The 576,716-nt window shown below is 38.0% G+C and overlaps 28 protein-coding genes, 1 long non-coding RNA gene and 7 other non-coding genes across 61 annotated transcripts in view; 14 read left to right on the forward strand and 22 right to left on the reverse strand.

The window, feature by feature from the left end:
• Positions 1 to 16,299: 16,299 nt before the first annotated feature.
• Positions 16,300 to 18,548, reverse strand: nhp2 (NHP2 ribonucleoprotein homolog (yeast)). Its single transcript, XM_077233459.1, has 4 exons — positions 18,283 to 18,548; positions 18,050 to 18,119; positions 17,646 to 17,751; positions 16,300 to 17,553 (listed from the first exon to the last, which is right to left on the reverse strand). The coding sequence occupies exons 1-4, from the start codon at positions 18,431 to 18,433 to the stop codon at positions 17,428 to 17,430; spliced, it is 453 nt and encodes a 150-aa protein (XP_077089574.1). The 5' UTR covers positions 18,434 to 18,548; the 3' UTR covers positions 16,300 to 17,427.
• A 52-nt stretch (positions 18,549 to 18,600) lies between these two features.
• grpel2 (GrpE-like 2, mitochondrial) lies at positions 18,601 to 25,375 on the reverse strand. The gene is made up of 4 exons (XM_077233457.1): positions 24,995 to 25,375; positions 23,324 to 23,492; positions 20,005 to 20,086; positions 18,601 to 19,920 (listed from the first exon to the last, which is right to left on the reverse strand). The coding sequence occupies exons 1-4, from the start codon at positions 25,069 to 25,071 to the stop codon at positions 19,586 to 19,588; spliced, it is 663 nt and encodes a 220-aa protein (XP_077089572.1). The 5' UTR covers positions 25,072 to 25,375; the 3' UTR covers positions 18,601 to 19,585.
• Positions 25,376 to 25,841: 466 nt separating this feature from the next.
• Positions 25,842 to 55,435, reverse strand: afap1l1b (actin filament associated protein 1-like 1b). Of its 2 annotated transcripts, none has more exons than XM_077233460.1 (19): positions 55,075 to 55,435; positions 39,977 to 40,102; positions 39,302 to 39,385; positions 39,001 to 39,089; positions 38,438 to 38,549; positions 38,259 to 38,357; positions 37,960 to 38,171; positions 36,428 to 36,607; positions 34,300 to 34,392; positions 34,091 to 34,169; positions 33,196 to 33,351; positions 31,952 to 32,163; positions 31,728 to 31,873; positions 31,543 to 31,615; positions 29,189 to 29,291; positions 28,875 to 29,042; positions 26,770 to 26,945; positions 26,549 to 26,677; positions 25,842 to 26,419 (listed from the first exon to the last, which is right to left on the reverse strand). In XM_077233460.1, the coding sequence occupies exons 1-19, from the start codon at positions 55,094 to 55,096 to the stop codon at positions 26,393 to 26,395; spliced, it is 2,286 nt and encodes a 761-aa protein (XP_077089575.1). In that variant the 5' UTR covers positions 55,097 to 55,435; the 3' UTR covers positions 25,842 to 26,392. The 2 variants fall into 2 exon arrangements, with proteins under 2 accessions (XP_077089575.1, XP_077089576.1); XM_077233461.1 differs by having other exon boundaries at positions 29,189 to 29,288; positions 55,075 to 55,223.
• Positions 55,436 to 56,769: 1,334 nt separating this feature from the next.
• Positions 56,770 to 62,450, forward strand: snx12 (sorting nexin 12). 3 transcript variants are annotated; one of them, XR_013204940.1, is made up of 5 exons: positions 56,770 to 57,166; positions 57,721 to 57,816; positions 59,214 to 59,338; positions 59,517 to 60,849; positions 61,541 to 62,450. XR_013204940.1 is itself a non-coding variant. In XM_077233468.1 (5 exons), exons 1-4 carry the CDS (start codon positions 57,002 to 57,004, stop codon positions 59,617 to 59,619), a joined length of 489 nt encoding a protein of 162 aa, XP_077089583.1. In that variant the 5' UTR covers positions 56,770 to 57,001; the 3' UTR covers positions 59,620 to 59,630; positions 61,553 to 61,667. The 3 variants fall into 3 exon arrangements, 2 of the variants coding, with proteins under 2 accessions (XP_077089583.1, XP_077089582.1); XM_077233468.1 differs by having other exon boundaries at positions 59,517 to 59,630; positions 61,553 to 61,667; XM_077233467.1 differs by having other exon boundaries at positions 56,771 to 57,166; positions 59,517 to 59,615.
• Positions 62,451 to 68,475: 6,025 nt separating this feature from the next.
• Positions 68,476 to 85,208, forward strand: slc7a3a (solute carrier family 7 member 3a). Its single transcript, XM_077233469.1, has 12 exons — positions 68,476 to 68,580; positions 76,322 to 76,767; positions 77,550 to 77,711; positions 78,506 to 78,677; positions 78,832 to 78,950; positions 79,089 to 79,311; positions 79,407 to 79,546; positions 79,890 to 79,992; positions 80,700 to 80,926; positions 81,963 to 82,129; positions 83,964 to 84,072; positions 84,156 to 85,208. Exons 2-12 carry the CDS (start codon positions 76,401 to 76,403, stop codon positions 84,299 to 84,301), a joined length of 1,935 nt encoding a protein of 644 aa, XP_077089584.1. The 5' UTR covers positions 68,476 to 68,580; positions 76,322 to 76,400; the 3' UTR covers positions 84,302 to 85,208.
• A 1,279-nt stretch (positions 85,209 to 86,487) lies between these two features.
• On the reverse strand, positions 86,488 to 91,266 carry rab39ba (RAB39B, member RAS oncogene family a). Its single transcript, XM_077233470.1, has 3 exons — positions 90,903 to 91,266; positions 89,991 to 90,217; positions 86,488 to 88,408 (listed from the first exon to the last, which is right to left on the reverse strand). Exons 2-3 carry the CDS (start codon positions 90,203 to 90,205, stop codon positions 87,982 to 87,984), a joined length of 642 nt encoding a protein of 213 aa, XP_077089585.1. The 5' UTR covers positions 90,206 to 90,217; positions 90,903 to 91,266; the 3' UTR covers positions 86,488 to 87,981.
• A 790-nt stretch (positions 91,267 to 92,056) lies between these two features.
• On the forward strand, positions 92,057 to 95,716 carry rab38c (RAB38c, member of RAS oncogene family). Its single transcript, XM_077233478.1, has 3 exons — positions 92,057 to 92,641; positions 93,200 to 93,480; positions 95,049 to 95,716. The coding sequence occupies exons 1-3, from the start codon at positions 92,449 to 92,451 to the stop codon at positions 95,214 to 95,216; spliced, it is 642 nt and encodes a 213-aa protein (XP_077089593.1). The 5' UTR covers positions 92,057 to 92,448; the 3' UTR covers positions 95,217 to 95,716.
• A 147-nt stretch (positions 95,717 to 95,863) lies between these two features.
• Positions 95,864 to 117,483, forward strand: LOC143741115 (phosphatidylinositol-binding clathrin assembly protein). Of its 2 annotated transcripts, XM_077233475.1 has the most exons (19): positions 95,864 to 96,644; positions 99,534 to 99,676; positions 99,935 to 100,010; positions 100,098 to 100,200; positions 100,349 to 100,442; positions 103,853 to 103,964; positions 104,163 to 104,269; positions 105,295 to 105,336; positions 107,849 to 107,934; positions 111,730 to 111,763; positions 111,939 to 112,081; positions 112,289 to 112,386; positions 113,678 to 113,794; positions 113,898 to 113,928; positions 114,056 to 114,188; positions 114,356 to 114,379; positions 114,500 to 114,556; positions 116,575 to 116,691; positions 116,793 to 117,483. In XM_077233475.1, exons 1-19 carry the CDS (start codon positions 96,515 to 96,517, stop codon positions 116,805 to 116,807), a joined length of 1,662 nt encoding a protein of 553 aa, XP_077089590.1. In that variant the 5' UTR covers positions 95,864 to 96,514; the 3' UTR covers positions 116,808 to 117,483. The 2 variants fall into 2 exon arrangements, with proteins under 2 accessions (XP_077089590.1, XP_077089591.1); XM_077233476.1 differs by lacking the exon at positions 105,295 to 105,336 and having other exon boundaries at positions 95,870 to 96,644.
• Positions 117,484 to 117,485: 2 nt separating this feature from the next.
• Positions 117,486 to 139,659, reverse strand: phka1b (phosphorylase kinase, alpha 1b (muscle)). Of its 3 annotated transcripts, XM_077233471.1 has the most exons (32): positions 139,494 to 139,659; positions 137,909 to 138,067; positions 137,589 to 137,636; positions 134,341 to 134,509; positions 134,162 to 134,244; positions 134,001 to 134,081; positions 133,772 to 133,870; positions 133,510 to 133,656; positions 132,988 to 133,041; positions 132,761 to 132,883; positions 132,582 to 132,677; positions 132,305 to 132,412; positions 129,895 to 129,973; positions 129,626 to 129,760; positions 127,250 to 127,359; positions 127,005 to 127,149; positions 125,356 to 125,434; positions 125,201 to 125,271; positions 123,592 to 123,753; positions 123,413 to 123,489; positions 122,489 to 122,634; positions 122,228 to 122,381; positions 122,044 to 122,123; positions 121,896 to 121,974; positions 121,689 to 121,818; positions 120,742 to 120,843; positions 120,542 to 120,657; positions 120,416 to 120,460; positions 120,161 to 120,322; positions 120,018 to 120,071; positions 119,736 to 119,936; positions 117,486 to 119,602 (listed from the first exon to the last, which is right to left on the reverse strand). In XM_077233471.1, the coding sequence occupies exons 1-32, from the start codon at positions 139,569 to 139,571 to the stop codon at positions 119,429 to 119,431; spliced, it is 3,546 nt and encodes a 1,181-aa protein (XP_077089586.1). In that variant the 5' UTR covers positions 139,572 to 139,659; the 3' UTR covers positions 117,486 to 119,428. The 3 variants fall into 3 exon arrangements, with proteins under 3 accessions (XP_077089586.1, XP_077089587.1, XP_077089588.1); XM_077233472.1 differs by lacking the exon at positions 137,589 to 137,636; XM_077233473.1 differs by lacking the exon at positions 134,001 to 134,081.
• Positions 139,660 to 140,708: 1,049 nt separating this feature from the next.
• On the reverse strand, positions 140,709 to 142,842 carry LOC143740725 (liver-expressed antimicrobial peptide 2). Its single transcript, XM_077232719.1, has 3 exons — positions 142,687 to 142,842; positions 141,521 to 141,684; positions 140,709 to 141,435 (listed from the first exon to the last, which is right to left on the reverse strand). The coding sequence occupies exons 1-3, from the start codon at positions 142,756 to 142,758 to the stop codon at positions 141,396 to 141,398; spliced, it is 276 nt and encodes a 91-aa protein (XP_077088834.1). The 5' UTR covers positions 142,759 to 142,842; the 3' UTR covers positions 140,709 to 141,395.
• Positions 142,843 to 145,033: 2,191 nt separating this feature from the next.
• Positions 145,034 to 161,164, forward strand: clcn5a (chloride channel, voltage-sensitive 5a). The gene is made up of 12 exons (XM_077233474.1): positions 145,034 to 145,102; positions 146,060 to 146,245; positions 147,977 to 148,122; positions 149,570 to 149,669; positions 150,750 to 151,060; positions 151,188 to 151,394; positions 154,571 to 154,651; positions 154,745 to 155,290; positions 156,212 to 156,398; positions 156,500 to 156,898; positions 158,635 to 158,851; positions 158,982 to 161,164. The coding sequence occupies exons 2-12, from the start codon at positions 146,101 to 146,103 to the stop codon at positions 159,070 to 159,072; spliced, it is 2,430 nt and encodes an 809-aa protein (XP_077089589.1). The 5' UTR covers positions 145,034 to 145,102; positions 146,060 to 146,100; the 3' UTR covers positions 159,073 to 161,164.
• On the reverse strand, positions 160,471 to 171,011 carry tnfsf10l3 (tumor necrosis factor (ligand) superfamily, member 10 like 3). The gene is made up of 5 exons (XM_077233477.1): positions 170,512 to 171,011; positions 164,310 to 164,459; positions 163,119 to 163,155; positions 162,842 to 162,934; positions 160,471 to 162,556 (listed from the first exon to the last, which is right to left on the reverse strand). Exons 1-5 carry the CDS (start codon positions 170,764 to 170,766, stop codon positions 162,099 to 162,101), a joined length of 993 nt encoding a protein of 330 aa, XP_077089592.1. The 5' UTR covers positions 170,767 to 171,011; the 3' UTR covers positions 160,471 to 162,098.
• Positions 171,012 to 173,788: 2,777 nt separating this feature from the next.
• On the forward strand, positions 173,789 to 179,545 carry xndc1 (xrcc1 N-terminal domain containing 1). The gene is made up of 9 exons (XM_077233481.1): positions 173,789 to 173,881; positions 174,326 to 174,467; positions 174,567 to 174,722; positions 176,016 to 176,188; positions 176,846 to 176,928; positions 177,024 to 177,190; positions 177,286 to 177,352; positions 178,531 to 178,682; positions 178,771 to 179,545. Exons 1-9 carry the CDS (start codon positions 173,822 to 173,824, stop codon positions 179,007 to 179,009), a joined length of 1,239 nt encoding a protein of 412 aa, XP_077089596.1. The 5' UTR covers positions 173,789 to 173,821; the 3' UTR covers positions 179,010 to 179,545.
• Positions 179,014 to 194,627, forward strand: trpc2b (transient receptor potential cation channel subfamily C member 2b). Its single transcript, XM_077233479.1, has 14 exons — positions 179,014 to 179,069; positions 180,492 to 180,518; positions 181,877 to 182,569; positions 183,142 to 183,351; positions 183,434 to 183,598; positions 184,672 to 184,846; positions 186,118 to 186,318; positions 187,165 to 187,327; positions 187,432 to 187,524; positions 187,760 to 187,952; positions 188,037 to 188,164; positions 188,722 to 188,794; positions 188,889 to 189,006; positions 191,096 to 194,627. The coding sequence occupies exons 2-14, from the start codon at positions 180,504 to 180,506 to the stop codon at positions 192,019 to 192,021; spliced, it is 3,153 nt and encodes a 1,050-aa protein (XP_077089594.1). The 5' UTR covers positions 179,014 to 179,069; positions 180,492 to 180,503; the 3' UTR covers positions 192,022 to 194,627.
• A 577-nt stretch (positions 194,628 to 195,204) lies between these two features.
• rrm1 (ribonucleotide reductase M1 polypeptide) lies at positions 195,205 to 203,669 on the reverse strand. Its single transcript, XM_077233480.1, has 19 exons — positions 203,031 to 203,669; positions 202,314 to 202,402; positions 201,536 to 201,713; positions 201,338 to 201,438; positions 201,178 to 201,237; positions 201,041 to 201,080; positions 200,277 to 200,439; positions 199,998 to 200,139; positions 199,824 to 199,907; positions 199,583 to 199,744; positions 198,991 to 199,070; positions 198,711 to 198,912; positions 198,170 to 198,319; positions 197,864 to 198,085; positions 197,704 to 197,780; positions 196,065 to 196,200; positions 195,885 to 195,980; positions 195,621 to 195,809; positions 195,205 to 195,540 (listed from the first exon to the last, which is right to left on the reverse strand). The coding sequence occupies exons 1-19, from the start codon at positions 203,047 to 203,049 to the stop codon at positions 195,358 to 195,360; spliced, it is 2,373 nt and encodes a 790-aa protein (XP_077089595.1). The 5' UTR covers positions 203,050 to 203,669; the 3' UTR covers positions 195,205 to 195,357.
• A 5,800-nt stretch (positions 203,670 to 209,469) lies between these two features.
• Positions 209,470 to 225,728, forward strand: slc6a7 (solute carrier family 6 member 7). Of its 2 annotated transcripts, XM_077233487.1 has the most exons (15): positions 209,470 to 210,040; positions 211,234 to 211,444; positions 214,349 to 214,480; positions 214,707 to 214,855; positions 215,466 to 215,509; positions 216,912 to 217,050; positions 218,002 to 218,136; positions 218,233 to 218,336; positions 218,423 to 218,547; positions 218,721 to 218,833; positions 220,184 to 220,321; positions 220,538 to 220,637; positions 222,180 to 222,298; positions 222,625 to 222,798; positions 224,992 to 225,728. In XM_077233487.1, exons 1-15 carry the CDS (start codon positions 209,915 to 209,917, stop codon positions 225,157 to 225,159), a joined length of 1,977 nt encoding a protein of 658 aa, XP_077089602.1. In that variant the 5' UTR covers positions 209,470 to 209,914; the 3' UTR covers positions 225,160 to 225,728. The 2 variants fall into 2 exon arrangements, with proteins under 2 accessions (XP_077089602.1, XP_077089603.1); XM_077233488.1 differs by lacking the exons at positions 222,180 to 222,298; positions 222,625 to 222,798; positions 224,992 to 225,728 and adding an exon at positions 221,436 to 221,577 and having other exon boundaries at positions 209,760 to 210,040; positions 220,538 to 220,694.
• Positions 225,729 to 227,052: 1,324 nt separating this feature from the next.
• Positions 227,053 to 270,293, reverse strand: stim1b (stromal interaction molecule 1b). Of its 5 annotated transcripts, none has more exons than XM_077233482.1 (14): positions 269,780 to 270,293; positions 268,120 to 268,246; positions 256,450 to 256,580; positions 254,194 to 254,308; positions 253,292 to 253,403; positions 253,078 to 253,190; positions 243,741 to 243,915; positions 238,068 to 238,245; positions 237,413 to 237,580; positions 237,188 to 237,288; positions 236,038 to 236,273; positions 235,767 to 235,847; positions 229,653 to 229,716; positions 227,053 to 228,245 (listed from the first exon to the last, which is right to left on the reverse strand). In XM_077233482.1, exons 2-14 carry the CDS (start codon positions 268,238 to 268,240, stop codon positions 227,837 to 227,839), a joined length of 2,004 nt encoding a protein of 667 aa, XP_077089597.1. In that variant the 5' UTR covers positions 268,241 to 268,246; positions 269,780 to 270,293; the 3' UTR covers positions 227,053 to 227,836. The 5 variants fall into 5 exon arrangements, with proteins under 5 accessions (XP_077089597.1, XP_077089598.1, XP_077089600.1 ...); XM_077233483.1 differs by having other exon boundaries at positions 268,120 to 268,241; positions 269,780 to 270,269; XM_077233485.1 differs by lacking the exon at positions 235,767 to 235,847 and having other exon boundaries at positions 269,780 to 270,256.
• A 3,531-nt stretch (positions 270,294 to 273,824) lies between these two features.
• On the reverse strand, positions 273,825 to 293,127 carry pgap2 (post-GPI attachment to proteins 2). Of its 5 annotated transcripts, XR_013204951.1 has the most exons (7): positions 292,566 to 293,127; positions 291,387 to 291,636; positions 289,994 to 290,100; positions 288,915 to 289,023; positions 285,449 to 285,628; positions 277,551 to 277,715; positions 273,825 to 276,156 (listed from the first exon to the last, which is right to left on the reverse strand). XR_013204951.1 is itself a non-coding variant. In XM_077233538.1 (6 exons), exons 1-5 carry the CDS (start codon positions 292,731 to 292,733, stop codon positions 285,498 to 285,500), a joined length of 765 nt encoding a protein of 254 aa, XP_077089653.1. In that variant the 5' UTR covers positions 292,734 to 293,127; the 3' UTR covers positions 277,025 to 277,715; positions 285,449 to 285,497. The 5 variants fall into 5 exon arrangements, 4 of the variants coding, with proteins under 4 accessions (XP_077089653.1, XP_077089654.1, XP_077089655.1 ...); XM_077233538.1 differs by lacking the exon at positions 273,825 to 276,156 and having other exon boundaries at positions 277,025 to 277,715; XM_077233539.1 differs by lacking the exons at positions 273,825 to 276,156; positions 277,551 to 277,715 and adding an exon at positions 281,909 to 282,064.
• On the forward strand, positions 275,585 to 278,840 carry rhogb (ras homolog family member Gb). Its single transcript, XM_077233541.1, has one exon. The coding sequence runs from the start codon at positions 275,585 to 275,587 to the stop codon at positions 276,158 to 276,160; it is 576 nt and encodes a 191-aa protein (XP_077089656.1). The 3' UTR covers positions 276,161 to 278,840.
• A 209-nt stretch (positions 293,128 to 293,336) lies between the features above and the next one.
• On the reverse strand, positions 293,337 to 302,429 carry ncbp3 (nuclear cap binding subunit 3). Its single transcript, XM_077233526.1, has 13 exons — positions 302,158 to 302,429; positions 301,635 to 301,700; positions 301,445 to 301,550; positions 299,819 to 299,944; positions 299,548 to 299,679; positions 299,291 to 299,463; positions 299,082 to 299,190; positions 297,934 to 298,033; positions 297,267 to 297,376; positions 296,881 to 297,187; positions 296,507 to 296,715; positions 294,406 to 294,588; positions 293,337 to 294,328 (listed from the first exon to the last, which is right to left on the reverse strand). Exons 1-13 carry the CDS (start codon positions 302,335 to 302,337, stop codon positions 294,036 to 294,038), a joined length of 2,094 nt encoding a protein of 697 aa, XP_077089641.1. The 5' UTR covers positions 302,338 to 302,429; the 3' UTR covers positions 293,337 to 294,035.
• A 2,525-nt stretch (positions 302,430 to 304,954) lies between these two features.
• On the reverse strand, positions 304,955 to 345,575 carry rap1gap2b (RAP1 GTPase activating protein 2b). Of its 7 annotated transcripts, none has more exons than XM_077233518.1 (24): positions 345,244 to 345,575; positions 338,103 to 338,138; positions 320,745 to 320,829; positions 320,009 to 320,044; positions 319,735 to 319,776; positions 318,900 to 318,932; positions 318,569 to 318,781; positions 318,273 to 318,376; positions 318,100 to 318,178; positions 317,021 to 317,074; positions 316,076 to 316,159; positions 315,670 to 315,770; positions 315,391 to 315,520; positions 315,135 to 315,290; positions 313,357 to 313,428; positions 312,882 to 312,968; positions 311,766 to 311,906; positions 311,460 to 311,692; positions 308,765 to 308,869; positions 308,563 to 308,680; positions 308,075 to 308,177; positions 307,916 to 307,986; positions 307,738 to 307,778; positions 304,955 to 306,065 (listed from the first exon to the last, which is right to left on the reverse strand). In XM_077233518.1, the coding sequence occupies exons 1-23, from the start codon at positions 345,285 to 345,287 to the stop codon at positions 307,770 to 307,772; spliced, it is 2,136 nt and encodes a 711-aa protein (XP_077089633.1). In that variant the 5' UTR covers positions 345,288 to 345,575; the 3' UTR covers positions 304,955 to 306,065; positions 307,738 to 307,769. The 7 variants fall into 7 exon arrangements, with proteins under 7 accessions (XP_077089633.1, XP_077089634.1, XP_077089635.1 ...); XM_077233519.1 differs by having other exon boundaries at positions 319,735 to 319,773; positions 345,244 to 345,531; XM_077233520.1 differs by lacking the exon at positions 319,735 to 319,776 and having other exon boundaries at positions 345,244 to 345,536.
• Positions 333,156 to 405,598, reverse strand: tpst1l (tyrosylprotein sulfotransferase 1, like). 3 transcript variants are annotated; one of them, XR_013204950.1, is made up of 4 exons: positions 405,345 to 405,579; positions 402,399 to 403,526; positions 399,187 to 399,634; positions 333,156 to 333,168 (listed from the first exon to the last, which is right to left on the reverse strand). XR_013204950.1 is itself a non-coding variant. In XM_077233531.1 (3 exons), the coding sequence occupies exons 2-3, from the start codon at positions 403,232 to 403,234 to the stop codon at positions 399,427 to 399,429; spliced, it is 1,044 nt and encodes a 347-aa protein (XP_077089646.1). In that variant the 5' UTR covers positions 403,235 to 403,526; positions 405,345 to 405,598; the 3' UTR covers positions 398,577 to 399,426. The 3 variants fall into 3 exon arrangements, 2 of the variants coding, with proteins under 2 accessions (XP_077089646.1, XP_077089647.1); XM_077233531.1 differs by lacking the exon at positions 333,156 to 333,168 and having other exon boundaries at positions 398,577 to 399,634; positions 405,345 to 405,598; XM_077233532.1 differs by lacking the exons at positions 333,156 to 333,168; positions 405,345 to 405,579 and adding an exon at positions 405,213 to 405,290 and having other exon boundaries at positions 398,577 to 399,634.
• Positions 347,760 to 347,841, reverse strand: trnas-uga (transfer RNA serine (anticodon UGA)). The gene has a single exon. It is a non-coding gene; the product is annotated as a tRNA-Ser (tRNA).
• On the forward strand, positions 349,874 to 349,945 carry trnaa-cgc (transfer RNA alanine (anticodon CGC)). The gene has a single exon. It is a non-coding gene; the product is annotated as a tRNA-Ala (tRNA).
• On the reverse strand, positions 350,605 to 350,677 carry trnav-uac (transfer RNA valine (anticodon UAC)). Its single transcript has one exon. It is a non-coding gene; the product is annotated as a tRNA-Val (tRNA).
• Positions 351,081 to 383,226, forward strand: st6gal1 (ST6 beta-galactosamide alpha-2,6-sialyltranferase 1). Its single transcript, XM_077233489.1, has 9 exons — positions 351,081 to 351,408; positions 353,502 to 353,564; positions 363,505 to 363,711; positions 364,813 to 365,181; positions 365,928 to 366,186; positions 371,050 to 371,147; positions 371,233 to 371,334; positions 373,436 to 373,610; positions 375,673 to 383,226. The coding sequence occupies exons 1-9, from the start codon at positions 351,397 to 351,399 to the stop codon at positions 375,948 to 375,950; spliced, it is 1,563 nt and encodes a 520-aa protein (XP_077089604.1). The 5' UTR covers positions 351,081 to 351,396; the 3' UTR covers positions 375,951 to 383,226.
• On the reverse strand, positions 364,018 to 385,662 carry LOC143741126 (uncharacterized). Of its 2 annotated transcripts, XR_013204945.1 has the most exons (5): positions 385,596 to 385,662; positions 384,239 to 384,296; positions 383,572 to 383,628; positions 364,855 to 364,956; positions 364,018 to 364,160 (listed from the first exon to the last, which is right to left on the reverse strand). It is a non-coding gene; the product is annotated as an uncharacterized LOC143741126 (long non-coding RNA). The 2 variants fall into 2 exon arrangements; XR_013204946.1 differs by lacking the exon at positions 383,572 to 383,628.
• On the reverse strand, positions 383,349 to 383,420 carry trnad-guc (transfer RNA aspartic acid (anticodon GUC)). The gene has a single exon. It is a non-coding gene; the product is annotated as a tRNA-Asp (tRNA).
• Positions 384,067 to 384,138, reverse strand: trnad-guc (transfer RNA aspartic acid (anticodon GUC)). The gene has a single exon. It is a non-coding gene; the product is annotated as a tRNA-Asp (tRNA).
• LOC143741127 (polyunsaturated fatty acid lipoxygenase ALOX8) lies at positions 387,366 to 396,690 on the reverse strand. The gene is made up of 15 exons (XM_077233490.1): positions 396,550 to 396,690; positions 395,473 to 395,648; positions 394,082 to 394,295; positions 393,910 to 393,991; positions 393,206 to 393,295; positions 392,977 to 393,092; positions 392,716 to 392,888; positions 392,481 to 392,624; positions 392,151 to 392,354; positions 390,789 to 390,875; positions 390,508 to 390,677; positions 390,306 to 390,427; positions 388,419 to 388,519; positions 388,149 to 388,319; positions 387,366 to 388,042 (listed from the first exon to the last, which is right to left on the reverse strand). The coding sequence occupies exons 2-15, from the start codon at positions 395,608 to 395,610 to the stop codon at positions 387,863 to 387,865; spliced, it is 1,992 nt and encodes a 663-aa protein (XP_077089605.1). The 5' UTR covers positions 395,611 to 395,648; positions 396,550 to 396,690; the 3' UTR covers positions 387,366 to 387,862.
• trnae-cuc (transfer RNA glutamic acid (anticodon CUC)) lies at positions 397,952 to 398,023 on the reverse strand. Its single transcript has one exon. It is a non-coding gene; the product is annotated as a tRNA-Glu (tRNA).
• On the forward strand, positions 398,365 to 398,436 carry trnaw-cca (transfer RNA tryptophan (anticodon CCA)). Its single transcript has one exon. It is a non-coding gene; the product is annotated as a tRNA-Trp (tRNA).
• Positions 405,599 to 405,755: 157 nt separating the features above from the next.
• Positions 405,756 to 409,984, reverse strand: crcp (calcitonin gene-related peptide-receptor component protein). The gene is made up of 6 exons (XM_077233542.1): positions 409,912 to 409,984; positions 408,631 to 408,667; positions 408,398 to 408,496; positions 408,181 to 408,275; positions 407,825 to 407,882; positions 405,756 to 406,647 (listed from the first exon to the last, which is right to left on the reverse strand). Exons 1-6 carry the CDS (start codon positions 409,917 to 409,919, stop codon positions 406,510 to 406,512), a joined length of 435 nt encoding a protein of 144 aa, XP_077089657.1. The 5' UTR covers positions 409,920 to 409,984; the 3' UTR covers positions 405,756 to 406,509.
• Positions 409,985 to 410,585: 601 nt separating this feature from the next.
• asl (argininosuccinate lyase) lies at positions 410,586 to 421,157 on the forward strand. Its single transcript, XM_077233530.1, has 17 exons — positions 410,586 to 410,640; positions 410,759 to 410,800; positions 410,912 to 411,106; positions 412,613 to 412,696; positions 412,781 to 412,837; positions 412,921 to 413,018; positions 413,115 to 413,192; positions 413,639 to 413,716; positions 414,123 to 414,175; positions 414,382 to 414,444; positions 414,834 to 414,948; positions 418,883 to 418,967; positions 419,972 to 420,031; positions 420,107 to 420,190; positions 420,417 to 420,497; positions 420,587 to 420,693; positions 420,789 to 421,157. Exons 1-17 carry the CDS (start codon positions 410,602 to 410,604, stop codon positions 420,931 to 420,933), a joined length of 1,464 nt encoding a protein of 487 aa, XP_077089645.1. The 5' UTR covers positions 410,586 to 410,601; the 3' UTR covers positions 420,934 to 421,157.
• Positions 421,158 to 421,414: 257 nt separating this feature from the next.
• ca4c (carbonic anhydrase IV c) lies at positions 421,415 to 431,820 on the reverse strand. Of its 2 annotated transcripts, XM_077233534.1 has the most exons (8): positions 431,748 to 431,820; positions 426,741 to 426,788; positions 426,459 to 426,623; positions 425,283 to 425,428; positions 424,684 to 424,776; positions 423,451 to 423,517; positions 423,163 to 423,323; positions 421,415 to 421,994 (listed from the first exon to the last, which is right to left on the reverse strand). In XM_077233534.1, exons 1-8 carry the CDS (start codon positions 431,800 to 431,802, stop codon positions 421,800 to 421,802), a joined length of 930 nt encoding a protein of 309 aa, XP_077089649.1. In that variant the 5' UTR covers positions 431,803 to 431,820; the 3' UTR covers positions 421,415 to 421,799. The 2 variants fall into 2 exon arrangements, with proteins under 2 accessions (XP_077089649.1, XP_077089650.1); XM_077233535.1 differs by lacking the exon at positions 424,684 to 424,776.
• An 87,904-nt stretch (positions 431,821 to 519,724) lies between these two features.
• tenm2b (teneurin transmembrane protein 2b) overlaps positions 519,725 to 576,716 on the forward strand; it is a 294,981-nt gene continuing 237,989 nt past the window's right edge. The window contains exon 1 of the mRNA XM_077233547.1: positions 519,725 to 520,011. The gene's annotated coding sequence lies outside the window, so the exon portion shown is untranslated. The remainder of the gene's footprint in view (positions 520,012 to 576,716) is intronic.

Genomic DNA, 576,716 nt, shown 5'->3' on the forward strand with positions numbered 1-576,716 from the left:
TCTTTTCAAATCTAGACTTTCTCATCTGCTGAACACACACACAAAAAAAAGATATTGTGGAAAATCTTTCTGGTTTTTTTTTTGTGGGACAATGTTGTTGTTTTGGAACCCATTGACTTTCATTATATGGACAAAACAGATTAAATATTCTTCAAAATAACTTCTTTTATGTTTCACATAACAAAGTAATACAGGCTTATAACATAATGATGAGTAAATGGTGACAGTTTTTCTTTTTTTTTAAGTGAACTGTCCTTTTAAGTGCTGGGTACATAATAAAACTCAAAACTGAACTGAAAATGTTCCACTATAAATTAAAGATTGAAGCAATAAACAAGACATTTATAAAGCTAATTTTAAAAAAACTTAAAAGCAAAATTAAAACCATGAAATGAAAGGAGAAAAAAGTTTAATACAACGGAAGAGATGCAATGCATCACAAAACTTTCACCCGTATTTCAGTCAGATTCATCATTGCTTATCAAGATGTGATGAGGCTCAGTTAAAGTTAGATACCTGCTATCTGCCATTAGAGTTAGTGATCCATCCCACATAAAGGACACGTGGGGAGGGAGATCCCCAAAGAACCGTTAAACAACACGCCTTAAACACGAGAAGAAACAGCCATCATTAGCAGAAAGAGAGCAAGTCGTAATTATCAGTGCTTTTGGCTGACTAAATTCAGTCTGATCCACACCAAAGAGGAGGTCAGGCAAGAGAAAAGACTGCGAAAGGGACAATAAATACAAATGCCTAATGCGTGAAAAGGTCCAAACACTTCAAGCCTAGACCAACATATGATTGTCAAAACCTGGTCTGTCATTACAGCCACTGACCCAAAGTAAAAGAAAGGTGAGGGGGAATACAGCTATAAGGGAACCGTTAAACAACGAACCTAAATCGAGAGGAAAAGACTGGTTTGACAGCCAGGGGGAATTTAAAAAAAAACGTATATGAAACAAAACTTGTTCCTCAGGGTCTCAAAATCTTTGGTTGCAAACAGCTACTCAGATGAAAGACAATATTCCTCTCAAGACTATAAAATCTTTGTTGGAATCAGCCGAACTAACATACTAGAGAATTTATTTATTTACAGACATAATATCCGAAAAGACCATAACAGAATTGGTTCAATAAATTAAGCTTGATTAACAGCATTTGTGGTATATATGGATTAACACGAAAATGAATTTCCACTATGGTTATGTTATGATCCACTTACAATGGAAGTAAATGGGAGTCCTTTGGGATGATTCAAAAGCAGTAATGTGAAGCTCATAATTTTATAAAAGTACTTTTTTCTGTTAAAACCTGTGAATTAATTGAGCTGTAAAACGGTTTAAGTCATCAATTGTACAATTGTTTAGGATTTTGTATTATGTTGTCACTGCAACGAAGTTAAAATGAAATAGAAAAGGTTAAATGTTTTCTCCACACTTAAATCACATTATTACACATTTTGATTATGCCTTGTAGCTGTAGGCCTATTGAAACAGAGAGTATTTAAACGTTTACAGATTCTCTCTATTCACTTTCATTACAGTGTTTTAAGAAAAGGAGAGACAAGTGGAAATAAATTTTTGTGACACAACATTATGTTTATTTAGCTAAATGCTGATGAGTTAGCATGACTTCATCATGAATGGCCTTATTTGAATGGGACTGATAAAGGTGTGTTGTGACATATTGTACGTTATATCTAGAAATACACCCAACTCGTTTATTCCCTCAGGGAGTGAATCTACAGATTGCAGTTCACTAAAAAGCAGAATACAGATCATAGTATATGTGATGCTGCTTGGTGGTTATTTTTTACGGCGTGTCAAGACTTGGGAGTGCAGATAAAAAGAAAGCAAATTTGAATTGAAGCAGTTTGGACCGGTTAGTTTACATAAGTGTTCTGACCTCAGTAGTCATAAAAGAAGTCAAATAAGCACAGAAATGCTGAGGTTATCAGACTAATGACTGTCATGGGAATCGTCTTTCATCCCCGCTCCCTCATACCAAACAGAGGGAAACTGACATTTGCTCTACTTCCACTGGCTCATTTGGTTGAGGAATTTGTAAGTAAGGTGGAAAATAAAACACTAAAATAGGAAGATCATTCCAGATTATAAAGAATGAGTCAGCTGTTCACTGCTGGTTTCACCTTTCAGTTCCCTAAACATCCTCTTCTACACAATACAGCGAGGTTAAAAGTCTCTGACCACTGTACGTTTGAAGAGTTTGAAGAATGACAGTGAAGAAATGTAAGTTGTATTAGATTCTGCACTGGGTCAATGTAATTTGTAACATGCATGTGGAAAGAGAGGTCTGTACCGAAAGGTTAGTTCTTGCTTCATTTGCAACACATTCTAAAATTCATGTTAATATATACATATCTAGTTTTCCTATTAACTTGACTCATACTGATAGTACAATTGAACGAAAAATGCCAAATAGAAGCATTTTCACTAGTATCTGTATAATATTAAATAAATACACAAATAAATCAATAAAAAACCTACTTAAACAGATAGGCTAGATAAATATGGAAGGATAAATATGCCCAATTATTTCTACAAAAAGGCTCAGATATTCTTGCTTCGTTCAAAAAAGATTGGTTGTTTCAACCCATGTTTGGGTCAAATATGGACAAACACAAAAATTGGGTTTAAAAATTAAATAAAAAAATTAAACCAACAGTTGTGGTTGTCCATATTTGACCCAAACATGGGTTGGAACAACTAAAAAAAATTTTAGAGTAGGCTAGTATATGCATTAAAAATTATATTATCAATAAGTTATGACAACATGTGTTTTTGCATTGCTTTGACTCATTAAAATAAGTTAAGCAATTTTCAACTTTTCAAGTCAGTGATATATATTTATATATATATATATATATATATATATATATATATATAAATGGCTTTTATTAACTTGTACTAAAATTAAAAAGAAAAACATTCATTTTTCATTACATTTTATAATCGAGTTTAGATTCAATGTATAAGCTGAAAAAAACAATAATTTTGAAGCATTCTTGTGATTACAGCAAGACAAATGTCTGTAAAAGTTTGATTTATATTTAAATTACATTTTAAGTATATAGGTGTATGTATTAAGCAATAATCTAATAATGAACCATAATGATGCTTACAGCTTGAGTGAATACCCTACTTTATCAGTATAAATGGGTAGGATTTATGGCCCCGCGGCAGCGCATGACAACAGTAGGACTCACTGATGTACAGATATGCCAATCATTTCTGCCTGTAACATCCAGAGTCCCTCCCTCAGCCCTCGATTCCTCGGGTGTTTATTGTCAAAACACAAGATTCACTGTCTCCCTACAACAAATTGACTCTACATTTAGATGTGTCACTTTGATCTAATCGATTGAATCTATCAACACAGAGAGTGTGCCATGTGTTTATAGCCAGGTGCCTCAGCTGCTGTCTTCTGATCTAGATCCGATTGCCTGTGGCTTAATGTGTGTGAAACTGTAAAAATACTGTTTGTTTAATTAACCAATAAAAATCTCACTGATGCATGCTTAATCAGAAACAACACTGCATTTGCTGAGGGATATGGGGGGTTTACTTACTGTCGCCATTTCTTTAATACATTATATTTTAGTATGTTTTAGTATTCTGACATATTTGATGGAATTAGTCAGATTTCATGCTATTGACTGCAGTTAACTTGAAATATCTCTCTGTTAGTGAAATTGTGCTGCCCCGCTCATTTAAATCCACGTTAAGATCTCATGCAGTCTTGGCGTCTGTGCATGACAACAGAGACCTTGTGATCACCAGAATGTCACAGATCCGTTGATAAATCTGGCATGTGCCACACACACACACACACACACACACCTGCAGACCCTAGAAACCTCGCCCTGCCTTCATACACACGTTCCTTCATCTCCATTCACACACACAATAGCTTCAATGCAGTCCACTCTATTGAGATCCAAAGAGCTGTCTCTTGTCCAACGATGCTGTAAGTGTGCCTACTGTTTACTGCCACATGCCACATCAATGGGCCAGTGTTGCTTGTAAACACAAGGCCCAATGGGGAGATAGATTGAGACAACTTGATTAAAAACGCCCTACGGCCTCATCAAGTGCAGGAGTGTGGAGAAAACCTGTTGTATCCCTCCGAGCAGATGTTCATGGTCAATGGAAGAGACAATCTGCAGCTGGAAGACCGCATGAAGGAAATATTCAAGCAACAAGAGTTTTATACACATAAATCTGGAAAACTAGAACACTGTAAAAAAAAAATTTTGCCGCCTATAATTTTTAAGTACAATCAACTTGAATGTTTCAGTCATTTCAACTAAAATGACATTAAACTGACTTAAAAAATTAAGTTGAATCTTTTATAACTTGAAAAAAGTTGAAAATTGCTTAACTTATTTTGATGAGTTAAAGTGAAAGTGACACGTGACACGTGATGGCCAAGTATGGTAACCTTTGCATTTGTATTCAAGTATTGACCTCTGCATTTAACCCATCCAAGTAAGTGCACACACATTAGGAGCAGAGTAGTGAGTAGTGAACACACACACACACACTGCAAACGTGGATACACACACCCAACATACATAAAGCAATGTATGTTGTCATTTACAGTTCTTCGTTATCGAAATAAATTATGCAAAGATGCACAGTAAATAGTAGATATTCGTTTTAAAAACCAATTACTTTGTGCTTATTGACGTGGAATTCAGTTGTTTAGGCCTTTATTTCGACATTAAAAATCATAGAAACATAGGGGGTTGAAGTGTTTCAAAAATTCAAAGCCACATCATCCAAGACAACACCATAGTCAACAACATTCAACATGTCAGTCTGTCCACATTGGCTCGCATTCACAAGCGAAATCAAATAAGAATGAAACAACTTTATAAGGTGTCGTTTGAGAGAAACTCTCAAAGAAACAAAGAGATCAGACGAGCATATGTGGATGTAAGTACAATATTGACTGCAGTAAACTCCACGCAACATTGTTTCCAACACCATATTAAATACACACATATAAATGGATGCTCATGCAATCCCACATGAGTTCATCTTTATAGATGAGGCTGGGTTCAACCTAGCAAAGACCAGAAGAATGGGGAGAAACGTCATTGTGCATGGTGTCCTCCACCATCATGCCAACCTTGGACCATCCAACACAGCCCATATTCTCACACTTCTGGACAGACTCCACAACCACCAGAGCGTATGAATGATGCAGACCATCAAAGAAACCAGTGTGTTGTAGTATTAGACAACATGAGCTTTCATCGTACAGCCCCAGCCCCAAAACTGGTTTACTGACCACCCACCACTTCTGAACCACATAGAAGAGTTCGTTTCGGCATGGCGGTGGAAGGTATACGACCGGCAGCTTTTTGTGCGCATGCCTCTTGTCCACGCTATGGAAGAGTGAAAAATTTTTGGTGAAAAAAAAACATTTTTCAACAGCATGTGTGTGTATCTACAAATATTTCTGTGCATGTGAACAATCTGAAGATTTTTCTACAATTTTAGTATTATAGCAAAGCATACTAAACCTGAGAGAGCTTTTCATTATGCCCACCAGTGTGTAGTTGGTTAGACAAAAATCTGGTAATATGAATGAAGTGTGTACCATTTCGTGCAAAAAGTTTGATTTTGATAATGCTATATGTAGTTTTGGTTGCAGTGCTTCATTTGGCAGGATATAAGAGGTATTCTACAGTTTGGGTGTGTGGTTTTGGGAATTGTGTTAAGTATTTTGATAAAAAAAATCTGCCTAATTTGCAAAATTGTGTGTTAGCAATTGGAAAAAATACTGTAACAAATGAATTCAATTCAAATAACACTACACATAATGGGCATACATTACATATATATTTGCATTTAAAAACGTGGTAAAAACAATGCTACATGAATCAAATAAATATATATTTTTAAATGCATACTGCATTTATTTTACAATTAAAAATAGCTGTTTTTAACATGTAAATGTAAAATGTTTTCTGTTTTAATGTAGGCCTAATTTATTCCTGTGACACAAAGCTGAATTTTCAGCATCATTATTCAGAATTCATTCTAATATGCTGAATTTTTATTATCACTTTTCAAAACATTTGTGCTGCTTAATATTTTTTTAATAATTCTTTGATAAACAGGAAACTCAAAAAAGAATGTTTATTTGAAACAGAATCTGTTGTAACTATCTTTACTGTTACCTTTGATCAATTTAATGCATCAGTGTTAAATAAAAGTATTAATGCATTTCAAAAAATCATACTGACCTCTTTTGAACTTTAAAAGATAAAATTCAATAATTAGAATTAATAATCACTCTAAACGTAAGAACAATAATAATTAGGATTTAGATTCTTGGCATTACGTCATTGAGTATGTCTAAGTCGTGTGTTTTGAGTGTGTTTTGAGTATTTGGGATTGAATGTGTGGGGTCGAACTGTATTCAGGGAGTTTAACTGGTTTCTATTGCTCATTCATTACCTGAGATGGTTTCTGCCACATGCACCAGACAGCTTGCCGTTCCGTATTCTGAGCAAAATAGCAGAAACCCACAGTAATTCTTGGTAAATGTCACGTTTATTGATGAGCACACTTCAAGATTCAGTTACAGCATGTCTGTGCAAAACTGTTACTTTCACCATGGCAGTTTTGTCATAGCAATCCAATGCATGCGTTGCCTAAGGACAAATGTGTGTGTGTGTGTGTGTGTGTGTGTGTATGTGTGTGTATGTGTGTGTGTGTGTGTGTGTGTGTGTGTGTGTGTGTGTGTGTGTGTGTGTGTGTGTGTGTGTGTGTGTGTGTGTGTGTGTGTGTGTGTGTGTGTGTGTGTGTGTGTGTGTGTGTGTGTGTGTGTGTGTGTGTGTGTGTGTGTGTGTGTGTGTGTGTGTGTGTGTGTTTGTGCGTGCGTGTGTGTGTGTGCGTGCGTGCGTGTGTGTGTTTCATTTAGCATAAAGAACAGAAGTTCCCACAGATATAATCTTTGTCTGACGAGGCTTGTGCTCCAGATTCTCTTTTACAATAATTACAGTGGCAATTTGCTTGTAAAATATGAAGGGAAAATTGGTGCTAGAATGAAATCAGGAATGGGGAATGATGAGCTTTCCTGAACCCCTGCCAAAGAAAAATACAATCAATTATTGAATGTAAATTCAATATTTTAAAAGTAAGAATGCTCATGGCATTTGTACCAAAATATTATTTTAAAATTTGTCAATAAAAATTAGCACAATACAAAAATAAATGAATCAATAAAGAAATAATCAAGTCAATAATTAACTAAAATGAGTTAAAAATGTAAATAAATAAATGTTAAAATAAAGAATTAATAGCATCTTATTTTTGTTTTAGTTCATAAGTACAGCATAATGGTACAAATAAGTCATCATTCCTGAAAAGAATTTCCGCATGTTGTCTTGATCACCATATATATATAATTTTTATTTTTTTTATTTTTTGCAGAGCAGATATGTAATAAAAAAATTCTATGTGGTTAACAGTTATTTTTTTATTTCTTTATTTAAAGACACAATCATTATCATATTTATCATGTTACACTAATTTTCATCGGATACCCCATAAACATTCATTAAAAAATCTTTAAAAATATAACAGTCATACTATAGCCTAGCAAAAGCTCATAAAAAACAATGATAACCCTATGATACAAAATCAAACCAAAAAAGTAAAACCTAAGCAGTACATCTTATATAGTATTTCTACATCTTTACACTATTTGCAGATTGTAAAAAAACAACAACATTTAGCATTATAGAAGTTTATAAAATAAGGAACTAGCCATCGTTGAAATAAAATGAAAGCTCTCTTTCTAAAGCTGTGGTTCCTTCAAAGAAGGAAATGTGCAAGCGAAACTATAAAAAGCGCTTATTCTTAAAGCAGATTGTGTAAGGCGCTGAATTGAACATCAGTCCGAGATAACATTAGATATGGAGAAGCTCTGAGTGTGGAGCATGTCCTGCCCCAGCATGCCTCATTTTCGTTGATTGCTTGTCGGACCCCTATAACCCAGCTCTCTACCCCTATAGACAGCACCAGTCCCACGGGTTTCCCTCAGGACGCCTGAGAGCGACAGTCTTCATGAATCCTGGCGTGTCATTGTCTGGCCAGAGGATTAGGTTTACTGTGTGTCAACAGATCTGTCTCGGTATAATATCAATAAACGTTCACCCCCAGTGCAACGTAATCACAAAAATCAAGTATGAAAGAAGAATTATGCAAAATCACAGAGTTTCTTATCATCTCCATAAGGATTACAATTCAGATCTCCTAACGGTCTATGAAATATGAGACTGGAATATTGGGTGGGAAGGCCGGAGAAACATAAACGAGACTCTTAGTTTTCCAGATACTAGTCCAAGCGATTCCTTACCGGGATCTTTACAAGTCTGTGCAGGTGGAAATGCAAACGTTGGTCTTTGTGCAGCTACTCATTTCCATATTTTCATTTCATCAAGTCATAAAGTATACAAGAACGATTGTCAGAACTTGGAGTTACAGCTAAACTGGATCCCAGACAGGCATTAACACTGTTAGGGGGTGAAAATAATGGAGGACTGGGGTCTTCTGTTAAAGCCTGTGGCTACAGATAAATCAGAGCATCACCTTCTCTACGCGTCTGTCGTTCACAGGCACATCTGGCCGTGTGCCATTTCCCCAACATCCAAAACCGTAAACTCTCCATGGCTTTGAAATGCATGTTAAATATTTAATAGAGAAGAGCTGTGTTTTGCATGTAGTATTTCCATAAAAGCCCAGTCGTTGACGAGAGAAGAAGGCTTGAACGTTATTTTTCTCTCAAGACCTAAGAATGACAAACGAACAGAAATGGGTGTTGAAATAGAATGATATTGAATTGTTTTTAATTGCTCTTGGAACATTCAGTATCGTGTAGTATCAGTCCGACAGATGCTTGTCACTATATCGGTTTGTCATTTATCACTGGTGGCTTTCTCTTGTTAGACCCGTTAGATTTCAGCGCTAATCTCCAGATGGGCGTGGATGGTGCACTCAAGTGTGAATTGGATGACAGGGTTGACAGGAGTTTATGAACTGCAAAGCTGGAGAACGTGTCCCAACAGGCCCCCGGTCGCCCCAAGGCTGTCCTGATGGCACACTGACACCCCAATAACCTGATACACGCACACACACACTCACACAGAAAAAGGCTTTGGAACACAAACAAAAATGTCACTGTTATGCAAATAGAGGTCAAGCTGCTGCTTTTTATGACGATCTTAAAGAGTTTGTGATCTTAACCCTGACATCTCTGTGATAAAAGCCAGCTCGAACGAAGCGATACGCTTCGAACCACTCAAGCATTATAATTCAACACCCTCTAATCTTTCTATTGTATGATCAACTCTCTTCTCTTTCATGTAAATATTTTTGCCTTTACAATGAACAATTAAGCCTGACAGAAAACCCTTTAATAGTTTTCTACTCAAACACTGTCTTAGACTTTTTTGTTGTTGTTGTTGTTGCACAAATCCCTTATGACCCAAGTTTTTAACTTGAAGAGTCCCTGAGATTTAATGTTAATTTTTTAATAAATATGATAAATATGAGAAGCAAGATTTTAACATTAAGACAATATTCTTATATATATATATATATATATATATATATATATATATATATATATATATATATATATATATATATATATATATATATATATATATATATATCAGAACCTAAACACATTGTTACAGTTTGTTTTCATTAGTCACATGTTTTCCTTTGTTCAGTTTTCCCGCCACTTCTTTGTTACCATGGTCACCATCATCGAGTTCCTTTGGTTCAGCTGTGTTTGATTTATCATCCTCATTTGTGTTTGCTATATAAGTTGGTCCCTCAAATCCATTCTCTGTCTGATCACAAAGCTATTTGCCTGTCTTCTAGATTGTAATTAAAACTTTGTATTTGAAATGATCGTCTGATGTGATTGTATTTCGAAATAACGGGCAAAGTTTATCGTCCTGGCTCAGGAGAGCCATAATTTCTTTTCTTTTTTCCAAAGTTTTGTTTGTTTGTCCAGCCTCGGATCTCTTCCCTCCATCTCGGCAGTCGACCTGCCGGCTCCGTCTTGACTGCTCCCACCTTCGGCTCCAGCAGAGACCTTCATCAGATCCGGCCTGATTAACCTCGGGATAAACCGAGAGACATTATTATATTATTATATTAGCATAGACGCCATCCTTCTTATGATGAAGACATTACATCAGGATTTATGGGAAGTGTTCCCGGTTCCGGCTGACCTAAACTATGCAGCCTAACATTGAATTATAGAAGTCTATAGTGTGTTATGTGTATGCTAAGCCAAAGAAATGTGTTTTTAGTCTAGATTTGAACTGACAGCGTGTGTCTGCTTCCCGGATAATGTTAGGAAGACTGTTCAAAAGTTTTGGTGCTAAATAGGAAAAGGATCTACCGCCAGCAGTCGATTTTGATATTCTAGGTATTATCAACTGGCCAGAATTTTGAGAAGGAGTAAATCATCCCCCAGTTGCCGTCAGCCTCGTCACCATCTGGACTCCTTCTCTCGAGTCCAGCGTGGTCTGTCGGTTCTGGGGAGCTCTGGGTCTGTGCTTACAGACCGTCTCCACCGCCAGGGGATCGTCGTCCCGTCATTCTCCAGCTCCTCGCCCGTAAGGTCGAGCCTACTCGGAGGGGGTGTTATGTCACATGTTTTCCTTTGTTCAGTTTTCCCGCCACTCCTTTGTTACCATGGTCACCATTGTGAGTTCATTTGGTTCAGCTGTGTTCGATTAATCATCCTCATTTGTGTTTGCTATATAAATATTTGTGTCCCTCACATCAATTTTCTGCCTGATCAACGTTAAGTCTGTGTGGATCAACCTGTTTGCCTGTCTTCCAGAAAACTTTGTATTTGAAATCATCATCGTACTGGAAAATAAAAGGTTATAAAAATATAGTATAATTAATATAATAGGACTATATATTAAAATGTATATACTATTCAAAAGTTGCCATTTTTAATGAAATATATACATTTATTCAGCAAGGATGCATTAAATTGATCAAAAATGACAGAGACATTTCTACAAAAATATTGTGGAATACTAACACTGTTTTCAACTTTGATAATAATAAGAAATGTTTCTTGAGCACCAAATCAGTATATTAGAATGATTTCTGGATTATTCCCGATGAAACGTCAGCTTTGCCAACACAGGAATAAATAACTTTTTTAAATATATTGTTGTATAGAAATAAATTTTGACCAAATACATGCAGCCTTTTTTTTTTTACATGCAGTGAGTATTAGAGACTTATTTCAATAACATGAAGTCTTCGCAACCCCAACATTTTGAATAGTAGTGTGGGCCTACATATATTTTAATTTGGAAACTGAATAGGCCTTTTAAACAACTAGAACTGGCAATGTCATTTCTTTGTCAATGTCATGGAATAGGCAAGGCAGCAAAATTTACGAAGGTTCTCCTCCTTTCTGAGATGCTGACAGGGGTATTAGTCTTGGAAAGAGTCAGCGGGTGCAGGCGTTTCGGAGGGTTTACCTGCCCCATGCCCCAGGCTCAGAATTATTGCTCAACAGAATACGGTGAAATCAGTAAATCTCCTGCTACACCTGCTTCATCACCAGCAGCACCTGTCTGGAATAGAAACTGTCCCATTCTTTAGAGAGAGGGGAAGGAGATGATAGGCCACACAAGAACATGCACAGAACTAGAGTTCCAGTAATGCTACAGTTGTACAGACAGCAGTGAGTCCGACGTGTTGATTTATAGGAACGATATAAGACATGAACCGGTATCGCTGGCGGGGTAAAGAAGGGTCAATGGGTGAGAGGTGAGGGGGTGTCAAGGTGGCGCGTGCTGCTGTTCCAGAGGGGACGGCAGGCGGCAGGTGCATTGTTGATACCCTAAACATGTGCGAGGACAGTGCCAAGCCCTGGAAAAGACATTTCGGCTAAGATACTGAGAAAAGTAGATGGGCCAGAACCTGCATTCTCCTGCATATCCACCTCAAACAGCCAACTTTGTACGTTAAACATGTCAACAGAGAAAGGGTTAGGGGGGAAAAAGAAAAAGTGTGAAGATATGGGTGGGAGATAAAGACAAACACGAAATGATAGACAAGCGTGTGGGAGAAAACCAACTGTAGGTTGGTTTTCTCCATCCTCCATTTATTACTGTCTCACAATGAAAGTGCCTTTTTTATGCAGAGTATTAGCTTGACATTGAGGCAAATGTCAAAGTAACCAAAACGCAAATTGTTCCATAAATGCTAGTGTGTTGTGGGTAGTTGCAAAAATATACTGTATATATAGCTCATGGCAGCTGTTTATATGGGCCGCTGTACGCAAGCCATCTGTCATATTGGAAGGGTCAAAACCGGTCCGTGAACATTCGAGGGCAAGTTGACTGTCACAGTTAGATGCATGTATGAATATCTATGCAATAGACTTCAACGCAATATAACAAGACGAAGGAGTCAGCTAACACGACATAAAAAATGTACCATAGTAAAAACCTGTAATGTTAAATTAATACATATAAAAACACAACACATTCTCACCAGTGTCAGGTTATGCCATTTCTTCAGGAATTTAAATCTCGGTGGTTTCACAACCAGAAGCTGCGCAATATTGTGGCATCATTGATGACTGTTTCAAGATGGCGGACGCAGGACGCACCGACATGTCCAGAGCGGTCGAATGTGGAATCTATGTTTACATGGTTGCAAGGCCGTTGATATGAGTTGCTAAGTTGTTCAGAGTTAGTTTTAGCGTGTTTCTATGCACTTGCCAGGGTTTTTTTTTTTTGGGGTGGTTGCTACATGGTTTAAAGGGATAGTTCCCCCAAAAAGGATTTTTTTTATTACTTACTCACCCTCAAGTTGTTCCAAACCTGTATGAGTTTCTTTCTTCTGCTGAACACAAAAGAAGATATTTTGAAGAATGTTGGTAAAAAAAATAAAGGGAAAAAATACTATGGAAGTCAATGGGGTCCATCAACTGTCTTGTTACCAACATTCTTCAAAATATCTTCTTCTTTTGTGTTCAGCAGAATAAAGAAACTCATACAGGTTTGGAACAACCTAAGGGGGAATAATTAATATATATATATATTTGGGTGAACTGTATTTTTATGCTGTTATTCCAGCCTGACCAGCTGAAATAACGGGCAATGGAGAAAAATTAAAATTTGTAAATTTTACAGACTGTAAATCTACTCTCCTCAGCAACTTGCAGATTGTGAGTTGAGTTTTGCGCTAAATTTTATTACTTATGCTTGTTCAAACAGCAATAGTGATGCTTACCTTAGCAAGAACACCTGATGGTACAATGCAGGCAAACAATATCACATATCTATGACTAAAATAATTAATTACTTGTTTTTTTCAGTTCCTTCAGCTTGTTTTTCCTCCATCGCCCATATTACACATCGACCACACTTTGCAGTGTGTACACTAAAACATGGCTGAACTTTAAGACTTGTTTGGTAAACTCATGGCATTGGCTGTGTCACCATGCCCCTGGACACAGGTGACTCACGTCAGACCCCATCCCGCTGTTGGGAGTAAATAGATGAACATGTGGCCTGGAATGTGGCTTACAGAAAGGACATTTGTATGTCCTTGTCACATCTTTCCTTAAGCATTAACGCACAGTTTCTGTGCCCCCCAAGTTTTCATCCATTAAGAACAAAAATGCGTTTATAAATCCAGTGGTTCCCAACCCTGGTCCAAGTGTACTTTTTTGATAATCTAACTGAGAGATTAGAGATTATCTGACCCATCTGAGGTCTCACGAGTCTTTACAAACGATCCGATTAGTTGAATCAGGTGTGTTTGATTAGGGACACATCTTAACCACAGCCACGTGAAGGCAAGCCTGCAAGGTTGGCAAAAAAAGAAAAAAAGAAAGCATAACACCTGCCAATTCTGTCTCTAGGAGACCAGAGGCAGTTTTTTTTTATTGGATGTCAGTTGAGGAGAGCCTTCACTACACTGAATAAACTGCTTTTGTGGGAAAACGGCTTATCGTTTAAGGAATCGACGGCCTGTCGGCTAATCTTCAACATGTATGCTCTTAAACGTTAGTTTTGGATCGATCTATTTTTAAAGTTTACACTGAAAAAATGCTGTTTTATAAGAGAAGTCACTAACAATTGCACGACAGGAAGGATTCAGTTTACGCCACTTCTCATTCTTTTCGGAAGTGACGTCCCTATGCCCTACTCATTCCGAAGGGAAGAGCTCTTGAAGTGGGGACTTCGGAGGGCACTTTGTCTGTCATAACGAAGCCTTTCGGAATGCACTCGGCGAAGGGAGCATATTTTATATTTAAAAAAACATATTTGTGTGTGTGTGTGTGTGTATGTGTGTGTTCCCGATTTGCTCCCAACTTTCGAAGTTAAGCAGTAAACATAAATACACGTTTCTTTAATGAAACTCTTTTAAACTTAATATGAAATGCATGACAAAAAAGTGTGAGATATATCACAACAAAACAAAGCACCTTGAATTATTCTGTTTCTAGACCTTATGTAGCCCCGCCCATTTTTAGCACTCCGCTCTTTGTATTCTGTCCTCCAGTTTGTATTTCCACAGCATGAAGGTAAGATCTTACGGATTTATGAATGAACCGCTTGTTTTAAAATCTTCCCGGTCTACTGACATTTATGACATCCGCTTCAAACATTACAATGCTCTACAATAAGTAAATCCACTTCACCAGCTACATACTCTTCGACAGCGATGCCATTGAAACTTGTGGAAGGGCACATGGTGAAGGGATTCAGTTGTTCACTTCCGTTTGGAACGCTCCTACAAATAACGTCCCCTTCCCGAAGTGCCCTTCAAGGGTGCAAAAACGATGTTTGGTATTCGCCCTTCTATGGCAGCCTATTCGCAAACAGTGATTGACTGTCGCACAACTCTGTAATGTGATTGGTTATGAAGACACACGTGATCCTAGTTAGCCATTAAGTTTTTTCCAATGGTAGAGCTACGGATCCTCATACCTCCCACGACCATCACTGTCTTGACCATAGACAGTAAAAGAAGGTCTTGACTGTGCACTGTGCAAAATACCAAACATCCAAACAGAATTCCTTTGCATTTCCCATATAGATCGTGTCAGCAAAATGTCAGTATTGTTTTTCGTTGTTCTGCCATGCAAAGTAGGCTACCTCCTCAGATCTGGTGGACTAACTGTGGTCTTGGTCCCTCAAGAGACAAGAAAATCTTGTGTAATCCAATACAATGATGAAATGTGAAGCAAAAGAAATTGTATTATCCATGTCTTCCATGCTTGCTGCCTTTATGTGCCTGCAGTCTTAAGTGTCAGCCGCCCTTGTTCTCTGGTTTTGGCAAATGGATGGACTGAAACCCCTCTCTTGTGCTTATATACATGATTTGGGAGTAAAATCTGCCAAAAAACAACAAACACCATGGGAGTAATAGCATTTCGGTATTAAATATTTAAGATGTCAACATAGACTAAACAAGCACCAGGAATCTGGGCCTAGTGAAATGAAAGAGATCCACAGTGGAGTCTGTTTATCAGTTTCAACACCTAACAGACACTGTGTTGCCTCACCAAACAAAGAGGCCTTACACTACTTATGGCCATATTCTGTTTCAGTCATGAGCTTTAAGTAAATATATGAGAATGATGAGTGACATTTTTCAAGTTTTGATGATACAAAATACAGCATATATCCAGTACAACGAACTAAATGGAGCAGTGAGTGTGTACAGGCTTGATGGCATAACCTCTCTAACGGAACAGAAGGAGTTAGTGGAAGGCCAATACTGCCACCATGTGGACATGCACATGGCTGTTGCCAGAATTGTAACAGAACTGTTGGTGTGGTGATTGTTGACGCGTTCCTGGGACTGGGTTAACTTATTTCCCTGACCGAAAATTCAACCCTAACCATATCCCTAAACCTAACCCTACTCATAAGTTATCCCTAAAATCAGAGGGAAATTATGAATAACACTGATGTAGAAGCACTTTACCCTGGTTGTAAGATGCAATCTTGTTCCTCAAATCTGATTAATTGATTGGAAAGAAGTCGTCGTTAGCACAGAAGTTGATTTCACCAAGTACAACATGTTCCTGGATCAATATCTTTGTTGATCCTGGAAACACATCAACACAGATGTTGATCCAGGAACCTGTTGTACTTTGTTGTACATGTTGTGAAATCAGGTTCTGTGTTACGGACGACTTCTTTATACATTGGTTTCTCAAACTGTCCATTAAACATACTTAATGTACTTGGTGGGGAGTTTATTTTAGTTTTTAAGGGGGAAACAATGCCTTTACAAAACAGAGTAGACATAGTATGAATAATACAATATACATTGTCCAAAATAAATAAATTCAATTCACTTTTGAGAACGTGAAACAATATTAATCTTAAGAATAACGCATCAAGTGTAGCATTTGTTTCTAAGTCTATAAAATATCTCTTCCTGCAAATCATTGTCATTCTGCAGTCAATTGTTACATTTGTAAAATATACCTTTTTGCTAATATTATACAGAATGATATTTGAAATATGCATCAGCACCATGTCTGTTTGGAAAAAAAAGGCACTATTACAGATCAGACTTTCTGTATTTAAAAATATGCAAAATTGGATTTAAAAAAAATGCTACTTAACGATTCATTGTGATATCAACATTGGTAGTCCATCAAGTTTATGAACATTTAAGTGAATGCATGTATAGGTTGAAAGAACATAAGACAGATTAATCAGATGTATTCAACCAGAAAGCATATGTATGGCATTTTATGATTTCATATTGATTCAAGTTACCCAGGTGAAAAAGACGAACTGTTAAATGTATTAAAAATGCATTAAAGTATATTTGTATTGTAATAAAAACATACTCAAGTACATTTTAACACATTTAATAGCATGTCTTTTGGCAGCATTGTATTTTAAAATTAAACACATCATGTTACAATGCAATAGTATGTTAAATTAGTACTTATCCAAAGAAACAGATGAGGGGGAAAAAAACTGTACAAAAAAAAGAAGTTTATTTCAACATCGGAGGTCCACTGCCCCAAAATCAAATCAATCAAGCCGTTCTGAAAAACTTAAAAAACACAAAATCCAATCAATACAGAATGCATTACAAAGATCAACAGTAAAACATGAGTAAAACAACTGGCTGAATCAAACATGAAGCTTCCTTTAAACTACATTGTATTAACTGTAGTAACTGTAATTGTATTATACATGTTTGCTCCTTTCCACAAATAAAGAAGTCCACAAAGAAGAAAACTATCCAGAACTGGGTTTCAGATGCACTGGTGAACACTAACACCATGCAAAATCACCCAAATTGGTTTTATTTTCATTTTTAATAGAATGATTGAATATAGATGTCCTCAGATTGGTTTAGGCAGAGATGCGACTTCCTCCAGACACTCATCATAGGCTTCTTTATATTCATCATGCGGTTTGACCATGATAACACAAGTGGGCCGTTTGGATCCAGCTGACGAGCCCAAATCCTGCCGAAAGAGGGATACAAGCACATGAGTACTGTAACTCTATACAACACATTTGATTTGGAGAGGCAAACATAATACACTCCTGAACTTACAACTTTAGATGGAACATAAGCATAAGCAAGGTTTCGGTCTTCACACATGATTGGTAAGTGGCAATACACCTCGATGGGAAGAGTGTCTCCAGCGAATATCACAATACTAAATGATGACAGAAAATAGTGTTAAAATCAGAGGTGTCAAGTCCAGGTTCAGAAAGTAAAATTCCTCAGTATTTTGTTCCAACCACCTGGATTTGCTAATTAGCACAGTTTTTCAGCCAGGAGATAGAACTAATTAGTGAGATCAGCTGGCTGAGTTAATGGGTGGAATAAACATATGGCAGCACTTTTACTTTCTGACCCCTGGAATTGACACCTCTGGTTAAAATAACAAACGTGTGGACTGCTCAACAAGTGACCATTACACTAAAACATGAGGAAAATGAACCGCATCTTACCCAGTCTCCCCTTTGTTGATAAACTTCTGTACCTCTTTCACTCCTCGTCGAATCTGTTTGACTTTAGCAGCTGTGAAAAACAATGAATAAATAACATTTATAATGAACTGACTGGAAACACGTGCCGGTCTCTTTAACAATAAAAATACATACATGTTTAGTATACGTTTATTCAGATTTAAAGGAATTATAGTTTACGTTTATCGTGTGGGGAAAATAGAACAAAATGTTACCTTTCTTGACGCATTTGTAGAGCTTTTTGCTAAGTTTACGCGATGCAAGCGGGTTTGCGATGGGGTTTATATTAGCTATTAACTCTTGGTACGATTTCTCTGTTCCCCCAGTCTCCTCCTCGCCGGTTTTCTCCTTCTTTATCTTTGTCATTTTTCGAAATATGGGACAATTATTACTAAGAGATAGGGTTTGTGTAGCAGGACACAAAACACGTGCAGTGACTCTGAACGTATTTCCGGTGTTTTCGACACACTCGCCTTTCGACGGCATATACTGTGTGAGTTCTGTATGGAAACACTGACACCTAGTGCACAGACTGAACAAAAGATGAGATTTTATTCAGTCAAGAAGACCTCACATATCGTTTTCAACATTTACAAAGAATACATCTGTAAAAACCTTATTTTAAACGAAAATGTAAATAGCTTACAGTTTTTCTTCTCAGTAACCAAACGTAGTAAACTAGCAGGGCAAAATATTACAAACAAAATAAATACATAAATATTTTTGTTAACGTTATCTCCCAAACAACATTGTTCAATTCCACTTTGGACACATATATCTTATGTGCATTTCTCCTCTCCAAAAGAGAAACCTTCTAGCATTTATTTTTGTGTAATGATGGCCTATAGCACATACTTGGCACATTCAACAGCCAATAACTTTCTGGGAAGATTGCAATAATGTTCTATATGTTAACATGAACTTACCAACAAGTTTACTGCATTTATTATTATTAAGTCGACATTAAAATGATACATTATGAACTGATATGTAGAATGAATAGTATATTTTTAAATGAACATTAACCAAGATCAATAAATGCTGTAAACATGACTGTTCATTGTTAATTTATGATACAGACGTCATCAACTACTGATAAGGATATACAACCTTACAGAGTCTTAGTAACTTTCTTATAAAAGTCATAACTGCTTTTCCCCTCAAGCTCCGAAACTATTAGAAACCACCATGACAAGGGTGTAAAGTGCATTTTTCCGAGTCAATTTAACACCATGATTCTTATTATACTCTCTTTAACACACACAAAACAATAATTAATCTTTCCAGACATTAAATGGGCATTGGACATTCTGTAAATAGGGGTTAAAAATAAAACAAAGAAAAACTAAAACACGGCCTAATTTATCAGTGTAGGGTAAGTTAGAAAAACATTTACAAATATATATAAATAACCATTACTTCAAAGAGTAAGTCAAATGTGTAGTTGTCTAGAGATGTAAGAACAAACTAAGAAGAGTGTAAGAAAATAAAGCAAGACAGGACTGAACCAAGGGCCTGTCAGTGCTCCTGTGTCTTCACAGCAATACCCACATGGGCATGGCGAATGGTACGTCCATGTAGCATGTAACCATCTTGCTTGACCACAGCTATGGAGCCAGGCTCCACTCCCTCTGCTGGAGTATGGCAGACTATTTCATGCTGATAAGGGTCATAGGTGGCTCCCACAGGGCTCATCTTCTCCAGTCCATGTTTGGTGAAGACGTCCTGCAGCCGCCCTTGTATGTGTGCCAGGTTTTGTGTCAGCTGCTGCACTCCATCTCTCTCCTCAACTTCTGCGCTCTTCTCTATCAGGTCTGCAACCTCCACAATGTCACGGCAGAAACTCTGAATCCCTGCAGGAGGAGTGTAACATTTAATGCAATAAAGCAATCTCAACACCTATAAGCAATATGTGTAGCTAAATTAAAGTAGGTTACCAAATTGTTTGGCGTCCTCAACAAATTTCTGTGTTCTTCTTCTAACATTGTCCGAGTCAGCTAGGGCTCGTTTGTATCTCTCCTTTGAAAAGTACAAAGAGTTTTTTTTTAACAATTACCAAAAGCAAAAGTGAAAAAACAACTAAACTGCGGATACAACGTTGATTAAACCTGATGGGTAAAATAATGCAGATAGGCTAATACAATTTATTTATAGCAATTAGTGTTCATTTTGTTTAAAAAAACTGACGAAAAATGTTGGTCAACAACCTAACTAAGACGTGACGACACCAACGTCATTAAACAATAACTGTGACTACATCAACATGCAATATCGCTGACGAAAAATGGATTTTCAATAGAAGCCAAGACTAAAATATCGTTTAAAAAGCCTCTGCGAGCTTTCATTTGTGCGGTTTCCAGATGTCGAGTTTAAATCCCCCAATCAAAGATGTTCTGTTAAAAAGGATAAATTTTCTGTCCGGTGTTTTACTTAATCGTTGCAATCTGGCAACCGTGTGCACGCGCGCTCTCTACACTGCGGAAGAAGAGGCGGCAATGATATGAAGAAATAACGGACAAACAATTAAGCTGGAGTTTAGTGATCTCCATTTGAGATATTCTGCTGAAATGAAAGTGTCATTCAGTCGCTCTGTGTTCTGTCACGAGGAGCTAACACTGTTTACTGCAACTAAATCTGCGATCAAAACTTCTCAGGGATGAACTGTAATAAATCAAAACATGGATCTAGACTATATTTGCGATTGTGGTTGCTGAATAAATGCAGTTTAGAGTTTCAAGCTCTGTGTGACAACACAAAGTTCAGTTGTTTTAACAGAAAAATATTTAATGTAATTTGGAAAAATTATTACAAATTTTATGGCTTTCATTTTTCCAATCCAATCCATTTTATTTATATAGCACATTTTAGAAAACAAAGTGCTGAACAGGAAAGAAAACATAAAAACACTTAAAACAACAAGACTACACAGCTCTCATGCTGGGTTAAAAGCCAGGGAATACAAGTGGGTTTTAAGTAAATTTTTGAGACGTTTATTATTTTACCAGTTTTCATCATGTAGTTGTAGAGTATGTGTTAATTTACATTAAAAAAAAAAAGTCTATAATAAATCAGGAAACTAAAGAAGGTAAGAACATCCATGAGTATGAGTTGACGTAATATGTGACCCCGCCTGTGAACCCCCGGCTAAAGTCGCAGAATCTAATTATGAGTAAAATAGCGTCAAAGTAGTCATAGCCATAAAAATGACAAAAATAGGTCATGTGTGTTTATTGCTGTAAATGATAGATTATACCAAGGGTTTTGAGATGCAATACTCACATTTTCATTTATAACATGATAAATACTAAAATTAATGATTTTATTTACAATAAGTTATACTTTTGCGCAAAAAAAAAAAAACGGACGTGGGCTTTCTCTTGGTTTATTTTTCGGCGCAACAACACCTACTGATTCTTATATCATTCAGTTAAGGAACTTCTTTTCTACTTATTTCTATTAGAAAGAGTGAACAGACCTTAATATCAATCCGCACGAGCGGCAAACAGGTCAACACAATGAAAAAAAAAAAAGCGACTTAAACCGGGTTCAGATGTCTGAGGAGATTGTTTTGTGTTATCGCCAAACATTTAAGAACAGCTTATTTGTTTTGTAGCTCAGTATTCTGCCAATAATATTAATCTTATTTTAAGGACATTTTAGGCCTGCTAAGTGTCAATAATATATTTCGTTTGCTGGATGGTAATTTACTGCTTTGTTTTGACATCTGACATGGCAGAACCGAAGCATGAACAGGAACGTAAAATAGCTGATTGCTAACAGCTTGTTAGATATTAATCTCAGTGGAATTGCCCCAAATTATGATTTAACCGGTTTTATAGCGGATTATTTTCTGGAGGATGTTGGTGATGATGAACAGGACACATTCTTTGACGAAACTGACGGTACATTTTTGTCTTTTTTTTTTATGCTGAATATGTAACATAGGCCTACTGTCAGTGTTCAGCCAATGTAATGCTGACACAGAATTCATCCTGTGATGCAAAAATAGTGGATTTAAATGTTTATTACATTTGTTGATTGAGATTGATTCAAAATGAATTACGTTTATGACATGATGTTTATTTGTTTGATTACACTCTGAATGGCCATGGCCATATCCATAACTTACCTGTTTCTTGTCCCTATGCCCTCCCCTCAATTAATCAGATCCAGTCTGATGTCTTCATATAAAATGCTTTATTATCCATTTTAAATGTGGATTTAAAATGGATAACCCCCCTCCTCCTGCATGTTTAGGTCTCCATTTAAGTCTCTTGCTTTGAATTGAAACAATTCTCCTTGTTTTTTCAGGCAGTGACCAACATGATGATGAGGACGAGCCAGTTTTGGTGATTGAACCCCAAGCTTAGTCTGATATTATATTTTCACTGATATTTCATTTTACTAATAAAGTTATACAAATCATTTAACTGAAATGACATGGTAATTGTTGCGGCAATCAAGCTCTTCTGGTACCCCCATTCGTTTCAATGTTTTTATGCTTTTAGCTTTTTGGACATGCACATCATAATAAATAGGCCTGTTTTACAAAACTTTAAGAATTTTCCCATAAATGTGTCATATATCACTAAAAAGGGGAGAATCTCAGCTTTAATGTGGTATATGGCACATATGGAGGATAATTATGGATCAAATGTGTTGCAGTTTTAAAATTAAGCTTTTTTTTAATTGGAATTTCTCAAAAACATGATTTTCTGAGCCCGAAATTCAGCAAATCTTTGACAAAGCCTTACTCAGTCAGTATTAAAGATATCAAGGTTATATTTTCACAGAATGTTCTTTACATTATGTAGGATGATTTTATGTAGAAAACAGTGAATCACAAAAAAATGACTTTAGCTGGGTTTTCACAGGCAGGCTCACATATTGTCTTAGGTGAAAGTGAAATAATTCTGATGAAATGAAAAAAAAAATTTTTTTTAATGACAACAATCATTGTGATTATAGTTGAGCAAAATAATCGTGATTAACAATTTAACCGCTCATTGACTAAAACTAGACTAAAATGCCCTGACACTTTATAGGCCTGGTTTCACAGACAGGGTTTAGATTAAGCCAGGATTAGGCCTTAGTTTATTTTGGACATTTAAGTAGCTTTTATAAATGTGCCTTAAGACTTTTTTTTTTTTTTTTTACTTGTGTGCATCTTGACCAACCTAGTCAATACAACAGCTGATAATTATCCCTATACAAACGGTACTTGACTGAATTAAAAAAAAAACAATGTGAATTTACCGTGAGGTCATGAACCTGCTCTTCCAGTTTTCTAGCTCTCATCTCCAACGTCCTGACATGTGTCACAGAGTGCCCGTGGTCGTCCTCTCCATCGTCTCCATCGTCACCATGGCAGTCGTCACCAGCACTACGCTGTTCCGCCGCAGTGCTGAAGAGGCCTACAACGGACCTGGAGGAAAGAAAGTTGCTAAGCATTATCACTGCATCAAAATTAAAATTGTATTTTATATTAGGCGGCTTCTAAAACCTGTACATCAATCAAAACGCCTCTTTTACCCCACAGTTAAAGGACTATGGTATTGAGCATTATGCTGAACACAATACTGTAATGCTTATGTAACATGTTTCTTTGTTTGTTCTTCTGCATAGAGATCTGATTGGCAAATTAATATTACACGAAACAACAAATTCATTTTTTATTTGAGCCCAAAATATGTTATATTGTCAAAACTTTAACCCTAAACTGTGTTCTCTATGGTAGGATACAATGGAGATAGATGCCCCTCAGGGTAAAAGGCCACTTGGATAAATGTTTTCCCTAAAACACTACACAGCACCGTAATGCCACAGTAAATAGTTTGGCATAAGTGGAGAGGAATGGATTTGTTGTGATGGATGTAAAAACATGTCAAAATGGAGATGTATTTGTAAATTCAAATTATAGCTGATGTAGACAGTAATGTGACAGCATAACAGAGCTCCACACAAGACATGCGGGGTAGAAAAATAGGTAACATAGCCACAAATGCATTTACTCTCATGATTAAATTCATAGCCACATGACATGATTTGATAACCAATCAATTACCACGTTTTAGTACAAAAGTGGTCATGTTGTACTAATCCCCCCATATATATATATATATATATATATATATACACTGTTTCTTTCTATCGTCAATTGTATCAATCGTTTATTTCAAATGTTTATTTTAAGTTATTTAATATTTTTTGACAGAAAACTGTGTTATTCAATATTAAATACCAAAAAAGCATAATTTAAAAAAAAAAAATTTTATTGTGGGTTCAATTTGATCCAAAAGATGTGGCTGAAGTTTCTTGAGACAAAGGAGGGTTATGTCGGCATGTGCCACGAACAAAGAGAATCAAACGGAATGCAATAAAAAACAATCATCATTACGAGCTCCGTTTAACATGTAGCTGCTAACGTTATAGTAAATTAACTGTATGATGACTACACTAAGTTAACATGACAACACTAACAAACCCTGAAATATAAAAAACCCATTAAGAGTCTTGCTGTTTAACTTGCTTACTAATTTTGACACTATTTCAATACAGATTGTAGCTAATAGCATTGTTACATTTCGTTTCCCGGTAACTTAGAAGGACCAAACGTTTTAAAGAAACCCACTAGTTACATGTGTGATAGTGGCAGATGTGATTGATGGGGTATTCTTGCTATGCTAAACAATTTTACAATTTTACAAAACTAGAAACTGTCGACGTGATCGTCGTTACTGAACAAATTGAAACTCGTCTGGGTTGTATATTTATCGGTTAGATTGCGGTTTGCGTCTCGCTAAACCGTTAGCCAGTTAGCAGCGCCGCTTCCCCACAACACTTTAAACGGTTAAATTGATGATAATATGACTTTTTCTCGAATTATTTGCACATTTATCTGAATATTACTCTATATATCATGTTTACCTGGTGACCGCACTTGGTGTCAACCTGCACAAATCGATTGGATATCTTCTCGTTGCGGTCAGAAAGCGCACGGCCATTTCCTCAGTAACGTATGTGGGTGGTCGGGACGTGCGCGCGTGACCTGCTCGACGAGTCACTGTTCAGAATCAGCGAGTCGATTCAGTAAAACAACTCTGAATCTCGCTCGACTGGTTCTTGGTAAAAGGGGGAAATCCTACGTCTACGGTATTGTATCTTCTATTGTAAATCCATTAAATCAGACAGGTGTTGTTGTTTTTCTTCAGTACTGTATTTGACTGGTTGAATCCGTTATTACACAACACTCTGCTTCGGCTGTTGTAATTCCTTTGTGCCCCAGGCAAGGACCACCCACCCAGACTCACAGCCAACTCAGAGACAAATTGGGGTCCAGGGACCCTCAGGGGGGCGCAAGTGAGTGCTAGGGGGTCCGAAGAAAAGTCTAAAAAGAAAACGTGTAAAAATGTTACCCCAGGATGATCACATTTGGGGGTCCGTGGCATCTAAAATATTTAAAACCTGTGCCCTAATATGAAATGGTCAATTTTATGGCCATGGTATAAAAAAAGCATTCATGATATTAACACTCCACATTGATAAATGGATGTAGAATGTATTTTTAAGGAAAACTCAATCCATGGACCCCCCAGTTGACAACCCTGGATCTGCTTGATTAAATATTGATTTAAATATTGATTGACTGGTAACCCAAAGGCATTTTTCTCCATGTCAGAAGCAAAGCCTATTTTAGTTTATGTTATTTCAGTGTAATCCACAATTAAAATTTAAAAAGACATTTGCTTCTATAAACAGAACTCCAACAAAGCCATTTCTGAAAACACATTTATTACAGTTACCAAAATATTGCAGAGGGGGAAAAAAAACAATGATTATTTATGTACAAATTAGAAATAAATAAATCTGGTAAATTAAGTGCCCTAGAATTAAAAAAAAGGGAAAATCCTTTGAACTCAGTTCACATAACATATAAAAGAGGGAGATATTAACACTGTATCCCAGGACTACACAAAGAAATCAGCAGGAAGACCACATCAGTATCCTGTGGCATTACACAGTAAGAAGTGAAATGAAACAATTTCACAGAATTCAGGCACCTATTTTAACTTTAGAATAAAACAAATATATGTTTATAAAACACTTTGTTTACTGGACATTCCCTTATCCTTGCCATCTTCATGCAATTTTTATTTAACAATCATTTTTATGAACATACAGATTTCCATCAAATATACGGTCAACTGTCCTGTGCATAAGTGTAGTGTAGTGGACAGCCAGGATGATCATAGATGAACTCTTTCCTGTCGCTTAACACGTTGGAACCATAAAGCCACAGATCCTCTCTTGATGACAGCACTATAATTACATTACTTTCTTTGACTCCCATTCCTAAAAATAAAAAATACATTTTGGAAGAACAGAATTAAACAGATATTACACATTTATCCATCTCAAGCATCAGTTTTGAATGCTCATTTTAATCTATATACTGTTAGAGATTGGTTCAATCATATATACCTTGGCTTTCTGCATGACATTTCCTTTGTTGGACGCATAGATGGACGGGGGACGTTTCTTCATTTCAGATGCACAGTTGACCGGCACAGTGGCATCATTGTAAATATGTTCCTTTTTTTTAACTGGAACCTACAGGTATTAAGATACAAAATGATTTTCACTGTTCACAAATTCAGGTTACTTTGAGGAAAAAGCATATTCAGAGTCAAGAATGCAGGTACTTTAATGGTGGGTTTGCTTTCCACGGGTGCCCCCAGAATTCCTCCAGTCAGAGACTTCTTCAGTTTCTCTTTCACCTCCGTGAGTCGCAATTCCAGGTCGACTCGCTCAGCTTCCTTCTGACGGCAGCTTTCCTCCAGCAGGGCCAGATGATGCTCCATGGCTTTCTGCTGTTTATCTGTTGCACATGAGCAAAACATATTACATTAAAGTCCCCCTATTATACCTTTTGGATATTACCCTCCATGTAGTGTGTTACGGTATATAGCTGTTTGTGAATGTAAAAGCTCTGCAAAGATTCAAAGCTCAAAGTGCACGACAAATGGAGTATAATTGTCTCCAAAAAAGAACTGATTCTGAACTGCCTAAAACGAGTTGTCAGTGATTCCAGCCTGGCTTTCCGCACAAACCTACGTGAGTCTGTAACAAATTTGCGTAATGCCAGCCTATGGTCTTCACTGGCTACTTTGACCCGCTCTCAAACACGGTGGTTGTAGCTAAAGCCTGGAAGAGTCTGGTTAACGTGGTGGAAATACATTTCCTCTGCATGCATTTCCACAGGACTAGGGCTCGAAACCTACGCCATCTTTACTGTTCGTATCACTGTGTATACATGCACTGAGAAAGCCTCCAGAGATTATATTTAGATATGGTAATTGATGTTTTGTTTCTAACACGTGGGCAGCATCTGAAATCGCATACTCTCTTGAGTAGGTACTTATTTTGAATAAGGAATTACTTTGCGACCACTAAAATGGTACGTTCTTTATCGTATGAATGTGTGTAGTATGACTGTACTACATTCGCCATGTTGTCATTATTATGTGACCTACCAGCATCAGTAGCGTCGCTTCACTGCCATTCACAAATCCTCTCTTGTGGCCTCATGGGATAGTAAAGTGTCCATCATATGCACACTTCAAAATCTCGTCGGAAATAGTCGGTTAACCGGGTACTTTTTGCCTACTATTTATTGAGTACTGTGATTTCGGACATATTTCTTTTGTCATATACTGTTTTTCGCCTAATATATAGTAGGGAAGTATGCGATTTCGAATGCAGCCGTGCTGTAAGCGGTAGACAATAGAGAGCCTAAGTCCCTCCCCTTCCGGTGAACCACCATGGGACCTTATTTCGGAAAAATATTGAATGGTAGTCAATGGGCGAGAACCAACAAATATTTGGATCCTGTTTGAATTGTGCCCTGAATTACACATATGATGTTTGTCAATTTAAAAGATACATTTTAAAGACTAGAAAGTCGCAGTTTGATGTAAAACTGTTGAGATATAAGGCTGTGAAAATACGTAATTACAAAGACTACAAACCCAAAAGGCGCGCATGTGACGTCATACCTTTTCTCTCAATGAATGAAGCTAACTTTACTGAAGCTAACGTCTGTCATTTTTTCTATAGTCTGACGTTATAATCGTAACGTTACGCCGTCATGCCTGTGTGTTTTGTACCAGACTGCACACACACGAGCTTGGTGATGTACATAGTGCGAGACGAGAGATGTAGTTCATTGAGTGATTTTCACATAAACCTAAATGTTACTCTTCTGTTTTATGACAAACTGTGACTTTCTTGATTTTCATCTTTTAAATTGACAAACATCACATGTGTAATTCAGGGCACAGTTCAGACGGAATAAAAAGATAATTTGTCTCTCGCCATTGACTACCATACATATTTTTTCCGAAGTAAGGTCCCATGAGCCGGAAGCGGAGGGGAGGGACTTAGGCTCTCTATCACAACAGACTGGGCCATCTGTCCAATTAGAGCAGAGTAGCTCTCGGAAAGGCAGGGTTCAGAGAGACTGAATCCTTTATCGAACCGTTTCAGACACTGAGAAAAGAGGTAATGCTGCAATATACACTGTGAGAAAGTGTTTTTTGACCTTGGATGCATGTAAACTTGTTGTAAGAGACCTTCTACAAGAGTCTTTAAACTAGCATAATAGGGGCACATTAAATTAACAGCCCATGTAACTTGAATATATTGTCAACAGGTGGCGCCACATACTGCAAAAATGGTTACAAACCACTACATGTTATGGATTAAGACTCAGACAAGTCAATTCTCTTTGATTCTTCGAGTCAGTCACCTGTTGCGTTCTTCAGCCCTTCCTTCACCACCCTCTTTTCTGAGCGCAGTGTCAGCAGGCTCTTCCTGATATCTTCTTTTTCTTTCTCTAGCTGCTCTTTCTCATTGAGATACCGTCGTGCGTCTTCTTCCGCCCTCGTCTTTCCATATTTGCCGTAGTGATTCACAGCTACAACACAAAAACAAGACAGAATTAGTCATAAATGGCAATTCAAGAGAATTTAACCAGTAAAATTATGAGGCAATGATTGCGTTTGTATAGACGATACTCAAAGGTCAACCAAAGAAGTGCTTTTCCAGTGAAAACAAACTTACAGGAACCGTGTCGTTTCACTGTGATCTGTGTGTCAACCGTGGCTGTATCCACACTGGACATAGAGGAATAACGCTTCAGTTTAGACTGATTCTCATTGACCTGCTGGTGGAAAAAAGGGGGGGAGAGGAATAATTACAGTTTTTGTGAAAGCAACCTTAAAGTACTTTATTTAAACAATCAAACTTTTTGGCTTCCAGTATGATAGTATTTATTTAAGCATTACACAATGTGCTTATTTAAGGATTTCCTAAAGAAGTTCCTTTTTATAAAGGAACATGCTTACAATGACAGAAGATTTGTAGCTGACTAGACAGAACAAAGACAGTTGCACAACATTACCACCCAACAAAGGAAGAAGTGGTTGTTGCTGCCTAGTCCATAAAAATGAACTAAAACTCTGAGAGAACTGTGGTTATTCTAGCTGAACTGCAGAAACAACAACCATATGGGCCTGGAACATCATTTTCAATAGTCATATATAACCTCCCACACAGCAAATACTATGAGTTTGCATTATTCTCTTCGATCATGAACACAAGAACGTTCTCTACCATTCAAAAGTTTCATTCAAATGTTTGTGAACTCTTTCCTCACCAAGGCTACATTTATTGGATCAAAAACAGAAAAAACTGTGGATATTGGGAAATATTATTACAATTTAAAAATATAAATTGGCAGAATAGCCAAATAATTATATATACAGTAACTAAAAATATGATTTAATTACATTCGACCAATTTGTAGCGCAATTACGAAATTTATATGATGTGGTCAGAGTGAGGTGACAATCACACATACAAAGTTTTGTAAGTTCAGGAAGTTAGGCTGACTATGGCAAACTTTGGTATCTATGTTCTCGGCATAACCCAAGGAATCTATTAAGACCAGTGTCATTACAATTGGCAAGTTTATTCAAAAGTTATTAACATTTTTTTCAATTTTGTTATTACATTTTTACCAAAAGGTGGCGCTGCCCCGAAACTTTTTGAGTCCCTTCAAGGCATGGTGCCGATGACTCATACAGAGTTTCGTAACGATGCGCTATTGTGTTCGTAAAGTTTAGCATTTTATATCACAATACTGTATTATAATTTCATGTTTTGCTCTATTATAGCGCCAACAAGAGGCACAATCACACAATTTTTGTCCTCAGAGTGAGCTCATACATGTGTGTGTCAAATTTGGTTAAAACATCTCATTTGATTTGGGAGTAATAGACATTTATATGTATAAACACCCTAACCCTAACCCACACCTGACTTGTATTTTCTTGCCACTTACTATTAATATTTTGTCATTTGGGCATTAATATGTAGCCAACGACCTATGTTTCCAGACTTCCTACGGTGGTTTCGTCTCTCATTGGTCTAACGGTTTCGAATATATTGGCAAATATTTTTTAAGGGCTAAATCACAACGCTACACAAACCGTAAGGCGAATTCTAGCATGTTTGGTATTGTTTGATTCGGCAAGGATTCAGGAACCTAAGGAGATGACTCATGTGAAAATAAGTCAACCACACCCAGAGTTATAAGCATTTGAAAAAACAATTTTACCTCTAGGGGGCGCTGGTTCGAAACTTCTCAGGCTCCTTCAGGGCATCGTACTGATGACCCATACCGAGTTTCGTCACGATACGTTCATGCGTTCATAAAATACAGCATTTTGGTACAACATTCGAAATGGCCGATGTCTAAAATCGTCGATATGGAAAAATTGGATATCAGTCGATTCGACATGACGACCTGAATCTAACGAGATCACTTTTATGATTTTTGGACAAACCGTTCAGAAGTTACAAGCAAAAATAGTATTTTTCGTATCTCTGGGCCAGTAGGTGGCACTAGAGGAATTAAGATGGAGTCTCCAAATTTGCTATGGTGACAGTTCAGACTATCCTTTATCTGTGTGCCAAATTTCATAACTTTCCCGCAAGCGGTTCTATAGGCTGCATTAGACTCCCAGAGAGGAAGAAGAACGAAGAATAATAATTAGAACGCCAACGACTCCAATTGGTGCCTCCGCACCTTCGGTACTTGGCCCCTAATAATAGTTTTCTATTTAAAATGTAATTTATTCCTGTGATCAAAGCTGAATTTTCAGCATCATTACTCCAGTCTTCAGTGTCACATGATCCTTCAGAAATCATTCTAATATGCTGATTTGCTGCTCAAGAAACATTTCTTATTATGATCAATGTTGAAAACAACTGCTTAATATGTTTTTGTAAACATTTCCATTTTTTCAGGATTCTTTGATGATTAGAAAACTAAAACAAACAAACATTTATTTTAAAATAGAATAGCTGTTGCTGAGAGGCTCAATTTAACCAGACAAATCTTAACACCTTACCAACACGCTTTCATAGGGAACTTCGTCGTAAGTCCGTGGGTCTGTGGATGTGCTGCTGGAAGAGGTCGCCCACCTAACGCATGAAAATTTAATAGAATTAGCATACAAATACAATAAATTCTACTATATAGTGAATTTCTATACACATCCCAACAAACAGGCTAAATATACTCAATTCTACTCACAGAAAAGAGTGTCGTGCTGCGTTCTGGATGCTGCTGATGGTGTCCACATCCACATAGTCATAATGCAGTGCCTCAGGGCTGGTGACACTGCCAGCTTCAGCCAACAAAACCCCCAGCCAGCGGCCCATCTCCACAGAACAGCTCGCCTGAGGTTCATTATATTACACAATTACCCATATTTTTTAATGAAGACCTTCAAATTCAACAGAGATCCATTTTATTACCTCCAGGGCGGCCACTTCTGTGCTCGCTCGCATGATACGGAAAGCAAAAGGATGTTTGGGCCCAAGACCGGGGAAGACGTCTACACCATGGAGGGCTAAAGAGCTAACATGGGTGTGAATATCCCCTCTGTCCTTATGGAAATATAGAGTCCCATTCCTCACACAACACCAGCGCTCCTTCCAACACTGATTCACCAGGACATTCAAGTAACCTAGGGAGAGACAAATCCCATACAAAAATGTAATATATGGCCATATATGTGCTTATATTTTAAATAGCATGACATATATCTATACATATATTCGACTTATCTGAGAACACAATATATGCCTGCAACATATATGGACATTTATGTGTCCAAACATGTGAAGAAAATATTTGAGTTCATCCATATATGATACCATATATGTGCATATATTACAGTATAGTATTGGTTTCTCGCATATATGGTCAACATTAAGTATAAATATGTGACATAGATATTTGTTTCCCACATATTTAATAAATGTATGTAAACATAGATGCATGTAATACTGATGCATTGAAATAAGTACATATATGCATAAATGCGTCTTTCATATATTTAACATTTATGTGCATATACTGGAAAATATATGGCACTTACATGAAAACGGCAATTTTTGCTATATTTTGAAATATATGTTTCATATATGTCTATGTGTTTTATATATATGAATTTTGCATATATTCTCATATAGGCACTAGACATACATGGGCACTGACATTATATATTATTATACATGGGCACTGACATTCATTGCGATCAAATGATCACTAGCTGCTCTTTGTTCCATTTGCCCGTACAGAACTGGGGAAAAGGGCTTTTGTTTACTCCGCTCCTTCTGCATGGAATTTTTTGCAAAAAGACTTGAAATTATCTAAACTTATTTCCTTAAATGCTTTTAAGTCCAGATTGAGAGAACCTGAAATGACCTGTTTAAATTGTAAATGTTTTTTAATTATTTGTGTTGCATAAACCTTTATAAATGTAATTGATTGTGTTTTTGCTGCCTCTTGGCCAGGACTCCCTTGAAAAAGAGGTTTTTAACCTCAATGGGACTTTCCTGGTTAAAGAAAGGTTAAAGAAAAAAAATAAACAATATATGTAATTTACATATATTTACATATATTACATTTCTGTATGGGATCCATCAGAGTCTTGCAGGAAAGCCTCAACAGATGAAAAAGATCAACAGCTAATCGTAAAGGTATGTCTCCTCACCACAACGGGGATTGTCATCCAGGTGGGAAAGCGTGTTGGTTTCGCCCGGTAGAGGCGGCTTCTTCTTGGAGAAACTGATGATGCGGTTGATTTTCCTGCCAGCAGCTCGACTCATAGATCCAGTCAGCTCAGAGAATGTCCCTTTCTTAACCTTTCCTACAGGAAAAGCAGAGGAAGCATCATAAGAGGATGCATATAGTGCAAGGACAAGACACGAAACACATGTTTGGATTCTACTTACGAAAGTTCCTTTGACTAAGTTTTAAAAAAACAACAACAGTATTTAAGTGAATGGCTGTTGCTTGCAACATCGAGTTTTCAAGTGTTTTTATGCATGCTTTAAATCAGGATCCATCATCTGTAACATTAAAAGAATTGAACATAACAAAAGTATGGGTGTGTGTTACCAACCTATGTGCACCTTTAGTTTTACAATGAGATGATTTAAAAAACTATGGATGATATCAATAATTTTCAATAATTTTTTTCATTTTTGGCCAATAAAAATAAAGGAAATGAGTAAGAATTGTTTTCAATATAGGCCAATATCAATAAATAGATAAAGCAATAAGCCCCAATAAGGTGTTATTACAGTGAATTCAGAATCAGAACAGCTATAGAGCCAAAATAATGTATCTGCCGATACAAAACCGAAAATAACACACACAAAAAAGATGTGACATACTGAAAGGGACAAACTTTAACCTCAGGACACATCAAAGACACAGGAAGTACTGCAGAGAGTGGCTACATCCTTCCTGAGCTCCTAATGCCATTGTTACAGAGTGACATCACAAAACTAACAAGAGGAAACGCGCTGCACCTGGAAAACCGACTCGGACCCCAAAAGCATTCACTATGCAAACTCAAAGAAGCTCATCGTTTATGTCCATACCGTTCTCACAGATCTCGCGGGTAACGTCGCCATTGGCTGCGCTGTCGGAATCAGAAGTATGTTTATCTGGTGACATCATCTGTAGGAACCAGGAAGCAGACGGAATAATTATAGGGATCACCACACTGGTTATGTTCATTTCAACATTGTAATTATTATGGTTTAGGTGTTTAGAGGCTACTGGATGCTAGTAATCCTTCCAGACTTACTTTATCCAGCTCATGTTTTCGCAGTATCATCGGAGAAGACGAGATCTCTTTCCCATTAATGTTGTTCGCCAGGTTACTCACTTCCTGAATGACCTACAGAGTTTTAAAAGAGGAGAGTCATGAATATGTCATGAGTCATGAGTTTTAAAGGGGTCATGAAAGTTTTTGTCTCAATAAAAGATGTCATGATACATCTTTGTATATGAAATAAGTATTACTTTTATGGATCTTTAACTGTTTTTACTATTACAGCTATCAAGATTAACTAGCGATGAGTATTGTAGCAGATGACAGACAAGTCTGTTGAGCGCATGAATGCAGTGATCTCGTCATTGCAACTTGATTTCTGTAAATAGCAGTTCAAACATGATGTAAACGAGAGATTCATTGTGCAGTGTAGACAGCATCATTGATTATAACAGGAGTTTTGAGTTCAGAACTCAGTCACTGATAAACTCGTGCTGTGATTGACAGCTCCAGCGATTATAAAGGGTGAGATCTTTGATCACGTTCTGTATATAATTTAATACCAATTTAAATAACAGAACATTTTCATGCTACTAACAGAAACAATGTGAAGTTGACCGTTTACTCACTGGCTTGATTTACTGACACATGAACATCAATAAACGATTTTGAGACAAAGTCATGTACATGAATCACATCAGAAATCACTGATTAGGCATTAGAAGTAACACGGTTACTTGCATGTTGTGGCATTACTGTCAGGTCCATATCTTACAGTGGAAGTCTGTTTGCAAAGCCAGTATCGAAATGCGACTGATTTACCAAAGACTCCACAGTGAAATGTACCGAACAAACAAAAGAGGTTCTCAAAAGAGATCCTTTGGATTTTAATGCTATTTTTAGTCCAGTGTTCGAGTATCATCTAATGCGCCAGTTGGTGTGGCCAAACCCGCGATGATGAAGAAGTAAGCTTTGATTTGGTTGTGCAGAGGCCGTCTTTTTCGTCCCACTTTTACATCATAATGTGACTAAATCCGAAACGAGTCGTTTCCGGAGCTTGTTTTTTTCCCCGTAGCTGAAACTTACAGGATGTTTTTATATAACTATGACCTCTTACATGTCAAAAGATCAAGGAAAGTTTGATTTCTCAATTCATGACCCCTTTTAATCTGATCTATGATACTCTGTGAGGTCTGAAAACTGTGGGAGCTTGTTTCTGACACTGAATAAAAATAAAACAGGTAACTGCGACTTTTTATCTCACAATTGCAAGTTTATATCAAACAAAGCTTCCATTGAAAACAGCAAGTCACAGTATTGAAGCGAATGAGTTTACATCCATGACTGCTATACAATGACCTGTTTTTGTGTGATTTATCAATGATTATTATTTTGTCAAAGCTCTGTAAAATTGTGAGAGGAAAATGACTTCCAGAGTTCCCACACCTTTTGACTAATGCTTTTTAGAATAACTACATTTTTTCTTCTTTTTTTAAATCATTTCATAGATATTGCACTTTCAGAGACCAATTTGTAGCCAAATAAATATTTTAGAGTAGAGCATCAGTGTTAACCTATTAACAAAAATGACATCAAAAACGACTAAAAATAATTTTGATAAATTGAAATAAAGCAGGCATAAAATAAAATCGAAATATTAGATGTAAAACGTTAATGAAAAGTTGAGAAAAGTTGCAACCTACTGAAATAAAATAAGCTGAAGCTGAAGTATTAAAACTAAAACTGATATAAAAATAAATGAAAGCTAAATAGATATATTAAAAAGAAGCTCATAACAAAATGATTAAAAATTGAAAAATGAATATATAACAATAAATTAGAACTATTAATAAATACTATAAAGTATGTCAATAATACTAAAATAACACTGTTGAGAATAAACGTAACATTCACAATAACATTTCCTTGACGTTTCCATGATATTATTAATTTCAATAACTTGGAATCCTAGAAATCATGATTTTAAAATTCCCTGGTATTTCCACGCTTTGGGAACCGTGAATTTCCTCTTTTATCTGTGCATGTTTTATGACTTTCTCTCACATAATTAATAATAATTTCAAATCAAATCAATATTCCAAGACAATGCATTATTTTATATATTTTATAAAAAGCCATTATATAATGGTATATGAAGCACCTTGAGCCAGCTCTCTGCCTGTTCTTTGCTCTGCACAGCCAGCACTAGAGCCTCTCCTCCCGGCATGGAGAAACGAAGCTCGTGCTTCTTGCGGCGTCCATCTTTAGGCACATAGATGACATTGCAGAGATTTAGGGGCAGATCAACGTGTGGAGAGCGATCTTTGGGATTTTTGAAGCACTGTAGAGAAAAAATGCAGAGTTTAAAAGCTTGGCAAATTAAAAATACATTTCTAACGACCAGATGTTTTCGAATATACAGTGCTGGTCAGAATTATTTGCCTCCTTGGTAAATATGATCAAAGATGGCTGGAAAAATACATCTGCATTGTTAATCCTTTTGATATTTTATTTGTAAAAAATGCACAAATCCAACCTTTTATTGAAGTAAAAGAATTGAAAGTGGGGAGTGGTCAGATGAAACAAAAAAAAATGCTTTTTTGTCCGCAAACACTTAAGATGGGTTTGGTGCACAAAGGGATTAAAGTACCCCATGTGTAAAATGAAATATTCTGCTGTATCTTTAACGCTGTGGGCCTAATTTTCTGCCAGAGGTGCTGGACATCTTGTTCAGATACATTGCATCATGGATTCGATCAAATACCAACAGTTAAAAAATCAAAACCTGACAACCCCTGCTAGAAATCTTATAACGCGCCATGTTTGGATCTTCTAACAGGACAGTGATCCAAAAACAAACATCAAAATCAAAACAAAAATGGGTCACTGAGCACAAAACCCAAGCACCTGCAATGGCCATCCTAGTCCGCCTTTTTTTATAAAATATCAAAAGGATTAACAATGCAGATTCATTTTTTACAAATAAATAAATGTTCTTCCTTAAAATACAGGGTGCGTAAGTCAGGACACCCCTATGTTAAATTCCCATAGAGTCAGGCAGATTTTTATTTTTAAAGGCCAGTTGTTTCCTGGATTTCCAGGTTACTATGCATCCTGATAAACTTCTCTTGGTCTTTGGGATTAAAAAAGCCCCACATCATCACATTCCCTTCACCATACCTAGAGATTGGCATGGGGCACTTTCCATAAGATCATCTCTCAATGCAAATCAAACCAGCTATTACGCCAACTGAAATAACACCATGCCAATCTCTAGGTATGGTGAAGGGAATGTGATGATGTGGGGCTCTTTTAATTCCAAAGGCCAAGGGAAGTTTATCAGGATGTATAGTATCCTGGATCCATGAAACAACTGGCCTTTAAAAATAAAAATCTGCTGCCTCTATGGGAATTTAACATAGGGGTGTCCTGACTTATGCAACCTGTATTTTAAGGAAGAACATTTATTTATTTACGATACATTATTCATTCACAAAGAAAATTGGTGTCCTTAAAGGTTGGATTTTTCCTCATTTTTTAAATTAAGGCATTAAGATCAATTTCCAAAAGATGATTTTTTATTCCTCTTTTTAGTCAACTTTAGCATGGGTGTGTTCACTTATGCTAGGCACTGCAATTCTGACCAGCACTGTAGATTGTCTCTCTTCTTTTAACAGTCCCAGTGCGATTCACCTGAAGTCTGTTCTCGCGGATGATTGTTAGCTGCTTAGCCCACTGACCGAAGCGTTTCTTGCGCAGCAGGAAGGCGCATTTGCGGCAGTCTTTCATTTGGCCCAATGGACTCTCCTCTGAGGGCCACGGGTGCGTCGTCTCTCTGCTTTTAGCTTCCTCATCCTCTTCATCGTAGGACTCATAAGAACTGCTGAGTGCATCTGAGTCATTGTCTGATGACATTAACAACTGTTAAAACTCCACACAAATATAGAACATTTTGATATGCACAAGCATGAAAACCAGCACAGGTTCCTTACAGGAGTTTTTGCTGGCCCCGTTCAGAAGAGTTGTCGGGTAATTGTTGTCAGCGTCTTCATAATAAGCATCCTCTATTGAATTTGGAGGGCTGGAGTTGTCTGGTAAATTAGTATACTGTGTTAGGTTTCATAACTGGCTGTTATTGTGCCATCTTAGGCTTGAATGTGTTCGCACTTACTGCGTGTAGATATATACTGGGGCGCTGTGCCCGGTCCGAGCGGGACGGCTTCTTCATAGTAATCATCAGGAGGAGGTGTGGTAGGAAGGGGAGGAGGTGTGTCTGTGGGACTCTGACAAAACAAAAACAATAATTATTCAGTTCAATTTTGCATGCTTAAATGAGCATTTACTGATTGTGAGAAGCGAACTTAATTATTTTCATAATAATTTTAGTTGCTTTAAGAGAAGGAATACGCTACTGTCCATGGTCGGTATGATTATTCATGTTTTTGAAAGGCTTCATTTAGTTGAATGAAATACAGCAAAAACAGTAATATTCCTGTAACTTCATTATCACATGATACATGATAACATGACCTTAAGAAATCACTCAGATTTGCTGCTTAAGAAACATTTCTTATTATTATCAATGTTGAAAACTGTGAAACATTTTTTTCAGGATTCTTTGACGGACAGAAAGTTCAAAATTTGAAATAGAAATCTTAACGCGTCCCTTGTCGAATAGAAGTATTTCTTTTTAACGGTAGTGTATGTTTTTGCATTTGTTACATATTCTGGTACCGATTTTGTGGGCAAGTGTTTGGACGCCTCCTCTTGCTCCACATCTTTCACCTCTTCAGGCGAGTCCCTGAGATCCTGCAGATCACAATCTGAGAACAAACATCAAATCGGAACAATTACAACAGATGCTATACATAAAACACCCTTGGAAAATGATTAAAACTAACAAAGCTGCCATTCTTTTTTACTACTTTTTTGCAGCACCTACTACAATTATTTATATATTACATTGTTGTAGGCACTGTTTAGCAGTTATGCAAAACTCATAAATAAAACCTGGAAAACAAAAACATGAACTCACCAAATTCTTCAAACAATGATTCAACAAAGCTGGTACCATTTCCATAGAGAGAAGTGTTCATGTATATGAAATCAGATCCATTCACTATAAATGAATAAATAAATTTGCAACTTTACAAGTGTGATTAACACTTTATACATACATTTTTGGTAGCACTTTACAATAAGTTTCATTAGTTAACAGTAGTTAACTACATTAGTTAGCATGAACTAATAACGAACTGCACTTATGCAGCATTTATTAATCTTTGTTAATGTTAATTTCAACATTTACTAATACTTTATTCAAATCTTGTTAACAGTAGTTAATGCACTGTGAACTAATATGAACAAACAATGAGCAGCTGTATTTTTATTGACTAACCTTAACAAAGATTAACAAATTCAGTAACAAATGTATTGCTCATGGTTAGTTGATGTTAGTTAATGAACCTTATTGTAAAGTGTTACCACATTTTTACATAAAACTGAACATAGAAGATCATTAAGACAATCACATTATACACTTTATTCCCATAATTATTTAGGATAACTTTTTTAAAGTCCTTTTCTTCAGAGTAACTTTGCAGCCTGAAATACCTTTACATTGCTATTATTATTAATATGTGAATCCCTTCAGCAGGGCCGTGGCCAATAGGTTCAGCTCAGCTGTTATGTATTTGCTGTTCAGTCTCACCAGATGGCTGCAGCTGTTTGACCAAGTTCCTGACCACGCTCATCTTCTCTGCGGTGGCCGAACTCAGGCTCTCATTCTCCAGCAGCTTGAGAAGCAAACTCAGCTCCTTCACCAGGTGCTCCATACCTGCAGATTCCAGAGGAGGACAGGATCAGTGACCAGAAACATGCATTTATATACATCAGATGGGCTAAATAGACGCGTGATGTTTTATCAAAAAACATTTCTTTGCATTTATTTTCTAAGCATGTTACTAGGAGTTCCTGGCCATTTTCATGTAGTCCACTTGACCTTTTTAATATCCATCAGGAGGTCTCAGCTGTTGGACATCTGATTTATTTGGCTGTTTGTTGAAGAAACCTTGCCAAAATGCCAAACATGATATCCTGAAGGTTTAATGCAATAAACAAGCAAAGAAAAGGGGTATGACCTGAATTGATTTCTTATGGTACTGCTCTTCAAATCTGTGTATGGTGAACAATAGCTGCAGTGTTATGAATGGCCTAACAAACACAGGAAACAAGAAACCCCCTAAAGAGAAACAACATTTTTAGAAAGTCCTGGAATAAGAATTTACTTCAACAATGCAACATCATGTATAATGGCTGTCTGTAGGTGTGGACTCACTATTAATTTTAATAAGGAAACCTGAATTTCCAGACCTGAAATGTACAGTTAGATGCTGGTTTTAAAATTCTGATTAACATTTACTGGTGATTTAGTATTTGTGTTCTCTTTGGGGTCTAAGAAACTAAAACTATGAAAACATAGTTTTTACAATGTTATAGGAACTCATAAATAGCATGCAATAACAAGTCCAAAAAATAACCATTACTTATGTTTAGGGTCTCAAAGAGCTCGGGAAAAAATAGTTTAAGATAATTATTTAATACAAATATTTAATAATTATTTAAAAATAAGGTAATTAATATAATGTTTAATTTTAAAATAAATTCAGATCTTAAGATTTTCTGACTGGTTTAAAGACTATGGGCCCTATTTTAACGATCTGAAACGCAAGTGTCAAAGCGCAAAGCGTAAGTAACTTTGTGGGCGGATCCCGGCGCTGTTGCTATTTTCCCGGCGGGATAAATGCCTCTTGCGACTGGCGCAAATCTAAAAGGGGTTGGTCTGAAGTAGCTTCATTATTCATAGGTGTGGTTTGGGCGTAACGGGAAACAAACCAATAAGAGCTTTATATCACATTCCCTTTAAGAGCATGATGAACGAGGTGCGCTTGTTCCATCGCGCAATACTATTATAACGGCGCATTTACCAGGCGCGCTTCAGAATCGGTTCACAGCCGAGGATATCGATGTTTTCGTCAGAGCCGTAAAAGAATGAGAAGTGACATTGGGGATGGGACAAACCCACCCAAATTAGCTTCGGTTAAACATGCATATAAAAATTTGGTAAATGTGTAAGCTTTATGCCTATTTTCCCCATCGTCATGGACACAACAATGATTTCCCTCGTGTTTTAATATTTTTCCTTATAATAATGTATCATTTGCAAAAAGTTAAATGCATCTGTGTAGATGAGAGAATCATCTACAGTGTATGCGCGTTGTTCACACTCTGTATTATGGCCAAGCATGCGCGCTTAAAATAGCATCTGAATGTACGCGCAACGCGCCACTGACTTTAGACTAGGGGCACTTGCGTTTCAGATCGTTAAAATAGCGGCCTAGGTTTTTTCTGGTCAGTGGCGCAATAGTTTTATAGAACAGCAAAATAGCATGAGGGAAAGTTAGCGCCGGAACACGCCTCCTCTTTGCGCTGAACCGCCCCGGGGAGCGCAAGTGTATTTCTTAGTTAACCGACGTGTGTCTGTGGAGGGAAAAGTCCGCTTTGCGCGGGTGCAAAATAGGAATGATACATGCGTCAGTGTACAAAGTCATTTGCGCCGGGTGCAAGATTGGGCCCTATAAAAGTTAACTCCCACCAGTCTTAATAGCCAGACATTAATTATATTTTTCTAAAATGAGCTTTTTCTCATTTTAATGTGACTGCGTGTCTTTTAATTTCAATACTTTTTATGTTCAAAGTGAGTAAAAATAATTGTGCACTGCTTGTTGGCAGTCAACTTTTAGTTTCTATCCTCACGATACATTTCCTCATTTCACTGTCTTGTCAGTTGAATTCTGGCAGAGCCAGTTCGATCAGTCACCTGAAGCTATTTCAGTAAAACTGTGACATACACAAGACTCACTCTACTATGTAATCATATGACACAGATTTTTTTAGATTGCACTTTGAGAATGATGAACTTGGCAGCTCTGCTCACATTACTGAACAATATAGTAGAAACACTTAAACAGAATGGATCGTTATCTTTATATTAGATTCTAGGACAGGACATAGTAAGACAAGATATAAAAAGACAGCGTTGTAAATACAAAACAAGTCTGAAACAGACAATCAATACAATCGAACAAGAAAGTTTGGTTTTACATGTGATTGATGACTTATTTGTTGGTGTGAGGTTGTGCTGTGCGTGCGTACCTCTCTATCTTTCAAGTCTCTGACAAGGCAGATGATTTAAGAAAGAAGAAGGGAGAAAAAGAAGAGATCTTAATACAGGTTCAGGGCTTTTACTGCTTGAGTACACTCAACTTATGGAAAAACTGTTGTATCAACTTTACAATTAAAGTTAAACATAATGTAATAAGTTTGGTGAACTCAAAAAAATAATAATGTTTTAAATTGTGTCTCCAAATTGTCACGGTGGCTATAATGATGCGCTCGACGAAGGAGACAAACAAAAGAGTCTTTACTGATATTTCCAAAAGGAAACATGTTGGAGATAACTATAGTAAGACTGAATAACATAACCACGTAAACATTGACAATACCGGACAAAGAACTAAAGACACTCAGTGCTTAAATACAGTGAACGTAATCAAAGAGAAACAAGACAGGTGTGTGTGCTGTTAAACTATTTTAACATACAGGGAAACTAACTAGGAACTCAGGGAAACAGGAACAGAGCAAACAGAGTAAAAACGAAAAACAAAAACAGAACATGACAGAATATACACGTTACACAAATTCAATAAGCTTGAATTTTGCATTAACATTTCATAATAGTGACATACAATAAAACTTTCATAAGCCGTATATAAAATGAATTCAAATACAAGTATAAAAATTAACAAATAGAGCCAAAAATTGCGGAAACTGCGAAGACGGCCCATTTCAATATCAGTGTCAGGTAAGATACTTGTCTAGATCTCTCTGATCACTTACGTGGGTTTATTATGAACAGCCACGTCTATAAACTCATGTGAAGTTTATTTCAATAGCGAATTAATAATAAATTAAAGTTATATCAATAAGTAATTCAATACGTAATGCACGCAAACACAGCAGATGACCACGTCTAGAAAACACACACACTCCGACCTCTGTAATAAACACTGAGATGTTAGTGCCGTTCGAATCGGTACATGAAATCACAAATGTCGGGTGATAAGAACTGTAACTCAAACACTGTTTAGAAAAAAGTCCCGTCCGAATAGGGTATTAGTTTGTGTTGTGTATCAGTTTATTGAGCAAACTGAAAAGCTTGCACCAAAACAACTTGTATAAACTTCACAGAGAGACCACTAATCACTCAAATGGTGACTTGAAACATAACTTTTACAGTAAAATATAATCAAAACACAACATAGAGCTGGTAGTAGAACCACCACCATCACCAAACGTGACATTGCAAGCTCTTTCCGTTTAATATTTTAAATAGGGATGCACGATATATCGGCCACCATATCGGTATTGTCAAGGGTGGCTGCTAACAGGAAGCGCACGACGAGGAAGAGTTCAGGAATAAATCCACTTTAATAAATCCACACAGGAGAAATATAGGAACAGGCAAAAAGCATCCACATATAATAGATAACACATCGAGTGATACATTTTAATTTCTAATGTTATTGTTATCGGTCCATTAAGAAAATTTGGTCGATGTATTAAAGCCGATTAATAATGGTTTATTTCTTTAATCTGAGACACTTCAGAAGCGCACTTTTCTCAATGATGTTTTAGAATTGCTTTACGATCGGAATCACTTTAAAAAGGAAAATACAGTTAAGTGCAACTTGTGCAGAACACAGATCTGTCATATAGGATACATACATTTATAATGAGAACATTATAATGGTGTGCTTGGGACAATGCTTTTAATGGTGAGACTTTTGTTTTTGTAATCAGGCTCTTAAAAATTATATAAACATTTTAGATTTATCGGCCAATATATCGGTTATTTTCTTTCAAATAAAAATAATTGTCGGTTATTGTATCGGCCTAGATGTTCATATCGGTGCATCCCTAATTTTAAGTTTTTCATAGAAAATGTACTTCATTTAATTCCTTAAAATGCCAACCTTTTCTATATCCGATAGTTCATTCAAGATTAAATGATTAAAATATAGCATGTCTGACAAAATTAAAGTTGACATTTTAACAGTGTATGGGTCCCTCTGATGACCATTCAAAAAAGGATTAAATCAAAAACAGATTAAATAGATCAGAGTCACACATCTTTCACATGTAAGCACTTCACACCACACCCGGACCCTGCTCAAGAGGGAAAGCAAAAATCCCTCTTTCAAGGCTATACCTGCCACTCATTTAGATTTGCTGATCCAGGAATTATTATTCTTGGCCAAAAGTAATTACTGCAATATGTGACCTTTCTTTTACTTCTGCCCTGACAGGGTTTTTCCTATCTTTCGGGACCAGTTAAAAAAACCTGTTGCATAGCTCATCATGTTTCTTTTCTAGACCCTCACCGCTCTGAAAACAAACGCTGCTTTGAAGTGAGGCTTGCGAAGCATTATGCAAACAGGGGAAACTCTAAATAACAGATCTTTTCTGTGTTTGTACTTCTATTTCGAGAATCATCCTGTTCATTGAATATTTCTTAGTATGCAAAAGTCCATGTTACACATACTGTTCATTTAAATAGTGACTAAAAATAGTGCAATTTAAAGCTGATTAAAAATAATTCTGCTGCAATTAAATATTAAAAAATTGTGCTACATTAAATATAACATTTTAGCATTACTCATTATTTCTAATTTTCACACAGCACAGTGAGGAATAGAGAACATCAATAAAAGACTGTAAGAGAACTTGTGTCAGGATATTTACATAGAGGACTGTACAAATATACTCTTCAGTGAGTCATTTAACAAAAACCCTAATTTAAAAAAATACAACCCTGACATTTCAGAGTCGGTTCTTTATTTTGGGAGACAACGGGCCCTATTTTAACGATCTAAGCGCATGGTCTACAGCGCACGGCGCAAGTGCACTTAGGGCGTGTTTTAATACACTTTTGCTAGTTTAACGACGGGAAAAATGATCGGCGCACCGGCGCATGGTTTAACAGGCTTGTCCCTATTCTCTTAATGATTAATGGGTGTGTTTTGGGCATAACATGCAATAAACCGATCAGAGTCTCATCTCCTATTCCCTTCAAAGCCAGTTGCGCTCGCGCCATGGCAGATTGGCTATTTTCCAGAGAGGAAACGGATCTGCTCGTGTGCAAGGTTAAAGCGCACAAGCAGACCTACGGGACAAGCCGGATTTCACCATATCTTTATGTACCCAATAATAATTTTTTACATTGTAATCCTTTTATTTTGAAATTTTGCCATGTTTTTGTTCTGCTGCGCATCCCTGTGAGTGTAATACGCAGAATGTACGTACGTTGTGGACACGCCTATAGGCGCATATTACTAATGCGCCGTTTAAATAACAAAATAAATTTGCTCCATTGACTTTAGACCAGGTTTTTGTAGGTCAATGGCTATTTCAGTTGCCTCAAAAAATGCAACGCGACAACAATGCGCCTGAACACTCCTCGTTTTCAGACCAGCACTCCCATGGCCGCACAAGTGGACTCAAATGCATTTGCTATTTAAACAACGTGGCGCAGGACGTGAAAATGATAACTGCTTCGGGCTGAAACTAGCAAAAAACACTTGCGCAGTGTTTGGCGCCGGGTGTATGATAGGGGCCGATAACTTTATTTATCATGCACTCGAGCCTACGACTGAATCTGGAAATAAAGCAAAATAACGGAGGAAAATTATAATTCTCCTCAGATGCCATGACGGTAATTTATAGCAACAAAAACAAATCTAGCATTAATTCGATCTCAAAAGAAATTCATTAAAATAAGCTATTAGGCCTACATCATTAACCAACGTGGTTGAACGACAAATTTGCGACATTAAGATTTCGGGATTTGCTCGTTGACTAGCTAGTTGATTCCACAATGCATCATACTATGGAAGTTCAGCAGCAAGTTACTTTGTTGTACGGGAAACACACCACTGGTTGATTGTCAAAAGAGGAGAAACGTATAATTCACAATGCAGATTTCCAAATGCCTTTGCAGTTCTGTCAGCAGAGCACAAACACAGACAGAGCTAACAGAGATAAAGAAAGCAAACCACTGAATTGCTCACCAGTCTCGACAGCTGAAGGACATGTGAAACCCACCATTTTCAGAAAAAACAAAACTGAGGTGCAACTTTTCGAGAGTTAGTAACTTCTATATTGAATAGTCATAAACTTCGTCTTACTTTCTTCCTCAAGTCCAAAACAAACAAAATTTTACCTCTTAGAGAGCTAGATCTCAAAAAGGTGTCACCCTTAAAGTCACCATGAAATCAAAAATGGTCAATTCCTGTTTTATTTATAGAATATTGCAGTATATACTATAAATGCACACCATTATTTTTACAATTCATATTCCCTTGTAATCTTTAACCCAAATAACTTGCAGCGACATCTCTTCACTGATGACGAGGGCAGGACAACCTGTCAAATCAAAGCAATAGCAGACCACAACCATCCAATCAATTCCCGATGGACAAAATCAAGACCCGCACTACATTTTTCTTGTTCGAGAAGCCGTTTCACTCGGATATGCGTCACAAAATAGGGGGGGGGGAAGACTATCACAATTTAGTTTCATTCCAACTTTAAACACACAGCGAATGATAAGCTATCTTTCAGTTGTCTTTCATTGAATTGGCTTCATGGCCAGTAAACTCCTAAGAGTTTTCCTCTCTCCCAAAGAGCAGGAAACGTGAATATGTGTATGTCCGTAAGGGGAAACAAGAAAAAGAGAGGGGCGGAGGAAGAGTAGGAGGCGGAAACTCGGAGAGCAGAGAGTAGGATGACTCTGTTATTGTACTGAGAGAGGCACAATCACAACTCCAGGGCCGCAGCTCTCCAGAGGGCCATTGTCTGGGTGTGCACTCGCTGACACGGGCGAGGGAGTGACCCGTCCATTTGCAAGCAACTTAAGTTCCCACACAACACCCTCTGAGCCTGTGTCTTCTGCTGGCCATGTTTCTCTCTGGAAACTGGGTCAAGTTTGTGGAGCTATACACAGTCAGCTCAGTTACTTACAACTTCTGAAGGCCTGCTTGTTTTTGCTGTGGTGCATCTCGTGTGCGATGTGTGGGAATGCGAGATTGTTGAACCCCATTAGACTGCTTCAGTGGCTTTTTTCATGCGTCTATACTCTCTGCTGACTCTCACAGACCAAACACGTATTGTATTTAACCTTAAACGGACAAAAGAAAGACTTCGCTCATCAACACTTTTTAGTAGCATTTGTCGGTATTGGATTCTTCAATATTGCTAGGTCTTTAAAGAATGAAACCCAACACTGCCATTACACCACTATGCATTCAACAGGAAACAATGTTTTTACATAGATTAAATGTAAATAATTAAAATAATATTATGCGAGTACGTATACCACACCAACTATTTTATACTGGAAATCTGCAACATAGCAACTTACATTCAAAAAAGATTAGAAAGAAGTACTTTCTTTGTATAGACTGGGCAAATTTTTTAAACAACAATCCAACTGAACTTTAATTCAGTTAGTGGCTATTAATGGGTGGCTCGGCAAAGTATCTAGACAATACGGCATTGTAAAGTTCAAAATTACACAATGGCATCACCTTTAAGGAAAAGAGGACAATGGGGTGCATAGCATTCAGAAATGCAGTGCAAACATTCATTCACCCAAATACATCACTGAACACAATCACATATACGCTAACACTTGCAAAACAAATTCTAGGGAAAGCAGCTGTACAGTCTTGAAGCAAGGGCATTGTGGGTAAGGGGATATGTCCTGCAGCTGTAGCTTCCTGTCTGGGCTGACGACAGCAGTTTCTATCATCCCTAACCTTCTGCTTCCTATTCCTCTCCTCCACACACCCCTAAAAATGACATACCATCCGTCCTTCCCTAACAAGCACGCTCTGTATCAGCTCCGGACCTTCCCATCTGGACCAGTTCCAACAAAACACTACACAAATCATAGCACACAACATATCTACAACAAGCACCATCTGTAGCTGTTTAGTGGTCTTATCCACAGGCCATGTTGGGTTTCTCTTGTAACAGAGAGGAATGAGGGTTTAGATCCTATGCAGCATCATATGCAGAATGCCGTGACCACACAATCCTTAAAAAAGCTTATCAGCTGTCTGATACAGGGTGGGGGGACATCACGTGCCATACTTCTACAGGACACACAAGCAGGGCCGATACATAGAAGAGGCTTTGATGAACACCAGTCAAGGTCACATGGAGGCCACATGGATATAAGAGTGAGATGGCTATAATTTTAAACTCACTATTTTAGTGGATGACAGCTTGCTGGGTGGGGTCAATTACAGAGGAACAACGGGCCACATAATTGAAAGGGAAAAATGAAGGCTTTGAGGATGACAACATGGTTATTGATGGCTTAATGAGCATGGGAAAAAAATCCTCCTGCAACAAGTTGCAGTACATTGCGGTTGCCTGAACACATGCTGAGCAGTGTTTTGCACTATTCAAAATTAAATTCCAATTCAAAGAAATTTATCATCTGTACTTTTTAACTAGGAAATCAACGTTTGTTAAAGTCTGTGTAAAGCAATATTAAATATGTGTTCTGAGTTGGTCACACCACAGCAAAATGTGTTATCAACGCCATGTGTTATCAACGTCAAAAAAACGGCATGTTAATAAAATAAGTAATCAAAATCTTGAAAAAATAAGCAGTATTCTGCTCTCAAACGCTGGGGGCATGTCTGCTGTCGGCGCTGAAACTACGCCCACTCGCGGGAAACTTTGGTGAGCACGTACTGCCGACGATTGCACCAGATGTCGGCGGGACGGGAGAATGAAGGCCGGGACGGGAGATAGTCGGTTCGGCCCCATTCACCAGTAACAGCGAATTGTCTCCGATTAAAGTTTGTAAAACTATCCGGTGTAAAATGAACACTACAGAGGCGAGTGTTGGTGGTGATCCTCAGCTCTCTATCAAGGTGGTTCTTCACAAAATGAATCCACTTCTTCTTGATATCATCATTTTAAAGAGATTTAAATAAGGAGACCGAACGGTTTTGTAAATTATAGCAACCAGGTAATATGCATTTACCTGACGAAGGCATTGCTAGCTAGCAAAATGGCTTTAGTAACTAACGGTAATGAGAGTAACTCGCGATTGAGCAGGCAAACCACTGATGCTAATGTGCTCTAGTTATTATAGTGTTAGGGGAGGGACCATGCTCAGTGACTCGAGACATGATTTCAGGCCCGCTCAAAAAATCCTGATAACAAAACTGGTTAAAAAACTGTTTAACGGTCTAACTCCACAATTCAATACTTCATAGTTCACAAACTTGGTAAAGTGTTTTCAGAAATACATGTCTAACATTTATAATGTGTTTAGAAACAAATCTCTGAATTGCAAACCGTTACACAGACTTTAAGAAGTCTTATTTAGACGTTTTGAATTGTTCTTTTGAAATGTAAAAGTTTATGTAAAAGTCTTCCTTATTATCATCACCACCAAGTCACTTTAATTGCTGCCCTTCGTCAGGTTCCTGACTGGGGTGGGTGTAAGAAAGAGGAGTGACGCTGTAACAACCAGGAGTGGCGGGACGTGATGAGGCACACCTGAAACGAATTGAGAGTGTGTGTGGCCGCCGGGACCCCACCCCATTTACCTGGACCAACCCATCTGAGCACTAGCTACCTTCTATACACGTGCCCAAGAACAACGAGGACACCAGATCCCCTATTTATTTTGGACACTTTTATCCTCATGGACACTTTATTTCCCCTTTTGGACATTTTATGTTTATTTTAATGTTTATAAACACCTCTCTGAGGCCTGGCGCCAGACCCACTGTGTCTGTCGTTTGCTCCTCCTGCCACAAGGTTTATAGGCCTTGTGAACAGAGGATAGATAGATAGATAGATAGATAGATAGATAGATAGATAGATAGATAGATAGATAGATAGATAGATAGATAGATAGATAGATAGACAGACCATTTACCATTAAAACCATTTACCGGATCATTTACCGGATTAACTGCAGTGAAGAAGGGTTCAGGACGTCCAAAGCCCCTTTCACACAGAGATTCTGGAAAATACACGGATACATTTACATTTATTCATTTAGCTGACGCTTTTATCCAAAGCGACTTACAATTGCTATGTATGTCAGAGGTTGCACGCCTCTGGAGCAACTAGGGGTTAAGTGTCTTGCTCAGGGACACATTCGTGTCTCACAGTGGATTCGAACCCGGGTCTCTCACACCAAAGGCATGTGTCTTATCCACAGCACCATCACCACCCTATTTATACACCACCCGGATAAAGTGATAGTTTTCTTATGGGCTGCGAAAGCACGCTTGTGCATTTTTTTCTCTGATCCGAACATAAACTAGCGCATTACGTACCGTTTCACGCTGGCGAACGATCAGGCTTCAGCGCCATCATTACGACACGGCATTGATTACGGCTTTTGTTCACACAGCGTGCGTTCCGGCACTGAACAGGCAATGTTACTAGGTCCCCAACCCGGCATCGATCCCGGGTTGTGTTTGCGTTCACACAGAAGGTGTTCTGGCAATTTCCCGGGATCAACGTGCTGTATGAAAGGGGCTCAAGAGTGTCCAGCAAGTGCCAGGATCAGAATTGTGTCACCAGTAGAGCAGAGCTTGTTCAGTATTGGCAGCATGTGGTTTTGAGTGCATCTGCACGCACAGTGAGGTGAAGACCTTTTAGACATAGACCTTGTGTCAAGAAGGGCAGCAAAGAAGTCACTACTCTCCTAGAAATACATCAAGGATAGACTGAAATTCTGCAGGAAATTCAAGGATTGGAGAGCAGAAGAGTGGTGCGAACATATTTTCTCAGATGAAACCACCTTCTGACTGTTTGGGACATCTGGAAAATGTATTGTCAGGGGATGAAAAAGGTGAACGCTACCATGAGTCCTGTGTTGTGCCAACAATAAAGCATCCTGAGACCATCCATACGTGGGGTTGCTTTTCATCCAAGGGATTGGGCTCTCTCGCAATTCTGCCCAAAACACAGGCATGAATAAAGAATGGAATCAAACCGTCCTGCAAGAGAAACTTCTCCCAACAATCCAGGAGCAATTTGGTGAGGATCCGTGCATTTTCCAGCATGATGAAGCACCATGTCACAAGGCAAGAGTGATAATGAAGTACCTCAGAGATCATTACATTGAAATTTATCGTTATCTCATAGATAACGTGTTCAATCCTCAAATGGCGGATGGAAAAGCAGAAGCCTTACAAATTGTGATAAACTCTTAGCACTTAAGGCAAGAATGGAAAGCCATCAGTCAAGGTTTTAGCCCAGAAGCTGATATCCAGCATGCCAGAGTGAATTGTAGAGGTTTTGTAGAAGAAGGGTCAACACTGTAAATATTGACCTTTTGCATATATTAAATGTTTTTGCGAATGAAAGCATTTAAAACTTCTGAAATGCTTATCATTGTTTTCCAGTATACCATAGAAACAACATGTGAAAAAATAATATACAAAATTTAAATCTACACCAAATTTGTCACAGAAAGACAGACAGACAGACAGATAGATAGATAGATAGATAGATAGATAGATAGATAGATAGATAGATAGATAGATAGATAGATATACAAGTTGTATTATTGTATACTTCATGCATTGTGCAACCACTGAAACCACAGCCCTACAAACGTCTTTCTGGTTGAAGGATAAAGCTATATTTCCGATTCTGTAAACCTCAGGCTTTATATCTAGTAAAGATATGCAACCAAGTATTATGCAGTTGGATAATGCAAGATCCTCAGAAAATGAATGCCAGTCGGCAGACACCAGAGGACTAACCGGCTCATCAGCACAAAGTACATCAAAATGAACAAGAGAACTGTCCGTTCATAACCAGATGGGGTTTATAGTGAAGGAACAGTGCAGTTTTTGCTATATCTTGCACCGTCTTCTCTGTCTCTACACTACAGTCATAAGACTTAAGGCACGCAGTCATGAGGGTTGAATTTGTACATGATTCTACCCAACAACAACCCCGGCTGTAAAACCTGCCATGACTTTTTTTTGACACAATCCGAATCTTTTACTGTGTTCTCTTGAACAAGCAATTTAATATTTGATTGTTGCATGAGAAATCTGTGATTTAGTGTGATTGATTTGGATGAAATGAGCATTTTGAAAATGGCAGGCAATGAAGAACTGCCATTAGACATTAGAATTGTAAACAGAAAAAGGTCTTTCAGGTAAACTTTCTTTGGACGATATCACCAGCACATCAATTCTCATCAGATCCCTATTTTACAGTTTAAATCCAGTGTTATTTTAGTGTTATTTATATACTATTATATTATTTATATTTTTATTAACTTTTTTTAATATATATTTTCAGATTTTAAGTAATTTTGTTATGTACCTTTGTCATTCATTTGTGTTGTTTACTATTCCTATTTATTTATTTCAATTTTAGTTTGTTTAGTTAAGGTTTCTTTTCAGTTTAAGGTTTTTTTTTCATCAAATATTTATATCTTCTTATATTTCAGTTTTATTTAAATTAATGAAAACCATTATTAAGTTTAGTTAATAACAAAACCGAAATGAGCCTCTAGCAGGTGGAAGACTGGACTGGAAGAATTATGAATATACTTTATGAATATCTTTTATACTGTGGAACACAAAAGAAAATACTTAGAGAAATGTTTTAGACCCCACTGACTTTTTGACAGTTAAAAAGTTAAAACACGATTCCAAATCTTATTTTTCTGACATAATGCTCCTCCTACCCATATCTAGGCTACTACTTTGTATGACTAATGGGATTGAGGAAGGTTGATTAGGAAAAGCTCTTCCAGCTTTATCCCGGGCCTCAGCATCTGACCTCCTTTCGTCGAAGGGTTAATACATTGGTCATCCACAGCAAGGCCCTGTGATGACTGGCTTTGATTTCCTCTCTTTGAGGACACAAGTGTGGAAGGGCCCACAGGGTCGCACACAAAGACTTTTCCGGCCCCTCTGTATCGTAATAACCCTGTGTGATTTCTCTCCAGACAAGAGCTGCCCTTGACGGTTGCACTCGGTCCGAGGAATGCTGGAGTGAGAGACAGTGTTAGGCCTGTGCGGACCCATCAGGCTCGCAAGCTGCAGAAGAGAGAAGCCTTTGTCTATTTGGCCATGAGTATTTATAGATGTAAGCCATGTGTATAACTAAGGAACCAGAGGAATCGGTGCATTTTAGACCCCCACTCCCACCTTTAGGAGTTTGAATGAAGTCTTGACTTGCATCAAAGCACATTGTCATATATCTGACTAGAATTGCTGTGAATGAATTCAGTAGCAATTAGGAAAAACAAACCTGTATTTTAATGGAAGTGCCATGATCTTACACTACTGATCAAAAGTTCGGGGTCAGGGAGAAAATTTATAATGAGCATTAAAGACTTCTTTTAAAAAGATTTTAAAAAATGTACCAACCCCAAACTTTTGATTGGTAGTGTACATAACTAAATTATTAAAATACATTAAATTATTCATATCAGGGTTAAAGAGCACACAGACCCTAACAGGTTTTCATCAAATAAGGTTCACCTACATGTCTAAACTCACTAACGCTACTCACAAGAAATAATTGTACATAAAAGGACATCCAAATCGCAACATGACTAAAAACAGCAACAAGTAGCAGATGGGTTGTTTTTTCCTGGCATCCATGCAAACAAACTCAGGGTTGAACACATTTTCAAGCGGATTTCCTGCATGAGAGGCAAGGAAGTCTTCTTTCAGATCATGAATAGTCATCGTGCCGAACTGGCTTTCAACCAGCCCAGAACAGCAGGATGAAGGAGCTGATAGCTGGGGCAATGGAAAGTTTGGGACATGAAGAATACAGGATGAGAGATATTTTTATAGATTTCGCAACACTGACTGTGAAAGGTCTTGCACTTTTGATTCAATATAATTAGGAGTTCAAATTTACTGTTATGATTCTTGTTAAAAATATTATGCTTTCCTTGCACTCTACATTTATATTTGGGCCTTAAACAAGGGTCATCCCACTAATTAATTAAAAGTCAATGCATTTTTAGAAATGTATTAACTTTTATTTACTGTACAAAATCATGACAACAGGATTGGCTATTCAAGACTGTCCCCTACTTGAAGGTATTCACATGATGAAAGGATGATGATGTCATTATGATGTCATTGTGCTATTTATGGAATTGTGCATCTTTTTCATAGAGGGGAGTTATGATGGTAACAAGAATGACACATATCCTGGGGACATAATAATACAGTTTAATAGTTTAATAAATGTCACATCCACTAAAATCCATATTTAAATGGTTATAATAGAAATAGCCTTTATGACATAGTAGTTAGCCTAATGAAATAATTGTTTACGTGTATAGTCATTAAGGGGGAAAAGGACATAAATTGCGTGTCGTTCAAATAAGTTTGACACAGTTATGACATAACTTTATTCATTCATTAAGATGTTAGCCATCTATTGCATCACCAACAAAACTATGCAAGTAAATGGTTTCCTTTTTAATCCCGATAAAGATAAGAGAATTGTGTAATAACATCTGATTCGCCTTACAGCAGGTACACAGAAAATGACTTACTAATGTTAAAAAGCTAAAATATTGCATTACTGTTTAACTTATTTCGAAGACTGTAACTGTATGACTTTTTCGTATGAATAAAATGCCAGACTTACAAGTGGAATCGGTGATCTCCATGACGAAGAGAACGCTTTTCTTGAGTAGGCTAATCCGTTCACAGGCTTCAGAAGACCCTCACTGTAATGTACACCAGCATCGTATGCAGCGCGCGCGTGTGGCCAACACTACACTTTTGACAGGGGCACGTGCAGACCACTCCAAATCACTACTAATCCGACCGGGTCCTAGTGCTCGTCAGGTAGTTAACGTACCTAGTGGTAAACAACGACATCCAGCTGGTCTTTGGTCTTCATAAAAAAAACACACAAAATGTAAAGAGGACAGTCATATAAAATTGGGTTAGGGCTCAGGGTAAAATGTAATCATCCATGGTGGCTGGGATGTAACATCAACAACATGGTTAATAAGATAGTGGCTGATGCTAAAGTTTAGCACCCTCCAGAGGAAGAGCTCTTTATTCAGTTTTAAGTTTCAAATCACGTAATGGCCACTACATATATAGCATAGGCCTACACGAGTGAAACAAATATCTGAAATTTAGGGGGAGAACTATGCAGAATGTATGATAATGTAAGCGAATTTGGTAACACTTTATTTATTTTAGCTACATGTAGGTACTAGCTGCTAACAATAAATTACGCATAATTGGCTTTCATTAATTTTTATGGTTTTTAACAAATGTTGAAAAACTTTAGGGCTATTGAACATAGGCTACTTCATTAAAGGTTTCTATATCATTCCAAGTTTAAGGCAGGGCTATTATAGCTAACTAAAACTAAAACCTTTTTTTTAAATCGCTATTTGAAATAAAACAAATGTTAACTGAAATAGGCCTATATGTTTAAAAAAAACTTATTTCACTTACGTAGCCAAGGCCTACTAAATTAACTAAAACTAAAACGAAATAAAAAAACTATTATAGACATAGCCTAAAAAAACGATTAGGCCTACAAAACTGACAAAAATAAAATTGTTTATGCTATTATGCCTATAGGTTACTCAGCCTAGACTACTGTTAGAGATATTTGAAGGTGCAAATCTGTATTCTGTATAGGTTGTATAATGTGTGTATGTAGGCTACTGTATTGTAAAAATGCTTTATTGTGTATATTTTGTACTGTGTGAACATTCTGTATTATGTAGCCTACCGTGTATTTGTATTTTTATATATTTTATGTAGGCCTACCTGTTCCCTTATAGAAAATGCACTGTAGAGTAGCCTATGTAGCCTACCCAAGACTTTCACAAACCACTACACTAAATAAAGCTGGTTTAAAACTTAAGGGGTAAAATAAAATATATATGTTCTTGATCTATGTAGGCTATTATTTTGGTACTTTTACATGTTTTAAAGCAGGTTACTTTCTAAGTAGTAGGCTAGTAGTAAGAAAATTCATCCTTAAACATCTATTCATCACGAGTAGCTGCCACAACACTGAAATCGACGAAATATGTTAAACATAAAAAAGTGTAAAGTGTACTAATAATTTTTTAGTGTAAAAGTATAAAGTGTAAAATAAAAACATTTTTTTTGTTTTTGGCAATCTGTGCTATTTTTTTATTAAAATCCATACATTTCCGATCAATCCACACCTTTCCAATCTCTCCTTCTGTTATGAAATTTTATGGAATCTTAAAGAGCCCACCCCTCACAGTCTTCTCAAATCTTATAGGTCAATCCCCTGTCAGTCATCATAAAAAATAACTTGTATTGGCTAGCCGGGTGATGAAGGGTGGGTCATCAAGTACGTCTCCCAAACTGCTGCACATATCATCGCATCGGGGAGAAACGCAGGATTTCCTGTGGTGTTGCTGAACTGGACACATTCAAGTTTTAGATTCGCAGAAGTACCTAGCCCAATTTTAACCTCCATCGGTTTAATGTCTTAATCAAAACCATCTCATTCGTACGTGCCCTAGACTACACCTCGACGTAGTTAGTCTGAAAAAAAGTCGTAAAAAATGTCCGAACCCACAGTGGCCGATACTCGCCGGTTAAACTCCAAGCCGCAGGACCTGACGGACGCCTACGGCCCTCCCAGCAACTTTTTGGAAATCGACGTGTACGACCCGCAGACTATAGGAGTCGGCCGCAATCGCTTCACCACTTATGAAGTCCGGATGAGGGTAGGCTTGCCAGTGAATGAATGTGATTGTATGTGTGTCAGAGAGGCTGCGGCTCGGTCCGGCCTAACGTTAGTTAGCCTGCGCGCTAACATGCTAACTAACACCTCATTCGACGAGAAAAAAGTCCTTACCCTCGTCTAGCTTTTAAATACTTGATTTTATTTTATGAATTGCTAGGTTTTGATCTAAAAGAATACGTTTTTTCTGTGAACGCAAGCTGCATTTAAGCAATTTGGCGGTTTGAGGTTGAGCTAATTTAGCTGTTGTTGTTAACAGTTACTCTCAACCATCAACAACCGATTTGGTTATCTTGCATCTAAGCCATTAAGATAAACGTGTATGCTTTGCTATTATACATGCATAATTGTGTCAGTTTAATAATATCTGTCAAAAGTATGTTAGGTGTGTTCGAGAATCCCTTGCATCTTGAACACCGAACATTGCACTTGAACACACACACATATATATATATATATATATATATATATATATATATATATATATATATATATATATAAAATCATGTGACTTATGCTTTCTCCGTTGAAATCCAGACAAATCTTCCCATTTTTAAACTGAAGGACTCGACTGTCAGACGAAGATACAGCGACTTCGAGTGGCTGAAGAACGAGCTGGAAAGAGACAGCAAGGTATGACATCCTGCTGAAAACATCTTGCCTCATAGAATACACGTACTGAACAAATGGTTGTCTTTACATGTTCTGTGCAGAAATTTAAAAAATCTACGAAATTAAAAAGCTTTTAGAGAGACTTTATGTAGACCTGGCCTATAAAGCCCAAACGTTTAAAGTCAGAAAAGTCTATATTTTTAATGGAACAGATAATTTAACTTTTACCCTAAATATTGATAAAATTGTATTTAAAAAAAAAAAAAGCTTTTTATATCATATTCGATACATCAGTCTTTTATTGCTCATAGTACGATATAGGACAATATAGAGCTCGCACTCAAGGAGGAAAAAAAATACATTTTATATTCAGAGCCCCAATTTGAGCAAAAATATGCAATTTGGTGCAGTTGCTGATATTTATATGGTCGAAATTCTGCTAGCTTGTAATGTAAATCGATGATATATTTATAACATTATAGCAGACTACTTGCATATAAATGTCAGTTGTTATGCTACATCTCAATCAAATGTCTTAGTAAGATGATATTTAAATACTAACGGCCAGATTTACCAAACTGGGCAAATTTGCGTGAGCGCAATTCCACAAAAGCACTGATGGGAGTGGAAGGTTCTGCTCGTGATCTACTGTCGACACGCAAGGTAAAGAACACCGGCGCAGTCAGATCATTTCCAATGCAATCTATCAAGAGCAGTGCAAATTTATGTCTGGTTTAAGACATGCTTTTTGGGGGGGCGTTAAATAATTGCGCAAATACCAGTAAACTGACTAGCGCAAACCTTAGTAAATATAATTTCATGATTTATTTAAATACTCTCCTCCCATAAATTGTGTGTCTGGAAGGGAAACTCCTACAAATGCATATACAATAAGGTCAGCCGCACAAATAACCCTGTCTACGACTTTCAGCGCTAATATTTCACTGCGTGTATTTAGTAATTCCTGACAGTAGTATGCACTAGTGAAAGCTGTTATTAAATCTGTCCCTAAGCTTTATGATCAAAGCTCTGATGTTTTAATTGTTGCTGCAAAACCCATAATCGAATACAATGATTGAGAGAAGTACAAATAAGCGTTCCTCAGAAGCCTTTGATGCATTTTAACATGATTTTTTTTTTAAAAATATATCAAGACAACCTAAGTTGCTTCAGTCCAGGAACTGTTCATTTTGAAATATAATTAATAAAATAGGTTATTCTTGTGTTAACATCTGAGTGTGGAAATATTTAGACTTTAAAAGTATGTAAAGGTCTTTTACTTACTGTAAAAGTATGAACTATAAATCAGAAGGCATGTAGAAGATAGTGTGCAACGGGTTTTTCAGCAAAGCTTTGATCATTTTGAGGCCTTAGAATTTAATTTATATATTTTTTAAATGTATGAAAATATTTCCTAGATTGTTGTGCCTCCATTGCCTGGAAAGGCATTGAAGAGACAGCTCCCGTTCCGTGGAGATGAGGGCATTTTTGAGGAGTCCTTCATTGAGGAGAGACGATCTGGGCTTGAACAGTTCATCAACAGGTTGGCCATCAAAATGATGCACAACGGACACTGCTAAATTATAAAAGTACAAGACACCAGTTACTAATATTTGAGGGTCTGAAATAATTACACAATTTATTTTTTTATTTAACATTTTCTGTTAAAAAGGCTTTTGATGGATTGCATGCATACATATTTTGCTCATGTTCCTCTTTAGAATTGCAGGTCATCCTCTGGCCCAGAACGAACGCTGTCTTCACATGTTCCTGCAGGATGAAAGTATTGACCGGAACTACATTCCCGGAAAAGTACGGCAGTAGGGTTTTCCAAACTGGGAGGGTCTTCTTTCTTCAGTTGTCAGCTTCTATTCCCATTCATCTGCAAACAGTGCAGTGCGAGTGCAGGGCTTGGTTTTATTTAACAGATCATGTTTTGTACATGTGTCTGAGAGTTTCTCTTTATACACACACACATTTGTATTTCTTTTACATCTATACAGTGTACTTGTTAGTGTGTGTGTGCACGTATACAATTATAAAACTATACATTAAGCTGTAGCACTGTAAAGCGAAGAGGGTTGGCTCATATATTTGTCCTCTCTGGCGACTGTTGAGAGAACACGTGCTTTTCGATTTCAAGAGTCGAGGTGTCATTCCAAATAGCGTAAACGCTTAACACAACATTAAGGAGCAAAGAGGAGCCAGATATTTGCAAGAGATGAGAAAAATGGTCATAAATATAAAGCGTTACGCTGTTTTGGCAAAGCAGCAAGCTCAGAAAATGTTCAGGAAATGTTTCAAACTCGTATTTCTAAGTCGTACTTGTTTTTGTAGTCACATGACCATCAGCAGGACTGTAAAGTACTAGTCAGTATTCAGAATCATAACCGGGACTCGATGTTGCGTCCGATGCGTTGTTTGAATATAATTTGAATTGCCATATTATACAATTGAGCATGTTGCATTTCAATCTGATTAACTCTGTGAACGGACATCAATTTTTTTCAGACACATGGATTATCAAAAGATTGGCGCCTTTTAATCCCAATTTTATGTGACAAGATTTGGTTCTGAGACTATTTTGGAAGATTTATGCTTTTGTTCAAAAAAGTATTGGTGTTAGTAAAGAAATAAGTTCCGAAAATGACTAAATATCAAGTATATATCATGCCTGTTAAGTATGCATTACCCAATAATAGGCATTTAGTAGCCGGAAGAGGTATGTTCTAAAAACTGAGACCTATATAGTAGGCGAGTGCATGTTTAACTCCAGGATGCGTTCTGAACATGTCAATCATGTGAGATTCAAAAACAGCTCTCTGAGAGAGGACAAAATGTGTGCCAACTGTGTAAAGTTGTCCTGCCAAAGTTTAGTCATTTTGCTCAGAATGACTCTATATTTGTTATCTCCTGTTGATTTGTGCCTCTGACGTTTGTCCGTAAATAAAGTGAAACAAAATAGAGAACACCGGCTGGAGATTTTATAACATCAGTACATTTTTTTTCCCCCTTATTCTGTTTATTCTCTCTTCCATTTTAGGTGTGAATAAAGTAAGTTTTGTTTTTTACTCTCAGTATGTTGTAACTGGTGTGGGGAAACAATGACTGCATGAATGCTAATGATCAAATCGGTTATATTGTGGGGAAATTGCTGTCATACTTACAAAACTCACTTAAATCTTGTTGCTTTGCTAATTTTTATTTTGCGTCTGCTTGTCGTGTCATTACCAGTAAAACTACTGTTGGCTGCATGTCTTGATTTGCATGCTTTGTGTTGTGAATTCTGGTTTCACATAGACAACACTCAGACTGTTATTAAAGGGATAGTTCACCTTAAAATGAATATTGTCGATAATTACTCACCCTCAGGGTCGTTCCAAACCCTCGGAACGCAAATTGAGATATAGAGCTTTCTGTCGCTCCATAGACTGCAACGTTATTACCACTTTCAAGGCCCAGAAAGGTAGTAAAGACATTGTTAAAATTGCCCATGTGACAACAGTGGTTCAACCTTAATGTTATGAAGCGACGAGAGGAGGAGAAAGCTCTCGGATTTCGTCAGAAATATCTTAATTTGTGTTCCAAAGATGAAGGTCTTAAGGGTGAACTAACCCTTTAACATTATCCAATCAGTTTTTTGTCCAAAACAATAGACCGAAAGAGGCAGCATAGTTTGCACTAGGTGCATTTGTTCTGTCAAGATCTCTAACCGTGTTCATGTCTTTTGGCCTGTGATCCAAAGGTTTTGGTAAACCCCCTCCCTGTCCTGGACCCATCTGCTCTACCAGCTCTTTTCTGCACATCAGTCAAAGCCTTCCACAGCTGCTGTCCATGATATCCTGTACATATTTCTGTTCTCGGATAGAACTAAACTACATCTATTTCACCCTGAGGATGAACTCAACTTTATGCTGTATTTATACCTCATGCACTCATTTTGTGGAAACATGCGCTTTTTTTTTTTAGCTTTTTTTTTGCCTGATCTTTAAACAAATATTATTTTTCCTTTAAAAATAGTGCTTTGTTTATTCTGGTTTAAACTCCTGGCCTAAAGCCTTCAGGCAACTCGCTGATATTTCTCAAGCAAATAAATAAAACAGAGAATTTGGTCATGGCGCTATGACATTCCTCTGTATTTCAAATTAAAAGTCTAAGATTATTTGGATTTAAAGCAACACGCTTCGATCCTAAAGAAAATTGACATGTTGAGTAGTTTCATCTAAAATCCAGAGAACAATTTTTATCAAACTAACTCGCCAAATGTAGCATTTCAGAAACTAAAACTGGGATTTGCTCTCGACAACGTCTTCCTTTACATTCCGTATTTAATTTGTATCCTTTTGACTAAATATGTTATAACAAGGCTTTTGCAACCATTTTAATTGTATTTTGCTTTGTTTGGTATCAGTGTAACTAGTCAAGCTTTGGGAATGTATATATTCAATCACTGTGAAAAACTAAATTTCATTATTACAAAATGTGTTACATCTGCTGTTATGTTTTATATATGGCATCTCTCAAAATTAGTTATTTTATGGCTCTTTCTATTCTGGTTATTTTCTGGACTGTGTGTAAAGAAAAGAGCACTAATTGATTTTTAAACCGATAGCCATCCTTTCTACCCATGAATAAACCCTATCTGTCCCCTTCAATGGATTCTCTCATTCTGTTCAATTAAGCCATATGATTTATATTTTACAGTTAAAGTCCCTGTAAAGGCAATTTAAAAAAGAAAATCTAAACACATAAATGTTAGAAATGTATTGCTAAAACACATTACAAAGACTGAACTGTGAACTACTGAATTGTGGAGTTAGAGCGTTAAACAGTTTTTTACCATTGATAATTTACGGATTTTATTGGGCGGGGCCAAGAGGGTACTCCATGACGTACTGGAGTGCCTGAGCTCCTGGCCCCGCCCCTACCTAATGACGCACTGGAGCCCCTGAGGCTGGCCGCTCCACTAATAATATAAATAGAGCACATTCGCATCAGTTTGCCGCTCAATCGCGAGTTACTGTCAGTAGTATTATTAGTTAATACAGCTTACAGTTTGCTAGTTAGCTATGTCTTCGTCACGGAAATGCGTACTACCTGCATGCGATCATGTACAAAACAGATCGGTGTCCTTATTTAAATTTCCTAAAAACGATCACATCAAGAAGAGGTGGATTCATTTTGTGAAGAGCCACCTTGATGGAGAGCTGATAATCCGCTTTTACTGGTGAATGGGGCCGAACGACTATCTCCCATCTCCCCCCTCGGCCTTCATCCTCCCGTCGCGCCGACAACCGGTGACATCATCTGCAGTGCGTGCCCACCAATGAGTGTAAGTTGCCTTGTGCGCTTATGTTATAATTAACCTAATAAGCTGCTAGGAGCATCCATTCCGACTGTAGCGGGTGACAGTTGAGTGTGGCAACCATAGACATCATATATGATGTCTATAACCATAGACATCATATATGATGTCTATGGTGGCAACGGCAGCTTTACCACGAGTAGGCGTGGTTTCAGCGCAGACAGTGGACACGCCCCCAGCGTTTGAGAGCAGAGACTACTCATTTTTTCAAGATTTTGATAGCTTATTTTATGTACTTGACGGCTTTTTTAACCATTCAAATTTGGCTGGGTGTCTAATAACACATTTTTCTGTGATATGACAAACTCAGAGCACATACTTCATTTTGACTTTACAGGGACTTTAATCGAATGTAAATCTTATAGTTTGTTATATATATATATATATATATATATATATATATATATATATATATATATATATATATATATACATGATGTGTACATCCACACCTCGACGTATTTGAAATTTCATTTTAATACAGTAATTCGTTGAACAGATGAAAAAGGCTGTTGTTTTCTTGAATGTAACCACGAGGTGGCAGCGCTGCAGAAAGATGAATGAGAAATTACTCGTCAATCAGTATTTCATTCGAAAGAAACCTGCACGGTTATATTTTGAATTAGATTAAAATTACACTAAACTAATGGACAGTTATAAGAATTATAATTCTAAATTAATTAATGATAGTTATGATTTTTTTCAAAGAAGTATTTAATGGGGCTTCATTTATTTGATCAAAAAAAAAAAAACAGTAATATTTTGAAATATTATTACAATTCTAAAAGAACTGTCTTCATATTAATCTTTTTTAAAATGTAATTTATTCCTGTGACGGTAAAGCTGCAGACTTCAGTGTGATGCTTCACATTATATATATATTTTTTCTTCCAGATTCTTTGATAGAAAGTTATCATAGAACAGAACAGCATATACATATAGAAAAGAACTGCCTTTATTTGAAACGGGAAACTTTTGCACCACTATAAATGTCTTTACCGTCAATTTTGATCAATTAAGCATGTCCATGCTAAGTAAAGGTATTTCTTTCTTTCTTTTTTAAATCTTACTTAGGCCAACCCCAAACATTTCATTGGTAGTGTATCACGATTTCCACGAAAGTATTAAGCAGCACAACTGTTTTCAACATTGATAATAATAAGAAATATTTCTTGAGCACCAAATTAGTATATCAGAATAATTACCGAAGAATTATGCGACACTGAATACTGGGGTAATGATGCTGAAAATATAGGCCTACTTTTTTTTTTAATATATTAAAATAGAAAACAGTTCCTTTAAATTGAAATACAATATTTCTGTTTTTACTCATAAAAAAATCTTTTTAAAAAAAATCATAATTATTTCAAACTTTTCACCTGCGGAATTATTGCGGTATCATTTTTGCGGCTACAAAATCACAGAAATCTTTTCTGGGTGTGCCCAGTTTATTTTAAGACCCTTGTATTGATTGCAACTGTTTTCAGGCCTGCTCGGCCTTGTGTGAATTGCTCTGGTCAGTCTGAATTAGTCATGGGGGAGGGAAAGTGTCGGCGAGCCGGTAAAGTCTACCTAAATGAGCCGGTCATCTAAGCTGTGTAAGCGCTGCTTGAATGTGGATAAACTGACACCATTACTTCTTACAACTGCAAGAAGAGGCGTTAAGAGGATTAATATGTTCCTCATTTAGATCTTGGATACTTCCTAATAGTTGAGTCTAATCGGTGGTGTGAGTCATATGGACAAACAAGCTCAAAAATTATTTTATTTTCACTGTAAACTTTTGATTATTTTAAGTAATAGTGTTTTATTGTAATAGCCCATTGAATAACTATGAATTAGGCTATTGAATGCTTCGGCTAAATGCTTTATTTAAAGTCATTTTGTTCACACTTCGTAAAAAGAGGGCTTTCAGTATCACCCGTTCTCACAAACACCGCAAAGGGATAAATATAAGTCACACTTGCAATTCCCTTTAATAGATTTCATCTGACTATGAAGTAGCTGCACTAGTTTGGAAATGAGTTTGTGCATAACGCTTGACTGACGAATTAGTCCGTGAAGTGGAAGCTATTGAGATATTTTTGATGCATACACAAACTGACTGAAGTCAAAGACCACAATGCTTCCTCTGATGCACAGACTTTAATCCTCTCTATGAAAACATGCTAAAAGGAGCAGCCAAATGGACAGAAATGAGATTACAAGTGCTTTGTTAACTCTGAAACTGCATTGGATGAGATCACAGAATACAAGGCTGTGACCTGCTTTCCATGGGTTACCATTGTTTTGTGATGGTTCAGTCAACTTGACGGGATGGAAAAAGATTAAACAAGAATCGAGGATATGCACCAGACATTTTGTCTGGACGGGAACCAACAATGTTTATTATATTACATTAAATAAAAGGTAGATCCATATGTTTCCTGAACAAGCACGTTCAATTCGGCTCTAAAAACAGGGGGGGGGGGGGGGGGGCTATCTGGGTGACCCTTCAAGGTCCAAGTTCATTTCTTGGAAAAGTTTCTGATTAAGCATATGTTTCAGCGGATAATGGGCCCCCTGCTTAGGAGAGCAATCTGAACTTTACCAAGGCCGACGGGAGGAGATTTATTTTATAACACTAACAGAACCTCCCACCATACACCAACCACACCGCAGAAAGAGATCCCACATTAAAGTTTATTTTATTTAACGGCAAAGCTAAAGCGGACTCCATATTAAACCTGCAGGGCTAGGACAGTATCAACAGTGCAACCGATACTCTCCTTCCGGATCTCTGTCCAACTCTCCTTTACCCGTCCCGCATAAATAAGACAGTGACACGTATAAGAATATCTGCGTTGTTGATGGATCACTCTTCCCATTGGATTATCTAATGTCTCTTCATGTCAGAACCTTCTGATTTTCTCCATAAATAAAGAATATATAAAGTATATAAAATACCTATATACTTAGATAATAGCTCTTTCAGTTTTCTACACCAATGAGGTTATGCTCTGACGTCATTCTCATTTTGATCTTTAGGTATTTGGTTAATGTCTAGTTTACAATGAGTCCATAAATTACACTAGGACTGGGACACAGCCTGAAACTTGTCACCTGAAAATGTCAATTAAATTCAGCCGCTTGTTTGAAACAACTATAAAATCAGCTAAGATTAGATTAAACTTGTCATGCGTGAGTCAGAGGCTCTGAAAATAAAAGGTGAATCTTATCTAATCTGATTTTATAGTTGTTTCAAAGCTGCAGCTAAATTTATTGACATTTTCAGGGAACAAGTTTCAGGATGTGTCCTGGATCCGGCCGGGAACTGCAAAGGAGTAAAATTATGTAAAAAAAAAAAAAAAAAAGATTAAAGTTTATCCCTGACATGGACCTTTAGTCCAATAGGACACTGAGAAAAAAGTTTTTTTTCTTTGCATCAAAGTTAATGATAAAATCTTAGCATAACCTCCTGAGACCCAGAAAAAAAAGTTTTTTGAATTTAGTTTTTTCTTCATGTCATCACATATTTTAGACTCTAAAATATGTGATGACATGAAGAAAAAACTAAATTTCATGTCATTTTATTTTTTAAACAACTGAGTCCTGGTGTCCACTACAGAGTACATAGCATAACATATGAATAAAATATCATTTTTCAAAAATGTTTTTTAGTTTTTTTTTTTACCATTTTTTTCTTATGCTCTAAAATTTAGAGCATAAGAAAAAAATGGTAAAAAAAAAAACTAAAAAACATTTTTGAAAAATGATATTTTATTCATATGTTATGCTATGTACTCTGTAGTGGACACCAGGACTCAGTTGTTTAAAAAATAAAATGACATGAAATTATATGTATAGAGGCAAAAACAATGGGATTTGTTCAGGTTTCAGGATTTTTTTTAAGCAAAATTTGTATAAAGATGATTCTCAACTACGTTATAAAAGATATAACGAAATGATTTGATACACCATTTTACTTTATGCAATATGTGGGTTTAAATTATATTTATATTAATTAAATAAATTAATATTCCCATTCAATGCAATGTATCTGTATCTAATGTGCACATTAATGTGTTCTTGGAGTAACATTTAATGAAAAAAGAAGTGTAATAATTGGAGTAATAATTAGCAACATTTTAATTATAATATCTAATATTTCATAGGAGTATTGATGTATAATTTATTTCCATATTCACTTGCTGTGTCTCCCAAAATGCCCGATAAACATGATTTAAGTCCTGATGTCCTCTGCAGTGGACATGAATGAAATCAATGTCCTGTTCTGTAACAGAAAGTCATTTTTTTATTTGAAACCCAACAACGGTTTCCTGAGATGTTGCTCTATGAAATACAATTTGAAAAGTAGTCAGATTTAAATTATAATTATAATATATTATCATATTTCCATAAGAGTGCTACATTTGATGACTAAATTAATGTTAGACATTTTTAAAGACCAAGGAGAAGTTGTTTTCATGGTGAAACCACAAAACATTTGGTATCTCTGAAAAGCCCTGAATGTGCTCTTTACAGGACACCCAGGTGTGACATGTGACATGTAGGATTTCAGAGAAATTCACTAAAATATAATGTCCACTACATTGTAAAAAAGTCTATTCCTGGGTCCCAGGAGAATATAGGACAATATTTGGCCGAGATACAACTATTTGAAAATCTGAGGGTGCAAAAGAATCAAAACATTGAGAAAACATGCCTTTAAAGTTGTCCATTTATGTTCGCGATTGTGCTGCATTCACTCACAAAAATACATGTTTTATATCTTTACTGTAGGAAATTGACAAAATATCTTCATGGAACATGATCTTTGTTTAATATCCTAATGATTTTTGCATAAAAGAAAAATCGATAATTTTGACCCCTTACAATGAATTTTTGGCTATTGCCACAAATATACCCTTGCTACTTGTGACTGTTTTTTTTTATCCAGGGTCACATATTTCATCAATACTTACCTGTAAATGTAGAAACTGCTTTACTTTTACTCACTTTGGCAAGTCCTTTATTTACTAGTTGAATGGATTTGTTGAGGACTAACTGGCTTAGCGTGTTTTACGTAGTTTTGTCGATATGAAAGTAATCATTTACTAAAATACTATAGATTTGCACATAGACATCATATGTATATATATATATATATATATATATATATATATATATATATCTAAGACTCTATATGATGTCTATGGATTTTCACGTTGGCGGGGGACTTGCGAGTAAATCAGCGGATGATGGGCGGAACCATCGCGCGCAACGCTTTGTTTATACCACGTCACCGATAGCTCATTGGTCAGCGTCCAAACATAGAGACTGAAGCTGAGGATGAAGAGGGATCACTCGCACACGGTCAACCAGTCTAGGTAAATACAACAAACTGAAGTTATCGGCACCTTCGCATCAGAAACCAAGAGGTAAATTTTCAACTTTTCACTCTTTTGAATCTAATAGACATTGGATTTTAATATAACAAATAAGACCGTTTCAGACCATCTTGCTTGCAGGATGGATCCCTTAGTGCACTATAACGTTACTGTAAAATATATGATGCAATCGAACTCGTGCATTAAATCATCTTCACAAATTAACCTACAGCCCCGACTTTAACGCGAGCCTGCAATATATGCATCTATTAGACGTATATAATGTTAAGAAAAAAATAATAATATATATATATATATGTAACGTTATATATATATATATTTAGAATGTAGGCTACGTTACATTGGACTAACGTTAGTGCACTCTGTAAAACAAGGATCAACTAATTTATGTGCATCAATTGTCAATATACTAATATAAGTCATATTTCATTCTACGAAATACATGCAATTATGTTCGCAAATACTGTTTGCTACTGTTGCAGACTTTTATATCCTTCAAACGGTGTATTTTATTTATCATTAATGGTTATATTTATTTTATAAAATGACATACCCCAAATTATATTCGCCCTTCTCTTATTCTGTTATTTTGCAGGATTATTATTTGGAGAAGTAAAACGTGTGTGCCTTAGCGAGCTAGGAAGAACCATAGCCAATGACTCTGGGAAGCACGAACACCGCCAATTTAAATGTTATTCAAATTGTCTATTTAAATGTATTACATGCCTCATTTTTGTTAGTTGCATTTGCTTTATTTTAGATTTTGTTCGCAAAACGTCGTGTTTTTAGCCTCGGTGCGTCGTGTTTTCATTCATTCACTCGACACCAGTTCCCGCTCATCATAGGCATGTTACTGACTGACCGGAAGTTGTCGTTGTATCTGTTGTAAAAGTCCGAAATTCTCGGATGCGTTTTTTCGTATCCGTCATTCGGTGGCTCTGGATTGTCAAAAAACCATTCAAATGCTTGTTACGGATGCGAAAAACGCAGAAAATCTAACCCGATCCCATTTTTTTTTATGACGGACGAAAGTTTCGTAGGCAGTGTGTAAACGTGATTGACATAATGTGAGGTCGTGTATATTTTTTAACGTGCGAAAATTTCGGACTCAACGTGCAATAGTTGCAACAGCCCAGAACTGACTGACTGGTACCAGTTCAGATTGGCCAGATCTCACACCTAACAAATTATCCCAGATAGCAAGATCCGGCCCACATCTGGTACGTGTGGGTTCCATGTGGACCAGATAAGTTGCTGTCTGGGTACGCTGTTTGAATACACCAGAAGGGTACCCGATTTATCCCGTGACGTTTATTGCATTTTGTTTCTTTTGCCATATATCATCTAATATCCTTCCATTAAAATAGTCTTATATATATATTGTAATTTACTCTGCTGAACAAAATCCATTTTATGGTAATTGCTGTTTTGGAACGTGATAGTTGGTTGCATGCTGGTCTAATCTGCATCAGATGTTTTATTTTAGTTGTATTTATTTTTTATACAGCTTTTAAACAACTTTTTTTTAGACTGCTACAACAGAAAACGTATTATGCATATTATAATGATGTACAGAGTGAGCAGAGTGATGTACGCTTCATTATGATTGCATCATTTATGATTTCTAGAAATAATATGATACAATTCATATAGTGTATGATGGAATGCCAGCTTCAGATTGCATCATTCATTGTTTTGCCTAAAAAGCAAGTACTGTCCAAACCCAGTCATAGATTTATTCATAGATCCAGTCAAAGATGTATTTTAGTCATTTCTGGTTCAAATTGAGATCCCTTCCATTACTCTCTTATCCTCTGCCATTCCCAAGTCAAGGGTCATACAGACCCAATAGCATGTCTTAAACTGGAGCCTAGAACTAGAGCCGGTCAACAATTTTAGGCATAATTTTCATTCTCAGTGACCCAGAATTTGTAAAGTCTGACTACATTTATTTCAGAAGCATTTTGGCTGTAGACCAGTGTGATCAGTTAAGTAGAAAAGTGCAAATTATGCTTTAAAAAAACTCAACTTTTCGTATTTTCTGATCACAGACTCTGAAGGAAAAGCACTAGACAGTGTTGGCTTGCTGTACAAGAACACATTAATTTAGCTCTCATTCTTTGTTGATTGTACTTTAACGTCAGCAAGAAATATAAATGGACAATTTTTTTTTTATGGAATATTTTAGTATTTATTATAAATTGTTTTTCGGTGCACATCATTATTGTATTTTAAAATGCATGTACACTTATAATCTTTAAAGGCCCACCTCTAGTGCCTTGAAAAGCGCAGCATTATTCAATGTGTTGGTGTAATTTCCACTGAAACAGGAAGACAGGGCGTGGCATATCGAACTGCTCCTCCCCTTTTAAAAAATAGCAATAGCGTTTCATTTATCACAGCTCAGCCAGGGTTGTTGAGCTCAGTAAAGCCGCAGTTTCCTTCTAATCTCCATCTGTTTCTCCTCCAAATCTCCTCCATATCACTTTAAAATACAGCATTCTGTGCAGAATTCAATGGGTTCGATGCGTTTTGTGGTCTCAGCCGATCCGCTCTGTGCTATCGTGTCTCTCTGGATGTAGAAAGTGACTGATTTTAGCCTCAGTTTCAGTGTCTATTTATAATGTAGGGGGCGGAGCTTCAGATTCTAGAGAGGATTTGATTTGACAGAAAATCTGATGAGAAGCTGAAGTGCGGAGTGATGTCATCAAAATCATTGATCCATATTGGCCAAAGTAAAAGACTGTATAAGTTTGGAATGCTTATATCTTCTAAATGTGAATTTTGTCATTGTTTTTGAGCACACTAGCTTACAGATAACAGTAAAGGCCATTGCACACTGAGTCCGAAATTTTTATATGCGTTTTTTCGTATTCGTGATTCAGTGACTCTGAATTGTCAAAACACCATTCAAACACAATTCAAAATGCTTGCTACGGATGCGAAAAACGCCGAAAATCGAACCCGATCCGAATTTTTTTATGACGGACGAAAGTTTCGGAGGCAGTGTGCAAGCGTGATTGACATAACGTGAGGTCGATTTTTTTTTTTTTTTTTTTTTTTTTTTTTTTTCGTGCGAACATTTTGGATGTGAATTTCGGACTCCGTGTGCAATGGCCTTAAGACTAACATATTCATACTAAAAGCCAAACAACTTGGGGACTTTAAAGGTGCAGTATGTAATATTGATAGCTAGTGGTTGAAATGGGTATTGCATTCCAAATGATAAATATTGGAGAGGGTTGTTTCTCCCACTCCCTCCTCCTAATACTCGACGCTCACGCTGGTTGCCAGATTGAGGAAATTGACAATAGTAGGGGGCGAGCCTTACACTATAAGTTGATGACTTAATTTATCAGTGTTTAAATATGCCTCTGGACATAGAGCTATTTAGATGGATGCCGAGGCTTTTTAGGTCGGATGGAATCTGTGATCTCTGACCCAGTTTGTTTGTTGGGTTTCATGGCTACAATACGCTGTGTTTTCTGCCAACTGGCAACCCGGGGTGTTTGGTCTATCCAATCTTTTCCTAATAGACAAAAGCAAGTCGACTGAAACTGTCATTTTTTTTACAAATTGGTAATTTTCAGTTAACATTTATGCTCATAATAGTGAAAACCTCAAGCTTGTTGAAGCATCTCTAGCTGGCATTTTGCACAATCTGTGGAGCCTTGTTAAAGGGGGCTGTGTGATGGCATTAAGCCAGCTATTTGAGAGGTTCCCTGGTTCATTCACAGCGACATGTGGCTGACTAAGTCCGTTTCATAACCATGAGCAGTTTAGTTCTCTCGAAGAATGAAGCTCTCATGCTGGTTTCTGCTTGTTATAAGGCACCAGTGTCCAGTGGATCCTGTGGATCCTTCAACAGTTTCGTAGTATCACCTTCCTCAGCGGCATGTCTTGATATTTGGCGTGAGAAGATATATATTCCCGTTCTGTGTTTATATGCACTGCATGCAGACTATGAAATGTCCATTTACCCACAGATATCATTTCATGCTTATAGGGCTTATCAGTCTGCTAAATTAATCAAATACAATGTTATTAGATTGATCAAGAAGTAATACTGACCCTGTTTAAGTAAGAACCTGGGATTGATTGTTACCCATGAGGACTAACAGTAGGCTAATTAGACTGAATAGGCCTTTAATATCTCTCAATGGTCAAATCTATCATCATTGATGTCACAAATGGTTTAGAGTATGTAATAGTACAATTTCCTAAAAAAAAATGAAACTGACCAGATTAAACCTTGAATATGGGGTTAGTTGGGTTTGTTTTGAAAGTTCAGATGTTGGGGAAACACATTTACTCAGTTGCAGCAGTACAAAATCAGTTCTGCGGAAAAGAAAACAAAAACAACACCTAATATAAACCAATAGAAGTCCGTACTCTCCTGTTAAGAAGGTTAACCAGTTGGCGGGTCTTTATGTAAGCCTCTTAGAATCCATTGAGGTATTTATTTTGAGAAAAGCCCAGTGAGTCACTTCAAAACACTTAACATCTCACTCATCAATGGGTTACATAAACCCTTATGATGAGCGCTGTTTCCTCATGAATAAGTCTGTGCATTCATTATAATAATAATAATCCATTTTATTTATAGGGGCCTTTCTGAACACTCAAGGTCGCCTCACAAAACAATAAAACTATTGATCAACATTGTTGCTACTAGCTTATACTTCTAGTGTTCAAACTAAAGTGGGTCAATGACATTATGCTTTTTTTTTGTCCCAGCTATTAATTTGTTACAAAGTTGCTGCCTTCAATTTTCAAGTACAATCAACTTGGTTGTTTAAGTCATTTAGAAATGTTCATAAATACTATAATCATAAGCAATACTAAAATAACACTGGTTATGTAAATATATTAATTTCTTTTTGATCACTACACAACATGACATTTAAGTTTCAGTGTTTCTTGAAAATGGTATAAAAGTTTTGCAAAACCTGCATACACAAGTTAACATTTTTAAGAACTTGCCACATGTGCGTTTTAAACTAGATTATGGAAAAAGTGATACATTTCATTCACCCACGTCAAGTTTAGCCAAATCGGAATATTACAATAAAATGTGTAGGTCTCGTTGGTGTGCCAGTTTCCTCAGGATAACAGACGTCATGGCATTCATGAATTTCTCATGGCCAGATCAAAAGCCTTACAGATTTAATTTCGCCTACGTGTCACCCATACCTCGTGGAGACCACAAGAAAGAGATTAGTACTGCCGCCCTCGCTGTGGCCTATCATAGATGTGTGTGCACTGTACTCAAAAAGTATCTCCTGGTAGGGAACATTTTCAAGGCAACTGATATCGAAGCACACTATAACCTCTACAACTAGAACCTCGACAACTAGTCAAACGCTACAACCTGGTACAAAGGAATTCCAGACTTTCTCAACTGCTAGATATATCATTGTCACATTACTATGCTGTATACGTATATTCATTTCACGATAACAAAAGCAGTGAGTAGTGAAAGAAAGCAGCCATTGTGCGCGTTGTGTAAGACCACAACAGTGGCTTAAAGTTCTGAGCTGTTGCCCGGACTGAGCTCGATTCAACCCGCTAAGAATCTTGCCAGCTGCCGTGCCAAGTGAAACAAACCACCTTACAGATAAAAAGAGTCTATTTCAGCCCCTCTATTGTACAGTGAATTACAGGGATGTTTTTGTTTCCCCCCCTCCTGCTCGGTCCTCTTTGTCAAACCTATCTTTGATCCAGGACGCAGGATTCTTTGCTAGCATTTCCACAACTTTCATATAGCCATTTTTAGCGATTTAATTGTTCTAGTTTTGCTGTTTTTGTGACAAGTTTTTTTTTATAATTGTTAAGTAATTGATCTCCGTCGTGGGACAGGAAGTCGGATCGTCACGGCAGTGTGTGTGAAATGTACGATTGAATCAACAGAGCGCTCCATGTTCCAACTTTCTTCACTGTCATTGCATCAGTGTTTGGTTTTGATAGCTGTTGCTACAACTCAGGGTTTATTTGTGACCTTGTTCCTGCTTGTGTTTCCAAATCATTTCTGTTAGACATCACTGTAAACGTCACCAGTGAGAATGATGACCTAGGTAAAGAACTGCAAGGAACGTCAACAGTGTACTACAGTACTACTGCTGGCTCAGACATAAACATGACCATGTAACCTGATGAACAAGCAGGAGTGCTTTGGAATCAGACAGCTCCGATAAGGAGTCGAGCGGGTCAATATGATACAGGTACAGGTTCACACAGAACATTGTGGATCTTGTTGGTAGAGTGCAACAGTCAGTTTACATGTAGTTATAACTGAGCTACAGCAGGTTTTTGTGTAGTTCGAGCTGAAGTCTAAAGAATACAATGAGACTTTAATCATTTAAGAATGAATCAATTTAAGGGTCCATGAAAGGTCCATTGTCTATTGTTGTCAATAGTGTGGGGAATCTAGTGATGTATAAAGCACTGCTCACGGAGGAGTCACTTCCAAACCAAGCAGCTTCTGTTGGTCAATGTGGGAAATCCACGGGACCAACTTGAACCTGTTGCAAAATCTCGAGTTAATATTTCACCTTTGCGCAAAATTCTCAATCGTGTGGATTCCTTTTGAAATGACTGGGTTTTGGGTGTTTTAATTTGCAGATCAACAGTAAATGTTGACCGCACCTTTAAAGTGTTACTTTGTACGGATTGGCTGCACGCTTTTACAGCAGTCTCTTGGTTTCAGATGTGTCTATCCCGTTTATTTTCTCCATAGGGATATTCTTAATAAAGAGTTCAGAGCTTTGGATCACAGCATTACTTTGCAGTTTTTCATTTGAAAGGGAGTGCACATGGTTCTTTTATTCTATGGTAACATCTGATTGGGAGATCCAAGGCATTTCAGGATTGCAGGTAGTGTATGTCTTCATTTTATATATGATTTTGTGTGTGTTTTAGATACATTTTATGATATGTGGCTTGTACAGAACTTCTTATATCATTGCATAAAACCTCTAGGGATGCACCGATATGAAAATTTTGGTCGATACCGATAATTCTTTATATTTAAAAGACGATAACAGATATATTGGCTGATAAATCTAATTCGGCCAAATTTTCTTATCAAGCTGATAAACGATTACGGTTATTCAGGAAGTATGCAATAAATTGATTTGAAAGTAACAGGTGGGTGAAGATACTTATATTATTACAAATTATTCTCACTTTAAATAAATGCTGCTCTTTTGAACTTTCTTCAAAGAATCTTGAAAAAATGTATGACTGTTTCCACAGCCGTTTTCAACATTGATAATAATAAGAAATGTATCTGAATGTAATAATATTTCACAACGTTACGATAGTGTATTATTATTTTTTTAAATGTATGTAAATTTGACACTTTTTGTCCTCTATCGCTTGATGTTGTCTTTTTTCATTATTTTTCACTTTTGTTAATCATATCAGATACAGTCTTGGTTGTGGACTAACCTTCCACATTCATGTCATAAAGTTTGTCGGTAATAGATTCCACTTTTATAACCGACTATTTGATTAGAGGGCAGTAATCTGGAGAGTTGGTACAAGGAACTCTTCCTCTGAGAATTCTGGGAAGCTTTATATTTCCTTATGCGGTAGGAATTCAGATAATGACATTTGACAATGAGATGTGATGAACAGATTTAAAAGAATTGACTATTTCCTGACCAGACTGGTTAGATCAAACCTATATACATACTGCCTTGGGCAATGACTCGCGCACACACACCCAAATATTTCTAACTCTTCCTTCCTGTTTTATGTGCTCTTTCAGGCATAAACTGACAGAGAGCTCCTAGGAACCAGCACAACTAAGAATCTTACCAGATTTGACACCTCATTTCGCATTGACCATGGTGGACAAAATCGCCTCTTTTGGACACGCGCTGCTGCGCCGTCGTGCTCTGAACTGCTCTGGGGAGGAAACGCGGTTCGCTCGGTGTCTGTCCACTCTTGATCTGGTGGCACTCGGGGTGGGCTCCACACTTGGCGCTGGAGTGTATGTGCTGGCTGGGGAGGTAGCGAGAGAGAAGGCTGGTCCTGCTATCGTCTTATGCTTCCTTGTGGCCGCACTTTCCTCTATGCTTGCTGGACTGTGCTATGCAGAATTCGGTGCACGAGTCCCTAAGACAGGGTCTGCTTACTTGTACAGCTATGTCACTGTGGGAGAAATTTGGGCCTTCATCACTGGCTGGAACCTTATCCTCTCTTATGTTATAGGTATGTGTACTGTACTAGTTGATGGTCATCTTAAAGGTGCAATGTGTAATATTTCTAAGGATCTATTGACAGAAATGCAATATAAGATCCATAACTATGTTTTCAGTGGTGTATAAAGCCCTTGCATAATGAACCATTATGTTTTTATTACCTTAGAATGAGACATTTATATCTCCATAACTGCAGGCACCCCCTTCTATGGAGGTCGACATATTGTGTCGTCATGTTTCTACCGTAGCCGACAGCGAGCACACAGCGCTACAGAGCGTGCTTCGTCACTACCTTGAAAAAGAAGTTTTTAGTGCTGTATAAAGACCTTACTTAATGTACCGTTATATTTGTATTACCTTAGAATGAGCAGTTTCTTTCTACACACACCGCGGATCCCTTACATTGAAATGCGCCGACATGTTTCTACAGTAGCCTTAAACGGACAAACGTGTTTCGTTACTATGTTGCTCTTCGTGCAAGGAAGCAAGCTTAGTTCAGCGAATAAAACAATGACACAATGATGAACAAGTAACAATAATATTCGCAATAACATATAGTTTTACTGAATAATTAAGTAAACATAATTTCTTAATTTATCCTTGTAAAGAAACCTCATTGCTGAACTGGCTACTCTCTGCTGTCTCAGACCATGACATATTTTCCTGTCGGCCACCGTAACTTTTGTTGGTTGCAATTCGTAACCTCACCACTAGATGCCGCTAAAAATCACACACTGCACCTTTAAAGAAATCCACTGTAACTGAAATACAAAAGCTGGTTCTCGTTTTCAGGCACTGCTAGTGTGGCGCGAGCTTGGAGCTCTACGTTCGATAACTTAATCGAGCAGAAGATCTCGAACTTCTTCAGGGCTTCCATGGCCATGAAGGTTCCTGGGAAGGTTCTTGCGGAATATCCGGACCTATTTGCCCTCATTCTTATCCTGCTACTGACTGGTGAGAAATTTAAAAACAGAAATCATTATTTAAATTAGGTATTTGAACAAGAAAGGATTTTCATCATTAATCTGCTCTTCTTTTTTTTAACTACCAGAAAAGCAGAGATAAACAGTAGCCTACAACCAAAAAATAATTATGATTAGTGATCCACCGATATTAGAAATTCTGGCTAAAACCCATAAGCCAATAAGCATAAGCTGATAACCAATAAGTTATTGATTTAAATTCTATACTATTTTGTGTGAATAAATAAAAAAATTAGGTAACACTTTATTTTACAGTGTCCTTGTTACATTTGTTACATGTAGTTACCATAAGAATTACAGGAAATTGTGCATAATTACATGTAACTAACCCTCAACCAAACCCTAATCCTACCCTAACCCAATAGTAAGTACACAGAGTTAATTATTATTACTCAGTACTTAAATATATAATTACTCTGTAACAATGACTCCTTAAAATAAAGTGTAAACAAAAATGAAATCAATTGTTTTAAATCCTACAAGATAATTCAGACATCACAACAATATGGATATTTCATTTGGAGATTGGCTAAAAATTACATTTAACATTGTTATTATTAAATTGAAGTGTTAAATACTAACTTTAAGTGCGCATTAGATGATGAAAAAAATAACTGGGGGAAAAAATGGATAATCTTTGATAGTTTACAGTTTAAATAGTGTCTTTTATACCTTTCTATCTGTATACATGTGAGTAAAAAACGAACTAAAATGTAAATGATTAAATAAGACATTTCTGATTTCGATGTGCAATTTCCTCTTTAGGACTGCTTGCTTTTGGTGTAAGCGAGTCTGCTCTGGTCAACAAGATCTTCACTGGCATCAACCTCATTGTGCTGGGCTTCGTCATCATCTCTGGCTTTGTCAAAGGCAACACAGAAAACTGGAACCTCACATATCAAGACTTTGTCAATGATACAAATATCACAGAACCAGAGTAAGTTTGACATGAAAAAATCCAGCTCAGTGTTCGAGCCACAAGCTGCTGCTTTTAAAGTGGAGCAAATGAGGATCTCTTCTCTTCCAGTTGTGAGAGCTGGATAATGTGATTTTCTCGCACAAGATTTGACAAATCTCTTCTTTTCTCACAGACGGGTAGAAAGCATATTTGGAAGTGGAGGTTTCGCTCCGTTCGGCTTCAGTGGCGTCTTATCTGGCGCAGCCACCTGTTTCTACGCCTTTGTTGGCTTCGATTGCATTGCTACAACAAGTACGTCTCATAACTGTTGTGGTTTTAGAGCACGAATACTGATTGCTGAACATTTTGTTTTTGTTTCTTCTAAAGCCATCTGCGGAATGAGTCATAAATGTATGTGGTTCGATTTAACCTAATTTTTTCTCCTGGTAGGTGAGGAAGCCAAGAACCCAATGCGCTCCATCCCTGTGGGCATTGTGGCCTCTCTGCTCATTTGCTTCTTTGCTTACTTTGGTGTGTCAGCTGCTCTTACTCTCATGATGCCCTATTACAAACTCAACACCCAGAGTCCTCTGCCCGAGGCCTTCAGTTACGTGGGCTGGGCACCGGCACGCTATATTGTAGCTGTGGGTTCACTCTGTGCCCTCTCAACAAGGTACCTCAAGGACTTTTTGTATTGTCTTGTAATGTTTTCGTTCAACATTTTCCATTTATCTGAATCTGTTTTTTTTGTTGTTGTTTTTTTCGTAGCTTGTTGGGCTCCATGTTCCCCATGCCTCGAGTGATCTACGCTATGGCAGAGGACGGGCTGCTCTTCCGTTTCCTTTCCAGGATGAACAAGAGAACCAGAACTCCACTGCTGGCGACTGCCGTGTCAGGAATAGTAGCATGTGAGTCACGTTCTTTGTTCTTTATTGGTTTGTGTTCCAGCATGTCCTAAATTTGCACAAATTACAGGCGTCTCGTAATGTTTGTTAGAGATGCGGCACAACCACAGCCAATCAGAACATAATATACAGTTATGTGGATTTTGGACCTATGAGATTTCACTGTGGGCGGCGCCACCCAGTGCAAAGAGTGTGTGGTCACAGATGTTACTGAATAAAAACTTACATGGTAGCAATATCTTTTATCTGGTTAGAATGTGGCGTTTGATCTCTTAACGGTGGTGGATGGTGTTATGTATGATTTGAAATGTTATGGCTGAAACTTGTTTGTTTTGTCTTCTTTTAGCTCTCATGGCATTTCTGTTTGATTTGGCTGCATTGGTTGACCTCATGTCCATAGGAACATTGCTTGCATACTCTCTGGTGGCCGTGTGTGTCCTCATTCTCAGGTACAGTAAAACCTGCACCACAAATACTAAACACTGGGTCTACTATTATATACTGCATAAAGGTTTTAGAGAGGTCATGTTGTAAAATAATGTTTCCTGTGAATATATAATGTTAAATCCACAAACTGTCATTATTTCCACTCTAAAAAATATTATTGCTACGGTTCCTTTAAGACTCCTACATGTAAATTGCCTCTGTTATTTTTGGCTAATGTGTTGGTACATTATTGTTAAAAAGTTTGGGGTCGGAGATGTCACTTATGCTTACCAAAGCAGGATTTATTTAATCAAAAATACAGTAAAAAGTACAGTATAACTGTTTTCTGTTTTAAAATGCAATTTATTTTAGAAGGGAAAAAAATCATTGTAATATGCTGATTTGGTGCTCCAGAAACATTTCTTATTATTATCAATGTTGAAAACAGCTGTGCTGCTTAATATTTTTTGGTGGAAACTGTGTTTTTTCAGGATTCTGTGATGAACAGAAAGTTGAGAAGAACAGCATTTATTTGAAATCGAAATCTTTTGTAACATTATAAATGTCTTTACTATCACTTGATCAGTTTAATGCATTCTTGCTGAACAAAAGTATTTTTTCTTTCAAAAAATCTCGCTGACTTGTTTCTGTATGTAAAATGATTAACAGTGCTGCGTGCTGTGGGTTTGCTGTATGTAGTTTGGCTCACTGCCAAACATTTTGTCTCTAGATATCAGCCAGGAAACCTGAGCTCTTCCAGTCAGACTGAGAAACTGGTGGAACTGGTCGGTGGCGAGAAAGTGGCCGTATGTGGAGACAGTGGAGATGAATATGGCACAGAGCTGGATGACAATCCCCACAAAGAAAAATTCTCCCCGAAACTCCTTCTCTTTCCCTCCAAGGACTTGCCAACCGAAGTGTCGGGAACTATCGTCTATGGCACAACTGCTGTTATCTGTGAGTGAAGATTTTGCTTGTCACTTCATGATAAATCTAGCTACTATTAAAGATATAGTTGACCCACCCACTCAAAAAAGGCACTATAAAAGTGTGAGTCTAAATAAATACAAAACATAAAACACTAAAAACTTAAAACCAGTCGTTTTATATGCTACAAGTGGATTGAAGCATCACAACATTAAAATTTACAGAATGAAAATGGATATCCATTTTGATACTTGCTAAAGATTACATTTAAGTGTTATTAAATTATTAGTGTTGCTAAAGATTACATTTAAGTGTTATTAAATTATTAGTGTTTTTAAATATTAACTTGAGTGAGCGTTAAATGACTGAAAACTAAATCTAAATGTAAAAATACAGGAATTAAGCATGCAAAAAACTAATATGGTAGAGAAGTATTGTGCATTTCTGGTGTGTGAATTTGTGAGAATACTTCTCTACCGTATTAGTGCTAGAAATAAACACTACCATTCAAAAGTTTGGTCAGAAAGATTTTTTTTTTTTTTTTAAAGAAATTAATATCAGCAAGGACACATTAAATAAATTAAGTCATAGTAAAGACATTTAATATTACAAAGATTTCTATTTTAAATAAATGCTGTTCTTTTGAACTTTCTATTCACCAAAGAATTCTGACAAAAAATTTATCATGGTTTCCACAAAAATAAATGTTTTCAACATTGCTAATACATTTATGTCTTGAGCACCAAATGAGCATATTACAATGATTTTTGATGTAAATTCAGCTTTGCCATCATAGGAAATATATTAAAACTGAAAATTGTTATTTTAAAATGTAATAATATTTGCAATATTTCCGTTATACTCTTTCAACAAATAAATGCAGCCTTGGTGAGCAAAAAAATACTTCTTTTAAGAACATGATAAAATACCCAAACTTTTGAATGGTCGTGTATTTACACTCTTCCCAGTTCTTCATTCGTATCTGTGTTATTTGTATTTATATGATTCAGTGATGTAGATAATGAGCTGATTATGGACTAATTCCAATATCCTCTTGTCTGCGCAGCTGCGCTGATCACCGTGCTGTGTGTGGTGTTGGCTCTGCGTCTGGAAGCCATCTTGAATCTTGAGATTGTGTGGGTGATGACGTGTGTCATTCTGGTCGTGCTGTGCATCCTGTGTGTCATTGTGATCTGTAGGCAGCCTGAGAGCAAGGAAGCTCTCACCTTCAAGGTACCAGATGTCCTTGTTATTGAATTTGTTTTTTATTATGCACTGAACTTATGTAAAAGGAAATGCGCTATTAGAACACAAATACTCAGACTGAAAGGGAGAGTTCACTCAAAAATGAGGGTTTTGTCAGCATTTATTCACCCTGATCTCATTCCAGACCTGTATAACTCTCTTTCTTCAGCTGAACACCAAACACTTACACTCTATTAAAGACTGGAATGACTTTTGCCCCAATTTACAGCCTGGATGAGTTGATGCTAATTGCCAAAAGTCACAGACTCTGATGTATGATGCCTAGTGTTTTACAATTTGTTCAGCCTCAAAGGGTTAGTTCATCCAAAAATGATGAATTACTCACTCTCTCTCATGTTGTTCCAGACCCATAAGATATTTTTAATGAAATCTGATATCTGAATGTTTCTGTACCTCCATTAAATGTCTATTCACCCAAAAATCCGTCAGTTTAAAGTGTTCATAAAGAGATCGTAAAATAGATCCATTTGAATCTAGCGGTTTTAAGTCTTTTATGATGAACAGATTTAATTTAGGCTTTCATTCACATATAAACATTGATCAGCCAACATGCACAGAGCACTGGAAAAATGTAAATCATGTCATCATTTACTCACCGTCATGTCGTTCCAAACCAATAAGACTTGCGTTCATCTTAGGAACTTTTTCATGAATTTTGAGAGATTTTGACCAATTTGACGCTTCAAAAGGTTCATAAAGAGATCATAAAATGAATCCATATGAATCGAGCGGTTTAGTCCAAATTTTCTGAGGAGACTCGATCGCTTTATACATCCCCTTTCACACAGAGATTCCGGAAAATACATGGATTAAGTGGCCCGGCATTTGACCCGGGTTCGTTTGATTTTGGTTCATTCACACTGCCAGTGATTTTCCGGAATCAGAGGATTGTTCACACACAACCCATAAAAATCCCAAAAAAACATGTGACATCGATGTGACATGTAATGTCTCAGCAGCGTCTAGTTTGCCTATGAGCTGCGATTTCTCTCTCGAGGAACCACGCTTTTGCATTTTTTTTCTCTGATTCGATCATAAACTAGCGCATTACGTACCGTTTCACTAGCCTGCTTTCACTTCAGCGTCATCATTACGACACGGCTTTGATTACGGCTTTTGTTCACACAGCGTGCGTTCCATGACTGATCCCGGCAATGTTACTAGGTCCCCAACCCGGCATCGATCCCGGGTCGTGTTTGCGTTCACACAGAAGGCGTTCTGGCAATTACGGGATCAACACGCTGTATGAAAGGGGCTATTGATGAACAGATTGAATTTAGGCTTTCATTCACATATAAACCCTGATCATATACAGAAGCTGAACCGAACCTGCTTGATGCACGAGAACAAACCTCATTGGTTCTTGCAGAAGCTCAAACGTGCTGCCCAACACAAAAAAAAATGAACCTCATTGGTTCTTGCACATCAAGCGAACATGCTTGAGCTTCCGTTTACCACAACTAATGTGTGTGTTGATCAATGTTTGTTTCTGAATAAAAGCCTAAATTAAGTCTGTTCATCATATAAAGCGACTCCTAATAAAATTTGGACTAAACCGCTCGATTCATATGGATTAGTCTTACAATAACTTTATGAACTTTTTGAAGGGTCAAAGTGGTAGTTGCGTAGCTGTCAATGGAGGGACAGAATTCTTCAGATTTCATAAAAAAAATCTTCATTTGTGTTCCGAAGATGAACAAAAGTCATAAGGGTTTGGAAACACATGAGGGTGAGTAAATGATGACAGAATTTTCATTTTTGTGTGAACTGTCCCTTTAAGTGTGAATCTTTCTGTGTGCAGGTGCCTCTGTTACCTTGGCTGCCTCTGTTCAGTATCTTTGTCAACATCTATCTCATGATGCAGCTGGACGTGGCCACCTGGTGCCGCTTCACCGTGTGGATGGGCATCGGTGAGTACATCTGTTGTGTGATAACGCCGTGTTTGTTTCCTTCATTCCAAACCTCACATTTCTTCTCTCGTGTCCGTTCCTAGGTTTCATAATCTACTTCGGCTATGGTATCCGGAACAGCACAGAGGCCATGAACAGCTCCCTCCGAAAATACGAGCCAGCCCTTCAGAACAAAAGCCCCATATATCTAGGCGTTGAAGAGAGCGAAGTGGAGGGCATTTCCCCTTGATAGGGAGAGAGAACGACGGGCATATCGTCCTACAAATGTTCGTTTAAGTCTAGATTTGATGTTAAAATCATGCCTCATTTATTGAAGAGACTGCCCCAAAACATCTCAATTGAAAAAAGGATTTCTCATCCTCTCAAAATTATCAGGTTCCTCTTAGAACATCCCTAAGAGTTTTCCGTTAGAGGTCGTCGTGCAGCAATGGCGTTTCAGTACTGTGGATGCTGGTTTAAATGTCCCTGTGGCTGCTGCTGTGATCACTCGTACTGTTATGGCCATATTGTCTGGAGGACAAGCTGACTGTAAAGGGTATTTTGTTTTTCGTGATCGAGCTCCAAGCACGTTGTTTGTGCTCTAAAGCGTTTGGATTCTGAATCCAAAATGGTCTCCTTCTGCCTCCTGGTTTTTCAGCATGAGGTCCTGATTTACAACAGGGACCTCTAGTGTTCGCCCTGCAGAATGTGAAAACGGCAAGAGAGTATCGGTGGTCATTGGTTACTGTCAGACAGAAGAATTGAAACTGGGGGAAAAATGAAGAGATTTTGGACATTATTGGCTTGGCTAAAATCCCATGTGTATGAGAGTTGAATGAAAGAGTGCATGGATAGATAAACCGTTTCCATTTCCCTAAGAAAGACAGTGTGGTATTATCCCTACTGTATGTTTGGAAAATGATATCGAGCGTTGCGGTATAAAATGATCGTTTTTTTTAAAGTGTGAGAGTTTTGAATGGACCATATGAGGTTGCGCCAGAAAATGTTCTGTTTTACAAAATACTAAATTATTTTTTATATGAACATGTATAGTTAACCCATCCATACGACTTCCTTAAACTTGATGATTTTACTTAAGCAAACTATATAACAGTTATTGTATTTCCAGACGATGCTTATAAAAAGTTCCTTGGTAATTACTGTTTCTGCCAAAACTACTTGCACTACCGTTCAAAAGTTTGGGGTCTGTATGATATATATATATATATATATATATATAATATTTTTTTTAAAGAACATGCATCAAATTGATCAAAAGTGACAGTAAATACCGCCTTTTTGAGCAGAAGAGACTTTTGAACGTTAGTGTACATACGGTTATCCTTACCAACTAGTACTTTGATAGAAACCACCACGACTTGAACGATTCTGAAAACTACTTGTATTGTTTGAAGGACATCCCATATTGATCTTTTATTTTGAGCAGTATTAGCTGCGATATTTGAGCAGAAATTATGGTTACTGTGCTAACTTTGTCTAACCTAGCTTACAGGTCAAGGGTTAAACCTAAACTTACCTGAAGACTGAATAATTAAAGAAACAAGCCTTTCTTTCCTATCTGAAGGTGTAGATACTTGAGAAATTAGTGTCAGTATAAACTTGGCTGTTGAGCTCATGTACCTTTATCTACTTTTGTTCTTTATCGTAGAGAATTTGTAATGTAGTGGAATACTAGTTTACGATTGCTCAATCAAACTTGTCAATTATCTTGTACTCTTTTTTTCATACCTTTTTGATATATTATAGTATGAATATTTTATCCATCCGGGATGCTGAAATTCAGCACTTTTATCAGCCGTTTTTGGTTGGTTGTGCAAAAACATATTTTGTGTAACCTAATAGTATTCAGATAATCAGAGAGCAATGGAGGTTTGTCTACAGGACAGAACAATAGAATAGAAGTTGTTTTAAACCACTATTTGTAAACCCATTATTTGTCTTTAATATATTAACGTTCTGACTTGATTAGAAGCATATTTTTGTATAGCTTTACTATTATATTTGTTTCACAATCGGCTGAAAATGGTTTTGTTTACATGTACCAGACATGTAAAGTTTAGCATGTAAACGCATTGGTATCTGATCCCAGGCATTAGTTTGGATTCAGATTTGGAGATCCATTTCTCCTGAAGTTTCACATGTATCTCAAGATGGTTGGTAGACATAGACCAAGTCATTTGCCTTAGAGCCACACTTGCAGTGTTACATTTGTTTGTTTATCTGTATATGAATATATATATTTTGTTTGTCATTGGGTTTTTTAAACTGTAAATATTCACGCCATGTACAAAGACAATGAGCTGTATTATAAAGATTCTGTTCATGTTTTTTCTCTTTTTTTAAATAAAATTTTACACAAAAAAAATGAGGCTGTTCGTTGTGGCTTTAAAGCAAAAATAAAATAATTTTAGACTGTTTTTGTCACACATTTTATTGATATTTCATCTCATCTCTCCAACAAGATCAATAAATACACAGTTGAGAGTCATTTCAGTCAGCTAAATGACATTATTAGTCTGTAAGTCAAAAATTGTACATTTTCTCAGCAGCTACTAACCTCAAGTGACAGGCAACAGTTAGGAAAGAGTGAACTTCTTTAGGAAGAACCTTACCAGAAAAAAAATAGGGACATAGTTTTTCAGTGCTTTACAAATAAGCATGTTGGTAAAGTCCCTGGAAAAGTGTCTAGGGATACCATGACGCACTTTAAATGAGAAAAAGGCGGGAAACTTAAATGTGGCTCTCTATAATTGCATGTTTTTTGGAAGGTTTATAGCTGATATCCGAGATTTGAATATAGCCATTTAAAATTTTTTACTTTGGTTTAGTCATTAAATTTACGTATTGAATAATCCAACTATTTAAAAAAATCACGAGGGTGCAAAGAAGAACGTGTCACATTCCCTATAATTGTTATGACCTCTGGATGTGAAATCTGTCAACTTCTTGTCAGGCAATGTGTTTGACCATAAGGAACAGCCCAATAAACAGCCAATATACACCATTCAACAGTTTGGGGTCAGAAATAAGTCTCATGCTCACCAAGGCCGCGTTTAATTGATCAAAAATACATTGAAATCGGTAACTGTGAAATACCATTACAATTTAAAATAACTGTTTTCTATTTTAATATGTAACTTATTCCAGTGATGCAAAGCCGAATTTTCAGCATCATTACTCCAGTCTTCAGGGTCACATGATCCTTCAGAAATCACTATAATACGCTGTTTTGCTGCACAAGAAACATTTCTAATTATTATCATTGTTGAAATAGTTGTGCTGCTTAATATATTTGTGGAAACCATAATGCAGTTTTTCAGGATTCTTTGATGAATAGAAGGTTAAAAAACAGGATTTATTTGAAATATAAATATTTTAACCTTTGATCAATTTAATGCATCATCGATGAATAACATTATTCATTTCTCTTTAAAAAAAAAAAGGAATTACAGGAAATTATTATTCATGAGTATCTTCTATGAACACATTAGGGGCTATTTAGTCCAATGGGACGTTTGGATTGGTGTGGTCCTCCTGTACATGCTCTCACATGATCCATCATTACTGGATAAACCTTTGGTGTAAATATTGGGTCTGTCTTTGCTCCAAAGGTTCAGTGTGTTTCTGCAAGCTTTTGCTCACACAGTTCTCACAACTCGGTTCTCCAAGTTCCGTCTTACCAGGTGGACCCAGTAGACTCGCCGAAGCTCCAGTTAGTTCACATTTGCTTATCTTTAAGTCATTATTTGGACTTTTAGGAGAATAAGAACTTTTTTCGAAGTAATTATGAAAGCAGAAAACATTGATTGAGGGGATGAGAGTATTTGTGGGGCTGCAGTAGTGGGAAAGTCAAGCTGAGGGAGATCGACAGCACTGGTTTTGTATGATACGCCGACAGGAGTCTTTTGATCAACAGAGGCAGCGGCGGTCGCTCTTGGTCACCTCCTCGGACGAATGCACCACGTTGGGCACGAAACCGCTCTTGACGCCCTCCCAGCCCTCCTGGATGGTGATCTTACCACATTTGACCAGCTCGAAGATGTCGCGCGTCAGCTCCGTGAAAGCCCTCTCTACATTTATGGAGTCGCGGGCCGAGGTCTCCACGTAGCGCATGCCGTAAGCGGTTGCCAGTTTCTCTGCCTCCTGCTGGCTCACCTGCCGCTGCGGCTCCAGGTCACACTTGTGGCCGACCAGTAAGAAGACGATGCTGTGCGGCTGCACGTGACTGCGCGCTTCCTCCAGCCACTCGTGGACATTTTGGAAGGAGCGCCGGTTGGTGATGTCGAAAAGCAAAAGGCCACCCACTGAATTACGATAATAAGCTCTTGTGATAGATCTAGATCACATACAGAGGAGAAGAGCAGACCATATCAGACTGGTGGGAGAACACGTTGCACATTACAACGAAAAAAATGAATTATGGGCTATGCATAAGCATATACAAAAGTATAAATAATAATATTAAACTAGCATGGAAATACTCGATGGGAATTCTGCTGCTGATATCCCGTAAGAAAGCTATTACAGGAAAATGGTTACAGCCTGAAATTCTGGAAATTAGTGGAACAGTAGGCTATATGAAATATGCATGATAGAAAGACTAACAATGAATCAATAGGAGATATTCTGGTTATGGGCAGGATGAGTGGATTATATTCTTCCACTGAAAATATGGATCTCTTTTATTAAAACGTGAGTAGAATGATCCTAAATGTGAACATATGACCATTTCCAAAATGTTAGGAACGATTTATAAAACATTAATACACAAACATTTTTCCTAATTGCATTCTACTTTATAAATCACTTTTGTAAATGAACCTTAAATTCAAGTGCAATTTGAACATGTCACGTTCAAGGTAATGATGAATAGAAGAAGGGATTAACAGCAAACTTTTAATCCAAATAAATAAATAATATAAGACAATACTGGACAAATAACAGAACCAAACTCAGGACTTAAATACACAGGGGAAGCTAATCAACAGAAACTAAAAGGTGAGGAACTAATTAAAAACTGTGACAACAGATGAATAGCTATGGAAACTAACGAGGAACTAGAACACAGGCTAACGGGAATAGGGAAAACCAAACTACGGTAATGTTTACATGACAACGATGTAAAAAAAAAGTTTTTCTTTTGCGTTTTTCGTGTACAGACAATAACGTTGTCAAAACGATCCCCAACAAAGCATAAAAAGTTTTTGGTTTTTAGTCAAAAATGGTGTCATGTAAACAGCCCCGAAAAACCTAATCAAACTCAATAGAACTGAACATAATCCTGGCAGAACAAGCACATCAACTGGGTAATCATGTATGATGCATGTAAATATATATATTTAAATATAATATTTATGTATATTATTATGATTGTCTATTTATCTTTACATTTTAATAAACAATGTTGGATTATTTAAATTATTGGTATATGAGTGCAAAGAGTTTGTATGCATGCTCTTCAGTTGGCGTACGCATAGGGACAATTTCATGTCAGGTTTTTGCCTTTATAAATCCTTATTTGTTCCTCACTTTTGGCGTAGGATGAAATCCATTGAATTTAGGATAAAATTTAAATGAGGCCCCATATAGGAATTTTACTGAGTACAAAAGAGGTTGGGTGTGAATAAAGGGGGGGGGGGGGGGGGGGCATTCTCATTTTTGAGAGTATTTGGTCAAATTTTTGTTTAGTGCAGGAAAAGTCATCTAAAACTTTGGCTCGTTTCCCTGGAATATGAATACTGTACATTTTAAATGCATTTATCCAATAAAAAATGTTTTTCTGCCAATGTTTAGATGTACATTAGCATATAAATAGCCTCAAAGCTAACAAACATACACTAAAAGCCACAAATCTCCCATTCTGAATTCGTAAAACAGCTAAAAGGCAGTGTATGTAGCTGCGATAGCACCAGATGTACCTGAATCTCTCTTGGCCTGCCGTGTCCCAGATCTGAAGCTTGATGCGTTTGCCTGGTTCAATCTCCACCAGGCGGGAGAAGAAGTCTACGCCAACAGTAGGATCAGACACCTGTGCAAAACGTCCTTCTGTGAAGCGTCTGATCAAACAAGACTTCCCCACTGTTGAGTCGCCAATGACAATCAGCCGGAACTGGTACAGCCATATAGCTTCCATATCTTATTTTATCTGTCAAGGAATAACATATGCTGTCAGACAAAATGTTAGATTACACTGAGTAAACATAAACATGAACTTAATTGGAGGAAAAGTTCACCCCCCAAAAAATTTAATTGTCAAAATTTATTAATCCTTTAATTTTATTTTTTGTTTTATTCAACTCAAAGACATTATTTATTACTCTGAATGTCATTTTTATGGATCAGATCATGTAGATGAGCACTAACAGCTGAGCCTCCTTTAAATGGATGAGTATCATTCAAATAGGTGTTATGTATAATTACCTTACTACATATATGATGCGAGACCATTAATTTGAATGGAAGTCCAAAGTATCAAATACATTTATACATGGAAATGTTTTTGCAAAATGTCATATAACTGAGGTCAAATTGATCGAAATGTAGGCTAATAAAATCTTCTTTTTTCAGTAGTTGTATGAGTAGCCTATCGGGCCTGTATTTTTTTAAATTAGATTTTAATATAATTAATATGATTTCATAATAATAAATGTTTAACACGACATCTTTAGTAACCGAACGATAATGAATTTCATAACAACATCGAGTCTCATAACCGAGTCAAGCTAGCTAAAGCATATAGTCTACTTGCAGGCCTATGAGTTGAGCATCGCACTTGTTAAGAGAAATCGCTCTATAAATGCATATTATTGAATATTTTGTGTAGTTATTACCTTGGTAATGCTTCTCAGTGTCTGCGGATGGCAAGCCCCATATTCTTCGCTGTCTTTCAGTCAGAAAGCGTATAACACCGGGACGTTCCCCTGCAAGGCATCCAAGCACACCCGAATGTTTGTGAGGATAAATGTGCAACTAGTCGCGCTTTGAATATTGCATTAAATGACCAAACGAGTGACCATAATCGTCGTGACTCGTGGGCGATCGCATTAAGACCTATTACTTTCAGAATGCCCATAAAATTCTTTGTAACTTCATATTGTCAATCTAATGATTAGGGATAAAGAGATGTTTGTGGAAATGTGCTGATGAAATGGCAGTATCATCAGCATCGTCTGGCCTGACTCATCCCTCATCAGTACCATTACCGTAATAACTACTAGAGCGACGCATTTCTGGCCGTGTCTCAAATCTCTGCTGTCACTTCCATGTAGGCTACTTGTTCAAAATAATTAGTATGCCAGCTCCCATCACCGCTACTTCGCCATCATTTCATTATAATAATTTTTAATATTAGTTGAAAATAAATGGGAACATTTTAATCTGTAGTATTTTAATTTGTAGTATTATGTTTCTAATTTAAAGTATTATGTTTCTTGTTGTATTTGTATTTGTATATGTCCACTGGAAGCCTCAGTACCAAAACAAATTCCTCGTGTGTGCAAGCACACTTGGCAATAAAGCTCTTTCTGATTCTGATTAATCGAAAAGTAAATTGGAAACAAATGCATAAACCGTATGTAGGGTTTACATTAAAACAATAAAAAACAGACAGTTTATGTGAGTTTGCAAACCTCTTCAAATTACCAGGCATTGTTAACAACAAACACAATAAATCGAAGAATTCGAGTTGCATACACTAACAGAGAAAATTAATAAATAAATCATATTATACATTATATATGAAAAAATTGTAAATAAATGTAAATAAAAATTTACTTTCAAAATATGTAATCTTCATGCTACATTGGAAAGTGCTGCAACCTCAAATCTGGCATATCTTTAAAATATAAAATGTTTAAAGTATAAAATACATTATTATTACTTTTTTTTCCCCACGAAGGGCTAAAAATAAATTTTAATCAAAACAATTTTAGACGGGGCGTGGCTGTGACGTAGTGTGATTTAATGGGCGTGGCGTTCCATCATCACTTTATTCTTGACAGTAGGCCTATATGGGGAGCTGAGTTCATCCGTGGCTTTTACCAGTTCTTTGGAGAAAAACACTTAATTTATTATACATTTATTTTCGTGTTATTATTTTTTTAAATACGTCCACTTTGTTTTCTTGCTCATACGTGCTTGTGTAGGCTATAGTAAGAAGGACAAGCACCGTTTCGAAGTAACATGACATAGCGGTTTGATCTAACTTTTGAGCATTATAGCCTATAAACTTTTTAAGAGCGCGTGCCTCTTACAAACTGTAATCCTTTAACAATGATCAATGGATAAGCTGTGATATAAGAGCATCATGTGCTAACTTTACAAAATTAGGTCACTGCGTTTATGATCCGGTTGTTTATTTGCTATTTTTAAGTCATCATGCAGAAAGAACATTTGTACAAAGTTCTTGTTATCGGAGACCTCGGAGTTGGAAAAACGTCAATTATCAAGCGATACGTTCATCAGGTATTTTCTCAACATTATCGCGCGACTATTGGAGTGGATTTTGCTCTTAAAGTCCTTCACTGGGACAAACAGACGGTGGTCCGACTGCAGTTATGGGACATAGCAGGTACGTCATCCCATTAATATGTTTAATGTTACATTTTTATGTTAAACTTTTTTTTTTATCCCACTGGCGTTTCATTTTGTTCATAATATGCTTAATTAAAGATGTTAAATCATTTACATTACTTAGTGTGCTGGTCAAAAGGCATTTAAGTAATAGATATAGACAACAGATTATTTTGAATATTCACCCGTATGATATGAAAAATCATAATAAGGGTTGCTATTGCCTCTCTGAAATCTCTTCCCACTGATTTCCCTTGTGTGAATGTGAAGGAATGTGTCTTGTGTTAATCTCAGCTAGTCTCATACTCGTGCTAAAGTCACATGAGAGTTAGAGAGTCACACACACAGACACACACACACACACACACACACACACACACACACACACACACACACACACACACACACACACACACGGAGCATATACATGCATTGGTTCTTAGACTATATTATAGGATTTATTATTAAGAATAACACACTCATTGATGAAAAACATGATGAAATTTGTGTCTGATGGATGTTTGACCTCCAGTTTGCCATCCCACATTTTTCATAGGACAGGAGCGCTATGGGAACATGACAAGGGTTTACTATCGGGAGGCCGTGGGAGCCCTCATAGTATTTGACGTGACCAGAGCCTCCACGTTTGATGCGGTGCAGAAATGGAAAGACGACCTGGACATGAAGATCACTCTGAGCAATGGCAAACCTGTCCCAGCTGTGCTTCTAGCCAACAAGTCTGACCAATCACGTGAGGGGCTGCGTTCCCAGATTCCAAAGCTTGACACATTCTGCAAAGAGAATGGATTTGTGGGCTGGTTTGAGACCTCTGCAAAGGTGAGGGGTAGCCTATATTTTGCGAACATTAAGCAGGAGTATCTGACCATACTGTATGAGAAAACCCAAATAAACTGCTTAGTAGTTTCACTGGTGTTGTGTTCATGATGATCCATTGGTTCTGCTCTATTTTCACAGATACAGAATCAGGAGTTGTGTGTGTTTGCATTTAGAACAAATACAGCAAGAATGCATTGTGCTCATTAGCAGTAAGGTCTTTGTTTACCATCCACAGGCCCACTTTAATGAGTTACACAGTTGTGTGAAAGGAGAATGATGTGCGTAAGGCAGATGGGGCTATAAAGTGATTCCTGGTAGATAATGATAATGATAAAAAAGATAATGTCTGAAATATTTTAACTCTGGATCAGCCCTAATCACATTATGAGTGTGCACTTTTTATTTGTACATTATTGTATTTTTTTTTTTAAACTTGTTAATACAATTTTAAATTCTACCATGCAGTTTACAACTGCCTTGCCTATATATTTTCAACCATAAACTAGCCCATTCACACCATTAACGATAACTATCATTCTGTTTATTCTAAGCGTGAGCTTCAGTTATGTCCTCTGGCACTTTAAATGCTCCGGCTCTTAAAGCAGGATTGATTGGCTGTCAATATTGTTATCGTTCAACTTCTGGGGGGAAAAATTGTTCTGAAAGTGATTCCAACAAAATCGTTTCTCTGTGCCATTATAATCGTGGTGTGGACTCTGTTTTTATTTTATATTTAGAACTATATTTTTATTGTTATCTTTATAGTTATTGTTCTTGGTGTGAACATGCCTTCAGAGTTGCATAAAAAGTTATGCCATACAACTATTGCATCCATCTTCGGGTAAATGTCACATAAAAAAGTATGGTTTTGTATGTAAGGTATGCATGTCATAGTATTACATGAATGAAATATCCAGATAAATATGCATTAGAATAATATTTGACTTACAATTGGCACTTTTACATTTTGTTTGGGGTCGTTTGGCATACATACCAGTTTGGGGTCAGTAAAATTGATATAAGAAATTGAAGTTTTATTCAGCAAGGATGCATTAAACTGATCAAAAGTGACAGTAAAGACATTTATAAATTTATAATCTTTCAAAACCTTATTTTAAATAAATTTCTGTTCACCAAAGAATCCTAAATATATATATATATATATATATATATATATATATATATATATATATATCACAGTTTTCACCAAAAATATGAAGCATTTTTAACATACAGTATAAGAGAAGAAAAAGAAAAGTTTCTTGAGCGCCAAATCAGCATATTAGTGATTTCTGAAGGATCATGTGACACTGAAGATTGGAGTAATGATGCTGAAAATTCAGCTTTGCATCACAGGAATGAATTACATTATAATAATATTTCACAACAGTATTTTTGGAGCATAAAAGACTCAATACATGATTTTTCAAGTACATGAAAAATCTTAACGACCCCAAACCTTTGAACAGTGATGTATATATTTCATGAGTGTGACTGTAATTTAGGGTGATGCTTTGTGATCTTATTGTCTGAATGACACTCTATGTTTCATTTTCTGCCCATTGAAGGAGAACACAAACATCGAGGCGGCAGCTAAATGTCTGGTGGATCACATTTTAACCCATGAGGAGAACATCAGCAGCAACACAGACCCAGATGTGGTGGCCCTCCCCGGGTACAACAATAACACCAAAGAACGGGTCCGAAGCAAATGCACAGCCTGTTCCAAATTCTGAATAGGAGGATGAAAGTCAGTGAGGAAGAACTGAAAATATATAGCAGTTTGTTATAGATTTAAGAGGACTCAGCCATTTAATGGTACCCAAAAACAATGAGGTTCATCTTCAAGAGACAAGAAATGCAACAAAATGGCGGGGACTGTGAAAAAAAGGATTGTGCTGATTATATGTAGCGTGAAATCTCACATAATTAGACCGTGTTGATGGCGCTTCGATGGCGCTTTGACTCATCAGTGTTCTGTTTACAGGTGAATGCTCTACGATTTTAGCCAGGTACTACTTTAGTCTAGGTCAAATATGCATTTATAATTGTTTTGTGTGTGGACACTGTAATATTTATTAAAAAAGTGGCCTCTGATTCAGTTAAATAAGATTCAAAAAACGATTAGCCTATGTGCACAAAGAATATGGCTTAATACATGCACAGCTCCAGTATGTAGGAATGTTATCCTGCAACCTCTTGCATTAAAAATAAAGCATGCAGTATTTTTCCTCCATGTAAGGCGCTGAAAGACTCTGAAATGGCCGTCTGATGCATTCTTGTGTATGTACAGTGGGGGTTTAAAGCAGTGCGGTAATTCCACCTTAAGGTGCCCACCCCAGATATTCTGACACAGGCCAATCGCCCCCCTCTCCAGTCACCTGATTCTGATACTGCCATTTTGCGCGGAGCGTCCGACTGTTAACTATAGGAAATTGGAATTGTTGCTTCATCAAAGATGTCATCGACGAGATCCTGAATTTTCACATTTAGGAGCACTGCTGCAACTATCTGACTGGGATAATATCCATTTAATAGTTCATATTGTCAGCAGCGCGTGCATTTACCCTATAACGCGAAAGCGCGCTGAAGGAATTTGGAAAATGATGCTTGGTATCAAATTCCGTGATGCACCTACTTCGCTCATGCAATGAATCAGGGCGAGATTTTCCGCGGCTAGAGATCAATAACGCTCCAATTGAACCGTTTTTGCTCCATTTCCGTTCGCAGTACGCGTCGTTTAAACAGCAATTACATGGTTAACCGGCAACACCGGAGGCTAGCGAGTAACACGGTGTCCTTTTTGCGCGTGCTGAACGGGTAGGCCTATTTAAATCACGATCTGTCATTATATTGTCATCATTTCAGCGCGCGGTGATTGCCGTTATCTGAATGTCAGAGCATCCTCGCCCGTGTCCGGTTCGTATCAGGGTAGCGCTCTCCGCAAGACCGACTAAACAGACGGAGCAGGCTCCCACACACACCCCTGCAGTGAATAGATCTGTTTGAGGGACGATTTATTGAAAATCGTAATATGTCGGGACAGTCCATCACGGACCGGATCGCCGCGGCTCAGCACAGCATGACCGGATCTGCCATCAGCAAAGCCGTGTGCAAGGCCACTACGCACGAAGTCAGCGCGCCCAAGAAGAAGCACCTTGATTGTAGGTTAAAGCAGGGGGGGAAACGCAGCGAAATGTCACCCGTTGTGTTTTGCACTGTGCTTCGGCTTCCATTTAGATGCACTGTTTCCTGGGCGATCATTTGCTGTTATTTTCAACCTAACCTATAATTACAGTAAATTAGCCTATTTCTTGACAGCCATTATAGAGATCATTTCATCAATTCACTGAAGGTCACCGTGGCACGTTCACAGTCCCGTAATGCTGATTAGAATGCGTGATTGACACACTGACCAATTTGCATACGACAGGCACCTCATGACCGTTTGTATTTATTTATTTATTTTTTATTTTTTCGAAATAAATTTAAATCAGTTTGATATTATGCATGCCACATTTGAAATATCACAACCAGATGCTTATTGAACAATTATGCAGAGTCTTATGTAGACAACGTGTAGGCTACTAATCATTTCAAGGCTGATTCCTTACAGGAAACATAGGCTACAATGTCAAGGGCATAGCGTGATGAAGATTAGCTTGCCTACACAATGCAAGGTGCAAATTGCTCGTGACTTAAACCTGTATTAATTTTTTTAAAGCTGTTGTTGCTATTTTTCCATTGTTGACGTACAGTGTTTGCTATCCTAGTGTGAGTCATTGAAGGTGACAGCAGTATCAATGCAGTGATGTTTGTAGCTTATTTTATTGCATCACCTTAATCTGTTTTATCTGAACATATGCTGTTACATTTGTTAAAGTAGACATTTGGTAATTATGGGTTAATGCAAAAAAAATGTCATTGTAGATATTTATAGCCTATTTACAGATATGAGTCACAATGACGGAGATATTTGATTCTGAAATCGAAATACTATTGCTAATCTTGGCATGGTATGGCTGATATTTGTATTAGTGGTCAGTTTTTTTTAAATCCCGCCCACCACTGTGAGGATGCTCCTTCCTTTACAGGTCAAAATGAGCTTTTTTCAGTTCACTAATAATAAATAAGTGTAGTTGATTAATGGAGCAAATTATCAATTAAGCTGTCAGTTAATGAGTCCAGAGCAGATGTCCTTTGGGGGACATAAAGAAAGCAGCCTGCAGATCTAATAAACTGCCAGCCTCCTTCAAAGTAATAAAGGTAGCAGGTGTTCTCTGAATATGTGCTAGCATTCACCGACACAGGTTTTATTATCAGTTAATTAGGGAGAAATCAAGTGTAACTTTTGAGTAAACGCTATGCAAGCAATGTCATGTTAGATAGCAGACCGCCATCACTACGGATTGTTCTATTACGGTGAAACAGCTCATTTCTGGCAGTTTACCTTAATATAATTATGAACCACTGATGTAGACAACAGATAAACAATGTAGGTATGAAATGTCTTTAGAATTAATATAGGCCAAATTTATTGGTTAAATTGTACAAAGATATTGAAAGAAAAAATGTTTTCCTTACATCTACGTGGCCGGAAGTATGTGGACACTTGAGCAAAGCAACCTTGGTTTGCTGTTAACAGTGAGTTAGTCCTCACTAACTTCTCCAATCCTTCTGGGAAGGCTGTACACTAGATGTTGGAACATGAATGCATGGATTTGCTCCCAGAAGAGCATCTCTGAATCGTAGTCAGCTTTCCAATTCATCTGAAAGGTGTTCAAAAGGGTTCAAGTCTGGGCTTTGTGTAGGCTATTAAAAAGACTCACTCATAAATAATTTCTTTATGGACTTGGTACACCCAGGGGCATTGGTACACCTGATTCTACTAAAAACGTTTAAGTAAATTGGATGACATTTTTTATTTTATTTATGCACCTGTTAGTAATGGGTGTAGCTGAAATTGCCAAACTTGTTCCATATGCATAAAATATACACTGCCTGGCCAAAAATAAAGTCGCTTTTTGGATTTGAATAGGCAAATATTTAAGAGTCTATGATTGGCTCATTATTTCATTGATTATTATGTTTCTAGCATGTGAACTGTTGGTGTGTGTAGCTTTTCATTTCTTGAACAGCCATGTAGGAAGACACATCACGGCCATATTCCAGGATGACAATGTCCAGATGTATCAGGCTCAAATTGTAAAAGAAGAAAAGTCCAGACCTTAAATTCATTGAAAGTCTTTGGGATGGGCCGGAGGAGACTTTACAGAGTGCTTGACTCTTGCATTGTCAGTAGAAGATCTTGACCAAAAATTGATGGACCTCTTGATGAAAATAAATGTTGTGATATTATTTCCATCAAGATTTTTGGTCAAGATTTTGTATTGACAATGCAAGAGTCCAGCACTCTGTAAAGTCTCCCTCAGCACATCCCAAACAGCGTTTTTTTGGCCTGGCAGTGTATATATTGTTTATGTTTGTTTTTCTAAAGTTTGGGATCCGTAAGATTTCTTAAATTATCTTATGCTCACCAAGGCTAGATTTATTTGATCAAAAATACAGTAAAAACAAGAACATGTTGAAATATTATGATGTAGAATTTTCAGCATAATTACTCCAGTCTTCAGATTCACACGATCCTTCAGAGATCATTCTAACATGCTGATTTGGTGCTCAAAAAACCTTATTATTATCAATGTTGAAAACAGTTGTAATGCTTAATATTTCTGTGGAAACATGCTAAAAAAAATCAGGATATTTGGTGAATAGAAAGTTCAAAAGAACATTGTATATTTGATATACATATATGTAATATACATATATGATAATATGTAACTTTTGACCAATTTAATGCATTCTTGCTGAATAATAAGTATTAATTTAATTAATAGTAAGTTTTAAATATTAATTTCTTTAAAAAAAAAATCCCCAAACGTTTGAAGTGGTAGTGTATATCATCTAATAAGTAGGCCCAAATACTTATTCAACCACAATGTAATTGTTGTGGATCATGTACAGTCAATTGTTCCCGCTCTGTTTTTGCACAGATCTAATGCACTGCACCAATGAGCTGAACGTGAATATACCTCACTTGGCTGACACATTGTTTGAGAGGACAGCAAATCAAAGCTGGGTGGTGGTCTTTAAAGCTCTCATTACTACACACCACCTTATGATGTACGGCAATGAGGTAAGAGTCCCTGGCTGAATTCTTCTTCTTCTTGTCACTTTCTCAGTGGACCGTAGAGTGTCACAAAATCAATGTAACAGTACTCGCCAGGGCCATTCTCTCAGATTTTGAAAGTATTAAATCCTTCGGGTAGTTGTGAAACTTAAAATTTCTAGTTTTTATATTCTTTCTGAAGGCATTTATTGTTATTATTCTACTCAGTTTGTTTTATTGATCCCCCTTCACTTGCTTGTCTGTATCTTACATTTCATCATCCAGAGGTTTATCCAGTACCTTGCATCAAGAAGCACACTCTTTAACTTGAATAACTTCGTAGATAAAGGCGCATTACAAGGTATGTTTTGTAATTAATACTTCAATATAAGTGCATTCATGGACCAGATTTAATCTGTATGTCTAAAGCATTGAACGTCTCTTCTAGGCTATGATATGTCCATCTACATTAGACGTTACAGCAGGTATCTGACCGAGAGGGCTCTGTCCTACAGACTCGTTGCAGTTGATTTCACCAAGATGAAAAGAGGGTGAGGGGCAAATATTCCATAATGAGACAAATAAGACAAATGGCGACATTTGAAACGGCAGCCTTTGAAGGTGTACAGTTGTGGTCACTGGTCACACCTTTCATTTTCAACTATGTGTAACCTCACACCATCAATATGTTCTGCGCAGGACCGATGGAGTGATGCGCACTATGAGCATAGAAAAGCTGATGAAGACTCTACCTATCATTCAGAATCAGCTGGACGCTCTTCTGGACTTTGAGGTACAGAATACATACAATATGTTTCAGTTTTCAGATCTAAAATTGAACATTGTGTGGGTATAAAACAAATAGAATGCATGATATTTATCAGGACTTTTGTAGGCAGAATAGTGTAATTATGACCAAAAGCTGGATTACACTACACTACACTTGCGATCTGCCGAATCTCATTGCCGAATTTCTGCCAGTCTAAAGATTTTGTGTGCTCGGAGTTGACAGAATTAACAGAAAGTTGTGTAGTGTGTTCCTGACTTATATAAACATCTGATTACTATCTTCAAGACCTGGGCCCGTATTCATAAAGAATCTTAATGCAAAAAGTAGCTCCTAGTGACAAAATTCTAAAACAATTCTTATAAATGTGGGCGTTTACTCTTAAAATTAAAGAAAAAATCCTAGTAAAGAAAAAAGTAATCCAGAAAGCATCTTAACCCTTAAAAGAGGTCTTAAGGTCAAAATTGTTAGGAGCACGGACGAGGACTTTTAAGAGGCTTAAGAGTTTCTTTAGCAGAGGAGAAAATGGCAGAAAGATGAAGAGGGAGAAGAAATGTGTTGCAGACAATAGATGACAGTGAGTTAATAAGACACTATAGATTAGATCGTGCAGGGAAAATGTTTGTGACCGATTTTATTAGAGACACAATAACATCTCCGACACAGCGCAGGAATGGCGTAGTGCAAGAAATTAAATCACTACTGTACATTAAGATGTTTGGCAGCTGGGAAAATCCATCAATGCAGCAGTGATGATTTGGGTCTGTCACAAACTTCTGTAAGCAGAGTGATCACAAACAATTACAGCACTTTCAGAACCTCTTATTGTGTTTCAGTTCATTTTGTTTACACTGGACATTCCCACCTTGCAGGCTCAAAAAAATGCATTTATGAATATAGCAGGCTTCCGCACAAGCAGGGGGAATAAACCGTAGATAATTTATTATTAACCGCTATAAGCTCCCACGTCTGCTTCTGTGCTGTGACACCCGGTCTGAATTTTCCTTTAAGGATGGCCTTGTGTTCATCCACTAACTGGGCTCACAGTAAACACTGTTCCTCTGTCCAGTTGAGCTTTCTTGTTTTTTTATTCCATGTTTGCTACATTAAAACCAACATTCAAACCGCCACTTAAATAGACTGGAACAATTTTTATCATTTTAATCCAATCAAATACCTTATAGGAAATTAACAGTATGGTAAATAAAAAAAAAGGATTTATATACACATATATAATGTGTGTGTGTGTGTGTATGAGAATGGTCGAATAGGAAAAATTACGCAGGTAATTTCAATGTGAAGGCTTAGAATAGACCCTATACTTAAAATCACTCTTTTTTTCCTTCTTGGACAACCAACCAATCACAGTTTTCAAAAGATTGTGTCATACATAGCAACGGGGTCAGCCCCGCCTCCTCACTAAGATAAAAGTTTTTGTCTTTTCCTTACTCAGATTTGCTCTCAGATCGGTCTCGAATCGCTCTTAAGCTAAGACTCCTACGTAAAAGATTTTAAGCTAAATTAAGAGTTTTCTGAGAGGATTCTTAGAATCTTTATGAATACGGGCCCTGTTCTTTAGTCTGTCTGTCTCACGTCTGCCCTTCCTTTTCTGCAGTTTTCCACGGCTGTAATTTTTCTCATTTTTCCTTACAAATAAAAACACATATGTTCCCAATTGCAGGGCATGTTGTCAAAGTGTCGGGGGCTACAATGTCACAACTGGAATATTGTCACTTAAAGGGATAGTTCACCCAAAAATGAAAATTATGTCAGTATTTACTCACCCGCATGTTGTTCCGACCCCGTAAGACCTTCGTTCATCTTCGGAACACGAATTAAAATATTTTTGATGAAATCTGAGAGCTGGATCCCTCCTCCATAGGCTTCTAAGGGATTGAAACTTGCCAGCCCCGAAAAGTTATTAAAGACATTGTTAAAATAGTCCAAGTGACTACAGTGTCTCAATCTTACGTTTATCAAGCGACGAGAATACTTTTTGTGCGCAAAAACAAACTAAAATAACGACTTTATTTCAACTATTCATTTCCTTCTCTGTGGGCCTCGAGTCAGTTCACTAGTGTAAAAGCGTAGAGCTTCTTTTGTTGAACGTCACACGCATCACACACATGACCAGCGTCGGCCAATAGTGAGCCTACGTGTGACGTAGCTCTACGCAATCACACTACGCTAACTGACTAGAGGCCCACCGAGAAGGAAATCAATAGTTGAAATAAAGTTGTTATTTTTGTTTGTTTTTGCAAACAAGAAGTATTCTCGTCACTTAATAAACTTAAGATTGAGCCACTGTAGTCACTTGGACTATTTTAACGATGTCTTTAATAACTTTTCGGGGAACAAGTTTCAATCCCTTAGAAGCCTATGGAGGAGTGATCCAGCTCTCAGATTTAATCAAAAATATCTTAATTCATGTTCCAAAGATGAACGAAGGTCTTACAGGGTTGGAACAACATAAAGGTGAGTAAATACTGACAGAATTTTCATTTTTGGGTGAACTAACCCTTTAAATAGCCTATTGTAGACGTTTCAGCAATAAAGAATATTGTATAAAATATTTATAGGTCTATATATATTTTAAAAGTGTTTTTTGTTAAGTTAATACTTTTATTCCACAAGGATGCATTAAATTGCTCAAAAGTGACATAAGTCTAAAGACATATAATGTTACAAAAGATATCTATATCATTTAAAGGGGTGGTTGATTATGATTTCACTTTTTTAACTTTAGTTGGTGTGTAATGTCGCTGTTTGAGCATAAACAACAACTGCAAAGTTGCAACGCTCAAAGTTCAAAGCAAAGGAAGATATTTGATTTTAAAGAAATGTCTTTTTAAGGACTACAACAAAGGCTGGTTGGGACTACACAACATTCCCCCGGGGTTAGTGACATCAACAACCCTAAAATTTACATAAACCCCTCCCTCGGGAACGCGATTTATAGATTATCATGACAGAATATTCTAATCAATGACTAGAAGATAACTACACATTAGCTACCTAAATTCATCAACTAACCATTCAGAAATGTCCTGTTACTTTATACATGTTGTCACTTCATCTTGAGTCTCTCCATCATTGTCTGACTCCGGTTTGAACATTCCTGTTTTAAACCTTTGAATTAAAATCCCTGCATTATGTTATATAAATCCCTGAATGTATACCAGTGTGGTTTTACAAAACACAAATTTGTGCAATCAAAATCTTACAGCTACTGAGATACAACCCTTGTAGCCGTTATGGTGCTTCAGATGTGGCTTTTGCATCAACAGCAGGAGGAGTTTGGAAGCTTGAGATTGCTTGATGATTTATAGACGCCTAGTAGGAATGCAGAGAAACAGCAAGCTGGCATTTAAAGGCTCATGTTTTGATTACATTTGTGATTTTGTGCTTCCCTGTAGGCCAGCTCTACTGAACTGACCAATGGGGTGATCAATTGTGCCTTCACGCTGCTCTTCAAGGACTCTATCCGCATCTTTGCTGCTTACAACGAGGGTGTCATTAATCTGCTAGGTAATACATTCACCTCAGAGCTTTGTTTCCATGTAATTTCAGTAATTCAGTAGTTTGCATCCTCATATGAGTGTGCGGCGCAAAAGCCGTTGGTCACAGCAGCTTTTATATATGAATATATTATATGTATTAAAAATATCTTTTGTACTTCAAAGAGAAATGCAACTTGCTAAATTGACTTTTTTCTTCACTTCAAAGAGAAATATTTTAATATGAAGAAGAATCAATGCAAAGAGGCACTGGAAATATACAAGAAGTTTCTTATCAGGATGACCAAGCTCTCAGAGTTTCTCAAGGTGGCAGAGGTAACACATCTCCAGATCTAATCCATGCATGGGATGGTTGGGCTCATCTTATTCAGGCCCTTTTTTGCTAAATGTCCCTCTTGCCTTTTGGTCCAAGAACCTGTATCGGAGGTCCCCCCTCATGCTGCCTGTTCTGGTGCCTGCACTGCATGCCTTAGCAGAAAGTCTCTCTATCTATCTGTCCCTCTCAACAACAGCAAGAACAGAGCTATGACACGATTGCAACGACAGACCTTTAATGTGCAAACGATGAGTTGAACCTTTGTTTTGCAGTTTGGATACGGGCACAGTTGTCAATTTGGCTCCTAGGAACTATTGGATAAACAATTGCATAAATGACAAGATAAGATAAGCCTCAAAGATAAAGCTTTGCTACTGTAGAGACGAATGAATAGCGGGCACCTGATATTTTTGACAACTGTGCCAGTGTGATGGTTGGAATTTAGCTGTTTACTTTTGTCTGTAAAGCCCATTATTTTGATGTGTATGGAGGCATACATTGGGGAAAAATGCTAAGCACATCCTTCTTGAGTTTTTTGTTTGGTTTCTTCTCTTTTTGTTAAATCCTTTATTTTGCTTTCTGGCTGAATAATATGACTCTTCAGGAAAAGGGTGAAGTGCTATCCAAAAACTGACTAAAGTTGACTTTAAGAGCACATTTCTTTCTTTGTATAACAATGTGTGTATGCCATTTGTTTTTCTTGTCTTTTTTCCAAAGTCAACATTAGTTGTGTGTTTCTTTTGGATGTTTCTCACCTAGTCATGTATATATCTCACCATTGACCTACAAGTGTCTTCTCACTCATCATCTACTACACCATCTCCAGAACCTCAATGTCTCTGTGTGTGTGTACATCCAGTCGTCCATTCTCTCTTTTTTGTTTCTCATACACTGCATGGAGTAATGGCTCTTTTTCTTAATTCTTCTTTCTCCCTTCTCCACGTGCCTCGGTTTTCTCTTTTTACCGTTTGGTTTCACGTTTTGTTTTCCGTTCTCCCTCCCTTCCTTTTCTTTTGTGTCACAGCAAGTTGGAATTGATCAGGTTGACATCCCAGATCTCTCACAGGTTAGTGGTGCATTTCATCTCAGTTTCTCTCATGTGGCTTCACCCTGATCTCTCATTCACGCCTCACCCCATAGACCATCATCCCCAGCCCTGATTTCTTTTAATTTCCCCCTCATCTATCAGACTTTTAGGATAGGGGCCTCAAGAAACTTACTCCATACCCGCGCACTCCCAAGGAATCAGATGTGCTGTTTTGCATTTTCTGTTGTCGCCAGAGGTAAATGGGTACCAAAGCTATAGTCTATGTGAATTTTTACAGGTGCTATCTCTGATAGCCGTTGCCTTGTTTATAGCTACATTTGAGCAGTAATGAAAAGTCAGTTAAGGTCTTATTAAAGCTTAGTGCTTGCCCCTCAAGCCACTATTTCTTACTGGCATATACCCATGAGAAATTTGACTGCTTGTACTTCCAAAAGCCACGCTTTCACCGTCTCTGACACTCGCATACGACTGAGCGCAACAGCATTTATCCTCCGCTAATTCACCAACACTGTGGTTGGAAGGAATAATTGTTTGTCCACAAATCTCGTTCCAGTGCTTATCATTGTAAATAACTGTTTAACAATTATAAAATAGTTATTTCAGACTAAATAAAATTTCAGACTTAGTAAAAAATAAAAATAAAGATAGTTCTCACAACGTGCTTATAGTTTGATTGTAATACACAACAACCGTTGCATACAGTTTAATCGCAGAAGTTAAAATATTCAAATCCAGTCCGGAAATTTGGCGTATGTAGCTCCCGTGCAATTTTTCATTGGAAATGAATGACTTCCGGTCTGTCGTTTGTCAGAGACAGCGAAAAGGCGGCTTTTATACGGATTGATATATGGCTAAATGGTGCTTGTGCGATGATCTCTGCCACGCTGTACGTGGCCAGTCTGACGTTGCGGGCCACGGGCTCGCTAAATAAAGACATCTCCCAACCTGGAAGCACTCACCTTTGCCATATATCTCTGTACTGGTAGGGTATTCTGCTTGGATAGCTTCTTGGGTAGAACAGTGAATGTGCACAAATAAAAAAGAATGCCTTAAAACTGGAGCTGGGGACTAAATTCTGCCTGGCACCTCACGAAGTTTTATAGTCGGCAGCGCTGCCAAATATAGACCTGATTTTCCTGCGTCTCTTAACAATTCTGCCAGGGTGCCGGGCATTGACGTCCCCCTTCAGTTTGCCACCATTTGGCATATTTGACATTTTCATTTACATTGGACAGGGACTCCTGAAGGTGTTGGGCTGGCACACTACAAAGTGGTACTTCAACCATGTCAACAAAACATTTTATTGGAAGGAGTGCCTTGTTTACTTAAGCTGAAGCAGTATTCAGAAGGCCTGCGTTCTATTCTCAAGTACTCTATCATTAGCACCATTGATTAGGCTTATTTCATAAGTCCTATTTAAGTGCCTTTTCTTTGCTGTAAGATAGATATTAATCACGGCCTTTTGTATACTCCTGCTCCTGTAGAACCCTTGTCTTAACTTCTCTTCCTTGTTTATCTCTCCTTTAATAGTGTGTTGTTTCGTTGCATATGTTTCAGATTTCTCAGTAGAATGCTCCCGCTATTGTGTCTTCCTTCAAATTACACGTCTGAGAAATCTGCTCTTTTGTTATTCATGAAATTTCCTCCTCTGAATTGGCATGTACACCGGACACAGCTCGTGGCCCAAAGGCAAATGTTGTATAAGAACAGACACACGTGCCTGCGCGCCGAATCCTTTCGGCCGACATTTCGATTCAATTGACGTTGCTCTTTTTTCGGACGAAACTGCAATACAAGCATAAAATACTGGCAGCGTGGTCTGGTCTCATTCAATGTTTGCCTTTCTTTGGTTAACCTGCTTTGGCTTCCAAGTGTTTCGGATTCTATCAAAATGTCAATCCAGACATTGCAATCAGCACTAAAAGCGGCATAGCCATAATTTTACTCCTGATTGATTTCCAAGAAATCCAAGTGGAATCCAAAGATTAGCAGGTGCCGTTGTGGCATTTGATACCTGTGCAGTATGTGTGTTTATATCCTGTGCATGATTAGGACAATCTCCTTGTAGGTCAGTCTGCTTTCCTTTTTTCATAGTATTAATTATCCTCAAGTGATCTCAGTTGACCCCACTGGTCTTAAACGGCCTGTTGGAGAAATTGCATGGGAAACGGATATTGTTTTGCATGTGTAGCTTTTAAGCTTAAGCCCTTTCCACTTGAATTACTTCTGTTGTGTTTCCCCTTTGTTTTCAGAGACTCATAACCACTATTAGGTTCTCTTAGTTACGCAGCCTTTGTGTGTGTGAAGGTATGAGTGTGTGAGAGAAAGAATAAAAGACAGAACAGTAGAATGTACTTGTAGTTGTTTATGTAGGAATTCCTTATTTTACAATTCATAGTTAGAAGTATTTTAGGTGCAAATGTTTGAGTGTGTGTGTTTTGTTTTGATCATTTTTTGCTGCTACTTTTAACCAGTTTATTGTGTTGCCTAAAACCTGTGTTGCCTCATCCCTTCTTGACCTCACCACCAGGCTCCCAACAGTCTCTTAGATGCTCTGGAACAACATCTGGCTTCTCTGGAGGGCAAGAAAATGAAAGAGGCCTCTACTGTCAGCAGGTAATTGAATATGTGCTGGGATTCTGTCTTGAGGTCAATGACAAATACAAATGTCAGGAATGATGAAAAGGAGTATTGAAAATAATATCTAGTTTATATACAACTGCCAACTAAGTTCTTTGAATTGTACTCTTTGTATTCATTTTTTGAATAAAAAATGGGCCTTTTTGTAAAGGCCTGTGCTGATCAGATTTGCAGGGTGGTTCATTATATTTTAAACTTGAGTTTGCGTTTAGAAAAATTACCTGTTTTATGGAAGACATCATGTGTAGTACCCGTACCTAAATTAACAAATCCCACTGAGTTCTCGCACTATAGGCCTATTGCATTGACCGCACAGTTAAGGAAGGTTTTTGAGAGATTGGTATTAAACCATTTAAATTCAGTATTTTGTGGTGCTGAGGATAAATTACAGTTGCTTACAAAACTGGTGTTGGAGTGAATGATGCACTTATTTACCTCTTGGCATAAATCCTTAAGTCATTTAGAGACCCCGGACTGCACAGTTAGAATTACATTCTTTGATTTCTCTAGTGCATTTAACACTATTCAGGCTTCACTACTACGAAGTAAGATGGGAAATGTTGGAGTACATCAGGGTATGGTCAATTAGATAACTGATTATCTCTCTAATATACCACAGTATGTGAGGATGCAGGACTGTGTGTCTCAAATAGTGAAGTGCAGCACTGGAGTCCCTCAAGGAATGGTTTTAGCACCATATTTGTTCACTTTTTATACATCAGATTTTCAGTATAATTCTAAATCTTGTCATCTCCAGAAATTTTCAGATGATTCTGTAATAGTTGGCTGTATAAAGCACCACGATGAGAGTAAATATAGGGAGCTAATAAAGAGTTTTGTGGACTGGTGTGATAAAAACGGTCTCAGGCTAAATGCTAGTAAGACAAAGGAAATAGTGGTTGATTTTAGTAGACTTCCTCAGAAAGCGGTACCAGTAAATTTAAGAGAGTCAGAAGTTGAGATTGTAAAATTATAATACGATGCATGTCTATTAGAAGTGTCCGAGTCGTATTCATTTGTTAAGACGACTGAGATCCTTTGGTGTACGTCAGGTACTACCTAAGACATTCTATGACTCTGAAGTCTCATCTGTGATTTTGTACTCTATCACATGTTGGGGAGGGGGATTGTTTGAAAAGAAGAAGAATAAGTAAAATAAACTCGTAGAGAAGGCAGGCTCTGTCGTGGAGAGTGTGTTACCCACTTTAGAGGAGATAGTGTAGGATAAAATGATTGGGAACCTTTCTCTTATGATTAATCATGACTGTCATCCTCTTAATGAAATATCTCGAGCTTTTGTGAGTACCTACAGCTCAAGATTAATTCATCCACGCTGCTACAAAGAGCGTTTCTAGAAAGTCTTTTTCCCAAACGCAATTAGATTTTAAAATCAGTGTTATATAAGATGATATATACACATGATGGTTGTATATAATCATAATGCTTTGAAAAAAATGATATTTGAGAACAAGACTTGTTGTTGTTGTGTATGTTGTTGTTGTTGTTTATTTATTCATTGTATTTTTGTGCTGCTGTGACATAAATTTCCCCCTGGGGATTAATAAAGTAAATCAAATCGTTATTTTACAGTCCTGTTGCCCATGTACATACTATGTACTTATTACAGTAATTCTGTCATGACAATTCGGTAGCACTTGGTTTTACAGTCCTGTTTCGCATGAACATACTTATTGTAGCAATGACACTAACTAGGTACTAACCCTGAACCTACCCCTAAACCTTAACTTAACCCATGTAGTTACCTTACACTACTCATTACTTTTGTGGTAAGAACACTGTAAGTACATTGAAAGTGCTCGTACTGTAAAGTGAAGTGTTACCGACAATTCTTTGGAGATTGGTATGGTAATAGAGATTGGCATGGTAATGGATATGGCAATGTTAATGCATTTGGTCTTGGCGGAGTAGATATGCTACACTGCTGCCGAGCAAGTACTGAGACTGGCTACTACCAATACATTCACAAATATTGCTGTGAACATGTAAGACTGTAAGCTGCTGCTGCACATGAATCATACATGATTTAACCCCTGTAGCAGACCTATACAGGTGGAGCTGGGGAAGGGGGAGGGTTTCTGAGAGCGCGCTGCATACTGCTACCGGCAACACCCCGGTATATGTTTAAATGTTGAGGCGCAGCTCATTGGACGCTGATGCAACAGCAACCAATCAATTGTACCATGTAGATAATGACGTGATCGCTACCAAATGAGTCAAAGACTGTCTAGAGTTTCATGCCAGAACTAGGTAATTACTATTACTGGGTAACAACTAGATACTAACCCTGAACCTAACCTTAATCACTGTAGTTATCGTAGATTACCCAGTATTTTCTTAGGTAAGTGCACTGTAAGTACATGCAAGTGCACATACTGTAAAATACAGTGCAACCAAAAATGTATACCATTCTCATCCAACATTTTGATTGAATCACTCTAAATGAGTGTTTCTAAACCTTTTCGATTCCATGGTCCCTCATTTTCCACAATATTTAAAAAGTATGTTTCACTCACAATTTCTACTTTTAGCACAACTAGAAAACTGTATATTCATTATAAAAATGCCAGTGAAATTTTATGATTCTATTAATTTACATGACTTTCCCCAGGTCTAGAAATCACACTTTTAAAACTCATTAAAATTAAAATGTAAATAATTGTAAGTCATCTAAAGGCCCCCTTTTTGAAATCCACTGCTTTTAATACAAGTTGTGTGTAAAAAATACACCTTCAATACACTTCAGTTTTCATCTTAATGAATTTATTTTATTTATTAATGTTGAGGTTATCCATTTGACATGAACTAAACTTGCCTTTTCATAAAGATGTCAAAATATCTCATATAAAATAAAAAAATTTACAGACTTTGACAGACTTTACTGCATATAATAAAGATGATGTTACTTGTGCTACTTTTAGTATTCTCTTTATTACAGAAAAAATGTCTCCCAATGAAATCTCGGTCTGTAAGGCCACAAAAACCTAGAAACAAACAAATCTCAAAATCAATTTTTAATCAGAAATTGAAGATATATACAAAGTTCTGTCATGGAACTCTAGATGGTGCAGGCTAATATGTCCTTAACTCAATCTGCTTGCAATCACATCATTCTCTATAGGGCACAGCTGATTGGTTCCTGCTGTGTCGGTAGCCAATGAGCTCGCTGCTCAACCTTTAAATACTTGGTCAGCATTTGCTTTAGCAGTTCTGTAGCGATTCAGGAACCCTCCACCTTCCCCAGCTCCACCTGTATAGATCTGCTATGGGTAACTCATGTATGCTATATTGTACAGCAGTAACATATCTTACTTTCTCACAGCAGCATGTTGTGTATGAATTGGCAGTAACAAGGCCCGTACTTGCTCCGCAACAGCAGCAGCAGCAGTGTAGTAGATTTATTCCGCCAAGACCATATATATATATATATATATATATATGTCTTATCCATTACCATGCCAATCACTCTGAGAGTTGTCATGACAGAAGTTAGAAGTAGACAGAAGTTTTTAGAAAAAAAACTTTTTATTACCTACAATAATCATACAACTTTATTTGAAGTTTCATTCAAAATCCACTTGGCTCAAAAATCAGTTCTGCTCATAATCAATATTGTGATTGTGATAGTGGTTCCTACAGTAAAGTTTTCACAGATCCCACTGAAACTTGACTAAATAGCGCGATTGATTTGTAAGTTTGTGTATCAGCCGCGATTAGACGTTCCAGTGAATCATTCTCTTTTTGCATTCATAGGGAGGTGGAAGGTGACAGACTACAGCCTGCAAAGGTAAGAAATCTTATTTATTTGTCACATAATTTCTCTGTCAAATTGCTAATGAGCGCAGACTTCACAACAGCATGAAACATATTTTCAAACTCCATCCTTTTTGCAAATGTTCATCCAAACAATTACATGTTCACTGAAACTGTCGGCATTAATGTTGTTGGTTTCTGCTCTGCAGGCTGTTCAGCTCAAAGACATTGGCATGCAGACCCCGACAGTATCCCCCAGCGGGCAGTCTGTGGGCAGTGCCAACAGTAGCTGCACCAGCAGCGGTGCCACCGAGCTCCTGTCCAGTCCACCTGATCTAACCATCACAAACGGGTACATGAGGCCATGTTCTGGAGTGTTGTTTCGAGTGTAGTGGCACTTCTACATGTATATGAAATACCATTGCTCTGTATTACTATATATGCATTTATTCACTTAGCAGACGCATTTTTCCAAAGACAAATGAGTTAAAAGTAGTTGCAGGAGTTATTGTGTGCCCGTTACAAGGTTTAATTGTTCATTCCCCATTATCCTGAACAGTGTGCACAACTTCAGCAATGACCATTTTGATCTCCAACACAATTCCAGCACCCCTGCTCAGACAACCACCCTACCGGCCACTAACAACAGCTGGGGAGGTAATTAAACCGGCCCAAAACTGTCCAGTTTACTATTTCTATATTCTGAGTGTCTTAGCATTCTTCTCTGATACAATTTTAATCCTGCTCTTCTTAAATTCTTTATTATATGGCACATTTTCCACTTCTTTGGGACTCAACTGAGTGAGTATTTTCCATATTTTTATAAGAGTTCTTTGACTTTTAAAAGTTTGTAATTTTTGGACCTGTGGCAAAAATACTGGTTTACAAACAGATTCAGAAAAGCAGATAATTCCACCCCAAAAACACCAGGTTTTGAACCAGTTATTTTTAGTGAATCAAAAATATACATTGCCACCAGTGTAGTCCAATTCACTAACAAATGACTCTTATGAACCAGTTCTTTTTAGTGAATCAAAAACGTACAGCCCAACCAGTGTAGTCCAATTCATGAATAAATGATTCTTATGATCCACTTCTTTTTAGTGAATCAAAAACTTACACCCCAACATGTGATTTTTTTTCCACAAACCAGTTCAGTGGAAATTCCGCCCTGCGGCCAATTCTTAAGATTTCATTGGTCATGTCAATCACAGAACTGATTGCCTAGACCAAACACTGATCCCTAAACCTACCCGTCATTGTAACCTTAACCAATAAAATTAGCTGCAGGGCGGGATTTCTGGTGAAGTGGTTTTGGGGAAAAAATCACACCACCCCAACCACCAGTGTAGTCTGATTCACGAATAAATGATCTTATTAAACGGTTCTTTTTAGTGAATCATAAACATATAGTGTGACCTGTGTAGTCCGATTCACGAACAAATGGCTCTTATGAACAAGTTCTTTTTAGTGAATCAAACACATACACCCCAACCAGTGTAGTCCTATTCATGAATAAATTATTCTTATGAACCAGTTCTTTTTAGTGAATCAAAAACTTACAATCCCAGCAGTGCATTGATTTATGGACAAATGACTCTTATCAACCTGTTCTTGTCAGTGAATCAAAAACATACAGCATGACCAGTGTAGTCCGATTCATGATTAAATGACTCTTATCAGCCTGTTCTTATCAGTGAATCAATTCTAAGTAGGAACGACTCTTATGACTTATGTTCTTTTAATGAATAGTTGAAAAAGACGAGTTATCAATTTAAATCAGTCTGAAATACTTCCCTGCATTGGATCAAATCAAATCGAAATCTGTATTAAGAAATTTATACTCAGCCCTTTATATTTGTCTCTGCTTACTGAACTGGAATTTTATCAGCTTTAATATTGAAAAAGAATTGCCTTGTTTTTATCTTCCAGATTGGCTTTCCCGTAGGAGCACTTTTGAAGCCCACCCTCTCCTTGCAGGTCCAAAGTCAAGGCACACAGTTCTACAATGGAGGAAAATTACTTACTAATGATCTGGATTCGTCCTTGGCCAATCTTGTGGGCAGTGAGTCTTTCAGCCGTCTCATTTATTTTGTTTCTATGGCAATTAAACATTAAACTACAGACCGTGATACCTTCTCTCATAATGCATGTTTTATTTGTCATAGATTTACATTTTGGAGGACCCCCAGCCAAAAAGTAAGGCTTTTACCGTGTAAAGCGTATGACATTTTAGGTTTATTGACAAGATTAACAATCATTATTGCAATGTGTACATCTGGTAAGTAAATCTATATCATTCTGACGTATGAATATGTTTTTTTAGGCCAGAAGTTCACTGGACTCATTTGGAGAAAAAAGCATCTGGAGGTTCCCACTGGCAGTCTAAAGCCATGAATGGGACGGCACCCTGGAGCCACACACACCTGGCCCCTGCTCCCATACCGATGCCACAGATGGTATAGAAATTGACTTTTTCAATTTTTCGTATAATATGTTTGAATACAATATGTATGCAATTTCAAATCCAAGAGACATGTACTACATATAACACAAAATAATGTCTGTGTGATTCTCAGTAATGTCTTTGTCTCTCTCTCTTCTGCATGTTTTTGTAATGATACAGAATGGAATGATTTATACTGGCTATGTAAGTCCTGCTTGTACATAAACATGGTCGAATCAACTAAATTCAAAGAACTATCAAAATAAATGAGTTACATATATTTCTGCTGCACATTTAATTCTGACGTTTTTCTGTCTGTCTCAGGCACCAGCTCCGGTTGCATTTCCGATGACAACCCCCCAAGTGCCTGTGTATGGGATGGTACGTGTTTCAGCTTGATAATTTCAGCCATCTTAATTATTTAATTAGGTTTAATATATTTAAATAACTATTTTATAGACTTTTGTTCAGAAGTATGGGGCCAGTAAGGTGTTTTAATGCAGTAAAAAAAAAAAAAATTTAAATATTATAATTTAAACTGTTCCCTATTTTAATTTCAAATCAAATGTAATTTATTTCTGTAATGGCAAAGCTGTATGTTCACATGATCTTTCGGAAATCATTCAAATATGATGATTTGATGCTTAAAGGTGCAGTGTGTAGATTTTAGCGGCATCTAGCGGTTCGGTTATGAGTTGCACTAATGGCTCAGCCCACTGCTCACCCCTCCCTTTCGAAGAAGCTACGGTTGCAGAAACGGGACAAACATATCGTCGTCTGAGACAGCAGAGAATAGCCAGAGTAAGCCAAGAGTGTGTAACATTGTCACTGTTTCTGTACCACAGTCCATTATAAACCAGATGGATAAAGTTTACAAAGCCATAGTCAGGTGAGGATCAAGGGTCTTAATATATAATATAATAATATGATCAGCTGATTGTCTCGCAAACGTAACCAGCACATTTCCCCCCACATAGAAAGCCCATAATACAGCGAGGGAGAAGAACCACATGAAACTATGCAACTATATATTTTTTCTAACAGGGTAGTAAAAGTTTAGCTGGCTAATATGAGCTGTTATGCTGTAGGGCTGTGGCTGAGCTGGTTAAAGGGTAAAGCATTGTTTATACTCGACGCGTCTGCAAAAATGATGTGATTGTAACACTGCGTGCACTTCCGCATCCCCTAGACACCATTTACTACACACAAATTAATAAATAATAATGAATAAAAATATTGGTTTTTTTCTCTGGTTTTGAAAACTCTTCACGATCAACTTAAAATGCTTCCAAGATCGACTTGTCGACCGCGATGGACGGGTTGGTGACTCCTATAACGTTACAGTTTTACGGTCAATAGTACTAATCAGCTGATTGTCAAAGCCATAACACAGCGAGGGAGAAGAACTAAGTTAGATGAACAATCCAACTACATATTTTACACCACTGACAAGGGAAAAGTCTCTACTCACGGTGTTTATGTCTAGCTTCTAGCTTTCTGCGGCTTCTCTTTCAAGGTAGTGACGAAACACGCTCTGTAGCGCTGTTTGTTCGCGTTCTGCTACGGTAGAAACATGACGTAACAATATGTCGACCTTCATGGAAGTGGGTGCCGCGGTTATGTAGATATAAATGTCTCATTCTAAGGTAATAAAAACATAACAGTTCATTGAGTAAGGTCTTTATACACCACTATAGACATAGTTATGGATCTTATATTGCATTTCTGTCAATAGATCCTCATTGCACCTTTAAGAAACATTTCTTATTATGTTGTGGAAAACCTGATAAATTTTTTTCAGGCATAAAATATATACTTGAAGTACTCAAAGATTTTTTTTTTATATTTAAATAATTTAGCGACACATTCACTGATGTCAGTAATGATTAGTAGTAGTTGTTGTAGTATGTTTTAACTCTAATTATAAAATGAAGATACATTACGGTTGTAAATTACAATTATAATATACAATTGTACTGTAAAATAAAAAAATAATACTTGATAAATGATGAAATTCGCTGCATGCTTCACACCAAAACACACAGCGCATCAGACTACAGTTATTTATTGAATTGGAGCCTTTGATTTGATAATCGTGATTATCGTGAAGCCCCCATTTTTTTCTTGTTCATTCAATATAATTATTAGCTATTCATCAACTCATGAACCCCCAGCAGTTTCCTCATGAACCCCCACGTGTGAAACCCTGCTTTGAGGAACAGAACGTTCAAAAGAACAGCATTTCTAAATAGAAAAGTTATAAATGCCTGCCACTTTCAATCAATTTAATGCATCATTGATGAATAAAAGTATTAATTTCTTCCAAACTAAATAATATTAACGACCCGAAAATCTCCACAAGTCCGACACTCATGCTGAACCTTTTCACTGCTCTCTAGATTCCTCCTCCTGTGGGGCAGATGGGGTCAATGCCCTTGATGGCTCCCCAGCCTATGATATATAACCAGCCCATCCTCCGCACCACCAATCCTTTCACCCCAATCCCTGGAGCTCAGGTACTCCCGTCCAAGAGCGTCCTAACTTCTTACATTAAAGGCTGTTCTTCTGTACGTACCTCTGCTTGTGACCTGTGATAATAAGATGCCTTTTTTTCCAGATGCACTTCATGTAGCACTGAGGAGCATGTTGAACTGACACATACGCCCGAGGAAAAACATCAACCAATCCAAAACCAAAAATGGCAAGGCAGACATGAGAAACGGTTCAGATGGCTCAAAGAGACAGAAGATGTTCATGTGGCATTTTACCCCTTAGCCCGTGTATTTGTAACATACTCCCTCCATCCAGCGACATAACAGTCCTCCGTCATTTTACATGTTACCTTTAATTTCTAAGTGTCAAAATTTAGTGTTTTTAGGCAGCCCTCTTTGATGATGTCACTGGCTGATGCAAACGGAATGACAGTGTACAGTGAATTGCAGTGGAATGAAAAGTTGTCATGATGTCAAGCCCCTCCCCTTCCCCCCTGTTTGGAAAAGTGATTGTTGTAATTGTGCACACTTGAATCAATGTTTATAATGTCTAAACCAAGCCAAGGTTTTGTATGCACATTGCCTGAATAGTGTTTCAAATCAACCACTGTCAATGTTGATTGTGCCACAGCGGATGGCATCTCAATTTCTTGAGTCTTGGAGAAATGTGTACAGGTCACTTTTCGTACATTTGTCTTGTCCCCAAACATTTTGGATTTCACCTTAAAAGTTCGATTTGTTTCTACATGACTTGTAATGCCTCATTCAGGTATGGTAAAGGTATGGCTGTTTGGATTAAAGTAAAATACAGCAGAATGTTTCTGTATGGAAATTATACCATTTATTAAATATCTGGCAAAAAGTGCATGTCAGATACCAAGGCAATGGCTATGGTTGTGTCCAAAAGTGCCCCATATACCCTTATATGGTGCATTATTTGAGGGGACAGCTGGTTATAGTTATGTCCAAAACCATAGTATTGGACATTATCAAGTACACTCATTCACTCCCATAATGCACCTCAATAACAAGTGTACAGCCAATGCACACTTAGACGCTAGAGAATACATACACTGAGCATATTTCACTCATTTAGTTGACTATATCAGTGGAGTAATGTAGGGAATAGTGATATATATCACTATTCTGGTTCCATTGTTCTGAAGTCGATAGGTGTTTTTGGTAAATGCCTGAAATAAGGTCTGTGATTAAGACAAGCTCAAGATATTTTCACGTTTTATTCTATGACATAAAATACAGCAGTACTTGTCTTGAGAAACAAGTGGGTAAATGGGACAACGGAGGTTGTCAGGGACATGAAACGTCATCTAATCTCTAGTCCGCTTTCACAGACTTGCACTCTTGCAAGCTATTCTTACTCAAACATTCAGGGAAAAGGTTTTTTAAATAAAAACTGAAAGAGTTGTTGGAAGTTTAGTGGTGGTGACACTGACCTTTATCGCCTAGCTTTTTACTTCTGACAAGTAGAAGTTCTGACTGTATTTAGGTTTCAAAATTCATAAAAGTTGAGTTCATTTGTGAAGATTATCATGATGAACAAAAGGTGTAAAGAATCATGCTTTTGTTGGTTACAGAGCTCATTTTCTGAAATGATCCAAAATTCAACTTTTCAACTGAAGCTTAAAGGGGTCCTATTATGCTTTTCCACTTTTTCAACTTTAATTAGTGTGTAATGTTGCTGTTTGAGCATAACAAATATCTGCAAGGTTACAAAGCATAAAGTCCACTCCAAAGTGAGACATTTTATTTAACATCTAATCCCCTTTACAAGAACTTTATGGAAAACAGCTTGTTTTTGTATTTTTTTTAAGCTCTTGCTTTTGTAAGACAGTTCACCGCTCCTTTAACCATGGTTTTGTGATCGATTACTGTTTGTATAACCTTAGTTTTCCGACAAATATTATGATTAAATGTTGGATAACATCATATCTATAATGTAATAGAAAATTACAAACATGCCACTCTGAAACGTCCTGTGAAATCCGTGCTTGCAAAGTCTTTGCATGAAATCCGTTCTGCACAATCCTCTTCTTCGTTAACATTGTCAGGGTCTGAATCGGGCTTGAATTGATTTGAAATTGACGCCATCCTCAACATTTACACTAGAGAAGAAATCGCAGTTATGGAGGTGCGGGACATTCCCTGAACACATACTAAACACTGCCAATCACAAATAATGATATAAAACTGGTGATACTGTATGATAATTATTCACCTTAAACTATATATATTCTTGGGTGAATTTCAGATGATCTCAGCATGAGGGAGAAGGAGTGGGCGCAGAATGGGGGAAACACAAGGGAAAAAATGTAGATTAGGATTGCTTAGGTGAGACTTGCGTCTCGAATGGTGCACGAGAGATATTCTAATGTTGATTTGCTTTGTTCTCTCAGAGAGTTGCGCTATCTTCCAGCTCTTCCAGTTTTTTCAGTCTTACAGTGCCATGCAAAATGTAACGAGTAATTGCATTACTCATCACAAATGTATTGGAGTAAAGAGTACATATGCTTATTCAAAAATGCAGTCAAGTAGAGAGTAAAAGTTGGTAATATATTTGATACTCAGTAAAACTACGCAAATACTTTACACCACTGCAAAAGTAGCACACTTCGCATTTAACTTGCCTTGTTCACAAAAGACAAAAATGGCTTTTTCACTCATATTTACTCTCACAAATGTCTACAAAGATCAATAATACCTCATTATCTACATTTAGAATGTGATACTTCAGTCTGGAGCTTCATTGAAGGGCACAAGCTCCACTGGGAAGAAAGTCTTCAACATAGGTAGCCACTGCTTTAGAAAGGTAGGTCATGCTTCCAAAGCGGCCACTGGGGGCGCTGTCATAGAGTAGCCTGCAGATGCCAGTCATGTGATCTCTCTCAAGGAGGCTTTCATTAGCTCCCAGTTCTTTCTGCAGAAACAGAATTCAATCATGTTATTCAATGTTATTGAAATCCCTGGGCGAATGCAGTTTCCTTTGCTATTGCTAGTCAGTTGCATGTGATAATTTTGCACTGCAAAATAAGGTATATAAAGGAGCTAACCTGATCATTGTAGAACATGTCACTGGCCATTTGTACAATCCTCTCCACCTGAATGACACCACCCAGACTCTGGATGTTCACCTCAGCTAACATGGTCAGCACCAGGATGGCCTCCACCAACAACTGCCGGTATTCAGGCTGAGGAACGCGGTTCAGCACTGTCTCCACATGCACGGCAAACTTTATTTCACCAGGAGTCATCTAGAAATGACACCGTTTTATTATCATTCTGTGAATTTAAGCCTAAAATATAACTTAATTTTATCTTTTTAAGTTGTTTACCTCTTTTGTGGTTGAAGATGGAAGCACAAAGCCCTCAATGGACAGCCCATGACACTGTTAAAGGCAAGTTAGAAAGGAAAGCAAATGTGAAACGTAAGTTTGACAACCTGGCCTTGGCACTCAGTGTGATGTGTTCTACTCGCCTTCTGCAGAATCTTCCAGACGTTCTGATAGAATCCAACAGGGACTCTATTGAGAGCTCCATCTAGACGTCTGCGGCGAAGCCACTGGCCATGTCTGCTGTCACGCACCAATGTGGCTCCTAATGATCCCTGAAATGACTCAATGGATGGAAGTCTGTATCTCTGGAAAACAATCAGTTAATTATACCTACAAATACATAGCTAAAATTAAAAAAAAAAAAAAAATTGAGGCATGTTTGCCTCGGATCCACTTACACCTGATTCAATGTTTGCAATATCCAGCGAATGGACTGACACAGCCTAAAAGAAAAATTGTCTAGTGTTAATCTACTGCAATTAGATTGAGATGCAAAACCATCCTAAATCCAAGCATTTTCTCACCAGTTTGATATCACAACCCTTTTTACTTGCAACTTTCACTTCAGTTTTGGTGGAGCTGGATTTGCTCTCGTCGTGTATACTGACTGCAGAGCTGACCACATTTCCTGTTGAGCGCACTGGCACAAAAATACAACTGATAAATACAAATTCACAGACCAAATGAGTGAAGTATGCTGCTGACAATGGATGAATATATTTACCACTTTTTTGTACTCCAAACTCTTTGCCACTGAGAATGTGAAGCAGCAGGTTCTTCATCTCAAATGGGCTCATATTCATCAAACTCTCTGTAGCCTCCTCACCTAAAAAAAATAACTGATATTAATCTTTTGGGCTTGGACTAAAATGATATCTACTAGGGTTGTTAATTGATTAAACAGTTGGGTAACTTTATTTTGATGGTCCCCTTTGAACATTCTGTTGACAATTAGTAACATTGCACCTATGTGTTAACTAACTCTCATGAGAGCATTAGTATTATTTTGATGATCGCCCAAATGACATTCTACTGACTATATAATAAAAGTAATTTTGAGGTATGTCAACTTATTTTAATTCTAACCCTATAATACTCTACTTACACTGTAATGAGAGTTCGTAATTCTAAAAAATAGAAAACATTATTTTGCATTGCAATATTTCACAATATTACTGTTTTCATTTTTAATTGCATAAGTATAGATGAGTTTAAGGGACATAGATGGTAGTGTATATCAATATTTGTTGAGAAATCCTCCAAATTAAGACAATTTCAAAGACATTGTAAGCGAACAGACTATGGAAGTAAAATAGTGACTCGTAATAATAATGAAAATAATGAAATTTATTTAAAACAAAAAAGCTTGTTGAATTGCACTAATCGAAAAAATAAATGTTAGTAAAATGAATTTATTTTTCAGTTAATGCAATTCAACATGCTTTTTTGTTTCAAATACATTTATCATTATTTCACTTCCTTCATGGAAATTATAAAAAGAGCCTTTAGAAATCAATATACTGTTTTATTTCCATATTATTGTACATTAAGCCTAAAACTGGCTTCTTTTAATCACATTATTTTTATAGTTTATTGTAATAAATAATAAATAAAAACGAATAAACAAAAATTCATGTTAAAAAAGGTTTAATGGAACAGGATCTGAGATACCTGAACAGCTGAGGGACTGGGCGAGCTCAGTGACCATGACCTGAAGAATGAGGCCAATGCGGAGGCGGAACATTTCACTGAAGATTTTCGGCTGGGTTCGAATGATCATACCCAGGAACACCATTATCTCCTGCCAGGAGCGTAAACGAGTGTCATTGGAATTAAAACATACAAGGTTGAGATGTGTATCTGACCATCAGCTCTAACCTGAGTGAGAACGGCGATGGTGAGGTTGTTCTCGCTCGCCTCATCGATCAGCCTCGCCAGCTTGTCTGGAGGCATAGGACTATACGGAGACAAAGATCGTAGTATGAACAGGTAAATGAGAATGTGAACATTATTTGAGTGTACTCACGCTGAAATAGTTTTCTCTCTAGGTTCAGGAGGAAGACCAACTGTTAAATGTTTCTGATGAATTAGCAAATCTGAGCATGCCTGTTAATGGAAAACATATTCAATAACTACATTCTGAGAAAATGTTGTTGAATTTACATACAGTGACAGGGAACCATTATAATAGTGGCAGCGCTGATACTCACAGCATCGAGCTCTTCTACTTTCTTGCGTAGCATCCCGCAGATCATCCGGATGAGGCCCCAGTGTTTCAGGTTTCCTGCCTTTTCATACAAATCACTCAGTAGTCGTCTTACCGTCCAACCTTTCCCATGTAGCTGGGTTTCCCAATCCATTCCCCTTATAACAGAAATCCCAAAACATTTATAACCACCACAACAGCAGTACATCTCTTTCCTAGAATACAGATCTAAGAAAACTCATCACATAGTTTTGGAAATACTGACTTGTCTGTGAAGAGTATGTAGAGAATGTCAGCCTGATCCTGTAAGTTCTGACTTTGTTTCAGCATTTGCACTAGAGCTGGGTAGTCAATCCCGCCATTGACATCTCTGGGCAGGTTCAACGAATGAGGGGCCTGTGTCTCAGATATCTTTGCGTGGGAAAAAGTCATGACAGCTGATTGTGAGATGAGAACACAGCTCATTTTTAACAGTACCAGAAAGCAATTTTTCCATTAATGTTTTTTCTATATAGATATTATTCAGAAAATAAATTCTTCCGACCAATTAATCTCTCTGAAATGAATCACAATATTATCACAGAGTGCATTTTGAAGTAAAACAGCATTTGATCTGATTAAAGGCAAAGGTACCTAGCTGTGTACTTCAAAGGATAGTTCACCCAAAAATCAACATTTTTATATTACTTACTCACCCTTTTTTCAAACTTGTATGAGTTTTTTTTCTTCTGTTGAACACAAAAGAAGATATTTTGAAGAATATGGGTAACCAAACAGTTGACAGAAGCCATTGAATTCCATAGTATTTTTTCCCCATATGAAAGTCACTGGGGTTCATCAACTGTTTGGTTATATACAGTTATATCCCATATTCTTCAAAATATCTTCTTTTGTGTTCAGGAGAAGAAAGAAACTCATACACGTTTGGAACAACTTGAGGGTGAATAAGTAATGACAACATTTTCATGTTTGGGTGAACTATCCTCTAAACACATCGTTGGAAGATTTCACATTATCACTAAAAACAGTTTCTTCATGTAGAAATTAATGAATTTTTTACTTCTGGAGCCTGACTGAAAAAAAATAATAATCAAGCATATTTTTATAGAGAGCAGAAACAGCCAAATGATTATTCTAATTATTACTTAAATCTGTCAAATTTGAAAGCAAGTAATTTTGTGTTATCTACCTTTTCTTTGTTATCCAGCAAATTAAGGTTTGGTGCTGGAGAACGGAAAAGTTTAGTTGGAAGGTACATTTGCACATCTGCAAAAAGGTCAAAATTAAATGTATGAGTTATTACTGAGCATATGTAAAGGCAGCTGTTAAACAACATCAAAATGAATGTCTAAAATGAATGTCACTCACTGTGTATATTGAGCTCTCTGGCTTTGTGCACCAGAGACACCATTTCCCGTGTCTTTTTGGCGGCTGCCCTGAAGCGACTGAGGCCTCCTTTAGTGGCACTAATAGGACTTTCCTGAGGAACTGCCAGTAACTGGTCCAGATACACAGCCAGGTCATCCACCTCTGCACACACACACGCACGCACACACACACACACACACACACACACACACACACACACACACACACACACACACACACACACACACACAAACACACACACACACACACACAATTAAATAAAAGCATCAGAGGGTTGAGCACTTCTTCTGTCACTTTTGAGATGTAACTGAGTATTTCACCACATGTGTCAATATATAAAACTGTGACAGAAGTTACCGTTCTGTCACAAAAGTGCCTTTCAAGTCTCCATCCACCCATGCAGGCAAACTGTCTTACAGAGTGACTTTCAATCACAGGCCACACATTTCAACATGAAATGGCATGCAGAAAAGGAAAAAACTGCAAGTCACAGCCAACAAACCCCTGGCAGCTGACTTAAACCTTCCAAACTAGAATGTTTGTTAGTAATCTTTCACTTATGAATAAAAAAAATCCAATACAATAAGAAGAAAGTAATTAAATCAAGTCTTTATCAGAGTATTGTTTTGGAGATTCTTTAGTAAATGAGACTCAAACAAAATGTATTGGGATCCATTAGCACAGGGACTGCACATGCAAAGTAGAGTAGCAAAAAAACAACATGGCAACAAAATGCTTTCTGAATAACATTTAGCATACTTTTAAGTACTAATTATGGAAATATTATACTTTAAGAGAATATATTTAAGAGTGAACAGAAAGTAATATTTTCAGACACATTATTGCATGTTAATTTAAATTAAATTGCAATGTTTTATAGTATAAATTTATATTAAATGCAATCAGCTGAACTAGCATGGTTTTTTTTACCCATTTAAGAAAGACTTCAGTACAAGTACTTTACAAGTATTACGTCATTTATATGTGCTATAGTAAGACAACACTTCAAAATTAGTACAAAAAGTACCTTAAATGTACCTTAAATTACTTTTTATTTGACATTATTACAAAGTGCACACTTTTTAAAAGTGTACCTAAGCGTGTTAAGAAACAGTCATGAAAGTGCACTCTTTTTAAGTACACTTAAGTGGCCTTTTATTTCAGTAATATATAATATTATTGGCAAGTATGTTTTTTCAAATATCCTTTCAAGATTTGAAGTACTGTATACTACAAATGCAAATTCATTACAATTAAACACACTTCTTTTAACAAGAGATAGTTCACCCAAAAATCAAAATTCTGTCATCATTATTCACCCTCATATCATTCCAAACCTATATGACTTTCTTTCTTCTGTGGAACACAAAACTAAATATTTATATATATATATTGAAAATCAGCGGCTACAATGGACCAAATTGACTTTTATTATATGGACAAAAACAGTGAGACACTTTTCAAATATCTATTTTTGTGTTACAAAGAAGAAAGTAAGTCATTGTTCTAATTTTTGGATGAATTATCGCTATGGTTTTAGTCTTTTCAAGAGAAAAGTTGGCGTGCTGATAGCTGGTGGCTCACTCACCACAGTCCATAAATGTAAGATGGGCACAACAGGAGGTGTCAAGAAAAGCAGAAAGTTTCCCCGTCTTAACCCTTGAAATGTAAAACTGATTTGATTTCAGCCTGCTTAAGGTATGTAACAAATATTAAATGTTCTGACCTCTTTAAATACGTTACCTTGCTCCTCCAAAGTAACAATCCTGTAGTTTTTTCAGGGTTGCCAATACAACAGGATCAATGTGTTTGTGGTCATCAGCTGCGAAGGGCAAAAACTAAATGAGTTTTTCAGAATGAGGAAACTGCTGTCTGCATATTAAAGGGTTAGTTCACCAAAAAATGAAAATTATTTCATTATTATACTCATCCAAACCAGTAAGAACTTCGTTCGTCTTCGGAACACAAATGCAGATATTTTTAATGAAATCGACAGTCTATGCAACTACCACTTTGACGCTTCAAAAAAGTTCAAAAAGAGATTGTAAAACTAATCCATACGTATCAAGCAGTTCAGCCCAAAGAGACTCAATCGCTTATGATGAACAGATATTAATTTAGGCTTTCATTCACATATCAACATTCATCAGCGAACACAAACAGAAGGTCAACCATACTTGCTTGACGCGCCACAATTAAACCTCATTGGTTCTTGCTGAAGCTCAAACGTGCTGCGTAACATGAGAATGAACCTCATTGGTTCTTGCACATCAGGCAAGCTTGAACTTGCATTTATCATTACTGATGCGCTGATGAATGTTTATATGTAAATAAAAGCCTGAATTAAATCTGTTCAGCATATAAAGTGATCGTGTCTCATCAGAAGATTTAAACTAAACCACTCGATTCATATGGATTAGTATTACAATCTCTTTATTAAAGGCACACTATGCAAGAATTGTAACTTAATACAACAGCTTCAAAGTCATTTCGGTGGTAAACAAACTCATAGTAGGGCGAATCATCCTGGTAGTAAAGCTTGGGGGGGGACGCCGCTGGAAAAACCAGCAATGCAAGTTTGAGAGGAGCGCACCGACAAATCTCGCGAGAATCACAACATGCTTTACGGCAACGACGTCACACACATCAACAACAACATATGAAGCACGAAGACACTTGCGCGCATTTCAGACGTGATACTCGACGATGGAAAAAGCAAAGAAAACACGGTCGGAAGAGACTAGGAAAAGGAAAAGAGAATCTGACAGCGTGAGGAACCGGACAAGAGTCCCACTCGGTCAGGCTTTCACTGTTAAAGTTGATTCCTGCGATTATCATGAGAACAGTTTTCAATATCTCACATAATTATCAGGACATAAATAACCCTACACGTTGTAAATAGTGTAAATGAGCGCAATTTGCAAAGTATTATGATAAATTGCAATAATCATGTCTAACGACATCATAAATAATGCGACATACATGTAACTTTATTGATGTCATCTGGCATTTTGTAATGTTTACATTAGGCTACACTCAAAAAACACAAATGAAATTATACAGTAGGCCTAGGCTATAGGCTATTTACTTGTAATTTAGTTGCAATCATGTAAATAAGTTATAAAAACGAGTACTCTACAGCGACTCTAGGGATCGCTGTTTGACAAAAATGTAATTCCTGCATAGTGTGCCTTTAACTTTTTGAAGCATGAAAGTGGTAGTTGAATAGATGTCAATGGGAGGAAAGAAAGCTCTCATATTTCATAAAAAAGATCTTCATCTGTGTTCCGAAGGTCAAAGTCTTACGGGTTTGGAATGACATGAGGGTGAGTAATTGACTGAATTTTTGGATGAACTAACACTTTAAGGGCGTTAAGTATTTTTTCACTCACTGAGCATGCCGTGTGAAATTGGGAACGTTACTGTGGGTCGGCCAGTCATCCTCCAACGAGAACAGAGGTAGGAAAGGTCGATACGGAGCATCTCCACAATCATGTGATTGTCCAGGGCTAGATAGAACTCATGATGGTCTACAAACTGCACATTCGATCAGGGCCAAAACCAACAAATTACCTGAGTGGATACTAAATATTCAAATAGATACCAACAGCAAATTTGAATTCACATGTTGACGTACTTGAGGTGTGAAGGTAAAGATGGTATTACGAATAATGTAGAATTTTGATGTTCCAAGCACACCAATTCGCCGGTACGGCCGCCCAGTTAGTCCCAGCCTTTGGTTACGCCCTGAAAAAAAAGACCAATATTTTATAAAATCCTGTATTTTGTATCTCTCGCTTAAGGGAATAATTTGTTAAATTCTGTTCATTATGTCATTGTATCACTTTCATATTATGAATTTTGACCAGCTTATTAAAGGTGCTCTAAGCGATGTCGGGTGACATCACTTCTTGTTGACGTTCAAAGTATTGTCGAACTAAACGGAGGCTAGCTAGACCCTTCCTCCTCCTCATACGCGACACTAACCCCCCAAACCCTTCTTGTCGGTTATTGGCTGGAACAGTTTGTTATGTTTCGTGGTGCGGGTTAGCCCAGTTTGTTTTTGTTGCCGTTTGTGGAGCCTGGGGTGTCTGCAGAGACCGCATTTTTTTACAGTGTGTTCAGGGGACAGGCAGCTAGCGGACAGTGAGGAGATGTTTGCTGTATGTGACAAAAAATGTTTTGGCCTAAAAAACGCGTGACATCGCTTAGAGCACCTTTAAGCTTAAAAAAGGACAAAAAGGCCACATAAGCATCAGAAAAGTAGTCCATTCTATTTGTGCATTATATTTCAAGTCTTCTGAAGCCATTCGAAAACTTTGTGAGAGGAACAGAGGAACAGACTGAAAAGTCATTGTTAACTGAAAATCTTTCTGTGGTCACCATTCACTTTCAGTGGAGGTGTTGAAGGGAACCTATTATGCAAAATTCACTTTTATCGAACATAAATGTGTGTTGGTAGTGTGTGTACACAACCATCCTATAATGATAAAAATCCACCCAGTGCTTTTTTTAAAATCCCCATAAATTATAAGCACTGTCTCAGAACAAGCCGTTCTCAGATTCGGGGAAATGTGACGTACTTTTGCACAAGCCCCTCCCACGACTGTTGATGGACACTGCAGTTTTAGCATAGACCCGCCCTGAGTGAGCTAAACACAGTCCACCATTGTTTCAACACCGGAGCAACTCTAAACAAAAATGTCTTTTAAGCGATTGAGGTGTTTTGTTGTTGGATTTAAGAATGAACATAGCAGTCTTTATTTACTCTCGTTGTTACTCGAGGATGGATCTGCATTGTTCGTGAGATGAGATTGTCCTGACACTGAGTGTGAGAAGCTCCGCCCTCTGTGCCGGAAGCAACAGCTCATTTGCATTTAAAGGGATACACACAAAACGGTGCGTTTTTCTGAGCCCCAAAAAGTGACAATTTAAACATGCTGTAAAAAATTATCTGTTGGGTATTTTGGCTGGGTAACTTCACATAGACAATCTGGGGACATCAGAAACTTATTTTACATCTTGTGAAAAGGGGCATAATCGGTAGCCTGGCTCCGTCCTCCGAAAATTTTCATTTTCCTTCAGTACTAGGTCTGGGATTGTGCTGTAGTCTTTGGTTTTCTCCGACAATTTTTTACTGGGCCAATCAGCGAACAGCGGGAGTGGCTGAGAACGATGACGTTGATGTCGTGCGTTACTTTGAGTTGTAGTTCAGTAATGGCAGCGGAGAAAGATGCGAGCGAAGCCATTCGGTCCGTTGTGCCAACGCTGCCGAATATCAAGAAGTTAAAGCCGGAGCAAGAACAATCTTTGCTTAGTTTTGTTGGTGGCCATGATGTTGTGGCCCTCCTCCCCACGGCGTTCGGGAAAAGTTTAATTTTCCAGTTCGCTCCGTTAGTTGTGAATGAGTTGGCTAAGGCGAACACTAGGCATCCGTCACGACCAAACGTTAGCGATTGGTTATGGCAGATCCAGAGTGACTCTGGGCAGATCCAATATGGCGCTTTTCCATTAACAGTACCAGCTCAACTCGCCTCGCCTCGGCTCACTTTTCGCTCCGTTTTCCATTACAGATAGTATCTCCACAATAGTACCTGGTCGTCATAGCGACGCCACAGAAAACTGCCGTGACGTAATCTTCTATACGACACACACCCGTTACCCACAAACACACACAGGACAATGGAGGAAATCGAGCGTATGCTGTTTTTGATCCTCGGGATCAAAAAAAAATATATATTTTACACAGTGAAAAACCAAACAAAAGGCGAGTCGAGTCGAGTTGAGCTGATACTGTGTAGTGGAAAAGCACCAATAGACTTCAATAGAGTACCGCCTACAAGGAAGTTAATGCTTGTCAATGGAGCGGTGCCAGACTCTATGTACAAATGAAATGTACAAGAGTCTGGTGGGACCAGGCTACATAATAGGTGCCCTTTAAAAAAAACTTTTCTTTCACAGACTTTTGGAAAGACTATTTTTGTGTTAACGATTCCTTCCACCCTAAGCTCACCTAGTCTGGCATAGATGTGACTGAGGACTCTGGAGGGCTGAACTCGGATTGGATGAATGTCCTCCAGGGTTTCTGAGTTAATGCCATGGCTCTGCAGGAGCTGTTTAATCTCGTCGCTTTCTGCCAGGATAGACACTGAAAACACAAGAATGGAGAACAGCCAGTGTAAATATGGTGAGACAGAATATTTATGTAATAGATTCAAAGTCAAACAGTTTTCTAAATTGATTAACCCAGATTTAGCTACTGTCAAACACTGTAGGTCTTACCTTGAACTACAACATCAGGCTTGGGAACAGTGGAGAGGCGTCTATTGAGAGGATCAATTTCTCCAGCTGCTAAAAAACCCTATAAAGTCAAAAACAACATTATTTCTCATATTCAGGAAGATATATGATCATAATATGTGTTTCTCAATAGCACCACAGCCCCCAGAATGGATGATGCACACTGTACTTATATGTCAGTGTAGCATTACTCAACATTCATTTACAATTTCTTTTATGCAAAACAACCTAAAAAAATCAATAACAAACAATAATGCCACAATACCTCCATTTCTGAAGCTAAACCATTAGAACAGTAATTTATCAATAATATATGGGTTTTGAGTATGATGAATTTTATGATTTATCTAGATACCCTTATATATGATTTAACATTAATAATTTATATAAAATAAATAATTTAACAATACAATGTCTCCACCTCAGGCCCTTCAGTCCTACGTGCTCCATCTCGCTAGTATGTACTCTTTTTTTTTTACTCCTGAGTGAATAGCACAAGAGTACAGAAGTTTTGGTTTATACTATCCCTCTGTTGCATAGTTACACGCATTCTGTCACCGTAAACTGGCCTGTCAATCACCTTGTCACAGTTAACATCCTCCACATTTCGTTTAATTTAATTTCCTACCATAATAGAGAGAAAAGAAGTAGCATGTTAATCTGCCAGTTGTGGGTCTTTCATTTTATTTCATCAAAAACATAGTAAAAACACTGTAATACAATTACTTCTTTATATTACTTCACCGCAGAACCTAAACCTCTGGGTAGGAGAGGATCCCTCTTGTCCTTTGTGTTCATCACCTGCCACATTAAGGCACATTTTGACAGGATGTAAGGTGGCTCTTAGCCAGTGTCGGTTTACTTGGCGCCATGACCAAGTATTGCGATGTTTGGCTTTAGCATTGGAAGGCAAGCGTAGTATGACCAATAAGTTGCCGCCTGTTCTAGCAAAACATTACACGCAGAAGACAATATTCCTCCGCCCAGGCGAGCAACCACCAAGAAAAGGTGCTAACACCAATTCTCGCTCAGGACAACTGGAAGCTGCTAGGGACTGGAAGATGCTGGCTGATCTTGATCAACGGCTTATTTTTCCACCTGAGATTGCCACAACTAACCTACGACCAGATATTGTTTTGTGGTCTGGATCAGCACGCATTGTTCAACTGATAGAGTTAACAGTGCCATGGGAGGATGCGGTAGATGAGGCATATGAGAGGAAGAAATTGCGGTATGCTCATCTGGCCACTGAAGCAGAACAGCGAGGATGGAGAGTCCAGGTTTATCCAGTGGAAGTGGGTTGTCGAGGTTTTGTGGCACACTCTACAACACGGTTCCTCAGAGACGTCGGATTCAGTGGCCAAGAGTTGCGTCGCACAGTAAAGAACTTATCTGAAGCAGCAGAGAGGAGCAGCAACCGGCTGTGGTTGAGACGGAAAGATTCTAGCTGGCTGTGTACAGGCCGCCATGCTACGGTTTCGTAGAATTCTTGAAAACTTGAAGAGTCTGTTGGTTTATTTGTATAGGTTGTATAGTATTTACAGTCATTACGTTCCTGTGTATATTGCGTGAATGACGGGTGGTTGGGCAGATATTGTGTTTTGCGGTAGGTGGTATGCCATACGGAACCGTTGCCACTGAAACTGCATATTAACGCACCAGTGGGGCTCGACAGCCTTAGTCAAACGGGTTGGCGCGTATGGTTGGGTTGCGGAGAGATTGTGAGATTGTGGTAAGGTCTCAGCAGCAAGAGGGAAGTAGAGGTCAGTAAGCTGGGCTGAGTTGAGTGGGGGACGGAGGGGGGTGACTCTGGGACGCCAGAGTCACTGTCGAGCCCTCTTGAGGTGTCGTGGGCTAGTCGACGAAACACTGAGGACGGAAGGTGCCCACTTGAAGACCCTAGAGATGTTCCCTACTCCGCTCAATCCAGAGGGTTGTTATGGGGGGATCGCACTGTGGTTGCAGCCGTTGTGTGTGCTGACGCGCAATACACTGCAGCTATTAACACCAGACAGAAGGAGATTCACGTCACCAGATGGAAAGAAGCGTAAATGGATGGAGAAGCATAGGTTACTGTAAAGCTACGTCTTAGTTGGTGATTATCTTGGCGAAAGCCGAGTACAAATCAGCATGAAGTTTTAACACCTACTCTCGTGTAATGGAAATCTTAAATACACATAAATATTAAATATATTACATATTCAATTTGGTATTTTTTTAATTTATTGTTAAATCTTATTGAACTGTATTAATGAAATGAGAATAGGATAAATGAGTTGATACAGGTGTGTTTCATAAGGGAGACAAAGTGCAGGGGGCCTCCAGGAACCGATTGAGAAACATTGCAGTTCAGCATTACCATATAGAGTGATTTTTATGAAATTTACTGTACCTCTGCCAGCAGGTTACCCAATATGTACAGAGACTGGCCCCATTTCAGTGGACATTTGCCTACTGGCACTCTCTCCACTGTGTGAGGATTAGCATACTCTTCATCAACCTAGTTGAAATAACACATACCAAAAGAAACAAGGAAAGTCCATTTTCCTTTGGAATAACCCACAAAGAATCACTGAACCAGGAATCTGGCTTTAGGTATTTCATAGCAGTACAAAATCCAGTGCTTTAGTGTTAAGACAAAAAAATAACTAAACATGTCCAGATTGTACCTTATCCGGAGGAACACTATAAAGCTCAGGAACCAATCGTAATCCATTCTTCCCTCGAATGAGGATGCCATCTAAAGCCTCTCTGTACTCCTGAACCTAAATAAGAGAGGAACAAGCAAGAGAGCATTGTTTTCTGAAGAATAGTCAGGTATTTATTGATTCTAGTAAATTGTCTGTACCTGTTCTGGACTGTTAATAAAAATGCCATCCAGGATGAGGTATGTCCAGAACAGCGGCCATTCACACTCTATGTTCTCAAAGAGCTTCAGCTCAGATGACTCGTAATACAATCGATTCGGGTCCTTAGAAAAGAATGATTGTGTTGGAATAAATATCCATACAAAAGACAACCACACACATAGATGTGACATATTTTGTCTGACGAATTGTTCGAGCACTTTTTTACCTCTCGGGGTGTTTTGTGTCCATCTCTGAGAAAGCGACAGCATCCGTATCTGCCCTATATGAGATAGTACAGGAGAAAATAAAGACTGTAAAATTAGGTGTTTGACGAAACTTTAAAAAAGCAACAATTTGCATGTTTTTATTCAATTTATAGAATTAATAAAATAAAATATATTTTATGTATTTTTTATTTGTTTACTGTAATCTTGATTGAGCTTCAAATATCACTATTTATTGATGTCTTAAATTTCTTTAATTGTATAAACATTTATATGCCTTTTTTAAATTGATTTACTGTGTTTTAAATTTAAATTTCCAGGATTAGGTGCTTCATTTCATGTCACGAAGAGCAAAGTGTTAGTTGTCTTAAACTATTAATTTAAATCGTGTAGAAAACACTTATTCCCATAACATTTAAACTGCGTTACAACACAAAAAAATACATTAAAATGCCTGGTACCTGAAACACGTCAAGGGTAAAGTCAACTAAATGATTGCAGTAATTATTGATATCCATATTCACCTGAAGTTTTAAAATGATTTCTTCTTTGGTGATATTAACAACGTCAATATCCTCAACTGCAAATGCTGGATAAGAGATGATGGACAGAACCCCAGCGTCCACCTCTTTGGATGTTGATGCCCTTGGTAGCATGGAGTTGAGAATAGACTATAGTAAATGATCCAAAAAGAGAAAAACAATCTGTTACTTTCCCGAGACTTGAAAGCTCTGAATAATATGGACGCTGTCCCCTCATGTGTGACATCATAAATTAGTTTATTACTTGGCAGTGCTGAATGTCATCTGCTAAAGCGTGTACGACGGACTCTGGGCCACCCTTGGCACCGAAAAGGTTCAGTTCATCCAAGGCCTCCAAAGCTGCCTGAATAAACATGCAGCAAGAGTTCATGTTATTTTATCACGAGGATATCATTATTTGACACTTGTTTGACATGTGAAACCAATTCTTAACTGACTATGCAATTTATCACTAAAAAACCGAAATATTTCACCTTTGCCATTCCGATAGAGCTGACATTTATCTCAGGGATCCCTTTATTTGTCTTGTCTCCTCGTTCCCACATTCCAAAATCCTGAGGATCATTTACAGTCTTAAATCCCATTGAAAGAAATGTGAAACCTTTTCATATCAGAGCAGCATTAAGGTGCTTACCGCTAATTTATACGCAGATTCAATGTAAAAGATCAGATTCTGGACGACGTCGACCTCATCACGTGTATAAATAATATTTAGCCCTGCAAATAAAAAGTGGTGAAAATCTAGTTTCACTCAAGCAAAATATTTAGACTCATGTATGCTGCAAACATTTTAAATGTGATGTTAAATTCAACCTGATGCTGTCATTTGGGCCAGGAAGAGCAGGAAGATGGAGGTAGCATCCACCTGTAGATGACCCCATTCCTGATCACCAACTACAGTGGCACACGTTCCTGTATGGTACTTGGCATGAAGACAATCTTTGGTGCTTTTGCTGTACTTGAACTTCTCCACCTTATCAAGCTGAAAGTTGAATACAGGCTCAGAGTTACTGTACAAAAAAGTCTCTTTTTTGCCTTGTTCACATCCAGCATTCTCCTTGAACATAACTGCAAACCATGTGACATGCACGTGAATGCAAGTGTGTAATTCTTGTTCATTGTAACGATGACACATGATAGGCTCAGAACTGCCCTAATTCTTCATGGCATAGATTCAACAAGGTGCTAGGAACGTTCCTCAGATATTTTGGTCCATATTGACATGATAGAATAACGCAGTTGCTGCAGATTTCTTGGCTGCAAGTCCATGATGTGAATCTCCTGTTCCACCACAACCCAAAGGTGCTCTATTGGATTGAGGTCTGGTGACTGTAGAGGACATTTGAGTAAAGTGAACTCACCTACAAGAAACCAGTTTGAGATGATTCGAGTTTTGTGATATGGCGCATTATCCTGCTAGAAATAGCCATCCGAGGAAGATACACTGTGATCATAAAGGGATGGACATGGTCAGCAATAATTCTCACGTAGGCTGTGGCGTTTAAACGATGTTCAATTGACCGTTCGCAAAGACCCGCCCCCTTTAGTTACTGTTGCTATGTCCGACAAGCAACGGCGCTTTCACGCCACACACCATGTTCTCAAACAGTGAAATATACATCGCGGAGCAAAGAGGATACTGACAACGCGCTTACAGACAGGACAGACCAGGCTACTTTTGATATGAAACAAAGTCTCAACTTTTAAATTTGGTCATTTTTTAAAAGAAATCTGAACAATAAATACCGTTTTGTGGCTCTTTAATGTGTTATGACAGATCGCTGTATAGAGCCTCTTAAAGCTGCTCGTGAACCGATCATAATTCCTTCTAGTTAATTTATAGCATCAAATAAACATGAAAGAACATAAGAAGTAATGTTGTTTTAACCGCGGAAAGACATCTGTAGCCTCCGTTTTTCAAGTTCTAATCATAGGTTCTAATCCACCGACATTAATCAACTAAACTCTCCTGACTGATTTGTCGGACAAAAATGGCGGATTTGGCGGATGGCGGATTATGATTGGTCAGATCGCCTGTCAATCAAATTCCTGCGAAGGGTCAATTGGTACTAAAGGTCCCAAAGTCTGCAAAGAAAATATCCTGCACACCATTACACCACCACCAGCCTGAACCATTAAGGCAGGATGGATCCATGCTTTGATGTTTTTCACTCTAAATTCTGATACCATCTGAATGTGGCAGCAGAAATCAAGACTCATCAGACCAGGCATTGTTTTTCCAATCTTTTATTGTCTAATTTTATTGAGCCCGTGCAAATTGTAGCCTCAGCTACGAGTGATTATTTGTTGCCTTTCTATCAGATCAAACAATTCAGGCTATTCTCCTCTGACATCAACAAGGCATTTTCACTCAAGAATTGCTACTCACTGGATATTTTCTCTTTTTCATTCTCTTGAAACGGCAAAGGTCAGACCGAGCGTTGTTAAATGGGACAGTCTCGCTTACAGAGGAGTGTTCTTGTTGCTTAGCAACTGTGACATCTGCCATTGATGAGTGGTTTTACTGGACTTTTTTGAAAGTAATATTACAGTAAACTGTCTGAAACAAAACAGGGATCACAAACTGTCTAAATATGTTCACCATGGTCCATTTCTGTATATTATAAAGAGTATAAACTTTATATAATTGCATCTTAGTAAGATATGTCAACATTTGAACATTTCACGGGACACGAAGGACGCATTTGGAGGACACATTTGAAGCAGCCATCGAATTGGGACAGCCTTTGTCGCGCCGCAGTGGCACAATCTGCATTCGAATGCGGGCTTCGAAGGATCCAGCCTCTGAATTGGGACATCTAGTGTGTGCCAGTGTGTTGCCTTGATTGATAATTCAGTTTAACTGTTGTCCAATTATTTTACTCATTAGTTCCTCTGTGTATTTAGTGTTCATTCAGTTCTTGGTTCAGTGTTTTCTATGGTACCACTTCTTAATATAATTCATCAATAGTGTTTATATTAACCTGTTTGGTATGATTCCTTTTATTTTTAATGTGTATGTAGCTTACATATGTTTGTAATATTATTTTTGCTTTAAATAAACACAAACATACACTTCTTTGTCAATAAGCCAGCATTACTGTAAAAATGAGAGTTGCGGAGACAATAAACAAGTTATGCCAAGATTTCAAGGCAGTCTTGTGTACAATCACTATAAAGCACTGTAATGCACTCTAAACCTTAATGGGTTCAATACACTCAGACAAAAAATGAATTGCCTCAGAGTAATTACTGTAAGTAATGTCCTAAAATGGTAATAGGGTTTTGATTGTGATGAGAAGAGGAGACTGTGATTCAGGTCAGTAAAAAAATTGTATTTATCACAAACTGTTCAGAGTTAAATGTTTGTTTTTTTAATGAAAGAAATTCATATTTTTTTCAACAAGGACAAATTGAATTGATCCAAAATTACATTTATAATGTTTAAAAAAAATCTATTTCAAATAAATGCTGTTTTTCCAAACTTTGTTTTATCAGAGAACCTGTGATAAACTCTAGAAAAGTAATTGCTTCCAAAAATCAAGCATTACATCACAGGTAAACATAATATATAAAACCTTGTGTGTGTGTGTGTGTTTGTGTGTGTGTGTGTGTGTGTGTGTGTGTGTGTGTGTGTGTGTGTGTGTGTGTGTGTGTGTGTGTGTGTGTGTGTGTGTGTGTGTGTGTGTGTGTGTGTGTGTGTGTGTGTGTGTGTGTGTGTGTGTGTGTGTGTGTGTGTGTGTGTGTGTGTGTGTGTGTGTGTGTGTGTGTGTGTGTGTGTGTGTGTGTGTTGTAATAAATACAGCCTCGGTGAGCATAAGAGACTTCTTACTGAGACTTTTTATTGATACCAAACTTTTGAACAGTAGTGTATGTTCTCCTGCAAAGCAATTCCATTTGCACTGAGAAAATTATTTGAAATGGTCACCACAATTGTGACTCAATATTTACTGCAAAACATTATCATGCTTCAGTTTTAGTTCCCAAAATGAGTAGGATTTGTAATGAATCTTGAAATATTTATTTGCCTATAATGGAATGAGAATGTTGTTTATCCATACCTGTCTTATCATACACTGCAGTAATCCTCGCATGAGTTTGACCACACTCTACAGAACGAGAAAAGACAGAGAACAGGAGAGAGAGAAAGAGAGCAGTGAGCCTTGACCGTGACCTTATCCTCTCCATCTGCTATGACCATGAAAGAAACATGAGCCAAATGATTTGCCCCCTGGCATTTTACATGGTCTCCCAGACACAAACACTAATGAGCAGAAAATATTAAATGTCTGGGACATGTGCAGACATGGTCTTCGATGCCCTTTGACAATACTGTATAGTTTTGCTTCTATCTCAACTCACTATGTATGCATGAACCAACCTGCTCCAGTTCATAGGCTTTGGCTTTGTCTTCATCTCTGTCTGCATTCTTCCTGTAGGCCAGACTCAAAGCCCACACAGACAGGATGCAGTACACATTGTCTCTAACCCAGGCATGAGGTAACTTCTCATCTCCTGGGAGTAACCCTGTCACCGGATCCTGCAAAATATTATTAAAAAAAACATATATGTCATCCTGAGGATCTATCAAACTAGAATAAATTATATTTATGTCGTGTAAAGTATCACCATTGGCCTGGCCTGTAACATTTAAAAGCAAGTGACACCTTTAATTCTACATCTATTTTTTAAAGTGTTCTCTTTCATGATGAGTATTTTTACTTTAGCACAATCCTGTTGCCTTAAACGTGTATGATTCTTCACATAAATATTCTCAAATGCTCAATAACCCAAATTCAAACTCTAAACTCTTGTGTGAAACAGTGTGCTTAATTGAATTATTTAATGTGCACTATTAGTGCATACTTTACATCTTAAAAGTATATTTTAAAAAACTGTACTTGCATGTAATATAATATTACTACAATAAAAGTTCACTTTAGTGTCCTTAAAGAGTGCACTTTGGGTAACAATTTAGTTTAGGGTTCAATTCTCACTATTATAGTTGCTTATTAGCATGCATATTACTAGGATATTGGCTGTTTATTAGTACTTATAAAGCACATATTAATGCCTTATTCTGCATGATTTTTTTCTACATCCCCCAATCCTACCCGATACCTAAACTTAACAACTACTTTATTAACTATTAATAAGCAGTAATTAGGAGTTTATTGGGCAAAAGTCGTAGTGAATACTTAGTTAATAGTGAAACTTAAGTGTAACCACACTTTTTAATAATGACAAAATCAAGTTTCACATTAAAGGATATTTTAAATAATTGTGTTGTGCTTTGAAGAAGTAGGCCTACACTTATTTTAATGAGCTAACTCACATACTAAAGCATGAAATTTAACTGTAGTTTGTTATTGAATATGCCTATTACAGTAAAAGTTAAATATATTTAATTGTGTAACACTTTATTTTAGTGTAGTTGTTACACGTTACATGTAGTTACAGTAGTAATAACTGTAAATTATGCATAATTACATGCAAAAACCCCTAAGCAAATCTAACCCTAACCCTATAGTAAGTGCATGTTGTCAATTAATGTTACTCAGTACTTAAGTGTATAATTACATTGTAACATGGACACCTTAAAATGAAGTGTAACCTAAAATTGTAACTTCATTACAAATGTATTTAAATACGTTCAAGTTTACATAGAAATTACATTAAATTATATTTTAGTGGTGACACTTTAAAATAAGATTTCATTTATTGGCATTAGTTGACTACATTAATTAACAAGAACTAACAATTAACTATTCTTCTACAGCAGTTATTACGGTAACCTTAGTTAACGTTAAAATCAACATTTAGCTATAACATAACATTCAGTTTTCACCGAAGTATCGAAAAGTATTCTGCAGTGTATAGGCCTACTTTTTTTCTAAAGGACTGTAACGCTGCCTTTTAAATAGTTGTCAACACAGCACAGTGAAAGTGAGAGATTTTTTGCTCACCTGGTGACAGAGGATTGTCTGTTGCAACATTCGGGCATAGCTGTCGAGTTTCACTCCAGAATTACAGCGACTTCTCATAATAGTTTCTTTCTAGATGCCGTTTAGCTCTCCCGTCTCACTAGCAGTGTGTCTTAGCTGGCGGTGGTCAAGTATCAAGTACCGTACATGTGAGGTAGGCAAATGTCAAGCCTTAGGGATGACTTGTTCAGTGGTGTCTGTTACATCAGATGGTGTCCTAACTGGTGTTTAACTGCACTCTATCTTTATAGTTACAGGCACAGTTTTTCATCCTTATTTAAAATATAATTAAGAAATAAGGCTATAATGCAACACACTTAGCAAAATGTTGCTTCAACTGAACACGATGTAAGCTTCTGTTGTTGTTTACAAAATTATTCAGTCATGCTGATTCATTCATAATCTCGCCAATATACAATAGTTCAATAAAGAACAATTTAATAGTGAGAAACTTTTTTAGACTCAACACTGTAAAAAAACAAAACAATTTGCTGTCTTAACTCTTAAGTACAATCAACTTGGATGTTTAAGTCTTTTCAACTTAAATTACATTAAACAGACTTAGCTAAAAAATTAGCTGAATCCTGTAGCCTATAACATAAAAAAGTTTAATAAAAAATCGTACTTTATTTTGATGAGTTAAAGCAATGTAAAACATAATATGTTGTCATAACTTATTGATCGTAAAAATGTTTAACAGTGAATATTGTCACTTTCATATTTGTTTATTGTTACTCCAGCAAAGAAAATGAAGTCAGTCAGCGTAATCAACTGGTTGTATTGTCGAAACACACAACAGTTGTGTTTTGTTCAATGATGCATAATGAAGGGGTTTGATTAAACAAATCAAATGTTGATTCACCGATTCACTTATTAGACACAGTCACTTGTGGCCACCTACTGGCGATGGACACGAGCACAAAAAATCATTGGGCTGTTGAACTGCTGTTGATCAGTTATTGTAAATTTGCATATTGCTGGACTTATGGAGTTAATTATAACAACAATAAATAAATTTGATTAAGTTTGATTTAGGGTCATTTTTGTTTGTTTTTAAAAAGTTGTTATCAAAAGTTTTTTTGTATGAAACTTGCTTCAAAAATACTCGAATTTGAATATATCACAATTACATAGCCTATCAAAAGTACACAATAATAGTTAAAAAAAAGAGTAAACTAAAAGTTGCAGAAACAGAGGTATTTTTAGTGTTTTATTTGACAAACATAAACTTTGCTCTTTCATGTCATAAAAGGACATGCAATCTTGGGTTCAAGTGGAGGTCGTTCACAGTACAATGACATCGGTTTGTTACAGTACATTCTTGTGCAAATACTCCTCTCACTAACTTCAGGGGCCATTGTCATTAGAGCTGTGTTTTCAGAGAACTCAGACCATCCTGAGAAAGATGTGTGCAACTGTACACGTTCTCTTCCGGCACCGTGCCTATATCGATATTACCGGTCACTACTTGTGTATGCCCTCGTAGCTTATCAAATACAGTACTTCATTTTAAATATCACATGAATACAATTATTTATACATATATAGCTCTTAAAATGTCTACAAATAGCGTTTTAATTACAATGCTTACAGTATTGTATTGTAAAATTAAAGTTTGGGGCAAGTCAAACACAAACCCCCAAAATGTAAATGACCACTAAATAAGGTTATTAAATGCTTCGAATATAAAACATCTCAAATGAAACCAATGTAACTTTTCAAGTCAGACTTCTCCACATGCTTTGCACAGTAAGTACTGTGTAGGCTACAGTTCATAAATTAAAGTGCTTGCAACATACACACACACACACACATAAAATGCTATGGCCATAAAATAGTATGCAAGTTGGCTCATAAATTAATATTTTTCAGTCTTCCACTCCGCTATGAATGAACAGCCTCATTAAAAGAACAATGACCATTCCTGGGGGGTAGAAAATATAATTAGTTTTCAGAAAGGGCAGTTTTTAGGACATGATGAAAGGAGATGGATGGCAGCAGTGACGTACCTGCAGAATCCTGTCGTGCACTCTATGCTGTCATGGCAGTAAGCGCCGTATGGTTTGAACCCCATAATTCGCCACAAAGGGGACATTCGTATCTTGCGGTGCAGTATATGTGATGACTGAAGATCTGATCGCACCTCAGAAGTCACCAGTGGCACAGTGGATACCTAACATACATTTCACAGTCAGTATAGGCACAGAACGTTCCCCTAACGTTCCCGAATGGTCCCATGAGGTTATTTTTTTGGGAACCAAACAAGAACGTTATAGGAACGTTCCATGTAGGTTATTTTTAGGTTCCATTTTTATAACGTAAGGAAAACGTTCCGGGAACGTTCCCCTAACGTTAAGGGAAAGTTCTAGGAACGTTCTGGGAACCAAAAACTAACGTTCCCAGAACGTTCCCAGAACCTAAATTTGTTTGCTGGGTATGCATTAACTTAATTTAACTTTTTACATTTTATTATTTAATAACTGATCAATTCTAGGGTAACATTTTACAACGAGGCCTCATTTGTTAACATTAAACTGTAAAACAATTATATGATCAATAAGTTATGACAACATAGGCTTTTACATTGCTTTAACTCATCAAAATACTTTTTTTTACAAGATACAAGATTCAACTCATTTTTATAAGTCAGTTTAATGTAATTTAAGTTGAAATGACTTATATACTCAAGTTGATTGTACTTAAAATTTAAGGCAGCAACTTTTTTACATAGTTAACAAGAACTAATAATGAGCAATATTGTACAGCATTTATTAATCTTTGTTAATTAAAATTATATTGTTTATTGATCATGTTATTTCACAGTGCATTAACTAATGTACACATATTTTTAATGTCAAACTACGTTTGATTTTAAAAATGTGTTGAAGTTACTTAAAATTAATAAATGCTGTTCATTGTTAGCTCACACAAGAAAATACTATTGCTGTCTTTCTAAAATTTCATGTTTAATTCACTGTGTTACTTGTGTCATTATAAGTATTTGTTTGTATTCTCTCAGTGGAAATTGTTACACCTACACCATTTTTCAATGCAGTAATTTTGATAAAAGTGAAAAAGCTGTATTTTTAAACAAAAAGATGTTCATGCCTGCCAACCTGTTATCATGTTCTTGCTCTCTTTGAAAAAAAGTTGTTGGAAAGAGGTGTAAACCTACCTGATACATCAGCACTAGCAAGATCAGTGTGCAAAATCCAAATTTTGCCAGGTGAAAGGGATGCAGAATCATTCTGGTGGTGTTTTTCCCTTCAAAACTACTGTATGTCAGTGTGTCCAGGAGATTTGCTTGAGCTTTGCAATGACCATGTGTATTTATAACCCTGCAACATTGATCTTACCACCCCACCCTCTCTGTCTATCCGGCTCTTCTGCTCTCTTATCCTTAAGTCCATGCATGGCCAAGATAAAATCGTGCTTATAAATATTTGAGAGTTTACATATAAACAAGCTTCTGGGATTGATGGGAGTAAAAAATGCTTTTTGAGATTTACAGTAGCATGCTTTTTACATCATGATTAGATTGTTTTAATAATGAAATACAATTACATGCACCAGATCTCATATTGGGATTTTCGCATAGGAACTTATTTGATAATGGAGAATACACAAAGTTTTTCTTATCTCTTTTTTTTTATACCTTTGGCATAATTTCCAAGAGACAAGTATGTTCCTATCCATCTCTCTAAATCAATAGATCATCAAGTTCACTCAGATAACACGTGGCCTGTTACTAAGAACCTTGCATGGCGTTGCATCAGTCATTTCAATTTAAATATAGGCCTAATTAATTTAATAGGCCTAATTAATGTATGAATATGAAACATTGCACAGGCAGAATAATTCAACCGAAATGAAAAAGTTGCAATAGTGGCCTATTTTGCTTTGTCTTGTAATTAATTATTATGCATGCATTTTTACGCAGTTTTCATTTGTCACACCACAGGACCATTTAAAATGTAGCTACAAAATGATCAATACCAGGACCTAAAATAAAAATATCTCTTAAACATTTAAATAAACTTTAAATTGAACTCTAAATTGATTAAATTATAAAAAAAATAAAAAATTCTATTAATAGGCTATTATTCCTCAATAATAGCACAATGCTGAATGACCTGCATGACTTAACACACTGCTGAGCGGTGAAAGTTCAAGATTGTGCTCCACATGACAGAACAGTGTGATCCAGTCAGTCTGTGTATTTAATCAACACAAACTGGAAAGTTCTATATATATATATTTGTTTTGAAAATCTGTGGCCTATTACTTATTTGTGAAGTACACTATGAAGTCATGTTTTTATAGAGAAAAGTCTTGGTGCCATTTAAAGAAATAAAACAAAGTCCATGCGTTTCATTACAACACAAAGTCCATTAGGTCAGTAACACGTAATTGTAGTTACAAATGTAGTAACTATGTGATCAAGAGTAGCTCGCCTCAGATTGTCTGCACTGTCTCACCTATAGATGGCAACATTGAGCCACTCATTGATCGCCTGTTGTGTGTGTGTGTGTGTGTGTGTGTGTGTGTGTGTGTGTGTGTGTGTGTGTGTGTGTGTGTGTGTGTGTGTGTGTGTGTGTGTGTGTGTGTGTGTGTGTGTGTGTGTGTGTGTGTGTGTGTGTGTGTGTGTGTGTGTGTGTGTGTACGGTCCATGTATTCGTATTTGTTCGTTATAGAATAATATTATTACAATATTATAGGAGACTTGTAATACACTTTACATTTGAAATGCAATTAGCTAATCTTGAGGTTTTTTTTTTACTTTTCTTTTTACTCACAATTGCATCTTTTTATGTCATTTCATAATTACATTACTGACTTTGAAATATGGTTAAAGTGTACTGCCGAATGTAATGACTAGAATTTTATGGTTAACTAGAATACCGGTAGGCTACTTTTAATGTTATTTCTATTGACATTTGCATGTCATACATTTAGATATATTTGTAATTACACATTTGTAATGATTAAGTAGCCAATTAGTAGGCCTATTCATAAAAAAAACATTGATAAAATATTAACTTTAAATGTAATATCAATAAACACTGCAGTTAAAGTTATAATCAATGATTTAAAATGTACTTTAAAATACAACATTTAATTTTAAAAGTGTAGCCTACCTGTGTGTTAAGAAACAGTCGTTTAAGTGGACTCTCTTTAAACACTTAAGATTACTTTTATTTCATTGATATTATCTTCAAGTGCGCATTCAATACAACTAAGATTACAATAAAATAAAACCTTTTCACAAGGGATTAAATAGCCTAAACATTCAATTTAATTACAAAATGTATAAACTTACGAAAAGAAATAAGAAATAATCAATAAATTGAGAATATAAAACACCAGAAAGGGCCACAAGATAGCAGATAACAGGTTTTATATCTATAGCCTGCTTTTTTTGTCTGAGGTAGATAAAAGCTAGATTTTGGACAGTAGTGACAAAGGCCGACTTTCACAGACATTCTTAATCGAATGCTGAAGTCTACACACAAGATCTTGTGTATCGGTACTCGGCTGCATACGTCTTAATTTGTACGTCATTGGCATCGGCGCTTGAGATAGCAAACAAGGTAATTGTTTACTAGTTTCAATTTCAACCAAAGTACAGGCAATATACGGCATGCTATAAATGTATTTTAAAATAGTTCAACTTGTTGCCATTAAGCCACGGTTCTTAAGTTTATGAAAATTACAGCTGGGTAGCAAGCAACCCTTTTAGCTAACGTTATACCGCAAACCAGCCTTATGAGTATTTTTGTACATTAGCACTAATAGCTCCCCACTGCTGCGATCTTAAATCAGATTAGGAAGAGTGTTAGATAAGATTTTTTCTACTACATTTTGCTTCCATTTACCATATTACCAGCATAATACTCATACTTCTTTTGCAAGCTAGTTGGCTAAGCTAAACTGACCCATATTTGAAGATTGCTAATGTCATTAGCTTTGGTTTACTAACTCAGATAGTAACCTTTAATCTAATCTGATACTTCTATGGGATGTATGGGTGTATCTTCTATGTAGATATGGGGGAAATAAGGCTTTGCTTTTAATTTTAAAGGCAGAAGTTCAACAATACGTAAAAATAAGATTAAGTTTGAAAAATAAGAAAGTTGTTAATATTTGCGAACAGTTTAATTTTTTATTCAACTTTATTTCTGTCTTTTGTTTTTGTTTATAATAATGTACCCTAACTGTACTTGTAATCTTTTGAAACCAATAAAACTTTTGAAAAAAAGTAAAAAGGATGCTAAAGAGAGTTTGAGTATTTGAAATTCATTTTCTGCCTAGGTTTCGCTGGTAATACATTCTTAATATTATTATTAAATAAATTATGACTATTGTAAATTCTATATTCAAAGTACACATCCACTTTTTATTACTCCTAGTCCAGAATTATAATAAATGGAACTAAAAAGTCATGATGTAAATATGCAGTTACTATTCAATCTAGAAGTGCAAGGTAAACATTAATAGTAAGGTGGGACCTGTCAAGCTTTAACTTAAATGGAGTCTCTTGTGCTCAGGTCAAAGGACATTTCTATGTCCTCCACAGTCCGGAGGAACGATGGACAACACTGGCTATTGCAGTGAGAGCTTCAACAGCCTGCAGAGTGGCACCAGCGATGAGGACATGGTGGAGATCGCAGGAGCCACGCTGGACTTTTCCAACACAGATGACGTGCCTCCTCTAGACCGGGACTATAGCTCAGGTGAGTGCCAGATCTACCCAAACCTATGTGTTGCGTTTATATTCAAATGAGACAAAGGGGATCGAAAATGGCCCCAGTGACAATGATGATGTGGAGAAGTGACAATATGTCATATTATTTCTCCGATGTAGCTGCCACCCAGTTTGATCCTTATTCATTTTCGTTCTTTTCTTCATTTTTATTGTCATTCATGAGATTCCCATAGTTTTTTTCCCCTTTCTCTCATCATTTGATATAGGTTTTGGGGGCAAATGTGTAATGAATAGGTCTCTGGTGTTTGTGTGTCTGTGAGAAAATAGTGGTGAGAATTCGCTGAGGTCACAACTTTGGTATTTGCCGCCCCCCCTAACAGAAATCCTTTTATCAAAGAGATCAAAGTGTCCCCTCTAGTTTTTTCTATTGTAGCTGGATTCATATTTTTACCGGTGTCAGGTTTTTACATCCATTTATTTCCCTTGAACCTCCTCTGCGTTTGATATTAGTTGCTCTGTAGTGTCTGCTGTGTGATTTGCTACTTCCACACATTTTATAGTTTACTTTTTTTCTCAAACACTAACATTTGGTGATTATTTTTTCATAAACAAAAATGGGTTACATTTATGTTGTACTCTTTGTGTCCTTATGCACACATCATGGTGTAGTAATTCATATAAAATTAAGATTTGTTTTCTAGAAGGTAGATAATTATTAACCATAGCTAGTTTTATTGCTGTGTTTTTTGTTGAGTAAGTTTATTTCCTGTTCTTGGTACTAGTAAAATCATTCTTATGAAAGTCATGTGAAGAACTGTGAACACTGGAACAGGAATGTGCACCACATATGACTTACACTGCATAATAATAATATGTAAATGTTCTGCTCACAAGTTATGCTGCATTGAAATTTAATATATAATATTTAAAAATATCTACTAGTGATATATATTTCCTAAATAATAATAAATTGTTAAAATATACATAGAAAATGAAGTGACTGCAGCCACTGTGCCACAACCATTAAAAAGTTTGGGGTCAGCATTTTTTGAACACCTTTATTTAGCAGGGATGCATTAAATTGTTGACAGTAAAGACATTTGTAATGCTACAGAAGATTTCTATTTCGAATAAATGCTGTTTATGCTTTTGAACTTTCTATTCATAAAAGAATCCTGAAAAAAATGATCACAGTTTTCACAGAAATATTAAGCAGCACAACTGTTTTCAATAATAAGAAATGTTTCTTGAGCATCAAATCAGCATATTAGAATCATGTGACACTGAACACTGGACTAATGATGCTGAAAATTCAGCTTTGACATATTTTAAAATCACATTTTAAAATGTATTATAATAGAAAACTGTTATTTTAAATTGTCATAGTATTTCACAAACTGTTTTTTTTTAATCAAATAAATGCAGCCTCGGTTATAATAAGAGACTTCTTTCAAAAAGATAAAAAAAATCTTTTGAATGTCCATTGATGTGCATAAGAGAGTTGATTTTGATGACATTATCCCAACCCTTGACTTCTGACATGAGTAATTCCTTGTTCAACAAAAGCAGGTTTAAGTGACGAGCGCAAACCCAGGTCTTCAGGCCCCTCTGGTCTTTTTGGTAGAAAATGTTCCAGATAAAGGGCTCTTGTGATCATTTGTGGTATTACACCTAAGGCCTATAACTGTCTCAACTTGTTATTTATTAGCACTTTTAACCTGCATGCATAATATCTCTTTTTTTTTGTTTATCTGTGCAGGTGGTTCATATGGAGCTGGGCCTAATGGGGTTCCTAAACTGATGGATTTACTAGATGAGCCAGTGCCTGGGGTCGGCACATATGAAGATTTCAACACCATCGATTGGGTCCGGGAGAAATCTAAAGACCGAGATCGCCACAGAGAGGTGACAATACTCAGTTGAATCTTTCTGACTTTTTAAACATCATCTTTAATGCTCGGAAAGAAATGAATCGTGCATGTTGTGTATCCCGACCAATTAAAAACACTTGATGTTCATTCATTTGGCCAGAGTAGAACTGCCCATCCCGAGTCTGTTTTCTCCTATAGTTTTCTTTGCCTTTCGAATAAGTTCCAAGCCACAGTCAGCTTTGGCTTGCTTAAGCCTTATTCGGATGAGACTAGCTTTCTAAACGAAGTTTGAGTTACAATTTTTATCACTCGACATCTGTGATTTCATGTACCGATTCGGACGGGACTAAGATCTCCACGTTTATTACAGAGGTGGGAGTGTGTGTTTTCTAGACGTGGCCGTAACAAAAGCTTGCGCTGTGCGTGCGTCACGTATATGTCTTTTAATTTATTATTTGTTGATATGATTTTCATTTATTATTTAAAAAAAAACATTTAAGTAAACGTCACGAGTTTATAGCAGTGGGTATTTATAAGAAATAAGTGAGCAGAGAATCTGGACAAGTATCTTACTCTTATCTGACAGTGATATTAAAATTGGTGTCTTCGCTGTTTCCGCAATTTGGCTCTATTTAGTAATTGCAGCTACACAGTATGTTATTTTTTTGTCGGATACCATCCATATTGAAACAAAATTAAAGCATGTCGAAGATTGGTGCGCAAATGGTAGGTCAAAAACACATGAGGAGAGCATTAGGATAATACATCATCAGCAATCACAGACATTCGCATTCAGACGGGATTAGATTTCTCAGAGGACTGTTGAATTAGCCGAAAAACATCAGGTCATTTGCCCTGGAATTTTTACTGAGGTTGTGTGAGAAAAACACAGACTTGGCAGATTCAGACAGGATTAAAATCGCAAAGTACGTCTGTGAAACACGAATTTCTCTAACGACCCCCTGAAAAACTAGTCCCGTCTAAAAAGGGCTTTAATTGGGTTTTAAAAGACATGTCATATTCAGTAACATCAGGCTGACTGTACTGACACTATCGCATGAGAACAAAACTTGAACAGTGGATTGGCCTTGATGATGACACTATTGTCTTCTGTAGAGCTGCTTTATAACTAAATCGAATTTGTTTTTGTAATTGACAAATTATGCAACGGCGCCAGTTATGTGTATCAGTTATTGAGTGTATCGGTTATATATGCGTATAACAGTTATTGAACTAGACTGAGCGAACACTGAACTGACTTGAGCTGAATAATGACACTATTGTCTTCTGTAAAGCTGATGTACAGCAGAATTTGAGTTATTTGTTGAGAATTGTTGTCTCATAATTAAAGTTTGCATCATTGATTGTTATTTTCCTGTTTATTACGGTGAAGCTTCTTTGAAACAATCTGTATTATATAAAGCGCTATATAAATAAAGGTGACTTGACTGTCTGTGGTCTTCAATTTCTCTTCATGATAGATTGCTACCAAGAGTAAAGAGTCAACCTGGGCTTTGCTGAAAAGCATCAGTGACGCCTTCTCCGGCTGGCTTCTCATGCTGCTCGTGGGACTGATGTCAGGTTGGTTCGACTCTATAATATTAAAGCAGAAGTATCATGAGGAGTGCCCAATCCCAATTCTACCCCTTTGCCCTTCATCTACCCCTACCCCTAACCCTTCGCCTTCCCCTTGACCCTTGAAACAGAATGCCAAGGCGTAGGGGTGAAAATATTCCCCAAAGAAATGGGACACCACTACTACACCGTTACACGTCATTATACGTCGTAGCGCCTATGTCACAGGAGATGCGCCGATGTTTATAACAAACTGCCAAGATGCCGTCGACAGCTGCAGTCATCTCAGTTGCGTGGGTCAGTTATTTTTTTGCATTTGTCTTGTGACGTAAATTTGCTGGTGGATCAGTTTATGGTAACGTTATATATGATGGCTGTAAAATGGAATTATTTGGACTTAAAGAAACGTTGCTCGCTGTCAGACTGGTTGATCTGATCATGTTGCAAAAAGCACGAAACTGTAAGCACTTTTCGTTTATATCATGTTCACATATAACCACAAGAAAACAATGCGTTCATAGTAGATGTACGGTAAAATATAAGCCAATTCCCTTCCGCGATTACATTCACCAGTTATCAGACATGTAAATATGTTGCGGGACTATCGTTAGCAAACTATAGCGATTTTGGCGATTTTTTTTTTTACAAACGTTTCTTTGAAGAAACTGACCATAAATATGAACACAAGATTGAATGTAACATAAAGCAAATCATTATTTGTTGTTAAAATACTTATTTAAGCCCAAAATTCGTACATTTATGGGTCTTGTTTTTTGCTTGGGCAGCCATTTTGCGTCTGCAGCCGGTGTATGCAGTGACACTTCTCATACCCCTTCGTTTGAAGTGTGGTCCCGGAAAATCTTCGTTTGAAGGGCTATCTGGCCCTTCCCCTTAGCCCTCCCCCTCCAACCAAAAGAGAATCGGGACAGCCCTACCCCTTCACGTGCACGTGCAAAACAGAGGGGAAGGGGAAAGTGAAGGGGTAAGGGGTAGAATTGGGATTGGAAGAGCACCAATCACACATTGCAAACACCTGCTGGCCTTACTGTGATGTTTTATAGCATGTGCTGTTCTGTCTGATTCCAGGTGCCTTGGCTGGTGGGATCGACATCTCTGCCCACTGGATGACCGATCTGAAGGAGGGAGTGTGTCTGAACGGCTTCTGGTTTAATCATGAGCACTGCTGCTGGAACTCCAATGAGACGACCTTCCAGGAGAGAGACAAATGCCCTCAATGGAAAAGCTGGGCAGAGCTCATCGTCGGCACCAATGACGGTCCTTTCGCCTACATCATGAATTACCTGATGTATGTGTGCTGGGCGCTGCTGTTCTCCTTCCTGGCTGTGTCTTTAGTCAGGGCCTTTGCCCCGTATGCCTGTGGCTCTGGAATACCTGAGGTAAGCTAAAGAAGTTTTGTGCCTGTATAATATTTAATCTTGCATTTTGACATTCAGGTTGTTGCATTAATATATAATAAAGTATATATCGCTGTTAAAATGTCACAGTTTTTGTTTGACCTTCTAGATCAAGACCATCTTGAGTGGGTTTATCATCAGGGGCTACCTGGGTAAATGGACTCTTATGATTAAAACCATCACCCTAGTGCTGGCTGTGTCATCTGGACTCAGTCTGGGCAAAGAAGGGCCTCTAGTCCATGTGGCCTGTTGCTGTGGAAACATCCTGTGTCACCTCTTCACCAAGTACCGCAAGAATGAGGCAAAGAGACGAGAGGTATGTGAATGTGATTATTGCCTTTTTAACCATTATAAATCCCCCTTAAAACGTTATTATACGCCAAAAAAATAAAAAAGAATTATATCATTATTATGCAATATGAATAAAGTAACAATAAATATTTTAGTTTTTCATTATACTACTTTTTTTTGTATAGGGACAGATACAATAAACAGAGATAAAACTGTGACAACAGCCATCCAATGCTTGTATCGTAGCGCTTGTAGCTAAAGCTAATTTGCAACACTTGTCCCTATTCTAAATTATTCCACCCATTCTATGTCTGAGAAATAAGCATTTGGCTTTAAAGTGATAGTTCACCCAAAAATGAAAATTATCCCATAATTTACTCACCCTCAAGCCTTCCTAGGTGTATACAGGGATTAAAGTTCTCCGTCGCTACGACGGATTTCCGTTAATTGCAGCGAGTCTATGACGGATTTCCGTCAATTGCAGGGTTCCCGTCTGTCCTTAATGTCTTAAATTCACTTTTCATAATGTTAAGGCCGTAAATAGGCTTTCATTTCTCAAATAGTGTGATAAATGTCTTAATTTTAGTTTGAATAGGTCTTAAATTAAGGAAAGACGAGGTGTATTCACCCTGCTGAGGGGGATGTGATAAAGCCTGGATCGGAGCGAAAGCACGTTCCTCTCTCCACTCTACGCATTCTGTAATCACTTCGCTTATAGTCCAGTCCGGCTTTTCAATTCCCGCTCACGGAAAAACTGCTCCGTGTTCACTCAATTAATCTTAGTTTTGGAGAAGTGCATGTCAGGCTACACCTGGTTTGCTGCGGTCCGAATCCGAGCGAGTTTGTTCCCTGCGCCCCCCGCAGCGTTGGTCTGGTTTCACGTTCAACTTAATTCTATCGAACCCTGGTGCGTTTGCGTGCATATTACGTCAACGCAAACGTGCACGGCGCATGATAGAAAACAGAACGCGGGTCAATATTGGCCGTTTCTCAATACCAATAGGCTACGCAAACCTCGGACTTGCGTCCTTGATAGTTCGGACTTGGCAAGTTCGACTCGGGAGAACGAACTCCCGAGGACGCGAGTCCGGTTATTCTGCAAACGGATCCGCGCCGATCTTGGTTTCGTCACTCATCTCGCTCTGGCTACTCCGGTTATCTCTTTATGTATATTTTAGTCAACAATAGAATGAAATATGGTATAAAATACAACTCTGCCTCTTTTCATCAACAATAAAACGAAATATATACAAAACACCTCTTTTCATTTATAAATGAACATATTATCATAAACATATTAGGCCTATATGGCCACACAAATGTGGTTCAGATAACGCACATTGATTATCTTCACTCCATATATTTATAACAACACGCAATATAAAACACAACCCTGCTTCTTTTTGTTTTCATTTTAAAAATATGAAACATTATTGATCATTAAAACTGACAAACTTAACAAACAGAGACAGGGTTGTATCATTTTATTTTATTATGCATGTACACATACAAGAGAATGCATAGTAAAATATATAAAGAATATTTTATATATTTTAGAATATATAACATTACACAACCCTGTTGCTTTTTGTTAAATGTCAGTTTTAATTATCAATAATATCCATAAAAGTATAAGTAGCCTAATATGTAGGCTATAAGAGGCTATACAATGAGAAATAAAGCAAACAATTCAGTCAAACATTAGTCAGGTCTCTAATAGGCTACACAGTTAAAGTTAAATAGCCTAAATATATAAAGTTATGAAACTTCACTTTGCCCTCAGCCAAAACGATTAGCCATTAAACAAACTATATATTAATATAATTTAGCATTGTTTGGTCTTATAAGATAAATAAAAACATGCACTGAAAAGTTATGTAGATGGTTGATTATTTGTCAAGCTAAGTAATTTTTTTTCATAGATTAAAATAGCTTTTAAAATATGCAAACTGGCAATATTAAAGCGGTTTAAAACATCTCCCCTTAAAACGATATTGGTCTCGACTATTTAAATAAAGTTAAAGGAATATGACTTGGCCTGAAAAAAATTTTCAGTCAGAAGAATTTTTTTCACTTTAATCCCTGTGTATATAAGTTTCTTCTTTCAATTGGAGTTATATTTAAAAATATTCCGGCTCTTCCAAGCTTTAAAATGGGAGTAAATAGAGCCTGAGATTTTGAAGCCCAAAAAAGTGCATCCATCCATCATTTTTTTGTGCAAAAAAAATCCATATTTATAACTTTATAAACTATAATCACAGGCTTCCGGTAAGAGTTGAGTTCTGGTGGAAGAGTGACCTCTGACCCGATGAGTGACGTCTTGATTGAGGATAGAGCAAAACAAAACGCCAGTCACGAAATAGAAGTCTAAAAATGATTTTTTTTTTAAGAGAAATGTGGAGGGAGCTTGAGTTTGGTAACCAGCCATATTTGTTTGAACCGCTCGAGATGTCTACTCACCTAAGCTTACGCTACACAATGAGTCGGGTCAGAGGTCACTCTTCCGCCTAAACTCGACTTGCGAATGGCCGTTATTGGAAGCCACTGATTATAGTTTATAAAGTTATAAATATGGATATTTTTGTTATAAAAAACACACCGCTTCGCTTCAGAAGGCCTTTATAACCCCCTGGAGTCGTGTGGATAACTTTTATGATGGATGGATGCGCTTTTTTTGGGCTTCAAAAACACAGGCTCTGTATTTACTGCCATTATAAAGCTTGGAAGAGCCAGGATATTTTTTTAATATAACACTGATTGTGTTTGTCTGAAAGAAGAAAGTCATATACACCTAGGATGGCTTGAAGGTCGGTAAATTATGGGATAATTTTCATTTTTGGCTGAACTATCCCTTTAAGAAACACCCTTGTCTGTCATCCAATGTTATTTGAACTTCTGTTATTCCTCTGTGTGACTATTGACTATGATCCCTGTTTTTAACTGTTTTTATCTCCCATCTGTCACTCCCTTTAAATACAGTGCCTCTAAGGGGCATTTGTTGTTACATTTTTGCGGCTACGCGCTAAGGACATTCTAGTTGCCTGTTTTTGTGGTTTTCTGTTTTAAACGTCACTCGTTGTGAGAATGTTTTTATCGACATCATGAAGATGAGACCAAACATAAGATCACGTTTTATTTTGACATCTGAGGCCTTTGTTGATCCAAGCCTCTCTCGTTCTTCTGTGTGTGTGTGTGTTGTAGGTATTGTCCGCCGCAGCAGCCGTTGGGGTGTCAGTAGCTTTCGGCGCTCCGATTGGTGGCGTTCTCTTCAGTCTAGAAGAGGCAAGCATGGTCCTTACAAACTTCTGTTTGCATACTCTCAGCATTATCTAGTGTCATTTGAATGACCAGTCCCGCTCTCTCTTTATCCTGTAGGTGAGTTATTACTTCCCCCTGAAGACGCTGTGGCGCTCTTTCTTTGCTGCATTGGTGGCGGCCTTCACCCTTCGCTCCATCAACCCGTTTGGGAACAGCAGGCTGGTGCTCTTCTATGTGGAGTTCCACTCCCCTTGGCATTTGCTGGAGCTCATACCCTTCATCCTGTTGGGTATTTTCGGGGGAATCTGGGGAGCTTTCTTCATCCGCGCGAACATTGCGTGGTGCCGACGCCGTAAGACGACTCGGCTGGGTCACTACCCTGTGCTGGAGGTGCTGGTTGTGACTGCGGTCACTGCTCTGCTGGCGTTCCCCAACAGCTACACCCGTATGAGCACCAGCGAGCTGATCTCTGAGCTGTTCAATGACTGTGGTCTGCTGGACTCCTCTCAGCTGTGTAACTACGCCAACGTGAGCGTCACCAAGAGCAGCAGCGACGCTCTGCCCGACAGGCCCGCGGGACATGATGTGTACACAGCCATGTGGCAGCTCTCACTCGCCCTGATCTTCAAGATGCTCATCACCGTCGTGACCTTCGGCATGAAGGTACTGGGGCAGAGCCTGCCTTCCTGTCTTCCTTTCTTTCATCCATCTATCCCTCCTTTCTATCCTCCATCCTTTCTTCCATCATTCATCCATCCATCATATCTTCCTTTCTTCCATCCATCCATCCATCCATTTATTATATCTTCCTTTTTCCATCCCTCCATCCATCATAAATTTCTCCATCCATCCATCCATTTCTTTCTTTCTGTCTTTTTTCCTGTCTGTCCATCCATTTCTTTCTGTCTTTCTTCATCCATTCACCCTGTCTTCCTTTCTTATACCCATCCATCCATTCATTATATCTTCCTTTTTCCATCCCTCCATCCATCATAAATTTCTTCTTCCATCAATCCATCCATTTCTTTTTTTCTGTCTTTTTTCCCGTTCTTCCTTCTGTCCATCCATTTCTTTATTTCTTTCTCCCTTTCATCCATTTCTTTCTTTCTCTCATTCATTCATTTTCTTTTATTAATTCTTTGTATTTTTTCTGTTCTTCCTTCTATCCTTCATCCATCTATTTCTTTATTTCTGTCCTTATTTTTTCATTCTTTCCCTCATCCATCCACCCTATCTTACTTTCTTCCATCCATTTTTTTATTTGTCCATTTGACCATTATTTCTTCCATCCATTCTTTCTTTCTTTCTTTCTTTGTCCTTTTTTTTCTTCCTTCTTTCCTTCATCCATCCATAATTTCTTCCATCTATCAATTTCTTTATTTCTGTCCTTCTTTTCCTTTCCATTTCCATTTCTTTCTTTCTCTGTCTTTCTTTCTTCATCCATTCTATCTTCCTTTCTTCCATTATCCATCCCTCCCTCCCTCCGTCTCCCAAGGTCTTGACACACTTTCCATTTCCTTTTTGAATAGTTTGATGTTTACACAGGCCGTTGTCTGTACTGTCTTCTCCTTTGTGTCCCTCCAGGTGCCCTCTGGTCTCTTCATCCCCAGTATGGCTGTGGGAGCGATCGCAGGCAGGCTGCTCGGTGTGGGTATGGAGCAGCTGGCATATTATCACCACGACTGGGTAATCTTTAAAGGCTGGTGCTCACCTGGAGCGGACTGCATCACTCCAGGCCTTTATGCTATGGTGGGCGCTACTGCCTGCTTGGGTAAGAATCTTTTAAATTCTATTTAAACTGTATTCTGTCAAAAATGTGCCGTTAGTGGCTTGTCCAGGTGCCTTTTTTCCAGGCCTGTCTTTCTTTCATAGGCGGTGTGACTCGTATGACCGTCTCTCTGGTGGTCATCATGTTTGAGCTAACGGGCGGTCTGGAATACATCGTACCTCTCATGGCTGCCACCATGACTAGTAAATGGGTGGCAGATGCTCTGGGTCGAGAGGGCATCTATGAGGCTCACATCCGTCTCAACGGCTACCCCTTCCTGGAGTCTAAGGAGGAGTTCAGCCACAAGACACTGGCCATGGATGTGATGCGACCTCGCCGAAGTGACCCCCCACTCTCCGTGATTACACAGGACGGGATGAGCGTGGAGGAAGTAGAGTCGCTCATTGCTGAAACGTCATACAGCGGCTTCCCTGTGGTCGTCTCACATGAGTCTCAGAGACTTGTGGGCTTTGTGCAGCGCAGGGATCTGGTCATCTCTATTGGTAAGAGATTACAGCTTTAGGTGGATTTTTTATGATGAACTTTCTTTTGCAGTTTTCAGAACACATTGTGCATTGTTTGTCTTGTTCTGAAACAGGGACTTACATTTTTACAATGTTGCAGTTTTTTATGGGTTCACTTCATTTTCGCAAGGCAAGTGACATCGTGTGCACTTGTTTAAATGTCCGGATTGTACTTTCTCAACACAAGCGAACCACTCCAGAGGTTGCTTTCAATTGTGCCGAAACCTTAGACCGATAGTTTTGGTGCGGATCCGAGTGCAATTGCCGTGTTTATGTCAAAAATAACCAAACTAAGGGAGGAAACACGACAGGTTTGGAAACACTAAAAACAAGCCAGGTCTGAAAATGCCCTTAGGTCTTTGACTATGCTTACCGATGATCAACAGATCTTCGTAGATTAAAAAAATAGTTCAACCAAAATTTTTTATTCTATCAACTTTTACCTTATGTTGTTCAAAATCTTTGACTTTTTCTTCTGTAAAGGCCAATTCACACTGCACCGACAGACACAGACCAACACCGACAGTCACCTGATTACAGCACATCACTTCGCAGACATGCTAAATATGATTCAGCTTGTTCAATCGGTGAAAACAAGCTGCAACAGACTCCGACAGGGGTTATACACTGATCCAACAAAACCCGACGAAGTGTCCATTGCCGTCTTTTGGCATCTGTTAGTGCGGTGTGAATTGGCCTTAAAGGAACACGCCGACATTTTGGGACTTTAACTTATTTACCGTATCCACCTGAGTTAGATAAGTCCATACCCCTTTCATCTTCGTGCGTGCTGTAACTCTGTCTGATGCACCCACCGCTAGCCTAGCTTAGCACAAAACTGGAAGCTAGCATACTGCTCCCAATAAGTGACAAAATAACGCCAACATTTTCCTATTTATATGTTGTGATTTGCATATAGTCACAGTGTGTACAAATAACAAGGTCATATGAGACAGGCATCTTCTAACTGTATACATACTGGGAACTATATTCTCAGAAGGCGAAGCACTGCTACTTGGGTGGAGTGATTTGCTCGCAGCACCTGAGACGCCCCGTGGTGAGGAGCAGAGAGTTCGCTCAGAGTGTTGCGCTAATCACTCCGCCCAAGTAACAGTGTTTCGCCTTCTGAGAATATAGTTCCCATATAGTTCCCAGTATGTATACGGTTAGAATATGCCTGTGTCTCATATGACCTTGTTAGTTGTACACACTGTGACTATACAAATCACAACATATAAATAGGAAAATGTTGGCGTTATTTTGACACTTATTGGGAGCAGTATGCTAGCTGGAGCCATTTACTTCCAGTTTTGTGCTAAGCTAGGCTAGCGGTGGGTGCGTCAGACAGAGTTACAGCACGCACAGAGATGAGAAGGGTATGTATGGACTTATCTAACTCTGGGGGATACGGTGAATAAGCTAAAGTCCTGAAAAGTCACCGTGTTCCTTTAAGACACCAAACAGTTTTTTGTTCATACAATTATAGTCAATGGAATCCATAGTTGTTTTGCACATTTCATTGTATGGGCAAAAACGTTGAAACATTCTTTATTCTTCTTCAGCAGTTAACACAGTAGAAAGTCATACAGGTTTGGACAGATATGAGGGCCTTTTTTTAGTGAACTATCCCTTTCTATTACTTTATTATTATAGGGCTCATGTGAATTATAGGTCTCTCATGAGAACGTTTATTATTCTCCGTTTCCCTCTGGCAGAAAATGCTCGTCAGCGGCAGGAAGGTGTGGTCAGCGCTTCCCGAATTTTCTTCACTGAATACACACCTCCACAGCCACCCAACAGCCCCCCCCCGCTGAAGCTTCGTGGTATCATGGATCTCAGCCCATTTACCGTAACAGACCACACTGCCATGGACATTGTGGTGGACATCTTTCGCAAGCTGGGTCTGCGCCAGTGTCTCGTCACTCACAACGGGTAAAAGCTTGGTTCGCTTTGCTTATCAGTTTTACAGTTCTGAACTCACATTTTCGAGTGTGTCCATGATTTAAATACATCAGAAGATTCACGTTAGCTCAATATAATTATCTGTTCCTGTTTCCCACAGGCGTTTACTGGGCATCATCACCAAAAAAGACATTCTGAAACACATGGCCCAGATGGCCAACCGAGACCCTGACTCTATTCTCTTCAACTGAAGTGCCAAACGGGCTGTTATGAAACACCAGCTAGTTTGAAACAACCCACTGGGCAGAAAACACCAGTCTGGCCAAATGATTTGCACTACAGAACTGCCAGGACTGGATTTGCGTCCATTCACACTGTGAATCCATTTTTAGGGCCTCACTGGTGCAGGCGCTACAACTTCAGGATGGAGAACCTTCAGCAGTGTTCTATGCACTCCAGCAAAAAGCTTAAGAGGTGGGACTGAGTGCAACCAAGTCTTGGCGTTTGCAAATAGCCAACCTATCTTAACATCAAAACATATCACAATATATACCACACAGACAAGTGACAAAACTGTGGATATCATAACATTTTGTAGCATTAATCCGTTTAAACATATACATTCACCTACCTGGCATACCTTGGTTCGTCTATGTCTTAATTTTTATGATTTTAAGAGACATTTTTGTAGTGATATCAGTCATTGCATATTTTTCTTCCACTATGTGATGGATGTTAATCATAATTTAAAACCTAATTTAAAACCTTTATTTGTTGTTTACGTGTTCATGCACATTTTTAGTAATTTGAAGGAACACTTGCAAGTATTCCAGCATCTAAAAGCTCTCGGGCCGAATATTATCAATTTGTTTTTGAGTGTTAACAGTTTATGAGTTTGATGATTCAGTTTCCTCATTTTGTCAAGTCTGTACATTTCCAGATGTTGTAATCAGTCATAAGCAGCACTGTGCAGTTTCTGCCAAGCGATGATGCATTAAAAGACTCATTCTGTATATGTTTTCATATTACATGCACTTTTAAAAATTACAACTTCATTTTTACACACTACTACTATTTAATAGTTTGGGGTTGTTAATATTTATTATGTTTTTTGAAAGCAGTCACTTATGCTCATCAAGGCTGCATTTAGTTGATCAAAAAATACAATAAAACAGTAATATTGTGAAATACTATTGCAATGTCTGTGATGAAAGCTGAATTTTCATCATTACTCCAGTCTTCAGTGTCACATGATCCTTCAGAAATCATTCTAATGTGCTGATTTGCTGCTCAAGAAACATTTCTTCTTATTATTAATGTTGAAAACAGTTGCTTAATATTTGATATGATGACTAGAATGTTAGAAAAACAGCATTTATTTGAAATGTAAATCTATTTTAACATTGTCTTTACAGTCACGTTTGATCAATTTAATGCATCCCTGTAAAATTGAAGTATTATAATCTTTTTTTTTAAATGTTACTGACCCCAAACTTCTTAACAATAGTGTATGTGGTTATCAAACATTGTGCTCTTAATACCACTGTTAAAACTGCAGAGTATGTAGCATTTCCCTATGAAAGTGATTTTTGGACAAGAACATGCAATTAATGCAAATGCATTACATTATACCAGTAAGTCAGTAAGTAGTAGTAAGATTTGCCCTTTAATTCTGAATAGCTTCTGTTAGCACACTCTCTAATTATTCATTCATTAACATTTTCTGAGGCTTGATTTAATGGTCCCCAAGTTTTCTCCATTTACAAATGCTGCTTGTATGCATTGCATGTACATTTATATTCCTATCACATGCATGTCCAAATGTAACCCGAGCATGAAAAATGTAGTCATCTGAATTGTGTAATTTCAAGATATGCATACGAATCCAGATGTTTCTATTTTAATGTTAAAGCCTGCATCTCTCTGGTTCAACCTCTTTTAATCATTTGAATTTCTCTGCTAGCCTACCAAACCACTGTTAATTCACAGTGGGACATAACATGAATGCTAAGACCATTATAAACTGTACTTGAAACTCCGATGGCTCATTAGCTTGGTTGGTGCTCAATCCTTAAATAACTTCCACAGTATTTCCATTTTTTTATCAAAATGTCAATCGTTTTAAAAAAAGGGCCACTTTATTAAGAACATCTTAGAGCATTGTGTACTAATTTATGTTGAAAAAATATGTAATAGAAGCCAGAAATCATTTGTTGGGTTCTTTGTACTTATGTAAACTTTTTTTTTATGTCAACATTATCCATTAGTGTTAAATATGAATGTCTCATTACCATTGTAATTTATTCATAAGCACTACATGAAATATAATTACATGTAACATGCTCTTTAGTGTTTCTTTTCGGTGTGGATTGTGAGATTTGGTGATGAATTTTCTCCTTTGTCGTTTCTTGAAAATACTTAAAAAATGTTCCCTTGGACAGAGTTAAGATCTTGAACTGAACAGGCTACACTCATGTCCTAGATATTTAAGATTGGAGTAAAAGCAAAAAAAGGACATTATTTAAAAAAGGTTAGATTAACTTTAACTTGTTTTGTAGAATATGAGTCATGTGATGTATCACTCTTAAACTTACTCCATGTTGGCTCTAGATTATTTGCTAGACTTTTACATTAGACATAAGTGAATGACACGTTTGACTCATAATACAGTATTGGTGGCTTAGTGCTTAGAGAAACAAACTTACTTCCTAAATAGAGACTTCTCATCCGTGAGTGGTCAGGAAAGAAAGAACAATATAAACAACATTTATTTAAAAGAGGAAGAAAAAAAACAAAAAGAAGCAGACTATTAATCTTGTTTGTATGCACTTTTAGTAGCAGCTTGCACAAGGTTTTGTGCATTTGTTCAAGGTAAAAAGTCTTAATTTTAAGGAATTATTTTTATGTGGTTAAATAGTGAAGGTCATTGTCATCATTTTCAGGTCTTCTTAATCTTAAACGTCAGGTTTGTCTTCATAAAGCCCTCACAGATTTTCTCATGATCTGCCCATTCAGATGGGAGTCCAGAGGTCACCACTCTTGCTACTGAAGCCTAAATGTCCATATAAAACTCAGCCCATGAAGGTCAAATGGTGTTCCTCATCTCAGACCACAATAACAAGAAAAATAAGAGTTGTTTGCTCATTACAGTGCAATTTGAATCCATCAGATGGTGGAGTATCTGTAATTCCCTCTCTTCATGGTTCCCATGTGGGGCCCTCAGACAGAAACGATTTCCTTTCCCTGGGAATGAGACCACAAGCCCCAACGGCTTCCCTCAGAGGTCAAACAGGAAGGCCCCGAAGTAGCTGGAGGAGTCTTCTGCATACACAGCTGTGGGAGAGGACACCGAGATGAAGATCTCATCACCTGCACGAAGTTCAAACAGGCCGCCCTGGTAGATGGAGTGAAGGGCGTTCTCGCTGTCTGGAGACCAACATTTGGTGCCCACACCCTTCAGGAGCTGAATAGGCCGAGCGTAGGCAGTCTTCTTGTAGACACACTGCACCACCTGGTGGCTGACAGAACCAGAGTGGTAATTGTCCATGGAGAGGGTGAGATAACGGAAGTAGACTTGGGCGTACAGGTAGTAGCGGCCCGCGTGAGGAATACGCAGGCGGCCGTTGGACACGGTCATGTTGTGCAGGTGGGAGCCAAAACTCTGGTTCCCCCAGGAACGGACAGGATGGCGACAGGACTGGTGAAGGTCGGTCTGGGGGGTTAAAGATGTCGTACCTGGTATAGTACGAAAGAAGATGCAACAAAACTTGGTCACCTCAGTGAACAGAAACATTGCTCATTCCTGCTTCAGCTGAAATTAGTTTTTGTCCACAAAGCATTTGTTGAACACATTTTTTTATGTGAGATAAAGAAAAGTTCAGTAAAGAGTCAGACATGTTTTGTTATATTACTGAATTCCTATTGGCAGTGGTTTGTTAGGGTTGTTTCCAGAAGATTGTTTTTGCTGACCTAAGTAAAGGGCTTTGTAATGCACACACCCAAACATGCTGGCAAACTCACCCTGCAGTCCACTGTCTCTGAGAGTAAGATGAGCTGACGGCCGTGGGCTGCCAGTGGTGAGTAATTTTGTACGTGGAGGGATAGCGACTCTCTCTGAAAAACAGTCGAGAACAAAGAGTGAACGAGGCAACAAAGCAACCAAATAACTCGTATAAAGTCATTTAAAAAATATACATTACTGAATTTTAAAAGAGACTGTAGGTTAGTTCAGGCAACAGTAGAAAAATGTTCTTCAATCAATGAGGAAAACACTTAAATTCCTGTGGTTTCATGTTACCTTGAAAGGTGTGTTTGGAGATTATGTTTTCTGTGACCTAAAAGAGACCAAAAAAAAAAAAAAGGATTAAAAAATATACTGAAATTTCTGCTACTAGGGTTGAAAAAAGTGTAACACATATAAACTTCACTAAAGCATTTTCCACATTCAAGTCCATGACAGAAAGACAATCCAGCTCTTTTCTGGAACACCGGAATGGAACAATCACATTAAATCCACAGATGAGAGAGAACAAGCTTCAATATATGTGTGTGAACTGAACCTTAAGGCCCCTATATACTCACGGCAAAGTTCTTTTTTGTTCTTTGTTTAGGGGTAAAACGGCGTTCGAAATACGCGAGCAGCGATACTGTTATCAAAACATCTGAAGCCGCACACACAGCTGAGAGCGACGGTTAGAAAAAATCTGTGCTGTGCGCTTTCCTCTATCTCAATAACAAAATAAACACGCAACAAAATTGAGAAAACAGCAAGCTTTTTAACAAAGCATAAGAAAAGTATCTGGTCATAGCATAGTGGACATGTTTGCACAAACATATAGTGCCTAAAAATAGGGGGATTACGGAGGTAAAGCGAGAAGTATTCAGTTATTCATGTGATCGCAATATGGCCACCCGCTTGAGGAGATCCACTCCATGTTAAATAAAACAACTTTTATTAGGTTACTGATAGGACTGGTCTTAGCTTTTACAAATATACTATTCATTTCTTAAACTTTTTGAGTAAAAAGGACTGAGTGCAAGTTAGTTGATTGTAAAAAAGTGACCAGAAATCTGTTAAATAACTTAGTTTTCAGAGGAAGCAATGCTGAATACTTTTGTGTGTTGAAGGTTCCCAGGGCTCTGGTTTTCTGCAGCTACTTTCCCACTGGTCTTATGCATATCTAAAGGGTCCAAATGCTATTGAAAATGCCATAAACAGACTACAGTAGACATCAGTGATAAGAAGCAGGGCATGCTTTTGATGCACTTGCATGTTTAATGTGCTTTCATGTCTAAAATAATTATATGTAACATCTTTGTAGGATTCCTTGGATAAACTAGGATAAACATACTGCCTGTTTCAAAGCTTGGCAAAAGGTTCAAAGCAAACGTGTGGGAGAAATACATCAGTAAAACATTATGTTGGATTGTTTTAACTAAGTCCCTCTGCATTTCTTTGCATGATTTATTAAATGCAGTATCTCTTTACCTTGGAGATGTAGGCTTTGAGTCCTTCAGCTAGTTTAATGCATGGCTCCCCAAAGAGCTGAACCAGGTCATCAGGTACATCCTGTTCTTTCTCCATAGCGTTCAGAAGACCAAGACACCTCAGCTCCTCCACCACACCTTCTGTCCGAGCCTGTCGATGACAATCTCAATTCACCAGTCCACTTAAAACTATATGATGTCTCCTCCTGTGATGAAACATCCTTAGAAGCATTCTTTGTCAGGAATACATTACAAAACTTTCATTACTCAAATATTATTTAATTATGTAAACCGGTTCCCTGAGATGGGAAACGAGATGCTGCGTCACGCACGGTCTTGACGTTATGAGAATTCTCCACGTGAACCGGCCTTTGAAGCACATGTGCATACACGCCAGTCTCTGATTGGCTACGGCAGTCGGATAACATCACAAGCATGCTGGAAGTCTATTAATGGGCGCCTGAACGACAAGTCATTAGCTCCAGATTGTCTGAAGGAAGGCATGCCTGAAGTATGGCAACACAGCATCTCATTCCCCTTGTCAGAGAACCAGGTTACATATGTAACCTGAGATGTTCCCTTTTGAAATGGAACTTCGAAGCTGCGTCATGGTGTTAACGATATGGAAACGTTAGTACCAATTGCACCATACTGAACAACTGCCAACTCACCTTGCTTTGAAATTAACTGAGGGAATTAGAATGAAGCCAAAGTTTGCCATACAGCACACCGAGTGACCAAGAGCTTAGGTGCCTGAGGTGTGGGGTCCGCACTTAAAGGCAGGGTAGGCAATGTGTTTCTAAAACACTTTTTGCCAAATTTGTTTAAACTGTCTTTATATACCAATACATATCTAAAATGTAAGTACTCTGAAAAGGAGTTTATAAAAATCGAGTGAGCTGCAATAAACACAGCTCATTATTCCATTCGGACCGAATGCAATGATTGACTGGGCGACTGTCACTCTCCCTCGTTGCTATGGCTACCAGCCCTGCTGCTACAGGAGCTTACCACATGCGTCCACTCAGTTGACTCACTCATTTCGGAAGAGGAGAGGCACGTACCGACCACAAGCCACGAAGTCTCACAATTATGGCAGAGAAAGTCAAATTGTCAAATTCCCAGTACCACCTGTACATACAGTCAGCGCAGGCAAACAAGGCAAAAAAAGGTGATGTCACTTCATGCACAGTACTCTTCTCCGCTCGGCACTGGTAAACGCGTCCTCCAGCTGAGCGGTCGACATCACGCGTTCATGTGTTTTGGGGGCGTGGCTTTGGAAGGACCCCAGAAGGGAGGGGGTGGGAGTTTCTCCATTGGATACTTTCAAAATCCAGCAGTTTTCTGCTAGTTTCTCAAACCTACCTACCCTGCCTTTAATGCCCTCCCCGGGGGCAGAGCCAAATAGCAAGGCTACAGCTTTACTGTGTCCACCAGCAACTTCCAAATTGGAATAGAGGAAGACTAAAGTACTGCTACTTCAACCATTCCCAGACCTCGGTCATAAGCTCTAAAAAAGCAACCCAACCGAGGGGATCACATTTTTAAGCATTCAGACCTGAAGGACCTCTCAGGAGAGAGTAGTTCTCTCTCAACTGTCAGCTCTACCCTTAATTCTCCTCAAGGAGAAATAGCAAAAGTACTTTTGGGAGATCTGGCGAGACCACCCAGAGAGTGGAACACCCTCTAAAAATCCCATGCTCTCCATCACAGGTGGAAGCGTGTTGACAAAGCTAGTCAACACCTGCTACCTCCATTAAACCTCTGGAGGGGGAGACAGAGAAAGTGGGACGCCCATGGCTATAAGAACCCCCTCTCTCTCTAAAGTGTCCTGTTGCTTAGTTGGGGACATTTAATATTCAATAATATTATTGATCTGCCTTACTTAAGGTGGACGTTGACGCAATTTTCTTTTAGAAACAAACTCTGTTATATTATTTTCATGTTATCACTGTGAAGCTGCTTTGATACAATCTGTATTGTAAAAAGCGCTATATAAATAAAGGTGACTTGACTTGACTTGACTTACTGAAAGACTTTCACCGCAGAACCACTCGGGATGGACTCTACCTGTTAGACAGGTCTGCTAGGGCCCTCATCGGATGATGGTTGCCTATTCCTCACAGTTCTAGCGAGGGAACGTTAGCAAATAATATACACCTCCAAAAAAGTGCTTGAGGCGAGGACAGAGAGTGGGCCACTAATGGCGGTTATGTCCATTTCATTTACTCCTGGCGAACCATCAGGAAATGTGTTAACATAGTTCCCACCACTATGTTCACACTATCAATTCAAGGTCCATGCTGGAGGGGCGAGGGATGAGGGTGTGGGATTAGGGGTGCACCGAAATTTCGGCCGCCGAAAATGTTGGGCCGAAAATGGCATTATCGGTTTCGGGCCGAAATTAAAAAAAAAACAGCCGAAAACGTACACCGAAAATGAATGTCACCCGCCCCTCCCATCCGTGCGCAAGCGCTTAGGTTTCACTCACGTTCAAGCTGTTATCACGCGTCTGCCTATCAAAGATAGGTTTGTCTACCGCATATTGATAGTGGCTCCCTGATGCCCGTAAATTAGTTCAAATCTCCCGGAAGAGGGAGCAAGCAAGAGATCGTGCTCCAAACCGTGTAGCGCGCGCACGCCAGACAGGGAGAGAGCGAGAGACCTTGCGTGTGTGTGCTAGTGTGCCACATGAAGCACATGTAAGACTTCCAGTCCAATTTTCTGTGTGTATAGCAGTTACATTAAAATTTGCGTAGCACTGCACAACTGTGTTTCCTAAGGCTACATAGTAGGGCTGACTTCTAATAGTCGAGGATTCGACGATTCGATTCGGAGAGGTCTGACTCGACTATGAACCTCATAGTCGAATAGTAGGGAAGTGTTATGTAACCAATAGGGGTCTGACGGTTATTATATAACGTGAGACCGACGGTTATAGTTGATCACCGTCATTAGAACTCTATAACCGCCAAAACCGTGCTATTAAAATATTTTTTACAAACATTTTTTATCATAGAGAATGTTTAAATATTAATATCATCTTACGAGGGAAACGGAGGCGCAGTTAGTGTTGCTTCGGAGGCTGAGTGCTGGAGATGATTCGGGAGAGGTCTGTGCACCTTTACCGATCAGAGCGCGCGCTGACACGGAGTAAAGCCTTGTTTATACCAGACGCGTCCGCACAAGAGCGAAGGTACGTGCGTCAAAAAATGACGCGTTGGGTGCGCAAGACCGGAAAGACCCCATTTCACTTGGCTGTGTGCACGGCTTTTTTGTAACAGCGCGCGTGACGCCTCATCCGAGGATGAATGACTTCAAGCTGAATCTGTTCGAGCATGTACGTCTCATCGCACCGGCACGCAGTTTGCGCGTCTAAATTGCAAAGTTCATTGCAAAGTTTTTTTTGTTAAGGTTTTGTTTACTGTGTGTGATTTATTTAAAACAAAGCACGTTCATTGCAACTTTTTTTTTGTTGTTAAGGATTCATTTAATGGAAAGCACATTCACTTCTAGCTATCAAAAAAAAAAAAAGTTCGACTACCAGTCGACTACGGCAAAATCTAACGAATCAGATTTGACTATGAAAATCCTTAGACTAAAACAGCCCTACTACATAGGCTTACATGTTCTTTACAGTTTGAGTTTGGATTAAGTTCTAGTGCTGTATTTGCACTGTTGTTTTGCATTGTTTTGCACAGCACTTTAAAATGTAAGTAAAAAATTGTTTACATGCAGCAGCGGAATAGAGGCCCACTGCCATTCTGTGATTTTGTGTGCAGTTATTCAGATAATTGTGGATCTTTTTGCACAACTGTTAAAAAACTATTTTATTTGATGGAACATAAAACTTGAAGAATAATATTATTTGGTATTATCATTTATATTTATTGTTAAAAATATTTTAGGTTTTGTACTGTATATATATATATATGTATATATATATTAGTATAAGTTTTTAAAAGAAGCCATTTTCGGCTTCAGTTTCGGTTTTCGGCCAAGTGCATCCTAAATTTTCGGTTTCGGTTTCGGCCCAGAATTTTCATTTCGGTGCATCACTTTGTGGGATGCTATTAGCGGTCATGCCTAACTCTTCCTTTTCTGTTAACAGCAGAAACATCACAAGGAAAGTGCAAAATACTGCTTCCATAATCCATGTATTGGATGGGCAACAGAAGGGAAAATGGGGCACTACTAGTGACAAAGTCCACTTTCCTCTTCTGGGAACAGACCATACGAATGTGATTACATAGAAAGCACAAAATATTGCCCACTCTCCTCTTCTGTGCATGACACATTTTCTAAACCCACAAATTTTAAATGTTCACACAGATAAAGCAGCTTCCAGACAAAAGAGTTGATGACGTGTTGTTAGGCAGCCTTATGCACACATGCTTCAGAAACCGGATCACGTGGAAAGTTCCCATAGCGTCAACACCACGACGCAGTGTCGAAGTTCTTCGAAAGGGAACTTGGTGACTTTTTTAGATATATAATCTAAACAAACAAAAAAACTGAATTTCATTCAGTGGTCATAAAAAGTTCCACCTTGGTTGAGTTAAAATATGTGTTGAATAAAATCTATATATCTGCCACAATGTTGAACAAACAGGAGTGAGGCTGTAAAACATTGAAAGTGCAAAAAACAAACAAAAAACACTCACTTTCTAAGCATAAAATCTAGATTACAGCAGAAGCTGCATAAAAACACTGTAGTCATCAACTGGCCTTTTTTATCATAACATTATTTTGACCTGACATGAAGTCATGTTATTTTTGTCTAGACCCAGTACATGATAAATTCTCATATTTTCTTCATGTCTCAACTTATAGAAGTGTATATTTCTACTGAAGTAAAGTTCCAAAAGCTTGTCAAATTTACATAAACTAAAATAAATCAACCTAAAAGCACACAAAAAGTGCAAAATTTCATTGTTACTATTTCAGGAAAGTTAGTGAAAGCTTAGAAAGGTTCAAATGACAAAATAATAATATGAAGAAATTATATATGAAAATTGCATTTTTTATGATAATACGGGGCTCTACATACTTGTAACTATAGCCACACACACTAAAAAAGCAGAAGGCTTTGGGGGAAGGCTTACCACAATGGTAAACTATTTAGACAGCGACCAGTTCATATGATAAGAAAAAAATATTAAGAACTTTCTAAATGTCAATAAATACAGTCAATAGAAAAACAGGGTTAGACTATGTTATAGATATTTGAAGTTCATTAAGGCTTCTGCATTTGACTTTTTTCCCACAGTATTGTTGTTTTCAAAGCCCCTTGTGTATTGTGTCTAACTCATCACATGTGACACAAACTGCAAAACCCTCGCACTCAAAACCACTGACCTTGAGCTCTCATAAAGGAGAGGATTTCTAAGTAATTAAGATGCTAATTAAATCTGACAGCATTCCTCTGATTTAATTCAAATTCGGCCGAGAGCCCAGATATTTCTTTAACTTTGAGGGAAGTTTCCATGACCACTTTCAGCCTTGTTTAAAGGTCCTTTACCAATAATTTTATTATAACTTTTTGCAGAGATACAATTAGACAGATGATGTTATTGCTATTATTTTAATAAATACTTAAATTATGTAAATACTAAAAGGGCACATTTGATTGTTTTTGCAGCCAATACAGGAAAAAATTATTCGCTGAAACAATATTAATAACACATAAAATCATTAATATTCAGTGCATTGTGCAACTTGCCCCACAGGACATTTTCAGTGAAGAGTTTGACAACTTTCCCACATAATAGATAAAGAAGGTGTCGGAATACAAAGGACACCATCCAAAGAGCTCTTATGGGAGTTTGAAAGCCTGGTATGATTTCAATACAAGCATTGGTAAAGAATTCAGCAATTCTATGTGCAAAATGTATTGGCTGGTTCTTTGTATCAGAATGCATTATGACAAAGACCCATAACCTAATTTTTGTGGCAGCTAAATGAATGCAGTAATACCCATCTCAAGACTATAGTCAAAGAAAAAGCTGTGCTGACAATGAAAACTTGAGCCTACAAGAGCTCCAGTTCTGAAGAATGCTAGTCTACACGTGGAATGGTTTTACAGAAAATATAGTTGAAAGTGATACAGACAGTGCATAGGCTACATTGTTCCATATGTTACTGTTATTAATAATAACAACAGCGATATAGGTAACACAACTTTTTGTTGCATGCAGTTTTACCTGTGCTATTGACATGTTCAAGTATATGAAGAGTCCAGTGGTCGAGGCAACTTGAAGGACAATCACGATAACAACAACCGTCGTCACCCACAACCTGGACGGCACTTCGAGGCGATTTTTGGGCTGAACCATGATGAATGAGCTTGATTCGCTGCTTACAGATTGTAAATATTCGGAGTTGCCTTCGGATGCCGCGGCATTCCTCTCGAATGACTCCATCACGCGCTGAGGAGGGGCTGCAGAGTCCATGTCCATCTCTAGGACTTAAGAAGTTTGATTTTATCTACCACCACAGACAATGAGTCTAAGGAGACAAATATGTTTTAATGACGAGAATATCATCTTAGAGGCAAAATGAGGTTCCAGTAAATCCTGAGTTTTAGTGACAATAAGTTAGCGGTGTAGCTGTAAAAACACGCAGCTGCGCGGAATAACAACTGAAAGAGTTTGACGATAGACTGGTAATATCATCCGCTCTCCATCCTGCCCTCTTTTCATTTGACACCTCCTCGTGTCTCCCATTATTATTACCTGATGTTTGTTACATCTGCTGTTGATTGCACTCTGTTTTCCACGCTGTGTGGAGGCTGTAATAAAATAATAATAATAATATAAATAATAAAACATGGTAGCACATAGGCTACACAATGCTGGGTAGCATAGAAGCTACATGCACTCATTCTGATTATGTGATTATGTAATGTAACTTAGATTACAAATTAGATAATATTGGCCTGGTTTCACGAACCATTCTTAGATTAAGACAGTAGACTAGGCCTTAGTGAAATTAAAACATTTAAGTAGCTTTTATTTAAAAAAACATTATTGGTATGCATCTGGAGATAAATCAATCACTGACATATTTTAAGATATTTTTCAGGTTAGACAGCTCAAACATGCATTTTAGTCTGGGACTATAGGCTTTAATGGGATTACATTTTAAAATAGGCTACTTGTTATCAGAGTTACTTTTTATTTATTACATGATTACATTCACACAATGGCTGTAAATCATTCATAATATATTGTTTCTCCGTAATTCTTGTTCATGTTTAAAAAAAATGATATTGCTTATATACATTCAGAAAGTTTTCTAGTTTTGTGAAATTGCACACACAGACCGCAGCTATTCATGGGGCTATAATTACATGGAAAATTGAGAGGCCACACGAAGCATTTGACCACTGGATTTACAGAAATCATTTCTCAACATTGCATATCGAATAAACTCCTGGTGAACACATTGATTATTATTTGAATTATAACTAAGTAAGTAATTTAACCATGTATATTGTGATGTCTTTGTAAGGCTTTTGTCTTTCAAACACATTTTTATTATATTTTTTACTATTTTTAAAATGATTTATTTCAATTTTAAAATTGTATGATTTATTTAAATATTAGCTTTTCATTTAACTAACAAACCCCCTGCAGTTCCTTCATGAACACCAGTTTGGGAAACCCTGAATTAATGTAATATTTAATACATTTCATGTTGTCTGAATGGAATAGGCTATATTTTCTTCCTCTTTGTATTTCTATATCAATATGGTACAATATTATTCTATTCAATTCAATTTGGTAAATGTGTTAGTCCAAAAGTAATCTAAAAGTAACCAAAAAGTAGTCAGTTTCCATATTTTATTACAATTACTATGGTAGCCAAAATTTTTTTTTAAAAAAGTAAGTTTAAGCACACTTGTGTAAGCAGTACAAATGAGTATACTAGTCTCACAAATTAACATAAACATAGTACACTTTACATCACATGAATTTTTAAAATAACTTTTGAAGATTATTTTTTTATTGACCATGCAGTTGTTTTTTGTTCTATGTGTGTTTTTCTGTATTTTGTAGATGTATACAGCTGATATTGCAAAGCTGAGATTATACACACTAGTATCTCACACAGCATATCTGCTTTTTAAATACGTGGTCAGACTGTTTTGTCTTATCTTTAACTAAAACTGTTATTAAAGGGACATTCTTGCAAAATACTTTCTAAAGTAATCCGGCACAAACCAAGGCAAATTAATTCACTGGAATATGTTTAAATAAAAATAAAAAATCTTCAGTGTAGTCCTTTTGCCTAAAGCATGACAGCTTAATAGCTGGAATTTATTCACCAAGCAGAGACTCGTGGTTTGTTTACCAGTTGTTTCCTGTTTTTTCTGTTCATGTAGCTTACTGCCAAATACCATCCCAAGATGTTTCCTAAATCAAAGCAACAAACAATAGAACTAAAGGGGAAATACATGTATAGACTGTGTTTATTTGATTTCCTGTTCATGCATGATGATGGTATGTAGATGATAAGGATAGGAGACAGATGTTTTGAGTGCAGTCTCTGAGTTTAAGCGGCCCCCTGATTCCCCACACCCACATACAGCCGCTTTACAGGAGGGGCTGACCACAGCTGGAGAAGGGAAAGTCACAATAACAACTCATTTGCAAAGAAAATATATATATTTGATTTCAATGCAACAGTCAACTAAATCCCAGTCAGGTTTTTCATATTTTGGTTTCACTCAGGCTATGCATGTAAGATATGTGCAGATATTTTATCAAATTGTACATTTTTTAACATGAAACATTCTTCATTCAAAGGTTAAAAAAGGAATAATTTGTATCTGATTGTTAGTGGACAGACAGACTTAATGGTTTGTCCTGCACTAGGGTTTAAAGTAGCTTGTTTTTATTGTGTTCCAAGCACAGCATAACACCTCTTTTAAGGGGCAGATATACTGTATATCTGCAGCTGTCTTCAGCTTTTCCTCAGGACAACGGGGGGAATTCTGAACTCTAGCCTACTGACAGAACAGCTGGGCATCGAAGCCATGAGATTACTGTACAGGAGGAAGAACTGGAGATATGAATAACAGCTATAGTGGATATCATGCACACAATATATCATGTTATGACTTTATACACCATTATTATTTTTAAATATGATACATAATATTGATAGTAAGAGTGGTTTTTTTTCTTCAGAAAATTAATTTGAAAAAAGATTTGACTTTTGGTCAATATAAACTGCTATAATAGGTCTAAATCATAACGGTTTTTTTGTTTTTACTGAAACTGGCCACAGTGCAGATCTTGAATAAAAATGATCTTTGTGATAAATCAGTTGATCAAATTGATTTTAAATTCATGTATAATTCAAATCATTAAAAATATAAAAGCCACGAGAGGGCATCATTTGACTTTTTTGGCTGAACCGGATGAGGGCGGTGACTCAGTGGGCGCAGTTATTTTGAGTTCAGGCGGGAAAAACGAATACGTGATGACGTAAGCTGTGTCACGTTGAATGCTTGTTTTTGCGATGGCTCCCATCAAAATAAAACATATCGTCTCTTTTACATCACAGGTAAATATCTGGTCGAACTTTCATCTATACGGCGAGACAGCAATTTATAATAAATACTTGTACTGTCTAGCATTTTATAATAACTGTCGTGAACGTAATGAGGAAGAGTTCATACAGATTCAAATAATTGTATATAAACTAATTCCGCACCTGTACAGTGAAAATACAGAGATTAAAACATAAATATGAATCAAAGTTATTTAATTACTACTCTTTGAATGTACTTTATATAATGCTTATAAGCATGCTATTGCATGTTATTAATTAATTGTTATGTATGTAATAATGTGAGTAATGCAAGTTATTAAAGTAATAAATGATATTAAGAATGGTGTGGATAATCTGTGTGATGGCACTGAGAGCAGCAGGCCCTGGTTGTTATGTATACAATGAGTAATGCAAGTTATTAAAGTAATAACTTTCTCTTACATGACTGAATTGCAGGATAGTAAGAATGGTGTGGATAATCTGTGTGATGGCAGAGACGGCAGCAGGGCCTGGTTGTGCAGCGTCCAGGACCGCAGTGGAGTGCTGAGGGTGGAGTTACAGATGGAGCGAGTCTCTGCTATAGGATTCATTGATGTTGGTGTGTTTGTTAACAGAAAAATCTTCCTCTATAATCTGATATGTGTTCTTGGCATTAATATTCATGGTGTTTTTTCTGTTTGTTTGTTTGTTTGTAAAGGCAACTGTGGCTCTGCGTTCATTCAGATTGATGTTGGCCGCTCCTCCTGGTCATTAGATCATCCCTATGTCACGCTGCTGCCCACTGCAACCCTCATGAGTCCAGCGGACTCGAAACAGGGCACTGGCCGTCAAAATGTGCGCATGTTTAAAAAGGGTAAAGTGACTACAAATCTCTATATTTCCCTGGTATTTCTCACTCAGGGGAGACACTTGTAATCCTTGGTGGTCGAAACAGAACAAAGATAATAAGCGAAACATTTTATAATTAAATAAATGTACTATATTTTGTTTCCATAATATTTTTTGTATTTTGTGCAGATTTCATGATACTAGACCATATTCAGCTCTAAATTATGTGGCATTTATTTTTATATATAAAATGATACAAATATAAGAAAACTAAAACAAAGCAGATAACTAAACAGAATAAAATGTCATTTACTAGAGGTAACTTGCTGCAGTCTATTTATTTTTTTTATTATAATTAAAAAAAAATCGTTTTGAATGATTGCTTCAATGGCTCACTCATTTTGTTTCATTTACTGGATGATTCAGTTTTTTTTTTTAATGAATAATCTTGAATGGATGATTCATTGACAAGGTGATTTACTCTATTTTGATAGCTTCTGTAGAGATCAGTGTTTATATCCAAAATATACACTTTAAAAAGAATATAAAAAGAATCATTGTCAATTATTAATCGTGCAGCTCTAACAAGGAAGGACTAATTACTTAAGACATTATTACTTACTTTTATGAGGTTTTACATTTGGATATACATATAGACATTGCCAGAGACTTCTTCATTGTAGCCAATTTGTAGTTTGTATGCCAAGAAATTGGTCTGTATTTTTTGTATTTCCCATTCATTTTTCTTTTTTCATAGTTGATTTCTTTTCATATTTCGACATATTTTTGAGTGAAATGGCTCCATGAACAGGAACAAATGTAGGTAGGGACTTGATTTCGTCCATCAGGAACTGATTGGATGGTTGTGGTTTGGTAATGCTGTGACTTCATGTGAGTGACAGGTTGTCATCAGAGAAGAGATTTTGCTGCAAGAGGGAGGGGAAGTTATTTTGATGAAAGATTATGAGGTTGCATGAAAATTAAAAAAATGATGATGTGCACAGATAAATCATTTTTAATAAATACCTCAATATTACATAAAAAATGCTAAATTTTGATTTCATGGTCCATCATGAAATGATTTTAATCATGTCCACAATTTTCTTTTGTGTTCATATAGCAAGCACCACAGAAGTCAACAAGTTTCATTCCATTTTGAATAAGTACAAAAATTAAAACATAAAGTTGCTTGGTCTAAAATGACTGAAGAAGACCACCAGAGGGTTACATTTGTGAACTGTATGCAAGTGCACAAGACTTAACTATGTTCATTGACACTGAAAGATTAAGATAATGTCTTAAATGTCTCCATGTCCAGCTGATTTTCTCCCTCAGGCTGCAAAGGAGAGCTGGGACAGACTGCGAGTCTCCTGCACTCAACCTTTCAACAAACGTTTGCAGTTTGGTCTGTCCTTTCTGCGCATTCGCACCATGGAAGACGAGGCCGAAGGTCCCTCAGTGCAACATGAAGATATTGCTGATGAAAATCTGGTGAGGTTTCATGAAGGTTTTATCACCTTGTGTTTAAACAAATTATATATATAAATATATATATATATTTTCTTATATATCCAGAGTAGGACTGCACAATATATCAAATATCGTAAATGTATATATTGTGATATGCATATCGCAACGGCTTGCGATAACTGGGGTCATGGACAAGACAAAGAGAAAATCACTCGCTGCTCTTGGCTAAATAACTTTTGTAACTTTAAAAAGAATCAGTATATTTAATTCATACAGTGAAAACTAAGCAGTGGTTTATTTTTATATTTGATTATTCAGTTTCTGTTGTTAAATAAACTTAATATAGGCCTACCTGAAACCCTAAACCCCACGGTGTACACTGATGTTAAAATAACACTTCTTATGCTACAGTAAAACACTTATGTTCACTCTCAGAAGTTGTAGGGATGTTTTCTTGTAAAAAAAAAAGAGGATATAAATATATCTATATCAAGAAAAAACTATAATGTAGGTTAAAATATATTTTAAAGATAATTTTATTTTACACACTTTAAGCATTGTCATATCGCGTATCGAGTATCGCATTATTTAATGAGTTATCGCATTTTTCTTCAATATCGTGCAGCCCTAATCCAGTGTAGCAGGTTGGGTTCAATTGTTATGAATTTTGTTTTACAGCGCACGCCAGAAAAGATGACATCCGTGATGGAGTGGCTTTCCAGTCCAGCTGTCCAAAACACGTTTTTTGGGCGAATCACAGGGTGTGTGAATTAATTGTCTGACACTTACACTTCATTTCAAAACTAGATTCGTAGTTACATGGTAGTCAGAAGGCTCTCTGTACTCTGTCTTACAGGAATGACTCCTCAGATGCCCAAAGCCAAAGGAATGCTGGGAGTTTGAGTCGGGCAGAGCGCATGGTCATAGCCGCCCACTCTAACAGACGCTCTTTGTCAACATCCCCATGCAGTACCACATCCAGCACAACACCTCAGCGAGGCGATAATACGAAAACCCCACCAGGCAAGTTATTTGGCCACCAGCCAGACAAATAAAAAATAAAAAATGCTTTCAGTGGATCAAGTAAATGTTGTTTCTGTGTATACGGCTACAATCAGGTGAAGTTAGGACTTCCACTGACCAAACGAGAACCCCTCAAGAGCAGAGGAGGAAGTCTAAGGCACGGTATGAATTGAGAAAAAAGTACTGGTCAAATATGATGGACAAACAAATTGGGGTCTTTTGCATTTTTACATATTTGTTTTTAATAAATGTATACTTTTATTCAGCAATGGTGCATTAAAATCATCATAAGTGACATTAAAGACATTAATAATGTTACAAAAGATTTTAATACCAAATAAATGCCTCTTTTTTTTTCAACTTTGTATTCAACAAAGTACCCGGAAAAAAATGTATCCGGGTTTCCACAAAAATATTAAGCAGCATAACTGTTTTCAACATTGATAATAATAAGAAGAAATGTTTCTTGAGCAGCAAATCAGCATATTAGAATGATTTCTGAAGGATCATGTGACACTGAAGACTGGAGTAATGATACTGAAAATTCAGCTTTGCATCACAGCAATAAATTGTATTTTAAAATATATTCAAATAGAAAACATGTATCGTTGTATCAGAATCGTAATGCGTTTTATGTATCGCTCTCTACAACGTCGGACACAAAGTGGTAATTAATATGATTAGCCTTTTGTTTGACTACATTATCAAACAGCTAATAATGTGTTGCTAATGTTACACAAACCATGATAGATAGCTGCCTTTTAAAAATCAGTATCATTACAAACGCTTTGAACAACGTAGAACATAGTGGAGAAAGGCATATAGTTCATCATAACATCGTAATATACATCATATACATAATTCACCCGATATAGCTAAATATACCAGATTTTTCATATTAACAGAAAAATATACCGGGATAACCTGGCTTCTCTTGAGACTTCACTGCTACAGAGCGCAGTTAATGATATGCTAAAGCCCGCCTCCATGTTGACTTGATTGGCTAAGGTAGTTTGTGACAACAGAAACACCAGCAATTTCAGACTGCATTTTTGAGACTGTCTTTGGTTCACCGCAGTTTTAAAGATAAAATACTCAGCAATGGTGTGTTGACTTATGAATTTCCACATGGTTTGTCTTAAAGCACATTAAAAACACCACAGACATATAAACAACTAAAACATATAAACAACACAGGGGGAAAAATGCAAAATACACTTTTCACTAGTGGTTCTAGACTCTGAACCCTGTTGTATATACTTCATATTTATATTCTCCATTCTATTTATAATTTGGATAGACCCATACTGTGTATTCTGTATTTCCTGGTGGTCATTCAGGCAGAGCCTCACAAACAGTGGCACTCCACTGAAGAGACCCAGACCTGCAGCATCCACACATGAACCCACCTCAACAAGTGCCAGCGGACACAGTCAGAGCCCACAGGACACTCTCCTGAGCTCTCCTGACACCAGATGTCCTCTTTGTGGAGGTAATGTGATTGTGTACATGTACCTTTGGCAGAGTTGTTGGCTCATCACTGCTCACAAGCTCTTTTCTTTTGCTTTTTGTCCATGTAGAATCCTTCAGCCCCGATTACCTGCCTTTCCATGCTTCCACCTGCCTGGATTGTGATCAAGCGGAGCTCATAGAAGTCAGAGAAACAGAGGTCATGATCTCACAGCACAGCGGCTCTGGCACAGATGAGCATATGGTTCCATGTCCTCTTTGCTCCATCCGATTCCCCCCAGACCGTATCCAGCAGCACGCCAGCACCTGTGGGGACACGCTAGAGTCAAGTACTGTGTGGCTGAACTGAGAGAAGAGCATTGTGGTCTCGGAAGCCTTTTCAAAATAGCAACATGCAAATAGAAATCAGGTATTCCCTTGCTTGTGTGTCCTACTGGCTTATAGTTTTGGAGAATACACACGCCTCCCTAAAAAGACTGTGTTTTTATTGTTTTTATGGAGACAATTATAACAATGGTCATTATGTTTATACTGTGTGCCATGGGGACATTTTAATGTATGAGATGTTTGACTGGCAAACATGTTTGGACTGTAAATATGTTTGTTGTCATATCTGCCGTTCACTGTCTTCGTGGTATCAATTAGAATATTAAATGAAACCATTGATTTTAATTATCAATATATTCTCATAATTGTGAAATATGTTATTTAGAAAGTTTAGACTTTTTTTAGGATTTGCCCTGTTATTTTTCTCACTTTCTCAACAACAAAAAATATATCTTTTTGGATTTAAACTGATATATAAATATTTATACACTACTGTTAAAAAAATGTTGGTCGGTAAGATGTATTAATGTTTTTAATAAAGTGTCTTATGCTCATCAAGATTGCGTTTATTTGATTAAAATACAGTAAAAATAGAAGGAATATCGTGAAATATTGTTTTCTACTTTAATTTATTTTCAACTGTAATTTATTCCTGTGATCAAAGCTGAATTTTCAGCATCATTACTCCCGTCTTCAGTGTCACATGATCCTTCAGAAATCACTAATATGCTGATTTGCTGCTCAAGAAACATTTCTTATTATTATCAAGCGTGAAAACTGTTGTACTGCTTAATATTTTTGTGGAAACCAAAATACTTTTTTCCAAGATTTTTTGATGAATACAAAGTTCAAGATAAGTTTTTATTTGAAATAAGAAATTGTAACATTATTAATCCCTTTACTTTCACTTTCGATCAAAATAATGTGTCCTTGCAGGATAAAATTATTTATTTAAAAAAAGACATAAAGTAACCTTTATTTATATAGCACTTTTTACAATACAGATTGTTTGTGAGAACACCTACTTTACAATAAAAGAAAATGAAGATTTATATTACAATAATTTCTCTAATTAATTTTCAAATAGCTGGCCTGAAACGCTCTCACACTGACCCTGTGTCATGGGGCCATCCTTATTGTTGAGCCCTGATGTTTACAGAGGTGTTAAACGGAGGAAGTGCACTGATGGGGGAGTGGAAATTCAGAAGTCCTCAGTGAGCTCTAATGGGATGCAACAGTGTTACAGTTGCATTTTTAATTGGCTGTGTCCTTTGGGGAATTACACCTGTTATTTGGTTCGTTCACAATGAAATCATTCAGCTGTGTGTTGACTCCTCGGTGGTGGCAAACCAGTGAACTTAATCACTCTCTTCAGATCAGAATTAGAGCCTCATAAAACAGCGTTACTTACTGGCTTTTGAAGCTGCTTTATTTGTTTTTTTGAAATACAGTGGACATGTGAGACATCCATTGATACAAGCCCACTGTAATATTTATTTCCCAGGTGTGTCTGAAGATGGAAAACCTCACGGTAAGAAATAAAAATTTGAAAATTATTTTGTGAGTTTATTCAGTAAGCATGTGTCAAAGTATTTGGAAATCGTCTCTGCTCATTTTAATTCCACCAATTTTCCTGACTGTTTTTATGACATGCAAAATAATATATACAGCTGTTTGAATGAGTTTGTGTATATCTATATACATTGAAAAAATGTATTTTTCTAATTTATTAAAATTATCCCATTCTATTGCAAATTCTATTATCAGCATAATAACCTGAGTGAAAGTGAGAAATTTGCTTATTTTATTAGCAACCGAGAAATCGTAGAGAATATTAAATATTTCTTTGTTTGTACACCTTTTTTTTTGAAATCCTAAAAAAGTGTTAACCTTTTTCACTCTAAGGCCACTCATTGTCAAAGACGATATTTGAAGAACCCCCAAGATATCTCTAGTATTTCTGCTTTAATGACAAAGAAGCTGCTTAATTTCATTTTTTACTTTTATGTGAACAGAAACTAAGAGTGGCAATATTAAGTAATTAATTTAAAGCGTAGTTCACCCAAAAACAGTTGACTGTAGTCATTGACTTCCATAAATACTACTATAAAATACTATGGAAGTCAGTGGGGTTCATCAACTGTCTGGTTACTGACATTCTTCAAAATGTCTACTTTTGTGTTCAGCAGAAGAATCTAGAAAACAAGTTTGGAAAAACTTGAGGGTGCGTAAATGATGACAAAATTAAAATTTTTGGGTGAACTATCCCTATAATTTAATTCTAGATGGTTCAACAACTGAATGTTTTCAGGGTTAACACTTTTTATTGCCAGTAAATATACGTGACTTCTCTAGTCATCGTTTTCTACACCTTTCCATGTCCAGAAATACACGGTTTTCAAGATCATGAGAATCATTTTGATTAAATTAATAATAAATTAGCAAGTTGAAATAATAAATGTCAGCCAACATCTTGATATGTGAATTCTTGTCTTATTTTAAAGCTAGTTTTGTCTTGTTTTAAATCAATTTCAGCCATCTTGTGGCCCTTGGAAGAGGGTCCACAAGAGTCTCAGCTGCCTTTTTGAGAAGAGAACTATTATTAGAAGTCCTAAAACTTGATATTAAATCACACATTTTAAGTATGGACTCTTGGACATTTGTACCCCACTTTATTTTTTTTAAAAATTTTTTAATGAACATAATGTGACATTGCATGGTAATGCTTTAGTTTTTAGAAAATTAAACTGACAGTGTTTGAAGCAGTGAAATAGTAGAAGAACAGACAGCCGTCTAGACCTCTGTGAAACAGAATCTCGTATTTCAGTTTGACGGATAGTGTTGCCTCGTATTAAAATGTTGTTGTTTTTTTATCTCCCCTTTGAATAGCCAGAACAATGGCGCGAGATTGTGAACAAGAAGTTTCGCTTCCCTCCAGAGCTCCTCGGCGCCATCCGAGAGAGGAACATCAACATGGTCTCTTCGCTGCTGAAGACGGGTGACGGCATCATCCGTCAGCTGGACGACTCCGAGGACAGGCTGTGGAGAGAAGCGCTGAACTTGTCCATCCGACTCGGCAATGAGGACACCATGGACACCCTTCTCCAAGCGGTCAAGTTTGACTTCCGGCAGATTCACGAAGCTCTTCTAGTGGCCGTGGACACCAACCAACCTCGTGTGGTCAAGCGCCTCTTGGACCGGCTGGATCTAGAGAAGGGAAACAAGATGGATGTGCGCTCTTTCGCTATGGCTATTTTTGACCACTCCATTGATGATTCACAGTTTGCCCCTGGAGTGACACCATTGACTCTGGCCTGTCAGAAGGATTTGTATGAAATTGTAACAATGCTCAATCAGAAAGGTCACGAAATTCCTTGGCCTCATAAAATCTCATGCGCATGTCTGGAGTGCACGAATGGACGGCAATACGATTTGCTCAAGTTCTCGCTGTCCCGTATCAACACCTACCGAGGTATAGCCAGCCGTGCTTACCTGTCCATCACCGCAGAAGATGCCATGCTCAGTGCCTTTCGACTCAGCCGGGATCTCCGCAAGCTGTCTAAGAAGGAACCTGAGTTTAAGGTTGAGTGAAGCAGGGCTCGTGTTTTTCTAGGAGGTTTCTTGATATTTTTCATTGTGGTAAAAGTTGATAAATCGTACATGGATAACATTTACAAACTGAAATTAGAATATATTATATAAAACATTCCATAATCTATTTTTAAGTAGAATAAAGTCTAAAAATGTTAGGGTGATACAACTGCCCTGATATCATAATGAAGAAATTTTCATTTTTTACAAAGTTGCTGAAACAATTTTTGGAACTCTTTTTTTATGCCAAATCAAAGTCATTAAAGCAGAAAAGTGCAGAAAGAAAACATAAAAATATATCCGACCTAAAGAGACACCTACAGACCCTCATGACTTTGAAAAATCTTATTGAAAATAATAATTTTAATAAAATAAATATAAATTACATTTTTAAAGTTATTACTTTTAAACTTTCTCTTGAAAATGATAGAAACGTTTTTTTAAACCAATATGAATACAAAGAATACATTTCTAAGAAATGAATACCTGTGTCTTGAAAGATGTTAATTTTCTGTATAGTGGTCACTATTTGTCACAACCACTGTCTCCTTTGCTTCACACAGCCTCAGTATCTTAGCCTCGAGCAGGTGTGCCAGGAATTTGCCGTGGAGCTGCTTGGAATGTGCCGGAACCAAAGCGAGGTCACCACCATCCTGAACAGCTGTGGGAACCAGGAAGAGGACAGTGAGGACGAGCTGGACCAGCAGGCCTTTGAGGAGGGCATTCCCAACCTTGCTCGCTTGAGGCTTGCCGCCAACTACAATCAAAAACAAGTATGAGCTCTGAGCAAGAAAAAACTGCACTGATATTTATCCATGTATTTGTCTAACCATTGGCTTCTTGTTTGTTCTGCAGTTTGTAGCCCACCCCATCTGCCAGCAGGTGCTCTCCTCCATCTGGTGTGGGAACCTTTCAGGCTGGAGGGGCAGCAAAACGGCATGGAAGCTTCTGGTGTCTTTGGGGATCTTCCTGACCATGCCTATCCTTTGCCTAATCTACTGGATCGCACCAAAGTCAAAGGTTTGCCAAATATTAAAATATTTTAATATTATTTTTGCTGCCTGTTAAATTGACATAACTAAAATGAGTTAAAGCATTTTGTTTCTACTAAATGTATTTGTGTCAAATCTACTTAAATATGTAAAATAGAAGTTTACTGAATTTTTTTGAGTTGGGACTACCTAAATCTTTTTTGTAGCATGAACTGAAACTGGGCAGTGGATGTTTTGCTTCTAGCATGTTTTGAAAATGAATGAATAATATATGTTTAAAATACAGGGTGCATCCCAATTCACGTACGTATGCAGTATTCTGTGCCGTTTTGTAGTATAAATAGTGACAAAATAACCTTATAGAATTCATACACTACATGGTTGAGTTCATAGTGCATAAGTACATAGTGATTAAGTGCATAGTGTATAAGTGCAAAGTATATAGTGTGTCATTTGGGACACAACTTAAGTGTTTTTTATGTGTTTTTTGAGTGCAGTAGAAGACTTTTAAAATAGTTTCTGTTATGTTGGTTTTTGTGGTTAGCTTTGTACTAAAGAGTAGATCGTGTGGTTAGGTTTTCAGTGGCTACAGGAATTAATAGCGTATGTTGATCCACACAATGAGTAATTGCTGTAGTTCTTGTTTATTGCAAATGTTTCTTGTGCTCCCTACAAAAGCTATTTTAAATGTAAAATAACAACCAAAAGTTAATATTAATTAGTTGTGTTATATATTGACAAATGTTAGGTAGACTTAACCTAATTTATTTTATTGTGTCATAGCTGTTAGATTTAGGTAGTTGTTACTCAACACATGGGATCAAATCTATCTAAACAAACTGAGTTCAAATTGTTACCTCAGTTTTATTCAGTAGATGCAATAGTTTTTTTTTATAGTATAGAGACTTTCATCTATCCATCCATCCATTCTCCAAAACGCTTGTCCTACAGGGTCGCTGGGATGCTGGGTTTTATCTCAGCGTCTCAGGCCGAAGGCAGGGAAACACTCAGGACGGATTGCCAGTCCATCACAGGACTATTCTAACAGGCGTTTTCGACTAAAATGTAAACCATGTGGTGGTCTTCTGTTTGTCTTAACAGATAGGGAAGACTATAAAGATCCCGGTGATTAAATTCCTCCTCCATTCGGCTTCATATATGTGGTTCCTGATCACGCTACTTGGGGAATCCATTGCCATGGAGGTGTATCGGGACAGCTTTGCCTCTCGTCAGCACACCATCCTGCACAGCTCTTTCCACATGGTTTGGGTGGTTGGTAGGTCCCAGGAACCACACTTCTCGAAAAATGGTTATGAGAAATTGATTGAAATACAGTACTAGATAAATTTTTATGCAAGATCTTCAACTTAATTTTTGAGCATTACACATGAAATGTTTACAAAACATTTATTTAAAATGTATTAAAAAATACAATACAATGCAATGTATACATACAATGATGATAAGTATTTGTTAATATTTGAAAATTCTGTATTCAGTAACAGCGAAACCAGCTGAAAGGCTGTTGAACGTCCACGCCAAATACTGAAAAAGTTTGTAGATAAAAATTACTTTGGTGTGTAAGCTTAAAAAACATCAAAGTTCAACATGGAGAAGAGCTCGCACACATTATAGTAGAACATTTCTTAGAAAAAATACAGACAGTAGCACACCTGATTCTATTTACTTTTTTTTTTTTTTACCATATTACATCCAATAAAGTTAACTCAAAAAGTTAATAAAAAAAATACATATACCTGAATAGCATAAAAACTATGAGTATACACTAACATTCATAAGTATACCAGACTGCGCAAAAAACATAAACATTTGCATAAAATTAAAAAATGTAAGAGTTATACAACTGTTTTGATATCATAATGAAAAAAAGCGTAATTTTAAAAAAAAATGTAAACTATTAAAAGTATTATGCATGATATTTTATTTTTACTGTATCTCTAAGGAAACAAATATTTGAATAAAGCTGGTTATTAATATTTGTTAAATTGAAAACTCCAAATCAAAGTCATATGGTCATGCAGAAACATGCAATGTATTATTGACAAGATCAATAAATCTTTTAAAATATCAGAAAATGTAACCTATTTTAAAGGGTTAGTTTACCCAAAAAAGTGCTCGATTCATATGGATTAGTTTTAAGATATAAGCTGTCAATGGAGGGACAGAAATCTCTCAGATTTCATAAAAATATTTTCATTTGTGTTTCAAAGAAGAACGAAAGTCTTATGAGTTTGGAATGAATAGAAGGTGAGTAATTAATTAATTAATGACAGAATTTTCATTTTTGGGTGAACTAACCCTTTAAGTCAAGGTTAGTTCAGGTTGTAAAATGTCATGTGTTGTTTTTTCCTCCCAAAATTATGTTTTACTTTTTAATATACTGTGTAAGATGTGTACACTCACTTGTAAATATAGTTCTGCATTTATATTGCTGCAGGGTCTTTAACTTCAGGTCTGCATTTTTTGAGCATTGCACATGAAACATTATAAAACAACAATTTAGTAATCATTAATCATTTAAAACAGGTTTTTTCTGGTTCGAGTGTAAGGAGGTTTGGATCGAGGGCTTGAGGTCTTACTTCCTGGACTGGTGGAACTGTCTGGATGTGATGGTTCTTAGCATGTACCTGGCTTCATTTGCCCTGAGAATGGTCATCATGCTCAAGGTCCACTTCCTCTGCCAGTTACCCGACAACCAGGATGAGTGTGTCTACTTCAACAACACTTGTGAGAGAAAAAAAAAAACTTCATTAAAGGGATAGTTCACCCTAAAAATGGAAATTCTGTCAGTATTTACTCACCCTCATGTTGTTTCAACCCCGTAAGACCTTCGTTCATCTTCGGAACACGAATTAAGATATTTTTGATTAAATCTGAGAGCTGGATCACTCCTCCATAGGCTTCTAAGTGATTGAAACTTGTTCCCCGAAAAGTTATTAAAGACATCGTTAAAATAGTCCAACTGACTACAGTGGCTCAATCTTAAGTTTATCAAGCGACGAGAATACTTTTTGTGCGCAAAAACAAACAAAAATAACGACTTTATTTCAACTATTCATTTCCTTCTCTGTGGGCCTCTAGTCAGTTAACTTAGTATGATTGCGTAGAGCTACGTCACACGTAGGCTCACTATTGGCCGACGCTGGTCATGTGTGTGATGCGTGTGACGTACAACACAGAAGCTTACGCTGTTACACTAGTGAACTGACTCGAGACCCACAGAGAAGGAAATGAATAGTTGAAATAACGTCGTTATTTTTGTTTGTTTTTGCGCACAAAAAGTATTCTCGTCGCTTGATAAACTTAAGATTGAGCCACTGTAGTCACTTGGACTATTTTAACGATGTCTTTAATAACTTTTCGGGGCTGGCAAGTTTCAATCCCTCAAGAAGCCTATGGAGGAGTGATCCAGCTCTCAGATTTCATCAAAATATCTTAATTCGTGTTCCGAAGATGAACATGAGGGTGAGTAAATACTGACAGAATTTTCATTTTTGGGTGAACTATCCCTTTAAGCATCACGGTTTAGCCTACAATATGGCCTACTGCAGTAACGTATTTGTGGCTTTCCAGTGCGTGATGAGTGGCATCAGGAGGATCCCCAGTTCATCGCTGAGGTGCTGTTTGCAGTGACCAGCATGCTGAGTTTCACTCGCTTGGCCTACATCCTGCCAGCACACGAGTCTCTAGGCACCCTGCAGATCTCCATTGGAAAGATGATTGACGACATGATGAGGTATTCAGCTGCGACAAGATCTTTTCGTGTTGATTATAAAGATTAATAGTCTGGAGAAGCACAATCTGATGCTCTTTGTTCAAGATGCTTCTTTTTCTCTCCAGATTTATGTTCATTTTGGTGATCATTGGAACCGCCTTCCTGTGTGGCATCAACAATGTCTATGTCCCATTTACGATCTCCCCTAATCTTGGAAGGTATTTCCCAGCTAACAAAAATATGTTCTTAGAACATTTTTCTAATATTCCCAGTAAGTTAATAATACCAGATAACTGAATGAAGGTTCTATTAACTTTACTAGAGCAATGCTTGTTTATAGCTTTGAATGAACATTAGCTTCAAGTTCTGAGCAGCTGCAGAAATCGAATCAATGAGCCGAATTTTGAGATAACCTTCAAAATGGAACAACGCCACATTCATTTACATTCACAGATTGAATGAAACCTTCAGCTTCCTCTTCTGGACAATATTTGGTATGGCCGACCAGACCTATGTGGACATGCCTGAGTTTGTTTTGGCTGAGTTTGTTGGCAGAATCCTTTATGGCATCTACACCCTGATCATTGTCATTGTACTTCTAAACATGCTCATTGCCATGATCACCAACTCTTTTCAGAAAATTGAGGTAAACTGGAGGAACTGACCCAGATGTAACGTGTACAGTAAAAATGCAGGCTTGGTGTTTGACTTAAACTGTTCATCCCTGTAGGATGATGCTGATGTAGAGTGGAAATTTGCCCGTTCAAAGCTCTACCTAAGTTACTTCAGAGAAGGACTGACTATGCCTGTCCCCTTCAACATCATCCCCTCTCCAAAGGCCGCTTTCTATCTTTTAAGGTTGCTCATTTTCTTATTTGATTGAATCCATTATTAAGGACTAGGAGTTCCACTTAAAAATAAATTAAAAGAATCAGCAAAAATTTTTTTTGGAGAAACTTAAATATAAAAGTTGCATCTAAAAGGATTTAATGCAGTATTTTAAAAAAAAGCATTATAAAATGCTTTAAATAAACTTTGAAATATTTCTATTTATTCATAATTTTAAAAGTAATTTATTAATGTACTATTTATTATTATTATTATATTGAACTACATTCAAAATATGTTATTTAAACATATCTATTTACAGTATGTCAAATTTGAAGAAAAAAAGCGATTAATTAATTGTTACATTTAACTTTTAAACCATTCATTAAATAAATGGCTTTTTAAATGCCACTATTTATTAGTCAAGTGATAGATTTATTTGCATTTTTTAAAGTATAAATTAATAAACTGATCATTTATTCCATTATTTTATCTTCAAATGGCACTTTTTAAGTGATTCTTTTACACAAATTGTAAAAGTGAAAATATTCATTTTAATCCTAGTGTTTTTTCCCTTTATATTAAAGAGGAATATTCAGACGGATCTGCTGCTGCTTCAACTGTAACTCTACTCAAGACTACCCTCCACTCACGTCTATGGTACACTTTTCTTTCAAGATTAGAAAATGCATTACTGTGCAGCATGTTGGATAAAACCCATGCTTCCATTTGCTTTGTTTGAAATGCAACACAGAAGGATGACGCGGGTTCAGGGGAGAACCGGATACCCTACAGACAGCAGGTCATCCGTGCTCTGGTTCAGCGCTATATCGAATCTGCTAGGAGAGAGTTTGAAGAAGCCAAACGCAAAAGTAAGACTGACTAGGTGTTTTTGAATCTGTTCATCGTGTTTTGTTATAGACCCCATCCATTGGATCAGATTAGTTTAGTCTGTACGTTGTGAGGTCATCTCAATGCTAGTGTACTTGTAAAAGTTGTCAAAATTTTAGCACACATTTTTAATGTACCAACTTCTCCATGTAATATTGATAATTCATCTTGACCGCAGGGCCATGCAGTTTTTTTATCAAATCAATTGCTCTCTAGAATAAGCATGCCCCTCCCCCAGTACCAACTACAACTGACTAAGGGGCCGTTTACACGACACCATTTTCACCTAAAAAACGGAAAACATTTTAATGCGTTTTAGCCGTCCATTTACACGACAACAGCATTTTAGAGGCCTGAAAATGCAAACTTTCGAAAATGGTTTTCAAAGTGCAAGTTTTTGAAAACGATACTGCTGTCGTCTCCTTGTAAACTACAAAAACGTGAATTTGTTAAAATTGTGACGTCATGCGCGTTACGTCTTCAGCTTATAGGCGTGAAGTGTTTCTTTACAAATTGACATCGCCATCTACTGGCCTGGCATGAATAATACAGCATTTTTAGATGTTTTCGTGGATCCATGTGAACGGGGATCGTTTTGACAATAGTACTCATCTGTACGCAAAAATTGCACAGGAAAACTTTCAACTTTTCTGTTTTTAGTACATAGTTGTCATGTAAACTTACCTTCAGAATTATGTTTCTATGGTAAAACGGAGTCCTGCACATGACATGCAAACAAATATATGTATATATATATATATATATATATATAATTATATCAATATATCGTGGCCTCAAATTAGGAATTCATTCCCTCCCTCATTTTGATTTAAATACAACAAAGGAACAAATTATTACAACATGGCCACGATTTAGTAAAACAAGGTAATTAATTATTATACCATTCTCACAATTTACTTAAAACGAGGGAACGAATTTGTAAAACATGAGTAGTAAGTGATGGGAATGAAAATAAAATGTCCTGTGCAGGACTCCGTAAACATTATCAGCGGCAAAATTAATCAGTGCTGTAATTTGAGTAATCAATAGGCAAAACCACAATAAGACAAACAGTTGTTAACAGTTGTTAATAAAATTTATTTAATGTATTTAGCAGGATTTTATGCATTAGTTATTATAGGTATTCTGTGCTAGCTACGTTAAACTGCATTGTATGTCTTTCATTTATTTATATGTTCATTTTGCATTACTAAGACATTAACAATAGCCAATAATAGTTATTAAACAGAATAATTAGGAGATAATTAATGAACTACATTTTGCAGCTGAAATGGCCACTATTTTGAGTATTTACCTTCCGTGGGCACTTAACATAAAAAAATGTCCATTAAATCCTCCCTTGTCTGGCTTATGCTACTCTGAGCAATGCCTTAACTTTGTATTTTGAGCACTTCTTGCGTTGTTTTTGCCTCTTCACAATGACTCGTCTTTAGTCCTCAGTTGTAAGTCGATTTGGATAAAAGCATCTGCTAAATGAATAAATGTATGTAAATGCAAAATATTGCAGCTGTCAGGTGGTACGGAGCTCTCAAAAGATTCAGTTTACATGAGCTGTACAAGGATGTGAACGGTATTTACATTTACATTTAGTCATTTAGCAGACGCTTTTATCCAAAGCGACTTACATTTGAGGATTACAAGTTGGTTACAAGTTGGAATCTAGTAATCACGTTAATTCCGACATGACCCCGAACCAGGAAACACATAAACACAGGAAATAAAACTGCTCTCTGAATATTTTTAATGGGGTCTTTATTTATAGATAGAAAGAAAGAAAGAAAGAAAGAAAGAAAGAAAGAAAGAAAGAAAGGCCTCATGACTTTCCCGGGTCTACAAATCACACTTTTAACACAAGGCTTCCACATATATTCATTGTTTTCAAGACTCTGGGAATCCTAGTTCTTCAAAGAAAAACAAATTGTTTAGAGGGTTAAAATAAGTAATTTTAATCTACAAAAAATAAGTTTGCTGAGGTCTATAACTATATTCATTCTATAGTTTTCACATGCAGTGAAAACGCTGAAATGATCTGGAATGTCTTTCTTGTAGATGTTGGGAACAGGATCACAGAGCTGAGTAAAGTGATCAGCCAGCTACACTCAGAAATGAAACAGATTCACACGGACATATTTGACTACCCAGACAACACCAAAGCAGACCCATCAGGAGGCTCTTCTTTTCTGGGGAAGTACATCCTCGGAGCCAAAAACAACTTCAAGGGCTTCAACAACAACGAGAGAAAGATTGCTCCATTGCATGAGCCTGTACACCATGAAGAACCAGCGGAGACTGTAAAAGAGAAGCATGAAGAGACTGTAGACATGCAGGAGTCACCGACCACTGACACAGAGGCAGACGGGAAGTCAAATGAAGAGCAAAGCAGTGAGGGAGAAATAGATAACGCTGTGGATGACATGAACGGGACAGAGGAGGGAGGAAATGAGACGGGAATTGATGATGTCATCGAGATTACCATGGAGGAGGAGGAGGGTGCTGAGAAGAATACAGATACAGAGAATACAAGTGAGACAGTCATAGATATAGAGTCCCATTCAGATGTTGAGAGTGAAGCCAGTGGAAAAAGAGAAGATGAGACAATGACAGAGAAAGCCAAAGATAATATAGAGGAATTGAATACATATGTGGCAACAGGAGGATCAGATCTAAATGAAGCTAAGACAGAGGAAAATGAAGAGGTTGAGGAAAACAATGGAACGACAGAAGATATTAATGAGGATGTAGTTGAATTTGTCAATGAGGGAAGTGCAAGTGAGGCCATTAAGATTGACCTGAGTCAGACAAGCCTAGTGAGTCTTTTAGCAAAGAGGATTGAGGAAAAGCTAGAAAAGATAAGCCCACAAGAGACGAATTTCACTTTCAGTGGAAAACAAGCATCATCTCCAACTGGCAGCGATAACTCCCGAGACACTGGTTTTGGTTCTCAAGTATTTGAGTCCCTAACTAGTAGCCCTTAAGGAAGCCAATCGAAGAGTAGTTCAAAACAACTAGCTTGTGAGAATCATAAACCTAGTTGAAAGCATTGTTTTTTGTTTTGTTTTAAGATAATAAAATGCTTTATGTTAGTGGCATCAGAAAGTATTTAGACACATTTGTCACTGAAAATGTCTTAATGTTAGGGTTACATTTGAAAACAAAATGTCAAAAGGCGCAGCTGAAAACAAATTATGCTAGTGTGTTTTGCTTTTCTCAAAAGTAACTCTTAGTGGACGAAGTCCGTTCACACAGGTGTAGTTCATCACATTATCTATGAACATATTCATTTTACAGCCAGGAAGTACTTTTAATTTAGAACAAAATAACTATTATGTTTATCATTTTAAAGTTAGTTTCACTTGTTCTGCAGTACTGTTCAAAAGTTTGGGGTCTAATTTTACATAAATATATTACTAAGAAATGCTGTTCTTTCAACTTTCTGTATAGAAAGTATCAAAGTTCCCATAAAAATATTAAGCAGCACAACTGTTTTCATCACTGATCATAACAATTTTTCTTGAGCCCCAAATCATCATATTATAATGACTTCTGAAGGATCACTTGACACTGAAGACTGGAGTAACTGCCAGCACAGTAATAAATCACATTTCAAAATAGAAAACCATTCTTTTAAATTGCAGTACCACTGTTTTTAATGTATTTAAAAAAATAAGTGCAATCTTGGTGAGCATGAGACTTCTTTCAAAACCTTTAACTCACAATGACCTCAAAACTTTAAACAGTAATGTTTTTTTTAAGTGACAAATACTTTTTTGGGGCCACTGTATATATACTGAACAAAATTATAAACGCAACACTTTTGTTGTTGCCCCCATTTTTCATGAGCTGAACTCAAAGATCTAAGGCTTTTTCTATGTACACAAAATACCTATTTCTCTCAAATATTGTTCACAAATCTGTCTAAATCTGTGTAATGCCGGGCGTACACCAAAGGATTTTCACAGTCCCAGACTAAAGACCGGCAGTCTTTAGGAATCTTACTGGAGTCTCGGCGCGCTCCCGTCGCCTCGATCGTTAAATGTGAGGTGATAATCTGCAGTCGGCGACCCGATTTATGCCAGTCTTTCTCTAGTCTTTCATATCAAACATGTTTGATATTAAGTCTTAAGTCTGAGACTAAAAACTGTGAACCCATGTCTTTAGATGTGAAATGATAATCTTATAAAGTCTTTTCTAAATCTTTTCAAAGTCTTTAGGTGGTCAGAAAGCATTAGTGAGCATTTCTTTGCAGAGATAATCCATCCACCTCACAGGTGTGGCATATCAATATGCTGATTAGACAGCATGATTTAGCACAGGTGTGCCTTAGGCTGGCCACAATAAAAGGCCACTCTAAAATGTGCAGATTAACTGTATTGGGGGGACTGAATGGTTTTCAGTCCCCCCAATACTGAATACACAGTCAGTATCTGGTGTGACCACCATTTGCCTCACGCAGTGCAACACATCTCCTTCGCATAGAGTTGATCGGGATGTTGATTTTGGCCTGTGGAATGTAGGTCCACTCCTCTTCAATGGCTGTGCGAAGTTGCTGCATACCAGAGCATACCAAACATGCTCAGTGGGTGACATGTCCGGTGAGTATGCTGGCCATGTAAGAGCTGGGATATTTTCAGCTTCCAGGAATTGTGTACAGATCCTTGCAACATGGGGACGTGCATTATCATGCTGCAACATGAGGTGATGGTCGTGGATGAATGGCACAACAATGGGCCTCAGGATCTCATCACGGTATCTCTGTGCATTCAAAAAGCCATCAATAATATGCTCCTGTGTTCATTGTCCATAACATACGCCTGCCCATACCATAACCCCACCGCCTCCATGGGCCATTCGATCCTCAAAGTTGACTTTAGCAAACCGCTCACCCACACGACGCCATACACGCTGTCTGCCATCTGCCCTGTACAGTGAAAACCGAGATTCATCCGTGAAGAGAACACCTCTCCAAAGTGCCAGACACCATCGAATGTGAGTATTTGCCCACTCAAGTCGGTTACGACAAACTGCGGTCCGATCGAGACCCCGATGAGGATGATGAGCATGCAGATGAGCTTCCCTGAGACAGTTTCTGAGAAATTCTTTGGTTATGCAAACAGATTATTGCAGGAGCTGTCCGGGTGACTTGCGACATCTGTGGCATTGTGCTTGTGTGATAAAACTGCACATTTTAGAGTGGCCTTTTATTGTGGCCAGCCTAAGGCACACCTGTGCAATAATCATGTTGTCTAATCAGCATCTTGTTATGCCACACCTGTGAGGTGGATGGATTATCTCGGCAAAGGAGAAGTGCTCACTAACACAGATTTAGACAGGTTTGTGAACAATATTTGAGATAAATAGGCCTTTTGCTCATGAAAAATGGGAGCAAAAACAAGTGTTGCATTCATAATTTTGTTTAGTGTAGATGTATATATATACACTGTATGTACAATGTACTCTGAGAGGCATTTTGGTTTCTTGGTCTTTAATTTTACAAATTTTGTTTTTTAATTTTTATAATTTCAAATTAAATCATTATAGAAGTAATGTTTTGTCATTAAAATAAACAATAAATGTGCAGTTCTATGTCCCTTGAAGTAAAATAATTGTTTTAATTTATAATTCTTGTACATGAATCTCAAAACCCTGAATACATACATGCAGCCATGGTTAGAGAGGTGCACGAGAACACATTTATAACCCCAGAGACCTCATGCACGTTGCAGCTTGTTCAACACCTGCTGTTTGTGGCACAGCTGCTTCATCCCATGAGGCCTCCACGACTATTCATTACCCAATCACCTGTAATCTCAGACCCTCCCCATGCACCTCTACTGGAACGTCACACCTGTTCCCATAACCATACGAATACATGACCAGTTACTTCACTAAGGGTAATGCTGGTGGACTTACATCAGCCAACAAAATCATCAACTAGTGTTCAAATGTATATAAAAGAATATCAAATGCCTTTTTCAGCATTTTATTTTATCAAAGCTAAACAAAACAAACCTACCCTTCCAAAAACATTACACTATAAATTACATTGTGCAAGTGTTGACAATTTATTGTCCCTCAACCACAAGTTTTATGAAACTTGGCCAGATTAAGGATCATATTCATAATGACTCCAAAACCTCTTTTCATAAATCTGAACAAAGTTTGATCTTACCAAAATTCTTTATTGTACACAGGTGGAACAGTATAATAATATTATTCATATGAATTATTCTCTATGCCCATTATAAAAGGTTTAGTACTGTACAAGAGGCAAATTGTTAACCTAATGATCCTCAGTGACAGCAGAGTTCAGTTTATGAACCGCACATCAGACACTCGTCCCGGTTCTCCAGCGAGCACACCATAGCGGCTATGTTCCGTTCTCTTGCTTCCTCATCACTTTTCTGAGTCTCCTTCAGTTTCTCTTTGTTCAGAGTGAACTGGATGGGGTTGGCAGCTGGTTTAGTTCTCAGGTAATACATTCCTGTTTTGAGACCCTGTGGAGAGATGTAGACGTACTATTTATCTATCAACTCTAATTCCTAAACTTCCAAGAGTCCTGAAGTATCTAGTTTACCTGCTTCCAGCCGTAGAAGTGCATGCTGGTCAGTTTGCCATAGTTGGGTTCAGCAATGTGAATGTTGAGGGACTGGCTCTGGTCAATGAAGGCTCCTCGATCTGCAGCCATCTTTAAGATAGTCTTTTGAGAGATCTCCCACACTGTCTTATACAGCTCCTTCAGGTCATCTGGTATTGTGGGAATGCTCTGCAAAAAGAAGGACATTTAGAAAGTGACAAGGCGAAAACAAAAAAAGTAATTCAATTGTAAATGCCAACTAACCTGGATGGATCCGTTCTGAGCAATTAGCTGGTTTTTCATTTCCTCGTTCCAAAGTCCTCTTTCTGTGAGGTCTTTGAGAAGATGTGGGTTCACGATCTAGAGGTAAACGAAAACCACTAGTTAACGATGTACAAAGACATCAGTTTATCTTGCAACTGTTCACTGTAACATCAAGCCCACCTGAAACTCTCCAGACAGAACTCTGCGTGTGTAGATGTTGCTAGTGTAGGGCTCGATTGACTCATTGTTGCCCAGGATTTGAGCTGTGGAAGCAGTGGGCATGGGAGCCAGCAGCAGACTGTTACGCACACCATGCCTGGGGAGAAAAATAATAATAAATATGTGCATATATATATGTATTATATATATATATATACACACACACACACTTATCAGGACTGCTCTTGACTAAAGGTTTTTCTAGTCGACTAGTCATTCATGTAAGCCATTAGTCGACTAATCGCACATTTGTTAATTGAATGACTTAAATACTGAGGAGAATACTAAAACATGAGTGTTTAATATATAGGTGTAATATAGCCTATTCTGCATAAATCTTGCCCACAAAGCACCAGCAAAAGTAATGATTATGAATATGTCTGAAAAAAATAGTAAGGAGAGATTTTAAGTATTTATTAATTATAAATTAATGTTTTCTGTGTCAGCTGCAATGATGAAGTAAATCATGCTGACTCATGATCTCCACGGTATAGTGTAGGGCTGTCAACGAATATTCTAAATTTGAATATATATTCGAATAGTTTTAAAAAATAGAAATTCGAAGGTGAAAATTAATATTCGAATGTAGTAGAATGTATGCAGTAGCAAAAAAACGCAGTAGCGGAGGCGCGCGCTGCCTGAGGGATTAGGAACAGGTCACAGCTGGGTCGCACTGGCGTCACTGCTGAAAGTTGACTTGCATACATGGAAGATGGCAGAAAGTGCAGAGCCCAACTCAACCCCATCAGAGAAAGTGATTTTAACCCCCAAAATCTAAAAAGCCATGTCTGGAAGTACTTCGTATTTTGGTCGGTGGATGGTAAAATTGTGGAGCCGCGAGATAAAGTTGTATGCAAGCTATGTAATGTTTTTTTCTTCCTTTTTTTAATAAGCACCAATAATGTAAGTAGCCTTTTTCGTTTGTAATAGCACTTTATTTTTTATGAACCTCAGGGTAAAAGTTCGTTGTGACATTTCTTGGAATTGTGTGCCTCATTTTATTTAACATTAAACAGAAACATTAGTGTACTGTACTGACTGATTAGATATTGCAAGCGCGAGCGAGGTCTGCAGTCTTTGCCATTAGTTGTTTTACTTGTTTTTGTGTAGGTAATACGTTGTTAAATATGTTTAAATTCAAATAAACTATCTAAACAAGTAGTTATGTCTCTTTGTATTAATTTGTCCTGTTATTGACGTAATGCGCGTCATTGAAAAAATGCGCAACCAGATATTCGAATATATGTGTTTTTAGAGGGAATATTCTAACGTCATTTGAGCAATTTTGACAGCCCTAGTATAGTGGCATTATCTAATTAAACATTTACTCATTTGCATTAATTTCCAGAAGAAAATTCTGAACATTGGATAAAGCAAGGTTCAAAATAGTTTCATTTAGTTGACATTAGAGTTTAAGGTTTTTAAAGAAGGGATTTTGGATATATATTTTCAAACACTTCGTAAATTAGAAAATACTGTCAAAAGACAAACAAAAAGATATTAGGAACTAAACTAAATCAGGCAAATGATATATGAACAAATCCATCAGTAAAACCTTTACTATATAGATAGGAATTACACGAAATGAGCAGTTACTAACTTTGCAATCTTTTCCTTGATTGCCGCCCAGTCCCACAGGTCTGTAGGTGTCTTTTCCCACATATCATACTGCAGGATCTGTGAAATCACACCAGGAACAATTAGAACTCTGTAAATCTCAACTAACATCAGATTGCCTTAAACTAGAACATTTAACTTACGCCCTTGCTCACAGGAGACCCAGGGTAGGTTTCATACGGTCCAAGTTCTGCAGCCAGCTCACAGCTGGACTCCAAGGCAGCGTAGTAGATGGTCTCAAAGATCTGTGTGTTGAGAAGTTGAGCCTCTGCGCTCTCGAAGGGGAAGCGCATGAGAATGAAGGCGTCAGCCAGACCCTGAACACCAATACCGATGGGCCTGTGACGCTTGTTGGAGTTCTCTGCCTGTGGATTGAGAGAGATGATCAAACTCTGCCGCAGCCATTACAATAATGCAGGATGGCTAAAGAGGGATAAACAGCACTTCACCTCTATCACTGGGTAGTAGTTGATATCGATGATTTTGTTCAGGTTCCTCACAATGACCTTTGTAACAGAGGCCAACTTCTGGAAGTCAAACGTTCGCTCTGAGGTGACGTACATGTTAAGTGCAATGGATGCCAGGTTGCAAACAGCCACCTACAGGAGAGTTTGGGTCTTCATGAATGCACTTTCCAATAGTCATGTCATATGACTAACAGTAAGCTATATTATTATACTAGTAACACTTTACAATATAAGGTTAATTTGTTACATTAGTTAATGTATTAACTAACATGAACAATACATTCATTTGTTACTGTATTAGGTAATCTTTGTTAACTTCAGTTAATAAAAATACAGCTGTGCATTAACTAATGTTAACAAATAAAACCTAGCATTTTAATAACGTATTAGTAAATGTTGAAATTAATAATTACTAAGATTAATAAATGCTGTAAAAGTATTGTTCATTCTTAGTTCATGTTACCTAATTAACCTTATTGTAAAGTGTTACCATTATAAATTGTGTATTCTGCACCGTCCCTACCTCATCCTTACTGGTGTACTCCACTATCTCTGTGCACAGGTTACTGGATTTGATGGTGCCCAGGTTCTGCTGGTTGCTCTTGCGGTTGCAGGCATCCTTGTAAAGCATGTAGGGTGTGCCGGTCTCTGTCTGAGACTCAATGATGGCATGCCACAACTGCTGAGCTTTCACCACACGCTTAGCTTTGCCCTCCTGCTCATAACTAAAACAAAAGATCATTGAATGATTAATAAACAATGACTTTCATAGTTTTACAGTAGTAGAATTAATATTTTCACACCTTGTGTAGAGCTTCTCAAATTCTTCTCCCCAGCACTCATCCAGCCCAGGACAGTCACTGGGGCACATCAGAGACCAGTCCTACATGGGACAGGAGGAGCCACATATGAGTTTTCGTTCTTAAAATTAAGCATTAACTAAATTGGACTGTTTATATATTTGTTTTGTATACATAAACAATCATTCAAAAGTTGGGGATCTGTAAGATTTTGTAATGTTTTTGAAAGAAGTCTCATGTTCACCAAGGCTGCATTTATTAATTAAAAACACAGTGAAACAGTAATATTGTGAAGTATTAAACCAAAAACTGTTTTCTATTTTTATAGATTTTCAACCAATTTATTCATTTTATGGTAAAGCTAATTAGTTTAGCCTCATTAGTCAAATGCTCCTTCAGAAATCATTTTAATATGCTCTAATATATTCTAATATTTTTTTTCCTGGATTCTTTGATGAATAGAAAGTTAAGAAATGTTTTATTGCTGAATATTATATATTATATATTATATATATATATATATATATATATATAAAAAGAAATCTGTTATTTTAGATATAACAAATATTTATTTTTAAGTTTAAAGTGTGCTCACCCCATTGGTCTCCACTCTCTTCATGAACAGATCAGGGATCCAGAGGGCATAAAACAGATCTCTAGCTCTCTGTTCCTCTTTTCCAGTATTCTTTTTGAGCTCTAGGAAGTCAAAAATGTCAAAATGCCAGGGCTCCAGGTACATGGCAAAAGCTCCTGGTCTCTGAGCGAGGAGGACAGAAAATGTCAGTAATTCAAGCCAAAATTAACCCCCCTTAAATATCACATGTAAAATGCCTTACCTTATTTCCTCCTTGGTCCACATAGCGTGCTGTGTTGTTGTAGACACGAAGCATAGGAACCAGGCCATTTGAGTTGCCATTTGTCTAAATGACATAATACATTAAGTAAACCCAACTGCTGAATTTTAAAGTACCATTGGAATGAATCTAAAGCAGAGGATGAAGAAAACTCACCCCTGCGATGTAGCTGCCAGTGGCTCTAATGCAGCTCACTGCCACCCCGATACCTCCGGCAGACTTCGAGATGAGGGCACACTGCTTCAGTGTGTCGTAGATCCCATCAATACTGTCATCTTTCATAGCAAGCAGGAAGCAACTAGACATTTGACAAAAGGGAGTTGCTTGTATTAAATGCAGTAGTCTACGGACTTTGTAAATAGAAAAACATTTGCTTTGAAAACTGCCCCCTGGTGTCTGATTGCTGTATAGTGACTATGTTTTCCTGGTGTTCACCTGGAGAGCTGTGGCCGGTTGGTGCCAGCGTTAAAGAGAGTAGGAGAAGCATGAGTGAACCACTTCTCAGACAGCAGGTTGTAGGTTTCAATAGCCGCTGCAATGTCCTCCTTATGGATGCCCACGGACACTCTCATCAGCATGTGCTGTGGGCGCTCAGCGACTGAAAACAGAAGCGGTCATGGGGTCACAGGAACGTTTTCCATTCAGGTCAGTCTCTTTGTTCTTCTTCACCTCAATTGCATTTCCTTCCATTTAAAATGTAAACTACCACTTATTTTGTTTTTTATTTATGGTTTTCTATTTTTTCCTGTCCTCTCCATTAGGACTGTGCCGGTAAATTTGACAACCACAACATGGTGGGAGAGTAGCACCGGCGTTGATACGCCAACACACTTTTTCAGTATGTGAATGCTGTTTTACATGACCATTATGACACAAATGAAGCACAAAGCTTTGTTTCCAAAAGAAATAATAGGTTAGCAATTAAATGTTACATCGCAGCCACAGAAACATTTGGATTAATGTAGAATGAGAGAGGTACGCGAGCCTATACATTTAAGCCTGTAGTGGGTTTCACTGACGGAAGTGTGTGTGTGTATATATATATATATATCCACCACCGCCCCTGCCAGTAGTTGGTCTATTAACACCACGGTAGTTTAAAAAAAAAGAAAAAAACTGCCACTGTCACTGCCACCCTACTCTTCATTTACCTGTCATAATTTCACTATTTTATTTGCATACAGTGGATTTCAACTTACCCTTTCCATTGATCTTCAGCAGATACGAGCGCTCCAATGTCTAAAATAAATGTTAAAGAATGAGATTAACACCACAAAATGACTTTCAGGCAAGCATTAATATATATTTTTAACATATTATCTCATTTCAGAATTACCTTGAAGCCAAAGAAGTTGTAAGAGAAATCTCGGTCAAATATGATGGCTGAGTTGAGGCGCTATGGAAATAAGGGAAAAAAACCCACTAATTACAAATACTTAACACAAAATGTGACTTTGTGGGGAGGGAAAAAAGAGAAACGTGCATATCATACTTACATCTTTGTTGGCCAAAACAATATCAAGGGTTTCTTTTGAAATCATAGGCGAGTGGCGGCTGTTCAGGGGATTCACATAGTTGTAGAGGTCCTCCATAACATCTATGATTGGAGGCAAGCAAGCAAATTAAAGGCATTAATTCAGTATAGATTGTGAAGCGTCCCATTGACATGAAACGGGTGATGCATGTCTACTCACCACTGAAGACTTTCTTAGTTTCTTTGTGCAGGTTGGACACAGCGATGCGTGCTGCTAGGATGGCATAGTCAGGGTGTTTGGTGGTGAGGGTGGCAGTGATCTCAGCCGCCAGGGTGTCCAGCTCTACTGTAGTCACACCGCTGTAAAGGCCCTGAATCACCTTCATTGTGATCTGAGTCTGCAAAGTAAAACCATGCAACTTAGGGTCAGAGCTTTTCATTTGGCTCAGAAAAGGCTTCTTTAATGAAATGACTTAATACAGGGCTATATGGAAGACCTAGAGAGAACTCTCTGTTATGCAAGTTTCTAATGCATAACAAACTTGGATGTTATGCAAGTTTCTAAGCATTATGTTTGAAGAGGGTGGCCAATACAGTTTGTTTAAATATTACTAGGGTGTTGGCTCTTCTAACAGAAGTTGGAAGTGGCCTGTTATGGATGTACTGTTTGATGCATGGCAAAGGCCTGGTTTCACAGACAGGGCTTAGATTAAGCCAGGATTAGGCCTCAGTTTAATTAGGTCATCCAAGTAGCTTTTATAAACTTGCCTTAGAAAAACATTGCTGGTGTGCATCTTGACAAAACAATGGAACTGACATATTTAAAGATATGCAAGTTGCTTTCAGTTAAGACGGCTCAAACATGCATTTTAGTCCAGGATTATAATAATATTTGGGGGCTGTGGCATCTAAAAGATTATAAACCCCTGGACTAGGCAATGGTGGACGGAGCAAAGTGTGGCAAATTTAAGATGTTTTGAAGCATTTTCATAACTTACAGGATCAACAAATTCAGAGTTGAGTCCATAGCAAAGTTTCTGGATGCGTGATGTGATTTTGTCGAACATAACACGCTCCTGGCGCCCATCTGAGACAAGAAAAACAAAAAAAAACACCAGATAAATAAAAATAAATCATTTAAAATATTAAAACAAATATAATAACACCCATAGTAAAGAATACACGGACATGATATGAACTGGAAATAAAGACATGAAACGTGCATAAAAATATGCTGTTCGTGAGTGTGGCATAACAACTTTAAGCTATTATAACCTGTAACTTGACGATATATTGATTTTTAGCAGTACCCGCAATGACCTACTTATTAAAGCGGTTGGCGCCAACTTTGAGTTAACAAAGAGAACAGCTAACGTTAACTTAAGTCGGGTGCTAACATAAACATATTCTCAAAGATTAAAGTTATGCAGTTGGTAAAGTCAATTTAATAACACACAGCAAATAATTCTGCGACCTTATCCAAGACTTCAAATGAACTCAACAGATTAAAATTATTCGCTTTACGTGTAGACGTTGAAACACGATTAGGGTCCATAAATGTTTGTTTTGCAGACTTGCCATCATTATAGGTATGATGAGAACAATACAGAAACAGTAGATACACTTATAATAGCATTTAAATGGAACATTTTTTTGACTATATTTCAAATTAACAGGTAACGTTACAGTTACTAGGAGGATGAGTGGGACTTTACCTCGCTTGATCACGTGCATGATTAGGGTCTCTGGTAGAGAGCACAGCACAAAAAAAGCAACACAAATAGTAGCTGTTATTTGTGGATAAAGTGTTGTTCTTCAGGCCGACCTCTCAGCTGCTCCTGCAGACAGTTGTTATGAACAAGTGCTGAGCGCGAAACACGAACCCGCCAGAAGGTCTTTGTCACTTTCCGGAACAAGAATCTTAGCCAATGGGCTTTCGCTCCTTCTTCTTCGTCGTCATCAAATGTATTAGACACCGGAAAAGAGTGATGTAACATTATATAAAACGTCATATAACTTAACAGCTGAAAACATAGACATCATATATGATATCTATGGCTGAAAATACATTAAATACATAAATACATTGTACTTAAGGTAAAGTACAGATACTCAAAAATGTTACTCATCTAAAAGTCTAAATATCTAAAAAAAAAATGCTTATAAAAAAGTTTCCATATTTAATTAGCCTTACGTATTTACAAGTAAAAATGAAGTACTTTTGTCTCCTCACTTTAGTATTTTATTGTTTAATTATTGAGGAAAGATTTAAGGTATTAAATAAATAAGGGCCCTCGTAATCTTTAATCAAAATAAGTTTCCCTCCTTCTTGCAGCGTTTACTGGCACGAGAGCGGGACAACCTGTCACTCACATGACGTCACAGAAATAAACCACATAGATCCAACGATTAAATCAATTCGCGATGGACAAAATCAAGTCCAGTCATAATTTTTTTTTTCTTGTTGGAGAAGCTGTTTCACTCAAATATGTTTCAATAGATCAAAACTTCCATTTCATGCCGACTTGGACAGCCTCTAAATTAATACTGAGGGAATGACAACCATTGTACAATTTTAATGAACAGATGCTGTCAATACAGTTGTTGTCCAATGGGGTACTAACAATGGTTACTTGAAATGTCTGAAAAAAAGTATTTTGATTCTGTACAAAACAAAACACACATATGGATAAAAGAACTGGGACACACCACTTAGTTATTGAGTTCAGGCATTTCAATCAGACCATTACCACAGGTGCATAAAACATTTACAAACATTTGTTAAAAAAGTGGTTAGTTCTGAAGTGAATTCAAGTGTGGTACAGTGATAGGATGCCATCTTTGCAATAAGCTATAATTTGTGAGATTTCATCACTGCTAGATATTCCACACTCAACTGCAAGTTGTATTATTGTATAGTGGAAGTGTTTAGCAGGGTTCTCAAGTTTTATCAAAAGCTTGGAGTGAGATCACATGCGGTTAGGGGAGGAGCCCTAATGGAGGCCCCGCCCCCACCCATCCCCGCCCCCCAATTTTACCCATTGTTCATAAATTAACCAGCACAAATTCAAATTATAACAATTGGTAAATCTGATAAATAACAAAGCAAGAATACACATTCCAGCTTATGAAATTTATTTTGTGTTGTAAGTGTTTGTTGCACATTTTGTATTTTGCATCTATGTTGCCTAGTAACGAACACAATCTGGCCGAGATACGTGCTGGCGGCAGGAAACTTCACTTTGTATGCCTGCGCCTCGTATACAACGTTATATATAAAGCCTGCAGGACAACTTGGTTGGCATTGCCTTTTCAGCGTGAGAAATACACAGTGTGGCGTGTGAGCGTGTGAACTGGTTGAATTGTGTGTGTCTCATGGCCAATGCGTGAGACTTGAGAACCCTGGTTTAGGAACAGCGGCAACTCAGCCATGAAGTGGAAGACCATGTAAAGTCAAAGAGCGGGGTCACTGAGTTTTGAGGTGCATGGTGTGTGAAAGTCACTAAAGTTCTACTGATTTCATATTAGCTGAAGAGTTGCATTAATATCTGCACAAAAACTGTGCGGCGGGAGCTTCATGGAATGGGTTTCCATGGCCGAGCAGCTTCATGAAAGCCTCACATCACTAAGTACAATCCCAAGTGTCGGATGGAGTGACGTAAAACATGCCGCCACTGGACTCTGGAGCAGTGAAACATGTTCTGTGGAGTGATGAATCGTACTTCTCTGTTTTGCAATCTGATGGGCGAGTCCGTGTTTGGCGAAGGCCTGGAGAACGTTTCCTGGCTGACTGCATTGTGCCAACTGTAAAGTGGCTATAGACCCCTTTTCCAGTGAAGGGAAAACGTATTGCTTCAGCATATCAAGACATTTTGGACAATGCTATGCTTTCAACTTTGTGGGAACAGTTTGGAAAAGGCTTTTTCTATTCCAGCATGACTGAGACCCAGTGCACAAAGCAAGGTCTATAAAGACATGGTTGGATGAGTTTGGTATGGAAGAAATTGACTGGCCCGCACAGAGCCTTGACCTCTACCCCATTGAACACCTTTGGGATGAACTGGAATGGAGATTACGAGCCAGGCCTCCTCATCCAACATCCACCTTTGATGTCAGAGATCATGTACCAATAAGATAGCTGTGAGCTTGAGGTCTATAAATCAAGGAGAAAGCTCTGTTCGCATTCTCATGTATCTCATTTGCTTGGCTGGCACAGGACCCTTTAAATACAGTTTTAAGTCATCATGAAATCAAAATGGATAATTCTTATTTTTAATGTATATTGCAGTATTTATTATAAATGATTTATTCGAGCACATCATTATTGTTTTTAAATTCATGTGGACTTAATTCATTCGTAATCTTTAATAAAAATATATTTTCTCTTTGCAGAGACTTCTCTTCTCTGATGACGTGTTAACTGGTGTGAGGGCGGGACAACCTGTCACTCACATGACATCACAGCAATAGCAAACCACTATCTAATCAATTCCCAAGGGAAAGTCCCTCCCTACATTATTTTCTTATGCGAGAAGCCGTTCCACTAAGAATATACATCATAAATGGGAATAAAAGACAATCACAACTTCCATGAACAACCCTTCATGCTGACTTTAAAATCTTTCTTCATGTTTTTTATCATTTACGCCCGTGTTATGGAAATCATTATGAACAGCAGCTACGCTAATTATTTTCCCTTTTTGCTTTTCTGCTGTTATCTCGGGAAAAACGGCGTTCGTCAGCTCCAGTTTGTATCCAGCCTTTCACGGAGACTTCAGATACCCCAATCACAAAGCCTGTGAAGAGACGACTCAACACCGGCGATATGGACCCTCTATGGTGGACGGCACTGATCCTCAACAACTCGTCTCAACACCGGCGTGATTACTTGGACTTCCAAAAGATGGAAATGGATAAATATTCTAAATGTTCCGATCCAATCTGCCTTGTAATGCTGCCCGAATCATAAATAATGCACTGTTCCTTCGTTGGCCAGAGGAGAACTGGCCCTCCGACTGAGTCTGGTTTCTCCCAAGGTTTTTTTCTCCATTCTGTCACCTGATGGAGTTTTGGTTCCTTGCCACTGTTGCCTTGGCTTTTGGCTTGCTTAGTTGGGGACATTTAATATTCAATAATATTATTGATCTGCCTTGCTTAATGTGGACGTTGACTCAATTTTCTTTTAGAAACAAACTCTGTTATATTATTTTCATGTTATCACTGTGAAGCTGCTTTGATACAATCTGTATTGTAAAAAGCGCTATATAAATAAAGGTGACTTAACTTGACTTGACAGTAGGTGTGGTACCATCAGCCAATCAGCATTGCCATGACATCACTTTCCATACTGTGACATTATTTATTACAGCTCACATAATTTACAACTCAGGTGACAACTGAAAGTGTCCACATGAGAAACTGAAATATTTGCCTTGAAAGGGGAACTATACCGTTTTTAAGCTTAATTTAACAGCTTCGGATTGGAATGGTTATATGACTTTTTTCGGGTTGAATGGTGGTCGTGAGTATAATGGTGCCTTTAAGATTATAGATAGTCACATTCCTTCAAAATTTCGAAACCTAACACAACACTACAAAATTAAACACAGTTAACAATAGATAAGAAATACAACAAAGAAAACGTAACACAACAGAATAAAACATCCTACGCATACATCAAAAAACCCAAATGTCATGATGTTCAGCTATTTACAGATTAAATTAGTTTGACTGGCAACTATTTCTGTTAATTTATCCCATATTTTAGGATATGTTTGTTAACACTTAGCTGGTTAGGTTTTACCATTGTAATTCCCTTATGGAAATATAGCTGCATATCTATATTGTCATCATGCAAGTACAGACGTTTGAATTATAAAGACTGAAATCTCTAAAACTGTTTACCAAGCTCCTTTTTTAAATAACGTGAAATCACAAAGAAAATAAAGTAGCCTAAACAAGTTCACATTGGGGCGGTTTCCCGGACAGGGTTTAAATTAAGCCTGGAGTAGGCCTTAATCTAGAATAGTTAATCGTGTCTTAAAAAATGGCTTTCTGTAACACAGATTAAGTACAGATTAGGTACACCTGGACTATGGAGCCCTGAACTAAAATAAACCAGATTAATTTAAAACCAACTGTACTAATCTGAATTAGCATGACAGAGGTAGCCTATAAAACATGGAATGAACCAAGAAAAGCTAAAAATTGCATGGAACTGAGAAGCAAATACAAGGAAAACAATGGCATCAGAAATTTTTTTTTACTAAACAAGAGAAAATTATTTTTAAGCAAGCTAAATAAACATCAGATATGGAACAGCACACATCAGCTATGGAAGAAAAGAAAAGAAATGCCTGGAAGTCTGTTTGTAATTAATTATATATATATATATATATATATATATATATATATATATATATATATATATATATATATATATATATATATATAATTAATTACAAAAAGACTTCCAGGCATTTCTTTTGAAATTGAACCATTTGAACTCACTCTCGTGCTTTCCCTCGACCCCCACTCCCTCCCACTCCTGGTGAGATCTCCCAAACTCACACAAGAATCTAAATACTTTATATAGGCCTACACGAAGTGAATGCCTGCAATCATTCAGTCATTGACGAATGCACAAAATGTGCAAATTAATAAAAACATTACGAAACGATACACAATTGTAGTTTAAGTTCGCGCTGAAACTATATTTACCTTATAAAATATATATATAACCCATTAAACCTGCTGAGAAACGAGGAGGGAACCTCTGAGTGAACTAAAATGAGCAGTTCCACGAGCATGCCCGGCAAACTCATGAATATTCATGTTGGCTCCGCCCACTGCCTCTACAGATGCACAAGTCAGTTTTGCTCCACATTTAACGAGATATATGGTGCAAAAGGGAGAGCGTGCGAAACTTGTCACTTGAAAGATTCGTAACATCTTTAGTTGAATTGGAACTTCATAATTATTGCCCTGTTGGTCAAAATGGGGATTTTCAATTCTTTAGCTATTTTCTTACAGCCACTTTCTATTTTGTGATGCTCAACAATCTTTTAATGCACATCAGAACTATATTCTTTGGTTTTACTCATTGTGGTGGATGATTGAGGGAATTTGTCCTTTGTGTTTCCTCATGTTTAAACTCATGTGAAACAAGAAGTCATTCTTGAAAAGTCAAGAAGACAATTTAATGTTCCTAGTCACCCTGGTGTGCTAAAAAAAAGGTAAATATTAATGGAAATATACTTTAGAATTATTTCACTCGTAAAAAAAATTCTAGGGGTGCGAATAATTGTGGCCAACGTGCTTTAGAGAAAAACATTTATTTCATAATGTGATTTCCCCCCCACTTTCAATTATTTTACTTCAATGAAAGGTTAGATTTTTGCAATTTGTTTTAAATGGAAGATTAAAAGAATTTTTTTTATCATATTTACCAGGGGTGCCATTAATTCTGACCACAACTGTATATATATACTAGTAATACATGTGTCTTCTTTGAAACACATTGTTAATCTGAAGTTAAACCTGCCTCCTGGTAGGTTTAATTTAAGACTCAATTTAGTCTTGGGGTAACTCTAATCTTCCTCCAGGAAATCAGTTTATTAAACTCTGGACTAAACTAAATCTAGGACTATTTAAAGCCATGACAGAGAAAGCAGATTTCTGTTAAACTGGTTTAAAGGGCCATTTTAGTCTAGCACTAGGCTTAATCTCTGTCCGGGAAACCGCCCCCTAATGTTCAGTTTTAGACATGTTTTTTGTTCGGCTCAGTATTTACTTGTAGAAAACTGATTAATTAACACTGTTTTGTAAGAGTTTTTGATATAATCATGGAAGATGGACACATCCAGTTTGTATATTAAAATAAATACATAAATAAAAGTGCTTGATAATAAATAGCCTATTTAATACACGTTTATGAATAAATAGGCCTACACAAATAATAGGCTTGAATAGATTCATACATTTTAAATGAAAAAATAAATAGCATTTGTATATAATGATTGAATACAATTATTTTATTAAATTGTATTATTTTATTCGTGTATTTAAAATAGGCTATAATAGATTTTATGTCTGTTGCTGACACAAAAATCGAGTTGTGTCACACCAAGCCCGGACACACTGCGGTTTCCTGCTGTTGTAGCGAACTTTCTTGCAGAAGTGACTTCCTGTTGAAATGAGACGAACACGCTTATCACTTGTCTGAACCGAGTTAACTTTTTTCGGCAGGCGAAACTAAAGCTTTCACGTCAGAGACAGACTGAAAGCTACACATATGGACTGATAACTATTAAAAAGAATGGAGGATGGGAATGACCCAACAGTGTTCATAGGAGGGGCATTATTTACGAGTTTACCTGCAGGAAGGTGAGCTCTGTGTGCGGAACAGACTCCGGCGCCTCCCTTCATCGACTGTTCCTCCCTCCCTCCCTCCCCCAACCAACCACCAACAACCAACAACATGGATCTTCGCAGTTCACCTGCTGCGCCTTGTAGTCAAAATTACTCTATTTTATTCTAAGGTATCTATGAAAGGTCTTTAGAACATTGCATTCGGTTTTAGAGTTAGCCAGGGTTCTCGATGAAACCATTAAGTGAACAATGTAGCGAGCATCAGAAGAAAAGCGCTGGGGAGATGCTAAGTGAGGAGGAGGCGAGAACAGCACCTGCAAACGGTGTGAATGTGAACGCAGCACCTACAAGAGAGGTACTTACTAATACTAATGAACGAGAATGTTTATTTTACATGAGTGTTTTTTTAATGTTATTTGAGTTTTAAATAAAACTTGGACTTGTTTGAACACTGTTGGCTTTCTGGTTTGTCGAGGTAACACAGCCCGTCTGATCTCATTCCTGTCCATGACTGCGTTTCACCACGGTTAACTAGTTTTTTTTAAAGGGTAGTTTAAAAAAGTTTAGTTAGTATTATTATATTTGTGTTAAGGAATAGGTAATCAAAAATGCTAATTCTACCCTCATTTGGTTCCATAAATGTTTGACTTTTTCCCCCCCCACAAAAAAGGAGAATTACAACCTCAGTCACTATTCACTTTCTTCTTTCCATACCATGAAAGTGAATGGTGATTTGTATTAATTTCTCGTTATCACTCCCTTAGTAGACAATAAACCAATAAAATGAGGTTATAAGCTGCTGCTACTACTATATTCCTGAATGTAAAAGTGAATAAAGATGACAAAACTATGATTACAAAATTGAATGTTGCTCTAGCTGCATATCATAGACAAAACCTAATAATACTTATTATTATTGATGATGATGATAATAATGATGATAATAATAATACTTATTATTTTCATCAATATTTATATGATGAAAAATACCTGCAAGTAATGACAGTTACAGCCACCCTTATTCAGTAGTGTGTCATCCATGTACTTTTAGCATTCAAATGACTTCCCTTTTATCTCACTATAGGATTCATACTGCACAAACTAAACCGTTAGTTCCTCATCCTAGACTTTAGTGAAATACAGAACAGGCTTATAGAGTAGGCAGTCTTCAGGTGAGAAGTAATGCAAACTTCATAAAAGCGTTTGTCCATGGCAAACTTTGATGTTGGCTTAAGAAAGCCAAGGTGAAAAGTTTGAAGTAGCTTTAAAATCTTGTTGTTTAAGATTTGAATAGTTTGAAGTTTGAAGTAGCTAGAAGGTTTTAAGGCCAGGAATATATTTTGCAAGGGTGTTCTTGGTGGTTGCTAGGGTGTTGCTAGGCAGTTGCCAGTGTGATATCTAAAGCCTGCTGTCAGCCTGATTCAAGATATCTCTGAGTGGACTTCCTCAGCTTTATATCTTCTGACATAATTATTGAAAGACAAGGAGGTCTGTTGATCTGTTATATGATTGTGTTTGATCATAATCTTTGAATGATCTTCTTGGCAGAGTTCAGGACAGCAGAACGGGTCTTCTCACGATGTCATCACCCCCGTATCCCAGTCCCAACCGGAGCATCAGCCTCCATCCTCTGCACCTGCTCAGCCTCCCAGAGAACAGTGGGGTGGCAAATATGAATTTCTTCTCTCTTGTATTGGCTACTGTGTTGGCCTGGGAAATGTCTGGAGGTTCCCCTACCTCTGCTACCGAAATGGAGGAGGTGAGCGAGTAAATATGAAAATATAATCAGTTAGGATGAACAGAATGTACATTGTGGACTATTTAAGTTGTAAAACACAAGTTATTCTCAGTGTAAATGTGTGGTGCATTTACCATTTATTTGGTGAAGATTTGCAGGCAAAATGCAGTCATTTCAATAGGAATCTGCCCCATAAAAAGTTCCTACATAATTTTGTGAATGGGCCTTTCATGGGAAAACCAGGACGTTTGGTAATCCTAAACTGAAATCCATCCCTCTGACCAACCAACCAAAACCAAAACCCTTCCCTGTAGTAGGGAGGAGTACACATTCCTCTTCAAACCTCTGAATCAAATTTGCCTAAACCAAGACTGCCTCAAAAAAAGGAAGAAATTTGCAATGTAAAGATGGTTAGTAATACAGATGAAGACACCTGTTCAGGGATTGTGGGATAGGTGATGTAGAAAAGCACTGAGAGTTTAAAGGTTTTATTACAATAGTAAATTCTTAAATGGGTCCTATTATGCCCTTTTACGAAGTCTAGATTTTGTTTTGGGTGTATATGTTTTCATTCTTGATTGTTCAAAAAACATTATTTTTCATATATTTTACAATATTACAGCTCCTCTCTCCCCAGTCTATCTTGAACTCTTCATTTTCGATGAAGCCCCTCCTTTCTAAATGGAAAGTGTGCTGTGATTGGTTAGGTGGCCTAGTGTGTTGTGATTGGCACCGCTATAACCGCAAGCTCTACTCAAATGTAAATATTAACGATTTATAGACCCTCGCTCCTCCTCATCCGAGACACTACCCCCCCAAATCTCTATTGTCAGTTATTGGCTGGAACAGTTTGTTATGTTTCGTGGTGCGAGTTAGCCCAGTTTGTTTTTGTTGCCGTTTGTGGAGCCTGGGGTGTCTGCAGAGACCGCGTTATTTTACAGTGTGTTCAGGGGACAGGCAGCTAGCGGATAGTGAGGAGATGTTTGCTGTATGCGACAAAAAATGTTTTGGCCTAAAAAACGTGTGATATTGCTTAGAGCACCTTTAAAAAATATTAATTAATTTGAATTATTTTTGTAAAAATCAGTTTGAATGAATGATTCAATGACTCGCTCATAAATCCATTATTGGATAAATCATTGCTGTTTTAAATGAATGATTCAATGAAAAATATTTTTTTTAACGGTCACTTGTCTCCACCTGCTGGTGTAACAATTTAATTGATGCAATCTTTATTTGAAGCGTCAAAAAGGTGATTTGCTCTACTTTGATCGCTACTGTAGACATCCGACCCCATAACTGTTATCCCATTACTTCTGTGATAATATGAATTCTGGTAAAAGACAGAAATAATGATACTGTGTTATTGTTTGTGAAGCTGTTTGATATCTATACATGATGACAACTGCTCTCTCTGGGTCAGCGGCAGCACCAACGCATAGTTTGCTGTGATTGGACTCGTCAAAGGTTTAAAAAACGCAGGAGAGTCGTTGACATTTTGGAATAAGATGGGTGTTTGAATCGAGATTGCGATCCTTTAATGATTAATTGTGCAGCTCTAACACACAGTGATGTTTCAGTTAATCTTTGTTTGGCCTCATCATCACATAGTAGAGCTATTACATCAATAAGAGTAACCTCTTAAAGGTGCATTGTGTAATATTTCTGAGGATCTATTGACAGAAATGCAATATAAGATCCATAATAATGTTTTCAGTGGTGTATAAAGCCCTTGCATTAATGAACCGTTATGTTTTTATTACCTTAGAATGAGAGATTTATATCTCCATAAACACGGGCACCCCCTTCTATGGCGGTCGACATATTGTGTCGTCTTGTTTCTACCGTAGCCGACAGCGAACACACAGCGCTACAGAGCGTGCTTCGTCACTACCTTGAAAAAGACATTTTTAGTGCTGTATAAAGACCTTACTTAATGAACCGTTATATTTGTATTACCTTAGAATGAGCAGTTTCTATCTACACACACCGCGGATCCCTTACATTGAAATGCGCTGTTATGTTTCTACAGTAGCCCTAAACGGACAAACGCGTTTCGTTACTATGTTGCTTTTCATGCAAGGAAGCAAGCTTAGTTCAGCGAATAAAACACTGACACAATGATGAACAAGTAATAATAATATTCGCAATAACATATAGTTTTACTGAATTATTAAGTAAACATAATTTCTTAATTTATCCTTGTAAAGAAACCTCATTGCTGAACTGGCTACTCTCTGCTGTCTCAGACCATGACATATTTTCCTGTCGGCCACCGTAACTTTTGTTGGATGCAATTCGTAACCTCACCACTAGATGCCGCTAAAAAATCACACACTGCACCTTTAACAGTAAATCAGATCATTTATATATTTTTTTAAAAAATCACAAATTTCCTGACAGGATGTTTTCATATCCATAGGTAAATATATACAGTGTTTCTTAAGTTTCTGGATGGTTTGAAGAGACTTAATTAATGTGAAATGTATAAATAATGCAAATCCTGAGGAGGAAAAAAACCCATTGACAAATGCCAGTGATTTAAGTGTCTGGAATCACTGGCACAAAAGACATAATTTGTGGTTGTGGCTCAGTGGTTGGTGTAGATGCTCCAACATGTTGAGCTGTGTCTGACTCATGCCATTTAAAACAAATATGAATAAGAATAAAAGTGTTTAAAAGGCCAAAAATTAACATTGACAACAAAATTTAACAAGAAAAAAAAATGTAAGCATTTGGCAGATGCTTTTATACAAAGTAACTTCCATTGCATTCAAGGAATATATTTAATCCATTCTCGCTTTTCCTGGGAATCGAACCTTTGACCTTGGCGTTGCTAGCGACATGCTCTACTGTTTGAGCAACAAAATAAGCTTAGAAGTCTCTGAAATAGAACATTGACTGTTATGCTGTGTTGGGTTGCAGGTGTGTTTCTTATCCCGTACTTCATAATGCTCTTCTTCACTGGAATGCCTCTGTTCCTCATGGAGCTCAGCCTGGGCCAGTATGGAGCTGCAGGTCCCATTACCGTCTGGAAGTGCTGTCCCCTGCTCAAAGGTACCACAACACATGCAATTCACCAATTCAGCAGCTCTATTATGGTTTGTAAATTGGGCTGTGATTTATGTAAATTTGGGATTGAGTTCTATTCATTATTCAAAGTCATGTAGCTCTACTTTGCATAAGTAAGAAGAATAAATAGTCCCTCTGTATTGTAATAATCAGTAATTAAATACAGGGCTAAACAGATGGAGCTGATTGTGTTGTCTTGGCCTCGTTGCAGGGATTGGCATAGGGATGCTGTGTGTGTCCATTCTTGTCTGTCTCTATTATAATGTCATTATCGCTTGGACGTTCTACTACCTGGGCAGCTCTTTCCAGAGCCCTCTTCCCTGGTCATGTGATGCTCTTCATAACATTGACTTTTGTGGAGTAAGTCTTACTTTTCTGCTAGAAAGTTAAAGGGGTGGTTCAGGATTTTGGACATCGGACCTCATTTCTAAGTTAGCCTGGGTGTTATTTATCAGTGGAGACAGTTTTCAAAAATTTTCACGCCAGACTATCGATGTAAATGTCTGTTGAGAGAATAATGTTAGAAATCAAACTACGGAGCAGTACTACTAACCGGAGCAAAGTAAAATTCCACCGCTGCTGAGAAACTAGTTCCTGTAAATGTAATGCATTCATTGAGATGCAAGAGTTTTTTGATTTCTAACATTATTCTCTCAACAGACATTTACATCGATAGTCTGGCGTTATCATTTAGTTGCTTTTGGTGTACTGTGGAGTGGGTAAAACTGTTTTTAATGGCAGGCTAGCAGATACCGTTGACTCACGCTAGCCTAGCACCGTCGAACTATGCAACTGGAAGGACTGGATGAAAAATTTTGAAAACTGTCTCCACTGATAAATAACACCCAGGCTAACTTGGAAATGAGGTCCGATCTCCAAAATCCTGAACCACCCCTTTAACATAAAATGTTAAACAATTGTAATCTGTAGCCTTATAGACTGCTGCCTATCATCTATGTTCTCTCCACAGAACAAAACTAATGTAACCCAAAGTCCCTCTGAGGTGTTCTGGAAGTAAGGATTCTTACTTTTTTTCTCTCTCTCAGTTTCTCTATGCAAATTTACTAAACTAGTCTGTAAATTGCCTTTTTTTAAATAAATACAATTAAATGATTTCTTTTTTTTTTAAATACCATTGATTTTGAAACTAGTGTATATTAATATGTGATGTGTAAGCCACTTATTTTATGTGTTGTGTCTCAGTAAATGTTGTAGCTTGTAAAAATGCTTGAATTACTAGTCTCAAATATGAAGCACAAGCCGAACACATTGTCAGAACACAGTGTCAAATTATGTTAAACAACAAAAAAAAAAAATTTTGCATTAAATTAATGGGACAGCTTATATACTAATTGATTATTGGAAGTATTTCATAGATTTATAGACCTATTGTTAAATGTTACCCACATTTCTATTAACATTATTTAATGCATTAAGTATCATGAACTAATAATTGTAATATTTACAGTATTTATTAATGTTGATTTATTAATGTACTATTCATTGTTATTTGTTTGTAATTAATTTCAATTTCAATTCACCTTTATTTGTCCCCGAGGGGCGATTAGTTTTGCTGGAAGCATTTGTTTTAATGGAAGCATAATAATGTTTTATTTATTAAATGTTAATAAAATATCATGTTAATAACTGTTTTATTTATTAAAATCAACATTAACATACACTACCATTCAAAAGTTCGGTCACTTTTTAGAAATGAATACCTTTATTCAGCAACAATTCATAAAATTGATCAAAAGTGTCTTGATTAATGTTACCAATGATTTCTCTTTTAAATAAATGCTGTTCATTTGGACTTGTATCAAATATTAAGCAGCACAACTGTTTTCGACATTTATAATAATCAGAAAAGTTTCTGAGCATCAAATCAGCATATTAGAATGATTTCTGAAGGATCATGTGACTGGAGTAATGATGCGAAAAATTCAGCCGCTTTGCCATCACAGGAATAACTTACATTTGAAAATATATTAAAATAGAAAACAGATCTTTTAAATTGTCATAATATTTCCCAATATAACTGTTTTAGCTGAATTTATGTTTAAATAAATGCAACCTTGGTAAGCACAAGACTTCTTTGAAAAGCATTCAAATATTTTTTGAATGGTCGTGTAGATTAAATAAATGCTGTAAAAGTATTTTCAAGCTCACCTGCATGAACTAATGTTACCGAAATTGTTGCCCTAATTTGATTGTTCATGTTTCATGTTTGTTCACATCCTTGAATCTAAAAATACCAGAGTTAGAGATGTGATGTTTTGTTGTTACTGAGACACACAGACCTGCAACATCTATTCTTGTGTTCTGTGGTAAGATTAATGCTAATGTACCACAAACCACTTGAAACAGCCCTAGCTGATGGCAGAATACTCAATACACAGTGTTTGTGTGTGTTCAGTGTAAAGGTTCTGGGTGTGGTGAACAGTGAAGGGCTGCATGATCCTGGTCCAGTGCGATGGCCTCTGGCTCTCTGTTTGCTGGCTGCCTGGGTGGTCATTTTTCTCTGCATGCTCAAGGGCATTCGCAGCTCCGGCAAGGTAAGATGTCGCAGTGCGTCCAGTTGGCTTTTATCCCCATAGGAAAGAAGCTGCAAGGTTTTTTTGTTTGTTTCCATTTTCATTAAAATTTTAGTTCAAGTTTAAATAATTGTTTTTGTGGTTTTTAGTTTAGCTTAGTTTTTTTAATTCGTTTTTATAAAACATTAATATAGTTGCTATTAATTTTTATTTTAGTCATAGTTAATATAATACATCACAGACATCCCACTTCTTCTGGAAGTTCCGGGAGTCTCCTGCATATCGATAGCGGCTCCCTGACGGCCGCAAATTATATACAATATCCCTGAAATCAAGCGAGAGCCCTGTTTCCAGGGGGCTTCTCTGTGTGTGTGTGTGTTTTTTCTGTGAATTATTCAGAAGTTGCCAGCCGAGATGTTTTACAAGGAAACGGTAAATGCATTCGTTTTGAATGCGTCTCTTTTGACAACTCCTGTTCGGATTTCGGAGTCACGCTCTACATCACTTTCGTGGGAATATTATACGCAAGGATTGGTTCGCATGAGCGAGCGAGAAAGAAAGCAAATGAAATGGAGAAGGGAAGACAGCTCGAGGCCAAACTCACAAATTATATAAGCCCATGTTACGCGGGTTACACGTACATATGAATATAATGTAATATAATATTATTAATATTATGAATACAATATCCTGTATTCATTTGTGTTTGTGGTGTTTCTCCCCGAAATGAGTGTTTGTAGGGTGGGTTGTCTGACATCAAATTAAACTAAATGAAAATGAGTAATGTTGCCTCGGCAACTAGCTAAAATAAAATAAATATAAGTGTTTTTATTTTATTTTATATATTTAATTTTTTTATGGTTTGAGTTAACTAATTTCCCCGGTGTTGATTTCATATTAGGCCATTTCAGAGCAGAGGAGAATATATTCTACATGATACAAATGAATTTCCCATCTTTCCTCTGATGTAAGGTGGTGTATGTGACCGCCACCTTCCCCTATTTTGTGCTGGTGGTCCTCATCATCAGAGGGGCCACCCTTGAGGGCTCCTTAAACGGTGTCGCCTTTTACCTCACCCCAAACTGGGTCAATTTGGCTGATGCACAGGTACCATCTACTAAACACTGCATTTTTTTTAACCAATGCTACAGTTTTCTATGTCCTTCAGTTTTGTGCACACTTTGTAACTTCCTATCATTGTAGGTGTGGAATGATGCTGCGTCGCAGATCTTTTATTCTTTGGGTATTGGTGTTGGTGGCCTCCTGTCAATGGCGTCTTACAATAAATTTGACAATAACGTCATCAGGTTAGGCTTTTTTACTGTGGGAAAACACTGTTTTTGCTTTTGGTCTCATGAAACTTAAAGGTCTCAAAATGATTTCTTTCCTGCAGGGATACTTTGATTATCACCATAGGGAACTGCGCTACCAGCTTTTTTGCTGGCTTTGCCATTTTCTCTATCCTGGGTCACATGGCTTGGAGGAAGGGAGTGCCCGTGGGTCAGGTGGCAGACACAGGTACAGCCTGTTTAACCTGTTTTCTTCCTCTTCTGTCAGCCCGGATAGCTCAGCACACACCAGCCCTATGATATACAGTCACAACATTTTTTTTTTAAAATCCTTGCAGTTTCAAAGCCAATGCATAGCTTATTATTTTTCAAGAACGTATGTCATTGTATTTAACCTTTTAGGTCCTGGTCTGGCATTTGTTGCCTACCCAGAAGCCCTGGCTCTTCTCCCTGGATCAGTGTTTTGGTCCATTCTGTTTTTTCTCATGCTGTTTATGCTGGGAGTGGACACACTGGTAAGACCCTGCAGGGCATTCAGGTTTTTATGTTTGACAGTTATTCATGTTGGAGACCATTTTCATGTTGTATCTAATGTCAAGCCACACACATACACTACCATTCAAAGGTTTGGGGTTGGTAAGATTTTTAATGTTTTTGAAAGAAGTCTCTTATGTACATTTACATTTATTCATTTAGCTGACGCTTTTATCCAAAGCGACTTACAATTGCTATATTTCAGAGGTCGCACGCCTCTGGAGCAACTAGGGGTTAAGTGTCTTGCTCAGGGACACACCATTGTGGTGTCTCACAATGGATTCGAACCCGGGTCTCTCACACCAAAGGCATGTGTCTTATCCACTGACTGCGCCATCACCACCACCTCATTATTTTCACCAAGGCTGCATTTATTTGATACAAAAATACAGTAAGCTAGTAATATTGTGAAATATCATTAGAATTTAAAATTGTAACATTTAAAAGGCGCTAAATAAATAAAACGTATTATTATTATTATTAAAATGTAATTTATTTCTGTAATGGCATAGCTGAATTTTCAGTAGTCATTACTTCAGTCAACAGAAATCTTTTGTAACATTACATGTCTTTACTGTCACTTTTGACAATATACTGCATCCTGTCTAAATAAAAGTATTTCTTTTAAAAAATCGGATCCCAAACATTTGAACGGTGTACAAACATTATTTGTGCACGTGTACACATAAGAATAATCATTTGAATCTACACTATTTCAGTTAAATTCAAAAGACTGGGACCTGACATACAGATCTGCCCATTTATTTCTTTAAAAATGAAAGAAGGATCCATATTAAATGACTGGAAAGGCCATGGGAACCTGATTGGTCCAAAAGTGTGAGAACTCTGATAGGAAATCCCAGTGATCGGGTTTCAGTGTTTCTGGATTCGAAATGTTATTGTAGGAAACATCAGTATTCAGGAAGCAGATTTGTGAAGGATGTGTGAAATAACAGTATACAATACATCCTGTCTTCATGCACATTTACTGAAATGAGTGTTGTAGCTCAAGGATGGGATGTGCAGTAACACAGCGGTTTTCCTTCCTCTGTCTTCCCCTGAAAGCCCTGTCTTTCTTTCAGTTCAGAATCAGAGTATATTATTGCTTTATAATAACAACAAATATAGCTTGAATATACTGCAGTTTGGAATGAGCACAAACAGATGATGTAGATGATGGCACAGCAAACAGCAAACCGAGGATCTGTTTAATTTTGTTGATGTAGATGTCAGGGAAACTTATGTTTGCATACTCCAGACAGGTTAAGAGAGGACACTGTCCTTTGTTTAAATCTTGCTATTGTGAAGTTCTCTCTCTCTGTGTCCTGTAGTTTGGTAACATGGAGGGCATCTGTACAGCAGTGATGGATGAGTTTCCTCAGCTCAGATCCAATCTGAAGCACAAGACGCTGTTCCTGGCACTGCTCTGTTTCGCCTTCTATCTGATGGGCCTGCTACTTATCACAGATGTAAGAGGAGCAAACAAACTGACTTTAGTATTGTCATATATTTGACATTTTTAAATACTTGTGTACAGATGCCCAGTTTAGTTATGCTTCTGAAATGTTTAATATCATAATTCATCATCTTGTCCATCTTCATAATTGTTCATTAGGGGTCGTCTTCATGCTATTACTGTTTTTGTTGTCTCATTTTTTATTTTGTCCTGTGTTTTTTCATCACAGGGTGGGATATACTGGTTCACGCTCATAGACTCCTTCAGCACTAGCTTTGGTCTCATCATCATTACTCTCTTCATGTGCATTGGCATCTCATTCTTCTATGGTACACTCTCTTTGATTTTCTCATATAGTAGTATAGTAGGGTGTTCACACTCTGCCAGTGTTGCCAACTTAGCGCCTTTGTCGCTATTTTTAGCGACTTTTCAGACCCCTTTAGCGATATTTTTTTAAAAAAGCGATTAGCGACAAATCTAGCGACTTTTTTAGACAAACCTCAGTAACCTCCAGATGTTCCCAGTACTGTTCTGCGAGCGCGAGCTCTTGCTTTCTCCCTGCCGTCACTCTCTCTAACTGCGTCTACCTTGTTCAGTGAATGGCTGAGACGAGGAGCAGCAGATTCATGTGTTGAGCGCGCGGCAGTTTTTTTTTTTCCCCACGGACTTGTCACTTATCTGCTTCTCTTTTGTTTTATTTTTAAAGAGTTTTGTTTGACCATTTTAATTTACTTTCTTTTCTTGTGCTTATTACTTGTAATACTCACTATCACAGAGCTTTCACCCAGTTCCCGAACTCTCTCAATTCAGATAATTTTACACATATAAAAAGATTTAGTCATTCACTATATCATAGCTACTTGTTCTATTGTCTGACAAAAATAATATAGGCAATGAGAACAGCTTTATTGGACATTCGGCTATATTATATTATATTATATTAAAATACAGAATGTTAGCATGAATTTAGAGGGAAAAAACATTAGGCAGGCAGAGCGCAAGTACGACGCGATGACGTCATGAATATGCTAATTAGCACATGACGTCATCTAGCGACATTTGGCGACTTTTAGGGAAGGCGTCAGCTACTTTCCTTTGAAAATAGTTGGCAACAGTGCACTCTGCAGGTTTGGTTAGATTAAAACAAACCCTGGTGTGATTGCTCTGTTAGTGCGGTTTATTTGAATAAGTGTGAACGCTGCCATCTGAACCCTGGTGCGCACCAAACAAGCGGACCGAGACCACTGGAAAAGTGGGTCTTGATCCACTTCCAAATGAACTCTGTTGAGGTTCAACTGAAATATGAACTCAACATGGATCAAAGACATCTAAACGAACCAAAAACAGGACATGATGTCTATGAGACCCTAAAAAGGACAGAATCCATGTCCTGTTTGAAGGAACAGTATCAGGATGATATTGTCTGTGCTTCTGATGAAGAACTGATGCACTTATTCTGATATAAGATATTCAGCTTTTTGTTTCTGAGTTACATGAAATGCCATATGAAAAGTTCTTTAATTTTGACAGCATCTTTTTTTTTTATTGCCCCAATCCATTTTTGTGGTATCTATTTCAGATAAACTGCTTGAATGGCGCTTTAAAAAACAACAACGTTGGTATATTGCTTTACATGTCCGTCACACAGTTTCATGGTTTCAGTTAAATTCAATTAAAGTTTATTTGTATAGAGCTTTTCACAATGCATATTGTTTCAATGGAGCTTTATAGAAAAATACTACATTTTCTTGTAGTAATTTTACATTCATTGGTTTGGTAAAGTGTCTGCTAAATAATAATCAACATCTCTGTCACATGTTCCTTTCGTCATGAGATCTATATTATATTTGCATATCCTGATGTAATTGCAGGGGTGAACCAGTTCTGTCAGGACATTGTGGACATGATCTGTCACTGCCCGCCCTGGTGCACAAAACTGCTGTGGTACTTCAAAGCCTGCTGGGTGGTTTTCACTCCCTTCCTGCTAACAGTGAGTGTCCTGTTTTTGGTTGGGTTGTTTTTTGGAATTAGCCTCATCTTTTAACATGTTGTGATGCTTCTGTTTATGATTAACAGTAATGTAATTGTTAATGTAATATGGAAATGTTAATTTATTAGACTTTTAAGGGTCAGAACAGAATTGTATTACGGGCAGAAACTTGCCTCTGCAGCAAAGTGGAACCAAACACCATATCTGTCCTGCGTCCAGTGTAATGAATAATTCAGAGTTGCTGGGACACTGACAGTGATGGTTCCCATTCACAGAGGCGTCTGTCTTTATATTCAGAAATCTAAGCGATTGTTTTCTCTGTACAGTTCATCCTGACCTACATCTTCATTGAGATGTACCGTACGTCTCTGACCTACGGCTCATACGTGTTTCCGACCTGGGGCAAAGCGCTGGGCGTGTGCATGGGTGCCTTCTGCTGTCTGCAGATTCTCATCTGGGCCGTTGTGGCTGTCAGTAAAGAGTCTGGCACTCTTAAAGATGTAAGTCCCTCCAAATCACCATATATATATATATATATATATTTGTGTGGATAGAATTGGTGAACAAACCCATGCTAAAGTTGACTAAAAAGAGGAATAAAAAAATCATCTTTTGGAAATTGATCTTAATGCCTTAATTTAAAAAAATGAGGAAAACCCAACCTTTAAGGACACCAATTTTCTTTGTGAATGAATAATGTATCGTAAATAAATAAATGTTCTTCCTTAAAATACAGGTTGCATAAGTCAGGACACCTCTATTTTAAATTCCCATAGAGCCAGGCAGATTTTTATTTTTAAAGGCCAGTTGTTTCATGGATCCAGGTTACTATGCATCCTGATAAACTTCTCTTGGCCTTTGGAATTAAAGTATTCCCCACATCATCACAATCCCTTCACCATACCTAGAGATTGGCATTTAAAGGTTGGATTTTTCCTCATTTTTTAAATTAAGGCATTAAGATCAATTTCCAAAAGATGATTTTTCTACTTTAGCATGGGTGTGTTCACTTATGCTAGGCACTGTGTGTGTGTGTGTGTGTATATATATATATATATATATATATATATATATATATATATATATAGTCCCTCCAAATCACCATATACATACACTATTAACACTTATTCCGCAAGGATGCATTTAACTAATCAAAAGTGACAGTAAAGACATTTATAATGTCTATTTATAATAATAAATTTTGATTTCAAATAACAATTATTTAAATTAATAATTAATGATAATAAATAATAATAAATTAAATGAATGTAAATAAATTATTTAAATAAAAGTTTAAAATATTATTTAAAGTGCCCCTATTATGCTTTTTTGGATATATCTTTTGTGTCGTTACTTTGTAATATAGCTGTTTGTGAATGTAAAATTTCTGCAAAGTTTCAAAGATAAAAGTGCACGATAAAGAATCGATTCTGAACTGCCTGAAACGAGTCGTCGGTAATTCCAGTCTCACTCACCGCACAAACCTACGTAGGCCTGCAACAAATTAGCATTAATGCCAGCCGATGGACTTCATTGGCTGCCTGCAAACAGCGTCTACTTTGAGCCGCCCTTAAACACTATTTGTAGCTGCCTGGAAGAGTCTGGTTTGTGTTGTCGACACGTTGAGAAGACACTGTTTTTTGCACACTGAAAGCAAATTCACTTTGTATGCACTTCCAAAGGATGAGGACTCAAGCGGGAATTGATATGGTTAAAACGGACGCCGTCCTTACTGTTCATATTACTTTCTATACAAGCGCCGAGGAAACCTCCAGAGCTGACACTCAGATGTGGTAATGGATGTTTTGTTTCTGACACGTGCTGTAAGCGGTAGACCAATCACAAATAACTGGGCCATCTGACCAATCAGAGCAGAGTAGCTCTCGGAAAGGCGGGGTTCATGCCCTGTTTACACGAGAACGCTCGCGGGTGAAAACGTAAAAATATTTTATCAGATGTGCTGACGTTTTTGGGGCTTAAAAACGCAAAAAAGTGAAACCACCCTCCAGAGTGGAAATCTTAAAAACGCTACACCGTTACGTTCCTGTCTAAAGGGTAAAAACGCAAATCTGCTCACGGTGGCTCTCGTCGCGTACGCGTTTACGTCACAGGTATGCGCCAGTACAGGAAAATAACAACCAACATGTCGGATTATTTCCATACGTCGGACCTTCAAGTTGCTCTAGCAGCTCTGATAAACGTACAAGAGTCTTTTGCTGTTCGCTTCGCCATGTTTTGATTTTGCGCTACTAGGGAGAGAAGGACTTGGTGCGGACTTGGTGTTGTTGTGTGGCAGTGCATCACATTGCCACCTAGCTGCCTGGAGTGCATACTACATCGAATTTCACACTTTTGCGCCACTATATGCACGCAGATTTCCCCCCCCATAACGCTCGTCTAAACGCAAAATAAAAAGTGATAACGCAATGCCACTTTTGCGTTTTCTCTTCATATCTTTTCCGTGTAAACATAGTCTTAGAGAGACTGAATCCTTTATCGAACCGTTTCAGACACTGTGAAAAGAGGTAATGCTGTAGTGTAGGTAATGAGCATATTGATCTTGGATGCATGTAAACTTATTATATGAGACCTCCAAAACAAAATTAGGAACCTTTAAAATGGCGTAATAGGGCACTTTCATTTTTCAATAAACATTGCATGTGTACATGTTGACCTATGTTTCTTACATTCAGCGCTTTAAGAAATCCATCCGTCCCCTCAACTCTTGGCGTGTTAACAACATAAACGCGACCTCTCAGGAGCAGCACGTGGAGTCCCAGACAATAGAGGGACCCTTCACGGTTAATCTGACTGAAGCAGACTTCACCGCCATGAACTTTGAGTCCATAAGCGAGGCATAACACTGCCCCAAGTGTTGGGAGGTGGAACTGCACCCTCTCAAAAGGACAGGTACTGGTGAGGACTTCTGTCTGGAGAACGGTACTCTTCCTCGCCAGTCCAGCTGGACTGAAAGGATGTTACTGACTTTTATTAGTTTAATTTATGATGATGTTGCTCACTTTAAATAGCACTGGGCCTAAGGCCAAAGCCAGAGACTGAGAAACGGAAAAGACATTTGGTATCTCTGGTTGAATACTTGATGTCTTAAGGATTCCATTTCATGCCATTCACTTAGTGTTTTCATCAAAGAGTGTAAAGACTTATTTTATAAGGTAACAGACTGAGTAACATGATCTGTTTTTCCTTTGCAGTGAAATATACATTATACAAGAACCAGGTCACATAAAAGTCAAGACAAGGCCTTTAAGCAAACTGAACGTACTATTTAAAATAACTGTTCTCGAGATAATTAAATACATGAGGCATTGTAAACCCTCTTTAGAATGTTTAAATGTGTAAAAACATTACCATTTTTATAACTTTTTGAAATGCAACACATACAGGAAATAAAATCGCAATGTTTTCATAATTGGTTCTCAGCAAAAGCTTGGTCGTGTTGACCAAGGGCAGATTCAGCTTATTCCAGTGTTCTAGCAAGGACTTGATTGAAGCATACTTCCTTATGACAGAGGCGGCTCTGAAACAGGTTTGTTTATTGAGATCACCATGGTAACAGTGGTAAACCTGCCCTTGTTGGGACTTTGTTGTGGACACTAACTCATTGAGCTATCTGGATTTAGATGTTTTCTCTCAGAGTGCATGAATGCCTGCCATTTAATGTTCTGCTCCATTACAGTAGATGCAAACCAACTTTCAGGATGTATTAAATACACAGAAGAAACGTGTACAGAGTGCACTGGATGGAGGGGATATATACACTGAATGTGCAGTGTTGGGTCTGAGTTGGTGCATATTTCACAGTGGTTTTCTGCAAACAATTATGGGATGGCTACTTCCTGCAATGGTTTCAAAAAGACGTTTACAGATTTATCACCAGCTCCATGACGCAAAGAGGTTTTAAAAAAACCCGCAATGCTGAGGAAGTTACTCTAGAAAACCTATTCAGCTCTGAGAACCGCCAAACATTGTTTCAACTTGTTGTCTATGGGAGGTATTTTCTGCTAATTTAAGAAAAAAGTGAGAACATGAACTATTTCTTTATTTTTTATAAGTGTTCACAAAGTACACTACAGTTCAAAAATTAGTATGATTTTTAAAAGTTAATTGAAAAAATGTCATACTCACCAAGGCTGTTTATTTGATTTGCAGTTAAAAATAGAAAAAAATTCCAGTCTTCAGTGTCACATGATCCTTCAGAAATCATTCTAATGGACTCATTTTGTGCTTAAGAAAGATTAAGAAAGATTTATCAATTTTGAAAACAGTTGTGCTGCTTAATACTTTTGTGGAAGGCATGATGTATTCAGGATCCTTTGATGAATGACGCTCAAAAGAACATTTATTTGAAATAGAAATCTTTTATCAATTTAATGTGTATAAAAGTACACAAAGTGAATACAATTATTTCTTAAAGAAATCTTACTGACACCAAACTTTTGACTGGTAGTGTATGTGCCAATATGTAAAATAATAAATTCGATTTTTTTTAAACGGATTAATTACAGATTTCATTTTTGATTTTCATTTAGATTTTTTTTGATAATACATTGTCCCCTAATGTAATTTAAAAAAGTGCAATTAAAAATGTGACCTTTTACTTTTTTTATTACAAAGTCTGCCAAAATTAAATAAAATAAGTAAAATGTGAAAAAGAAATGGCTAATAATGGTGACAAATGTATTTTAAGATGTAAAGTTTTGTGTTCTAGTGTCAAGAAAAGAAACTCCCCAGTGTATGTTAGCACTCAACTTTTAATTTGCAAAACCTCCCTTTGTATATCTTGTTTTATTACTTCACCAGTATGAAAAGCATGAAGTTAAAGGCATGTAGTTACACGCTGACCATCCGAAACAGACGAGAACTACAGTATACATCTCTACCTCACATTAAATGACATTTGGCAGTGCTTAAAATGAAAGGCACCGATCTCCTCCATGAGGACGTTAAGTTTAGAACATTTTAAAGCAAATTTTGGTAACAGCAGGGGAAATCTGAGGCAAGTCTATTCAGCCTCACATCTGTAGGTCAATACGCATACTCATATTGTGTCATCTGGTCTGTTTTTTTTTTCAGTAAGGGGATGTGAACGGTAATATTATGGGCAAATCTTTTCCTCTGTCAACACAATGTTGAGCTGCACTTGAAAAGGGGAGAAGTCCAAGCAAATCCTATGTAAAACAGAATAGAGTAGGCAGAGGCTGAAAGTATCTTCATGCGCTTCGGCGTTTGTTTTGAGAGTGAAAGCTCAAGCTCACGCTAACTACACTGAAAACCAAAAGAAACTTACACCAAAAATGGACAGTACCATCTAGTGCCCTTATTAAAGTAAATAAATAAATGTACAGTGATACCATACCTGTTCCCAACAAATAACTGTTCCTGTTGGTCAAAACAATTATGATATAAATCAAAAATTCTGCATAAATGACATGTTCTTACTAAAATTCTTCAAGATTAGAAAGTACCATTGCGCGGGTCTTAGTCCTTTTATATTTCGACATTTTCCCCAAACTGATGTTATTTCCTTCTGAAGATTTTAGTAAAGGTGTTTTTCTTGCGGTTCGTGCTGGAACCTTCAGTGTCTTCTCCGGTGGAGCAACTGTCCTCGTCCAACAGGTTCTTCTTGCCTGTGATGTGAGAGACTCGGCTGGATCGCTTTCCTGACGGCGATGACGAGCCGTCCTGCTCGGAGGTGTAGTTGAGCGAGCGCATGGAGTTGGCGGAGGTGAGGCTAGACGAGTGGATCTCTCCGAGACTGGCACATTTCTCCATGCCAAAGGTCTTTTTCTGCAGCAGAAGGCTGTCGGTGGAGGAACCACCATTGGATCGGGACTGCTTACTGTAGAGTGGACTTGAGGAGCAGCGCTGGGCATCTCCGCAATGAGACATGGAGAGGGAGGAATCCGATTCGGACCGGTTCAGATCCCTAGATGATGGTACAGTGAGAGAAGAGGATTTCAGAATCAACACATTTACTTTCCTTCTGTCTGCTACTTTCAATTTTTGAACTTGGTCATGAAAAGGCACTCGCAATCCATTTTACTTCCATTTGATTATGTACTTCCATCACACTTGAAACGATTGGATCCCCGATTATTCCCCAGAATGCAGCCAAACCTCGTGAGATACTACTTCCCTCATGAAATGCTTTAAGCACCTACAGAACTTATGACTGAGAAGACGAAAACCCACAAAAACATCTCAGCATATTACAATCACCCCCCCCCCACCAAATCTATCATGGCTTGTTATATTCTCACAACATTATTTTCTTAACAATTAGAGTAACATTAACCATCATTAAATTACTGCATTAACAACTGGCATGGTTTTAGAAAAGCTACATTATCTTCAATATGAACCTAAAACAAAAATAATTAAAAAAAAGTATAATAAAAATCAAAGCATTACAATTATTTCGTTATTTTAAAAATGATTACATTGTAAAAAATATTTAATTAATACAAAAATAATTGATTGAAATGATTATAAATATTTATTTATTTATTTATAATATGGTCTAGGCTATAGGTAATGTCATGTCACCCGCTAAAAAATTGTTTCAGAGGCAGAACAAGTTTAAATTTAAGTTTAGAAATATGAAGACATTTTTTCCCCCACTGGAAGGATGTCCATTGATGAATCAAAGCACCAGGAACGTTTTATAAAGAAAGTAAATGGAATGAATTCTGATTTCATATTGACTTAAAATAACAAAGAGATGCATGCTGGATTCATTTGGTTTCTCACTGCATTTACATGTAAATCGTTAAAACAAATGAGCTAAATAAAAAAGTTATGATTCAAGAAAAGTGGAATCATAATATATATCAATATATCATAATAGATATAGAATTGATATTCATTACAATTTAGCGTGAAAACTAATGCATAAGCTTAAAAATAAAATAAAATATAACTTTGTTAGCAGTTAGTTTTTTAGAATAGGAAATATTTCAGTTCTTAATTAGTTAAGTATTTATTAATTCATAACAGGGAGGTTGTGGACACCCAACACACATGCCGTGTGTGTGCACAGCAAACGATGTGTTTGTGGTACCCGATGCTTTCAGTTCCCTGATCGCTGCATGAACGGGTTAACCCTGTTGGCGGCAGACCTGAGACCACCTCCACTGACGTGAAGTATGAGGAACGGTACTGAAGCGCAGCAAAGCGCGAGGAAGAGACGATGGAGGGATGAGACAGAGAGGAAGAGAGTGACGGCACAGGGAGAAACTCTGTGTGACCGATGGAGTGGCTGCGAGTCTGACGCACATAAGGTCGGCCAAGGGGCCACAGGGGCCCAGATTCACTCTCACTGCCCTCTACCAACCTCTGTGAGCTCAGGTTCAGCGTGGGGTCTCCGTGACGGGGCCGCAGGGACACCAGGCTGGGAGCTGAGGAGAGGCACACACACAGATGTTTGTCATTCAAATCATCCAGTCTCTGTGAGATACTGAATGTACATGGGAGAAATAATCAAACCGTTAAATCTTATTAAAATAACCCTAACCCATATTGGAGTCTGGGACACTGAGAACCCAAAGACTACTGTAGTGTACACTGAGTTCTTAAAAGCTTAGTTTAAAGGGACAGTTCACGCAAAAATGGAAATTCAGAATTTACTCATTTTGATCCAAACCTGTAAGACTTTCATTCATCTTCGGAACACAAATGAAGATCTTTTTCAATGAAATCTGAGAGATTTCTGTCCTTCCATTAACAGCTACACAACTGACCCTTTAATGATTATCGTCAAATGAATCTATATGAATCAAGTGGTTTAACAAAAATTTTCTGAAGAGACTTGATTTATACTTTATATTAATTTAGTCTTTTATTCACATTTAAACATTGATCAGCGGACAAACAGAAGCTCAACCGAACCTGCTTAATACGCGAGAACAAACCTCAATGGTTCTTGCAGAAGCTCAAACATGATGCGTAACACGAGAACAAACCTCATTGGTTCTTGTTTAAACTCAAACGTGATGCGTAACACGAGAACAAACCTCATTGGTTCTTGTTGAAACTCAAACGTGATGCGTAACACGAGAATGAACCTCATTGGTTCTTGTTGAAACTCAAACGTGATGCGTAACACGAGAACAAACATCATTGGTTCTTGCTGAAACTCAAACGTGATGCGTAACACGAGAACAAACCTCATTGGTTCTTGCTGAAACTCAAACGTGATGCGTAACACGAGAAGGAACCTCATTGGTTCTTGCTGAAACTCAAACGTGATGCGTAACACGAGAAGGAACCTCACTGGTTCTTGCTGAAACTCAAACGTGATGCGTAACACGAGAACAAACCTCATTGGTTCTTGCTGAAACTCAAACGTGATGCGTAACACGAGAACAAACCTCATTGGTTCTTGCAGAAGCTCAAACATGATGCGTAACACGAGAACAAACCTCATTGGTTCTTGTTGAAACTCAAACGTGATGCGTAACACGAGAACAAACCTCATTGGTTCTTGCTGGAACTCAAACGTGATGCGTAACACGAGAACAAACCTCATTGGTTCTTGCTGAAACTCAAACGTGATGCGTAACACGAGAAGGAACCTCATTGGTTCTTGCTGAAACTCAAACGTGATGCGTAACACGAGAACAAACCTCATTGGTTCTTGCTGAAACTCAAACGTGATGCGTAACACGAGAACAAACCTCATTGGTTCTTGCTGAAACTCAAACGTGATGCGTAACACGAGAACAAACCTCATTGGTTCTTGCAGAAGCTCAAACATGATGCGTAACACGAGAACAAACCTCATTGGTTCTTGCAGAAACTCAAACGTGATGCGTAACACGAGAACAAACCTCATTGGTTCTTGTTGAAACTCAAACGTGATGCGTAACACGAGAACAAACCTCATTGGTTCTTGTTGAAACTCAAACGTGATGCGTAACACGAGAACAAACCTCATTGGTTCTTGTTGAAACTCAAACGTGATGCGTAACACGAGAACAAACCTCATTGGTTCTTGCTGAAACTCAAACGTGATGCGTAACACGAGAATGAACCTCATTGGTTCTTGTTGAAACTCAAACGTGATGCGTAACACGAGAACAAACCTCATTGGTTCTTGCTGAAACTCAAACGTGATGCGTAACACGAGAACAAACCTCATTGGTTCTTGCTGAAACTCAAACGTGATGCGTAACACGAGAACAAACCTCATTGGTTCTTGCTGAAACTCAAACGTGATGCGTAACACGAGAACAAACCTCAATGGTTCTTGCTGAAGCTTAAACGTGATGCGTAACACGAGAACAAACCTCATTGGTTCTTGTTGAAACTCAAACGTGATGCGTAACATAAATTCAATTTGTTCGTCATATAAAGCGATCGTGTGTCTTCCAAAAAACTGGACTCAATTCATATGGATAAGTTTTATGATCTCTTTATGAACTTTTTAAAGTATCAAAGTGGTAGTTGCGTAGCTGTCAATGGAGGGACAGAAAGCTCTCAGATTTTATCAAAACGATTCGTACGAAGATGAACGAAAGTCTTATGGGTTTGGAATGATGAGGGTGAGTAATTGATTTTTGGGTGAACTAACTAGAGATGCGCGGTTGGCGGTTATAGCTGCGGACTCCGCGGATCGGGCGGATGACGTGACGGAAAAAATATTTTAATTAAATTTGGGCGGGTGGTGGGCGGTTTCTAGTCTCGTGGCTGTCATCAGCAGCGCCTTGTATCAGCGGATGGCGGGCGGGAAAATTGGTCAAAATCGTTGGTGCGAATGGATGGCGGACGGATGATGAGTTTTGTGATGCGGTTGTGGATGAAATAATAGCCCATCCGCGCATCTCTAGAACTAACCCTTTAAAGGTGTGCTATATTCTATGTGTTAGTTATGTGCTATAGTGCACAAAAACAGCTGTTGAGATAGTATTCTCACTTGAAATGGAGTGGAGGCTTGGACCTGGAAACAGTATTCAATACGTCATGACAACTAGAGGATTGCATGAGGAACACTAAGCTATAGTATAGTCCTAAATGATATCTGGTATAATACGAGATATTGATGTTGATGAAGGGGAACTTGAGAACATACATGTTGGTACCATCACACCAGTCTTTGATGCAAAAGATTGACCACAATACAAACACATGACTGAAACACATTTTGAAAGTTCCAGCTGGAAGGAGCATGCGTGATGATGATTGACCACATTAAGTGTGCTTAATGAAGGAAAACAGAGCTGGGGAGGAAACAGAGCTGATAATGTGCCACAGGAAGTGAACATAAAAGTGCGAAAGCATTGCAAGGCCGCAGTGCAAAGAAGATCAGTGTCCACATAAATGTATGATCTGGAATACACGGTTTCCAGCCTACACCAAAATACTGCATGAATTTATTGAAACGGATAATGACCGTCTGACTGTACATTATCCAGCTTATTACACGGCTACTTAACGAATAAATGGACATGAAATATTGTTTGGAGTCTAATTATTTTGTCAGAAGACCATGGAGTGATTTGAAAGACATGAAATTAACACATCAAGTAGGATGCTGGGTCTCATTCACCAATAACGAGTGGATTATTTGTATTTCTACACAAGTTTTTACAAAACATTTATGTGTAATCCACAACAAGTGCGTACGAGCATGAATGTTTTCTTAACCTCGTTGTAATAACAAATTTATAGAGTATTCTAATAAACGACTGCATACCCGAGGTTAGTAATTTGCATAAAACATGCACAAATCATTTCTATTTTATCTTTACACGTTTATAAGCCAGCCAAGATCTGTTGCGTACATGTGGTTTCAGTTGTTCCAACTTTTTTCTATAAATGTAAAATAAATTTTAGTATGAAAGAACTTGATCAATCATGATTTATTCATGAAAGTGTTCATCTGCAGATTTCATGCACAAATTTGCACGCATACAGGGTTAGTGAATGAGACCCATTGTCTTCTTGTGACAAGTCAATATAGTTTGACAGACAATTTACAAAATGTTTATGCACAGAATATTGCCATCGTCCAATCAGAATATTCCAAAGAGCCGTCTAATAAGTTTAAATATAGGCTTTGCACTGCGCTTAACACTGGGTTACCATCTTTCTTTTAATCGTAGATTAAGGCCACTTTTAACTTTAGTTCAACAAAAAGGTGGGGTTGTAAAAAGGGGGTAAGCAATGTGTTTTTAACACCAAGTTAGCTTTTGCAATGCTAACATTAAGCTGCTGGGTTAAAGACATATTGTGAATTACTAACCTAGAAACCCAGCATCATAGAACAAATGTTAGAAATAACCCAAGGTTAACAATTTTAGTGTGAAAAGCCCATATATATAATAAAAAGGAAAGCTTTGAGTTAGCTAGCTTGTGTGCTACCTGTAGAACATTGCCTTGTGGCATCATTTTCAATATAAAAAGTGTGGTCACATTTGGCCATAATTTCGCGGGAATAAAAGATCTATTGTCAACAGTGTAGCGATGCACGAAGCACAGCTCACACATAAGTCACTATCGAAATAAGCAACTTTCTGGTGGTCAACACGGAGAATTCCCGTGAACAACCTGAGCCCGTTGGGAAATCTGTGCTGCGAAATTTTTCGCAAACAAAATTGCTGATTGCGTGGATTCCAATTGTAATGAAAGGATTTCGCACTTAAAAATTCGCCGAACAACAGTAGAGTGTGTGCAGAATTATTAGGCACGTTGATTTTCTGATCATATTTTATTCCCAGGCTCATTTTGCCAATTCCAAACCATATTAATCTTAATAACTACTATTAATTTTGTATTTAATCATTTATAAGTGATATATAATTGTTCATGAAGGCTGGAAATGAAAAACGCCTTATATTCAGGTGTGCAGAATTATTAGGCAAGTTTTCTTTTACAGATAAAATAAGCCAAAAAAGAGATTTAACTAAGACTGAAAAGTCAAAAATTATTAAATTCCCATGAATGCAATAGAATGCAATACTAATGCAATACTAGAGATTGCAGTTGAGGCATGACCATTGACAAATACAGGTGGAGAAGAAAAGACACACATTTAACAGCAAAATAATTAAAAATTAAGGAGAAGAATTAATTGTGAAACCATCAGGAACCTGTTAGTCTCCAGCGCCACCATTTTCCAGACCTGCAACCTACCTGGAGTCTCCAGAAGAGCAAGGTGTCAGGGTCTCAGAGACTTAGGTTAGGTAAAGAATCCTAAAAATGTACCCCCTCTTAATAAGAATCACAAGCTGAAGTGTTGTGAAATACATGAAGACTTTCATGTACAAGGCGCTGCTGATGATTTTTTATAGGCTTTATAGACCGACAGATTGAGAGTGACTCTTGAAGGACCAGCACCACATCTTCTTCTACCACTATTTGAAGAATTCATCTTCCAGAATCTGACAGTATGTTTTGGGAGTTAATTTTTAGAAATAAAAATAAACTCCCAAAACTTATTAAAATGTATTCTGGAAGATGAATTCTTCAAATAGTGGTAGAAGAGGATGTGGTGCTGGTCCTTCAAAAGTCACTCTCAATCCGTCAGTCTATAAAGCCTATAAAAAAACAGTCTTCATGTATTTCACAACACTTCAGCTTGTGATTCTTATTAAGAGGGGGTACATTTTTAGGATTCTTTACCTAACCTAAGTCTCTGAGACCCTAAGTCTCTGAGACTCCAGGTAGGTTGCAGGTCTGGAAAATGGTGGCGCTGAAGACTTAAGGGTCCCTGATGGTTTCACACTTAATTCTTCACCTTCATTCTTAATTCTTTTGCTGTTAACATGCGTATTTTCTTCTCCACCTGTTTTTGTCTGACCCTGCTGACCCAATGAGCATTAAACTGTCCAATGGTCATGCCTCAACTGCCATTTATAGTATTGCATTAGTATTGCATCCTTCTCAAGGGCATTTGATAATTTTTGACTTTTCAGTCTAGGTTAAATCTCTTTTTTGGCTTGTTTTATCTGTAAAAGAAAACGAGCCTAATAATTCTGCACACCTGAATTAAAGGCATTTTTCATTTCCAGCCTTCATGAACAGTTATATATCATTTATAAATGATTAAATAAAAACTAATAGTAGTTAATCATATAAATATGGTTTGGAATTGGCAAATTGTGCCTGGGAATAAAAAATTATCCGAAAATCAACGTGCCTAATAATTCTGCACACACTGTAAATGTGACCCCACCATAAAACTTGGTCTTTTGGCTTGTTAAATTTAAATCAGTGCAGACATGGAATCAATGAATCTAATTCATAATAAACCAAGCCTGGACATTTAATAGCAATATAAAACAGCAGCACTGATTCCACATCTGCATTTCAAAAGGCTTATAAGGAATTAAGGGTTTTTTGAGAGCTGTAGTAAATACAAATTCCATCTAGATGGTCTTAATTGGCCAGTGGGAGGGAAATAGAAGTGTTTAGCATTGGCTGCGAGAATAAAGGGGATGCTGCCAACCAGATTGTTTCCACGGGGATTGGCTCTCGACGGCCATGGGCCAAAGGTCGCTCACTCGCCGATCCATCTGCCAGGCGGCATCTGTGGACATTAGCCAATGATATCACAACACAAAAGGCAGAGCTCAACGGAAAGCTTAATTGCCAAGTATTAGGGTTAGAAAACAATTTTTAAAAAGGTTATAGGCGACTGAGAAGCTTTAAATTTGGACACAGATGAATATGATAGGATTTGACTCATTGTACCACACTTGTGTGCTTGATAGACTTACATTGCAGGGTTCCTGGGGAAAGTATGTCCTCGTCCATGTCGTCTAGGTCATCGGATAGCAGTAGGTGTTGGGTTGTAGCAGAGCGGATGCCCAGGAAAGCAGGGTCCAGGTTGAGGGCAGAGGCCAGAGACAACATGCCAGGGTTATTGACAATATTATAGCCGGTCAGAATCTCAATTTGCTGCCACCGATGGAGCTTTTCTCTCAGAGCAGTGGTTACTTCTCCCAGAGCCTGTCTGCAGAAGTGAAAGAGAAAGAGAGGTGAGGATTAGTTTGGTTGCTGTATACTCTTTAAAATAAATCAAATAAAAAGGTTCTTTATTGGCATTTATGGTTCCATGAAGAACCTTAAAATATCCATGGAACCTTTCCATTGCACAAAAGGAACAATGGGAAAAGGTTCTTCAGATTGATAAAAAGTGAATCACACTAAGGGGCCATTCACAAAGAACGCTTTTATATATTCACTGCGCTTCTTTTCCATTGTTTTTCTATGTAAACATGCGCTAGATGGACGTGTTTAACCATTGCACTTACATTTTTATCTCTGTTTTATTGGGTTAAATTAAAATATTCTGACTGCGTCTGACTAAGTTGGTAACCCCTATACCAACACTCAAAGAAACTGCAATATTTTAAACAAAATTTTATACCCTTACTCCTCTAATAAATTTAATACAATATACATGACTATATTAATAACACTATTCAATATGAATATACCACATTTATCCCAAAACTCTGTGGTTACTATTGTACACCACCATGGTATACTGTTACACAGTGTTACTACAGTATTACAGACATGTCAAATGTTTGTAAGGATTATGATTTTAAAAAACTTGTTCGTTCATGACACAATTTTTCTCCTGTTTTCCTTGTCGGGAATGTCGAAGCTGTTTCATCTGACTAGTTTAATCAAGTGATTTGTGTTTTGTGACAAAGATCTCACTGGATGTGACAGTGCTGTTTAATACGCACCTGCTCTGAACTTGCATTAAGCCCAAAGTACACGAGACGACACATGAGCAGCAGAACGTTTCATCTTTGTCCCGTGTCTGCGCCATTTCTCTCCAGAAGTTATGACAGATAACAATGTCTTCGTACTCTTTTAAACTAAAGTTGCAGCTATCTCTTAAAGGCGACTCACCTGGCTGACAGGATTTTGTGATCAACATCATCCAGTGAAGGGCTGTGGGCCAAGTGGAAAGTCCCAAAGAGAGTTCCTCTCTTCTTCTTGATCTTTTCTGCCTGTTATGGTGGTCACAACTTCACAGTTAACAAGCAATACCTGGATGCTAAGCTAGCTGAACAAGCAAACCAGATTTAAAATTCAGTTAAAGCTTGTCATTTTGTGAGAATGTGACCATCTTACCCCTTCTTTAGCTACTATGAGCTGTTTTTCCGCATTCTGTTTCTTAATGTTGTAGTACTGCACCTCCACCTCGTGTGTGAGCTGCAGCCACTTCTGCAGAGCTTCAGGAGGAGACGAGCCACTCCTGGACTCCAGCTCCCTCTCGGCCCTCTTTAGATCCCTTCGCACCTAAAACAAACACACACGCTCATGAATATTGGCTGCATTTCAGTGTTTTGATGAGGGAAACCTCTTCAGCAGTTCCCATGGTGATGGGACATCTGTAAGGCGAATTTATGGGAGACTGCAAGGGTTTCCAAACATTGCTGATGAGCGAATGATGAAAAGAGGCATAAACATGCCATTCTTTTACTAGGGTTTGGAAGATTGATAGAAAAAAGGAAAAAAAAAACACCCTCTTGAAATAAAATAAAAAAGATATACATTTCTGGGGAGGTACTACAATTATAATTGATAACTTTACAATTTCGACTTTTTAATAATAGCTTGTTTTATCATTTTATTTTATGGTTTATCTTATAAATATATTTTATTTATTTTACTTTTATAAATGCTATTTATTTAAATGAATTGTCATTTATAATATATATATATATATATATATATATATAATATAATATATATAGTTTTGATAAGAGTAAAAACCTTCTCATACCCGTTCCAGCTCCTGCTCTGCATATGTCTGTCTGCTCAGCTCGTTCTCAGTTCCCTCAGCTCGTTCTCGCAGTCTCTGCGCCTCCTGCTCGACTGCTTCACCCTCCCTTTTCATCTGCCGCTCAAGGTTGATCTTCTCCACCTGCACTGTGTGGTGCTCTTCCTGTGCGATCTGCAGCCTGAACACAAACACATTATCAATCTCAAGCTGCACCACTGCTGACTCCTTACTGAACAAACAGTTCATATACCGGTATATATATATACTGTATATATATATATATATATATATATATATATATATATATATATAATATCCCCTCAGTCACCAGCAGGTGGAGCTCTGGAGAACTGAGTCAACATGAAAAGGGAACTGGATCTGCAAGACTCTACCACACCTCTTCCTCCTCATGAAAAGACACTTGAACAAGATGTGGCCTGTTCGATGTGGTAATCATGTGGTAAAAACTCCTTACAGATTTACAGAGAAATGCATCCTGCCAGCTATATACGGGAATATCACTTAGAGATTCTGGGTCATGGAGGATGGCTGAATTTAGTTGTGTTAATGTGGCTAATGTGGTTCCATGTTTACAAGAGGTATTCGATTCCATTTAAAATAATTAAAATCAGTTTTGTTTGACATACGTATCTGTGATATTGGAAGCACATTATTTTACAGTCCTGTTCCCCATGTAGGCTATATAGTTTGTACTTATTATCGTTATTAAAATAACTGGGCTATAACAAGGTACTAACCCTGAACCTACTCCTAAACCTAACCTTAACCCATGTAGTTACCTTATATTACCAGTACTTTCTTAGATAGGTACACTGTAAGTACATGTTAGTGCACGTACTGTTAAATAAATGCAACCATGATATCACACAATGTGATCTTTCCTAAGCTTTCAGCTGAAGCACGTGGCAGCCTTCTCTCGCGCTGACGTAGTTCGGAACAGGAAGTAAGCTATAAATCAAACTGTCAATGATATGACAGTGGCCAAGGCAGAATGTTACACTCACTCATAACTGGGAGGGGAAGCAGAAGATAAATGAAAAGGAAGGAAATGAACAGCAGAGAACAAATTGAAAAGTTCATAAAGAAAAATAACTTAACAGACAAACAGATATAAGTATTATATATAAACAAACATACAGACAGACATTGACAAACATATAGATATAGACAAACATACAGGCATGGACGGACAGATAGATAGATAGATGGATGGATGGATGGATGGATGGATGGATGGATGGATGGATGGATGGATGGATGGATGGATGGATGGATGGATGGATAGATAGATAGATAGATAGTAGGGCTGGACGGTTTTGGCTAAAATCATAATCGCGATTAATCGAACAAGTTACCTCGATTACGATTATTGAACGATTATTTTAAAAAAAATCTTTCTCATGTGTCACTGGCAAGGCTTATACTGTAAATATGTTATTTTTAAATATACTGTTATTTTTTTGAATGAAAGAATGCATAATCCTATCTTTGTGATTCTAAAATAAGGAAACACACAGATAGCTTTTAATGCTTACTTAAATATTTCAAACAATTGAATCAAACAAAGCATACAATGCTTGAAATAAAAACATCTAATAAAAAAGTAATTAAGTTTTAATGTAAAAAGAAAGTTTCCTCAAAATGTAGAAAATAGTTTTTTTTGTAAACAAAATAAATTATTGTAAATATTGCCATCTTAAAAGCAAAATATAACTTGTATAAAACTAAAAAAACGAATCATTTTCATATTGTGTAGCATTTGTAAATGCTTGTGTTATGGAAACCTGCTTTGTGGAGTGGAGGCACGTGTTGCTGGGCGTTTGTCAGTCTCTCTCTTTTTTCGCGTGTTTCTTTGGTACAAGCGGCTCCTGTTGCTGAGTTGACTCAGTGTTTGAGTTCCCTTTCACACAGAGATTCCGGAAAATACACGGATAAAGTGGCCCGGGATTTGACCCGGGTTCGTTTGACTTTGGTTCATTCACACTGCCAGTGATTTTCCGGAATCAAGTTCACACAGACACACACAGACACACAGACGTTCACACAGACACACACAACCCGCAAAGACACGTGAGATGTCCCAGCGGCGTCTAGAGTTTGCTTATGAGCTGCGATTTCTCTCGAGAAACTACGCTTGTGCATTTTTTTCTCTGATTCGATCATAAACTAGCGCATTACGAACCGTTTCACGCTGGCGAACGATCCCGGCGTTGTGCCGAATTTTGACCCCCGCCAAATTACTACCCCCCTAGCATTGGTAGGTTTAGGATTAGTTGTGGGGGAGGGGTTAGGATTATGGGTGGGGTTAGGATTAGGCAATCAGGTACTGACTTCAACGAGGGGGGTAATAATTTGGCAGGGGGTCGAAATTCGGCACAGCACCTGCTTAGCGCCATCATTACGACACGGCATTGATTATGGCTTTTGTTAACACAGCGCGCGTTCCGGGACTGAACACGGCAATGTTACTATGTCCCCAACCTGGCATCAATCCCGGGTTGTGTTTGCGTTCACACAGATGTTTGTTATGGCAATTTTCCGGGATCAACGCGCTGTGTGAAAGGGGCTCATGTTGCTTCAATGTCGCAGACTGGACGGGGCGGAGTTACGTGACTACACACGCGGTAATATGTTTTAAGGGGAAAGTACATTAACACACAGTGGGCGGAAATATTAATAGGATTAAAAAACCGAAATAACCGACATGGTAAAATCACGTCGGTTATAGGCTCTGAATTTCGGTTTCGATTATTTTTCGATTAATCATCCAGCCCTACTAGATAGCTAGATGGATGGATAGATAAAGACAGAAAGACAGATAGATATAGACAGGCAGACAGACAGACAGACAGACAGATAGATCGATACAGACAGGCAGACAGACAGGCAGATATAGACAGACAGACAGATAGATACAGACAGGCAGACAGACAGACAGATAGATATAGACAGACAGACAGACAGACAGACAGAAAGATAGATAGACAGACAGGTAGAAACAGACAGGCAGACAGACAGGCAGATATAGACAGACAGATAGATAGATACAGACAGGCAGACAGACAGACAGGCAGATATAGACAGACAGACAGATAGATATAGACAGACAGACAGACAGATAGATAGATAGATATAGACAGACAGATAGATATAGACAGATAGATAGATATAGACAGACAGATAGATATAGACAGACAGATAGATATAGACAGACAGACAGACAGACAGATAGATAGATATAGACAGACAGATAGATAGATAGATACAGACAGGCAGACAGACGGATAGATATAGACAGGCAGACAGATAGATAGACAGACAGATAGATAGATATAGACAGACAGACAGACAGATAGATATAGACAGGCAGACAGATAGATAGACAGATAGATAGATATAGACAGACAGACAGACAGATAGATAGATATAGACAGACAGATAGATATAGACAGACAGACAGATAGATATAGACAGACAGATAGACAGACATATAGATAGATAGATAGATAGATACAGACAGACAGACAGATAGATATAGACAGGCAGACAGATAGATAGACAGACTGATAGATAGATATAGACAGACAGACAGACAGACAGACAGATAGATATAGACAGACAGATAGACAGACATATAGATAGATAGATAGATAGATAGATAGATAGATACAGACAGACAGACAGATAGATATAGACAGGCAGACAGATAGATAGACAGACCGATAGATAGATATAGACAGACAGACAGACAGACAGACAGACAGACAGATAGATATAGACAGACAGACAGATAGACAGACATATAGATAGATAGATAGATATAGACAGACAGACAGACAGACAGACAGATAGAAGGATATAGACGGACAGAAACTACAGTTGCATCACACAGGGACAGACATGGTGAGGATCAAAGTGTAAACGAGGTGTCCTGATCTCTGTTCCAAACAGGATTTAGAGTAAAGGACATAACAGAAATGCCACACACTCAAATCCATGGCTGCTGTTACACCAGCCATACTTACACAGTGACTTAATCACATTACACCCAACAAACATTCCTCCGCTACAGCTTTTTCCTTGAGTAAACTAATATAGATCACCAAACTGCATCTCTCTCCTTATAAGGCCATTGCTTTAAATTAATGCACCGTAAAGAAAGGATGTTTGAATCATGATCTTCTCCGAGACCTCTGACCTCTGAAAGAGGACAGAGACATGTTCTCTGTTCTGCCTCAGCGCAGCTGAACTGAGCATACAGCATGATAGTGTAATTGTCTGAAACACTCCAAGCTGGATTCAGCACAGCACTGCCCGTCCTTTTGCCATTTAAGGAATTTTAAAGGATGCTTGCATCACCCTGAAGAGTCTTTTGACCTGAACAAAGATAATAGGAAATGAAAACATTTCCAATAGATAGACAAATTCCTCTTTTTGTCTTTAAATAGCAAATTAGTGTAGATCTGACTGACATTGTTGCATTTTACATTCATTTCAGGTAACTTTAGATGTAATAAGCATGTATTCATAGGAGTGTCTGTCTCTTGTATGTTAACGTTAGTATTTCAATAAAGCATAAACTTTTCCTCGAGTATTATTTATCTAATTACGACTAGTTGCCATGGATAGAGCCCAATATATACCATTTTTGGTATATATACAAAAATGTCTGACAGAAGAATTCTGTGAAATACAAATTAGAATCAAATAATACAAATCAGAATCAAATATTACAGAGAGTAAACTAAAATAATGAAGTATAAAGTATTAAGTAATAAGCATTCATGCTCATTAACGCAACGGAAGGCTGCTGCTTACTAATGTAATATAAATCTCTGATGAATAATGCTATTAGAAAAGTGACGTAGCCTCCTTTGCTGTAAGCTAAATGTGATGAAAGATATTTCACATTCTCAAATCCTCTATCCTGAATCTTTGCAGTGTCTGGAACTGTCTAGCATTTCAAATAAAAATAAAAGTTTGAAGATACTAATAATATAACTTCTCCAAATTGAATAGCCAGACTAAACTGCACTTTGAATGAGTAATAAACTTTAAATGTTTATTCCAGGTTATTTTCAACCTGATGTGTGGCATGCTTTCAATTACCCCAGACCATAATTCATGTTCATCCCTCAGTGTGTATAAACAGATTTAGACATTTCTTAACGGTAACTACAGCAAACAGACTTAATCTTAAAAAAAAAAAGGTTTAAAACTAAATCACCCTGTTTTGAAAGTATACCTGCTAACTAAGCATGAGTTAACATGAGAGAGCTGACAACATCACTTAACAATCCTGTTTGTTCAAACTTACTTTCTTTAAATCTGTCATGACCAGCTAAAAAGTGAACTTTGGGTTTTTTCTTTTGCTTGGGGTATGATGTAACTATCCATGAAATGGATACACTGTTTACAATGCAGGAGTTCTTCAAACTCCATCTACAGGAATTACATTTTTAACTTACAACCAGATGTCCTCCACCTAGACAAGTAGTCCTGTATCATAAAAGATTTAGGAAACATCACATTTTTTCAACTGTGCTTCATGAAATATAAGCACCACATTTCCACTTTAAAACCTTTCCAGCCTGCTAGCTGCTATTTACTGTAAGTGTGTTTTCTGTTAATTTATACAAACTTAGTGCTTACTTCTGCTGCAGGTCCAGGAGGCTCTGCTCAGCTCTCTGGAGGCCTTCTAAATCCTTTATCATCTTGCCCATGTGCTCCTTAGTATTTCGGTTCTGTATGTAGGCGAACCAGCAGCCCCCCACTCCAATCACGATAGACACCACCACCATCAAGTCCTTTAAGTGACTGTCTCCCTCTGCCAAAAAGAACAAAAAACAACACTTGAGTAAAAATAAAAGGGAGAGTTCACCCCAGAATTACAATTAATCCAATATCTGGATTATATTAGCCTTTGGCATGTACACTACCGTTTAAAAGTTTGGGGTCAGTAAGATTTTTTTATGTTTATGAAAGAAGTCTCTTATGCTCATCAACGCTGCACTTATATGATCGAAAATACAGTATGACAGGATTATTGTGAAATATTATTACAATTTTAAAGAATTGCTGACTGTTTGAATATATATTTAAAATGTAATTTATTCCTGTGATGCAAAGCTGAATTTTCAGCATCATTATTCCAGTCTTCAGTGTCACATGATCCTTCAGAAATCATTCTAATATGCTGATTTGCTGCTGTCATGTATATGTTCGTTTCTGCATACGCGTTGTTGCGCTATTCTTGTCTTGATCTGTGTTTGCCTTTGAGGATTATCTATTAAAGACTACTTTGACATTCATCTTTATTGTCGTGTGCCTATCTACAACCACCAGTTGTGACAGAATACCCAACCTAAAATGGATTTTGCAGCTCCGATCACTGCTTTGCCTAGGAGTAGCCTGAGCTTAATGGACTATTCGATGGAGTTTTGCCGTCTTGCCGCCAATTCCACCTATGATGACGAGACGTTGAAATCGCTGTTATGGATCGGGGCAAACTACCATCATCCAATAGACCTCTGGAGAGTGTCTACCCCTATCCAGATTACAGCTAGACCCAGACTCACCCTGCACTGCAGAGATTTTGCAAGAGCCCCCCGCAGACGAGAGCTTCCGCCCGCCGCGATGAATGAGCCAGAGCCCAATGAAGTGAGGACAGCTCCGACCATCGCCCCGGAGCCGGAGCCCCAGAGTGAGTCTGACCAGGGGTGTGAGCCAGAAACATCTGTGGCAGAAAGGAAACGTGGGGGAATTGGACCAAGAGGACTGGCTGATAGAATGGGACACTGGGGTACTGCCTCCCACCCTATCCCACCCTGAATCATTTGTTTCTTCTTCATAACCGCTGGTTCAAGCCAGCATTGAGACTGCATTGTCAATCTGTATGGACTTTGAATGATTATTATTGATCCCATCCAGCTTCCCTTTCTCAGTCTCACCGCAGAGCTCACCCAGTCCTCAAGCCCCTCAGCTGGATCCCTGCAGCCCTTCGTCGTCCCCTGTGATGCCTTGTGTTGTTGTGAAGCCTCAGGTCGTGCAATCACCAGCTTCGCTGAAGCAAGAGGATCCCTTGGCTCCGCCTCTGGCTTCTGATCTCCTTGCTCCACCTCGGCCTGTCAACCTGTCGGCTCCACCAGAGACCCTCGGCCTTAAGGCCCCATCGGGTTCCCTCATACCACCGGCTCAACCTCGGTCAGTCATCACTCTGCCTGCTCCACGGACTTATGAGCCTTCTGCTGCGCTTCGACCCACCACCCCTACGGCTTTAGTGGGTTCCTCCTTCCCCCCTGGCTCCGCCTCTGTCCTCCGTCACACCAGCTCCGCCTCAGTCCTTGAGCACTCTAGCTCCACATCGGACGCTCGTCGCCACGCTCCGCCTTGGTCTCTAGTGCCAGCGGTGTCACTCAGTACGATCGGCTCTCCATCTGTGCCCAGCAATCCCCTAACAATGGCTCCATCTCCCCCGGTCGTCCCCCGCCAAGTTTAGATTATGGTTCCTCCCTCAGATCCTTGTCTCTCCTGTTTTGCCGGGAGGACGCATTCTTCCGGGAGGTGGCGTTATGTCATGTATATGTTCGTCTATGCATACGTGTGGTTGCGCTATTCCTGCCTTGCTCTGTGTTTAATCTAATTTTTGTTTATTTATTTCTATTCTTTATTTTATTTTTTCACCAGATGACTTGATTAGCTCTATTTGGAAAGAATTAATCGAGAAGGATTGGGGTGATTTTGGATTATCTATTTAAGACTTTACTTTGACATTCATCTTCATCTTCGTGTGCCTATCTACAACCACCAGTTGTGACAGATACTCAAGAAATATTTCGTATTATTATCAATTATTATCTTTTTTATTATTATAATTATTAAATTATTATCTTTGTTGAGCGATTCCGCTCAATAGCGCTCAAAGCATCACATTTAAAAAAATGTCAGTATTTTATGAAACTTATGAACGGTAGTGAATGAATGTACGTACATAGTGCTGTAATATAAACTAGCGTATCACATACTCTAAATAAAGTGATGTCATGTGAGAATTATAACTCTTTTTCAACACACATTCCATCTGTCACCCCAGCTGACCCCGACATGGCAAAAGCAAATTAATGTTTTCTTTCCAATCCTTATGTCTGCAATCTTCTCTTAACAACCATTTCCAATGTTGTTTTTCAGAGTGAAATAAAACAGTGAAAGTAGTCTATTTGACTGATGTGTTGACTACAACTGCAGCCCAACATATGTGAGGGTTGCAAAACACTGTGACACACACACATACCGCTTTTAGCAAGAAGTAGTACAGTAATACAAACAAGTAGTAATCTACTTAGAAAAAGTCCCAGAAGTGATAAAAAAAAAGCTCAGATTGGATCTAACCACGCAGATGCATGAATACACATCAGTAGTTCTCTGTCACATCTGTCTTATGCAACGTCTACATTTATCTGGATACATTTGAGAGCACATTTTTTTCTCTTTTTTCGCCCTCTGTTCAGAGATGGTGTATTTGTCCAGTGAAAACAGAGCTTTTTGAAGACACTTTCAAGTGGATATATTAAAAATACAGTTTTTGTATTGTAGTGTGGACTGAGAAAACTGAGGTATTCGAAAAGTTTAACATCTTTATTCATGAATCATGTGACGCATTTTGTACTCATAGATATCTATGGTTATACTGGCATTGTTGTGCCTGCTATTAATTTTCATAGTGTTGTTAACTATTATTTTATTTTTTACTTTGTACAGTTTTTAAACTACATCCCAGCAAAGATGATTTTTATTATATTTTATGCATGTGCAGTAAAATGATTTAAGCATTTTCCAGCATTTCAGTGTGGACAAGCAACTTTTATAAAACAATTGAAAACACCAGTGTGGACAGAGATCATTTTGAAGCGAAATGCTGTTTTCAAATGTATGTGGATTAATGTAGCCTTAATCTGTTTTGCATTGGAGTCCAGGAATGATAACAGTAAGTGAGTCCAGAGCGGTGTTTCACACAAAGGTGGCGGCATCAGCTGCGTAACGGGAGGATCTGGATGACTGGATTAGTGACTGCTATTTCCATCTACGATTTCGCTGCTCACATCCTGCTCAGGAACATGGCAGGTGACGGCACATCAAGAAGTGCCAATATATTTCTGAGGGCATGGTGTTGAATCCCTCAACCTTGAAGCTCCCTCATCTTAACCAGCTCGATTTGGGATCAGATTTGTAAGACTGGAGAAACTGGAAGAGACGGCAAATTAACATTTGAATTTCTCTCTTGTGCACCATTCGAGACGCAAATCTCACCTAAGCATTCCTAATCTACATCTTTTTTCCTTGAACCCCCATTCCCTGTTCGTTCTTTCTATCAAGCTGAGATCATCTGAAATTCACCCAAGAATATATATAGTTTAATGTGAATAATTATCATACAGTATCACACATGTTTGATATCATTTGAAATGTCTCAGTGCGACTGGTACAAAGGTCTCATTCCCAAAGAAGTAAACCAGAATAATAAGGTAATAAGGTATTTAAGAGTTTAGAAATGATTCACATAGATAGGAGGTGTATCTTCCAGGCAAATGGTCTCCTGCTCTCAGAAGGTGTAAACTCAAATCAAATTCCCATTGTTAGCAAATGGTTCCATGTAAATCAACTTCTGCCCCTAGTAATACTGGGACGGTGATTAATGTAAATTCCCACTGTTAACTCATGTTCACATTTGAAAAGAGCTTTCTGCCTTGGTCTTTCTATATAATGAAATGCAACAAGAGGCTAGACACGTAAGCAAAACACTTCGCATCATGTATTTTAGTATGTCAAGGTATTGCATCTTCTCTCTTTATTCTAGATCATTTGATGTTTGTAACTATTCTGTTTGAACTGATTATGCAATTGACGGGATATATTTACCTGACATAATAAATTGTAAACATTTGATTTTATTCTAATCGACTCTGACATTATTTTCAGTAAAGAGTTAAAAAGAACACACATAAACTTAAACTTAAACTGGCACATAAACTTCCGTCTTGGATTTACTTTTCATTAATTGCACTAGTGTTTAGATAAAAGAGCTCTTTGAGTGTATATAAAGGAGTGTTTTTTTTGCACACATAATCTTTGACCATTTCTAAGGACACTGGATGGCACAGCGTTCTCATTTCTTCATGTGTAAGTGCAGTGGCTGAAAACTGTACACAGACACAGATTTTCCATTAGTAATGCAACGCCATAAGACTGTATAGTAAGATTGTCTAAAACAGTGAAGAACCTTCTACTGCAGACAGTATAAACAGCAACCGGAGAGGCAAATAACTGCCATAGCTGAGATTATTATGAAACTCCAGAAGGAATATGGAACCAGGGGGGATCAACCAATCAGACGACAGACCAGGCAATTCACAGACGCACTGGTCTATATATACAGTGAATACACCAAGGTCCTTCAATTACTATGACTTTAGAATAACATCAAGGCTCCAGCAAATTTTTTACTCATTCGTTTTTTTTATTTTTTTTATTTACTTATTTTAATAATCATTTATTGAAATCGAATTTCTGTTTATTTATCTTAATCTTATTTTTATTATTATTACACCAGATGACTTGATTAGCTCTATTCGGAAAGAATTAATCATTCTAGAATGATTGGGATGATTTTGTAGGGGAGTGAATCTGCATAAAATATAATAAACTAATTACAAGCATACATAGACAATAGAACAAAGATACAAATGACATAAACAGTGCTTTCTGTTTTTCAGGTAAGTCTTATAGTATTCACATTCAGGTACAAAAATTGAATAATCAAATGTAAAATAACACTGCCTAGTCTTCACTGTATAAAAATAATTAATCTTTGTCAAAGCAGCAAATGAGATTTTGTCTTTGTATGTTGTTGTTAATTAACATTAATGAAACAGACGGCAGCAGGAAAATTGGGCTGCTGTCACTTTAAGACCGAATACACTGATCCAATATAATGATCCTCATCTGTTTTTTTCTCAATTGTTCACATTCACATAAGCCATAAGCAACTGTGTTCACTAGGATCCTTACCAAGACACGCATAATTTTGCGTGTATGTGTTCGTTTAAGCACAAAAAGATGATGTCTGCGTGGCTCTGTATGCACACAGAAAAGAGTTACAAATTGAGTTCTCTTTCGCATATTCTTGCACTTAAATGGTTGAAAATCGCTTGAATGTTTAAACTAACAGGACCTAAAACATATGCCAATAATAAAAGTTTGCTCTATGATGGTTAAACTTTGCCTGGTCCGTACGGATCAACTACGAACCCTATATTTGACAATATTGATGATATCAATGCTAAAACGATATATCGTGCAGCCCTAATAGCAACAAGCTAAAAACTACTAGTAACTGTTAATACGAGTAATAGTATAATAGTAACAAGCTAAAAAGTAACTGCATAGAAACTAGAGATGCACCGATTGATCGGCTGGTGATCGGAATCGGCCGATTTTCACGTGATCGGCCATGATCGGCGACCGGCCGGTCAGTCTGACAAGAGTCTGACATATGCCGATTTTTTTTGCCGGTCAAATGCACTCGGGCGCCGCATGATTAACATCGCGCAAAAATCAGCATCACACGTGCACACAGAACGCACATGTAGGAAACCTCGTGAATTATGGCCGTTTCACACCGCAAGCGTGAGTAGCGCAGGGTTTTTTTTCCCCCGGCGTGCATGTTAATCAATGAGTGCATTCACACCGAGAGCAGGAGCAGCGCGTGAGCGTTGAGCAGGAGCGTCGCGTGAACAGCAGTGAAGTGGGGTTTCGGCGCAGAGTCTATTTTTGCTGCGCTGCTCGCGCTCAATTAAAGTGATTGTTTAGCCTGGCTGGACATGTGGCAGACGAGAGAAGAACTGTTTGCGAAATAAAACTTGCCATTGATGTACAAGTGATTGCAATAGGCAGTGTGTGTGTGTGTGTGTGTGTGTGTGTGTGTGTGTGTGTGTGTGTGTGTGTGTTTTGAGAAACATCTTTATACTGCAAGGCTATATTTATTTTATTTTTATTTGCTATTTATATTATTTTATTGCCATTACTTGTTTTCATACAGAAGTTTAGTTTTGTAAATAAGTAAATATATCACTTTTTTTTTAGTTGAATATATGGAAATGAAAATGGTTCTTTCATACCATAACTCTGCATTTAGGCTATGTTTACACGGAAACGATCTGAAGAGAAAACGCAAAAGTGGCGTTGCGTTATCACTTTTTATTCTGCGTTTAGACGAGCGTTATCGGGGGAAATACGCATGCATATGATGACGCAAAAGTGTGTGAAATTCGATGTAGTATGCACTCCAGGCGGCTAGGTGACAATGTGAAGCACTGCGACACAACAACACCAATATCTGAGAATATTTTGTACAACTGCTGAAAAGACTCTTGTACGTTTATCAGAGCTGCTATGGCAACTTGAAGGTCCGACGTATGGAAATAATCCGACATGTTGGGGTTATTTTCCTGTAATGGCGCATGCCTGTGACGTAAACACGTACGCGACGAGAGCCACAGTGAGCAGATTTGCGTTTTTACTGTTTAGATGGGAACGCGACGGTGGATCGTTTTTAAGATTTCTACTCTGGAGGGTGGTTTCACTTTTTTGCGTTTTTAAGCCTCCAAAACGCCGTCGCCGTGTAAACGAAAGGCACATCCGATAAAATATTTTTACGTTTTCACCCAGAATCGTTCTCGTGTAAACAGGGCCTTATATATGTGTGAATTTCCCACACCAGGAGTAATAATTTATATAGTTTTATTTTATTTAATTTGTTCAAAAAATGTTCTATGTTCTATGTAAAATGTTCTATTAAAGAAAAGATAGAAAATAAATATTTGTGTTTGCTGTAAAGTGGTTAGAAAAATGAAATCGGAATCGGCTAAAATTGGTATCGGCAGGTCAAACTCATGAAAAATCGGAATCGGCTTAGAAAATTGTAATCGGTGCATCTCTAATAGAAACATATTGATAACCACCTACAACAGCCTTAAAAAAATCTTGATTTATCAGAAAGTATTAACCTATAGTTCAAATGCATGCCTGCATACGGAAAAAAGCACAGGCATTTTAAACTGCAGGCCACACAAAAGAAATCAATGATATCCTTCTTTGCTAGAGCACTGAGAAGCAATTTGGATCTTGTAGCCTTGTGTTTATCATGTTTCACCATGAGCCATATACCAACAGTGCATCAGTGCATGAAGACATTGTGTGAGCTGAAATTCCTGCAACAAATCATGCAGTCTTTGACAGCCTTTGGGATTATGATGGTGCTGTGTCTAATGTGCTGTGTAAAGTACTTTTCTTGCCAGCATCTTTGATACCTTTAACTCTGGCTGATGTTCTAGGTAGAGACAGTCACATGAACTATGAATCATATGATGAAATGCCATCGACCATTACATCCCCATCAATCTCTCAATCTCTCTCCCCTATTTATTGACAACATCCCTCTCTTTTCTGCTTCATCAGCTGTCTTTCACCAAAGATGACTACTGCTTGTATACGCGATTGCACTGTCTTTATAAAGTATCTTCTTATTAAACTGTCTGTACACTTACAAAGTTCTCAATGCTTCGGTTTGCAGGTAGAGACCCTCATTATGCTACCGTGTTAGTGTGGGGCTATTTTGAGCCTTGTTAGTGGTATTAACTAGCGATTTTTATTCGTACTTATTCGATGCCCCATACACTAGCGTTACAAGCTAATCTGTGGTCAAACTAAAACTAACATTAAAACTGGGTACATTCGATTATCATGAAAACGCATCCCAGAGAACGGTCGACTCGGTACCCATGTGTTATTTAGCCCTAGGTTCATTTTTGGCCGGAATTGTCCAATAAGTATCACACTATAATGGCTGACATTAAAGGAACATGCCTCTTCTGTCTGGGTTTTGTTATACAATATGTCTGGCTATTTTCAGACGGAGAATATATATGCTCACGAGAAAAGAACACAATTACAAACCTTTCCTTGATTTCAGCACATAATGAGCAAAGAAAATTGCAAATTGTACTTCATCCAGAAATAAGCAATCCAGAAAACCTTTTTTTCCTTGCAGAACATTTCCTTGCTAGTAGTTTTATAAAAATTCTAAAACGGAGAAGAATTAAGAAAACAGTTCCAACAAATTAGCAGAACTGGTCAACTGAATACCGCCCTTCAGTCCCCCTTAAATACAAAATATAGCCCAGAACAGCTATGAACAATATTGTCCAGAGACAGTAGTGATTCTACACTGAATATTTCTTTATTGATTGATGTTGCAAACCAGAGTTGTCAAAAAGTACCGACTTAGGTACCAAGTACCGTAGTTTTTTAAATTGTGACGCTTTGAGAGCTGTTGAGTGGAATCGTAAACACCTCTGATGGGCCACTGTGTTCACATGTTCACAAACTCTCATCGGATATGTCTGATTGGCTACAATGATCAGCGCACAGGAGTGTTTGAGAGCACACGGACATGTTTGAAAGTGTTTTTAAAAAATGGGAGCGGGAGTGTTTAAAAGCACAAGCGCTCCTGTGTGTATCTGTGTAAGCGCTCGGTGAAGAGTGTCATTGATTTATATTTATATGATATCCGATGAGCACGTGAATACAATGGGCAATCTGAGGTGTTTACATTTTTTTGTAATTTCAGTACCGACTTGGTACCGAAGTCGACAACTCTTTTGCAAACAACTCAGAAATTATTCATTTAAATGAACAGTTTAATTGAAATTAATCAAACTTACCAACTCTTGCCCATGAATCAGAATCAGAAGTGATTAATTCATATGGACATTTTTAACTGATTCACAGAAATGAATTGATCTTACCAACTCTTGCCAACAGAGACTCTATTAAAACATGTCAAACTCAAAAGTCATGAGACAAATTAAATATACAACCATAAATGTTTTGTGGATATTCAATAAGCCCAGTCTTAGTACATAGTGCTACTCACTTGGATTTCCAAAAAGCACTGTGTCCAGAGCCTTCAGCTGCAATTTCTGTGCATGACTGCGGTCTGGTATCTTCAGCACAGACAGAAGCAGGGTGGCATTTTTCACTGCAAGTCTGTGAATGAAACAGACACTGTGAGTCAGTAAGCGATCAGTGAATTAATTTAAACGTATAAAAGTATTATACAGATGACGGCTAACTGTAAGCTTTCCTACCTGGGCAAAGCTTTGCCACTGATGTCGTTCTTCCTGAAGGAATCGACATACTGAGGTAACTGCACACAGCGGATGAGCCAATCCTCTGTTTCTTCTACTGTCCAGTGATACACTAAAAACAAAAAAACAAGTGATGGTAGTGGTTTACAGTGCCAGAGGACACTGAGAAACAAACATGGAAGATCAGATGGAAGCTTAAACCCAAAGTATACTTCCGCGACTGTCTGCGCACTGTCTGTGTGGCGTAATTTTTGTCATTAGGAGGCCCAATTTTTGTGTATGTGCGGACGGTGTGCGTACACAGCGCCGCCGCTCCCATCACGTGCTGTGCGTAGGGCACCAAGTGCTGAGGGGGCACCAAAAATAGCCTGATGAAAAACCAATCATCATATCATAGTCATAATAATTATAATGCCGATTTTATTTCAGTATGGAAATATTATTAGGCACTTTTTAAGGATGTATATAACAAAACAGGCGGAACAAGTGTATTTAATTGCCTAACAAAGTAACGATGGTGCCACCGCCGCCTCAGTGGTCCGTTGAATTGCGCGTTAAAAAGTTCAAGTTAAACTGGCAATAAATGACAATTTGAATTATGCTTAGGCCACCAAAATGGCTAGCAGCGGCACTGTGTGTACAACAGTGACTCGAGTCCACTAGATAGTGCGCACGCGCTGAAGGCATCTTTCCGTGCTCACGGCCAAAGAAGCATACTTCGAAAAGCTTGTGTTTTCAGTTACACAAACATAATACTAACAAGTCTACATGTATGTAAATATGCAGTAGTTTAAATAGTTTATGATGTGGCTAACTGGAATGACTTTGAATGTGCTCTAAGATGGTTGACTGCTTCTCAGTGTCGAATCATTTATTTCAAATGAAAAAGAATCTGTGAAAACCTTCAGAGGCCTTCCAGGTGTTCCACATGTCCTCCACTGTGATCAGCAGATCTGCTCGATGGAAGCTGTTTTGTTTTCCCTTAGGATCATTGTACTTTAAGTCTTCCCTCAGAAACTGTTTAAGGAAACAAAGACTGGATTTTAGCATCAGGTGCAGTCGTTCTCGTCTGATATCATTTTCTGATGGGCTCACATGCAGCAGGTATATAATAATATAAACATGCACACTATAGTTAGGATTGTAAAAATAAATATGCTTAACTATAGGTTTAACTTAAGCTAAAGGAGAGGAGATAATGAAACAAAAATCCAGCACCCTGAAAATGTAATCTAAAATTAAGCAGTGGTTTTCCAATTACAGTCACAATCTATTCTGGACTTGATTATTTCGGTTTCTTTTTACAGCACTGTCTATTTGCATAATCCAACATTTGGCAAGAGGTTAGATGTAAAGCCACAGTAAACAGTTTATTTGGCATATCCAAATTTGAATAATTGTCTTGGTGTTTTTGTGATCCAGTAGTCTTACTGTAGAGCATCAGACAACCTAAAGTATGTAAATGCCGTCATTTTCACTGGTTCAGTCGCCTCATAATAACTCAGACTGTAGTAAAGGTTACACTCACAGGACTGTCTATGGCCTTGGACTGCCTATGGCTGCGGTCGGTCAGCAGTAATGCTGTTTACTCAGTGCTCAGATGTGGCATTCACATGAAAAAGGAACCGCTTTGTGTGATGCAAAGAGAATACAGAATGCTTTTTTATAGCCTAGGTTCGTAAACTATAATCATGGTTAATAATCACTTCTGAATACATGCAGAAATGTCATGTCCATTCAAAGCAGATCCAGAAGGGGATTTTGAATTTTCTTTTTTGTTTGTATCTTTGATAATCAGGTTGCATGACTATTGTAAAAATAATATTGTAAAGTGTTTAAATAAAACATTGTGACAGCAATAAGACATTGACTCGCCTAAATTTGGTCAGTCCAATCGACTTTTTTAGAATCCTCTTTTCAAAGATCATTTGCTTTAAATCACTCGCAGTTGCCAGTTTGCTAAATATACACGCACACACATTGGTACACCTATCGTTGAGCAAATTTACAGTACATGCGCTAACTAACAAAAATCAGTTTATTGAAATAACCTTATTTACTGGTTTACATACAAATCAATAACCTGTCAGTGCAAGTAAACCATGTTTACAAGACTGTATGTAAACAAATAAAAACAGGTTATTTCCCTGGTGGTGATGCCGAAAAGTATGTTTTAGAGTGTTCTATTTTTTATGTGAGTTGTGTGAATTATGAGGACATCGGCATAATGTAGGGGGTGTGGCCTGAAACTTGAATATACAAATACACACCACAATATAAGGATTCCATAATGTAGGTCAAAAAGCACACGCACGCACACGCGCACACGCACGCACACGCACACACACACGCACACACGCACACACACACACACACACACACACACACACACACACACACACACACACACACACACACACACACACACACACACACACACACACACACACACGCGCACACGCACACACACACACCCTTCTGGTTTGGGGTCTTTTAAGATCACAAATTTATTTATTTGATCAAAAATACATTAAAAGCTGTAGCTAATATTGTGAAATATACTTCAGAAATCATTGATTCTAAGATGATGATTTGCTGCTCAAGAAACATTTCATATTGAAAACGGTTGTACTGCTTAATATTTTGGTAGAAACTTTTGTTGTTGTATATTTTAGTTTTTATTTTATCTCTAAAAATTATGTAAAAATTAATAATTAAAAAGGATAATCTCGCAAAAAAGACATATTTCACATCTATTTATCTCCACCTCAGTGTATTTTATCATAAAAATGTTACAGCTGAATGCTACGACGACAGACGAAAAAACTCTATAACAACATGTGTAACTTGCGCTCCTCATCTCTGCAACACACTCAGACTTGTACCAGTACAGCTGTATACCGCATGCCATATGTTGTACTTCAGTGCACTGCTCTATTGTACAGTCAAGTCAAGTTTATAAAGCACTTTTTCAAAATACATATCTCAAAGCAGCTTGACAGAAATCTATGTCCAATGAACAAGCCAAAAGCGACTGTGTCCTTTCAAGCAAGCAAACTAAGCACTTGTCTGTACATTGGGCACCGTGCACAGAGCTGTGCACTCAATCTCTCAACACAGCAGACCACAAAAGCACACATGAATACTGCAGCCCTCACCCCATCGGTTTCTGTCACATCCACGCTGCCGTCTGCATCATCGTCCATGTCTTTATGAATGCTGCGGATGGCCTCAAAACTTAGCAGAGAGTTTTCGTCCTGGCAAAGTAGCTCATCAATACCACATAGTTCTGAGGAGAGAAAACAATATATGAGACAATATATATATGCGACAGAAACTCCACAACTCCTCTTATACAAAACAGACTGCCTATAAAGGTATCTAGCCATGTATCCATGTAATGTATTATTTATTTTACTCAATATATGTGTACTTTCATGCTTATAGAGTGCAACAGTGCCCGCCCCTTTTTTTTTCTCAGTGTCCTTGGTTCCGGAAGTATTTTTCCTATAGGAAGTCTTCATTAAAGAATTATAAGCTATAAACACACCAACCAGCTTGAAGGTGAATCACATTGCAAACTTTGATTCGAAGCAAAAAGAACAAAGGCATTATTGTGTACTAAATGGCTTTAAATAAGGAAAGAACTACCATCTCATGATGAATTGTGAATGACATAAAACTATTGATTTAAAGATGTTGATTATATATAGAAAGTATCTATAAATATTTAAGTGTAACGTGTGGTGGTAAGCCAACATGAAGAACACCAGGGGCCTCATTTATAAAACTTTGCGTAGGTTTTGCGTCAGAAGTGGCGTACGGATGAAACATAGGACGTGCGTACGCACAGAAATATTCGGATTTATAAAACCGTGCGCACGCACATCCTACGCATTTTTTCCTTAATAAATCCCAATCAATTCTAAATGTAGCGCAGCTTTTGCGGCTTCATGTCACGCCCATAGTTGCCCATAAATAGTCCGTGAAACGCCCACAAGTTAATATTCATAGATTGTGAAATTATGGCAAACATAGAGAGGAAATCAAAAAAACGTAACTTCACTCAATGTGAAGTAGAAGTTATCGTTGGCGAGGTGGAAAAGAGGAGAAAAATGTTGTTTGGAGGGCACAGTGTGGGCATTACTAATGCCAAAAAGGCACTTGAGTGGCAAAAGGTTGCAGACGCTGTAAATGCTGTAGCCTCACAACCTCGGACTGTGGCCGAAATAAAAAAGAAATGGTCAGACATCAAAGTCGAGGCAAAAAAGCGTCTAGCGCTCCATCGCCAGAGTGTGTCTGCCACGGGTGGGGGAAAGGGGACACCGGAGCTGACCCCTCTTGATGAGAGACTGTCGGCAATTATTGGGGAATCCCTATTCAGTGGAGTGGTGACTGAGGCGGAGGGGGACACTGACGCGCCAGATGCACCGGATGACACAGGTAAGTGAAATAAGTCAAAAGAATGCAGTCAAGTCACATGTATGTAGGCTACACGATTACAATTTATTCATATAGAACAATCTTTATTTTAGTCGCTGGGTGTTCTAGCTGGGCCAGTGCCAGTGGTTCAGAGGCTGCAGCTGAGCAGCCGTCTGTGCCCAGCGTCTCCACGGCAGGCGGCTCTCAACCCTCCAGCAGCGGGCGTGTCCTCACCGATGCAGTCCTTGAAATGCAGAGGGAAGTCATTAACTCAGTCAGACTGTCAGAGAGGTGGCAAGGGAGTTGGGTGAAATCAAGACTGTCCTAACTGAAATAAACAGCACAATGATTCATGAGTCATGGGTTGACCCAGGCCACCGAGCTACTACGTTAGTGAGCAACATGTCTGCATCACAAATAATTTGGACATTGATCGAATGGAAATGCTTTCGATTAATGAAAGCATTTTCATTCACATTCGGTGCCCTTATGGCAACATGAGTGCAGTCAATAGCACCGATAACATTTGGGAAACCGTACATAGCTGCAAATTAGGGCTGCAACAACTAATCGATAAAATCGATTATAATCGATTATGAAAATCGTTGTCAACGAATGTCATTATCGATTAGTTGGTCTGCTTACGTCACGGGGAGCGTTTACTGGTACGCACACACACGCAAGGTCTCTCTCCCTCAGGCGCTGTGCCGAGCGCGCGCGCTACACGGTTTGGAGCAGTCTCTTCTGTCTCGCATGCGCACTCTTGCTTGCGCGCTCTAGATTTCAGGAGTTTGAACTAATTCGCGGGCATCAGGGAGCCGCAATCAATATGCGGGAGACTCCCGGGACTTCCGGGATCTTGGGATGTCTGTATTTTGTCTCGAGCATCAGGTTGCGCAATCAGTTCGCTCGCAACGTAAGTGATGGATTAAAATAGCGCTACCGCAGAAATAGGTTAAATTAAAACGGTGTTTACAAAGCGAAGCACTAAATATAAAGGCAGTTAATAACAGCAGCAGTAAAATATTGTTTTTTAGTCACTGTACTCAGTGGTTTTCAGCGAATGCTTGTGCACTAATGCATAATTTCTCCTGTCCTTTCCTCAAGCCTGTTAGCTTGCTGGGTAACGTTACCTCCATTCCGTTCTCTTTTTATAGCATTTGTCTACTAAGTTTTAATTGTTTTTCAAACGCGATCTACTGCGGCTCTACGTTCACACAATTGTTTTCAGTCTTTCTATATTTATTTAATCAATTTATCCTTATATTATTCTTTTATATATTATATATAATATATATTATATTCTTTATCCTTATATATAATTAATTTTAAATAAAAATTAAATGAATTATATATTTTAGATGTTTTTAGTTTGTTTTTAGTTCAGATATTCACATCTGAACAACATGTCTGTGTAAATTTGTTTTAACAAAAATTGTGTTAAAACATAATATGTTGGATATCATTTTTTTAACAATAATCATGTTTGTCAACTTGCCATCAGCAATTATCATTAAAAACAATGCAAATATTGATATTAGTAAAACTCAATGTGTGGCTTTTGCACTTTTTAAAGTACACTTTTACACATAAATACCCTGATTTACGGTTTTATTTAGTTATAATTAAAAAAAAATCTAATTTAATTTCTATCCGATTAATCGAAAAAATAATCGTCAGATTAATCGATTATCAAAATAATCGTTAGTTGCAGCCCTACTGCAAATTGAGCTTTCTTGTTTGCCTGTTCACCCGCCGTGTATGGAAACTTTATGCACTCATGGGACAAAGCTATTATGCCTTTTAAAACGTCTGGCATTATCCGGCTAAGGGTCGGCTGAGATATGCCTGAGCTGTCAGCCAATTCCCTCTGAAAAGTGCCAGTCGCCAGGAATCCTAGTGTTGTTAGGACTTGAAGTGGGACTGGCACGGCATGGTTCCTCCGAGTGCTCCTCTGTAACGCGGGGGCCAAAAGACCGCAGAGGTCCAACAGGACAGCTCGAGGAAGTCGGAACCGGCTCATGAGCCACTCGTCCTCATTTGCCAGCAAATCTTCTTGCTGTCTGAAGATGCGTTCACTCCGAATCCTTCCATTTGCCACATCTTCTAAGAGCGCAAGATCAGCCATTGTGCGTCATTACGCATTGTGATGGGGCATTTTATTTCCATCCATTTAATTGCATCTGACAAGCTACAGATGTTGGTTATAATCTACTTGGAAATGGGAATTAGTTCAGCGCAAATGTAATTTCTTGCAGCTTTCTGAATGGTTGAGACATAGGCTACGTCATACGTTATTTTATCAAAAATAAAACAAACTAAAGGCATATGCATGAATACCATGATTCCGTAGCTGATGAAGACATTTTTAGTATGAAAACAACTTTCCCCAGAGGACAAATAATACAACTATTTATCTATCTGTCTATAAATCTATCTAGGCTATATATCTCCCTAATTATATATCTATCTGACTGACTATCTAATTGCATCTATATCTGCTCCGCCAGACGGACACATTGGCGAGAATATCAGTTTTGTACATTATTTTTCTGTTTCTGTTTCTGTCATCATTTTCTTTCTGTTTACCATCTTATTTATGAGGATGAATTGTATAACATGCCAATATTATTGCAGAACATATTTGACTTTTCTTTTTGGAAATATTAATTTGCATTTCTGTTTCAGATCGATCAAACGGGTGTTCGTGTAGGCTGTTGATTGTAAGACTTGCTTTGTGAAGTCTTCGTGTTAATTATGAGAGGCAGTATTGCCATTTATTTTACACAACGGTCTACAGTTTCACACACTTTCACGTGTTTCTTCCATCTGCCGACGGTGTCGCCATTTCTCATTTCACCCGTTTTTGTGCGTACGCCTGGGTCAGAGCTTGCGTGAAGGACCGCACATTTTCCCGTCAAGTTTGCTTTTTATAAATACCAATTATTGCGTAGAGAGCGGCGTACGCCTTCTTTTGTGCGTGCGCAACGTTTATAAATGAGGCCCCAGAATTCAGTCTAAATCATCTTTAATCCAACAACAGAAATACATAGGAGAATCTCAGGAGACACTTAACTCTTTCCACACGTAATGCTACTGATCACAGACAAAGAACTGAACCCAACAGGGAGTACTTATACACAGAGACAACAAGGCAACTATAACAAGATGACAGGTAAATCAGGTCAATCATTAACTCATGAGACACTAACGGAGAAAGCTAAACTGAAAGGATATACAGGAAACCAACAAAAACCACAATGAAACTAAACATAACTCAAGTGTGCAAGACTTTCCCGGGTCTGGAAAATGCCAAATCTCAGTGCGCGTAACACACTCTAAATCCACACCATCTCTAATACTGCTTCAGAGTGGTATTTGAGGTTAAGAGTAACCCATCATTCATAATGTTCAGGAACTCGCATGCCCTGAAATCGCATAATGTTGAGGAAAACTTGCCAGTGTAAGTTCAATTAATTAGAATATGACATAATTAGGTAGTAAAATGTAAAGGGCTGCACATTTTATTATTGCATGTTGTGAAATATTGCAAACGCTTTTTTATCACTTAATTAGAAGTACCACAATTAATAAATGCATCTTAGGAACTACTGAGCCTGTATTTAGAAGTTTATTTGAAAGTGGAAAACTACTGAAAATACAAATTTGTAAATAAAGCTCCCTCAAAATTGTATTTGCATTTTTACAACACTACGTTGTGTGTCCCATCGGGTTGCACACTTGGGCCAAATACAGGAAATACGTCATGTATGTTTGAAGACAAGTCATCAAGTCTACAGACCGCAAGTGTGGATATTGGGACAGGCCCTGACTCCATTACGTCATTCGCAGTGCTTCATGGGAGTGGGCGGGTGATAAAGAGTGCTTCTGGCATGATTTGCTTGTTTCAACTCTATGATTAGTGATTTTTTTGTGTGCATTTTCTTTGATTCTAATGAGTAATGTAGTTTTTCACCTAGAATTCGGCTGTTCAATTTAAAAAATTAAGTTGAAATAATGAACGGGATTTTTTATTTTCCGTAACCTGACCGTTGCACTCTATTACACTACAAGGCAGTTGAATGCTTGAATCTGATTGGTTGATGAACATTCTAAGGTGTGCAATTATTTTCAGGGAAAAGCACAGCTAAAGTAGTTCCAGGCAGGTCTTGACCGCATTACAGCTCCATATCAGATATCCTTTACCCAAATGATTTTAAGTTATTTAAAATGTCCTTACAGCTGACAACAGAAAACCCACAGCAACACTGACCAAGCAAGTAAATATTGTAAACAATATGATAAAAACGACCAATTATTTCCATGTGTTTTGCCACAAAATTATGTATATAAAGCATTACCACCTCAGGTGTGCATTATTTTTCAAATAATTCAGGACTCCTCGTCAAATATTCCTTACATAAAATATCAAACTGTTAGCTACGCAACGTGTTAAGGACAGATGCTACTGAAATTATTTGCAGGCAGTTCATTCACTGTATTTTGGAACACAGCTAACACACCGTCTCACTGCAATGCATTGTGGGTAAACTCGCTCATTTTAAGTGCATACAATTGCAAAAAATAAGTTGAATCCTTGTATCTATTATAATTGCACTAAAAGGCAAGTTAAAAGCCTTGCTCAAGAGCACATAAATGCCTGAGACAACAAAGGCCTATTCAAACACAAATGACCTTTTGATGAAAATTGACTTTGAAATGACGCAAACACAGCCACGTATAAGCCATAGAGTGACTTTTAAACTATTTTTAGATGGAGACACAGGACAGCTGCTGAGGTATTGTGGATATTGCTGTGATATGGTGAGTCCTAGTGAGTCCATGACTGTGTTCTTCCAGGCAAGCAGATCTGTTTTAATGCAAAGAAATGTTTAGTAAGATCTACACTGCTATTTTTGTCCCATTTCACAGCCTGCAAAACTGTCTGTACAAAACCACTAAACAAACATGCCACAACCGCGACTCTTCAAAAAACACTTGTCATCACACAACCGTGTATTTGCACTCACTGGGTTTCTGCATTATTTAGACACATGATGACTTTAAGAGAACCATTTAAAAAACGCTGACAACATATACAGTTAAACTTGCTAACTAAACTGAACTCAAGTGGTTATAACTCAACCTGGTACAAGTAATTTATGGGCACAGAAAAATATTTTTTTAATGTAATATGCACAACGGGCAGATATTGCCATTGGTTTAACTGAGAAAAAGGCATCTGACATTAAAAAAACAAGAAGATCTTAGGAATTTCCTCACATATTATCCCTCAATTCCTTGGATGCATTCCCTCCACCCGATTTACTTAAGATATCATCTTTGTTTGTTTGTGTTTATTATCAGTTAGCATTATCACTACTGCTTTCGTGAAGATTTAAAATCTCAACGTGTTAAAAGGAAATGGGTATATACTGTACAAGTATAGTTGTTTCTGCGTTAATGTTTGTCTGACATAGCCGGATACAGATGAGGTTCTGTTCTCATTTCTGTCATCACCAAACTCTTCTGTGGAACACAAAAGGTGAATTTCTGAAGTATTTTCTGTAGCTTATTTTGGGCCAACTTTAAGACACAAGCCTGGCTGTTCGCAGATGTTGCTAAACTCTTTTATTACACCATGTTGTCATGAACCTCGCAAATTTGAGCAAATCCAGAAACTATTTTTTTCTAAGAGGCAAACTACGGTGGCCAAGAGAGCTCAACGCACTGCAATTGAAGAAAACACATGCATATAGAAAAAACACCCGCAAATTAAGAAAACATCTTTATCAGTTTCACAACACACGTGTGCTCCAAATAGCCAACACAAGCAAACAAGTTTCACACAAAAAAAGTTCACAACATAACCAAATAGAGAAACACACGGCTAAAGTTCTCAACACAAGCAAATACAGAAACACACTGCAAGAGTTCTCAACACAAGCAAATACAGAAACACACTGCAAGAGTTCTCAACACAGGCAAAAACAGAAACACACAGCAAATAACACAGACCACAACGGAAATGTTTCCAGGGGACCCCAATAAGTGACGAATCATGCTGGGACGTGCTTACAGCTCAAAAGTCTACTTTATTTTATTTTAATGTATTTATTTTAACTTTTTTTTTGCAAAACATAGATGACATGCTTATGACATACAACTATGTATACAATATAAAAAATGTATTAACAATATGTTCTATGTCATGAGAATACAAATAAGAAAATAACAATGAGCTGAAAACTAAAATTACTAAATGAATTAATTAAAAAGATAGAGAAAACGAACATGAGGGAAAGTTATTAATCTATACATCAGTTACATTGTACAAATGTTGTCATTCCATGTTTAAATTTTCAAAAAGAAAAGTTCCATAAGAAATGTTAGGTAATATCTAAAGTTGAGACACTCACACACAGATATATAACGCATATAACGCATATTTTAAAAGCTTTTTGGTAAAAAATGTATATTTATTTGCAACCCTTATGTTAACAGCATTAATAAGATATTTCTGTCGTAAGAAAAGCTATTCAGCTGATGGACACCGTGCTGCGTTGTATTTATGTATTTATCTACATGTATTTATTATGTCTATGAAGCTCACGAGCCATAAGCACATCCCAGCCGGGTTCGTCACTTATTTGGTTCCCTGGAAACATTTCTGTTGTGATTTGCAGTTATTTGCGTTTCTATACTTGGTCGTTGTGAACTTTTGCAGGGCGTTTCTGTATTTGGTTGTGTTGTGAGTATTTGGATGAAGAGGTTTTCTTAATTTGCGGGTTTTCTTCTATTTTCATGTGTTTTCTTCAGTTGCACGCGTTGAGCGCTCTCAGCCACCGTAGCAAACACTATAACAACCTAACTTCTAAACAAACACAACCGCTTAGTCAATGACATCAAACATCAGTGTACAATTGTGCATTCAGCTATGGAAAGCCAATAGGGTAACAATTCTAGTAAAAAAACTAAAAACTATACTTTACTGTAGTGTAGTTTTAAACTATCCTTGCAATGACAAAAAAAACACACTTTCCCCCCTTATTTTGTTTTATTGCCTGTTTATCAATTTATAATGAAAGTCGAATGGGTTTGGAACAGTAAATAATGACAGAAGTTCAATATTTGGGTGACCTTTCCCTTAAACACCTAAGATATATTTAAGCAAGCTGCTGTTAGTATATGATAAAATACTACCCACAGAAACAATGAAAGTCTTTTAAGACAATCTAGAGTATGTCTTGGTAGGAGAATGAGGAAAACGGAGAGGCCTAGGATCAGGAGAGGAGGGAAAACATGAAACGAGGTGATGTTTGGTCTGCTTCACCGGACCTTTAAAAAGATCTGAGAGGACCGTCAGTGTTTGCAGAGCCTTGAGGATTTATAGAGCCGTTGTAAAAAGATCCTTCAGTATACACGGGTCAGGATCAAACTTACACAATGTACACTTGAGATTTGGATGCATATACAAAGCAGTGAAACAAACGATATTAACTTTCCAATGATAATGCTGAAAATTTTGTAGTTAATGTTGATTTTTAACTCTTGCTTGAGGGTGTCAATGATGGCCTTCTGGACAGCAGTCAGGTCGGCAGTCTTACCCATGATTGCGGTTTTGAGTAATGAAACAGGCTGGGAGTTTTTAAAAGCCTCAGGAATCTTTTGCAGGTGTTTAGAGTTAATTAGTTGATTCAGATGATTAGGTTAATAGCTCGTTTAGAGACCCTTTTCATGATATGCTAATTTTTTGAGATAGGAATTTTGGGTTATCATGAGCTGTATGCCAAAATCATCAGTATTAAAACAATAAAAGACCTGAAATATTTCAGTTGGTGTGCAATGAATCTAAAATATATGAAAGTTTAATTTTTATCATTACATTATGGAAAATAATGAACTTTATCACAATATGCTAATTTTTTGAGAAGGACCTGTATATAAATGTGATTGTTTCAATAGTATAGCCACAATACGTAGACAATAGGTGTGTTAAAACAAGTATACTACTACTACATAGAAATTTCATGTCGGTGCATTACTTGAGCAGACTTTGCTTTTCTGATGAGCATGAGTGGAGCATTATATTTTCGTCCAATTTGATCTTTCAGCCAAAAAAATAATTTTCGGCAACCGAAATTTTGGCGTATCCCTGGTATAATTTTAGTACGAAAAACTGCTTATACCTTTTCTGTGTAAAGTTATTGTAAGGATTTCCACTGAAGGCAGGCTTGTAGAACCCAAGTGCAGTTTATTGATAACATTAACAAAACAAGGCATGAAACATAAAACAAGACCAGGACATGACGCTTACCTACAGAGATTACAGTGAGACAACATTAGACCAAGTCATATGGCAAACATGAGGGCTTAAATACACACAAGACTAATGACTAGACACATGGCAGGATCACATGACTTTCAAGGGATCACATGACAGAAAAGGAAACATGACATGAACAAACCAAAACGTGACAGAGACAAGGCCAAAATCGTGACAGTTATATCCAATTTTGTCCCTGTGAACATAACACATAAACCCTAAAATGGCTGTAAAAATTATTTAAACAGGTTTACAGCTCAACATTTAATGTAGGTGCTTTTATAAAAATTATAAGCTTTACATTATCTGAGTTTCCATCCAAACATGAAGTGAATCTTTTCAAACCAAACAAATGTGAATTATGTGCGTTTTCATAAAGTTGTTCGAGCGGATGACAGTGGTATTGGTAACCTAGTAACCAACAGTAAATAAAACACCATCAGCGGAAACAGCCGATTAGTCACGTGGGTTTAATGTTCGCTACATCAGAATTTGTTCGGCAGATGCATTTTCATCTTCCATTATTTGCATTAACTCTTTTTCGCACAAGTCAAAAACCACCTTAAGTGAGCGTAAAAACTTTTTTGCGAATTAAATGCCGAAATTTGGCGTTTCCATCTCTCGTTTCTGATGTGATACTTCAAAATGCGCTTAAAAACAGGGAGATGGAATCATAGCTAATTATGCTTTCAAATCCTCCAAAAAAATTGTCCCATTCCCTTCCATTGTGTGATTCATTGTAACTTCTGGTAATCAACATTATGCAATAAACATGGTGGACAGAGCATAACTTGTATTAAACCTGGAATATCAAATATAAAGTTTAATTTTGCATTCCAATGAAACAATCTCCATAGTGGTCCACTTCACAGTTCTCAACCTCAAAGGGAGATAACACTGAAAATCTAATTATTCCCAACATTTCCTATAAAAGGAGAAATGTTTCGAGGAATGCATTCCACCAGGCACTGAGATCCTTCTGTAAAACGGTTGGATAAAGTCAACAAAGCCCTCGACCTGACATGTACAATTCAGAGCCTTTTCCAGATGCATACAAAGAGTTTCACCTGGTATATGTAGAGATGACCATTTTGAATGAACCCCAGTCAGGCAGAGGGCCTGGGAAAATGGATGGATGACCTCAGCCTGATTATGGCATTTATCCAAGTGACTCACGGTTAACTAATAACTAATCGATCAGGCTAGACTGAGTAAGAGTTTGGAAGAATTTATTAATGAAAGCGTCACCTTCATAAGTCTCATGATGATAAGATAATTTCCAAAGAATACTGTTGAATATATAAGAGTGTTCCTTTTTCTAATCTTTTCACCAGGTCTGCATTTTATTAATTTGAGTTTTGTGTGGATTATAACCATGGTGAATATGCGTCACAGAATGAGCGTCAGTCTGTTAAGTGGAAACTGAACATTAGTGTCAAAGCACAAGAGGAGACTTTGATGGACATCAAAACTTGCGAGGTTGTCGTACACCAGCAGTCTTGCCTCATGGGAGGCCTTTATGTCACTCTGTGCATTTGCTAAACTAAACCTGACAAATATTTCGGTCATGTCAGTTCTTTCAGTTCTTGGTCAACAAATGTAAGTGCAGCATTTGGATTGTGAAAGATAGGTTTGACATCATCTCCAATGAGGCTCTGATTAAACAAGGGAAGCACTTTATCTTTTCTAGCAGCACACGTAAGAACAGGGGATATCATGCACCCTTTCTCAGAGTGGGACATCTTCAGGTGATGATACACAGGGCAACTTTTTGAGCAATGTTTCTGGGCAATGTTGCCGTCGACGGGCAACCAGATGAGACTCAGGGTCCACGACCGATCTAAATTATCCAGATAGAAATTTATTGCCCATTCTCAATTGGAAAGTGCCCAAGGAACAATCGCTCGGCAAGATTGCCCAGCAACATTGCTTAAAAAGTTGCCCTGTGTATCATCACCTTTATTACTCTACAACAAACACTATGTTATTGGTATTGCGTAACACGTTAAATGCACATTATACGGACACATAAAACATGGGAAATAACGCTGAGTGATTCAACTGAATGGTGATTTCCTACCGGATAATCCATTTGGAGACTGCAGGTGGTCTGTCAGGCTGTGCTGATCTGCTGTACTCTTCCATAAGAAACCAAGCCATGCAATGTACAAACAGTGTCTGGAAAATCTCAATAGATCCATGCTAAACTTTAAACAGAGAGAGAGAGAGAGAGAGAGAGAGAGAGAGAGAGAGAGAGAGAGAGAGAGAGAGAGAGCATTTATAAGAACAGTAATCTACCGTTCAGGAATACATTATGAAATATTCTGACATAAAAATGAATGTTGGGTATTATAGCAAGTCGGTTTTAACATTTGTTCCTTTCACATTTCTTTTTTTAGGTTACTAGTATTTATTTTAATAGCTAGGTTATTTCACTAGTAATTATTAAGTTCCAGACAGTTCTTATTCAAATAGTGACTCAATTAGTCACAAACATTACTCTTTAGCTACTAATTACTGTCCCTTTAGTGACACGTACGCCTAACTATTCTACTGAATCTATGGTAATTGTAATTTTTATGTGTTTCAGATATCAGCTAGTCACTTCCAATTAGTATGTATTTCAAAAAGTAAGTTACCTGGTTGCTTTAACATTTTTCATTGAAATTAAAAATTTGAGTTAATTCAACTAAGGAGATTGGTTTACCAAATACAAACTCAAATGATTATGTTATCTGAACCACATTAAGTTGATTTGACAAAAGATAAAAAGTTGTAATAACAAATCATGAAAATAATTTGTATGCATGTCCCAGTTATTACTGGTAAAATTTCTGAATAATTATCATTTAATTACTAAGTAATAATAATTAACTATACTTACTATAGGGTTAGGAAGGGTCAGGATTAGGTCATGGTTTAGGGTTAGTTGCATGTAATTATGCACAATTTATAGTAATTACTAAAGTAACAACATGCAACATGTGTAACAAGTATGCTGTAAAATAAAGTGTTCACAAAACATTTTTTTGTTGCAATATATACTATTCTTATAGTTGTCAAATGTAATGACAATAGTAACAAATACACTCTAATAAATTTGTACAATTTGATACTAGTACCTATTTGAATATTTACAAGTAACAAGGAATAGGCTACATAGGCCTACTTATACCAGTAAACTGGAAGTGGAATAACTACCAATAATTGTAATACATTCTTTCAATAGAGAATAAAATATTGCCACTATAGTCGTCTAATGACATAGTTTAATGAAAAGCCACTAGTGAAACTGAAAAAAAGATAGTAGTAAGTGCTGGATTGTATCAGTAATTTTTAAAAAATGAGTACAAGTAACATAATCATATAAACTTGTTTGTTTAAACGTATGCTGCCATATGGCTAGAGTTATATTTGGAGCTACTGTAGGAAAAAGCCTCCAATAGCTGCACGCTTCAGTTATAGTGAAGCGTGGCATGTCACGTTAGATTTTATATATTTAGATAGCTTTTGACAAAGGCTCCACAAATTCATACTATAAAAAAATAGCGGCCAATGTGCCTCCTTGTGAATGATACGATCAAGTTCCGCCTTTGTGTAGCTATTTTGCCGATTGACTCATATCAGATGGCATATGAAATAAGCAAAAGTAACACACACGCTATTTCAAAGTTGTCTTCATGTTGCAAATGCACCCTACTTACACTCATCGTGTTATTGTTTTAAAAATATCAGATTACCTGTCAAAAGCCGAAGGTTGGAAACTGCAGGAGTCGCTTAATTGTGACAATTCAGATGTAATAGTTTCGTTTGGTCTGACTGAGATCCATTAGGTAACCGATATTTGTAGGATGTTGTTTTAACTCAGACGAGAAAATGTTGTCGGTTTAATGGTCCAATAAGTTTAAACAACACTTCAACGATGTTAGAGATTAATTTTCCACATCTTCCCCTCATGGTCTGCACCATAACATGCTGCTCCCTCTCAATAAAATAGTGTCAAAAAATATTTGTCCATCACTCCAATATCCGCTTCGAACAAAACGTCCAAAATGAAGAAAGAATTGTCCTCCAAATATATGACACAAAAGTGTGTCCCGGATATATAAAACAAATTTCGAGGTTTCAAAGTCCTATTTTCTGAGTTGTCCAAATCCACTCGGTTTTAGGAATCCGTTTGGTGTTGCTTTTGGAGGATGTTTAATGGTAGTGCAAATAGTTTCTTGGGATGGTCGGGTTTTGAGGTTTGGTCTCAAAAAGCAGAAAGACACAGCCATCTAGTGGTGTGATTCTCAACCATACAGCTAAAAATGAAGAAAGCACTCCCCGTTTTCTTGTATGTTTACCAATCCTATCTATCTATGAGATTCCATAGAATTTATTAAAGGCTATTAAAGGATATCACTGTAACTCATCCTCATGTCTTCCAACCTGTATGACTGACTTTTTTTGTGTTTGTAGCACAAAAGAAGACATTTTTCATAGCCTACAATTCAATTAATTTTCCATACAACGATAAAGTCAATGTTCCAAAAAAATATTCAAAGGCAAATTAAAGTGCTTTTTGTTCTTTTTGGAACTTCACTGTTAAAAATAAAGGTTCCATACGGTTATTTGATACTAAAGAAGATAGGCCTACTATATTTTCCCTGAGAACCTTAAAGTCAACTGTTCTTAAAATAACCCTTTTTTTCTCTCTGTGTAAAAAACATTTTTTTTAATCTAAAGAACTCTTTTCCACTATAGGCCTATAGAATTTGTGGAATGAAAAGGTTCCATTGACGTTAAAGGTTCTTCATGGAACCATGGGTGCCAATACATTTTTAAAGAGTGTTGCGTTACAGTCTCCATCCACTTTGATAGTATTCAAAACTTATATTTTTGTTCTCCACAAAAGAAGAAAGTCATACGGGTTTCTAACGACTTAATCTATTAAAATAAATAAAATAATAATAAATCAAACCAGAAATGTTCATTTTGGTTAAACTATTCCATTACATTAGTAGCCTAACAAAAATTTTTGCATAACACCCACGACTCTGTGTATGATTCAAGTCGATAGGCTATTCTCACGACTCCTCCTTGGGTCAGGTAGTTTCAACATGAGTCTGAGGTTGTGTGATGATACGGGATTTCCCTGTGATGCCTATGCACGATCAACGGAGCTGACAGTGCACGCGAACGAACTGCTTGATTATAGTGGGAGCGCGCGCGCGTGCAGTCACAGTGTAGACAGACTGTTACGCCCTCTTAAACACTGTCATAGCCACATTTACTTCGGTAAACTTCCTCAAATATGCCGTTAAGCCATTAACTTCCTCTCTAAGGGGTGAACACAACTCACGTCCAACAGACCTCAGCAACTAACTTCCTCAGCAGCGGGATTACGGTCCTCAAAGCATCTGATATGTTTGGTAAGACATATTTATTTAATAGTCATTAGTCCTGTGATAGCCTACATAGCGTAGCTTGTTAGACGACATCTTTATGTTTCAATTTCTGATTTCATTTATTAAAGAGAAATTACGCAGAGATTTATAATTCCGACCGTGTGATATTTTGCTAAATATCCTGTTCTCGCTTTCGACCGCGGCTCCATGATTAAGCAGTGGCTTGAGTGTTTTAAATCAGAGAGCAGGAATAGGGGCCGCCACTCCCATACAGTACCGTTTTATATGAATAATTATCAATTAAAATAAACGCTCATTAATATTAAAACTCGAGGTTCTTAGTTAATTTATAATGACGCCAAAGATAACATGCAGTGATGAGTTCATTTCATGGCACTTTTGAACACTTTGAATTAAATAAATGGTGAGTTGAAATTAGACTGTATAAAACAAGGTTAAAACTCTGAAAACACATAAAACAGAGTAGAAATGGCTAATTACTGTGACAACTTGGATGGAAACAAAGTTAAATAACAATGTTTTTAGTGTAGGCTACACTATATCAACTTTTATGAAAGACTTAGCCTATGTCAAAATTTGGTTGTGCATTTTGAAACAATATAGAGAATGAATGGGAAATTATGCAAATTTGGAGAAAAAAAGGCAGTTGGGTTTTCCAGAGGGAATGAGGAACTGAGAAACATCCTCATTTTAAGCAATCCAAAAGAGCCATGCAGAAGTTGGGATATTTATCTTTTTCAGAACCATATAACAGCTTGTATTGGAGAAGTCATATTGTGTTATTCGCATTTTTTACTAACCAACCACAGTCTATTTTCTAGTTTGTAAAGATAATAGGCCATCTGTGAGAGGATCGTCCACACTCATTCGTCAACCTACACCCAGTTGTAGGCCGTTATTGTTGACTTCTTAAATTGAAAGTACCGTTACCAAACAGCTGAATATCTTGAATGACACAAGGGGCTCACTTTCCTGTGGTGAGTCACTGGAAAGACAGTGACTTGCTGTGTCACAAGTTGTGGTTCCCATGATCATTTATTTTTTCTTATTTTCACATATTTAAGTGTGCAAATATAGAGGACTAAGTGAGCAATTACAGCCCATCTCACACTAACACTTTCAGGTTTAACTGAACTGAGGCTTATGATGAATGTTTCTAAATTCTAGATTTAGTATAGTGTGTGAAGGATGGATAAATGTAACTGACCACTTCTAGTTTTGATTCCCTTCTGCATACTTTGCAATCTAGTGCAAGTTCTCCTTTTGCTGCCAAAACTAGTAGCCATTAGGATTGCACTCTGCTGGCTTACACATGATTTGCGTAATTGGAGTTCGTTGATAAAGTATGATAAACTCACACACGATCATGTTCAGATTAGTGGTCAACCATTATGGGATTTTCCAATGGTTGAATCTTAAAATATTACATTTAGTCAGCTGCACTTCAATGTGAACATTGATGACTTGAGCAGTGCCGCAAATATGAGTTCAGCATAGTAAAACTCCAAAGGACACAGTAAAAAATGTCAATGGGATAGTCGCACTTGATTTACTCCATTTTCTATATCACTGAGGACTCACATGGGTATTGTGATATGACAATGCTATGTTGTAAGTGAAAGGACAGACTCCACCCAGACTGAGCTGTCAGTGCTGTTTCTATGAGCTCTTACTTTGCTAAACCACATTGGCTAACGCCTTGCAGAGAAGGGCAGGGCTCGGAGTATTTCTCTCTCTGAGCGTCTCTGGAGATTGGGCAGAGTCCGTCTCACTCCTTTCTCCTGGGGTCAAACATCTGCCAGACTCTTGGAATAAGTGAGAAAGAAAAGAGAGAACTGAGAGTTCTTAGTCGTAACTCCACAGCTCTCAGTTTCTTGTTGATGTGCGACAACACGAATCGTTTTCACATTTGCTACAAGCAAGATGGCCTGCATGTCATGATCAAACTACTGAGGAAACAGCTTAAAATGTAACAAATGTTGATTGATAACATGAAAGAACATGAAAACAGCTGTTGAACGATTTTAGAAAGTGGAGGTCAGTGTGAATTACTGTCAGCAATGCAGTGTAACGTGCAAAACTCATCAGTAAATCTACTTTCCGGCTCCTTTTTCCACAATAACAGCATGTTGCCCTTGCACAGAATTTCCCAAATGTTTAATAACTATAAACGTGTATTGAATCAGTCCCCTTCTCACATCAAATATCTTCTGCCTAAACTGAAACCTAATCACTCCTGTTTCAAAGTTTTCCAGCATGTAGAAAGCCATTTGAGTCATGACCCAAATTTGTCATATTTCCATGACCCGAATAGAGGGTAAAAAAAAATTGTTTTTGAGCATTTCTGAGGATATGAATGCGCATAATCCCCTCATTTACAAGTGGAAATTTATTTGTGTTATAATATATACACTGCTTATCGATAGAACTGCAAGGGGAAGGAACTGGAGGAGGCTGACCGTATATTCAAAACATTGTTTCATAAAGGCCCAAATGACCTCAACATGTGGAGCATTTGCATGAAGAAACAATTAGATGTTCTCTTAACCTTTTTCCTTTGTCCTTCTCTTTGCATGTGTAAATCTTTTTTTCCACCGATCCATTTATACATCCTCACTTTTTGAAATGTGCATGTTCACCCATCAAAGATCTAGGGGTGCACTGATATTTTATTTTGAAGTTGAATTATGGGTGAAACCTATATGTAGATCATTATTTTCATATAACATTTATATTATAACATTTCGCCTTAATAAATTATAAATAAAACACTTTAAAAACTAAAATAATAAAAAAAAAAAATTAAATGCAGTTTAAGTTCACTTAAAGGAATAGTGCACTTAAAATGAAAATTTTGGTAACCAGACAGTTGATGGGTACAACTGACTTCTATAGTAAGAAGAAAAAAAAGTCAATGGGGTTCATCAACTGTTTGGTTACCGACATTCTTCAAAATATCTTATTTTGTGTTCAGTAGAAGAAAGAAATTCATACAGGTTTGAAACAACTTGAAATTTCATTTTTAAGTGAACTATTTAAGGCCTGTTCACACCAAGATGAATGTGTGGTGCGATAAATGCAACGCATTTTTTTACAGAGGTCTTAATTTATTTTCCATTGCACTGCTGTTGGATAAAGCTATGACTTAGTGCTGCTCATAAACAGACTATTGCTAAGCGACAGTAAATAGAGGAAGAATGCAGTTATTTTAGTCAACTAAAACTAAAAAAAGAATGAAAAAAAATTCGTAACTTGAAATAAAATAATTACAAAAACACAACAGAATGAATAAAACTTTAACAAATTACAAGGGGATCTTTGTAGCGCTAAAATCCACTTTTCAGCGATGACTCGACTGCAAAAATGAAGATACATGTGTCAGTCTTGTATGAAAGAGAAAGATTCGGAGGAAATGACACCCAGCGTCGTGTTATAATGTGTTGCCGCCCTTAATCCGCACGCTGAACGTCATTGGACATTTGTTTTCCCAAAGCGCCATCGATAACTCAATGTGGAAACTATAATAGTATCATAAGCGGCTCTTGTGTGTCTGTTCTCTTTTATTTGGTGTTGTTTGATAAACACCATAGCGAATACAAAAGTCTGAATGGCTGTTTAAAAACATGTAAATATTGTTTCACTTCCTTTCTCTGGGGCAAATTTTTGTGCGGATCATTCGTGTTGGTGTAAACAGGCCTTTATGCATGACAACATTATAATGTACAGTATAAAAATTATTTGCAGAAGATTGCATCAAACAATGTTATACAATGGTCTGTCTGAATACTCGATTCTGATTGGCTGGAAAGTGTATTTCCAAATCAGTTTAATCACTGTTCTATACAAATGCGTTGCTTTCATACGAAGCACCCACACACACACACACACACACACACACACACACACACACACACGCACACACGCACACACGCACACACACACACAAACACACACACAAAGATTGCACTGTAACATCCAAGCCATCTATACATTTATTTATCCATTCCTGTATTAATCTGATCACCTGTCCTACCAACTCTGGCCATCTAAAGAGTGTTGTCATGATTTCCTCTAACAGAGATCATTGTCTCTTTCTCTGCAGACTGCTGAAGTCGAGTGGTCACCTTTTTTATCATGCAGAGCATCAAGTGTGTGGTGGTGGGGGATGGAGCCGTGGGAAAAACCTGCTTGCTCATCTCATACACGACTGGCGCGTTCCCCAAAGAGTACATTCCCACCGTGTTCGACAACTATAGCTCCCAAGTCGGTGTGGACGGCCGCACCGTCAGCCTCAATCTGTGGGACACAGCGGGCCAGGAGGAGTATGACCGTCTTCGCACGCTGTCCTACCCTCAGACCAATGTCTTCATCATCTGCTTCTCCATCTCCAGCCCCCCGTCCTATGAGAACGTCAAGCACAAGTGGCATCCGGAGGTGACGCACCACTGTCCCAGCACACCCATCCTGCTGGTGGGGACCAAGAGCGATCTTCGCAATGACGCGGAAGTGCTGAAGAAGCTAAAGGAGCAGAACCAGGCGCCCATCTCGCACCAGCAGGGCCAGGCTCTGGCTCGCCAAATCCACGCCGCCAAGTACCTGGAGTGCTCAGCACTCAGCCAGGACGGCATCAAGGACGTGTTTGCAGACGCAGTGCGTGCCTTCCTCAGTCCTCAGCCTGTGTCTACCAAGAAGCCCTGTATACTCCTCTGAAAATACAGAGGATAGAGGTATTTTAATTGAATTACACACAGGAATGCATAGAAATGGTGGGAATGTTAATGAATGTTTGGAGTAACAGGTTTTCAGTGAACGGTGACCAAGAAACAGCCTTAATCTGTGAAATTAGAGAAATACAAGATCAAGAAAAATATCAAGTTTTACACTGTATTGAGATCCGTACTTTTTTCATAAATGTTTTTATTTTTGCTTGTTAGCAAATACTTGTTTTATGTGGAGAGTTTTATGTGTATTTTTGGGGTGGGAATTCATAAGACCACTAAACAGTTTGATACCATCTCATGGTATCTCAGGAATACATAAAATACATGAAGTAAACACTTAAATATATTTCAGTGAAAAGGGGTTTTTGTTCATTTTTAGTGTTTGGAGACTTGGAGAATATTGGTTAATGAAGGGTTTTTTTTCCTTTTACTATTTACAAAACACAATCTGAGAATATATATATATATAGCACTTATTATATTTTTTACAGCCCAAGGCATTTGTTCTGTGATTGGGTTTTCCTTGAGGACAGGCCTTTTGTATAAATAGTGACATTATCTATGATATTGAATCAGCCATTCACACAGAATGCGTTCTTGCTTTTAAAAACGCGAGCCACAGCTGAATTTGAAAGAAAGCAGGATCACGCTTTTAAAAGTTGAACTTCCTATCTTTAAAACACGGCGCTTGAGTGTGAAGACGCTGTAACAGCAGCAACAATAGAGTGCACCAGACCCACCCATTTTTTTATGATGTATTTTTCCCATATGGATTTTAAAAAAGTATTCATTAAAAAGTAATAAGCCACGAACCAAACCAATTAGCAACAAGGTGAATCACAACATTACAAACTTTCAGAGTTTTTATACGTTTTTAAAAATCAGGACAAGACAAAAGGCAATTAACGACTTTAATGAGGGAAAGAACTACAATCCCATGAAGCATTGCAAATGTTGGAATCGAATTAAAAACTTCAGACTAACATAAAACATCTGATATAAAGATATTGATTGAGTCTATAGAAACAACATTTTGTATTTATTGAAAAATATGCATACATGTACTAATATTTAAGTAGTTTGAGAGCGTACAAGGAAGATTGACACTATCCTGTCATTCGCAGTTCTTCATGGCAGTGGGCAGGTGCAAAATTTATGCAATTTACTTGCCCAGATTCTCTGATTGGTGGAGATTTCTTTGCATGTCTAATGCACGCTGATGGCACCTCGTAGCTCAGTCGGTCTGCCTTTAATGTTTTTTAAGTGATAGTTCAAAATCAATTCCTCTATGGAGAAAATCAATGGGATGTTTCCTTCCGGAGCCCGACTGTTGCACTCTATTCAAACGCGTTCTGTGTGAAGCGGTTCCTTAGACATACCTGATTTTCATGTGTGTGATGAGGATGTTGCCTGGCAGCTTGACGGCTTTACTTCCTTGTGCTGGGGAAACTGTCTGGCAGACCCTTCGGGTCCCAGCATGCTCTGCGCCACAGTCAACTCTTCATTCTTTTCTTCCTCGGCGCTCCAGGGTGGGGCTTCAGAACCTTTTTAGAAAACAAGGCACTTTCTTCACTTGGTCACTGATTCGGGAACAGCTAGTGTCGATTTAAATAGCACAATCCTAAATGAGCCATTAATGTAAAGGAAGGAAGCTTTCAGTTGGCCCAAGATTCAGTTCAAGGCTCAGGGATTCATCAACAAGCTCTGAATGAGAATAACTTTACCTTAATTTGTGTGGTTCAGATGAATGTATAACTTTACAGTGCCTTCCTATAATGCTTATTTTGAGCTTAAATGTAAGCAGATAAGACTGTTGTGTGTCGGATATAAAAGCCAAGGGCAAAATTATACAATACAATAAAAATGCTATTTTTAATGATGTTTCCATTTTTTTTCTGTTATGTTTAGCCCATTAGCATTAGATCAAATGTTAGCAGAAAGTCAAGAAGATAATGTTGTGGCTCATTGAGGACACATGCTGCTTTCTGAAGAACTATGCTGAAGTGCTTGAGTCTCCTTAAAAAATTCACAGCAAATGGACAAACACTTCATTGTGCATGAATCAAATGATGATGTTTAAGTCATAACATGTGTTGCTCAATCTGTATGTGTGCTTATGGCCATTCATGTATGAGAAATCCCAGTCATGTGAAAGCAATATAAGCATTGAATAATTAAGCTGATAGTTTTGTGGATGCACAGGTCGGTCAGCCTGATGGAACAGGACCTGGTGGAGACCCTCGCTGATAAACTGCATCATGTCCCATTAAAGAAATACAAATGCATCTGCATCTCTGACCGTGACTTTGTTTGGCTGGCGTGACGTTGACATTCCTCCTGAAAACAGAGGAAATCATTTGCACTTCTATCTACTTCACGAATCCAAAATCTCCACATATTGCTTCAAGCTCTCGAATCACTCGAGATTGATTTATTTTTCTCCAGTTTTTAACATAACATTTTATTATTTGTCTTATTTGCATTTTTGTATCACTAAACCAAACATCCTTTAAATATTCAAATGTTGCCTGTTGTTTCCCCAAGCCAATTTTACATAAAATATTTATCAATTTGTAATTTATATAAATGAATTACATTTTGGTTCACAATGTGTTTTAATTAAAATTTGTATCCTAATAAAATTCAAACAGCTTTATTTTAACATCCTACTACAGTTCTGAATTGTAGTCATTTCAAGCAATGTTAGGTTTGTAATAAAGTTCCTCTACAATTTTAATGCCAGTTTTGTCATATGCAGGCTTGTTGTCTATACACTATACCATTCAAAAGTTTGGGGTCAGTAATGTTTTTTATTTTTTTTAAAGAAGTCTCTTATGTTCACCAAGGCTACATTTATTTGATCAAAAACACAGCAAAATGTTATTTATTTATTCCTGTGATGCAAAGCTGAATTTTCAGCATCATTACTCCAGTCTTCAGTGTCACATGATTTCCTTCAGAAATCATTCTAATATGCTGATTTGCTGCTCAAGAAACATTTAATATTATCATCAATGTTGAAAACAGTTGTGCTGCTTATATACACTTTTTTTCAGGACTCTTAATAAATAGAAATCTTTTATAATATTATACATGTTTTTACTGTCACTTTTCATCAATTTAATGCATCCTTGCTTAATAAAAGTTGAATAGAAAAATCTGATCCCAAACTTTTGAATGGTCTTTAAAGATAGTACTATTATAATTTATTTACATTAACATTATATATACAGTATATAAAAAAAAACATCATATTGATTTCTACAGATTAAAAGAGGAAGCAGGTATAGTGTATTTAAATACAGTGTGCAAGATCATTTCCCTATCTGACTTTGATAGAGAACATATAGAGGCAAAATAGAGTGAACTTGAGATCTGGTCTCTCTCGCTCGCTCGCTCCCTCCCTCCCTCCCTCACTCTGACTCACTCTCACTCACTCTCACTCACTCTCACTCACTCTCTCTCACTCACTCTCACTCACTCTCACTCACTCTCACTCACTCTCACTCACTCTCACTCACTCACTCTCACTCACTCTCACTCACTCTCACTCACTCTCACTCACTCTCACTCACTCACACTCACTCACACTCACTCACTCTCACTCACTCACTCTCACTCACTCAAACTCACTCACTCACTCACTCACTCACTCACTCACTCACTCTCACTCACTCTGACTCACTCACACTCACTCTCACTCACTCTCACTCACTCACTCACTCTCTCATTCACTCTCTCTCACTCACTCACTCACTCTCACTCTCACTCACTCACTCTCACTCACTCTCACTCACTCACTCACTCACTCACTCTCTCTCATTCACTCTCTCTCACTCACTCACACTCACTCTCACTCACACTCACTCACTCTCACTCACTCTCACTCACTCACTCACTCACTCACTCTCACTCACTCTCACTCACTCTCACTCACTCACTCTCACTCACTCTCACTCACTCTCACTCTCTCTCACTCACTCTCACTCACTCTCACTCACTCTCACTCACTCACTCACTCACACACACACTCACTCACACACACTCAACTGCCTGAAGCTTTTGCAGTAGGTAGTGATTACAGCAGAGTTGTTCAGACTCACTCTCACTCACACTCACTCACTCTCACTCACTCTCACTCACTCACTCACTCTCACTCACTCTCACTCACTCTCACTCACTCTCACTCACTCTCACTCACTCTCACTCACTCACTCTCACTCACTCTCACTCACTCTCACTCACTCTCACTCTCTCTCACTCACTCTCACTCACTCACTCTCACTCACACACACTCAACTGCCTGAAGCTTTTGCAGTAGGTAGTGATTACAGCAGAGTTGTTCAGACAACTCAAAGTTCACTGGAAGGGATTTCAAATACAGTTTAACGTACATACTCTTTCCTTTATAATATATAACTGGGCCAAACCTGTCTAAGAAATAAAATATAAGTCTTTTCGGCAAACAACAGATTTTGTAAAAAGTAAATTTGACCAAAAATGACAATTCTATCATCATTTATTCACCCTCATGTAGTTCCTAACCTGTATGACTCATTTCTTAAGTGGAACACAAAAGATATTTTTTATTTTCTTCCATACAATAAAAGTAAAAAAACTACACTTAATAAAATTGGCGTATAAACAACAATTTTCAACAATTGACTTCAAAACGATTTTCAAAGAAAGGCGAGTGATACATTGAATTCAATATGTCATTTTGTAGTAGAAAGACTGAAATAGTATTTTATTGTAAACCGTTTTTTTTACAACTTGGTACAATATTTTTTTTCAGTACGCCTTTGGACCCCATTGACTTTCATTGTATTGATACAAAAACTGTCTTTCAAAATATATTTTGTGTTCCACTGAAAATAAGAAATTCATACAGGCTAGGAATGACATGAGGTTGAGGAAATGATGGGAAAGTTTTCATTTCGGGTCAACTATCCTTTTAATCATCTTCACTCAAATCATCTTGAGCTGTTGAACCAACTTAATTAAATTAAGGAAAACTTTTCCACGAAATTGAATAACACTTTTCCAACAAAATCTAATTTGTTTGAAATGATTTGTTGTAATCTTGCCAGATGAACTTAAATTCATTTAGTCAAGACTACTAAAATAATTGTGTCATTCCTACTAGATAAAGTTTTGTCAAGTTAACTAGATTTCATTTTTGTCCTGCCTAAAATCACCAACATTATAATTTTAGCTAATTTGACTCTACAGTTATTTCCAATGACAGAAGATAAAAGCATTCAATTTATTTAAAACAACCTTTTACATTGTAATATTAGATATGACCTATGCAGGTCTGAGAGTGAGATTTAATGTATATGTAGTGTATACTGAGTGCCACAATACACAATCGGCACTCTTCTGCAGAATGGTAACCACAAAATTCAAAAACATTACAGAAAGTCCTCATAACTAATATAACTGAACATTAAATACGAACATTAACTAAAAACATCTTTCCATTTTCTGAAAAACACATAAAGTAACACTTTAATCCCTAAATTTACCCTCCTAATGCAGTCCCTTGCAAAGCATGCTGGGAACTACTGATCCACTGCCCAGTTAGTTGTCAACAAAAATGATTCATGTAGTTTTCAAACAAATTAATTAAGTAAACTTCAGTTTTATAAATATTAGGTTGATTGAACACAATTAAATTAAGCTGTGACAAAATATTAAACAATCGTGTTACTTTTACTTATTTTAATTCATTAAATTTAACAAGAGGGGAATTTTTTTTTTTTTGAGTGTTCTTCAAGATTCTGTTTAAACTAACTTCTTAAAAATGTCAGAACTGGCCAGTGAATGGAGCATCAGGAATGCAGCAGAAGGGATTTCCTTTAGTGCTCTTCAGCTTGCAAACTTCCTTGATCTGTGAGTAAATAAACAACACTCCAAATTTGGCATCAGAAAGATGTTCAGTTTTAACTCTTTGTTCTCACTCTTTATCGGTGCCTTTCCCTACATAAGCAGAATTTGCCCACTCTCTGCTGCCTAACCGCTCTTATTTGACTGTGAAATTAGCTCCTGGTACCCGTGTTTGTTTTCTAGGTGCTAACAGGGACTCTTTTGTCAGTTTAGCTTCATTTCATTTGTTTGCTCGTTCCTGTGTAAAGTTTTGACTCAAGCCTTACTGACAGCTACGCTGTTATATCAAAGACTATAGAGACTTTGGCTATATGATGAGAATCTTCTTCTGACATATCTGAAATTATTTTGAAATGAAGTGAAAAAAAATACACACTTGTGAAGAACATTTATTTTCAACACAATTGCAATCTAACCTCTAAACTCAAAGGCTATGTATCAAAATTATTATAAAAAAATTATGGTAAAACTTTACAATAAGGTCTCATTTGTTAACATTACGTGAGCTTAGAATTATATGGTTCTATCTCCACTTTTGGTCGAAATTGAGTTTTTGACAATCTTATCCATTAGGTGTTTATTAATGCCTGTGTGGTGTTATTTTTGTAAAAAAAAACATATTTTGTTAGTAGTTATTAATAAAATAAAAAGGTTCCATCTCACAAAACAGCAGGGATTTAAAAACTTTGATGCTCAATACGTCAGAACTACCCTAAACGGAGATAGAACTGTATAATTCTAAGCTCACGATTAGTCAGTGTATTAACTAACATGAACTAACAGTGAGCAAATAAAAAAAAAAACATTTATTAAGCTTGATTAATATTAGTTACTAATAATAATACAGTAAGTCATCGTTTGTTCATTTGAATTCACAGTGCATTAACTAATGTTAAGAAATATAATTTTCTATTGTAAAAATGTAGTAGTAAATGTTGAAATTAACATTGACTACTATAAATCCGGTAGAAGTATTGTACATTGTTGGTTCATGTTAACTAATGTAGTTATCTAATGCTAACAAATGCAACATTACGTTATTAAGCTATAAGCTTAAGCTATAATTATCAAATCGATTAATCACATCTAACATAAAAGCTTGTAAATATATATACATATATAGCCTACATATTAGTGATGCGCAGATCGGGCGGGACAAGTAGCCTAATAAAAATAACATTCTGATTAATTTCGGGTGGATTTGATAATTCATTATTAAAGAAAATATTAGCTACATTCTCTAAAATATGAGCATGTCTAAAGTGTATAGGCCCTAATTTATTTCCGTCAGGCCGACATGCACTAATCTGCACTCATACGCTCCGCTTTAACAGAAATGGAGCAGGTCCGAGAGGGAAGTAAAAAAGAAGAATTAAAAACAAAACAAAAGGAAGGAAAGAAAGAAAAGGACCGTATGTGAGCGTTTTAGCTAAGTGGTTATCGAGGATTGATCAAGTGCTGGGTATGAAATATGCAACGGCTATAATTTAATGTCGCTCGCATTAAATTCAAGTCACTGACGTTTGCCTACAGAACAACCTCTGGCTCTGCTCCCTTTTATCTAAACTCATTACTTCAGACTTATGTGCCATCCAGAAACTTGCGCTCTGCAAGCGAATGTCGCCTTGTGGTGCCATCTCAAAGAGGTGCAAAATGTCTTTCTCTGACCTTTACCATGACTGTCCCCCGCTGGTGCTGATCTGCCTAACTCAACCAGAGCGGCTGAGTGTGAAGCCACTTTCAACAAACTGCTGATTTATAGCGGCAGCACTTGATCCAGTAATAACACTTTCTCTTCTATTCTATTTTTATTTCTCTAAAAAAAAGAGAGAAAAAAAAGGGACTGCGTTAGATTAAACTGAGAGGGGTCATAGCACTTACATATTGGTTAGTTTAACTGCTTCTATTGTTCTCATTTGTAAGTCGCTTTGGATAGGAGCGTCTGCTAATTGAATATATGTAAATGCTATAAAGTGTTTGTGTGCGCGCGTGTGTTCGCCTGTTCGGGAAGTTGCAGTGACAGAAACAGAGGCATTACTCTCTTGAAACTTAAACTGGAATGTAAGGTCATGCCATTAAGAAAATGAAATCCTGTCAGACAAATTTTGTTTTAAAGAAATGTATATTTAAAAGCAGCGCTCATTCATCAGTGGATTCCCAGACAGCAACATAGTGTCGGCCCAGGTACGGGCCACATCTGGTACACGTGGATTCCACTCGACACTATGTTGCTGTCTGGGTTATGTTACCATTAGAGATGCGCGCATAACCGTCTCAGAGTCTGCTGTTAAAGGTGACGATCATCCATTTATCGTCACGCGTAACAACACATAAGAATAATTGTAATTTGACTATCGGGTGCGGATACTTAAATCAGAGAAAATGATTGGTGCGGGTGGGTGGCAGTGGATGATTTGTTTTTGGCTGCGGATTCGGGTGACGTTGGAGCTAATCCGCGCATCTCTAATATATATATATGTATATATACACATTTTTATACATATAGCCTACACACACATATTATATATTTACTAACTTTTACGTTAGATGTGATTAATCGCGATTATCGAGTAATAGGAATGTAGCCTACTATTTTCAGAAATGGTCCACTTCTTTTTCAGCGAAATATTTATTTGACACCGATTGAAAAACAGTATTTAGGTACATCGTAAAAAGCATTGCTATATGAAATCATGTTCACAACATCATAACTCTATCACTGGTGATCTAGGAAATGTGGATAAAACGTCATATTGCGCTTTACCAGTTTTAACGTTCAGCTAAGCCATTGAATGGCAACATCATATTTGACATGTTTACTAAGGGCACAGGTCGTTCATGATCAAGAACTGCACTGAAGAAATATGAACAAACATGTAATGCTCTTTAGCCATTAAAGACACGAAATGCTGTGCAAAAGGCAGTTCACAATGACTTTTCACATGATTTTCACTACCGTCACAAAGGAAGAGCGAGACGCATGGTGTGACTGAACTGAATGCATTTGATGCGGCACTTTTGAAACAGCAGCTGCAAAAGCCACCTGACACGACATCAAAGTCTCCAGAGCTCAATTACCTTTACATTTGCAAATATCTCATAAATAACATGCATTTTAAACGTTACAATGTTTGATCCTGACAACCAATTAGTAAGAGACAGACATGACACTTCACATTTTGGTTTATGAGGAGATTTGAAAGTAATGACAGTACTATAGATAATAGATAGATGACTAAAAGATTTTGAGGGCATAATCAGCTGTTCCAGTTAAAAATTTTAATATAGTACAAAAACTGACAATAATCTGATCAAACATATTCAATTAAATTAAACACTGTATCTAGAGATGTAAACAGTCGTACATGCTTCGATCAGTCAGTCTCACCCTAGTGTCTCAAGTTTCAAGAAGATGATGCAAGTATTCAGTTCCTGTGTCAGAAGCGCTTTCCCTCTGGAGGTGTTGCAACCATCACCTCCTTACCTCCAAAGTCCCAGTAGGCAGTCATGTGGAAGGCCATGTTGGACAGCACCACCAGATACTCACAGCCAGCAAAGAATGAGTAAACTGCCACAGAGAGACAACAGGAAAATACTGAAGCGCTAAACTTGAATCTAACTGAAATAACAAAATAAATAATGATTTAAATAATATTCTGTGTAATATTTGGTTTCAATACATTAAAGGGATAATTCACCCAAAAATGAAAATTCTGTCAGTATTTACTCACCCTCATGTTGTTCAACCCCGTAAGACCTTCGTTCATCTTCGGAACACGAATTAAGATGTGTTTGATTAAATCTGAGAGCTGGATCACTCCTCCATAGGCTTCTAAGGGATTTAAACTTGTTCCCCGAAAAGTTATTGAAGACATCGTTAAAATAGTCCAAGTGACTACAGTGGCTCAATCTTAAAGCTGCTGTCGACAACATTTTATTTTTATCATATTCAGTGAAATCGACACTATAATCCGACAGAAGAACATAAATAAAGTGGTTTAGAAAAAAAACCGAGCTTCTAACTCCACCTGTGTTATTTGTTTTGCAAAAATCCACCGCTCCCGGATCATCGGGTCCAATTAGCGCAGGGGTGTGTGAGATCTGACTGTCAATCACAGGTCGTGCACACGCCACCCTTCGCGCACATTACAATCACATGCACACGCCTGAAGTTCGCGCAGTAAGGAAGAGTAATGGCGGAAAAGATTCCAATTCCTCGGTTAACCTCAAGAGCTAGGAGGTGAAAAACAACACAGGAAAAGAGATCATCTGCTGAAAAGAAAGAAGTAAAGAAAGAAAGCGACCGTGCCCGTAAATAAACCAGGATCAACATCGGATCAGCATTTGAAAGGTAGAGAGATTTACGTGATTTAATTGGGTTCAAACTGGATGCAGAGCTTGCAACATTTCTTCTCGACAGGTAATTGTGCTTTATCAACCAGTTACTTTATTTCTTAGTGTTATGTTAGTAATCTAAGTATGTTTGCCCAAATGTGTTGGTATGGATAGCTAACGTTAGCACTTGTTGGGCAGGTTCGCTAGCTTTGTTCGCACTGAAATCCGTGTGAACGTAATGTTAGGTGGATAAACATGTCCAGATGAAGGGATAAAGTTCGGCTTTTTGGAAGAATCAATGCTACTCTATCTTTCTTACGAGAGTAAGAACAGTAGTAAAGCTACTGTTATTGTATGTGCTATCTGACAAGCGACAAATACTCCATGGTGTTGATGGATGCTAATGAGACGGTTGCGTTCACAGAAAATCTGTTGCACACGCACTGACAAGCACGAACTCGGTGGGAGGGTATTCGTTGATAGCGGGGGAGGGACATGAGAGTTGTAAACATTCAAAATTTTGCCTAAGTCCACTCAATCTACCAGACTTGCCGACTGCAGCTTTAAATTTTTCAAGCGACGTGAATACTTTTTGTGGGCAAAAAACCCAAAAATAACGACTTTATTTCAACTATTCATTTCCTTCTCTCTGGGCCTTGAGTCAGTTCACTAGTGTAATAGCATAAGCTTCTGTGTTGTACGTCACACGCATCAAACACATGACCAGCGTCGGCCAATAGTGAGCCTGCGTGTGACGTAGCTCTACGCAATCACACTACGCTAACTGACTAGAGGCCCACAGAGAAGGAAATGAATAGTTGAAATAAAGTTATTTTTGCTTGTTTTTCCGCACAAAAAGTATTCTCGTCACTTGATAAACTTAAGATTGAGCCACTATAGTCACTTGGACCATTTTAACAATGTCTTTAATAACTTTTCGGGGAACAAGTTTCAATCCCTTAGAAGGATTGACACCACTGATTGAGGAGGAGTGATTCAGCTCTCAGATTTCATCAAAAATATCTTAATTTGTGTTCTGACGATGAACGAAGGTGATACGGGGTTGGAACAACATGAGGGTGACTAAATACTGACAGAATTTTCATTTTTGGGTGAACTATCCCTTTAAAAAACAACATTAAAAATTCAAATCAATGATTTAAAATGTTACAATTCAGTTTAGACGTCTGAACATTATAAAGTACAATATGAAAAACTTACATTCATTTTGAGATTTGCTAAGGATTACAATGTTATTAAACTATTAGTGTTTTTAAAGATTAACTTAAAAGTAGATGATCTAAATGTAAAAAAAAAGGGTCCCACTTTATATTAAGTGGCTTTAAGTACTATGTACTTACATTGAAACTAATAATTTGATACAATGGACTTATTGTGTACATACATGTTTTTACGTTGTACTTATATTTTGAATATACCTGCATGTAATTACATTTGTAATTACACTGTTGACACCTTAACCCACCCTTAAACCGACCCATACCACACACACCTGACCCTAACCTTACCCGTATCACACCTCAATAGCAGCAAATGTGGTTTACAATACAACATGAACACAATAAGTACATTGTACATATTTTTCAATGTAAGTACAACATAATTAAAGCAACTTAATATAAAGTGGGACCAAACAGAGAAGGAAAAAAGCATGCACAATTAAATATCATCCAATACGGTCTCATACAGATAAATAAATACAATCTCTAATATGAAATGGTGACTGATTTGGTAGAGATTTATCATGAATTCCTGTTTTAAAGTACATTTCTACAGCTTTACAGTCTGTGTCATTTTATGTAAAAGATCAACATAAAGTGTCAATAAGAGTATTTTTATTTATTTATTGTTTATTCACAAAATGTATAAAAATGACTTAAATTTATACAAAAAAAATCTATTTCAAATAAATGCTATTTTTTAAAGTTTCTATTAATCAAAAAAAAATTCATGCTTACATAAAAATATTAAGGAGCACTGTTTTCAACATTGATAATAAGAAGTAATGTTTCTTGAGCAGCAAATCAGCATTTTAGAATAATTTCTGAAGGATCATGTGACACTGAATACTGGAGTAACGATGATGAAAATTCAGCTTTGCATCAAAGGAATAAATTACATTTGAAAATATAAAGCTATTTTAAATGGCATTAATATTTCACAATATTAATGTTTTCACTGTATATTTGAACAAATTTAAAAACATCTTAGCAACCCCAAACTTTTAAAAAGCAGTATATATATTTTTTTTTTATTTTTTTTTTTATTTATATATTACAGAAAAATAATAGCATACTGGTTTGGTAATTAAATAATAATTAAATAATCACAATTATAATTTTTGTGTAAACTATCCAACTAGTCAAACAAAAGAAATGAATTATCATTGGAAAGAATTTGTGAGTTCATGTTAAGCATGTGAAATCCCCAAAACGGAACAATTGCAGAGAGGAACATGGGTGGGGTGAATGACAGAACGGTCGAGATGTTGCACTCACTTCCTGCTTCACAGTACTTGTTGTGTCGCCTGTAGAAATAGACAGCCAACAGACAGAAGCAACAGTTGAAGAGGAAGAGGCGGCGCTTCTGGCGGTATGACTTCATCTCCTGATGACAAAGAGGGTTAGGGCAGATGGAGTGAAGAAAGACAGAAGAAGAAGAAGACAACGGCATCAGTTCTCTTCTGCAACGTGATGTGGTGCAAGCAGGTGGGACGAGGTTCTGTGAGAGCACAGAGTACTGCAACCACTTCCCCCGAAACACACTAACACTGCTGCACTTTCACAGCTATAGAAATAAAAAGATACACTGTGGTCCCTGACACATTACCTCCCACGATTCTCAGCCAGCAGCACATGCAACACCTTTTATTAGAGCTGTGCTTGTGGTGTCAAGATCACTGACGTGATATCTGAATAATTAGTGAGTATATATATATAAATATATATATATATATATACTGTATATATCAGCTGAATGTTAAACGGATATGCTCATTTCATCCAATCAGTTTGTGTGTGTGTGGATTGTTTAACAGCTAAACTTAAGCTGCATCCGAAACCGCATAGGAAGAGTGACTACATTTGACTTATTATCATTTGACAACCGTTAAAAAAAAAGTATGTTTTATATAGTTTGAACATACTACTGAATGTACTCACTGTAATTTTTCCATGGCATCATTTGCGTCGCTTCACTGCCATTCGCAAATCCTCTCCCATGGCCTCATGGGATTGTAAAGTGTCCTTCAGAATCTCACAGAAGTACTTTTCGCCTACTGTTTTATGAATAATGTGAATTCGGACGTACTACACTTTTCACATACTGTGTTTCGCCTACTGTATAGTAGGGGAGTATGTATATTCAGACACAGGCATAGTGTTCTGTAAGAGCATTTATATGACGAAAAATAAATAATGTAAACACCTAATTCACATTACAATTATCCTAACATATTTCCAACATGGACTTGCAATATAATTGTTGTATGAGCTTATGAGATGGTTTATATCGCCCTCTGCTGATATGTTTATGACAGATGTTGGCAAATATGTAGAGAATATAGGAAACGCATTACCTCTGCACTAAGCGAATACTTCGCAATCAACGACCACAGCTTGCAGGTGCACAACATGTGTAGCAGAGAACTGCCAATAAACATGATGAAGCCGCTCTTATGGACATCTGTGGATTGACATACACACAGCATTACAAACCACATTTATTTTGTAGGTAGCATTAATATAATAAAGTTGGGTTACACTTTATTTTAATGTGTCACTGTTACAGTGTAATTATATATTTAAGTACAGTGTAATATTAATTAACTACATGTACTTACTATAGAGTTAGGGTACGATTAGGATTTGGTTGAGGGTTAGTTCCATGTAATTATGCATCATTTACTGTTATTACTATGGTAAGTACATGTAACATATGTAACAAGGACACTGAAATAAAGTGTTACCTAAAGTTGATGTATTTGATATAATAAAGTTCATATTTCACACCAAAATCATCTAACCAAAATAATAATAAAAAAAATCTAAAAATATGTTTTGCATGAAAAAAGATTAAGCCTGTTTTTGCATTGTGACATTTTCTTGACATTTCTGCATATTGAAAATATTTTTTTTATAAAAAAAATAATGAATTGCTGTAGTTTAACTGTTTGCAACATTAATAATTAGAAAAAGCATCAAATCTTGAGCATCAAATCAGCATATTAGATTGATTTCTTTGAAAAACAAATACAGTTATGAAGTATACTTAAAACTGTGCTTTAGAAATATACTTTTAAAACTAAATTATATCATGATTTTTTGCATTAAAATACTGAGATATTTTTGGACTACAATACACACAAAAAACATTGAAAGAAAAAATAATTTATATTCTGCATGAACAATAGAATTTTTCTTACGGGTCTCACTAAATATAATTTCTTATTCTTTCCTTTAGATTTAGGGGGGGGGAAACATTTCTTAAGAGTTTTAGCTCTGTCATACTCTCACTAAACAATTATAACACAGGTAAAAACGTGTAGCGTTTAAAAGCACTTTTGCAACTCCAACCATTTATAAATATACCACAATTTACTAAACAATCGTGAGCTTAGAATTATACAGTTCTATCTCCGTTTAGGGTAGTTCTGAGATATTGAGCATCAAAGTTTTTAAATCCCTGCTGTTTTGAGAGATGGAACTTTTTTATTTTATTAATAAGTAATAACAAAATATATTTTTTTACAAAAATAACACCACACAGGCATTAATAAACACCTAATGGATAAAATTATGTCAAAAACTCAATTTTGACCAAAAGTGGAGATAGAACCCTATCATTCTAAGCTCACACAATAACAAAATAACAAGCACATTTTGTGGACCCAGCAGACGCTGTCAGCATCCCTGCATCTGTGTGTGTGTGTTGAAACAGGACTCAGGGCTTCAGTCCAAAACTGCACTTACTGTAGGTCTCGGTGGAGGAGACGTAGGTGAGCAGAAGCAGCCCTACATTTTCACTTAAAGCTAAGAGGAATGTGAGGACACTCAAAAGCTGCTCCGTCAGCCTCCTGGAAAAGCGTCTGCGGTAAAAGCTGAAATATGCTGCCGCTACCAGGAAGCGTGGGGCAGAATGAAGGCCGATGCTGAAACGCCAGATGTAGCGCTCTGGTGTCAGACTGATGGCGGCGCTGATGGACGGGAGGTAGTTAGCAACCTGTGAAGGATTTTTGACAACACTTTACATTACAATAACTAATATATATATATATATATATATATATACATTTATAAATGTTTTTGAAAGAAGTCTCTTATGCTCATCAAGCATGCATATACTTGATCAAAAATACAGAAAAAACAGTAACATTGATAAATATTATTGCAATTTCAAATAATGGTTTTCTATTTTAATATACTTTAACATATAATTGATTTCTGTGATGCATATGCGTCACATGACCCTTCAGAAATCATTCAAATATGCTGTTTTGATACTCAGTTATTATAATGTTGGACACAGTTATGCTGCTTAATATATATATATATATATATATATATATATATATATATATATTTAAAGTTAAAAAGATTTCTATTTTAAATAAATGCTGTTCTTTTTTTAACAATAAATTAATCTAAAATCCTGGAAAAAAAATCATAGGTTAAAAATATTAAACAGCACAACTGTTTCCAACAATTATAATAGATCAGCAATCATATAGGCTATTAGAATGATTTCTGAAGGATCATGTGAGACTGGAGTAATGATGCTGAAAATTCAGCTTTGCATCACAGAAATAAGTTATATTTTAAAATATATTAAAATCTAAACCCATTATTCTAAATTTTAATAATATTTCACAATATAACAGTTTTTTAATGTATTTTTGACCAAATAAATGCAGGCTTAGGGAGTACAAGATACTTTACTCTTTTTTTTTTTTTTAAATAGTAATGTTTCCAAATTCTGACCAGTAAGTTTGGGCCAATTTAAAACTTTTTTCTTCAGCAACAAATATTAATATTAGGATGACAATATTAGAAAAGTTTAATATACGGTCTGACTGAGGAGGTGATTTTAGGGGAAAGGAGCGCTAATGTAAAGTCAGTATGTAGGTCTAGCAGTGACGGACTGCTTCTCACCTTGCAGTGTGTGTAAGTAGAGTCATTGTAATGGTAGAGTAGAGCCAGCACGACGCATGCGATGAGGCCGAGCAGCGGCAGACACACTGTGATCACCGCTAACCGGGTGAAAGGCACGCGGAGGAGAGGCTTGTCTCGATCCACAGATCCGTACGGGACCTGTTGCATCTTCCCTTCCCTTTAACCAATTACAGCTCCAGATGTGTCAACAGCTACAAACCGATGATATGCAGTCCATTGCGAGTACACTGACGTGTTAACAGCGTCTCTAAACTGATAATGTATGATAGTCAGTCCGAACTGAAGTTGCGGATTTAAAGAGGCTGAGGATGAGTTTGGTTAACCTTACATGCTTAAAGTTAAGCGAGCGTTCGCTCACCTCCGGCTCTTTGTCGTTCGGTTTAATAGCAGACGACCTCTAAGTGAAGCGACATTCAATCCTGTAACGATACTTACGATAGCCGATAATCATTTAATTAGACCAAACGGTTGTTTAAGTCTAGCTTCTCTGACTGCTATTCTGGATATGTAATGTACTTCGCGAACACTTCCGGTTCCGCGTAGCCAATAAATTTCAAAATCAAAGTCGTTATGCTGCACAATTTCCCCTCCAGATATTCAATTTATATTTTAAAACGGACACACATTTTACATATTAAAAAAATGACAGCAATTCGCAAATATATTACTGTATTATTTTTCAAATGCTGCTTTTGTCATTTTAAAATCTGAACACTGTATGTATGATATTAATTTCTAGACCCCATCCAATGTAAAAATGACTTTTATTCCAACATATTTCACTGACCACATATATTTAGGGAATGTAGACCATTCCTTTGGGAAAAATTATCATTACATTGGCTACATTATTTGTCATAGAACTGTATACAATGAAGCACTGACCCATCCATGTCATATATATATATATATATATATATATATATATATATAATGCTTGCACCAAACCGAGGAAAAAAAATCATGTAACATGAACTTAAACAAACCACACTGACAAATTTAAGAAACTGTATTGCTAATAGACATCCAATCACATTGCTTCCAGTCAGTGCATCCGTCAAGTCACGGGACTGTTTTTCAACCTGGTGCTTCACTGTATATTTAAAAATGGCCCCCTTGATGTGTGTTAAATACAATCCAATAATTTTCTTTTGAAGAAAAACAAAACATGAGGACTCATCCACTGCCCTTTCTTTGAAATGACAAAAAAAACAAAAAAATTACGATCGGCACTCTCTTTTTCCAAATAGCACCCTCAGAGTCCGTTCCTGGGGAGAGGACTTAGGAGAACATCGGCAAAGTTTGTAGACGGGCAAGAGGTGGGAGTGTGGGAATGTTTAGGTATACATGTCAGGGTCTCTTGGCCCAGTCTATTAGAGATGTTCTCCAACTCTCTTCCACAGCACTCATCATTTCTCCCATTCCCACACTTCCTACAGTAGGAGTCAGTCAGGAGTCACTGTCCGAGCCGTTGCTGCTGTCTCGACTGATCTCGATCTGCAGCGAGGGAAGGTTGTCCAGCCGGCTTTTCTTCATCTTGTTGGACTGCTGCTCCTTTTGCTTGATCATTGCTCCCCACACCTTCTGCAGCTGAGTGTCATCCTCTTCGTTGGCATCTTCATCTCCGTCAGATTCCTTGTCATCTCGACGCCTTATTCCTCTTGAGGACGTTGCTCGAGAAGAAGCCTTGTCATCGTCTCCACTGTCCTTGTGAGACGGGCCGAGACGACTCCACAAGCCCCCTGAAAACACAAATACTATTAGTTAGTATCATAAAATAATGTATAGAGAACCAGAAGAGCGGCGACTGCACGTGTACCTGTTTTCTTGTCTTTCGAGGACTCTGAGAAGAGGCTACGGCTCTCGTGTTTAGCTACACCGAGGCGGCTGCGCACGTCGGTCAAAGGCTCTCTCCGAGATACTGCGTTTCTAGAGATGACGGGAGAGACGGAGCGACGTCTCTCCGGAGAGTGGGGTCTCTTTCCTAATCTCTGTCTCACATCTATGAAGAGTAAAACAGATGCATCCTTTCATTGCCCGTATATTTGCTCGGATCAAAATTGTCAAACTTATAAAGCAATGCTGTGGAATTCAATTCATCTAATCCAAATAAAACTAATTGCTTGTGTCCATAAAGAACTAATCTCAAAATAAAATATAATTACTAATCTCAAAATATTTTACCCTTATTTGCTGTTGACTGTGCAGGCAAGTAAAATAATCTAAGAACATTATATTCAATATATACATATGCACTGAAATTGATTTATGTAATAATATATAAGCGCATCTGAATTATAGGTTGATCAATATTGGATTTTATGTTTTTAAATATGTCATATTATTTGCCATTTTTTTATTCATGATTAATAACTAGTCTAAAATTGAGTACCCCCTAGAAAACAGTAAAAAACAACAACAAATAGATGTGTACATTTAAGATAGGCTACTTAATTTATTATTCCGATATCCAAATATGATACCAAATCACACAGAAAAAAGGACTTTTATTTGTGACGTGCTGTCTTTGCATTTGAACATTGCACATTTTAAACAGGACACGCATTAGCTGAAGAAACGTTAGCCTATTGTTTGTATTGGCTTATATATTTATAGACAATGAATAGACAGGAGTCCTGTCACATGACCAATAACAGCAAAACGAATCACTTATTCTAAAAAGAATATCAAGTATAAGTTTAGAGGAATCCGAAATATGGGGCTGTTAACAGTAAAAACATCTGTCTTTTAACGAATTTTAAAAACACGGATGGATAATACAAAATGCGTTCTGACATTTTGACAGAAAAAAACACAACCTAAAACAAAATTTAAACTTAGCCCGTCAATTTACAATTATCTTCTCTCTCTGTGCGCGCGGCCTGTGTTTGTGAGAGAGAGCTATCGCAGCACTGATACAACGGTACTTTTTAATCCATAAGTAACTAATGCGCCAGTTTTCATACAAAATAATTATGTAACATAATTAGATACTTTAGTTATTATTAACACAATAACATAACACATGCAGACTACGTTTCTCAACACTGAGAATGAATAAATAAACTTCAGACTCACGCTTCTCAGTAATCCACAAATTACAAAACTTTCATAATCACTAAACCATAGCGATTTTAATTTTATTTAGATTTATTGTTCATTTAGATTTAAAATGCATACTTAAGCATTTTATAATTTGTATTGGCTGAAAGATGTTTTCCTCTTATCTGAGTGACCATGAATGACGGAGTATTTTAATCCATGCGATCACTCCCGTGTGATCATCGAATCCAGATTAAGTTAACTAAAAACAATATTTCAACTTTCCACATCCACCCCAGCCCGTTTACCTTCAGGAGTCAGAAGTACCGTGACTACTGTAGCCTACTGTCCTCGCTCATGAACTCAGTCAGAGGCGGCCGCGGGAGTGGAAGCGTGATCGAGCGGGCTGCCGATTTTCAGTCTCTTTTTAATGATAGGCCTTACGCATCTGTCAATCATCCCCGCTTGCAATTTGGGGAATGAACCCACCGCTATGATTGGTCGAACTCTGCTTCTTTTGCTATTGCTTGATTTGCTGCGTTTTTTCTTTGAACATGCAATAAGTTAAAACAATAATTAAAGACTTTTGTTTTCACCATTTAAGATATTTAGGCCGTATATTAGATAAAAGTGAATTTATCACTTTTAAAGCATTCGTGGGAAACCTGTAGTACAGTGGTTCTCAATTAGGGGGCCTCAGCAAACTGCAGAATGACAATATATATATATATATATATATATATATATATATATATATATATCTATATATATCTATATATCTATATATTTGATATTGATATATATATTGATATATAATATAAATCTCAAAACAAAACATTAAATTAAGATTTGTGTGTTTTTATCTCTCAGTAACTAACCAGTCTTGCCGGTTGTAGCCACTGGGGGGCGTGATCTCTGTTGAGAGAGTCCCTGCCTTTTCTCCTCCAATAACTGCCTCACATCGGTCACTTTATCTGATGTAGATTTGGATGAGCCTCCTCCTCCTGCTGCTCCTGCTCCTCCTTCACCAACACTACCACCAATGCGACTCCTAACACTGGTACTTGTTTCGGTCCGTATGGAGTTCCTAGGAAAGTGGAAGGGACAAAATGTGCAATTACTATCAAGACAATCAAACTCATCATGAAAACATTTCAGCAGAAAAGGCAACATTTTACATCCAAAGGATAAATCTACCAGGGGTAAAACTCAAATCCCCGAATGTAGCAATAGCTAGATCATTTGGACTTACCGGAGACTGCGAAGGTTGGTTTCAACCTCGTCGGCATACATGGTCATCTTCATGCTCTTTTTAGGAGAAGGCGTTGAGATCATTTTCAGTTCCAGATCGTAGTCCATCTCATCTGAATCTGAAGATGCAGGCGACGGGCTTCCTAAGCGACTACGCACGCCTCCTTCCACAGGCCGTTGTCCCCGTTCCCGGTCTCCCCGATCTTTGTACTCCACCACTCTATCATCAGCATCCATGTCTTCCTCTCCATCCTCATCCTCTTCTTCCTCTTCCACTATAGGCTCTTCTGGCAGATTCACCAGGTCAGCTGATAAAAGAGAAAGAGCTCAAATTACAGACCAAAGAAAAATCATAATACAGGGATGTTTATCGTTTAAGAGATTCACCAGAGTGTCGATGAGTGTAAGGCGGGGTGTGTCCCATACTGTCTCCAATCAGAGGCTTTTTGGTCTTCAGAATGTCACGGTGGATTCTCCGTGTGTGATACCTCCGCTTCCTAAAGAAATGGACACAATTCCAGAAAATTAATAAGTAACCCCAAGAAGAATTTGGACTTCAACCATTTAGTTAAAAGCAAATTGCAAAAATGGCTCAGAAAAGTGAAGTTACACTACCGTTTGAAAGTTTGGGATCAGTTTTTCATATGTTTTTGAAAGAAGTCTCTTATGTTCAAGTCAGCATTTATTTGATAAAAAATACAGCAAAATTGTGAAATACAAATTACAATAAAAAAATAAACTGTTTCCCATTTGAATATTTATTTGAAGTTTGAATTTTTAGTATCATTATTCCAGGCTTTAGTGTCACATGATCCTTCAGAAATCATTCTAATATGATGATATGCAGCTCAAGAAACATTTCATATTATCAATGCTGAAAACAGTTGTGCTGCTTAATAGTTTTGTGGAATTTACATTTTTTACAGGATTCTTTGGTGAACAGAAGGTTCAGCATTGATTTGACATTATAAATGTCTTTACTGTAACTTTTGATCAATTTAATATTTCCTTGATAAATAAAAGTATGTATATATTAAAAAAAAAATCTTCTTACCAAGAGTTACTTAAGATGCCTTTCATGCCGCCATAGTTTGGATTCCCATATTTCATGTAGTACCGGCTTCTCCTAGCTGCACCCAACTCCTTTTTGTCATCTGAAGAAAAGTAACAGTTAAGAGTGTTAACATGCAGAGATCTTTTTCACTGTTGTGAAAAAGATGTGTCTTTTTCCTGTTCGAACTCGTTCATCAAAATGAACAAATCTTTTTCGTTGAATGAACAAAATGACTCGAAAAAAGATTCGTTCATTTTGATGAACGAGTTCAAACAGGAGAGTCACGAACGTGCATCACAGAACAGAGCAAGGCGAGCATTTGTGCTTATAAAACTTAAACTTTTTTATTTATTATTATTGAAATGACCGATCGTTTCGCTAGATAAGACCCTTATGCATCGTCTGGTGTCGTTTAAAGCCATTTGAAGCTGCGCTGAAACTGTCATTTGGACCTTGGACCGTTTGGTACCCAATGAAGTCAATTATTACTCTAGTTTTAATGTTGCCATTGAGTAAATTCGTAATTATAAATAATTATTCGTAATTATTCATAAATTCGAGTCATAAACCGCTCCGAGTATTAAGTCACAGGTTTCGATCTCTTACAAATTACAGTAGTTATGGCATGAATGTAGCATAAGCTCATTGATTTGGTTCAGGATGAACTGTAAAAGGTGGCTGCGATGATTGGACGAACATTTTATGGTCCTACGCCTTCCACAGACGTTATATACACATGTAAATACAATTAGCTTAATGATTGCTATCAGGATGTGAATAGACTTTCAACTAGCATAACAAAAAATGTTTCTGGATCAAATCTCAAAACCTGACTTTAATGTATAGGCTATGAACTGTGTTTACATTTCATTTTTATAAAACGTTTTACATGCGTTCGGCCAGTCAACGTACACTTACGTCACTGGCAGTACATATTGTGCTGGGTTAGACCCTACTCTCAAAAGGCGTTCCTAGAACTAAACTCGTTCCCAGTTCCTGCGTTTAGAACACGCCAAAAAGCAGGTACATCCAGCATTAGTTATAGGAACTATGAAAAGGTTCCTCGGGTGCGAAAGCCCCTCTCGACTAATGAAGAGCTCTTAACACAATTCCTTCTATTGTAGGTGACACTTAAGTATGTTTCTCACCTTGGGTGGCGAAGCGCAAGAGCAGCTTGTTGCCTTTGAAGGGCTTGGTTGTAGGCCGCAGATCATTCCGGAGGAGAGATTCTCGCTCTCCTTGGGACAGCAGGCTTGCCTATGATCAAAAGATGTAATATAAGGTACAACCCCCCCAAAAAAACACAAAATATGAAAATGACAATTAAGAATCTGACTAAAAGATGTGACCAGTTTACCTCTGCAGTGTCCTGTGTTTTCTTTTCTGTCTCTTCCTCAATGTCGCTAGCTTTACCCTCGCTGCCATCACTGCTCCTGCTCTTATCCACTTTCACCACCTCATCTTCATCATCTACCTCTCCTTCCTCCTCATCATCCTCCTCCTCGTCATCAGAGCCACGGCTTCGCCGAGCTGTTCAGCAACGGTGTGACAGTTTTGTTTCGCAAAACTTGGAACATAGATGAAGGTGACAATGAAATAACAGGACAGACAAACCTTTCTCCGGCTGGACTGGAAGTTCAGAGGGTTTCGAGCTGTCTGTGTTTGTGACCTCTTCTTTGTCTGGCATCCGACTCAAGTTAATGAGAGCTCTGGTTGAAGTGATGTCATCTAGCCACACCACGTTGCCTGGAAACAGTGTTATTTGACTATGAGCACCACAATCCAGCCTTAAACAAAACTTTACCTGTTTTCAATTCAGATTTGAATGCATTCAACATGTATAATAATGACAGCGGGGAAATAATATCCATGTGGCTATACTTACAGGAAGTGTCATCTATCCACTCGATGTGGGCAGGTGGATACTCTTTAAAGTAGCCAAAAACATCCTGAGTGCTCATATCATCAACTCCAGTCATGTATAGGGCTTCCAGGCGCACATTTGGGATCGCTAAAGAGAGAGTACACAGTCCACAAGAGCTTAAAGTTTACTAAAAATGAGGGAGAGTAAATGATGAGTGAATGTTCATGTCGATCCAAACCTGTATGACTTTATTTTACTGTGGAATACAAAAAATGTTTTTAAGAACGTTCACACTGCTCTTTTCCATACAATGGAAATACAGAGTGGTAAAGTGGTAAAAAGTGGTTCATACAACGTGTGCACGATATTTTAAGCCACTCATTTTGGTACTTTTGACTCACAAGCTATTTGAGAGGTGGCTTTATGTGCATACCACTTATATAGATCTGTGTGTATATATATATATATATATATATATATATATAATTAACAACCATGATTTTTTTTTAAGTGTTTCGGATCAAGTTTAAAAAAAAATAAAGTATTAATAATTCTCAACTTGCGCACACTGATTTGATTGGACTACATTGGAAGACATCACATCCAGTCGCATACGGTCTATTTGCAGAAGTTCAGATATTTTAACGGATCCAAAGCTTAAATCGGATCCGAATTTTCCGCATGCACATATGATCGGAACTTCCCGCAGCTCCTGTACTATTCTCCACTGGAAATGAATGACTTCCGGATCGACGGCTGTCGTTTGTCGTGTGCAGTGAAAAGGGGGCTTTACAGTTAACGACAGAACCGAAAAAAGTTTTGCGCCGAGGAAGCATCACACATTAAACAGCACACGCATCCGTCAAAGCACCTGACAGACAAGCCACGTTAAAAATTACGCTTATATGCATTAGCTTAAAGGTGCTCTAAGCGATGTCGGGTGACGTCAATTCTTGTTGACGTTTAATGTATTGTCAAACAAAACTGAGGCTAGCTAGACCCTCCCTCCTCCTCATCTGGGCACTAACCCCCCAAATCCTTCTTGTCGGTTATTGGCTGGAACAGTTTATGGTATGTTTCGTGGTGCGGGTTAGCCCAGTTTGTTTTTGTTGCCGTTTGTGGAGCCTGGGGTGTCTGCAGAGACCGCGTTTTTTTACAGTGTGTTCAGGGGACAGGCAGCTGGCGGATAGTGAGGAGATGTTTGCTGCATGTGTCAAAAAATGTTTTGGCCTAGAAAACGCGTGACATCGCTTAGAGCACATTTAAAATAAAGAATTCTCATGTTCTGGGTAGCTTGGATCACGCACCTATCCCACAGCTCAATATGTTTCCCCCACTATTTTAGATGTATTTTGTCCATGGGAATGCGTTATTCAGTGCTGTAATTTGTTGAAGTTTTCAGTGCACGGTGGGCAGATGCGACTAATCGAAAATGACATTCATTGTTGATGATTTTCATTATTGTTTATTATTGATTAGTTGTTGCAGATTTATTTTACAAGGTCAAAAAAAGAAAAAGAAGAAACGTGCACATAAGATTTGTTTACAATAAGAACAATATTATGCCTTTAGTAAATGGATAGGACGACATTTAATTTCATGTCACCTTTATATCAATTGTTGTGCTACAGCTGTAAGATCTCTTACCCTTTTTCAACACATCCCGGTCCAGAACAACGTTCTTCTGCGCCAGATTTTCCTCTGCGCTAAAATGAAATCTTCTTGCTCGCTTCTCCTTCTTCTCAATGGCCTCCTGAACACGTACAAATGTGTTGAACAACAGGTAACTTACATTACTAGGCCGGCTAATATATTCACACATTCAGCTGGCACTTACCTTAGACGTGACATCGATTCCAGTGATAAAGGTCCCAGCCTTATTTTCATAGCGTCGGCTGGTGTCCTGTGGAAACAGTTGATCATACAAAGATGCATGTGAGCAGCAAATCCAGCAGAATGTCTGCTTCACTTCAGTTTTTGATTCAAGATGGTCACTTTAATCTGCAATACGTGTTTGATTGTAACGTTAATGTCATATACCATCAGAATAATTGACCAGTAGAGACACAACAGTGCGCCAAATTAATTCTGATAACGTTCGTCTTAGGAAACTTGGGCTAGAGATTCACATTACTTTCACAAGATCATACGAAAACATAATCAACACACATACTAACGCTATATTTATGCAAATGTTATAACCCACCATAAACCCATTACCATAACCTTTTCAGAAGCAGGCTAAGTGCTGCGACGAACCCTCGCTCTGAACTAAACACCGCATTGGCCCCACCAACGGCCGGATCCTGTACTACGCGAGGCCGTGGTTTGTAAGAGGCCTACGCTACCGAATAACTCACCGGCAAAAGCTCCTTTAAACTTCGGCGAACAGGAATGGACTCAAGCTCTCCCTCCTCCACTTCCATGGGCTCCGCTTCCCGGCCATCTCGATCCGAGTCTGATTCCGAGTCGGACTCTGAACGATCGGACGCGCTTTCGGACTTCACTGACACCCGCAGGCTGCGCACCGCCGCCATCATCAGTCTTTAAACGAGCTAACGGCTAACTCTGAACCATAGGCTCTGAACGGTGTCTCGCGCTAACTGTGCTAAATGCGCTTGAGCCTCGCGACACACACACACACACACACTGCCCAAGAGACGGTTGCTGCCAGATTGTGACCCGCCCTCTTTTACTAAAGCAGATTATACATTCCCTAACATTCATATTTAGGATACAATGAATGTGTATGCGATACACCGGAAAAGCATCCTAGGATTAAAGAGTGGAATCGGTATAATTATATTTCCAGTCTGCTTGTAAATGGTAATTTATCAGTTAAAGTAAATTACATTACATTTAGTGTTCATTAGAATTAATTTACAGGCAGCCTTGCTTATGTATTAAAAGTGCATTCATAATAAGCTTTTCTGTCACATACTCACACATTGTTCATAGAATTATTTCTGGGGCCAATAGGATCCGATATAATAATCAGGTAAATGAATAAATCAGGTAAAATAAGCCATAAAAATAATCAATCCACAAACCATGCTTTTCGTTATGCAACACGTTTTTTTTCACTTTCTTTAATGGACAAACAGTAGCACCAAAAAGTATTTGGATACTTTAAAAAAGTTTGTATTTACAGAAGACTAGGAAAGCGTCAGGCCCAGACGGCATCTCATCTGCTTGTTTAAAAGCCTGCGCTGACCAACTGGCCCCGGTCTTCACACAGATCTTCAATAGATCATTGGAGCAGTGTGAAGTTCCCTGCTGCTTCAAACGCTCCACTATCATTCCTGGCCCCAAAAAAACCCAAATCACTGGACTTAATGACTAGAGACCTGTCGCTCTCACGTCTGTGGTCATGAAGTCGTGCTGGCCCACCTGAAGGACATCACCGGACCCCCGCTGGATCCCTTTCAGTTTGCTTACAGAGCAAACAGGTCTGTGGATGATGCAGTCAACATGGGACTGCATTATATCCTGCAACATCTCGACAGACCAGGGACTTATGCAAGGATCCTCTTTGTGGACTTCAGTTCGGCCTTCAATACCATCATGCCTGGTCTTCTCACAGCCAAACTGACCCAGCTCTCCATGCCATCCTCGATCTCTCAGTGGATCACCAGCTTCCTGACGGACCGGCAGCAGCGAGTGAGACTGGGGAAACACACATCCAGGACTCTCACCACCAGCACTGCGTTCTCTCCCTACTGCTCTTCTCCCTGTACACTAATGACTGCACTTCTAAAGACCACACTGTCAAGCTCCTGAAATTTGCAGACGACACCACTGTCATCGGTCTCATCCAAAACGGTGACGAGTCTGAACAGCTGGCTGTCTGATGCAGTTATAACAACCTTGAGCTGAACACGCTCAAAACAGTGGAGATGATCGTGGACTTCAGGAGGAACAGCCCAGCACTCCCCAAACTCACCATCATGAACAGCAGTGTGGAAGCAGTGGAGTCATTCAGGTTCCTGGGCACTATCATCTCTCAGGACCTGAAGTGGGACAATCACATTGACTCCACTGTGAAAAAGGCCCAGCAGAGACTGTACTTCCTTCGCCAGCTGAGGAAGTTCAACTTGCAACAGGATCTGCTGATTCAGTTCTACTCAGCCGTTATTGAGTCTGTTTTATGCACTTCCATCACTGTCTGGTTTGGTTCAGCTACCAAATCAGACATCAGGAGACTACAACGGACAGTCCGGACTGCGGAGAGGATTATTGGTGCCCCCTGCCATCCCTCCAGGACCTGTACTCTTCCAGACTGAGGAAGAGAGCAGGTAAAATCATCACAGACTCCACTCACCCTGGACACCACCTGTTTGAACTGTTACCGTCAAGACGGAGACTCAGATCACTGGCCACTAGAACATCTCGGCACAGGAACAGTTTCTTCCCACAGGCCATCTCCCTCCTGAACAGTTAATATATCTCCCAAGGCAGATGCCTGTAAGTGCAATACTCCCACTGTTTAGTGCAATATCTTAAAAATTCAGGTGATATTTATATTGATATTTATTCATACTACACAAAATACTGTAAATGATCATAATCTGTAAATGTTTATTCTGACAAAACCCAACTGTGACCATATAATTTTATAGTATTTTCATATTTTTTATAATTTTATTTGTAGAATTTGTATTATTATTTGTATTACTATTACTTGTTGTATCTGTATTTGTATGTGTGCACTGGAAGCTTCAGTACCAAGGAAAATTCCTTGTGTGTGCAAGCAAACTTGGCAATAAAGCTCTTTCTGATTCTGATTTATAATTATAAATAATTTGAATAAAGCATTATATATTCAGGGATTTTGAAACTGGGATCCATCATGAGCCACAAGAGGGTTCTATTGTTTGCATCATTTGTTTACATCTTATTATTATTACCACCTTATTTAATGACATTCATACAGTTTTATATGTGGCTTAAGCATCCACATTTTTTTTGGGGCCACTGCATGTCACTACTGTCATAGATCACTGTTCATCAGATTTTAAGTCCCTGCCGTACATATTGTTGAAAAAAGAGGTAAGAGGCCCAGTGCATTATAATGATACAGTCAGGGGAGCGAGAGAAGCTTACAGCCCGGCTCACAAATAGAACAGAGGCTACAATATAATCAACACCTGAACACCATTGCAAAAAAAATATTTTATTTAACAAAATCAACATTTCCCTACAGAAACCTGGTAACACTTTACAATAAGGTTTCATTAGTTAACAATGTAGGCTATTAACTAACAATGAGCAATACATTTGTTACAGTATTTGTTAACTAAGATTAATAAATGCTGTAGAAGTATCATTTTTAGTTCATCTTAACCAAAGTGGTGAACTAATTTACTATTATTGTAAAGTGTAACCAGAAACCTTTACACGTGTAGCAGTACAATCATAGAGAAATAAATTAACACTGCTCGTTTTAAGCAAGGAAACAAAAAAATAATTTGACTTAAAAACAGAATGGAAGAGTCTTTCTTAAATTGTCACATGTAACACATCTGAGCTATTTGTGACAATAAAGATGTATTCTTCTGCATTTCCTTCCATGAATATACACAATAAATATACACATAAGAGCAATCAGTGATTTTCTAATATGTACACATAGGCATCAGTCATGGAAGTATACCCATTTAAGAATAAGAGGTTAGTACACTACAAGTTTTTTTAATAATATAAATTATAAAACAACTCTTCAGGAGACACAGTACATCTCCAAACAATTTTATGAGGAAGGCAATGCAGGGCTAACATTTTATTTCTCAATGACAAGTGACTGATTTGGTAATGGAATGAATGTGTACAGTGAATATCTGCTGTGGTCAGTTTAATCAAACTACTGTATATCCAGTCTGGGCAGTCATTCATACTGGGTTCTCGAAATACTGTGGAGTGATTCAGGTGCTGGGAATTTTGTTATATAAAAAAAAAACTGTCATTTTATTATTATTATTATTATTGAGTGAGAATAGTTACTATTATTGAACTACTAATCCAGTTTGTATAAGTTTGTACTTTATTAACTCTTTTACAGTGAAAGACTTCCTCAAAATGTGCAAAATCAATAAATGTGCCAGGTCAGCAGCAGATGACAAGCTGCAGATATAAGTAAGATATAAGAGGAGATAAGTGCTTCTTCATGTGATGTTCAGAGTGGAGCACAGGCTTTGAGTGATGTGTCCTTCCCTCATTTCCATCCTTCTTTCCGACAGTGTCTGATCTCCGGCGCTGATCTATTGCTTTTCTAATGAAATGGTGAGTTTATGGTGTTAGTAAATACCAAATAAGAAACATAGTTTTGACAATAACATGACATAGAATTATGACTTATGAGAGTAATTTTATACTGGCCATTACAGATATACTATAAATAATCATTATCCACTAGATTATACATTTTCGGTCACACTCTTTTTGAACCCATCAGTAAAATATTGTAAAGAGGGGGTATTTTTAATGTGACTGATATCACAAGACTTTCTGTGGCAAGAGCTCTTTTAACCAAGTTCTGTGTAGTGGGTTCTTGTTTTTTTCTTTTTATTCTTTAAGCATTTTCTTTTACCATTTCCAGTGCTGTAATTATGAGAAATCTACTTTTTTTATTAACATAAACTGGGTGTATTGATAAATTTACCACAATTAGTTTAATATTTTAATATATTAAACATCATTTATTCATTTAAATACTTTCAAGTCACACTAAAGCCCTCTTGAGATTTTGCTGAGCACCCCTAGTGGGCCGAGAGCATTTAATGAGAACCATTAAAGAGAACCAATGATTTAATGAATAATATTCAATGAATTATTCCACTGGAATCCAATAGGAGTCATCCCCCAAATTTTACTTCACTTCAGACAAAAAAAAAAAACATGTTAAATAAAACCATTTTTCTGTAAAGTTTTTTTATTTCAAATTTGGAAATCATAGGGGAAAAAATCAAAACTGGGTCCAGGGACCAAAAGTTCAGAGAAAAAGTTTACATTATTATTATTTTTGTATCTGAAAGAAAATTACATTTAAACTAAAATCTAAATTATTTTTTTAGCATTTAGATTTCCGAAAAATAAGGTTTACAAATTTACAAATAGTAATATAGATAATGCTATAACATTTTTTGTTATTTTGTTATTTTGAACTCAACACAACCTCACTTCAAAACCAGACACTGCAAAAACTGCACTAAATATTTGTGTGAGAGATTACAGTATTCTTTCTTTTATCTTAATGGATAAAATATCCATATTCCATGTTTAAAGAAAATTGTTAGAAACATTCAATTATCATTCACTGTTATGAAATATACCGAAAATTATAGAATGACCAGTCTTTATACAAAATAAGCACAAATTTATACAAAAAAAAAACCTTTAAATGCAGCCACTTGATGTACTCTTCCTGCAGGATTATGGGCCAGCGCAAACCCTCTTTTGACGTTACAAAAGTACTGTAAGGATTTACTAAAGACACAGTGAAAAATTAGCACTGAAAAGGCATGGACTGGGTTATTTTTGCTGCTGGCCTTATTACATTTGCATTTGTATGGGTTTCCATGTCAGATGCAAAAATTATGGGAAGAGAGTATTTAAATAAATCAAGTATGGTGATTTACTAAGGTTTGTGCTCGTCAATGTACTGGTGTTTGCACTGTTATTTAACACCCAATAAAAGCATGTCTTAAACCAGACACTAGTTTGCACTGTTCTTGGTAGATTGTGTTTGTCATTATGAAAATGATCCGGCTGGCGGCTGCATCTGTGTTCTTTAATTTGCGTGTCGTCAGTAGATCGCGTGCAGAAAATTTCACTCCCATCTGTGCTTTTATGGGATTGCACTCTCACGCTAATTTGCCCTGTTTAGTAAATCTGTCCCTACATGTGTTAATGACTGTAATTTCAAAAGTAACATACATACTCACAATGGTTCTGGTTGTCTTTGACATTCTCTTTGCTAATGTCCCTGTGAATTAGAGTTCAAAGTTACCTTTCAGTGGTAAAACCTCTCACAGTAAAACACACAACCAAATGGAAAAACACTACAGAGGATGACAAACAATGAAAGAGCAACACTAAAGTCATAAAATAATAAAGTCTTACAGCAGCGGACTGGCTCAATCTGTCAAAGCGAAACTTCAGATTGGATCTGGGTGAAGTCTTGTTCTTAAAATCTTTTAGTAGGGAGATATGCAGAAAATGATACATTAAGCTGTGAATATTAAATTCAGAGTTTGAATATGTGAAAAGAGTCTGGGATACCTGTTGGACTGCGGCACATAATGACCGGCGTTCCTGCACCCTGCCCTTCTGTGCTCACAGAGCCAAATACAGGCGAGAGACTGGGAGATATCTGGAGGCTGCTCTGAACACGACACAACACACAAAGTCGGCATCAAGCGAAAGTTGCCATAATCTTTTTTTCTTATTGTGACATACTATATATCTGAGTGAAACAGATTGTCGAAGTAGAACATCGTTGTGGTTTGCTATTGCTGTGATGTCATGTGAGTGACAGGTTGTCTCGCCGTCGCAACAGTGAACACATCATCAAAAAAGAGATGTCGTTGCAAGAGGGAGGGGAAGTTATTTTGAATAAAGATTACCAGGGCACATCAATTATGTGCACGGACAAATTATTTATAATAAATCCTGCAATATTCCATAAAAAATAAGAATTGTCGATTTTGATTTCATGGTGACTTTCACATACTGAACATGTTAGTCTGCCTGAAGACACATTTACTTACAGGCTCTTTCTCCTCCATAGTCTCCGGGTCTCCTGCAGCACTACTGAAGCTGCTGGTGCTAGAGGAGGAATGAGAAATATCTGGTTTTCCACCGGCCTCTTTCAGCTTGAGAGGCGGCCTGTAAAAACGGAGAGACAAAATAAACAAAGTATTATTACCTATTAAGAGTATGAATTTACTGAATACCAGTGGTGAAATTTACCTCTCATTGTTCAGGATCTCTGGAGAGCTAGGATTGGACGACGTCTCTGATCTCACTTCCTGTGAGAGATGTCCGCTATCTAGACTTTTCTGATCACACAGGACACTAAAATGACAGAAAAACATAATTTGATCATTCAGAGCAGGGGTTTTCAAATGGGGGCCCCGGGGTGGATCTTAACCAGGGGACCGGGGCCCAGAAGGGGGTCTCAAGATGACTTAACAATTATAAAAAAAAATAATAAAAAAAAACAAGCATTCAAATAAGTTTACAAAAAAAACAACAACTAAAAATCAAGATATTTCTTAGTATTTGGTTATTTTTATAATGAATATACATATTTCTGGTTATTCCAATCTCTAAAATATTTTATTGGGTAGAAATTGTGAGGGGGGCTTCAAATATGGGGGCTGGGAACTGTCAACAGGGACTGTAATGACATCACATTCTAAATACATAGACATTAATACGGAGTTGGTCTCCTATTTGCATCTATAACAGCTTCCACTCTTCTGTGAAGGCTTTCCACAAGATTCTGCATTTCTGTGGGACTTTTTGCCCATTAATCCGGTACACTAGAGGCATCGATGATGGACGAGGAGGCCTGGCTCGTAATCTCCGTTCCAGTTCATCCCAAAGGTGTTCAGTGGGGTAGAGGTCGAGGCTCTGTGCGGGCCAGTCAATTTCTTCCACACCAAATAAACCAATGTCTTTATTGACCTTGCTTTGTGCACTGGGGCACCGTCACGCTGGAATAGAAAAAGCCTTTCCCAAACTGTTCCCACAAAGTTGCAAGCATAGCATTGTCCAAAAAGTTTACCCGTCACTGGAAGTAAAGGGCCTATAGTCCAACCCCAGAAGAACATCACTCCTCCACTTTACAGTTGGCACAATGCAGTCAGCCAGGAAACGTTCTCCAGGCCTTCGCCAAACACGGACTCGCCCATCAGATTGCAAAACAGAGAAGTACGATTCATCACTCCACAGAACATGTTTCACTGCTCCAGAGTCCGGTGGCGGCATGTTTTACGTCACTCCATCCGACACTTGGGATTGTACTTGGTGATGTGAGGCTTTCATGAAGCTGCTCGGCCATGGAAACCCATTCCATGAAGCTCCCGCCGCACAGTTTTTGTGCTGATATTAATGCAACTCTTCAGCTAATATGAAATCAGTAGAACTTTGAGTGCTGAGGTGCATGGTGTGTGAAAGTCATCAGTGACACCGCTCTGTGACGTCACATGGTCTTTTGCTTCATGGCTGAGTTGCTGCTGTTTCTAAACACTTCCACTATTCACTTACAATTGACTGTGGGATATCTAGCAGGGATTAATTTCACGAACTGACTTATTGCAAAGGTGGCACCCTATCACAGTACCACTCTTGAATTCCCTGAGCTCTTTAGAACTACCCATTTTTTCACAAATGTTTGTAAATGCAGATTGCATGGCTAGATGCTTGATATTATACCCCTGTGGTAGTTTGTCTGATTGAAACCCCTAAATTCAATAATTAAGAGATGTGTCCCGATACTTTTGTCCATATAGAACTTTTTGTCTGTATAAATTTAAACTGTTTAATTTTATTGTTTTTATGACATCATCTTTATAATAAAATATAATACACAGCAATATGTATACATAGAAATATTTAGCATCATCAAATTTGAAAACCCTGTGGCACATGCTAACACTGACTAGCTATATATCAAGAGATATTTTGGCTTATGTAATTCTTCAACTATCATATAGACCCCTTTAACGCGCCGACGTCACAATTATGTCACGGCGTTAGCTGGAGGCAAAACAAAGTGAAAACTGGAGCCGGCCAATACAAACCAGCACAGATTCGGCTACATAATAAGGGTCTTAAATTATTATTATTTTTATTAAATGCCATCTTGTTGTGTTTCTGGGTGCAAGAATCACCTACAGGATCCAATTTGAAATTTTATCGCATAATGTTTTCTAAATTATTGTGGTTATTTGTGAATCATCTATGATTGAATACATTGTTGTGATTGATTGTGATAGACTTTTTGAAGAACCTGGTAAGAAAGAATAATCAAATACATAGTTAATTAATATAATTTTCTTACATAAAAAATATTTTTATTTCTAGAAAATATTCACATCAGTAAAATTGCACTGTAATGTCACTCTTTACATTGTCGTCTTCTGGCCATGGCACTGGGCAGGACCACGCAATGTAACGTTGCCACAAGTCAAGACCATTCATCACATAGTTATAGGCATCTAAAGATGTATATGCCCTCAGTTTGTCTTTACGCTGGGTTTCTCTATCAGGTGTAGAAGACAGGCCACTCAACCGAGGTAACGTTAATCCTGTCAGATCGTCCATCCATTGACTGAGCGTGTACGGGTTGGCCAATCTGGTTCCGTCCGTTAAAATTTACTTTTGCATATAACAATCGCGGTCCTGGACAGTGAGTTACCTTGCACATTAAGATAAAATCTGATTTTCTCCCGTCATTGTTAAAAAACAAGCTAACAAAACTTGCAAAGTAGCGTTAGTGAAGCGGCCAGAGGGATCGTTCGTTCTGCCTCCCACCTAGGCTCCGCCCACATAAAAACGTCATCATGTTTACCAACTGAAAAGGGATCTATTTGAGCCTGATTTATATGTATACTGATTACAGATCTGTAAGTGTTTATTTTTTGTGTATTTGTCAGACCTGCGTGTGTGGCGCTCTGGCTGTCCATCCATACTGGTGTGCAGCCGTGGGAACAGCCCTGAGCGTCTCTTCACCGGGCTCTTCAGAGGAGACTTAGCAGCCTCAGTATTGCTGTGGATCAGGCCGACCCCGCTCAGGCTGGTGGGAACGCCCCCTCCCGCTGAAGAACAGCGGCCATGTTTCTGGGAGCCCACCATTGTCTCCATAGAGTGACTGCGCACGCGCATCGCCCGCTGAGACAGACGAAAAGACGTCAAAGGGATAGTTTACCCATGTGAATATGACGGTTGATCTTTTTGACTTTACCTTAATAGACTCCAGTATTCCTCCATGTCCTCCGTTCTCCATCCTCTCTTCATCTGCGCTGAGCGGATGACCCAACATTGCCTGTGTGCGCTTGTGTAACTCATTATGAAGGTTATCTAGCAGTTCTGTTCGTGTTCTTTCCTATCACGCAAACACAAACCATTACACAAATTAACTATTGAGATTGACTTTTTTACATTTGAGGTCCCAGAGGCCCTTATTATGAACACTACTGTTCAAATGTTTGGGGTCAGTAAGATTAGATTTGTTTTTTTTAAAGAAATTAATACTTTTATTCAGCAAGGACTGTTACTGTAAAGATATTTATAAGGTTACAAAAGATTTATATATCAAATAAATGCTGTTGTTTTGAACTTTGTATTCATCAAATAATTAAAAATCACTAATTCCATACAAATATTAATCAGCACATCTGTTTTCAACAAAGATAATAATAAGAAATGTTTCTTGAGTAGAAAAACAGCATTAGAATGATTTCTGAAGGATCATGTGAGACTGAAGACTGGAGTAATGATGCTGAAAATTCAGCTTTGCCATCACATGAATAAATTACATTTTAAAATATATTGAAAAATAGAAAAGTTATTTTGAATTGTAAAAATATTTCAGAATAAGAATGTTTTTACTGTATTTTTGATCAAACAAATGCCTTGGTGAGCATAAGAGACTTTCAAAAACATTAATAGATATTGACTCCAAACCTTTGAACGGCAGCGTACATGTAAACAAAATGAATTGCTTATTTTCCCTTTTGATTCTTGTGATATGTAAAAAATCATTGTATTTATTCATGTTTGAAATTTAAAGTCTCTATGACCCAAAATGTAACACTTTTAAAGGTCGTTTGAGAGAGTTATCATGTTTGGTTTATAATCAGTTCTTATAGGATTAGGAAAGGAAAAGAAGAATCAAGTTGTTTAAGTTTTTTTTTTCTCAAGCTATTAAAAGGGCCTTTGGGTCTCTGAGACCCCCAATACAACATCATGTTTAAATAGTCAGAGATTGTGGCAAAGCAGAAACATATGAATAGCAAAGGCCTGATACGTACATCAAGACTGTAATGCGGTAATAAAGGATGCTCTATTGTTTCCTCACCTCAAGCTTGGCAAATCGGTTTGACCTGTAGCACGCCAACTCTGCATTGATCAGCTTGGTCAGCAGAAACTCTCTGAATTCTGGACCCTAAGAGAGAATAGAATGACACCGCAAATGTAACAAAGATGAAAGAACTGCCTTAAAAGACAATGACGTGACAAAATCCTGCCTGCAATAACCAAATGTGTACTTCAGATAAACAATAATCTGACAGCAAACTGTCTGCCCTAATCAGTATTTGCTTTGCTTTCCCATAAAAATATTACATCATCCACAGAACAAGATCAATATAGTTGAGAGGCAAAAAGGCACAGAGAAAATACTTGGATTTATGCTTAAAAAATACAAAAAGCCTTATGCAACTTCCTTCAAGTAAACTGATATTGTTTTAAAGATGTTTATATATTATAAATAGTAAACAAGATAAAAAATACTGATTAAATGATTTAGTGTGGCAGATGTAGTGCTAATTCACCTTTTTGAAGATGGGCGGATTGGGAAGCGGAGGGCCAAAATGTGGCACATCATCACGTGCTGTGACAGACACCTGCACCATATAAATACAATTCAACATTCACTATAATAATTCAGTACAATAATGTTCCATTTTTTAACATTAGTTAAAAACATTAGTTAACATGAACTAACAATGGACAGTTGTATTTTTTAGCTAACATTAACAAAGATAAAAGGGTTAGTTCACCTAAAAATGAAAACTCTTTTATTAATTACTCACCCTCATGTCAGTTCAAACCCGTAAGACTTTCGTTCATCTTCGATAGACAAATAAAGATATTTGAAAGAAATCTGAGAGATTTCTTTTTCCATTGACAGTCTACGCAACTACCAATTTGACACCTTAAAAAGGTCATAAAGAGATCGTAAAACAAATTTTTCTGAAGAGACGATCGCTTTATGTGATGAACAGATTTAAATGAGGCTTTTGTTCACATATACATGAACTCCCACATCAGTTATGATAAACTCAACAACCAATGAGGTTCATTCTCATGTTACGCAGCACGTTTGAGCTTCAGCAAGAACCAATGAGGTTTATTCTCACACGTTAAGCAGGTTCAGTTAGGCTTCTGCTTATGTATGATGATCAATGTTTATATATGAATAAAAGTCTAAAAAAAGCCTTAATTAAATCTGTACTTCATATAAAGCGATCGAGTCTCCTCAGAAAATTTGGACTAAACCCCTCCATTCATATGGATTAGTTTTATGATCTCTTTATTAACTTTTTGAAGTGTCAAAGTGGTAGTTGCGTAGCTGTCAATGCAGGGACAGAAAGCTCTCAGATTTCATTAAAAAGATCTTCATTTGTTTTTTGCAGATGAACGAAAGTCCTATGGGTTTGGAACGACATAAGGGTGAGTAATTGATGACAATTTTTTGTTGAACTATCCCTTTAATAATACTGTAAAAAATGAATTGCTTCTTTGTTAGTTAAGTAAGGGATAATGTACATCCAGCCGGTGGTTCTCTCAAAATAGCCCTCGACAGGGTGATGAGGACCCCGACGTGAAGCGCAGGAGTCTTGATCAGCCTGAAGGGGCTTATTTTAAGAGAACCACCGGCTAGATGTACATTATACCGCTTATTACACGGCTACTTGCAGCATAAGTAAATAATTAGACACGAAATATTGATCTGAGTTGAAAAATTTTATTAGATGTTTAAACGCAAATCTTCCGCAGTTGCTCTCGTTCAACAGCCCTGCAAGTTCAAACTAGACAGGCATTTAATAGATACAGTATACAGTCATACCACTTATTACACAGCATTTCGCCACATAAATATTTATTGGGAAGAGATATATTGATTTCAGATTAAACTGTTGGATTATGAGATACAAACAGGTACGAATTTAAAACAGTGTAGCCTACAAAAACAATAGTCACAAAATGGCAGCAGCTGCATATGAAACAAGAGAGAGCAGGTTCACGATACTGGATGGCATAATTAAATAATTGATTTGACTGAGTTTTAGTACTTTATTAGCTCACCAAATACAAAACTTCCACCAAGAAAAACCGTTCCTAGCAGGCATATAGCACTGCTGACTTCAGTAACCCGGATGAGCCTGCATTATCTGTTTTGAGCGGTTGTTATCTGGGAATAATTTACAGCTGGATGGTGCAATTGACCAATCAGAATCAAGTTTTCCAAAGAGCCGTGTAATAATTTTAGTTAATGCATTATGGGATCTTATTGTAAAGTGAGAACCCAGAAATTCTGATGACAAACCTTGTATGTGGTGTCGTCTGTTCCAGGGTTTTCCACTTGAACCAGAATGTAGGCATGGAGGAAATTGGAAGCAATCATGTCAGGCACAAACGGTGTGCCCTCCTCTTGAAAAACTGCAGCGACAATGTCATTCCCAATGTGCCGCTTCCTTTGGAGCTGTGTGTAGGAAAAAGAAACGTATAATAACTTGCACGCTGTCTCTAGGACAGCTTACTGATTGTCCCTAGATTTCAATCACAATTATAATCAGAAGCACCTGCTGCATGTCTCCCTCTGTAAAGGGGAGTTTGGTGGAGATGTGAAACATGAGTTCCTGCCCTCTGAACACAGTGTAGACCGACTGAGACCCTGTCTGACCATGAGACACATCCAAACCTCCTCGAAACCTGAATATATGTCACAGAGTGAAAACTGAGGAAGGCTATTAAAAGTACAAGTATTTGTGATGCAGCGAAATCACATGTTGTCCTTTGCAGGGCATTTAAATATTCACACATCCTAACTTTTTCAGTCTTTCTTGAATGTTTTCTTTTACCCTTTAAAGTCCTGCAGCTCTACACAATCTCCCAGCACTCGGAGGAACTCCATGAAGGCTGGAGTCTCCTCACTGTTCCCAAACAACTCCTCTTCTGAGGTCTGCAGGCAGCAGAGAGTCAGAAGACATCAGTGAACGGCAAACGATGAAGGCAACAGCAGGAAGCAAAGGTAGAGTGGAAAGATAACAGGAAATAATAGATAAAATACTTCACATTATGGCAACCACAACAATGGTTTTATTGCTTTGGTGATTCAGATTGAAGGAGCTTGATAAGAAAGCTGTTGAAGTGTCCTTGAGAACCTCAGCCTGACCAGGTACCAGACCATTTTATATATATATATATATATATATTCACATTTATAATGGTCAGTGAACTGCACCGAAACAACAATAATTTCCTCACCTGCCCAAACTTTTGGTAGACGACACCAAACTTAAAGGTATTGTTTAACTCATGGTCATCATAATTCACTATTAATTGAGAGCCCTGCAAAAAAATAAACAAGAATAAACAAAGATAAATTTCAAGCAGTTAATATGCTCCTCATCAATACAGCTTTGACCGGCTCCTGAAGTTTAATTTCACTAAGACTCCAATGCAAAACATGGTTTTTATCTCTTAAACCATCTCATTAGTATTTGCTTTATTAAACAATCTGCTGAAACTGTTACAATCTATTGCAAAAAAACATTCTGGCAATTTTAAAATGTGTAATAGGTTTTTATCTGACAAATTAATATTTAGCCAGAAGCAATATTGTGTTTATGAAATATTTCATGAAACAAATAGGGATAAACATCATGTAATTATAAAAAGTAAATATATATATATATGTATATATACGTATATACAGTATACAGTACCTGCCAAAACATTATTTCTTTTAATGTTTTTTAAAGAAGTCTCTTATGTACACAAAGGCTGCATTTATTTCATCAAAAATTCAAAAACAGTAATATTGTGTTTATAACAAATCTGGACAGTTGGTGGCGCTAGAGGGATTGAGTTAGAGACTCTAAATTTGCTGTGGTTAATGTTCAGACTCCATCCGTGTTGCAAATTTCACCATTTTCCCGCAAGCAGTTCTATGCGCTGGAATAGACTTCAAGAGCAGAAGAAGTAGAAGTAGAAGAAGAAGAAGAAGAAGAAGAAGAAGAAGAAGTAGAAGAAGAAGAAGTAGAAGAAGTAGAAGAAGTAGAAGAAGAAGAAGAAGAAGAAGAAGAAGAGGAAGGAGGAATAATAATAACAACACTAATGGCTACAATGGGTGCCTACACACCTCTGGTGCGTGGCCCCTAATTTTAGTACAATATCAGTAATAAAACATAATATTAAACTTGCACTCACCTTTGGGTACAGTACAGGACTAAATCTCAGACCTACAATGTCTTCACACAGTAGCTATAGAGGGGAAACAATGACATCATAAAAACACTAACTTAGTCAAGCCACTTAGTCTATAGTTGGACTATTACGGTTCAGTAATTTAATTCTTCAAAGAGGTCATATAATTTTATAAATATTGTATTGTATTTAATTTATAGTGTTACTATTTTGTGACAAACACACTTATAAAAAAACACTCAAAAAAGCATATAATGTTGTTTTCCAGAAATATTTTCCACCCTCTGTCTGAATCTTACAAACAAATGGTCTGCTTTTTTTGTTGATGTATCTGTAAGAAATGCCACATTTGCATTCAAAATGAGAAACACATTTTCTCAGACACGGCTTGTGGATTTACTGTCATATCCAATATATATATATATCTTTTTTAATATAATATACTTTGACCTCTTCCATCCTTCAATAACAGCATCATTGCAAAGATGCATTTCATAGAGACAGATTCACAAAACAATGGACCCTTTAACATTTCTGGGGTTCTCAGAAGCGGACGTCGGCATAACTGGGTAAAATTCTATAGAGGTGAAAAGGTAAAATTTTAGTAATTTTGTAATTGCTCTAATAGCAAAAGAAAAAAGCTGTATTGGCATTTCCATGACTTTCCAAAAGAGGGAAAACATCGAGAGATTGATTACAGCAGTCAGAAGAGAGAAAGATGTCAAATTTGCCGTCACTCCCTCAGCCGCTGTGTTAGAAACACCCTCGCAGCAGCATTGATTCATTTTTGTCATTTACCGCCATGGTCACATAACACAAAGTATAGCGTTATAAATGAGTGTTTTAAAACAAAAAAAAATCTATAGTTTTGCGATGTTGATAACATCACAGTCTGTGAAAAAGGTCCATGGGGGGAGCAAAATTTTTTTTTTCAGTGCACATAGACATCAAACTAACCCTTTAAAGGACAGAGGAGATACTGTTTACAATTTAGCAGTGAAGTTAATCAATAAGACTTTAGGGTCAGGGTGATCTGAAGTGGATAAAACATGTGAGCCAACAGTGCAGGGCACAATCATTACCTTTGCTAACTGAGGGACACTGGGGAGCTCAGTCAAACCCACCAAACAGATCCTGTCATAGACTGTCTTCGATGAAGCCCTAAACGAGGCAGAAATTGATAGAAAAATGCAATCAAACGTTTCGAAATGTGCCAATCATGTAATTACAGAGTGTTTGAAAGGGATGTTATTACCTGAGAATGATGTGCAGGTACTCTTGCTCCTTCACCTCCTCGTGTCTGAGGGACAGTACGAGGTTGCCATGGTTACTGGCCGTGCAGTAGAAGTTCAGATGTTCCTGAGACCGCCAGATAAGAGAAAGCGGTTTAATTGTGAACCAATTCACTGCCAACATGAACACCGACTGACGATTATCACAGCTCTGACATTGAATGATCCGTTTAAAACCATCTCGCACAAATATTTGCCAAAAGCCTTTGTCTGATGGTCCATTTAAGTATAACACCACTATATTGATGTGAGTTCTCACCCTGCCAATAAAGTGCTTGCGGTACGCACGAATGGCGAAGTTACTCTCCAGTGCGTAGCCAAACTCTCCTGAATTCCTTCCTTCTCCATCTTCGTCATCACAGAAGCCATTCATCCAATTGGAAATGGCGGCAGGTGCGTCAGGATCTTCAATCCAGTAACCACCGAACTCAGGCAGGATGACCTGAGGGTATGGCTTACCCCGCTGTAACACCTTGGAAAGAGAAATCAAACAAATAGAAAGAGACTGACGTCTGATACACACTCCACAGACCTTACATAAAGTGCTTTTAGAAACATTTATTAGAAACAGGTGACTTAAAATGCTGTACCTCCTCTATCCGTGGGTATGGGATGTAATCATCCTGAAGGGGTAATAGTAATATAAATATAAGATAACGCTATAAATGGACATCTTAACAGTGCTTTGGAAAGACTCTTTGTGCCATGACAGGAAGCGTGATATGAGGCATAGGTTTAGCTCATGCAACCCCATTATATGAGAAATGACATGCAGTCCACACAATGCTTCACAGTCATGCTTGCAACAAACTTTTTTTTTTTGGCTGTCTGAACGATCTGAATGAACATGCATTTGAGGATAGGATTGTATCTTCAGTGGTTGTCTTTGTTGTTATTTTGCCTGTAAGCCAAAGCCATTTAAAAAACGCTAAATCCAGCATTTGATTGTAAACTATATCTATAAAATGGGAAAGTGTAATAAAAGTGCTTATACTTAGCATTTCCTAATGTAATTTATATATGTATATATATATAATACATTATAAGCATTATAATTAAAAAAAAAAAAATTTGAAATTGAAATTGCTTTAATTTCAGTTAATCTGCAACATTTCTTCTTCATTTAACCTCATACTATTTCTGTTTTATTTTATTTTTCAAAATCCTTAATCTTATTTTGTCTATCTTTAAATTTGATTACTGTGGCGTGCAGGACGGTGGAGGCTGGTGGCGTGATTGCTGATGATCATCAGATCGAGCGACCGGCCTCGCGCCATTCTCTCACGGCCCTCGGCCTCGTCCTGCACGCCACAATTGCATACATGGGTGAAGAATGCCAACCTCATGCATTGAAAATACAACAGTTCTGAAACACAGACAAGCACTGAGCTGAGGTGTAATCTTGTATTTTTTTCACACCCTGACCTTTACTCTTTGTGGCCTCATTTCCTCCACCTCAGAAACCTGCTAAGGGGTCAGGGTCAAAAGGTTGCAGTGTTAGCAACTGACAGTGGAGGAGTGGTGAGCATGAGAGGCACAGAATGCATCAAAGACTCTGTTCACTCAGCGGCCATTTTGTAACCTCTCCGGGGCAGCTATTTCGGACATTCAAGACCAAGCCCTATCTACTTTAATGGGGAAATCCTGAAATATTTATATCATATATAAATCATACTATCAAAAGGATTCAACTTCTCACCTCCATCTTTTCCAGCACGTCAAAAAACTGAGTAGACTGTTGAAAAAGAAACAGAGGTCAATCTTTAGGCTAACATATAACATGCCAAGTATTTCACTTCATATTACAGGTCAACAAAAAGTTTGTAGCTGCTGATTTCACAGTATTTAAATTGATCTGACCAAGTTAATCTGACAAAGTGTTATAAACATGCGTACATTCATTTTTTTAAATCTAAAATTTAATCTAATTTAAAAAAAATCAAAAAGAATTTTTTTTGAGGTTCCTCAGGGTTCTGTATTGGGACCCGTAATGTTATATATATCCAGTAGGAAATAGTCTAGTTGTTTTTGTGTGGCAAGTTGGAACATGTAATTTATGTTCACATCAGAACATAACTAAAATGAATCTCACTATACATGTGACTATTGTAATATAGACGAGTTTACTCTTCCTTTCTTCCACCTTTGAGGAACATATAGACTACCTAGGGGATGATGTCTGAAGTCATGGTCTACTGGGTAAGTAGGGTACATCACCAGCTACAGGTTTATGCTGGGGTCTTATCTTCGGGAGAGAGGGAGTAAAGATGGTTTTATCTGCCTAAACCAAATGAGTCAATAATTTCTGCTTTATAATGAACTATTTATGAAATGTTATGCTTGACTCCATGCCTTTTTGCAGCTGTAAGCTCTCTGAGCAAATCCCCTTTCAGTGCTGAATCATAACAGGCCCTGAGAGCAGACGTGCCGCTTACCTTCATGGCGGGAGGGGCGGTTCTGGGGGGAGAGGGGGGGCAGTCTTCCAGGGGCACATTGGAGATGGTCAGAAACTCCTGCTTCCTGCAACACAGTGACATCATCACCGCCATTACACACTTTTAAAATAACATTAAAAGGTCAAATATACAGTCACTAATGAATGAAAATACATATACATTATTTCAATTTACAAATCTTAAAGGTGCACTCATTCTTTTTGTTATTATAATGATTCTTTTTTTGGTGGGATAATTTAACCATGACTGAAAATGATTGCCTTTACATGATGCTGTATAATAGCCCAATTGGCTAGCGAAACATAAACAAATAATACTGAGTGCACCTTTAAAAGCTGACTATTGAATTCTGTAGGGTGGTCTGCAGTGTCATCTTCTCACAGACAGGATCCTCACTAAAAGCCCATTGCCTCGTTCTCCTTTTACTCTTTGGGAATGTACCTCTCTGATTTGACCATCACATGATGATTTCAAGATCATCAATAAAAAATGGGCCAAAGATGGGCAATTTGTTCTTTAAATGAGCTCTCTGGATTGGAGGCTGACAGGTAGAGGATCTAGGCACTCCTGTTCAAGATTAATTTTCCTTTGCGCTCCACCTTCCTCGTCATAAGTGAGGTACGGATAGAGAAGCAGACAGAAAGGGGGAGCAAGGGGAGGATGGAGAGAGAAATGAACAAGGCTCTAAAAATACCCAACCAATCCTTCATAAGCTCTCTGTAAATAGATCCCATAAATCCATCAATATATTCGTATTAGGCCTGAAAGTGACATATCGCTCATTATGCTTGACGAGGTATTTCTCTCACATACTCAACATTCCCAAAACTAGCCAAATTAATCCAGTCTGCATGTACATAAAAATGTCTAGTTTAGCTCATATTTGTTCCAAAAATCACAAGAAGATATACTGAATAATTGGCACCAAATGAAATAAACACATCCTGACCAGGAGAATTATCTTCACACCTCTGGAAGGATGCGAACAGCTTATTGTCTGTCATTTTAGTCAACATGAAAACACCTTTCTTTGACAACTCAGCAAGAGTGATTAGGTAATTTCATAATTTCACAAAATATACTTTTGTAGAATAAAATAATCAGTGTAATATCAAGTTTAGCACTATATGTCACCAGCCAAAACAAATCTGTCTGTCTATCTTTTTGACAGTCTTTATCTCTCCATCACAGAAGGGCACATTTCCTCTCATAAATATTCATTAATCAATCTGCTGGTAAATTAATTCTGATTCTGAAATCAAGATTTTAAAAGTTAGGTTGAATGATAATGTTATAAGTAAATACTTTAAAATCAATCATGGACAGTACTGGAGCAAAATATGACTTCTATACAACGCTGAACAATTTGCTTCCATTAATCACCATTACCAATTATTACTATTAGTTATATTTTTTATAAAATCATTAAGCTATTCAAAATTCCCTTGTTTTTGGTCAGAGAGCATTACAAATCACTAAGCACAATTAGCTTATAAAGTGTGCAGGACATGTAGGCCTAAAATTAATTGAGCTCAAGTTCTCCAAAATATTCAGTTTCAATTTCAAGCCAAACTTTGTGTTACAGAATCCTAAAACTGATCTGTGAACCATAGTGTTGATTCGACTACAAACTTATATAATAATGCATATAAATGTTCTGACCTCTCTCTCTCTCACACACACACACACACACACACACACACACACACACACACACACACACACACACACACACACACACACACACACACACACACACACACACACACACACACACACACACACACACACACACACACACACACACACACACACACACACACACACACACACACACACACACGCGTTTGACCCTCTCCTCCACATAGGCTACAGACATATACAACCTCAAATGACATTCACCCACCACTGGCTGTCCGTCTCCTTCAGTCTCTGTCTCTCACACCGTTTGCGTGAGCGGTGGAGGAGTCCGATAAGAGCAACAGCAGCACGGACACCTGCTCTCCGACAGCGCACCCTGGACCTGAACTCAGACATGGCCAAACCTCAGGGTCAGTCTCAGTCTCCTGTCACATCACACAGACACCAGCTACGGCTGAATCTGCATCGTCACAATCTCCAAAGATGAAGTGCTGTCCTCGCCAGCACAGACTGTATGTGTGCATCCTTCACTGTGAATACCTCTCATTCTCTCTCTCTCTCTCTCTCTCTCTCTCTCTCACCCGCCCTCTCAAATGGCATTTCACTTTGACACCTTATTCTCGATTAAGGAGCTTTGATTGCTTAACCTCTGCTTTCTATGAAGACATTTCCACTATTTACCACTCTTTTTCTCACTACACACACACACACACACACACACACACACACACACACACACACACACACACACACACACACACACACACACACACACACACACACACACACACACACACACACACACACACACACACACACACACACACACACACACACACACACACACATATACACTATACTTGTATAACTGTTTTTTCCTTTTTTCTGTTTGTCACTTTGTATTATATATGTCTAGAAAGCTCACAGTTTTGAATTATTGCTATTCAAGCTCTTTTCCTTCATTCGATACAGCGATTACATGGTGTGTGTGTGTGTGTGTGTGTGTGTTTGTGTATTTTGTTACTGCCCTGTAGGCACATTTTTATCTGTGAAGAGACTCTCAATCTCTTTAATGTTGAGTTAACCTTTCTCAGTATCTGAAAAGACACTAAATCCTGAACAAAATACCAATTACATTCATGTTGTCCTAGATAAGAATTCTAACTTAAAGTCCCCCTGTGGTGAAAATCAAGTTTTTATATGTTGTTTATATGTCTATGTGGTGTTTTTAATATGCTTTAAGACAAACCATGTGCAAATTCATAAGTCAACACCATTGCTGAGTATTTTATCTTTGAAACTGCGGTGAACCAAAGAGTCTCAAAAACGCAGTTTGAAATTTCTGGTGTTTCTGACATCACAAACTACCAAGATTGTAGCCAATCACGTCACGAGGGGGCGGGCTTTAGCATATCAATTACAGCAAACTAGCAAGGGGGGTCTGGCCAGGTTATCCTGGTATATTTTTCTGTTAATATAGAAAATCGGGTTGATTTAGCAATATAGATATATATTACGATACTACGATGAACTATAACTTTCTCCACTGACGTTCTGAGTTGTTCAAAGCATTTCTGATGATTGTTAGAAGGCAGACTGAGATGGCGAACGGGAACATGGTTTTTGTAACATTAGCAACACATTATTAGCTGTTTGATAACATAGTTAACCAAAAGGCTAATCATATTAATTACCGTTATGTGTCCGACGTTGTAAAGAGCCATACTATACCATTGTGCAGCGTTTACCTCAGTAAGTTGGCTGAGTGAATCTCTGAGCTGGTGTGAGTGACGGGAGGTGGGGCTAATTAGCATATTCATAGATCCACGTATACTAAATGAAGCAAGGGTGTAGAGTTGCATTCAAGCTATTTTAAGGCACGAAGAATTTTTTTCACAAGAAATATGTCATTTTGGCGATCAAAAATGGGTTTTAAGGGATACAATTATTGACTACCGGGTGACTTTAAGGAATCTATATTATAATTCATAAAAGAGTGATGTTTGATATATGTTTCTATTATATTTTGAAGCTGTGATGTCTTTACAGAAACTCTACAGAAGGATTTTTGAGGGCTGTTTATACTCACTGCAATTATAAGCCAATTTTTCAGCATTTAATTTCACCTGCTGTGGAAATCCGCTCCTACTTGTTACAATTTCGAGCAACAAGAGAAAGTGTGTGTGTGAGCAAAACGGTTTCCGTAACACAAAGAGCATTAAATGCTTTGGGGGATTTGCTATAGCTGAAAGAAATCGCTCTATGATGAGACATTCAGACTCATCAAGAGCTGTGTGTCACAGATTAATGGCTGCCAGACAAATATTTCAGTAAAACAAGTGTAAAAATATATAGTGTGCAATATAATGAGCAATACAGGCTCATTCCAAAAACAGTCATGAAACACAACTGATTCTTGATGTGCACTGGATGATTTGAGCACTTTGGCTCATGAGATGTGGTAAAATGATACTGAATCATACTGAGGGTGCTATTCTTTAAAAACAGGAGATTTCAGTTGTATCGTGTAAGCCGCCAGACAGCGCTAAAGTGACAAAGAGCGGTTCTCACAGGAGTTACGCACTGTAACACACTGTAATGTGTGAGATAAGGAATGTTAGGTGGGAGTGGAGATGATATTTTCACGTGAGCAAATCATAAAATGCGGCAATTTTAAGGTGTGGGTGTCACCAGGATGTATACGATTGCAGATACATTAAACAACTATAATTTTAAGCAAAATAAGCTTTTTCTTTTTTGTTTTTTTTTACAATTGCCGAGACACATTTCTCAATACTTAGATCTCTTTTCCAAATCTCTTCACACAGTTCTCCTAACCAAATTTCAGTTTTGCACAGCACTAACATGGACTACAACTACTAAACACTTCATTCATGACTCAAATCAACTTTTTCTTCCATAACACCAGCAAAGGTTGTCAACCAACAAACCCCCTTTGTCACTAAAACAATGGCCTTAAAAACACTACCAACAGGCAGCATTATAAGTTTGCTTTTGTAAAATTTCTTTACAAAACAAGAATGACACACTCTGCTGTCTATAATTGACTGACATAATGACATTAAAAGACTATTTGATTTTTGAGTTTTTGCAATGGTGAAAATAATTCACTAACAGGGTTGTTAGCAAAATGATGGACACAGCTAAATATGCTTTTAAAGCTACAATATGTAATTTTTTTCACCAATAGGGGTCGCTAACTTCTTAAAATAAAAAAGGCGTAGGTTGATGATGGAACTTGTCATGCTGATGGATCTAATAATGTTTATGGATGAGTGAATACACTGATGTGTTTAACATGACAGTGATATGAAGCAGGGAGCGATTGCTCACGAGAGACAGATATAGAGTCCCGCGGATATAAAGGAATAAGGACATTTCATTATCACTTGGTCTACACTATCACACTAAACAGCATTTGAGTGTGTTGAAAGTTATAATGTTATTCTATGTGTTAGTTTGTCTGTATGAGACTAGCAGTAAGCTAGATCAACATTAGAATAACACACTGATCATATTCTAACATTTCAACATGTTGAGCTATATAACATTGATTAGTTTTATGTACATTTGCTCACCTGCCTAATAAAGTACATGCAAGAGTGGTGTCTCTGTCAAGTCAAAGTTTGTCACGGATGCGGAGCTCTCGGCATCTCGAAAACGCTGATATTGATCCTCGTTTTAGTTCTCCTTTTGTCCCAAAGTCTGCTTGCTATGGTCCATAATGTTCGAACAAAACAACAACAGCGTGAGCGTGCCGCTAGACATAGTGTAGTTGTCCACGTCTGTCGCCATGGTTACTATGGCAGTACGAGCGGAAACCAGGGAAAACGCGGATATTACGTCATTGACTGGAGACAAGTGAACAGGGACAAGCCATTTTTTTAAATTGGAATTTCTCTGAAATTAAAAATCTTTGGGAACTTTTGGAACATTGTAAGTAGACAACTGCAGGAAATATATCAAACTGTGCAAGTGATTTTTGGATATTTTATTACAAAAATCTTACACATTGTAGCTTTAAATCATGCTTTTGGGCATCAAATAAAATATTTTTACTAAAATGTATTAAATATCAAAATGATCATGTTCAGTTATTGTCATACTAAGTTTATTTTATGTCAGATAGTAATTTATAATTCACAGATCCAAAAAAGGGATTTGTCTTGAACGTTTAAAAAAATTAATGTAACACCAAGGTATACCACACTTACAGAAAGTGCAAGATACATATTAGAAATTAGGCACATTCACAACTGCATCAGATAAATATTAGCCTGCACTTTTCAAATATTTACAAAATGTTAAGGTGAATTATTTTGTAATATTTTTGTAATACGAAATGTGTGAGGAAGTGGACTGTATCTTTCCATCATCAGAGTTGTTACCACAATTGAAAATACATAAGATGTGCAATGATAACTGACAGCTAATGGACATGAAGATGCACAATCAGAGCCGCATGCTTAGTATTCAAGTCCACAGATCTGCCGGGCCATCGAGGGTCATTTGTTTTGTGTGGATTCATACATGCATTACATTCATTAAAATGATTCATTTTACCATGGTGAATAAGCCGCCTACTCTTTTATACTGTTAATTCGGACTTACTTCTTTTGTCACATACTGTTTTCGCCTACTATACAGTAGTATAGTATGGGATTTCGGATGCAGCCCATGTCTGATTTTCCTGTGTTGAGTTCATCATTAGTTGTCAAGATTTCTAGTTCACACCTGTCCGCTGTTCCCGTTAATCATCATTCCCTGTGTATTTAAGCCTTCTGCTCATTATCTCTCGTTGACTTATCTCTTAGTTTGTTTGTGTAGTTTTCGTTCCTGGTTTTTATTAAAGATATTTCTTAGTTCCCTGACACAGACAGAGTACAAGAGCACTTTATCCTAAAACGTGACAACAGCAACTGAGATTTGAGTGGGTAAATATCTGAAGTCTACAGGTTTCTGTCTGCCCTTCTCTTCTCAGCAGGGATGCCACACAGACTGGCATTGGCTTCATATGTAGTTCATGCATGCCCCCCCCCCCTCTCCTTTTCATGTTTTTTTTTCATTAAAACCCCAGAACATGCTGCTCTAGCACAAGCACAGAAGCTGAATGTATAAGGTTGGTGCAGACGTCTCTCTCTGTGTTGCCTTTGACGTGTTTTGTAAGCATTTGCCCTCTATTATGACACTGTGTACCAAAACACATTTATTATATCAGCTTGGTAGCAAACGGCATCTTGTTCCCAGAGGCCAGATGAAGTTTGATATTTCATACATCACATCAGATAAAGCTTAATGCATCTCTTTGTCCCTTCATGATAATTATAAATGGACAAAGAAATATAGGGCTAAGTTTTATTAATACTTGGGTCCACACCAAGGGACGATAATGTTGAAGTTGGATGGATTCTGATTAACTGTCAATGTTTATTTTTTATCATTCATCAATCATTACTGGGAATTTGTGCAAAGGATTGTAACTGAATGGGGGACTCAAGGGATACATCTGATGAGGCATCCTTCAAAATAAGCCGAGTGAAGGATGCGAAAGGAAGGCTGACTTCCAAGGATCCTTCAAATGGAGACAGCCTTCAACAGAGCTTAATATGTGGGAGCCGAGATTGAATATCTATTCTCTGTTTAGTAACAAGTCTTTATGCCGTCAGCCTCCTCTAACACTGTCTGCATGCGTTAAAGACAAAAATTAGTAATATACCTGACTAGTGGGTTGTTGTACGACAACGAACCACTGTACTTAATACTTAAGGCTTTTTGGAAAGCACAACCCCTTTGGTACGTGCTGTTCCACCACTCCTCCATCTGTTCACTCACTCTCCTCCTGACCTTTTCTCTGGACTTTACCTCTGTCTTTTTATCTGCTCTTTCCGTCTCTGTTGCACCGTGTCTGTCCCCCACTGCGCTGATGTACACTGTCCTGCTTTGATCTGAAACATTTCAAAATAAGGTGCATCTGTTGACTTCTGTCAAAAATGAGTTGCAGTCATCTCAACTGCGAGAAGTGGAAGGACGAGAGAGAGAGAGAGAGAGAGATGGATGGATGGATGGAAAGAGAGCAACAAGAAGGCATAAAAACAGAGGACAGCAAATCAAGAGGTAAAATAAGAAAGAAAATGATATGCGCCAATATCCACCGACACAGTACTGCTGCGAACACAATAGCTTCTAATTGAAATGCTGTTCATTTACATCAGCTGTCTGTGCCAGAGAGGCTGGGACGCTACACTGCACATCCTTCTGTCAGGAAGTGCACAATGTGTGTTCTGATTAACACGCCACTCAATTTAATGGTACTACGACACACAAAGAGTTAGAATAGAATCATAGACAGCTGTTGAAATGCCTTCAGAAGCTCAGGCCAATGCAAGCCACTGTCTGCACATGTACAAATACTAAAGACTGGGTTATGAATATAAATGGAGGAAACCTTTTAGATGTAGCAAATCTAGAGTATAATTTTTTTTTACATGTCTTATCATAATGAAATGTTTAAATTTGTTCCTATAAAATTGCATTCAACCCAGGATAAAGTACGCGCGTCCTGATTTGCAGAGTAAGACGCTTTCCTGGCTCCAGATTTTTTATTGATCCTGGAACAATATTCCTGTCCGATACTAACCATTTCCCTAACCTCCCAAAACCTAACCCTACCCATAAGTTATCCCTTCCTTATGTAGAAGCAGCTAACCCTGCTTGTGAGCCAAAACTTGACATAAACTGTAAACTTGTCCCTCAAATTTGATTGGTTGATTGGGATGTTGTTCCAGGATCAACAAAGAAGTTGATCCAGTCACATGTTAAACTTCAGGTTCTGCCTACAGTTCAGTATAATATGAATGTAAGGCCCTCTAGTGGTGATATTTCGACAATATATGGTGCTGTAAAAAACATAATGTATAAATTATTTTATAGTATTTATTTTCATTCTATATAAACAGACCATGCTCATTGTAGCCAACAGGTATTTACATGACCAAGAAAGATCTGATCAGTCAAATAACGTGGTTGGACATTGGCTCTCTACAGGCTGTGCTGCATGCCATGTGAAACCTCTAATATCATGCAATCCGCCGGGGTTCACATTTGACTGCTTTGAAATAAAGAGCACTGTTAAGTCAAGGAAAGTCTGTTCACATGACGGCCAAATTTGCAACACCTCAGGGTGGGTATTTCAGGCATCCAAGACCAACTCCTATACTTGAATGGGGATATCCTGAAATCTCAAAAAATGCTTACACACCGACATGTTTCAAATCAGAAACAAAATCTGACATAAACTGTCTAATAAATGCTCTTTCTCTCATTCATAAGTAATAGGAGTGCATCGTCTAAAAAGTATTTGGTTATCTGCAGTTCCTCTACTTGTGTCTTCACAAATTCAGCTTAAAAACAAAACAGTCTAAAGTCTCATACAAGTAATGAAAGTGAAAGTTGCATTAGTATGCAGAGCAGGGTTCAGTTTGAGATAAGTCTAATTCCTTTTTTTAAATAACAGTTTTGCAACATGACAATGAGATTTCTCAGCAGCAGCTGCTGTCTTTAGCCTAACTGCCTCCATCAGAAATGAGCTTCAATCATCTATTATGCCATGTGAAACTGAGGTGTAGAGGGAATGAAATTTAACTAGATCACAATCACACACACACACACACACACACACAAACACACACACACACACACACTCACACTCACACACACACACACACACACACACACACACACACACACACACACACACACACACACACACACACACACACACACACACACACACACCATGCTGGCAAACATACAGGCACACTTAGTGTTGTATTATTTTTAAAGGTTATGAAAAAGAACAAAATCTGAACCAAATCTCAACAATTTATTTCAGTAGAAAATCAAGTTCTTTGCTATAAGTGGTGCAGTTGTGTAACTGTTCCCTATGAAAGGATCTCAATCTTCCAGCTACACATTTATTTTTTATCAGACAAGCACGGCTCCTGTAGGAGATGGAGGGATAGAGAGAGGAAGTGGAGGAATGAGCAGTGATGTGGAAGAGGCTCTGTCTACTCTACTGAGGACCAGCAGTCAAAGGATAAATACAAAGTGTCAAGTGCACTAAAAGTGAGGATGAAATCTGGTTGAATATAAGAAGCTAGTGAAAAAGTAGAAGCTCACTTTAAGTAGAGAACAGACTAAAATACAAAGAAATGAAAAAAAGTTACATTTTTATATGAAGCTTGTAATGCATTTTAAAACACTAAAATACCCCTGATATTCAGTTAGTTCCTGTAATCACTGCATTCATTACAGCGTAATATTTACCTATTACCTAGGTATATCTTTAGAAAGTAAAAGTTAGATTAGTTTAATGAATCAAGTTTAATGAATAATGCAATCAAGATCAAAATGTATGCCTTTTAAATTTGTATAGGCTAATGCATTATACGCTTTAAAGGTGTAATCATGAAATACAAAGTGCTGTCAACTCTAAATGGCGCAAAGTGATGGGTCTTTAACTCAATCTGCTTGCAATCACATCATTCTCAATATGACCAAAGAGCTCGCTGCTCAACCTTCAAATTAGAGACCGACCGATATGAATTTTTGGGGGTATTAGGGAGTAAAAAAGGCCCGATATCGATATATCGGCTGATATTATTTGTGTGTATATGATAATACAGTAGCAATATTATTTATGTGTATATTATAGTACATTACCAGTCAAAAGTTTGGTAACACTTTCCCATTCGTGTGTAGGCCTACAATTTTTTTACTGGTACTATACACTTTATACATAAACAGAATATATATACTGTATATATATAAACTCGACTGCAGCAGAGAAAGGGATTTCAAAAAATCTAAAAATTCATGTCTGGACTGGAAGTAGCCGCGAGATAAAGTAGTATGCAAGCTATGTAAGATACAGTTAGCATACCATTCGACCACTAGCAACATGAGGTCACATCTCGAAAAAGTCGCAACCTTAAATTGTGTGCACAAAACTCTTGATCAGCACTCAACATCTGTTTATTGTTGTTCTTCATTTAAACCGTTATGCGCAGAGGGCGTGAGGGCGAGAGAGAGAAAGAGTGCCTGCGAGTGAGCGAGCGAGCCCTAGTGAGCTCTGCGGTCTTGGCCATTAGTTGATTTACTTGTTTTTGTGTAGATAATACGTTGTCAAATATGTTTAAACTTAAATAAACTACCTATACAAGTAGTTATGTCTCTTTGTATTAATTTGTCATATATGTGTTTTTGTAGATGGAATATTCGAACGTCATTTTTGAGCAATTTTGACAGCCCTACTCCAGACCTCAGCCAGTCCTTCTACCCAGTCTCCGCTGTCTCCCGTCAGCCCCTCTGTTTCTCCTCATCCACAGTGGGATGGATCCACCTCAGGCCTTCCGTGAGCCAGCTACTCCTGGACACGTGGATCCCCTGATTACGCCTGGGACCACTGATCCCGTCACTTCAGCTCGGCCGATCACACTGACTCCCTCGGCTCCACCAGGGTCCATCGGGCTTACGGCTGCACCGTGCTCCCTTTACCTACCGAATCCGCCTCGGTCAGACATCACCATGCCTACGGCACAAACCTACGAGGCGTCTGCTGTGCTCCGACCCTTCACCCCTACGGCTCTGTCTGGTTCCGCCCTACCTCAAGCGTCGCCACAACCCTCGATTGCTCCGGTTCCACCTCAGCTCTCTTGACAGCTCTCTGCACCCTGGGGGGGGGTCAATGCTTGCAGCTTCGTCGTGGCCTCCGGTGTCGTTCTGGAACATTGGCTCTCCGTCTGTGCCTAGGGCTCCACCACCATCGGCTCTGTTGCATTTGATCATCGCCATGGCCATGTCAAGGGAATCACGTCATGGCTCCTCGCTCCTTCGACGCTGCCATGGGTTTCCATCCTGACTGGACTCTGGGATTACAGCTGGCTTCCCCTGCTCCGGGCTTCTCCCACCATTTTCACCACCTTGGTTTAAATCAGTCGTCAGCCCTCCTGAATTCCCGTCCTCCACTTGTCAGTGCAAGGTCGCGCCTCTTCGGGAGGGGGCGCACTGTCACGGCTCTGTGTTGTTTGTCACCATAGTTACTAATTTGATTTCGACATTCTGTTCAGCTATTTGTCGTTAATCACCTTGTTTGATATTTGTATTTATGTCCTTGTTTTTCATTTGAGTTTTGTCTGGGCTCGTCTATACTACGGTTGTGTTTCCTTGCCAGCCTTAAGTTTATATTACCCGGGGATACCATTAAAGACTGTTTGCATCTAATTCTTCATTGTCAGGCTTCTTCCTGCAACCATTTGTGACAAAAGGACACTACACCTACCTTTACATATACATATTTTCACATGAAAAAAGGAAATATTTTGGGGACAACACCGGAGAGACAAAACAATGATACAATAATAATTATTATTTTATTTATAATGTTTAATTGTTATTAATATTTTTATCAATTATTATATTTATTATTATTTTGTGTTTTCTTTTTCCATAGTTGTCCCCAAAATCCCTTCTTCTTTTCCTTATCACTATTTTTTTTTTATTATTTTATATTTTGTTGTCATATTATATGATTAATATATAAAAATAGCAAACAAAAAAACTGCTTTACTAAAAATTGTCTTCTCAAATGCATACCATCAGAATAAGTGGTTATCTTGAGCAACATTTTAAATCATGCTAAATCTACAAACAACAACAACAACAAAAACATGCAACATCATAGCTAGAGTGAGGAAGTTATTCCCGGTTGGGACAGAGCAGGAGGAAACCATAGCTTGTGACAAGCTTTACAGACAGTAACGGATTATACTTTCATCACTGGAAACCGAGATGAATGACACCCAAAGAAACACCAGCAGCACTGAGCCACTTACTGAAACTGTCAGAATGTAGTGTCAGCTTATGTAATACTTCCATAATCCTTCGAAAATGACTTGCATAGAATACTTCCCAACCTCCTCTCGTGCAGCCAAAGCTAATCCACACCATAGAAACATCACATACAGCGCTCTGCATGTATTTTAAAATCACATTTTGAATGGACCATATAAATTCTATTTTAAACAAGACACCATAAAACAAGAGTTTTATGCATTATATTCTTGCTAACTAAGAAGAAACACCATATAGAAACACTTATTTTACGCAATTTTGCTACATGCATCGAAATACATTACAAACACAAATACAGTCAAATGTTCTAAATTACAGTCAAATGAGAACTGAACTCACCAGAGTCTCCGAGGCATTTTGAAGGCAACGTGAAGTTAATGAGTCTCCAGTTCTTACCAACAGTTGAAATAATAGCCAGAACGTGAAGCACACACTGGCAACAGATTACACAACCACACTCTAAGGGTTTAGATGCTCCACAAGTACAAAGCACTACACTTTATCATGAGAGAGAGAGAGACGGAGAGAGAAAGATGGAGAGATGGAGGTGGGGGGCTAGGGAGGGGACGTTGAAAATCTCCCAGACACCCTAGTATCCCTGTCTGCTTTGTTCACTCATTTTGATTATGCGCCACACACACACACACACACACACACACACACACACACACACACACACACACACACACACACACACACACACACACACACACACACACACACACACACACACACACACACACACACACACACACACACACACACACACACACACACACACACACACACACACACACACACCAGCAGGTTTAGGGAAGAAGGATATTAATGGACTGATGTAACACATTACACAAACTACCGTGAGCTTCTGAATAAATAATATGGCATCAAAAGTTGAATATTTAACATACTTTAATATTTAATATGTGACTTGTGTCAATAATTTTGAGCAAAACTAACACCAAGACACACAGACACAATAACACACACATTGTGACACCAAAACCTCCTATCAGAGAGCAGATCTGGCATGTCTAACATGCACGTCAAGCGCTCTTAGACTTACTTCATCTGTCAAATTCACTTATGTGTGTCTGTGCTAATATAACGTGAATGATAGGCATGTCAACTCGGAAGTTCAAAAATAGGAAAGGAGAAAGCATTTCAACATTTAAAAAAAAACATCTTAGTATTACAGACTCTGTTTTAAATGGGATTATGAATAGCATATCTTTATAGTGCATTATATATGCATAATTAATAGAAAGAAAAAGAAAATACTTTGGGGGAAACAGCTTTATCAGTTTTAAATAATTAAATAACAACAACAAACAGCAGTAATAATAATATTTAATTTTTAAATTATATTGTTTAATTATATTATTTATCTATCATGATTTTTTATTTCTGTTTTCTTTTTTGTCCACTTTTCCCAAATATGCCCTTTTTTCATTTTGTATTTTTATATAATTTTAATTTTAAAAAGCTAATTATTATTATTATAATAATAAATAAATAAACTGATATAAAAAATATCAAACAAACCTGCTTTACTAAAAATTGTATTCCCAAATGCATGCCATCAGAACAATATAATGTGACTGACAGGCATGTCAACACAGAGGTTCAGAAATACACAGATCATCCCTTGAAGAAGTGCTTAAGGTGGTAAACGCTCTCTAATGATCTTGACACCATGTGTGACCTTCACATGTTGCCATGCATGTTCCAAATCAGAGCGAACAGCTTGTAAATTATTTCCTGATATCACATTGTGCATATATAATTAACGCCTCAGAGAATGCAAATTTTGTTTTTCATGACGAAGAAATACATACTGTATCTCTTGTTAGCTTATCATGCTTAAATGACACTTGCAAACAAGCTAACACATGTGGTCTGCATTGCGTAAGCACAAACCTCCCTATCCTGCTAAGTCTTGATACGTGAAACATATGTGTGTGTATGCAGAGACAAACACTCGTCCACACCCTTCCAAGCAGAACTGAACAGTGGGTGATTGGTTAGATGTGGAGATCCCACCTGTTACCTCTCCATCTGGTTGCTAGCATGATCCATCACATTAGATTGTGGCTCTCAAAGTTAGTCAGCATTTCTAAAAATACCAGCACATAACAAACCTCCATCAAACATTTTCAGTAGTGGTCTTTTGCATGGGATACTCATGGTTTTTCACAAGGCCTCTTAAAGTTAGGGTAGGCAATTTTTTTTTAATATTTTTTTTTTGTTATACTGGTTGAAATTGTATTCACATCCTGATAGCAATCAATACTAGAAGATTCTGTGGAGGTCTCAGGATGACGAATGACGTTCAACCGGGAGCTTTTCACGTCCTCAGAATCAGATTTGGGCATTTCTATGTCAACACTATCAACGCCGAAATTAATATGCAGCAGTCAGGTGGTATTAGTAAGAGCTCTGTAATTTATTTACGTTCATTATTATTGTAATGTTATGTGCTTTGAGACATGAGGCAATTTGCAGACTCTTCTGTGTTGGTTCATGTGTTTTGAAGGAGGTGTGGGTTTGGAGAGTTGTATCTCATGCTTTCAAAGCTAGCTTGCTATTGTTTGCCGCTCCGAAATTGCCTACCCTACCTTAAACTTACTTCCTAAAAGACGTCTGCAGTCAACCAGTTTGTTGGTTGACAAGAGTGAAATACAAAGCTTTTGATGTTGAACAGAATGGATATGATGGTCTTCCAGTCTAACAAGCATAAACCAGCAAGTTTAAGGCAAATATATTTAAAATGAATTAGTAACGTCGATTTTGGATATGTAATTGTTCATGCAAGTGAAATTGTTCATGCAATTAATTGTAGTTTTTAATGTTTTAATTGTATTTATTTAGACAAAATAGTATAGAATTTAAATATTGTTTTTTTATCTGTTATCTGCCATAACATGAATATAATTATCGGCTTGTCAGTATTGGCCAGAAAATAAATATTGTTGAAAAATATAACTACATAAAAATATAAATTTTAAATTAAGCAATATTTTCTTGTTTGTCTTGAATAATGTGTTGAAGGTGTGATTTTCGTTGTCACTGATGATCTGATTCTTTCGATGGTCATAATTACTAATAAATTCACAAAGGAAAGAATCATACTGAAATATTCAGATTTGACAACTTTTCCCCTACATTCTCGCCTTTGCAACATAGACTGTGGTAGAAAATACTAAAATTACAATAATGAACTTGCAGTAATTTGTGTCATTCTTCATTATGTTTAAAAAAATTAGTCCTTTAGGGTTTGCTAATTCAGATAAATTATATAATACCAGATAGTCTACAGACATTAAAGGACCCTAGTTTTCTCCTTGCCAGTGGGTTATCTAAAAATAGATCCGTGGTCCACAACATCCTTCAAACACTTACAAATACAATGGAAATATTAATGACCCTCGCCTTTCATCAATTCACCTCAAAGCAAACCATGAATTGGCCCTGTGAAGGCCGATATCAGGCAGAACCAGATCATTTCCATGTTTGTGATCTGCAGTCACGACCCTATTCAGGGTAATGCAGTGATACACTCAAACAGAGCGAAGCTGCTTTCCACTCTGATGCTCTAAACACTTAGCAAAACCACTTCATCAGGGCCTTTCAGCATCTTAAAGCTCTGTTTGTTCGTGTGCGTATGTGTGTGAGGATTATAATGCTACAGTTGCACCTGCGAATATGAATAATATGCCAAACCCTGAGAATGAGCGGATGGATGGTAAGCAGGTGGAGGACAAATTTGTGAATATGGCAAGACAGGACAGATTAACCCTTGCATGCTGTTACTAATGAAAATCCTGCGGTTACTGGGGCAAATACATGACCCTACATGACAAAACACGAGTGTAGCCTATATGAGAGACATGATAAGACTGAAAGTATTTTACATTGCGTATGGAGGATGTCATGAATGTCAGAAGGAAAAATTGATGTTAAATTGAAGTAAAAGTAAAAACAGGTTACAATGATTCGAACAGCATGAAAGAGTTAAAGGTAGAGGGTGTAAAAGACGGCTTACGATTCTTTATGATTGTGATGCATCTTGAAATATGAAATTGTGCTACAATTTTAATTAGCCACAATCTTGAAACTTTTAGAATGAACTGTGTTCTTCAATAAAACTAATTGTTATTAAGAGATTTTTTTCATTAAATATTTTATTTATTTGATAAGTTTACTTGATTGTGGGTTTAATTCATAGTCCGATTCAAATTACTAATTTGAATCAGATTTTTTTAATGAATCAACCAAACTGAGTTGGTTAATAATTAGCATCTGATTTACTCACTGAACCACAAATCATTACTTTCGGTCATCTTCAACTCGAAAAGAACCAAGAACGAGTACTTTACATTGCATGACTGGTGGATCACATGATAAAGTGTTTAACATACACATTCACATAAGAGTTTTGTTGAGATATTGGGAAAACAAATGCAAGGAGAGACATTCCAGTAAATAAATGGGCCACCCTGTGAAACAAAAAAGGTGATCTGAATCCTAAAAGTGGCTAAAAGAAGCATAGTTTATGTCTGCTGAAAGACAAAAAGGTAACAAGCCACAAACAGATGCTGCTTTTCGCACAGGAACTATGCATTTTGTCACGTAAACCTATACGCGCAGCACTGCCTGCAGTTTATTTGGGGTCTCTCGTTTACCTCTTTTCATGATAGGAAAAGATAGGAGGACACAGGGCTGTCAGGTTTTGTAGAAGATGTAGAGAGAGAGAGTACTCACCGAGATCGAAGGGCGCTAATGGTAGACTTGTCAACCCTGCATTTGAAGAGAAAAGACAAGAAAGCAATTTAGTATCAAGGAACAAACGTAGATGGCTGTAATTTGCTCAGCTCAACCCATCAGCTGACCTGGCAGGATGAAAGAAACAAAAGGGGTCAAAAAAGACATTTCTGTAATGTATCATCCATGTGTGTTTTTATTTCTTGACACAGCAAGGTGAGCTTAATGCCCAATTAATGTTGACATGCGGGAAAGGTCACCCACTCACAGCCCACAATACCACATCAAAACAGAACAGGGACTCAGACTGTGTGGAAGGGTGTGGCCGTTTATTTTTATCCAGCTTTATTTTGATATTTCACACATTTGTGTCACACACACCTTTTCCATGTATTATTAGGGTGAAGTTATAGTATTATATAGATAAAAAAAATATATATATATAAACAAACCATCCCAAACCCGACCTGTTTACATCGACTTGAAAAGGTATGATGAAGGAATGTTAAAACGTTACATTAACAAAATGATTTTGCAAAATGATGCATTAATCCACATGGTTATCAAGATAACAGATAAAAGGGTGCCAGATTTTGTCAAACTGCTAAAATTGTCCCTTCAAACAGTATCTAATTTGTTCCAAATCTAAAGTAGAAGACATCTCTCCAAGCCATAACTTGACAGTACGAGCCTCCTTTTTCTTCTAGAACAACTGTGCTCCTGACAATGGATGCATATGTTCAGAAAGTCACAGAATGCACATCAACAATACCATTCCAATAACTGTATCTTGGACCAAAAAACAAAACTATGAGACAAATCAGCATCTACTGAACTACATTTGTCACAAAGAGGCAAAACTGTTTGAATAATGCAGTCTGTGAATGACCTTAAATTGAATAAGGCAGTGCCTGGAATTGATAGAATGTTAATTAATATCTTTTACGTTTAAGTTTATTCATTTAGCTTACGCTTTTATCCAAAGCGACTTACAATTGCTATATTTCAGAGGTCGCACACCTCTGGAGCAATTAGGGGTTAAGTGTCTTGCTCAGGGACACATTGGTGTCTCACAGTGGATTCGAACCCGGGTCTCTTACACCGTGTCTTATCCACTGCGCCATCACCACCCCTTTTAAACTCTGCCAAGTTTCCTCAGAAATTTCCACTCCTCACTTTCTTCCAGTCCTCCTTTAAGGGGCATTCGGCAACCCTAGCTATTACTTCGCTGATTTTCACTTTTGTTGTCGCATGTTTTCTCAGCGAGTTCCCCCTACAGCTGTGAGGCGTATATTTCACAACAATGTCGTAAAAAAAGCTCACTTGCGGCCCCTCCTCCCCCTTTCTACCGCTGCTCATGTGCATTTGTTATTATCGGAGGCGGACAACTTTATCGTGTGGAGCTATGTCTACCGAGGTGGGTAATACATCATACACATTGAGGGGGCGTGTGTGTTTATGTCGAATTGCCGTAAAGCAGTTTGTGTTTCTCGCTCGTTCTCGCTTCTCACGAGACTTCGTATTTCCAACTTACCGGGACATTAATCCTCATGTTGCAAGGTTGTTTTTCCGGCTGGGAACGCTGGGGGGAGCGGGGAAAGTCACCATTCTCACCATAACAGGTTATTAAACCATCCAAATGATTTCTAAACGGTTTTATTAAGCTGACATAGTTGCCGAATGCCCCTTTAAGAAATCGTGTAGAGGGAAAATGAAAGGATTGAACCAAGTTATATATAATCAATAAATGCCTTTTTACTTCCTTTACACTGATCAAAACATTTATCAATAATTGAGGGTGATGTAATATTCAATGAAGGTGTATGAGCACATATATAATTCCTAATCTGTAGAAATCTAAAAAATTACTCTGTGGAAGTTTAAATTTCTATTGCCGTTGACTAAAGGATGCCATAACCCTTCAAAGAAAAGAGCTCCTATAGTACATACTGTATACCCAGTTCTTTCCATTGCGTAAAGGTCCCATCTAATCTTGATGGTGTAAATAATGGATTCTTAGTAATGGGAGTTAGAAATGAAAGTGACTTTATCTTGAAATGTTCTTTTATCTGTTTCCAGATTGGACGTATATTCCTAATTATGATATTACTATAAAAGATAGAATGATTCAGAGTTAAAGGAGAGAGAAACACCGCTACAGGATTGTAGGGATAACTGATCAGAAACTATTTTGAGCCAATGATCATCCAACTACATTGAGATTTGTCTGATGTGAGAAGCCCAGTAATAAAGACGAAAGTCTGGGAGTGCCAGACCTCCCTCTTGTTTAGGTTTACAGAGATGTGCCTTCTTAACTCTGTGATTTTGTATCCCCACAAAAACAGAAGAATAATCGAATCCAACGGCCTAAAGAAGGATTTAGGCAGAAAGATTGGAACATTCTGGAAAATATATAATAACAATGATATATATGGTAACAACAATTCCAAGATAAGTACATTTTTCCATCAAAACTTTAAATGGAGAAGATTGATCGCAGACAAATCTTTTAGTCCAATGGGCATAGGCTCACTTTTAATATCTGGATATACACCACTATGCAAACATCTATTAAAGGAGCATTGTGTAATATTTCTGAGGATCTATTGACAGAAATGCAATATAAGATCCATAACTATGTTTTCAGTGGTGTATAAAGCCCTTGCATAATGAACCGTTATGTTTTTATTACCTTAGAATGAGAGATTTATATCTCCATAACCGCGGGCACCCCCTTCTATGGCGGTCGACATATTGTGTGGTCATGTTTCTACCGTAGCCGACAGCGAACACACAGCTCTACAGAGCGTGCTTCCTCACTACCTTGAAAAGGGAGTTTTTTCAATGGTGTATAAAGACCTTACATTGTGTGGGAATTTCTCCCATCTAGTGGTGAAATTGTATTTTGCATTCAAACGAATTGTGCTCTACAGCGCCTCGCTTTTTCAAATGCGTGTTGCATCTACGGTAGCTGTTATGTACCAAAAAGCTATGACAGGATATCTTCTAATAGCACTTCGTTGAGTTTTCCTTCGGGTGAACAGGTATGTTATTTCAAACAAACTGCAACTTGACACAACGAACGAACAAACGAATGTTACAGTATGAATTACTGACTGACTTGCCGGGACAGTGACAAGCGCCTCTCACTGCTCTGCTCCTCCGTTTCTGCCGCTTTCAGTTACGTGACACTGGCCCTGAACGAAAACCCGTTGTGGAAACGCGTTGGCCTAGTACTTTTGACCCTCTCTGCTATTATAGTTTTTCAAGATGGCGGAACGACATGGAAGCCTCCGTGGACCTATTCGTCACATGTATATAAAGATATTAAATTCTTCGTTTACGAGGTTAAGTCAGATAATGGCAGAGGTATTTGTACACCATTGAGGACATATTTATGAATAAAATAATGATTTTAGATAGTAAAATACCTAAAAATCTACACATTGTCCCTTTAATGAACCGTTATATTTGTATTACCTTAGAATGAGCAGTTGCTGAACTGGCTACTCTCTGCTGTCTCAGACGGTGACATATTTTCCTGTCGGCCACCGTAACTTTTGTTGGTTGCAATTCGTAACCTCACCACTAGATGGCGCTAAAAATCACACACTGCACCTTTAAATGCTTTTAAATGCTAACCACATTTACTTCCATTGTAAGTGTCTCACTGTAACCTTGATTTCAAAATTAGTTAGTTGAGAGAGTTGAAATTATTATTTTATTGTGTTAAACCAGGAGTATTCCTTTAATAGAGGCTATCTTTGACATTTCTAACGATGTGAACCGTGTGCACCAGTCTGTGAGGGCGCTGCTGTCAACTCTCATTACTGTAAGTAACTGCAGTCTTATTATTACTGTCTTATTTTCTTTATTATATCAGACTGATTCCCTAAAACACACAATGACAGGGAATGAAACATCCCATTCAGTAAGATGATTCAGTGAAACAATTTGTTTGCCACTTGGTGACATTGAGCAAAGACATTCATACATTTTAAGGGAGAACTTAAATTTCCAAAATACAAGCAAATTGAGACTATGGTAGCCAACAGACCCTCATTATGTGGTTCAAATGTCAATGCCATAAAGAAAAAAAAAACATTTCCAGCCGATGAAGTGCACGCCTTGGAGCGTCAGACTCAGATAGGTTATAATAAATGAATGTCAATGAGTCAAAGTGTGTAACAGATGGAAAACACACAGCTGCATGAGCATGGTGTCTTACTGGTGCCGTGAAGCAGAGCAGAAAATTCATCATCTCACTGTTCACTAGTGAGGGAACATTCAGAGCTAAAAAGCGTAAAAATCAGATTAAATGTGGTGTAAGTGCATCTCGTACACGGTTTACTCAGTAGGGAGCATCTCTAACGATTTATGTTTGTGTGTGTGTGTGTGTGTGTGTGTGTGTGTGTGTGTGTGTGACCATCTGTTTGTGAGAGGTTACTGTTGAGGTGTCTCTATTAAATGTGTGGTGATATGGTGATTGGGTGTGGTGGGGATGTGGGTACTTGTGAGAGAGGAAGGGTGTGGACGTGTGTGTGTGTGTGTGTGTGCGTGTGTGTGCGCACATGCAACAAAATTTCCCACAGCAAAAAAATGACACATATTAAGTTCTCATGCGTTTGCAACACTAGTCAATTAGTACAGCATATGAAACATAGAGAGCTAAGATTATATCAAATTGATTGTCACATGATATGAAATAAAAATGAACTGACTCATATTTGTTTTTACAAATACAACAGGTAATACATCAGGTAGCTCTGTTGCTTCACAGCAAGAAAGCAAGAGATCTAAACTGAAGCCTAAACCTTACATTAAGCCTAATACTTAGACTAAACATAACCCTCAGGGTAACGCTAAGGCTAAACATAGCTAATCCTTAGTCTAATGCTAAAACAAAAAAATAATTTACAATAATTTTATAATAATTTATAAGACAAAATCTAACATTCAACCTTTTACTTTGGTTAAACATTAAATATTACATATACGTGTGTAATATAATGTGCATTTACATCACAGGTTTGGTCTTAAATTTCATTCAAAGTGGCATTAAAAAGGTCTTAAATTGAACTTGTTTATATCTGTAGACACCCTGTGTTAGGCTGAGAATGAGATTCCCAAGGTTTCACAGACAAGGCTAAAGCCTACCCTTACGTAACAAAAATATATGGGAATATACTGCAAAATATAATGCGATATATTACATAATATATTTCCATATATGGAAAACTAGTGCTTATATTTTTCAATATACTGGAATTTGACCATGTATGGCTATATATTAATGAATATAAAATATTTATAAATAAATACAAAAATAGCATTACATGTAATATTCACAAAGTTGTATCCTTTATTGTGTACATATATTGCACTAACATGTTCCCATATAAATGTGAATGTATGGTCACACATATGAAATAAAATCAGAATCATTCTCGCGATTCGATGCTTCACTGGTTATTTGACGGACATTGGGTCCGTCAGACTGGAGAAATGTTTGTGGTAAAGTGACCATAAATATTTAAGACCCATCGAATCTGAATTTAAGACATTTTAATAGGCCTACTTTTTGAGGACTTTTATTAGGAAAACTTTATTTAAGACATTTTAAGGACCCTGTAACACTACACCTACCTTCGGCCTAATTTTAGGATGAAACTACAGTAACTCTATGCTTAATGAAGCATTACCTTCAGCCTAACACAAAGTCTAAGCCTAAAGGCCATTGCACACGGAGTCCGAAATTCGCATCCGAAATTTTTGCACGTTAAAAAAAAAATTCGACCTCACGTTATGTCAATCACGCTTGCACGCTGAATACGAAACTTTCGTCCGTCATAAAAAAAATCGGATCAGGTTCCATTTTCTGTGTTTTTCGCATCCGTAGCAAGCAGTTCGAATGGTGATTGAATGGTGTTTTGACAATTCAGAGCCACCGAATCACGAATACGAAAAAACGCATACAAAAATTTCGGACTCAGTGTCCAATGGCCTTAATGCTAAGGATAAACAAACCCAGTCCTCACGATCAAAAACCTAACGATCAACATAAAGATCGATCAGAGAAGAAAGATCATAGAGAAGAAAAAATGTTTAAATCTAAATGTAGACCCAATCCTAAATCCTTTTGTATGTTATCACACTGTAGCGAACATAGCAAACCACAAAAATGGTCCAAAAAGGCCTTAAAAATAGCCTTGAAAGAAACTTCAGGTAGAGATGAAGTCATATAGAGGAGCAAGAGAGAAAGTAAAACGTGTTGAAAGCTGTAAAAGCTTCAGTGGAGAGCTGAAGCTGTAGCGTTATAAATAAAGCATTCACTTGCTCTGACCCCTCGTAACCATCGCCTTCATATTCACTGTTTCCCTGTATGGTGGCATACATACACAAACATAGAAAGCATGCGCAGCACCCTGTAATGATAAACATCCAACTACAAAACAAAATCACAAACCCACACTTACCCAACATGTGTGAGATCAAGGTTTCAAGAGGGAAACGAGAAAGGAAATGTGAAATGCTTTCAATCAGGACAACTGTGAGAAACAATCCACTCTCATACATGACTCCTTGTATATGATTTAGCATTATGGAAAATATTCAGCTTCTCAATCAGAGCTGCATAGAAGCACAGCTGGTCCATGTATTTGTATTTTTGTCCATACAATGTAAATCAATGGGGTTCAAGTTTTGGACCCCATTGACTTTCATTGTATGGACAAAAAAAAAAAAGTTTACATTGAATAGAGATGAGATTCGGACTAATGTGTCTCTATTGCAACTTTTGAAAAGTCTGTACGAGTTAACAGTGAAGAAAACCAACACTTGAACGAGAATTTGAACAATGGGCAATGCCCTCTGATACATTTGCATACATGCAGCTATTACTATCAACTATTACGACACTGTTATGTCACATAGAACTATTACAAATCAATATTGTGACTTTAAATTACAGCACATTCAACTTATAAATCCAGTTGAGAGTACAAATTAATGCAGATTAAAAACCGCCCATGCAACCATGCTGACGACCATAAATAAACACCAGTGAGCGCATCACGGACCCTCTCACACACAGACATTTCCACACACACACAGCTGATGCTGTTCCACATGGGCAACATACCATCCGAATCCACCGAAGGATACGCTCCTCTTCCTCCTCAGCATGGTCCCTCTTTATTCGTCTCTGACTCCAATTCGTCTTCTTCACCCTCCACACACTCTCTCTTGTATCGTCCCTCTGTGCTTGTTTTTCAGTATCTCACAATCACTCTTTCTGTTTCCTCACTCTCTCGTGTGCATCTCTCTCTCTCTCTCTCTCTCTCTGAAATGATTTCATTCTCCACCCTCTTTCTCACCCTTTGTGTGACAGTTTGGGGTTCTCTTCTCGCACCTGCTGTGTCACTCCCTCTCACTTCAGCACACAACTCCACACGTTAAGAGTTGAAGAGAGGAGGGGGGAGGGAGGAGTGGCTGAAAGCAATTTAAAAAAATATATAAAAAAATCTGTTTCTCTAGAGACCCTCTGGGCCTTCTGTCGGCTGGAATATGAAATATGAGATATGGCTGCCTGATAAGGCCTTGTAAGTGAACATGATTTAAAAAAAGAATACAATAGAACTATATTACAATTTAATCTCTTAGCTGTCTTAAATTGTTTTTATGCATGTTCTAAATGAATAATAGGATAGTAGATTTCATAAAGAAGGATTGTGAATAATGAAGAGTGTATTAAGATAAATGGATTATGAATTTTGATAAATCTATTCTACATTTGTTCTCACAATACAAGATTATCATAAAAAGACTGGCAGTGATGTAATAAGTGGCCATTAAGAAAGCAGCAATTGTGTCTAGTTTTGCTCTAATACGCCCCCTCCTGGCAAGCATAGACACATCTTGCAGTTCACTAAATCGGCCAGCCACTGAAAAATTGAGGCTTTCAGAGGAGATAATTTAAGACGTCAGGGTTTTAATTTATGTGGTTGTACGTAATGTAACCATTATGATCCCTAAAAAACTCAAATGCCTTTCTGGAAATTATTATAGAATTGTTCAAGAATATGGGCATTTTAAATTGTCTCTTATCGTGCATTATTTGTCTCTTTAAAAATTAATATACACAAAAAGGTTTAAGAGATGTGTAGGGTTTAAAGTAACACTATGTAGTTTTTCAACCTTCATTATATATTTCCAAGACCCTTGTGATGGTACATCGACTTACAATAGGTTGAATGACACGTCTGCCACAGCCTGACAGGGTCTGTATCGCTTTACTGGCACTACGGTCCTTCTCAAAAAATTAGCATATTGTGATAAAGTTCATTATTTTCCATAATGTAATGATAAAAATTAAACTTTCATATATTTTAGATTCATTGCACACCAACTGAAATATTTCAGGTCTTTTATTGTTTTAATACTGATGATTTTGGCATACAGCTCATGAAAACCCAAAATTCCTATCTCAAAAAATCAGCATAACATGAAAAGGGTCTCTAAACGAGCTATTAACCTAATCATCTGAATCAACTAATTAACTCTAAACACCTGCAAAAGATTCCTGAGGCTTTTAAAAACTCCCAGCCTGTTTCATTACTCAAAACCGCAATCATGTGTAAGACTGCCGACCTGACTGCTGTCCAGAAGGCCATCATTGACACCCTCAAGCAAGAGGGTAAGACACAGAAAGAAATTTCTGAACAAATAGGCTGTTCCCAGAGTGCTGTATCAAGGCACCTCAGTGGAAAGTCTGTGGGAAGGAAAAAGTGTGGCAATAAACGCTGCACAACGAGAAGAGGTGACCGGACCCTGAGGAAGATTGTGGAGAAGGACCGATTCCAGACCTTGGGGGACCTGCGGAAGCAGTGGACTGAGTCTGGAGTAGAAACATCCAGAGCCACCGTGCACAGGCGTGTGCAGGAAATGGGCTACAGGTGCAGCATTCCCCAGGTCAAGCCACTTTTGAACCAGAAACAGCGGCAGAAGCTCCTGACCTGGGCTACAGAGAAGCAGCACTGGACTGTTGCTCAGTGGTCCAAAGTACTTTTTTCGGATGAAAGCAAATTTTGCCTGTCATTCGGAAATCAAGGTGCCAGAGTCTGGAGGAAGACTGGGGAGAAGGAAACGCCAAAATGCCTGAAGTCCAGTGTCAAGTACCCACAGTCAGTGATGGTCTGGGGTGCAAATCGATTTTCAAATTTGCAGATTCATCTATGGTAGCTTGATATTATAATATTGACGATATATGGCTATTACCTACCACACAAACATTGAATTGAATTAGCATATCTGTTATGTAAAACAGTAGACAATTGGCTACTATAATGACGCTGTCTTGTAAACGTGAGCTACGCGATTTTTTGACGTTTGAAAAAAATAAAACCCATGAAATTTCAATTTTCATTTTTACCCATGAAAAAATTAAATTTCACACGCAACGCTGGCAGTCTGCCCGCGAGAACTCAAGACAGTATCGGCTTGTCAACAAATGCACACGTGTATCGCCTGGCGTAACCATGACAGATTTTACGACAGTAGTAGAAGACAATACTGTTTTCCAACGGTAGGGGGACCCCGACAGCAAAAACGAAATAATATTGCTTTAATAGGTCCATTGGAAACAAGAAAGCCAAATTCCGCTGCGAGCAGGGTTCGAACCTGCGCGGGGAGACCCCATTGGATTTCAAGTCCAACGCCTTAACCACTCGGCCATCGCAGCTCACCGCAAAACTGTAGTATAGAATTTAATTTCCTTCGTGAAAAAACTACTGAAAATTAACAAACATAATATTCATGTTGAACGAAATGCACTTTTAATAAACCCGAAAATTAGCATCCCTCTGGTTTCCTCCACAAAAACGATTTTTTTCATAGGCTTTTAGATAAATTTACGAAATAATTGTGACTAAAAATGCCGCTACATAACCCCGCCGTATGCATTAAAAAACAGCATTTTACAATTTGTTTTGTAATAGTTTACTCCATATGAAGTCTATGGTTTACTCTTGTTGCTTTAGTCTAAGCCAGTGGTTCTCAGTGTGGTACGCAGGCTCCCTCTAGTGGTACGTAGAGGAACCACTGAATTTCGCAGGTACGATCAGACCGGTTGGTCTGGTCCCTGAGTGTACGATCACACCCATAGACATCATATAGATGTATGATATCTATGATCACACCGATGTGAGTGGAACGGTCAGTGCATCACGTAATCAACTGCTAAATTCAAATGTGCTTTCGCGCGTTGGCTGGCGCTGAGCCAGAGACGGACGCGCTCAGTCAGTGCTGTCATCACAACTATTCAGTGTTTTCAACCACATAATGTTTATTTAAGGTTTCAGGGATTTAAATACACAAGAACTATCAAAAACATACATTTATAAATTGTAAAATACACACAGAAGTATATGGAAGCGGCAATCATAATAATTTCCATATCCATATCCATATCTACTTTACTTGAGGATTGTTTTTTTCTGGAAACTTTTTACTTTAACTTCACTACATTTGAAAGACAAATATCGTACTTTTTACTCCACTGCATTTCTGTCAACGTCCTTGAGTAGAAAGTAGTTATGTTTGTCAGGGCATGATTTTTTCCGTTTCTAAAACGTGATTGTTTTTTTGCGGCTGACAGACAACAAGCCTATCGGTAATCATGTCGTGAAGTTTGACGATTAGTAGGCCTACGATTTCTCTTTACGAGTGATCTGTGAGAGACAGTATCGTTGTCACAAGTAATGGTTTGAAAGTTTTGTTTTCATGGCAAATAAATACTTATGTTGTGCTGTTTGTTAAAGCAGTATTGCTGTTGAGCAGTTATACAGTTAGTTATGGTTGTGTAGCTAGGTTTTTTTATTACAGACCACTTGATTCAAATGTGCATGAATGGATACACAAGATGTTTACTTCTTTTGTTGGGGTGGTAGGAGTGTTAAATAAAAAAATTAAGATGATCATGGCTGTCTTTTTTATAAATTCAGTTGTTTGATTTCTATAGGTTTTGTGACATTCTAAAAGCACATTTCTGAATATTTTAAATAAAAAAGGAAATTAAAGCAGATCTATCAGTCTCTCAGCGCTGCCGTGTCACGTGACAAGCAATGCGCGTCACCATGGAAACAATAAAGGGTCGCCGACGCCTTGATAAACTCACGGGGGTCAGCCAGAATATTTTAAATGTACGTGTAAAAAGGTTAAATAATACACAGCCTGTGTTAACTTTTTTTATTAAGTACAGTACTTTTTTTTACTCAATATTTTTACTCCAGTACAGTTTTTATTTCACTTTTAGGTGCAATACATTTGAATTTAAACATTATTTAAGTTTTTTTTCTTTTACCTATATGTAAGCAACACAGTGCAGTGTTAATATTCAAAATGTGTTTTTTTTACAATGATTAAAGTGGCTGACAATAATAAATATTCTTATTAGAAATAAAACTGCCTCGTTTTTGAGCTGTGCATAACTGTAGCTAAATAGTTAGACCTACTACGCTAAGTTACTGTATTTTAATAATTATGGTGCTGCTTGGAGAGCCAAATATTTTCTGAGGTGGTACTTGGTGTAAAAAGTTTGAGAACCACTGGTCTAATCGATACTATCTAAGACCAATCACATGCATTTAAAGTAGAATTTTTTCCTGATAAAAGTTCCGTTTTGCTGCTCTTTTTAAGTGCAGCATAAAATACATTTTCCAATAAATGCCGTGCAGTTTACTACAGGAACAAATCCATACACTATTACGTCACGTGGGGATGTAGCTCAGTGGTAGAGCGCATGCTTCGCATGTATGAGGTCCCGGGTTCAATCCCCGGCATCTCCACTTTTTGGCAATACATCAATAAAATAAATTTATATTTTTAGCATCATATTTAGGTAGTATTGAGATTAATCTTTTTTTTTTTTTACACGCATAAAGAAAATATATTTTATTTTCAATACAACCTGATTTTTACTTTGTTTCATTTTTTTGTTTTTCTTTACAACATTTATCATTTTCAACCGACTGTGATCACGTAACTGCCTCCAAGAAGTTCACTGGTCCTAAGTCACTCTAGCAAAGGCAAAACAACTATCAGATTGCTGCAAACCTTTTACATCACCATAATTCAGCAGCAAAAAAACAAGAGTTTACATTCATAAAAAGACATAGGTGGACCAAAAAAAAAAAAACATTGAGACTTAAGAAAGCAGATTATGCACTGATCATTTAATAATGACTATAAAGGTGATGATACACAGGGAAACTTTTTGAGCAATGTTGCTGGGCAATCTTGCCGAGTGATTGTTGCTTGGGCACTTTCCCATTGAAAATGGGCAATACATTTTTATCTAGATAATTTAGATAGGTCGTGGGCCCTGTCTCTCATCTGGTTGCCCGTTGACGGAAACATTGCCCAGCAACATAGGCCAAAGAATTGCCCTGTGTATCACTACCTTAAGAGTATTTACAAAATAAAGCTGATCGTAGGTTAAAAACCATGGTTCCACTGGGGCTCGAACCCAGGACCTTCTGCGTGTAAAGCAGACGTGATAACCGCTACACTATGGAACCCATATAAAACCACATACAAACCACGTTGCATATGAACTGCACGTCATGTAGGCCTACTATTTCACTTTATTTATCACTGAAGTTAATTGCAAATCAAATCACGATATAACACGAACAACATGTAGGCTAATATTCATTGCAGTATTCCAGCAAAACTATTAATACTGCAACATTATGCGTCTGACTGCTTTAAATGAAGACGGAGAAAGGGTTTCACGTTAAAGCTAGAAAAAGCGTGAAATATTTATTTTTGTATTCATTTTAGCACCCAATGAAATGTGTGCATTTGTGACAGTTTCATGTCAGAAGTACATAAATAATTAGCAAAAGGAGAAAAAGACGCAGAATACGCTGCATTCACAGCCGCATGCGATAAAAAGGGCAAACACCGCTCTCGTCCGCTAGAGACATCAATGAACGATCAACGCACCAGCTCAGTCTACACATATTATTATGCAGTATATAAACATGGCGGTTTATCAACATGCCTCAGCTCGAAAATATCTATATTTAGATGGCATGTTGTAGAGCATTTCTTCGAAAGGTAAAAGGGAAAAAGTCTTGTCGTGATTTAGGTTATTATAGCCTTCTAAGGAATTATACAATATAGGTTTCCTCTATGCATAATCTGTATCCATAAAAAAATCAACCAAAATGCAAAGACCGGGCAATGGAGAAACCGGATTGAACTAACCAAAAGAATAGCATCGGAAAAAAATATGGGATACAAGGTAGGCGTGCAAATAATATTTGTATCATTCACGCAGCATCATTTCGCTCCACTTCTCTTCAAAGTCTCAATGCATTTAGAATTTAATATAACATTGGTGTTGTTTAATCCTTAAATGTTCGGTGCGTGCATTTAAAAATCAGCAAAACCGAATCTGCCCGTTAACGCAGATTTCAAATTAACCATCACGAACAAAAGTGATGCCTGAGATTACATTATTATTCGGGTTTTTATAGCCTATATTTACTCCGTGTGTTATGTCAAACAGAAAGCGGGTGCATTAATCAGGCCTATGCATATCTTATTTTATATGGACACCCTCATCCCTCACCCTCATTTCACCCTCAAACTTATGAAGGCCAGAGTGTCTGATAGGCATATAATGTTTTTTTTGTAGCCATTTGTACCTCTATCTTTAATAAGTTAAATTTGTATGTATTTACGATTAAAGAGGACACAATACAATATAAACACAAAACAACTATAACAGCTTAGGTCACTATCTATCTATCTATCTATCTATCTATCTATCTATCTATCTATCTCCCGAAAAAAGTTTCTTCCATTCATATCAAATTTGACTTTTAATAGGCAAATCCAGAAACTTTAGAATGCAATTTGCATGAAATTAAACATAGAAAGAAGAAAACATTTTGAAACCAAATTAGATCTTTTTATATCTCATATTCAGGAACTGCAGACTGCAATTTGCATATGGGGGGAATGCTACATTATCAAAATTATTAGTACAAAACTCATCACACTTGTAACAGATAGTCATTCTTTAAAAATGTGATCACATGCTTTAATTACGGTTACACAATCTTAATTTTTAATTATTATTAATAATAATAATTATTACTTTTTTTCAACTTGGTTAAATATAGCAAACAATGTTTGAAAAAATGCATGTTTCAAATCACCTTTGTTCCTCAATTACAGTTTTTCTCAGTCGCTTTGGTGCATTTCTCACATCACTATTTACATCTACACAACAGTTAGTTCAACCTCCACAACATTTAGTCATTTGTGCACATCATAGTAGCAGTTTCTCATTCCTTCCAACAAATTGCAAATGCTTTTGGACATGCATCAATTGCTTTCATACAACTCTCTGCTGTTTTATAACCTTATCATTTGCCTATGTCATGTCAGTCAAAATTAACTATATTTGTGAATGCTGAATAGTCATTCCATATAAAACTAATAGTCCTCATTTCATTGCTTGAGTCATCGCATATAAAAAATGTAGAACTAATTGTCAAAATCTGTCAAGCTAACTTTACAAAAAATTTTGTACCGAAAATTTCTCCTAAATTGAACAATTTCTCCAGAGAGAGAGAGGCATGAATGATTTACAGTACTATGTACATGTTGTATGTTCAGTTGCAATATGTACTGCAATATTGTTTACAGTTGTGCACAGCTCTACCCAAAGGGAGTTTATGTTTGTTTTAAATAAGGGTGTATTTTTTATTTTGCACAATGCTGTGAAAAAATTAAAATTGCAAAGAGCATATGCAGTAAAAATGTGAAACATACACATTCAGTGTCTTGTACTCAGTTACCTCACTAAATACAGTAATGTGTAACTTTACTGTAGTTTTCAAATGGCTGTGCAAATAGTATATAGTGCTGTCTTGAGCATTTTCAGGTAGTGTCACCAAGATCTGACTTTTTTGCATTGGAAAACATTTACAGGGTAATTTGTCATAATGAAAACATGACAAAGCCATTTGACTATCTTGTTTATAAACAATGGTGTCAGGACTTTTCATCTTGATGACACTGACACTTTCATTGACATGAATACTTACTTTTGAGGAATGAGCTATTAATTTTGAGCAAGTAACACGCTTTTGCAGGTTATCAACTAGGTTTTAGAGTTTGTACTAATTGTTGTTTTAGAACTGCATTAACTGTTGTGCAAATATAAATAGTGATGTGAGAAATGCACCAAAGCGACTGAGAAAACTGTAAAGATGTTACAGTACAGGCTACAGTTGCTACATAATAAAAAACACTAATTTATGTAATTGACATAAAATTCATGTTTGTAATTCATAGTTTTCATGTGATGTCACACCCTTACAGGAACGCCAACCTGGAGGGCAAAACAAGGCTTTCCACCATCGCTCGCCAGTTATTTTTTACCAGGTTTGTACTAAGTACTAGTGATATTAAAAGACCGATTCAATTATAAACCTTATTGATAATGCATATTATGTACAGGCTAGCAGATGAACCCAGAATATAAACACAACACACAGTTTCTTGTTAAGCATTTTTCCATAGAAAACCATTTTAAAAAAACTAGCGCGTACATTTCTTCATATTCTGGGCTCATCTGCTCGCCCGTATGCAGTTCTATGGATGTTTTGCCTTACATGTCTCTGTGGCAGTCGCATGATTGAAACCTATGAATAATATATATCCAGTAGATTTACTGATGCAGAATGACATTAACCACACTGAACAAAAAACTGAGAGCTTAAATACACATGGAATGACAATAAACAGAACAAGGAAGAGGTGTTTCTAATCAGAAACCATAGTAACAAACAATGAACAAGAACTCAGGGAGACAGAAACAGACAGGAACAAGAAAACAATGACAATGAAAATGAAACTAAACAGGGCATGACTGTTACAACTTCTTGTAAGTGTTTTTTTTTAGGTCGTTGTAACAAAGTATGTTTGCTGGGTGATAACTATGGCAAGCAAAACGGGGCAGAGAGCCGTCAGAACGGTGACCGGCAGGTGGCGCGATTGCTAATAGGCGTCACATGCGTGCCACACCGGTCTCGAGTTTGGATTGATAAAAGGAGGAGCGATAAAGCGACAGTGAAGGAGAAGAGAGAACCAGGCCTGGACTATTTAAGTTGTATTTTTTTTTATGTTTATATGCGGCAGTCGTCCGTGAGGGGTATTTTTAAAACCATTTACAATCACAATATAGCATAGTGCTATTGTGAAATCCCAAAGACTGCGATTCAGTTAAATAAATATATGCAGGGTTTTTTTCCAGAGAGGCACGACGCTTTAATTATTTACATGGATGCAGATTACCTGTTAAAAACACCTCAGGTCCGTGCACAGTAAACACTGCTCCATGCAAGCTCAGTTTCTGCAAGTGCTGTTTGTTTAGGTTTCCAATAACGTGCATTTGGGAATGCAAAAAGTGTTTCATAGTTGCACTGATATCATTTATATGCGTGGAGCACGTCTCGGGTTTCTCAAACTCCATCTCTGCCTGCTTTGAGTTTGGGTTTGCTAATAATAACGTTCATCTGGGAACGCAGTGTGCGCCATTTCACAAGATTTGTAACGTACCTCATTAGTAAATCTATCGCCAACACAGGAGAATACGTAAATATGTTTCTAAATATGCAAATTGCAATATGCAATTTCAAAATAAAAGTTTAACAGGGCTGCCAACTCTCACGCATTGAGCGTGAGACACACGCAATTGACCCTATTCCCACGATCTCACGTACGCCACACCCCCGATTTCTCAAGCTGAAGTGTCAACCCGGTCGGTCAAATGCCTGAAAGATGAGTTTAGCTATATATCTACCTGTTGAGCCACTCGTGATCGACTATTTATACTGCAAATTAGTTAAAATATCCCGTAATCTATCTAGAGCGAGCGTGCATGCGAGATTGTGCTTCAAACCGCGCGCGTGCACGGCAGAGACGTAAGCGAGCGAGAGACCTTGCTGCGTGAACGTTGCAGTAGTCTCACGCCAAGCTAAACTCGAAAGTTGGCAGCTCTGCTTTAAACTCTCACTCTGAGTTTGTATGTTTTGATGTTTACATATTCTTGTTCAAGAAATTACAGCGCCTGTTTGCATTTCTATCGTACAGAAGTGACCAAATATTAAAGATTAAGTGGACATTTGAATTAAACGTTTTTTGGCCAATATTTAAGTATTTGATAATGCCGTAGTGTAACAACAACTAACACCAGGCCGTTGGCGCTCTCTGCAGGCATTTATTATAATATGTAATGTATGTTTATATTCGTTTATATCATATATTTTACATGGTGTATTTTAACAGTGTTGTTCAATTAAACCCATATAATTACTTTGATCCTTTATTTGAACCAATTATTATTGCTTATTATATTGTATTTTAAGTCATTTTAAAGGCTGTTGTTCACTTGGATCTATTTTTATTACGACAATTTTTTATCCGATTAATCGATGGAATAATCAGTAGAATGCTCCATCACTAAAATAATCGATAGCTGCAGCCCTAGCTGCCGCTTTACTTTTGTTTTGTAGGCCTATTTGTTTATTTATTAAAGTGTTTGAACGTTCGCCGGTTCCCGCCTCCTCCTTCCCTGAACAAAAACCTCTCTAAATCGATGTCGGAGAGCTCTCGCTGATGAGGGCGAGTGAGAGACTCTCGGCTGGTTGAGGACCAGTTTTCAATTCCACCCCCGACTGCAAGCAACTCTTGCCGACTGGTCGAGCACGATGCCGCATGAAGTCAGAGACCTAAACTAACGGTGTATTTGACAAATATTGCATCTAATCCACTTTGTCTGTGGTAAAGTATACAAACAGCACGCAAGTGTCACTACGGGAAGCATAAAGTGTCCAACTCGGCGGCTCCGTTTTCAATTCCGCCCCTGACTGCAAGCAGCAACTCTTTCCAATTGGTCAGCGCAGTGCCGCATAAAAGTCGAACACACCTAAACAAACCTTTTGAGGGTGTTTTTGTCATGTGATGGCATAGTTATGTCATGTGATACTGTCATATGATATTTATTAATGACACCTTATAAGCCTTGATACTCTCCCATACTCTGACCAAAGTTTGTACGTGGTAGTTTTAATTTTGTAAGGTTGCAAGCATGATTTCATAAAGACTTTTTGCAGTTTAAATCCTACTTTGAGTACCTTGCACAACCATTTTTGTATTGAGCTGAATATCCCTTATACAGAGAGCACCCGTACTCTTTACACATCATGTATGAAGTTTTGGTAACTTAAAACTGATGTTCTGCGTAACTACAATTATTTTATGGACCCTTTATTCTGGGCATAATTTTTAAAATTATAATATTCTGTGCAAAAATATTACTTTAGTTAAAATGGTCTTTTCTAGGCCAACACCAATGGAACTACCACAATTTCTTAAACCAATTTGTCTGCTGTTCCCTTTAAGGGATTGGCAGGTTTCAAATGTACTCCAGGGAGCTGAACTGCATTACTAAACTCTGCTGGCTTAAATGTAGGCCAACTGAAGCAAACTTATTACAGCATGTTACATATTTAACACAACAGTTAACCCAACCAGGGGCGTACCCACCATTGAGTTGCCCAAAGTCCAGACTGTTTTCTGAGGTGTATATAATAAAGGTGGTGATAATTACCTAATATTTACTCGCCTTTGGTGCTGCACAAATATTGCACACAGCCAAGATAACCGACCTACTCATCCGAGCAGCCGCCAGTGGTCAAACACGATCATCAATGTCAAAATGTTTAAGATGACGAATCAAATCAAAGTAGGCGGGCTTTATGTTTACATAAGCTGCTGAATGCTGATCAAATGGTCATAAAGTGTGAGATAATATGCTAGTATCTAAAATCAATAAATAATATTTGACAGCTTTTTTACAATAGAAATGTTAAACGACCGACAGGAATACAATTAGTAACGCAAACTAATAAACCTATGTTTAATTTCGCTATTTTTAAAATATATAATTTACGTGATTCATTGTAATTCGTAACAATGTGAGACAAGAAACATTAACAAAGCAGTTTTCATCAGGCATAAGATTAATCATGAATGTGCATATGCACACTGATGGTAACAAGCACAACATGCAAGAGCAGTAAGATGGAACGAGCGAAGGAGACGCACTGAATGAAAATACACATTCACTCTCTGACAGTAGATGCCACTTATGGAACAACAGAAATGCACCCGTTTCTCCGGTAACTGTAAACAAAGCAGGCTGCTGAACAGCATTAAAATTTGCTTTGTTGTTCATCACAGCACAGCACAATGTTAAAAATAGCGTCTTCTGTATTTCCAGTTTGTGGATCATTCATTGCAACATTTAACCTGATTTTTTTGTTTAAATATGTTATCTGCCTGACAAATAATGTACTCTACTGCCAACTGAAATGGTTTTAAAGCTGTTGTTATCCGCTGCATCGTCACTACACTCAAAAAAAATTATATGTTGGGTTTAATTAACTTTTTTATGACAACAGGTTCCACTGGGTTACGTGAAACAAACATAATTTGTTCATGTAACTTCAACATCATGGAATTAAGTAATTTTAAGCGACCCAATTAAAGTAGTCTCAAAGTGAATTTTTAAAGGTTTCCTTTTTATTATTTTCTTTCATCCATTAATATTTCATTTATTTTAGCGACACATAATTCATTTGATAGACCCTAGCTAGCTATTTGCTAACCGTAGCACATATTAGCATCTTAAATGCTAAGATTTACATGCTCCTTCAACCAAAGCAGTAGAAAATATTGAAGAAACAAAATGCCAAACAAAATGCTCCACTCTTCTCCACAATGGTAACCCACTGTAATATAAATGGTTCTAATAATTCCAATGTAATTAAACATTAAACACAATTACACACTATCAAGTCTTCCCCTTTTCTCATTTTCTCAAAAAAAAACAACAACATAAATTTAATAATTACAAAAAACACTTAATAAAAACATTTATTCTCTCGTAATTCAACCATATGCAACGTGTTGTGGCAAAATCAATAATTAAACAAACAGCATCACCAAGTAAGAGACATTCTGATCCGAATTGTATTTTAAAAAGTATTTAATCTTGCAAGAATAGGACCCCATGTCGCACAGTCGAGCTGTAGGGGAGAGTGAAGAGACCAAGAGGAAGATTTGTCTGGCAGTCTTATAGTGTTTTCTTCAAAGCTATCTCTTGTCAATTGTTATTTAGACAAGAGGAACAAAAGGAACTTTATGGCTACCCTTTAGATCAGGGGTCTCCAACACGTCGCTCGCGAGCTACCAGTAGCTCGTGGCCTGATTGGAGGTAGCTCGCCAAGTTCACATATCACGTCTTTTGCGCGCGCAAGTTCGTTATTTCAAATGTAGGAAGCTCATAGTTGAAGCGACGCACTCATTTTTTCCAGGCGCAGCAAGATGAAAAAATCCATTAGCTACTAAAACCTCTTTGTCATTGTGGAGAATGCAGTGCATGGTTGCATAGCAACGACAGACGCCACGGGAAAATCGGACCGAATTTTACTATTATTAATAAAAGATAAGCTAATGTGCATTGTAAACGTCAAAAATTTATCTTTTTTGACTCATTATTTTTATAAAAACGATTTAAAGGCTGAAATATCCGGGGTTTCTTTTTATAAATATTTTTTGTCAAAACTTTATTTGAACTTGTACATGTTAGTAGATAACGTCGCAAGACACTCCTTTAAAATCTGGCCATCATTTTTAATGTTGTTATTTTAATGTTAATGTGAAAAAAAAGTGCACATTAATGCTAATTAGGTGTTCAAGCACGAAGTGCTGAAAACCTATTGTAATTGTACTGATTTTTATTATTATTATTATTATTATTATTATTATTATTCTTCTGCCGTAAAACGCATCGTGCAGCCCAAACTGTAAGGGCTAGAGAGCTGAAACTTTGTCAGATGGTAGTACAAAAATCGAGGAGAGGTTCAGAGAATATGACCCCGATTGGCCAATAGGTGGCGCTACAGCGATCAATTGCGTGAAACTGCTCATAACTCCTAGACCGTATGTCGTACACTCAAGTGTCTTATATCATTGGAAAGCTGGACTCCTGACAAACAAAATGTATATCTCCGATTTCATTTCCGCCATGATAGATTTTCCGCCATTTTGAATTTTGTCGAAAAACCACTTTTGCGAACTAGTCCCTGGTTTTTCGCCCGATCGGAACCAAACCAGTGCCAAAATGTTCTCTGGAGTCTGAATATCAATAATTATCAAAAAAAAGTTGAAATTTTGATTCACGGTCGCTAGGGGGCCTAAAATGAACGTTGTGGGCGGAGCCTATTTTACTAAAATGGCTATAACTCAAGAAGTAAATGAGATAGCTTCACCAAACTCGGTACACATGTGAATGAGTTGATTCTGAGGTCACAGTAAAAAAATCGCGACGATCAAACACTAGGTGGCGCTATAATGTGAAAAAAACATAAAAAGAGCTCTGTCCACCTGACCGTTAGTCCGATTGACTTGAAAATTGGTATGCAGTGTCTTGGTCCAAAGCCCCATGTATGTATATAAGGACATTGGCGTATCTCAAAAAACATGGCCGCCATCGGCCAATGAATTTGCGCACCTATTAGACAAGGTTAACGGAGGTCGATCAGCATGAAACTCGTTGGGCATGTTCAACTCATGGCTCAAGAGGTCTGTAAGAGTTTTGAAAGAAATCGGCCACTAGTTGGCGCTAACGAGTTTTACGGCTCTGTAATCACGTGGTATTGCGCACATCCCCACAATATGCATATCATTTGATAGATCTCCTCATGCTGAACAACTTTGCCTCTTGAACCATTGCTGTCAATCAAATCGTTCATTAAATATTCACGAATATGTTAAAAACCTACTTTTGCGAACTAGTCCTAGGTTTTTCACCCGATCGGAACCAGACCAGTCTAGGACAAATCTGTGGACTCTCTAGATCAATAATTATCAAAAAAAAGTTGAACTTTGCCCTTTGTTTCACTATAACAGGGTCATTTATAAAAGGGGCGTGTCAAAATACACTCAAAAGCCTATAAATCATAAATAAAAAATCAGAACTTCACAAAAATTGATGAGCATATGTGTCATAACATGGTGAAGAAGCATGCAAAGTTTCATGGAGATCGGATCATAGGTGGCGCTATAACTGTTAAAAAGCTTTAAAACCATGTATTTCCTATGGTAAATTGCCTGTTTAAAACCAGTGCAGTACAATTCTCTGGACTCTCTAGATGAATAATTGTCAGAAAAGGTATAACTTCTTCATTTGGATGGCTATATAATAGGATGTAAATAGGGTGTAAGTTGGATGGTTATAACAGCTATAACAGCTTTGATGACTATAACAGCTAATTAATGGTATTTTACTGCCCCCTGCTGTCATTTCATCATACTACTCTCTAATATTGTTATATATAATTCATATTTAGACTTTATAAAATCATTATTTTAACATTTACAATCACATTTTGTTAAAATTCATGTATTATTCACAATTGTGTCACAGGAAGGCTGAAAACGAAAGTATAACGTTAGGCCACGCCCTCCCAGTACAAATTCACTCATAACTCGAAAACGGAAACTCCCTGCGCGCTCAAATTTGGATGGTAAAGTCCTCTATTGGGCCTTGATCGAAATCTATCGTCGCGGGCCTCGGGAGCGCCCCCCCGCGGATCGCTAATTCGAGAGACCCCCGAATTTGAACGGCTGTAACTCCCGACCTAGACCACCTAAATTCTTGTGGTATAGCTCGTTGAAAAGGGCTCGTCCTCACCTAGCTTCGATTCGAGTTTGGTGCGATTTGGCCTGGGCATTTCCGAGATATAAGCCCCAAAAGATATGCCTTTGAACGGGCAAAACTCCCGGCTCCGATCGGCCACCAACACCGGGATGGTCTCGTTCAACAGTACTCCTCGGACACTATCTAAGTTCTGAGTTTCAGATTTTTTCACTTTCTCGTTCCCGAGATATAAGTGAAAAACCAAATTTCCATTAATTCATTTCAACTCTATATAGGCTGTAATACCACTGTTGTCCACTAGAGGGAGCAGCTGTATTAGACATGTTTAATCTTTTTATCAGCTTTCAGCATTTACTTACAAACAAATGCTTAAAGCTATTTTTTTAAATTAGTTGTATATTATTACATCACAAAGAAATATGTGAAATGCTTATAGACCATTAAAAGATTTCAAAAATAACATATCCCACACGTGTGTGTGTGTGTGTGTGTGTGTGTGTGTGTGTGTGTGTGTGTGTGTGTGTGTGTGTGTGTGTGTGTGTGTGTGTGTGTGTGTGTGTGTGTGTGTGTGTGTGTGTAAGCATGCATTATGGAGTTAACATGAAAAAAATGGTTTGCTTCACTGGAGAATACTGGAGAAACAAAGTAGTTGAAAATGAAAGTGAGCCAATAAGTGGTCTTCTACTGCCCTCTGCTGGCCACTCTTCTTATTAATAGTCTTTTTTGTATATAGACACTATAAAATCACTTAAATAACAATTACTATTATAACACATTCATATTTTGTCAGAGTTTATCACTTCAATTGTTCTTATGCTTCATATAATTGCTATCAACATGGTAAATCATGGTAAATAACGCCAGAAACATGGTAAATCATAGTAAAAAAGGTAAATCATGCTAGAATCCTGGTAAATTATTCTAGAATGTGCTATATCATGGTAAATCATCATATAACATGGTATATCAAGGTAAACTATGGAAAATCATGTAAGATTCATGGTAAATCATACTGGAACATGGTAAATCATGAAAAATCACACTGAAATGTAGTATATCATGGTAAATCATGCTTGCTACATAAAACTTAATGTCTTTTGATGCTTTTGTGCTTAACGGCCTGAAAGGCCTTAACTGCTTGAACACCGCTAAATGCTGCTTGCAGCTTTAATTATATTTGTTATTTGCTGGTTTTCGACATAAAACTTGGTAAATTGATTTTATTGTGTAGTATTAGTACTTTTTGAATAGGATTCTGTGATAACTGTGATCATTTTGGTCACTATAATCATGAAATGAAATTTTCTAGTTAAGATTCACTTTAAAATCAATTATAATTATGTGTTTTTACAGTATAATGCAAAGTACAATTTTCTTTAAAAAAATGAATCTCTGATTCTGTTCTTTTCTCTGACATTTAAGAGTGACGTATATAGGCCTACAAAAACAGTTTAGATAGTTGTTAATATGAGAGCTATGAGACATTATTTAAGAGATTTAAGTATTTTACTACATGAGTAGCTCTCGGCCACCATCTTTTAAAAAAAGTAGCTCTCAAATGAAAAAAGGTTGGAAACCCCTGCTTTAGATCTTCTAACCCCAGGGGTTTTCTCACCTCTTAGCACAGAGGTGACGCCCAACCATCTTCTGATTGTCTTCACTTATGCCTTCACAGCTGTGTAAACATAATAATAGAAAACAAGGCTCTCTGTTCTCGTAACCCAGGAATACAGATAAACAGACGACATGATATTTCAATGCAATGTCTATTATTAATCAGCCAATATTAAAATTTCCACTACAAAAGCATGCCGCAAACTAACAAGCACAGCCAAGTTTCAGTTAATGCAAAACAAATCATTCATGTAATCCAACACAAACGGATTAAGTAAACTCAAATTTTACATATATTTAAGCAGATTGAACACAATAAAATTAAGTTAGGGTAAAATGGCAGTTGGCGTCGCACTATACTGCCACCCTCTGGATGTAAGAATTTTCTACATAACATAAATGGTTTGTGTTTAGACAACGCGTTAGGATTTTGTACTGTTAAGTTGAGACAAAATAATGTGGACCTTAATAGAAAAAACCTTTTCAAGTCAAAAAACACAATTGTTACAAGTTAACTAAATATAAATATATTATGTTAAGTGCACAACCTTTCCTCGTTCATTTTTTTTAGTATAAAGTTTAAGCCTTACCAATTTAAATATTTAAGCGTGTTACTCGAGCACTATGTAGGAAGTTTTCTGTGTGCAAACATCCAAAAAGAAACCAAGAAAAGCTTTCAGTCAGTGTGCGGTCACTGGCAAAAAGCTAGTTTTAGGGCCTTTATATAAAGATTTATATTATCTACAAAAAAATGCAATTCTCTGGTATATTGAACATACTTTTCCCTTCACACTAATTTAATTTCTAACATGGCCTGTTCTTTTCACACAGATTGAGTTTACTAGAGCTTCAAATTAAGTATTTTTAAACAATTTTTATGTCTTCAGCTGAACCTATTCATATGCTTCTAAGCAGCTGCCAACTTCATTTTTTAGAGGTCATCCTTTAATTTTCTAATATTGTCTGTAATTCATTATACAGATCCCAGGGGCTGCCATGGATCGTGTTAGCCTACTCTGGAGGTTGAGACGTCGGGCCCGTCGAGGAGCCCTGTGCATGGCTCTGTTCTGTATGACTATGGCTCTCCTGTACACCTTTTGCGCTGAAAACAGCATACCTGTCACAGATGCCATTTTTGGCGTGAAGGCGAGAACTCGAGCTCAACCAAGAGCACACACAATAGTTAAGGTATGTCAAAGAGATTCCTTTCCTCACACTGCTTTCTGCTCTATCGAATCTGCACAATAGAGTGCTGTAGGAAAGAGACTTAAAACAATAAAATTAGGGTTTTTTTGAACATCTGGTTCCATCATCCCAAAGTCATTTTTTTGTATTTTTTTTGTTAAATGACTGAAATAAGATTAGTGGTTTAGACAAGCTTAAGATATATATGCGTTTTATTCTACGCTTTAAAATACATCAACAGTATATCACTTGACATTTTGTAAAGATTGCTTTTGTCTTTAAAGAGACGGTTGCAAACAAGTAACTTTAATGGGACTACAGAGATTGTCGGGAACATTAACACTTTCCCGCCCATTGATGAGTTTTTTTGGCAATCCATGTTTTCACTCTTATACGGTAGGGGGCAATGTTATAGTACAGCACCTCGGGATCCAAAAACAAGTGAAGAAGATCTGTGTAAACCAGAAGGAATGGATAGTAGATTGCTTACGCACAAGTAAGCTAGCGTGATCATCAAACATTCAACAGCATATAAATAAAAACTGTCTAACGTTACCAAATGAAATGTAGAAACCACAAAGAAGTAAACGACTGTGCAAGCTTTGATGGTGTTGATGGACAAAAACATGATTTTCTCAGCTTTTTTAACAAAATGTTGTTGGAATGAAACTTCTTTTTCAACGTCTTTTGATATATTGACTGTTCACATATTAATACAACAAAATATCCTGGGGGCCATGAACGTTTTGTGAATATGATCAAAAATGCTGGCGCTGGCTGGTAACTGTTTTTAGTAAACGAGGAAAGAGTTAAACATCATCACAAAGAGGAAAAGTCATCTACACTATAGTCAGCTTATAGTCGTGCTCTTGCAAACTATTTTAACTTAAACTTTCCTATTTGTAGATTTTAAATAAAGTTTGAAAGAGCTCAATTTCGGCAATAATCGAAGTTACTGGAAAAAACGCAATTGGCTTCTTGTCCAGGCAACCAGAGTGATGCAAACTTCCGGGTTGGCCTACAGAATTAAGTCATCCCTGCAGCACTCTATTAAGTAAAAATGAAAAATACTTTATTACTAAAAGTGACATTGATCTATCGAAGGTATTGCGGGGAACAGGAGGGTCAAAACCCATGTATACTGACCCTCAAAAGCTCCCAGGTGTCATTCCTGGAGATCCTCAGAAGCCTATTCCCATCCTGTCATCTTCTAACTACTCAATGGAGAGCAGTTCCAAGGACCGCAGCCTCAGGGGAAAAAGAGGAGAGCATGGGTTATTTTACTGGCTTTTGGCGCAACCGCTGAGACGTGCTTTAGAGACTCTTTTTGGAGGCCAGCGGAGAGGAGAGGGTGCCGCAAGTGGGGATGCTGTTGTTTTTGGGCCTGATGGAGCACTCGGAGAAGTCTGGAATGAGGAGATGTCAAGCACCATGCTGGGAAAAAGGCTGAGGAAAGTGGTGCAGAACTACCAGGTGAGCGAAACTGAAAGACACCTTAAAGCCTTTACTATATAAAAACAGTAAAAAAACTGCAAGGACTGCTGATCAGCAAGGCATGAAGTCTCTTCAGTTAATTCATTTAACATAATCCTCTGAGGAAGAAGCTCTACTGCCATCAGTGTACATGATTATATTTCTTAAAATCCGGAAAACATTGGTTATCAACTCAGGTTGGTTGCGTCAAAAGCTTACGCCCCCTGTAGGAGCTAAATTACTAGATGGCGGTGTGCCTCGGTGGTGCAGGTGAAAGCCACACCTGTTCCATCACATGGTATTTGAGCCAAAATTGGGTTGAATCAGAAAGGGACAGGTGGTGGGAATGAATGGTTCTTACCATAGAACCAGTGCATTGTAAACACATCTCAGTAAATGGACAATACTTCAAATGGATACCGCTGTGTGCATTGTTTGTTTTAACTATGCATAAAGAACAACTTACCACCTTTCCTGGGCTTATAGGAAAGCCAGCACACCCCCCATCTTACTCTCCTCACCATAAGATGTTATTAGATGGGTTAATTTTGTAATTTTGTCTGGCTCAATCAAACAATGGTAGGCGGAATTAGTGTAAATAGCCTCTGCCACCAAGGTGGGCTATTTGCACTTGATGTAAATAGACTCTCTGAGATACAAAACCCTACTACTTACTTTCCTACCTTACTTTCTTGTAATAAATGTGATAAACCAATCTAACATAATCTGTTTTGTTTTCATTTTAGGCAATGAATAAATATGGAGTTAAGTACCCTGGACCTGCAGCACATCGTCCCAAACTCAGTGGCCCTGAACTACTTTGTCAAATCAAGGAGATGGTTCAGGTTACAACTTTAACACCGGATATGGAGCCATTTTCTGGTTTGCCCTGGGCCTCTCAGTTACCTCTGCATCAAATAACCACTGATATTGGCCCGTTTAAGACCTGTGCAGTGGTATCATCTGCAGGTTCTCTCAAAAACTCTGGATTAGGAAAGGAAATAGGTAATCCATTATAATTCATAACATAATCTGGATCTATTTCTTTATTCTTTTATCTGTTTTTATTATTATAAATTATCACCTTTGTTTTACATTGCATTGATGACAGAATGTTTTGTTTTAAATAATCCTATATTGTTTTGCATCCAAATTATCAATTTAAAACAAAAAGATTAAATATTTTTCAAAGTAATTTACATCATTAGATATTACTTTAAGGTTATATAATAAAGTATTTTGGCTTGAATTTCCAGATATAAAATAATATATTGTATGTATGTGTGTGTGTCATATATATATATATATATATATATATATATATATATATATACACAGGGGTGCACATAACTGGTGCGCATGCGTGGTAAAAATAAACAACGTGCAGCAGAAAACATGCAGGGAAGCGCTTTCGAGTACCATCATTTTTGGGGACAGGGACACGTTTACTTGCTGGAGTAGGATTTTTCGCCATCTGTGGTAAGAGGGCAATCATGATTATAAGTGTGTTCATTTCACTTCAACTTAAAGACATTTAATTTCAGCAAAGTTTAATGTTTGCAGTTTACAGTTAACTCTTGTGCAAACCTCTTATATAATATATAATAAAAATAAAATAATAAATAAATAAAAATAAAGATTGAACAAAGAACCAAACTGTCACGATTTGGTCTTGTCTTTGTCACGTTTCATGTCTATTGCTGCGTCCCAATTCGCCTACTTATACTACGCCCTAAAAGTATGTACTCTTTTTGTGAAGAAAAAGTACTTACTTTTGAGTGTGTAGCAAAATAGTAGGCAAGCTTTGGGACATACTACTTAGTCATCTTTAACGGACAGATCTGTCACGTGCATCCTGTCACTGTAAACTGCCCTGTCAATCATCTTATCACAGTTAAAATCCTCCATTCAATCTAATTTAATTTCTTACCCGATTCGGAGAGAAATTTAGTCGCACGTTCATCTGCCAGTCGTGGGTCTTTCATGTGGAGACTCTTCTCATGTGTTTGCAATTTGAATATAATGATGCATTTAAAAGTTAATGGCTAAACGTATCTTTACAAAAGTTCACAATGCTGCTGCAGGTGCAATATAATGTAGACAACATTGAATAAATACATTTTCATCAGGTCAGATACTGATATTTAATCACTCAAACCCCTTTATCTAAACCTCTCTACATAACCGTCAGACTTGCGCATCCTCCATGTCTTTAGTTTTTTAACACTATTAACTCGTATTTGTAGTTCTAACCGAATCCTCGTCCAGCGTGCGATGGGTTGTGGGCAATATTAGCTGTCAGAGTGTGCATCGATCTGCACTTCGGATTCTGACCGGAAATAGTAGACCATCCGGGTATCTTTGGAACACTTGTTTCAACATACTACGATTTGGGACGTACTAATTCTATTTTCAAATACTATTTAGGACGGATAGTATGTGAATTAGGACGCACCACTTGTCTTGTTTCTGTCTTGTCATGTGATTCCCTGTTTGTCATGTGATCCTGCCATGTGTCTTGTCATTGGTTAATCATCTGTTCATTGTTCACAGGTGTCCCTTGTCTTGTTATTAGTCTGTGTATTTAAGCCCTCATATTTGCCATGTTTCTTGGTCAAGTTTTGTTTCCCTGTAATCACTGTTGGTAATGTTCATGTTAATGTTTTTGAGTTCTTGCCACGCCATGTTTTTGTTTTATGTTTTGATTTTGTTATATTTATAAATAAACGGCACTCGGGTTCTCTTCAAACTTGCCTCCGGTGGATCCCCTTACACAAACAGATGCAACTTAAAAGTAAAAATGATTCATTCATATTAAAAATTAAATATTGTTAAAGGGATAGTTCACCCAAAAATTAAAATTCTGTCAGTATTTACTCACCCTCATGTTGTTCCAACCCCCGTTCATCTACGGAACACGAATTAAGATATTTTTCATAAAATCTGAGAGCTGGATCACTCCTCCTTAGGCTTCAAAGGGATTGAAACTTGTTCCCCGAAAAGTTATTAAAGACATCGTTAAAATAGTCCAAGTGACTACTGTGGCTCAATCTTAAGTTTATCAAGCGACGAGAATACTTTTTGTCATTTCCTTCTCTGTTGGCCTCTAGCCAGTTAACTTAGTATGATTGCGTAGAGCTACGTCACACGTAGGCTCACTATTGGCTGACGCTGGTCATGTGTGTGATGCGTGTGACGTACAACAACAGAAGCTTACGCTATATCACTAGTGAACTGATTTGAGGCCCAGAGAGAAGGAAATGAATAGTTGAAATAAAGTCGTTATTTTTTGTTGTTTTTTTGCGCACAAAAAGTATTCTCGTCGTTTGATAAACTTAAGATTGAGCCACTGTAGTCACTTGGACTATTTTAACTATGTCTTTAATGACTCTTCGGGGCTGGCAAGTTTCAATCCCTGAAGAAGCCTATGGACTAGTATGGAGGAGTGATCCAGCTCTCAGATTTCATCAAAAATATCTTAATTCGTGTTCCGAAGATGAACAAAGGTCTTACGGGGTTGGAACAACATGAGGGTGAGTAAATACGGACAGAATTTTCATTTTTGGGTGAACTAACCCTTTAAACATGGTGTATAAGAAAAATAAAAAAATATCCGTATGATTATTATGATTATTCTTTTATGGTTATTTCTATGATTAATCCTTTTAAACATTATTCTTGTATTGATCCATTTATACTTTTTGTCAATTGCATCTTTTAATATCATATACTCATAGTTATACTCATATTCATGTGTTCTATTCAGACCAGACATTTAGTTTACTTCCACTCTGACAAATATGTCTATTTGTGGGCTAGACATGCTATTTGTTTTTTCCGTTTTCTGCTCAATGTGGTATCTTGTTTAGTCTCACATTAGCCGATCGTAGCCTCCGCAAAGTATGCGTTTCCCCCAGTGAGCCTTCTTGCACAGACTCTGTGCAAATTCAGGGAGGAAGAGGAGCAAGTCTTGCTAGTTGCCCCTTATTGGCCCAACTGGGCCTGGTTCCCCGAACTTGTGCTCCTCTTGACAGCCCCTCCCTGGCCCATTCCTCTGAGGGAGGACCTTCTCCCTCAGGGACGGGGCACCGTTTAGGCACCCATGTCCAGACCTCTGGAATTCTCCATGTATGGTCCTTGGATGGGACGCGGGGGTTCTAGGTGATCAGTCAGTCGTAGACACCATCACTTCTGCGAGAGCACCCTCTACGAGGCATGCTTACACCCTGAAGTGGAACCTATTCGTTGAGTGGTGTTCTTCTCACCGAGAAGACCCCTGAGGGAGACTGAATCTGCCTCGCTCCCACTCTATACCCTCTTGGGACTTATCTCTGGTGCTGACCGCACTGCAGAAACCTCCCTTTGAGCCACTGCAGGCAGCTGAGTTAAAATTCCTGTCTTTAAAAACAGTTCTCCTGCTTGCTTTGGCCTCCATCAAGAGGGTAAGGGACCTGGACGCATTTTCGGTCAACGAATAGTCCCTGGAATTCGGGCCGGCTATCTCTCACGTTATCCTGAGACCCCAGCCTGGATATGTGCCCAAAGTTCCTACCACTTCCTTTCGGGACCAAGCGGTGAACCTTCAAGTGCTGCCCCCGGAGGAGGCAGACCCAGCCCTGGCTTTTCTCTGTCCCGTCCGCTCCTTGCAGTTATATGTGGACAGAATGCAAGGACCTCAGACCAGCTCTTCGTCTGTTACGGAGGCCAGCAGAAGGGAAAGGCTGTCTCCAAGCAGAGGTTGGACCACTGGATAGTGGATGCCATCATCTTGGCGTATGAGTCCCAAGGTGCACCTTGTCCCCGGGACTGCGAGCTCACTCCACTCGGAGTGTAGCCGTTTCCTGGGCGTTGGCGCAGGGTGCCTCGCTGACAGATGTTTGTAGAGCTGCGGGCTGGGCGACACCTAACACGTTCGCTAGATTCTATAGCCTACGTGTCGAGCCGGTTGCTTTCCGTGTGCTCTCTTCACATAGCCGCTCGAAGTGTCGGTTTGCTGCGCCATTCCCCTCTAATGGACTGAATACGTTCGCCATTCTTGTTCCAGTCGAGTTCCCCTTCAGCCGAACCCTGTTGAGTTCCTCCACACCCTTTCGGCATTTGACGTGGCGGAGTGTCCGATACTAGGCCTACCACTCGTATGCAATGGTGGAACTTGTGCTAGGCTGGGTCCATATGTTGTGATCCCTATGTCGATCCCATATGTGTATTCTTCCACAGTTCGCCTCCCTGCGGCGAGCCCATGTCTTTCCCTTGGCAGAGCTTGCTCTGCCGTCGCTGGCTTGTTGAGTCTCCTCCCTTGTTATAGGCTGGAGCCACACCAGTGACATTCCATATGTTGTACTGCCCGGTAATCCGCTCAGTCCATATGTGTATCTCCAAGTTACCTCCCTGCGGGCTGGATGTAGCTTCCGTAGCGCATCTCCTTCCATCGAAAGGGCAAGCTTTCCCAGTGTTATCCAAGTCTAACTGAGTGGGTCTAACGGAACAGCAGTGACTTCCCTGGCCTAAGCCCTGTCCCATCTCCAAGCTCTCAACGGTCATACATTGAAAAATAAAGTAGAGCAGTGGAATGAAAATTTTTTATTTTCCAGTACATCATGAGAGCTTATTACTTACGAAACGTATTATTTACTTTTGCTAAATAATTTGCTGAGAAAAGTGATGACGACAGCTTGTAGGATAAGTGTGCCACGTAAAATGTGAGTATCAAGCAGCATCTCCAGGTGCTCCCTTGAGAACCAGACCAAAAAGTTATGTGCACCCCAGTATATATATGTGTGTAATATGTCATTCTTTGATATTATAAAAAATTGGTTGATTTTATGTATGAATGAGGTATTATTACTAAAAAGAATTCTTGAAATCTAGATACACATGATGCGGTGATACGGTTCAATGCCGCACCGACAACAGGCTTTGAGAAAGATGTGGGCTCTAAAACAACAGTGCGACTGATCAATTCCCAGGTAAATTGTTTGCTAACTCGGGAAAGGTTAAAATGACGCGTAGTAACGATCTCTTAAAAGACCATAATTTCTGTTTATTGCATAGGTAATGGCATCTGAAGACCACCATTTCCTCTCCAGTTCTTTGTACAGTGCAGGGATTTTAGTGAGCTGGGATCCTGGCCCGTATTCGTCTGATCTACGGGAGGTAAGAGCTCACCATATTTCACTGTCAAGCATTTGGCAAACTCACAAAATTCTAAGAAACTTGCTTAATTAGAAGGTTTCACCACAAAGTCCTAGTTTGATGACCTGTAGTTTTTGAACCCCTTGACCACTAAGCCACTCCTCGTTAGTATAGTGGTAAGTATTCCCGCCTGTCACACAGGGACGAGACCAGGATATGATTCCCCGATGGGGAGATGCTGAGCTTTTTTCTTCTTTCTTCCTAGCACAAGTCAATAATACAATTTCTCCATACTGCTGGACAAAATTAATATCAGAACACCACTTGGAAACAGTACTTTTCATGATCTCAGGGGTTACAACAAAAACAAGCAACAACATTTTTTTCCTCGGCCAAACCCCATTTCACAGCCTGTCACACCCAGTTTAAACCCAGCAGTTTTTTCTTCTTGTAATTAGAAGTATAAAGAGAACATGCTTTACCTTCACAAATTAAATACTCAAAGAACATTTGCATTTAAAGAAATGCCATTTTGAACTGCATTTCTATTATTTACTCACTTTTATGAAATTTCAATATTTTCAATCTAATGCTTTTGCAAGACAAAAGCATTTTCTGTGATGTAGTCATACAAATAATTAACCATTTGCATAACTATTTATTTCTCAAATAAAAAAATCCAACAGAGCTTTTGCGGCAAAGTGAGCTATCACAAACAATATATTATATAATATCTGTTTTTAACCTAGCTATTATAATAATAAATTCAGTTTTAACCTGAGCATTATAATAAGAAATTATAATTCATGCTCTAACTCAACCCGTTAGCACTGAACAGAAGACGGAAACTGATAGCACCAGCATCAGAACAAAAAGTGCATTTATGGTAGGGATGGGCATTTCAAGCAAAAATTATATTTGGTGACCGCTGGGATTAATTATTATATTATTATTAGAAAATCGCACCCCTCCCCATGTGTTCACCGGTAAAACGCGTTCGCTCAAATTCCGCTCCGACATTAAATTTCTCTGTGCTGTAGGCCTACTATACGTGTTGTAGCCCTGTTGTAGCCAACACATTTAGTTTCATATGTTGTTTAAATAATATAATGTTATTTTTTAATTTCATCTATGTTGATTATATGAAAAGTGAGCAGCATGAGTAAGAGCAGATCATTAGATGCGCAATATATCGGGAGACATATGGAGTGGGTCAGACCTGATTTTGACCACTTCATTAAGTTTTGTTTTGTATAAAGCCTTTCTTTAAAGTGAATTTCATTTTGTATAATTGTATCTTAATTTTAATTGATGTTTCATTAACTAATTGCCAGGATTTAATAAATGAGAAGCAAATATAGCAGACAATATAATCAGGACATGCAAGGCGCCTGCGCGATCACTTGCATTGCTTGTGAACTGGAGCTCGTCTCATAAATGAACCGAAACTCAGCGTATAGGCTACTTCACAGGCATGAGAAATATATCTATAGAAAGCTTGAAATGTCTACTTTTAAACAAAACAATTCAAAACGAGATTACTTTCTTATGTAATGCGTATAAAAAGTGCATTCTTTCTATAGGCGCATTTACTACATTTGGACAATTCTATTTATTAAACATGTAGAATACTTTCCAAACCGTTACATATAGTATTATAAATGTTGTGTTCAGACGTTCATGATATAAAAAATAAATATATTAGAATAACTTTTAAAATGGAGTGAACAGGGAGCAGGAATGGAAAACCCAGAGTGGATCCAGAGCGGAGTGATTACAGAACGCTTAGAGTGGAGAGAGGAATGTGCTTTCACTCTACTCCAGGCTTTGATCACATCCCCCTTAGCAGGGTGAATACACCTCGTCTCTCCTTTATTTAAGACCTATTCAAACTAAAATTAAGACATTTATTACACTATTTGAGAAATGTAAGCCTATTTACGGCCTTAAAATTATAAAAAGTGAATTCATCACAAATTACATAAGTAAAATGGACTACAAACGGTTTCATGTTGACTCTAAAATATATATATATTTTTTTTTACTAATATTTGTAAGCATTGTAGATTACATTAACGAAATTTGGGGAAATTTAATAACCCTCCTTTTGTTATGCTTTCAGTGGTTCAACAAGACAGATTACCCAATATTTAAACAGTATCAGCGATATCGACGCTTACACCCTCAACAGCCATTTTACATTATACACCCACGGATGGAATGGCAGCTGTGGCAGCGAATACAAGACAATATGGACGAGACTATACAAAAAAACCCACCCTCATCAGGCCTGCTGGGTAAGTTTTATTACGTTTAAAAAAAATAAAACAGAAATCTTATCATAAATGCTTAAGAAACCACAAACTTTGGTCATGTACACACTGCAGCAAATTGTCAATTCACCTTTTAGTGTTTAATCCTGTTCTGTACACACAGTTTAGAAATTTATGGAAGCGACAATCGCATTCTATAACTGAATTAACTCCCCAAAAATGCAGGTAGTGACAACCAAATAAAAAAAAAAGATTCTAAGCCGTTTACGTAACCAAGCTGAACAACTAGTTGTTAATGACCTATTTAAATGCAGATAAGAGATAACATTTAGACCCGAACCTGCCTTTGTTAATAACACCATAAATCTGATCACTTTGTGAGCCAAGCTCAAAAAACAAGCCCCAAAATGAAATGAGCTATAATATACGGGCATGGCAACACAGCAAGAACACATGCTCTGTGAAGCAGACTTCCAAGAAGAGATGAAACGGTATGAAAGTTTCATATTGTGGTTATAGGGGCCAAAATTATCATGGTTATCAATATTATCATGGTATTGTGCTGGAAATGTTCAAGTCCTGATACATGCTGAAATCATTTCACCACGGTTTATGTCAATGACAAAACAAAACAAAAAATTAGCAGCACTATGCACTCTTTGTTTGCACAAACATTAAAATAATGTTGTCCGATAAAGGCCGGATTTTTAAAAGAACAAAGAATGATCAAAATGGAGGCAGGGCTGATGACTCCAGGGGGGCCGACTGACGGGTGCGGAGCAGGTGGGCGAGGAGGCCAGGGTGGAGCCAGAGAGCCGACGAGCCTAAGCGACGCTGAGGATCCGGCGGGACATGGCGGCGCCGTTGGCTCTGGTGACTGAGGTGCAGGCGGGAACACAGAAGGGCACGGTGGAGACCGAGGGAGTGAGGACCAAGGAGAAACAGAAGGGAGTGAGGAGTCCAACGGAGCCGGGGGGACGAAGGGATGAGGCGTAGCAAGAGGAGTGCAGTCCAGAGGTGAGGGTAGGTCGACGAGCGATCAAGGTGGATTCGGGGTGATGAGGGAGCCTGGTGGAACTGGTGAACTGATGGGCCACGGTGGAGCTGAGGGAGGTAGGAGCCAAGGTGGAGCTGATGGATCGATGGGCCGAGGTAGAGTCCTGGTTGCGGAGGTTGGAGGCGGTGACCGGGCATCCACCGACCAGGTTGGAGCTCCAGGCTGGTAGACCCGCGGCGACTCCACCTCCCCGAAGGGGGGCTGAGGGGCTGACAGGCAGTGGTGGAAGAAGGGTTGAGAGCTAGTAGATGGGAGGAGGTGGGAGAGGGAAGCTGGGTGGGAATTCAGACTCCGATTCTGGCTCGGGGACAGACTCAGGATCGGAGACAAACTCAGACACACAGACAGAAGACTCAGGCTTATGGACAGAAAACACATGCTCGGGGACAGAAGAGTCAGGCTCGGCAGGACTGACGTGAAGCTCCGGCTCGGCAGGACTGACGTGAACAGTCTCTGGCTCGGCGGGCATGTCGAGAACAGGCTTGAGCTCGGCGGGACGAGACACTGGACGGGCGGTCTCGGTGGGACGAGACTCTGGTATCAAGGTTTATCGTCAAACCGGTAACCGTTTCATTCCTAAAGGTCCGTTCACACCAAGAACGATAACTAAAAAGATAACAATAACAATAACTATATTTGTGTCCACACATCTTACGCGCTGCAGTTTCAAAGTGTGTACAACGTCATTGAACATGTTTTTGCTGTTCTTGTTGCATTTACACAGCTTTAACCAGCAGATGTCCTCAGCATGCTATGTTTTGACTGAAGCTAGTGTAATGATCTAATAATCTAATAGTGAATATAGCTGACGTATTCAATATAGTGGAATAAAAACAACACCTAGTCTTTTTCACCACAACTTCAAAGGAAGCTAGAAACGAGCGCTGGATAGCTGAGGTAATAATTCTCCCCATTTATTCAGAGGGTATGAACAATTGTTTTCCATATCCATTTTTTTGAAAAGGGTTTTGACTTCTCAAACAGAGAGGATTTTTTATGAACCTATATTTTTTCCTTCTACCTCCATAGGCACAGTTTTAATGATGTCCCTCTGTGAAGTGGTACATGTGTACGAGTTCCTGCCTTCACGACGGAAAACTGAGCTGTGCCACTACTACCAGCGCTTCAGTGATGCTGCCTGCACCCTAGGTGCCTACCACCCGTTATTATACGAGAAGAACCTGGTAAAGAGGATGAACCAGGGGTCTGACCGTGACATCTATACATATGGTAGAGTCACTCTCCCTGGGTTCATTAAATTAAACTGCACCCATAGCTCCACTTCCATCACCCAGTCAAAGACATAATTTGAGGGTGAACTGATTTTCTTGTTACACTTTCAGAAAGTAAAAGTAAAGCGCATGATTTAGTCTACAACTGCAACAAGTATTCAGTCTGGTGTCTGAGATCAAGAGTCAGTTTACTGGTGGAGAATGAAAAACTAACAAACTAAACACTAGGAACTTAATTCACATGGACACAAAATGCTGAATATAGCGGCAAGTTCTGTATATGTGTAAACTACCATCCTTCAATCCCTAACTAGTCCCATAGGGGTAAATTCATACTGTTTGCTGTTAATTAAGAGAAAAAAGATCTTAACACCACATATCTGCCTCTCATGTGAGATGCAGCCACTGACTTTTAAACACTGCATATTGTGACACATTAAAGCACTGATGAAAAGAACTGATGAACAGTGTTGGGGGAATGCATTACAAGTAACGGGATTTACGTAATCAGATTACTTTTTTTCAAATAACTAGTAAAGTAACAAATTCCTTTTAAAATTGCAATAAAATATCCGGGTTACATTTTCAAATAAGTAACGGAAGTTACTTTGTTTTCCCACCTCTCCTGTCCCCATGTTGAGAGAAATCGGGAGTTCGTGCAGAGGCGTTGTGTGCACTGTGTGAACATGATGGTTATTAGGGATGCAACGATACCAGTATAGGGCCCGATACTGCGCTTGTGTACTCATAAAAATGCTCAGATACAAAAAAACTATACCATGCAGCATGTGTACAGTGTTTGTGTCCAGACAAAGAAACACTGACAGCAGTGAGTATAATGGGGATAAAAGAGAACGCCGTCTATGAAGTAAATGTATCTAATTAGTGGAATATTAAACAAAATAAAGTAATGCCTACTGAGCAGATTAGCGAAAAACTTGCAGTAGATTGAGAGCGCAGCAGCACAGAGATGCGAGCTTGTCGAGCGCATACCTTTATCACAGACATCAGTGGGAAGTTTGTAGTTCGGTCGGATAAGTAAATGGCACCAGAGAGAGAGAGAGAGAGAGAGAGAGAGAGAGAAAGAGAGAGAGAGAGAGAGAGAGAGAGAGAGAGAGAGAGAGAGAGAGAGAAAGAGAAAGAGAGAGAGAGAGAGAGAGAGAGAGAGAGAGAGAGAGAGAAAGAGAGAGAGAAAGAGAGAGAGAGAGAGAGAGAGAGAGAGAGAGAGAGAGAGAGAGAGAGAGAGCACACTTCTGTTGCATGCTCTTGATTGCTGATCGTTCACTCAGTACACATGCATCATTTGGATTAAAACTAAATCGTATATGCAAGTAAAATATGAACTGTTATGTGATTTATGTTACAGGAAGTTTGTAGGTCAAGAAGTTTCAAGCTGCCACAGACAGCGCACAAATTGAATTGCCTTTTCTTTCATGTCTTATGCTTGAACGGACAAATTCCCACAAAATTATGTCCATCATGGCAAGTATCCTGGTAAACATAGGTGGATATAGCTTAATGAGCGTAAATAAAGAAAACACATGTACAGTAGGGCAGGCTATATAATTTAAAAAAATGTTTTACTGTTAAATCAAACTACAAAATAATCACTCACTGCTATTGACTGAATTACTTTTGTAACTTTATTAAGAATAATCTATATTTAATTTATACAGTGATTAATATGCAGTATTATTTCACATTTGATTACTTTATTCAGTTTATGTATCTGTAAACTACTGTTAAACCTACCTGAACCCCCCCCCCTCCAACAGCTGTTTATTTAGTTCGTAGACTTTCTTTGTTCTATTGTATTCAGATGTGCTATTTGTAATTTGGTTATTTGTTGTTATTTAATTACTTACTTGTCTTTAATAATGTTTTAAATTGACATTAATTAAGCTAGTAGTTTTTGCTGTAGAATCAACATTGAAATGGAGAACTGTGATATTTCACTGGTGTCTAAACATTTGAACCACTGACCCAATCCTCAGATCCAAATATGTGCTTTGCAATTAAATGACAGATAAATTATGATAGAGCAATAGAATGAACAGTGAAAGTAACATAAGCTCATACATTTTACCATGCTTAAGCATGATAATAAATAAAGGAAATATATATTTACTAAAAAATTAAGCCAACTAATATGATTCATAATCTTTTGGTTTCTCTACTCAATATACAAATTCAGAGAAAAAACAGGTATCGGTATCAGCCAGTACCAAAAATTAAAGTATCGGTATCGGACTCGTTCTGGGAAAAGTGGTATCGGTGCATCCCTAATGGTTATTGTAGTTCTAGACTAAATGTGAGTTTTTGCTCAAAAACAGATTCATTATTCCTCAAAATGAATAAAAACAGTGAAATGCAAACCAGTGAAAGGTTTGAATATTACACAAACCTGCAATAATTAAATGTTAAATGACACAAATAAATGTATTAATCAGTGTCTTTGCTACTGACCTTCAATGACTTTAGATAAACATAATATTTGGGTTTAATTTACTTTGTTTTTATTGCTGAAGTAAGAGTGTGTAACTACTCCAGAATGGCAGCACAACTGTAAGGTTGCTTTGAGCTGCGCCCTCTACAGTACAGGTGTGAAAAGGCCTTTAAAAAAAAAATTTGTAATAAAAAACAAGCAAGCCCAGCCCAAGTGAGAAAAAGTAACGCAAAATTAACACAACCTATTACTTTTCATAAAAGTAACTCAATTAGTTACTTTATAGGGAGTAATGCAATATTTTAACATTACTTTTAAAAGTGACTTTCCCCAACACTGCTGATGAACATCCAGACATTTTACAAACACACAAAAACTACATCCAGATTATTAGACAAAATAAAGCTCTTTGTTAGAAAGTAAACAAAATTCTGTCCATAAAAGTGTAGCGCGCAAAGCTCTATGTCCAAAGCCAGCCTGTCGCGGTCATAATGTGCAGGTTTTCGATTTATGCAACTGAAATCCTAGCACATCATTCATGCAATATTGTAAAATTATTTGCCAACACACACATACTATTAGCAAAATAATGCTTTTAATCAATGTATTTAATGAAAGCTGTATTTCAAGGCCTGGAGATCTGTATGCATTCAGTATTTACACTGTGACGCCTTTCCTCTCATAACACTCTGTAACCAGCCGTAGGGCCGTGGAGAATGTCCTTGCATGCTTTACTGAAATTGCACTATCATACCTGTGATAAACTTGTATTTAGTTGTATTTATGAACTTGGTGAGAAGGAAAACCGAGAACATGCATGTTTGTCCTGTTTTATACAGATTCAATTTCAATGTAAGCCCTTAAAACACAAAATCAGATATACTTCTGCATTTTGTGGAGGAAAAGGGCATTAATTTTTAGTAGTATCGTTTTTATAATGTTTATCCAGAATGTGTCAATGTATCTCATCCATTTCTATTAACTCAAACACACAGATTACATTATGTAAATACCGAAACATAAATACTGGGTCTAGTGAAAGATGCTAGTATGAATCCTGAATGATCTGGGGACAGGACCTAAATAATCATATATTATCCATTTAGAAACAGACTTTCTTTCTAAACAGGCTTTATTTTTTTTTCCTTTAAGCTAACATGAAATTGACCCCATTTGCTTTCAAAATCAAAATATCATAACTTTCTACGCTTCTGAATTGTAAACTTGTATTGTGAACTGAATTGTTGAAATGTGAAATGCTTTTTTCTCCCTTTTAAACCTTATTTATATTGTTCTTAGCTTTTTTTCTGATAGAGGAATCTTTATATGTAATTTGTAGTGTTATGGAAATTAATTATTTAGTGATGAGACTGCAACGAAAACCAAGCCCACATGTCTTTGAAGTACTTTATCCTTACAAGAAGGCCATTCACAAACAGACATCAGAGGTTTGCGAAAGCTGCGCCGACCTCTTGTATACATCACTCACACCTCACTCTGGTGTTTTCATGTTGTTAATTGAGAAAGAAGATCAATATAAGGAGACAAAAATCATCGCTCATTCTCTAGACCAAATATGCACATATAACACCTTTTTGGTTGCAGAGATCCTTTCAGCTCATACAAGCTGACATTTGAAATAGCACACAGTACATACTCATTTTCCACTAAGATCAGTTGTCATGCAAGCACATACATTACATGAAGTAAAATGATTTGCAACCACAGTAGCATACAGCAGATTAGTATTATAAATATATTTAGAAATGAAATTAGTTAGCATTGACTGTATTTTTGACTGGATAACAAATAATTGTTCATTTATAAAAAGTCTGCACACTAGACTACTTCAAGTATAATTCAGATGTGTCTCTCGTAAATGAACTACTTTGTCATGTCTTGCATGGGTAAACCAATTCAAATTAATCAAACTAATCTAGGCTATGCACATGTGAACAACTGTCAAATGTATATAGGTTTTATTTTTTTATTTATATTTCATATGCTTCTCCAATGCAATGACAAATTTATTTTAATTTTTCAAGAATCATCCCTTTAAGCATTCTGTCGGCATAAAGAAATTCTTTAAATTGATTTACTCTTTGTTAATATTCAAATGCCAAAGTTATTGTACATATAAAAGTCATTCACATGAAGCGTGGGACTTGATGGACTGTGACGAAGGTTGTAAAATGAAGCATGACTGAACAGAACCTTTGTGTTTTTTGGATAGTATGTTACTTGGATGACATCTAATAATGTCCTTCACTTACAGCAGATTGGAAAGAGCCATTTCACCTCATTTGCTATTTTAAGTTACTGGAACAGATACAGATTTAGATAAACCTGGCTTAATACATGGTTTACAACTTAAGGCTATTACTGGTTGAACAAGTGGAACATTGTGTGCTCTAAAAAACTTCTATTTCTCCGTTAAAGGAATAGTTCACTTAAAAATGAAAATTCTGTCATCATTTACTCACCCTCAAGTTGTACCTGAAGATATGTTGAAGAATGTCAGTAACCAAACATTTGATATAGCCCATTGACTTCCATATTATTTTTTTTCCTACTATAGAGAGCCTAAGTCTCTCCCCTTCCGGTGAACCACCATGGGACCTTATTTCGGAAAAATATTGTATGGTAGTCAATGGCGAGAGACAACAAATATTTGGATCCTGTTTGAATTGTGCCCTGAATTACACATATGATGTTTGTCAATTTAAAAGATACATTTTTAAAGTCAAGAAAGTCGCAGTTTGATGTAAAACTGTTTAGGTATAAGACTGTGAAAATACATAATTACAAAGACTACAAACCCAAAAGGCGCGCATGTGACGTCATACCTTTTCTCTCAATGAATGAAGCTAACTTTACTGAAGCTAACGTCTGTCATTTTTTCTATAGTCTAACATTATAATCGTTACGTTACGCCGTCATGCCTGTGTGTTTTGTACCAGACTGCACACACACAAGCTTGGTGACGTACATAGTGCGAGACGTGTAAGGCCGTCTAACTCGATCCAATGGCGGTATTCGAATTAGCGGTGAAGGTCTCTGCGTGTTACAAGTCTTTTCTCATGGCAAAGTATTTTTGGTTAAATACAATACATTTTTTCATATGTATATACTCGTTATTTCATCTGACTCCATAAATGAAAAAGGTTTTAATGATATCTGTGCGTCATTAAATGTGAGCGAATGTTTTACTATTCTATTTAAACTCTTGAATGAAAATAATGTCAAATTCATTTATAATAATCAAATATAACAATTTAATATGTCAGGTAAATGTATCATTACAATTTCGTAATCAATGCAAAACATCAAATGCTCTAGAACAAAGAGGAAAAAGTTTACCCGACAACAAATGAGTGAGGCTGAGAGTCTCGCAACTCTCAGCCTCACGGGCCGATCTCAGATATAGAAAAGGCCCCGAGCTCTCGCTGCGTTTCATTATATACCCAGACCTCATTTCAAATCTAAACATCATTCACAGTGGAAATTTACCTGTAAGTCACCATTTGCTAGCAGTGGAAAATTAGCATTATTCAGTCAAATGGTCAGAAGGTGTTAACTCAAAGACACACCCTCCAGTGTGGAAGATGTTTCTAAACTTCCTAATAACTTTATTACCTTTTGGTTTACTTCTCTGGGAATGAGACATTTGTACCAGTCGCACCGAGACATTTCAAATAATACCAAACATGTATAAACCTTGATCATAATGATTGACATTAAACCATTTAGATTCTTGTGTGAGTTTGGGAGATCTCTGCCAGGATGAAGAATGGGGAGAGAAATGTAGATTAAGATGAGGGAGGTGAGACCTTCGTCTCAATAGTGCATGAAGGGGAGTTCAAATGTTAATTTCCTTTGTTTTCTCAGAGAGTGGCCCTCTCTTAAAGTCCTTCCAGTTTTTCCAGTCTTAGAGACGAGAGATGTAGTTCATTGAGCGATTTTCACATAAAACTAAATGTTAATCTGTTTTATGACAAACTGTGACATTCTTGACTTTCATAATTATCTTTAAATTGACTAACATCATATGTGTAATTCAGGGCACAGTTCAGACGGAATAAAAAGATAATTTGTCTCTCGCCATTGACTACCATACATATTGTTTCCGAAATAAGGTCCCATGAGCCGGAAGCGGAGGGGAGGGACTTAGGCTCTCTATAGAAGTCAATGGGCTATATCAATTGTTTGGTTACCGGCATTCTCCAAAATATCTTCAGGTACAACTTGAGAGTGAGTAAATGATGACAGAAATTTAATTTTTAAGTGAACTGTTTTAATATTTTTTTAACTTGCAGGTGAAGACACTGTAACGAGACATGGCTTACAAATCTCATCATGAATGACATTGATACATTTAGTGAAATTGTTACTGAAAATCTCTCAGCATGGCAACTTTTCCATTTGATTGGTTAACAATCGCAAGTGTTCTTCCTATGTATAAATAATGTGCCACCATAACTTTGTCAGTGTTATTGTTTCAATGATATGCTGTTTATTCATTACTGTACAGTACCGTGGTAAAGTTTCTAATGTAATGTGATAAATCCTATTAACTGACAAACTTGTTTCTTAAAACAAGAAGCAATTTATAAAATAGGCAATTCTGCCATTTGTATCAAGAACGCTTGATACCGTAGTCAAGCACCGCTTTAAGTACATCAATTAAATTCTATTAAAATCGGAATACATTTTAATTTAAATTTTCACTAAGATTTTAAAATGAACTTTCTCATTTTCTCTTAAAAAATCTCAACATGTACATATTATTAAATTACATTATATTGCCTCCTGGCAAACGTACTAAAAAAGCCTGCCTGTCATATTCAATGCAGGACAGCACTTCACTGCAAGTATTAAAAGATTAATAAACAACTACTGCCTACACTTTAATTTTGTCACTTTCTTCCAGGGATTTTAATATGGTGTAATATGAAAAAGAAAAAAAACCCTAATAGGCATATACAAAATTCACGCCTATCTTTATTATAGAAAGAAAAATGTTTGGTCTCCCCGTCGGGGAATCGAACCCCGGTCTCCCGCGTGACAGGCGGGGATACTTACCACTATACTAACGAGGAGCCCCATGATGGATCACAGCTGAATAAGCATCAAATACACAGTAATAACACGGTAATAATCATTACAACAGTAGCTGGTTTTTAAGAAATAAATGCAAGGATTTATCTACTTTATTATTTTATCTATGCTATTTTAATTAATCTTACTGACCTGGAACTCTCAAAAGAACATGAAAGGCTTGTCTATCTGGCGTAGCTCAGGAGTTCACTGTGTAAATGGAACAAAAACAGCTATTTTTCAAACAGCCATTGCATTTTAGCACACAGGAAATAAAGGGAATGAGTTATTTTATTACTCTTTTCACTGTTTGATAGGTTTTACAATGATTATACAAATTTGCATTAAGACATTACAGAAACAGGTACTAGTTACATTATTGTGACAGGTATAATCACTTTGTTTTATACATACTTCCATTTTTGTGTTGTATATTCCTTAATGTCCACTTAATATTGAATATTTTACGTGTACACAGATTTCTGAGTCTGTTTTCTTGTAAAGGCACATGTATTTGGCCATATTATTCTGATGTTAGAAAAAGTTTTTTAAAAAGTGCATTGAAAGTCAATGCTGTAGTAATATATTATTATTACAGTATTATTACATGTTAATAACATAATATTAACAAGGCGAAAAAATTTGCATCTCCCCGTCGGGGAATCGAACCCCGGTCTCCCGCGTGACAGGCGGGGATACTTACCACTATACTAACGAGGAGTGGCGTAGTGGTTACATGCTTTAGGCTGTATAATCTGGATCTAAGTCTTTATGGATTTTCAATGTCTAGTTAATGGACAATTAGAAGAATGGTATTTACCTGTCCTGCACTGCACAAAGAAACTGAAGAGTAAATGGTGGTCTTCTGATGTCATTACCTGTACAAAAAACAGACATTTATGAGCTGCGATCACTGTTTGTCGGATTCTGATAACTGTTTCTCAGTTAGAAAAGGAAAAGAAACAACTAGGAATGAATCACGTTTCGAATATGAGCCATGCCGAGCTGAGATACAACTATATGAGGATATATTACACTGAAAATTAATAAGCAAACTGGCTCATTAAGTCAAAACATTTCATGAATTTGGCACACAACATTTTTTAAGAAATCACAGAATTTGTGTTTATACAAGTAAGTTACAAACATAAAACAAAACATTTCAAAAAGTACAATTTCTTTTTAAAAAACAAAATTTTTAATGTTTAAACACCGTTTTTAATTTATGGACAAAAAGTGAGATTTCAATGATAATTTTCACCTCTGAACTAGAAAATGTCTGCAATTTCTATTTCAGAAATCTGGTCAGCTTAATATATAATATTTTAGACTAAATAAAATTATAATAATAAATTAGTTTGTTCTTGTTTTATACAGTATTTATTTACTCTTTGGCTTTTTTTTTTTTTACATGTTTCTGAAACAATTGTTGGACTAGTGCGCCGCCCAGTGGTCAAGTCAGTGCTTTGAAAAATGTAATAGGCCTGTTTTTCTGCTTTTTATTCAAGTTTGAATTTATTTATTTTATCATTCATTAACAGTAGTTTTTAATGCATTATAAATGGGCGTTTTATGATTTTAAATATGGTCTGCTAAGTTTACGAGATGTCACACAGTGTAACTAATGCTCATTACATTAGTGTGAAATGACAACAATTATATAAAGAATAAGTTAGTTCTCAGGGTATCTGCACACTTTTTAAAGTCAAATTTAGGGCTTTTTAAAGACCCGAAGAAATCAAAAATTAATACTTTACATTAGGGGTGCGCAATATTGACTAAAATATGTCTCGAAATTTTCAACGTTTTGTTGATAATAATTACTGGTACCAGGGCTGGTTAGGCCTGTTGTTGACAGCTGATTCACGAAGATATTCATATTTTTCATATTCAGTTCACAGCAGTGACAGAAATTAACATTTTTTATTAACAATATTAGCAATATTTGCAACCTTAAATTGATTTCCAGGGGCATTTTCACCAATATATGGACTTTAAAAAAAAACTTAAGAGGTAGGCCTATATGTATCACCTTTTATATGTAAAATTCTAACGTTAAAACTAAATTATATTAGAATAATAACACAATGCCACTGTTAACAGTTAAATTAAATAAATAAAAAATGAAACAACTTAACGTTACCCTTTCATAAAAAATGAAAAGAAAAACATCTCACCGATGGCGCCCTGCAGCTGAAACGGCTTCAATTTGCCGACTGTCGCTGAAATGCAACAATATGACTTAGCTAATATGACCTGCACACGCTCAAAATTAACTATATTGTGGATTTTAACAAGATTAGCCCAAAATTGGAAACCTGTGCATTTAGTAGGCCTATGCTTAAAAATATTTTGATGCAAACATGCTAAATTAGCTCAAGCTTTTTTTGTGTGTGTGCAAATACTGGTCTTCAAGTATTGATCGTGGCAAGCCGGATCATGGTTTACCTACCCGAATCGTACTGTAGCCTACTGTTCTGTAGGCTACCGCTCAGTGGAAACGAGCCATTAGACGTACGAACATGTGTAAACAGATGCCGGTTGGAACCGAGACGCAGGAAAGAAGTCATTCAAATAGAAGTGTCTTTTGCCCCACCAAACGGAACTGCACACTGACTGTTTCCACACAGGTCTCACGAAGTCATCCCTTCTGCCCATCAAATGGTAAACGATGTATCAATATAGACTAAATACAAGTGACTTGAATACTATACTTACCATTAATACTACTTTTGGTGCTGGTTTTGTGCAGTACTTTGTAGTCAATTAACACCCATTAGTTCAACGACACAGATTCAGATCGCTTCATAAACATAAATTCGTCTGTCCATGTAATTCTAAAACGATTTAATTATAAATGACCGGAAAATTACGCTCCACTTCACATTGTCCAATGCAATTTGAACTTGTTGTGCCAGATGACGATTGGTCGGTGTATTATACATGACAAACAGGCTTCAATTAATTATGTAACATTTTACAATATGTGATGTGGATTTTAATTGAATCGACACAAAACCTTTTATTATTGTGAAGAAAAAAAAGTTGAAAAATTGTTTGGTTTATTTTGTTTCCTGCCGTCAAGCCATATTTGGCTCTAGAGTGTCGGTTCTCGAGCAGACTGTGGGAAACCTATGTTTACACTAGTCCATTTTCATTTTAAAACGCATAGCTTTTGCTACGGTTATGCCTGCCGTCCACACACACACTACTCCGGGGTTTTAGACCCTCGAAAACGGAGACTGACCCCGTCAGTCAAGACCTATTTTTTTACAGTCTATGGTCAAGTCAAGACCGAAGCAAGAAGACACGCGCAAGGCGCAACTTGACGCAACCCATAGCAACGCGTTATAGCAACGACACCTCAGACTGACAGAAACGTCAAATAAACGTGAATTTAGGCTACTTTCGTTTTTTGCACATTGTCATGTTAATTATAATCAAATGCATTTTGTTTTATTGACCACAACAATAACATTGATATTTGTTTGAGAAGGGCACTTTGGATTATTTTGAAATAGGGCAGGGGCTCGAGCACCCAAAGCCCCCCCCCCCCCCCCCCTCTGCACGTGCCTGCTCTCCCGTGGCCTCATGGGATAGTAAAGTGTCCATCATATGCACACTTTAGAATCTCGCCAGAAGAAGTAGGTCATCCGGGTAGTTTTTGCCTACTCGTTTATGAGTACTGTGAATTCGGGCAAACTTCTTTTGTCACATACTGTTTTATGCCTACTAGTAGGGAAGTATGTAATTTCGAATGCAGCCGATGCGACTGCAAGCAGATTGAGTTAAGGACCTATAGGCTATCAGCCTGTGCCATCTAGAGTTTTATGACAGAGCTTTGTATTTCAATTAATGCCAGGATTGATAGCTGCACATTTTTATAGCAGGTTTTTAGGATAAACTGATTTATTTTAGGTTAATCAGTGACAAACAGACAAACCTTCTTTTGGCGTGACCTTACTTTTATTTGTTTTTTCTTACTTTTATTTATATTTTCTTTGAAAAATGAATGATGCAGTATTCTTCATAGAAACATGTAATAAACACAGCATAGTTGATTCCTCATCAACAGTAGCCTACTGTTGAAAGCAAGCCCAAAATATCAAACTTTTAAAGCTGTAAATGTAAGTATAGCTGAAATTAATTCTACTCTGTTGTATACACATACCCCCGGTTTCACAGACAAGGCTCAAGCAAGTCCCAGACTAAAATACATGTTTGAGCTGTTTTATGTGAAAGGAAATTGCACTAACATAACTTAAAATGTCACAGTCATTGTTTTGTCTCAAGATGCACACCAGTAATGTTTTTTTATAAGGCACATTTATAAAGCCCACTTAAAAGTCCTAATTAAACTAAGGCCTAATCCTGGCTTAATCTAAGCCCTTTCTGTGAAACCAGGCCATAAAATGCAGACACAATTTTCAGCTGGACAGTGAGCTCAAATAGTCACACTGTTCTCAATGTAGTCTGGAGACAGGTAAGGATAGGGCAACACCAGCCGGCTGTTCCTGTCTGTGATGTCTTCTGCTATCATCTTCAGCTCTCTCTGGACCTCCTCCACAAGTTTGACGGTTGCACCACTGCGGAAGTACCACTCATTATAATGGCACAAGGGTACCTATAGAGAAAGTAATGGCTGGATGAATAACACATCTGCATCCCACAGTAAATATACAGTATTAAGTCCATGCAGCGATACCCTGGAGGCCAGTGTAAACACTCACAAAGTCAATGGCAGGCTGAGACAGTAGAGATAGGACACTAAGGACGTGGCAAGAGGAGTTCACCTCCGGAAGGAAGGAGAAAAGATCTTCCTCAGACACTGAGTTTTTGGTCTGAGAAGGGGGGCGTGACATGGCCGCTGGACTGTTCGGTATGCAAAGGTTAAAATCCAACTAAATGTGAAGAATGAGTTTCGTAAATTTGCATTAGCTAAGTTGACATTATATGCTGTTTTGGAGAACCTCTGTCCATTCATTAATAACTGAACATACCTGAGAGAAGTTCACAGCTGCATGAAGCGCTGAGCAGGAGAAGATCACCATGGTTACAAACTTGCACATTTCAGATGCGGTCTGAAATGACTGTGGAACTCCTAGAGATGATATGAAGGCAAAACAAAGATCATTTTATGCAATTTTACATCACTATGAAGAATATATGGAGTAGATGGATAGTAAAAGTGACGTGTAAAAGTGTTCATGATAAAGAATCTTTTAAAATGTGTTTCGGGTTCTTAGAAGGCTTCGGGTTTCATATGGCTTTGAACGTTTATAAATGTAATCAAATTTAATGACTCTGATGTGGTGTAACCATCAAGTAAAATATAATAAAATATTTTCCTTAAACATTGAACACATGTGTGTACATATCTTAATTATTAAAAAATGTAAATATATTTTTCAAGCTATACATTTCTTTTTTTCATATATCATAAATTGTTCATTCATAAAAAATATTGTTTCTGGGGAGTTGCACCACATGACATCGTACAACCTGAACTAATCTAGCCTTGTCATGTTTTCAGAGACATTTGCAAAGAAAAAATGTAGAAATTACATCAACTGATTATCTATATTTAAGTTAATTCGAGGCTGGGTCCTCTTACTCATTTTCTATGGCCTATGAAAGTGTGGAGAACTTTGTCTTCAGTAAACTCTCTGTCAACTTGTTTGACTTCAACTTTGACTCCTGGTCTTCACTGAGCATATTGGTCTCTTTAGTGGTCTAAGTCCCTGTTTACACCTGGTATTAAGATGCGTTTTGGTTGATCGGTTCACAAGTAAACAAGGGAGACCTGTTTACACCTGGTGTTTTAATCCGTCTCTTTTACTGTCCTAATTTCTTTGATGGGAGGGTCTATGTATGTGTTTTTTCATATATTTTGATCTGATGGACAAAATAAGCTTGTGCAATTCACATATGAATGCGACCGGAGACAATGGAAAAACATACGGAGAGCAGCAGCTTTTCTTTCTGCTCTGACGCCCACGCCGAGCGATGTGAGTGCATGTTAGAAAAAAGGAATGGTGAGAGAACATTGTGCTAGGTACATTTTTCGTCATCAAACCAAACTCAGGTCTCCAGCCGACAAAGTTTAATCCCGTCTGGCTAGTGCACTTCCCGTAATGTTTACGCATCAGGTCAGTAAGCGGAGAGAAGACGGTCTTTTGTGGCAGTTCGAACACATTCGACCACATGAATATTTACACTACAGTTGTAATCCGGTCAAATGCCTTTTCGACTACCTGTGGAACTGGTCCAAAGTGGACAAGCTCAAAATGTTTTAGACCCCGTTAACTCCTGTAACCACGGGCAACCCCTTCTATGGAGGTCGACATATTGTGTCGTCATGTTTCTACAGTAGCCGACAGCGAACACACAGCGCTACAGAGCGCGTTTCATCACTACCTTGAAAAATAAGTTTTCAGTGGTGTATAAAGACCTTACTTAAAATGAGCAGTTTCTTTCTACACACACCGCGGATCCCTTACATTGAAATGCGCCGACATGTTTCTACAGTAGCCCTAAACGGACAAACGCGTTTCGTTACTATGTTGCTCTTCGTGCAAAGAAGCAAGCTTAGTTCAGCGAATAAAACACTGAGACAATTATGAACAAGTAACAATAATATTCGCAATAACATATAGTTTTACTGAATAATTAAGTAAACAAAATTTTCTTAATTTATCCTTGTAAAGAAACCTCATTGCTGAACTGGCTACTCTCTGCTGTCTCAGACGATGACATATTTTCCTGTCGGCCACCGTAACTTTTGTTGGTTGCATTTCGTAACCTCACCACTAGATGCCGCTAAGAATCACACACTGCACCTTTAATACCAGGTTTAAACAGGCCCTATCTGTCATTCCCCTACAAACCTATGTGAGTAAGGCCAAGGAATCCCTCCGTGAAGATCTCTCTAATCCAGTTTTGTAGTTCACAGTCATGCTGGACGTCCTCATCGTTACAGTAATACAAACGAATCCAGCCTGCAACAAATCTGAATGGGAAATGCAAATCATGTGCTTACTTCAAACCTAAAGACACAGATTCAGAAAATGCTGAATGCTGATGATGTACCTGTGTAGAGCGTCCCAGACCCTGAGAGCATCTTGAGCGTAATAGCAGATAGGTAGTGCATCCAGTCCTCTCTCTTTTACGTCATCTGGCACACACATTGAGCTGTAGCTGAGGCGTTGTGTTGCTCGAGCCATCAGCAGAGGAATTGCCTCCAGGCCACAAGCTATTGACTATAGAGAACAGAAACATAAACATTAGAAAATTAAACTAAATCAGGAGTTAAAAATAGATTCTCTCTTTCACTCCCTTCACAAAGTATTAAGTAGAAAATGAATACCAACCTTGTCAAAAACACCTTTTGTGGCCAGAAGAGTGGCTCTCGCCTGAATGTTAATCTGAAGTGTGCTGCGGATATGAGGCATCAGGAGCTGAAAAACAAAGGCACAATTTATAGGTTTAGTTAACGAAATCAAACTTTCACTCTTAAGTCCATTCATGGTAAATCCATTCAACTCTTTAAAGCATCAAAATAATCAATTAACCACAAAAGCCCGGAACGGCAGGCTAAGACAAAATGGGTGAAATGAATTTTATTTCAGTGCCTAATGAATTGTCTAATGAATTGTCTATATCGTATATGTCTGTAAAGAAAAGTAAATTATTTTTCTGATTGTTTTGGGTTTACTATGGAAGAGCATTTCTACCACATAAGAAAGAAATATGATTTGGTAAATCATAATTATGACATAAAAAGTCTCAATTATAAGATATTATTAAGCAATAATTAATAGATAAAAAGTCAAAATGATGACATAGGTTGAAATGATGGCAAAAAGTAATTATATGTAAGCCCACATAAGAAAATTAAAATGTTGTGTTGAATTTACTTTAAAAATGGTGCATGAATTTTTGCCACATTTTTTAAGTAAATCCAACAAAGAAAACCTTTGTTATACTTAAATATATGAGTTCACTCATCATACTTTACTTAAAAAATATTGAACAGAATAGAATCTACTAAGTAATTGCAAGTTGAATTAACTTGACATTACATTTTTTTTAATTAATTGAGTTGAGCCAACATAACAATTAGCTTTTGAATAAATCCGTGAAGATACTAAGTCAATATTATGACATAGTAAGTCATAATTATGAAATAAATATAAAAATGATGACATTCTAAAGCACCAATATGAGACAAAGTCTAAATTGGTAGGTCTCTAAAAAGTCTAAATCATGATATAAAATGTCATAATCATTACATTAAAAAGTCAATGATATAAGTCAATGTATACTTTTTGTGTCATGACTTAATATGCATAATTTTTATTTAGTATGACATAATTATAATTTACCAAAGCATGATATTTGTTTAGTATATTGTGGAAATGGGCTTCCATATACCTATAAAATAAAAGTTTACAAAATATGTCTTTTTTTGTTAAATTATGGCTTCCATCTCATAATTTCGACGTTTTATGCAATAATTATGACTTTTATGTCATAATTACAATTTACCAAAGCATTTCCTTCTTATGTGGCAGATATGTGTGTAGAATAATTGAAACACATTTTCACACAGCATAAAAAATAAATAGGAAATGATTTCACCTTTGCCTTCAGGGCTTCTGTAAATAACTGTTCAGCAGAGAAGATGAATTAATTTGTTCTGTATCTTTGGGCTGAGCATTGTCTGTTTCTACCTGGTGTAGAGGATGAATCTCCGGCAGCTGTCTGAGCATGGCGGTACAGCACACCTCTCCTAAAAGATGAGTGCGCAAGAAATGGGAAAGTAGTTGATGGACCAGGAAATCTGAATTACGGACCCACATCTTTGCTAACAACCAATCCGGTGCAGCATCAGAGGGCAAGAAAACAGGATTCTGTGGACCAGGAACCTGTTGAAGCTGAAATATAAGTATAGTTTAAGATATCAGCTTTAATTTGGTCAATAAAACTCAGCCAAAAGGAATTTTGTGTAACTAATCACAGATTGCTGACTATTACAATAACAAGTCATTATAAAACCATACTTGTATGGCAATGGGCTTTAGCTCTCCATGTCTGTTGTAATGCAGCAAACATAAGGGAGCAGACAAGTATGTCTGTTTCTCATTGATAATATTAGCAGGCAGCTGATCAAGCGCTTCATAATCCAGAAGATACACATGTCCTCTCTGTGGGAAATATATGTTATAAACAATGACAATTATGTTACAAAGTGATGAATACAAATGCCCTAAAAGTCACACTTGCACACAAACACACCTCCATCTCCTGCTCCAATGATGAGTCCTCTGGTAGAAAAGGTCTGACCATCTCTGAAGTGACAGACAGGTTAGGTGGCAGATTATGGGTCTGTCTGATATACAAAGGATTGCAGCCATTTAGGCACTGGTATCCAAAGAATGCATCCTCATGCCAGTGATCCTGAACATATCCTACGTAAAAAATGCACAGCAAAAAATCATATATATATATAGTTTTATTACTGTAATTTGTAAAATGCAATCTATTTGTTTGGCATACTGGCAATGGTATTCTCTCTTCCATTGAAGAGGAAGAATGTCTCAAGTTCCTGTAGGCTGCTCCAAGATCTTCTTCTTTCAATAAAACCCTTTATGTAGTGCACATTGTAAACTGGGCTGACAGACAAACAAAGTGAAAATATCCCACTGTGAATTTTAGTTCAGGTGACATAAGATTGAATTAATATCAAACTAGTTTAAATTGAATCTATAATACAGTGCAACAATACCGTTGACGGATGTAACTCAAGTTGAGTCCTAGAGCTGCCACTTTGGACATGTTTACACAGTGAGGACCACCTTCGACAAATGTGCCCCATCTACAGATAAAAAAACTTATTTTGTAAGTATAGCTGCACGATTATTCATTAAAAGATTGTGATCTAGATTCAAACGCCCACACGTTCACATGATAAATGACAGCAATTTGCCTGTGTCTGTTAGACCTTTGAAAAAAAACACACGGCATTCAAATTTGCACAGCTGCTGACCCAGAGAGTAGTTAACATGTATAGGTATGAAACAGCTTCACAAACAGTTTTTCAACCACACAGTATTGTTCATTCTGCGTTGCAAATATTAAAATCATCAAAAAAAAAAAATTATAGTTTGGATATAAACAATGATGTCTATGGAAGCTATCACAATAGAGCAAATAACTTTCTGAAAGTAACATGGTGCTTCATCCAGTAATAAAACAAGCAAAGTATTTATGAGTGAGTCATTGAATCATTCACTCAACTCGATTTTTTAAAATAATTTACATTTTAAATAGACTGCAGCAATTAACAACTTCCCAGAACCTCTGGTAAATTATGTGTTATTTTGTTTAGTTGTCTGTTCAGAATCGTGATCTCAATTTGAAACAAAAAAACGTGGTTCTCAATTTATCCAGAACCGTGCAGTTCTAATTGATGTGTGAAAAATGTTTTACCTTATAAACTGTTGTTTATGTTGGAGATCCCTCTCCCTGTGGTCGGTTAGGATTGCTAATGTTTCCTCCTTTTTCAGACAGACTAAAGGAATTGTGGGAAAGATTGAGAGAATTTGATATAAAGTAAAGAAAATAATTTAAGAAAGAAAGAAAATAAACAGACACAGCTCACCTTTCTCATTCCGAAGCTCAACGCAACCATCTGCTGTCCGGATCCATTTATGGCAAGGAAAAACCTCCGTCTCAGGATCCTCAAAACTTCGTCTCACCTGCACATCCCGACAGTGCCAGTCCAGGTCCGGAAATCCAGGCTGAGCCTCAAGACGGAGTCTCAACAGAACCACAACACCAACTTCCTCTTTAGGCTTGATGACAACCGTACAAGCCTGTCTCGAAAAGAAAAACAGCACATTTGCATTGCATTCGCGCTAGATTCATTTACTATGGGATCACAGTATTAAAGACTGCTGCCATAGTGAATGACTTTGTTACTGTAACAGTCATTTGATATATTACATGCTAGCATATCAGTGTGGGTTAAAGTGCCTTAGCAGGTACTGGAGTGAACTGGAGCTGTTAGATACTGTTTTTTTAGATTATTTGCATTTATATTTATGCATTTAGCAGTTGCTTTTATCCAAACTGACTTACAAAAGAGGAACAAAAGCAATTTGTCGAACAGCCAATAATATTTGTAATGGCAAGTTTATTAGAGAATTAGATGAGAAAGCAAGCTACAGAAGAGGAGAAATGGAGAGGAATTTGTCGTGTGTGCGGTTGCAAGTGTTTGTGTGTAAATTGGTTTAAGAGTGTTAGGAAGTTAAGTGCTTGCTAAACATTGTTATAGTTTATGTAGTACGCAACCGTTCAAAAGTTTTGGGTAAGTGCGATTTAAAAAAAGAAGGAAACTAAAGCTTTTATTATCAAGTAGCAGTTAAGACGTGATTTCTATTTCAAATGAATGCTGTTCATTTGAAATATCTACACATCAAAAAATCCTGAAAAATATATCTCAGGGTTTACAGAAAAATATTTTTTCAACCTGATAATCAAAAGAAATGTTTCTTGAGAAGCAAATCAGCATATTAGAATAATTTCTGAAGGATCATGTGACACTGAAGACTGGAGTTATGATGCTGAAAATGAGGCTTTGCCATCAGTGGAATAAATTACATTTTAAAATATTCTAATAGAAAACAGTTCATTTAAATTGTAATAATATTTCACGATTTTGCAGTTTTTACAATATTTAAAAATACATATCATACTTCTGAACAGTAGCGTACATAATCGAAAATAATTATTTAATGTTTGTGTTGTAATATCTTGTGCATTACAACTACTAATGTATTTGAAATGAATGAGACTTTTAGTTTTTGACATAAATAGGCACAATGTTAATGTGGTTCAAAAAAGAAAATAAAAGCCAAATGAAACTGTATAGGCTTATATTCTTATGGTTTCATTGTATTTGCAAACTGTTAAACCCGTACTGTTAACTTCCTTAATTTCATCTGTGTTAAGAGTCATGTGATGTCTTCCCAAACAAGGTGAATGTCTTACTGAGTCTGGCAAGAGACGCTGGTCCACTTTTACTGGAGGGCTCTCGCACAGAGTACCAACCAACGAGATCCAAACGCTGCCATACGTTCCTGAGAGAGAAGATGCTGAGGTTCGAATGGTCACATGAAAGCCATCCATTTCTCACCATAGAGTTCCCAAGAATTAAAAGGTGCGGTCTATGAATGGAAATCATGCGTGAGTCGAAAACAACCTTTACAGTACACACACTCACAAGAGTTCAAGACTGCTGGAAATGAATGCATGGACTCCATGAAATCACAAGGACTCTAAATTACTTAGTAGTTCATTTAAAATAAATATTAGACAGAAACATAGCAAAATAATGTGCAAATGAAGAAGGAAGCACAAACAAATTGGAAGCAGAAGCAGTGGGGTGAATAGGAAAATTACTTTTGGATAAATAAGGAATATTCAAATGTTATCCAATGATAAGAAAGGTTAATTCCCAACTAGCAACGAGTTTGATACAAGATATCTGATATTTAATATTTTACATTTACATTTAATCGTTTACGCAGGTGCATGCATCACAAAAATCTCACTGAGTAGCATATATTTACTGGCATGTTACATTATATTAACCCTTTCACACATAAGTTTAAAATATTCGAACTATTTGTAGTTCAGAGAGTCCTATGCTTTCGTATTTTCACTCCTTTATTTTTATAATATCATCGTGATCTTTAGAAGATGGTAAGTTGTTTGCAAATATTTGCATATAACGCTATGTGACAAAAACGGCATTCCGAATTTGAATTGTAAATGCATTATTTGCCAAAATAAACAATACATTCCATCTAAGGACTAAAGCCACGTCAAAACGATATAATTAAAACTTTTTTTTAACTCTTTTAAAAAGTTTAAAGATTTGATATAGGCCTACCTTAGCCAACTTACTCTAAAGCCAAATCTCATTAGATCTTATTAGATTAACAACGTTTAGTGCTTTTCTTCTTATATTTTTCAAACTATGCTTTAAACGCGGTAACATGACACGATCAATACAAAAACAACACGAAAGACAATAAATGCGCAAGTAAAATTGAATGAACTTACCGTGCCAATACTGTCGCTGAAGATTCTGAACCGAGCGCATTGATGGAACTCAGTTTATCACATTATCACACGACCTCAGCCAATCGCGTGCGAGAGGAGGCTAGGCGCGCGCTCTTCCGGATATCATTGGCGTTTATGGTTATTTTAATTCTGAAGAGTTGTGACTTGTAAGTTCTTTTGTGGCACGTGGAACTTGTGACTCATGTAGTCTGCAAGTTTGCTATATGGAAGTTCCATTTACGTTTATTGTAAGTGTAAAGTGGATCAGCAAATAATTATGATCGTGTTTCAGTTTTTCTGAATTTCTAAAGACAGATTTCTTGAAACCATCGCTCACTTTCTCAAAACCTTAAACACAAACCCAAATTTTCAAACCACATTCAGAGAACCTCTGACTCTTCTGGCAAAATAAAACAACTGCCTTACAACTATTTTATCTGTGTTCAAAATCAAACAATGCTTTCAGATCATACAAACAGCGAGTAAATATTAGAGCCTACAGATCATTCATTAGAGACTTCAGAGAAAAATGGAGAACACAGAACCCAAAGCATGCAGTTACAGAAACAAGTATAAATATTTCGCAATTACGTAAAAAAGTATAGTAATGAAAACGTACGTAGGTGAAAAAAATGTATATGCACTGCAAGTGTTGTACTGAATATTGTATAGTTGTGAATGTCTGTATATTCAGCACTTGCATACTGTGAAAATACAGTGACCCAACTGTAAAAGCCAAAAAGGTTACAGTAAAAAAACTCTAAAGGAAAAGCATGTTACAGTTGTGCAAGTGCAGAACCAAGGTCAGTGAGAGAAATTGATTCTGCTTCAGTATCACGTCTTCATGTCGGGTCCGCATCACAGACAATATCATCTTTGCAGGGAAAGGGAGAAACCATAAAGTCAGATCCAGCCTTGACAACATTCTCCACACTGTTCCTCATCATCATCATCTTCCTCTTCCTCCTTGTTCATCACCTCTTACACACATACTCTTCCTTCTCTCCCTCTTACAGTATATTGTTTCCATCCATTATTGGTATCAACATTCACTCAGTGCAACATTTTGGGTCAATTTTGCCTCTAAACTGATTTGTATTAGTTGGTTTGTTCTCTTTATTTGGAATAAGTGTGAACAATTTCTAAAAAAAAAATCGTTGTGTGTAACCGATGACAACTGTGTGACAATAAGTGCATCAGTTGCAAACAGTGTTTTAACTACCTGGACTTGTTTAATGTTTTACAGAAAGAGTGATTTATTCGACAAACTGGTTCAAGCTAATTGAGAATTTGGTTCAGAGAATGGGATTTAGTGTTTTAGCAATTCAGAAAAAAATGTTTAACAACTGTTGTATATATACAATGTTATAGTTGTAAACTTATGAAGAAAAAAAAAGTAATGTTCCCTGACCGGGAATCGAACCCGGGCCGCGGCGGTGAGAGCGCCGAATCCTAACCACTAGACCACCAGGGACATACAGTTCATGTGATTCAAGTAGATAAATGTAGACTCCCTGAAATAGTATTGTGGGTTTTTTTTCAAATAATGTGACTTTTTTTGTAGCGATTAAAATTTTATTTTGCCGGTTTTATATAATAAAATCATACACAAGTTACCGTCTTTAATTTATATACTTTAATTAACATATTTGGGAAATAGTGTGGTCGTAGATAAAAAGTTTTATTACTGATCAATGTGCTTAGAAATTGAGAAAATGTTTTGTGTTCCAATATAGACTTTAATAAAATCTGAAGGGGAATGAATAAATAATTGTATAAACTCTAGTATTATGTAAAGTGAGCATCCTTCAACAAGACCTCGTGGCGCAACGGTAGCGCGTCTGACTCCAGATCAGAAGGTTGCGTGTTCAAATCACGTCGGGGTCAGCGCTTTTATTTTCTCTCCTCAATGAGATAACAAATAGATTCGCTAATGAAACGTAGTAAAGCATTTTTTAAAAGTCCTGTAAATGTGATTTTCAATACACTACATAACAATAAAGTATCTCACACACGTACACACAGGATTTCTTTAGAAATAACCAACATTTAATAAATACATGTTTTTTATGTAACAAAAAGTGTTACAACAACAGGCATCAAAAAGTGACATGATGAGACTGACTGGTCATGTTACTGGACTTTTATTGTGAAGGAATGTTGAGGACTGAGTTCATATACAGCAGATATCATGTCCGAAGTCCTTCAACCCTTGCCCTACACCTATCAAACTAGTTGTAACTAATTGTAAAGAACTTTTAACAAGGCTCTTACATTTCGGCACAATCATTATTCTGACCTGCAGATACCCACACTTGCATATTTGTAACATATTGTCAAGTAGGCAAATCATAAGTTCATAATAAAAAGCCTACAGAAAATTGAGATTTTACGGTTGTGAAAAATGTCTAAACATCCTTTATACTCCTGCAGTCAAAGAGAACAAAGCAAAAAGTGGTAGTTCTGTGCAACTGTTGACTTCCTCTTTCAACAAGCGTCATTTCCTGTGTGATATTTGGACACACATTTGGAAAACATTTACCACGACACATATGCATTAACACATACAAAAATAATAAAAAGACAACCACAATACAGTCATTAGACTGACAACATTAGCAACATCATAGCATCTACAAAACACAAAACATCAAAATTTAATTTAATTGATGACTTACAATACATAATTAGAACTTGGTTTTAGAACATTTGATCACTTTATGAAACTCTCGCCATAAGAAACAGGTGCTTGCGGCTCTGTTTTGTCATCCTACATATTAATTCAAGTAGAGGCTTTGCGTGCTTATAAAATGCACAATTTTTATTGCTTCCAAGTATTCACAGGTTGTATCCACAGAGAACCTTTTAATTTTGGATTTACTTCACAATAGACTTTGTGTTGTTCAGAAATAAGAGATCAGGCTTGTAATTTGGCGGGTTGGCCAGGGGGTCATAACCTAAACGACTTAACATCGGGACAAGGCTGGCCATATCATTCACCACATCAGCAGGGATCTTGCCCACCCATTTAAACAGAGCATCCACATTCACTGGCTTGACGACTTGATCAGTTGACAGTTCCACTCTGTAAGAGAAACAGGAATAAAAGAGACAATGAACAATCATATAGATTTAGAAAGACTTGCAGACAAGCCCTAAGTGCTTGCCTAAAACATCATGAAAATAAGATAACCTGCCCTCTAGAAGTTAAGTGCAGTACAAACTGACAATTACAAAGAACTTTTAACGTCTACCATTGGTTCCATTATTATAGGACTGTGATGAAATTAGTGCTCACCAGATGTCTTTGAAAATACTTGCTGGTCAAACAAACACCCCATTTACCCCTAAGCCATTTGTTTTACATATCATATTACAATGTAGTGGCATATTTACATTGAGAATGCTAAATCTAGCCTAGCTCTTGAAACGTAAACCTGCATGTCTGACCCATTGTCCGGAAAAGCCAAAGAGGTAAAAGGAAATGGTGAAATAAATTATTGACGGGAAGGTTTTTCTTTCTTTTACTTATATTTTTTGAAGTATATATCACTATGAAATACAGAGCCCCGCACATTACATATGGGGAAAAAAAGATATTGTGGCCAAGTATTAGGTTCCTATGTTTTAGGTAAATTATGTCTTCATTTTAAGGCTGGATTACACTATTTTTGACTTTTGCCCAGACTTACAGTCAGGAGTCAACAATTTGCAGATTTTCTAGCTTCAGACTATGATTCTTTCTAGTCGGAGGATATCAAACACGTTACATATTTTGAGCTGGTTTTAAAACACATTGTTTTCATTTGTCATATACCTCCTAGCAATGATAAGGGACATGTGCTTGAGTGTGTGATTCTCAGTTATTTAGTGCGTGATGCCCAGATGTTAAAAATCATGTAGCCCTGGTTTCACAGACAAGGCTCAAGCCAGTCCCATCTATCATTGTTTTATCTCAAGCAATGTTTTTTTCTAAGGCACGTTTAAAAAAAAAAGCTACTTAAATGTCCTAATTGAACTAAGGCCTAACCCTGGCTTAATCTAAACCCTGTCTGTGAAACCAGGCCTTAGTGTATTCCAGGCTCCCGGCCTTTAATTAGAAAATGAGGGAACAGATTAGTTTAATATGCCACGATTTAACTTAAATGAGGGAACGAATTAATAAAACATGGACACAAATGAATAAGTCATGGTAACCAATTCACATACAATTGACATACCGTGAGCCTCAAACACCATTGTTTCCTCCTTCATATGTAAATCTCATGTTTGCAAAATACCACTGAAAAACGGGCACGTTGCAGTCAGGCTCATTAATATTTACGCCCCAAAATTTGCATATACCAGCCCATGTTCTAGGCCAGACATGGACCTGCACAGCCGAATCATCAGAAGTTCTGCAGGCATTGTGAAAAAGCAAACAAGGACAATAGCAAAAATGGCAGATCGTGGATATAAATGTTATGTTCTAGGCTGCGCTTTTCATACCCTTCCCACAGAACAGTACTGTCAACAGGCATGGTTGATGTTTATCTACAACAGGATATCGCACCATTTTAATTCAAAGTTGTTAGTTTGCTCTGCCCAAATCACCACTGACAGTTTTTCGAACCTGTGACAATATCAAGCAGGTTTTGCTCATCATTTGATCCTGAAGAAGGGGGCAATTCCAACTATATTGCCATTACAACCCCTACCGCAAGCAGTAAGATTTTTGACTGTTGAAGCCATTTCTGTTTAAATTGAAAGTTTCTTAGTGAGCTAACAATATTAACAATAATTTTCCCCAAGTTGTCGAGATCGAACTCAAGATGCTGTTACAGTAACGTTAACCTTAGCCAACTAGCAAACTCCAAGTAACAAGCATAGAAAACTAAATAGTATGAAGACCTATTTACACGGAGGTTAATATTATTTGGGGCCCGTGTTGTCATATAAATCTACAAAACACAACTGTAGATACATCGGTCAATCCCTTTTGTCGGGTAGTATTATAATTTAGCCCATATTTCAACAACAACACATAACTCAGGAGCTAACTAGGTTAGTTTGGTTGCTTACAGATAGCTCACTCGCTCACGTGGCCTTCTCCACCACTTAAGTTGAAAACGATTGTCATTTGACTATGCATCCAGTCAATTTGTTTAAATATTTTTTGTTTGAGAACTGAAGTATGATTATTTTACACGTTTGTATTTCAGAGTACATCACAGCTCCTGCGTACAAATCTGTGAAACAGCCAATCAGAGCAGAGCTAAACATTATTATTCATGACCGTACCAAATGAGGTAATAACAGCCCAATTCATTGTAGAGTTGTATATATGGATATGTAAAACCGTATCTGAAGACTTTTTGCCCTTACCTAAGCCACATACCTTCTACGTAGATATCAGAGAACAATTTAAAATATTGTATCAATGCATTCTATGGCACCTTTAAATTACAGTAGTCAACATTTGAAGTGGATCAAAAAAGTTCATCAAAGTTGTCCTAAGACAAGAACGGGTATTGTTCAAAATTCATGTATAACTTTGATGAAAGGTTTTGATCCACTTCAAATGTTGACTACTTTATATCAGTGCCATTGTTTTATCTCAAGTAAACACCAGTAATGTTTTTTTTATAAGGCACGTTTATAAAAGCTACTAAAATGTCCTAATTAAACTAAGGCCTAATCCTGGCTTAATCTAAGCCCTGTCTGTGAAACCGGTTCAAAGTGTTTTACTTTGAATTATTTAGACAAAATATTTTAATACAGGCTATATATTGTTGTTTATCACCATCACCAAAAAAAAAAATCTCTCAAAAGTGTGACAGCCAATATATCAAAGCGCCAAACTCACTCACTTTGACAGTGAAACTCCTCCAACTTTCCCAATAAGCCGTTCGTGGTGCAGCACAGCGGTGTCCCACGGCAGATCCAGGAACTGAAGGAGCTTGTGCATCACTCGCTCAGGGTTCAGCACCAGCTGCTCGTAGTGCACGGGCAGACAGTTGCCATCAGTTGCAGCCAGGCACTGGTCATACATCACCTCCACTGCCCGGTTCCACTTCACCAAACAGTCCCGGTAACTCGTCAAGTCAAATCCAGTGATAGTCACCTTGCGGGAAATCATAGAGTGTACAGTGGCCCTGCCATCGCGAAGCATAAGAATAAACTTTGCTTTTGGGAAGAGCTTGGAGAGGTAGGAGAGGGACTTCAGAGCAAACGGGTCCTTATTGCAGAGCCTCGGAGCGGGCTCGCCGTGCCCCACTATGATCTCCAACAGGAAGGCACGGACAGCGGAGTCCAGGACCTCATCGGTGACGCCAGCCTCGTTGAGACGGAGCCGCTCACGTGCCGAGTGACTCCAGGTGGCCTGCATGGCTAACAGCCGGGGGATGACCCGGGTCTCCTCTCCGCACCGAACAAGAGGGTGAGCATCCAACATAGCACGCATTAGTGTGGTGCCGCTCCGAGGGACTCCACCAATGAAAATGAGAGGGGTTTCCTCATTGTACTCCTCAGGGAGCTGTAACGGGTCACTCAGATTTCTGCCAGCGTGTATGTTTACTACCCACCCGTGCTGTGCCATGCGAGAACGGGCATTTGGACAATCTATCGTGCTGAGGCCAAGATAAAATATTGTGATGGAGCTGATGACCCCGCAGATCAGGAGAACGTTGCATGTTTGTTTTCTCATGACTTATAGTTAGGGGAGAATGTGGTTGGTGGTTATAAAAAGCAGAATGAGATCGCCAAAACTGGTAAAACAGAAGGGGGGAAAAGGTCACGGGGGATCTTGGAAAGACAGAGTCAATGCTTTCCAGAAAGGGTCACGGTGAAAGAATGTAGCTTAGGTAAAAGTTAATGGGGGAGGGAAGGGATGTGCAAATTTTTTTTCCAGCCAGCAGCTCTTCAGGCTCTTGCCTGGGGCTTCAATAAATTTAGACTTGGTAAGTCAAGCCTTATGTTCTCTGTCAGCACCATTGTGCCTGTAGAAAGAAGGAAAAACGCTTTCAAAAACAGATTTTGCCAGGTCTGTTTCAGCATTGGCTACTATTGTGCATCTCAGGTTACATTAAATGTCACATCTAATACCATTACAGTACAACATTACCGTAATGGTATTAGACAATTAGAGTTAGCCAATTTGTAACTCAAGAACTACGCATAAAATGCAAGCCTAAACACTATAAAGGATAATGTAACTAGAAAAAACATGTAAAATCTGTGAAAAGAATGGTGTGTGTATCTTGACAATCTTTTAGGTACCATGTGTAGTTTAAGATTGTGAAGTTGTCCAGGTCAAAGTGGAGTAATCTAGTACAGTGGTTCCCAACCTTTTAGACTCATTATTCAACAGTATATGCTGTAATGAGGACAACACTACTTCTTCACTAACAAAAAAGAACCAGGTGTCTACAGCACCTTTTATAAATGTGAACATGAAACTTTGGCTAAACATGCACGCACACCTATAAGCACCAGCATCCTGTTGTGGGCAGCATCAGTGGTTGCTTTTAGTGATTGCTTTTAGTTTCCCAAATAACACACATGCACATGAAACTCTAACACCGGATAGTTGATCTTAAACTGATTCATCAGTATCCACATTAAAGCAAATGGAGTAAACAAAATGTATATAAATAAGTAAAATACAACTAAATGCCAAACAAATCTAGAACTTTCATGCTAAAATCTATTCTAAATTTACAGAAAAATTTAGGAACTGAAGCCACATGCAAATGGCACATAGGCTATTCTGGGTGGCCTTTTACGTGATAGGATTAAATTGCATACGTAGAAATTTAATTTGGAAAATAAAGCCCTGATATAGAGATGTTTGTGCGTGCATTATGCAAATTTGTAACCTCAACCTGTAGTTGCTTATTATGAACACTCTAATTTAATAAATTCATCATATTAATAATGTGCCTATTAATAATCTAATCAATTATTTGTTAGTATTTTAGACCTAATGACGGTTCTCAAACAGGTTTCCCTTGAACTTTCATTGGTTGAACAAACAGTACCGCCCCTGACTCACGCCAATGGTTGAGCCGATGACACTCATTTAAAAAAAAAAAAAAAAAAAAAAAAAAAGTTATGATAGTGCCACAGTGGTTTGACATTTCAGTGAAATCAACGTAAGATTAACTTAGTAGCCTATAGTTGTTTCGGCATAAAAAAAGAAAGAATTTTAACAGGAAAAAGTATTAATCGCTTTAAACAGTGTATTTTCTCGCTACTTTGGTTGTTGTCTGGTGGTCTTCATCATTCAAGAGACTGCATGCGTCTGAAAACGCATTCTAACCTAGCATTTTTAAGCGCCTTCAATATTGAACCGCATTTTTGGATATAACATCAGGATTCGAATTCGCAAAGTGTTGCAGACAGAATATATTCAGTGATTCAGATCGTTGCCGTGTAATTTGAGGGAATCGTGAGCGTAACCTTACTGCAATAATGCAACAAGTCGACAGAGCTACAATGTGTGGTCGGTTCGCTCGATCATGATTCATGACCGTGTATAGTTGAAACATAGCTGAACACATTTTCACTTGAATAAATGTGATATGCATAGGTTTGCTCATAATTATAGTTGATATCACTTGGATATATTAGCTGTGACACGAAGACGTTTAAAATGGTCGTAAGGGAAATCCGAGACAATCTACCTGAGATCAAAGTTATTCCTCAGCACGATTGACTGGCGGCCTGCAACAAGGAAACTATGTGTGAAACAGTCACGACACGTAAAAAAACAACAACTCTTAGTTTAAATAGTTCAAGAGCGTGACGCGTCTTACCGTACAGAAAGTGCAACTCGAATCCTACATTCTCCAGTGTCTCTGATGAAATGCAGACGTAACGATGGTGTAAACGGAGCTATCAAGCTGACGTTGAGAGATAGTCTTTCACCGCGTGCACATTGCTCATGAATCTTCTTTCTGTCTATATGTAAGGATTCACTGTCAGACGATTTAAATTCAAGAGAAAACCTGAATTACAAGCAGATGTTTTAAATCCATACCAGTTACAACAGCACTATAGAAGAACTCTCAAATTTCATTGGTTACAGCAAACGTCTATTGCCAATCAGATGCTTTTCATTGGCTTTCTCTATGACATGTCATTGCTGTCATATATCAAATTCCTGTCGAATTTATATATATATATATCAGTCTCTTTTCTCATCAGAAGAATTGTCAATGATAATGTTTTTAATCAATGTCTTCATCAATATGTCAGATTTATTAGAAAATAGCGACTTGCAACTTCAGTGTTTTCATGCTGTTTGTGGAGGGCTGAAATTAGAAAACGTCTATTTATAATTCGTTTGTGAGACAAATGACAAAAGTATCACATTAAACAACTTTGTGGATAAAAATATTGTTATAAGAGCTCAGTAGAAACTTGCAGTCACACACTACATCTCATAATCACACAGGCCAATAGAGACAGTTGATAAACGACAAGGTTTGCTTTGTTCAATCACTTTGTTCACACTTTTAAAGGGTCAATGAAGATAATACAACATAATTAAATACCAAATTAATGAGAAGCAATACGGGAAGGATTTTGTAGAGGAAGTGAGATTGTCTTGACTCCAGAAGATTATACTTCCCCTCTGAACAAAGATCAATGCAACTGCAAATGGGTTTGAAAAGCTACTAATGCTGACAGAATTATATATGGTTTCATGTGCCTGTTCAATATATACATTGGGTTAAATAAATACACACTTTATAGACATCACTTTTTGCTCTAAATGTGCCCATCTATGGCTGACATATTTTCATTAATATAATGTTTTAGAGAGAATATATTTTATGTATAATATTAATTATATGATTAAGATTAACAGTATATACTAAAGTATTAGCACTGTCAACAAATCTGATGTAATTTTCTTCTGTGTTTGCGATTGAAAGCATGTAAAAAAAAAAAATCATTGTGTTTCCAGGGCTGATGCTACTGGTCTGTCTCCATCGCAGGGTCAGCAGATGCATCGCCTTCGTTCTGGGGGTCACCAGGCAGGATGTCTGTGACTTTCTGTATTAGTTCATCAATCTGTTCTTCTGTCAGTCTTTCCTCACTCTCCTCTACCATCTGTAAGGTTACGTCATATATAGGTTATACATCTAACATCCAGCACTGGCCATTCAGAAAATAGTCTTTTCTCTATACAATCTGTTCTATTAGTTTATTACAGGGGCACAGATAAATCATAGAGCTTCAGGGTACCAGATTAATAACATTTTCCTTGTAATAATATTAATAATGATACTCCTAATTAGTGTTGGGTGTAATGCATTACTAAGTAATTAATTACTGTAATTTAACTACTTTTCCCTTGAAAAAGTAAGGGATAACTCTTAATTTTTCTGTAATTTGATTATAGTTACTTCCATATTAAACAATAGTGGATTTGACATCAAAATTGAACATCTACTGTTAAAACGTATGTTTTTAATGTAATCTTCTTCCTTTAAATACTTTGTCAGTTCAAGAATAATTTATGCAATTTTATATTATTTATTTAAAAGAATTAAAAGAGCAGTTTCATGTCTATCCTTGTATTGTTCAACTGGTTTAGGTTGACCTGGGATTTAGAAAGTTATTAGTAATAAGTAATGCAATATTTTTTAGAGAGAGTAATTAGTACAGTAATCTAATTACACTGTTGAAGTAGTAATTAGTAGATAGCAAAATATATTACTCTTGCACAACCATGCTCATACTATTATATTATTATATGTAATATTCCACTGATTTTTTTGTCAAGGACGAATAAATTCTGTTTATCTGAAAATACATTTACCACTTCAATTTCATTGTTATTTGTTTTTTATATTCTTGTATGCTTATTTTTCCTTTAAGTTTAACTTCTAATCCACAATGTGAATATTTGCTTATACACTATCGTTCAAACATTTTGGGTCGATAAGATTCGTTTTTTAAACTCTCTCATGCTGAACAAGGCTGCATTAATTTGATCAAAAATACAGTAAAACAGTAATATTTTGAAACAGTGTCACATGGTTCTTTGGTGTATAGAAAGTTCAAAAGAACAGCATCTATTTAAAATAGATATTTATTTTGTAACATGTTGTCTTTACAGTCAATTTTGTTACAATTAATGTGTCCTTGCTGAATAAAAGTATTCATTTCTTTTTATAAAATAATTAACTGTTCCCAAACGTTTGAATGGCACTGCACATTCTCAGTATTTCTCAAGAAATTGGCAATGATGTAAAAAAGGAGGAAGGTTATGAAAGTGTCTCACCAGCTGGATCTCAACAGCAGTCTGGGGTCTGTGGTTAAGGAGCTGCAGCTTTTCAGCTCTTTAAACAGGAACAGAAAAAGAAACCGCAGTCAACTCTTGGCTAAAAAACCCAGGTTCACTCATTATCAAGTGCAAAAAAGCAACTCAGACGAGTAATGTAGTCTCACACATCACATGACACAAATCTTCATAATGATGCATCTCAAACTCAGAGTTAGAAAGTGGTTGTAATACACTGCATTTAATGTGACAAAGTCTGCATTTGTCACAATATACCCATTTGTGACAGGTCTATACATTTTTTTCTATACAAAAATGTCTAAAGCAATTGTTTAAAAAGAAGAACCAAAACTAACTTAGTGAGCTTGTGAGGCAGCATGGCAGTGAGGAACTCCTTCACGGTCTCTGGTTTCTGATGAACACATGGCGTCTTGGACAGGTACTTCAGGGTCTATTGAGGCATATACATCAAATGTTAAAGGGCATGAGTGAGGAAGATTTTGAAGAAAACAATTTCACAAAGATGGAAATATAAATATCATCTTTGCTTTAAGTCACATCAAAGACAAGCACCTCATACATGATGGTGTTGAGATTCTGCTGCCCGGTGCTGTGCTTATTTTTAACCATCTCCTTTCTTTTTTCTTTCAGGTCTGTCAGCAGCTGATAGACCTGGTGGAGTAGAGGGCATTTGTACAGCCAGGAAAAAAAACTGCAGGCATGCATTTTTGATAACACACACATTTAAAATGTTCAACACACAAATGGGTCCAAATTGAATCTAAAAATGTTAAATGCATACTGACCTCATAATTGCTCAGCATTGCAGCATTGGCGTCCCTCCTACAAACAAAATTTTTAAATTAGGATTAACTTGTGTTAAATTATCTAAAAGTATTTTAACAGCAGCTATAATAGACCTTTATGGAAGCTTGTTTCCGCCACGGATTAATAAAAAAAAAAGTTAACTGCGACTTTTTAACTGACAATTCTGACTCTTTATATCACAATTCCGAGTTTATGTCTCACAATTGTGACTTTTTCTAGAGTTTATATCTCGCGATTCTGAGAAAAAGGCAGAATTGTGAGATAAAAAGTTACAATTACCTTTAGCCTCAACACTTTGGAGCACTGCAACAAACACCACTGCATTTTGTGCATTTGAAATGTATGCATGTGTGTGAGCAGTGGGACTGCACTATATTTACAAAAAAAACCAGATAATATATATATATATTTTTTACACTGGACACTCCTGCCCTAAACACTATTTATTGACAAAGTCGGTCCTGGATGGCCACTGTTCTGCAGAGTTTAACTCCAACTTGCCTCAACACACTCTGGAAGTTTCTAGTATGTCTAAACTGGTTTGTGTGTTTAATTGGGTTTGGATTGGAACTAAACTTTGCAGGACAGTGGCTCTCCAGAACAATCCCTGGTTTAGGAAGTTCAGGTGGTGACAGAAACTGGGCTGTTTTTTTGGTGAACACCATCAACTGGATCGAGTTTAATATAACATTGATCGTTAGAAGACAACATTTTGTCACGTTAACTGTTTTAACATTCTTTTTACGAATACTCGATTTCTTATATTCAGTGTGAGCTGCTCTCAAAGTATTTCAATCTTTTTGAGTTTTATTTCACTTGGATTAATAGTTCGTGTTGATGTCTATTCATGTTGATTATTTGTTGCGAGTTTCCCAAATTGCTCTCGATATTATTAGCCATATACAATACGGCCGTATTCAACACGTACTATGAAGATTATACAGTCTTTACAACCAAATGTATTTCAACAATTAGTGGTGACTATATATTGTATTTCAAACAGATTAGCTAGTTAGAACAGCTCATAATCAAGTTTATCCGAGAGTTATTATGGCTGGAACTACTGTACATCATATGCAGAGTTTACGGCACAGAGTGACCACCACGTGAGCCGCATATAATCGACAGTTCATTATACATTTGGAAAATTAATTAACTCATCAGAGCGACAGATACTATTGTTTTCAACAAAATACCAACTATTATATGGGTTGAGTGAGTTTGACTTCAAACGTCTAGAAGTAAATTAGACCGCTTACACTTCCATCCTGCTTTCCTTGTTGGTTCGACAGCTAAAAACGATCCGGCGAGAAAACGAAGCTTTCTGTTAAACGTTCCCACCCAGTTGTGATGTTCACATTTGTTTATAGGCTTAAGTATTCCTGTAACTATTAAACCCTAATGTTTTAAAAATAATTTTAATACAAATCTGACTATAATATTTCCCCCCTGGCAACAAAATAAATCAATTTAAACCCTCAAAATTCAAACCCATCAATAAATCACGGATATTGAACGGCTTTGAAATGTTGTGAAAGCATTTCTATAGAAACATATTGATTAAAAATGTAATATCTTTAAGTCTCAACATATATGGTGTAGGTCAATGGAAATAAATAATTCAAAGCAAGGGTTAGAGAATGTGCTGTTTCCTGTTTTTAAAAATGTATACGTTTGAAAGGTATTAAACATAAAGGAAGATGAACTTTAGAATAGAACACTTTAATTCATTTAATATATTTATTTGTTATTTATATATATATATATGAAGTATAGTTAGATTCATGCTTATCTTCTCGGTTAAATGACACAGAGCCATAGCGTCATCCACCGGTTCTTCAGGCTAAATGACAGCTCCCGAATTAAATTACGCTTAATTTTGGTTGGTTCGCGAGCACCTCATTTACATATAATGGGCGGAGCTTTCGCCTCCCAAAATAAACGAGGAAATGTTGCAAGCTGCTGGATGTTCAGGCCCGCCTCTTACAGTAATTCATTCTTATGAATCGATGGAAGCATTCGCTGCTGAATTGATCCTTTAATTATCTGTAATTTCTGTTTTAATAATATGCTTTTACTTTTTCCGTTTGTTCTTCACACATAAAGACTGAGAGTCAAAGTGAGACTGTTACAATGGCAAGTTCAGAGGTAAAGATGGCTAATCTCTCTAAAGTTTAGTGCGTTTCTTGTCTGTTACAGGCTTTCCAAACCTGTCATGCCTTACCGTAATCCGTATGTTCTTAATTTTGTGTTGAACAGGGAAATAAGCTATGGGGTGGTCGTTTTGTGGGAAACACCGACCCTATAATGGAAAAGTTCAATGCGTCAATCGCGTACGACCAGCGTATGTGGGAAGCGGATATTAAAGGAAGTAAAGCATATGTCAAAGCCTTACAGAAAGCAGGGTTGGTCACCCAAAACGAGATGGAACAGATTCTTACAGGCCTTGGCAAGGTGATTATACCATTAACCACACAACCTGACTCATAAACCTGTCTATTTGCTTCCAGGTTATGTCTGTTCTTTTACAGTCATCTTTTTCATGAGACTTCATGTAACCCAGTGCACTTTGTAAATATGTACCAGGATACTGTACCATAGTCCATTCCCCCTTTGACACCAAAGCTTAATACATCACAGAAAAAAATATGCCCTGACACAGACATCTCCATGTGCACTCAACAATAGCCATGTGACAATGCTGCTGATTCAACATATGGCATTTTGTTCTGACAACATAACAACAACCAGCTAACTGGGGCTAGTTGTCACACGCTTTAAAGCGATTGTTCACCCAAAAATCTTCATCTAACTCACCCAAAAGTTGCCCCAAACCTGTATGAGTTTCTTTCTTCTGTTGAACACAAAAGAAGATATTTTGAAGAATGTTGGTAACCAGACAGTTGATGAACCCCACTGACTTCCATAGTAGGAAAAAAATACTATGGAAGTCAAAGGCTGCCGTCAACTGACTGGTTACCAACATTTTTTTAAATATCTTCTTTTGTGTTCAACGGAAGAAAGAAACTCAAGTTTGATGACAAAAAAATATTTTTTTGGGTGAACTATCCCTTTAATGCAGTGAATATTTCATTTTTGTATATCAGTTTCTGTATAGGTACATTTCATTACAAAAAAGCTATTGTAAATTTCCACTGTTATTGACAAAGAAAAAAGATTGATCATGTGAACATTGCCCGGTATTTAAATAGTTAAAACAGTTTTACACCACAATTCTGAAAGGTAATTTCCAAAAAATATTAACCAACAATTACTGTAATTAATTTACTGTATAATTTTAAATGCATAATAAGTGACAACTTACCCTGATAAAAATGTAATCTATTATTAAACCTTTTTAGAGGAAATCTATGTAGTTCTCGCTATATAATACATACATTTTATTCAAATTATTTTTCCTCAGAAGTAAGCTATGAATATGAAGGTTCAAGACTTCCACTCCAAGTAAATAACAAGAAGTATATTATTTACTCTATAAAACTGTGTTTATAATAAACTAAAATAATATGATAAAAAATACCAGTTTGCAATATCTAGCAGCACTGTTTTTGTACATCTAAAATTACTTAAAGTGAATGACACCGGAAGCCTTGCACATTAAATAAAAAAATGTCCTCACCCTCTATTAAATTCAAAATAAAGTGGAAATTTTACCCTTGAAGTTGAAAATATGTGTATTTTAGTTTGGAGGATAAAAAAACACACACAAATATTCTAATTTAATACAGAATTTGAAACCAGGGCACAACAGCTAGAGAAATTTAAGTGTATTTTTAATTCAAAAGCTACTGAGATATAGCATTGTGCTTCCGACTAGCACTGTGTTTGCCCTATATGGCTGTAAATAAATATTGTAAATTTCAAATCAAAAAAGACTTATTAGACATTTTACTTCATTGTCATTGACTGTTCGCACATATTTCTGAATGTCTTCATCAGGTTTTTGATGAGTGGTCCAAAGGCGAGTTCAAGATCAAACCAGGAGACGAGGATATTCACACAGCAAATGAACGCAGGCTGAAGGTAAACTCTGTATTATGTATTATGAAAAGAACATTTAACTGAATTTTTGGTTTCTATAATATTAATATCTTTTTCCATTTAAAGGAATTTATTGGTGATCCAGCTGGAAAGCTTCACACAGGCAGGAGCAGGAATGATCAGGTTTGGCTTGGACTGAATTTGGTCACATAACATTTCCTCTGTAGGCATGATTTGACTGAACAGTTTTCATTTGTTGGATATAGGTTGCAACAGATATGCGGCTCTGGCTGCGGGACGCTATTGCCACTCTGAAAGGACTAGCTTTGCAGCTCATCAACACTATGGTGGAAAGAGCTGCAGCGTAAGAATGCTCAATAATCCAGATACCTGTAGAGATCGGACTAATGTACAATTACCAAACACACACATCGCAAACTATCTTCCTTTGCCCTATCAGAGAGATTGACATCCTATGCCCTGGATACACTCACATGCAGAGGGCCCAGCCAATCAGATGGAGTCACTGGATTCTCAGGTGCATTTCAAAGAAGATTTCAGTCTTAAAGGGATAGTAGGCCCAAAATATGAAAATTCTGGCATCATTTACTCACGCTCAAGTTGTTCCAAACTTGTATGAATTTCTTTTTTTCTGCTGAACACAAAAGAAGATATTTTGGAGAAAATGGGTAACCAATGGGTAACAGTTGATGGGCCCCATTGACTTCCATAATATGGGGGGGAAATACTATGGAGGTCAATGGGGCCCATCAACTGTTTGGTTACCGACATTCTTCACAGTATCTTCTTTTGTGTTCAGCAGAAGAAAGAAATTCATACAGGTTTGAAACAACTTTACGGTGAATAAATGATGCACTATCCCTTTAATTATTTTCTACTCAAGGTAAAGCTACAGTGAAGTGTCAAGAACTTCATCTTGTTGATGCATATGTTTAGTCCCAATTGTTCATTCGATTCTCACAGTCATGCAGTGGCGCTAAGCAGGGATGTTGAGCGGCTGGACGACATCAGAAAACGTGTTAATGTGATGCCCCTAGGAAGGTTAGTTATGTGTATATACACTACTGTAATACTGTGCAGTAAGTGTCTTAAATAAGTATCTGTAAGTATCTTATGCTCACCAAGGCTGCATTATTTATGCATAGAATTTGGTTCTCAAGAAACTTGTTTTATTATTATCAATGTTTAAAAAACAGTTGTGCTGCTTTATATTTTTTTGGAAACTGATACATTTTTTCAGGATTCTTTTATGAATAGAAAGTTTAAAAGAACTTTATGGATGTATTTATGGACACTCTAATGCATCTTTGCTGAGCAAAAGTATTTAGTTCTTTCAAACAAAAACAAAAATCTGCTGAAGGGTTGTGTACACACTTCACACTTTCATTGTATTAAATGGATCTTTTTATAGATACATTGAAATATGATGTATATATTTGCCTTGCAGTGGAGCCATTGCTGGGAATCCCTTCAACATTGATAGAGAACTACTTCGTCAAGGTTGACAGTTTTTACTTTCGTTTTTTTTTTTGCTTTCTTGTTATTTGCTTTCCTGTTTTCATATTAAATATTAATGTGAGTTTAGTTCTTTTCCGATATAATTAATAATTTGTGAAGTATGTTCCTGTGATGCATGTTTGTGTACACAGGTAGAATTGTTCACCTGATTTACAATCTGATTTATAATTTTTTTTATCACTCCCCAGAACTAAATTTTGACAGGATCAGCATTAACAGCATGGATGCTACTGGACAGAGGGATTTTGTTGGTATGTAATAATAATGCTTCAAAAATCATCTGAGCGTATGATAAGTAACAGATTTCAGTGGAATAAAAGGGAATATTCACCCAAAAATGAAAATTCTGTCATCATTTACTGACCCTCATGTCGTTCCAAACCTGTATGACTTTCATTTCTCTGTGTAACATAAAAGAAGATATATTTTTAAAATGTCTGTTTTTTTTTGGTCCATACAGTTGAAGTCAATGGTCACCAAAACTTTGGTTTACCCGCATTCTTCAAAATAACTTTTTATGTTCCACAGAAGAAAGAAATTCCTAAAGATTTAGAACAACATGAGGGTAAATGATGGCAGAATATTTCATTTTTGGGCGAACTATCCCTTTAACTGTGTGTTTGTGTATGTTTTTGGACAGTGGAGTTTCTCTTCTGGGGATCAATGTGTCTCACACACCTCAGCAAGATGGCAGAGGATCTGATTTTGTACAGTACCAAGGAATTCTCCTTTATCACTCTGACAGATGCATACAGGTGAGGACAGCATATGATCCATAACGGGAAGTGATAGCAGTGGTTCATCTTGAGAATAGAATAGAAAAATAATAATGAAAAACTACACTCATCTGGCTGTGCATACGCCCATGACTTATAAGAGCTCTTGACTGACGGTTCCAGTCTGACCTGGGTCATGTTCTAATCTCATTCCGGTCTGTGCTTTACCGTCCAGCCTATGACTGCAAAAACAATTTCTTGAACAGCACATTAGCATATTCAAATGATTTCTTGATGATCGTGTAAAACAGAAAAGTAATGATGCTGCTGAAGTATTTAAATGGTAAACAGTTACTTTAAATTGTAATAATATTGTGAAATAACTGTAACTGTTTTCTATTTTAATGTATTTTAATGAAAGTGTATTTTAAAATATTTTCAGAACTGTTTTTACTGGGTTTTTTTTTTTTTTTTGCAACCTTGGTGAACATAAAATACTTCTTTCAAAAGCATTAAATAATCTTACTGTTCAGATCACAGATTTAAATGTGAGTGGATTTGACATACTGAGCCATGAAGTGCAAAACCTCTTTTTGTCTTATTAACCTAACATTTTGCCTAGTGGTTTGAACTCAAGAATGTGTCGTATGTAGGCCCCATAATAACCCATAATGTCACAGCAGACAGAGATCATTAATTTGAAGCTCTTGGGTTAACGGCTTTTCTTAGGGCTTTTCTATTATTTTTACCCCACTTGCCACGTATGCACATTTTCATCATGAAGCTCTAGGAGCTGCTGGCTTGAGCTTTAGGCAGAATTGCAAAATAATGGGTCATGATTCAGATTACTTTTATGGTGCAGTTGCAAAGAAATGTCTTTGAGTACACATGTACGTGTTCCTGCCATTACACACTTTCTGTTGTTGGAGCAAAGAAATTTTATTCTCATACTATAATTCTTTATGGCCTGTGAAGTGTTTGGTCTTTTAACATTAACTAATGACGAAGCTGTTACTGACCTTAGTTAACAAGTAAATGCTTGCTGAAAAATAATTATTACCCATAGTTCGAATTACAGGGGGTACTGGGGGGGTACTATACCCCCCAATGAAGACCCAGTACCTCCCAAAGGGACAGAAATATCAGTTTTGGGGGGGTCAGATAATTTTTCTGATATTGTGAAAAAATATAATTAGAGTTACAATAGGCTACAAGTCAACTCCTATTTTCACTGTAGGAACATTTTAATGTAAAGCGATTTCAGACACCCCTATTGTGGACCGTACCATTTTTAACCACCGTGGCTAGAAGCAACGGAGATAGAGAATGGTTTGCTGCTGACCTGCATGGATAAATGTAAGTTGCTAGCTGACGTCTAGCTTGTTGATTTTACAACCTTCATTTATTAACGTGTTTTGTTCTTTCATAGCTCATGTCACGTCTTCATACATTGAATTACCGGCTACTTACCTGCTACTTACCCACTGAGGCTAGTTAAGTGGACCTTAGTTACCAAGGTTAGTTAGCAAGGTTAGGTAGCAAGATAATTCTCAATTTAAATCAAGCTTTACATTGTGGTGAGTTAAAATCAGGGGCGGATCTACAAACAACATTGTTAGTGTATTAGAGGCGTGGGCGCGATCGAACTGTGTGTGTGTGTGTGTGTGAGAGAGAGAGAGAGAGAGAGAGAGAGGCGCGGGCGCGATCGAACTGTGTGTGTGTGTGTCGTATGACTAAATCTGTTCATATTTCCTCAAAACTCACTAGAAGACATCATTTGAGGGGTCTTTTTTTTTTTTATCTCCTGGGGAGCAAACCCCCCAAGAATTGCTTTTTCACAAAGTACAATTTAAGTATAGACTACACAGACTGTTGATAGTGATTACACAGAGAAAGGGTCCACAATTCACAAATTAAGACCCTCACCATCCAAAAACCCAGCTACATCTCTGATTTGACTCCCACTCCGTGTAATGTAGGTGTAGAGAACAAAACACATTCAATGAAAACCGTAGCATTTTAAATTATGAATAATGTCCATGGCCCCCCTCCTGAAACCTCATGCCACCCCTTTACCACCCCAGGTGGTAGTATGGTTTTTTATAGTATGCTCCTTAATCACATTAAAGATTGTGTTGATTTGACACTGACAACCATTGACTACAATGGAAAATTGGTTTCTGTTTATACAGTATATGAGAGGGTTGGGTCTTACCTCCAGGTCTTATGAAATCTAAAAATAAACCAAATCAATATTTCATGAAATAGGCAATAGGCTTCTTGAAAAGGTATTACTTTTACTAGTAATTAGAATGGTATTTCAGTGCACTTAACTTCTAACTTTTGGGAGTTGATCAAAACAGTTCTCTTTTGGATATATAATAACAATGAGATATTCTGTAGCCTACTGATTATCAGTTTGTCGCATGTTTAGACCTTGTATGTGTGTTGCACAACACATGTTGCACTTGGCGATCACGGTGGGGATTGATATGGTAGTGGACCATGATGGTCATAGAAGAAGTGAAGGGGCAGTACCCCCCAATTATGGTGGGGTAATTCGCACTCTGTTATTACCTATTTATTAACACCAAAACCATGTTAGGAAAAGCTGACCATCTGCCACAGAATGCAGGACTCAAACGGGTTGTCTTGATTGGTGGATGACTTTTTTTTATAAAGCTCATTTCTAAAAACCAAACAAAGACAAAACATAAAGACAAGCAACATAAAATACTAATATTTAGTTCTCTCCTGGGACAGACTCAGAGGCCAACATGTAAAAGTGCTTCTTCAAAGCCATTTTAAAAGCATTCTAAGTAGAGTAGGGGCAGAGCGGATGGAGAGCGGTAAGGTTCGGTTATTGAAAAGAAACAATCTCCTTTTTGCTTGAGTTGGGACTGCGGTATTCGAAATAAAAGTTTATCGGCCAATCTCACATTTTTTACTAGCTGGTGTAGAATAACAAGATCTGACAGGTAAGAGGGAGCGAGTCCAGTTAAAAAAAAAAAAAAAAAAAAAACCTTATATATATATAACCATTGATAAAATCTGAGTGATTCTTTCTGTCCCTCTTTCTCATACCGGTCAATAGTGTAGCAGCGGCATTTTGAACCAGCTGCAATTGATTCATCAATGCCTGGGAAAGTCCTAAATACACAACTTTACAATAGTCCAATCTGGATGATATAAAAGAATGGATGATTGTCTCCAGATCTCTAGATGAAAGGATAGATTTTATCTTGGCTATTAACCTTAGGTAGTAGAAATAGTTTTCACCACAGCGTTAACTTATTTAGCAAAATTCAACTCTGAATCAAAAAAATATACCTGGATTTTTTGTGTATGGGTGAATATTTCTAGACAGTCACTGTAAAAAACCCCACACGATTTTATCACTTTTTCTTTTCTCAAATCAACTTAGATAATTTTTTATGTGGTTCAGATAACATAATATTTTTGAGTTTCTGTTGATTAAACCAATCTCCTTCATTGTATCAATCAATTGTTTACATATCAATGAACTTAAAAAAGTAACTTGGCTGCCTTAAAATTTTAAGTTAAACCAACAATACTTTTTTAGAGTGTTTGATGAAGAGTGCAGGCCGTCGAGTAACAGGTAACCCCTGGAAAGGTAGAAGAACCCCGTGAGTTTAGGAAGTGGTCCTCAATAGGGATGTGTCTGCATCAGTCCGTGGTAGAGAGAAGTAAATCAAGAAGGACTTGACGATCATAGGTATGAGTGCAGCTGTGTTTTCTAACACAAACAACCATATCACCCATAACAATGCATATAAAGCAATTGACATAAGGCAGAAGCCAGCAAACAACCTGGCCTCAAGTGGCCTTGGGACACAGAGACTGAACATGAGCTGTCTGATGTGTACTGAGAGATTCAGCCAATTTCTGCTTTGTATGTGTGTCTAGTGTGTGTAGTTAATCAGAGCGGTTGTGTTTATGTTTGTGTGTGCAGCACTGGGAGCAGTTTAATGCCTCAGAAGAAGAACGCAGACAGCCTGGAGCTCATTCGCAGTAAAGCAGGACGAGTGTTTGGCAGAGTAAGATACAACACTGACTAATGAAGCCAACACGATACACGGATACTGGCCTACAGAGATAATCACGTCATTAAAATAACTGCCCTTATGATTAAGGTTAATCTATGGCAAATTTAATAATTAGTACTAGGGCTGTCAAATGAATGTTATTATTAATTATTGGTTATCGGATAATGGATATGTAATAGTGCGTGCTTATTTCTCCTACTTTTAAATTAAGACGCTGTCATCTAACTCTCACTTAATCTTTAAAAACATGAATAATTTAATAACATTGTTAGATTTTCTTTCGAAAATCTCAAAATGATTTACTAGGTCTCTTTATCTACTATGTAAGAACATATAAATTAATCATTTGATACAATGCATTTATTATGTACATACATGTTTTTACATTGTACATATATTTTAAAAAGTACCTGCATGGAATTACAGCTGTAATGATTTTCTGTAATTACATCTATAATTATACTGTTGAACCTTCCCTTAAAGCATAATCTACTCTTAAACCTAACCATACCAGTAAACCTGTCTCCTCCCTTACCTGCATCCCACCTCAATAGCAGCTCGAGGGTTTTGCAATACAATATAAACGCAATAGGTACATTGTACTTAAAAAAAAAAAAAAAATCTAAGTACATGGTAGTTAAGGACACCTAATATAAGTTGTGACCGATTATTCATTTTTCATACTGTAAATTATAATGTTGTGTTGCCTAAATTCACTTTAAAAGGGATCACATTTAATAACACAGCTAAAAACACATTTTAATATTGGCAATTTATCGTTATTGGCCATAACATAAAATGAATTAACCTTATCGGCCTGAATTTTCATAACACTGCATCCCTAGATTAATCTGAAGAAAGTAATAATGCAATTTCTAAAAGATTAAATATATTATAGTATTAAAAGTAATATTTAAAATATTATTTAATAAAATTATCAAATATTAACACTCACAATATGTACTTCATCTAATTTAAATTTCATTGTACTACAGTTTGCAGGGTTTTTGATGACTCTCAAAGGCTTGCCCAGCACATACAACAAAGACCTACAGGTATGTCCATAACAGGCAGAGAATGTGATTATTTTGCTTTCAACTGTCCTCTGATTATATGTTTTATCACTACAGGAGGATAAGGAGGCCATGTTCGACACATACGATACAGTGTACGCTGTGCTGCAGGTGGCTACAGGTGTCATCTCAACTCTAAAGGTAAGAGACGGGTTAAACTACAAGTTAATGTGGCTTTGTCATGGACAGTGGCAATCAAGAACAAAACTGTTACCTTGGTTAAATAGCCAGTAGGTGACATGATGAAAAAGATGCAAATGTGTTGGTCATGTATCCGTTGTCAGTCTGCATTTTGAGCAACGTAACGAATTGTTGTTTTATTTCCTGAGTGGTAGAGTTTAAGCATTCATACTTTTCCATTCCTCAGGTCAACCAAATAACGATGGAAGCGGCCCTCAGCCCAGATATGCTGGCCACTGATCTTGCCTACCACCTGGTCAGAAAGGGAGTGAGTCCATCGATTCATCTACTTATAATATATAGCTTTTGTGTTACAATTGAGCGGAATGAAATCTGATATATACATGTATATTAAAGATGCCTTTCAGAGAGGCCCACAGTTGTGCTGGAAAAGCCGTCTATATTGCTGAGACTAAGAAAGTCAGTCTGTCTGAACTCACTGTAGAGGACCTTCAAACCGTCAGGTCAGCAGGCACATTAAAACAATAATGGCATATAGAAGTATATGAAATGTTTTTATTTTTATTCTTTATTAATTTGTTTCTCTCTTTCTCTCCAGCCCTTTGTTTGACAAAGACGTTTCTTCCGTGTGGGACTACATCAGAAGCGTTGAACAGTACAGCGCACCAGGTGGCACTGCGAGGAGTAGCGTCACGGCTCAAATCGAGCACTTTAGAGCCTGGTTACAGGCACAAAAACAGTAACTATAGTCTCAAGGTCAGCAGTAGGTGCTCTTTCTTCAGAGATGAATTTGGCATGTTATGCCTGCTATTATCTCATGTCATCACAGATTCAGTTAAAGTCAAGGGTTTGCCTGTGTGTTACATTTAAGGAAAGTTTCATTGGTTTAGAATAAGGATTTTACATGACAAAACGTGTACAATGAAATATAGTTACATTTGAATAAATGATTTGTGCAGCCACCTAATTTGAAGTTTTATTAACATCTTTGGAAACATACATAATGTACAACTTATGTACAACCCCACATGCCCTGCAAATGCGCATTAATTGTTAAATCATCAAATCATAGCTGTATGAAACACTCAATTTACAGGGTTTTCCTGGAAACATCTGAGAATTAAAAAAAATTGGCATTTCCAGGCCTGGAAAATCATGAAACTGTTGAAATTTACCCATTGAATTCATCTTAGTGAAGGTTCAGAAAGCTTCAAACGAGCCACATTTTCATCTCAAGTGGTTTTATTTAGTATTTTGAAGACTTTACAATGACAACCCAAACCCCCTTCAAAATATTTCACATGCAGTAATCATGAACAATTAAGTCAAGGAAAACAGGTAGGAATCCTGAATTTGATTGAAGTCGGATAAAGCTGCCATGTTTAAAGGAGAAGGAGAGTAGATGTGAAAAGAAGTACGACTGAAACAATTAATAGTTTGTGAACAAATAATAAATTAATAATGTTATCAGGTTTCACAGCCTTAGCATGGTGGCAATGATCCCTTCCAGTAACTTCAGTTCAGTGCTTGAAAGATTTATTAGCTGTATTTTGTTTGTAGAAATTGGAATCAGAACATCCTGTGTTAAAAGAGATGTGTTCTCTACCATTCAGTGAAAACACCTTTGTTGTCCAAAAACACAAAAGAGGCACAGAAACAGCGCGATTAGATTGGGCAGAACACACAGACAGTGAGATTTCACAGATGTGTAAACAACTCGTCCATTCAGATCCTGCACAGGACGGAATATTCCAGTCATTGGTTTTTCTGTTGCGAATAACACTTGTTTATACATTGATGTCAGCTAAAGTAGAAAAAGAAAGATGGCCAAAAGGATCAGTACATTTGAATTAAACTGCCACCAGTGAACTCAACCTTTCCATAAGTATATGATTAATTGAGATCTCCTACAGTTCTAATCTAAATTATTCAACCCCCATTCCAAATCAGGTTTATTGGCAAAATGTACAGACTTTCAGCTGTTTGCAATGAACAAATCAAATAAAAATGATTGAAATAACTCAACACAACAAATGTTTCAAGTGGTTAACCCCAAATTCAACTAAGAATGCAACTTTTAATGACTTCTGGAGTCTCAAAATTATTCAATCCCCTGAATAGAATCCCTCACAACAGCACAAATCTACAACATAGGTGTTGTCTCAAGCACATCTGATGCAACTAATCAAGGGCTTCATTAGTTGCACCAGGTGTGCTAGAGCTAGAACACATGAAATAGGTTTGTTGAGTGTTACTTTTGACTGCATGCTAGAAATATGGCAAAAGAATGGTCCAAAAGGTTAAGAGAAGATTTCATCGCCATTCACAAACAAGAAACCGGATACAAAAAGATAGCGAAGGCACTAAATGTTCCTAGAGACACCGTTGGAAGCATAGTTCGCAAGTTCAAAGTTAAAGGAACAGTGGTTACACCACCTGAATGGGGAAGAGAAAGGAAGCTATCAAAGGCTGCAACCAGATTTCTGAGAAGGCAGATTCAGAAAAACCCTTGAGGGACTGCAAAGGACCTGCAGGAAAAGGCGGTTGCAGCACGTAAACCCAAGAATATTACTGAACTGGAGGCCATTGTTAATGAGGAATTGGTTAAGATTCCTCAGAAACGCTGCCAGAAGCTGATGTCTGGTTATACATCTAGTTTGCAGCACGTCATAACAGCAAATGGGTGTTCTACTAAGTACTAAAGTTGCTTGCCATTAAGGGGTTGAATAATTTTGAGACAAGTCATTAAAAGTGGCATTTTCAGTTGAATTTGGGGAAACCACTTGAAACATTTGTTTTGTTGAGCTATTTCAATTACTTTTGCTTGATTTGTTCATAGCAAACAGCTGGAAATCTGTCAAATTTGCCAATAAACCTGATTTACAATGGGTGTTGAATAATTTTGATTAAAACTGTAAGTATGACTAACATTTATATCTCAGTCCGGTTTATGCCAAAAAGTCTCTCTGTACCTGAGTTTTGCTTATGGGCAGAGTCTGTTGGAAGACCGTCCACACAACAGACTGGTCACAACCTGGTGTGGTCAAGGAACCCGAGTACCGATAGTAGCTCAGTGTATTGGCTTGAGGGATGATGTCAGCCAGTCTAAAGTCTTCAATTTCACTGCTGTTCCCTTTTGATCAAATCGCATATTGTGGAACCAAAATACAGACAAACAAAACATGTTAAATAGATAAACTAATAAAAAATTAGAAATTCAGTTCCCCCAAAAGATTATAGTCTTTCTTAAAAGTACTCACCTTCATGTTTGACTTTTCCTAAAGCCTCTATAATTTTGTCAAGGTTTTTGTTTTGCTCCGAAGACACCTAATGGGGGATGACAAAAGTCTGTGTTTTAATAGTTATTATCGACATGGTTCATTAAAGGGATATTTCACCCAAAATGGCTGCAAAGTGAATGAGGAGGATTGGGGCTGTCAAGCACAAAATGACAAAAATGCAACATAAGATGTCATAAAAGTAGTCTGCATTGAAGCTATTTGATAACATTGTTGAGCTCAAAGTGAAAATAATGCAGCGTAAATCTTTTTTTTTAACATACATAATCATCACCACTAGCTTTGCTTGGCACATTCATTTGATGTCTGATTCATGAACAAACTGAGTCGGATCTTTTAAGCTGATCCAGTACACAAAACCAATTTGAATGATTTGTTCATGTATTAAACGTATTTTGTTTGTCAAAAGTCTTGTTGTATAAATCACATTTATGATACTTATATGGCATTTTTTTAGTTTTTTTTTTCTTCTTCCTTGAAAACCCCAGTCCTCATTCACTTTCATTAAATGGAAATTCTTCAAAAATTCACCTATTGAGTTTCATGCAAGTATGTCTGTCATTTTGGAACAATTGTTTTTTTTTTTTATTATTTATTTTAGGTGCAGGATTATTATAGTTAACTAACACTAAAACCTTAAAAACATTTGTTACTTGAAATGAAATAAACTTCAAATGAATTTTTTTTTTTAAATTTAACTTAAAATTTATTTTAACTTGTACTAAAATAACTAGGTAACACTTTAGTTTAAGGTCAAATTCTTACTTTTAACTAGTTGATTTTTAACATGCATATTACTAGGATATTGGCTGTTCATTAGTACTTATAAAGCACATATGAATGCCTTATTCTGCATGACCATCTTCTATATCCTACCCTAAAACAACTTAAACTTAACAATTTAACAATAATTAGGAGTTTATTGAGGCAAAAGTCGCAGTTAATTGTTAGTTAATAGTGAGAATTGGACCCTAATCTAAAGTGTGAACAATAACTAATAAGCTGAAAAAAGAATAAGAATATATATAATTATATTTTTGTCAAGTTATAATGAAATGAACAACAAAATTACTAAAACTTGAACTAAATTTTAAACCGAATATAAAAATAAAAATGAATTAAATAAGGGTAAACTATCCCTTTAAGAGCTTGTGTTCAAATGATTTCCTCACAATATCAGAAAGGCATCAGTACCTCAAAAAAGAAGCCAAGTGCTGCCACCCCCGTAGAGTCATTTAGAGCCATATTCAAGTTGTTATACTTTTCTTTAATGTGGACAATATGGAGCTGGGAGGCAAAATGCATAATTAATACCCATCATAACTTAACTTACAGTGCTTAGCATAAGTGAACACACCTATGCTTAAGTTGACTAAAAACAGGAATACAAAATATTCTTTTGGAAATTGATCTTAATGCCTTAATTTAAAAAATGAGGAAAAATCCAACCTTTAAGGACACCAAATTTTCTATTTTTCTAAAAATCTGCCTGCCTCTATGGGAATTTAACATAGGGGTGTCCTGACTTACGCAACCTGTATTTTAAGGAAGAACATTTATTTATTTACGATACTTTATTCATTCACAAAGAAAATTGGTGTCCTTAAAGGTTGGGTTTTCCTCATTTTTTAAATTAAGGCATTAAGATAAATTTCCAAAAGATGATTTTTTATTCCTCTTTTTAGTCAACTTTAGCATGGGTGTGTTCACTTATGCTAGGCACTGTATAATAATTATATGCTTTGTTTGCATTTAATCCTGTAAATATCCTTGACTGTGACATGGACTCTCACCTCCATGGGATAACGCTCCCCGTCCACAGAGTGCTCTGAGCCCTGGCCGTCGTCCTTTCCCCAGTGCAGGTGGAACTGGACAGCCTTGTATGTGGCTGACAGACCCCCACCACGGAGACGCACCGATTCAGGGAGTGTAAAGTGAGCTGGGAAGAAGTATAGAGCATGTTATCATACTTAACTGTACGATTACAATATTTAAAAGTCAATTGAATTTAAAAGTTAATTGAATTGTTTTTTTATGGAATATTGCAGGATTTATCCATGCACATCAGTATTTTTTAAAATTCATGTGCCCTTGTAAAGCGTCATTTCTTCTCTTCTCTGAAAACGAGGGCGGGACAACCTGTCAGATCAAAACAATAGCAAACCACAACCATCCAATCAATTCACGATGGACAAAATCAAATCCCGCCAAACATTTTTTCTTGTTCGAGAAGCCATTTTACTCGGATACACGTCACAATAGGCAAGAAAAGACTATATCATAAGTTCCGTTTCATGTCCACTTTTAAATGATAGTTCATCCAAAACTTTGTTCCTGCCCTTACGTTGTTCCAAACCTTATGGGTTTGGAACAACGTAAGGGCAGGAACAAAGTTTTGGATGAACTATTATCCAACTGTTCATCTTTGAAACAACACTGTAAATAATTATATGATCAATAAGTTATGACAACATATGTTTTTACATTGCTTAACTCCTTAATTGCTTAATTACTTTTTTTAAGTTACAAGATTCAACCATTTTTAAGTCAGTTTAATGTAATTTAAGTTGAAATTACTTAAACATCCAAATTGATTGTAATTTGATTTCTGTCCCTCCATTCAAATTCCATTCCACCAAAACTTTCACAATAAAAAAAAGTTTATGAAGACATAATAAAAAGTAATCCAAATTTTATAAACACTGATAAATGCACATAGATAGAGCTCATAAAATATGGTAAACAGAAGCTCAAATGTATACCAATGAGGTTTGTTCAGTCATTTCTTTTACGCTATCTTATACTTTCTGATGCTTCAAAGTTTTGGTTGGGTGGACTTTTAATGGATGGACAAAAGTGATAAAAGATTTAAAAAAAAACATCTTCATTTGTGTTTTGAAGACGAAATAAATGAAAACAGAATTTACATTTTTAGGTGAACTATCCCTTTAAAGTTCAGTTCCATCTACCTGATTGTCCATGATTTTCCACACTCATATTGAAAATGTCCTCATGACCATCGAAGATAAAACTGGTCAGTTCTGGGTCATGCTTCACTTTGCGTGTGATGATATTGATGGGCGATTGATTTTGACCTCCACACTGAAGAAAAGATTTTTTCCACTCTGAAGGCCCTGGATGACACAAATGGAAAACACCTTTTTCTAACTGTATACGTCACACGTCAGAACAAGGACTTTGCCTTAGTGATGACAATGCAAAAACTTGAGAGGTTGAGCCCCGGTTCTCACCTGTACATTCGCTTTCACAAGACAACTGGCCCTCGTAGCACCACTCACCTGGAACAGAGAGAAAAAGAACTGTTCCATGGACCACTATTGGAAAGTATTTAAATCTGTGACTCGAAGCCAAGGTTCAGAGCGGTCTTAAGAACCAGTTTTGATGGTGGTCATTAAATAACAAATTTGTTTATTTTGTGGCCATATACTGTAAAACCATGCTTTGATTCACAAAGTTTTTCCTGATAATCAGTGAGCCATCTAACAGAGTTCCCCTCCTGATCACCAGGTTTGATCGAGAGCAGAACACGTGCTTGAATACAAAGGCTCCCTAAGTGATTTTAAGCTTGGCATTTGAATTTTTTGTTTCCAAGTAAACAGTTGTTCTTCATTGCAGTGAACAATGTTGCAAATAAAACTTGGTTGAATTGAGAATGTGATGCTGGGTGTTAAATATGAGAATGACAACAGAAAAAAAAAATTATACAAAAGTTATTCTGAAGCTGATATGCCACCATACGTGTATGCATTACATCTGCATCTGTCCTGTAAAGTACTAGCATGTGAAATCTTAAGGAGACGGTGATCTTAGAAGAGGTCAGACAATCTAAATGATATGCACAACACAAGGTGACCTCTGTTAAAATATAACCTGTCTGGATTCAGTAACCCAAGATGCACTGCGGTACAGGCTAGATTAACCAGTGACAGAGCAAAATCATGACGTTCAGAGTAAATGTGCAGCACTACATTGCAACTTGAACTTTATATGTGCAAGCATTATATTGAAGTCCCTCTTTCACATTTGTAAAAAAATTATCATCTGGAAGTGAGTTTACTAGTACGCCATGTGTGCCTACCTAAAAATGCACAAATATTCATACCTAAACAAAACACACACTTTATACATTTTGCATCTGCCTCTACTTTTGGATCATAATTATTTTCAAACAGTCCACCTTCCCATACCCTAATAAATTACCACCACTTTTCAAATAATTCTGACACCACTGTGTTTTGCAATTCCAGGGCAAGGGCTAATACAACAATTTTGTACCTGATATATTCAAGTTCAAAACAAAGAGGGCGGGTAGAGAAGACACAAAGAAATGAATTATAGAGTTCAAGAATGCAACCGCATTCACTCAAAGGACAAGGAGCAGGACAATGAGAGGCTGTGATTCGACTAAAATTCTACCAGACTGTTGGTAGAGGTGGTAATGCATAGGGACAGCTGATTATTGTTTTGTAACAACAGTACAAACATTTAGCCTAAAACAATTTTCCCACAGTGGTAAAGCAATCTCAAGTCAACTCAACAGCTTTCAGTTAGTGGACAGGACTTGCCACATAATCATGTGATAGATAATCATAACTATTTACAGTAGGTTATATGGCTTTGTTTAAAAAAAATAAGTTAAAGGCATACATGTAGCCTAGGCTACATTGAAGCCCAAAGGTGATCTTTTCTATAGTCCCGAATGTAAATTAGTAGACTAAATTAACGTTGACTCTGTTGTTTATGGGTCATAAATAGACAAGCCACATGTTATATTTCCAAAATGTCCATTTATGTGGAGTTATTATTTAGCCAGTTCAAGCAGGCTGCAGACTCACTTATTCACGTCATTTTTTTCTCGGGATCGCGCCCGCTCTGTTCCGCGTGCCCAGCCTTCACTAGACTACTGGCCGGGTAAGTTTTTTCGAGCAGCTCCCTCTGCCAAACTTCGCTATCCCCTTTCACTTCTGCTGCTAACTGTTTATTCACTCATGGGGACAATCTGTTCACCTGCTAGAAGGCAAAATTGTGACGGGATGGAAGTTATGTATAGGCTATGTTTGCGCCGTACAGGTAGGCTACGAATCGCAACATAAAATGCTCTCCGATTTATTTTCTAATTTTAATTTATGATCATTATTACACACACACACACATTTATATATATATATATATATATATATATATATATATATATATATATATATATATATATATATATATATATATATGCGTAATCGAATAAAAATGTTTGGAATAGGAACTGTTTGAATGATTTACTTTATTATTTATGTAGGCCTATACTTGTAGGTGTTTTTTGCATTAAAATGTCAGTGATGGGCTAAACTATTTATGTAGTTTAGATTAAAGCTGATTATGTTATTTGTAATGACAATATTAGGGGGGTGCACGAATATTCGATCTGTAATTATTATTCGAAAAATAAAATGCTATTCGAATTTTACTACGTTGCTTTGCTGGCCGTAAATGCAGTGAATCCATGATAAAACCCAAGCACTAACTCGCAGTTATAATTAAATGTGGCGCTGTGGAGCGTGTTAACAAGTTGTTTGTGTTTGATCATCACATAATGTTGTCGTCTGCCTCGCGAAGTTTGGAACTACTTGAAAATGATCTTACAAAATGGATTACTTTTGATCAAATTAATTAATTAATCTGAGTTACTTATAATATCATCACCACAATGAAAAATCACATGAAATCCAAAGAGCAGTCGAATGAGGAAAGGTAGCTGTATCACTGCATTCACGACTGCAGGTATCACGACGGGACCCCACGTGTTCCGAGATGATAACTAATGTAATAGCAAAGTGATTTTGAGATATATAGCCTAATTCCTTTAAATTTCATTGAAGGAGACGGGTTTAAGAACAGAAAACGCAAAGTGCTGTTAGAAACTTAGAACACCGTTATCTTTGTGTCTCTGAAACGTCTGTCAGCGCAGCGGGTTTTCTCACTCGAGCATAAAGTGCTGGCGGCACTGCATGTGGATGTTAGCCTATTGTTTTTCTCAACATAAATGTGAAACAACATTAAACACGATAATCAAATGCTGACTCGATGTGTACATTCTGTATATCTGGCGCAGTCTGCTTTATTAGTCGTTTTTTCCCCGTTCGTGCTGCTTGAGCTTAAATGCTCTTGTTTTTTTGTTTACACATAGGCCTACTGTTTAATGTTTTCAACTAAAAGAAAACTTTAACATATTGTAAGCTTATTGTGTATATTGCCTAATCGAAAGCTTGTTCAGAAATGGTGACAAAAACTTACGTCTAAAAAATAACGTCTTTTTAAATAAATAAACAAATATTCGAATATTCAATTTTATTACCCCGAATATTCGAATGCAATATTTTTGACAAATGCCCATCCCTAGTTAAGAATAGTTCTATATGCCTATGTGTCACGTAGGGTTGCCAACCGTTCCGTATAATAGCCTAGGCTACGGAATCGTCCCGTAGCCTATTTGACACATAAAAGTCTTGTTCCAAATTGAACTGATACGGAACACAGTTTGTTCCGTATTTTTGAGAATCAATTCAGTGCAAATCCATGACAGACATAGCTTCTAATATAGCCTATGTCAGACAGACTATGAACGAAGAGATTTGTAGGCTATGATAAGAAAAAAAAAAACCCGACGGTGCGGTAGATACTAATTTCTCCCCATGTATGTCTACGATCAGTCGCGTAGCGTTTTTAACATCTTGGAACTTCATCAGAGAATGCCCTTTTAATTAGTCGTTAGTCATTGTGAGTCACGTATCGTAGCAACGATGACGGCAAGTGACGACAGCGGGAAATGTAAAAATTACTACCTCCGAGCAGCCGACCGAAAGAAAGTTAACTATAATAGAAGTATAATTATATAAAGATATTTGCACTACACTTGCTTAAAATGTTGTTTAATTAAATTAAAAATATTTTTTTTGCAATGGAAAGAACATTCTAGAAGTCTTATTCTATTGAAGAAGTTCGCACAAGGCTACAGAAATCTGTTGTTTATTTTTCTTAAAATGCAGTCTAAGCCGATGAGTTTTGAAATTAGGCTATATGTTGTATTTGTTTAAGTAAAAAAATAAAAAGTATTATAAACTAAACAAATCCATGGTTCATTGTTGGCAAAATGATCATGATAGCCTTTATATCTGGTTCAGTCTTATATAGCCTATTGATTCGGCCCACTTTGCTATTCTATAAATATATAGGCCTAATAAGTTGTATTATAATATGCTATAATGTATGATAGCATACAATATTCACCAGAAGTCATCATTTCAGGGGTTATATTTCAAAATCCACATCGTTATTTCCATTTCAGAAAGTTGGCAACCCTAGTGTCACGTGTGTTCTAGAAAAACGCATTAGCCTATTAATAATAGGCTACCGCATTATTGTGATGTTGATTTTTAGCATGTTGATGACTATTTAAGTTGTGTTGGTTCCCAAATGTTGTTAGTACAATCATAGTCCATTTTAAAACCACACTTTTATTAAAGTGTAGAATCAGTAATTTTCCGGTTCGTTTCGAAATTCGAATCGAATATGTGAGGGAGACCGTTGTGTGAACTCGCTATGAACGATTCAACTTCACATCATTGCTGGCTGTTCATCGTTGCTTAGCCTACACAGCATTGCATTGTACACAAAGTTTCCCAGACTGTCTAGATTTTAAACAGTTTTTGTAAATTTTTATTTGATCATAGTTTGGAGCCCTAAATGAATAATTATATTTCAAATACTAATTGTATAAAAGCTAGGCTATAGACTACTATAGTAATGGTACTCAAAATAAAACTTAGCCTTCCGAATATTGCATTTTTACAATTTATTCTAAAAACTGTATTAAATAAGATTGAACTTTATTTAAAAATATATTATTTATTTCTATGCAAGACATACAAAAAATGTAGTTGTATTTTGTCAGGCCAAAATTCAGCCTCTTCTGTTTTTCATAGAGCAGTAATTCACTCAACTGTATTCAGCCACAACCAGCCAGCCAAAGACACTGACAGATAGATGAATAGTTAGACAGACAGAGAGATATATAGTAAGATAGATAGTTAGGTAGATAGTTAGACAGATAGTTAGATAGATAGATAGATAGATAGATAGATAGATAGATAGATAGATAGATAGATAGATAGATAGATATAGATAGATAGTTAGACAGATAATTAGATAGATAGATAGATAGATAGATAGATATTCTACCTTACCTGAGCAGAGCTTTAAAGCCAACAGAACAGATGAGAGAGAGAGAATGGACGTCATGACTACAATACCAATACAGTTCTCACTGCCTTTGTGACAGGAACTATTTATATACAGTCAGGGAAAGGAAGGAGGAGAGAGGGAGAGCGTTTTACAGGTAAGAGGTGAAATGACAGGTGCAAGGGCAGCAAACTAGGGCATTTGAGGCCCTTGATGAGGACATTACCTATCACAATACAACCTACGGCCAGTTGAACCTAGTTAAGTTTTCCCTGAACTCTGGCTAAGTGAATTTGCTTTATCTTAGAGCCTGCAGAGGCCACCAGTGGCAAACAGATCCTGTTTATCATTCCTGTTTTAGGGCATGTAGTTTTAAGCACACTGTAGAGTTTGTCTTTGAGGACAGGGCACACACATGCTTCAGACCCTCTGCAACACACATATGAGGAGAAATGAATGCTCACTTTCTCTGAGCGACATATATCCGTAGAGGAAATCAGCCAAGTCCCTCCAGGTGACTCTGAGACTAATTAAGCATGTGGAGTGTCAGGAAATGATTGGACGTTTTGACTCAAGTGACTCTTTTGAGAATGATGAATGATGAGGAACAAGACGGCCTATCTTGTTAACCATGTTTGTTTCTTTGACACTGAAATCAGTTAGCATGACAAAATCGTCTAATTAGAGATAAGGGAAAACAACAATGCTGCTATTATATATCATCCCAGCCTTTTTCTGACATAATGAACGCACCCCTTCCCTCTCCTGTTCTTTGCCTCTTGCGATACTGTCTTGGTCTTTTAAAGATGGGAAGCACGTGCTGTAAATTAAATTAATGTTAGCCTCCTCTCAATCATTCATCATTCCAATAAAATGACTGGAGCTGTTGTACTGCATCGTTAAAATGGACCTATTAAAAAGTCATTAAAGTCAACTCAGCATGAAGGTCTGCCCTGTTGAGCTTTAGCCATGCAGCCAAGATGGAATGACTCCATTTTATGGACATCATATTGCACAAATGTGTGATTATGAGTGAATGAAGTGGAAGGTAAACAGTAGGACAGAGAATTAGAGAAAAGGCTTTAATATACTGTTGTGGCCCCCATTTTTACAATAGCCCACTAGGTATAAGTGTGAAAGATCTGTGATACCTCATTGACTTGTGACTCATTAGCTGCGTGTCCACTGTCAGGCCAGGGCCGGGCCATGGCTAACAGCGAGCCGAGCCGGACCACTGGCCTCGGGCCTAAAGCACCGGGCTTGCGTTTCCACAGCCGGGCTAGTAGCCCCGCAGCGCTGCCATAAACCCCGCCCTTAACACGCCTTCCTGGATCGAACGTCATACAACCCCACCCATTTCAGCGGGAATTATGAAGTTCAATCAGGCAGGACACACTAGCTTGCTAAAATCACACGACGATCGAGATGGAGAGGACCGAAGCGTCTGTTTGTTTGCTCTTTTTGGTATTTGCTTGGTGGAAGATGAGGCAGCAAAGCCAAGATAAGAAGATGGAGGTTCAGCGGCGACTACGCCGAAAGCTTATGTTGGCTGCAAGGCGAAAGAGAGCGATCCAACGACGTGCGATTCGGTTACAGCGAATGCAGAGTCACCAGCAATGGATGGAAACGGTAAATATTTTATTTTATAGTATAGCTAATTCGTATCTTGTAGTCGATGTGAGCATAACTTCAAATCATATTGCACGGAGTTGTTTTTATGAGCTTTACACTAACTTTACTATCTGCTGAAAAGACAAATATTTTGCTAGCTTATCATATCTTGCTTGCTATATTAATAAAAATAAAGTTAGGTGTTAATGTTAAACTTTCATTGTATTATTCGTTTAATACATCTATTTATACCCATGATTATGAATATATGCATTTACATTTCGCGTAATTAGGGAAGTAATGTTTACAGTACCACTTTGCAAGAAAGTAAAGCATGTAATGTATGGGTTAACATGAACGAAACATTAGCAATACATTTGTTACTGTATTTGTTTATCTTTGTTAACGCTAGATTTTCAAAAAAATTAGCTGTTGTTTTGTTGGTTTGTTCACAGTGCATTAACTGATTGTAACAATTAAAACATTGGAGTGTAATGTATTAATAAATGGGTTAGCAAATATTTATAAATGCTGTAGAAGTGCCTTTCATTTATGTACATGTACAGATCTGTAACATAATTATGTAATTAATGTTTACATTTCATTCTATTATTTTTCAGATGATGCATCACTACTACACCAATATAATGCGGATTGCTGAGGTGTGGGCCTATCAGCGAACAAGTGACTGGTGAGAGAACACCGCTCAAAGATTCACAGATGAGCAGTGGCTGGGCGACTTCAGAATTTCCCGAGAAACATTCACATACATTTGTACAACTCTGAAGCCTGCACTACAGCGACAAGATACAAATTATCGATTATGCATTCCTCTGGAGAAACGGGTAGCCATTGCATTGTATAAACTAGCATCAACAACAGAGTACAGGACAGTAGCCAACCTGTTTGCTGTCAGTCGGACTTCTGTTTGCCGCTGTGTGCATGACTTTTGTAAGGCTGTGATTGCAATACTTCGGCCCAAGTTAATCAAAACACCAGACCAGGACAAACTATCTGAGATGGCAGATTACTTCGAAGAGAGGTATGGAATTCCACAGTGCGTGGGTGCTATTGATGGTTCTCACATCCCTATATTAAAACCTCCACAATACCAATCAGATTTCCACAACAGAAAAGGTTGGCACTCCATAATTTTACAAGCAAATGTGGATGGCAAAGGGATGTTCTGGGACCTGAATTTTGTACAGCAAGGGAGAGAACACGCCGCTAGTGTCCTCAGAAAGTCACGCCTATGGGCTTGGGCCACAGACAGTAATGGTTTTTCTGGCAGAGTGAAAAACATATGTGGAACTGATGTTGGATACTTCATTCTTGGTGATTCTGCTTACCCATTGCAGAAATGGTTGCTAAAACCATATCCTGATACCGGCAGGCTTACAGAGGCCCAAGAACTATACAACATGCGAACAAGTCGAGCCGTTGTGTGGTTGAACATGCGTTTGTGAGGTTGAAAGGAAGGTGGAAGTGTCTCAGTAAGCGAAATGACTGCAATGTAAATGTTGTTGTTGATATGGTTGAGACGTGCTGTACACTGCACAACTTGTGCGAATTGTACATGGACCGATTTATACCGGAGTGGTGTGATCGTGATAAAGATGCTGAACGTTCACTTTGCAATGTTGGTGATGAGCGTTCAGATGCAAGAACTGCTCTGCAACAGTTGTTCATGCAGCAGCAATAATTGTAAGTTGTTGTTATATTGTGTTTGTTACAGATAAAATATTTGAAATGAAGATTTGGCATAACCCTGTTTTGTGACTTGAATACAATTCTTTATCCTAAATGGTACATGGTTACATCAGACAATATCAGATCAATAGGCCATTTAAGCATACAGAATGAATACTGCAAAAATGTTTTAATAACATACAATTTAACAATCTTCTCACTATTTTTAAATAAAATTAAACATACTCAGCTATACAGTTTTTTTTAAATTGCAGTTGTAACTATATTTACATTTACATTTATTCATTTAGCTGACGCTTTTATCCAAAGCGACTTACAATTGCTATACATGTCAGAGGTCGCACGCCTCAGGAGCAACTAGGGGTTAAGTGTCTTGCTCAGGGACACATTGGTGTCTCACAGTGGATTCGAACCCGGGTCTCTCACACCAAAGGCATGTGTCTTATCCACTGCGCCATCACACCCCAAGTATATGTCTGTTGAAATTTATTTAGATATGGCCACTTCTGTTAATGGTACTTTAAAATGTTAAACTGCTTACACTGTTTACAGTATTACAGCATACAAAAGGTGCCATCAGACAAGCGTTTAGATAATGTTTCCCATCAGTATGGATAGTAGTCTACACCAATAAATGTCTTCGCTTAATTATCGTTCTACTGACTAGGACCGTATTTGCATTACAGAATACAAAAGGTGCCCATCAGACAGCCGTTTAAATAATGTGTCCATCAGTATGCATAGAAGTCTATACGAATACCTGCAATAATGGCTTATCTGAGTCACAAAGTCTTTATATTTTAGTAAATTATCATGTAGGTAACTTTTACAATAGGTTTTCATAAGTTAACATTAGTTAAATAATTTATATAATATAAACTAATAGTGAGCATTAACTACACAGTATGTATTCATCTTATTTAAATCAAATGCCAAATATTACTAAGTATTTAAATCTAAAGTTTTTTTTGCTAACGTATATGCAGTATGAACTACCATGATCCAACAATGAATTACTAATAAAGAATGTATTTATGTAACATTCATTTTACATATATGCCTTATAATAGGTGTATAATTTTTACTATAATAATGTGTATTTTGCTTTTGATAATGTGCCCCTTAATAAGCATGATTTCCATTTGCCTCAGTTATAATAGCACAGCTATTACTTTATTTATATATTAAGTTTACATCAGAGTGCAAATAACGGAATGTTATTCCGTTGTTAATATGTAATGTAATAACGATGTTTCTGTACTTGATAACCTCGTTTCTGCACACGCCGTCAAATTGACGTTGTACTCTTTCTTCTGCCCAAATGCTCAGAAGAGGGGCTATTGAAAACGGGGCTATTGAGGAGAATCATTACTTGACATCTAAAGTAAGAGAGATTCACTGTATTTGTTTTTTTTACAAACTATACCTAAACACACACCTGCTGCTTTCAATATGTTGATGAATGGTTGAATGGTCAAATGAATGGTTATTGTCATGGTGCAATGAGCAGAAACTGATTTTTGTAAATAATTGGAATCTGTTTTGGGAGCGACCAAGGCTCTTCCGCGCTGATGGCTTACACCCAAGTAGAATCGGGGCAGATCTTCTGTCGGATAACATCTCCAAGATGTTAAATACCGTTTGACTAGTCACCAAAAATCCAAATCACAGTCTCTACTGCACCAATTTAATTGATATTAATACTAGTGTAGAACATTGCATAGAAACTGTGTCTATTCCTCGTTTACTAAGATCAAATAATAAATCTACTGCGGGATCTAGAAAAAATCTAATTGTTATTAAAACAAAAAATCTCGCTAGTAGTGAACAAAAACAATTTCTAAAGCTAGGTCTTCTAAACATTAGATCGCTCACACCTAAGGCGGTTATTGTAAATGAAATGGTCACAGATAATAATTTCGATGTTCTGTGCCTTACTGAAACCTGGCTTAAACCAAATGATTATTTCGGTCTAAATGAGTCTACTCCGCCCGGATACTGTTATAAGCATGAGCCCCGTCTGATCGGTCGTGGCGGCGGTGTTGCAACAATTTACAGAGATACCCTTAATGTTACTCAGGAAACTCGTCATAGGTTTAATTCGTTTGAAGTGCTTGTGCTAAATGTTACGCTCTTAGATGTAAGAAAAAAAATCCCTATTATCTCTAGCATTGGCTACCGTATATAGACCTCCAGGGCCTTACGCCAATTTCCTAAAAGAGTTTGCTGACTTTCTATCAGATATTTTGGTCAACGTCGATAAAGCATTAATTGTTGGAGGTTTTAACATACACGTAGATAATTTAAATGATGCGTTAGGGGTTGCGTTTACAGATCTATTAAACTCCTTCGGGGTCAAGCAAAACGTCACCGGACCAACTCATCGTCTTAATCATACACTCGATTTAATTATATCATATGGAACCGATCCAACCGATATAGATATTGTACCGCAAAGTGATGATGTCACTGACCACTACTTGGTAACTTGCATATTACGCACTGCTATAATATGTCATGCTGCGCCACGTTATCGACCAGGTAGAACAATTCGTCCATCCACCATAGATCATTTCTCAAATAGCTTATCTGATCTGTCCCAGCTGCTGCCTGAACCCAAACAAACAGATGAACTAGACGAACTAACTAGCACTATGAGCTCCATTCTCTCTAGAACATTGTATATTGTTGCACCCATTAGATTAAAAAAGGGGTCAGAGAAAAAAGTATAGCACCATGGTAAAATAATACTACGTATGTTTTAAAGAGAGAAACCCGTAATTTAGAGCGTAAATGGAAAAAAACTAATTTAGAGGTCTTTAGAATCGCGTGAAAGACAGTATGTCACGTTATAAAAAGGCCCTTAAAATGGCCAGGGCGGAGCACCTCAGCAAATTAATAGAAAACAACCGAAATAATCCAAGGTTTTTATTTAATACCGTGGCTAGACTAACAAATAAACAGACGTCGTCTGAACAAAATACCTCGTTACAGTTTAGTAGTAATGATTTCATGAACTTCTTCACCGCGAAAATTGAAAGCATCAGAATCAAAATCGTAAACGTTCGATCTCTGCTCGCGCCTTATAATTCAGCCGCAATTATCACCCCGCAAGAACAATTACAATGCTTTACAACCATAGAACAAAAAGAGTTAAATAAACTTATGACTTCATCTAAAACAACAACATGTTTATTAGATCCTATACCAACTGAACTACTGAAAGAAGTGTTACCTGTAGTGGAAGAGCCTCTTCTCAATATTATTAACTCATCTTTATCTTTAGGTCATGTTCCAAGAACGTTCAAGCTGGCAGTTATAAAACCTCTTATTAAGAAACCACAATTAGATCCAAATAACCTAGCAAATTACAGACCCATTTCGAATCTTCCATTTATGTCAAAAATATTAGAAAAAGTTGTGTCCGCTCAACTCGGCTCTTTCTTGCAAGAAAACGACATCTATGAAAAGTTTCAGTCTGGATTCAGGCCACATCATAGCACTGAAACTGCGCTTGTTAGAATCACAAATGATTTACTTTTAGCTTCGGACCAAGGCTGTATCTCAGTACTAGTTTTACTTGATCTTAGTGCTGCGTTCGATACTATAGATCACACAATACTCTTAGATCGACTACAAAATTACACTGGTGTTCAAGGACAAGCATTACGCTGGTTCAGGTCATACTTATCAGACCGCTACCATTTCGTCTACTTAAATGGAGAAAAATCGATTATAACTTCGGCAAACTATGGAGTGCCGCAGGGATCTGTGTTAGGCCCTTTATTATTCTCAATATATATGCTGCCACTTGGTAATATTCTAAGGAAACATGGAATTAGTTTCCATTGTTATGCTGATGACACTCAAATATATATTTCATCACGGCCAGATGAATACGCTAAATTATCCAAATTGACAGATTGTGTTAATGATATAAAAGATTGGATGACGCGTAATTTTCTTTTATTAAATCCAGACAAGACAGAGGTAATACTTATCGGTTCTAAAAACCGTCCACAAACCCCTTCACAGCACGACTTTAACATAGTAGGATGCCCTGTTACTTTATCCGCTACAGTAAAAGACCTGGGTGTTATACTAGACCGCAACCTGTCTTTTGAAAAGCATATTTCATATGTTACAAAAACAGCCTTTTTCCACCTTAGAAACATTGCTAAGCTATGTAATATGCTATCAGTCTCTGATGCAGAAAAGTTAGTTCATGCATTCATGACCTCGAGACTAGATTACTGTAATGCTTTATTAGCTGGTTGTCCTGCATCTTCAATAAACAAGCTACAGTTAGTCCAAAATGCAGCCGCTAGAGTTCTTACTAGATCAAGAAAATATGATCATATAACACCGATTTTATCATCACTTCATTGGTTACCTATAAAGTTCCGTATTAAATACAAGGCATTGCTTTTGACTTATAAAGCTCTAAATGGTTTAGCTCCAGTCTATTTAACGGATCTTCTATCGCCTTACAATCCATCGCGCTCTTTAAGATCACTAGATTCGAGGCTTCTGGTCATTCCTAGGATATCCAGATCCACCAAAGGAGGCAGAGCATTTTCACATTTAGCTCCGAAGCTCTGGAATAGCCTTCCTGATATTGTTCGTAGCTCAGACTCTCTCTCCCAGTTTAAAACTAGACTGAAGACGCATCTATTTAGCCAGGCATTCATATAAATTTTTTATCTTACAGTTACTGTAAATTCGGCCTCTAGTTCATAAACGCCAGAGGAGAACTGGCCCCCGACTGAGCCTGGGTTCTCCCAAGGTTTTTTTTTTCTCCATTGGGTCATTTCATGGGGTGTTAGGACACCATTAGGTCACTGGATGGAGGTTTTCGGTTCCTTGCCACTGTTGCCTTTGGCTTGCTCAGTTGGGGATATTCAAATTAATTAACCAATCATACCATTGATCAGCTCTACCAAACTAGGATGTCTTTTTTTCCAGTAATAAACAAACATTGTTAAGTTGTTTTGATTGATACTGTGAAGCAGCTTTGATACAATCTGTATTGTGAAAAGCGCTATATTAATATATTTGACTTGACTATGTTAGTATTCATAGTTTAGCGAAATTCCACTCAAAAAAGATTAAACAAATAATTTCAAATCATAAGGTTGCACAAATAATCCTTAGGCTATCCGTCAGTTTGACTGTATGAGCTGTAAACATTCCCTTCATGTTCTATTTTCAGACGTCAATGCTTTTAATGAATGTGACATGGTGTAACAAGTTGCTTTTTAACCTAAATCCTCACGTCTCTGTAATAGTCTCCCTATTCCACTTCTAATCCCTACTACAAGTGTTTACTGGAATGTTTCAGAAGCTGGCAAATAAAATATGAATTGTATGTGTATCAAAATGACATGAATCACTTTGAAACATTATCACTCAATGTTGTTACGATCTTCTCCCAGTCAAGGGTTGGGAGAGGTTAACAAACTTAAATAAAAAACGTAAACGTGGAGGGTTCTCTTCAGTCCTCTGCCCCAGAAATGTGAGCCAACTCTTGATGCAAAAGTAAAATGTTTTATTGTATTTAACAATGAAACTGAAAGTATTCCATCTTCAGGAGAAGGTCAGAGCAAAACAACAAACAAAAGAGGAAGCTTACTATCGGGAGGAGAACTGACCTACATAGGTAAAATAAAATAAAAAACATGCTTCTTTCCACTCCGTGACTAACCAAAAACAGGGGTTAATGTTTTATAAACAAAAAAACTAACTCAGTCTCCTTACTTTTTTCCATAACAAAGAAGGGTTACACTTTATTTTAAGGTGTCATTGTTACAGTGTAATTATATATTTAAGTACTGAGTAATATTAAACAACTACATGTACTTACTCTAGGGTTAGGGTAGGATTAGGATTTGATTGATGATTAGTTGCATGTAATTATGCATCATTTACTGTTATTACTATGGTAAGTACATGTAACATATGTAACAAGGACACTGTAAAATAAAGTGTTACCCAAAGAAGTTGATATATAATACCGAACAAAGTTATAAAGTTATAACACGCAAGCACACCAAAAACAAGATCAACTGCACTATACCAGGACAACACACCAGTTTCACACTCAGTTACAGCAACGCACAAGTCTGGTGCAGGGGAGAAGTGAACCTCCTCAAGCAGTGTTCACTCTGCTCTCTTAGGCCCTGTTTACACGAGAACGCTCACGGGTGAAAGCGTAAAAATATTTTATCAGATGTGCCTTTCGTTTACACGGCGATAGCGTTTTTGCGGCTTAAAAACGCGAAAAAGTGAAACCACCCGCCAGAGTGGAAATCTTAAAAACGCTCCACCGTCGCGTTCCCGTCTAAAGGGTAAAAACGCAAATCTGCTCACGGTGGCTCTCGTCGCGTACGCGTTTACTGACAGAGCATATAACAAAAACAACAATATTTAACAAAATAAAATATATATATAAAAACAAATTTTACATAAGTAAAACAGTAACAACTACACCACGAAGAATACAATTTGTAATTCACTCACATACACACACACACACACACACACACACACACACACACACACACACACACACACACACACACACACACACACACACACACACACACACACACACACACACACACACACACACACACACAGAGTCAAGGAAGCAGCTGTTAGGCGTTTTAACACTTTCTCTAGAGTTTTCACATGTCAAAAGCTAGAACTGGGTATTGTAAGAAGCGGTCAGGCGTGACAAACGCTCAAATCTCAGAAGTACATTGGCTGAGTGGCACTTGCCAATAACCTTTTAACAGATCTAGTTTTGTGACAAACTTTGCTAATCCAACTCTACACAGGGGGAAAGAGTCAGGTTTTGTTACTTTGATGACCTTCCAATAATCAATGCAAAAGTGAAAGGTGTTGTCAGATTTTGGGACAAGTAAAGAGGGGGAGCTCCAAGGGCTCTGGCTGGGGACGGCCAGCTCATAGCGCAGCATATACTCAACCTCTGTCTGCATGATCTCACATTTTCTTGGACTTACTCTGTAAGGATGTTGTTTTATGGGGACAGTATCACCAACATCAATGTCATGAACACACACAGTAGTTCTACCTGGCACGTCACTGAACAAGGTAGGGAAGGCACACAATTATTCAATTAAACCACAAGATTGTTCATTAGTCAGATGAGAAAGAAAGTGTGGGGGGGGGGGGCTTTCATTATAGCCAATTATTTAACCTGGCAGAGGAAATTGGTAGGCGTGTGACGGTTATTATATAACTGCTCAGGCAGCTTTCGCGTTGGCTAGGTGCCTCCATGTGCATGGTTCCCCCTCTGGGCGACCCCCACATGTGTATTTACACTGTAAGCCTCTCTGAGCATGTGTCTTTGCATTGGCAAGCCACCTTGCCACCACTGGAGTTGAAACATTCCACCCTGCAAGCTGGACAACCCCAGTGTTTCCCCATATGCAGCCCGCTCGCGGGTCATGTGTGTATTCTGTAAGCCCCCCCAAGACGTTCTCTTCAGTCCTCTGCAGTGTTGTGTGTAACTTTGTTGGGTAAAAAGTAGTGTAATGCACTACTACTGAAAATTTGGTTATGGAACGTAGTTCCTTTTAAAATTCCACACAACGTTACTTTTCCCAGGGACAGATTTGACAGCGACACTGTCTCCTCAGCTGTTCGCTTGCAATAGTCACAAGCTCCACATGGTACGTGACAGAGGCTGGTAGCAGAGCAATCAATTCTGTGAATTACACTGTGCATACCAAAAGTAATACTACCCAGCGGATGAAGAAGGGTTGGCTCTACACAGAACATAAAAATAAAAATCATTTTATTGTATTTTTCGTGTTCGCATTTATGAGGAAAAAACAATGTTATGGACGTAACAGTTCTTCAGACGTGACCGCTCTGAAAGCGGCACTAAAAGACTAAACTTCAACAGAGCCCTCAAACAGGCATTTAAAACACCAAATATTAAGGTTTGGCATATCAAGCAAAATAATATTCGATGATTGCTCGAAAATCGTACCTCTCCCCCCACATGCTTACCGTAAGACGGGGTTCGCTCAAATCCCGCTCCGATATTAAATTTCTCTGTACTGTACAGGCCTACGTGTTGTAGCCTAGTCATTAAAGAAAATGATTTAGTTTAATATTTATGTTTAAATAAAATAATATTTTTTTTTATTCCATCTATGCTTATTATATGAAAAGTGAAAAGCATGAGTAAGATAAGATGCGCCATCGGGAGACAAATGGAGTGGGCAGACATGATTTTGACCACTTCATTAAGTTTGTTTTTGTAGAAAGCCTTTCTTTAAAGTTAATTTAGTTTTGTATTAATTGTATCTTAATTTTAATCAATGTTTCATCAACCAATTGTCTGGATTTAATAAATAAGAAGTAAATATTGCAGGCAATATAATCAGGGCTTCTCGGGAGTTCCGTGCTTTTTTAGTTTTTAAAATAGTTTTTTCTATCTAAAAATGTCTTTATTTCTCTTTTTTCCCCCCTAGTTTTTCAATAAGTAGAGTTCATAGTAGAATTATATGTAGGCCTACACATTTAGGAACAGATATTGGGTTCTGCCCAAAGTCAAGCAACATAAAAGTACCATAAAAGTAACGAGTAACGTAAAATGTTACTTTCCAAAGGGGGTAACTAAGTAAAGTAATGCATTACTCTTTTTAAATAGTTACAAGGAAACACTGAGCAATGAGAGCATAAGCAATCCATAAGCAATGAGCAAACACTACTTTTTAAAAGTAACTTCCCCAACACTGGTCCTCTGCCCCAGAAATGTGAGCCAACTCTTGATGCAAAAGTAAAATATATTATTGTATTTAACAATGAAATTAGAAGTATTCCATCTTCAGGAGAAGGTCAGAGCAAAACAACAAACAAAAGAAGTTACTATCGGACTAAATGACCTATACAGGCCTATACAGAAAATAAATAAACAACATGTGCTTCCCTCCACTCCCTGACTAACCAAAAACACGGGTTCATGTTTTATAAACAAAACAACTAACTCATTCTCCTTACTGTTTTCCATAACAAAGAAGTTGATATAATACCATTAAGAAAAATAAGTTTATTCAAGTGTGCTATTAGTATACTTCTTTTAAACTAAAAATAAGAAAGTATTCTTTAAGTCTACTTTTCATGTACTTCTCAGAGATATACTTTATGTACTTCTCAGAAATATACTTAAAATTGCACTTAACTATACTTGACTTATACTGACAGAAAAGTCGAAGTATATTTGGCCTATACTTGTTGATCGAGATATACTTAAAAGTATAACTAAGTATTCTTGGCTTGTACTTGTGTTTACCATTTTGATTGAGTAGCTTATTAAATACTTTTTTAAAAACATAATATTACACACTGTCTTATAAACTAACATGTACAAGTTTATATAGTAACAAGCTTTCAGGTGGAACAGCTTATAGAGTAAATAAAATAAGCATGGAACTGAACCTGATCTTGTACACAGCGATAATAATCCCTTTCGAAAAATAAGTTAATATGTTTATTAAGTGTTCTATTAGTATACTTCTTTTCAACTAAAAATAAGAAAGCATACTTTCAGTCTACATTTTATATACTTCTCAGAAATATACTTAAAATTACACTTCAGAATACTTATACTGAGAGAAAAGTCCATATATATTTGGCCTACTTGTACTCAATCTTTTGATCGAGATATACTTAAAAGTATACTTGGCCTGTAGTTGTGTTAAAGGGGTGGTTTACTGCTTTTTTTCTTTGCATGACTGTGTTTATGGGGTGCAATATAACATGTCTTCGTGTTGTTGTTTTTTAAGCCTTATTTTTCATAAATTTCACCTTTATTGTAAGCCGCTTTCTCCTCTGTCATTTCAACGACCAGTTGACTTCCTGATTCTATGAAACCACTCCCTCAGAAACAGGCAATGGGCTCAGATTGGTTAGTTGGGCCGGTGTGTTGTAATTGGCTAAACTAGTGCACGTAGTCCGGAAGCTTCACGCCCATTACCTTTACGGGCGAAAGCTGCATGTGCTCTGGTCAAATGTAAATAATGGTGTCAATACTGCGTATCAGCTTGAGCCAGAATCAGACCCAGAAAGCGGCAATGAAGAGAGTCAAGCAGAACCTCCCCAAACACAGCTCTTACAAAACGTTTCTTAACGGTACATTTTTGAAACATTATTATTATTCTATTCTACTATTATTATATAAGAATTTCGATATGCTGTTGAAAATGCTACTGCTGCTTGTTAGCTTTTGAGATACGGTTTTCTCCTGATTAAATGTTTAAAATAACTGAAAAAATGAGTTATACCGTTTTTTAAAGTTATTGTTTTGTCGATATAATGAACAACCGTTTATCTATTAACAAAACTTAGTTTACTCTGTGTATCGTTTTCTTTAGGTGTACACGTGGCAACTGTTAAAATACCAACAGAACGTGAAAACATCTGATAACAGCAGCTGAAGTTTGCCGTTGTGATTACATATAATTTCTTGAACTTTATACACGTTTGTCTTATACACACAAAATAGCAAAAAACTAACTAGCTACAAACAGCGTTGGCATTGGTTTACGCTCTTGATCAAATCGAAAAATTATGTCAAAGTATACATGGAAAATACATTTACAAAATTAGTACATAATTACAAATTCAGGTCCAAAATGTTTGTACGCGTTTGTCATAGACACACGAAATAGCATTACTAAGTGGCTACTAAAGCCAGCGCTGGCATTTGTTTACGTCCTTGATAAAAACATTATTAAGTCTTACTTACTGGTTGTGGCCCAACAACTGCTGCCTCTGGTTTTAAAGTTGGAACTGCTTCATGCTTTAGTAACAGTTTGTTGTTGAATCCGACATTGAATTTGTGGAGATTCTGGAAGCTGTCTTCTGTAAAATGCGCAGCACAGAGAGCTAAATCAGGATTGTAATTTTCTGGAACATAATCAAACATAAATTGTAGCCATTGATGACGAACTACAGCGTCCGTAGGAAGCCGAACACAGAAGACCTGACAGCTAGATGAAAATAACACACTTTCGACGGCATGGCTACTGCTCTCCACTATAACTCTTCCTCTTCCTCTTCCACAAAGCAGCAGAAATATGGCCATGCCCCGCTTTTTGCATAAGGGAGGAGGGCTGATTATGGTTTAGTTACGTATAAAACCCGGGAAGTATCGTTGTAGTCCCATTCGAGTCGTTTTTGTAGGCATTAAACCTCCTGATTTTTAAAAGACGATATCTCTGCTTACGTTGAACTTTCAGCGCAGCAACTTTGCAGATACTGTTCATACACCAACAGGAACATTACACGCTATTTAAAATGAAAAAAGTGAAATCGCAATCAACCACCCCTTGAACTCTTTTGATCGATTAGCCTATTAAATATACTTTTTTTACATAGTTTTTCATACAGTCTTATGTTTTATTTTAATCAATATTTTCAAACAATATAAGTTTCGTTTGTTTCTAATTCAACGTATCTGAATTTTTGTGTAGGCTAGCCCTCTGGTAGTGTACATAGGAACTTACTTTAATTCTACTTTACTCGACTGAATTTTCCATCTATTCATGTTTTCACTGTTATACGGTAGGGGGCGCTATGACACATCTTCTAGTACAGAATCTTAGGATCAAAACACAGGAGAAGAAGTAGCTGAAACAAGTGCTAGAAGTATAGACATAATAAATACATAGACGCCCTATTGGACGCTGGAGCGTACGTCAACGGGCCGCCATATTGCAGAGGGCAACATTCCCATTTCTCTCATAACGGGAGTTGAGGAAAAATGCCTGCCTCATGTGCTGCTTGGGGCTGTAAAAATCACCGCACTATTGAAAACAAGTCTCGGGGAATTACTTTTCACAAGTAAGACTGAACATTTGTTTTTGGTTGTATTTGGTCGTTATATAATTAGTAATAGTAACGTTAGTTGGCCACCGGAGTTAGTCAGACTAAAATAGCTTGCTTGCGATGTCGCTAGTTAACTTAGCTGTGAAAGTTGAGACATGAGTTGACATCATTTATGGTATAGTTTTTAGATTTTATATTATAAAGTAAATTTCCTGAAAATCTATATATTTTCTTAAAACCGACTTTTATGACAAGTATTCGTTTCGGGTAGGCGACTGACATATTGTGAATCTTACTGTAAAGTTAGTAAACAGTTAGTTAGTTAGATAGTTGTTTAGCTCACTTTTCTCACACATTGAAGGTTTCCCAAAGACAAAGAGTTGAGGAGACAGTGGGAAGTAGCTATACGAAGGCAAGGTTTTTCCACAAGCGATTTCTCTGAGCAGGACAGGTCAGACTGTCAGGATTAGGGATGGAGCTAAACCATCAGTCTTCAGTTTTCCGACTCATCTACAAAGAGTAGGTTTTTCATCACTAGATTATTAGGATTTAATAGCTTGCCATTAAATTGTTATTTGTTTATTATATTTTTATTTCCTTTCTAGCCCGTTGCAACCAGGACTACACAAGCCTCAAGGAAAGCTGAGGAAAGCCTGTTAGTGGACTGTTCTCAGCATTTCCAAGAGACTGATCCTCCTCTGCCTAATGCTTTGAGTATCTGTTCTAGTTAAACCCAGAAGAGCTGTGAGCATTATGGCCCTGTTCATATTCAAACCTCTCTGTCTCTCACCAAAAATGACATTTTGATGAAAACGAATAACAATTTTGTCACAATTTACTGCCATCACATCAATTAAAGAGGAAAGCACACACATTTTCAATCAGACAGTCACATCAGGTATATAACAAAAGAACAAGTTTGGGTGTGTTTGTGTGTGTCAGTCAGGTAAGCATGTTTAAGAATGCAAGCCAGCAAGTATAACATTGTACTAGCTATTCACTAACCAGCTGAGATTGTGTGTCAGGAGATATAAACATTACTCAAAACATTTCCATCCTTCTTTCTACTAGGACCACACCTATGCATTGCCTGCATCTCCCACTGATTTAAAGGCCAGACTCTGTGAAGCCTTGGCTAGAGTGGAGAGTCTGGAGCGAGAGAAGAGGAATGTGAAGGACCGAGAACGGAGGGCAAAGAGCACTGTGCATGATCTTCTGGAGGATCTGAAGGGAAAGAACCTCATAAATGAAGACTTGAAAGAGATAGTCAATTTCTACTCTGGTAAAAACAAAACAAAAAGATGCATATCTTATGTGTACACTTTCCCATTGTTATTATTATTTCCATTATTATTGCAAGAACACTTATTAGTTAGTCTGTTATAACTGAATTTCAGATCTTCCGATAGATCTCTTGTCAAAACAGTGCCACGAGTACACAAAAGAGCAGAAGGAGTTTGCCCTCACTCTTCACTTACATGGCCCAAAAGCCTATAACTATTTGAGGAAGTCTCTCCATCTCCAGCTCCCACATCCACATCCACATACATTACAGATGTATTCTTATTTGATTGCACAATTGATTTTGTGCACAAAGATTGCACATTGAATTTGATTGCACAAAATTGTTTAATAAATGAAATTACTACTTTTCATTTTACAAAGGTGGATGAGTTCTTTAGATTCCAAACCTGGCCTCAACATAATGATGTTGGACATGTTGAAAAGACGACAAGAGGAAGACCCAGCTAAATATGGATGTGTGACTCTCATGTTGGATGCCATGGCTATCAAAAAACATGTTCAGTACAATCCTCATACAAATGTCTGGATTTGTGGATATGTATTTATTATGTCTATGGCTACAAGGTTGCTCACGCAAATGTAAAATAACGTGATCATTAAACAGTGTGTAAATCAAAACTTCTTAATGTCTCCAAATAAAATGAAGCGTTACACAAGAAGAGAAAACGACTGTGAAGCTTTGGGGTTGTTGGACTCGATCTACTCCATCTGTGTTTTGATCATCGTTCTGAATCTGATCTTTGACAAAAAATTAGATTTTTTCAACTTTTTTGTTTAAAATGTTGCCTTTATGAAACTTATGAAGCTAATAAAATGTTTTTAAAATTAAAGTACGGTTAAAGGGAAGAATAAAAAATAACTTTTGAACATAGGCCTACTGCAAGTGCAAAAATAATATATTAGTAAACTATAAGTATAATGTCAAGTTCACTTAAAGAAAACTTGTATTATAAAACTTCTAAACTAGTAGTTTACTGAGAGTATACCTCAAAGTGTACTTTCATAAACTAAAAATTTGCTACAAGTATAAAAAAAGTAAACTATCCATAAGTTCAATTGCAGTAGGCTACAAATAAGAAAGGTAATTATGAACTAGTTGTGCACTTAAAGGGATAGTTCACCCAAAAATGAAAATTCTGTCAGTAATTATTCACTCTCATGTTGTTCCAACCCCTCAAGACCTTCGTTCATCTTCGGAACACAAATTAAGATATTTTTGATTAAATCTGGGAGCTGGGCGCATCATTGTATGCTGATGACGTATTAATATTTATGTTTAAACCAGACCAGTCTATTCCTGTATTATTGGAATGTATTTCTTACTACAGTAGTCTCTCTGGCTATAAAATAAATGTTTCAAAATCCATTGCATTACCTTTAAATATCTCCTCTTTAGAACACCTAAAATTAATCTCCCCTTTCCAAATATCAGACGACGGCTTTAGATATCTTGGTATTTTTATCACAGCTTCACTTAATGATCTTCTAAACAATAATTATACCCCTCTTATAGAAAAGAAATTAAGGTCAATTTGAAAACCTGGTGTTTACTTCCGATTTCATTTCTAGGGAGAATAAATGTAATTAAAATGAATATACTTCCCATGCCCAAGCTCTTATATTTATTTCAATCTATATCTAGCTATTTTTAAAGTTAGTTTTTCAAAGACTTCAATAAACACATTTCAAAAATTATTTGGAATAATAAAATGCCTCGGATCAAAATTTCCAAACTAATGAAGCCAAAGGACAAAGGTGGAATCGCCTTGCCAAATCTTCAGTTATATTATTGGGCAGCCCATAAAAAATATGATTAGTTGTTGTAGTGAGAGGACCAATTCTATCTGGTATAATATGGAAGCAGAAACTTGCTCTCAACTACCAATTAGATTTAAAGCTAAAAAAATATTTCGGAACATTATACCATATCAAACACTCTTCGAGCCTGGATAGATATTAAATCATATTTTAAAATACCCGCCTCTCTTTCCTTGTCTTTTCCAATATCTTTCAACACTGATTTCCCCTTTATATTACAGAATATCGGGCTTTCGACATGGCTGAAACTGGGAATCTCTCAAATTTCTTGTCTATATTCAGAGGGAACTCTAAAGTCTTTCCAACAGATTGTGGAGCAATATAAACTCATTTAATAATAAGTCTAATTTTCACAAATATCTTCAGTTGCAAAATTTTTTTAAACTAAAGATAGACAAAGGAGAGTTAAGAATGGACATAGAATTATACAAAGCTAAAAAATATTTCTGAACATTATACCATATCAAACACTCTTCGAGCCAGGAGAGATATTAAATCATATTTTAAATTATAGACAAAAGAGAGTTAAGAATGGACATAACAGTGATTGAAGACATTTGACTAAATCCAATCTGTCTAAAGGGATCGATATCAAGGACATATGATATCTTGTCTAGCAATTGCACCTCTGCCTTGCTGGGATTGAAGGAAGTCTGGGAGAAGGACATTGGTCAAATCATTGAAGATAATGACTGGACTGTTGTATGTGATGACGTGTACCCTAAATGTACCTCCCTTGGGATCTATGAGCTCAATTTCAAATTCTTCAATAGAATATATCTTATACCGATGCGTATTAAGAGGATGTTTACCAAGGCTACAGGCCTGTGCTTCCAAGTGTAATAAAGATAAAGGTACATTCATGCATTGTTTTTGGTACTGTGACAAAATTTTGTCATACTGGAAGAAAGTTCATAGTGTAATGGAAGATCTTCTTGGACAACACTTCGATATGACCCCAGGTTTGTATTTATTGTATCTTAATGTGAACAGTCTGTTTAAAAAAGATACAATACAACTATTTGTTCTACAACTATTTGTACTTAGCTAAAAAATGCATTTTGTTACTTTGGTCTGCATCACAGCCTCCATCCTTTAAAATTTGGACATCACAAATCGCTACATGGTTACCACTTGAAAACCTCACCTACGATAAACATAAAAAAACTGACAGATTCTGGCTCATATGGTCTCCCCTTTGGGAATATACACTCACCTAAAGGAATATTAGGAACACCCTGTTCAATTTCTCATTAATGCAATTATCTAATCAACCAATCACATGGCAGTTGCTTCAATGCATTTAGGGGTGTGGTCCTGGTCAAGACAATCTCCTGAACTCCAAACTGAATGTCAGAATGGGATTTAAGCAATTTTTAGCGTGGCATGGTTGTTGGTGCCAGACGGGCCGGTCTGAGTATTTCACAATCTGCTCAGTTACTGGGATTTTCACGCACAACCATTTCTAGGGTTTACAAAGAATGGTGTGAAAAGGGAAAAACATCCAGTATGCGGCTAGCCTGGTTCTGCCAGACTCTCGTACATTTCATTTGTACAGAGAGTCTGGCACCGCTCCATTGACAAGCGTTAACTTCCTTGTAGGCGGGTATTCTATTGAAGTCTAAAACTATTGGATCTGCCCAGAGTCACTCTATCTGCCATAACCAATAGCTGACGTTTGGTCGTGACATATGTCTTTTCCCGAACCCCGTGGGAGGATGGCCATAAACACAAAACTAAGCAAAGATTGTTCTTGCTCCGGTTTTAACTTCTTGATATTCGGCAGCGTTGCCACAACGGACCGAATGGCTTCGCTCGCATCTTTCTTATTTTGAACTACAACTCAAAATAACGCACGAGTCGACATCAACGTCATCGTTCTCAGCCACTCCCTCTGTTCGCTGATTGGCCCGGTAAAAAATTGATCGGAGAAAACCAAAGTCTACAGCGCAATCCCCGACGTAGTACTGAAGGAAAATGAAATTGAGCGGAAGTGCGTAGGAGGGCGGAGCCAGGCTAGTATGCGGCAGTCCTGTGGGCGAAAATGCCTTGTTGATGCTAGAGGTCAGAGGAGAATGGGCCGACTGATTCAAGCTAATAGAAGAGCAACTTTGACTGAAATAACCACTCGTTACAACCGAGGTATACAGCAAAGCATTTGTGAAGCCACAATATGCACAACGTTGAGGCGGATGGACTACAACAGCATGGGGTGATGATGGCGCAGTGGATAAGACACATGCCTTTGGTGTGAGAGACCCGGGTTCGAATCCACTGTGAGACACCAATGTGTCCCTGAGGAAGACACTTAACCCCTAGTTGCTCCAGAGGAATGCGACCTCTGACATATATAGCAATTGTAAGTCGCTTTGGATAACAGCGTCAGATAAATGAATAAATGTAAATGTAAATGTAACAGCAGAAGACCCCACTGGGTACCACTCATCTCCACTACAAATAGGAAAAAGAGGCTACAATTTGCAAGAGCTCACCAAAATTGGACAGTTGAAGACTGTAAAAATGTTGCCTGGTCTGATAAGTCTCGATTTCTGTTGAGACATTCAGATGGTAGAGTCAGAATTTGGCGTAAACAGAATGAGAACATGGATCCATCATGCCTTGCTACCACTGTGGTGTGGGGGATGTTTTCTTGGCACACCTTAGGCCCCTTAGTGCCAATTAGACATCGTTTAAATGCCACGGCCTACCTGAGCATCGTTTCTGACCATCCTCTGATGGCTACTTCCAGCAGGATAATGCACCATGTCACAAAGCTCGAATCATTTCAAATTGGTTTCTTGAACATGAAATTGAGTTCACTGTACTAAAATGGCCCCCACAGTCACCAGATCTCAACCCAATAGAGCATCTTTGGGATGTGGTGGAACGGGAGCTTCGTGCCCTGGATGTGCATCCCACAAATCTCCATCAACTGCAAGATGCTATCCTATCAATATGGGCCAACATTTCTAAAGAATGCTTTCAGCACCTTGTTGAATCAATGCCACATAGAATTAAGGCAGTTCTGAAGGCGAAAGGGGGTCAAACACAATATTAGTATGGTGTTCCTAATAATCCTTTAGGTGAGTGTATAAAGGAACTCCCTTAACAGGCATACCGGACCGCTTCTAATTTATGCTAATTTTCTTTGACTTCCTATCTAAAGGATGCTCTAAGACTATGTCAATGTGACCTTGTTTATCTGTGATTGTTATTATTTTGACGTAGCACTACGGAATCACACTACGTGAACTGACTAGAGGCCCACAGAGAAGGAAATGAATAGTTGAAATAAAGTAGTTATTTTTCTTTGTTTTTGTGCACAAAAAATACTCTCGTCGCTTGATAAATCTTAAGATTGAGCCCCTGTAGTCACTTGGACTATTTTAACGATGTCTGTAATAACTTTCCGGGGCCGGCAAGTTTCAATCCCTTAAGAAGCCTATGGAGGAGTGATCCAGCTCTCAGATTTAATCAAAAATCTTAATCCGTGTTCCGAAGATGAACGAAGGTCTTACAGGGTTGGAACAACATTAGGGTGAGTAATTACTATCCCTTTAAAGTTTACTAATGTTACACTTAAACATATATTTTCATATACTAAAAGTGGGCCAATTTAGTCCCAAGCAGTATTAAAATAGTACACTACAAGTTTGCTACTAGTACATATTGACATTAGTATACTTTCATAATTATACTTAAAAATATACTTAAACGTTACTTAAGTATACTTCATAAAATGAACTTGAAGTATACTTCTTTTTCATAAGGGTACAGTCATATACAATACCTTTTAATACCGAACAAGTTATAAAGAAGAAATAAAAAAGGAGAAAATGATTTAACACGCAAGCACACCAAAAACAAGATCAACTGCACTATACCAGTTTCACACCAGTTATACCAGTTTTACAGCAAAACACAAGTCTGGTGCAGGGGAGAAGTGAACCTCCTCAAGCAGTGTTCACTCTGCTCTCTTACAGCATAGCTCTGTAACGTTCCTTACGAGCATCAGGTGTGGCTTATTAACTGCAAGGCAAGCAGAGTGAGGGAGAGACTGACAGAGCATATATCACATGTGAACGGCTTCTCTCCAGTGTGAACTCTCATGTGAATCTTAAGATATTGTTTGTTTGAGAATCTCTCAAAAACAACAATATTTAAGAATAAAGTAAAATACATTAAAACATTTTTTTTTACATAATACGTCCTTAGGACGTAACAATGTTCCAGTTATAATAAACGTTTTTGATTAAGTCAATGTATGTTGCAACAAGCTATTTAGGTTATTCATGCTGTTGTAATTTGTTATTGCTTTTACACTTAAAAATTTCCTTCTAATGTTTGATGGTTGAAGGGCGAGCAGAATAATGTCATCTGTTATATCCAGTTTTTGGAAATGCTTAGGTGGATAGAGTGAACCTTACACTCCATTTTCCATTACAGATTCGTGCAAAACTTTTGCGATATTTTCTAAATGTTGACAAAAAACTATTGCGTAATGACGCATTCCATTAACCGATGTTATGGGACTAAAACGTACTCGGTTACATACGTAACCTCGGTTCTCTGTAGAAGAGGGAACGAGTATTGCGCAAGTTGCTTACGCTACGGGTAAAGTCATCTTTTCTCGAGATATTGAAGCCAAAAATTATCCTTAAAGTCCCTGTAAAGTCAAAATTAATTATGTGTTCTGAGTTTGTCACACCACAGAAAAATGTGTTATTAGCCACCCAACCAAATTTGAATGATAAAAAAAAGCCGGCAAGTACATAAAATAAGCTATCAAAATCTTGAAAAAATCTCGATCCAGTGCGTCATCAAGTAGGGGCGTGTCCATGAGCTCAGGGGCTCCAGTGCGTCATCAAGCCCCGTTTTAGACCCGCCCAAAAAATCCGGAAAATAGTAGTAGTGAAAAACTGTTTAACGATCTAACTCCACAATTCAGTTCTTCACAGTTCACAGTCTTTGTAATATGTTTTAGCAATACATTTCTAACATTTATAATGTGTTTAGAATTTATTTTTAAAATTGCCTTTACAGGGACTTTAATTTAGCATTTATTGTTAACGCAGTGCAGCAGCCAGCAGACCTAGAGCAGGCCATCTTGCGTGCTCATTGGCTGCCGTGTGGCAACTGCTGCAGCCTACCACTGAGCCTCGCGCTTGACGTCGCGCCCTCTACGTATAACGTATGTAACCGAGTATGTTCTCTTACGAGAGGTTCTCTCATATTGAGTAAGTTGCTTATGCTACGGGAACCCATTGCCATCACTGTGCGCGCCCAGCCTCCACTTCATGATTCCCAGGGATTCCCGGGGAACATAGATAAGTGGGAAACAGGTGGCCAGCAATGTGGGCCAGCACATGTTATAAGCACATACAGGGTATACAGAGCGGCGTCGCCGGTCCATATAACTATTCACCATAAAGTGCAACTCAACCAGGAGAGCTAACGTCGCGTGAGAGTAGTCTGCGCATGATAATCTGGGCAGGATATGCACACCGCTCACACTGACAGAAGTCTAGCCTGCAAGGCGGGAACTTCCAGGTCATAAAACCTAACAAATGTGGACGGAGAGGCCCAGCCTTCCGCCTCACAAATGACTTGAATAGAAATTCCGCTGGACCAAGCCCAAGACGAGGCCACGCCTCTGGTGGAATGCGCCCTGATGCCCAAACGTCATTGCAGACCTTTAGACTTATAAGCGGATGCGATAGCATCCACTATCCATCTGGACAGGCTCTGTTTCGGGGCGGCGAGACCCTTGGTGCGCCAACCAAACGAGACAAAGAGCTGTTCCGAACGCCTGAAAGAGGCGGAGCGCGTATTGTTAGCCCTCAGCGCCCTGACGGGGCAGAGGAGATTAACTTCACCCTCACAATCGGATGCTGGCAGAGCTGAAAGAGAAATGACCTGCGCTCTGAAGGGGGTGCCCAACACTTTAGGGACATAACCATGTCTTGGCTTAAGGATGACTTTAAAGTCATTTAGCCCGAACTCAAGACACGCAGCACTAACAGATAGCGCGTGTAAATCCCCCACACGTTTGACTGATGACAGAGCTGTCAGGAAAACGGTTTTGAGCGAGAGGTACTTTAGGTCCACGGAGTCTAACGGTTCAAAGGGGAAAGCTTTCAGGTAGAGATGCGCGGATGGGCTATTATTTCATCCGCAACTGCATCACAAAACTCATCATCCGTCTGCCATCCATCCGCACCAACGTTTTTGACCAATTTTCCCGCCCGCCATCCGCTGATACAAGGCGCTGCTGATGACAGCCGCGAGATTAGAAACCGCCCGCCACCCGCCCGAATTTAATTAAAATATTTTTTTCCGTCACGTCATCCGCCCGAACCACGGTTTATCCGCCGAGTGGATATTCGACTGCGCGTCGACTCAGTGAACGCTGCAACGGCTGCCACATAAACTTTAAGCGTGGATGGGGACCTGCCCTTATCCAACAGCTCTTGAAGGAAGCCGAGCAACCACGGTACCCCACACGTTCGTGGGTCTAGATCTCTATCAGCACACCATTTGGAGAACACCAACCATTTAGTAGCGTAAAGCCGCCTCGTAGAGGGAGCTCTGGATTGCGTAATCGTGTTCATTTACATTTTTTACATTTATTCATTTACCTGACGCTTTTATCCAAAACGACTTACAATTGCTATATTTCAAAGGTCGCACGCCTCGGGAGCAATTAGGGGTTAAGTGTCTTGATCAGGGACTTGATCATTGGTGTCTCACAGTGGATTCGACCTCGGGTCTCTCACACCAAAAACATGTGTCTTATCCACTGCGCCATCACCCACCCATATCACTCCAGTTCATCACTCCTTCTGGCATCACTTCAACCATACGTGCAGACACCAGCGCTCTGGATGGGGATGCCTGATTGAGCCGCAGGCTGGAGAGAGGAGATCTCTTCCTCCCCGGAATTGGCCAAGGGGCTGTGTGAGACATCAGCTCCGGGAACCAGGTTTGATTCTCCCAGCGTGGGGCTATAAGGAGCACAGAGTGGCACTTTCCCTGATCCTCTTGATTACCTGTGGTAACAGAGAGACCGGAGGGAAAGCATAAAGTGGGAGGCTGGGCCAGATTTGGGCCAGCTCATCCTCGTTCTTTGAAAAGAACAGTGGGCAATGAGCATTATCTTTTGACACAAACAGGTCGACTTTCACTTTGCCGAAAAGGCGCCACAGTAACTGAACTGTCTGGGGGTGCAGGGACCATTCCCCTGGGGAAACGTAGTTCCTGGATAGTTTGTCTGGACCGCCGTTCAAGTGGCCCGGCACATGCGCAGCTCTCAGCGAGCGCAGGAGGTACTTAGACCATACAAGAAGGCGTTCTGTCAGATGGCAGAGGCATCTGGATCTGACACCGCCCTGAAGGTTTATGTAGGACACCACAGACATGTTGTCAGAGCGGACTAGCACATGGTGGTCCTGTATGAACGGGAGGAAGCGTTTGAGATGATTTCCAGAGAGTTTATGTGGAAGCGTCTATCTTGGTCGGACCACAGGCCAAAGACCGGTCTGCCCTCGAAGACGGCGCCCAAACCTAAGTTGCCTCCCAGCCCCCATTGTCACTCCCCGCTGGTACCAGTCGGGGGCTAACCAGGGCTGTAGAGCCAAAACGCAGCTCTGAGTCATTCAGATTCGTCTGTAGCCTGAAACCCAAGCCTGGTGAGGCACTTGGGCGTTCAGCCAGCGTTGTAGCAGGCGCATGCACAGCAGGCCCAGCTGAAGCACAGCCGCAGCTGATGCCATACAGCCTAGCATCCTCTGGAATGTCTGCGGACTCCTGGAAAGACGCGGCCAGGTGTCGAACACGGCGCACGCTATGACGATTGGCGGGCCTTCATAGTCACAGAGTCCAGTTCTATTCCTAGAAAGGAAACTAACTGACTGGGCAGTAATGAGCTCTTGGTCCAGTTGACAGTGAGGCCCAAGCTTTCCAGATGGCTGAGAAGCACTGTTCTGTGAGATAACAGTTCTATCTCTGACTGTGCTAGAATCAGCCAATCGTCCAATAGTTCAGAAGGAGGTACTGGTTCTATGGCCCCTTTGCACAGCAGTTAGGCTATTTCTGCGCGGAGTAGATGTGCTAGGTGTGAGCATAGATTTGTGGGCACATTCTCTACATCTAGCACTCGAGCGGCATTTGCCAGTTTTATGAGAGTGGGCTCTGTGAGTGTGTGGGGCATCGTGTTTATGTGTAGGGGTGAGCACTGACTTGTGGGCACTTTTTCTACACTTAAAACACCATCGGCATGAGCCGGATAACCAGAATTTATACTCTTTCTGAGATTTCTTTGGGTCGCCATAAAAACGGTGTTTGAGTGCAGGCGAGCGGGCTGTGTTGCCGACTCGTTGGCTGCTAAATGTGTGTCTGCAGTAGCCTTTTCTGAGGGGACTGACAGGACGAGATATTTTGACGGTGGTCCGGCCGCAGCGAGACCCAGCAATCTTTTCCTCTCTGGTGTTGCTAGGAGGACTTTGCTTGCTCAGGCTTCAGCGCAATCCTGGGCCTGGGTCCCCGGGGGGGAGGCGGCCTGCGTCCAGATGAGCGTGATCTAGGGTGGCCGCCCTGTCGACGCTGCGGAGGCTGGGGCTGAGCTGGGTGCTGACTAGCGTGTCGTGCAGGCGGCTCACGTGGGCAGCTTGCAGAGGAGCTAGAGGTTCGAGACAGGAAAATGTTCATGGCCTGCGAGGTCTTCTACACTTCGGAGAAGCGGTCGACGATCCCGTTCACCGCTGGGCCGAAGAGACCAGTAGGGGAGAGCGGCACGTCGAGAAACGCGGAGCGCTCCGACTCCCTCATATCCGCAAGCGTCAACCAGAGGTGCATCTCTGTGACGGTGAGTGAGGCCATGCATCTGCCCATTGCCTGAGCCGCGGATTTCGTCGCACGAAGGGAGAGATCCGTCGCGCTCCTCAAATCCGGGATGGCGGCTGGGTCCTTGCTTTTCTTGTCTCATTCGTGGAGAAGATCAGCTTGGAGGATCTGCAGCACAGCCATCGAGTGCAGGGCGGAAGCAGCTTGTCCGGCGGCGAACGCGCGGCCGACAAGGGCTGAGGTGGTCCTGCAGGCTTTAGACGGGAGGGCAGACTTTGAGCGCCATCTCGCAGAGGGCGGGCAAAGGCCCTGGGCGGGCACCAGGTATAATGGTGAGCTCTCCCTATTAAATTGTTAATACTTTTCCATATTTGGCTACTATTACCGTTAGCATCTTTCAAAAGTTTGAGAAAAAATTGTGACTTGGCCAATTTCAATTCATTAACCACTTTGTTTCTCAAGCCAAAATGTAAAATGTAAATGTAAACCAAAATGTCTGAATCTCTTTTAGTCTTGATGGACTTTTTTAAAGCAGCATCTCTACTCTTCATCAATCTCCATACATTTTCACTGAACCACGGCAGATTGACCTTGTTTCTGTTTTTTCTCTTAATTGTAACAGTGAATTTATCTCTGACAACATTAATTTTTGATGTAAATAACTGACAGCTGTGCACCAGATTCTCAGAAGATAAAACATCCCCCCAATCCAAGTTATGTATCTCAGTATCAAATGTCTCCTGTTTACATTTAGGTATACAGAGAGCATTATTGCGGCAGGATGATGTATTATTCTTAAATCTATTTTTAGTTAATTTTCCTTGCCACCAGAATTAAGTTGTGGTCAGATAAACCAGTAATAAGATTGTAACTTTTTGTTATCCTTTCTGGTTTATTACAAAAAAAAAAGATCAAGTTGTGTACTTGAGCTTTTTGTGAATCTAGTTGGGCCTTTTATCAGCTGTTCTAAATGGAATTGATCTGTAATTAATTTTAACTTTCTCCTCTTACTTGTCTTCCCAGTTAAGATTAAAATCCCCCAAGAGAATAATTTCTTTATTATGGTCACATTCTTTAAAAATGTCAATAAGTTCTGTATAAAATGTATCATTGGCAGTTGAGGGTCTGTAGAGGCCTATAATAATAAATGACATTTGCTGAGACAAGACGACTTTTAGTGCAACATACTCAAGGGACATAGCTGGCTTAAAAAACATACGTTCGCATTTGATAGAGTCTTTTACATACATAAGTACCCCGCCCCCTTTTCCCATACTCCTGTCTCGTCTAAAGCTTTGAAAACCATTCAATGTAAATACATTGATTGGAGAAGATTGTTGAAGCCATGTTTCAGATTTACACAAGAAGTCCAAGTTTGAATTCGCTAATAAATGAGTCAACTGATCGGTTTTGGAGATGATACTTCGGATGTTTAGGTGACCACCCAAAAGCCCTCTTGGTTATTTGGCTTCAATATCTCGAGAAAAGATTACTTTACCCGTAGCGTAAGCAACTTACGCAATACGAGAGAACCTCTCATAAGAGAACTTCACTTTTTCCTCTCGCGATAAGTCGTTCCAAAAATCGTGGCAACAGACGTTGGTAGGTCTATGTATATCTCAGCCACTGCACTGCCCCTTATTAGGCTAATAATCAATGGAGACGTAGTGTGTTATCCAATCATTATGACAAGGAAAGACCCTTATATTTGAGAGCGGCACAAGGTGTTTCTGGGTGTTTCTCCCTCATATCTGCTTCGAGGTTTTGATTGTGGCATTTCTTTGAGGTTTAGAATCCAGTATTCCTGTATTTCTTTTGTCTTTAATGAATTTAATAAAGAACTCTGTCTCGTATACTGTGCAAACATACCGCGTTATACGTCAGGTGACATGTAAATACGCAAAAACTGTTTACATTGCAGTTGTGAAATATTTATTTTTCGAATTGCCTGAAAAACCACATCATGCGTGTAAAAACTTTTTTGCGATATATTGTATGGGAGTTTTTGCGAAATGCACGTGTTTCCATTGGGGGTATTTTCAATTCGCACAGTTTGAAGGGTAATGGAAACGCGGCTATTGATTGTTTACAGTTTAATGGAAGTTACTCCCATAATTTGCGCAAAAGCATCATGGGGTGTAGGAAGAAGGTGGATGCACACAAATGTTTTCAATATAGAGGTAATGAAATGTACTATATTTGCTATACACAAACCTCTTGAAATCAGTAGATTTAAAGCAAAACATGATTTGGCCAGTATTTCATATTTATGAGAATTTTATTATATTATTTGGCCCTCACAACAAGTATAGTCAAACTAATACTTTTGCACATACAATTCACACAGGTAATGTTTGTTATCAGTCAGTAGGCCTACTAAACAAAACGACTGTATACACTTTCAGAAAAAAAAGTGCAAAAATTGTAACTGGTACAACAGCTTGCAACTGAGGCTGTAATCTTAAACAGACAACTCTGTACCTCACCTACCCCTAAAACATTCATATTAGTATACTTTAAAGTGTAATGTTCCCTCAAGGTACCATTGTGAACCTTTTAGGGTTACAAGAGGTACAAAGTTGTCTACAGGTGAAACTCGAAAAATTAGAATATCATTGTATCTCATGTATTTCAGTAATTCAAATTAAAAGGTGAAACTAATATATTTTGTACATATAACTATACACATGCATGATTATACTTTTCAGAGGGCCGACATTTCTGTATTTAAAATCATTTTTTTTAATGATTTCGTGTAATATTCAAATTTTCTGAGATTTTGAATTTAGGGTTTTCATAAGCCGTAAGCCATAATCATCAAAATTTTTCACAATATTCAAATTTTTCTAGTTTCACCTGTAAGGCTCCTCCAGTTACAAAGCAGTTGCACTTCTACAGTTGCATTTACTGTTGTTCGCTGAATTTTCGCAGTCGAAAGTTAATAGAAATCCATGCAATCTGGAACTTCACAAAGTTACTTGCAAACCCAGCGCCTTTTTGTTGTTTACGGATTCGTCATAGACCAACAGAATTCTGCTTGGTTTCTGTGTGATCTGTGCTTCATTCATCTCTACTCTGTTGACATTTAGACAATAGACTGTTTTGCCAGTGAAATGTCACAGAAATTTAGCTAATGTGACCACAACTTAAATGTAGAATTTTTTGCACATGTTTGTGCCTAATGACTCGAGGTTTCTCAAATTTGATGGTAAACTGACATTTAGGGCAGATCAGTTTGTAATTAGGAAACTCTAGCAGAGGTTACTTTGTATGCACTTTGGTATTTTACAGCATATTTGACAAACGTACTTCTTTCTGAAACACCGTGAATCTGCTGCTTTTCTGCCTCACTCCTCAGTCAGTCAATGAACCTTCTAAGGAAACTTCCAATGCACCGTAACATCATATCTAGTCTAAAACAAATTCAAGGGAGCTTCAGACAAAACTTTAGACACATTTGGTAATACTTATTTCTCAGTAAAAATAGAACAATAAAAAAAATATATTTATTAATTTATTTACTTCTTCCAGCCACTTCATCAGGCACTGCTTTTAATCTTTCATTATCTAAATGCATGCACAGGATTGCGGTATATCGCTATGCCTCCTTCAAACCAACTAGAAAAGACCTTAGATAGGATGTTACGCAAACACAGTCGGATCTGCCTCAATGTCTGTATTGTATGTAGCATTTTTCAGATTTGTGATGCAACCACTGTATTATTCCAGCCTCCAGGGTTTAAAATGTTGCACTGTATTTGTGCAACCAAATTTAGAAGATATATTCAGAAAATATGTCTAAAAATATGAACAAAATATAATCAAATATTCTGATCATTGTCTTGAGATGTTATTTCTCTCAAGTTTAAGCCTTTAATGATGATCCTAAAAAGTGTTGAACAGTAGGGGGTGCTGTGGCTTTTCTGGTAACAAAGAGTGGATCATACAGTAGGATAAAATTTCCTTTTGATGTCCATCTCCTCCTCAAATATGTGTAAAAATGAAATAAATAAAAGTTTGCAGCTTCAGTTTCATAGGAGTGACATCATTTAGATGACATGAGTCAGTGCATTTCCTAATTGGAAAAAAGCTTAAGACCAGTACCAGGTTCATTATGTGATTCCATCTTAAGTCCTTTAATAAACAATTAGCTGTGCAATAGAGTGGTTAATTTGATAAGAGGACGATAAACATTTTCATTTGTTTGGGTCGCCATTCATCAGGATCCCACTGGGAGCCAAGGCAGAATGCAGAGCGAGTGATTTTCAAGGATCCCAAGAGGTCAGACATCAATCAGAGGCAAAGCCGAGCTACTCGTTGCAAGCGGCCTATTGGTATAAGATCACCTGGAAGTGCTGCTGGCAAAGTCTTCAGTTTTGAAATAAAGGAGATTTGTATTAATTTCAAGCTCAGCTGCGTCTTGGGAATGGAACAGTTATTGGTTACACTTCGCTGAGAGTCATCAGGCATATAGGCTTTCTGTTTTGTGTTAGAAGGTCTGATTACCTCCTTAGATGTTTTAATCCACTTTGAATGAGCCGTGAGGAAGAACGAGAACAGCCGGGGTCCTGACAAATCGTAGGTGCCCGTGTGCTGTAAGGATCCAAATCCATCTTAATTGAAACAAAAGCATCTTGAGATCATTATCCACATTGAAATATGTCTGCGATTTAAATGAACAATCAACAGCTCCTTAATAGTTATTAGGATCATTAGCATCAATATGCACCTGGCACATATGATTACCTAGCAAATATGAATTGTTTTCTCTCTGTGCTCTCAGATTCTGTGTACACACGCGAGACAGTATCATGTCAGTACTTGAATGGACAAAATAGTAGGTTATACCTGGCTTTGTTTTGTATTACCAGAATGCTATTCCGTCTTGCTCTCTCAGTCCCACACAGTCACCTCTCATAATAGCTCCCTGGAACAAAATAAACAAGCCACCACATGGCCTCTGCCAGGGTCATAATATCATTTCCAATGGGTAAATGTTTATCATCCCCCTAGTTCTGCTGTGAGGTACTTAAATAAAACATTTCTTTGAAAATATGAATGTTTTATTGCTCCTTTCCTCCCCCTCCAGCGACTTCTCTAACCCAAGGCATAGCTGTCAACATTGAACATTGAAAATAAGGGAGATTTCCCGGAATCCATCCCCAAAATAAGGGATTTTTTTACACGATTCTTACCCACAAACTTTAAAAAAAAAAGCACTAATCATTAACAATCTAAAGAGTTTATAACTACATATAGGCCTACATATGTGAGAGAGAGAAAGAGACAGTGTGTGTGTGTGTGTGTGTGTGTATGAGAGAGAGAAAGAGACAGTGGGTGTGTGTGTGTGAGAGAGAGAGAGAGAGAGGTAGAGAGAGACAGTGTGTGTGTGTGTGTGTGTGTGTTAGGGGTGTGACCGTAACCGTGAGACCGACGGTTATAGTTGAACACCGTCATTAGAACTCTATAACCGCCAAAATCGTGTTATTAAAATATTTGTTACATTTTTTATCATAGAGAATGTTTAAATACTAATATCAGCTTACGAGGGAAACGGAGGCGGAGTTAGTGGTGCTTCGGAAGTTCGGAGGCTGCTGCAGGAGATGCTTTGGTAGATGTCTGTGCCCCTTTACAGATCAGAGCGCACGCTGACACGGAGTTAGGGTTAAGCTTTGTTTATACCATGGTTTATACTCGACGCGTCCGCATGAGCGCGAAGGTGCGCGCGGCAAAAATGACCAGTTGGGTGCGCAAGACCACATTTCGCTTTGCTGTGTGCACGGCTTTTTTTGTAACAGCGATTGCGGCGCCGCATCCGAGGATGAACAACTTCAAGCCGAATCTGCCCGAGCTTGTACGTCTCACACAATCAGAGCGTAAAAATACGGGATATTTTACGGGAAAATACTAAAACGGGAAGACAGCTGGAAAAGAGCTAAAATACGTGAGAAACCCGGAAAAAACGGGAGGGTTGACAGCTATGACCCAAGGTTCAGAAGCTTTCAACTTTATGGAGGGCAAGGATACCTCATGTAGAAAGGCCCATTTTTTACATGCCTGAATTTATTAGTGACCACCGGGGATTTGGCAAGGCTGGGACAGGGTGAGTGAGAATGTTCATAGTCAAATCCTATGGAGAATCCTTCAGTTGTCAACTTTGCTTGCCTTTGAGGAGAGAATCCTGCTTGGGAATATTCTTGCCAGGTTTCAATTAATTACTAGTACTACTAATAATTAATTACTAATAAGTTGTGTTTAACAATTTGCACATCTTGACAGGTTTAAGGGTGTAAGGTGTGCCTTACACCCTTTAACCTGTCAACATGTACAGATGCATACGGGACCATTTTGTGTTTCTCAGAAAGTGCATCTAATATTCTGCAACAATCAGGTTTCGGAAGTAAAATCCCATTCATTTTCTCCATTGGGAAATTGATTTTTAGTGATAACTTATTAATCATTAAAGACAGACCTACTGTGAGGTTTATATTTAAATCAATGTAATTTAGAGTGCATCATTGGATTGTTTCCCTCATTGAATTGAGTACAGTCTGTACCTTGTAATGTGATTCAACTCATAGCTAGTTGTTTTGGTTCAAAGAATATAACTCTTTAACAAATACCTTTTTTCAAATCTCTGTGGGAGACATGAATGAGACAATACTTCCGGAAGCAAGGCAAGCAAGCAATGCTATACTTTATATTTGTAGCTCCGCCCACTCCTAAAACATAAGTACCACCCCCTGTGTAGCTATAATAATCATCACATATGTACGCGGAGAAACTGGTTTATAAATCCACAAGCAAATCATCAAAGTTCCACATGGAAAATAATAAAAAGTATGGTTCTAAACAGGTCCTCATCTGCATGCACTTCTCAATCACAGAGATCGCTGTCACCTGTCACCAATCTTCACTGATCATCATCCAGCACTAATGCCGAGTTCAGACCGCACGATTTTCAAAATAATCGGGTCACTGTTGTTTTCACACTGCATGACTATTTGGGGTAACATTCAGTTGCTGCTGTGTTCACACTGCACCATGGATCGGCGACAGGAGGTTTCACACCGCATGCCTTTACAAGAGAAAGAATCGCCGCCAACTTCTGCGTGGTCCGCAAACTACGTTTAACAACCAAACAAACGCGAGAAGTGATGGAAATAACGGAAGATCACGCGCTCGTGCTTGGGACCGGAGTTCTCGCGCGACACTGAATTTGTTATTAAAAATGATAGCCTACATTAAGAAGATTGCGATCCAAATTGTCTGTGCACTGATTTGTAGCAAAAATGATACAAAATAAACAGTTTATGCAGGAAATGGTTGGGAAGACGAGGGGAGCAAGGACTGTGTTTTGCAAAAAGAGTTGGGGATAACTAAATAATTTTGCAAATGTCCTGCTGGTGCTGCTGGCCATGCAAATGTTTGTGGTTTGTTTCTGTTAGATATAATTGTAAATATAGGCCTATCTATTAAAATACTAATATTCTGGTAGAATACTAATATACTCCTCCCCGAACAGCCTGCTGTCCTGTATCTTGCTCTCTCATTGGCTGTCGGTCATCGCCGATGTAGTTTTCAGTCAGAACACATTCACACAGCAGGATTGCCAAATATCTCACGGGCGTCGGTGACTCGTCGGCGATTCTCTCTAGGGATGGGGAAATGAAGCCTCATGAAGCAATGAGGCTTTCCCCTGACTGTTCCGGGAAAAGATTCAAAGCTTCGAGAGTGTCGAGAACAGCGCCATCTAGTGCTTATTTAAAATAAAGCAGCCAGAAGCCTTTGTAAGAAGCTCTGTCAGATGAAGCAACCACAACACACTCCATAGTTTCAATGTTATGTACAAATAAAAGCCTTACATGTTTGTGTTTGATTTGTCCATTAAATAAATTCCTTTTACCCATTAAAGTGTGACAAAATATAAAATGAGCTTATATGATTCAACAAGATCTAATGTAGGCGTATCTCTATCTATACACAGACACACACATACTGAATAAGGACATTGTGTGATAGGATCATCTGTTATTAAATGTGCTTATGACACTTGGCAGTGATAGTGCTTATGTTACTCTAGGAATGACAGAAAGGTGATAAAGTTTTAAATGATTTTTATTAAGAAATAAAAGCTGTTTCACAGTTTTGAGTCTATTTCTCCTCTTAGACAGTACTTCCCCAGCCTTAGAGAACACTCTTTCACATGGTACGGAGGAGGCCGGGTACAAAGAAACCGTAATGCCAATGTATATAGAAGGGGGTAGACATGTTTCTGCATTCTACAGTATTCAGTGGATCTTCAGCTCTTTTTGTGCTGGTCTTCAGCACTGTCCAACAGAAGACAAAGGTTTCCACCTCAGAAGTGTGATGAGAAAAAACAATGATTGGCTGTGCATGTACATTGACTGAATATAAGACACATCAACGGTCAACAACAATTATAAAATATGACAATAAAATAAGTAAAATTTTAAATAATAAATAAATATTTATTTTTTCTTCTTTTTTAGAAATGCATACATACTTTGGAACCTATAAGCTCAAAATATTCCCAGATAGGGGAAGTCTTCCTTTTTTGGGCTGTTCCCATTGCTCTAAATACAAACCCTTCACCAAACACCCTATCCCCTCTCCTCCAAGCCCACCCTAACCCCAAATAACAATAACAATACCTAAAAAACACCAAACGATTTTACAAAAACAAAAAGACACAACAACAACAAAAAAGAATAAGTAGTTTTGGTTATTTAAATGTAACTTTCAAAGTACAGCACTCTCCTCACAAACCCATCAACCAGACTGAGCCAACAAGGACTCGTTAAGATAGATCTGTGGTTCGAGCCTTCTGACACCCAAAGCAAAACGCGCACGTGATTGGACAGAATGTGAGGCTTCATTTGGCATCGATCACGTGACTCTGGGAAACTAATACACACCCCGATACGGGGCTTCAATAGAAATTGTGTTGCATGTGTGATACGCACATCGAAGCTTCAGTGTCATACGTAACATCACTAATTCTCTCAGATCGCGTCTTTGTTCATTCACACTGCGTGATTGTCACTCGCGTGAACGAGCACCGATTTGCCTGTGATTTCGGGCATTTGTCGGCGATTTCTCAAAACCTGTCGGCGAGCCAAAATCGGGGCTAAAATCGTGCAGTCTGAACTCGGCATTACCTGCACGATATGATGTTTTATTAACAAGGTTCGAGAGGAAACCGTTCTAATGATCAAACAATCAAGTCATTCCAACCAGCTGTCAGCAATCAGTAATCAACAGGTTCACTCAATCAACATGAGTAAGGCCTATACGAGTGACTTACCCATATTCCTCAACAGTATTCAGCATCCCTCCACCACCCCATCTCCTCACATTTGCCTGGTTATCTTCCTAACCAGCCAAATACACATAACCATTTACTCTCTCATCATTAGAAAGTGTGAACTTATGAAACCTGCACGATACCTAGGCCTACTAGTATGATTTGCCTTCAGTCATTTATACTTCCTTCTTCAGTTATCTGCCTCGATCTCCATTTCGGAGCCTGCAACAGATAAGACTATTCCTCATCCAGATATCCATCCTGAACACTATATTCATCAGTTACTCCCCTGCTTCCATCTTTGCGATCACATACTTCTGCAAATAAACCTGTTGATTACTTTACCTGTGTGAATCCTTCTATTTCATGACAATTATATCTTGTTGCCTCTATTTGGGGTTTACATAAAAAAACATCATGTTGTGTCGATTAGATACATTTCTTTTTTTATTGACATGGCAGATTGTTGCAAAAATGACGGTGCTCTAACAACAGTTGTTAGCTGAATACATTAATAAATAACAATGACATTAAACACATATAGATGTAATGAAGACCAAGTTCCAGTAAAATATCTTCACAATCCTCTATGATGTCTTTATGTCCTTCATTATAGTATGTATTCTGAGAGGCAGTTTCTCTCTTCAGAAGATGAGGTTATGATTGGCTACGTAACAGCATCTGAAATACACAGTTTTAGTTTAGTTACTTATTTAGCTTACCGGTAGTTACATTAGTGTCTCTTCCATTTGATTGTGTAAAAACAATTATGTTCATGAAGGCCAAAATTAGCAAAAATGGACAGTATGAGCCCTTTACCATGTTAAAAGGAAAAAGTGGTATAAAGTCATGGGATATCTTTAATGTTTTTTGTGACTGGGTATGTTTAGGCATAAAGTAGTATTTTAAGAAAAATCAAACAATATGGATAATAAATTCCATATCTCTTTCTTTGTGGAGAAGAGAAGATGAGTATCCTTAACTAAACAGAGCTGCTCACACTTACATGTTCAGTTAAACTTAAAAGAAAAAGACATTATTGGTAGGAAATCAGATAAAATTTATAATTTATAGACATTTAAAGAAATAAATAATTTACCTTTTGAGAGTATGTTGACAGTCTGTGTATTTGTAAAGCTGAGCTAGATCACTTATAATTTATCACTGCTCATGTTGTCTGGAGTTTTTTATCTACTGAAATTTCTTGAAAAGATAGTCAGCAGAACAATCCAAAAACAAATTAAATAACAGTACAACCCACTGAAGAGATGTATGTCTATCCCTCACAGTCTCGCTTTCATTCCCGTTAAAAATAAAGATGCAAAGATGGCGCTGCTGTGAATAAAGTATATAACGCTCTTCAGCTGCAGTGCGTTTGCGAGGAGAGAGAGGAAAAACTGATCAGATTGACAGTGCTATAGCGTCATCTCATGCGTCCTTTCCACATTTTGTGTGGACAGACAAGCAGGAATCATACAACGACACGCCTGGTTAGGACACGTTATGGCATGGTTCACGAAGAAACAGATAACAGCCTTCATTCAGGTATGTTTTTCAGAGAACTGCCCTTTTTGAAACTGTCAGTAGAACTTAGAACTTAGAGGCTTCTTTCAGTGTGGTTGTGATATGAGGAACCCCAAATGGTGCCTGAAGAATCTTTTCTTTTTTTTTACAGTTTTACCAAGAGAGTACTTCTCAGTGATTTATTCCCTTTATAATATTCCTATTCATTATCAACTTCAAAATTGATTGATCAATTTGTTATTGTCCTCCAACAATGGATTGCATATACACCAATTTCTTGAAGCCAGTGCCATCAGGGAACGAACAGCGCAGCACAATCCATCACCCTGCAGAGGAACACCTATCCCATCATACCTTTCACCCTCCCAATCTAGGCCTAGATATTCCTCATACCTATTCACCCCTGCCATTATTAATAGAGTGTCATGTACAACAGTCAATATTCTTAATATCAATTTTACTGCTTGGCAGTCTGTGACAAAACATGTGCTGAGGGTTTGAGATGCTAATTTAAAAGCTGCTGGTGGATTGATTGTGTGATCACGCATGGTTATTCCGTACTTGTAAGAGCGGTGTGCGGAGACGTGTGGCGTGGAGCCGTGTCTTTTGCGATCATACATTTCGGAGTGCTGATTAAATGTGCCGTCACTGAGTGGTACATCTCATCTTCATCACCCTGTGGGGGAGGACCGGGGGAGGGTGTGCTTCATGATGATTCAGGGTGCGAATGAGGCCTGGAAGTCGAAAATATGGAAGATCTTCGCAAACTAGCATTGGTAAAGATAATGTCTTTAGTCATTTGGTTAAAATTATTTTAACAGTTCAAAAAACTTTGGTATGATCAGAAGTTCTGTGAAATACATATTTGAATGTGCTCTTTAGCTTCTTGGTCTCACGTTCAATTCAGAATTTTTTTATTAAACAGATATTTCTTAACAGAAACATTTAAGAAGAGCAAAGAATGGGCTGCAAACTCACAGGTTTCTTTAGGGTTTTCTTTTTAACAGTGTTTGGAAAGGACAGCGACCTAATGAGGACGACTCTTTGAGTATTACTGTGCAATATCATTTTAAAATGTTCTCTCATTAAAACTAAACCACCACAATAAAAAAAAACTGAAATCCACTGTGGCATTTTACTGTGTAACTTGAGGAACTCTTAACTTTTCCTCTGATTGAACACACACTAATAACCTACCACTCTAATATAATTAACTATAAGACATAAATTGCTGTTTTAGTCTTAGGAAATATCAGAGCTATTGTGAAATATTACCTTTTCTGGTAAATCTAATCAGCCTCTAAATTCATGACAGTTAATGTATTATCCACTCCAGAAGCAAAGCAGAATTAAAGGGATAGTTCATCCAAAAATTAAAACTCTGTCACCATCTCACCCTTGTATTGTTCCAAAACGGCATGACTTTATTTCTTCTGTGGACCACAAAAGGATAAATTACAAATTAATTAATTGTGTGGGTCAGTCTTTTCCATAAAATGACAATAAATGAGTTCTAATGCTTTCAAGATTCGAAAATGATATAGCCTATAGCACCATAAAGATTCATAAAAGTGGTCCAACACTGAAAAAAGTGATCAGTGGACTTATGTATGAAGTATTTTACTTAATCATTTTAAGGCAACAGGTTTCCTCACTTTTTTCAAGTCAACTGATCACTTTTTACATGAAATTACTTGTGTACTATACAAGTCTTATAAAATCATACGATACAGTTGTGATGACTTTACCAATTGGCGATAGGCTCTTTTCTTTATAAGGCGGGACTTATTCTGCCATATTGCGCATTGCACTTTCTCTCATTCACAGTAAAATGAGTGCACGGTCTTTCTAAGTCTTTGATTACACCCAACTCTGCCTTTAAGCATGTCACATTCCTGCCTCAGCTATAATCACATATTACTCTCTACCATCTTACAATATCCTGCTTGCCAAAAGATCTCATGGGCATCCATCACTCCTGTTTATCTATCTTGCGGTGGATAGATCCCATAGAAAGCTGATGCCACCAAGGTCTTTTACCCAAATTGAATTCTGTCCTGGATCAAAGGTCAGCTTTTCGTCTTCTCACCCCTCTCTCTGTGAGATTGCGCTGCGTATTTGTGAGGCAGCAAGTGGCTCTGTACTAAAGCTGATGGGGGCAGAAGAGAAATAGAAGGTCATGGACACAAACGCACTGTAGCAATCTTGTTTCTCCAGCTCAGTTTACTCGCTCTCTAGTTACTGAGACACACACCCAATGCAACTATCTGTTTATTTGTCTAAGTGTGTGTGTGTGTGTGTGTGTGTGTGTGTGTGTGTGTGTGTGTGTGTGTGTGTGTGTGTGTGTGTGTGTGACATGCGCAAATCTGTATGGGAGATAGAGAACATGTGAAAATGGCAGTTCCATCAAGGCAATGCGATGTGCAATTCCCCAGGACAGATTAAAGTCAAAGAAGTTATTCCCAGTCTGAATGCAGTGGGCTGACAGACAGCTCAGACCTGAGAGAAAGAAGATTACAACAGTCTACTAAAATGAAGGTGACCTCGATTTCATAGATCTGTGGACGTTTACCATTCTGAGTGACCAGACAGTCGATACCTTTATACGAGGGGCAGCCAGAGCGTGTGTGTGTGTGTGTGTGTGTGAGTGAGGATGTAATTAACATCCACAGTGATACGGGGAGGTCAGACTCTAATAGACTCGGACAACCAGTCTCTTTGTGAGGGATGCCGCTACCTGAGATTTAACTACATGCAAGACAGCTCTGAGACCTGCAACTGATTGGAAATAAATGAAAGAGTTGAATTAAGACAAGGCAAATGTGGATTAGCCAGAGCTTCTTAATAAACACTGTGATACAGTGAATAAAACAACTGCGGTTGATTAAAGGAGAGAGACAGTATGAACAATATGAATTGGCGGTGTCAAACTCCCAAGGTCATGTCATCAAAAAGTTACAGCCCAAGATTTATTCTTTTTTTTCTTTTTCTTTTTTTACTGAAGGAATCAGTATTTTTAAATGAATCTTTTAAGTGAAAAAATCATTTACTGAAGCCTCGCCCCTTTGAAACAAATAACCGCTTTCAAAGACAACAGGATTTTAGTGCGAACTGTATGTAATTACAGCATGTCATTGCTGGAACGATTACGGTCAGTTCAAAGAACAACTTGATGTTTTAAATCCGTACCCGGACAGCAACATCATGTCGGCCCAGATCTGGCCCACATCTGGTATGCGTGGAATCCACATGTTGCTGTCTGGGTATGAGATTCGAAGCGACAAAAGAACTAAACATTAAAATCATACAACGGACAAGAGGCATGTAAGTCAGCCTAATTCACAAAAAGTAAAAATTATGACTGATTATGAATTAATGATGGCCACACACAATTAAAATGATGCAAGGAGATATTTGACCCTCTTAATTGATTCCTGTAGCTTGATAGTCATGATCAGTGGTTTCAACAATGATGTCATTTATGTTTCCTATCAGCCATTTAGAATTATTAGATTTGTCAAAATGTCAATATGCAAACATGTCTGAAATCATTTGCGATTCAATTTGATTCATTCAGACAGCACAAGTGCGCACTAAATAATTTGCAGCATTTCTCAGCGAAATAGTAGCCTAACAATAAGTAAGGAAAATAATATAGGAATGTTTTGTTGTCAATTGTGAGGAAAATGCTTATGGTTCTTTTTCTGTTATCTGGCCAATGCAAATTTAAATAAAGAATAATGATGTAATTTGTATCGGTCGACTCTAGTTTTAATGACTGAATGATAATTTAAACACAAAAAGACATTTACATGCATGGTTATGTAAACTGCATAAAGGGTTTCTGAACAAATTTGAATTAGTATTTTTGGTTAATTGACTAAAAAGATTTGCATCATTTGTTATTAAATTATGAAAGAGAGGAAAACTTTTTTATTGATACCTTTTGTACATTAAATACAGATTAAGCCATTATTCTCTGTCAAGTGTTCTGAAGGAAAAACAGTTTAGGGTATTCACATGAACAATTCCCTAGTTTAAACCGCTGCCATATTGTATTAAAAAAAGATACATAGAATTTACATTATGCTACTTGCTGAGGGAAAAAACAAACAAACAAACACATATTTCATTTCATTAAAAAAAGGGTAAAGAATTCTTTACAAAGCCCACACATGTTTGGCCTTAACATAGATTGAAACACTTCAGCACGTGGCATACAAATAGCCCACCTGAGAATGATAATGGTGTGTCATTATGTCTGAGGAGGAGCTTAAAGCCTGTGCTATGAATGCTGCAGTGTTTGGTCGTCTGCATCATTGCTTGCTTTAATAAACAAGAAGTAACTTACATTTTTGATAAAATATTGCCAGAAGTTTTGTCTATTTTTGCTTTGTTTGTGAAAATAGTTCCAATGTCTCTGAGCAACACACAGTAGTGGTGTTCCTGAATAAGTCAGTGTGAATGAATCAGTTGAGTAAATGATTCAACGATTCACGCATAAAAACGGTCATGTATTTCGATGCAAAATGAATCAGTTTTTAAGCTATTCGGTTGAGTGAATGATTCAATGATTCATTAATAAAGACAGTTTCTTTGCTATATAGTATATATGTGACCTTCGACTTTTCATTGTATCAATTCGACAATGTTTGCATTCATCTGTCTCAGCTTTTAAGTGTGACATCCAAATCTCAAAATTCAATCAACATCCGATGCATATAGAATCAAGTCCCTGCCCTGTTTTCTTTTTACGATAATCGTTTACAGTCTGATGTAATAAATGTCACAATACGGAATAAAATATCTGCCGCTACTTCTGTTGCATCGTGACTTTAATGTAGTCTGACATTAGCATAATTACAGTTGACCAAAAATATGTATTCAGATTTGTTCGCTGATTTATTCAGCAACACTTTTTACAGATAACAACTTATGTTTTATATGCTGTCAATATGTCTATATTAAACATCTTTATTTCAGTGAGGATTATTTCTCAAATATGGCTTGAAAGCACAACACTGGATAAAGTAAACACACCAGGGATGCTTATCTAGGACTTTAAATATTTCCTACACAAAGTCGTTCTTACCTGATCCCTGTATTCACTTTTCCTGCAGGAAGTGACCTAATAATGAAGCATTTTGAACGAGTTTCTATGGTGGAATCCAAGTAATATTCTATGTAAAGGGAGAAACTCCTTTGAGACACTGTTAGATATTGGAGAGAGAGAGAGAGAGAGAGAGAGAGAGAGAGAGAGAGAGAGAGAGAGAGAGAGAGAGAGATTTACCTTATTAGCCTCAATCACACAAAGAATTGTCAAATGTCCTTGAGTAGCAACTTCACAGTCTGCCTGATGTGACAGAGAATTACAGCGAGACCAAAAGAATGAGAAACAAAGAGAGAGCAATAAAGAGAGACAAAGTTGATGGAGAAAGAACTCAGTTCTTTCCTTTGCTCTCCCATACTGAGGAGAGGCCAGGCTCCCTAATGGATCCCTGTCAGCATCAGACACTTCAACATCTTCAGTCAAGCACAGTGAAAGACAACTCTCCAGACTCCATAAAGAGCCTTTCTGTGTCACTCGCCTGCTTCTTCCCAAGCCGGATTGTGTTAGGTCAGTTTCGGACAGTCCATAAACTTACCTAATGCTGCCAGCTGTACAAAAATTGATCTCTATCAGTCCGATTTAGTGTGTGTGGGACCGTTTGTCCACTTACAGGATTACATTGAAAACATCTGGATGGATGCCAAATGCAAGTCATTTCCAAAATCTGTCTAAATGAATACTCCCAAAATCAGCATGACCGATTTTTTTTTATTTTCCAACCACTGATAATATGAACTCAGTATAGAGTGTGGTGAATTAATTGGGCCATTTTAACAACAGTGGCACAGAGCCTAAACTACCAGCAGAGGCGGTGACAAGAGGCCAGTGAAGGCTTTTGAAGAGCCGATCAAAGCGACGAGTCTTTGATGATCCCACATGCCTGGGTTGAGGAGGAGCTGCTGTGAAGAACTGTAACCCCCCCCCCCCGCCCATCAATCAAATCAGAAGCAAGTGCTCATGTTAACCTTCGCTCTTCACTCCTTTATCACATCCACAGGTGTTTTCATGCAGCATTCTAAAGAGCAATGCACAAAACACCTCACTGAAAAGTAATAGCAGTGCTTAATTTGAGGATGTCACTGTTGTAGGCTATATGTCTTGTGGAAGGTCACATTATGTATTTCTTGGGTTCTAGTAAAGTATTTGAATTATGGAGTTTTTGGAAAGTTTGAGAAAAAACTTTTTTTTTTTAAAGCATTCACAACCTTGTCTAAAATATGTGTGAAGTATAAATGGCTCTGTTACCCAGATACCTGCAAAACAATCTACATAAATAGAAAATACTCCAGGTACTGTAGGAAAGAATTTGCGATTAAAAAATAAAACAGATGAGTGTTGTGAAAATTTTAAGTAAGAAAAGAAGTCACATCGTGACAAATAGTCACACTGTGAGATATTGAAAAAAGTCACAGTTTTGAAATACAAAGTCACACTGTGAGATATAAAGTTGCATATATTGTGAGAAATAAATCAATAAAGTCACAAGTATGGGGTCAGTAAGATTTTTTCTGCAAGGATGCGTTAAATTGATCTAAAGTGACAATAAATATATTTATAATGTTACAAAACATTCCTATTTTGAATAAATGCTGTTCTTTTGAGCTTTTTATATCAAAGGATCTTAAAAGAAGTGTATCATGGCATTCACAAAAATATATTAGCAGCACAACTGTTTTCAACATTGATATAGCCTAATAAGAAATGCACCAAATCAGAATGATTTCTGAAAGATCATGTGACTAGAGTGATGCTGAAAATTCAACTTTGCCATCACAAATTAGACTTTAAAATAGAAAACACTCATTTTGAATTGTAATAACATTTTACAATATTAGTGTTTTTACTGCATTTTAATTTTTATTAAATAAATGCCTCTTACTGACCCCAAACCTTTAAAAGGTATATGAGGCATAAGAGATGGCCCTATAAAACCGCAATTACAAGAAATAAAGTCGTAATTAAAGTCACATATACCTTTTTACTCTGAGTCTGAAACAGTCCATGGTAAATTCACATCTCCCAGAAGTCACCTCATCAGTGAGAGAGTAGTCACAGCACATTAGCAGAATGTGTGGTGTGATCTTGTTGGCCGTGATCGGTGCTCTGCGGGGTTCTTGTGTTTAACATTCCCCTTGTGTTTAACATTCCCCTCATGTTATGCCCGTGACCCTATTGAGGGCACTCATCTCCACTCCTGCAAAGAGGAAGGTTAAAGCTCACCTATTCCCTCACCGCTGCCAACCTACTTTTCCTTCGCTACTGCTTGCCCCCTTCTGTCTCTTTGTGCAGCCAAGCATCGAACTTCCCAATGGCAGGTCATTTCTTTTTCCTCAGGTTTCGGTTTCCATTTCGATTCCAGCTGAAATGTCCTGTTGTTTTGCCTATGAATTCGATGGTGAGATGTTTTATAGAGGTTAAGGAGCTATATATATATGGCCGTGCTTGTAGATGTTTTTGGCGGGAATCGCGTGCGCTTCACCGCTTTAAATATTAACAGGTCCGTTGAGTGTGTGTGTGAGTGATACATATGTCCTGATAACATAAAAAAAAAACCTGTGTTAAAATTAAAATTAAATTAAAACAATATTTTTATTTCTTCACTGCTTAGTGAATCGAAATAATTGAAAAAAAAACGGTAACACTATACAATAAGGTATTCTTTTATAAATATAAGTATATATAAATATTCATGTTAGTTCACAGTTTATTAACTAATGTTTACAAATTCATCTTTTGACAACTTAAAATATATTGGTAAATGTTGAGATTAACATTAATAAAGATTGATAATTTTTTAGAAGTATTTTTAATTGTTAATTCGTGTTAACTAGTGTAGGGGGAAAAACAAAACAGGAAATGATATCATAGAGAGGACCTTTAAAGAGCTTCATGACTGTGTGTAAAGGTCCACTAAAATATAAAATAATTCGACCTTTTTGACAAGCCAAGATTAGAGTGTAAAATATCATGTGGTGCGACTCCCAAAAAAGAATAAAGTAATACAATAATTCATCATTTGTGGGAGTTACACATGACATTGCAAGTCATCAAACTAAAACTTTTTTCAAATATGGATTCAACATGAATAGAAAGTTTACATTTCTGAGAACTCGGCATGCTTAAAACAAGATTTCAACACATGGCACTGACAATGATATATTTGTGATTGACTCTTTTAACAGTTGGTGGTCTTCAGTTAATTAATAATTCAGATAACTCAATTAAAGAATTTTTACATATCTATTCCACAAACATTCCATTAACCCACTGTTTCTCTCAGTTATCAACTATGATTTGTTTTGACCAGTTCTCCTGAGTGCTCTCTTCTTCTGACGTAGTCTGTAATTTCAACTTCAAAGACATGAAAGGGATTATAAAATGCTGCTTGTTTGTTATTATGTTCTCTCTTTAATATTATAAGCGCTTGTGCATGGGCTCTCTTTCAAATTCTACACACCTGAGACCAGTACAACCTCGTTAAACCAATAAATCTGTACGGTTATGGTCTTTATCTGTCTATTCCATATTGCCGTTCATTGAATGCCATTTTGTCATACGCCATCCTCCAAATTGGAGGTTTTCTCTAAAAACAGGCATGTTGCAAAAAGGACAAAACTCCCCGGAGCACCTAAATTTGTCTGTTGGTGCCTAGACAGCCGTAGCTATAGATCTCAGGTCATTCAGACAGGGAGAAGTGTCATTGTCTCTTACAATCACCTGCTAATTGAAAGGCCTCTCAGTGCCTGTGTGTCATAGGCTGGTGCACCACTACAGACATTGAAGGCTTTGTCTTTCAGTGCTGAGAAAATCCATTGCTAAAGGCATCCCCCCCTCTGCAGAGAGGTCTTCAATGATTATATGTTTGACTTCCTAATGCGTCTGACACTGTGCCATGTGTTCACGGTAATTGCTTCATTCCTCAGGGTTCTACAGGTCGACTTTTGAAGTCCAGATATCGGCATCGTGCCTCATGTGAATCTATCTCAGGGGTCTTAGGGTCATTGCTTTGTGCAGCTCCTCATCTCTTACTTTTCATTTAATTTAATATTTTAAATGAGTCATTTTGCGAGATTTATGCCGTTTTTAACATTCAGATCCAGCATTTAATTTTACATATTAGCACTGTGCTGATTTCATATACGTTTTTTTCTTGGGTAGAGTTAATTCTTGGGGTAGAACCCCCTGCCACTTCCAATCCCAAAACTAGTTTGTTCCTGTAATATTTCTGGGGGTAAACTGTACATTTTCTCAGTTTTGCCGATGGATCAGGCCTTGACCTAATTAGAGGTGATTTCGCAAGAACAGAGCTGAACTGTTGACTGGGGTTTTTACATCACTGTTACTTTGATCACTGACTCAAATTGTGTACAATGAAATGCTGTCAAGTTGTGGTCAAAAGGGAATTGGTCTGTGAAAGTGCTTAACGTTAATTTCTACCATGCTTGCATTTTAAACACCATTGTCTGCTTGTCATCACTTCACGGAGAAATGGGCTTGCTATTCCAATGAGATATACTCTCAGTATAGAAGCACAAGATTACAAGCGTAGATTTGAACGGAGGTAATTGAGCTGATTATCTTAATGTGGGGAATATCAAATGTCCTATTTAATACTCAGTGGTATTTTTTATCCATCTATAGTTCTTCTTGCGGAAAAAGATTTAGACAGTTGCCTTATATCAAGTATAAATTGATGTTCAAAATAAGCTCTGCATAATTCCCTATTGTATTTCATTGGGGGTTTGGCTCTTCATAACTATGTAAGCGCTTTTTACGTCGCTGATGTTCATTGATAGTGCAGAACTCAATGTCAGCTAAGAGCTGAAAACCTTGTTTCTCAAACTTTCATTCTCAGCTTTGCTTGTCTCATCTGTAACCATAATACGACATAATTTACATTTATGCATTTGGCAGACGCTTTTATCCAAAGACACTTACATTGCATTTCAAGGTACACATTTTACATTCTTATTAGTCCTTAGTTCTTGCTTTCTCTGGGAATCGAACCCATGACCATTGCAAGTGCCAACGCTCTACTGTTTGAGCTACAGGAAAGGATAATGCAGTTGATGTCTTCCTGTCTCAAGGGAAACGAAAATATACTAAAAAGATTTTAAATACTGATAAGTAGCGCAACCACTAGCAATACAAACTTGGCTATTTCCAAATGCATTTCAATGCATTGTCTTTATACCTGCATCCTACCCAAAGTAGCTCATCCATGGTTAATATACAGTTCCAATAGAGTGCAACAGCTTATTTATACAGTATAAGCCATGAATCAAACCACTAAAATACAAAGGTGAATCATGACATAACAAACTTTGATTTGAAGCAGAAAAGTATTTAAAAATCAGACAAAAAGACTGTCCTTTAACAATTTTACTGAGGGAAAGAACTACAATCCCGTATTGTGAATGACACAATCAAAATAAAAACTATGGATAAATATAAAACTATTGATTTAATATGTTGATTATGTATAGAAACAGTATATTATATGTTTATTGCAAAATATGTAAGCCTGTAATATACAAGTTTGATAGAAGGACTAAGGCTGCGTCTGAAATCTCATACTGTAGTTCTTTTGAATTAGAAATAACTTTGTGACCATTATGTTCTATAAAGTATGAATGTCTGTAAAATGAATGTAATCTGGACTTACTACATTCGTCATGTTGTTGTTGTCATGTGACCTATCAGCATTAGTTGTGCCACTTCACTGGCATTCATAAATCCTCTCCCATGGCCTCATAGGATAGTAGTGTCCAGTGGATGTGCACTTCAGAATATCGGCAGAAGAAGTGGGTCATCCGGGTACTTTTTGCCTGCTATAGTAGGGAAGTATGCAATTTCTGATGCAGCCTGACTATTATTCCAAAAAAATCATTAGAAATCATGCTTCTAATGGATTGAACAAAAGCATATACGGTAACACTTTAGAATACTGTTCCCTCATTAATGAATAACTAAACAGTAACAAATGAGTAATGCACTATTAACATTCTAGTTACTTCTATTAACTAACAAGAAACTCTGATTAACAAATTAATAAGTCATAGTGCTCAGTCGAATGTGGTAGTTCACTATTAGCTAATCATTAACTATTATTTTTCACACCTCACTGAAGACTACTAAGAACTACTATACACAGGTTCATAATTCATATTAATATTGCATAATTTCTAATATAAGGTAATGGTAACCCATTAGTAATGAATCAAGTGTTACTACATCCTTCTAAAGGAACTACTAATAATTTGGATCAGTATTCTAATAAGTACCTAATATTGACTGAAGTCATTGTAAGCTTTTGGGATTTTTGTAAAATTTTGAAGAGTAATTCTTTCCGATGGATTTGGTACAACTTTAGTCATTACTAGTGTGTTCCCATGATCTTCACTTTAGAAGACTGATCCAAATAATTTTTAGTTTACAAAGATGTAGTAACACTTGAGTCATTACTATCCAAACCTTACAAAACCCCCAAAAGCTTACAATGACTTCAGTCAATATTAGGTATATCATGCTTTTCACTTTAGAATACTGATCCAAATTATTAGTAGTTCCTTTAGAAGGATGTAGTGACACTTGATTCATTACTAATGGGTTACCATTACCTTATATTATAAATTATGCAATATTAATATGAATTATGAACCTGTGTATAGTAGTTCTTAGTAGTCTTCAGTGAGGTATGAAAAATAGTAGTTACTGATTAGCTAATAGTGAACTACCACATTCGACTGAGCGCTATTAATTACTAATTCGTTAATCAGAGTTTCTTGTTAGTTAATAGTAATAACTAGAATGTTAATAGTGCGTTACTCTTTTGTTAGTTATTCATTAATGAAGGAACAGTATTCTAAAGTGTTACCGCATATACTCAAAGATCACAGCCAGCAGGTCTGTTTTCAAAGGTTTAAATGTTATCGATAAAAATTCATTTCTCTATGAAGAAAATAAAATAGATTTTTACATACAAAACCTGACTGATGCACTCTATTATAATTTCTGTTTTTTCAAATTTCTCATAACAATGATACATGGCCATGTTTAAGTGTGGTTACCATGTTCTCCTTATATAACCACTTTGAATGGAACAAAATTACATATGAGTATAAATTGAATGGAGGAGCTGAGCATAATTGCATAATTGGACCTGTTCCTCATGCAAAGCTATTTTAATGGCTTCGGTTGACTTGCAACTTTTAAGTAACTTTCAATTTCTGTAACTATTTCCTTCAATTTCAGACAGATTTTTAACACCCACGTAGAGTTCATGACCCTGAATATGTTATTGGTGGAATATTTAGGTTGTTTCATTTTGAGGTTCATGGTCTGTGAGTCCTTAAGAATCAGAAGATCCCCTTAATATCTTTTACATTTCCAGCCTGCTGCTTAGAAGAAATTGAAATTCAAGGAACCTTCTCAGATGGTTTAGTTGATCCAGGCGAAATCCCAAAAAACATACAAGTATAAATCCTGGTTTTTGATCACCTAAGCACAGCTGCCCAAACTCCTAATCCAATGGCGTTAAAGCAGATGAATCTCTGGGCCGACGGCAGCAACTTGAGTGGACATGACGGTTTTCTCTGCGCCACTGGGATCATGTGTAGTCATGAGTGACCTTACATTTGCATCTCCAAATGATGCTCATAACGGTTGGTGAGGCACAAACAGACCACATGTTCAACCCAAGCTTTCGTTCTTTTATCCATTTTGGAGCCATGTTTTTGGGACAAATCCACTGAAATGGTTTGTCAATACTGCAATATTAGAAATGTATGGGACATTAAAAAGCAGAAGAGGTCTGCAGAAGAGAAAGAATCATTAATGGATTGGAGGGGGAATATATTTTCTCCGAAGCAAAACACCATGAGAGAGCCATCATTCCAGTGAGCTGACAGATGAGGAGGATGGTTCATTTGTATGGTACATCATTTAGCAATTTGCCCTCTGACAACAAACCGAATCGTATTTCATATTTCTTGTCGGCCTTCCAAGTTCCTCTGGCAATTTAATTATCTTTGTTGAATTTCTGTTGATGGTTCATTTATTTTAGAAAAATTAGAGGTGTGAGTAATGAAGCAGAAGTTGCATGCCAAAAATAACCATGCACATCAATATGCACACCTGTAGTGGCTGTCATAAAGACATCTTAGAGGAAACCTTAAGTATGTCTGTATCAGTTGCAAAATGTGGTAAATGTTGCCTAAGGACACCATTATGCATGTAAATTACAACATAAAACGTCTGCCAGGCCAAACGCACCCTCAGGACGAACCAAGTGGCCATTATGTGAGAAGAAGAAATCAAGCTAATAACAATGCATCTGTGCACAGTTCCATCGGTCAGGTCTAAAACTGGAAGATTTCGATTTGCAAATAATATCAGATCAATTATGCTAATTAAGTAAATACACAGCTGGTGAGCTTGCACATATTAGCATAATTTCAGCTGGCACATCTGTATATGTGTGCGTGTGCATTTGTGAATTTAAATGTGCTTCTATGACAAAAGAAAGAGAGAAAGAGGTAGAAATAATAAATGTCTGCATTTATGTGTCTGCACTTCCGTGACTGTATGTGTGTAACTTAAGGATGCCATGGAGCCCCAGGGCACTGTCTGGACCGCTGACGACCAAGCTGACACGGACGGAACTGAGTATCTAGTCTACAACTAGTCCTGCCAAATCTCTGAGGCCAAGAAGAGATGGGGTGCTCTACGTAATAAGAGACAGATTGATTTCCAGGTAGTTGAGATCAAAGTAATTAATATTTTCCAGATTTATACAACAGTAATTTGGCTGAGCATCAGTTCAAGAGCACTGTTAGCAGTTCAACAGGACTGGAACTTTTTGTCTGGGACTGGGACACAATTCTGACTTTATTTCTCAGAATCGTGAGATAAAAAATAAGCAATTGGGAGATATAAACTTTTTTCAACAATATGAGAAAAAATTGTGTGGGGATTTTTTTTTCGCCCTCACGTGAAAATCCCAATCGCGCGCATTCCTATTGGAATGACTCCCATATAGCATACAAATCCAGGCCTCATCTGGGACAACTATGGCACATATGGCTCAGTTCTGGCAAAGGTCATATGTGCCCTTTGCCGCTGACAGAACTGAGCCATATGTGCCATTGTTGGCCCAGATGAGGCGTGGATATACATGCTATTGCCAGCCACACTCAGGTTGAGTCATCCTCATATGTGGGCCAGAAGAATGTGGGAGATGTGGGCCACTTCCGGACCTGATGTCATTTGCTATCTGGGTTGGATTTTGCCTATGAAATTTTGACAAGCAATGGTAATATGACCGAACTTAAAGGGACAGTTTACCCAAAAATGAAAATTTTGACATCATTTACTCACCTCAAATTGTTGGTAACCAGAATGTTGATGGTAGCCATTGACTTCCATAGCAGGAAAAAAAAAATATTCTGGAAGGCAATGACTACCATCAACTGTGTGGTTACCAACATTCTTCAAATTATCTTATTTTGTGTTCAAAAGAAGAAAGAAACTCATACAGGTTTGGAACAACTCGAGGGTGAGTAAATGATGACAGAATTTTCATTTCCCTTTAACACCAATCAACAGATTCTTTCAAAACACAGATTTATTTAAATACAGATTCATTCAGGAAGGGAACACTACTACTGTGTGTAGGAGTCGGTTGATTCAATTTTGTCTTTGTTTGGAACTATTTTTGTTGGAGGAGCAAAAAACAGAAGTAAAGCTGTTGTTACGCTAGTTATATTTTGTGGGCAAAAAAGTTCCAATGTCAATAGAATAGCAATATGAAGCACAGCTCACACAAAAGTCAATTCCAAACCATGCAGTTTTCTGTTGGTCAACGGAGCAAATACACGTGACCAACTTGAATCCGTCGCAAAATCTGCGTAAGGACATCTTTTGCCCTAATGCGAAATTCCAGGTTTCTTGGATATTGAACTGATGGGATTACGCCCGTCAGTTTAGACCTGTCACAGTCTTTAGATATCATGCTTGCAGTATTATTGTATTGTTGCATGCTGGTTACAGCAGCCTAGTACTTCAAAAGACCACACTCAAAATCATGACTTTCGTACTTTAAAAGCAATTCTCTTTTAAACATCTTATCTGAAAATGACAGTTATAATTGTTAGGTGGTTCCAACAATTAACAATTACTGAACCTCAACCTCAATTAAAACGTTTGTCCTCAGGTGACCATTTGTAAAATGGGTGTTTTAGTAGAATAATTAAAAGTGGTATCTTATGACTTCATATTCATTTAGAGGATCTGTGAATAGGCAATAGAAAGGTGTCCAAATGTGCTTTTATCCAATCACAGCTCGCAGTGATACTATCACTTAAGTGGTTCAGTCCAGCTCTTTTTCAATAGCACACTTAACTTCAGCTTCAAACCTGCTATACTGTCAAGTGAATGGTCCATGAATGGATAATGCAATGAGAATTAACACTGTTTTCCTGCAACTCATTGTTGTGGACTGTAGCCAATTTAATGAAAGTTGAGTGTATACCGTAACATCAATTTACCACCATTCTGCTCAAGAGCCGACCTGATAATTACACTGGTGTTTCAGGCCTCGGCTTTTAGCAAAATATTTTAATAAGCACAGTTTTGCATCACACTGTTTCGCATTTCATTAGCAGTGGTCCTGTTCTCCCATCTGCCATTCTCCGCTTCTCAATTTAGCTCCATGTTCCATGGAACATTCTGGCATTAGCATAATGGAAGAACGGTTGCACTTTAAGAATGGCACAAATACCAGCGGGCATAACAAATAGATCGCACAAATGCAGCAATGATGGGTTAGCGGGAGATTTGATGAACGTACTCTGATATCTTGTTTTTGCATGAAGTCATTAACAAGAAAAAAATTAGGCATGCAGTGGAATATCACAGTGAAGTTTGATTTTGAGAAAGGTCCGCTGTATGTGTAAGTGACAAATGAGTTGGGAAGTGGGCACACTAGAAAGGCCCACCGCTAAGAATTTGGCCTTTAAAATACAACGTATGCACAGACTAAGGATGCCTAAGGACTTATAATGTTTCAGAGGAAACTGAAACTCTCCTTTGCTTCTAATGCTTTTAAGAATCCAAATGCACTAATCTCAACATATAAAGACAAATGATAACCAGAAGTGTCATGTGTATTTAAATTGCATGTGCCATAAAATATGTGATCAAAGTGATTATATACACTAATAAAAATATTGTTTTTTGGGGAAGAAGGACAATTTTCACCTGAGATTTGGAGACAAATTATAGGGGGGTAAAAATGATTTTAAAAAGATTATTATTTTAATTACAGCATTATTATTTTATTTTTACACAGAGCTTGGTATATTAGTTCAATCTGTTGATTTCAGCAATCTTTGTTGAATTATATGCCAACGGTGACAGTTCAAAAATGGGGAAAAGCACTTTGTCTGTTTTTGGATGCCTGTAACTCAAGACGTATTAAAGATATGATAATATCCTTTTAGATTCTGGTTCTTAATAAACTTTTCTTTTGGTATCTTCATTTTAAAGGCCCTCGATGGTTCAATCCCAGAGATATGGAGATCTTAATGCAGTTCCATGAGTAAATTGGTCAAATGAGTAAAATCAGATCCAAAGCATGCACATCCACAGCAAAACAATATGTTGCTTAAATTGGGTGCTCAACAAGGAAATTAATAAAAAAGGGGAAAAAAAGTTGGCACATCATTGCTCCAAAAATGTGAAAAATTGAATGGTAGACTCAAACACAGGTGCTAACGCTTCGAGTACGTAAGCTCTTTGTCAGACAATTAAAAGTTAAACACACCACACCTTTATACTCACAGGTGACCCCCCCCCCAAAAAAAAAAAACCACATGTATATAAATAATACCAATATCACCAAGATTGGTCAATTGTACACATTTTTAATGGTCGAAAAAACTAATTTTTGCATACAGCTGATTTTTCCTTTAAAGAAGAATATATGAACAATTAATAACGTTGAAACATGAACATTCTTTTTCCAAAGTGTGCATGCCTGTAACTCTAAAAGTATTAAACATATCTTAATATCCTTCAAAAATCTAATTCTTGATAAACATTTTCTTTAGAATCTTCATTTTTAAGGCCATTTTTACCCCCTCTACAAAATAATGGATTACTCAGTCAATATACATTCATTACATTTAATATTTTGCCCCCCCCCGCTTTTTATTTTATTTTATATTATTAGAGAAATGCAGCTTTGGCGAGCTGCATATATATTAGAGCAATGTATGTTTAACATATGATTTAACACTAATAAATGTATTCTTTACATGTAAAAGCAAACTAATAAATGAGTCTTTTTGTTTAATAAATGTAAGAGTTGGATTAAGCTTCTCTTGTGAAATTGCAGACATTTCTGGAAGGATGAGTTCTTACAGAGCTACCCAGGATTTTAAATTGTTTTGCAGATTACAGGAGCGTAGCCTAAGGAGCACATTTTATTAATATTTATGTGCACATTAATCTGTGGGAGCAGCTGTTTGACCTCGTCTCAATGAGTCATACATAATAGATGTTGGATTGGGAGATGCCACTATACAGAGGGAGTCCTGGGCACAGTTTGCCATGTGAAGATCAGTACGGCCTGTGTGACTTTTTATAAAAAGCTACAGGATTAAGACTCCTGACGGAACTGACTAAACTGCTCACATGGTGACATCTCCCTGTTTTATGCGAGACACTGACAAATGTGGGCCATGATAATGAAGGGTGGATTATAAGGAATCTTCTGATTTACAGCATTCCAAGTGGAATCAGTTCTTAAAATTCAGTTAGCCTATCTCTTGTTGTGTTGAGTTGGGGGAGATGCCCACTGTCACAAGTAAACATCAATTAACAGATCTGCCAGATTGTTTCACATAGCCTTGGAGGCACTTGCTACAGTTTAGCAGTTTCTTAATTACTATTTGTCCTCATAGGGGAATTGTTTGAATAGCTTCACGTAGTGCGACAAGATCAGTTAATTGTTGTGCGCGGTTGTATTCTTGGCCTCCTCTGTGAGTGCAAAAGAAGCAGTAGGGTATCGCAAACCCAAAGGTCACTTCATCAATGCAATTTCACGACACACTTCCTACATTGAGCCATTCGAACAAATTAAAGAAAATTGCGTTATAGGAGTTCATGTAATCTAATCTAATCATCAGCATTGTTGCCAGGTCTTGGCATTTAATGTTGATTAATAAAAAACAACACAATTATATGGGTATTTATTCATTTAGCAGATGCGTTTGTAAATGGAAGCCTAAAGATAATAAATGCAAGCAATTTAACATAAAGAAGCATTATTTTGTTATATATATATAAATAATGTAATATTTTATATATAATAATTATACAATTATTATATATATTTATAATATATATATATATATATATATATATATTATAGAGACTGTGCGCCCCGGCCGTTTAAGTGGTACAGCGGCAGTGGCATGCGGACGTAACGTCTCCGTTCCTTCCTTCAGGAAACGAGGGTTACATACGTAACCAAAGATGTTCCCTTTCATTCAGTCACTACGAGTTGCGTCAGTGACTGACGAAATGGGGGTCCCAATCTAATCTCGCCAATGCGGCTTTCTTCCAGTGTCCTGCACAAGCCCCAGCTCCTTGAGGCTAGCACGAGTGAAGTCCCAGGCTAACACAAGAATACCAAGGTAAACTGCGTAGCATATCCCAGATGGAATATGTAACCGTGCCTACCCGCAAGGAGGACTTAAAATACACATATGACACGAGAGGGGTCTTGCAGAGGGAAAGACACGTGCTCGGAGGAGACTTACCATGGAAATACACATGTGGGTTGCCCAACCGGGGAACCATGCACATGGAAGCACCTAACTGATCACGAGGGCTGACCAACCGGACATGCACTCTTGTGATGGCATCGACATAGGAGGAACTCAGGGTCTATGGAGAACTCATCTGAGTAGAATAGCACACCGATTCAGTACGTGGAGTGGAATGGCGCAGCAAGCTTTGACAGCAAAGCACAGCATCGCACACTGCCATCCGCAGTGTGCGACCACCTCCTTGCTTCGGCCCAGGTGAAGGCTGCTGCTTGGGCTGAGCAGGAGGGGCGGGAGTCGCAGGAGGGCGGCCTTGGTGGTAAGCAGACTGAGGGGGCTGCACCGACGGCTGGTTGGAGGCAGCAGCTGACCGCCGGGGCAGGATATGCTTTATTCCCTCATCTTCTGGGCGGCCGAGAACTGTTGGGCCTCGACCGCACCACCGAAGCCTCCCGCATTCTCTCAGCCTCCCGCATATCGGCCGGGTTGAGCCATAGATGTCATTCCTGGACCACAAAGGTGGACATCACCTGACCCAGGGATCGCGCAGTGACCTTCGTCGCCCGTAGAGCGAGGTTGGTGGCAGTGCGCAGCTCTTGCATGAGCCCCGGGTCAGCCGTGCCCTCGTGCATGTCCCTGAGCACCTTTGCCTGATGGACTTGGCATGCAAAGCTGAGGCGGCCTTCCCCGGCCTTCACCGCGAGAGTTTGCCACCTACAGGCCTTGGAGGGGTGCTTTGGGTCACCACGCCAGGTGAAGGCGCTCTGGGGACACAATTGCATCGCCACAGCACATTCCACCGGGGGAATCCCAGTGTACCCGTTGGCCACCACGCCATTGAGGGCAGAGAAGGCGGAGGACACCGCCGTGCCGCGGGAAGTCAATGGGACTTCCACAACCTGGTGACCTCCTGATGCAGCTCCGGGAAGAAAGGCACTGGAATAATCCTGCTTTGGAATGACACAAATTTTTGAGGATGTTTTCAACTAAAATCTTTTTATTTGTTTTAGACAGAACAGCAGTTCCCTTTCAGTCAGGCACTACGAGGCACTCAGGAACCAATCATCCAGCCTTGAGCGCACGGGGGAGGGCAGTCAGCGCCACTACAACCCGATGCTCTCAGCTGTCCGGCAAGCATGGCCGTCAGCTCTGGATCCGACTCAGGCAAAGCTGGCACTCCCGAGGGAGGCAACGCAGCCGAATCCTCATCTCCAGAGGAATCAAGCCCTCCTTGTGATGCAGTGAGCAACATAGTATCATCCGCCAGAGCCAGAGAAGAGAAAAGCTCTCTCAGCAGTGCCGAAGCGCCCAAGGGAGAACACGAGCCATGTGTAAAGTCACTGCACAGACGAGCAGCAGGACCGTGAGCCCGCTGTAACGTGCCGTCACACCAACACCGCTGAAGAGAGACACTCGTTGCTGTTGAAGGCGAAAAGAAGCACATCACACTTCGGCTCCTCAGCAGAAACATAATGCGAGATTGCACTCGCGGCTCCTTTTATACCCATGTGGTTGGGCGGAGTTCGCGATGCAAATTCCACAGACGCATGGTATTTTCATACCATTGGCTCATTTTCAAATACTCGAAGGTGATAGGGCTCTCTAGCGAAACACCCATTTCGCCAGTCACTGACGTAACTTGTAGTGACTGACTGAAAGGGAACTGTTGTTCCGTCTCAAACGCATAAAAAGATTTTAGTTGAAAACATCCTCAAAAACTTGTGTCATTCCAAAGCAGGATTATTTTTGTTAACTAAAACCATAAATAAGCCGTTTCATTACTTGAAATATAATAAACGTTTAAAATAAAATAAAAAATAACAAAAAACCTTAAATACATTTTATTTCAGCTAGTTGCCAAGGCAAACATTTCACATTTTCATTTATTTTAACTTTTGTTAAAAAAAAATTAAACTAAAAATGAATAAAAACTACACACAACAAAAATAAAAATAAAAAACAACAACAAAAGTTCTAAAAATCCGAAAAATCCGAAAATAAAAACTAATTAAAAATATTAATAAAAACTATTATAGCATATCAATGATACTAAAATAACACTGTTCCAAAGCAGTATTAATATTATTATTCTTTCTATGAAACATAAAAGGACATGGTTGAGTGATGGCAACTGTCAAGCTTCAAATAAAAAGGACCTAAAACTACCATAAAACTGGTCCATACACAACTCATATGCTATATATTCCAAGCCTTAAAGCCATATGATAGCTTTGTGTGAAGAATAGACCCAAATTCATGTCAATAGCAGCAGTCTGCCCCAAACTTTGAGTAGCACTGATGTATAATCTGATGATTTCCTGTGTTACTTCATGTAACAGCAGTTTTGGATGGAACCAAAAGTGATAGATCATTTCACCCTATGGCTTTGTTCTTTGAAGCAAACAAGGTTAAATGTGGTTGCGTTGGATTGCTGTTCAGTCCGTTATAAAAATAAAATCGGTTGCTTCACTGAACATCAAACATGCTCTTCAGCAAAGGAAGGCCTTCAATACACAGTCTTCTCTCTCTCTCTCTCTCTCTCTCTCTCTCTCTCTCTCTCTCTCTCTCTCTCTCTCTCTCTCTCTCTCTCTCTCTCTCTCTCTCTCTCTCTCTCTCTCTCTCTCTCTCATAGGGTCACATTCTCTCACTGTAAGAACCAAGAACTTGTCCACTAAATAGATCCTAACCTCAACCAACACTGTGTTGAATTTTAAAGCAGTTTGTTAAAGGAAGAAATTAGTCAAGCCCCTGATTGTATAGCAATACCATTAAAATATGATAAAAATTCAGAAAAGCAGTTATGTGTGAAACATAAGCAGAAGCAACATGTATAAAATGTTACATCTGTTGCAAACATTTCATCAGCCAAATCCATTTAATCTTTTTTGCAGATAAGATGATTATATATTGTATTTTAGTGTTGAATTACTTCGCTTTGAATTCAAAGTGCGCCGCAGGAGTGGATTTTGCCAAAAGGAACGATTTCAGGAGATGAAAGTGAACTGATTGATGTCATATTGGTTTGATTGGTTTTTCCTGCAAAATGGCATGCTTTGAATGCACCCAGATCTTTTCCACTTCTCAAGTGTTCAAAATGTAACACATCTAAGCGTGAATAGAACATTAAGTTTGACACATCATTTTTATATTGAGATGCATACAGAAGATGTTTAGTAGGCTTATAGTATTTATCCTGATTGCTCTGGTTATCTTTACATGTGCAGATGTTGACAGATTGTCACTGTTGTCACTGTTACTTACATAATCATAAATGTAGGCCTAAATTAAATACAATATAGGCCTAAATTAAATACAATATCCTCTTCTACACACACACACACAAGATTTGTCAGTAGCTTACTTTACCGTTAGTTTTGATCAGTTTAAAGTTCAAAATAAATGCTATTTGAAATTTCAGTAACACTTTAAAATAAGGTTCATTATTGAATGTATTAACTAACATTAACAATGAGCAATCCATTTGTTACTGTATTTATTAATCTTTGTTATTGTTAGTTAATAAAAATACAACGATTTATTGTTTGTTCATGTTAGTTCACAGTGCATTAACTGTGTTAACAAATACAATCTTTGATTTTAATAAAGTATAAGTAAATTAATATTAACTAAGATTAATAAATGCTGAAAAAGTATTGTTCATTCTTATGTTAACTAAGGTAGTTAACTAATGTTGACTAATGAACCTTATTGTGAAGTGTTACTGAATTTTTTATTTAGAAACCTAAAGAACATGTAGGCCTATAACTGTTTTCACTAAAATATTAAGCATAACTGTTTTCAACTGATAATTGTCATGAATCAACAGGTTTATTTGCAGAAGTATGTGATCGCAACGATGGAAGCAGGGGAGTAACTGATGAATATAGTGTTCAGGATGGATATCTGGATGAGGAATGGTCTTATCTGTTGCAGGCTCTGAAATGGAGATCGAGGCAGATAACTGAAGAAGGAAGTAGATGACTTTAGGCAAATCATACTAGTAGGTATCATGCAGGTCTCGTGTCAGGTATCGTGTCAGGTATCGTGCAGGTATTGGGTCAGGTCTCGTGTCAGGTCGTGTCAGGTATCGTGCAGGTATCGCGTCAGGTATCGCGTCAGGTATCGCGTCAGGCATCGTGTCAGGTATCGTGCAGGTATCGTGTCAGGTATCGTGCAGGTATCGTGTCAGGTATCGTGTCAGGAATCATGCAGGTATCGTGTCAGGTATCGTGCAGGTATCGTGTCAGGTATCGTGTCAGGTATCATGCAGGTATCGTGTCAGGTATCGTGCAGGTATCGTGTCAGGTATCGTGTCAGGTCGTGTCAGGTATCGTGCAGGTATCGTGCAGGTATCGTGTCAGGTCTCCTGTCAGGTCTCGTGTCAGGTATCGTGTCAGGTATCGTGTCAGGTATCGTGCAGGTATCGTGTCAGGTATCGTGTCAGGTATCATGCAGGTATCGTGTCAGGTATCGTGCAGGTATCGTGTCAGGTATCGTGTCAGGTATCATGCAGGTATCGTGTCAGGTATCGTGTCAGGTATCATGCAGGTATCGTGTCAGGTATCGTGTCAGGTATCGTGTCAGGTATCGTGTCAGGTATCGTGCAGGTATCGTGTCAGGTATCGTGTCAGGTATCGTGCTGCTATCGTGTCAGGTATCGTGTCAGGTATCGTGTCAGGTATCGTACAGGTATCGTGCAGGTATCTGGTCAGGTATCGTGTCGTGTCAGGTATCGTGCAGGTATCGTTTCAGGTATCGTGTCAGGTATCGTGTCAGGTATCGTGTCAGGTATCGTGCAGGTATCGTGCAGGTATCGTGTCAGGTATCATGCAGGTATCGTGTCAGGTATCGTGTCAGGTATCGTGTCAGGTATCGCGTCAGGTATCGCGTCAGGTATCGTGTCAGGTATCGTGTCAGGTAAGTGTTCTTTTAGGGAACGACAAGACCAGACACTGGTGAACTACAGTGGGAAGAGTTATATAGTGCTGGATGATGATCAGTGAAGATTGGTGACAGGTGACAGCGATCTCTGTGATTGGGAAGTGGATGCAGGTGAGGACCAGGCAGGTTGATGGGAAATGTAGTGAGGAGGTGGTGACTAGCTGGTGACCAGCTGGTGACCGTGACAATAATAATAAGAATACATCATATTAGGATAATTTCTGAAGAATCATGTGACACTGAAGATTCTAGTAATGATGCTGAAAATTAAAAAAAAGTGAAAGTGATGGCCAAGTATGGTAACCCATACTTGGAATTTGACCTCTGCATTTAACCCATCCAAGTGAGTGCACACACATTAGGAGCAGAGTAGTGAGTAGTGAACACACACACACTGCAAACGTGGATACACACACCCGGAGCAGCAGGCAGCCTTGAGTGGCGCCCGGGGAGCGTTTGGGGGTTAGGTGCCTTGCTCAAGGACACCTCAGTCATATTCCTGCCGGTACTGGAATCGAACCAGCAACCGTTGGCTCACCAGTCCAACTCTGTTACCATTAGGCCATGACTAAAATATATTCAAATTGGAAAAGGTTATTTAAATTGTAATAATATTTCAAAATTTTACAGTTTTTGATCAAATACAGCCTTGGTGAGCACGGGACTTCTTTCAAAAACATTGAAAGATCTGACTGACCTCAAACTTTGAAAATATATGATGACTGGCAGAGATTAAACAAGGCTTTAAATTAGTCGTTCCACAATTAACCGATTTAGGGTGTGAAATACCATTAGGAGAACCCCGTGAGCTTTGAGATCTTCTTTGACTTGTGAGTCGGAACTGATGTCGTGTTAACTCTCAGAGCAGATGGGCCACATGCAGATGAACTCTGACACATGGAGAACTCTCTCAAGCGTTCCCTTCCAACCCCAGTCACACCGTTACACTCACAGAATGCTCTGTGTGTGATGAGGACGATTAAGACCAACTGTTCTCATTACTGAGTCACAGAAAAAAAGAAAAGTGATAATTACTTATAAAAATGTGCCGTGCCGCCTCGGGGCATGTATGGATTACAGTCACAGAGGGTCCGCTGAAATCCAAGTCACATCCAGAAATTGTGCAGCAGAATGTCGGAGCTTCTGTCTGATCCAAAACCCATAGCCATGTCATGTGATATGACAATGATCCAAAAGATCTGAGACAAGAAAAGAAAAAAAAAACCAAAAAAAAAAAAAACTAAGAGAAATATTCTTTGCGAAATGTCTCAGACACATTGAAATGCTGACCTAGAAAATCCTTGCACATTATAGCACATAACTGGCTCGAAGAAAGTTTCACTGGTTATTCAATGAAATTAAATCATTTATTAAATACATTTGTATTATAAATGTTTGAAAACTATTATGTTGCTTTCAGATATTCTGCACAGATGGGGTATCCCTGTTTACATTCTGGGAATGATATACATTTTGTGCACTAGTTTTTGTGCATATAGGAAATATAATCGAACTCTTATTAGATGTAAGGGAGGAATGTGTGTCCCCTTGTGGCCATGTCAAGTTTGGATTTTATATTAGACAGGTAACAAGTGTATATTACTTTGAACAAACACAGATAATGATTATGATAAAGTTAGTAAAAGATCTTCAGAAATCATTGTTAAGCAGTTTGAATTTTCTTCATGAGCCTTTCCATAAATATTGTCTTTTCTCATTCTCATGTAATCCTTTTAGTAGTGATGATGAAGGTAGATTATGGGCTATTTTGTGATTTTTTGTTTTTTTTTGGAGACTGAGAGGAAAATTGTAACTAAAAATATTAAATATTATATAAAATCAATTATTATTTTTATTATTATACATTTATAACAATTACATATAATTTCTAGATATAATACAATTTCTTAGTATATAAATGTACTCTAATACATATAAATGTATATATGTACTAAAGTTGTCACCATTATGTTCTGTTAGTGTCATCATCATTAACTTTTAGTTTGTTTACATTCTCATCATGTGTTCCTTTGTTCAGTTTTCCTGCAACCCCCCGTGACAGCAGTATAAAAGTCTCAGGTTACGTATGTAACCCTGGTTCACTGAAGAGGGAATGAGACGCTGTGGGAACGCCCTTGCGTGATTGCGTCATGAAGCACGTGTAGATTCAGTCCATTGGTGTGACGAGACGTCATAGGCGGGTGACGTCACAGACCAGGAAATATAAAGCATTGCCAGAATCAGACTTCTATCAGAATCTAGCTTCTGATAAGCTGAAGCAAGTAGTTCACAGGCATATAACAGCCTGGCCCCTTCCCGGCGAACCCTCTCCAGAACTCCCGGGAGCAAAGATATCAGAGGAAAGGCATACAGGTATAGCCTCGGTTACAACTAAACCACCCCAGGGTAGGTGGATGAGTGAGGGAGAACCACATGGGACAGTGAGTTGTCTCTGAAGATGCAAATAGGTCACTTGTGGTTGACCGAATTTCTCCAGTAGGAGTTTCACCGACCTGCTGGAAGGCCTGTTCTTTGCTAAAAGACGTCTGTAAACAAGACTTGAAGGCAGGCAACATCAATCCAGCAGTCTGGGAAGCAGCAGCTACAGATCACTGCAGATGGAGGCAAGCTGTCAAAGCAGGAATCAAGGTGTCTGAGAAGAAAATAGAGTATGAGTGGGAAGAGCGGAGAAAGCGCAGAGGGTTGCATCAGCAGATATAGCACCAATAAATCCAGACCTAGGCACATACTACACCTGCAGCAACTGCAACACAGCCTGCAGCTCCAAAATCGGACTGTACATTCACAGCAGGGACTGCAAACCAACCACAGAGACTCCTTGACGCATATTCCATTGTCTCCAGAGACAGACGGATGCCAACAGACAGTAATTTCCCTTGGGCCCATAGGAGGATTTGATGAGCCAGTTTACATAGGTGATGTGATCTCAGACCCCTCTAATGGTTGATGTAAGAGACCACCGATGTGTTGTCCGTGCGGACAAGCACATGACATCCCCCCAGGTCTGGGAGGAAGTGTTTGAGAGCTGGAAACACCGCCATCATTTCGAGACGATTTATGTGCCAAGAAAGTAGGTGGTCCTGCCACAGGCCTCTCGCCGAGCGACCACTCATGATCGCCCCCCAACCTGTAAGGGAAGCATCCATCGTTAGTGTTACGTGACAACAAGAAGCCCCCAGCACTGGGCCTTGGGCGAGGAACCATGGTTTCTTCCACATGACTAAGGCACGTAGGCATTGCCGTGTGACCTTGATCATGCGAAACAGATTTCCCCTCGGAGAAAACCCCTTGGTTCTGAGCCAGCACTGCAGGGGTCTCATGTACAGGAGGCCGAAAGTATAAGATCCAACAGTCTCTGAAAATGTTTCACAGTGAGTGACTGGCCTAGTTTTACCCCATTTACGGCTGAGAGAATCGATGCTATACGAGGAGGGGACAGTTGTGCCTGCATCGTCGTTGAATCCCAAACCAAGTCTAGAAAATTGTAAGGAGCACACACTTTTTGGCATTGCACCTCAATCCCTACTTTCTTATGTGAGGAACATAAGAAACAACATCTCGATGCCGAACTGCCATCCACTCGGATTGAGCTAAAATCAACCAGTCGTCGATGTAATTCAAGACGCGGATGCCATGGAGTCTCAGTGGAGCCAGAGCTGAATCCATACATTTCATAAAGGTGTGGGGTGATAAACCTAGGCCGAAGGGAAGATCCCGATATTGGTACGCTTCGCCACCGAAAACGAACCTCTGGAACTTCCTGTGATGAGGATGGATGGATACATGGAAGTACGCGTCCTTCAAGTCTATTTACTCTGTTTGAGTTTAAGCATCTTGAACTTGAGTTTCTGAATGCAGGTCTAGAATAGGACGCAACCCCTTCATCCTTCTTTGGAACAATGAGGTAACCACTGTAAAACCCTGACTCCCTGCTGGGGGGAGAAACCCTTTCTATAGCCTTCTTTCGTAGAAGAGTCTGAACTTCTTGCTCAATAACCAGAGCCTGCTCGGGCTCCACCCCCATAGTGGGCAGACGAGAACCGAACTGAATTCTGTAACCCTTTTCCATAGTGAGCAGGACCCAACGAGATATATTTGGCAGCAGCTTCCACACTGCCAGAAAATCTACTAAGGGGACAATCTACTTTTTTTTTGTCTTTGGATGTGTAATTTTGCAATACAAGCAATGTGATTTGTCATCTCAATTGCATATTCATAGATCTGGATATGAGAGTAGCCAGTTATCCTTATGCATACATCACAGAGGAGAATTTACAGAAGTAGTCAGATTTTATGCATTAGAATTATGGAAATCAGAGCTCATTATTTCCAGCAATGATCTGGCTACTTAAGTCCCTCACACAGCGGCATCAGGAGAGATATTGTTAGATTACAGATGTGGACATGGAGAATTGACATATGAAGCAGTGTGTATCTCAGTAAGTCGAGGCAGTTTTCTAAACCCTGTACACACGAATGCCAGGGGTGTGTTCCATTCAGAATTGAATTGAGTGACAATTTCATTCTCTTTCTTAATTTGAAATAATTTAAACATGATGCTGTTTTTTAAATGTAAGGAAATAGAATTAAATTGGAATGCAATTAAAAAAAATCATATAGCAATAGCGAACAGTATAGCACGCCATAGTGAAACGCACAACGAAGGGAATTCAGGAACAAAAACAGTCTTTTAATTAATAAATCCACAGCAGAACAACTCTGGAGATTCCAAAAAACAAACCACATTAACATTGACAATACCAAACAAAGAAACAGGAATTTCAGGGCTTAAATACACAGAGGATGACTGACTAAAACAGAACAGGTGTTAACTAATTAAGTACCAGGGAGACTAAAAAGGAAACAGGAACACAACAAACTAAACAAAACAGCAAAAATGTGAAAATTGAATAAATTAACTTTCATTTTATGAACCATGGTGGAGAAACACTTAATTTACTAGAATACTCTTATTAAACTTATGTTGGGTTTTCATGTTTTATGGGACTTTCTATTGACATAATGGTTTTTATACTGTACAAACTGTATATTACAAATCCTAACATTAACCCTACCCCTAAACCTACCCCTCACAGAAAACTTTCTGCATTTTTACATTTTCAAAACATATATTTATCTCCTCATGGGGACCAAAACATGTTGGCAAAGATGGCAATATCTAAAATCCTTGTCTTTGTGGGGACACACACACGCACACACATACACGAACACACATACACGAACACACATACACGAACACACACACACACACACACACACACACACACACACACACACACACACACACACACACACACACACACACACACACACACACACACACACACACACACACACACACACACACACACACACACACACACACACACACACACACACGGTCTTGTATTGTTTTCTCATGGATGGCTGGACACCAGACAAACATCCTGAAAATCAAAGTACAAATTCCAAGAGAAAATGATGTGGTTAAAGATCTCATACTGACAAATAGAGATGAAACTAAATGGCCTTGACCGGATCCTATAAGATTTAAGAATTAAATTTACTACATGATAATTTGCATTTTTTAAAGTTGTGGTGGAGCTGTCCATTGTCCTGATCATGCATTTATTCTATTATTTTTTTAAATTCCTCTTTTAAAAAGTTCTAGCATAATATCAGCCAGGCAATTATTGTTTTAACAGTTATTCAAAGTAATTAAAATGCTCATATAATGCTCATTTTCCATATCTATCCCTATTCTCAATGGATAAAATCAAGCCCCGTCCCTTTTCTGAAGTAAATAATCTACTTGCATGTTCGGCTCAGCAGTAGGTCCAAATAAAGATAAAATCATGCCACATCCGCTGGATTAAACCATGACAATGCTTTAATCTGATTATAATAAGACCTGCGCCTATCACATCTGTCATAATCAACATCAGCTCGTGACAACCCGGAGTTCACATACAGTTTTAAGAGGACGGATTTGACTATCCTCCCTAGATTTTCATCTCTCACACTTTTGTCTTTATTCCTTTTTCTTTTTTCAGTTCAAAGCCCTTAAGCCAGCCCAAACCTCTATCCTTGAGAGGCTTACTGTTGGGCTAGCGCATGAATACAGATACTAGTCAGGTCATATTAGTCAGGCACACACTTAAACAGAATTTCAATCACACTCAAATATTTCTTCAGGTTCGAAGCTCTTTGATTTTTTGCTTTTTCGTCGTGGTCAGACAATGAGGTGTGTTGTTGAAATGTTTTATTTATGATTGATAGATTATGGCGAGTGCTCACCGTGCCATCTGTGCTGCATACTTCAATATTCACTTTTAAGTTACAGAGAAACTTCAGACTGTGGCCATAAAATGGAAAAAAGGCCTTTGAATCCTGAAGTCTTGATGGTGTATTGCAATGGCTCCGCTCAAACCAAATGCACATCTTCAAATAGGAATAAATGAAAGAAATTCAATCATTAAATCAACAGCAGGATATCCAACAGAATAAATAAGGATGAACAGCGAGTAAAAAGTGAAGTTTCTTCTCCCGTCCTCTTCCTCTGGCTCCTTCTTGAGCGAGATGAACTTTGAGGTCCTGCATATATCCTACTCATAGTTTTTAGGTATTTTTGACCATTCTTTTAGAGGTGCATTTGTGAGGTCAGGCACTGATGTTGGATGAGAAGGCCTGGCTCGAAGTCTCTGCTCTAATTCATCCCAAAGGTGTTCTATCGGGTTGAGGTCAGGACTCTCTGCAGGCCAGTCAAGTTCCTCCACTCTAAACTCGCTCATCCATGTCTTTATGGACCTAGCTTTGTGCAAAGGTGCACAGTCATGTTGGAACAGAAAGGGGCCATCACCAAACTGTTCCCACAAAGCTGGCAGCATGGAATTATCCAAAATGTCTTGGTATGCGACCAGCTCACACAACTATCAGCATTGCCTGCTACGAGCGCAGATTGAGCTTTTAGTGTTTAGTGTATGTTATTTTGGGGTTCTTCAGGGGGATTTGGTGTCCCTTTAATGAAACCTGACCATAATCCCCCCGCCACCAAACTTTACACTTGGCACAATGCAGTCAGGCAAGTACCATTCTCCTGGCAACCACCAAATCCAGACTCGTCCATCGGATTTCCAGACAGAGAAGCGTGATTCATCACTCCAGAGAACCCGTCTCCACTGTTCTAGAGTCCAGTGGCGCTGTGATTTACACCACTGCATCCAACACTTTGCATTGCACTTGATGTAAGGCTTGGATGCAGCTGCTCGGCCATGGAAACCCACTCCATGAAGCTCTTATACACAATGTTTTTAAGCTAATCCTAAGGCCACATGAAGTTTGGAGGTCTGTAGCTATTGACTCTGCAGGAAGTTGTCGAGTTCTGCGCACTGTGCGCCTCAGCATGCACTGACCCGACTCAGTGATTTTACACGGCCTACCACTTCGTGGCTGAGTTGCTGTTGTTCCCAATTGCTTCCACTTTGTTATATAATACCACTAACAGTTGACCATGGAATATTTATTAGTAAGGAAATTTCACGAATGGACTTATTGCACAGGTGGCAACCTATCACGGTACCACGATTGAATTCACTGAGCTCCTGAGCGCGACCCATTCTTTCACAAATGTTTGTAGAAGCGTCTGCATGCCTAGGTGCTTGATTTTACTGTGGCCATGGAAGTGATTGGAACACCTGAATTCAATGATTTGGAGGGATGTCCCAATACTTTTGGCAATATAGTGTATATGTACAGTATATACATTCATTGATATTTTGAACGTTATCTGTATTGTTTGTGGTCTTTTCAGGCAGGATAGGCAATATATATAAATCGTTAAGATGGGTGTGTCTACTGCACACTTGCGACACAGGAAACTGAACTAACACAAAGCAGATTTTTTAATCTATGCATTTATGCCGGAAATATAAAGCATGAACATATGAATGGAATTATTAGCAAAAAATCTATTTGAATATACAATATATAATATGTGAAGCGTGTATATTATTTCCTGATGTCTTTTTCTTGACCAACATACACTTTAGACTCTTGGAGGTCTTGGAACCGGTAAAAAGCCACAGGTCAGCTCAAATGCCTTACAAAGCATAAATCTGTATTCATAAATCATTTTATTTATGTATTTATGAGTTTATGAAGAAATACTGTATAAAGAGAGATGGCTGAGAGACATTACAAAAGAGAAAAGTTTGGAGGAATAACACTGGAAAAAGAATGGTAATGATCAGGCAAGAGCTTTAGGCCCCGCGTTAATATTAGAAAAGCTTTCCAGCGCTGGTGAGATTGAAGCGGGAAGGCCTGAAAATAGACGGTGAGGTTGCGATGTATCTGCTCCATACGTGAGTAATGTGAGCAAATTTCAACAGTGTTCAACAATGATTCCCTATTCCGTCGACATGACCACTTAATTGGTATCACTTCAGGGAGCACCATAAACTTCGAGTGTCTACAGAACGGGCCAATGAACGTTGGAGTGCTTGAATCGCGTCACGCGCCCCGCCCCGCAGCGCGGGTATAAACAGGAAGCGGGCGCACGCACACATTGTCTTTCACTTCGGAGCTGAGCTTCCTGTTTGACCTCAGATCTACAAGGCTCTAACAATGTTTAAGACTCTACAGATTCTCTTCCTCAGTGTTGGTGTGACGGTGCGATAAGTGGTGGCCGCGAGCATTACAGCTCACAACTGCTGTTTTCACAGCACTGCATTATGTGTGAGTGTGTCGGTTGCGGTGGGCGTTCATACTGAGTGTGTAAACCTTGTTACACCGTGGCTATCCCCGGGTGCCTCAGCACTGAAAGAGTTTTTTATTTCTGTTTTTTTGTTTTCTACTAAAAGAGCAACACAGGCGTGACACTGCGTTCTTTTTAGAATGTCATTCTGCTTGTGTGTTTCTGGATGCAGTTGTTTCTTGGCGCCAGCAGACGGTCACAATATTTGCCTCTTGTGTTTGGGCATTTTGCACGCTGAGGCAGCTTTTGTGAATAGCTCATGTTCCCTTTGCAGGAATATGACTATGGCAGTGTTGAGATCAAGACTCACTTACCTCAAGGGAGGTGCAGTCCCCTCGCCTATGTCCCGATCTAGTGCTTATTCTGGACCTCAGAATAGGCCTACTTTGGTGCTTAGCCAGGGTGCCCTGAAGGTTACCTCACTAACGGTGCCGCCGACGGAGCCTCCAAAAGAGCGTGCTGGTCCTTCACATGGATGACCAGTCGTGTCTTTTGGAGCTCCTCCTGACAACCAGATGTCGGTTGCAGCATCGGAGAGGGAACTTCAGTCCTCCGGAGATGAGGATTCGGCTACGTTGCCCCCTTTGGGTAGTGTAGCGTTGCCCGAGTCCGATCCAGAATGGGCAGCTATGCTTTCCCGGGCCGCAGAGAAGGTCAGTCTTGCGTGGAACCGTCCACCACGTCCCAAACCTTCCCGGTTGGACGATTGGTTTCTCGGGGCGGGCCGTGCTGGTTCTCAGCGCGCCGCCCCGGTACCATTCTTTCCCGAAGTGCATGAGGAGCTCACTATGGTAGTGCCCTCTATGGTAGAGTGGCTAAGGGGTATGTGGATGTCCCGCCAGTGGAGCGTGCCGTTGCGATGCAACTGTGTCCAGTGTCCGCTTCCTCCTGGCGGGGCAATCCATGCCTCCCGTCCAAGGCATGTAAGTTTTCGTCCGGTCTTACGGCAAAGGCTTACAGAGCCTGTGGACCGGCTGCTTCCGCTCTCCATGCCACGGTGCTCCTGCAGGTCCACCAGGCCCAGGCACTCATGTACATGAACGAGAGAGGTTCTGACCCAGAGCTCCTCCGGTAGCTCCGTGTGGCAACTGACCTCGCCCTGCAGGCGACGAAAGAAACCGCATGTTCCGTCAGTCAGGTGATGTCCACCTTGGTGGTCCAGGAGCTCCACCTTTGGCTCAACCTGGCTGATATGAGGGACACCAATAAGTATCGGTTCCTGGATGCCCCTCTGTCCAAGGTTGGGTTGTTCGGCGACTCGGTCAAGAGCTTGGCCCAGCAGTTCTCGGCTGCTCCGCCGCTCGGATTGCTTCATATGAGGCTGCTCCAACACTGGCTCCACGATCGAGTCTTGAGATGGGTGTGGCAGGCTCGTTCAGGGTTTAAACTTGCGGAGTTAAAAATTCTGTCCTGTAAAACAGTACTCCTGGTTGCATTGGCCTCCATCAAGAGGGTAGGGCACCTGCATGCAGTTTCGGTCGACAAATCGTGCCTAGAATCGTGCCTAGAAGGCCCGGATTCGTGCCTAAGGTTCCCACCACTTCCTTCCGGGATCAGGTGGTGAACCTGCAAGCGCTGCCTTTGGAGGAGGCAGACCCAGCCCTGGCTTTTCTCTGTCCCGTTCGCGCTCTGCGCCTTTACGTGGAAAAAATGCCACTAGGACCCTCGCTTCTTCTTGGGCGCTGGCACCTCGCTGACGGATATCTGTAGAGCTGCGGGCTCGGCGACACCTAACACGTTCGCTAGGTTTTATAACCTACATGTTGAGCCGGTTTCTTCCTGTGTGCTCGCTTCAACCAGCCGGTAACACAGAAGTTCCCACTCCAGTGTCGGCCTGTTGCGCCAGTCCCCTCCACATGGAGCGGATACATGCGCTTTTTTGCTCAAGTCGAGTTCCCCACTCAGGTGAACCCTGTAGAGTTCCTCCGCACCCCAGCTCCCTGCGGTGAGCTTTCCCGTGTCTTTCCCTCTGCCATCACTGTCAAACTGTCGAAGTTACGTTGAACGTGAGCAACTGATAGGGAACTTCTTGGTTACTAATGTAACCCTCGTTCCCTGAAGGAGGGAACAGGAGACGTAACGTTCCGTCACCACCTTTGCTGACCATCGCTGTAATGGTGCGCCCGCTTCCTGTTTATACCTGCACTGTGGGGTGGGGCGTGAGACGCAATCCACGCACACCAACGTTCATTGGCTCGTTCTGTAGACACTCAAAGTTGATAGGGCTCCCTGAAGTGATCCAAATTACGCCGTTATGTCTCCCGTTCCCTCCTTCAGGGAACGAAGGTTACATTAGTAACCGAGATGTTCTCAGAAATTGTTTACTGCACCTTTAATAACACTTTGGCGGATACATCATCATCCTGTACATGCTAAACTTATATCTAAATATACTACAACATAAAAGTAAATGTACAATGTTCTTAAAGTGGGCATCTTCACCCCTACTCAAAACAGAAACAAATATAAAGTACAAAGCATGCAAATATGCATATAATATAGATTTAATGTAATGATATAGAAATAATAAAATTACAAATAGCATACATGTAATGAACAAGTCAAGAAATGATTTCAGATTGAACAAACTTTTCGCCCTTACTCATTAGTACACAGACAGAAAGAAAAATACACCTGTCACCCCAGCAGAAAAAGCATTGAGTGTTGCTCACAGTACCGCCAGTGTACAGTGTTTCAATGTAGGGGCTCAAGACTCATGGGATAGATTAATGTGGACGAGATGTCAGCATGATGTGTCTGTATGATAAATGCGGCCCAGCTCAATTCTCATGTATCACTATGGCTCATGGTACGTTCACATGTTAGTTTAGCATTCGTGAACTAGGTCATAATGGAACAGGAAGAGCACACGTGGATGTCTGTGCATCTGCAAAGCCCGTTTTTGGTCTCCTAACAGGCATGTCATGATGTTAGAGCTGTTTGAGGTCATGAAAATTCCCTCTGGCTGAAGCACTGATCCACACTCCCTCCACCTCATCACCTCACGTGTTCTACTCAGGATCAAAATCCATTCTGATCTGATTTAATCACGTAAAACTACTGTGTATTTATGAATATTACTGTTTACCTCCACAGATTATGACTGAATGGACCAGTGTGTTTATTGAGATAATTTATTCCTGGTTGTTGTTTTTTTCTTCCACAAATTGTATTTCCTTTGAGCAGCTCAGTTCAAAGTCTCTCCTCTAGCCATGCCATCTGGCCATGTTGTTTATGTAACCCTCTGGACACACACACACACACACACACACACACACACACACACACACACACACACACACACACACACACACACACACACACACACACACACACACACACACACACACACACACACACACACACACACACACACACACACACACACACACACACACACACACACACACACACACAGTCTTAATGTAGGCCATCTTTCCATGTCTGCATCAGGGGGATTAACATTGGAACTGGACTTTCATATCTCCTAATTTTACTGACTCCACACTGAGCTGCCAAGTGGAGGAGTCTACTATGATGTTCTCACAGTGATGAGACAAGAATGTGAGACAAGAATGTAACTGGTCACCTTTTCTTTATAATACATATAAGTCTTAACAATATATATAAATGCTGTTAAAAATAGTTTAATATGCTGTATAACATGTCACAATGGAGGACATGTCAACTTCCCAAAAGGACTTCATGTTAACTATGTACTTAAAAAAAATATATAAATTGTATCTACATTTTAAATGCTCATATATATATATATATATATATATATATTTTAGATTCATTGCACACCAACTGAAATATTTCAGGTCTTTTATTGTTTTAATACTGATGATTTCGGCATACAGCTCATGAAAACCCAAAATTCCTATCTCAAAAAATTAGCATATTTCATCCAACCAATAAAATAAGTGTTTTTTTACTACCAAAAAAGTCAACCTTCAAATAATTATGTTCAGTTATGCACTCAATACTTGGTCGGGAATCCTTTTGCAGAAATGACTGCTTCAATGCGGCGTGGCATGGAGGCAATCAGCCTGTGGCACTGCTGAGGTGTTATGGAGGCCCAGGATGCTTCGATAGCGGCCTTAAGCTCATCCAGAGTGTTGGGTCTTGCGTCTCTCAACTTTCTCTTCACAATATCCCACAGATTCTCTATGGGGTTCAGGGCAGGAGAGTTGGCAGGCCAATCGAGCACAGTAATACCATGGTCAGTAAATCATTTACCAGTGGTTTTGGCACTGTGAGCAGGTGCCAGGTCGTGCTGAAAAATGAAATCTTCATCTCCATAAAGCTTTTCAGCAGATGGAAGCATGAAGTGCTCCAAAATCTCCTGATAGCTAGCTGCATTGACCCTGCCCTTGATAAAACACAGTGGACCAACACCAGCAGCTGACATGGCACCCCAGACCATCACTGACTGTGGGTACTTGACACTGGACTTCAGGCATTTTGGCATTTCCTTCTCCCCAGTCTTCCTCCAGACTCTGGCACCTTGATTTCCGAATGACAGGCAAAATTTGCTTTCATCCGAAAAAAGTACTTTGGACCACTGAGCAACAGTCCAGTGCTGCTTCTCTGTAGCCCAGGTCAGGCGCTTCTGCCGCTGTTTCTGGTTCAAAAGTGGCTTGACCTGGGGAATGCGGCACCTGTAGCCCATTTCCTGCACACGCCTGTGCACGGTGGCTCTGGATGTTTCTACTCCAGACTCAGTCCACTGCTTCCGCAGGTCCCCCAAGGTCTGGAATCGGTCCTTCTCCACAATCTTCCTCAGGGTCCGGTCACCTCTTCTCGTTGTGCAGCGTTTTTTGCCACACTTTTTCCTTCCCACAGACTTCCCACTGAGGTGCCTTGATACAGCACTCTGGGAACAGCCTATTTGTTCAGAAATGTCTTTCTGTGTCTTACCCTCTTGCTTGAGGGTGTCAATGATGGCCTTCTGGACAGCAGTCAGGTCGGCAGTCTTACACATGATTGCGGTTTTGAGTAATGAAACAGGCTGGGAGTTTTTAAAAGCCTCAGGAATCTTTTGCAGGTGTATAGAGTTAATTAGTTGATTCAGATGATTAGGTTAATAGCTCGTTTAGAGACCCTTTTCATGATATGCTAATTTTTTGAGATAGGAATTTTGGGTTTTCATGAGCTGTATGCCAAAATCATCAGTATTAAAACAATAAAAGACCTGAAATATTTCAGTTGGTGTGCAATGAATCTAAAATATATGAAAGTTAAATTTTTATCAATACATTATGGAAAATAATGAACTTTATCACAATATGCTAATTTTTTGAGAAGGACCTGTATATATATATGAGCATATGTATATATATATGTGCCTGTATATATATATATATATATATATATATATATATATATATATATATATATATATATATATATAAATGCTGTAACTAATCACCATTTCTTTTAAGATCATAGCATCCATTTTTAAACACCTTTTTTTGTCTTCACTAGTTTTAAATGATTACATGGTATGACAAATTACTTTGGGTAGCATTTGCCTAGCAGTGCAGCACTCTTTCAGAAATCCTCCACCTTCCCCAGCTCCACCTGTATAGATCTGCTTCGGGTAATTCATGTACTCTATATTGTACAGCAGCAGCAGCAGCAGCATGTTTTACTTGCTCACAGCAGCGTGTCGTGTATTGGCAATGGCAAGTCCTGTACTTGCTCAGCAGCAGCAGCAATAACATCAGCAGCAGCGTAGCAGATCTATTTCGCCAAGACCAAACATAAAACATTGTCATTCTCGCCAATTACTCTGAGAGTTTTCATGACAGAACTGTACGCTTACACATACAAATATACATTAAATAGTTCAAATAGTTTTAACAAGGACTGCATACCCATGCTTTAAAAATAGAAGTATATGAAGATGAACGCAATATAAGTTGAGAAACATTTCAAACAATAGTAGTGCATTTCAGTCACATGACTTCATTGTGTATGTTTAATTCAGAAATGACATCCATTTGGAGGTTTTAGCAATCTGACCAAACAATATGTCAATAATGTGATGTTAAAAAATCACAGCTGATGATCTTCTGGTTCATTCGTCACATTGAAGGTGAAGTCAAGTGGATTGCATTATGTGATGAAGTATTCCACACAGTGTGTTCTGGTTATATAATATAAAATAGTGCACATTTTGACAAATGTAGTTGGTCATACGTATGCTCTGTGCATGCAGAAAATTTGCGAACTGTGCACAGCAGGCATTACATACTATGTTCTGTTTTACTGGAGAAATAGTACCAGTACTGCCTCCTTTCAAATGCCTGCTTTGAGGCAGAACAATAAATCAATCTACCCTGTCACTCTCAGTGAACTAAACTCCTAAACTATGAGCTGTCTGTCATGCACAAATGTCAGTAAGGGAACATAATGTACGTGGAGGTCCGGAGATTTGCCTTCAGCCCACAGGCGCCCTATGATCATGAGAAGCTTAGAGGCGATCAGGAGGAGTTCATTGATGGCTGACTCATCAGACCTGAAGTTCAGCCAAATAGAAATCTGTTGCCAGACATTACATTCAAATACAGACCCTCAGAGAAGGAATGCAATGTTTTTTCCTCACTGCATTTCCATGCTAGTAGCTAAGCATAGTTATATGCCTCTAATATGGTGAAAAAGCTACAGTAAATGTTTTATTAGTTAACCTGAAAATGGTCTTTATGTGGTATCATTTAAATTAGCTGGATTTATTCAAGTCTAATTATTTTGTATAACTAAATAAACCTGAATTTGGCTACAATGGTCAGATTTCGTAGAAATTGCTGCTTCTGGTCACTTTTTTGTGTCAGAATATACATTTATATATTTTATTTTACAATGAGGTATTTTTGTTAATTATAATACTATTTAAATTTGAAATATTGGTCCACCAATGTGGTATAACCAATGTACAGGAAGCCATTCTGTTTAGAAAACCAGAAAATAGGAAATTATATCATGGAAATCACTAGTGTAATGACTGTGTTATGATAAGTTTGTCCTTAAAAATATCAGATGCGTTGACCTTTTGGTCTACTTTATAAAAAGTTCCAAACCAACACAAATACACAGATTACATTTCTAAGAAGCAGACAAGTGCGTTTTAAACTAGATTATAAAACATTTCTCATTAAATCAATTTAATTATTGCTTAATGCTTTTTATCATTATTATATCCATAGCCACCTGTATTAATGCTGCACTGTATTTGTTAGGCAACTGAGATGACAAACGAAACCAAATCAATATATTAGAGTCAGCATTAACAGAACTGACCATTGAACAACTATTGCTCTCAAACAATAACCACCATCACTGTGAGTGTATCATGTTCTAAACTAAAACATTTAGTCATGAAATCCTGTGCAACATTAATGAGTAAGTAAGTTACTTTTCTTACCACGACCATCTCCAAGGAAACATTATGATACCGGACTCAAAATGTCATATGCTGTGACCATAGCACATAGGGTCACTAGAAATAACAGTGTTGATGTTGTGAGATCCATTCGTGTAACACTAAACACACCAAGAGCACATCTTATGAACCTTTATGGAATACAATTCTCACAAAATAATCTTTGTGTTAAATTTAGACCGTGGAATAAATGGTGGATCATGGATGAATGTACACACACACACACACGCACACACACACGCACGCACGCACGCACGCACGCACGCACGCACGCACGCACGCACGCACGCACACACACACACACACACACACACACACACACACAAACACACACATTGTTCTGACCTCGGATATAGTGGCCTTCTCAAGGGGCTCCACAGCAAACAGAGTGTAAGATGAGCAAACACAGGTCTGAGACGTGGCCAGGAAGGAGGGAAAGACGGTGTGGACGTGACTGCGATGGGATGAGCGAGTAAGACAGAGAGAAAAAGACACCCAGCTGTGTTACCCAAACATACCTCACCCTGAATAAACAGCTTGACGTGAAGCTTTTTGCAGAAATCATTTGAATACCACAGTAGTCAAAGGAAATAAGAGCATGTTAAAATGATAATTCAGCCAAAGAAATTACAATTCTGCCATCGTCTACTCACCCTCATGTTGTTCCAAACCTGTATGACTTTCTTTAATCTGTGGAACATAAAAAAGATTTAGATTCATTTTCTAGCCCCAATTGACTAAAACAGTCCAAGCTGAAGAGTTTTACATTTTAGTGCCGAGTTCAAATCTGAAAATGGTAAAATAATTGAAAGCATATTTTAACTTTTTTAAGACATTATTTTATAACTTTGGTTCAATAAATATCGAGTTATGACACATTTGAACCATAAAAATGCTAATGGGGCATTATGTGTGCCAATATGAAATGAAGTTTGATGAGATTTGTCTAAATATGGTAAGTCTCGGTTCAGCCTCAATGGATTTCCTCATAATGAACTATCAGTATTTAATTTATGATTGTATCTACCTCTTAAATGCTCGTATAAAAGCTATATTTCACACTGCGTATGAATACAAATAATGAACACACATGGTGTTTTATGGATAACTGAACGTGGCTCCACAAACACAGATTAATGTGAAATGCTAATGAGTTTGAAGAACCTCTTTTGATGTGCTTGTGTCTGCTAGTCGCTCACAGAAGCCTCGGCCATGTTTCCTAATCTATCATTATGGAGCTTTTAAAACGAAGTTGTCATAACAACTGTGCCGCTATCAGCCACCGCAAATATGAAGCTGATTGACTTTCTCTTTTTGATCTTCTATAAAGCTTCATTTCAAAGCTCTTCTCCTGGCTGAGAGAACAGTGATTTTTTCTAATGGAGTCTCTTATGTAAGAAGAGTTCATGTCTGAGGAAGAATACCACTTTAAGTGTTTGTACTCTCCTGTTGACATTTCCATTTATGCAATCTGCAAATGACAAGAGTTAAAACATACAAAGGGGGAAAAACCTTCATGGATTGAACCATCACAAAAACCGTCTGACAGCACTTGCAATGTTCTATTTTAAAGTTCAATCTCTCAGGTAATGTGTTGATATGTGTTGTGTTGCTATTTGGATGCTACATTGAACAGCTGGCCAGCTGAAGATGTTACACCTTCAGGTTTAAGCGTTATCTGTCAAGAACAGATTGTCAATTGTCATTAACAATTGCCCAAAAAAAAAAAAAGAAAAGTCTAGCAAGTAGCTATACCCCATAAAAAAATATATAAAAAAACCCCAAACAAACTATTGACACAACAGCCACTGAAGCACACCAATTTTTGGCAAATAAAAAACAGACTTTTTAATTCGAAGGTTCAGAGGGAGCTCAAGAGAAAAATGTAAAATAAAGACCACTTTACTACTGCCAGATAATTAACACAAAACAAACAAAAAGATGTCACACACTGCAACTACTGGAAATGCAGTAGGACAGATGGAATGTTTTCAGCATCTTCATTATCATAGTGACAGAGGCAAACAGGAGAAAATGTTAATAAGCACTTTCAATGTTGTCTCTGAGAATCCTGTCCAGTCAACAGATTTGGCCTCAGTACACCACAAAAGGCAATGACTGAGGAGCGTCGAGCGTGAAAGAGATAAAGGTGAGCGTAACATCAAAAACCGCTTTTTGAAGAAAGTTGCATCTCAAGGGGAAAAATAAATCCACTGGACTGTTAACTCTTTCTGTTCATCCACACCAAACCTGCATTGTATTTCTGTGGGTCATTGTGCGTATCAAAGTACTTGTTTATCCTTGTCCTCATTTTTTAAATCTGACATTACAGTTTTTCTCAGTCGCTCAAAACTACTTGTTCAACCTCCACATCATCTGAGCACATCATAAAAGCAATTTCTCATTCTTTTTCACAAATTGCTTTGGTACATTCATGCATTTGATTATGTACAATTGTCTGATGTTTCCTACATTATCAATTGCTTATGTTGGTTCCCTGTTGAATAGTCTTAGTTTCTAAAAACATTTAGATATTAGTTCATAAAGTTATTAATAAATGCAAAATGGTTGAACTAGTTGTCATAAACTGTCAAGCATATTTTATATACATTTCTATTAGACCCTTTTTTTATAAATGTGTCCTGAATTGATGAATTGTGAAGGTGAATTTTGAATTTCATTATTGAAGGGAAATCTAAAGGACTAGATCAACCAATGATCAGTGTTACAAATTCTGACAATGGAAGAACAATGTGGTGGAAGGGTAGGGATGCAGAACAGTGGAAGATGTAGAAGAGGCCAAGATTGTAATAGGGGCCTATTGAGGACCATTAATCTATTGAGGACCATGTTCTCATTCATGACCTTATGGCTGAGGCGGGTAGAAAGGTACAGCCGAAGGTTGGGAGAAAGATCACCATTTAAATGTTTGTAGAACAGTTTACAATCAAACAATGACAATCAGACAATGTTCAGTATACTCTAATACTGTAATGCTGGATTACAGTAGTCCATTTGCATTTTAGATTATACAGTAAATATAGAGTATGCGTGTGTGTGTGTGTGTGTGTGTGTGTGCGTGCGTGTGTGTGTGTGCGTGTGTGCGCGCGCGTGTATACAGTATATACCGGTATATATAGAGAGAGGGAGTCTTGTCTTTTTCTTTATATTGCAGTGACATTGTACTGTAGTTTGTTGACAAACCAACAGTAAAAGCGTAGCTGTGAATCACGTCAAGTCTCTTGCAATAAATATCCCACATAGAGTAATGTGTAAATTTGCACTGTTGAAATTGATATATGCGATACAGATAAAGTGCGGTATTGTGCATTTTCAAACATTTTCATCAAAATTGTAGCCATCTGAAAATACTGACGGTAATATGTTGACAACATGGCTAAGCATTTCGACTATTTTGTTTGTGAACAATGACACTGGCATTGATCATTGACATAAATACTTACTTTTGAAAGCTGAACTATGGATTTTGAGCAAGTTACAGGCTTTTGCAGGTAACCCATTATGTGGTGTTGTTTGTATGAATTGTTTTGAGAAACCCACTTACTGTTTTGCAAATATTAAGTATGATTCAAGAATTGTACCAAAGTGACTAAGAATAACTGTAAGTATACAAAAAATTATGCAAATGAAAATAAATTGAGATATAGCAGACAGGATTCAATTTTAAATAAATAGAAATTCAAAGAAAGTACTTCTGTAATTTTTTACTCTCAATGTTTGAAAGTTTTGAAAACAGAAAGCCAGACAGATAGACAGACCGGCAGACAGATGATAGACAGATAGACAGACACAGACAGAGATAGAAAGATAGATAGATAGATAGATAGATAGATAGATAGATAGATAGATAGATAGATAGATAGATAGATAGATAGATAGATAGATAGATAGATAGATAGATCTAGCTAAATAGCAAAACCTTGACCCCTTGAATAAAACTGTGCACATACTGTATCAATGTTAAAAGATGCTGGTGCACTGCAGTATATCAGTTTGCACCATGCACCACATAGCCTTAATTGAAGAAACAATTGCTGCCTATAGATTATTTCATCGTTACAATTTCAATTAGAGTCTGGAATGAGTGACGCTGCTCAATGTATCCAGCGGGCCTGAAGGCAAGTCTAATGGGATAGCAGTAAAAACACAGCATGAAAACGAATGGGTCTACTGTATATGCTTCACTGGTGCATCACAGAGGTTATACTTTTTGATACTAAATATTCATTAACATTTATTCCAAAGTATATTTGGAAAGATATGTGAGTTTGGTTCCTTTTTCCTTCCAAAGGCAAGCACATTCTTTGATTTCTCTGTTCTTATCAAGACAAAAATAAACAAATTGCACTATTATTATGAGAGCCAATCAATGGCACCTGGGAAAACAGTTTCCTTTCTGCATCTCCTATATGTTGGTGGCTCTGTTGCTTTGGAAACTATGTTGTGGCTTTGTGTCGGAGCCCCGCGTGATCATATCTCGGCAGGATGCAAAAAACACAGCGATTAGCGACACACTGCGCTTTGCTCCCCATACCTCCATACCCCATACTGACTCAAAACTGCTCCAAGCACTTCACCACAGGAGCCGACCACCTCCTGAGCTTACAATGTCTCGAATGCATCGTCGTAAGACGTTTTTTTCAAAAATATATTTTGGATTGGGACACCTGTAGAACAGCTTTAGAGGCACTAGGTCTATACTGTTTAGCCCCTGGTGTTTTGTATCCCTCTGAGATAAAGCCCTGCAATACAGAAAGCGCTTATAAAGATGATTGTTTAATTGTCTTATAACAATGTTTTGCTTCTACTCACAGTTTAAAAAAAAAAAGTTATACAAAAGGATAATTGTAAAGGATCATTGTTATGTGCTTAAGAGAAACCTACTTACACAATATGCCCTGTTTTCAAAAATACTCATTCTTTCTGAGGCAGGTATTATTTGGCATAATTAATAACAGTGTTAGCTCTGTGGAGTATTTTGTGTGGCCTCTCTCATCTCTGGCCTCCATTTCCATTAGTCACATTTTTCTGGAGGGGCGTCTTTGTCGCAGGACTAAATGAATGCAATATGTCATTATCAAGCGGGGCACGGACCATATTTTCCAGCAGTGTTGTGGAGAAAAACATGTTTGTATCTTACCGCAGTCAGATATCCTAGGTGGAAATGTGTGATTACTTCCTCCCCAAATCCAGCTTGACACCCGTGAGCAAACGTTCATTCAATTGGTTTTCATCAGTTAGACACAAGGCAGAAAGTTACATAACCAAAAGAAAGGTAATTTAAATAATTTATTCTGAGCTGATTTCTGTGGATGGGTTTGTCTCACGAATGCTAAGAGCTGATTTAAAAAAAAGTATTTTTTAACAGTTATTTATGAATATGTCAGCTTACACTTATAAATGCATCACCTTTAACATTCAGTTCAGCCAAAATTTTAATTATGTCATCATTTACCTCAATTTCTTTCTTCATAGGAAGACAAAAAGTTTTATTTGTTTTTTTGATTTTGTTCACATTTTCAACCCCCCCCCCCTAAAAAAACAAAACAAAACCATTATTTATTAAAATGTTTAAAACATCTTATTTATTAATTAAAAATCATTATATAATAATAAAGTAATACTGTAAAAGATTTCAAATCACTGGAGGTTGCTGATATCCACCTCTATCAGGCAAATTATCACTTTCTGACCTTCTATTGGTAGTGTGTCAGTCATTATCAGTGTTAATGACACTTACTAGTGGCCAAAGTTGGTACCACATCCTGATGTCAGTGTCAGTGTCCGTAACTACTAGTGTTCCTAGTGGCCGAAGATGGTATTGCATGCTAATTTTATAGCCAAAGTCATGGCTATACTTGGGAAAGACATTTTACTTGGGAAATTTAGCAGAGAATGTAGTAACAAGAAGAAATGTTTAATTTGGAAAAAGATTTCTACGACAGTTAACAGCGTTAATCCGACCATTGAGCAGAGCGTTAAAGACGTACAGAAAAGAAAAGTCCTCCTGATTATATATTTCCAGTAGGTTATGCGGTCCCTAAAAACCCTTTCCCTTCTCATAGCTCTCTCCATAACGTCGTCAGCAAACCACAAATTATGAGCCATTTTTCTTTTGGCTGTTTGTAATGTAACTGAATGTTACTGCTGGTTGTCAATGTAACAGTGTCTTAGACCTAAGTTAGCCTGGGGGTAAGGTGTCTATTTTTTTTGGTCTAAATTAAGTCAGTCTTTTTTTTTGTGAAACAGTCTAACTTGCATTAGACTAGTCTATGAGCAAATTTTAGAATTGTCTAACACTATAGACCGGTCTAAAATAGCTTTGTGAAACCGGCCCTTGATGTACACTCAACAGCTAGCCGTTAGACTATACACTGTGAGCGTCCACCAAATGAATTCCTGTGTCTTGCCAGATGCTTCTGGTCCACTCAGTGTCAGAATTCGCTCATTCACTTTTATTCACTCGGTCAATGGACTATAGTAGTTGAGTAATGTAGGGAATAGTGGGAGGAAATACGGGGCTATTTCGGACACAGCCAATAGCCCCTTTCGCACAGGGTAGTTCTAGGAACTTAGTTCTAGGAACTAACAACCAGGGTGGTCCCCCAAGAAGAAAATGTTCCCCTAGGCCATTTTCCTGGATGTATTCGCACCGCCAGGAACTCTAAAGGGACGCAAGCCGCATTTTGACTTTTATTTTCCGGCGCAGCGGACATTAAATCTTTGCTGAGAACGCCAGCGCCTGAGCACGCATTCTCTGTCTTCATTAGTTTATGATGTGTCTAACAGTCCAGTCTAATACATTATTAGATAGAACTGTTATACAAAGAAAGTAGACAGTATATAAAAAAATTAATTAGCATTTTCCATGTGGTTGATGTCCAATGTCACTAGCTGAGCAGAAATACATCAACATGTTTCGCTTGGTCCCCTCAAATTGCTTTGGATTTTTCCCCTTAGCGTAAAGGTTGAGAGGTTCATCTAACACTGTTTTCCAAGTTTGTAAAGTTAGTTCTTGGAGTAAATTTAAAGGCTATAATCTGTGCATGTACACGGCTTTTGAAAAAGTGTCTGGCGCTGGTCTTTCGAGTGCATTCAGCCAATCAGTGTACACTTACGTCACTAGTTGTTCCTATAGCACTGGTTCAGACCCTACTCTGAAGTAGGAGCTAATTTAGTTCCCCCAAAAGGAGTACCTAGAAATGAAAACTTTAGCGTAAGTTCTGCCGGGAAGACTCAATTGTTATGTCACTTATTACCTTCTGATCTATCCATTTGTGTTTTAATACTTGTAGTATAAAAGATCAGTACTTACACATGTCTGTGTTCGCAGATGCTGACGCCTACATTCTCCTCCATCCTCCCCACCACCACCACCTTCCCATACCTCCTAGGGGGTCGGCTGCGCCCCTGCATACGCCAAATAACTTTATATCATAATACGTGCTTGCTGGGCTGTTAATAAATGCATACTTCTTATGTCATTTTGCCTCCCGAGTCTTTCTGGTAGAACTAAAAACGTTCCCAGTTCCTGCGGGGCGAACAAGCCAGAAAGCGGGTACTTTCGCCAATAGTTCTAGGAACTATGAAAAGGTTCCTCCGGTGTGAAAGCCCCTTTTGGCCTTGTCCCAAATGGCACCCTAAACACTCGCTGTCTTCCTACGAGTCCACACTTTCGTGATGTGATGTTGCTTTGACTGTCGGATAGAAGTCTGCTGTGGAGCTCCCTTCATTGCGGGCTCGGAAAAAATGTGCATCAAGGGTGCATATCGACTGCAAAGGGGGCGCTCGCGAGCATCCTTCTGAACCCAAAAATGACAATTGGGACACCCTTCGGTCTCATGAGACCGAAAGTGCACATGAAGTGTGCCATTTAAGATAGGGCCATTGATTGCCTTTTTTCTGTAAGTGCTCCTAGTGGTCAGAGTTGCAACTGCATGCTAACTGTTAGCCAGCAAGTTGAAGTCATCATGAAACGCCAGTTGCGATAGTCTTTTTCTCCCTATTGCGACATATATCCAAATGAAACGAGTTATTGAATAAGAAAAAATTTAGGATGGGACTTGATTTTGCCCATTGGGAATTGAATCGTTTGATCGTTTGCTGTTGCTTTGATTTCATGTGAATGGCAGGATATCCTGCCCTTGGACCAGTGAACTCATCATTAAAGAAAAGAAGAGATGTTGCTGCAAGAGGGAGGGGATTTTATCATGATTAAAACCCTTTAACTGACTGCTCAACCAAATGGTTGAGCACATTTTGAGTCACAATATTTTATTGAGAGGAGTACCTAACTTAACTCAAACTGATTGAGTCATCTCTACCATCTGGTTGAGGTATGTTATGCCAAAAAAATCCACTAGATGTCACAGTGTCAATCAACAGCACTTGTCACAACACTTCTTCTAACATGGATGGCAGAAACAAATAAATCACCACAGCCATGTGAACTGTTTTTGGTGAAATTTTGCAAGCTAAGCATATATTTTTTTTTACATATTACACTATAAGAGCCCTAACTTTACAAAATTATGTTACTTGGTGCCATGAATTTTTAAAAAAAATAATTTTCAAACAATTGATTTGCCACATAACGGTTAACTGTCACCCCCCCCCCCCCCTTTTGGAGAATGGACATTAAAATACACTATTAAAACTTGGTTGTAATTCAAGAATGCTTGGGAATATAGACCTGAGTTTGGTCTTGTTTTAAAGAAAACACAGCTGATTCTTGCTGAAGTAAAAGCACTTCAAAAAATAAATGTATGAAAAAGTTATGGAAGTTTTAAATTTACATGAAATTAAATATACTGTACTTAATATTTTTTCTTTTATATAGAATATATATTTTACAAAACATTTTTTACTATAAAATCAAAGCCATATATCTAACCAAGTTGTGTTCCAAATTTGAAGTTGATATCACAAAAATTGAAGTTCCCATGAGATTTTGTTTAGGCGCAAAGTTTTTAAGTTAAAAGTTAAAAATGACATAAATTCCATTGATTTTAATTGTATGCATTATGCTGTAACAAATTAATAATTTATGTCCAAATATCACTTCTGTCACAAAATATGGAACCTTGAGACTCTGGCCTTTCTGACAATGTGTTTTGTCAAGATTAGAAAAGGTTTTGATCATAAATTATGATGGGCAATGCAAAAGTATGGCAAAGTATGTGTATTAATTCCGGTACCATTTTTTACCATTAAGTGACATCTCAAACATTTGGTAGAGGCCGATATTTTAAAAATTATGGGATGTGTTGAAAAAATATACATTGAGTGTGGTTACTAGCGACATAAGGAGATAAGAAATGCAAACAAACAATTTGTCCATCACTTTTTTCTAAGTGCGGACCTTAAAGGGTTAAAGATTATGAGAGCATGTGAATTAAAAAAAAAAATGCACAGATAAATAATTAATAATAAATACTGCAAATATTCCATAAAAAAGTTCAATTTTGATTTCATGGTGACTTTAAATAACATCTTTCTTGCAAATTAGGAAAAAAAGAGTCATAAACAAAAGTTAAAGTAAGTAACAAAAAAAAAAACAAGAAACAAATATTCAAGTAAGCAAGTAATTAAGTTAATAAGTAAGTAAGTAAGTAAGTAATAATAAATAAAGGAAGGAAGGAAAGGAAAGCACTACAGGATTTTAATTTTTTTTCATCTTGCAGTTCCGGGCTCCCAAATCTTGAAGCACTTCAAATGTCTGAAATAATATATACAGGTTCAGTTAGTCTAAGATGAATGATACACAAATTCTCCCACACTGATACCTTCACAGAGCACCAACAACACTTGGAGCAACTGCACCCTCCCTCTGATTATCACAGCTCCACGAATGACAACATTTACACATGTGCTTGCTCCGCTACTTAACCTAACCATTCGCCTTGTCCGAGACACCATGGACATCCACATCGGAATGGGTTGTTTGTTTTAGTTTTCTAGGTCCTCCTCGACGGACATCACCAGTACGGGTTTGTTCTGTAGCGTTTGAAGAGACATAATGAAATAAGTATCTGAGTGGAAGAAACAGCGCGAGAACAAACACTCCCGACGTGCGCGAGGACAAAAACTTCACAAGAAGAGAGAGAAAAGATGTGGTTATAAGAAAATAATCTTTGTGAACAGGTAAATATTCTTAATATATTACATTTTTCTAACTGTCAGTCTAAATTCCTTCACATATCGCTATATCAGTACGGTTGTGCGCGCGCGTGTTTGATCTCATCCGCAGTAGCGGTGCTCGCATACTAACTAATATGCTGCAGTGAACGTGCATATAGCGCATTTAAGGGCCTAAACAACATTTTGACTTGTATCATAATTTGACAAATCCACAGCTGCCTATATTTGCAAACGTTCAGAGTGCTGCTGAAGGGGACAGGTAAACTTGTGTTTTCCAGATTTGTGTTTTTTTCTCGTTAAAATGAACTTATAAAGTCTGGTAATCTCTCTCACATCTTGACAGTTTAAAAGATCAGATGTGTTCGCTTATGCTTTGTTACTAAGTAGGTTATTGTGCATGTAGCCTATTAGATTGTAATGTGAAGATCTGGAGAACATTTGCTTACTTTGTTGACTGGGTGATAAGCATTTCAGTTTGGACTCCGGTAATGTGCATGATGCGCTTTTGGCATTCGCTGTGAGCTGCTTGTTTCTGTGTATAAAGCTTTGGTGGTCAGTTGCCTCAGTAAAAGCTTAATTTATCACCACCTTTGACACATCCATCATGTTAGATCCTCGCTGTTTCTTAAAGGGATAGTTCACATAAATAATGTGTCATTATTTACCCACCTCTATGTTGTTCCAAACCTGTAGCCTATGATTTTCGTTCTTTCGTAGAACACAGTTTTGAAATCCTGGTTGGACATTTTTACACATTAACAGTGCATAAAATACATTTTATAGTTATATCTTTATCTGTAAATGTTAAGTCAAGCTATTTCCATTTTACATAAAGGCTTTTCTTGACAGCAGGTAAATCTCTGTTAAAGTCAGCATGAAATGTAAGTTGCGAGTATTTTATTCCCTATTGTGATGTATATCTTCTCGAACAATAAAAAAATGTAGGGTGGGACTTGATTTTATCCACCGGGTATCAATTGGATGGTTTTGGTTTGCTATTGCTGTGATCTCATGTGACAGGTTGTCTCGCCTTCAAGCCAAAAATACATAATCAGAGAATATGTTGTCATTGCAAGAGGAAGGGGAAGTTATTTTGATTAAAGATTTCGAGGGCACATGCATTTAGTTCCACAGATAAATGATTTTCAATAAATACTGCACTATTCCACATAAAAGAATTGTCAGGTTTGATTTCATGGTGAGACTTTATACATTATTTGACATTAAATGTATGTTGTCAGACATTAAGTACAGGTTTACAATTCTGCATGCAGCACATGCATATAATTGCGTTTTTATGAGAAACAGTAAAAGGAGTATTGTAATGGGTTATGTAAATTATCTGTTCAGTTGAGTCTGTGTTCCTTGTACCATTTGTGCTTTTGTTTTTCATTTTTAATCTACTGATTTTTACTTCTGTGTAAAAATGTTAAGTAATCAGATTTTTTTAACTATGTTTATATTTTAACCCTTTCTGTAAGCATAGTAAAGCATAGCCTACATAGTTTCCAGAGCCTTCAGATTACACATTGTTTTGAAAGCCAACATTGGGCAGGATGTAGAATAAAAATTATTTTTAAATAATGGATTCAAATTAATACACTTTTTTTTAATTAGAAAACTCTATGCACCTATTCCATCACTCTCTCTTGTTATGCTGTAGTTTGAGGTGCCTTCACTGATGCTGAATGCCTGTATTTTGCCCTTAGTTTGCCGTGAGACTGAATGCCTATAGTTTACCGTGAGACTATTAAAATATCCAAGATCGAGTTTCATGATGTTGCAGCATTTGAATAGGCTAGCGCTGTAAATGACTGGCCAAACGTCACTGGCTGTAATCTTAATTTACCGGCCTCCAAAATTTCCCTCTGACTTTTTCTCTGAGATTAATGAGTTACTTACTCTTGTCTGTGGTAGTCATTCATCTGTTATTTTGCTTGGTGATTTTAATATACATGAAAACACTGCACAATGCAAAGAACTGATGTCTGTGCTGGACTGTTTCAACTTAAATCGACATGTAGCTTTTGCTACTCACTCCAGGGGTCATATACTGGATCTCATATGTACAACTGGCTTATATAATATATTCTTGTTAGTGGCTCTGATTTTACTTTCTCAGATCACAAACTCATAAACTTCAGTTTTAGTTGTCCAATATCTAAATCAGAATGTTTACTTTCTAACTGTCCGTCAGAAATCTGCTGTATTTATAATAACGCTTTTTCTCAAATACTTGCTCCTGGGCATGCTCCTGTTAAAACTAGACTGGTTCCATCTACTCGTGCCTCCATCTACTCGTGCCTCCATCTACTCGTGCCTCGATCTACCTGTGCATCCATCTACTCGTGCCTCCATCTACTCGTGCCTCCATCTACTCCTGAACTTCGAACGTGGAAAACTGAGGGTCGCCGCCTAGAAAGACTGTACAGGAAAACTGGACTCATTGTGCATTCTCTGGCTTTTAAAGAACATTTACTCAACCGTACAGCCCTCAACGATGCAAGATCCTCTTATTTCTCCTCTACCATTAGGACTTCCATGTGCAGGCCCAAATCACTCACACCACAACATGTTATTTCGGGCTCTGGGGTGCTTGTGAATAGCTTTTCCCAATTGTTTTCTGACAAACTGAAGTCAATCACTGAATCCATAACCAAAGACATGTTCATTTGATGTTTTCTGATTCAGCTCACTTAACAAACTCTCTCTCTGCTTCTGACTACTCCTGTTGCCATAAGTGATCTAATTGTATCCTGCCGGCTCGATCCTACACCTACTGTTTTGCTTAAGATGTGTGTCCTCGAGGTTGCATCCTTCATAACACATATGATAAACTGTAGTTTGGCTTCCACCATTGTCCCAGCAGAATTAAAAAAGGCTGCAGTGACCCCTATTCTTAAAAAAACAGGCTTTGACCATCTAAACATGGACAATCACAGGCCAATATCTAATTTAACATTCTTAAGCAAAATCCTTGAAAAGGTTGTGGCTTCGCAATTGCAATCATATTTAGATGTTAATGGTTTTCTTTAACCTTTTCCGTCAGGATTTCACCCATCTCATAGCACTGAAACTGCTCTTCTTCGGGTGGTGGATGACATTCTTTTGTCGGTGGATAAGAGTTAGTAAACATCTTGATGCTTCTCGATCTAAGCGCTGCATTTGACAGTCTGCCATGAAATACTGATCTCTCGTATTTTTGATATCGGCATCACTGGTTCCACTCTTTCCTGGCTCATTTCTTACATCAGCGACAGAAAGTACTATATCACCATACAAGGGCATAGATCTGCCACTGCTTCGCTTACACAGGGTGTTCCTCAAGGTTCAGTTCTTGGCCCACTATTGTTCATCATCTATATATATACACTTGGTGACATCATGCGCAGGCATGGACTTCAATTTCAATGCTATGCTGATGACATTCAAATTTATCTTACCACCAGCTCCAATTGGCCATCCCTGCCTGACTCACTCACTGCATGTATCAAGGACCTCAAGCATTGGATGTCCCTGAATTTCCTCAAATTAAATAATAAAAAAACTGAGATATTGGTGATTGGCTCTGCTGCCTCAGTCAAAAGGATGGACCTGTCCTTTGATATTGATGAAGTTCATGTTAAGCCTTCGTCATCTATTCGTAACCTTGGTGTCTTAATCGACTCAACTCTATCTTTTGGCTCTCATAATTCTTCTCTTGTTAAACCTCTTTTTTCCATCTTCATAATATTGCACGTCTTCAATATTTTCTCACTTTAGCTGATGCTGAAACCTTAATTCATCCATTAATCACATCACGTCTGGATTATTGCAATGCTCTATTTCTTGGTCTGCCCAAAAAACTTAATGCAAGATTACAGTATGTTCAAATCTCAGCAGCAAGAGTTCTCACCTCCACCAGGCGTTCTGCTCACATTACTCCTCTGCTTCATGACCTTCACTGGCTACCAGTAGCATCACATATCCACTTTAAGGTATTACTTCTAACGTTAAAGGCATTAAATGGTCTTGTACCTTCATATCTGATCTACTTAAATCATACCGCCCTGCCCTTAGATCCCTAGATCAGCTGAACTTGGTTTATTGTCCATCCCTCGTTTCCGGTTGTGTACTGTAGGTGTAAGGTCATTTAGTGTTAATGCTCCTAAATTATGGATTTCACTACCCCTTACACTTCATAGTACCTCATCTGTGGCTACATTCAAGACACAGCTAAAAACATCTATTTAACATGTATTTTGGATAATGTGGCTATATGTGTCCTTATGTGATTGTAATGTGTGTGGGGGTGTGTAAATGTATTGTAATGTACAATGTAAAGCGAACTTGAGCTACGGAAAGGCGCTATATAAATAAAACTTCTACTTCTTCTGTAACAAAATAAACTGGTTTCACATATTTTAAGACATCCTGCATGGAAGATTATAGCAATAGAAGGAGTTTATCCACTGTATATTCACAACAGATAGTAGATTAGCGTCAGTCTTTTGACATTTTAAACAATCGCTAACCACCCATCAGATACACATTATAGAAAGTGACTCCATTTTCCTGGCTTAGACTTGTCACCTTAATGCACTTTTTTTTGAAAAGCCTTACTACAGCAAATGAAGGCTTTAAATGAAGCTTTATCTGATTGCATTGCAAAACAACACAGCAAAGCAGGTGGACAAGTGACTTGCACTGTTCTTCTTGTTTGCACATCAGTGTCCTGACTAATAGCAACTGTTCCTTAAGATGTTGTGTGTCAGTGTTATGTATTCAACTAGGGCTGCAGCTAATTATTATTTGTTAGCTAATTAATCTGTTGATTATTTTTTGATGAATCAATCCGATAAAAACAGTATTTTACATTCTTTTTTGTGTGAAAAATAAATATTCCACACCATGCTGCGAGTTCCCTTTCAGTCACTCTCAGTCGACTGATTGGGATCATGCTTAGGGAGCCTGTCAACTTCGAGTATTGATAAAACGAGCCAATGTACATGTGGCATGCGAGATTTGCATCTCACACTCCGCGCCGCAGCGTGGGTATAAATCGGGAAGTGGATGCACGCACCATTTGTCTTTCGCTTCTGAGCCGATCAGTGTCGATGTCTCTGAAGAGTGTTAAAATTTAACGAGCGAGTGTGTAAATGTTCTTCTGGAAGAGTCTCCCAGTGCTGGTGTTTCTACAGCGCGAGTGCAGCGGTGATCGCGAGCTTCTGAGCTCTCAACTGCTGTTTTAACAGCATCAAATTTTAAAAACTTCCAAAACAGTACTCGATTACCACGCTTGAATATTTAAATTGAAATGGCTTAAACATTTGTGACGCAGCACTGTTGCAAGCATCGTTTATGTTTGTTCATGTTCATGTTCTCACAAAATTGCATTGTTAGAATTAAAAAAAATGTTACCGGCCAGCTGGCAATTGGCACAGTTTCACATACTCACCAAAGGCAATTTTTACTCGCATTTGGTGCTCGGCAAGTAATAATTTTTGGTCCTGTATTAGGGCTGCACGATGTAGCGTTTTAGCATCAATATCGTGTGTGGCGAACAGGACGGCCGAGGGACGTGAGAGAATGGCGCGAGGCCGGTGGTGCGATTGATAATGAGCAACACCTGTGAGCACACCGGTCTCGCATCTCTCACGGAGGAGCGGAAGCATAAAGGAGGAGCGACGACGTTGATGATGGAGAGAGGAACAGGCCTGATTTTAGTTGTTCTGGTTTTTGTATTTGTGTTTTATTTTAGCCAGCAGTCGTCCGCGAGGGGCTGCTGGCCGTTATGTTTTATTTTGGGTAAGCCAGCAGTCGTCCGCGAGGGGCTGCTGGCGGTATTTTAGTTTGTTTATTTTATTTTAAATAAAGTTTGTTAAATGTTCGCCGGTTCCCGCCTCCTTCTTCCCTGAACATTGCTACACTGGTGCCGAAACCCGGGAAGAGGGAGGAACGCGCTGTCAGAGAGTCCTCGCCGCTGTGGGGAATCCGCGGTGTCATCGAGCATGGTGCGCGAGTCGCCGCCGCTCGCCGTGGGCCGGAGCCTGCTGCCATCCGCCAGAAGGGGAGGAGCAGGGAGCGGGGGACTCGCGGCCATGGACGCTCGAGGCGGTGCGCTGGAGAGAGTTGCCGGTTGGACGGTCGAGCTCGCTGCCGGCCGCCTGTGTATTGGAGGGGCGGCTGCCATCCGGGAGGGAGAGGAGGAGTCGCCGCCGCTCGCCGTGGGCCGGAGCCTGCTGCCGTCCACCAGAGAAGGGGAGGTGCAGGGAGCGGGGGACTCCTACCGTCTGCCCAAGGCACCCGAGGAGCCGTCGCCGTCCACCGGGCGGCGGAGGAGCGTCGAACCGTCCACCGAGGGCCATCCAGCGTCACCGCCAGGCACCGCGGAGGAGATCGCCCAGCTGGTGGGGGACCAGATGGCAGCGCGTTGTGGGAACCGGACCATTTTTTTTTTTTTTTTCCTCTCTCCCCTCTCTCGATCTGTCGCTCCTCATGCTTCCGTCTCCATTTCCCTCGGCTTGTCGGTCCATACCCCCCAGGGATCGCCGCCGCCGGGGGGGGGAGTAGGCACAGGCTCGTGGGTACCCCCCGGCCTGTGAGGGGCGATGGGGGTATGTGGCGAACAGGACGGCCGAGGGACGTGAGAGAATGGCGCGAGGCCGGTGGTGCGATTGATAATGAGCAACACCTGTGAGCACACCGGTCTCGCATCTCTCACGGAGGAGCGGAAGCATAAAGGAGGAGCGACGACGTTGATGATGGAGAGAGGAACAGGCCTGATTTTAGTTGTTCTGGTTTTTGTATTTGTGTTTTATTTTAGCCAGCAGTCGTCCGCGAGGGGCTGCTGGCCGTTATGTTTTATTTTGGGTAAGCCAGCAGTCGTCCGCGAGGGGCTGCTGGCGGTATTTTAGTTTGTTTATTTTATTTTAAATAAAGTTTGTTAAATGTTCGCCGGTTCCCGCCTCCTTCTTCCCTGAACATTGCTACATCGTGATAGTCACATCGAATACTGGATCTCTTTTGCATAGAGATAGCACGTGAACACCGAATTCTTGTCTCAATCTCTTTCTGAGCTTGAACAGACACGTGCATGCAAAGTCAAAGTCAAAATGCCTGTCTCGACGAGTATCCTCGTAAACAAAGCCGGTTATTTGTTGTAAACAAGAAAACGAATGCAAATCATGATTATATTGGGTCCATGCATTCGTCTTAAAGTGACAGCAGCCCATTAAACCCACCTTAAACCCAAGACCTTTGGTGGCAATGGTTCTACAATCTACTTAGACCAGGGATGTCCAAACTCAGTCCTGGAGGGCCACTGTCCTGCAGAGTTTAGCTCCCCAACCCCAATTAAACACACCTGGACCACCAGCTAATCAAGGTCTTAGGCCCTGTTTACACGAGAACGATTCTGGGTGAAAACGTAAAAATATTTTATCGGATGTGCCTTTCGTTTATACGGCGACGGCGTTTTGGAGGCTTAAAAACGCAAAAAAGTGAAACCACCCTCCAGAGTGGAAATCTTAAAAACGATCCACCGTCGCGTTCCCATCTAAACAGTAAAAACGCAAATCTGCTCACTGTGGCTCTCGTCGCGTACGTGTTTACGTCACAGGCATGCGCCATTACAGGAAAATAACCCCAATATTCCGGATTATTTCCATACGTGTGGACCTTCAAGTAGCCATAGCAGCTCTGATAAACGTACAAGAGTCTTTTCAGCAGTTGTACAAAATATTCTCAGATATTGGTGTTGTTGTGTCCCAGTGCTTCACATTGTCACCTAGCCGCCTGGAGTGCATACTACATCGAATTTCACACACTTTTGCGTCATCATATGCACGTGTATTTCCCCCGATAACGCTCGTCTAAACGCAGAATAAAAAGTGATAACGCAACGCCACTTTTGCGTTTTCTCTTCAGATCGTTTCCGTGTAAACATAGCCTTATAGGCTAGAAACTTCCAGGCAGGTGTGTTGAGTCTGGCTAGAGCTAAACTCTGCAGGACAGTGGCCCTCCAGGACTGAGTTTGGACACCCCTGACTTAGACCTACAATGCTTTTGTGAAACGCTGCCCAGAACAGAAAAAGGTGCAGAAATAATCAGAAACTAATGACCAAGGAACACAGGCAAAAGGGGGGCAAGGAAAACGAAACCAAAACATGATGAAATGTATGTTCGTATGTATGAATGTATTTATAATTCCGTTAAAAAGGTTACAAATATGTACATTATACAACAGAAACAATTATGATTATATGTTACATGTAGAATTTCAGTTAAATATGGTCTAGATTTAACATCCAACAACAAATATTTTATATTAGTAATATTTAGTCAGATTAACAATATAGACAATATAGTCATTGCATTCAGTCCATTTTTAGAATGCATTGATCGCTGTTGACTGACTTCACAAATGATAGTAATTTCATTACCACTTTTTAACTCTTAAGTTGCTGCAGGATATTCAGTTGCTTAGGGAGCCGGGCACTTCGACTCATGGTCATGCATGACATCAGCAGCAGCTTTGCACACAATCTGTCACAAGCAACTCACCTGGGAAACTCATACAGCTACGTCTCAGAATGGCACCCTATCAACTGAACAGCTTACATCAAATTACAATGCATGAGTGTGGGCGACTTGTGTAAATATATCTCTGCCGAGGGAAGTGAATATGACATTTTCATATTAAGAGCATTGCCCCGGCATTCCAGGGTCTTACAGATGTAGCCAGCTATTCCCTGAGCTCTGCAGATTAGAGGATTAAGAGATCTAGCCTAAAGTTTGTGCAATATCCATAATTCCGCAGCGGTAACACAGACACTGGTGGAAAGCGTGTGGCACGCTTCTCTCTAATGCGCCAAGAGACATTCACAACTGACCTCTGTGCCTGTGGCTTTGTATTTTTGGACATTTGCTGACTGACCCACTTATTTGTCTGTGGTATCCCTGTTCTGTTATTTGAAAATACTACAGCTGAATGCCACAGTCAAAACATAAAAACTATATAAGGAAGATCGGGACTAGTTTGGCACTTTCTTCCTCCAGCTTCAATTTCTGTTTCTGTATAGGCACATACCTGGAAGACTAATAAGCATGGACATTTGCATAGAAATACAGTTCATAAAATACATGTTGACCCTTTAATGGGTCATGTGGTCATAATGGAATCTGCTATTTTATCTGTCTTTTTAATTTTAAAAAGTTAAATAATAATGCAACAAAATAATTCAAGAAACAGTTAATGAACTGAATTCAGCTGCAACATCTAAAATGCATGTGAAAACTTTTGAACTAGTTTTTTAAACAAACATCCAATCCTGTTAGACAAGAATTTGTCTGCCAGGCAAACAAACGTACTCGGTTACTAACGTAACCTCGGCTCTCTCTAGAGAGTGAACGAGTACTGCGTAATATCTTACGCTATGGGGAAAACCTCTTTTCCACGAGATATTGAAGCCAAAAATTATCCTTAATTTTGAATTAATGTAAAACGCTGTGCGGCAGCATGCAGACATAGGCAAGACGGCTCGCGCGCCTATTGGCTGCCCTGCGACAACAGCAGCAGCCTATCGAGAGAGGCCCTGCGTGACGTGATACCCAATGGGGGTCGCTTCGCTTTGCGAATTTCTAATTGCGATTACGATTACGGATGCCACGATTACGTAATCGTTCAAAGCCGCGATTACAAAAGAAAATCCACTCTGCGCGTGTGTGTTTAGAGCGAATAGTGTTTAGAGCGAATCACGACTACTTAAGAAAACCCAGCACAATATGACATACCAGGCAGTGACGTAAGTATACGCTGAAATAAAAAGTCTTTCACCTCAGAAAAACGGACTTAACTGTCCTGTCAGCCGTTATACTGTGCTCGAAGCGCGCACTCAATTGCACACGCAAATGCGGCAGCGCGTGCTGTGTATCGCTTCACTGTATAGAGTGCAAAAGAAACTACGAGCAACGTCGTTACAATGTAAATTAGTAAGCCACGGAATAAAAGTAAAATACCAATAAATCACGTGTTAGCTGAGAAGGATTTACATGCAGATATGATTTTCATTCTATTCACCAGGAGCTGTTTCATTAACAGTTCTTGTTAGTATTGTGTATTTACCATGGTAAGTGTCGTTTCCATAACCCGAAAATGCCACTTTATTTTCACTTTGTGTTATTTTTTATATTTTTAAATGACTGTGGTGGCTCAGATCAACATTAAAAAAAAACTAGTTTGGGACTGCTGTTTGTTACTGTTTCTCTCGTGCCTCATATTGAAAAAAAAAGAGAATTATTTAGTGTTAAACTAGTTAACACTAGTCTGCGGCGTGCTACGGATGCGACACGGCTACCGGAGCTCATCGCGCCCACTCTAGTCAATGCTTGTGTTTACACCAACCACGACGCGGCGTTTCAGAAGCATCCCAGAAGCGGCTCTCCGCACCGCTTCACTAAAGATAGGTGCTAAGTCTATTTTCAACGGACGCCGCGTCCAAGCCACACCGTAAATACAAAATAAAAGTAAAAAAAACACAGTACATTTAAACACCCTGTAAGGACTCCCAATTGTATTGCACACCAATATCCTTGGTAGAAACCATAGACTGTAAGGTAGAAACCCAAATATCAAGAAAAATCACATCGGACAGGCAAATCACATGGTCTCGCGCATCCAGTCGCATTGCTTCTGAAATGCTCCTGGTGTGAGCTGGTACCGCGTGGAGGACGGAATAAAATCTTGTCGGAGCCGTAATGCACTGCAGACCTGTGCAGTGTACAAAAGGGATAAAGTAGAGAACAGTTCAGATGGTTCTCGTTTATAGTTATCTTATTCATAAGTGTTTAGAAAAACCCTGCACGAACGCTCAGTCACATAATCATCATTCAGATCACCGCTAGGGGGGCTTGAGATCATCATAGGGGGGGCCCTATGATGATCTCAGCCCCCCCAAGCCCCCCCTTGACGCCGGGCCTGGTATGCACGGCAAGATACGCAGTACTCGTTCCCTCTCTAGAGAGAACGGGGGTTACGTTAGTAACCGAGTACATTCTCTTACGAGAGTATCTCTCGTACTGCGTAATATCTTGCGCTATGGGGAACACAATGCAACACGCCGTGCGTACTGGAATCCGACACCAAAGTCCCAAGGGTAGTTGCCCGGGGCTCATATACTGCATAATCACCGTAGACTCACGGAGAGTCGGAGAAGAGAGGCTACAAGCATCATTCCCCATGAAATAGCATCCCACAGGAGCTAGTTATGTCAACAGTGTTCCACACAGACAGGGTGAACGTGTTCAGCCTGAACTGGGTATAAGTACGGGTTATTCAACACCCATGGAGCTGTTCTATCGATCAGTGAGCGATGCACAAGCATAACTCAGATAGTACTGAATTCTAGACCGACAGCAGCTTGGCATGTAAGGCGGGAACCTCTAGATTATAAAGCCTTATAAATGTAGACGGCAAGGCCCAGCCTGCCGCCATACAGATATCTTGCAAAGAAATCCCGCTAGACCACGCCCTTGACGAGGCCACGCCCCCCGTGGAGTGCGCTCTGACACCCAAAGGACACTGCAGGCCCTTAGAAGTGTAAGCCAGCGCTATGGCATCGACTATCCATCTGGATAGCCTCTGTTTTGATGCGGCTAGTCCCTTGGAGCGTCGGCCAAACAAAACGAAGAGCTGCTCAGTCTGTCTGAAGACAGACGAGCGGGACACATAAGCTCTCAGTGCCCTGACAGGGCAGAGGAGACTCGCATCCTCTTCCTCATCATGAACCGGAAGGGCGCACATAGAAATAACCGGTGTGTCTGAACGGTGTGTTGAGGGATTTGGGCACGTACCCATGCCTTGGTTTGAGTATGACTTTTGAGTCATTAGGCCCAAACTCCATTCATGACACGCTTACTGAAAACGCTTGCAAGTCCCCTACGCGCTTCACTGAAGCGAGAGCCATAAGGAATACCGTTTTGAGAGACAGATGTTTCATGTCTGACAAATGGATTGGCTCGAATGGGACACCTTTCATGGCTTCAAAAACCGTAGAAAGGTCCCACGCAGGAACTGAGGGGGGTCCGGGAGGATTCAGCCTCCGAGCTCCCCTGAGGAGTCAGGTCGTTTTTCCCCAGTGACTGGCCAGACGTCGGTTTTGCAAACGCCGCTATGTATACTTTGAGCGTGGATGGGGTTCTGCCCTTATCCAGCAGCTCCTGAAGGAAGGAGAGCACTTCCGTAACCCCGCAGTCTGCGGGTGAAAAGCCCTGAGCTTGAAATAGAGGGGGCAGCGGGGCCATACGTGGGCCAGCGCATCCCTGCTCTTGGAGAAAAAGTTCGGACAGTGAGCGTTTTCTTGGGACGCGAGTCCACCTGCGCTCTGCCGATTGTCTCCCACAGCAGTTGGATCGTCTGCGGGTGCAGCGACCATTCCCCTGCTGGGACATTGTTTCTGGACAGACAATCTGGTCCCAGATTCAGGCGACCAGGCACATGCGCTGCTTTCAGTGAAAGCAGGTTGTGCTGAGCCCAGACCAGGAGGCGTTCCGTCAGCCTGTAAAGGTTTCGGGACCTGACGCCACCCTGGCGATTTATGTATGCCACCACTGACATGTTGTCCGACCGGACTAAGACGTGGCGGCCTTTTATCTGGGGACAAACGCGCAGTAGCGCGTTGTCGACTGCCAGCATTTCCAGACAGTTTATGTGTAGGAGCTTTTCCCGTTTTGACCACTGGCCAAAGAACGGTCTGCCCTCGAGCAGCACTCCCCATTCCGAGGTGGAGGCGTCCGTGGACACCACCGTCACACTCGAGGGAGTCCCCAGACTTACACCTGAATGACACCAGTCGGCTATTTTCCAAGGTTCCAGAGCGGAAACGCATTTCATGTCGACCCTGAGACGAAACAGACCAGTGGTCTATGCCTGGGGTGGAACTTAAGCTTTCAGCCATAACTGCAGTGGGCGTATGCGAAGCAGGCCCAGCTGAAGTACCGAAGATGCCGAGGCCATGAGGCCCAGCATTTTCTGAAACCTTTAGAGCGGGACTATAAAGCCGCGGCGAAAGGATTTCGCGGCACGCTGAATGTCCAGTTCGCTCTCCAGAGACAGACGTGCTGTCATAGACAGCGAGCCCCGCACTGTTCCCAGAAAAGAGATTTTCTGGCTGGGAACAGCGAACTCTTCGCCCAATTGACTGTGAGACCCAGATTCTCGAGATGCTCGAGTAAATTGGTTCTGTGTTCTATGAGCTCTGAATGTGATCGAGTTAGAATCAGCCAACCGTCCAAGTAGTTCAAAACTCGCATGCCCTGAAGTCTCAGGGGTGCGAGGGCCGCATCCATGCACTTCGTAAATGTACGGGGTGCTAGGGATAGGCCGAAAGGTAGGACTGTGTTTTGATATGCCTGGCCCTCGAAGGCGATTTTCAAGAATCGCCTGTGACGTGACACTATTTGTTTTTGGAAAAAGGCGTCTTTCAGATCTATTGACATAAACCAGTCTCCCTGGCGCACTTGTGCGAGGATTTTCCTGGTTGTCAGCATTCTGAACTGGCGCTTCATAAGCACTCTGTTCAGCTGTCGCAGATCTAGAATGGGTCTGAGACCTGTTTGTGGGCACTGGGTTGTGGGCACATTCACTACATTTAATGCACAATTGACATGAGTCAACCTCATTTGTGCGAGCCCTGCACTGTGGCGTGCTGTGTTTGTGTATAGAAATGAACACTGGGCTGTGGGCATTTTTATTACACTCATAACACCATCGGCTGTGGCCGGAATACCAGAAAATACACTGCTTATATGATTTTTCTGGGTCGCCGTGGAAACGGCATTTGTGTGCAGGCAAGCGGGCCATGGTAACCGGCTTGTTTACTGCAAAATACACTGGAACAGTCGCATTTTCTGGAACTGAACGAGTGAAAGTTCGGTGGAAGTCTGGCTGCGGCGAGACATTATTTATTTATTTTTATCTGCTGCGAGAGCTGGGATCGAACACGGGTCTCTCGTGCAGATAAGAGAGCGTCATCACAGTTTTGTGTGTGTGTTGGCGTTTGTTTGCAGGCGTGCGGGTTATACAACAGGCTCATTGCTGCAATATTGACATTTTCAGCCGCTCAGACTAAGAGGAGCTGAGAAATGTTTGAGAAATGGAGATTGGTTGCCTCGGCGGGACAAAAACACACTCTTTCCTCATTTTGCCGGTGACGCATGTCCACGGGGGGCGGGGTAGCTTTCTTGTAACGTAAAGAAACCTAGCCGCGCCGCGTTTTTGATGCTGGCCTGTTTCTCTAACGACTCGCGGGCAGAGGGGGGGAGGTCCACAGAGCTCGCTCAATCCTCACTGTCCGACGCCAGGATAGAGCAGCTGGCCTTCTCTACAGATGCAGCTATCTCGTCGTCATTAACAGCGGAAGCGGCAGCACGCGGCGGCCATTGTCAGTCAGCGAGCAACTAGAGTGAAGCTGGTGAAGCTGGCGGGAGAACCGGTGAGCTTTCACGGGCTGGAGAAGGCTCGGGGACCCGCTGAGTACGGCGCTTTTACGGCGCGGCACTACAGCGGGCGGAAGAGCGGGCTCTGAGAAGGATGCCAGGCGAGTCCTCAGAGTCACCATGGGAATCAGCTCGTAATGAGGGCATTCGCCGTCAGCGAGCGCGAGAGCCGCGTTATCCTCACCCAGGCAGGAAGCGCAAATGACGGTACCCGTTGCTGAGTGTGGCTCGGCACGAGCCGCAGGATCTTTGCATCTTTAAAAGACGCAGCTCTTTTTGGAGAGCGAGAGATATACAGTGAGAGTGTGAGTCGCAGCGGCGAACACATACTCTTAGCAGTGAAAGGATATAGACGCCGGAAAGCGTAGCAGGTACGGCGGCTGAAAGCGGCGAGGTGAAGGCCAGCGGCTTCAGGCTCGAAGGCTCGTCCCTCAGAAGGCTTTCTGTCAACGGCGCGGCTTCTCACTCCGGATCCAGCGATGCAGTAGTGCTTCGCTGAAGAGATGAAAATCAGTTTGTATCAGCCTATCGAGCGTATTTATAGGCCAAAGCCTCGCCTATTCTGGCGGGACGTGACGAAATGGGCGCGAAGCGCCACCATTAGGTATCACGTCACGCAGGGCCTCTCTCGATAGGCTGCTGCTGCTGCCGCAGGGCAGCCAATAGGCGCGCGAGCCGTCTTGCCTATGTCTGCATGCTTCCGCACAGCGTTTTACATTAATTCAAAATTAAGGATAATTTTTGGCTTCAATATCTCGTGGAAAAGAGGTTTTCCCCATAGCGTAAGATATTACGAAGTACGAGAGATACTCTCATAAGAGAACATTTCTGACACCTAGCCCTGGTCTTCTCTATACATTAATTTCAGAGTTTGGTTCGATTCTGTTGTGCTGGCTTATAAATCAAGAAATCCATTCGGCTTGATTTGTTAAGCACTCATTAGAGCTGGGAACAGGTTTTTGAATTAAGACTGGCTTACTTCTAGCCTTGAAAGCCAGACTTTTCATTTGATTTCACGCTTTTATTCAATCCTTTGTACTAAATGAACCTTTGAACTAAATGAAGTAGCCAGTGAGCTTAAATTTTTGATCTGATGCACTGATTGCTTTTCTCATTTGCATTGTTTCTAAGGAGCGAGACTAAGAACTCTTCAGACAAAGGACAAAATCAAATGCAGCATGATACTCAAACAATAGAGAATTTGATGATGCATCACCCGCTTCCAGATTGTAGTTTGTTTGGAAGGCGTTTGCCATGGAAACAAGGTTCTGCTTTCATGAGGTTTTCTTAAGAGTTATTCAAATTAAGTCAACACAGTCCAAACTTCAGTAATAACATTAGAGTAATTTGTTTGATAAACCATTTGTTTAACTGTTCAAATCGAAAGATTTCTTTTTGCCAAGTGATTACGAACAGCATGCAAGTTAATCTAAAATGGGGGAATATTAGTAATGTCCCAGAACCCTAAGCTGGATCCCTGTTCCTCATGTAATGGAATTTAAAGATCATTTTAGCTCATCTTAAATGCTCTGTCACCTGTGAGATAATGGCAGACTAGTTTTATCATTTGTACAATTAGTCCTGCCATCTCAGGAGGCTTCATAATGATCCTTTTAAATCAACTTATCCCAAGAAACTGACAAGGAGTCTGGCCTTGGAGGTAATGGAATATTGTCTAAGTTAATAAAAGCATGCAATCAATTACTCGTGCTGGCTGTAAGTTGAAAGTAACTACTGAAAAGAACAGCGATTTCCTCTTTTTCTTGCTCTTGGTCATAAAGTAATAATTGAAACCCCATTTAAAGAAGTAGGGTTGCTAAAAAATTCTTTGACTTTTGTAATATTTCACCAGTGAAAAAGAGAATTAGGAGACCGTTCATAGTGGATTCATTGCATTATGGCTCTGTGGCTCAATTTTCCTTTTAGTACATGTCCAGTTGATTGACTTTTTCTCTCATTTTCTACTTCTGTCTTTTTCGTCACCTTTCTCGCCCTTCTTTCCAAAGCTCTGTATTGTATTTAAACTGAGTAGCTATATTTCTTTAAAATAGTTTGAAAAGCCTGTGACAACATAGCGTCAGGCAGAAATACTGAAATATCAACACTCATCTCTGATATTTAGACTGTATTGATCAGACATCAAATACATGCTTGTATGCGTTGGCACCATGTAATGGATTTGTCTCTGAAATGTACTTTTAACATTATGCTCTGTGTTTAAATTGATGTTATTTGGCAAAATATTTTATAAAGAGGTTATTAAATAAAGGTTAATAAAGTTATATGCAGCAGTATAGAGGCATTAATTGCAAAATGCTTAATTGTGGGCAGTTGTTGTTATAGAAATATGACTGATTGAATTTGTCGACTTAATTACAGGTGTATTAGTATTGAATTAAGAAAAGTGTCATATGATAGACAATTCTTGTTATTAGGATGATGAGAGCAGATTCGTGGTGCTAGGTTTTTTGGCTATTAGCAGCTTTATGATTATTGGATTTGTCAAGAGAGTGAAATGCATTCTGTGGGCCAGGTGTTGGATCTTTCTAGAACAAAGTAATTAAGAATGGCAAAATTTAGTTGACAGCAAAATAAACTATGGAATCGCTTTGCTTAATACCCTTGTCATTTGTGTGATTCAGAATGGCTCATAAGTTTTGAGTGACTACTGAATGAAAGGTGTTTTTGTGAGGGTTGCATTGGCTATAGGAAAGTCTTATATGGCAGGCTGTCAGGTTGTCAGTCATTGTCTGATGGTTTAACATTGTGATGGATCATAGTCCATCACAGAAAAAGAAAAAGGCATAAAGCACCATGAGTAAATTCTCGAATCATAATGCATTCATCTTACTGAACACCTTAATATTCAAGACATTATCAGTACTTTTCATTAAAGTCAAACTGTTTCATTTCAAATCAGTCTCAGCACATTACAATCTCACTGGAAATATACATACAATCTGACAGCTTGACTTTGTGGCACTAATGGATTTGTTTTGCAACTGGCTTTATAATGAACTCTTAAAATTTTTGACAGCTCATGATTTGCATTAATTTTTGTAGCTCCAATTGCAGTTTGCAGTTGATGTCATTCTAACAAACTTGTTCTCTGGTGCACACCAATTGGAACAAACTCTGATGTCAAATGTATTAATGTCCATCAAAAGCTGAAAAGGAGAAAAAGAGCATCATGTTCTTACTTGTTCTTGAACTTTCAAAAAAATTGAGTTAAAGAAATTGTTACAGAACTAAACCGAGGTGACAGCCAACATGCAGAGGAAGCATTTCAGTACATTTCTTCCTGAACACCCTAAAATTATAATTGCCTGGAAAAACAGATACATGGCAGCTTCAGAGACATAGCCCCATTACAGATGTCATTTTCTGACCCATCACAAAGACCTGGCCAGAGGTGTTGTGGCCCATCATTTCCTGTTCTGCATTCAGGCAGTCCTATTAGAGCATTACAGCACATATCTGCATCACCTGCAGACCTGATCCCGGAACAGAATGGAGCCTCTATTTTCTATAATGCCCTCTTATTTAATCCCTCACCCAGACAGTTGAGCTCCATGGATGTTGGCAGAGTTCTTGTTCTGCTGCCGAGTTGCTTTGCTCCAGTTCTCCCCCAAACAAGGTTAGGCTCATGTTTACTGATCTTGTGAATGAGGGTTCTCCTTTATTTGCTTGGGTCCCTCCAATGTTTTTTCCACATTACAACTTTTTTAAGCTTTGATTCAACTTCATTATTCATTTTGTAGCTGTTGTGGAAACATCTAATAAAGAATACCAGTCACAACAGCAATTGTTCTTCCCTCCACCTTGTTTATAGTTTATTAGGGGTGGGCGATATGTAAAAATCTTATATCACGAAATGAGTAATTTATTTCCCGATAACAATTGTAACGAGGTTCAGATGTTATGGGAAGAAGGAGGCGGGAACCGGCAAACATTTAAAGACTTTAATAACACAAAGTAAAACAAATACAAAATTAAAATAAAAGACAGCAGTCCCTCATGGACGACTGTTGTCATATATAACAAAACGGGATGGAGGCAGTAGCGGGCCCCCGGGGCAGGATGTGCCGGATAGTCTCCGTCTGCGCTGGGGCGGCAGATAACTGTTGGGCACAGTTCTCTGCCGCGTCGCTGACCAGCCCAACCTAGGAAATTGGGGAGACCAGGAACCGAACCTTGTCCGTATCCGCCATATCAACCAGGCTGAGCCAACGATGATGGTCCTGAACCACTAAGGTGGACATCGCTAGACCGATCGCACACGCCACGACACTCGTGCCCCGGAGGGCGAGGTCGGATGCAGTGCGGTGCTCACCTTTGAGCGCACGGTCTGGGCTACCCTCGTACATGTCCATGAGTGCCCTGGCCTGACAGACCTGTAGCAGAGGTCCTGTTGCGCTCCAGAAAGATGGAGCGCAACTGGAAGAAAACAAAACTAGAGGTATTTCGGATTTCATGGAAGGAGAGCTCGATTGCTTACAGAGAGGCTTTAAAAGCTGCTAGATCTGCTTATTTTTCAACCCTATTAAAAGAAAATAAACATAATCCAAGGTATTTATTTGAAAAAGTGGCTACACTAACGAAAAAGAAAGCTTCAAGCCCAGAAGTTTCCAAGAAACACAGCAGTAATGACTTTATGAACTTCTTCACTTATAAGATTGATAATATTAGGGACAAAATTATAACTATGCAACCGTCTACTACAGCATCACATCAGGGAGTGCATTATAGTCTCCCCGAGGTAAAATTTGATTCATTTGTTGCTATAGGAGAGGAAGAATTTTGCGAACTCGTTAATTCATCTAAATCGACAACATCTATGTTAGACCCTATACCGACTAAACTACTGAAAGAGATGCTTCCAGAAGTCATAGATCCTCTTCTTAACATCATTAATTCATCTTTGTCTCTAGGATACGTACCAAAAACCTTTAAGCTGGCTATGATTAAACCGCTTGTTAAAAAAACGCAACTTGATCCTACAGAATTAGTCAATTACAGGCCGATCTCAAATCTACCTTTTCTGTCAAAGATACTAGAAAAGGCAGTATCCTCACAACTGTGTTCCTTTCTTAAAAAAAGGGTATCTGCGAGGATTTCCAGTCAGAATTTAGACCGCACCATAGCACTGAGACAGCTCTCATTAGAGTCACAAATGATTTGCTCTTATCATCCGATCGTGGTTGTATCTCTCTATTAGTGTTACTTGATCTTAGTGCTGCATTTGACACCATTGACCACAACATTCTCTTAAATAGACTAGAAAACTATGTTGGCATTAGTGGAATTGCATTAGCATGGTTTAAATCATATTTATCTGACCGCTATCAGTTTGTAGCAGTAAATGAAGAGATGTCTTATCGATCACAAGTTCAGTATGGCGTACCACAAGGCTCAGTACTAGGACCGCTGCTGTTCACTCTGTACATGCTACCTTTAGGAGATATCATTAGGAAACATGGAATTAGCTTTCACTGTTATGCTGATGATACTCAGCTCTATATTTCTTCCAAACCTAACGAAACTTACCAATTCACAAATTTATCGGAATGCATAGTTGATATAAAAAATTGAATGACTAGTAATTTCCTACTACAGAGATTCTAATTATTGGACAAAAAACTTCCACACGTAATAACCTAGAATACCGTCTAACACTTGATGGCTGCTCTGTTAAGTCTTCGTATTCAGTTAGGAACCTGGGTGTGCTCTTTGATAGCAATCTTTCATTTGAAAGTCACGTGTCTAGTGTCTGTAAATTACGTCATATGCTCTCATTGACAAATGCGGAACAACTAGTTCATGCGTTCATGACATCAAGGCTAGATTATTGTAATGCTCTACTGGGTGGTTGCCCTGCACGCTAGTTCAAACTACAGCTAGTTCAAAACGCAGCCGCTAGAGTTCTTACCAGAACCAGGAAGTACGACCATATTAGCCCGGTTCTGTCAACACTGCATTGGCTCCCTATTAAACATCGTATAAATTTTAAAATATTGCTGATTACTTACAAAGCACTAAATGGTTTAGCTCCCCAGTACTTGAGCCAGCTGTTAACGCATAATATTGCGTCGTCACGTCTATTGCGATCTCAAAACTCCGGCCAGTTGATAATACCTAGAATATCTAAATCGACTGCTGGCGGTAGATCCTTTTCCTATTTAGCACCAAAACTTTGGAACAATCTTCCTAGCATTGTCCGGGAAGCAGACACAGTCTGTCAGTTCAAAGCTAGACTAAAAACACATCTCTTTGACCTAGCATTCACATAACACTCTATAGACTTCTATAATTCAATATTAGGCTGCTTAGATTAGGTCAGCCGGAACTGGGAACACTTCCCTTAAATCCTGATGTACTCGTTACATCATAAGAAGAATGGCATCTACGCTAATTTTAGTGTCTTTGTTTATCCCGAGGTTTTCCCGCAGCCTGCTGGATCCAGGCCGTTTCCAGATCTGACGAAGGACTTTCGCCTGGACCTGATGAAAATGCAGTGCTGAAGTGCCAACTAGCCTCTCCCTATGGAGGATCCCTATACCACTCTACAGATAAAGCGTTGTGGAATTTTTCGGTTCGCGTACCTACCCAAAGTGATAAGATAAAATAAAAATTCTGCATCAAAATTTATAGACAAGTAGTTTGTTTAGGCATGGTTTGTAAGGAATTACAAACCTGCGCACATATATTCAAACACACATAACTATAGAATCAATTCTTAATGCGCATGTGAACGCCATCAGCGTCTATCACAGGTTCACGTTTATAGTCTGTTTAGAGAGAACGGTGTCGTCTTAGCGGCCCCTAATTTAATAACAAATGATCATTTAGATGGAAGTGAATCAATCAAAACTAACTTTAGCTGGAAAAAACATTTTACAAGAGCCACTATAAAACCAAACCAATCTCTGTTACCTTAAATTATATGTTTATCTCTGTAAAGCTGCTTTGAAACAATCTACATTGTTAAAAGCGCTATATAAATGAGGATGACTGACTTGACCTGACTAGCAACCCAATGGCACGCAAAGGGGAGGCGGCTTGCCCACAGGCTTGCCCACAGTCAAAACGGACAAGAACTCACAGGCTTTAGGTGGGGACGAGGATCCCCCGTCCAAAAGGGATAGGGAGGGATAGCCTCGCAATCCTTCACCGGTCCTCCGTCAAGGGTAGTGAGGGGGAAAAAGCTATTCAGGCAGTTTCTGGCAGAGAAAGGTGCCGTCCACAACCTGGTAAGCTCCGAGATACCAATCCTTCAACCGAGACTGAGCGGGACACGGTGGAGTTCAACTCGAGCCCGGATCTGGCTCGGCAACGTTACACTCCCAGAGCGAGATAACAGTCGAGTCATCATCTCCAGAGGCCAGCTCACCCTCCTATGCTGCTATCGACATCCTATCCTCTGGGGGAACCCCAATTGAAACGGCTGATCGGTCCATTACAGAGGGACCAGCACGTTCAACAGGAAATTCCACCGGCTGCGGTGTGATGGAAGAGTGAGTAGCTGACAGGGAATGGTTACCGGGCCATCCATCACTATCCTCCAATCACCCATCCCACACAGCAATCGGGATGGGGCATGGTAATGAGGACTCCAGCTTCGTGGACGAAGGCGAGACTTGATCCTGTAAGGAACCTGGGTCAGGCTTTTGGGGATACGTATTCAAAAATTTGTAATTTCACAATTAATAATTATTCATACGGTTTGACCCAAATAATCATACATGTTAAATCTCCCAAAAAAGGGATAATGCGTTGCCAATCTGTATGAACGACTGAATACAACGGATTTATAATCAATCATCCCACATATTGGCAAAAATAGATAAATTATATATATCAATAATCAAATCATAATGAATTATAATTCAACATTCCTATACAAATTGTCCAGAATATATAGGTTCCCAGGATAACTTCTAAGGGAATTAATTCGTCATCGAATGAATCTGTTTATCCAGCAAACTGATCATGCGATCTTCATCAACTCCTATAGAGAAGTTACCCTTAAGGGACTCGCAGGAAAAGACGATCTTTCCGGCCGTGAAAGATAGCTTTCCTGTTTGCAACAATACTATTTAAAGTCTTCTACAATTTTAAAGCTCGTAGCTGGATCGTAACATTAAAGGGACTTGTATGAGCAGGAGACAGAGTCAATAGATGAATATAATGAATTTAATAAAGGAAAACTAGGTATACGGTTACTAACGTTACAAGGAATAAAAGGTATTTACAACAAAATACAACGACAATGAAAGAGAATGCATCAATAAAGAGAGAGAGAGAGAGAGAGAGAGATCCGTAAGGATCACAGTTCTGCAAAATTCACCTGGACAAAACCCACTGAGAGACCACAAGAAATCAACATCACCCTAAACGGGGGTAAACAAATCTTAACGCTATGAAAGCTTAGTAAACGAAATACTTGTACATCTATAGGTCTTTTGTGTGGCTGAAATGAAGAAGGCATGTGTGTCTCAATCCTGGGAGCGTCACATGTTCACTCGTTCTTCCATAGCGAGCCAAGCGCGGCGATTTTGAATGTCCGTTTGAGGTGAAGTTGCCGGTTGATCATTCAGGCTAAGTTAATTTCACTCGTCGGTGGAAATGAACAAAGGAGAATTCGAAAATGGAAAATAAAAACTTAAAGAAACAAACAAACAAAGGAAAAGGAGTTACATGATGCGAGGAAGAGGAGAGAGGTAAGAGAGAGAGACTGATCTTGATCAGTCATTTAAAAGGGTGAAGATGTCACACCCTCTGTGGGGAGCCCTGGCCAATGACATTCAATGAAACTTTGGGCAGAATTTTTTTGTCCTGTCAGGCAGGTCATTTAGATGTTTTATGGCCGTGGCCGAATTCGGTCAGAATCATTCCAAAATATGGTACAGCATAGTAAAATACATTTTAGGGTATGTTCATATACATATATGGCTTGACCAGCCTTAGGGCGTTCTGTACATATCAGAAACGACATGTAAGGAGGATTATATTGCTAAGTTACATTAAAAGCATGATTAAAAACCCTTGTAGTTTGTTTAGGGGGGGTAGTTGGGTGATAACACATCTCTGTGAAGCTCGGTGTCTTGTTGTCTGTTAAACCTCTGGGTGCCATAAAATTGTCACCCGAATCGCCTATTGGACAGACTGGCCGGAGCCTAATGCATAATTTGCCTCCATGAGTTCAGAGGCTAAACGCTTTGTGATTTCAGAAGGAATGTGCATTTATATGTGTTCAGATGAGCGACCCATGATTTAGCCAGATACCCTATAATCTCAACACCGCAACAGTCATAATAGGAACATGAACCATCCACAAAAGCTGCTTCAGCGTGCTGTAAGCCAAACACATGATGCAACAATTGTGACCGTCAGAGAGGAACAGGGAACGACTGTATCCAGATATGTACGGGTGGAATGACATCTTGAAAAAGACGCAAACGCACCTGTGTTGCTCTTTCAGGAAATAGGACCCATCACCAGTGCCGGAGCAAACAGGGGAAAGACTGCGGCAACACTGAACAGGGAACTGAGACAGTGAAGCACTCACTTTTCCGCCCTCTAAACAGCCGTCAACAAACACAAACATTTAGAAAATTGTTGATGTTAAAACAGCAGTTGAGAGCTCAAAGCTTGCGATCATCGCTGCACTTGCGGTGTAGAAACCACCAGCACTGGGGAAGTCTTCCAGAAGAACACACTCGCTCGTTGTAAACAACAGCACTCTTCAGAGACATCAAACGATCGGCTCCGAAGCGAAAGGCAACTAGTGCGTGCATCCACGTATTTATACCCGGGCCGCAGGGGCGGAGTGTGTGATGATAAATCACACACGCCAATTCCATTAGTACTCGAAGAAGACTGGCTCCCTGGCGTGATCCCAATCAGTCGAAACGTGTACTACGCCGAATGTGAGCGACTGAAAGGGAACTATACTTAAAAAATGTCATCCACGCTTAGGATCTCAAGGAAGGCAAAACAAGACTCTTTTTTTTCACAACTTGGCACTTCAAAACTTCTTGTAATTCTCAGATGCATCTCTATCATTATTGTTGCTCAAGCAATCCTGTTTGCGTCTCTCTTGTATTTACTAACAAGGGACTAATGACTAACAAGGAAGTTTTGAGTTCTGAAACTTACAGGATATTTTTATAGTACAATTACCTCTTATATGTCAAAAGAGCAAGGAAAATCGATTTCTTAATTCATGACCCCTATAATTAAGTGTGTTTTTAGACCTCTAGAATGTTTGCTTTATTCTGAAACAGGGGATTTACAATTTTTCTTGTATTTTTTTTCTTGGTTCGGTTCGCTTTCACAAGGCAACAGTTACCAGTTTAAGGCAAGTGTACCAAAGAGTACTATTTTATTTTATTTTATTTTATTAGAACTGTTATTTCATAGGTCATGCTTTCTTCAGGTGTAATGATCCTTTTTTTCTATCTCTCTATTATTCATTTTACTTATCATTTCTCATTATCTCCTTCCTTTCACAGCTCGAGATTTAGGCTACACTAAATGCTTTTGCTCTGCGACAGTCAGCCTTAACAGTGCCCGTGTCAAAAGAAAGCCATTGCTCAGACTTTCCAGAGCTGCCTCCCAGAGTCCCTAAATGTTTTCCCTGTCCTTTTAACCCTGCTGTCTGCAGCTTGTTGGATGTCACTAACATGTTGTGGTAGTTTAGCCATCAGTTGCCTAAGAGAACTGCTATTTGCTTAGCTCTAATGGCCCTGTGCATTTAGTAGACCTCATCTCCAGAGTCATATCCTTTCTTCAGAGGCAGTGGGAAGGGGTTGCTCACATATGCATGAGTATATGTGACCAGTCACGGAAACTAGGGACACAAGTCGGTTCTGGGGCATTTTGAGTTATTCATAGATTCTGAGAGTGTAATATCCAAGCTTTCCAACGATGTGTAACATGTGGAAATCTGATAATATTTGGAGAAGTTGTGGCCATTTTAAAGTAGGCACTTAAAAAAGCTCAAAGAGGAGAAAACGAGCTAAAGATTGTGCAGTTCTCACCTGTCTCTGCTGCTGGGGGTGACAATAGGGCTCATTTACATCTCATTTAGATAAGCCATACCCCCTGTAAAGCTCCTCCATGTGCTTTACAGCTTTTTTTACACTTCGAATGAGTGCACTTCTGCCGCACTAGGCGAAAAACAATTGTGCTGCCCCTCTATTTGCAACGTACCAGCAACAACACACAAAGACCAATAATGCCATATAGCCTGCATATAACGCGAAACCAGCAACAACACATAAAGACCAATATGCCATATACATATAACGCAAAACCAGCAACAACACACAAAGACCAATATGCCATATAGCCTGCATATAACGCAAAACCAGCAACAACACACAAAGGCCAATATGCCATATACATACAGTATAACGCAAAACCAGCAACAACACACAAAGACCAATATGCCATATACATATAACGCAAAACCAACAACAACAAACAAAGACCAATAAGCCATAGGCCTACATATAGCGCAAATAGTACGCAACGCTCGTGTGCCCAAAATGTCAACAATATTAAAGTTTATGTAGGAGGCAAATGCCTGCTGGCATTTTTCTTTAAGCAGTCATTTCTGCAATTTTCCAAATAATCACATTTCACCTCCTCAAATTACTGTTGCAAATCTCTTTACACCACTTTCTTATGTGCGTATACACACACAAATGAAATGTCCGCAAGCACATTATATCATCAGCAGGTTCAGCATCTTAAATAACGACTAAAGAGCAAATGAAGCTTAACTTACATTTCAGAAACACGCACGGCAGGCCTTCATCGCAGCAGCAAAGGTCTTAACTGCATCCTCTATTTCGATTCTCCGTCACATATGAAACAGCCAGCCACCGCTGTCAGCGAGCCGAGCCGCCGTATTGAAGCACTGAGGGCGAGCGCGCTGCGCCCATACCTCCGGTTCAGTTTCCCGAGCCCACGAAGTGCGGCGAAAACATTTTCGGTGTAACTGCCAGACGGTTCATCTCGTCTGCGACAATCTTTGCGGCATCCATCTTCATTGAATTTTGATATCAGAGAGAGCTGGCCAGAGCACAGCATAATAAGTAGCCATGTGGTTGACTTGGAGGGCGGGGGCAAAAGCGCCGGGTTATTCAGTATGGAAATACACACAGACAATGACACGCCACGCCCCTACTGCATGCTAGAATCTCCGAAAACAAGCCGATTTCAACCTCAAAATGTAAGCTTTTAAATATACCAATACTGCTATCTCAAACATGGAGAGGCTTCTTCGTGATTTCAATTAACAGATTCTCCAAAAAATTGAAAATCACCAATTTTGAAAAAAAACTCTTCTTTCTCATTTTGCTCGAAAGATGTGCTGCCGACTTGTGTCCCTGGTTTCTGTGACGGGTCACATATTTAAAAGTTTTGCTTGTTTATGTATTTATTCTGCACGCTTGTGGACAAATCTGTTCAGGCGAAGTTCCGGCATGTTTCATTGGCTTTATGGATTCCTACGCGGTTGTTCCGTGAACCGGCAAACTATCCGATGTTAAATGGTTGGGTTTGCAAAAATAGACTTGAGCACACACACACAAGTATACAAGTGCATACAAGATATTTAAGAGCAGAAAGCGAGAGTAATTTCAATTTAGCAGTAAATAAAAAATAAGAGCAAGTTTGTTTGTGTGTGTGTGTATATACAGTATGTTTGTATTAGCCTTGACTCTTTTTCCTGTTTCAGAGCCTGAGAGCAACCAAGCATGGTGCATTTCATCAGCCTCTAATGGTGCACCATTGCTTTTTTCACATTATCGAATTAATTTACTTATAATAAATCACCACATAAATAAAGAACAAGAAAACTTTCACACTTCACTTGATGTATCACATTTCAGCGAAGGATTTTAATGAGTTCCACCATTTCAGGGGGTAAAAAAAAAAAACTTGTTTGAATAGACTTTTTTAATTGAAAACCCATTTCCACAACATAAAACTGCAGGTTGGAAGACCAGCTGGTGGTGGGGCTGGGTCTGGCTCGCTTGGCAGATCGCTGCCACTGAAATGGAGAATTATTGTAAAACAGAAGGGATGAAGAAGCACATGCCAGAGGGGGATCAGATCATGGCTCCCTTTTTTTTGCCTGACTGCTTCAGAAGTCTCATTCAGCTCTGAAACTCTCAGAACTAAAGCTCCATATGGCGAGCAGGACCTTTAGTGATCTGTCAGGCCACTTACCATCCACAGAGCAAGTTTCATATGTCCATTCTGCGGCCTTCGAGAGACTCTGGATCGCTGAACTGAGACAAAGAGCTGTTTGTTTTTAATAGTGGCATACACGCTGAGGTCTAATGAGCCCTTGGGGCTTAACAATTACACCAGCACTAGAATTAAGTTTAAATGAAGTTTTTAGATTACCTCAGTCATTTAATAGTGCAGTGTGAGTTGAGACTGAGAGGTGTCGGCAAAGCTGATATCAAACCTGAAGTTTCATTTGTGATCCAATTTATGATATTGTTGCGGGTCAATGACTTATAAGAGTATCCATGATAAAGAAAATTAAAAAATCTAGTTCAAAACACGTTTAAGTTCTTAGAGATGTACTTTGTATTCATGTTGGTTTCATGTTATTTGCAAAACTTCAATACCGTTTTTAAGAAAATAAAAATTGAATAACAATATCACGTGGTCTGACCATCAAGTAAAAAGTAATGACATATTTTCCTCACAACTTGAATCATCAGTGTGCAAGAAAAACTACGACTCAAGCACATAATCTTTATTTTGCGGAATAGGATAGGATCAGTAAGATTAAAAAGATATTTTTCTTTTGTAAAGAAATGTATGCTTTTATTTAGCAAGGATATGTTAATTTGATCAAAAACGACATTAAAGACATTTATAATATTACAAAATATTTCTATTTGAAATAAATGCTGTTCTTTGAACTTTCTATTCACCACAGAATCTTGAAAAAATTGATCACGGTTAAAATGTTAGACTAATTGAATGAGTGTGTATGGACCACTATATTCCAGTGATCACTCATCATCACTAGGTCATGGAATACACACCAAATACAGAGGTTTTAATATCTCCTTTGGTGTAACTAGAATACCCTATAACATGTCCCGTATTTTTAAATGCCCTGCAAATGTTTATGAGTGTGAAATATCTTTCATTTAACAGCATGAGGTTAATGCTCCGCAGTTTAATAGGTTCATAACACAGATGTCTTTTTCTTAAATTAATCTACAGTAGATCTTTGTGTGCACTGTGGCGTGCTGTGTGCGTTTGTGCTATGATGTGTTCAATCAGGAAATGGCTATATATATTTCCATAGAGTAGACAATGATGAGGTCAGCTATAGCTCAAAAGACTCCAGTTCCAGGCCTTCTGTATTCCCTTGTATGGGCCTCAAAATATTAATTTTTGATAAGAGGGCTTTTATGTTTTTTTTTTTCTTCAGACACATTCGGGAAAAGAGACTTTGACTTTGCTCAGCATGCACAGTTAATGTGTGAATTGAGTGAGACAGTTGTAGACACTATTGCGCTTTGTGAGTTCAAACACATTGTTCGTCTTTTTTTTTGTCATTCAGTCGTTCGATCTACAGGCAGTTTTAATATGGCATTTACCGTGAATGTAGCTAAGGTGATAGATATGAACCCTTAGCCGGTAACTTTTACTTAATGTGAGAGCCAGGCTGGGTAATGGAGAGAGTAAGTCATTTTTCAGCACGGTCAAGTACTGCATTTAAATAGCCATTTTCTCTTCTGTAATTTCCAAGGCATTAAAATGGCTGACTGCTTCATTACTTGAGTAGAATCTGATCACTTCAGTAGGTTGTATCTTACTGCTCTCCAGGGCAATCTTCCAAATAATGGTGCAGAGGCCTATCTTTCTTTTATTCCTATCTATTTCTCACTCTCTCTCACTTTAGTAGTCTCATTCCTTTACCTCACTAGACAAATGTAATCATGACATTTAAATGAATGAAGTTGGCCAGTGTAAGTATTACAGTAATTGGTTGTAGGCGAATAAATCTGAGATGGATACCAGCACTAAGCCGGAGGAAGATACTGTAGATGGATGGATATGATTTACCAAGTTCTGTCATGAAACTAGATGGCGCAGGCTGATGGGTCCTTAACGCAACCTGCTGACAATCGCATTGTTAACTACACGGCACAAGCTGATTGGTTCACGTTGCATTTGTAGCCAGTGAGCTTGTTGCTCACAAATTTAAATAGTCGGTCAATGTTTGCTGTAGCAGTTTGTAGTGCAGTGTAGTTCCTCTGAAACCCTACATCTTCCCCAGCTCCACCTGTATAGATTCGCTATGGGTAATTTCTAAGGGTGTCACGATTTCGATTTTAAATCGAAATCGATCGTAATTAATTCACAATCTCAAAAATCGAAATAAAAAATGGAATCGTCGATGCTGCCACGCCCCCAGCATGGCAGGGGCTTTACATGTTATACTTTTAAAAGGCAAATTCCCCGAACACATCCACCTACGCAATCTTGATAATATTCTGAATTAAGAAATCATTAAAATGCAGTCAAAAATTTTTTACAGGGAACATTAATAATTACTTGACCTTCCGAGTCTTTTGTTCATTTGTCGCGTGACAGAGGCAATGAACGGATCGTTCATGAACGACTCATCACGGCGCGGAAAAAAAAACACACGTGTTGAAAGGCTGTGAGTCCTCAGACTTAGATTCTATGCCCGAGCCCGAAATTGGCCCGACCCGGGCCGATATTTCCCGTCACTATCCTCGGGCCGGGCCCTTGATCTAGAGACGTGCACTCCCAACGCAATAGAGTGTGGCGCGGGAGTAGATTTGATAGCCGAGTGCGAGTGCGGGCGGTAATGCACTCACTCTGTGTGTGCAGGAGAATAAAACGATTCCCGGGACTCCCACAAACTAGAAATATCTATGAATAAAACATATAAAAACTAATACATTTGTATTTATCTTTTGCAGAAAAACAACAAGAACAACTAAAACAAAATAGAAACGATTTACAGGTCAGAGTTTCTATTTATAACATGTTTGCAGCGTTGAGCGATTCAGCCAATCACAGACATATGTGTTGATTTCTCGAACGCAATGGCCAATCAGAAGCATTTAAGATAGACTCTCCTCACCGCTCAAAACGGACTTTTTTTTCAGTGCTGAATTCTGTAAGCTGGCAAATCCTCTAATTATAACATACAAAGTGTAGGCTATATATTATGAAAGATTCATTGTGCAGTCAGCTTCACTGATAATAACAGAGATGTGTGAGATTGCGATGAACTGATGTCAGCTTTTTAGGAGCAACAGCAACCTGTGCTTAAAAAAAAAAAATTAAAATCTAGAATCGAATCGAACCAGGACCTTAGAATCGAAAATGTAATTGAATCGAGGATTTGGAGAATCGTGACACCCCTAGTAATTTCATATATGCAATTTGTGCAGCAGCAGTGAAGTCTGTAATGTTTTTTTTCAGTGTAGCTTTGTGCGAGGACTGAAATTGAAGCCATTATTCATTGATGTTATGTTGCCCTCTATTTAGTCTGGGCCAATCTGTGTAGTAAGCTGGAGGTCTAATTGATTTCTGTCACACCAAGTGGCATCTCCTTCCTTCCCAAAACTATATTTACACCATATATTCTTTCCTTCAGTCATCTTTTTTTTTTGTGACCAGTGGGGGTGACCGTTCTGATTATTGCCACGAGCTTGTTCCTTCCAGCTCTCTCAAACACAGCTGCTCTCACGCTGGCCATTAGCATGCTGAGATGGTCTCAGGCCTGATAAAAATGCTGATTTATAGACCGGGATGAACATTAATCCCTGATTGCTCTGTAAATTGAGTCTTATGAAATGAATTATGTCCCAGCTCTGTAAGTGCGATAAAAGAGTCCCCTGACACTTCAGACGCAAATGTGCAATGTGCTCCTTACTACTTTAACAGGTTCTCTTCATATACACATGTAAAAAAATATTAGGAAGATGACAAGAAAATGGATGTGTATGCACCGAAGATTACCAGCTTGCAGAACAGAGTCCAGATCTGGACCCGAGTTTGGTTCTACCTGGACCACAAATGATTTCTCAAAAATGAAAATAAATGTCTTTATTTATGCATTTTTTTCCCTTTCATATGAAGAAGCAGAGAATCGGAAGCTATGTATATGTAACGTGGAGACTAACACACATGAAATCCAAGTTAAATAAAGAGTCTTTTGATAAACAATGTGAAATTAACACACACTTTGTAAACAACCAGTCAGAGCATGTAATGACATAATGCTTTTTCTGAAACAATTTGAATACAATTAAAAAAATGTTTTGTTGCTGTTGTTGAAAAGGATGCATTGAATTGATCAAAAGTAAAGTAATTTATAATGTTGCAAAATATTTCTATTTCAAGTAAGTTATGTTTCTCACAGTTTCCACATTAATAAATTAATAATAATACGATAGTAATAAACATTGATAATAATAAGAAATGTTTCTTGAGCAGCAAATCAGCATATTAGAATGATTTCTGAAGGATCATGTGACACTGAAGACTGGAGTAATGATGCAGAAAATTAATATTTGCCACCAATGAATTACATTTTAAAATATATTAAAATAGAAAAGTGTTATTTTAAATTGTAATTGCATTTCACAATATTACAGTTTTTACTTTATTTTGTATCAAATAAATCCAACCTTGGTGAGTAAAAGCGACAGAATTACAATTATGATTGTACAATTATAAAGTTTGTATCACACATTTTTGACTTTGCATCTTTGTATCTGGAGGAATAGTCTTCAAATTTAGTCAAACATTTTCCACATATTGTTGTATGTTTTAGGGGCAGTGATTTTATATCATTTTTTAAACTCTGTTTGAGCTGAAGCCAAATGAGCTGGAAGTGCCTGCTGTTTTCCTCAAGCCGCTGGTGTCATCCACTTAGTCTTAGAGTATGACTGTGCTTCTTTGAGTTCAGCATTTTGAGAAGAAACTCGCTGCTCATGAGCACTTTAATGAGACATCATGAGCCTGCAAACATACTTTTGGATTTTAAGCTGTCAGAAGATAAAAAGCACAATCAGGTTATCTTTTGTGAAGTATTGTTAATGTATTTTACTCCAGAGATCCTTCAATCCTCTTTTTGGAGAAATGCAATTAAATGTATCAAAGCCAAACGTCACAGGAGATTGATGAATGGTGTTAATTAATAGTAATTTTTTTGTCACAATAAATGTAACATTTGACATTTTACATTTTTAGAAGTCAAGTCAAGTCACCTTCATTTATATAGCGCTTTTAACAATATGGACTGTTTCAAAGCAGCTTTATAGTGATAATAGGAAATTAAAGTAACACAGATTGTTTTGGCTTTACAGCAGCTCTAGAATAAAGTTATTGTCCAGCTAAAGTTAGTTTTGATCGATTCACTTCCTTTGCAAAGATCATTAGTTATTAACTTAGGGGTCGCTAACACGACACCGTTCTAACAGAAAACCCTTAACGCACTCCGGCCGCTCATTCGGACAAAAACAGTTCCGGTGGCTCGAGAATGCAAACCTTGAAATAGGTTCCAAGATGCAAGCCTTGAATAGAAAAAAAGAAAGAAAAAAAACATGTATATATATATTAAATATATATATACAGACCTAATTAGTTAACACAACATAATTTGTTAATTAGTTAAGTATAGGTCTTTATTTCATGAATCAATTCTGCGAATGATCAAGACGTGCCATTTCAATAACCTCAATTTAGAATGAGAGTGTGAAATGCAATGTTTTCTTCTAAGTATATCAAGAGCAGGGCTCTGGTACTATTTTGAATTACACAAGTCAACGTGTATATATTTCATTTTCCAGAAGGACTGATGAAAAACAGATGTTGCTTAATGTCAGCCAATCAGATCAAAGCTTGTCAGACCAAGACAATACTCTTTGTTTTATGAGCAAAAAACAGACGGCCAGTGAACAGACTATCTTTCACTTATTAGATCCTTTATGCAATTAAATTAGTTGTTTTTTTTCAATTTCTTTATCCTATTGGTACATCTTCTATTGATTTTAAATGGACATATATTTTTTTTTTGTGAAAATCAAGCTGTTGTTTACGTCTATGTTGGGTTTTTAATATGCTTTAAGACAAACCGCATGTACAAATTCATAAGTCAACACCATTGCTGAGTATTTTCTACTTAAAACTGCAGTGAACCAAAGAGTGTCTCAAAAACACGGTTTGAAATCGCTGGTGTTTCTGACATCACAAACTACCTTGTAACCAATCAGATCAACGTGTGATCGTCAACGAGTGGATCTCTGAGCTGAGTGAGTGAGTGGAGGCGAGGCTGATTTACATATTTATAGAACAGCGTATACTAAATGAGACAAGGGTGTTGAGTTACATTCAAGCTATTTTAAGACATGAAGAATTTTTTTTCTCATGGACAAAAACATCTAAATATGTCATTTTGGTAATCAAAGATTAGTTTTAAGGGATAAAATGATTGACTACAGGGGGACTTTACTTTTTTTTCTGTATGAAACAAGAAACAGCTAGAGATTTTTCTTTTAAATGTATTTTATAGGATTCATGTAGTCTTTGCCAGAAGTAGGCGGAATGACTCATTGTCACTACACTGTTTTTTTTATAACAAAACGAACTGTCAGTTTTATCTGCATCACTACATGTCTAAGGTGCTTTTGTAGCTTTATCTTTTTGAACTGGATCAAGAGAATAGGTTGAATGCTGTGGCAGTGAGATCCTACATTGGTTCAACACTTGTTGCTATGGTTATGGGACGTCTTGAAGGTTTATATACCCCATGGAATATATATACCCCAAATAACCCCATGGAAATGGTAGAAGTGAGATGAAAATGCTGAAATTCTGTATCAAAACTGTTGTCAAACTCATCACATATTTCAAACGTACATTGTAGCTCAAGGACATGCTTTCCTTTGATTTCCTTTTCGGATTACTCAGTAGATTGATGAGCTGTTTGATGAGCCAGATGTTTGTGTGTATTTGTGCTATGAGTCATTTTTGTCCTTTGGGTAAAAGCGAGGGATGCCGCAGACAGTAAAGTAGAGACAGATGAAATGTGCTAACAATATGCGTAACTAGCAGCAGTGTAAAAAACTTGATCTAGTACTTATTTGATTTACTTGTTTGATTGTACTTACAGAATTGATTTCAAGAGCCTCTTATTCAGTTTTATATTCATTCATGGTGCTGCTAATTCTGACTTTATTTTCTTTAGTCTGCTTCCATATGTGAATGTTTAGGCAGATTGCCAGCCTGCGCATGGTGGGAATTTTTTTATTGACTCTTTCAAGTGATACACTGATTTAATGATTTACTCATAAAAACATTCAACCAATTTGTTCAACAACTGATTTATTCAGGAATGAAACAAGTGACCGTCTTTATAATTGAGCCATTGAATCATTCACTCTGAAATTCATTAAAAAACACTGAATCATTGAGGAATCTTGAGTCTTCATGAGTGAGAATGAAACTGAATGATTCATTCAGAATGATTCACTCAATTGATTTGTTCAAAACACTAATTAATTTGTGACAAAACAAGTGACCGTCTTTATAGGTGAGTCACTAAGTCATTCACTCAATTCATTTGTTCAAAACGGGCATTTAGGACCCCCCCCCCCCCAAAATACCCCCCAGAAAACAAAAATAAATACACTATTTTGCATTTGCTCTAAGACACAACTCTTTATTCTTCGTTGGGTTCATTCGGAGCTATTTTTGTTGACAAAGTAACTGGCAATATTTTGTCTAAAGTATTCACTTCTTGTTATACTGAACTTATTTTATAATGTTGAATAAAAGTTACAATAAATATATATAAAAGCAACTAATCCCTCAGCAGAATCACTTTGTTAACAGTTCTAAAGCTGTATAAATAAAATATTACTTAATTACTAATCTTCTAGTGTGACCTAAATATGTATCCCTATGTTTTCATTTGTTGAATGAGAAAAGAGCAGGGCATGTGTGATTTCTTCCCACAGTGAGATTTACACTGACTCCACTCTCCGACAAAACCTCCTCTAACCCACGTTTTATTCATAGCATACAATATTTCTGACATCCTTGTGAACAATCTATAATGTTTATTCGATTGAAGACCTAATTGGAGTGAAAAGTGCCATGGCCTGGGCCGTGGATTAGCCAGGCTTTGTGTCCAGTGCCAAGTTTGGACCACATCCAGTCAATCAGCTGTTACTGAACGTGAGGATAGTGTCGAGAGCTGGACTCATGCCAGTGGCTTTTTACTTAGGGACTCCATCAATATCAGGCCTGGCAGATAGCACTTTTCCTGCAGCTCTAATTCACTCTCTCCCTTCACTGCAGAACAAGCCCGACCTGTTTAATCAGGGGAAGCCTGGTCAGCGTGTATATCTGCATCTGCTAATGCCTGCCTCCTCACAAAAGTGCTGTTTGTAGAGGGAGTATTGACCTTTCATTCTTTCTCTGCCCACTTGTTGGAAGACTTGTCCGTTCGGCTGGGGTCTGGCAAGTGTGTGGTCCGGGTGCAGTCCCATAAGAAAGACAAATCACAATGAAATCTCTTTTGTTCCTCCTAGATGGTAATGAGATGACATGGAGCACAGTTAGAGACAAGTTTGCTGCTTTTCGTTTTTTTCTTCTGAATAAAATATAGTCTTGCACTTGTCTCCTCTTGTTCAAACTGGAGTTTCAAAGAGGTTCTCAGAATATTTGAGATAAAAAAAGAGATACAGAATGTACTTTAAGGGCTGTCAAAGTTAACATTTAACAATGTAATATATTTATTTTTTGTCACAGTTATTTTATTTTATTTGAACTATTTATAATTATAAAATATTGTTTTGCCATAGTTTTAACAGTGAGAAACAACTTTGCATATAGTGTTGTGTTAAATCTTTTTTACGTTTTATTGAAGCAGTATACAAATACATTTGAATTATATTCTCTTTAGATTTTTTAGATCTAACATTAATTGTGGGTAGAAAAAAGACAAATAGATTTTTAATTATTAAATTGTTTAAAAATGTCCTTGGTTCTTTAGTTCAATGACAGTATAGAATTATCATAATATATATTTTTGGAAACAACACATTTTCTTTAAAATCACAATACAGTATGTGTATATTTCTTCACACAGTATAAATAAATAAATAAATAAATAAATATGCCTTTATTTTTTAGAAAGGAAGCTATCATTTGGTCCATGGGAATAAAAAGTTTGAAAACTCTTCTGCAAAAGTCATCGCAGTATAATCAAGGATTTTAGGAGAAACATCTGAGACTGAATTTCCACTAACTTCAAACATTAGCGATAACTGCTTTAAGTCTATTGAGCAAATAAGCGTTCCTCTGGAGTGAAGGTTTGTTTTTGAACTCATCGTGGTTGAATCTACCAATCTAATGGATCAGAAAATTAGCTTGAATTAAGAAGCAGAATCTTCACTTGGCATTACACGTACATAATGTATGACCATCCCAGGCCGCATTCAAGCAATGGTGTAGATGCAAGTGTAACTGAATCTCAGTGATCACAATGATTTTCAGGAGCAAGGTGAGCCATGACTCGGACAAGATGCTGGAGTCAGGTTGGAGTCAATGCTGATATGGTTTCTCATTCGGTAGTTTGCTGTACAGTCTTCTATCTTACCCAAACTTACACTTGCACACACCCCAAAAAAATCTCCTTTGTGAAGCAAGTGGAAAAGTGTAAATGGAGCGTTCACACCCAATTTGATAGCAATCCGATTAGTAAAGACGCATGAAGTGCCTTCGTAAGAGTTTGTTAATGTCTTTTAATGGACTAAATTATTCCCATTCAAGTCGGTGTGTAGGTGTTGCTGTAAATGTGAGAACACATATGTACTACTCATAGTACTTAAAGAGGAAATCAGCTCCATTTATAGTTTGTCATCTTTATAGAAATCTGAAGATCAGTGCTGACAAGTTACTATTGTATACAGTACTGAAAGTTATATTGTTCTTAACTTTCCCCGCCAGCGTTTAAAAAAAAAAGTTGCCAGCGTTTTTTGATTATTTAAAAAAAAAAAAAGCATGGCCCCCAGAATATTTGTTTGTATGAATATCTGAACATGCAATATATCAAAAGAAAGAACAGACCTCTGATTAAAAAACAAACTAACAACAAAAAAATATTTTTTGCATTATTTCTTATCAACACTTGAATATGGGTAAGTTTAATAAAAAAGGGCAATATTTTTAGCAAAAAGCTGACAAAATCATGATTTTGTCAAAGACTATGTCTGGATCAGATTCAGAACGATGATCAAAATCACAGATGTAGTAAATCAAGTTTATCAACCCCCCTAATGCTTGGACAGTCATATAGCTCGTCCTGGGTCGATATTTCATTTTTGATATGCAGTTTTGATATGATGTTTAAAGTTTGTGTTCGCATTATTTTACATATGCATATGATCGCTTGTTTCTGCATCTTCTTCGCCTGTGTTTTGATCAGGAGATTCAGTAATCTTTCAGAAGATGTTTCTTAGCGCCCTCTAGTGTATAACAATTCAAAAAAAAATTCCATCAATGGCGGGGAACCGTTTTCTCACAAATGACTGGAATTTCTGTCAATGGCAGTCAAAGAGTTAACTGAAGTATGAAATAATAAACTTAATGGCTATTTATTTCATTAATTGTTGGGTCATATAAAAACATTTTCTGAAACTTCACACTTCACCACTTTCACTTTCCAAGTAAATGTATAATACTATAATTAATCATGTGAGGATATTTCACCGTATGCTCAGATATTACTAGATTCATATTAGTCAAGACGCCCTTGTAATGCCCTCAAACACATTCCCTCTCCCTGAAAATATACAGTTGCCTTTGGCAGACATTCTGCCAAACTAAATGTGTGGTTACTGTGCTTTCCTGGGCACAGCTGCTCCCCATTTCATTAGTGTACTGATGCAAGTCTTTTTCCTCTTTGATTAAAACTAAGAGCATGTTGGCCATGGTGTCTAGTGCGCTCTGTTCTTCCCAAAACAAATCGCCGACTGCAGGAACCAGCAGAGCACGGAATTGGCCTCATCTCCTCCTCCTCTCGTATCGGATGCCCACAAAACCCCACCTTCCTTATCTGCCTCGTGTCTCCTTATAGGCTGCCTCGGCCTGGGGATTTGTTCAGGGTTATTTTTACCATTAGAGGCTCCATTGCAAACATGAAAAGGTCAAAAAGCTCATGTGCACATGTAATTTGGGGCCTGACCATTGTTAGCACGGCGGAGAAGAGAGATCCGCCAGCAGCCTCCCTCGTTTGTCCGGGGAGTGTGAGCTTTTAATTATTTAGCCTGAACCTATTTGATCGATGCCGAAGAACCGCACTTCTGTACCTCCTGTGGCACAATACCAGCATCCCGGTTCCGTGCTTAAATATTTATGAGGAAAGAGTGTAAGGAGTTCGGAGGATGGTTGAAAGGGTGGAAATCGAAAGAGGATTCCTCAAGGATTTTTTTTCTCTCTCTCTTTGACTCTAATGAATTTTTGATTATCAGAAATATGTAGACATTTCCATAGAAATGAAGTAGATGAAAATGGCCAGTGATTGTTTTAAGATCAATGCAATGCCGGGTATCAAATACAGAAATTCTAGAGACGGTTGGGTAATAGTCAAGAATAGCTTTTATTGCACAATTTATTGTGCTCACATGCTCTTAATCCACATCTCTCGTTACTCTATAATCACTTATCATGCCCTTTTATACTGCACTCCATTTTGCCCTTTAGAAGCTCAGAATTCTCTGCCATTCTCGTATAAAGCTCTATCTAAATAATTGATCCCGATTCCATCCATCAATGTCTTGTCTCAGTGTTGCGTCAATATTAAAGGTCTCTCTGCTAATCCTCCACTTCTTTCTGTGTTTCCAAATGGTTTTTGGACCTGTGTGAAGCTGTTGTTGACATTTCCACATGGGAAGTTGGTGATGCCTTCTTATCTTTTAACAACCAATTGTAATTGTACTGTACATGTTAATTATATATGGTCAAAAGAATGTGGATATCCGGACATAACACCTATATTTAAAGTTGGGGATTTAATTTATTTTCATTCCATCAGTGTTGTTATTGTTACCTACAGAACTATTAAAAATAATTTGCGTGAAATTAAATAGTTAAAAACTAAAACATAAAACTCTTGGGGACACGAATTGAAAAAAAAAATGTCCTTGATCTTTTTACATGTAAGAGGTCATTGTACTATAAAAACATCGTGTAAGTTCAGAACTCAAAACTTCCTTGTTAGTCCAAAAACAGTTTTTATTGAATCCAAGCTCAGAAAACGACTTGTTATGAATTTTGTCACATTATGACGTAATAGTGCGACGAAAGACCGCCTTTCAGTGGACTAAAAACAGCATTACATTCCAAACGATCCTAATGCTAGGAAAGTGGTTATTTTTGTTCGGCACATTTCACTGTGGAGTCTTTGGTAAATCAGTCTCATTTCAGCGCTGGCTTTGTAACAGACTTTAACTGCAAGATATGAACCTGACAGTACCACAACTTATAAGTAACAGTGTTACTTCTAATGCCTAATCTGTGATGTAATGATTCATGTTCAGTCAGATGTTCTTTGTCTCAAAATCATATAGCCTATTGCTGTTTATGTGTCAGTAAATCGAGCCAGTAGCTAAACGACCAACTTCACATTGTTTCTCTTAGTAGCATGAATATAATTTGTTATTTAAATTGTGATTTAAATTATATACAGAAAGTGATCAAAGATCTCACCCTTTATAATCGCTGGAGCTGTCAATCACACGGTGTGACTTTATCAGTGACTGAGTTTAATTAACAGAGGAGAACTGGCCCTCCGACTGAGTCTGGTTTCTCCCAAGGTTTTTTTCTCCATTCTGTCACCTGATGGAGTTTTGGTTCCTTGCCACTGTTGCCTTGTCTTTTGGCTTGCTTAGTTGGGGACATTTAATATTCAATAATATTATTGATCTGCCTTGCATAAGGTGGACGTTGACTCAATATTCTTTTAGAAACAAACTCTGTTATATTATTTTCATGTTATCACTGTGAAGCTGCTTTGATACAATCTGTATTGTAAAAAGCGCTATATAAATAAAGGTGATTTGACTTGACTTGACTTGAGTTCTGGACTCTCGTCAAAACTCCTGTTATAATCAATGAAGTGTCTACACTGCACAATCATGTACAGGGTGGGGAGGGGTGTGATGGCGCAGTGGATAAGACACATGCCTTTGGTGTGAGAGACCCGGGTTCGAATCCACTGTGAGACACCAATGTGTCCCTGAGCAAGACACTTAACCCCTAGTTGCTCCAGAGGCGTGCGACCTCTGACATACATAGCAATTGTAAGTCGCTTTGGATAAAAGCGTCAGCTAAATTAATAAATGTAAATGTAAGACCACTGCATTCACGCGCTCAACAGACATCGCTGCAACCTTTCATGCAATGGTAGTAAATCTAAATATAAGGCTATAATCAACACTTTTCACAACTAGTTAATCTCAACAGCTGTTATAGTAAAAACAAAGTACAAGATTTTGAGAGAGTTCCCGTGTAATACTTATTCCATATGCAATCATAGCAATGGGCGTTTACACTGAAGTCTCACAACAGAAACTCCACTTCCAACAGAGCATTCAAATCAGAGGGCTAAAATTAGGCCTTTTATTTCAAAATATACTACCATTATGTGCACTTCAGGGAAAATTATAAAATAATAAAAAGCAGTTTACGACCCCCTTAAGTCTTACCTTTCATTGAAGTAAAATAATTGAAAGTGGGGGGGAAATCACATTATAAAATAAACGTTTTTCTCCAAAACACGTTGGCCACAATTATTGGCACCCCTAGAATTTTCTATGAGTAAAATATCTCTGAAGTATATTCCCATTAATATTTACCTTTTTTGGCACACCAGGGAGACTAGGAACATGAAATTGTCTAGCTATGACTTCTTGTTTCACAGGAGTTTAAACATGAGGAAACACAAAGGACAAATTCCCTTAATCATTTATCACAATGAGTAAAACCAAAGAATATATTTCTGATGTGCATCAAAAGATTGTTGAGCATCACAAAATATAAAGTGGCTGTAAGACAATAGCTAAAGATTTGAAAATCCCCATTTTGACCACCAGGCCAATAATTAAGAAGTTACAATCAACTAAAGATGTTACGAATCTGCCTGGAAGAGGACGTGTGTCTATATTGTCTTAATGCACGGTGAGGAGGAAAGTTTGAGTGGCCAAAGACTCTCCAAGAATCCCAGATGGAGAATAGCAGAGATTAGTTGAGTCTTGGGATCAGAAGCCTAACAAAAAATAAAACAAAAAAATCAAACAACCCCTACATCACCACATGTTGTTTGGGAGGGTTTCTAGAAAAATCCTCCTCGCTCATCCAAAAACAAACTCCAGCAAATTCAGTTGTCAGACACGACTGGATCTTCAAACGGCACAGGGTTCTGTGGTCAGATGAAACTAAAAAAGAGCTTTTTGGCAGCAAACACGCTAGATGGGTTTGGTGCACACAAGCATAAAAAGTACCCCATGTGTACAATTTAATATATCGTTGGATCTTTAATGTTGTGGGCATATTTTTCTGCTGGAGGTCCTGGACATCTTGTTCAGATACATGGCATTGTGGATTCTATCAAATATCTACAGATAATAAATCCAAAACCTGACGGCTTCTGCTAGAAATCGTATAATGGGCCGTGGTTGGATCTTCCATCAGGACAACAATTCAAAACAAACTATTCAAATCAAAATCAACACAAAAATGTGTTACGGAGCACAAAATGAAGCTTCTGCCATGACCATCCCAGATCCCTGACCTGATGAGTTGAGTGAACTGAAGAGGAAAAGCACCAACATGGATCTGGGAATCTAAAGGATCTGGAGAGATTCTGTATGGAGGAATGGTCTCTGATCTCTTGTCAGTTGTTCTCCAAACACACCCCCCACACACACACACTTTCAATTATTTTACTTCAATGAAAGGTTATATTTTTGCAAAAATTGTTTTGAAGACAAAAAATTCAGTTTAATATAATTTTTCATAATAATTTCATAATGTATTTTGTGAAGATATGTTTGAACATGTGTGCTAATGAGAGATATGATATGAGTTATATATTTTGCTTAGAGGTATGTGTGCAATGCAACGTTCACAGAGCAGAGATGTTCCAATGATGATGATACATTAAATGTGTACAATTGGCATGTTCTTTACAAGGAAAGACATGTTTTGCAACTGATGCAAATGTACCACAAATGTATACACTGAGAAATAATTTATAATGGAAAGTGGATTGTACCGTGTGTAAGGATGAGGTATACGTTCCAGTTCCAAACATAATACTGCGTTTCAGTAGTTGGTCGCAGAATGACCTGACCAGCCTTGAAAGGGACTTTAATGCTATAAAGCACTTTGCACTCCAGCCCAGTAGGTGGTGGAAATGTACATTTTACATTAGTACAGAAAAACCGGTGAACATTCGTATTGTATTCACCAAACTGGATATTTATTTTCCTTCCGCAGAAGAAAGAAAGTCAAACAGGTCATAAATAATAACAATTTTAATTTTTAGGTGATCTGTTGCTTTAAGATTGATCTTCTTTGGATTTAAGAAGACTAACCAAACTTGTTTATTACATTTGTTTGGCTGTGAACTCCAGTGTGTATTTTTAATATTTCTGTGTCAACATAAGTGTAAAAATTGTTTAAAAAGTAATTTCACTGGTTTGAACAATTGTAGTTGTTATTTGTTGACACATTTCACTATGTAAATAAAATTGCTACGTGGCATTAATTTTAAATTATGTTGAAAAGGCAGTGATTAGCATAATACATTTTTAAGTGGTGAATTGGTTGTTGACTGTCTGAAACCCCTGTTTTCAATCAATCTAGCAAATTTGTAGCTGTTGTCAGTGGCAAAACAATGTTTCAGCGGAACGGTTATTAACATTTTAATGAAGTTTTTGCTCAGTGGGTTTTCATTAGATGACTCTGCTTGACTTCTTTTGTTGGGGTTGCTGACAGACGATATTTAATGGAAGTGCTCTACCTGCTGAGTCCTGCCTGATAGTACCAGCTTCTCAGATTCGCTTTATTTCCATGTTCATTTGGTCACTGTACTGAGACCGACATTGCGATAATGATAAAGTGGACAGGTCATTCTCTTTCACTGCCTCTCTACTGCTTTGTAATTGGTCGAAGTGTGGAAAGTCTCAGACGCTTTTATCTCTGAGCACTTTTATAGGACAGACAAATCTGATTACTGTCAGCCCTGCTCTTCAGATGCTGAGAGAGTCCATTAGAATAGACTGAGAGTAAGAGAGGGAAGAGGTAAAAACATATTAGGTGTTTTTGTCAGTGGCAGTCATGATGTAAAGGTCACAGTAACAACATTTCCCAGTATACAATGGATCTGTTTGTTCATTATTAGCACATGTTATTCTTTTACTTTCATTGTCATTTTGTTCAAAATGATCTGTTTCCTAGCAGTTAGCACAAATGCTCCAAAGACATTGAATAGATTAAAATCTCTGACAAACGCACAAAGGCATTATTACATTTCATAGTCATATTTCATAATATTCAGTGCAGATTATACAAAGAAATTGACTCCCACTTAAAGTTTTTCAATGAGACCAGTGTAATAATCTTAAAATTATCTTACCCAAATCTTACCGTTACTATCACTTGGCAAAGCTTGCATCAAAGCATCTGGTACACTTTCCATAGCCATTTTGGAAAAAATGCTTAATGTAGGTTTGTGTGTGTTTGTATAAATCAATAAAAAAAACACACACACACACACACACACACACACACACACACACACACACACACACACACACACACACACACACACACACACACACACACACACACACACACACACACACACACACACACACACACACACACACACACGCACACACACACACGCACACACAAAAACATAAAAAGTTGTGTTTTTAATGTTTTATGGGGATTTTCCATAGACCCAATAATTTTTATACTGTACAAACTGTATATTCTACCCCTTACACTAACCCTACACCTGAACCTACATCACAAAAAGCTTTCTGCATTTTTAAATTTTTCAAAAAACATCACTTTATATGATTTATTAGCTGTTTTCCTCATCGCAATCAAAAAATATCCTCACAATGATTTCAGATATTGCCATCTTTGTGGGGACATAATGTAGGGTTTACCAGTACCCCCCCCCCCCCCACACACACACACACATACACACACACATGATATGATGTAGCCTTTATAAAAATATATGATGAAGAGATCATTCACCCAAAAATTAACATATCACCTCATGTTATCCCAAAAACGGTAAAAATCTTAATCTTAATAGACTAATAAAAAGACTAATCAATCTGGTGGAGAGTGCTGAATATTAAAATATTGAGTAATAACATGCTTGCATTGTAACTGTTGATGTAGGAAGTGGACACACATGTGTTAGTGCCATTAAATGCGATCCACAGGAATATAAGTGCACGTAATTGTGTGACAGTCTGCTTCACAGATCTTCACAATCCACATTGCTGAGCACATCAAGAACATTCCTTGAACAACATATTTCGTTTGAGCTTCTAAAGTGTTTCTTCAAGTACAGAACTAGCTGGTTAGTTGCTAAATTGTGCGCGGCAACTGAGCACCTCCTGTTCACTTGCGTGGTTCATTTCAGCCGCTCTGTTCATGCATCTGCTCACCTGTAACCAGTTCAGTGGCTGAGTAATGCTGTGCCCAGTGAATTGAGCTGTGTTTGATATGCCCATATGTCTTTAGCATCTAGTACAGGAATGCACATTGAGTCTCTGGGACAGATCACATGTTGGAGTTTCTCTACAGGATGTCTCATGGAGTGCTTACTGCTTACTGCATGGTGAAACAACCTCATTTCAATACAATAGAGTGATTCTCTGAAAAGTCACCCACATGGTGGTACATGTTTGCCAGTAAAACTCACATTTACCACCTCCTCCAGCAATCTGCTGAAAGAGATCACGCATGAACTGTGACATCGACGACAAATCCATTGTAAAGATCTCACACAAATGCGGGCCAGAAACAGTAAAAACTCACAGGAAGTTTATCAGCCTGAATTGCAGGATCTTTTGTGACTTTGACCCTTCTGATGTCTTCTGTAGCTGTTCGCTTTTTTTTGTTCTAACATCCCCGAAAACGTGAACAGTATTGAAATAGCTGTACTCTTCGGTAATTAGCTCTTTTGTCATTTCCTGACCTCAACTTCCCCTCTCAGCCATTCTGAATCTTTCACAAAACAGGAAGGAGAGCTTCCTTTTCATCTCTCAGTGGCGCAGCGGCAAATTGGCGCTAATTGTTTTGAGATAATTAGGACTCCTGGAAGAGGTATGGATGGCCTTGAATAAAATGAGAGGTCAGGAAAAAAGACGTGCGTTTAAAGAGAGGAGGGAGCAGCTTGTGTGCTACAGTATATGCCGTTCATCTCATACAACGAAACAAGGCACTGATTTTGTTTTCTCCCCCAAACAGAAAATTGCAAAAAAAAACTCCTCATACCACAGCAATGTCCCAAACACCTGTTTGAAGAAAACAAGGTTATTGTGTGGTAATTTTGTTATATTGTGTTATTATTGGGTGTAATGATACACTCATGTCACGATTCAATACAATTCACTGAACTCATGATACGATACTATCGCGATACTTTAAGCCAAAATGAAGAGTTTTTTTAAATTATTATTATTATTACTTCTAAGACATATACTGTTGTAAAAAAATGTACAATAGATTAAAATGCTAAATTTAGTATTACATCAGGATTGGACTTGAATAAGCTTAGACTTGGTCCTTGTCCCAATGCACAGGGCAATGGTGACACCAGAATAAAAATTTAATTCCTGAAAATACAGAATTATGTTAAACACATATGCCTGTATATTTCCTGACTACATTTACAATAATGTAGGCCCTTTTTACTGGTAAAATTAAACATTTGGCATTATCAGGACCCACAAATATTCATCCATTGCATTATTATACATTATATTCAACATAGTAGTTTAAAGACACAATATGTAAGATTTTTGTGTTAAAATATCCAAAAAACACTAAAACAATGTAATATATTTTATTATATATATTGATTGTTTTGACCAAGTGAAACACAATTTTATTTCGTCAGATAAAGTGACCTGTATGAGTTTGTGAATTTAAGTGATCAAACATAACTGTAACAAAGTTCAAGTTCAGGGAAGAAGGAGGCGACATTAAACGTAACTTTAATTGTTAATAAACATAAGCAACAAAACGAAAGTAGTGGCAGGAGCAGACTGCGGCAGATAAGCATAATAAAAACAGCAACAAAATATATCTCATGCGCTCTGCCTTGGTTCATACCACAGTTACACTATTAAAACTTTAATACATTAGCTCATCCATGAACATGATTTCTGCCTGAGTCCCGTGGGACTGACGACAACTCCCATGATTCCATGCTTTGTTTTGTTTTGAATAAGCGACCCTGTAGTGGCCTAACTTACACACTGTGCCTTTAATATAGTACTGCCACTGAAACTCTGTAAACTTAAAAAAATGTGTCTTGCATGCCAATGTTTCTTGCAATACAGGAGGCTACAGTTTCAGGAATTCTAGGACCGCATTTCTAGCATCTTGCAATTGGTTAGTGATGGGAGATTCTAATACAAGGTGGTAGAATAATCAGATGAACTAACTACTTGGCAGTTTAAATAAATCACTTAACCCAAGGATGCTCCAAAGGGACTGTCCTACAATTGGTATATTCTGAGGCTGCTGTTCTGTTAGGCAATTTTCTATTGGAAGCTTCATTTACATAGTCATTCAAGAATCAGACGATTCGTCTCTCAGTGGGGAACGTTAACAACCCCAGTGACTCAGTTCCCTGCTCAGTTAATGGCCTTGCGACTAAATCACAACATCTAGAATGCTTGATATTATTACAAGCAGTGGCTGGGACAGACTCTCGTGGCCTTGGCAGTGACCATTGAGCTTCTTGTCACATAGAAGAACTGACAAGCACATTGTGCGACTCAGATCTGATCCAAACTTTTTCCTCCGCACAAATCACATACTCTGATTGCATAACCAATTTTTTTTTTTTTACTGCCCATTCTCCTACACTAATGACTAATAAAATAAGAAAGCGGAGGCAGAGCAGTCTGTGTTTATTGAATATATATCTTTTTCTTGCTGAAGCGGCGCATGACTTATAATGGCCCCAAAGGGACGAATACACATACATATCCTAATTCAGTCTATTACAATAGTTTTTTTTTTGTTGTTGCTTGGTGCCCCTGTTCTTATCTTCACATTGATTTGCTGGCAAAATGGGCCGTTGCAATACGTGAGGGATTTTGAGAGACCTCCCAATGAAAAGGGTGAGATTTCAGTGAAAAACAGTCGGTAGGTGTGACATCTCTACAACAATCTGTAGTTGTATGAGACAGCTTTAGTGGGATGCCACCTATAGTTGCTTGGATGAAAAGTATCTGATAAATGCTAATTAACCAAAACAGTTCCCGAAAATAAATCTGTTAATTTAGTGGCAAACAAGCAGATTTTTCGTGTTTTGCAGAGGCAGTAATTGGGTTTAATTCTACACAAGCAAATCTCTGCAAATCTGCTGTACCTTCTGTGGTGATTGGGTGATACAGTAGTTGCTACAATACTTAGAGCTAAAGAGACTTTACTTGTGCATGCACAACCAAACATTTTGATTCACCTAATTGTTCTTTATTATTGCTGTTTTTGACATTTTAGAGTCTACAAAAGTCTACAAAATTATGAATTGATGCAATTAAAGTATGGCAATTACATACTAACCAAAAATGTTAAACCAATCAAAGTACTTTATTATTTAATAAATACTCTGATATTTATTTTAGGGTGGACTAAAAGTGTCATTTAAAAATAAAATGGTGAAATCAATTATTAATGTAAAAATAAAATTGAAAATAAATTACATTTTACAATAAATAAACACAATAAAAATCCAGTTTATAAGAGTAAAATTAATATTAAACATTTTCAAACAAATTGCTTTTCTTTATTCTGTCTAAATATGTATTTATGTTTATTTATTTAAGCTGAAAAGTTTATGCATTTGTTTACATTTGTATTTTTTATTTAATACATTATTTAATTACTTTCAATGGGCCTCATTCATGCATGAAACATGAGCAGAACACATTTTTGTGTAAATCATTTGTAAAGACGTTCTGACGTATACATATTTTTAAAATGTTAGTTGGTACGAAAGAAATTTACACCGGCTCAATACCACGCATAAATGGTGCGTAAAATATTAAAACATTCTGTTCTTTTAGGCAAACTGATGCATTTTGGTAACACTATACCATTTTTTCTTTTTCCATGAGAATTAAAAACTGTTCAACCTTGGGTAAAACATACGGTACGAACGATTGCTTTACCGCCTTCCTGTTCTAATGTTGGGACACCCGTTATGCATAAATCACATAATATAAATCATACTTAAATCTCACTCAATCAGAGATTTTTTATATTTTGCTTATCAGCTTGCCCACAGCAGCTATTTGTTTAATATTCTGTTAATTAGAAACATTTACTTCATAGACATCTTTTTCTGATTCATCCATTCTGCTCTATGTTTGCTCTGTTGTCAGTATTTCTTTGTCTAGACGCAAACACTACACCCCTGTGTGGTTTTTGGTATCAGAGTATGGTATCATTTTTAATCAGTACGAGCACATGAGCGCAGTGTCGGGATACTGGTATCAGTGCATCCCTATACTTTGAAAAACTGTCTTAAACTGAATAAATGTCTTTACTGTCTCTTTTGATTAATTGAATTTGCCCTGTGTTAGTCAAATAAGTCCAAATGTTTAATTGGGCTGGTTTTCTGTGGACTTTACCAGGACACGGTGTGCTCTGACTCACTTTGTCCATGTTTTTATAATGGTCAAATAATTCCCCCAGAATACAACTGTGCTGACTGAAAAAGTGAGAGGAACATTAAGGGAAAAGGAGAGAGAGAAAGCTCTGTCCATTCTCATTTTTGAAACGCTGGAGTGAAAAATACACTTCCATGTTTGTGAATAGGGCAAATAATGAGATTGTGCAAGGGAAAGAGATGCGCACAGAGTGTGTGTTGAAGCACCATGTCGTGTCTGCATTCTAATTTTATGGCATTTGGGAGTACAGACTACAGGCCTCTCTGGCCACTTGTGCTGCCCGCCTGCCATGGAATATAATGTGTTTTGAGAGCAGCCCTATTATCCAGGCTTGGGAAGAAGGAGGCTGAAGTGGCCAGTGGAGCAGCCCTTAGACAGTACTGCAGGTCTATTTGTGTGTGTGTGAGCCACTTCTTAGCGCTGCCTCAGTCTTTATTAGAGTCGCTCCTCGTAACAGCCACTCATGCTGCGGTCGAGTGAGAGCCAACCAGTGAGAGAACACCTCTGAAGAGCATCTCGATTTCTCCTGATCTCTGTGTCTTCCTTTAATTCCGCATTTGTTGAAACATAGTGTTAAAACTATTACAACGTACAAGTGTATGTGAGTGTATTCTTGTAAAATCAGGTTTTGTCACGCTGCTCAGACGTTAGTATTGGCACCGCTGAAACGGGACTGGAGTGTCATTTGTTATTCACAGGAGAGCTAAATGGCGGGTTATGCTGGATGAGATAATAGAGGGCCGTGAGGAGTGACAGAGAGAGGCAAACTGAGGTATTCAGCCCACTTTTTGGTAATTTTGTGCAAAATAGCTGTTATTCACTGAAATGTTTCTCCCAAAGTTATTGTATTTTAAGCAGCCAGATTTAGCACGTTCAGGAGGTCTATAATACCTGGAGAAATACCATCCGCCTGCTGTCACCTGAGCCATTAATGTGCTTTTATTGTAGCCATTCTATAATAAAATTAAATATTAATTATTCATATTTGTATGATCTATTCTATATTATAAGAATAGATCAGGCCCCGCCCCGCAGAACTCTGTTCTGCGTGTGACGGCGCGATCAGCGGTGGCTGCGAGCATTATAGCTCATAAACTGCTGCTCACGAACAGCATTACACTCTGTGTGTGTGTGTCGGTTTCAGTGTGCATTTCCCCTGAGTGTGTATACATTACACCGTGGCTATCCCTGGGTGCCTCAGCACGGAAAGAGTTAATTTAATTTTTTTTTTTTTTTTTTTTTGTAACTGAAAGAGCAACACAAGCGTGGCCCTGTGTCTTTTTCAGGATGTCATTCCGCTTGTGCGTTTCTGGATGCGGTCGTTCCTTGGCGCCAGCAGACGGCCACAATAGTTGCCTCTCGTGTTTAGACATTCAGCACGCTAAGGCAGCTTTTGTGAATAGCTCATGTTCCCATTGTGGGAATATGACTATGGCAGTGTTGAGATCGAGACTCACTTACTTCAAGGGAGGTGCAGTCCCCTCACCTATGCCCAGATCTGGTGTTTATTCTGGACTTCAGAATAGGCGTACTTCGATGCTTAGCCAGGGTGCCCTGAGGGTTACTGTGAGGGCTTCCCCCCCGAGGCAATCTAAGTGGGCCCCTCACGCCTTACTAACGCTGCCGCCGACGGAGCCTCCAAAAGAGCGTGCTGGTCCTTCACATGGACGACCAGTCGTGTCTTTTGGAGCTCCTCCTGACGACCAGATGTCGGTTGCAGCATCGGAGGGGGAGCTTCAGTCCTCTGGAGATGAGGATTCGGCTGCGTTGTCCCCTTCGGGGGGTGTAGCGTTGCCCGAGTCCAATCCAGAATGGTCGGCTATGCGTTCCCGGGCCGCTGAGAAGGTCGGGCTTGCGTAGAAACTTCCACCACGTTCCAAACCTTCCCGGTTGGATTGGTTTCTCGGGGCGGGCCGTGCTGGTTCTCAGCGCGCCGACTCGGTAACATTATTTTCCGAAGTGCATGAGGAGCTCACTAGGACATGGACGGCACCATATAATGCCAGAAGCCGTCCTAGTGGCTCCTGCCTACTCACCACCCTCAATGGCAGAGTGGCTAAGGGATATGTGGATGTCCCGCCGGTGGAGCGTGCCGTTGCGATGCAACTGTGTCCAGCGTCCTCATCCTCCAGGTGGGGCAATCCACGCCTCCCGTCCAAGGCATGTAAGTTTTCGTCCGGTCTTACGGCGAAGGCGTACAGAGCCTGTGGACCGGCTGCTTCTGCCCGCCATGCCATGGTGCTCCTGCAGGTCCACCAGGCCCAGGAGCTCATGGATAGGCACAAGGGTGGTTCTGACCCAGAGCTCCTCCTGGAGCTCCATGTGGCAACTGACCTCGCCCTGCAGGCGACAAAAGAAACTGCACGTTCCGTCAGTCAGGCGATGTCCACCTTGGTGGTCCAGGAGCACCACCTTTGGCTCAACCTTGCGGATATTAGGGACACCGATAAATATCGGTTCCTAGATGCCCCTCTGTCCCAGGTTGGGTTGTTGGGCGATGCGCTCGAGAGCTTTGCCCAGCAGTTCTCAAGAGTTCGACTGTGTGGGGTATAACGCAACAGCAGTTTGAACTCCCTCTACACAGGCCTTCCGCCCCAGCCAGTTGGGGGTCTGAGATTCTTGCGTAGGGTGCAGGATGTGGCAGCATCCGTGGCGTTTTCCATAGGGATCCCAATTACGTCGTCACGTCCCGTCGCCACCGTTGCTGACCATCGCTGTAATGGCCAGGGGCGTAATTTGTGGGGGGGATGGGGGGGGATATAACCCCCCCAATATTTAAATCTATGCATTACAACCCCCACATTATTTATACCATGATCACACTATCAGGAGGCATACCCAAACTTCAACCCCCCCAATGTTCAAACCAAATCTACGCCCTTGGTAATGGCCATCACGATCTCTGCTCTTCAGCGAAAAACAATGTGTGCGTGCGCCCGCTTCCTGTTAATACCCGCCTGCGGGGCGGGGCGCATGACGTGATTCATATATATATATATATATATATAAATATATATATATATATACATATATACATACATATAAATATATATTATATATACATATTTATACATATACATATTTATACATATACATATTTATACATATATATATATATATATATATATATATATATATATATATATATAAAATGTATTCACAACTTCTATTTTTATTTCATCAGAATATACAGCTACTTAAAATGTCCATCAATGGGCAAAGATGCTTCGAGGTAGCAGAATAGCACAGTAACACAGCCAGCAGTGACTTATCGGTCTGAGGGAGTATTTTTTTAATAAATAATCAGTGAAGAGCAAGAAGGAAAAGAGAGTATGAAGGAGATTGCTGAAAAACAAAGTATAAGTGGTGATTATTAGATCAGCTATTAAAGATAAGCTAAGCTGTTCTCCACTTGTTAAGCCCTTTTGCACATCTCTTAGGGTCTCCAGAGCTGTTTCTTTCTTTCTTTTTCACATAAAAAACCCATCCACAAGAGATGCTAGTAAAAATAAATGGAGAAAACCCCACCGTCCCTCTCCTGATCTATCCCAGCCCAGGACTACAGAGTGCACAGCAGCCCCAGGGCTTTAGGTTCAGCAAAATGGTTCTGTGCTCGCTTTAGGGTGTACTGCGCTCCGGCTACATGCTCTGTACCGCGGTACTTTACCTTCAAAGACTTCAGAACCGCACAAAAGAGCTCAACATCGCCTCCGGTGCCCGCAGAGTGGGAGGAGATTTTGACATTGAGTTTGCCATATTGAAAATAGACACTGTTCTTCTCCTGGAAAGTTCTTTAGAGATTTTGATTCCAGAAGAGGAAGAGCAGCACAATGTATTGCCTTCTCAGCTCTGGCTAATATCAGTTCCTACATTTTTGACATTTTTTGCTGAAATGACAATTTTCATTAGAGAATAATCTGAATCTTGTCACCATTTCAGACTCTGTAACCCTGGATGCTCAAATATAGTTCTTTTTTTTTCATTTATGAAATGGTTTTGTGTCAAATTTGGTATATGTGTCAATACAGTACTGTATATGATACAGTATATGATACATCATACAGTGTTTCCAACGGGTTTAAAACCCATTTCTGTAATGCAACATATCTCTTTAAAAACAATTTACAGCTATTTGCAGTTTTTAAGAGTGAATGATGAATCAAAATGAATGAGAAAGGACCATACAAATGAAAATAGCCATCATTTATTCAACCTTACTTCATTCCAAACCCACATAATTTTATATCTTTTGTGGAACCAAAAAGTAGAAGTTTTGCTGAATGTTCATGCTGCTCTTTTTTTAAATACAAAGAATGGGGACCAAGGCGTTTTTCTGCTGTTATTCACTTCCAGTTATTTTACCTGAGCAAAAACAGTCTGTCAAAATACAGACATGGAGGACGCGCGAGTCTGGCGGTTATGTAGAGTGGTTTAAATAAAGGGGTTTGAGCGATTAATTATCAGTATCTATCTATCTAACCTGATGAAAATGTATTTATTCAATGTTGTCTACATTATATTGCATCTGCAGCAGTATTGTGAACTTTTGTAAAGATATGTTTAGCCATTAACTTTTAAATGCATATTAAACACACTGGTTTGTAGTGCAAGTAGTTTTTGTTCTAGTTATTTATAGCTAATAATGGATCAGAAGTTTCGCATAAAATAGTGTACTTCTGTGTTGCAAAAAAAGTGGATACTTAAAATAAGGTGGAAATAAAAATGTTTCATGAAAGGATGAAAGAAAAGACGTACAGGTTTCAAAACACATGAAGTTTTTCCATTTCCATGGAAAAGGGATTTCCATTTTTAGTTGAACTCTCCCTCTGTCTTTAAATTGAACCCATCAGGCACTTTTCTTCCTTATCACGCCACCAACCTCTCACACCGTTATAAATCTCTCCACTCTCTCCACCAGCTTCTTCTGCTATAATTATCATTCCCTTCCCCGCCACTTGATCTAAGCATTTCTAATTGAACAGTCACAGTTAACAGTTGGTCACCCTGTTCCAGGCGCAAGCACCAGTCAGTCTCAGCGTGATGTTCACTGTGGCCTTTTGTATCTAGACTGATTAAGAGGCTTCTCTGCCCAAGATGGTTTTTGGCAGATTATCTTTAATGGAGTAGCCCGATACGGCCTGCCTTTCTGTGCCACTGAGGTTCCCAAATGGATAGGGAGGTTGTATCAATTATTGACATTCAGCAGTTTGCGTATGGATTGCTGTTGAAGGTGTGTCTGTATGCAACGTCTCCAATGCTGCAAACTTGACCCGTCCTTTAAAAATGTTATAAAGCGCATACAGTGGATGCAAACATGTTTATCTGAAAGCTGTACCTTGATCAATTCATACTTTGACTATTGAGTGTTACATGATTGTCATTTTGCTTCCTGCATAGGGTACAATGGGGCTTTTCACTACTCCCAAGATTGCAGAAAAAATATATATGTTAGTATTGAACATTGATGGAGCAACAGATTTTGTGTGAAAATAAATCATCAATTTTTTTAGTTTAATTTGTTTGAAAATCTTATAAATGTATGAGGTGGCAAGGTGGGTCTTTTACCCCCCACACAGGTTAAAGGCTCACCAGCATGGGGCAAAAGGCACACAGTATACAAATACTTCAGCTAAAATAATATGTTTTTAAAAGTGTCTAAGTTAATACTTGTTCAAAACAATCACTTGTTATTACAAGTTATTAAATGTCACAGTTCATTTGAGCACTTGACTTCGACAGCGTGATTAAGCTCTTCCTCAAATCACTATTTGATTAGAACTTACTAAAAGAAACTCAATGTTTTCACTTAGCAATTGAATTGAGATGGCCGCTTTAAGGGTTCGTGGGCTTTTCTAATCATTATATTCTTTTTTAAATGTGATTTAAATGTGGTTTTGATTCTGTAATATTTGAATACTAAACTACAGACCTTATCTGTGAATCAATGGATAAAATCAAAATGTAAAAACAAAAAAATCATGTTAAATTATTTGTGCTTTACCTAATTAAAATTCATAATACAAGTGTCATGTTTTTCTGTGTGTAAATGAGGCAGAAAAATGAGGGGCTTGAATATATACGGATAACGAGCTAAAAGACTAAGGCCACGTCCACACGAAGCCGGTGCGTTCCCTATCCGATTATTTTTTTTCCTCGTTCTAAAAAAAAACTCCGTAAACACGGCGTCGTCTCAAGAATTATCTGCGTCCACACGAAACCACTGAAACCGACTGAAAACGGTGTAGTATATATGCCAGACCAGTATGGGGCGCTGTAATTGTGCCACAGAGATACACTATACACGGAGAAGAAGAATTTGAGCATGCGCCGACACGTGATGTGATGACATCATCGTTTCACAAAATATACGGATTGGCTGTACACACGAAACCGCAAGGGTGTCGTTTTCAGATTAATCCACTTTGGGACCCGGTTTCAAAAAATAGCGGTTTCATTCTCCCAAAACGCCGTATCCGTGTGGACGAAATGCCAATACGATAAAAAATGTATACGTATACGGCGAAACGCGTCTTCGTGTGGACGGGCCCTAACAGAAGGGATGATCAAATGAATATAGATCGCGCCATAGTGTGGAAAATGTGGACGAGGAGCAGGCGAAGGGCTGGAAAACAGACAGGCAGGCAGAAGAGACCAGGGAGGAGCAGGAGGCGGTAGAAACCAGGGATGAATGGATGGTGGACTTGACCAGGGAGGAGTAGACGTGGTAGTTCAAAGTTCAACGCCTCCCTGGGGACGATCAACGGAAACGAAGCTGAGGTGGAAGGAGTCCTGGGTGCAGACGGAGGGTTGATGGATCCATGCGACGCCGGAGGCATCGTCGGCCGCGACGGAGCTGCCCCGACGACCCCCGAGGTGGAACTGGAGAACCGGAGGGCTGCGGCCGAACCGGTGTGACTGAGGACTGATGCTGAGCCTGAGGCAGGGCGGAGCCAGGCTGAGCCGAAGGGCCAGAGATGTCCAACCCAGGCGGAGCCGGCAGGTAGAGGGAGCATGGTGACGTTGCTGGCTCAATGGTTACCAGTGGAGCCGAGGGAGGGAGGAGAGGAGGCGGAGGAGTTAGGGCGACAGACAGAAGTGGAGTGGCGGGGACATCGGCCGGAGGCGGAGCGAGGAAATCCCCAACCCGGTCGAGGATGGCTCTTGGGATGCCCCAGACGTGGTGATGAGGCA

Source organism: Siphateles boraxobius, unplaced genomic scaffold, assembly GCF_051911475.1.
Source record: "Siphateles boraxobius isolate OS27281-9 unplaced genomic scaffold, OSU_SipBor_1 18, whole genome shotgun sequence".
NCBI lineage: Eukaryota > Metazoa > Chordata > Actinopteri > Cypriniformes > Leuciscidae > Siphateles > Siphateles boraxobius.

Bases quoted from the DNA above. Each gene is read 5' to 3' on its own strand.
- nhp2 (XM_077233459.1), bottom strand. From the start codon at position 18,433: ATGACAAAGATAAAGAAGGAGAAAACCGGCGAGGAGGAGACTGGGGGA. The intron at 17,752-18,049 runs GTAAGATGCGGT...GTCATCATTTAG, and splicing joins ATCAACAAAGGGGAGACTGG to TATTGTGATATTCGCTGGAG. The intron at 17,554-17,645 runs GTAAGTTCAGGA...CTCTTTCGGCAG, and splicing joins CTTATGTTCCATCTAAAGTT to GATTTGGGCTCGTCAGCTGG.
- grpel2 (XM_077233457.1), bottom strand. From the start codon at position 25,071: ATGGCCGTGCGCTTTCTGACCGCAACGAGAAGATATCCAATCGATTTG. The intron at 23,493-24,994 runs GTAAACATGATA...TCTTTCCTCCAG, and splicing joins ACACCAAGTGCGGTCACCAG to GTCCGTTGTAGGCCTCTTCA. The intron at 19,921-20,004 runs GTAACCTACTTT...CTCCTCCTGCAG, and splicing joins TGAGGACGCCAAACAATTTG to GGATTCAGAGTTTCTGCCGT.
- afap1l1b (XM_077233460.1), bottom strand. From the start codon at position 55,096: ATGGAGATCACCGATTCCACTT. The intron at 36,608-37,959 runs GTGAATCGCACT...TTTTCTCTACAG, and splicing joins TCCGCGAGAACAGACTTCAG to TGCTTCAAAAATCCCAAAGA. The intron at 29,292-31,542 runs GTAAGGTGTTAA...TTTTTCCACCAG, and splicing joins TTCCCTATGAAAGCGTGTTG to CAGGTCAATGAGAATCAGTC.
- snx12 (XM_077233467.1), top strand. From the start codon at position 57,002: ATGTCCGAACCCACAGTGGCCGATACTCGCCGGTTAAACTCCAAGCCG. The intron at 57,167-57,720 runs GTAGGCTTGCCA...GTTGAAATCCAG, and splicing joins CTTATGAAGTCCGGATGAGG to ACAAATCTTCCCATTTTTAA. The intron at 59,339-59,516 runs GTTGGCCATCAA...GTTCCTCTTTAG, and splicing joins CTTGAACAGTTCATCAACAG to AATTGCAGGTCATCCTCTGG.
- slc7a3a (XM_077233469.1), top strand. From the start codon at position 76,401: ATGGTGGACAAAATCGCCTCTTTTGGACACGCGCTGCTGCGCCGTCGT. The intron at 79,312-79,406 runs GTACCTCAAGGA...TTTTTTTCGTAG, and splicing joins CTCTGTGCCCTCTCAACAAG to CTTGTTGGGCTCCATGTTCC. The intron at 79,993-80,699 runs GTACAGTAAAAC...TTTTGTCTCTAG, and splicing joins GTGTGTGTCCTCATTCTCAG to ATATCAGCCAGGAAACCTGA.
- rab39ba (XM_077233470.1), bottom strand. From the start codon at position 90,205: ATGGAAGCTATATGGCTGTACCAGTTCCGGCTGATTGTCATTGGCGAC. The intron at 88,409-89,990 runs GTACATCTGGTG...TATGTGATCTAG, and splicing joins GCAGGCCAAGAGAGATTCAG to ATCTATCACAAGAGCTTATT.
- rab38c (XM_077233478.1), top strand. From the start codon at position 92,449: ATGCAGAAAGAACATTTGTACAAAGTTCTTGTTATCGGAGACCTCGGA. The intron at 92,642-93,199 runs GTACGTCATCCC...CATTTTTCATAG, and splicing joins GCAGTTATGGGACATAGCAG to GACAGGAGCGCTATGGGAAC. The intron at 93,481-95,048 runs GTGAGGGGTAGC...TGCCCATTGAAG, and splicing joins GGTTTGAGACCTCTGCAAAG to GAGAACACAAACATCGAGGC.
- LOC143741115 (XM_077233475.1), top strand. From the start codon at position 96,515: ATGTCGGGACAGTCCATCACGGACCGGATCGCCGCGGCTCAGCACAGC. The intron at 100,201-100,348 runs GTGAGGGGCAAA...TGTTCTGCGCAG, and splicing joins TTCACCAAGATGAAAAGAGG to GACCGATGGAGTGATGCGCA. The intron at 100,443-103,852 runs GTACAGAATACA...GCTTCCCTGTAG, and splicing joins ACGCTCTTCTGGACTTTGAG to GCCAGCTCTACTGAACTGAC.
- phka1b (XM_077233471.1), bottom strand. From the start codon at position 139,571: ATGAGAAGTCGCTGTAATTCTGGAGTGAAACTCGACAGCTATGCCCGA. The intron at 123,754-125,200 runs GTGAGTGAGCCA...GTGTGTGTGCAG, and splicing joins TCTTACATTTATGGACTGTG to AGGTGGATGACCTGGCTGTG. The intron at 120,072-120,160 runs GCGAGTAGAACA...TGCCTTTAACAG, and splicing joins TCTGGAAGATTCTGCAGAAG to TGTCATGGGCTGTCCATTGA.
- LOC143740725 (XM_077232719.1), bottom strand. From the start codon at position 142,758: ATGATTCTGCATCCCTTTCACCTGGCAAAATTTGGATTTTGCACACTG. The intron at 141,685-142,686 runs GTAGGTTTACAC...AATGTATGTTAG, and splicing joins TGCTAGTGCTGATGTATCAG to GTATCCACTGTGCCACTGGT. The intron at 141,436-141,520 runs GTACGTCACTGC...TCTACCCCCCAG, and splicing joins TGCACGACAGGATTCTGCAG to GAATGGTCATTGTTCTTTTA.
- clcn5a (XM_077233474.1), top strand. From the start codon at position 146,101: ATGGACAACACTGGCTATTGCAGTGAGAGCTTCAACAGCCTGCAGAGT. The intron at 146,246-147,976 runs GTGAGTGCCAGA...TTATCTGTGCAG, and splicing joins AGACCGGGACTATAGCTCAG to GTGGTTCATATGGAGCTGGG. The intron at 151,061-151,187 runs GTAAGCTAAAGA...TTGACCTTCTAG, and splicing joins GTGGCTCTGGAATACCTGAG to ATCAAGACCATCTTGAGTGG.
- tnfsf10l3 (XM_077233477.1), bottom strand. From the start codon at position 170,766: ATGGACATGGACTCTGCAGCCCCTCCTCAGCGCGTGATGGAGTCATTC. The intron at 164,460-170,511 runs GTAAAACTGCAT...TGTCATCGACAG, and splicing joins TGAACATGTCAATAGCACAG to GCTCGGACAGAAGGTGTGGT. The intron at 163,156-164,309 runs GTAAAGAGATAC...GGTCTCTTTTAG, and splicing joins TCAAAGCCTACATCTCCAAG to GTCACAGAAAACATAATCTC.
- xndc1 (XM_077233481.1), top strand. From the start codon at position 173,822: ATGCTTGTTTTTGCGATGGCTCCCATCAAAATAAAACATATCGTCTCT. The intron at 174,468-174,566 runs GTGTGTTTGTTA...TTGTTTGTAAAG, and splicing joins TATAGGATTCATTGATGTTG to GCAACTGTGGCTCTGCGTTC. The intron at 174,723-176,015 runs GTAAAGTGACTA...CTCCATGTCCAG, and splicing joins TGTGCGCATGTTTAAAAAGG to CTGATTTTCTCCCTCAGGCT.
- trpc2b (XM_077233479.1), top strand. The intron at 187,328-187,431 runs GTATTCAGCTGC...TTTTCTCTCCAG, and splicing joins ATGATTGACGACATGATGAG to ATTTATGTTCATTTTGGTGA. The intron at 188,795-188,888 runs GTACACTTTTCT...AATGCAACACAG, and splicing joins ACCCTCCACTCACGTCTATG to AAGGATGACGCGGGTTCAGG.
- rrm1 (XM_077233480.1), bottom strand. The intron at 198,913-198,990 runs GTGTGAAAATAT...CTTTTGTTTTAG, and splicing joins TTTGAGAAGCTCTACACAAG to TTATGAGCAGGAGGGCAAAG. The intron at 195,541-195,620 runs GTAAACTAGATA...ATCTCTCCACAG, and splicing joins ACTTCTACGGCTGGAAGCAG to GGTCTCAAAACAGGAATGTA.
- slc6a7 (XM_077233487.1), top strand. From the start codon at position 209,915: ATGAAACCATTAAGTGAACAATGTAGCGAGCATCAGAAGAAAAGCGCT. The intron at 210,041-211,233 runs GTACTTACTAAT...TCTTCTTGGCAG, and splicing joins ACGCAGCACCTACAAGAGAG to AGTTCAGGACAGCAGAACGG. The intron at 214,856-215,465 runs GTAAGTCTTACT...TTCTCTCCACAG, and splicing joins ATAACATTGACTTTTGTGGA to AACAAAACTAATGTAACCCA.
- stim1b (XM_077233482.1), bottom strand. From the start codon at position 268,240: ATGGATCTATTGAGATTTTCCAGACACTGTTTGTACATTGCATGGCTT. The intron at 256,581-268,119 runs GTAGGAAATCAC...TTCTCTCCTCAG, and splicing joins GTCTCCAAATGGATTATCCG to AACTATGTGGTATTGATGAG. The intron at 243,916-253,077 runs GTGAGTAGCACT...TCTTTTTGGCAG, and splicing joins AGTGCTTTTTGGAAATCCAA to AGGGAGACAGTCACTTAAAG.
- rhogb (XM_077233541.1), top strand. From the start codon at position 275,585: ATGCAGAGCATCAAGTGTGTGGTGGTGGGGGATGGAGCCGTGGGAAAA.
- pgap2 (XM_077233538.1), bottom strand. From the start codon at position 292,733: ATGCAACAGGTCCCGTACGGATCTGTGGATCGAGACAAGCCTCTCCTC. The intron at 290,101-291,386 runs GTAAGTGCAGTT...GTCAATCCACAG, and splicing joins CTCCTCCACCGAGACCTACA to ATGTCCATAAGAGCGGCTTC. The intron at 289,024-289,993 runs GTAATGCGTTTC...CTTTGTCATCAG, and splicing joins AGTATTCGCTTAGTGCAGAG to GAGATGAAGTCATACCGCCA.
- ncbp3 (XM_077233526.1), bottom strand. From the start codon at position 302,337: ATGATGGCGGCGGTGCGCAGCCTGCGGGTGTCAGTGAAGTCCGAAAGC. The intron at 301,701-302,157 runs GTGAGTTATTCG...CTGTTTCCACAG, and splicing joins GTTTAAAGGAGCTTTTGCCG to GACACCAGCCGACGCTATGA. The intron at 299,464-299,547 runs GTTTGTCTGTCC...GTTGCTGAACAG, and splicing joins TCCAGTCCAGCCGGAGAAAG to CTCGGCGAAGCCGTGGCTCT.
- rap1gap2b (XM_077233518.1), bottom strand. From the start codon at position 345,287: ATGCTGAGGAGGAAGAGGAGCGTATCCTTCGGTGGATTCGGATG. The intron at 317,075-318,099 runs GTAATGATTGTG...TCCCCTCTATAG, and splicing joins GTGTCCCTCAGTTAGCAAAG to CTACTGTGTGAAGACATTGT. The intron at 311,693-311,765 runs GTAAAGTCAAAA...CGTCTGTCTCAG, and splicing joins GAATACTGGAGTCTATTAAG to CGGGCGATGCGCGTGCGCAG.
- st6gal1 (XM_077233489.1), top strand. The intron at 366,187-371,049 runs GTAATCCATTAT...CTTGAAATCTAG, and splicing joins TGGATTAGGAAAGGAAATAG to ATACACATGATGCGGTGATA. The intron at 371,335-373,435 runs GTAAGAGCTCAC...TTATGCTTTCAG, and splicing joins ATTCGTCTGATCTACGGGAG to TGGTTCAACAAGACAGATTA.
- LOC143741127 (XM_077233490.1), bottom strand. From the start codon at position 395,610: ATGGATGGCTTTCATGTGACCATTCGAACCTCAGCATCTTCTCTCTCA. The intron at 393,296-393,909 runs GTAAAACATTTT...TTTTATCTGTAG, and splicing joins CATAAACAACAGTTTATAAG to ATGGGGCACATTTGTCGAAG. The intron at 390,876-392,150 runs GTAGAAACAGAC...TTTGTTTTTCAG, and splicing joins AGATTCATCCTCTACACCAG to CTCCTGATGCCTCATATCCG.
- tpst1l (XM_077233531.1), bottom strand. From the start codon at position 403,234: ATGAGAAAACAAACATGCAACGTTCTCCTGATCTGCGGGGTCATCAGC. The intron at 399,635-402,398 runs GTGAGTGAGTTT...TTTCTCTTACAG, and splicing joins GGAGGAGTTTCACTGTCAAA to AGTGGAACTGTCAACTGATC.
- crcp (XM_077233542.1), bottom strand. The intron at 407,883-408,180 runs GTTAGTTTTGGT...TCCTGTTTAAAG, and splicing joins CTGCCTCACAAGCTCACTAA to AGCTGAAAAGCTGCAGCTCC. The intron at 406,648-407,824 runs GTGAGACACTTT...GTAACCTTACAG, and splicing joins CTGCTGTTGAGATCCAGCTG to ATGGTAGAGGAGAGTGAGGA.
- asl (XM_077233530.1), top strand. From the start codon at position 410,602: ATGTTGCAAGCTGCTGGATGTTCAGGCCCGCCTCTTACA. The intron at 414,949-418,882 runs GTGAGGACAGCA...TTGTGTGTGCAG, and splicing joins ACTCTGACAGATGCATACAG to CACTGGGAGCAGTTTAATGC. The intron at 420,498-420,586 runs GTGAGTCCATCG...TGTATATTAAAG, and splicing joins ACCACCTGGTCAGAAAGGGA to ATGCCTTTCAGAGAGGCCCA.
- ca4c (XM_077233534.1), bottom strand. From the start codon at position 431,802: ATGACGTCCATTCTCTCTCTCTCATCTGTTCTGTTGGCTTTAAAGCTC. The intron at 423,324-423,450 runs GTGAGTACTTTT...TTTGATCAAAAG, and splicing joins AGGAAAAGTCAAACATGAAG to GGAACAGCAGTGAAATTGAA. The intron at 421,995-423,162 runs GTACAGAGAGAC...TTTCTACTTTAG, and splicing joins TGCCCATAAGCAAAACTCAG to CTGACATCAATGTATAAACA.